This window comes from Pomacea canaliculata, linkage group LG14, assembly GCF_003073045.1.
Source record: "Pomacea canaliculata isolate SZHN2017 linkage group LG14, ASM307304v1, whole genome shotgun sequence".
NCBI classification, from domain to species: Eukaryota; Metazoa; Mollusca; class Gastropoda; order Architaenioglossa; family Ampullariidae; genus Pomacea; species Pomacea canaliculata.
This window is the reverse complement of record NC_037603.1, coordinates 15,012,726-15,550,748: the sequence shown is the minus strand read 5'-3', so window position 1 is coordinate 15,550,748 and position 538,023 is coordinate 15,012,726. Positions and strand designations below refer to the sequence as shown.

At 41.3% G+C, this 538,023-nt stretch overlaps 19 protein-coding genes, 3 long non-coding RNA genes and 1 other non-coding gene across 37 annotated transcripts; 11 read left to right on the top strand and 12 right to left on the bottom strand.

The window, feature by feature from the left end:
* The first annotated feature begins 16,142 nt into the window (after positions 1-16,142).
* On the top strand, positions 16,143-43,631 carry LOC112555795 (uncharacterized protein C11orf70-like). The gene is given in 8 exon segments (XM_025224312.1): positions 16,143-16,258; positions 16,581-16,662; positions 17,800-17,872; positions 18,906-18,991; positions 18,993-19,076; positions 19,648-19,820; positions 20,303-20,369; positions 43,053-43,631. Coding segments are annotated over 8 exon segments (795 nt in total). The 5' UTR covers positions 16,143-16,160; the 3' UTR covers positions 43,185-43,631.
* On the bottom strand, positions 22,015-38,800 carry LOC112555798. 4 transcript variants are annotated; one of them, XM_025224316.1, is made up of 2 exons: positions 38,459-38,800; positions 22,015-27,948 (listed from the first exon to the last, which is right to left on the bottom strand). In XM_025224316.1, the coding sequence occupies exon 2, from the start codon at positions 27,888-27,890 to the stop codon at positions 27,159-27,161; it is 732 nt and encodes a 243-aa protein (XP_025080101.1). In that variant the 5' UTR covers positions 27,891-27,948; positions 38,459-38,800; the 3' UTR covers positions 22,015-27,158. The 4 variants fall into 4 exon arrangements, with proteins under 4 accessions (XP_025080101.1, XP_025080100.1, XP_025080103.1 ...); XM_025224315.1 differs by lacking the exon at positions 38,459-38,800 and adding an exon at positions 33,938-34,470; XM_025224318.1 differs by lacking the exon at positions 38,459-38,800 and adding an exon at positions 30,156-30,961.
* On the bottom strand, positions 41,633-54,427 carry LOC112555767 (integrator complex subunit 4-like). The gene is made up of 19 exons (XM_025224269.1): positions 54,319-54,427; positions 53,044-53,353; positions 52,456-52,562; positions 51,904-52,080; positions 51,419-51,558; positions 50,478-50,598; positions 50,005-50,076; positions 49,322-49,496; positions 48,567-48,772; positions 48,313-48,455; positions 47,781-47,896; positions 47,359-47,492; positions 46,517-46,668; positions 46,232-46,325; positions 45,640-45,711; positions 45,287-45,474; positions 44,592-44,889; positions 44,268-44,388; positions 41,633-43,818 (listed from the first exon to the last, which is right to left on the bottom strand). Exons 1-19 carry the CDS (start codon positions 54,370-54,372, stop codon positions 43,685-43,687), a joined length of 2,814 nt encoding a protein of 937 aa, XP_025080054.1. The 5' UTR covers positions 54,373-54,427; the 3' UTR covers positions 41,633-43,684.
* Positions 54,428-59,890: 5,463 nt separating this feature from the next.
* LOC112555778 lies at positions 59,891-66,131 on the top strand. The gene is made up of 14 exons (XM_025224286.1): positions 59,891-59,982; positions 60,827-60,928; positions 61,110-61,271; positions 61,386-61,558; positions 61,809-61,958; positions 62,282-62,597; positions 62,865-63,268; positions 63,434-63,868; positions 64,060-64,329; positions 64,452-64,648; positions 65,023-65,121; positions 65,341-65,414; positions 65,626-65,733; positions 65,896-66,131. The coding sequence occupies exons 6-13, from the start codon at positions 62,435-62,437 to the stop codon at positions 65,727-65,729; spliced, it is 1,746 nt and encodes a 581-aa protein (XP_025080071.1). The 5' UTR covers positions 59,891-59,982; positions 60,827-60,928; positions 61,110-61,271; positions 61,386-61,558; positions 61,809-61,958; positions 62,282-62,434; the 3' UTR covers positions 65,730-65,733; positions 65,896-66,131.
* A 1,519-nt stretch (positions 66,132-67,650) lies between these two features.
* Positions 67,651-72,080, bottom strand: LOC112555796 (60S ribosomal protein L8-like). The gene is made up of 7 exons (XM_025224313.1): positions 72,002-72,080; positions 71,428-71,571; positions 71,115-71,256; positions 69,492-69,710; positions 69,263-69,378; positions 69,011-69,097; positions 67,651-67,775 (listed from the first exon to the last, which is right to left on the bottom strand). Exons 2-7 carry the CDS (start codon positions 71,563-71,565, stop codon positions 67,695-67,697), a joined length of 783 nt encoding a protein of 260 aa, XP_025080098.1. The 5' UTR covers positions 71,566-71,571; positions 72,002-72,080; the 3' UTR covers positions 67,651-67,694.
* LOC112555994 lies at positions 68,779-68,848 on the bottom strand. Its single transcript, XR_003097589.1, has one exon. It is a non-coding gene; the product is annotated as a small nucleolar RNA snR61/Z1/Z11 (small nucleolar RNA).
* A 4,744-nt stretch (positions 72,081-76,824) lies between the features above and the next one.
* Positions 76,825-121,743, top strand: LOC112555785. 2 transcript variants are annotated; one of them, XM_025224300.1, is made up of 9 exons: positions 76,825-77,119; positions 95,470-95,697; positions 95,811-96,460; positions 113,421-113,561; positions 113,799-113,961; positions 114,086-114,394; positions 116,032-116,227; positions 116,838-116,938; positions 117,176-121,743. In XM_025224300.1, exons 3-9 carry the CDS (start codon positions 96,363-96,365, stop codon positions 117,515-117,517), a joined length of 1,350 nt encoding a protein of 449 aa, XP_025080085.1. In that variant the 5' UTR covers positions 76,825-77,119; positions 95,470-95,697; positions 95,811-96,362; the 3' UTR covers positions 117,518-121,743. The 2 variants fall into 2 exon arrangements, with proteins under 2 accessions (XP_025080085.1, XP_025080086.1); XM_025224301.1 differs by lacking the exon at positions 76,825-77,119 and adding an exon at positions 84,894-85,313.
* Positions 121,744-123,331: 1,588 nt separating this feature from the next.
* LOC112555802 lies at positions 123,332-128,978 on the bottom strand. The gene is made up of 5 exons (XM_025224323.1): positions 128,436-128,978; positions 126,769-126,864; positions 126,363-126,537; positions 125,977-126,228; positions 123,332-125,029 (listed from the first exon to the last, which is right to left on the bottom strand). Exons 2-5 carry the CDS (start codon positions 126,797-126,799, stop codon positions 124,795-124,797), a joined length of 693 nt encoding a protein of 230 aa, XP_025080108.1. The 5' UTR covers positions 126,800-126,864; positions 128,436-128,978; the 3' UTR covers positions 123,332-124,794.
* Positions 128,979-131,736: 2,758 nt separating this feature from the next.
* LOC112554824 (zinc finger protein 133-like) lies at positions 131,737-132,906 on the bottom strand. The gene is made up of 2 exons (XM_025222877.1): positions 132,570-132,906; positions 131,737-132,440 (listed from the first exon to the last, which is right to left on the bottom strand). The coding sequence occupies exons 1-2, from the start codon at positions 132,904-132,906 to the stop codon at positions 131,737-131,739; spliced, it is 1,041 nt and encodes a 346-aa protein (XP_025078662.1).
* Positions 132,907-135,853: 2,947 nt separating this feature from the next.
* On the top strand, positions 135,854-143,866 carry LOC112555683 (integral membrane protein GPR180-like). The gene is made up of 9 exons (XM_025224160.1): positions 135,854-136,346; positions 136,698-136,835; positions 137,105-137,326; positions 138,308-138,488; positions 138,763-138,812; positions 140,120-140,280; positions 140,720-140,911; positions 141,843-141,920; positions 142,219-143,866. Exons 1-9 carry the CDS (start codon positions 136,169-136,171, stop codon positions 142,372-142,374), a joined length of 1,356 nt encoding a protein of 451 aa, XP_025079945.1. The 5' UTR covers positions 135,854-136,168; the 3' UTR covers positions 142,375-143,866.
* A 1,317-nt stretch (positions 143,867-145,183) lies between these two features.
* On the bottom strand, positions 145,184-147,979 carry LOC112555818 (RNA-binding motif protein, X-linked 2-like). Its single transcript, XM_025224344.1, has 5 exons — positions 147,899-147,979; positions 147,392-147,550; positions 146,985-147,114; positions 146,500-146,677; positions 145,184-145,974 (listed from the first exon to the last, which is right to left on the bottom strand). The coding sequence occupies exons 1-5, from the start codon at positions 147,910-147,912 to the stop codon at positions 145,451-145,453; spliced, it is 1,005 nt and encodes a 334-aa protein (XP_025080129.1). The 5' UTR covers positions 147,913-147,979; the 3' UTR covers positions 145,184-145,450.
* A 160-nt stretch (positions 147,980-148,139) lies between these two features.
* On the top strand, positions 148,140-162,728 carry LOC112555421 (glutamate-rich protein 6-like). 8 transcript variants are annotated; one of them, XM_025223807.1, is made up of 21 exons: positions 148,140-148,231; positions 148,972-149,110; positions 149,292-149,413; positions 149,708-149,801; positions 150,198-150,346; positions 150,902-150,931; positions 152,217-152,282; positions 152,651-152,814; positions 153,349-153,423; positions 154,231-154,434; positions 154,833-155,011; positions 155,548-155,615; positions 156,291-156,410; positions 157,694-157,783; positions 159,633-159,790; positions 160,113-160,198; positions 160,596-160,748; positions 161,013-161,242; positions 161,508-161,587; positions 161,840-162,084; positions 162,512-162,728. In XM_025223807.1, the coding sequence occupies exons 3-19, from the start codon at positions 149,296-149,298 to the stop codon at positions 161,519-161,521; spliced, it is 1,998 nt and encodes a 665-aa protein (XP_025079592.1). In that variant the 5' UTR covers positions 148,140-148,231; positions 148,972-149,110; positions 149,292-149,295; the 3' UTR covers positions 161,522-161,587; positions 161,840-162,084; positions 162,512-162,728. The 8 variants fall into 8 exon arrangements, with proteins under 8 accessions (XP_025079592.1, XP_025079591.1, XP_025079593.1 ...); XM_025223806.1 differs by having other exon boundaries at positions 161,840-162,728; XM_025223808.1 differs by lacking the exon at positions 150,902-150,931 and having other exon boundaries at positions 161,840-162,728.
* A 4,783-nt stretch (positions 162,729-167,511) lies between these two features.
* On the top strand, positions 167,512-172,527 carry LOC112555723. The gene is made up of 5 exons (XR_003097523.1): positions 167,512-167,829; positions 170,371-170,472; positions 170,961-171,046; positions 171,259-171,334; positions 171,576-172,527. It is a non-coding gene; the product is annotated as an uncharacterized LOC112555723 (long non-coding RNA).
* Positions 172,528-180,745: 8,218 nt separating this feature from the next.
* Positions 180,746-282,444, bottom strand: LOC112555167 (potassium/sodium hyperpolarization-activated cyclic nucleotide-gated channel 1-like). The gene is given in 11 exon segments (XM_025223421.1): positions 180,746-183,619; positions 183,852-184,096; positions 187,579-187,787; positions 188,017-188,306; positions 188,510-188,717; positions 188,899-189,111; positions 189,286-189,378; positions 210,082-210,276; positions 210,279-210,374; positions 250,565-252,524; positions 282,382-282,444. Coding segments are annotated over 10 exon segments (3,639 nt in total). The 5' UTR covers positions 252,402-252,524; positions 282,382-282,444; the 3' UTR covers positions 180,746-183,366.
* A 19,236-nt stretch (positions 282,445-301,680) lies between these two features.
* Positions 301,681-310,149, top strand: LOC112555432. Its single transcript, XR_003097499.1, has 3 exons — positions 301,681-301,727; positions 309,621-309,696; positions 309,938-310,149. It is a non-coding gene; the product is annotated as an uncharacterized LOC112555432 (long non-coding RNA).
* A 5,301-nt stretch (positions 310,150-315,450) lies between these two features.
* Positions 315,451-318,147, bottom strand: LOC112554823. Its single transcript, XM_025222876.1, has 3 exons — positions 317,823-318,147; positions 315,845-316,938; positions 315,451-315,461 (listed from the first exon to the last, which is right to left on the bottom strand). Exons 2-3 carry the CDS (start codon positions 316,764-316,766, stop codon positions 315,451-315,453), a joined length of 933 nt encoding a protein of 310 aa, XP_025078661.1. The 5' UTR covers positions 316,767-316,938; positions 317,823-318,147.
* A 2,031-nt stretch (positions 318,148-320,178) lies between these two features.
* On the top strand, positions 320,179-322,064 carry LOC112555237. Its single transcript, XM_025223539.1, has 4 exons — positions 320,179-320,411; positions 321,065-321,183; positions 321,436-321,573; positions 321,877-322,064. The coding sequence occupies exons 1-4, from the start codon at positions 320,370-320,372 to the stop codon at positions 321,902-321,904; spliced, it is 327 nt and encodes a 108-aa protein (XP_025079324.1). The 5' UTR covers positions 320,179-320,369; the 3' UTR covers positions 321,905-322,064.
* Positions 322,065-336,739: 14,675 nt separating this feature from the next.
* LOC112554785 (anosmin-1-like) lies at positions 336,740-386,819 on the top strand. The gene is made up of 16 exons (XM_025222814.1): positions 336,740-337,395; positions 369,103-369,174; positions 369,406-369,474; positions 369,744-369,975; positions 370,299-370,462; positions 371,462-371,594; positions 373,094-373,224; positions 376,145-376,222; positions 376,492-376,548; positions 376,987-377,077; positions 377,325-377,453; positions 377,783-377,889; positions 378,070-378,235; positions 379,466-379,662; positions 380,494-380,656; positions 381,868-386,819. Exons 1-16 carry the CDS (start codon positions 337,225-337,227, stop codon positions 382,290-382,292), a joined length of 2,385 nt encoding a protein of 794 aa, XP_025078599.1. The 5' UTR covers positions 336,740-337,224; the 3' UTR covers positions 382,293-386,819.
* A 6,715-nt stretch (positions 386,820-393,534) lies between these two features.
* LOC112554788 (ras-related C3 botulinum toxin substrate 2-like) lies at positions 393,535-404,652 on the bottom strand. The gene is made up of 6 exons (XM_025222816.1): positions 404,503-404,652; positions 401,453-401,713; positions 400,857-400,971; positions 400,310-400,427; positions 399,117-399,277; positions 393,535-397,252 (listed from the first exon to the last, which is right to left on the bottom strand). The coding sequence occupies exons 2-6, from the start codon at positions 401,575-401,577 to the stop codon at positions 397,175-397,177; spliced, it is 597 nt and encodes a 198-aa protein (XP_025078601.1). The 5' UTR covers positions 401,578-401,713; positions 404,503-404,652; the 3' UTR covers positions 393,535-397,174.
* A 2,247-nt stretch (positions 404,653-406,899) lies between these two features.
* Positions 406,900-413,337, top strand: LOC112554787 (protein FAM151A-like). Its single transcript, XM_025222815.1, has 10 exons — positions 406,900-407,697; positions 408,257-408,521; positions 409,139-409,288; positions 409,540-409,712; positions 409,834-409,970; positions 410,384-410,528; positions 411,176-411,333; positions 411,505-411,689; positions 412,374-412,846; positions 413,075-413,337. The coding sequence occupies exons 2-10, from the start codon at positions 408,341-408,343 to the stop codon at positions 413,267-413,269; spliced, it is 1,797 nt and encodes a 598-aa protein (XP_025078600.1). The 5' UTR covers positions 406,900-407,697; positions 408,257-408,340; the 3' UTR covers positions 413,270-413,337.
* Positions 413,338-414,676: 1,339 nt separating this feature from the next.
* Positions 414,677-430,080, bottom strand: LOC112555128 (calcium-binding protein P-like). Of its 4 annotated transcripts, none has more exons than XM_025223344.1 (6): positions 429,884-430,080; positions 418,461-418,668; positions 416,945-416,998; positions 416,231-416,298; positions 415,985-416,060; positions 414,677-415,689 (listed from the first exon to the last, which is right to left on the bottom strand). In XM_025223344.1, exons 2-6 carry the CDS (start codon positions 418,650-418,652, stop codon positions 415,669-415,671), a joined length of 411 nt encoding a protein of 136 aa, XP_025079129.1. In that variant the 5' UTR covers positions 418,653-418,668; positions 429,884-430,080; the 3' UTR covers positions 414,677-415,668. The 4 variants fall into 4 exon arrangements, 3 of the variants coding, with proteins under 3 accessions (XP_025079129.1, XP_025079130.1, XP_025079133.1); XM_025223345.1 differs by lacking the exon at positions 429,884-430,080 and adding an exon at positions 428,925-429,048; XR_003097412.1 differs by lacking the exons at positions 418,461-418,668; positions 429,884-430,080 and adding an exon at positions 417,624-418,318 and having other exon boundaries at positions 416,945-417,036.
* Positions 430,081-440,957: 10,877 nt separating this feature from the next.
* Positions 440,958-446,723, top strand: LOC112555057. The gene is made up of 2 exons (XR_003097396.1): positions 440,958-441,169; positions 441,615-446,723. It is a non-coding gene; the product is annotated as an uncharacterized LOC112555057 (long non-coding RNA).
* On the bottom strand, positions 443,228-497,417 carry LOC112555056. Its single transcript, XM_025223212.1, has 4 exons — positions 493,873-497,417; positions 491,003-491,536; positions 450,497-450,673; positions 443,228-449,860 (listed from the first exon to the last, which is right to left on the bottom strand). The coding sequence occupies exons 2-4, from the start codon at positions 491,346-491,348 to the stop codon at positions 449,583-449,585; spliced, it is 801 nt and encodes a 266-aa protein (XP_025078997.1). The 5' UTR covers positions 491,349-491,536; positions 493,873-497,417; the 3' UTR covers positions 443,228-449,582.
* Positions 497,418-538,023: the final 40,606 nt, after the last annotated feature.

Here is a 538,023-nt window from a genome sequence, read left to right as displayed (position 1 = left end):
CGGAGATTGGAGACACCTGTTTAAGTGATCTAGCAGTGAGAAGGAACAGTGTGATCGATGTTCTGAAGATCATCTTTGCAGTAACGTGATGATTATAAGCTTGGATTGTAGTTGAAGGCGAAGTTTATATGTAGAGTTCCGCACTGAGACCACCACGGAAAACATTTAAGGCCCTGATTTGGGTAAGGTCTCATTAGAATAATACTAAGCAACTGTGACATGTAAGGTCTCTTGCTTCTACATTAAATTACTGTATGTGACAAAGAAAAAAAAAGAAAAAAAATGTAGTAGGGAAAAAAGGTATTGATGGGTGGAGAACGAATTTGCAGGAGTTAAGTTATGATAAGATCCGAGCACTTACATCAGCATCAGAAATGATCATCACACATTGTTCTCACTACTTGGTCATGCGCAGATGTCATAATGACAATCTGTGAGGAAGAAGGTATCGAAGGTAAAATAAGGCTGTTCATATATGGGATAGGTACTCTTGAGCGGTATGGACATTGAATGAAAGATGTGATGTCGTTGAGCGCCTTCATAGAGTTAGTCGGATGCGGCGAAGGTCAGCTGAACATCTCAACTACCGACGAGCTGACGGACAGTGGGCGTGAACAAGCTGGGCTTAGCAAGAACTTACAGACACAAGCGCGGCGAGGTATTCTCGGAACCACGTAGTCATATACGATGCTCTAAGCCATAGCTCGCCAGTAGGCGTTCAAGATGCTTTATTCTCCAATGAGCTCCTGACAAGGCTGCATTGAAACTTAAGATATGACAAAAATCATTCTGCTTACAGGAACAGTCGTTCGTCGACGTACTAGATGTGCCATCTGCTCAGACAACCTTTACTGCTGTATCATGTTCAGATTCCGCTTTCGGTGCAAAGGGTCTACGTGGTGTTTTATCCACCTCAAAAATAACATGACACACCACACAGTGTTCTAATATGTGGGTGGTATGAGCCTCTTAACATTTATGATCATAATGACAATTATTATCCGAGCTCTACGAACTCTACGCAGACAACGTGTACTCGGACGTGTCAGAATCCATGTGACACTGTTTAGCATTGGTAGTATAGCTGTCATGCTCAGGCTAAATTTGGGTGATATTCGAATCATTTCGTCGTCTTTTTTGGCAAGATCTCGCCTTCCGTAGTTCTAAGCGCTTCTGATCGACCGAGAAAGATGGTGTCATTCTTAACGACTGGTAAACATTGAGACGATAGTTATTTAAGAACTTGGTTCTATTATATGTTGTTTCCTTGTAAATACATGCTTTTATAAAGATATTTTTCTTTCTTTAAACTTTATTGAAGGTGGTTAATATTTAGTATAAAAAAAAAATAAAAAATAAGTATCGCGAGAAAACTGACTCTGTTACATGTTTATAATTACGAATAACGAAATAAATATAAACAAGACGAATTGAACGAATTATCATACATTAGCGCATACACACGCACAAAATTATTTTAAAAAGGTCTAGGAGAATTTTATTTTTAAAAGTGATCTAGGCGGTGCGATGTAGGATAGGCGATCGTTGGCAGTGTACGGGCTGCGAGGTGTAGGGGTGGATTCAGGTGGGGATTGCTGGGAGGCTTTGTTAATATTTGTTCGCCGTAGAGGTGTGTGAGGTTGTGGTTTCGGTGCTCAGTATGGTGGTGCGGGTCGGGGCGTATTGGGAGGATCGGCGTGGAATTCTGTTTGTGCTGCTGGGGGTGAGGAGCGGGCAGGTGCGTTCAACGGGGCCTGGATGAGTGCTCTTTGGGCGATGGGCTGCGGACAAGTCTTTACAGGCTGTTCAGCAAACGAGTGATGTGATCGTCGCTAGATACGTGGGAGCCAGTCGGCGCGCTGTGGTGGACTAGGGGCTGCACCAAGGGACCTTGTCCCCGAGATGTGGTGTTTTAGATCTGTTCTGGTACTATTCGTCCAAAGTGAGTTCTTCAAAGGGCTGCAAGGCTTCTGGACGGACGGGTTTCGTCTGGTTGTTCTCTTTCAGACAATTTTCTTACTTACCGAGAAGGTATCCCTAGAAGAATGGAACTGTTCTGTTCCATTTTTTCTCCGATTCCATTGCAAACTATTCCTTGTGCTCCGTGGACAGATGTGTCGGGTGGAGGTGAGAATGAAACTGTCCTTACTCTAAAGTGTGTGGAAGTGGGTATATCTTTGTAGGGGGGATGTGTCTTGTCTAGCATTGTACGGGACAGGTCTACAGCTGGAACGAAGCCTCAGAAGCATGTAATGATCCGGAGACCTTCGTTTGGCGACCTACACTCCGAGGAAGTGAAGGAAGTTACGAGTCTGATGAACTCACAAATCTCGTCACATGTGTCTATGTGGGACCACTTCGTCCTGAATACACTGCGCAAATGTAATAGAAGTTTCTCTACTTTTCAGTTTTCTCTTTTAAAGTGATACCATTTTATACAAATCTTATTTCTAATTCTAAAGAATTGTAGCTATTTATTTTGATTTTATTTTCTATTCTAAAAAGCAAGTCATTAGAGGCCAATACTTGGGTATAGGGCAGTCAAACGAGGTCTTGTGATGTGTTAGGGTAATAGGAACCACAACAGTGGATGCCGATGGCTCCATTGCCTACTTTGTCAACGTGCTTCACTAAACCGCCAAGACCAAGATCCGAACCCGCAGAATGTGCGCTTACCTCTCCGCTCCTTAGTCTGGCACTGACCCCAAGTTTTCTTACATAACACCCTGACCACGTGGCCTCCAGTCTACAAGCTGGCGTTCTTTTGCGAGAAACCTGGTCTTTAAGCCAAGCATCGGTTTCGGTTGAGGCAGGTCAGATACCTAGTTATATACTTAGCAAGAACTGATTGGCCAGCATAATGATTTTCAGTCACGTGACATGCTCGCTAGGGTCCACGTTGCACACGAATTTCTGGCTTGCGACACTAAGTCCAGCTGTTATTTTGGATGATTGGGATGCGGAACCATTTGTCTCTGCGCTATGTTGCCAGTCAGTCGTTGAAGACGATCACGAGATTATACGACGAGGCGCGCCCGGAGGCCATCCGGTTCGAGTGCGCGAGCGGCGCTGATGACGTCCCCTTACAACCCTCGTGTGTGACCGTCGGCGCCGACTGCGAGGACAGGAGCGACGAGGACTTCTGCATTGTTTCCCGTTTGTCCAGTGAGGGTAGCCTTCCCTGCAGCTATGATCAGGTAAGCTAAGAGCTTGTAACTAGCAATATTTCCAAAATACTAGAATTAAAGATGGGAGTGTAGTGGGAAAAAAGACCAAGATCGATGTGTAGAACTCACTATATATTATGTTCTTTTTGTTTTTCATCCTTTTGTTTGTTTGAGTGTGTACCCATGGGAGAGTACTGTGACGGACTGGAATGTTTCAACCGGGCTGATGAGATTCCTGTGAGATCAACTCACTTTTTACAGGAAAGACGCAGACATATCTTTGCCCGCGCATCGTGAAATGACGGGCAAGGGTAAGCTTCAACATCGAAATCCCCGACTCTGGCTTTTGCCTGCCACCACGCACTTCCGTTGTCCGGGGAATAAAGACGTCTTCTGATCTAATCCGGTGTCCTCTGCCAACGACGTCTACGACTGTCCGGGCCACGAAGACGAGGCGAGGTGCGATGAACTACACCTGCCCCGGCCTGTACTCGCTGTCGCGGCTTCGCACCTGCCTGCACGTGACCTACCTGTTGACGGCGTGCCCAGTGCCCCGGAGATACGGTGACGAACGAGCTCTTGTGCGACTGCGGTGTCTATGGTGCAAGTGCTAAGGCATTGCACTGCTATGGCTGCTTTTCTGTCGCAGCACCTTTTGCTGTCTGTCTCTATACAACAACTCCGGTTTCTTCACGCTCGTGGCGTACAGGGCTGACCCTTCTGACCTCCTCAACAAACACTATGCTTGCTTATCTAGGTTCGTTTTTGCACATATGACACCCTCTTATGGCAACCTTCCTAATTTGCATACCATGGACGTTCAGCAAACCAACATAGTATTTTATAAATAGTTCGCATCTAAGCTTTTTGCCAAGACTGAGGATGTTGTCAGTCTCTGGGTAATCCATTCAACGAGGGCACAATTTACAGATGCGGGTATGTCAGACTTTTTCCATCCATTGTTATGGCTGGATTTCTCGATGTTTAATATAGTTGCCTGTCGCGTACTTTGAATGTACTAAATGCCTTTCTCATCTAAGGTTCTGACTTGTCCGGCTGTGGGTTAGATTTAGCTGAGGGAGACTTACAGCAACTCACCAACTTTACGAATGTTGGATGTTCGTGGCGTGTCCTTGACGAACTTTCTTTAGAGATATATTTAACGGCTTAGACAAACTGGAAGAGGTAAAAGCAGACAACTTTAAACTGTGCTGTCAGGTCACCTTGCCTCCTGGTTTTAACCGGTAACTGTCTAGCTCCATCGATGAAGTCTCCTCGTGTGAAGCTTTGCTCCGCTCGAACGTCTACCGGATGTTCTTGTCTGCAGCCATCTGCCTTCTCTGTTTCTTTAGTAACGGCTCGGTAGTCTCGCAACAGGTATCTTGTCTCGAAGTCGCGAAGAAGTCATGGGTTCCAGATTCTTATAACTAACCTTTGCATGTCTGAACTTTTGGAATGGGTATTATTTAGCTATAATCGGGATAGCTGATCGGTGTTACTATGGTAGTTACCTGTGGAGTGACATGGAATGGAAGGGTGTGTCCCTTGTAAAGTGGCTTGGGTTTTGTTTGTCCTCTTTATCTTGTGTGAGGTGTCCACTAATCATATGTGTCTCAATACTCTGGACGTTTTCTAGGATTTGTGTTTCCACTCAGCAGCTAAGTTCGATGCTTTCCCTCGGCACAAAATGATCCTGGTATAAGGAGCCTGGCGGTGAGTGTTTTCTTGGCAGCCATTCCTCTTCTACCAGGGTCGCCATACGATGAAGTTTTTACTGGTCACAGGGCATCTGCCTCCTCTGCCATATAACAAGGAAGAAGTTTTCTGGTCACAGCTACATCTTTGGCTTGATGGTTATTTTCAACTTTTTCTAGTCACACTTAATCGCAGCGGGACAACTGTGCATCTCTACTGGTCCATGGAAGCAATCAATGCAATTCGGGGAAACGACAAAAGTGTCGAATGAACAAAGTATCGCGCGCCGATTGGCTGCCGTGGCGACGAGTACATTTGTTTGCTGGCTTCCGATTGGCTTGCTGGGCTTCCTTGCCTCCAGGGGCGTTCCCATCCCAAGTGAGCTGGGCGTGGCACTAGTAATCTTTGTTCTGCCCCTAAACTCGGTCTTGAACCCCTTTTTGTACACCTTGAGCACTGTACTAGAGCGCAGGCGCAGAGAAAGGGAGCAGAGAATAGTGCAGCAGCTTTTATCTAAGCACGTGACCACTAAAGTGCTGCCCCTTACAAGTTGAAGATGATCGGCAACACATAATTTGTTCTTATATTTTTGGACTCACATTTTCCTTCAAAATTTCTGGACACTTCCCGTTGCCGTGCACTGTTCTGACATCATAATTGTACACCTGTACCGCAGAGCAAGAATAAACAATTTGTCAATGACATAATGATGGTTGTAAGGTTTCGGGTTCGGATCTCACCTCGTGATCACTTAATTATTTATGTGTCACCTATTCACAAGGCTGGCTGTCGTTTTTTATCGCCCACGAACTCAGTCTTAGGTTTTGTCCTGGTTCATCGACTCCGTCCATTTCAACCTTTACCCCTACGGTCACCGGTATCCATCAACCACATGAGGTGAAGTTCAAATAAAGCAGTCAGAGTGATAGCGAATTATAAAATTATAAATAATACAACACTACAGATAATACCTCTCATAAGACATTTAACTTACTTCTTATACAACTGAGAATCGTTTACACTACAGGTAGCACTGCTTATAACACATTTAACTTGCTTCCTCAAGATATTTTGGAATAGCATCATAAAAGGAAATAATAATTATTGTCATTATTAGAAATAACATTTTAATAATACTTATATATTAGTAATAATTGTAACTATTAATTTTAATAATTATTATTACTGTTGTTATAGTGCATTTTTCCATTTTAGGATTAATGCGATTACAAAGTCAAAACATACAGAAATAATTTAAAAAATGAAAAGTGTATGAATAATTGGAAAAAGGAAATATACAAAACCATAATACAACATCAAGAGGAAAAAAACCAAAATCTCACAGAAGGAGAATATTTGAACATTTAGTTTTAACAGTTAGTATTGAAGGAACTTTATGGAAGGCATGGCTGTCAATGTCTTCTACTGAGGATCGAATCGTTAGTGAACATCAAACTTAAAAGTCCATAAAGAGTTGAACCTTTGGTGCTGAATTGGAGAATCGAATCGTTTTCACCCAGAAACCTTAGCGCGTGTAGTCCTCACACCACCAAGCCTACCATCAGCTGTCTCATTAGTTTGTTGATCAATGTCCGTGGTTTTACCTGAGTGCAGCAGCTCTCAAGTCCCAGACAACATTTAAACTGAGAGGGAAAGTTATCCATCAACTTGGCAGTGCACGCCCCAGGGTCACCACAAACTCCAGTGATTGTTAATGTCGCCAGGCTCCCACACGCAACCACACCATTAACATTTCAACTACAAAACATGGCTTAGTGCCCTGCAGTTCATGCCATCTTCCTCTCTACTCACACCCTGGTCTGACTTGCATCACCCGAGTAACTCAAAGTGGGGATCTGTGACACCCTCGTTCATCTCATCCAGTTTATTTTGACCGGGAGATGTGTTGACTGGGGGTCCACAGGTTTCTTTTTGACTTTAGCAGATCCGTGGCTTATGTGTATATATATATACATGTATATCTAAAAGAGAGAGGGCTGCACTTTCCTGGTATAAATCCTAATGTGGTATATACTGTTTGAAATGTGCACTTTCCGCCATTTTATGGTGCACACAGAACCCCGATCATGTGTTCCTGTATTCGGTGTTGTCTACCTCTATCCCCTGCAGACATTTTATTCATGTCGTGGAGGTTCCTTTACATTCATCTATCTAAATTATTGCCAAATTAGAACAAATTCCATAACGAAATTCTAATGACAGTCACACTGCCAATGACCCGAGTAATGTCAGTCAGTGACTACTGTCATCACCATATGATGGATACGGCTGCAAAGCTATCGTACAAAGTTTACAAAATGCTTATGTATTATAATAATGGGTCAAATGACGAGTTACGAGTAATGATTATTTGATGCTCAAGTCTAGGTAATAATTATTTGAGCATTGTGCAACGGGTAAACTGTTAAGTTTCATCTATTCATCGATTCATCTCTCGGTGGAGCATCCATGTCGCTGCTGAGGAACCGTAAAGAAAACTGATTTGCAATGACAGTGCTTATGATATTACAATCTAATATCTGATAATACGAGAGTCCAGTCCAATGTTATATTTTTATTTGATCTTTGTAGGTAGCCTGCCTGACGGAATAGGTAGAAATCTTATCATTTTATGGGATTATTGCAATAGCACTAATGTAATGATATTATAAAAGCAAGGTTATACCGTTCACTTTTTTCATTTTTATTTTTAAAAATACATATAGGCTTTGTATTTACCTGCATAAACATTCAACAGCATTTCCAAAAATAGATATATACGCAAGAGAGTTTTGTATTGTCGTCTGTATCACATTTGAAACATCGCACAGCAGTCTCTAACAGTAAAGCTGCTTCATGCATGGAGCTTTGGTCCAATCTGGGCTGTCGTCTGCTTCGTATCTGGACATTTCGGACAAAAAAAATACCTACAACTATGAGTCTGAAGTATTCATTTTATTTCATTTGCTATTTATTTATTTATTTATTTAGAATTTATCAATACAAAGATCAATAATAAATATCAATCAATGGTATATCAGAAATATTAGTCTTTGGAAAGTTCTCCCATCTTTTCGAGCCTAACCAAACTATTTCAATGAAATGTTTAGTCTGGCAGTAGCCATGCAGGTAATCATCATCATCTTGAAAAAAAAATAATTTTTACAGTTGTATGACAAGAGCATTGCTCGACAAGAAGCCATGAATGTCTCAGGTCAGCCCTCGAGGTACTACTTAAATCAGTTGGGCGAAGCGAGTGGTGGGGTTACTGAGCGGGGCGCGGATTTGTTTCCTAAAACGATGTTATGTAGGGTCCTTACCCGAGCCTTATGATTGGCACTTGCTCACGTGACTTACTCTGCAACCCACATGGCTTTGTATACACACACATGGCCTTCTTCGCTGTTGTCGCCTGCTCAATGGGAAGACTCCACATACACAACTGTGGATGTTTCTCTGTGGAAATGTCACTGTTAACTACACGGTTATGCGACACAATCCTTGCTAGCTCGGCTGCTTGACTCAAAATGGCTAAATAATATTAAAGACAATCTTTTCTCTGCCGCCTTATTTATTGACTTTGCCAAAGCCTTTGATGTCATAGATTATAATCTGCTTATCAGAAAACTAATTTTATTTAAACTAAGTACCAGCAGCACCGAACTCCTTACCTCCTTTATTGATAGTCGAACTCAGAGAGTTGCTGTAAACAACCAACTGTTTGATCCTCTTGAAGTTAAATGTGGTGTTCCTCAAGGGTCAGTATTAGGACCTCTGCTTTTCTCCATATGCATAAACGATCTTTCTCTACACATGCCCCAATCTTGCAAAATGTTTGCAGACGACACCACAATACACGCACACCACCAACAAAAGATTGAGAAACTTGACGAGCTTCAGGCTTTGACCGATTCAAACCACATGTCACTCAACCCCAGAAAACATTAGTCATGCTTGTAACAACCAGACAGAAAAGACAAAACCTAGCCACCCCATTTCCGAGCATCCAAACCGGCGCTCAGTCAATAACGGAAGTACAGTTCCACAAACTCATGGGTGTTACCATTGACAATAACTATCTTGGTCCTAACACATCTCCCAAAACTATCCCCAAGACTCTCTCTACTATTTTCCTCCAATAACTCTAGAACCTAACCAAAACTGAATATTGCCATTCCTAGACTAGACCTTTTTAAATCGTCTGAAATATTCAGGAAGCGTGCTATGGAACAGCCTCCTTCTCCTTCAAAAGCAATTGAACTCCTTGAACTGCTTTCGACGCCATCTATCTGAATACGTTCATGACATTTAGATGAGGCCTCTAGAGATTCCTCCCAACTCCAGGAAACCTGGTAAATATATACATATAAACATTTTTTTTTCTTAACCACCCCTTTAGTACACATCTACCTTCCTTTATTTTTACTACAAATTATTCTATGATTCTTAATTACTTTATTTACTTAGTTAATTTTATTTCCTGTAAAAGGCGAGGGCTAAATGGAAAACATTTTCTTGCTTATTTTACTTCTCGTTAATAAAGAATTGCCATTGTCATTGCCTAACTGTGATTTTTTATTCATCTGCCTAAATAACCCAGCCTGCAAGAACTCTTGGGTCCCTCATGGGACCTCTTCGGGAAGAAAGTTGGGTCCCTCTCGGGTTTTGGAAGCGGGACCCTAAGGGGACCTCTTAGGGAATTCCCACGGGTTCCCATGTTTTCCCACGAAAGACCCACTCACCTTCCCACCGATCGCCCATGAGACGTCGTGTTTTCCCATCAAATTCCCAACTCCCACTCCCCTCTTGCTGCATTCCGCACCCTATCTCACTTTTACTTACACTGGTACACAGGCTTGCACACCATGAAGAAAACATTCAACAGCTTTTCAAAATCTTTTCCTCACAACCCATAAATAGTAGGCAAGAGATATCATTAAACAATTTTATTATTTACACCAAAAAACTATTTTAACAGTTTACATTATTTAAAGCATTAAAGTTGTTTTTGAACATAAGCATTCATCCAATTATTTACATAAAAATTACAGTCAATAATTTTTTACCCCATGAAAGTTATTTTTGAAATAATTATTTATAACAATAAAGTCAAAACAATTTACATAAAAGATAGAAAAATATGACACCAAAAATCGATCCATGAGTGGTGGAATCCCTGTAGAAGAAAAGAAAAAAGTTATAATGTATTTACATATTTTGATTTTTGCTGTGTAAGTAGAACTAACCTCTCACATAGATGAAAGCTTAACTCTTTCTTTATGCACTCAACACAGGTGGCCGCTCAGTTGTTATGCAGTATTCACATTGGGCTGATGCATTGTTGTAATTTTGTTTAGGCCTATACAGCTCGTGGTTTAAAAGAAAAACTTAATAAATAAGATAGTTTAGGCCTTTATGAACACAATTATCTCCCTTACATGACGAAGGACGTATGTTTGAACGAAAGTCTTGCAGATATTCTATACTGGTGTCCAGACACTTAATCCCCAACGCTTCAACCTTAAAATGAAATTTTAACTATAAAAATTATGAAGCCAGCGAAAAATTTAATTGCAATTCAAATAACTATTTTCATATAAACATCACAATAAGTTTTACAATTAAAATACTTTAACTAATGTTGTAGATGTTCAAATGACGTTGAAGTTAATAGCATGATTTAAATATTATTAATGTATTTCAATATTTATTTTAATTGTAAAACTTATTGTGATGTTTATATGAAGATAATTATTTGAATTTCAATTAAATTTTTTCGCCGGCTTCATAATTTTTATAGTTAAAATTTCATTTTAAGGATGAAGCGTTGGGGATGAAGTGTCTGGGAATTAAGTGACTGGGAACCTTCTACACTACCTGTCCTTTTCGATGGTACACATTGTGAACATCATGCATCTGAAACGTCGAATAACAAAAGAAAGAACATCCCAGAGGATATTCCTGCTTCAGATCAAGGAGAATTTGGCCACGAATGGTGTAAAAATGGTTTTCATCTGCTCCCGAATTTTTTGTTTGAAATGTGTAAAAAAAAAAACATTTTCCAAACTTCACATAATATACCTAATTTTGGTTGGATTATCATAAAAGTGAGTTCACAAGCAAGATTACGGTAAATTGTTCCACTTCTACACATTTTGATCTGTCATAATCAATTTAAATTGCTGTTCTATCTTGTTTAGTTATTTTTTAATAATTTTTTGAAAAAGGGTAAATTCATGCATACAGGGGGGTTTGACCGCCTTTAGCCTTGTGTAAAGAAAGAGTTAAAGCTTTCATAAATCTACTAATTACTAGTGAGATTACAAGAACTTGAACAAGAGTGGAATAAAAAGATTTTTAAACGGTAATGTCTTGATGGCCATTTGTGTGTATAAGAAGTTTTGGATAATATCTGAAAGTAACCAATTAATCTTTAGTACAAAAAGTAAAGTAAATAGGCCTACTGAATAAATCCACGAAGAATAAAACAATGCTCACATTAATAATTTTAACTTGACAAACTCATTTTGTAATTCCACTCACCATTAGATGGCATCACCCTTCGAATCATTCCTCAATCCATGTCTCTTGGACTGCAGCTGTGCACAAATAGAAATTGTAAGGTAGACTTAAATGCTATTGTACACAATAATAAATTTGTAAATGTAGAGAAAATAATACTTAGATTCACTATTTTTTTTAAATTGTTCGGAAACTTGTCCTTTTAAGTTCATATTGACGTACACCTCAAAGAAATCAAAACCAAACAAAAACTACACACCAATTAATATACTTCTCAGCTGAAGTGACTGGAAACTTTTTCCCCTTTGGTTCCACTGAGCCAACTCTGAAGAAAGCAGCCGTTTTAAAATTCTCCGTGCACGAGAGGTGCTGAACCTGTTAAAAAAAATCTTTAGTTGTTTCCACCATGTAAAATACTACAATACAAATGCGAAATAAATTAATTCACTGGATTGGATAAGTTTAAGATATAATGCTGAACCCTACTCCACTGATGAGGGATCAATGGTTGCATGATGAATATAGCTACAAACCAGACCCAGTCTCTTAAATAAACCCTAGTGGGACTTCAGAGAAAATAATGGCATTAAGTGACTCAAATCACCAAGTTAATTAAGAGTTTAATCAAAGCTGTTCTTTATGAAAGTAGAACAATTTTAGTGGTCATAGTTAATAGACACACACAGACTGCTCATTTTGACACCATGAAAAGCAAGTGACAGAATTATTTTATAAATAAAATCTATGCATATAAAATACTACATTATTTTGTACTTCATAAAATGTGTCAGGTCAGGTCAATCCCATGCCCGGTCCGGGCGTAGGGGGGACCGTCTGGCAGCAGCAACAGACAGAATTTTCCACCCGGTCCTGTCTTGAGCAGATGAGAGCAGGTCTGGCATCTCGCGTTCGGTCCATTCTTTGATGTTGGTGACCCAGCTTTTCCTCGGACGACCACAACGACGGCTCCCTTCGAGGGTTCCTTGTAGGATCGTCTTGGACAGGGTGTTGTGGCGGGTGACGTGACCGAACCAGGCGAGCTTGCGCCGCTTCACTGTTGCCAGAAGGGGTTCTTGTGGGCCCACAAGAGAGGTTACGGTGCTCCGTACGTATGCGTTGGTCTTGTGTTCGCGGTACGAGATGCGGAGCAGCTTTCTCAGGCACTTGTTCTCAAAGGCCTGGAGTTTCTTCTCCGTTGCGGCAAGCAGCGTCCAAGTCTCGCAGCCGTAGAGAAGGATTGACACCACGAGGGACTTGTACAGCCTGTGCTTGGTACTGAAGCTGATTGAGTTGCTTCGCCAGATCCTATCCAGCCTGGACATTGCGGATGTTGCCATACCAATCCTGATACGGATCTCTGCTGTACAGCAACCATCTCTAGTCAGGGTGGCACCCAAGTACTTGAAGCTGTTGACCTCCTCCAGTTTCTGGCCGTTCATGACGATGTTGCTGCTGCTGTCGGTGGTGGAAATAATCATTACTTTGCTCTTTTCTGAGCTCATTTCCATGCCATAGGCCCCCGCTCGCCTGGAGAGTCTGTCCGTCAAATCCTGAAGTTCGTTGTTACTGCCTGCCATGAGGTCAATGTCATCTGCAAAGCGTAGGTTGCACAGGGGTCTGCCACCAATGGAGATTGAGGTAAGGTGGTTGTGGAGGGTTTCTTGCATGATTTTTTCAAGGAAGATGTTAAAAAGGATGGGAGAGAGTAGGCACCCTTGACGGACCCCGATCGTCATCGCGAAGAACTCGCCTAGCTGGTTGTTGAGTAGCACCGCGCTGGAGGCGTTCTTGTAGAGTGCTGCTACCAACTGGATCAGTCCCTCCTCAATGTTGAATGATCTCATGACCTGCCAGAGTCCATCGTGCCAGACACGATCAAATAAAATGTGTATTATTTGTTAATACAAATATTACACTGACCACACATTCTTGTCAGGAGAGTTAACCTGTAAGCCGATGCTATGCCTGCCTGTTTGTTAAATGGTTTATCAAGACTGTAAAGCAGGGGTCTCAAACTCGCGGCCCGCGGGCCAACTGCGGCCCGCAGGCCAAAAGTTTGCGGCCCCCACCTCAATATCAAAGTTTCATGTTAGTGCGGCCCAAGTTTGATACTGTTATATCTTCTCCTCTCTCGCTCCTTAGTCTGCAACTTCCAGTTTCTGTCAACTGTCCTCTGGATGGTCCGGGCGGGTGGCCATAATTACATTTCTCTGGTCAGCAACTATATTTTCTTCAGTCTTCTATATCTGCTGTATTATTATTATATTTTCATTTTCAATTTATTTATTTATTTATTATTGATTGATTTATTTTTTCTTATGAATTTGTTAATTTATTTTTATTTTTTAACACAAAAATAAGATGAAAAAATAAGACATTTGATAACATTGGAATGTTTTTGTAAGAGCTTTTCTTGTGGAAAACCTGATGCGGCCCGGCCTCATCCAGACTCTGCCTCCAGTGGCCCCCGGGTAAATTGAGTTTGAGACCCCTGCTGTAAAGCATAACATACATATTAACTGATATATTAGCTAAAGCTAAAGGTAACATTTAAAAAAGGTCTCTAGTACTAACACATTATACTTAAATGACATACCACTTTTGTTCTAATTCTTTTCTTCATCAGCTCCTCTTTCCCCATATTTTGAAGAAGCAGGGTGACCTGATTCAGTTTGTGAACTACATTCTGTAGTGCTTTGCTCTGCTCATCAACTTTGCTGAGAACTCTGTTCAAAAATGTATTTGAAATCAAAATATTACTTTTAGTCTTTAAAGTAATGACAAAACAAAACTATGGATGCAAGTCTATTGACAATTTTTTCAATTAACAAAAAATGTTTAGATGGATATAATAAGGATGTGCATGTAGACCATTAAAAACACAAAACCTGTGCTTGTATAGTGATCCTCATGAAATCATAGAGGGAGACAAAATAAGCTTACTGGTAAAATTCACTGAGCCAGACCTACAGTCAGTGTGATCTGCAATTAAAGATTGTTATAATTAGTTCTTTTTGTAAATCATGTAAAATAAAATGAAAAAATGGCATGCAGCATTTTAAGAGAATAGAAAATATATGTGATCAGATAAGTGATTGTTAGAAAAATGACAGACTTTGACAAAGTTCATTGCATAGCTTTGGATTTCATACATTTTGTTTTAATTTCAAAGTGTATAAGTACAAAAATAAAATTCTTTCTTTTGCTTTGCAATAATTTTCCAAAATTTTAGTTGTTCAGAAAGCAATGTGATTGTCTTGTTGCTTTCCCCTAGAATGCACCAAGACGTTTGGTAATCGCAGCACCGCTGTTATTGAGAAAGCAGACGACGAATTTCAAGCATGACTCAATGAGTTCATGTCATAGATTTCAACTTCGAAGTTAATCATCAATAATACGAGAGATTGTGTGTGTGTGTACTTTACCTCTTGACTAGCTAATTTGAACCCATCATGCACTGTCACCTTGCTTCCGCCAATCGTATTCGCGCTCAACATTTCATTTCTGTAATTAGTAAATACGTGTAATTAGTAGGCAAGAGATACGATTAAGCAATTTGATTATTTACAACAAGAAGGATATGGTTAAACCATTTAAATTATTTACAGCACATATAGAAGACAGCGTCATGTAAAAGCGAGTTGCCAGTGGATGTATGTGTGAGACCTGCCGGGTACAACACGTGAAACATTTCACAAAAAGCACTACAATACTTATATATGATCATAAATTATTAATGACTATCCACTGTTATAAAGTACAGTTGTTTTAATGGCATCTTTCACTTAACTTTATTAAGACTTACTTCAGAAATCGGCGGTGTTTCACTTGAAGATGGACGTACAGTTCAAAATGTCTGCGCGCCGGTCAAAGCTGAACCGGCCGATGTGACCTCTGATTAACCCCGTACCTTGTCGCAGGTACACGTGGGGAAACAGTGGGGGGGGGGAGGGAAAGAGCGGGTGGAGGGATGCGACACGATCACGTGGCTACCAAATCGAGCGCGGCTGAAGAAAAAAAGCGCGATGGACACGTCAGTTTAGGATCGAATTACACGCTTCCCATCCCAAAGTCTCACTTCCCTATCGGGGCAGCTCAAATGCCCAAAGCCCTTGCAGGCTGGGAAGGACGCAGTCCAGGTGAAACTTAAATGAAATCTCTGCAATTTATTGACTTTTGAGTAGGTTTATCTGGTTCTTTGTTAGATTCCTGAGGTCTTCTTTTCATCTGGAGCATAAGATGTAGTTTTTCTTTCCGTTAATTAGAAAAAGACAAGAAGTTTCTCCAAGAATAGAAACAAGACGCGTATCCAAATGGCTGGATTATTTAACGAATGATTCAATAATTTTTTATTTACAGAACTAATAAAATTGTTCCCAACCATGTGTACTGTAATACTCTGCCTTGTGACAGTGTCATAAACGTGTGTACTGTACAGATATTAAACGCAATGACAAGAAAGTGCGATAGATAGTTTAGGCGTTCGTCGTGCAGTTTCGCACTCAATGACCTCGCTAGGGTCACGAACTGGTGCACACGCCTGTCCACGCGCAGTGCAGTGTCTAGCGCCACTGAACCAATGTCACTGCTAAGTATTTCGAAATATCTGCGTTTACATATTTTAAACAGATTTAATATTGGCAGGCTAAAGATCACAGGCCATAGATTCAGATGTCGCCTCCAAGCCCATCCCCTGCCCCGAGAGCAGCAAAAGAAAGACAACCCCTGATTTGTTACTTTGTCTTTATGTGGTAGTGACGTCCCTTTACAGCTGCAATGGCTGACAATCCCAAGAAATTTGTTTTTCATCTGCTGCAGGGAAAGGAATTCCCTTCTTTATCGAACAAAGATAACCAAGATTACCTTATGAAATGGTTTGTTCATAGCTATTAACTTTTCTGCAAAACACAAATATTTTTAAATAACTATTACAAATGAATAGTAGAGTTGCTATGGACGCATTCTAACGTTGGCTTGAAAGTCTAGAAATTTCTGTCGATCTTCACAACATACGACGCTGTTACTGTTACCAGTTTTATTTAAAGATCCAACATACTGTGTGGAATATTGGCTAAATTTGTTTTAAAGAGACTTAGTATTTCACAAGAACACGTTACAGAATTACCGATATTACTATATATTAGCGTGCTTGAGGATGATTTAATTTTACATCTCTAAACATTCTCTTGGCAATAGGTCCATGAAAGGACGCATCACTGCACAAGCATATAGCTTTGACCAGATGTTTCAAGCCTATGAAAAGGACCAGTTTGTTCTGGTAAATGCATTCCACTAAACAAATTTTGCTAAAACAATTGATAATTCATTATTCAGGTAGTCCTCGGGTTACGACGGTCTCGAGTTACGTCGTTTCGTGGTTACGACACTCATTCCCACGTGGATGAGACAGGCTTGTTTTGCAAACGTCTGCCTAACCTAACACTGTTTATTACTGTTACAGCACTTACAGTACAGTATTTCATTATTAAACGTACAGTACTACAATATTTTACTGTTTTTATGTTTATTGATAATTATGTAGGGTACTGTGTTAGGATAGGTGTTTGGATTGGCTAAGTGTTTGCAGTACTGTACTGTTATTATGGTACAGTACTGTATGAACGTAGGATCCGACTTACGTCGAAATTCGGTTTACGACGCCGCGTTGAGAACGGATCCCCGTGGGAAGTCGAGGACTACCTGTATATAAAATGAGTGTCAGACACAAGCGCCAATTTGTTTGTCATATTAACTATTACTAATAAGTACAGAATGGAAACTTAATGTTAACTTAATGACGGCACTAAATATTTATTAAGTCAAAATCCCAAGCCAAGGATGGATAGAAAAATATTCTGGTGAGATCTTCATTTTAAAACAAGCCTATAAGAAAATATAAGGAAAGAGTCAATGTAACAAAAAAACCAAAAAAAAAACCAACCCCAAATAATTTCAAAGTAATTTTAATTCAAATCAGTTTAATTCAACTGCTTTGCCTGATTCTTCTTCCTCAAAGTTACTTTATCTTAACCCTCATTTATGATTTGTCAGCATTTGATTACTATTAAATATATAATAGATATGCATGTATATATACATATTAGACCAAATGAATTTTACCTATTGAATACTGTGCCTGCTTTCAATTATTCATCACCAAGTTTTAATCCCTTAATGTGGCTTTGTTTAAAAGTTTGCCTTAACCAATCCAGCTATAACCAATTAACATGAAGCTGAACAATCCACTTCACAAAATCCAGCTTCTCTATTAATGCTCACCATAAAAACTTTCTCTCATCGTTACAATGCCATAATGTCACTACATTTCTGTTTGGATGCTTATGTTTGGATAAATCAGACAATCAAGGGAGAGAAAATGCTTATCTTAGTCTGGAAATGCTTTTGTAACTTGTAGGATTTCTTCAGGGATGAAAACGTTGTCTCAACTCTTCAGATGTTGTCCTCATCTGGAAAATGGACACCAGTTGGTGAGTGTCACTCATATTTGTGTGTGATAAATTTTAACTCTTGGAAAATGTTATACCTTTAAATAAGTGTATGATGAAGACTTGTTGCAGTGGTTTGTGAATGCGCTTAATAAGTCTTTTTAATGGTTAATCCCTTGTATTAGGTATATCCAGCTGCATTTCCAAAAAATATTTTTGGGCAAAGGGTATGACTGCTGAAATTTGTAGTCTTCTATGCAATAGATTCTAATGGTCATGCCATGTGAATAAACATAGTTCACACGAATGAAGAACAACTGTTGAAATAGGTGTGATGTGCTCCTGTGTTACTCCTGGGTTGTTGTTTTTTAAAGAAATGTGAGTCTGAATAAAAGCCTAAAATTTTTCGATCAACATTTGTGTGAAGAGATGTAATGATCATTTTTATTTTATTGCTTTTTGCTTACACAGTTTTTCACAAAAATGATTGTTTATGATGCACATGCTTGTATGAACCACCATACGTGATTAGTGGCTGAAGGTGTCTCACATATTTTGCTCGTTGTTCAAGAAATAAACTTATGTGTCATCAGATGCACTTTAAATCATTGCATCTACTTCAAATATTTCTAATTCTTGTCTTAATCAGTTTATTTCATAACCAGGTGGAAATTATAACTCCAGATAGTAAAATCATAGCTGATGATAATGGTGATAGTTCCCTTATTGCTGGTTTGTGATCTTTGCTGTTGTTATACCTGTCTGAGCTACTGACACCTTATTCCCCAAGTCAGTCATGGTGTAATCTGATACTTATGCTTCTTATATGGTTGACTGTTTGTATGTACTCTTTCATGTGCCGTGCACCGAGTTTGGATCCAAACGAGGAAATGGCCTTTGCACATTCTATTATTAATATTATAATGAGTAGCACTAGGGATTGCCTTCTCCATAGTGCCTTTGCTGGAAGCAGAATCTTATTTTGTCCTTAACTGTAAATTTAGGAATTTCCCTCTTTGTTATTTATTTGAGTGTTTTTTTTGTCACTCCTCAAACTCAAAAATGTCATCCTTAGGTGTGAAAGCAGAGACAGTGACAGCGACACTGATTCCCTGCACAGTGATGTCCATGGCATTCTTTGACAAACTTTATGAGGAGAGATCAGATTGTGAGGCAGTCAGGGCACATCAAAAAATGCTTGGATGAGTTTTTTGGAGATTTTGTTGCTTCAGATGAACTTCGACAGGTAATTTCTAGCTGTACATAAGTGACAACATTTTGCTATGGTAAACATCAAGTAATCTGAGATCTGCTCTGCATATTTTCAAAAGCTATATTGTTGCTATACTGATTTCTGCAATGAAAGGAAAATGGTTTCTTTCATAGTTTAGTGTTAACAAAACGTGAACTATCTGACTATTTTAACTGTTGTGTTTAAATTCTGATTTTTTAAAATAATTTTTTGTGTTATAACAGCAGTTTAGACTGACTGTTGTATTGCCAGCTTTTTATCATGTGTAGCATTGGAACTTTGTGTACACTACTTATACCTGAGAATATAGAATATTTAATCAACAAATATTATTTGATTTTTGCCTCATGAGATAAAATTCCTGCTTTTTTGTATGAAAATGCATAATGAATGTTATGGGAATCTGTTTAAAAAGATTCGCTTAAACAAAATCATAGTGGATACTAAATTGGAATGACCTCTGTTCTTTTGTCCAATGTTTTTTAAGAAATTATTATTTTCAACTATAGCTTGAAGCATTCCCATTTTGTAAGTGTTGGATGCATCTTGTTTGCACTTTTTTCAGATGCTCCTAAATGAAGACTCAGACAGTTTTTGTGTTTTTAATGAAACGGATCGTGAAGAGTTCCTCTTTCACCTGTTCCAACATATTTGCCTGGGAGGACAGGTGTGCCAGTATGAGGACACTGTTGACCCATACCTTGATTTCACCAAACAGCTATACAAGGATCTAATCACGTAAGTTAAAAATGTTATCCTCAGCAAAGTATGTCGGATTTTCAAGAATTGCTTCCCCTATTTTATTTTTGCAGTAAGACCTATTTGCATGCAGACGTAACATAAATTCCTTTTATAAAAGTAGAATGTTCAGTTTGTTTTAGTACTCTCACCAACTTGCTGTTGTATTAATGTTTGTCTTTCTTCTTTTTAATACTGCTTTTTAGCTTTGCTTGATCCCATATTCCAAGCCCATCCCTTCATGGCTTTTGTGGTGGAATATTTTGTTATGTTGGGGTTCTTTTTTCTGGTGGGGGAAGGTTGGTTATATCTTTCTATGTTTATATTGAGAAGTTACCCCTGAAGGCAAAGGACTGCAGGTTTTTTCCCCACCTCCCAATCTAAAGACTTAATTTATTATGAAATATATGAAATATTTTTCATGTATTTCCCTCTCTTGTCCTTCTGTTTTTTCTGACAATTATCTGTTGCATATTTTCCAGTGTTCAGAAAAAGTCTGAAACAAAAGAACTCTTCATCACCTCATCAGTGTTCAAAGTTACAGCTGCAGTAAGTAAACAGCACATAATTACTGAACTGCATTGTTCCTCTTTGTTGTCATTTCTCCCATCCCATGGGACATTTCCAATGAAGTATAGTTCTGCCCTGAGTTGTGACTCTGATAATTACAATAAGAAAAATAGAACAATGCTATTAGTGCTAAGCATTATTGACTTAGTTCTTGGCCCTTGAGATGTCTGTTTAAACACAAATTCCTGTTTTATGCTGTGGTTGTTTCCCCTAGCTGCATTTACTTGTCACTTATTTTAATGTCACATGACATGATAGAGCATTATACGAATTTATGTTATTTTTTATTATGATTATTTATGCACTTTCACATGCCCTACCCCTCTTTCTTTATCGTTCTCTTTCTTTTTCTGCACACAAACACATGGATATATATGTATGACATCATTTTATTTACACACACTCACATGCAGATAAGTATGCATGCATACCCTCACACACACGTAAATATGCATGCAAGCACCCACCCACCCACACACACACATCTATATATGCACACACACGCATGCTCAAATATATGAACAAAGCCCATTCATATATATATATGCTCCCACACTCACTTTCATGTATGCTTATTAGCATTAAGTGAGGCATGTCGCATAGTGTGTGTACAGTGAAGAATACGCTTGCAAGTTTTTTTGCTGTGGATAATATGTAAGGACAGCATCGATCTCCTAGAAAAGGTTTGCAATTGCATTCATTATCTGTCATCAGAAGAAGTCGCCCTGCTTCCTTCATACCCCCTCCTCACACGCACACACTTTGCATCTTACCCACCCATTTACTTTCTCTCTCTCCTTCATCTTAACTCTTTCTTCCCAACCTTTTTCCCCATTATTCTCAAGACCTAACACACTCCTTCCCACAGCAGGGGGCTGGGGCGTGTGATATGTTTGTCAAGCAGGGTCCTTTGTGCATTTGTCTTCGTGCACTGAACAGACTTAGAGCGATATTTGCATGTCTGCATCAGCCTCAATGCGTTTGCTCACCGAAGTGCGTTCAACGACTATTAAATACATGAGACGCGGAGGAGGCAACCTAACAAGATGATGCTGTAAGGATGATTTGTGGGGATAAAGGGAGAGAAGTGGGCTGGGATGAAGGGCTGTTGCGGATTGGTGCGGCCGTGAGCAGAACTAGAAATATCACTTTTCCAGCCTCAGCACTTTGGTAGTGTCTTCATCCTTTTAGTGCACATACAGAAATAGAGGAAGCAGGTTTATGTCTGGGTGGGTGAGGAGATGAGAATGGGAGGTAATACTGTAAGATGGGGATAAAGAATGTAAAAGATAAGTGGCTGCTTGTGGAACAGCTGTGTGTGCAGATCAATGGCGGACAAGAAGTATAATTGATTTTTTTAAAAACCACATTGGAAGAGATTCACGAGAAGTCTGGGACGCGTGTTAGAGCCCTGATAGCAAGCACACAGCAACATGCTATCGTAACTATAATTCACTCTTTCTCTGCCAGCACACCCTTCCCCGCGATCTCGTTCATCCTCGCATAATCTCGAAACATGCGCGTGCACTGAAAGCATGCACTTTAATTTCTTATTTGTGCGCGTGTGGATTCTTATGTGCATGCATAGTAGCGCCAAACGCTGAGTAAAAACATCAAACTTCAGTTGAAGAGCAAAATGTATTTTCAAAAAAGAAGACACAACAATTTGTTTTAGACAAGCAGTTCAAACGACAAAGTTTTAAAACAAACAAGTCTGCTTCATAAATATAAGGCGCCATTGTGCACTGGCGTGCAAGCAGTTTGTGGATGCTGTGTTACAGCTGTAGCAAGTCAAGTCCCTGGTAAAAATACAAGAGTGAAGTTAAAATGTTAGATGGAAGAACAAGGAGGCGGAGAAGTGGACATCAATGATTGCAGTAGGTGGGGGACAGCACAGACGTCAACTATCAAGTCAACTACGTCTATGACGAGGGCAGACTACGTCTATACTACGGCAGGCCTACGTCCTGAGGGTCAGCAAGCGGCATGGCTAGGTCTATGATGGCGACTAGATTAAGTCTACAATGGGAATAAAACTGGCATGGGTCTTTTATTTTTTGTCAATAATTAACAAATAATCAGACAGTTCACGGTTGTTTTTAGTAATATTTTCGGAATACAGTTGACAATGTTTCCAAGGATTCTTCGCAGAAAACCTAGCAGACCTCTCTAGGTTCTCTTGACCAGATGTCGAAGAACCTCGCTACTGTTCTGGTTTCTGCTCAGGCTTTTCCTTCCAAGACCCTTGCGTGCAGAGACTGAGGATGCCATTTGCATTGCGGAAGCTTGTCGCCAAGCTATTAATAGACTGGACTGGAATCGTGCAAGTCGCGCTGCCTGCAATGGGTCGAAGCTTCCGTTCCCTCCCCTCCCCTCCCCCTGCCACATCTTCATCCACCCCACTTCATTCATGGGCAAGCGCTGTGCCAGACTGACCTCGGGATCAAGCAGTGAATTAATATCGGCCAAGGTCTGACATTTAAAAATAAGACAGAAAGCTGGGATTTATTTGAGACGGTGCACAAAGCCAGGGAGGCAGCAAAAGGGAACGACTTTGGTCAAACCGGAAAGAGGTTTTTTTTTATCATCAATGAAGTCAACAGTCATAAGATGGCGTCGATAACACGCAGTGTTTATAAGCCTAACAAGCTGTACCTAATACTTAGAAACATTATACAAAGCACATGGAGGAAGTTTTCGACCAAGCTCATTACGCAAACGTCACGTGCAAATAACTGTTAAGTAACTGTGGATTGATGCCTGGCATAAGCTCCAAAAAAAGAAAAGAAACAATTGCATACTAACAGGCCAGAAAATGCGCAGTTGGAATGTTGGGAGGAAAAGGCATATCGACTGCTTAAAGCAGTTTCGTCTGGAAGTTCCACAGCTGTGACAAGAGAGTCTGTCAACATCTGAAGCAGGTCTCTTGTGTCTACACGGGAGTGGTGAGGAGATGTTTTGTGCAGGGACATGTAATCAGCAACAGGAGTTGGGATATGGGTGTACGTGGTGGCGACAGTTAAGCAGACAGGCGAACAGACTGAAAGATGGTAGATGAGTGGTAGATCAGATTTCTCTTAAAAATTAGCCTTCAGCATATCTGAAACCATATGGATGGCACAAATCGAGGTTTGCGCTTCTACTTCAGTAGAAGTGCGTTGGGGTGTCCGTGTCCACCTACCCCGGACATCAGGCTACCCTACATGTGATGTGAGGAACGGTTATCACCTGCCGTAATGTTTGACCCTCTCCTGTCTAGTGTACATATAAAGCTCCCTCTTGATAATGGCGGACTCATATGGACGATGATTTTACCTAGTCTGGCAAAGTTTTTATTTGCATTTAAAGTTTCTTTAGTAAAATCCCATGTCTAGTGTTATTCTTAGCCGTGAGCCGGTAGGTCTTGTCTCGCTTTAATACAGAGTTTGCTTGAAGCAAAAAATTTATATTAAAAAACCCATTGACACTGACAAAAAATGTTTATATTTACAGTGACGTTGACAAAAGATGTTTATATTTACAGCAAGAATTCGATAAACTTCGTCAGATGAGTCGTAGCGCGCTTGAAATGGAAAACGACTGTAGTAGTAACCTTAAACGCCCGTCACTCAGTTATTCTTCATTAGCCCTTTGCAATTTGCCTCTTTAATAATAATAATAATTTATATAGCTCTTTTCCAAAGTAATGTACTCAGAACGCGTCAGAAATTTAAAAAAAAACAACCTACAAGTAGATCAATTCTGAATATACTTACACGCTAACATCCACTCATGCCACAGACACACCCACTGAGTAAATACAGACACATTACACCAGCGCAAGGTCAGAACATGGGAGGATAAAGTAACCGATTTTTTTTTATAAAAAGTACACCTTAAGGTTGGACTTACAGATGGTCACGGAATCAGCGTGAGGACGAGGGACGAGTAATTTGTTGCACGTTGCTGAGGCTTGTCAGGGAAAAGACTTCTGTACTTCCGTTGTTTGTCTTAGTGGGACTAGAAGCAGCCTGCTGTCAGGTGTCAGAAAAACGGACCAGTCGTTAGGGAGTGTAGTTGGGGTGGGGGGACTTTGGAGTGGTAGGGAGGACCGATCCCAGACACAGCGGAATGTCGGTGGAGAGTTGGTAGGTTAAACGGTCAGAGATTGACAGTCAGTGAAGACAGCAAATGGTGGGTGATAGATATTCCCATCTAGATGATCGGCAGATAAGACGAGCAGCATATTCTGAATCTTTTGAAGATACAGATGCAGTGAAACCTCGGTTTTCGTCGAATTTTTCCGCGAAAAGTTGGTCTCGGTTTTCGTCGGTTGCCTCGGAGTTCGTGCCCACGTGACCTCGCTACTAATTGTGCGACCCACGCTTTCCCCTGTTACTCGCTGTATCACCATCCTCTCGCTCGTCTAGCCAAACAATTCCATTGCTATCCAGTGTTTTTATGGGGCACACAAGCTGTGACGTCAGAGTAGCGCAATATTAGCTGACGTCAATCTCCGGATCATTCACACAAAGGTGGGGGGGGGGCGCACAAGCTGTGACGTCAGAGTAGCGCAATATTAGCTGACGTCAATCTCCGGATCATTCACACAAAGGTGGGGGGGGGGGCGCACAAGCTGTGACGTCAGATCTATGCAACATCAGCTGACGTCAGTACCCGGATCATTCACACAAAGGGGGCGGGACGCACAAGCTGTGACGTCAGATCTATGCAACATCAGCTGACGTCAGTACCCGGATCATTCACACAAAGGGGGCGGGACGCACAAGCTTTGACGTCAGATCTATGCAACATTACCTGACGTCATTCTCCAGATCGTTCACTCAAGGGGGCGGGGAAAACAATAAGTGACGTCAGAGGCAGCAGCTTATTTTAGCCTTGAAGTTTGACCTGGGAGGAAAGGTCGGAGTCAATGGAGTGAAGACTCGGAGCATTGCGGTGAAGGGTGGGAGCTGAGGACGGGATGAACTACTGTCACGCTTAGCACGAGACTAGTTCGACGGGTCGCGTGGGGTGAGGTGGTGCCAATAACCTGAGGACAGTCATGGAGCACTTGCACGCAGGAAGATGGCATGATCGTTTAGCTTCTCGCCAGGCCAAGTGCTTTTGTTAAATAAAAATATTCCCCAAGCAGGTTTGTAAGACATGAAAGGCAGATTTATGTTTGGCTAAGCTGCCGGCAGTTTTGAGCTTAGTTTTATGTTCGACTCGGGCTGGCCGTTAAGAGGGTCGTGTGCAGTCAGGTGTGACAACGAGAGTAATGATCTGCAATAATTCTAGTGATACAATGATCCAGTCATATCAACTGTCGTTCAGCTACGGGGTGAAAGGAAGTGAATCCCGTATCTCACCTCTCACAGCAGATCCTTTGACAAGGGTTTTCTTGACATTGTGTGTGAGAGGGGATAAAGGTTAACATAATACCTGGCGGAAATTGTAATGGAAGAACAGTCACACGTGTCGTCAGGGCCATTGCTGCCTTGAGAAAGGTGTGAAGGGCGTGGGGTGTGCACCTGCTGTCTTCACTACTCAGTCATTCCATCAAAGGTGTTCGGCTGAACGTCCTTGATACAAATAACCGCTTTTATGGTTCAAGTGGAGACTGTCGTCACGTGCGGCAACCAGGGAGTAAGGTCCCTTCTCACCGCGGCTTGCTTCTGTCAGTTATATAAAACTCCGTGGTCCCAACCTTGTCGCTGATGGCCAGCGAGCATAGCCAAGAGGTAAACAAATGAAAGAGTAGGCGTCAAGACCTGAACACGAAAACAAAGCAGCATGTAGTCGAGACAGAGTGTGGACGAAACAACAAATAAACTGGCGCCAAACAATCCTGTCAGCTTATCACTGCGCGAACAACTTCTCTGGCAGTGACGACGCATGAACTCGTTTTTCATGCGGATGAACTGGGAAGCACGCGAGACAATACGGACACCAGTGAAGGAGATAACCTGCAGCTGATCATCAAAGACGCCAGCCATTGCTGGATGTCAGTTAAAATGTCAGTTAAGATGTCACTTAAAACAGCCCTCCATCGTAGGTAATGTAGTCATTGCTGCTTGTCTGTTGTGCGAACGTTGCACCTGAAGGCGAATGGGAAAATGTTTTCAAGACCAGATTTTAAAACAAAATTGTGCTTTGATATATATTGAACTCACTTCTGAGTTCTTAGCCATGGAATGAACCCGATAAGGTCACAAGGCAGTGGATGCAGTGACAGAGAACGAGTCTAAATAAACACTCGTGAAGCCAGTCAGGTGTGCGCACGGCTAACGTAGCAATCAGCTAACTGCTCATTAAATGTTAGCCTGATGACAGGCCTGTGCTCTAACCCTAAACAGTCCACGGTGAGGCTGGAGGCTTCCTACTAGTTTTACACACAGTCCTCGATGATGTTGGGGTCGTCCTGCTGGCCATGGGAGGATGTCCGCAGGATGCTTCTCCTCACCTCGTCCTCGCCTGCTACGTCCTTGAGCTGGAAGGAGAGTCTGGAGGGCAGAGTCGGCTTATTCTTCCTCCAGCACGTGCACTGTCGACCCCGCACGGCGCACTCCAGACACAGCAGATTGTCCATGCACAACGACGACACGCTCCGGCTGCAGACGACACACGGCGACGCTGCACCGCTGCTGTTGACTCCGCCGCCGCCTCCTCCGTCAGTGTTGGTGCCGACCGTGATGGCTCTGGCCTCCCCGAGGCTCTGGTGGTAAGAGTCCACGTGCTTGATGTAGATGAGTGCCACCGCCACGCCCACGTAGAAGATGGGCACCGTCAGCAAGATTGGCACGACCACATCGCTGTCCTGCGTGCAGAGGCTGTAGAGCTTGTCCGCCATGTCGCCGGCGCAGTGCCGGATGACGGTCTTGTTGACGACGACAGGCGTTGGGGTGGATGGGGAAGGCACGCCGCAGAGGCGGTGGAAGTTGATGCCATCTCCAGGCACTGCGTGTCGTGCGAGTGCGACAGCTGCTGCTGCAGCAGAACGTGCTCCTCGCTGAAGACGTGCGTGACGCTGCCGTTGGGGCTGGGCAGCAGCAGGCCGCACTGCTGCAGCGTGAGGTTCAGCCGCGCGGCCGTGGCGTCGGCGTCGGGCAGCGGACAGTCCTCCCGCAGCGTCATGACGACGGCCAGCGCCATCTCGGCCAGGCTGACCAGCACCAGCACGATGCCCGTCACCCGCCGGCCCAGGCAGCCAAAGCCGAAGACGGAGAAGAGAAGCAGGACGCAGGCGAAGTAGGCCGGCAGCCCCAGGCTGGTGCAGTGGCCGTCGCTGGAGTCGATGAGGCCCTCGATGGCCCGCGAGGCCTGACGGCAGTTGACGAGCGTCAGCACGCTGGTGATGATGATGACAAGGCAGGAGAGGAGGATGGCGATGAAAAGGAGACGTGTGAGGTACTTCAGCGACTTGCCTGATGCGCCGTCGCCTTCGCCGTCATCGTGGTCGTGGAAGCTGAAACCGTTGTGGGCTCGGCGCCGGCAGTAGTAGTACTGCCTGTGGCCCATGGTTGGGAGGAGGGGAGGATGTTTCCTTGTGGCTCAGCGGATCATCAGCGACAGGAGTCTGTGGAAACAAAAGAAAAGCAAGGCACAGTTAATGTCGTCCGTAGTATGTCGGAGGCCCAGAACACCAGAACGTGGCGTATTCACCCCAAAGAACCTGTGACCTGTGACCTCCACTCTGCCTATGAAGCTTCGGCTGACTAGAGGTGACACCTGTTACCCGCTGTCTACACTGCGTAAAGCAAGGAAAAGCGTTTGCATGATGTGTCACCTGCTTGAGCTTTTCATATGCAAATGGTTTTCATTAAATGTTTTCTGCGGTTTCCGCTGCACGAAATGATCCCCTGCCTCACACCTTTTGTTGACTGATCCCACACACAGGTGTCCTAATACCACAAAGCTTTGTGTGGAAAGCCTCCATCTTTAGTGATTCCCTTCTCCCCTTCTGTATTATCCTCGCCACACCGATCGTGAGTCTGCATCCCCGCATTTCGCGATCGTTTGACAAAGGATGATACACGGGTAGTACCACCCCTGAATCTTCTTTATTGGCAAAGACGATGACGAAAAAGAGAGGGAAGAAAACAGACCCAACATCGAACATCTGTGAACCTGTTTACAAGACACCATCAGGCACCTTGCACGACAACCCCGACGCCAACGACAGCTTGCTGGGACAGCCACCTGGAGTTTCTTGTTGTTCGATTAACTTTCGAGTTCATCATCCGAGGGAGTGGGGACAGGGGTTGTGGGGGTGTGCAACATTAATGAAGGCCACCGACGGTGGAGACGTCTTCCGGTGGCCACCCATGCGGCGCTGAGATCATATGAGACGATCCACACCCAGTGTTAATTACTGACATAATTAGTTTCGGGGGTCGTAGCAACATGGCGCCGCCCAGCAGGACCGGAAATGAGTGTCGTGTGCAGAGAGGCGAGATAGTCCGCGAGTTAATGTAGTTCGCAGCCAGCTGTAGAGCCTGGCTTGCAGCGACCACAACCGCCGTTGTTACCTTTCAAATATCGCTGCAGCCTGCCTCAACGACCATTAGTAAACAAAATATTTTGTTTCTGCGTTGTGAGAATGTTATCTCTGATCCGAGTGGTTGAAGACGTTTCTGCGCCCACTGATAGAAACATTTTTTCCTTTTGAACCAAACATCAAGCAAGCTCTGTTGTGTTTGTGCTCTTAGTCTTAACACTGACAGGTTGATGTGGGTTGGAGAGAGTTATCCAGATGTCTCGTGTAACACTCCACCGTAAACACGCAAGGTGTGTTTGTTAGATGGTCAGGTAAGCAAGGCTAGGCTTCCAATGCATAAACATGCATCGAGTTCAGCGAGAGAAATCTTTGTGAAGGAACAGACTTTCTCTTTTTTTCCCTTTCTCTCTCACTCTCTCTGTAATATGGAGAGATCTGCAAGTTTTGTAATAAACTTTCTCTTCGCAAAATGTGTACACCGGGGTGTGATGCAGACGTATCCATTTCCAGGCTCTAAATGTCAGAGAGCAGGCGGCCCTAAAGACGGTTTTCAAGGCGTTAAGACCCTCTCACACCTCAGCCCAGAGTGTGAAGCTCACTGCATCCTTGCTGTTGTGAGTGTCAAATGATAATGCGCAGACTGTTGTTTATACCTTCCCGGGTTTCCGTGTCACCAACTCTACTCGCCTTTCTTTTCACTCAGACGTATATCAGGGGAACATTGCAGACAGACTAGGAAGTACCCCAAACCTCCAGTGTCAACTGCTGTCTCGGTAATATTGAAAGTCTTGTGGTCTTACCTGTGTATAACTGTTTTGTTGTCAGGTGTAATGTGACACATCCATGTCTGCACGTGTTACATGTTGTGTTACCTACCATGTATCTGTAACCATTCCATTGTCAGCTGTAGTGCTACCATTCCAGGTCTGTACATGCAACCATTCCGTACTCCATGCTGGACTCCTTCGTTAGAATGTGTACGTGGCAGAATGCTCACTCATGGTTACACTCCCGTGGCTATTTGCCTTGTCATGCATGATATATATTTTTTTAAAAAAGACATTGTATCAGGTTTCCTCTCCCACCTTACCTGTAGTTTCCTGCGCGTCAGGTGGCAGGTTTGTAACTATAAACATTGATACTGAAAGTTACTGCATTGATCTCAACTCAGGTCGGCGTTAACGCCCACGCCCTTCGGAAAAAATGGAAAAAATGTTTGTACTCAGTGATTTGTTGCTGACTTGTCGCCTTGTGATTGAGTGCGAGAAAGTGTTCTTTGGACTTACAGCTTCCTCACCTCGCCCTGTCAACTGTTTGTATCAACAGCACCTTCCTTGTTCCTCCACGTGGTCTAGGGGGACAACGGCTGTGCTCGAACACTAGTCTCCCCCTTCCTTGTTTCGCGACGTGGCCATGTTGTTGTACAGACGACAGGGGCAGCGGTCTGTACAGGTGTACTTAGCTTCTGTACCTAACCTTGGCTTAGGAGGAAGGAGTAGGGATACCTCCAACTGACGACCGACCAGCTGTCGCGAGACCGACCTGAGGGGCTGCAAACCAGTTTGTCCAATGTTTAGGAAAGAGCTGGACTACCAAGATGGCGCTGACGACTTCGTGACCCACTTACAATACCTGAGGCTTACACCTGTCCCGATGGGGAGGACAGGCTGTCACTAGCATCCCTCCTTTCTCTACCACTCCCCACTCCCTCCCGTTCCTTATCTCTGGTTCGCGTGTTCGCCTGTTTACCCACATGTGAGTTTGCTGTCCACGTGCACAAAGAAAAGTTTACCTGTCCTGCCCCAGGATGGCCTTTACCTCGTTTTGAAGTCAGCGACAAGTGGGTTTCGAGTAGTTGTGAAAAGCAATCCAGCCACGCCTTGCTGGCGTTATTTAACTCTCACAGGATTTGAACTTAAACATTTTCTACCTGCATTTTAAAATGTCAAGTCACTCTGATTGCTGGGAGTCACGTGAAGCGTGTTGAGCTGTGCACTGTTGGTAAACGCTAATTGAAAATAAATTTTTAATGTCTTTAATTTCTAGTTCTGATCAAACAGCCCAACAAACCGCGCTAACAGTTGGTGAGAATGTTGGCAGGTGGTCAGAAACTGAAGGTAGACCAGAGTGAATGAAGGTAGACAAATGTTGACCATAGTAGACCAGTGTGGACCGAGGTAGATCAGAGTGGATCAAGGTAGACCAGTGTGGATCAAGGTAGGCCAGTGTGGACCATGCCGTTCTCCAGCAGAGAGACAGAGAATGAGGACGGAAGGTCACGTGACCCTAAACTTCGGCGGCTTTCGTATTGATCCTTTCATTCATGCCACGCTACGACTTGGGGGAGTGTGTGGGTAGTGGCAGGGAGGAGGGAGCGTGCGGGGGGGTCTGTTGGGGAGATTATTGCTGGGCAAAGATGGCGGCTTGCACGTGCGTGTAGAGATAGCCTGCACGATCGATCGACTTGTCCACGTCAGCCTCACCGTGTGTGTGTGTGTGCGTGCGCGAGTGACTGCATACTAGTGAATGAGTGAGAGAGCGAGCTTGCTTCAGGGTCTGTATGAGTGAATCTCTAGCTGTGTCCTCTCTGCCTCTACCTCTTGTTTTATTAGCAGCAGCTACGACCTTGTTTTAATCACAAAAGCTCTGTCTCTCCAACTGCCTCCTTGTTTACAGTAACTGTGGCTGTTTCTCATCTTACAGTGACTGTGACTTTCTCTCAACTTGCATTTTTATTCACAAATCTTTCTTTGTCTGCATTTTGCGGCCGGTTGATTAATTAACCCATTTATGCTCGAGGTTTAAATTTTAGAATTAATGCATGTGACCTACAGCTATTCAAGGAACAAGACTGAAGAGAAAACAAAATATTTTGTTCCGTTGTTGAGCTATGCGTCAGTCCAAACATGGAATGCTGGGCACATCCGGTCTTACATTGTACATCCAGTCTTACATTGTACATCCAGTCCTACATTGTACATCCAGTCTTACATTGTACATCCAGTCCTACATTGTACATCCAATCCTACATTGTACATCCAATCCTACATTGTACATCCAGTCTTACATTGTACATCCAGTACTACAATGTACATCCAGTCCTACATTGTACATCCAGTCCTACATTGTACATCCAATCCTACATTGTACATCCAGCCCTACATTGTACATCCAGTACTACAATGTACATCCAGTCCTACATTGTACATTATTGTAACGGATAAGTATTTAGTAAAGGGGGTTAGGAGGGAAGATCGACAACCGTGGTAGATCTGATTTAGCGTAGTGGGCTGGAAGTTGTTTGCCCTTGAGCAAATGACGCAAACTGGGACGTCAAAATAAGGTGACGTAAAAGATTGAGTAAAATAACGTTAGAGAAAATAACGGAAAGCAGAGAGCAGACGGCGAAACAAAAGTTGGAGCTGGTGGATTTTTCTCGGGACTTTCTCGCAACTGCTGCGACAGCGGAAAAAGTATTACGGGAAGTAATACCGTGGGTAAACTACAGGTGGATGTACTTCACAGGTCGTGAGTCACTGTAGTCCGTGTTCGCACCGTGGGGGAGCTCTGTGGCTTGGGCATCCCAGTTTCTTGGCGGGGTCAAGAAACTAAACACTGGTATCAGCGAGAAAAGAACAGAAAACTTTGGTGCAAGACTGAGGCACCGACTTCCATCTGTCGCCTGGAAGGGGCAGCTCTTCACAGCCTGAGAGTAAGCGCCGGTGGAGGAAAGGTTTCCTCCCGGCCTTCAGCGAATCTAACATCATCGCGGCCAAACATCTAGGAGGCGGCCGCATGCGCAAGATCGAGACGTCTGCTTATAAACTGTGGGTACTGTGAAAAAACCATTTATTTTCAATCATAAATAGACTTCGTGGAAAGAAGATCAGTGGGATTAATTGGAATAGAGGACTTGGGAAGGTCTCAAAGACTTTAAAATAAGAGGTTGATGTTTCATCGGGAGCGAACATTGGGTTCTTCATCAGTGACAATAATTTAGGAGAGTCGATTTTATTGTTACCTTTAATATTATGTGGGATGAATGATAACATATTGGTAATACATCTTGTGTGGCGAATGAAGGAGTGAATCTATGAGTGTGGATTTTGCCTTTGTTTCATTTGACTTTGTATTTGATTTGAATAATTATTTGTGCCTCTAAGAAGGTACGCCCACCCTCAAGCGATCAGGATATTTTGGTTTGTGGAAAGAATGCGCGTGTCTGCGGACGGTCCGTGACAATTATGTACAGAACTGTGGCATCCTTACCGCACTAGTAATGGAGCACGAGGCATAAACGTCTATAGTCAAAATATTCAGTTTCTTAGAAATTTTGGAGTCCTGGTGGAATATTTTTTTTTTAATCCTCGAAGACAATTTTTAAGTGAAGTGATTTCCTGGACAGCTCCCTAATGGCCAGCTGTCGTTGCGACTGGTTTATTTTCTTTGCCACGAGTCGCCAAGAATAGATAACCACAGTGCACCAAGTCTCGCTCCCGGAGCTCTGTCTTACTGCCTTCTCGGGAAAAAGCTTCGTTCAGGGTAAAAAAAAAAATAATAATAATAATTAATTGCGAAAAAATGCTACTGCATTAAGTGAGATATAAAATCGATTTAATGGTAAGTATATCTGATCTACTCTCGTCACAATATCACTAATAGTAAGAGAGCACCAGTTGTATCTACGCATCAGATATTCTCAACATGGTGCACCTGAAATGTGATACATCTCTATCGGTGTGATCATCACCGACTGCAGGTTTGTTTGTTTATGAGGAGAGGTTTCACCATGTGTTCTACGTGCGTGTTCGGGTCTGGGGGCACGCGCGGTTTATCGGGGCAAGAGGTCTCGGAGAATAGCTTCTAATGATGGTGGTCAGTGAGCGTGGGGGGGAGGAGGGTTTCTTGCCAGAAAAGAAAAAAAAAATAGATTGGTGCATTGAGAGTGGGGGAAGAGATAAACTAGAACTTAACAAATAAAAAGAAAAGCAATGTCAATAAAATGTAAACATCTTACTCGGTAGAACTCCGCTCGCTAACAAGTCTCGAGAGAATGCAAAACTCTCACCTGACAGAACTGTCCTCATGTCTCACTAAGGAAGGTCTGAGACGAATGTACACATCCTACCACACAGAAGAGTGTCTCCGTACACAAAGAGGCCCTGCACACTACAGGTACTACGATCGCTGGCTGTTGCACGACCTGTCGCGTGCTGACTCCTGAACTTTCTGACGTTCTTCTCAGCGCGGGCGGTGCGCAATCTCCTGCGCAGTTGGACGCAACATCGCCGTCGTGCGTTCTTGGATTAATCGCCAGTGGAGGCCGGGTACAGGTGGATTACTGCTGATTATCTGCCCGTAGGGGTGGTGGTGGTGGTGGTGGTGGTGGTGGTGGTGGGTATGAACGGATACCTCGCGTGATAAGCGAATCCTTCTCCCCTTCCCCGTTTCCGTCACCATGTTCGTCGTTCGGAGGAGTTCCCTAACAACCTAATCTTTTGTCATTAAGTGGTTCATGAGACTTATGAAGGTTTACAAACTGCGCAGCGAGATGGCTTTGTGCGTGTGTGGAATCACAGAGCTGCTTAATGATGCTCATCTCCAATGCCTCCTTGCTTGACTCCCTGGGGACGACCTGCTCTAGATGTCTGCTCTTAAACCTGTTCAGCCGAGGAGCACGGGCCATCGATTGCGGAGGAACAGATAACAAAAAGCAGATTTGAACCATTGTCTGTAGTGCATCGTAGATCTTTGTCACCAGTCACATGTTGTTATACTCTCATGTTGAATTAGCAAGACTGGGGGAGCGAGGGAACAGTCCATGGGTGAGAGAGAGAGAGGAATGGGGGATCTGAGTCCATGGAAAATGCAGGAAGACAAAAAGGCTGAACGATTAGTATCTGCTAGCTTCAATGCACGCACGTGTGTGTGTGTGGGCACGGGATGGAAAACACAGTAATTATCATGGAAATTACACTCGGGCCAAGGCAGGAATTTCGCCGCGCAAGTTGCAGAATATCTATACACTGCCTGAGTGATCTTTATAATACAAACATGCATCTCTGTACTTTATTTGACAGTATGGCACATTTTGGGTGGCGCAGGTGAATAGGCTGCGGGTCTAATTAACGGTTTCACGAACAGAAGGGCACGGTTGACGTCACAACGACAGGTTTGACTGTTGTGGGCTAAAAATAGCCATCGGCGTTTGTTGTAGGATCGCTTCAAGCGTGTCACTACGTCACGTGGTCAGAGCGTGTCCGTGTGTAGTTGTGGTATCAGTCTGCTGCTCCGTGTCCAGTCTCGATATTTGGACCGACAGGTGAAGTACATCGCCAGTACAGCATCGTGTGTACTGTCAGTACAACATCATCCACCGTCAGTACAGCATCATCCACCGTCAGTACAGCATCATCCACCGTCAGTACAACACGCTGACCTACAGTCGTCCACCGATACTTACAACCCAACAGACAAGAGTCCAACCCTCTCCCTCCCTGCCCCATTTCTACTGAACAGGTGTTCGATGGACGGGGGGAGTCTTACCGACCAGCACGCTAACCAGCTGGGGGAGGGGCGAGAAGAGTTGTAGTCACTGGTTTAGCTATGACGTCATAACGGCCCTTAATCAACCGCGGCATCGTCGTTGCCTAGTAACTGACCACGCCGCGCGCCGGTGTCAGGTTTCTGTGTCGATTCCTGCTCTTCATTTCAGGCCGCCGTAGGAGGAGAGGCGGGGGTTACCTGCTATCTTGAGCCAGTTCTCACGGCAATTCCTGGTGACGTAGCACCGCAACAATGGCAACACCAGGAATAGACGTGTCTCTCCTCCTCCACCCACCTCTACTCCCTTCCTCACCCCCTCACACACACAGAGCTCACTCCCGCCTACAGCGACTACCATGTAGATGCTACCATGTAGATGCTACTCTACTAATAGTGGACTACCATACTACTCTACAAGTAGCGGACTTGTCAGACGATGCTGAGTGAGGGAGAGAATAGGAAGCAAGTGGTTAGGCGGGTAGAATAAGCTGTTACCCTCTACATAGTCTAGGCAAGTTTGGAGGTAGCATCAGACCTCCAGTCCAGACCTGAGACCGCCATCATCCCAGCTGTCGCTAAGGACGGATAATCCCCTGGCTCTTGTGGACGGATGAACTTGGGGTGTTAGGTAGATGCTGTTGTTGACTTGTTCTGTTGACCGCTCACATCTTTTCAAAAATAAAAACCCTTTCCTAAGTTTAGAAATTTAGTGTGACAATTTGAAACCTTGTGTAATGGGGTAACAATAGAAATGATTCAGTGAGTGGGTGGCGGAGGATTGCCGGGAGATCAGAGAGTTAGTTGCCCTTAGAGACGGCGTGGCAGCCTGACGTCACAACTCGCCAAACGCGTCATCACCGCCCACATCACAAAGTTCACCGGTTGACGTCTCTACCTGAGTTTTTCGTGTTTGAACCGAGGGCTGAGGCTGAGGTCACCAATGTCTGGTCTAGGGGTCAGAGGGTGCGCGCATGCTGCACGTGGCGTGCGGCGACGTCCTTGACCGCGTGGAGTGGAACTGGCGAGATGACGAGAGGGAGGCGGGAATGCATGTGTCACTGGCGCGTGCCCTGACACAGACGACGAGGCAGCAAGATGATGCTGGCTGTATGAGGGCAGTCCGCTAGCCTAGGGTCTGACAGCCAAATGATTCATGGGTAAATCTTCTGCGATGTTGGGATCTCGTGGTTGCGTGAACCACTTGAAACGTTCAGAAATTCTTGCGATATTTTAAAATAAAACTGCATTACCTTTCGAAATAACATTTATATTGTATCATCTGACGATAAAACAGCAACTAAACATTACAATATCATTATTATGTCGCCCAGCAATACCTGTGTGACCATCAGCATACAAACTACTACTACCACTGCTACTAATAATCCTCATAATAAACGAGTGATTTGTGTAGTACATACGCTCGTAAGGAGCATTACTCCTAACAGTCGACACAAGAACTAGACATGGACAGCATAAAACAGTACTGATGACTAATAAAAGACAAATATATCAAACGCAAAATAGATTCAGATAACAACATTGAGGGTTTGTAATTCTGCAGAGGAAGACGAGTAGGGAAAGGAAGTAGCTAATAGAAGAAGGAAAGGAGGGGGTTGAAGATTGACTCGTACTGTGTCGACTGTTAGGAGTAATGCTCAAAGAAGTGTGTTGTTATTTCACATTTAAATGATTTAATTAAAGAGCTGTCACGGAAGCTCACGAAATTGTGTAATTAGAAAGGCACAGAACGAGTACTAGCTGATTACTGATGATGGAAGGACATGGGACCTGAAATTAAACGATGCGTCTCAGACAACAGAATGCTGTACTCCCACCCCTCCCCGTACCCATCCCTCACAAAAAAATAAAAATAGACTTAATTCGATCGGCACTGTAGAAAACATCAATGATCTGGTCACTACATTCAGCGCATTTATCACCTTGATTAAACTTTCTGCGAGATACTCAGTATCCATTGCGTACATGTGAATTAATTGTTTGTGTAAATAAATAAAATAATTAAGGCTAGCAGTACTCAAGGGATATTTCCAGTCCTGATTGGTTTGTTTTGACTGGTGAACGTCATCGGATTTTGTCGCATGATGCTGTTGGTTTTTCTTTCTATGCATAAAGCAATATAAACTATTGTTTACCATCTGTAATGTGTCAGAACCTGGCCTTGTTCCCAGATCCCCTGGTGTTCAATAGGGACCTCTACAGCGACAGTGTGAAAAGACCTGTCAGTACAGCTGAGGCTGTGATGGATTTGAACCTGTTCTAAGCGAACAAACACACTAAAAGTACAGGTACATATTTTAGCGTGAACGTGCCCAGCACCATGACAAGCTGGGGTCGATGGGGCGAGTCGATTGTGAGTGCAAGGACGACTCGCCTACCAACAGTCGCTTAAAACAAATATTGACATCCCGGGAAGAGGAGAGGGAGAGATACACACGTGGACTGGGCCACTATAATCGTCGTGAGACCTTTGATGACTTCCTGCTAACTCCACAGGGTCAGATCATCGCCTGGGTCCAGTGTGTGGATGATGTTGCGTGTTGCGAGAGCCATAGCAACACCTGCATCCTGAGGAGTTAAAAATAGCGAGTGATGCCTTGTTGCGTGCAGGAGAGACGTTTCGTCTCAACAGTTTGATCTCTCCTGTTGTTCACAACTGGATTATTTACATGTTCAGAGTCAGGGCTACTGTGATCTTGTCCCTGCCTGTGGTCCTCCACACATCGCCATGACCATCTTACGAACGGTAACTCCTACTCAGGTCAGGAGTTACTCCACTTGACCCTGTGAGTCACGGCCACAGATTGCCTTTTTTAGCATCTCTGGTCATCGTCCCCTGACCCCACCCTTCTTCCCTTTTTTTACAAACTCTATTGTGACCAAACACTGTAAACTTTTAGTATGTTTAAAATAAACAAACAGTATTATCTTGGGGGGAAAAAAACAAAACCAACGTGGCCCTCCAACACTCTCTCTCACACACACAACTTGCGGTCAGGGAGAGAAGAAAGATATTTCCTACCTCGTGTGAAGGACAGAAAGGAAGCCTGGATGTCTGCAACTGGCGGCAGTAGCGACTGTAGCGGCCAAGACAAACATCTGACACACAGACACGAGAGAAAGACCTGTGGGCCTGCTGGCTGAGTGTGAGTGGTTGTGAGTGTAGCCGCCACGTGGGCGCACGCGCTGCGCGACACACTTGATGGCAAGAATGGCACGGAGGCCAGTGTATCGATTAGCGTTCTTCTCTCTCTCTCCCTGGTATACAAACTCTTGTCTGGTCAGCACGTGCCAGACTAGGCTTTCCCACCGGAGTCGTCGCATGGTCGTGATGGTAGTGCGGCGGGGGATAGCAGGGGATGTGTCCTGGATTGTGTTTTCCTGGGCGGTAAACAAGCGGCGAGTTAAGTGCAATGCTTACTGACTGAATGCTCGTGAGGTCGGGTGTGGTGTGTGTGTCGGGTGTAAGATGCCAGTCTGTAGCTGAGGAGGTCAGAGTAACCCTCTTCGATCTGCTGGCATCTGTTCGTAGTCTCCCACACTGACGGTGGCGTCCATTCATGAAGACGCGATTGATATACAGGTGTACTTCAGTTCGTGTGTGACAGGTAGTGATTAAAATTTTTAAGGTACGTCTGGTTAACATGCGCTTTGAGCCGTCACATAATGCAAAACATGGGCATTTATTATTATTATGTGAATGAAGTGGGTGAATCGTACAAAAGATGGATGGACTTCAGTTGCTGTCGGTGCTGTCACTGCGCCTGCACACTCAAGACGGAAGGAGGATATGAGCACGGTCAGAAGAAAACTGTTGAACAGCCCAGCTACACTCCGTTGCAGAGCCTTTCGTCGTTTGATGACGTGGCGGATCGAGTGACCTCTGCGACCTCCAGCAGCTGTCCTTCCGCGGGAACTGGGGTCTGGGGGTCTAGTATGCTCTAGTATGCTCTAGTATGCTCTAGTATGCTCGGGCACGCTGGCCTTTAGAGGAAAACACTGTAGTCGGGAAACCTCAGCCTGGCATCATGTTCAACGATTTGATGATGTGTACCATGCATGTAGGCGTCACAACTATATCTTTTTCTACCTCTCCCTTTTATTTGCTCTTTTTCCCGGACTCTCCGTTAGCGGAGCCATTAAATGATAAAGTGAAGATCGGGGACCGTGCGTTCAGATCTCGTCTTGGGCATGCTGTTCTTTTTTCATGTGACGCCTCCCCCTACTGTCATGCCGTGTCTCGGTTGCCCCCTTTTTTCAACCTTTCTCGACTCTCTGGCTTGCTGTACTTGCTGTATTCCTATCGGACATCGTTGTCTGTTACCAATTTTCTTCGGAGCACAAATACAGATGAAGTGAATCGATTTCGTACCTACTGCGGGTTTTTTTTTTTTTTTTCAAGAAAGCATACAGCGAACTTTTTTTTATCAGCGAACATTCATAATATTGAAACAAAAATACTGCTCGATCTGGCCTTTTCTATCACTCCTGTCTCCATCTGTCATTATTTTTTCCTTTTTTTTCTCCCCTCACCCCATGGCATTTACATGCCTTTTTCTTTTCGGTGGGATTTTAAAAATGGGTTTTGGATTTTTTGTGTGTGTGTCTATTGTGAGACATTTTAAAAGACCATGAAGGTGCTCTGTATATGAAATGTTCTCAAATGGACCGAAAGATACGAAATATCTGTTGGCCTGAGTCGTTAATCGCTAGAAAATGACTTTCAAGTTTAATAGTTGTGGGTTTTTTTTTTCTTAGGAGTATTACTTTTTATCCTTGTTATTCTATAGTCTGGTTCTGATCCCGATTGGTAAACAGATTCTGGCAGGTAAAGATAATATAGATATATTGTGTAAACATATCGGTTTATTTATTATCTAAATTATTCCGAATTTGGCGATTTGCACCTGTAGTCAGCAAGTCTTGCAAAATCTCGCTCCCGCGCGCCCTGAGGTAGCAATACATCGGGTTCATCAGATGATCTTCATTTGTTTTAATTTCTCCAGATTCGTATCTATCTTCGCGATTTCCTGTTTGAGGCATTAATGACATGAATCTTTTGAGCTTTTTATGTGTCACCAGTCGGGTAGGTCTTTAACGCATCACCTGTACTGAAGCCACACCCCGTGTTGTCCCTAGTGAACTGTTTTAAGGACGGAAGTCTGGCTTTTACATCAAGCTGCGCGAGTGTATGGATGTTCAACAAAGGACTGCCAGCATCCTCTCACGAGTTTGTCTTCCAGTGCCACCAGGCGAAGGACAGAAGCAGGGAAGTGGTTGGGAAGGGCGAGAGAGAGAGAGAACGCAGTAGAAAAGGTAGGGAAGAGAAAAATCACCTGTAAATTGATTCCTGGACTGGCTTTTTGAAGGCTAGCCCTATAGACTGGGGTAATCCCAAGAAGCTGCGTGAAGATACAGAAGCGCTGGGTAAACCCTCAACCCTCCAAAGATCGCGGCTTTCTCGCGTGTGCGAGATGTGAACGGCTTCATTGTTCTCGTCGTCGCCGAGGTTGTGGCGGCCGAGCGAGCCGTGCTATTAAAGGACGCTTATCGAAGACGATACCGTCCGCGCCCAACTGACACTACATTTCTTGCTGTCTGTCTATCCCGAGCACACGTCTGTAGGCCCAGGAACTTGCTTGTGTGGACTCCACCAAACTTGATGTTGCTGCCGATAAGGCTGGCGAGCGGCGAAGACATGATTAAACAGCAACATCACCGACTTGTGTCAACAGTCGTCGCTCCATGGCGGTGAGGCTGTGGCCACTCTCACTTCCAGTCTCAGTACAGCTGCGCTATTTATAACCATCATGACCATCCTTCGCCAGAAAAACTAATTAGACCTTGCTCATTAAAGAAACATGAATGTTTTCTTCCTCTGAGAACTATTACTGTATTGTTTTCCTCAGCTATGTTATTAATATTCTTAGTTCGCATTAAATTCTTTTACCGATCCAGGCATGCTGTTTTATCACAAGGCATCGATATTTGCGTTATGTTTTTCAATATCATCATCACTTTTATCATCCCAAGAGATTTTCATCTTCTAGATAATCAAAATTATGCAGACTTTGTGGTGGTTGCAAAGGAGAAGTATGCATGGTGAGTGTTAGCTACGGCTAACCACGGCATCGAGACCGACAGTGATCAACTAGAACATGTAAAAGGCAAACAAACAGATAACAACATAGTTTTAGCCAGGAACAGTGTTTAATCCTAATTTTTACTTCGATCCTTACTGGTCATGATCAATAGCTGTACAGCAACGAACACATTTCTGTTACTAACAAAATTGCAAGAGGGGCGAAAAAGAAATTCCCACGTGTTATTTTAAAAAGTGAATTAAGCAGACAGACAAGATCTGGTATCGTCTGCAGCACGAGACTAACCAAAGAACACCACGTGACAACAGACAGGTCTACCACCAGCTTCTGCTTTCACCGCCACGTCAGACGAGAGGCAAGCTCCTGGTGGAATGAGAGAAAGTTTCAGTGTTGTAATTATCGGGCAGGGGATCTCACAGACATGGAACTGTTCCTGGTTCGCACGTCGTGGATATGATACATGCACACACCCACATGCACATCCACCTGTGCCTAAACCTGTTGCGGGTTGCAAGGCCGAGCATGAAATGACCGCCGCTGTTGGTGCTCGTCGAGAGTAATGGAACGAACGAGAAGCGAGGACACTAGAGCGCCGGCACGTGGCCCTGGAGCCTGCTACCCTACCGAGCGCGGAGTGATTATCGATAATGTCGTTACGGAGAAATCAGTCTACCAGATGGCGCGGCGATTCTGCACGCGACGGGATGCCATCTGCTTGCAGGCATTCCTAGAATCCGATTGATTAGAACCGGTTCGTATCTTAACTCCAAGAAGGAACGCATCATGGAAGGAATTTTTTTTTGTGTGTGTGGCGGTGGGGTTGGGGGGATTAATGGCGCGCCCGATGAAAGAGCATCATTCGCACCTAATTTGAAAAAATAAACTCGCGTGTGTACAGTTAAAAGAAAAGGTTGTGCTAGAAACATGCTGTCAGCTCATCAGTGCATCTATTGGTTGGATCACGTGATGTGTCAGGGGTCTAGTCGAGCTGTAAGTTCGTGGGGCGGACATTTTCTAATGGTAATGCACTGGAGGGTTGTGGGTAACGGGCAAAATACAAGATCATCTGTGTACGATAAGCTTACATCAGGTGTCCGCAGCACCTTAATTCAAAAAATTACCTTTGACCTATAACGATGGGATTGCGTGTTCGCGCGCGCGCACGAGAGAGAATGAGCAGGCTGTGCACCAACTGATGACTGACGATGTGGTGGAGTCTAGACAGTCGTGCTTGTTCGTGATGTTGACACCAATTATGTGTGAACTATAATTAGTTATTGTTGTCGACACCAATTAAGTGTGTGAATTACATTTACGTTTATTGTCTCAAAGTACAGTGAGCGCTCTCATGTGAAGGTCATTCCATGGCATGCAAGTCTCATATCTAATTATCAACAATACTAACAATAATATTATTGGGCGTCCGACGCAAGCAACACCCACGTGATCGATGACATCAGTCGCTTTGCGGGTCAGGTTTGTGATCTCGTCCTATTCTCTGACTTGTTTCAGGATGCCAGTGGCACCTACTATCCGAGCGAGAAGCCGCACCCACAGACGTTCAGCTACCTAATTGTGGACCCCCTCAAGCGACAGGTCAGCGTCTTGTATCATCGCTTTGGCTCCATTTCTTTTGACCAGTAAGCCCCTTGGCATCGTCTCTCCAGGCACGAGATCAGAAGATGCAGGAGAGCAGGACTGGTGCCAACTGACACCAACATGGGAGGAGCTTCAAGAACTGTGCTGGCAGATACAAGTCGAATGGAGAAGTGCAAACTAAAACTACTCTAAACAAGCCACAAACGTCTGCAGAAGGAAGTTAAGAACGTCAGTGTTTTGTCAGCGACAGAAAATTTTTACTGCTGTGCGATGTTGTGTGCTTAGTTCTTGGAGCAGTGGGAGTCTGTTTCAACACACCTCACTGCAAGTTTGAGTCTTCAATTTCCATCAAATGGTGGGTTACAGTAGTGTGCGACACAACAACATTTTGATTTCTGTAAAGAGACAATAATCTTCCTGCTGGCTTTGTCCCTGAACATTTCTGTCGACACAAAGCAGGTTAGTTTGGCAATAAAGATTTTTGTTTTGCCACACTTGTCACAGTTACCAACTAGTAATGGTCTTTCTCTACTGCCAGCATGTCTTCATCTCTTGAGCGGTTTGGGAAAGACCAGCACTTTGACAGGCTTTGCTATGGGGATGCTATCTTGAACCTTCAGCAGTTGTCGCCCATGGCCACAAGCCTGAACAGCCAACGTGAACTCCACATGGCAGGACTCTGAAAAATGATGAAATTCTACATTACTGCTGTCTTACTTTTCTTTACATCATTTTATTATATTTGATTGTCTACAAAAGTATAAACATTTATATTTTCAAGTGACTGGGTGAGTTGGTCAACATATGATAAATGCCACCAATAACCCTAACATCAGGAATATACTTGAATATGCGAACACTGCCAAGGCTTTTAGCCAATAGATCTTGGTATATTTATGATTTTAGGCTTGTATCTCAGGAAGGGAAATTTGAAGAAACCACTTCTTAAACAGAGTTCATCCCACACAAGCATGTCATGAAATTTATTCAACAGGTCAGTTTCAGCTAAATGGGAAATTTAAAGAACAACTTCAGGTCCAGATAGTCAAAAGCACAGATCAAGGCCCATATCAAATTATCATGACTTTACAAACCAGTACTTGGTCAAAACAAACTGTCTGGCATTACCTGACCATAGACCATGTGCTAGCAAGACTTGCATGACTAAACGATGACGAAGCTGTCCCAAACGCTTCCATGCTGTTGCTTGAGGGGTCACCACTTGCACACGTTGATCTGGGTATCGAACCTGCACAAACCAAATAATAATACCGGTCTGAAATTCACTCTGTATCTTTTTCACCTCAGCTGCATATGACCTTGCCTAATAACTCATCAAGGTACCCCTGCTCAGCTGAAGGGACACAACACAGTAGCAGCTTTAAAGTAATGTCTTAACTTTTTCCAAAGAAAAAAAATCTTGCTTACAATCTTTTGAAACGTTTAACTTACAAGGACTCCAAGGCGATTTGTGTCTTCTAAGTTGTTGACTTCTGCCACCAATGTCACGTTCGCTGCTAAGTTAGCGGGAAATTTGACTGCATTGTCTGATGAGGGTGGTGGTTCATGTATGATGGCCTTTGTTTTCTTCACATTACAAGGAACAGTAAGAGCTGATGGTCGTAGCATTTGTGCAAAGTTGTGAACAATGTCATACAACATCTGCAGCCTGGACCAGTCAACACTGTCATACAGGGACACAATCTGTTTGGTTAAGCTTTCATAAGCATCTGGTTCACTGTCCACAGAGCTGTTGACAAAACAAACAAGCCACCGGTTGCCTTAGGCCCTCCTGAACATGAAAACTTATTTTGTGTTGATATAGCATGTCTCCACAAACATCTACCAGGGCTTGAAATACTGTAATAAATGTGGCTGTGGGCAAATGTTTTGATTTCCTTTTTCCTCCTTCATCCCTTCTACTTCCCCCCCATCAACTCCCATAAATTCTCCTGCTTTTAAACAGATGACTGGCACATATCCCCCTTGAGATCAGTTAAACAATACTGTGCTCCATGTGATTCGATTCTAACCTTAATAGTCCATTCTAGCTATATGCCAAAAGCAGAAGCATATAGCCATTTGCCAATGACATTATGCCGTTGCTGAATTCAACTCTTAAACTCATTGAAATGGTATACTCTCACCTCTTTACCAGACCCAGAAATTGGCGGAATGTATTGCAAGCACGAATTTTGTCTCCAAGTGAAGCACAGCTGAGTGTGAGTAGGAGCTGAAGCATCAGTGCTTTGATTTCTGTCTGTCTTATTGCTGCCCTCAGCCCACTGCTCAGACCCAGGAACAGTGTCTGTAGTTGGGTTGTCTGCTGCAATATCTAATGCCAAAGAAAACTTCAACTTGTGCTTAATTAAACCATTTATGTATATGTTCATATAATTACATGTGTATGTATATATGTATATAAGCAAGTATATGCATAAATAATCTCTTTCAACAGCATTTATAATCTCTTCCCATTGAGAAAGCAATGAGCACTTACTTTCTCCACTGGAGCAGCCATGTTCTCTGAATAGACCATGCATGTACCACGGTGCACAACACTTTTCATGAGCTGAGATCAAAGAATGGGGAAAACAAATCTTAGCTGTGTAAATAATATCACAATCCCCTGATAGTTTTAACAGTTTTATCAAAAACATAAATGTCTTTATCTCCTTTCACATTTATATTAAAACTGTATATATATATACCTGTTATATTAAATGCATGTTTTCTGACCATTTCAAACTTTTAAACTTGTACTATTTCTTTGAATTTAAGTGTCCAGCAGGAAAATACCAGTGAAAATGAAACCTTTCTCAGGTAACAGATGCTTCATTGGGGAAGTTTTCTAGCTACAGAGCAGGCCACTGGTGACCTCATCCACAGTTGAGTGCACAAGACAAGACATTTATAATGGTCTATCAGCTACAAGCTGTTGAAATGCCACAACCCGAATCATAGCCTTGACTAGATGTAGTCTTCACTACTAATTTACTGTACATCATAGGGACATGATAAACCAGTTTTATCAATAGTAAAGTTGCAATGCTGCACAAGTAGCTTAACGAGTATGCCCAGGAGAGTCATACCTGAGTGAGCAGCAGTTGCGAGGATAAAAAGAGACAGGTGCACTCCGCAGATGCTGAAGTCTGCTCATCCAGTGTCTGGACATGCTGCAGATCCCTGCAATAACAAAGTTGCCATCTTTAGTAGTCACTGACTTGGAGTTATATTCTTCAGGCCTGGAATTTAATACACAAATCAGCAAACAAGGCTACTCCGACTTAATGTTGCAGCCTTACCCTGCGTATAAATTCTGAGCCCAAGTGACACTGTTGGTTTATGTTAAGGAGTTGTTAACACCATCCTCATACCTTACACTGATGCTTAGCAGCTGCTCAGCAGTATCAAGATCCAGAGAGGACAAACCCGCCAGCCGTCCCGTCAGCTGTTTCAAGAAGTCTCTAGTGTTGCTGGCCAGTTGGGCAGCCTGTGTCTTGGAAGCCATCTCTGTGCCTTCTATGGCCTAAAATATAAATGTTTTCTCCATGACAGGTCTTTGACTTAGCCTTAAAGCTGCTCATGTACATGTGGATGTAAACTGCTTGTTTTGCTTTACAACTGAACAAAGAAATATACAGTTTTATAAATGGAAGAAACTCAATTACTGCAGGGACATGCTTCTATATGACTTCTATTTCTTTGACCAGATTTCTATATTCAGCTGTATGGTTTCCATTTCAATGTACAGCATAAAATAATTATCTCACCACCAACACAAATTTGCAGCCAGCTTCTGGGACGACAACATAAGGAGAAAACATGATGCACAACATATTAAACATTTATAAATTCTCACTTTATTATTTTTATTATTATTATTCAGTACATGGCCTGAGTTAATAGTTGCTTTGTAGACTTTTAAAACAAAATCAGCATATTATTGATCTTCATAATTTAGCGAAAGAAATCAGGAGCCAATGTCGGCCTTCAACAACTGTAGTCTTGTAGTCGTCTTTTATACAGGCCTATATATTGTCAGGTGTTATCATTTGAGAATGATGATGCTGACCTGCCTCCAGTTTCTGCCAGAATTTTACATCATGCAGTACCAACTTAAAACCCTTTCATCTCAGACAAGCCAACTGATCGAGCAGCCTTCAAAGACCTAAATGGCTGTTAAAACTTCCTTCACCTTCAGACCTCTAAACACTACCTGGATGGGTGGCACAAGCTCTGGCATGCTTGAGCGTAGGTATGTGTAGTGTCGTCTGGTGTGCTCTGGAAACAGGGCCACCATTGTGGGACAAATAGCAGCAGCATTAAAAACGGCAAGAAGAACAGTCACATCTGGGACAGATGTCAAGGATACAGACACTCGGTAAGAACGAGAATTAGTAAACCAGTTGTTTAGTTCAGCAGCACAACCCACACAGCTTCTAGTTCTAAACTGCATGAAATCGCGCTTGCGTGCACAACATACAATGGAGGCACTTCGTGACCCGACTTGCTTCGCTGCACAATCATGCATGATGAGGAAAAGGTTGTGCATGTTGGAAGAGTGGCCAACAAAGAGCAAAATGGTTGTAAAAAACTAAAATACAGGTAAAGAGTAGACATTATTGTTGCCAAGGATACAGGCAGGATCATCCATGTCAGGTTCAGGAGAATCAAAATAAGGATGCAGACAAAGAAGTTCTTCAGATACCATCATTGTGAGTTGTGGATGTCGCTGTCCAAGCTTCTGGCTGCACCTGAAAATAAAACGTTAACTACCATTTAATGTCATGCTGCTATAGTTCTATTCTCTTCAGACCTTGAGCATAAAATAAGAAGTTATTGCTTTAACCTGGTGGTGTAGGCTTGGTCTGAGCAGAAAGTCGCCAGTTTAAGGCCTACTGATAAGTATAAAATTTATGCTGTGCACCCAGCAGAAATGAGTACCTTATTTATGAAGGGCAAAGCTTTGCCTTCTACATGCTGTGCCCTAAATATATTAATATTCAACTTCTCCTACAGCAACTGTCAGCCTCTTAACCTTTTACTGTGAACCAACATAAAAAAGTATAAATGGTAACTGTTGCCAAGAAACTGTTACAGCATTCTTTTCAGCTACATCATCTAGATTCTAGAATGAGTAAGAGAGAGTGTGTGTAAAGGTATGAAATACCTCCAAACTGAAGTGCGGTCTTCAGGATATCGCCTCAGATTATCAAGCAGTGCCATGACTGTACTGCTCACACTCTCTCTTGTTGCAACACGAATCTCTCCCAACAACCCTCGTAAGGCTTCTCGTGTGGTGAATGAAAAATCCTGACAAAGATTTGAAGAGGCAGCATAATATGAGCTTCAGTGCTGCACCATTCAGACATTGCACACATATACACACGAGCATGCACACAAATTACAAAGGAAATTAGTTACCTGTAAAACTCCAAGAATAATTTCCAGCTGATCGTCTCTGAGAATTAGATGGCGTGTTAATTTCCGCAAGCTGTTGATGGCATTTAGGCGAACACTTTCAATTTCATCATTCACCATGTCAATGATAGAATCCTGAGACAATACGGCAAATTTAGGCGACTGGTAGGCCAGCTCACACAGTGAATCCAACGCAGCATTCCGCACCTCTGAAAGTAGGAGTAAAATAAATATTTTATGAATGTTCTCACTTTAACCACTTGTAACCATCTAATGCTGAAAACACTGAGATAAAATATACTAATCTTTCCTATGCAGCTTTATAAACAAATATTTAAACTGTTTTAATTTCCATTTGCAAAGAAAAAGTCTCATAATTTTAAAAACTTGAACAGCATTCCAGCTGAAAATTCCCAGTTGCTATGCCACACAATGTCTAAAAATATCATAAGCTATTGCTAACAAAAACTCTGCGAGTCCTTAAAAACCAACTCTCAACCATTACTTTCTTTTATAGAATCTAGCATTTGCAAACATTTACCGCTACATTCTTTTTAAGAAAAATCTTTGTCCTTTAACTTTTCAGAGCATCTCTCAGTATGCTTTTCCCTCTTAGCCTGTCATGTAATACTAAAAAGCCCTGCATGCTTCTTATTTATAAAATTAAAAAAGGCCATGCACTTAAACACATCCATATTTCACATTCTAATGATGTATGCACACAGCCTTTTAAAGAAACCAGCCAAGCAAACAATTACCCAAGTATTCATCTTCTAGGCCATGCACAAAAGCCCCACAAGCACCAATGTTCATGAGGCTAACACTGTCTGCATCAAGTGCTTCTCGAGGCTTGTCATCCGCCCACCTAGCACCAGTCGCCCACTCCCCTGACTGGAAATTCTCTTTGGCTCGATCATGTGCACTCACTTTCCGCTAGATTAAAAAAAAAAAATGATGCTAGTGAAGCAAAAATAAAGACAGAAGCATCAATTTGGTTTAAACAAGTTATTATCTTCTGAGCATATCCATCAATAAAACTGGAACAACCCACAGAGATGAGTACTATGTCTTGTCTTTCTGCACAAAGACTGCATAAATCATGAAGGCAACAATTAAGCCCCTTAACTTATAAAATTATCTCAAAATACATAAAAAGGTACTGTTTGGGGATGTTCAGAGGAAGGGGAGAGCAGGAAGAAAAATTTAACCCTAAAGTTAATGCTAGTTAAAAAAATACATCATCCCAGCCATTGCCTTTAGAAAAAAAAAACAAAGACTGGGACCATTTTGATATGTGAGCGAAAAGAAAGAAAAACACAAAATAAATTTTACCTCAATACCCAGTATAAACTCACATAAATGGTGTGGGATTGCAGGAGTGACGTGTGAGTGGGAAGAAATAGAAAACAAACTGCAGGAATAGACTTAGGAATATACTCACTCTCATATTGGACATCAATTTCTTGTCCAAAGTCTGTTCCAGGAATGCAGAACTGACTTGGTGAAGAGAGCCCTGGGTTTGAGAAAATCAAAGCAATGGACAAAACCATATGAGAGTAGGTTATGATGGTGAAAAAATAAAATTTTAAGCACATCTTGCTAGTCTTTCATTCCTACGCATAGAATCTTGAAAGCATGAGCATAATTCTGTAGAGATGAATTTTTAATTATGAAAGCACACACAAACAATCTTATATTTTAAAGAAAGTCACCATTAATTAGATCTTATGTGCATCTTAAAATTTGTGCAGCTACAAATGATGTACTGTTAAATAAAGTCTTCACAGATGATATGAGCATGGGCATCATTTAATTATTTTTAAAATAGTCATGGTAGAGCATTATAGTAGGACATAGACTTGAAAGACTTCTATGGGGCACTGCAACTGCACACTAGCACTTTTTCTCTCTTACCAGCAGAGATGCTGACTCCATTCGGACCTTCATGGAAATATCTTGGACCATGTTGCATATTTTTGAAAAGCCATCATCGACTAATCTCAACTCTTGGCCACCTTCTTCAGTGTTGACCAGACTGAGAACAAAATGAAACTAGAGCATAAAAAACAACTACCACACTGAACATCAAATAGTTTGTTCACACCAATCTTGCTGCAGAACATAGCCTTAATTTAGGCAAGTGTTTACAAATTAAAATTACACTTTAGGAAAGTGTTACATAGCAAATTCACACTTTCTACAAATTCTAATGTAAGCTACATTTAACACTTAGTTTGCCCAAAAGCAAGCAGCACTACAAATAAAATGACTTGTCACTTGGTTGTAATTTCTTACTGTATACTTTTATAATTCAGAGCAAGTAAACAACTACATAAGTGAGGCTCTTTAAGCTAGTAGTTAATGCATGCTTTATTTCTTTTTTTTCACTGTGTTCATACAGAATCATAAAGTTGAAGCATATATACAGTACTGGACCAAAGTTTTTTGAGAACACAGCTTTAGTTTTTTAATACATTTTTTGAAGTCTTAAAGATATTGATCAATCAAGGGAGACAGCAGTGCAAGGTATACAGCTGAAGTCATGTCCTGTTTCTGAACATTACCATACACAAACTTTCACACTGAAGAATTTAAAAAAAAAAAAAAAAAAAAAGCAAAATACTGCTTGAGAGGCTCCACAGCCAGGGGGCTGCACCACTACACCCTACCTGATTTATCAGAGAAAGGAAAGGCAGTAGAAAGTGATAACTGGACTCTGTCTTCAAGCTATATCGTAGACATGGTGAACCACTTATGGTAACTAAGCTATAGGACTTTTTTTTTCCATTTACTAAAACATTTTAGCTAAAAATTAATATTTAAGCAAAAATCAAAACAGCTGAGCCATCTCTCACTTTTCTGGATACAGCCTGCTAAGCACCCACACCAGCTTGACAGCAGCACGTCTGACATCCTCACAATCATCTTGTAACCCTGAGCATGCCTGACTATAAATGCTCTGATCCAGGGACTGCCCTCGTTCGTAGAGACACAACTGTAGCAAAAAATATTGTCACAAATGACAAGTTTTAAAGTTTTAATATATTATACATAATGGCCACTAAATGCACCAGTATTTCCCATGCTTACATTGTCTTCATGCATAGATGCTGGTCATGTGTCAGTTGGTTTGTTTTTTGAAAGCCTCACTTTTAGTTGACCTTCCAGCTGGGAGTTATGTGAATGTATAATCATTACAAAGATTTGTGTGAGAAGTGGGCATCAAGGTTCATTTTCATTGTGTGAACATACAGCAAGCATTCCTAAAAAGCATCTTTTAATTCTCTCATAAAACCACTTTCACCTTATGTTATGCAAATTGAAACTTATTCAAACATACCATTCCACGAAATGCACTTGTCCTGACACGAGGTTCATCATCTGATGTGTGCTGTCCCAGCAAACTTAAAATTCCTTCAGACATGGCTCCATCCCTGAGTCTATCATCACAAGATCCTAATTCACCAATCAGCTCCAAGCACCGTGCTCGAACTAGGTGACTTTGACTCTTTAGAAGCTGTGTCCAGAGTCAAAAAAGATTTGAAAATGGTTACTTCCCCTTCTATCTTTTCTTATAATTATTGACATCTTAGTCTCAGCATTACTTTGCACCTGCACATCTCAATACCCTCCCTAAACTCAGATTTTGGGGTCTTTTAAATTAAGTTTATTGATTACTAGATTTTCAAAGATTTAAAAGGTTTTATAATATCGTTTTAAAATCTGGCTTTTTCTATGTATCTTTTGTCATTTAAAATTATCTATATGAGCTACTGTTGTATTGTTTTTAGAAACTTCTTTCCAGTAATCAACAACAATATCCCAAAGAGGTAAACCAGAATTAGAAATATCCCATTTTTCAAGACAACAAAGGCTTTGACATCAAGCCTACCGGGCAAGCTGCAGCAACCAGTTGAGCATGGAAGGCGGGGCTATTGGCAAGACAACAACCAATGGTCTTCAGCACACTTAACAAAAGGCTGAGCACCCTATGAGATTCTAGTGAAGATATTTAAAAAAAAAAAAAAGTTAATGGCACTTGTATGTAGCTCATTTCATACACATAAATATCAACTTTCTAACACATTTAAACAACATATGTTTTGCTTAAAGTAACATTTACTTTGATTTTGCTGTACAGAGCCAGTGGGATCCCTATGTTACTGTATTAAGATCATCCATAACAGAATTTTCTTTTTTTCAAGTCAGCAGAGACCTCATTTCCATCTCATAGATTGGCATTAGGCTTGATGAAGAAAATAATCCACTGCTTTATTGTAAGTTGGTGCAATCTAATTGCTTAATAACTTCAACATACTGCTCAAATGTTTTTTTGATTTTCAAGCAAGCAACTCTCTAAATATCATATTCTTTAAGGAATTGACCACAGTTATTACTTCATTTTGAAAACTTTAAGTCACTGCAAACCTGTATTCACACGTTTATTTCAAATAAAAATGAATTTCAAGGCTATATTTACTTTCTGACTTGAGTTTAGGCAGCAGTTGGTCAGAAACAACCTGTGGGTTGAAGCCAGGGGTCATAACCATGCGATTCAAGACAGCCAATATTTTGCTCCGTACAACTGTGTCCCTGTTTCCATTATAATGTTCCATTATTTCAGGAAATACTCTTTCAGCACCTGCCTGGTCGAGTGGAAATTTCTGCTCTAGACTAACAAGCATCTGGAGACTTTCCTGAGATGAGCTGGCACTTGTAAAGTTAATATATAGTTCCTGCTGAGTTGGCTTCTGGATAAGGCGAAGCCTTTTGACTGGCTTGGGCTCTTCCTTAAAAAGAAAACGATAATTTTCTTTACTGTTTACATTTTTACACTAAATGCGTGACTTCTTAAATTATATTTTCTCTATAATTTAAGGTTACTCAAGTATTCACAACAAAGTAAAACAGCATAACTCTACAGAAGGTCCAAGTACCAACCTGTCTGTGTACAGGTCTCTATTATTTTACTTCTTTTTATAAAAATGTTCAATTGTTATTTGATTCTTTGTAAAAATAAGCTGTTGATTCAAGGGTCTTGTTGAATATCATGTACATCTGATAAACAGTGAACCATTTTTTCACAGTCTCTATATGTATATATATATCTGTGTTTGCATGTGCACATACATCAAGAGGAAATGCATCTATGCAAATATATGTACAGTATATGAATTTACACAGTAACATTTAATAAGATACATCTAAAAATAAATATCAAACATTTCAACCGCATATTTTCAATCACTGGACCACATTTTTGTTGTTCTATCCTGGAATGACATATTGTTATAATATGTCTCTTGTTGCAACAAACCTTCTGAGTACACCATTTCTGCTAAGTTCTCAAACTTAAAATTAAAATCTCATACTTTAAATTAACATGGGGACGCTTAGCTCTAAAATTCATTTGAATGTTTATATTTGTTACAGACTATTCTTGTCGCTAAGTTCAGAATGTCTGCTCTTTATCCTCATTAATATCTGTGCATGGTTAATAGTGGAAGATGCGAAAGAATATGGATACTGTGTTAAACGGTGGATATATATTTGTGAGTGTTATTGCTGTTGTTTTGCCTGCTGCTAATTCTTGTGGTAAAGATGAATTACGTTGCAGTCTCACACACTACAATAGAATTTGGTCGATAAAAAAAATAGGTCCACCAAGTTAAAATGTTTATTTCCCATCAGTGTAGAATAATGATAAATTAATTTTTTTCGACACCTATCTTTAAACATGTTGTCTGATTAATACCTGAATAACATGGCTAAACTCTGCGAGAGCTCTTTTCTTTAACTTGGCGGCCATGTTTGTAAATGTTTTCCTGCTCTCTCCACACAGAAGATCGGCGGTTTAAAGGGACATCACTTTACTGCGTTACTCTCCCCTCCCCTAACCTCCCTTGACACGAGCGTTGTGTGTACCTATCCTTGGTAATGAGCAAGAACACTGCCAGCAAACAGATTAATCCGTTCACTAATGACAAACATGTTTTTAGAAATGAATTGGCCAAGGAGTTGTCGCAATGTAAGCAAAGTGCAGTTAGTTTTTACACATAGTTAACACCTTGCGTTGGTGTCATATCCCATAGTAGGAGAATATACACTGTTTATTTATATAATTTTATTTGTATACTGCGGCAGACGAAAATACTAAATTATTGTTGTTTTTATCACTTTTTCAATGCAGAATAAATCTACACGCATCGTACTTCAACGCTGCATTAACTTTTCAGACAGAATGTGCAGTGAGGGGAACTTCCGCTTAAGAAGACTTGATGAAAATTAAGTTTGCACTCGGCAAGGTTCAAACAACCGGTAGAAACATCCCACCTTCTGTTCAAACTGTTAAGCCGAGTGCTCCTCGATTTCTTTTTCTAGGCAATTATCCTGTAAATTAGCGTCACCAACCTCCTTCTTAAGCACTAAACATACATCAGTCCATTGACTTAAGCCTGCTCAACAGTTTGAGAAGGCTATACACGCGCAAATTATGCGAGATGGTTTCCTTTGAATTGACAGTAATTTGCATTCTTCTGTCGTGTATACCATGTATAGAGGTTTAGTAGTATGTGTTTGCTTGTTTGTGTGTATATTCCTCCCTTTTAAACTTTTTATGGATTTTTTTTTTAATTTTTTTTGCGGGTTATATCATGCATGCCTTGCGCAAATTGTTTGTACACTTTTTGGGGCGCACGCGGCTGGGTGTGTGTGCTGCGGACTGAAATGTTTTAACAAGATCTCAAAAAAAAAACCATGAACAGGTATACTTTTCCTTTTTTTTTCCCAGTATCCTTTTCACATAAAAATTTGGCAAAACGATGTGGATCTCAAGCTTTTCTCTTCCTTCCTTTATTTATTTTTGTTTTTCTGTTATGAGTTTAAGCAGTTCATGTTTATTCTATTATCAGGCGATCATAAATTAAAACAAAAAAAGTCTCTCAAGTCAGAGAGATCTGTTACAGTGTCAGCTTTGTTGTACAGATACAACAAATTGCAGTTTTTTTCCTGTGTGGGTGTACATATCACATTTCTTAGTTTAATGTACACATCTACATGACTATATATTCTTGCTCTTTATTACTTCGATTGTATACATCGGACTAAGTACTTTTTGTCAGTGTAGTTATAATGATACACGTAAGGACGAAACACCTGTGAAGTAAGGGAGGGGCAGGGGGCTGTGAGTGCGGAGGGCACACAGGACACGAGCCAAGGATGTCTGACTCGTGAAAAGGCGCGAAGGGAGTGCAGCTACAAAGAGGGAGAAAACGAATTTCCAAACTGCAGACTACGTGTTACATCGCGCGCCTCGTTAAAGCAACCGAGGTGTACAAAAAACTAGGATGTGGTAGACGGAAGCGAAATTTGCACCTACGAGGTGTATTTATTCTTCATCACCTTGCCCCAACCACTTGTCAAAAATGGGGGAAAAAAATGGAGGGGGGAGGACGAAAAATTAGGAAGAAAATCCTGCTGAGTTCATTAAAAAGAACTTGTTTGGCATTAAATGCCCCAACCGCCTGCTTGTTCAGAGAACACATGAGCGTGCACGTGCCTTTGTGTACTTCAAACCCCATGTGTATGCATGTGTGAGAGGTGCGCTTGTGTGCGTGTGTTGAATGTCGTGTATAGGTAGGTATGTATGTTTGCGAGTTGTGTTTACATGTGTATAGTGATTTGTGAGCCGAAGAAAAAAATTCTGTATTGGACTAAGCGTTGTACAAACAATAAAAATTTATTTGATTTGAAGACTGTTCTCAGAACAGGTTTGTCTGTCTGTCGCACGCACTCATACACACACACATATCCTGTTGCTCGTCAACCAGCCAACTAGCCAGTTCGTCTCCATACTGTTTATTCTATGTTGTGTCGAGCTGCAAACAATCCTGTTGGGTACCGTGGAGTAGGAAGATGCCCAGCTTTTTTCTTCTTCTTTGGAAGGGATGTGGGGCAAAGACTTTCGTATTCTTGCCCCCTCAGTAATTTTTTGAGGGGGAAGCTGTTCGCTTTGCCTTCCCTTGTACATCCTTTTAGTTCTACATTTTCAAGAGAATCCTCATCTGCATTCTTTGGACTTTGGTGGCATCTCCTTGCAGGTAGTATCAGCGAGAACACCAAGAGCTGTGCAGTCTTGACAATGTTTCCAAATAAATTCTACCTAGGCCCATTTCGTCAAAGTATACAAGACTCACAAGCTGTAAAACACTTCAAAAAGCAAACAAGATCACCTGCTTTTCTCTCAATTTTTTTATAAGTACAACAAAATTAATTTTCTTTTACAACTAAGTATTATAAACTAAAGAGAGAGAGACCTTGATATAAAGTGCAGTTATTAAAGGCTTTGGTCAAACATCAGATAACAAGAATATATTTCCAGAAACTATCTGTTCGGAAAAATGCCTTATATACATATTACAAAATAAGGGAGATTTTATATATATATATATAATATTATAAAATAAAGTATGAAATTATACAGACCCACCAAACTGCTCATGACTTTTTTCTTCCGGCTTTGGCTGATCGCCCCATGCCATTATCCAAACTGGCCGGCCAAATCCAAAATCGAGAACAATTTACAATCAATATACAGAAACATTGGCCATTTCCCCCATTTGGAAGATTGCGGGCTTTGGTCGTAAGACAACCTGTGTGTGTGTGAAAGAGAGGAAGAGAGAGAGAGCAATTATTGTATTATAAATTCTACACACGCTGTCCATTCTTTCATGCAGGGTCAAGATTTCATTGAAGGTTTCACGTGCATATCATCTTGATGAGAAGATGACAAACAGACTCGTGACTCACTTCACTTGACAGGAACAACTCGGTGTCCTTGTCGTGGACCAAGAAAATGTAACCCCGGAATAAGTGTACCCTTGAGGTAGCGGTGTCCACTCACCCCGTGTATCAAGATTGTGTATCATGTCCTCCATCTGGCATTCCCACCCCGCTTCTTTAAAGCTGTTCAACTACCATCTGACTATGCTTTTCAACTTTATACCACAATTCCACATCCTTTGACTCCTTAACTTTTGTGTGTTGTTGGAAACTCGTCAAAAAGAAAGATAAATTTCATGCTTACCGCTAGGTTTTGTTCTTACAAAGTAAGTTGAGAAGATTGCTCTGTAGGCAAGAAGTGTGCATGACAAACAGCAGTTCATCTCGAAATTAGAGTCGAGGGTACTTACAAAACTTCTCGACCCTGAAGTACTGGGTGGATCGTATTTTAATGAAGAAGTTTTGTGCAAAGTTAGCTAGTATTTATAGTAGAGAAATCAGGACTGAGCAGCACTTCCTCTACCGAACTCCAAGAGTCTCTGGTAAGTTTTTTTTAATAGCTTATGTTTCAGAAGCAATATTACAATTTAAGAATATGTCATGGATTGTCAACATCTCGTTCATCATAGAGAATAGGAGAAATTTTCTATCTGTCATGCTTCTCGGGTACCTCCAACCAAAGTATTTCCGACAGTTCTAAGACCTCTTTTGTTTTTCCCAGAATGCAAAAGTACGTGGGTATTTCATTCGCTGTTGTTTCTCGCGGCTGTGATATTATATTTGTTGAATTACTAAAATAAAAAAAAAATAGTTATAAAATCCGACATCCCTATTCCATATTTAATGCTGTTGCAGTTTTTCTTTCTTTCGTTCTTTTTTTTTTTTTTCTTCCTTAATTTAGTTTGGTGGGAAAGTTTTGCTTGCCTAGCTTTGACATGTATGTAGGTTGTTTCCTCTTTTCTTTGTGTAAATCCTTCGCTAATCCATCAGCTGATCCCGCCTTCCAGATAAATCCCGAGGACAGGAGGGAACAGGCGGGGAAGCTGGGGTTGGGGAGGACTGTTAAATTCTTAAGTTACGCCTATAAAAGGTTATTGGTGTCAGGACCACGCTGTTTGCTCACCGCCATTCTATTTCACAGTCACTTGATGCTTCACCACCAAACGTGTCAGGGTCACGAACCCTCAGTGCGCGTGTTTCTGCGCGTGCGCACAAGTGTAGGACCACTGTCACGTGCGTCTGATAAGATGCCAGACTTCACAGTCACATGCAGAAAACTTAGAAGCCTGTGTCTGTACGAACAAAAACATTTAAAAAAAAAATTCTGTTACTTATTTTTCTTTTTCTTCCATTTCTGTTTTTTTGTTTGTTTGTTTGTTTGTTTGTTTTGTTTTGTATTTTTGTTTGTTTGTTGTTTTTTTGCTGTTGTTTTTTTTAAACTTCTGTTTTTTTTATAAGATTTTACTTTTTATATTTCTGTTATCGCGCTTTCCTCTTTTCTTTCATTGTTTCTTCTTTTTTTATTTACTGTTTTCGTACTTGTCACTCGCTAGTCTTTTTTTTTTTACTTTTTATATTTATCATAAAATTGATTGTCTGTCTGTCTGTCTGTCTGTCTGTCTGTCTGTCTGTCTGTCTGTCTGTCTGTCTGTCTGTCTGTCTGTCTGTCTGTCTGTCTGTCTGTCTGTCACATCCTCTAAATCTGTGCTAATTCTGACTTACGATCTGTTTTTGGTTGTTTTATTTTTGTTTTTTTTTTCTATTATTTTTTTTCTCCCGCAAGGCGTTGTATCTTGCTATGTGAGAGCAATATTTTCGAGATTTTTTCATTATGTTATTATATTTGGCTAATGTCGCTCCATCTGAGACGCGTCTGCAAACACACAGGCGTTGAAACGCCCACGCATACTAACTCAATGTCGAACTTGGATACCCCACCCCCGCCCCCACTTCTAGTGCACCTCCCAAACTGCTTGCAAAAACCGACAACGGTGATTGCAATCACACAAATGCAGGTGCAGACACACACCCTTTATGTCTCCGCGCCTGCAAACACACGAGCATACTGTAAAATACACGTGCGCCTCTTGGTGTTGAACACGTGCCTTACAAACCGTCTGACTTCGGCCGTTGACGCGGTTGGAGTTCACGCAAGTCTACGTCAGTGTCCGAAATCGGACGAAGCGCAAAGGTCATCCTTTTGTCTGAAGAAAACCTGTTTGCTTGACTCGAGCGGCCGAAGGTGCGAAAGTTTAACGCGATGTGTCTAATTAAAGCGGTTCCTACAAACAGACCTCGCACTGGGAGCCGGCCATCCTTCACCACAATAGTCCCGGTGGTGCACTCCTCCCGTCTAACTCTGACAGGCTGGGACAACCTTTTCCAAATACTCGTTTCAATCAAGCCCCCAGTGCACTCTCATTTTCCTCCAATTTCTGACGAAGGTGCAACGCAAGACCTTCGTGATAAAGGGCCCTTCCGTTCTTTAGAAAAACAAGTCGTTATCTAGGCCCCTCTTAAACTGGCAGGTAGAAATGTAACACCTTTGGTGGTGCAGGTGGCGCAGGCGCACCCCCCACGTCTCGGCCGTCAGGTATAAAAGGAGTCGACTTCGATTTCCAGAAGCAGGTAGACGGAGGTAAGTCGTCTGACATCCTTGGTGATCATTGCAGCAGTTCAGAGAGCTTTGCTAGGGAATAAGTGTTAGGGAGTTGTTCTTGCTAAGATTAACTCAGCCGAGAGATGTTTTGCTCTTTAAGTTGATGTTCTTGTACTTGATTATTTCAAGTTCTAGTCATGTACTCTTTAAGATTCTCTTTAGCAGACCCTCATTGAAGGTGTTCATAGAAATTGATAGTCAGGACAATGATCAAATAACTTTGTTAGTTTCTGAGCAGTTGTCTCGATAAAGCCGTTATATTGATGCGGGATCAGCATCTCATAAAGACTTCGGGGTATTTTTAAATGCAAATGTTCTAAAGGTATTGTAAATGTTTAGGAAAGGCATTTTAAAAGCTAGAATGCTAAACAAGGCATAAAATACAGTTTTAACCTACCTGGATGTTAACGATTTTGTTTCTGTTAGTTTATATTTCTTTAATTTTCCCTGATTATATCTTTTGGTTTTCAATGTTCTGAATCTCGTTTTAGTTTGTTTTTCGGAGGAAGAGGATTGTCTAAGCTCGAAGATTTAACAGTTTTATCTGGCTAAGAAATTTAACGAATGTCTTGCTGTTCTTTGACAGTATTATGCTCAAGTTGGCGTAAACAAATATATTTTAAATAAATAAAGTTACGACAATCGTTCGAGAATTGTTCACAGCACAAAATGTCCTACAGAGGCGATAATGTAAAGAGTTTAGGAGTCCTAGATAATTTCTTGGCTTACTAGCTCAATAAAATGCTTTTCTGTTGTTGCTGGAGAAAGCTTTCAACATTCTGTATGTCGTCTTATCTTTATATAAGGCTCTGTTCTTTTCAAGATGGCGAAGCTGTTGGTGATCACGTGTTTGGCGTTCGGTGCCGTGGTAGCTCCGGCTGCAGGATATAGTCTTGCTCGAGCTGCCTATGGCGGACTGCTGCCGGTGAGCTGCACTATTTTTTGTACCTTTGGTCCATTGTTTTGCTTCATTTACAGTGTACACGAATGAAGGAAGAAAAAATTAATGAAAGAAAGAATAAGAGTAAAAAAAGTAACTGACTAGTTTCTCTTCGTAACTTTTCGATGAGGTAACCTTTTCACCCGAAACATCTTCTGTGTCACAGCCTGTGTCGTATGCCGAGCGCCAGCAAATAGGACTAGCCGATCGGTATTCATCGGTCAGCATGTCAGATCTCTTCTCCAGTGTCAAAGTTGATATCCGGTCCGCAGCTTACGCCTCCCGTCAGGAGGAGCTGGACATCTATGCCAGAGGAGCGTTCTCAAAGGTCGGCACCTTGTTCTGTGTGTGTTCGTTTGTGCGTGTGTGTCTGTGTGAATTACAGACTCTTAAGTTTGATACACACGTATATATCAGTAAACATTCTTGAACATCTCTGCAGGTCATGGACTATCTGGTGAAATCCAAAGGTGGGCGCTACTCTTTCTTCGACGCTGCAAGCGACAGGGTGGACATCAGATCCTCAGTCGCCGTCAGCAGGGAACAGTTGCCTCCGCTCTGTACCAGAAGTTTTATGATGTGTTCCTCGACCAGCTCAGATTGGAGAAGATTCAGGTGTGATACATATGCATTTCCCTCTCTTCCACTCTCAAGTTACCTGCAGAAAGCTTTATAATAGTAATGAAGCTTCCAAGTAATTATGATCGGCCTTCAATTAGAAGAAAAAGTAGCTTTAAACTCATCGAAGATTTGAGGTTGTCTTAGTAACTCTTTTCAACGACAAGTTGTTTTTTTTAAGGACTAGTGTGGTGCAAAGTTGTTTTCTAATGATTGACTATAGTTCTTCCATGTTTTTTCTCGACAGACCAGCAGCGTGGTCAGCTCACAGCAGCAGCTGGAACTGTTGGAGAACTTCGTGGGACGCGCAGCTGGCCTGGATATCGTCACAGCTGCAGCTGTAGCCGAGAGCGAGGAGCAGTTCAGACAGGTCGTCGGCACCAGAAACCCAGTCAAGGTGAATTTCTAACTTACACCTACCTTTACAAACACATATACCTGGGATGTCTTTGCTCTGCACATGCGCGTTCCAAAAGAAGGAAGTGATTAAAGTCTGATGGCTGTTTGATCGTTCCGAGGACTCCGGTTCTCATCATCGTTAGGGATATGTGGTCAGAATAACAATAATAACACAATGTCTATTGTTCTCAGGGAAGTTTGTTGATGTCCTATCCTCTCTTTGACTCCCATATTAATTCTATGTCTTTACTTCCTTAAATTGGAACAAACAACCCAACATAAAACAGAGCAGTAACTTGAAATGATTTTTGTTTCGTCCAGGTCATCGCTGATGCCTTTTCTGGTTTCCCTCTCCGATCCCCACAAACCGCGTACGAAAGTTATCTGCCCTTGAATGAGGTCTCTCCTCGTCTCGCTCCACTTTCCGGTGGTGTGCTCCAGAGGTTCAGGACGGCACTGGATGATTTCCAGTCCATGTTGAGGCTTGTTCCAAACGTTATTGTCAGGGCCCGCGACCCCTTCCGTAGAGCCATCGATGCCCTCGGCCAGATGCGACAAATCTCCGTCTTCACACAGCAGGCATCGAGTCTTCAATCCTGCAGGAATGCGTTCGTGAACCTGGCCAGCCCTGTTGACTGTAAGTTCACGAATCCTTTACTATAAAACTAGATAAATTAATACTTTTCTTTACGGTTTGTCAGCTGTTCGATAGCAAAAGTTCCTCTCTTCCCTCCCCTTTCTTTTGATGGCAATCAATGATTAACAAAGTTAAAGATAGCAAGAACAAGAGAACGAAGGAAGAGGAAGAGAAGAAGATTGATGATGATTGATGACGAAACACAAAATATGCCTGCATAATCCCATAATAACAAAATTAAGAGTATATTTTCACCACCTATTCCAGCTTACGAAGCTGCCGTATCCACCCTTATCTCTGAGATCTCTGAGGTCAATACTGTCCTTCGCTCCGACTACGACCTGCAGACCCTGAGTGGTGAGCAGGCCCGCACCGTCCAGACCGTCTTTGCCAGCTTCCAGCAGAAATTCCAGGTCTTCGAGGAGGCCCATGTCACTGTTGGTCGTTCCGTGGAGGATGTCGTTGTCAGCATCAAGCAGTTCGAGGAAGTCTACCAGGTTGTCGATAAGTCCTCCGTGGAAATCCGTGACGTAGCTGGGTACGTGAGATCCGCCTTCTCTCAGTTCTCCGAGTCGCTCACCACCTTCCGTAGGGTCTACACCGAGGTCGACGTGCGCGTGGTTTCCGTCCGTTCTGCTCTCAAGGACTGTGGTTCTATTTCCGTTCTGAGGGTGAGCTTTGTTTTTTTTTTTATTATTTATTTATTTTTTAAACACAAAGCTGCTCTATAACCTACAGTATAAGTAGGCGTATTGTCTTCTCTTATAAATACATAAATAAAATTAAAAATTGGAGAAGGAGGAGACTTACTAATGAAGGAACCTTTCTCTCGACAGAACGTCATCCAAACTACCGAGAGAACGACCCAGACTGGAGCATACAGCGTCTACACCAACGCCAGGGGGTTCCCAGCTGTCCGTGACTACGTCGACTACAGCAACTACCAGGACTACAGCAACTACCGCGACAGCGCAGTGGTTCGCGATGGCGCCCTTCTGCAGGACGCGAGGGCAATCGGCCGTGACTTCCGCCTCCGCCCTTACGCCGGCCTCCCCAACGTGGGCATCTACAGGGACGTCCTCGCCAGCCCGGAAGTGCGCGTCAGCCGCCTGTCCCTCCCATATGCCAGCCCCAGGATTTTCGGGGACTACGTTGTCGATGCTCTGAAGCCAGCAGTGCAGGTTGCAGATAGTCAAGTGCAGAAGGTAGAGACCTCCATCTCCTCCCAGACAGGCTCCACAGTTCCAGTATCCGGAGAGCTGCTGCCACAGGTAATACTATTAATTCCAACAGTAGCTTTAATAGCTTTAATACTGAATGTGTGGGAAAAAAACCCAATTTTATGTAGTGACAGACATGGATATCTAGAAAGAGATGCCTGGGGGATCCTGACCCGGACCACCATCACTTCCACTTCCACAGTGTAGATATTGCAGTTGATGTATATGCCTCTGTCCAACAGTCCGAGAATGTTCTGAAGGAGCTATTCAACCGCATCGACTCCAGCGTGCGTGCGCTTGAGGGCTCGCAGCCATTCTCCCCCCTCACCCTGGACGGCCAGAAGTACGGAGTGGTCTTCAACGCCTTCGTCGACTTCCTGAACTTGCTGAAGCGTAACGAGAACTCTCTGGCCATCGTCGTGCCCCAGGTGCAGACACAGACCCAGGTGGAGCGTCTGCAGACATGGCTGGATGAGCAGAAGGAGCGTTTGTCCAGACTTGCTGACGGAGTGGTGAGCATTCCTTTTTCACCCTTTCAGAATACTCTGAACAAGATTCAGTATACCTATACCAGATACTTTAAAATGTAGCACCATTCCTTCTTTGTCTATTCATCTGCTTTGTTCTCTTTCAGGTCCTTGGACGAAGTGCGCAAGAAGTCAGTGCAGATGTTGTTTCGGCCGTCAGTCAGACAGATGTTAACCTGAGCCCACTGTCCAGCCTCTTCCAACAGGAACGCCTCCAGAAATACTTCTTCCTCTTCGAACTCTTCGGTCAGCAGGTGAAAGAACAAGTACAACTGGCAGTTCGCCGAGCTCAAGAGGCTGAAAGGTATTGTTCGTTAAGTATTAACCCGTATATATATATAAAGGTCGACGTGAATTCAGATAAACGTACAGTTGTCACCATCACCGATTCTCTGGGGTTATGACTTCCGGTTTCAATTAAGAGAAATGACTTGGAAGATATTCAGAATTATGCATCTTCACTCGACAAACTAGCGACATCTTCTAACTAGCTTCTTTTAAAATCATTGTCTGAGGTAATATTTAAAAAAAAAAATGTCTTTCGTGGGACACGAAACTTAGCAAATGTAAACACATTCTGTTCTATACAATTATCAGCAATATTCTGTCGTAAAAATTTATCTTTCTTTTAACGCCTCATAACAGTATTTCTCAGGTTTATGTTCCGTGCTGTTTCAGACTGGCTGTTTTCAAGGAATTTGTGAGGACCATTGAACAAGTTCGGGACATCAAGACTCGTTACGAAGCTTTCAAGACTCAGCTTTCCAACACCATTGTGTAAGTGTTCATTGAATGAAAAAATAATAAACAGGTAACACGACATTTAACTGAATTGAAACGTTAATAGAAACACCTGAATATTTTACCTGTACGAGAGATCATGGAAGCTTGATGACAGTGAGACACTAAACACTTCTACACACAATAACAAGGGACGGAGGAATAGTGAAAACAGAATTGAAAAGTAATAAATGATTTTTTTTTTCTGTTTTCAAGGGCCCAGAGGTACCAGGAATTTCTCCGTTTTGCCCAGGTTTCTGGATTCATCCCTGATGTTCTTTCAACTGAGGGTGAGAAATATTGAACATATTATTGCCTGATGAACACTTCTCCCACACAGTATGACGATTTGTATCGCTCTCTTGAAACAGACTAGTATTTTATTTACCCCAAAGAAGATCGTTCACACATTTTGAAAATTAAAATACTCGCAATAAGTCCTTATTATAGTTTAGTGAACCAGTGACTTAAACTTGTTTTCTCTCGCTTTTGTATGAACAGTTCAGAGGCTAAATAGTCCATACCGATTCCTCGATGTGCCACGATACGCCAACGGGCCATTCAACTCTTACCAACGATTTTACAAGGTCCAGCCAGCCTGGTAAACAGGTAAATATATAACTGAACCTTCAGTCTGAATCCACATTTCACAAGACTAAAGGGAGATCGTCGACTGGTCTGTTAAACACGATTACTCCCGTCTCTGAATGAAAGAAATGATTGATGTACTGGCACCATCAAGCACGTGACTGTTTTATATTCTTGTTGCAGCTGGCACCTTCATGTCATGAGATGTCAGCAACACCCTGGTGTCCTTTTAATCATCGTTTGGCACTCACGGCCAAGATGGTTCCACACGGTGTTCTGACAGCTTAGGATTCCGTCTTATCTTTTGCCTCCGTCTAAAAACGTTTTGTTTGAAACTTTATTTATTTTGAAGTGTATATTCACTGATTGTCTCTGATGTCTCGTCAGTTGGAGAGGGAATAAACTTGGTTAAACTATTCCACAGTTGTGTCTTCATTGCTCGGTAACTGTACTGTTGTGTCAACAGTTTTGGTTAAACTGCCCAACTGTCTTTCCTTTCTCATTAAACTTCTCACCTGGCGTTGACGACCTTAGCAGAGTGGTGATGAAACAACAAAAGTTCTCACTGCTCTGTGCCAAAGACACAAGAATGACCCAAACAATGGACGAAATCACTAGTCATTATGAGAACAGCAATAGTGTCAGAGCTATAAAACAATATACTAATCAGTCACCCAAGTTTTGCTGAAATACAAAATCATATCAGCATCACCGATAACCGCTAGCACAACAGAGCACTTAGAAGCAGCTTTACAGTTGTCTCATCCTGACATAAAACTTTAATGCTCAACGATTGTATAACCAAAAGTGAGCTTTCCTATGATAACAGCAGGCGTCCGACAAAGGAGCCCCCCTTGCCGCTCAACATCTTTCTGGGGACTGTCGCGAAAACCTCTCCATGAATTCTATCTGCCCCCTTACCCCACAAAACATTTTCTGCACCAGACCTGCATGGGGTTTATAATTGTATAGCCTCGTGTCAAAGGCCATACTGTAGGAAAGAATGGCTGTTTCAGTGATGTTAATTCTAGCTGACCACACAAACCCCAAGAAAACATTGACAGGCCTCCCTACACCGTTAAAGGACTAAATCACTCATCTATCACAAATTAAAGATATAACCTGTTATTTATCATTTTGTTATAAGGACTAGTCTGATACCATCCAGTTTTAGCTCAGTAGTGTTCTTTCCCACCGGTTATCAAACACTGGTTGAAAATGCAGTTTGTAAGCCACACCTTGTCACGCTGCATCAATCAACAAGATCTGCGGCAATTTATACATTACTGATGGCTTTTGTGCCCCGAGTCTTCATTAAATTCAGGCCCTTACCTCCATCCACTCAATCTGCCATAAGGGGTCTTCCCTCCAAGAATAAAAAAATCTTGATTGTAACAAAACATTTGACAGGTGGGGTGAAAAGGTAGTCGAGCATGGTGCGAATCCATTAAACAATGGCGTATTCGGCTTTATACCCTAGGTGCTCTAAGGCTATCATTAGAACAAGAAACCCATGTTTGGGATCTTTGCAAGTAAAGAAAACTGCCTACTCTATCTGGTGACAGCAACAATCCAAGAAAATTCCGTGTACCATACAAGCAGAGCATGTTCATGGCCAATCATGCAAAGAGGGCTATGGGTTGTAGACACTATTCTTCTCTAGAAATCTGGATGTCATCTAATCCAATTTGTTCTTTTCTAACCAACCATGGTATTTGGGTCTGCAAGTTTTAAGCATTAAACCACAAAATAATTCCCGTTTTAAAAAAAAAGCTGAACGAAAGCAGCAGGGGCACTTTGAACACTGCAGCTGCATTTTAGACACAAGTAATTAAATTTTTGTCTCAAAGCAATAATTTTATGTGCTACCACAAGCCTTCTCACACTAGCTACCTGGAAACAAGAAAGAAAAATAACACCATAAAAACAGACACCAAATGAGTCTGTCCACAACTTTATTTTCTGCTTGATCATAAAAAGTTTTACTCCTTTTCTGTTGTCTTTTGGATGATCTCGCGTGTACCCCTGAGACGACCAGTACGTCTTGCAGCAATAAGACCAACCTGTAAAATGCAAAACACACTGTAAAATACTGAAGGGCAGTCTACAGTTCACTTATACAACTGAAGATGTTGCTCTGTGTTCAGATACTGTATGCTCTCTATCATGGTAATCAGAAGCAGAACTGGAAAAATTCTCATCACAAAACAGAGCAGTAAAGTTAAATACAACTGAAAAGCTACTGCCATTTTTCTTAAGTATGAAGCTGACTAAAGGTTTACCCTAAATATATTTTATAAATAACTATGAAAGCCTCTTACTTCATTAAAGAATGAATCAAACTTTGCATTAATAAACATCAAACATTGCTATGACTGAATGTCTTGAAATTTGTCCTAAACCTTAGCTGTGTTAACGAAAGCTAATTTAGTCTGTTATTAATGATGCTACAGAAAATAAGTGCCCCATAGATTACTGTTTGTTATGTGCTTATTTGTGATAAGCCCTATAGTGAAATCTTGTGTAGTGTTGAACTAATTTATTAAAACTATCGATGGTGTTTTCAAGCAACATTCAAATTTATTGTCAAAATGGTGGAAAACTTGTGATCTTGCTGTTTTTCAGAGATTGTAATACTGTCTGTCATCCATATCAGAAGCAGAACTGGATAAAATCTCATCACAAAACAGGGCAGTATAGCTTAATTATTACAACTGGAAAAGTTGCCATGGCATGTTCTTTATATCCAAAGTTTGAAACTAATATGACAAACTACAGGTTTTATAAAGACCTACTGCAAATCTCTTACTTTTTCATTACAAATGGACTAACCTTTGCACTGCAAGAGCACATTGTCTTAAAATGTCCTAAACGCAACCCCATAGTGCTAGCTTATCGAATAAAAATACACAACTCAAACATTACTGTATGGCATGTGCTATGGAGTAATAAACCCTACACTAAAATCTTGTGTAGTTTCTATCTATTCTATTAGAAACAATGGACGTTGACATATTTTTAAGCAACATTAAAATTTATAGTTAAAATCTCATGATCTTGCTCTGCTGTTCAGAGTTGGTAATATTGTCTGTCATCCTTTTCAGAAGCAGAACTGGATAAAATCTCATCATAAAACAGAGCACTCAAAAATCTTAGGAAGGCGTCAGGGTTAATCATCAATTTTATAATACTGCTGTCCCTGTATGTCACAAAGTATTTACACAAAGCTAATGTCTTCGACAAACAAAACTAGCTGAACAATAAATAACAGAAAAAAATGTAAACACCAAGTACTAACCTTTCTACCAGCGGAGGCATCTCTGCGGACTGTAGAGGCCTTACCGATGTGTTGGTGGTTACCACCACCGTGGGGATGTTCAACAGGCTGTTGGAAAATAAGTGAGATGTCTTAGAAACATGGAACATCTCAAATGCATTAAAAGTATTCTAATGACAGCCAGAACAACAAGGCAGCTCATTTAAGGAAGGGAATAGCTTAAACCATTTACATTGTACTTCTAATCCATGCAACATTTAATTCTATACTTACATTCATAGCAACACCCCTGACAATGGGCCAGCAGTTGCGCTTAGCCTTGTACTTGTGGTAGGCACGACCAGCCTTCAAGATGGGCTTGTCAATACGTCCACCTCCAGCAACAATTCCTGCAAAACAATGCTATCTTTAAAATGTGAAGATGGCAATCAGCATGCAAGGGTTTAAACGTGTTTAAGTAATGAGAGAACTTATGTTTTACAAGTAGTGGTATATTACTCACCAACCATAGCACGGTTGCTGGAGGGTATGACTTTTTTGGCACCAGAAGGCAGCTTGACACGTGATCGCTTGGTGTCTGGATTGTGGCTGATAACAGTGGCATAGTTGCCAGAAGTGCGAGCCAATTTACCACGATCACCCGTCTTCTCCTCAAGGCAACACACGATGGTTCCTTCAGGCATGGATCCTACAGGAAGAATGTTTCCAATCTGCAGGTTGGCTGAAATAATAAAAATTTGATCCGTTAACTGTTAGTCTAACAAAAAAAACAACTCTACACATACCTAGGAAGCCTCACTGGCTACTAATGTAGCATCATCTACAACATTAAACTGAAGTATACCAAACTCTGCCAATACCCTGTATTACCAACACAAGAATCAACTGATCTGAATGTTACCACACTTAAAGTGATTTTCCTTATAAAAAAAATCATTGTCATTAAAGTCAGACACGAATGGTATTAGAATCCTATTTAAAAATTGAAGCATAAACCAAATTCATCCTGACATTATCTGAAACAGCTCATATTGTACTGACTGTGCCTTTCACAAAAGAATGCAGTAGAACTTATTGTTAATTTTACTTCTTGAAACACTTGGTATAAATATTGCTTTACATTGCTAAATATTGATTTAGATTTTTATTGTTAATTTGTTATATTCTGCAAGTTACCCATTTAAGAGTCTTAAACTTTTGCATTACAAATTGCTCGCACAGAATGCATCATAGGGCAGGCTATCAGGAAAAGAAATATTCTCCACATAAACATTCAGGTCAAAGTGAAGAATTTTTGATCATCATTTGCTCTGCCACTTACTACACACTGCATTTAATGTCTAAACAAATATAAACTATGCTGCCACCACCATTTGCTTTGTACTTCCCTACGTTACTATCACTTGATGTGTGCTGACCACTAAAACCAAATGGATTTCATGCTGCATATAACCACAAAGAAACAAAATTTTATGACAGAACAAGTCAGAAAACAAAGGCTACAAACTGGCTAATGTAACTTTTAAAATAATTATATGTGTGCACACACTGACATAACTTTCACAATAGTTTTTACTCCAATGCTAGTTTCTTATATTCCCACCTGACCTTAAAGTATAACAGTGGCAAATGAATTTAAGAGGCCTCCTGTAAAAACATTTTATCTTATTTTAACTTAATATGGAGGAGTCAATACAAGTAAGCTGTAGCTATGAAGACGTATAGGAAGAGTTAATGAAACTAAGGCAGCAGTCAGAAAGAAATGGTTCTCCACAAAAGTATTCAGGTCAAAGTGAAGAATTTTAACATCATCTCTGCACCTATAACTGACCATTTTCTGCATTCTAAGCACTTTGGTGTAATCACCTTTTTGCTTTATATTATGATTACCTCCAACCTCTCCCCTTTGATCTTCACTAAAGAGGTGGCACAAAATATGCATATTCCTCCTAGCTTTACTATAACTGCAGCTGAAAACAATTGTCATTTTCAAAAGGGGTTAACCCACAAGAGAAGAAACTAAAAAAGATAGTGAATTGCAGCCATAATATAAAAAATAAGGAATAAAGACAACTTTCCAACACGCTCACAATCCTTTACATATTTAAACACCAGCATAACTTACCCTTCTTGCCACAGTAAACAAACTGGCCAGTATACATCCCTTCAGGTGCAATGAAGGTTTCAATCCTCGTGCGATACCTGTATGGGTCACGGAAAGCGACCTTGGCCAAAGGAGCACCTCGTCCAGGATCATGAATGATGTCCTAAAACATTCAGATAGGCATATTACTGACCAAACAGGAAAACATTCTACAACAAAAGTACAGGACATTCACAATTGAAAAGAAGTATGACCACACAGTCGTTGTTAGCCATCACTTCGAAAGCCTTATTTATCTAAATTTGTGACACAAAATATAAACGTCTGAACTCACTCTGACTACTCCTTTGATGTATCCATGACGTTCAGCGAAGTCAACAGCGCGCAGGGCTGGTTTGCCTTTCCTGTTTCTAGTATGGGCCTTGAAAACTGACCCTGCACCCTTTCTCTGTGCTCGGATAACGCGGCCCATTTTGGACTGCAAAAAAGGAAATAAAATACAGTTCAAAATATAAAATGGGTAGCAGGAACAGAGTGGATCACATGAGAGTGACACTAAACAATGCGCAGATTTCCAAACCATGCACATTATATCGACCACATTTAAATAAAACTAAGAACAAATACGCTCTACTTTTCACATTTTATCGACTGCGAGAAAGTGTAATTACTAATAGTATAAAAAAAATATACCTAGTCGTATGAAATACGACGGCTCACGCCAAGTGCTAAGCCATCCAATGTCTACATTATTAAGACCGAAATACATTAAGGGTGTAAAAATAAGCCTTTTACTAATAATTAACGTGATTTCTAAAGGCATTTAAAGAATAAAAGTGAGACAGATGAAGTTAATAATGCATGATTTTATAGGATTATATTAGTCTTCAACGTTTACCACGGCTTACCACGACAGGAAGAACAACTGTAAAGGAAGTGACGTGGTCCACAAGGATGTAAGCGCGGACAGTAGTCTCCCTTGAGGAAATCGACCCTAAAACATCGTCTGCAGCAAAATGTCAGACATGGATGTGTTGATGATCTTAGTTTGTTATCTACTGGAACAATGTTTAAACGATAACAAGTAAAAGTTTCATGAGATTGTGCTAGCAAATTCTTTTAATTATAAATGCGTGAAACTGCATTAAACTGTAGCCTTTAATTATAAATGCACAACAGTTTCACATCATCCATCGTGTTTTAGATATTCAGTTCGCGTTTGAAACGCAATCATGCACAAAAAGAATGTCTGTTATATCAAATTAGAACAAACAATAAATATATCTTTGTGTTGATCAGTATATCCACTAAGGTACTGATCAGTGAACTTAAATGTTTACTGCTAAACGGTTCCTTGACCTTTTGCTAATTTTTATAATACAAAAACCGATCTGTGTGCATTATGTGTTAAATACTATATGAGCTTGTGTAGTACACTGCTGATCAGTACTTAAATTTCTGAGTCACTAGAGGTCGACACGAAGATCTCAGTATAGGTTCATAATGTCTTAATCTAAAGAATTCTTGTAATCCATCTTGACAGGCAAATTAAAAATCAATTAAAAGCTACATATATTGTACATATATTTTGAAAAATGTTGAATAACTTTCACGAGGCAGTGACAGTAAAATGAAGAAATTTATTACTATCAAGACTTTATGAGTTGTGAAAGTTGCTATATACTTAGAAAAAAATTAATTTCAAAACAGTTGTACTCTTTCTTTCTGTCTTTCTCACACACACACACACACAATCTACACTATAAAGCAAGTAAATAATATGTGTTAAATCTTGTCAAATACAAAAAGCCAGTTTTAAACAATTAAAATGCTTACTAGATAGAAGTCTATCATATTATGCTACAGGAAATCATATTATCCATTTGAAGGATCAGTATAGCTGAAATAGGAAAAGTGGATATTTTAGTACTTAAACTAAGAGTAATGGTGTCCAAACCTGAGGTGTGCAGATTCTATCTACTCCTCTCCATGTTCAGATTAGCCACAGTTAAATGCCCATATGATTTCAGATACATGTACCTTCCCCAGCTGACCTATGTAGAGGATTACAGAGGTAAAGGTCATCCCCTAGCCTTTTCAGGTCGGTTTTTTTTTTTTTGGGGGGGGGACCCCATTTTTCTCAGGGACAGCTTTGAAAGAGGGCGGTGCCCCTCTCCTTCATTGCAGTAGGTAAAGCAGTGATCGAAAACAAAAAGCTGCCCCTGAGGTTAATGATAACGCTTTACACCCCTATAACGTACATTGATACCTTTACCTATGATATGGACATTGAAGTAGATAACTTTCACTGGACAGCATATTGGGTGGTTTTTGACAATGGACCTCAGGCTGCACAGCTATGAGGCTATTAATAGTAGTGCACTAATTATGCAAGTGTTCTTTTTTGAACTGAATAAAACAAAAGAAAACGATATTGAAAAATAGATGTTAATCTTGAACATTAACATCAGACACCTAAACAAAAGTCAGAGATAGAACAATGTATTGAAATATTGATGTGAGAATTTTAGAAGTATAAATTACAGGACTGAATATTTACTGATGTCTGGTTTATTTCTTTACTCATTGCCAAATAATTGTCCTAGACAAAATCTGCAAACATGGGTGGTACACTTGTATGGATTGATGTCCTTTTTATGCATAACAAAACAGCAGTCTGATAGATTCATAAACAATTTAAATGTTTGAACTACTTTTTGCAATGGAATATTCAGGTGAATCTTGAGTCTCTAATTCAAAGCCAAAAGGTAAGTAACTTGTGCATGACAAAACATTTGTAAGAGTTTCCTCCCATCCTTTCAGCTTGTCCCGGATCTAATTTTGTAAACTGTGGTGATTTCTTTTCCAGTATATATTAGTAATTCTTGCCAAGGCTAAAGCTTTCTTTCTCACAGTCCTTAGTGTTAAATATTTAAAGTGACTGTCATACACAGTTCCTTATGCACCTCTCGTTAAAAACAAACAAACAAGGGTCGTAAGGATCGTGAGGCTAAAGCAGTGTGATGTTGCAAAGTTCGGGGGAATGTGCTACTTCGAAACGGAACGAAAAGTTTATATTTCAGCTGTTTCGACTCTTACTTTATAGATTTATAAGAAAGGCATAATAAATATAAAACAACTCACCAAAACTATACCAAAAACTCCTTGAATATCGGGGATGGGAGAGGGGAAGCTCATTTATCTCTGATTGCGTTACACGCACAAAGCAGCGCTGGTTTTCCTTTTATCTCTATTTTTCAGCAACACTTGTTTCAACAGTACTTGTTGAGATACACTATACTTGTTAATCTGACACCTGTTCACAGGGCTGACAGTCGGAGGGTTTTTTTCAGGTACTCCAGTTTCCTCCACCCTAGCTGTGTGGGTTCATAAAGGTGCTTTTAATGCCTGCCATATAAAGGTGTGAGCTTGTGCGTCTTTATACAGATAAAGCGATTTGAGTCTGGTTGATACCTTGATACTAGCTCAACAGAAAGGCTATGAAAGTTTAAAGAACAAAGATTAACCGCAGGAGTATATTCCCAGTATACTGTCTCAAATAATATTTTTTTAAAGCATCGCCTTCGTGCTGTTGAAACTGCTGCTAAAGAATGCCAGTGTGAAATCTTCAATTTTCGTATTTGAACCGTAGTTTCTTTACAAATTACAAAAGCACTTCCCCTCCGAAGTGCACAGTGACACAACCCAGAAAACGGCCAACACTAAACATATGCAAAATACCTGTAAACTTGGTAACTTCGAAATTGTACTGAATTGACCACAAGGAGTACAAATGTACATAAAGTTATAGCTAATAGTTTCTTATTTCTTAGCGAAAAAAGAGTCGACATCTGCCTCAAATATGTTTTTGAGTTTGTGCTGCCATTGTTACCGCTGCCGCAGCTCAATACCCAATGTTTTCTATTACGATTGTGTGACAGTAATTAAAGCGCCTGCAAGAAGTAAGAAGCGAGGGAACGGATCTCACCTAAGTCTCATGTACTTTCTCTTGTTGGATGGTTGGCTTGGCTGGAAAGTACTTCCATCTAGAGGGATTTCGCACTATGAGGGGAGAGGGAAGGAACCTGGAGTTTCAGGACATCTCCCTGGCGGTCAGCCCTGTGAACGAGTGTCACCACAAACTTTATAAACTCTTCTATGTCTGTGAGTGTCACATACAGCCACTGTTCCGAGACGAGATTTGAAAAGAGCAAACTCACTGCAGTGATGCAAGAGTTCTAACAACTTCGCTACTCAGGTCCTTTTTGTCTAAAAGGCAATCATTCGAAGTGACATAGTTGCTAAGTGGGCGTACAACATAAAAAAAAAACAAACCCATGCAATCATCTCTGTGTCTTGTTAGATCACCTGGAACTTTACAGTTGATATGTGCATGTACAGTTCTGTGGTCTTGTCTGGAACTGCGTTGGTGAGCAGCTGCTCAAAGTATTTTCACTACACAAATATTAGAAGCAAAGAACGCGTTTCTATTTTTCCAAATGCCACAATTCTTTCAGTAAGTAGAACAGTTGAAAGTCTGATCATGATACTGACGATGACGACGACAACAACAAGATGATTATGACGCCGATGATGATGATGACGACAACGACGACGAGGAGGAGGAGTGCCGATGACAATGGCATAAGATGTCCATACGACCCCGAGCTAGGTCACCGACCTTTGCCCACTCGCCCACTCAGCCGTTGGCCATTATTACGCATCACGTCTTCATAACAAGCCCTCGTTTTTACGCCTGTTAACATTCCCTCTCCCGCCCCAACGACGCCAACGACCGTGCAGAACAGTCTATTTACGGTCTTTGTAGACGTCTATACACAATCCGGAAAAAAACCTTAGAAATTCGCAGTTGTATTTGAAGTTAATACACGATTAATTGGTGTACTTGTACTTAATAAACAATTTTTCCACGAGACTGTACGGGATGTCACATTTAACATTTTTCTCCTATTTTTGCTGGAGTTTATATGGTATATCTGTTTAAAGACTTAAACTGTGAGTTTCTTATCCACTGAAAACTTTAACATGTTAGCGATGGTGATAAAATCCTCTCTCTCTCTCGTTCGTGTGTGTGCGTGCGCTCGTGGGTGCTATTTTTTGTATAGGGGTATTGTGTTCTGTTAGTTCCGTTTCAGACTGCGCATTATTGAGTCACGCAGCTCAGGCATTCTTGTTTTCTCACTATTAACCATAGCATACAGCTGTACGTCCGACCGTCATATATATATTATCACACAGTACTGTAATTTATTTCATAAAGTACAAATGGTTTGTAAAATTCATTTCTCGTGCTTTGCTCTCATTGCGTGTAAAGAGTATAATAATTATAGCCAACTAAACCGATAGTTACAGCGCCGTTACTGTCTTCATGTCTTTTAATTTATGCTCTAGTGCTACAGCAATTACTGTAATGAAGTGAGGTTAATTCATTCATTGATATCAACTAAGTGATTTATTTATAGACCAGGAGTATTCACTCTTCCTGTCTTTGAGTCAGAGAAATATCTCACAAGACAGCTCGTGACAATATGTGCGGCTGTATAAGTGTAATTCTTACGCTTCTAAGTGACCTACTCCAGACAAGCGTCGCCATTTCCGAACGCTTCGCCCTCGGAAGGTCACGCGTCGTTGGGGTCACGGTGTCGAGTGCACATACCTTAAGACACGCGACAGTCTCTAATGATTGAAAAGCAGGGAATGCTGCCATGTTGCCGTCGGTGAACGAAAGAATAGGGTTTGTAAATAAAAATAGTTAGGTACGGCCTACGAGACAAGGAAACAAAGTAGCTAGGTAGGCGGACTGGGCCGGAAAATTAGTGGGAGTGTGGGCAAGTGACTCACGCGACATCGGTTGACATTTTGAAGGCGAAGAGGGTTATGTCCCTTGACAATGCCGCCCGCGAGAGAGAAGTTTCCCACTTAGCGAGAAGGATTAACCCAGTCGATGTATTGATCAGACAAAAATGTGCGCATCATAAAGCGGTTTTGTGGTTTCTTAATCAAAGGTAGGTCTTGTTCTATCACACCTTTGTACTAGCTTTGTACTGAAGTTCGATACTTGTCGCACAGCTGCGAGTAGGATATAGAAACTGTTCGTCTGCCTGCACATCATCTTTACCTCCCTTTTATCTGTTCCGCTTCAAGTGTAAACCACAACCTGAGGGAAAGCCCTCCTCGGAAAACGGTACTTCGCCAAAAGCAGGTGAAACAGCGAGAAAGGTTACGCAGTACATTTCAACAAACGGTTCATTTCGTTGTACCACCATAACAGAGGTTTAGGTTCTAGAATGATGATATAAATAATTTGATATACAATGGGCATTGTATTTTACTGACGTCAGTGATAAGTATATCAAATTTCACAACAATATCCATCGGACGGTAGTTAGGAAGCAAGGTTAAGTCGTTGGTCTGGGGTACCATGGGGAATTCAAAGACAAGTATAATATTTTAAAAATTACAAAGCGGGATACAGATCCCTCAGGTGTTTTACCCCTGGGGTCATAGTTATAAAGCGGTGGCAAAGGTGTCCTGAGGTAAGGAAATACGAAATAGTGTCCGAGGGTCTGCACGCTTTAAAACTTATGAAATGAGACACTTGTCCTTGTAGAAGAATAATTTTTTTTAAATTTTGAATAAAGACAATGTTCACATAACAGCATGGTTAGTTTCTAAGATTCTCTTTCTCAGCGTTTCCGGCTTCGAAGATCTTCATATTTGGAATTTTTCTACTGAATATGGATTTCTCACACTTGTGACAGAAAACAACTGTCTTGATGGCGCTTGTCACCAGTACGATGAGAATCGTAAAGACATGTGTTCATATCTAGTCTCGGGGCTGACGTACTTTTGTTGGGCTGGCCGTTTGGGATTTTCCCCGGACACTCTAGTCTCCTCCCCTATTCGTCTCTCTCTTCATTTAGTGCGAAATCATCGTTAGCAGTTGAAATTGTCTTCCATCAAAGAGTTCAGATACAATCGAATAAAAATTGCGTATGCTACTCGCATCCCTCAACCCGACCACCTTTTCTCTTTCCCTCCCAAAACCCAGACAGAATAATATGACTAACGAATAATCGCCATCCCAAAGACTAGGAATAGTGGACGAATGGTGAAATGTTCAGGGCTACTCTGATTTTGTCCCAGAAAATATCTGACTTGTTATCAACCACAACCCCATCTCCTCGCTTCTCATACACCCTCAAAAAGGAAAAGCCACGTGCTGCTAAGGCTCCGTCAGGTGGACGGGAGTATGATAAATATGCCATGAGAATTTGGAAGTGGCATGTAGATACGATCACTTTCTTGCTGTGGTATCACTGAGGACACATTCAGGAATAAGTCCGGGGTCTGGGTGCTTCAGGGCGATCGACTGGGAGGTCCAGCCCGCTGGCTGTGATGAGCACAGACATCAGCAGATGATGCTCCCGGAAGCAGAAACAGTCCTTGAGTGGCAAGTCATAGGCATGATTCTGTAATTTCTTTTTTTTTTTTTTACAATCTCTGTGATTTGTTATACCTCATTCTGAATGTTTTGTAAAAAAAGACCCCCCACCAAAAAAAAACAAAACAAAAAACCAAAAAAACCAAAAACAAAACAAACCCCAAAAACAAGGAGTTGAGATGGAGTGATGTTTTCAGTTTTGGGCTTCACAAGTCTTGTCATTGTTGACAGCAGTGGCTGGGGTCGGGGTGGCGTGTGCAAGAGGTGGGCTGGGGTCAAAGCCCGGGTTGGCGGCCGTTACAGAATGCGTTATAGCTTGTATTTCATGGCTTAGACAGAGAGCGACCTTCATCTTGATTTAATGGCAGATGCCAGTGATTACTGGGCTCCAGGTATGTGTCGTTATCACTACACTCATATCACATTCCCATCACTAATGAAAGAGTCCTCGCAGCTTACTTGTACACACGAGCTGACATTGTGGCGATCACATTTTACATCAGTGCCTTCCCACAGCTCTTCCCGAGCAACATATATGAACACAGGTGCGAGAGAGCGCATGCGTAAGGAGGAGATGCTGGATGTTTCCAGAGCCCTTTGTATATTGTATGGATAAAGGGTGAATGTGAGTGTCAAAGGAGTCGGAAGCTATTGTGTGTCGCCTTTAGTCAGCTTATCCGTAACAGTTGGTTTGGTTGGTTGGTCTGTTTAGTAGGAAAGTGGGGAGGAAACCGAAGTACTTGGAGAAAACCTCCCGACGCCCAGGCCTGCGGACAGGTGTCACACACAGTGTCCCGAGATGAGATGTGAACCCTGGGTTTCCCGCTGCAGTGGTGACAAGCGAGTGTTTTAACCACTACACTAAAAAACTGAAAGGATGTTGTAGCTGACAAAGTTTTTTCCAGAGACCTTTGCTGAGCTGCGTCATGGAGTAGGAAGGTCTACCCACTCCTTGAAGTTCACCTGTCAGTTTTTCCTCTGTCGTTGAGCTCTAATCAATATGGAGGATCAGTTTATTTTATTTTTTTTTTAAGGCTATTGAATCCTGTAAACGTTCGTTGAAAACGCACCTCTTCCGGAAACATTACTCCTAACACCCTCTCCCACCATGCCAGTCCTTTTTCACACCCTTCCCTGCTCGACTTTATCAGGATACTGTCAGTTCTTGTTGTTTGGTTCCTCTTTGCATGTCTGTATTTGATTTTATTCATTATTAATAATGATGTGTAATCTTTCTTGGTTCATGTGTTATTCGTTTGTTTCTTGTCCCCCGTATCCTGTCGATGCTTCGTTCATGTTCTTATGCGATACGAGCATCCTTAGGAGTGTGAGTACGCACTTTACAAATTTTGCATTTATTATTAAGAGTGCCACGAGCCACGAAAAAAGATATTTTGCAAGGGGCCATCCCTGCCGAACCTGTCCACCTCTTACCTCTTACGTTCTTTCTGCAGGGTTATCTTGACTTCAGTCACTGCAGGACAGCCGAGTTCACGCGATCGGCGTCACGTGACCAATTGCATCGCCACGGGATGTAATTAGCGTACGTGACTGCCAGGGCGGGGAATCTGCGGGTCGGGTAGGGCAAGCATGCGTGATAAGATCTTCACGGACCTTGTCGAGGAAATGCCGGTGCAACAGCAGAGTGCGAGGTCAAACGCGTTGCAGAGATCGACTTCCTCGAGTTGAGAGCTGCGCAGGTGGAAGTTCTTGGCGTCAGGCTCCAAAATGGCGCCGAGTGCTGAGACTGAATGGGTTTTACAACTCAGAAATTTCTTCCTTTCTGCCATTAATTATTCCTTTAGTGCATTCACGCTATCCATTGATTAACGACGCACATTAAGAAAATACATTTTCTGACAGCCGGTCAGTTGGTTGAGTTAGACGAAACAGAAAAGAGATTCTAATATTTGCTAAATTTATTATTCTAATTCTAAGCTTTGTTAATTGTTTAGAGGTTTTAATTATATCTGTTTTGTTATTAAAGTCCAACCCAAGTCAAAGATGAAAATAAGCTTGAAGTTGTTTAAAGTGCTAGTGGACTATAGCTCTATCATTAGTTTATCATATAGCATTTCAACAATAATACTTTTTTATTGGCTGAGAAAAGTATTTGTTGATCTAACTTAAGATATCATCAGAAGCGTTATTCGGTGCAAGTCAAGCTTATTCTTATGAACTGTTGCCCTCACAGCAAGCCTACTTTGTGATATCGCGGGAAGTGAGATCTTGACCTATTTGCAAAAGGGGCGTGAGAAATGTGTTGAAAGGCTTGAAAGTTGCTTTTTGTGACCGGAGTTGTTCGCTCAGTTTTTGAGAACAGCTATTTTGGTATCAACTAAACACAGTCATTAAAATACTACTACTGCTAATAACAGTAAGAATAATAAAACAAAGTCAAAACTGAAAACAAAAATGTTGTCGGGCTACCCTTTAAGCACTATTACCTCTACACGGTTAAAGCAAGGAGAGGAAGTGTCTTTAAAGTTAAGGGCCGGTGTTCTGTTGTTATGCAGGTGTAGGAAGATTGACGACGCAGTCAAACAGGTTGCTTGGTCATTAATCTTTCCCAACATCCTTGAGCGCTGGAGCAATGCAGGCGAGGGCTCACACGACCACAACACTTTCTCTTCTGCTGCAATATTTTCAGTTTGGTATGAGGCTGTTCCTTTTCGGGACACCGATGTGAACCTCACGGCGACAGTTGCACGTTCCCTGTCGGTGAAGGTTCTTTTTTTTAACCCAGGCTGTTTAACCCAAGGCAGCATACCTTTGTGCAGGTGTCTCAGTTTGTTTGCTCTTTTTTTAAGCTTTGACCTGAAGCGCAGTCAATCACCTCAACAATTTGTTGTCCCCAGCACAAATCATCCCAGCAATCACCTGCCGGCTGTGTTCCGCGAAACCACGTAACAGGTAAACACCTTGTGGCCCCTCGTGATGTCACGTGTCGTGGTGCGCTCAAGCACGCGGGCTAGCGGCACGGTATGTTAATTCTATCTTGAAAGGACAATACCTGGCGTCGATCAGCTTGGTGTTGGGCCGTGCGTTCCGGGCATTCCGTGCGTGCTTCGTCTACCGTTACTTTGCACACGGTCCTTTGAATTCTAGCACGGCAGGAAATATTGACTTTTTTTATTTTCCAACCACTTAGGTGTGCTACTCAGGATAACGATTAGCAGGATTTTAGTTAGTTTTTTTTTTTTCTCAGATTCAACCAATGATTTTTTTTCTTGAAGGTGTACGTCACACGTCAATAGGTTATTGACAACCACTCCCGAAACCCTTCATTGTGAAATATGTGTCATCGGTTGACAACATTTTATAAGCGATCATCATAAAATTTTAAACAGTTGTCCCATTCTACAATATGAGTCTTTAGTTAAAATCCGTAAATTGGCTTCTCGTGTTGAACTTGCTATTATTGTTAAAGACTTTTAAATGTTTTAGAAGTCGACAAAAAAGTAATATTCGATTCAGGTCTAGAAAAACAATAATAATAAAAAAACCCGCATGCAATTACCTTTGTAAAAATCCCATGGAAAATGGATCAGTACTAACATCATGACTTCATTAAAATTAACTGATGTCGATTGTATTGACAACTCACATTTCTATCGATTTATTTATTATTATTTGTCTCTTTCGTTACCCCTTTTTCCGTTCTTGCTGTGTTGACATATGCCCCTGCCTTCTCTGCTTGCAGCTGTCACTACTGGCTGTTTAGCCGGGTATACATATGTATGTCAGGCGGCGGTACCAGCAACTAGTCGGGTGCTTCGCCGGCTTGATTTCTGCCGCTAAATCTTCTAGCGCCGGTTTTATTGTCAACTTTTGATTTATCGTTTTATTTGTCAAAATCATTCGTGCGTGGTGTCAGTCTACATCTGCTTCTTCACCCACCCACCCACCCCACACCTTTTTTCTTTGGCCGCTAGATACCTGGTCGGCCATGCGACACTGTCAGTTTGGTGGCCTATAACAGATTCATCGTAAGTCGTCGACGATCCCTGAGAGCTTAGTGGTTACAGAGGTTGTCAGTGAAGTGAAATGGTGGAAGACTTTAATTCTTGATGTCCCTTCCAAAACTCGACAGGTTGACAGCGCTAACGTGTTGCGTCGCGGGACTCGCTCCTTCCATGTCAATCTCTTTTCTCTCTCATTTACGAAGATTCGAGCAGTGTAGTAGAGTAGTGTCGAATTTATTTTGGGAATGTTTTTCACTTGCAGCCAAGTTTAGAAACGAGACAAGAAACGGGAAACAACAAAAAAGAAATATACTCAAGATCGGCCTGCTCCAATCAACCTTGACAGCAAATATCTCGGCATAGTTTGTACATTGATGAATTTGCTCGTAATAATTTGAATACCTAGACATACCTGACTAACGAACGGACAGGCAAACGGGGTAGGGATGACATTGGGTACGTATGAGTCAGCGGCTACAAACTCACAAGGCCTATTAATGCCGGAAACGACTTGGCTGACCCCAGCTCACCGTGGGCGTCGTAGATAAAGAAACCCTATTTAGAGGGTAGCCGGGCTGTTTCTCGGCAAAAGACAACAAGGGTAGGGAGTAATTTGTAAGATGACGCGGGGCATAAGGTTAGCACTTCGCACGTGCCGATCCGAGTATAGTGAACCTCATCTGACACTCGGCACCCACAACAGGCGGGCCGGTGTGAACTTTCCTGGGCGTGGGGTTTGTGGAATCTTTTGTTGTTCTACATAGGTAAAGCAGAGTAGATTTTAAGTTTGTCTGCTACGTCCTTTCTCTAAGAAGTTGGGAATGTACACTAAACCTGGGAATGTACACTATCAAGAATAGCATCTTTTAAGTCCACAATTTTCCATTATGTTCCTGAACTATTTCAAAATCTTGATAGCTTTCAAGTGAGACGAGAGTTTGGAATTTGAACTGAGGACAGCGATTGTGTTTTCAGAGATCTTAATCATTGTGAAGGCGAAAAAAAAATGCATACTTTTGTTGTGCCGCCTGATCGGAGGGTAAAGGTGGACAGGATACTTCCCGATTTTGTCCACCACTTCTTTGTCGCTATTGTCGTGTCGCCTAGCAGCTCGGCGGGGATTCCCCTTCCACTGACTCAAACGCTCGGAAACTTTTCCCATCTGTCAGTGACCTTTTCCTCCCACCTGCCAGTGACCTTTTCCCAATAAAGTTCTTACACGCATGCGCAGACCGTCTTTCTGACAGATACACTGGCACTAACAGCAGGACAGATTAGGACTGGTTGAAACAGCAATGATTGCGTTGGGGCTTAGTGTAACGAGCTGAATTATTGCAGCGCTTGACATCTAAACGGTCGTCTGTTGGAAATTTCATAAGAATTTGCTTTGAGGTCATGTGAAGAGGGCGATGGTGTTTGCTCATTAGTGACAAGCAAACAGGTTTCGCTTGATCGCCTTTCAGAAGATCGAGGCATTCCGCTCATAGCTAGAGAAATTCTGACATTCCCAAGAAGAAAAATGGCCGATGCTGTTATTTTGGTTTGTCAGAAATGATTGAGTTGGACTCAGGATAAAGAAAAACCCGAAGATCTGCGCCCTTGACGTATCCATTCCAAATTTCACTCAGTAAAACGTACAGCTTAATTTTTTTTGTTTTTTTGTTTTTGCCATCAACATCCATTAATGTTTGATAGTTTTGATACGTTTGAAGGGACGTCTTTCGAACTCTGAAACTTTGATACAGTGATTATTATTATCAATTATATTGGCGAGGGGTGGAGAGTGAAGTGAAGCCAAATTTCCGAAGTTTGTTCTAGCTGCCGTCTGCCAACCTACAGTGCCATTGACAAAAACGACTTAACAAAATAGACAACAGCTGACCGAAAAACAAATTAAATAATGACAAGAATAAAGCTGGAAAACAAACATTTGATCAAAGAAGAAACTGCCCGAAATAGTTGGCCGGGAAAGCTGAAAAACATCGAAAGAGTTGACCGAATAAAACCTGACATAATCGTTGCCCTTGATCGCGGAAGGACTTTGGAGTCGCTGAACGAGGTACGAGGAGAGAAACCTTGCTGCTCAGTCAGACGACACAATGGGCAACCATTAGCATGTTTTTCTTCAATGGCAAACAAAGCCAGAGGAGCGTACCGAGCAGTTTCCTGTACAGTCACCCAACTGCCAACGCACCACGCGCTTATCGCATTTGTTGGCTTACATCGGGTACTTCTACCCACCCGAATTACGACTTTTTTTTTTTTCACGTCGAACGGGAAACAGAGGTGCAGTTGTAGTCGTGCAGGTGGGGTAGATGGAGGGACTAGAGGAGCACACAGGCTCACTGTGTGGGGTGTTTTTTCAACCGAACAACAGTTAGCCGGCGGAGGAAAGGGGACGGGGGTTTAGTTCAAGCTATAAACATGTCTAAGCGGATGAATCAACTTGCACCTTGAGGGCGCGGTCATGTAACCTGGCGTCCTGGCTAATGTCGCTACAAGTGGCCTCGGCGTACTCTCGGCTTACTTTGGGAAGACGATACGGCCAAACGGTGTCAGAATGTTGCGTACAGGGCGCTGACAACAACGGGCCGGCTGGTGTGTGGGAGAATCTCTTCTCGCCGCGTTTTCCTGCAGAGTAACCGTGGGTACTGTGGGACCTGCGCAGCAGGTCGACTGTGCAAAGGCCTCCAAGGAGCCAGGGTTCAGTCGTGATCAAACTGTGGAACCGGCGTGCTTTTGAAGAAGCTGCTATAGACCAGCTGCTTATTTGCAGACCGTTGAGACGTCGTAAGTAATTAAGCTTAGCTTGTCCCTGTTTATGTGTTGCTCAGCAAGAGATTTACACGCTGTCTAAATAAATGTTCGAGGCTCTTTAAAACGCATTTCTCACATACTCTAAAACCTCAGGCCAGTTTTTTATTTATTTATTTTGGTTGGGAGAGAGAAAGAAAGAGTGGGAATGGGAGGTGGAATGTTTGTAGAGGTAAAGAACATCCACCTTGGGCCAAAAGTAGATATACAGTAATACAGCTGTAGGCCTCGTCTGAGTGCTTCTGGAGCACCCTGTATATGATAACAACGAGGTGCTTGTTTGTTGAATGAATTATAAAATTTCGCTACTTCGTTCTACTGGTTCTTTTTCGAATTTCTTTGAATGTGATAAGAGAAAGCAATCACCCACATCATTGTCATAAAAATCCTTCTCTAAAACAGTTTTTTTTAGGACAAACTGACTGGTTAGTAGCTTGCTTTAGTGATGTTTTGATAGTGGAGATGGTGTATGTGTGGACAAGAATCACATTGAATGTCACAGTTCTTTTATTATATTTTCTTTAAATATCAGGATGTACGTCTCTCCATCTGTATGATTCTGATTCTGATCCTAATTTCCCGCTTATCTGTTTGTATGTTTTTGTGTCCGCACATCACTCTGTTCGTCCGTCTGTTAGTCTGTTTGTTCGTTAGTGTAATTTGTTTGTCAGTCTGTCTTTAGAATCTGTCCCTGTAACTGTTGACAATTTTTGGTTTTTAAGTTATTATTTCCTATATTTGGCCTTTTGTCAACAACAACAAAAAAAATTTTGGTCATCTCTTCAGTTGGGTTTATAGCACAGCAGCCTGAGGGTCACAGTTCAGTTCAGTTCAGTCCCATGTCCGGTCCGGGCGTAGGGGGGACCGTCCGGCAGCAGCAACAGACATAATTTTCCACCCGGTCCTGTCTTGAGCAGATGAGAGCAAAGGTCACACCTGAAATGAAAACCGATGATGAGATTAGAGTGATGCCCCCTGACCTAACTGACTTGAGGGGACAGAGCTCTGTTGTATTTCTGTCTTATCCGACTTCTTCCTCGTGTTGGACTTGTGATTGTGTATGTTGTTGATAGGTCTGCCATCGTAAGTGTGGAATACGATTCCTGTTCGTTTGGGTTGCTACAGTTGCTTGTGGACCTGACGACCTGACGATCGGCGAAGTTCATTGAGCTTCATGCCGTCTTGATCATTGACCTTTGGCCTGGAGTAGCGTCATTTTGTTCTGACGTCACAGTATTATCACGTCACAGCACCTCAGATGTGAAGCGCCTTGAGTAGCGTCATTTTTTTTCTCTGACGTCACAGTATTTTCACGTCACAGCCCCTCAGATGTGAAGCGCCTTGAGTAGCGTCATTTTTTTTCTCTGACGTCACAGTATTTTCACGTCACAGCACTTCAGATGTAAAGCGCCTTGAGTAGCGTCATTTTGCTCTGACGTCAAAGTATTTTCACGTCACAACATGTCAGCTGTGAAGCGCCTTGAGCTTGTCCACAGGGGAGGAAGGATACGGCGCTGTACACGCCCATTGTTATTGTCGTTAATCGACATGTCTGTGTATATCGCCGTAGGTTACACTTCCCCTGGCGTCAGATGCTACTCAGTTTTCACATTTTGTTTACTCAGATTTCGCCCGACCGCCGCTAGACCGTGGCCCTGAACACGTGGGGGCTTCACCTAAACAAAGCTGCCAGTGCTCGGGGTCATGTCTAGCCTTGACCTCTTCCCTCGTCACCGCAGTGCCATTACTTCATCGTCCCACGTGCTTCTCTTTAAGCCATGTCGCGCGTCTAGACGCCCATTTTCTTATCCAGACAGGATGTCTGCAAAATGGACTCTTACTGTACCTCACAGGTGGAAAGCCTCTTAGGCGTCAGTTCATTAGTTTCAGTTCACAGGTAGGCATCTTTGTTTTTCTCCATTTCTCAACACCAGCCCATCTTACCAGGGCCGGCGCTAGGCTGTGTTGCGCCCTAGGCGAAAGAAAAATTCTGCGCCCCCCCCCTCCCACCTCACAAAAAGTGAACCATGTTATATCATTTATTTTGCAATTTATTTAGTCCTGGTCATGAAAATTGATGCTTAAAACCTCACTTTTCTTGCTTTTTGCTGTGCAAAACGAGTTATCAGTTCCTTCAGATTGAGTGCATTTGCCAAGTCATGCTCAGTAGATATGGTGGCCAGCCCAGTCAGTCTCTCTTGCAACATTGTGGATCTCATATAGTTTTTAATTAATTTTAATTTTGAGAAACTTCGTTCTGCACTGGCAACAGAAATTGGAAGGGTCAATAAAATTCTGAGAGACACTACAACATTCGGCACAATATCAAATAGCTTATGCTGGATTATGAATGTTAAGACTTCTTTGGGGTTCATTTTAGGCTTGGGAAGTCTTCTATCCACAACCTGTAATTCAGAAAAGAGTTCCTCCACTTCAATGTCTTTGCTGTCTCTGTGCATTAGTGCCTTTGCCAAGACCTCGCAAGATAGTAGAATGTCCTTCGTTGGTTTTTCAGAAATGCTTTGGATATCATAAAGAAATCCAAATAATGCACTGTGCTCCTGAATCTGTTTAAATCTGTCTTCAATGGACGCAGTTCAAACAAGAAAGCTATAAGGCTTAAATATCACCAGTAATGTTTGCGGCGGTCTGTCTCAGAACTCCACGCGACTGTGATGTGATAAAGACCACCAGACTGTCACGGACCCTGTTGTGCAATGAAAAGTTTTGCAAAAAGTGACACCACCGCTATCGCAACCCGTTGCATCCACACAATCAAAATAAGCACTATAAGAAATAAGGAAATGTAATTAATGTAAAGAAAGACATAAATCGTGTTAATAAAATATATTCAGCTATGTCACAGTGTATAAAATTCATGCGAACTTATCTTTACAAACTCATGAAGTGGCTGTAGGACAGTAGCTCTGTTCAGTCTGGCAGGCTAAATGCAGTTCACAACCTTTACTGACTCAGCTGTGGAAGGATGATAGCTCCAAGCACCCGAACAGACGATTACAAAGTCAATTCAAACAGCAGCAAGAGATGTCTGCAGCCGCTCAGAAAAGGTTTTGACATCGTCCTGTGGGTTTTAAGTTCAAAGTTACAACTACCTCTTCCCCACTCTGGCTGTCCAGCCCTGGTAATGTGATCTGACTTTCTTTAAAGTGGTAGAGATTTATCTCTACCCTTCTCCACTAAGCCACCCCACTGAGGTCCTTTCAATCTTTCTCTCCTCTCTCTTTCTCATCTCACGGACAACTATCAAGTGACAGCGCACCACCTTTGTCCAGTCTTCTAGTCTGATCCGACTGGTCATTAACTGTGACAGATTTATCGCTGCCCTGTGGGCCTGCCACCCATCACCTCCATCGGCAAGTGCTTTCAATGGTTCTCTTCTTTCTCATCTTACAGACGAACTAACAAGTAAAAGCGAACTGACTACATGTTTGCTGCTTAAAAATAGTAGAAAAGTGGTTTTCTACAAGAACTCATTACGACCAGAGGCATTAGAACCCAGAAGTGTCAAAGAATGGCTTATTAAAATTAAATCTTTTTCGAGAATTTGCTGCAGATTTGATTAATAACTTATAAGTAAGAACTACTTTTTGTCAAGAAAAAGCACGTCTGTTTTTCAATTGCAGGCATGCATCATACACACATGGATGCTTGCATGCCTCCCAAATCACACCTACACTTATGAGCAGGGAATTTCAAACACTGGTGTAAAAGGTTTTATGGAGTGCACACTGATGGAGACAAGAAATGTGTAGCACCTTGCTCTGGTCTTATTTTGCTGTGTGGTCTAAAACTCAAGCTGATCACAGCTTCCAGCCTCTAGACCACCCTGATAGCAGCTACTTTGTTCCCATCCAAAGTCACACCTCACAGCGAGTCACAGGAGGGCAATGAGAGAGTCTGTCAAGAGAGAGTCTTCTGGACACTAACAATGCAAAGTTGTAAATCATGGTGTCAGCTCCCCAAACACAGTCCAATGATCAACACTGCATGGTGTCCAGCATAGGGTTTGTTGAAAACAAGAGAAGTATATAGACTGTAGGTCTTAGTAGGCATTATCTCTTAATAACCAATTTCAAATATTCTGTCAATGGAGCATAACAACAAGCTAGCCGTTCAAACTGTAGACAAACAGATGCACTCTTAGATAATAAAAATAAACATTACAAGTTGACAACTAAATTAAGCGTAATACACCAATCGAACAGAAATTTAATAATTAATAAGAAAGTTAAATATTCACGACCATGAGTCACAACAGTAAGTACAAGACTATAGGCCATCAGTGTCAGTAAATAGATACAGTATGCTATAAACTTCAAATGGCTCTACCTTGATGTTTGTCTGCTAAAGACTTTCATACTCTTATTAACTAAGAACGCCTTGGTGACATTAGCTAAGTTCCTTCGGGTTGAAAGTTCGTAAGTGTAAACAATATTGAGCATAAAACTGTTGTCATAACCACAGAGAAACTCGCGTAGCAAACTCAAGTCAGTGTTGTTGTCCCTGATATCAGCTGCAGTGTTTTCAATGCATAAGTGTGGAACCTCTTCAATAGTAAGATAGAGGAAAGAAAGGTGAGCTTGGTATTAGTGGAATGCGGTCCACTCCATCGTAGGGGTCCGCACTGACCAGGCCCCATCCACCAACCCGCCCCTCCGCTGTCTATTCTCCGCCCTCTTCTTCCCCGCTGGTTAGCTGGTCACTTCAAGTGCGCCCTGTAATAATGGGTTTTCCTGTACTACATCACTACATGAACTGAGAAAGTCAACCTACAAGCTGAGGAAAAGGTGCCTTACACCAACGCCGCCCTTCCCCGCCCCTCTGCCGCCCTCTACTTGCCTGCCGGTTAGCTGGTCACTGCAGGTGCGCCCTGGGATAATGCGATAATGGGGTTTTCCTGTCATACATGTACTGAGAAACTAGCGTGGTGGTCAGTCGACAAGCAGAGGAAAAGTGTCCTGCTAATATCATTTTGTGAAAATGACATTTTCCCCTAAAATTATTCATTAAAAAAAAAAATAATAAAAAGCAGGCCATATTTTCCGCCCCCCTCGGTCGCTGCGCCCTAGGCGATTGCCTAGTTCGCCTAATAGGTAGAACCGGGCCTGCATCTTACCCTTCCTCTCGCTCACAATGTCTCACATCTAAGTATAGAACTAAAGTGCACTAAATAACAAAAATCGACAAACATTATAACTCGTGAGCATACGCATGACAAACTTATATCTATATCTTTTTCGACAAGTGTAGGCACATAAGATCCCCTGATAGCGATTAGACAGAATTATGTTTATAAGCTTAGTTAAAATCGGGATTAAAGGCGGCCATGATTACTGAAGCCTTGAGAAAAAAACAAAAAAAAAAAAAAACCAAAAAAAAACAAAACAAAAACAAAAACAAAAAAAAAAAAACCAACAACAAACAAACAAACTATTGCGCTGATAAACCTCTATTTGAATAATCTACATCGTGCGTTTCACGGTCTTGTGAAGCTTTATGGCAACATGACTGAGTGTCTTTTGTCTGTTTATACACATATCTTTTTTGACAGCTCTTCTTTGTGAAGCATTGAAGCTGGAGAGGGGGTGGGAGGAGGAGTGTAAGAAAAGGGCAGAGCGTGGCGGCTGCCACAAATTTGCTTACTTCGTGAACGAGGTGCAATTTTGAAAGATGCCTACCGGGTTTGTTATTTCTGTTGGTTTTATTTTTTCAACGCACCCTTTCCGCCGAAAGCAGCAAAATATGTTTGAATTCTGTGTTTGGAGGAAGACTGAGAGAGAGCGGGAGGGTTTGATGTTGGAGGAATAGGTGTGGAAAAGATGGCTACAGGTTTGCACTTGGAGGATTAAAGGTATACCCGTATCTCTGCGTTTTTGGATGTTCCTTCACTTTGCCTTTGTTTCCGATCGTTCAAGAGATATGTACTTGCGTTCGTGTGCGCGCGTATTTGTACACGTGTGTGTTTGTGTGGACAAGCGGGCGTGGGTGCGCGTGTGAAAATAATTGTTCCTTGCGCACAAAAGTCTTTAAACCTTGCCGCGATCACATGCTCTGAGAAATTGTGATTGTTTCGATAAGTTTCATCCCGCTGATTGCTGTACGTACCGCCCCACCGCCTTTGCAACCGCACAGGAAGCGAGATATAACGAATCATATAATTTTATCGCAGCATCTACATGTTGACTTGTAGCCAATCGTTGCTGAACCTACTAGTTAAATCATTGCGAGCGATGATGCATACATTCCCACCACGTCTGTTGTCTCGCCATATTTTTTCTTTGACCGAATTTGTCAAAGGTTTTTTTGAAAAGATTCATTTAAAAACTTTGCCAAAGTTCGTGAAACATTCATCCATATCTGATTCGGTCAAATAGGGTTTAAAGTGTTAAACAGCGCTAGCCTGGAGCTTTGCGAAATTGATGGCAAATGAACAGAAGCACAGGAGGGAGTTCGTAGGTCGTTCATTATCATTCTTTGTCTGTCTTTATTGAATAGTGTCGTAATCGTTGCTCTCAAGTTGAATGATGTTGCGTTGTTTCAGCTGAAAAACGACTCACTGAGGCGTGTATGTTCTGAGTTATGTCAAAGTCGCGCCGTGTGAAAAGAATAGGCATATACAGCTCTAGTCCTTCGACTTCTTTGTTGAAAGACTTTCTTTAAAGAACAGCCATCACAAGAACGTGGGAAAACTTTTCTGTAATCAAGTGCGCGAACGATATGCGTAGAAATATTTGATTCAGCGCTTGCATGGATGAGGCACAGGCAGTGCGTTTGGTGAAGCGAGATGGAACAAAATTAATAAATTAATGAATAAATATGTAAGGTTTGTCCGAGGAGAGAGGGGATGAGGCAAGAATATTTGGAGATGTCCAGTTTGAAATAGTTCAACGGCAGCGAACCAATTACCTGCCTGCATCCCAGCTTCCTTTGTCTCAGACACCTCCTCATCACCTGTGATGTATAGTCCCTGAGCATGTTTTCCCCCTTCAGTGCCGACCGTCTGTATAAACATTACGCTATCAAGACCAGTAATGGCGATACGTTTGTTTGCTTTATTTTCCCTCGGCCTCTTTGCTCCCGCCCTTACAGCTTGTAGTACCAGGTGTGAGCCTGGAGCGACCGACTTCTTTCGGTACCAGTAAGGTCTGACGAGAGCTGTTCCGGTGATATGTAACGCGAGTTGGAACATCAAGGGACTCGCTGGTGGAGACCAAATGGAGCTGAGGATGTAGCTCGCATAATTCTCTATTGTAGAGATGAGATAGGACTAAAGACGTAGCTCTCTCGACTGAAAGACTAGGGAAGTGGATAGCTTGTCGAACAACTGTCCACACACACCCAGCACTCCCCAGCACTCCCCCACCAAAGTACAATTCTCGGATTAAGGGTAGCACAGTCTAGGCAACGTCAGTCGGGGAATGTGTTGCACGTGGAGAGAGCGCAAGGCACACCGGAAGACAGGTGAGAAATGTTTTAACAGGTGTAGTAGAGCCTTATCACCTGCAGGGCCATTATATTTTGGTAACGTGACGCCTTCAGTGCGTATGGCGCTACCCGCAGCGGTTCAAAACATGGTGAAGAGCGGGATGCGGCGAACTTATCAGGCCAAGATCTGCTCGAGAATTCATTTCATTTCAGTGGCTATAAGCCCAGGGGGCATTTCTAGCCATAACATGAGATAAGAAATACGCCACATAAAATAATCTTATACAAATAACAACTGGTGACAATATGGCAAAAGATATGATATTCAATGATTACATGAAACTAAACAAATATATAGAGAAATTACTTAAACAGTGATAATGCAATCTGGATAAATTTGCTTAAATAACAAGTATACTTTTAGATTTGTATTCATCTGCTGGTTAAATTTAAATACATTTGCGTGACGCGCCAAATATACAAGTAGTGCTTTCTGAGAAACAGTTAAGAAAGGGTTAGCACACACATATTGAAATTAATCCCCTACCTTCTCTAGATTACACAAGGGACATGTTCTTAAATATCTAGGTATATATATTATCGCTATCTCTTAATTGCGGAATAGGAATTTGTAGCAGCTTAAATTATTATATTGGATCTAAGTGCAAGGGATAAATTTATTAAGTAATTCTCTAAACCAACACATTCTTTAAGCCTACGATAAGTCGTGCAGATCTTATTTGTAAATATATTGTTTTTATTTTTGAATAAATTGGTCCTTTAAATTGATCATTAGTCATAAGGGCCCTGACAGATAGAACGCCCTAACCCTCGGCGAGCCTCCAGAAAGAATCGAACATCATCACGTCAGCTGCAGCGAAGGGCGTGTCACACTGTGAGACTGCCTCGAGATGACAAAGCACAGCAAAGACACAGTTGACATGGAATTGTGGTAGTAGTAGCGTTGGTCATTTTAAATTACATGTTTCTGAGACCTCAGTACTGAACCTGCAGCTGATCATTTCTACTTTATTTTTTTGTCATGTTTAAAAATATGTGGAATTCTTATTGGTATTTTTTTTTCTCTCTAGTGTTCATTCTAGTATTAAAGCACCAATCACACACGTTCTGTGATTTTACAGAGAGGGGCGGAAATCTGCTTATGGGGGAGATGAGGGAGATGAGGGTTAATGAAAATTCGAAACGTAACAAATGACTTTTGTTCCCGTGTTGTCGGCAAAACCAGAATGAGTCACCATATTCCATCAATCAGAGGCCAGCCGGAGTTTTTGCGCCTGCAAATAGAGGTCGCTTCCTGTCGCTGACGTCAAATGTTGCGTGAAGAAAGGGATGTGAAACAGCCGCCTGGCCAGTAAGGTGCGGATGACGTCACAGGCCGCCATTAATGGAGCGTTGGCACTCGCATAACATAAGCAAGGAGAGACAAGAAAAACCGACGTTAATCAATTTCCGCATTCACTTGCCAGTTGTCTTTTAACACGAATGGATGATGATTTGAGTACCAATCCCTGTTTCTCTCCCCTCTCTCTTTTTTTGGCCCCCTCCACCCTCCATCCCTTTTGTTTATTGCTCGAAGACGCTCACACGACTGAAAAAAGGTTAATATCTGAATTAAATGTTAATAAACAAAGTATAAAGATGTATAAAGCAGCCACGGAGTTTTACTTAGTCATTAATCCTGTAGGTTATGTCTGTAGGCAGGAAACGGTTACTAAAATGTATGTTCATTGGGTAGTTATCTCAAACATACGTTGTTAATAACAACACTAACTTAATTTCTGATAATGTAAATTCACCAGTATTTCTGCGCGTGGGTAACAAAACAATATCAAATACGATCGAAATATTTTCAGGTCGCTTTTTCCCAGAGAATAGAAAAATTGTCATATCGATCAAGGCGTGGAGTCTTGAGGCGGTCCCCCCGGTCTCCACAACACTTAGCCTCCGTTTCACTCACAAGCAGTTCACGCAGTGTCACGTGGTTCAGTCTGGGAGCGTCTGTCCGCTCAGGTCAGGTGGTGCGGCGCCATACTACGCCACGCGGCGTCCGTCTTGTGGACTGCGGCCGACGTGTCACGCTTGGCCGTAGTAATCAGCTAATTGATCGTCACGTGACTCGTGCTTGTGACCCCGAATCATATCTTCCTTGCATGCGTGCCCTTCCTGTTTTGCTGTCTTCTCTTCCTTTCTTTCTCTTGTGGGAACGAGCCATGCTAACGACATCGATGACTTTTGTTTTGTCTTCTGTGAGGATCATTTGTGAATTTAGCTCGTCTAAACCCTACAACTATTTTTTTTTTAAATATATAAATTTATTTCACTATATTTTCTGTTATTTTAATGAATTTGTTTGTTAGTAATATGTGTTCCTGACATTATTCTGACTTGGTTTTGACTTCCATTTTAAATATACATTTCCGTTAGTTTGTAAGTGGTGTGTCGCAAGGTTGCGTGTTACAATATATAAAAATAAATAAGCAAACACTTTTCTGTAAATAGATGACTGCTTCCTTACAATTCTGTAATCCTGTAATCTTTGATTTTTAAAAATCCAATCGATTAAAAAATATTTACATCAACTACTTAGTATGTAGATTTTCTTCATGTTGAGATATTAATTTTGTGCCGTTTTGTGTGTGTGTGTGTGGGATATTTTTTTTTTCAGTTCACACTCTTGATGGAAATGATCAGTCTGGCTACACAACATAATAAGCAGTCCGTCAGTTTGTCTGACTAATTTGTGGCATTGAGACAACAGGGACAACACCACAAAACAGCAAGTTATTCAGAAATGGTCATGCGCAGAGCTCCAGTAGCATTTCAGGACAGTTTGCTGCCGGTTACATTCATCCCACACAGTTTCATCAAGACAAGTCGGTGAAACTTTCTTGAGGTAAGTGATGAAATTTTGAGACACGATAGATTCTTAATCTTTGTGTGTGTGTGAGAGAGACGACTGTATTATTTTTTTTCAATAAATGTTTCTTCCTTTCTTTCTTCTCAAAGTTGAAAGAGCAGTCTGCTAATAAACCCGCTCGGAAGGTGGTTGACGCTGTAAAAGGTGGTTTCAGAAACCGCACGTGGAGAGAGAACCCGCAGGAGGCGGACGCTTTGACCCCCTCTCCCCCACCAGCTGCTGCACCACCCTCCAAGAGCCTCTCTCCAAGTGCTGCGCACGTGAAGTGCCTCTGCCGCCGACGCATGGCTCAGCCCCGCGCGCCGCGCGCTCTTTGGCGCGTGCGTGCCCCTGCGTGAAAAACCTGTGTGCAGCCGCACGTGCATTTGTAGGTGTGTGAGCGCGTGAGCTTGACGTCTTTAAATCAGCTGTGGACGTACAGGATTCCCAGTACGACGTGCTACGTCAAGGCGAGACAGAGCCCGTCAGACGGTCTGAGAGAGGGAGAGACAGAGTTTGTGTTTCCGCCAACATCCACCCTAATCTGTTGGAGTAGCTTTGTTCGTCTGATCAAGACACATCGTCGAGCAGACAAGCCCTCGGTTACGCGGTTTTGATAAGAGCATCGGCGGAGCGACAACAGCAGCGGCGGCCGGGTGGCGATGGCAGGTGGTGGGTGGAGTGTCCAGGGACTGTGCCTTCAGAGACGGTGGTTGTCGGTCTTCAGTGCCATCGTGGCGGTGTTGCTGCTGACCTCTGGGTGAGTTGTTTACCTTGTTTTGCCGTTTCCAATTTCTAGGGCTTCATACGAATCAGGACATTCATAATTTGTCCTAATTATTCCTAATTTATTTGTCCTGATTATTTATTTGTAAATTATGGTTTAATTTCCTTTCTGCTCTTTGATGCTTTGAGTTCTGTCCCTAAAACGACCTTTCAACCGTGCGGTGGTTTTAGTCATTAATTTTCAAACTGTCAAAATTCTCTCTCTCTCTCTCACGCGCGCGCGCTCACACACACAGAAGGTTCTGGCTATGGATCATATGGAACTAAAAATGCTTTGTGATTTACTGATTGCCTCAGTTTTGCAATTTTTCACTTAAAGAAGTGTATATATCTATATCATATCAGAAAACTAAACCAACTACAAAAACTGTTTTCAGTAAATTACAAAAATACTGAAAAGGTAATATCAGTATAATAATAACAACAATAATCTTAAATCACTACATTGAATATATCACATATCCACGAGTGTTGGTTGGCGAGAAGCTAGCAATACTTCAAGTGTACAAGTTTACATAAGACTTAGGGTCGTCTCATCTTCTGTCATTCTATCCAATTTTTGTTCATCCCGTTATCCCTGCAACCCAACCGATTTGAGAATGACGGAGGGCTAGAGTGTTTGGTCTCAACCGTTCACTAAATCTCGTGACCTCGTCGCAACGGACACTAGGTGCGAACTATGACCTTAGTTGACGCGTGTCGCACTGGCTAACCAATGTCCCAAAATAGATCGACGCAGGGTGCAAAAGGTCATTGATACAGTGCGTGCGTGAGTTCTGGAACTGGAGCTCCGTCTGCTACAGTTGGCTCTTGTCAACCTTGTGGTGGACCAATGAAAACGATAAGCAGCCAGTCTGTGTAATGACCACGGTCAACCGGGAAACCATGAACCAAAAATATTATTCATGTATAAAAAAAGGTTACAAAATTTTGGGATTCCGTTAGACAAACATTAATGGCGATTCGCTAGTTTTTGCAACGTTTTTGAAGAAAGGAGATCATATGATAATGCAGTTGCTTTGTTACAACTTGCGATAGTATTGTTCTTGTTATTAGTCGTCTGGTCATGTTAACAACTCGTCGGATCCAAAGGAAGAAGTAAGAAGTAGGTACAAGTTCAAGCAAGAGGTGGCATGGCAATATGCTTCAAGAAATTTGTAGATAGTTTGGAAAACAGTTTGTCTGCAGAACTAGACTTTCTGGGACTCGAATCAGTGCACATCTGGAGTAAAGTAGTACAGTATCATTTAATTCAGTGGCCGTAGGAGCAGTATCTTGGACCCAGCCATCTGGCTTTGGCGCTCTACCTTGCCCTTATCAGACTCTCATTTTCTGAGAGGTAGGGGTACACCTGCTGGGTAGGGAACAGACAGTTGTCCAGTCTCAGTCAAGCTTACTCGTGTGAAGAAGTTTCAACAGCACAGACGCAGACACAATTGCGCAACAGTTCTTGTAATGACTAATTAGATGTAAGTAAAATGTTTTATGAATAATCAGACTGTGAATGTTGTCGATTCAATGTGTGTTTGTGTTAATTACTGTCTTTTTTTTTTTTAGATGCATGTGTTTAAGAAACCTCACTTCACGAATTGAGCAACTGTTTTAGACAGTGATTGGTAGATAATCACAAAATAAATTGTCAATGTGTGACAATCCTGAGGTGGCATATAATGTGCCTTTCAAGCTTTCCTGCTTTCGTGACATATCCGTAGTCGCTTATGACAGCAACACCACCAGTTAACGAACATTTCACACCATTCCTTGGGGTTAAGCCAAGTGACCGGTTTTTGCCATGGAAGTGTACCTCCTGTATCCCTTTCAGTTGCCTTTTACCGAGGAGGCTGAAAGCCTCAGCTAGCATTTGGCTTTCGTTGTCTTGTATGTTTTTCCTTTCATCGATTCCATCAGTTTCAAATGGAAACAAACCCGCTAAAGGTTTAATATTTATGTAATATTTATCTTTATGCATTAGATGTGTCTGAGTCAAATAAAAAAATTAAAAAAACCCGGTCTATGTAATTTTTTTTTTCTTCAAGATCGGGAAAACCGTACAGCTTTAATCTGTCTGAGCCAATCCTACTCAGCCTTTGATCCTCCTGAGCTAGTGATTAACTGGTCAGCAGGGGCTGACTTCCGGCCACTTGATTAGGTTTTCCGGTACAGGCTGTCTGCAGCCTCGTCGGCTTGTGTTGTGTAGACGATGATGCTTTACACTTCTAACTGGAAAGTAAACATTCTTTGTTTTTCTGTCGATGTTTGGATTGTTGTTTGCTTTCATCGTGGTGTTAGGAAAAAGGAGGATCGGCTTTGTTCTGTTCTGTTAATAATGTTTTTTGGCACAATAACTTACACCAAATCCTTTCCCATCCCTAATCCCCTTTATAATTAAAATATGGTAAGTAAAAGTAATCGTGTCCGCTCTTTTATTGTTTCTCCTCCAATTTTTCTTCTCTTTATTTTTTCTGTTAATTTTCAATCATGCACCTTTCTCTAACTAGGATCGTGACGAAATTCTGTTATGTAAAACTATAAAATATCTTGTTTTGCCAAACCTTTTCAGCCCTACATTTCCCCCTTCTCACATTTCTTGTATTTCCTTTCTTCTCAACTCTTCCTGCTCCACCGGAAACGATGGAATTGTATATCGGCCTACGACATAGGCTTTCGCGAACTATCATGCAAGTGACAGAAAATTTCAGAATTAGTTGGCGCCATGCATGCGAGACAAAATAAACATTTGTGTGCTGTGTCCTTCATAAAGATTAATCTGAGAGTTTTGACTGGAAACAAACTCAATTCAGTGAGCCAGTGAATTAGCGGAACATACCTGCCTTTTCACCTCTTCTCCAACTATCTCACGAGCTCGGTACAGCAGTGCGTTAGATACACCTGGAAGCCAACGAGCTCGAGGGCTTAAACATGAACATGTTGTCTCGTTCGAAACAGGAATAACAAACACGGGCATTATCTTTCCTGTTACATATGTGTGTATTTTTTGCGTATTTTGTGTGTGTATGTGAAATATTGAATTTATGAAATCTGAACCCATGATGTTTGTTTTGATTAATGAGAAGTTTATTCGGAAAAAGGCAAAAAAAAAAAAAAAAAAGTCAGTGCAGCAAATAAACACAATGCATAATGCCAAGCGCACGGACCTGACGGATTGATGATCTGTTTTTTTTAATTACTTGTAGCCAGTGACCAGTTTTCAAATTGTCACTACTTCATTTCCGTTTCTTTGTTTCTCTCACAGGTGCAATTTTTTATGCAGCTTTTATCTCACCCTCTTTCACTCTTTCTCATGCACAGGAACCACCACTCTTACATTTTCGTTCTAAATAAATGTCAATCACAGTGGACAGCACGCGTTCTCATTTTAACACATTATAAATCTGAATTCAAAATACATTATTATATAATGCACATTCTAAAATAATGTTTAAGTGTTTGGGCAGAAGATTGCCGGAGGTGCAGAAGGAATAAAGAATTCAACATAAGAACGATAATAAAGTATACCAGACTCGTAGAATGATCACTAAGTTCGGAGCCAAGATTTTTTTTTTAAAGTAAATGTTAATATATAAAACGACAAGGTTTAGTTTGTACACACTGTACTCAAATTTGCTAACACGTGGGTGTGAGGAAGTGGCATGCGCACTAACACCGGAAGTCGTGGAATAAAACCGTGGTGTGGTAGTCTTATTTTGGCCTGTCGCACCATGGAAGCTGTCTATGATATGTGTGTGTGGTCACATTATCATCAGACTGGCGAGTTGCCCGGAAGCTGAGGCAGTGAGAGGAAGCGACTCGCACCTCTTATCGCCGAGTGGATGTTCATGGGTCATTTGGCTCCCGTCTGCGAGGTGCGTTGAAATCCGCAATTCAAGATGTCGGCTGCGCACGAATATCAGTCGCATGATATTTTTAGCTGAGCGCTTTTCCGGTCAAGAAAAAAACCATCTTTAATGTTTGAAACGCCAGTCATGCACTTTTGAAAGAAAAAAAGAGAAGAAATGTCTTCAAAGAAGGCTTCAAGTCTGGAAAGAACTCCTTCGTCAGTATGGGCATGTGTTGGTGAAGGGGGTTAGTCTGACCATTTGCTTTCCTCAAATCACACGTGAATGAACGCCAGGTAACAAAATAAAATACATTCTCTGGCATGCTGACATCGGTTTCCACCTCACATCTTCGCTCTAGACAATTTCAGAGCATGCTGTGGTCCTGGCTGTACAAGACTGGATTGAAAGAAATATTCACTTTCTCCCATCCCATTCTCACTCCAACATTTCCTCAACTCATTATTTCTCTTTCCAATAGTCTGATTTTCTTTCTTTTTCAAACTGAATGGCTGCCACAGAGAGTGGCAAGTGGTCAATAGGGACTTTCTTACCTGAATAAACCCTCTACTTTGTCGCTGTGTTCGTCTTTTGCTCAACTTCACAAACAAGAAAACAAAAACACTGAACAGAATTTGGCATCGCAGTTCTTTGGGCTCTGTAGCTTCAGTTAATGTTTCCACCTGATTGCCGACAAGAATATTTCTTTAATAAAAATTGGCTCTTCTTTTGAGATGCTTGAAAATAGTTTTCACAGTCTGTCAGCAACTTCATATTTAAGATTCATAGCTGAAACGACCGTCGGGTTGAGAGTTAAAGACATGTTTTGGAGAAAATAATTAAGCAACCTGAGGATGATGAGTTAGTGGGAGCGGCCGCGAGAGGAAGCCAGGTGCCCCGGACCTTCATTAACTTTGCAGACCGAAGCAGCTACCTGAACAAGGGAAAGAAGAGAGAAAAGGGAGAGAAAAAGAGCGTATTTTCTCTTTCTGTTCATCCTCACTCACCTGTACATTCCTTCTGAATTCTCCCACGTGCAGTTCAGAAGGCATTTTAATTTGAATTCTGAATCAACGTCCTGACTTTTTATTTATTTATTCTTTATTCATTCCTTAATTTGTTCTTTCGTTCATGCTTACTGTCCATTTAGAAAAAAAACAACTTCTGAAAACCAGTGTTCCGAACTGTTTGTGCACTTATTATTCATTTAGTGTGTTCTTTCTTCCTTTTCGTGGTATTTTTCTACTTGTTCTTATTATCTGTACTGTTACAGTGCAGCTACACTGTTACTGGTTAAAGTGCGATTGTCTTTAAAAAACAAAATAATAAAGTGTATGAAGGTGTTAATTAGAGAAAATATTGCACAGCAAACAGTAAATTTTGCTGGCTTATGTTTTATTTTTCTTTTCATGAAATCTCAAATAATTTTTAAACTATCACCCGTGATTGTGTACATGCATGTACATTTTGATACCTCATGTCACATGATCGCGGTGACGAGGGCGAAATTAGTTTTAATTGACTCTGATCGAAACTAATGAGCCTTTTGTATTGAATAAATTGCCCTCGTGGGGTCTTCCATGATTTCGGTGGTTAGGACCGGGTCGAGCACCTTGACATGATTGATGGCCTCGGCCGTCACTTCACTAACACTCGTGTTGCGCGTCATCACCCCGATAAGTCCGTGCGGCACGTGCCGTATCACTGCTGCAGCAGCCGGGGTCGGCATGGGGCAGCGCACCCCGTTATCACGTGCCACAAGATGGAACTTGTTTCCTCGCGTCATGGTTTGATCAGGGACGATTAGGTATAAAAGCACCATCTTCCTCCTTTACTCGTGTCGGTAGATTGCACTCAAGATGTTTTAACAGTTGGGGGCTGCGGTCTGGTGAAATGCCATTGTGAAAAATGAGATATGGAAGATAATTAGCGAGGGCCGGTGTGTGAGCCTGTCGTTTGAAAGTCCTGGAAACAGGCCGTTAGTGCACTTAATAACCTGAGCATCCTGCCTCCTCCTCTTCCTCACACCCCTGCCTGCACTCCGTCTCCAATCATTTCTCTTTGACTACTGATGAGAGGAAATAGCAGAGGGCGTATCTCGCCAATGCATGATGGGAATCTCGCTAGTACCTGGCGGAAATGGTCGTGTCGGAAGTGTCCGACTAGAATCTGTAATCTTGCGGTCAATTTTCTTTTGTGAATCAAATGATAGCGACATAGAAATATATAGAGAGGCGGAAGGTGAGGTTAATCACATGATCCCGCAAGACCCACACCAAGATCAAACACGTGCGCAATGTTGCAGAAACGTATGCTTTGTTTTCTCGCGCGCTGACATAATCCACATTTTTATATGTAAAACTATGTAAAATTTCATTTAACACTCTTTGGGTTGTGGGAATCGGGAAAGGTTCCCTCCCCCCTCACTACAGTTTGATACACATGCGGCATACTGGCCATTGTGTATGCTCATACCGCCTCGCCAGGCATAAATATGGCGAGTACAAAAGGTTCATCTGTCATAAGGACTGAATCTTCTTCCTCGTCCTAGAAAACTTTGTTTTTGTTAATCTTCGCTTCACACTCTTTGGTCATGTTACCTTCTGAAGCTGCGTTGTCCATTTTGATTGGCTGTTCTCTACGGAGGAGGGCAAGGGATCAAATGTCCAGCCCACCATCAAGGTGAAGTGTCAGGACCACGACTAACAACATTGCTGTATTTTATGCTTATTATAAATAGGTCCTCCCACGATTACATCGATGTGTCATATATAACTTTTTTTCTTTCTTTCTCTTTCCCCTCTTTGTATTCGTCTTTTTTTCTTAACCTCCAGCTCATCTCGTACCCATAGTCACTGTCTCACATGTTCCCTCGGCAAGGTTCGGCAGCTTGGAACGCTACTCGACGGACGTGGTGGTATGTGCAGAACGGAAGACGTCAAGCACACATGCTCCATCAACGAAGAATGCTGAGCGCGTGCGCTCACACGCGTGCCAACTACTAGAAACATTGCGCACACACACGTTCAGGCTTTTGCTGGCATTCTACTGTAACAATCTTCCTCGGCAGTCTCTCGTCCTCTCTCAAGAACAGTCACTTAATGATAAAAAAAAAGGAAAGAAGGAATCAGTGGCGGCGGAGTAGGTGCAAGACACAAAGCTTGTGCAGCAACATAGTCTTCTTTCACGATGGTGATTATTTTGTACGGTGCCGGTAAAATGTTTGTGCAGCTGTATAATGAACGTTGGTAGAATCTGTTGAACGTCTGGTGTGCAGCTGTAGTAAGTATAAGCAAGTGCAGCTGGAATGCTGCGGTTTTTTTTAGGTAGACCCAATGGTAACACGATTACAGACAACTGAGCTATTTTTTCTCGTTTAGGCTCAAAAGCTGTCACGTGACGAATGAACGAAGTCTGATGGCGACAACTGGGTTCTCCCCAACTCAATACCCCCCTAGCCGACATCTTTGATGTTGGCTAACAGACACATTCACCCGTGAGACCCCCAACTGTTTGAAAAACGCCAAAATAATTTGATAATCATTTTGATTCTTGTGAATTTCATTCGACATCCTTCTTCACATCCTTTCTATGATGTAACATTAATTAAAAGTTAAACTATTTTATTTTCTGAGTCGGCTGCTTCGAGGTAACCCAGAGTCCACCTCTTTCAAGTGATGAGCGGAGTTCACCAAAAGATAATATTTTTAAAATATTTGAATAAACATTCTTCCCACCCCAGTTAGCACCTGAGATCCAAACTTACAAAAGACATAAATTAGAAAAAAGCAACTCCGATGACCCTATCAAAAAGTGGATTTCCGAGGGCTCATGTCAGTCAGCTGGTGTACTGCGTCTGTCCTCACGTACAAGCGCGAGGAGGAGGAACTCATCAATGGCTGCAGAGTTCTTGTGCGTCATCACGTTGAGGACGACGTGAAAGGGTCAGAAGGGTCAGAACGTGCCCCGTAGAACTGAGGTGTGTTTCAGCGGCACGTGCCTCGCGTTTGGCGAGATGAACCTAAGATTATCTTAACCATCTTGGACAGAGCCTACAAAATCTGGGTCTGTGCCCATGAGATATATTTTATACCTTCTTTCTTGGTCGTAGTCCGTTGGCACCCTGATTTGTCTCGCTCCAACCACCTAACACGTGGTGCGAAGTGTGTGACCTGCGTGGGTAGACGGTTGTTGTGTTTACAGCAAAAGATAAGCGGATAAGCAAGATATAAATAAAACATACAACAAATTGCGACAAGGTGCGTTGTTGTCTTCGCAGTTCATTCGTTTTATTTTTTTAATCCACTTCTTCACCATCTTTTCTGTTGGCAATGTTTTGTTTCTTCTCTTTATTCGCGTTCACGAGGGCGTAGGCTTACTTGCATGTGTGTGTGTGTTCCTCAGTCCATTCGTTGAGGTCTTCATGCTTGACATATTATTTTTCAGAATTTTTATTAGCCCCACAGGTTTTGGTAACACAACCCACCATCTTTGTTGATATGTTGTGCTTACAGTCACTGCTACACCTTAAAAATTCAGCGTGCTTTTTTATGATATCAGTCAGCCGACTACAAGGAGGTACGCCCAGCAAAATTCCTACCTGGAAATTCCAGGTGTATGTCAATGTCATTTGCGCTTGCGTGCACGCAGGCACAGACCCACACACCCTCAAACATTCAGAAGACATATACTGATACCCAGAATTCTACGCGCCGTTTCAAAAGATCCAAACCTGCCTATGTCAGCCACAACCGGGAAGAGAATCTGGATTTTTTATGGGGTAGGAGGAGGAAGTTGAGTGAGTGGGTGGATGGGTAGATTTTAGAAATGGACTACATACCTGGCAGGAAGGTGTGTCGCTGACGTACTATCCAGCGGCACAGGTAAGGCGAAAAGAAGAGGGTACAAAGTACAGAGTAGGCAAAATTACTTTCGTCCCCCATCCTCTCAACATCAGGAATTATTTTCATCTTACATTCCTGACACTGATAAAAGCAGCTTGCCACAAGGCGGACCGACAAACGCAGAAACAAAGAACAGAAAAAGATGTGATTCTGAATAGAAAGTGATACCACACCAGAACAAGTTTCATCAAACGATTGCTCTCCCCCCTCCCACACACACACATATCAACTTTTTTTTCTCTACTTCCCTTATCTCTCTTCCACATCAAGATAATGAAGACACGCCTATCCTCACTTATTATGAGACTCGCCAGGGAAGAGAGATGAGTGTTCGTGCGGTCGCTAATGAAGATCAAGTATAAACATCCTTGTGTAATACAGTTTATAACATTTCGCGAGTTAAATATAACTCGGATGGTATATCACAGTTAGCAGACGAGGGCTGTGTGTGTTGGAGAGAGAGAGAAAGTGAGAGATGAATGAGATATGGGGTGTTCTGTTGTCCTGTAACTTCTCCCATCAGACCCCTGCAGCAACCGTTGTTTATCGAATGAAGATGGCACCATTGGCGGCGGTTCAATCTACCGGTGTCATGCAGCAGGCAAGCGGGTCACGACCTCGCTGCAGCCGCCACCAGATGGCAGAGGCCACTAACGGCAGCAAAGCAGGTGATGGGAAAACTTGGCGGACAGCTACCCTCTATCCTCTATCTCTCCTCGGTGCGCTCGTGCTCACACATAGAACTCATTACCTACCGAGGGATATCTTGATCACAGGCGCAGGTCGAGTCTGTCAATGGCAATTTTCAGAGTGGAACAGCAGTAATCACCGGCGTCTGCGCCAATAGAAGGTCCTGGAGGTCCTGTTCTTCAAGTGGAACCATCTCGACTGATGGTAATGATTTTGAGGATGACGGTTATGCTAATGACGACGCTGATGTCTGGCACAAGAAGTAACTTAAAAGCTCAGGGAATTAGTCTCACAGGTGGTGAGTATTTAAAATGAAAAGGAGGCTGAAAGGCAGATGCTTACAAGGTCTAATCCTTTCCTACCGCTGCATCTGTTACCTAGATGGCCGTGAAAGACTTTGCAACCAGAGCGAGCCTCGATTATGTGATGATCTATCAATCTCAATACACTTCAATCATTCACTCCATCACTCGACAGATCATGTCTCGGACATCAGACGTTCACAATATATATATGTATATAAGCTCAGATGCTGTGTGGAATCTGTTCATTATTCACTTCCTCTGTTTGTCTCCCTTTATCTTTTTTTTCTGTTTGTGTCTGGACTCGGTTCTTAATGGAGGCTATTGCAACAGTTGGCACCTGTTGTTTTGTTTTGGTCCCGTTTGCGCCCGCAGCCTGCAGGTAGGCAGGTTCCACGAGGAGTGGAGCGAGACTTGCCCTCCATTGACGTCAGTGAGAGGATGGACGACCAGGCTAGGTGTGAATTGTCAAGCTTCACAATAATAAAGGACAAGGAGTGGAAATGTTTCTTGTTTAATCCTATACTCTACGAGACCAACCCAAAATCAATGAATCTTTAGAAATATCCTGTTCATTCAGGAAGATGAAGGTGAAAGAATGATAAGCTATGCCTTGCACGTGCTTTAAACCTGATGAACCACTTACTTTCACTCAATCTGCGACCAGCTGGCGATGAGACTTAACATTTTTTTCCGAACACACGACTGCTAGACTTCAGTCTGCCATTGTTGGCAACGGTTTCTTGGCTTGTTTGAGACGGTGAGGCTCTCAGCCCTCGACGAGACCTCGGCGGCCATTAAGGCTAATGAAGGAACAGCGTGCAGAGCTGTTAGAGTTGGGTGAGCAGGTCTTGTACTTTTCTCCTGCCAGCTAAGGGCAGTGCGGCGGGGACGAAGGTGGGTCCAACTGTCTTCAGGTTAGTGTGTGATGGTCGGTATCCTCCTTGTCAATCACACGACAGTCGTCAGAAAATGTAGGCTACTGCGCGGTCTTTTTTGTTTCTTCTGCCTTCTCACTGCCAAAGCTGTGAAAAAGAGAAAATTTTCAAGCAAGCACTTGTTTTTGTGTGTTTGTGTTTCTATCCTCTGATTCACGCTAGTGCAAAGGTTCACACACAGACTCACTGAAACCCTCGCACGCACCGACGAACGCATGCACGCACCACTTGGGCAGAATGCCAGAAAAACAACATTTAATTGGATGTAGACGTCACACCCGAAATAGGCCACGTCAGGCAGGTACTCCAACATACAGGTGGGTAATATCAAAATTCCTGGGATGTTTACAACAGGCTTGCCTGATCCAGGGTGTTGTGTCTGGAACATTTTTTTTCCTTATTTTTGAGACGAGCAATAAGTTCACACGAAGCTTTTATCGACCAGTCGTCTTCCCAATGTTTTGAAAAGAGTTCGGGACACATTTTGTTGGATTCGTTCATTTACTTGGCCTCTGAACCCGTCTGCTTCTGTGACGTTTATCGTAGAGATAATGTTCAAGTAGAGAAAAATACATCATGGTGGATTAAGAGGAACATACGAGGGGAAGAAAATATAGGACTAAAACAGAGAAGAAGAAGAAGCCTGCAAAACAGAGATACAGAGAGAATAAAAGAATAAAGGTTTTATGGCAGTCTCTGAACATCACAAAAAGTCACTCTACGTTGCTGTGATGGTGATGATGGCGATGAGGATGATATAGAGGACGTAATATAAATAAATCGAATAAGTCTAAAAAAAAAATTAGCATAACTGACATTAGAGCTTTATTTCTGATTCAAAATGCACCTTAATGTGAAAGCAATAACAAGAACAGCTAAAACAAAACAAAAACAAAAACAAAAACAGAAAAAAACAAGAAAAACAACAATAAAAAAAAAACCAGACACAATAATTATGCAGTAGGAGAAAAATAAATAAGTAAACATCCTGTGATCTTAGGTGGAAAAGCATTCGTCCTGTCCAGTCCCTCTACCCTTCCCTCCACTCCGAGAGGTTCAACACTCTGTCGACAATCACAGTCGTGAATAACACCTGGAATGTTAAATTATAATCTGTATAAGGGACCAATCCCGATTTTTCGTGCAATAAAATTAGCGAGCGCGAGACTGACATCATCGACTGAAGAATGGCACTCGACCACCTTCCTCCTGCACGTGTCTACGGCTCCCCTCCAGACAACTCCTCCCTCGGGCAGCAGTGATGAGGATGAACAAGACTGTATCAGCCAAGCATGTCATCAGGTGTACTACGGGAGCCCGGCAGCTAATCTGCTCGTGATGGTAGCCATGGAGTCTGTGGTGTCTTCCTGTAACTTCCATTCCAAATTTCAAGTTTTTTAAAAAAAAAATTAAGTAAAATAAAATTTGTAATTTTTTTTGTCCGTACCATGTTCAGAGATGTTCACTGCCAGTAATGCTAGTCAGGCTGAAATGTATTCTTTAACAAAAGTGGAACTTTGTCCTTTATAACATTCTTTTTGTGCATTGCTTAATCGACTCGATGAGCAAAGGAAGGATGCTGAAGCTAATAAAAAAAAAAAGTTCCTGAATAGGATCCAGAGTGAGTGCATTGCACTCAGGTGTTTGGAGCACACAGCGGGATTTCATTTACTACAATGCACTACTGTGGTCCAGTTCCTCCATTAAACGAAAGTTTTTCAAGTCTGTATCGAATCATAAATACAATACCGGCGATTACAGCAATTCTTCACATTTTTCCATCTTTCTTTTTTGTCTCTTCGTTTTCTTTATTGCTTTCTTCATTTTGTCTGTGTCTGTTTAACCGACTTTGCTTCTACAACATTCCGAAGCCGTGGCATGCTAGCTATGTCTACCTGTGAAAACTTTACGGTAAGTTAAACTGGCGGGGAGGACTATGGAAGACAGCGATGGAGAAAGAACACATCTGTCACTCGCCGCTTATAATATGACATTCAGACACTCAACCCGTTTATCTTGTCGGTTTTTTTTTCTCCCTTTCCCTGCTATTTCCCGCGAGGATTTCAGAACATAAACTTCAATTTTCTGTGCATTGCATGGTGTTTTGTCAGGACCTTAAACAGAAGTGGAATGTCGCGGGAAAAAAAAACATACTTCGTACGCATGCGCACGCCTGTTGACAGTGGGATGGCAAGGAAAGACAACCTTCCTCTGGTGGTTAAAACGAGGCCCCTTCCTTCACCGCCTACCCAAAAGTCTGAGCACCCCAGGAGGTCTTGGCACCCGGTGCTTTGGTGGTTTGGGAGGCACACTTGTCTGCTAAATCATTTCATTTACCAACAGTTAGTTGTCTGCCTTTGGTTCCAAGTTTCTTTCCCGAAAACTTCGGGTACCGACAGCAAACACGGTAAACACTGAAAGCTGTAGGTACATTCGCTGAATATATCGGTATGTGTACCCTAGTTTGGGGAGAGGGAGACCCGGCAGAGGAAGACAGGAAGAGAGAACGACTGAAAGAACTGACATGGTTTGGTCGCCGGGAAGTGAGCGAGGGGACGTAATTCGTCTAATCTTCATGCGCATCTTGTCGGTTGGAGTGTTTATCTGTTTCTCAGTCTCCTCGCGGAAGTTGTGATTTTACTGGATAGCCGCGCGCACTCGTCGGGAGGGAAACATGATCTGTTATTTCTTCTCTCGGTTTCCGTTATTTATTCTTGCTTTTCTTTTGGCTTGCTTCCTGGCAGCAGCTGAGCACGAGGAGATAGGTGGGTTCGTTTACCTGACGACTTTGGTCGTTACACCGGCTTTCATACAGGTGTTCACATGGGCTAACTCATTGTTTAATGAACCGTAGCAAAAGCTTCCGCTTCCCATACTTTTTGTTGTTGTTGTTGTTGATGATGATGATGATGATGGCGGTGGTGGTAGTAAGTAAAGCAGATTATTGCAGGATTCTTAGATATTTCAAGGAGGGCATTATTATTATTATTATTATTATTATTATTATTATTATTATTATTGTGTGTTTTAGACATTGTGGTTTTATTACAGGGTTCCTAGACATCATAATTAGTAGCAAGGCATCCTGAGGTGTAGTTGCAGTAGGGCAGCCAACTAAAGGAATGGGGAGAAGGAGAAAAAAATGGACTGGTAGTCTCGTGGTCTCGCGGGAGGTAAACTCTCTCGACTGCCACCTTGCAAACCGATTGCTTGCGCAGCAGGAGAGAAGAGACGGACACAGGGTGTAGTGTATGTGTTTGTGGATGGAGGTTGAGGTTGATGTGTGTGGTGGAGCAGGGGGAGGCTGAGTGGTTTGCTGAGCGAAGGAGATGTTGGAGTGTGAGGGATGTGCTTCCCAGCAATGTATTTACGTAGAGACATGCCTTGCACCCGACAGCTTTATAGAGGTGAGGAGGGTGGCAAGAGCACCTTCTCCACCCGCCCACCCATAGTTGATAACCGACACGTCTGCTTCCGTGCGTCTATCAGGTACAACAAACAGGCGTTGCCCTTCAGGCAGTCTGAAAATAACGAGCTATCAAACATGAACACCATTTCACAAATTTAGACAGGTTCGCATGTCTTTCAACCAGAGCGATTTCTGATCTCACACCGCAACAATTCGGCGATGTGGGAAGACAGGGATGCTGGGGTGGATAGGTGGGTGGATGAATGTCTTGTTGGTAACGTGTGTGTGGTGCAGATGCAGGAATGATAATCATATATTTTTCTGGGTGATGGAGAAAGGCAAACACTCATTTCCTGTTCAGGGGGCTGCATTCTGGCAAAGACAGAAAATCGTAGCTTCAACTTTGTCATCAATTAAGGCTCATTAAACCTATGACGCAAAGCGGATCCCATACCCTGCCTCATACTACACCTGCCACCCTTACCTGCACACACCACACGCGCAGCCGGGGGTAGACAGAAAAGACATGGCTAGAGTTTTTCGTACCCCTCCTTCCGGTGGCAGAAATTTTCTAGATCATTTTTTCGCCTGAAAGACTTTACCTGCAGCTTGTGGGAGCTTCAAAGGGATGCCGCCTTTTAAAGAGTCTGCCAGTAATACCTGATGTGGGATCAGCCGTAGGTTCACCTGGAAATTTGTCTTATCTTACTGGCTCAGTGCTAGCGCTTGTAGCATCGGGGAGGATAGAGGATAGGTATTGTGCTTCCCCACACACACCATCATATCGGTTGGAAGCAAGAAATTTTATGCACCCGTAGAGAGTCTCGTGAACTCGCGTGGCAAAACACTTACCCCAGAAAATAGTCGGGTGCAGGCTGCTTTGCGCATCTTCTCGCCGGTGAGTCTTAGTGTCGGGTGAAAGAGTCCGACCTCCATGTAGAGATAGTTCATTGAAACTTTGAACATGTGGAGACTAAAGTTGTTATTTTAAGGTGAATAGGTGAGTTGTGAAAGATTAACACAGCTTACTAGCAAATTTTTACAATAATAATTCATGATTCACGGACTTCGCAAAAATACGTATAAGAAGACTGATTTGGGTAGACTTTGATAAGAAAATGAACATTCTACACCTATTATTCGGGAAAACCTGTTCTTAATCAAGCAAACAAAAACAAACAAAAAAAAACAACAAACAAACAAAAAAAAAACAAAAAAAAAAACAAAAAAAAAAAACAAAAAAAACAACCAACAAACAAAAACAAACAAACAAAAAAAACAAAACAAACAAAAAAACAAAACAAACAAACAAAAACAAAACAAACAAACAAAACAAACAAACAAAAACCCCCAAAAAAAAAACAACAAAGAAACAAAACAAATAAACAAAACAAAAATAAACAATGAAACGTGTTTAAACTGGCCGACTCTCCCTTATAATATCCACAGCAACTTCGTTAAAGGCAGGGCAGACGGAGGGATGGTCCCTGATGAACAGAGATCGATAAAGGTCGTCAGGGTCAGAGGTGAGGGCAGATAAGGCCGCGGCGATGTGCATTTCTTTGGCGGATGTGGAAGGATTGCCTGAGTTACACGGTTTTTCCCTCGCTAATCGCTCGTAATCACCATGGACATTCCGAACGTGCCCTGGCGATAGTGTGTCCCGGAATGCTGTTCATTTACCATGTCGATGAACCGGTTTTCATATCGGCTTCTTGATGTTCTGCCTCCGAGCCCTTCGTGACCTGCTGCATCTGGTCCAGGTGCACAACACTTGCTCGCCATCAGTCACTACAAATAGTGCTTCGCTACCATCTTCTTTGTTTTTGTAAAGCAAACAATATATTTTTTGTTTGTGATTTTGCACTTTGCGAGCTGTGATGCTGTATTAGTTTTTAGTGTTGCCCTTTGGTTCAAGTTGCATTAATTGCCAAACTATAATAAGCACTACATGGAAACATTTTGTTATTTGAAATATTAGTTTTTCTTTTTTTGAAACAAAGAAAAGGCTTTTGCAAGGCGAAGAATGTTTAATTCATCATGTTGAAATCTTTGAGATGATATCTCGAGGTCTGTAAAATAATTGTCGCATCGATCAATAGATGTGTGTGATGTTGAGGTTAGATGGGAGGATTTTGCAAACTCGTGCTCATGATGGCGAGATACAGCGGCTTCTGGTTCACTACAATCATAAACATGGCATCTGACATACACCTTCACTGTATCACATCATCTTTTTAAACCTACATCAGTCTGTTTCCTTCTGTGGTTTTTTTCATGTCTGAATGTTTGTATGTTTGTCTTCTCTCTCTCTATGGGGGTGTAGAGAGGAGGGGTAGGATGTCTGTATCTGTCTGTCATTCCATGCTGGTGGTCGGGTTCGTAATCAACATAAAACATGGTGCAGAACACAGGCAGCTCAGAATCGCACCAGTGCAGCCCTCGCCGTACCACTTCCTACAGCTCGTGCATAACATTAATATTTACCTTCATTTCTCCAACATCACGTAAACGTCTGCTCTCTTCACGGCTATTTCCTTCTTCCGGTAGCACGACATCGACAGGAAAGACAGGCATATATCAACCGGCCGATTGTTTATGGATAAAACCCATAAAACTTTCCGGCGAGTTGAGTTTCTCATGAAGCACCACTGAGTACATGCTCACAACCAAAATGAAGAACGACAATCCTTTTTTTTAATCACGTGACTTCAGTGAGTGCACAGAAATCAGTGATATCATTAAACGTATTACCTGTAAAGAAAAAAAGCAAAATTTAGGTAATGTGTTCAGAAAGAATGTAAGAGCCCTAAACAAATGAAAATATTAATTATTCATTCCTTTATTAATTTCAGCCACGCACACAGTACCTGGGATATCACGGCCTTTGAATACTACCGGAAGTTCCACAAGTATTTAGACCTTGGAGAATGCCCGCAGAGAGAAGAACTTATCATCACACCAGACAACAAGACACATGTCAAGCCAGTCAGCTGGTAAGAGCTTGTTCTGCCCAAAAGTTCTCGGAATCGGATGATAAATTTACTTTTCATTCTCAAGTTGTCTTCTGATAAAATTCACTATCTCCTCCACAAGTTTCATTTCAATCAACTCGTTCTTTGATCTTGTAACAAGCTCTTTGAGGCTGTTCAGATGTCTTTCATCTTGTTCATGTCTTTGATCAGTTTAATTACTCTTTGAACTTGTTCAAAAGTCTTTGAAATTTTTTTTAGCAACATGCATCAGAAGGGCAATATCACGAGCTTGATGAGGGAGCTGAACGACACGCGCCATGTCATCATTCCGACAGCCACGGATCTGGTAGCTCACCTGGGGCTATGTGTGGGTGAAGCGGCCTCCTACCTGGGCATCCTGAACAACGGCGACTGCATTGCGGTATGCGGGTGTTGTAATCGAGTCTTAGATAAATATGGACCTTGAAAATTTAATATTTAGAAAACAACATGCGAAAAAACCTCATCAACAAGTCTGTGAAAATGGTCTTTGGGAAATGTTGCAGGTTGAAATTGCCAGCAAACTGACCTTCAGCAGCAAGACGATGGTGCGGGCGTACGTTGAGTACTACCGGAAGTCGCTGGACATCCTCGACACCACGCCCTCGTTGCGCGAGGGCTTTGAAACGTACTACGCGGACAAGTACTACGTCAAGTACAGGAGCTACGGCACTCTGGAGATCATTCTCGTGCAGTTCCGCTTCCGGTCGCAGAAAGAGACTGAGGCGGCCAAAGAGCTAAGGATGACCTCAAATTTGATGTCCGACTTCATGAAGAAAGTTGAACGGGAAGTAGGAGTGCCGCAAAGAGTTTTGGTAAGCTGAATTAATTAATTATTCTTCATCATCATCATCATCGAACTCGCCTTAAATGGGCGAAAATTTCGCTGTATAATGCAATTATTTTGTTATTAATATTAAAAGTAGACAACCTTCACGCTAAGACACTTGGGAGAAAATCGTTTTTTTTTTTTGTTGTTGTTGTGATTTTTATATATTTCTTAAAATATCAGACGTTACCATGTAGGTATATGCGTGTTCTATATGTATGTGTGTCCATATGTGTGTGTACGTGTGTGAGAAGAGAGAGAGACGGAAATAGAAATTACATTTTTTTTACACATAAAGAGTTGTTGTGTCACATTTAGCGTCTAGATGAAAAGGAAGAGAGAGAGAGAGCGCATGAAGATAGTGAGAAGAAGAAGGGACTTTCTGTTCGTTTATCCGTTCAGGATCTTTCACCGGAAACTTGTGTTTTCCTGTGTGGCGTGGATGTCTGGTTCTGCTAATGGGGTTTACAAAAATGAAGAAAAACAAGTTGTTGGTTCCTTCTCCCTCCCTGCCCCGGGAGAAGAGGTGATGTCGGTGTAGGAAGACGAGGAGCCAAAGAAAAAAAAAAAGAGAACTTCTACACTGGAGTCCTCCTTCCCTCGGTACCCACACCCACGTGCAATCTCATCGTTGTAACCAACGCACTGACCCAGTACTTTGGGACTTGGACAAGGCCACTAAATGTCAAGGAGATACCTCCCGTCTGTAGCACGTGCCTGCACCGGCAGCGCGTGTCAAGCACGTGCGTCGAGTTTGGGTGCAGAAGTTCACCGGAGGTATTAGGGACAGCATGGCGATTTCCTTGGCGGTGCTTGGCGATTAGCAATGTCTTTTTCCTTCCTTCTAGTCATTCACCCCCACCACAACCCTCGCCTTTCCCAACCTTTTTGCCAGGTACGTGCAGAAATTACCTGCATTTTTTTTTCGCTCTAGGAATGCACCTTTGGCCTTCGTTTTCCACAATCTGTTCACAATTTCCTTTACCTCACTTTTTGTACTTAAAATTCTTTCCTTTTTTAAAAAACATGATAGTTGTGATTGCTGTCTGACTTTATCGAATTAAAGTCCAGTTTGTAAGCTATAGTCATAGGGTCACTTGTATGTGTGCGCGCCCGCGTGTGTGTATTCTAGGGTCACTTGTATGTGAGAGAAAAGAATGAGTATAAGCTTAGTTGTTATGTTTTGAATGTCATGCAAGATCGCGAACTTTTCCCACGCCTAAACATCTTGAACTCTTGACATCTCAGGGTGTGAATGGGTCAGAGACCTTGACGGCTCATGGTGTCAAAGATAGCCAAATAATACTGCGAGGGATAGGCATAGTGGTGGCAGTAAATGGCGAGGGTAGGGTGCTAGTGACAAAAATGGGTTTTGGCACTTGAGAGAGTGTAGAATTTTCTGGCTAGAAATCTGTCGAGACTGATCAAGAGGGTAGCAAACTAACCAATACGCCTCCGTGCTGAAATCGTATTTATCGCCAGTCCTCGTCTTGAGACCCCAAAACTTAAAACTCTAATTGGGGTGCATGTGTGTGTGGAAGGGTGGGTATGCATGGATAAATCTTCAATGTAAAGTAACTACTTGAAAAATGTAGCTGAGTGCCTACTTGTGTCCTGTTCCAGGTTGTAAACTTGTCTACAGCCACCCAAAACCCATACACCCTGGACAAGTACAGCGACAAGGAGTGGGAGGCGGCTATCAGGGAGGTGGAACTGAAGGAGATGATGGTCAAATACACGCAGATGCAGATCGTCTCGGGCCGCTTGAACCCCCATCTGCACTACCAGCTGTTTCCATTTCTGATCAGCGGCTCACCCAGTAAGTGCCATTGGTCCCACCCAGTCTTGTCTTGAGAAATCTTCCAATTATATACAATCTTCCTCGCGGGAATTCGCTAATCAATGACATCCATCCGGTAGAGAGTGGGTGGGGACTGAACGATGATAACATGACATCCAGACTTGTCCTCTAAAGGTTTACTTCCAAATATACTCACAGACTTTTTTTTTATTATTCTGTCCTTAGTTTGTCAGGAACATTCGTAGTTGGTTTATTTTATTTTTATTTAATATTTTCCGGCTGTGAGAGCGCATTGACTTCAGGTTTCGTGTCAAGTCTGGAGCATTAATCATAGGTCAGGAACAGACATGCGTATCCATGGTAACTATCATGATACCTCAGCAGGTTAAAAGGTCGATGACTGCGAACAGCGAACGGGGTGGAACTATTCGTTAAGAAGTAAACATAGTTGCTAGTCGTTTACACAGCAGGTGCATGTCTGCGAAATTTAAATGAAAATTAATCAACCCCTCCCATCTGTTTGATGAGTGAAATTTGGAAATTTCATAGCATTTTACATAGTATATCGTTTCATAGCTGTCATTATCACCACCAATCACTGAGTGTGTATTTGTTTTTTTGCTCGCAGTAGCTGGCCGTGGACCAAGTCCACTGACATGGGAAGCTACATCAATGCTAGAGGTCTCTTTGAGAAGATCCATTAGCACTGCCAAGAAAACAGCAAAGAAGGTGAGTCCGCCTGCAACCATTCTTTTTTATTTCTTTCATTTGTTCTTTATGAATTGTTTGCTTTCTCTCTTGACTTTTAACCTCATGGATTCATGTTCTCTTCTTTTTTTAGGGTCGTATGTGCGTTGAAAAAAATATGTATGTGTGTGTTTGTGAGTTCATGCTCTTGCGTGTGTGGTTCCTTGGTTCCATTTGGTAACCCACTTCATGATATCCTTTATATTTTTCTTCCCCCAGTGCCGGAAAAACTCCTCCAGGCTATGCCGGCGCGTTCGTGAACTCCGCCGGAAGCTGGTGACCCTGCAAGCGGAAATCCACAAGGGTCGTCTCAATTGGGTGAAGCTGACCAATGAGGAGAAGCGTGACTTTGCCTCGCGCTACACCGCGCGCGTGTCCACCTTCGCCAACGTCACCAAGTCGCTGTCGCAGGCCGTGCACCGCATGAAGAAGCAGGAGAAGCTGGACAAGCTCAACACCAAGAAGCGGCGCCGCAACCAGGTGCCACTCGATGGCGTACAGCGACTGCGACTGCGACGCAAACGCGCGCGTACCCAACGGCTGTCCAGGAGCTTTGAATAAAACTTTCCTGCCTTCTCCTTCCCCTACCATCCTTTGTCAAAATGAACCAACATTTTTCTTCCAGACAAAAAAATTATGGGGATTTTTTTGGTTGTTGGAAGAGTCTTGACCCAGCTGATATTGTTTACCGAGGAAGCTGCTTATTTTCAAAAACCAACTTGGTGTTGGAAAGTGAAGGTTGATGAAACTGACTGCATCCTTCGTAACGGAAACAGATGGGACACATATGAGCTTCATGACGGAAGAGGATATTATGTCTTATTTTGTTTGAAACAGAGCAGGGGACAAATACAATTTTTTTTTATTGTTTGGATCTGAAAGTAGCATAGCAGTCATCGCTTAGGTAGGGTTGCAAATATCTTTAGATGAGGGACATTCAAAAGAAAAAAAAAAAAAACCAGCAGAAAAATCGAAAAAAACATCGTAAAGTTTTGTGAAATATTAAAAATAACAGACTTGAACATTAAGCCAGATATGGCGGATGCAGGCGCGCGCACACACACACGAGACACACACTCAAGAACTTTTGTGAACTCGTATGCTAACACACAAAGACCAACAATCCTTTCTGTCTTTAACGAGAAACTTGTTTTGGACCTCGCAGAGTTGTGTAAGGAAGGAAGGAACATTATTTAGTTTACTCTGTGCCGAGAAAGTAGTCTACTGCGCTGCAGACCACGTGTTCACTGCCACCGACCGGAAGTTGCCCAGCGAGTAAGATAGGGCCCGACCGTAATGGATCCGTCCACTCGAGGTAACTTTTATGACATCCACCGAAGTGGAAGCACCCCTACTAACCAGTGATGTATGCGAAGTTTCTGTGATGTTTGCTCTTCCTGCTGTTTATTTATTTTGGAAATGATGGGTGCTTAGAGGCAATGCTTCTTTCCGTTTATTTTGTAGGGCGGTAGCGGCGGAGGGAGGTCGGGGGAGAACAGTACACTGTTGTTCGCAGTTGTTTCTCGTTTCCGAGTCTACAGGAAATATTGAAGCTGTGTTGTATTTACTTATTATCGCTGTTCGCACAAAATACAAACATAGACCCACGATTTATTTCCTTCACAAGGGTACGAACTAAAAAATATTTGGATTTTACTCAAATAGCACAACAAAATATTTTGTTGTTTACGTCTGTCTTATTAACAGTTGCAATTACTTTTGAGTTAAGGGCAGGAATGGAGGAAAGGAGATAGAGGGAGCGAAAAAAAAATCAAGAGATGGTAAAGGAGATTACTGGTGCTTCTAGAACAGGCCTTCATCGGGTATGGCGCCACCCTGGTCTGCTTTACCCGACGAGGTCCAGGTCCAGACCAGCCATGTCCAGAAAATAAACCAGTAGAACAAAAACCCAAGGCTATCAACCCAAGGCTGATTAGTCGCGTAGGGATCGGTGGGGGCTGGTTGGATAGGGAGGGAGAAGTTTTGGGGGTAGAGAGAGGCGATAGAGGGTGGTCCGGAAGTTAAAGGGCTGCGAAGAGGGTCGGCAATATACCTGTCGCGTTTGATCAGGTGTCAGAACCTCCCTTTCCTGACACATCTGCCAGGTGGTTTATCTATTTCCTGCCACTCTGCAGAGGCCGGCCTCCATCGCCAGTAAATCCGTGCTGCAGGTAGGGTCAAAGGTCAAAATGGGACGCAGCCAAGTCATCTCTCAGCTTCCCTCCTACATAAATAATTGAAAAAAAAGCGAGCATAACAAAAAGCTAAACTAAAGGTAGATTGGCCGCCATCCTGACCAGCAACATTTAGTTGTCGTCCATTTTTTTTAAAAGAAATTTTGTCCTAATGGCATGCTCTCGTTTGCTCCTCGTCTCACTATCAGTAAGGTCTTACAATTAAGTTAAAACCTGAAATGCGAGGTGCGTATCTACGTGATCTCGAGAACTCAACGAATGAGCGAGCCCTGGCACTGCTACGTGGAGATAAAATGACCCCCATGACCTAGGAACGTTCTTTTGGCCACGTGGCACTCGGTTTCTTGGCAAATTCGAGAAAAGTCTGAAATCGAGCAGTAAATTCTGGGTCCGTGGGCAAGCTTCGACTCCTCCGTCGTAACAACACCACACATAGGATTGAGTTTCTTCTAGATGGCTGACAGTGTTGACAGATTGTGTTTGTCCCTTTTTCCTAACAACATGGCTAGATATAAATATTTTTGTTTACATTTCTGTATATGAAACAATCCATAATGCAATGTTATTTGTCTCTTTTTTTAATATTAATTTTCTCTTTTGGAAATCGTATTTACCACGCTTCAGTAACCACAAATTTATCATAGCTCCGTTAACAACCACATAAAAGCTTATATGAAAGCCTTATATGTGGTTTTGATACTAGAGAGCCCACCCTGAACCAGAAATGTGTATTTTTACAGCAGGCTTGCATAAACATTTACAGGTGTAAACCTGTGTTTTCAGTTTCGCTTCCCGGGAACTTAAACAAGTCCATGAGAAATCATGGTTGGCCTCCGCAGTTTGTCCTCCATGGTGTACTTAATTACTTAACTACAGAGGTGAACTGTACTAATGAATGTCATATTAAAGAATTTTGTTAGAGTTTAAGTTTCTTAGAGGAGAAAGGTTGTGCGGAAAACATATTCTGATTCTCCCAGGTCATGAGGTCAATAGTACAGTCTGTACTATAATTTCTACAGGTTTTAGTGATGTGATGTTGCTACAGTGATGTAAATGTATATCTTTTCAGCACATCACATGATGAAGTGCTTTTTTTTTTGTTATGTTTTTGTTAGTACACATTTAAAATCGAAAATTGTTATTCCACATTAACACTTGTAAAAACGATACTTGATAAATGTCAAGGTGTTGGTAGCTAGTCTCATGTCCAAACTTTACTCCTCAGCACTATAATCAAAACAGCCTTACATGTCTCTGTATTTTGTAAATGTCTCGGAAAAAACTTTATATGTAATGGAAGTAAAAGAACAAAGGTAGAGAAGGTTAAAGACTTAGAACTACCTGTTGTGTACGAAACAACAGAGACACGAGGATGAGTTTCCTGTCGACAAACTCTGTTTAGCCAGAAGCCAAAACTTCCCTCGGAAATGAACACTTCTCAGACGAGCAGCATCTACCCAAACATAAGTAATTTGTTTGGAACAGATTATCCTTGACAGAAGAATCTCCAATCTCCGTAGAGTTACTTGGTGTTCATCTACTGAACAGTCTTTGCTTGGAAGAGAAGATACTAAGTTTCTTCATCAACAGGAAGTGATGTCACCTGCTGACAGAAGCTTTGAGATAATACAGTGATATTGTCTGTCTGGTTTGTGGTCATCTTGACTGAGGCTGTGGATAGACAGACGAAGGAAAGAAGAGAAGAACAAGAAGTCATGGTAGATATTGTCCTGGGAATGAAGCGGGGTTCCGCGGTAGCTGTGTGGTTCCTGTAAATGCACAAATGTGTTCAGCACAGAACATACTTTTATCCCCGAGTGATAGTCTGTGAGGAAGTGAGTGTGTGGTGTGTTCAGGGTTGGAGGTGCTGTATGTTAGGAAAGGTTGGAGTGAAAAAGAATCATTACACCATTTTGCCATTCTCAATAATTTAAAATTAGTTTTGCTTACTGTTCTACAGCTGTGTATGTCAACAGTTAAGCGTTACACGCACATTGACATAAAAACCTGTATTTTATTAATGGATCGTATGAATTCTCAGTGTTCTTGCTTTCAATAAATATATTCTGAATGAAATACGACTTTTGAGACGCAAACTTTATCATTTTTGAAATCCCCAAATGTTTATCTAGTCATGTCTGGCTTATTTAATGTGTGTGAGTCTTTCCATTTTGCATGAATGAAGGATCAAACACTTTGTTAAAATTAGCACTTGCATAACTGTTGTGTCCTCCCCTTTTGTACACTTGTGAATATGGATTCCTTGCTTAATACAGTAAATAATGTGTTTTACTCTGAAACTAAATTTTAAGAAGAGTCAGTAAAACATCAAATATTATGGCATTTTATGTATATATGTATCTGGGAAATTTACATTTTTGCCAACTTTCATATTTTGCGCACAGACTTTTCCCAGCTTTTGCACACATTCAGTCTATTAACATTGAAATAACATTATGTTTCATATTATATCTAGCTAAAATAAAGGAAGTGTTTAATGATTAGTCTGTATATGGTTGTGTCGTTGGAAGGCACTGTAATATATATTGAGATGTCTGAACAAATGCTCATAATAAATATTAGATGCGTGAAGTTATACTGCATTAAGTTCAATCTTTGGGTGAGCTGTGTGTAGTCAGTTAACATGTGAAGTCTGTGTATTTAGTTTTCTGCATTAATTCCTCGTTCAGTCGCACATTTATTGGCACTTTTACCTGATTCAAAATGTTTGTTGTACAATTTAAATAAATGTATTCAATGCAGTAAGCACTTACCACATGGAGTGACAACTCTCCTGCTGTGGGCTCGAGAGCAAGGAATAGAATTTACTGTATATACACACACACATACACCCTCGCAAACTTCTTGACATTAATATATACGCAGGTCTTGAAGTTTATAAAATCTTCCTTTCCATGATCCTTGGAGTTCTTGTAATTGTTTGGAGATGGTGCTGGACTCCTCAGCATCTGATTTTAATTAGAGGATGTTAAAGCGGTGGTGCAGATGTTGAAGTAGTCCACTGCCGTATGTTTCTCATTGAGCTCCTTCCTTTCCTCATGCACACAAATCTTTTCTTTTCCCTTTCCTACATTTCTCCTTACTGTCCGAGGTCTTATGCTGACTTGGGTTTTTAGTATTTGGTAGACCCCTAACCCTGTCAGAGACACGCGAGCTCAGTCTGCTGGTTATTGGTGTTCACCTATGTCAACTCTGACCACTTCTCTATGTAGTAAGATGTCCATGCCATGCCAGAGCTCACAGTATTGTCAGTTGTTGTCTCCCAAATCCTGTCATTTTTTTTTAGGGCAAATATTCATGGCCCTGTCTCTGGGCTTTTGCACCTGTTGGCACCCATCCTCCTCTTCAAGTGATTATCTTCAGGGGTTTAGTTTACTCCCTTAGCCTTTATTTTTCTCAAGGTTGCTCATAAAGCAGTGGGGCAATTCTCACTTGGCTAGGATGGTGGTAGGGCGGTGAATAGTCTTTTCATCCTTATCCCACCATAGGCAACTCAAAAAATTGTTAAGTAAGTACAGAACAACTTTTATTTTATTTTTGTGTGTTTAAAAAAAAAAACCCAGTGCAAATCTCAACAACAAAATGAAGAGTTCAAAAGAGGTTTTTGATTACGTTTACTTTTGTTTGTATTTCTTCCCCAAGTCTGTTGGACGGCCGGAAGGTAATATAAACATTGCACTTGGCACAATTACATAAGGGAAGGAACTTCGTCTAGTAAACGCAAGACAGGTTCTTACATCCCCCCTAAACAAGTTTCACGAAACAAATTTTCTTTTAAAAACAGGATTAAATAAGGCATGTCTGGTCATCTTCGGTAAGTAATTTGCAAGTGGTGTTCGTTTCGAAACAATTCTTCGTCGTAGTCCGAGGCAGAGCTTAAACCGGAGTGTGGAGGAAATGTCTTTTTGTATCGACGATGCTATTGTTTCGTCTGATGACTGCATCCACCATAGACTAACCACTCGAGTTGGCGGTAGCATCCTTCTTTTTATTTCATTCGTGTCAGCGGCAATCAATCTTCCTGAACCGTCTTTCCGTTTTTCTTTGGTCGCCTCCCAATACCCACCCGAGTAAAATCTGAAACTAGCCAGTAGTCATCAAGGTCCAGAGTTTGCGCATGCGCACACACACGCCATGTACATCCACACAGAAATCATAGTACAATGTGCCAGTGTCTTTATTCACACATTAGAACCCTATTTCATATAACTCGACTATTTCTTATTATTCAGTTAAGATGTATTCTCAATTCTCAGCTTTTTTCATAGTTGCAATCCTTTCCCCCATCCCCAACAGAAATCTAGTGGGATTATAAAATAAAGTGTTAAATTGAATTAAAATATTGCATATAAACACATATTGCAATGGCGGAGTATTGGATATGAACATGTGAGACACATCCACAATAGTGTCAGTGAGATAAATAATAATAAAATTCTCGATCTTCATCAGCGAGGGAGGTGACAGCAGTACTGAGCTATCTGGTGACCAGCTACCAACCTACAAGCTGATCACACACACAGGCACACATAATCATAAAAACATACGGATATTTACACATGCACAGCAAGCATGCAAGCACATGAACACACAAACACACATGTTCATCATACACAGCTCAAACACAGAGAAGCTGCCTAAATAAAGCACACTCAAAGTTTCATTTACTTTTGCGGAAATCATTGACATACATTCGAGGATTGGACATCTTCAACACAGGTATATATGTAGCTTTATGTATGTTTAAGCACACCTGTGTAGCAGTCGTAAGCAGGTGTCATTAAACCGCAGTTTAAGTGTAGGCTCGAAAACGAGGATGAAAAATATTCCTAGTTTTCGTACAAAGTGTTGCAAGTGTAAACATTCAAAGCAGAAAATGATACACGCGCATACATGTATACATACAGCAATTTTATGTACATATAATTATCGTTGGTAATCCAGGATTTGTATTCAAATAATACAAAACAGTGAATGGACATGATTTACTGCTATCCTCAAAATTTAAACCCAATCATTCGTAAACTTCTGACAGACAACAATAACATTGCGTGAATTGACAAGAAAGAGAATGACAGAAACTCGAGCGGCAGACAGATGGCGCACAAAGTATTTCCTGTGCAGGTCATACACAGGGTCACTGATGAGTGATGAGTATTCAGTTTGCTAGCTCGTTCACAACGCTCGAGTGACTCTTTGGTGAAAAGAGTTCAGGAGCTTCTGGTGAGTTCGTTTCACTGTCCTGAACAGGCGTAAAACTGAGGTATGCCTGTATTCCACCGAACCTCGACCAGGCTGATCAAATTAGTGAACAATCGATCAATCGAACGAATAAGTCAATGAAACGAGTCAATCAATTCATAAAAAATGGACAACTCTAGAATAGAATAGCTTTGTTGTTGTTTTTTTTTAATGCAGAATATGGCAAAAAAAAAAAAAAAAAAAAAAAACAACCTCTGCTTACAAGTGAGTGCTAAAACTTGCAGATTGTCCTTCGACTCGCTCTTAATAACACGATTAAGTTTTTGGCAGAATTAACCAAACCTCGACACAGAAATTAATAACTGTCTCGTGAAGATCGCTAGCAAAATGTACGACAGGTATAGCTATCACTGCGAGACATTATAATTCATCGTCTGCCAGGGTAGCAAACAGGCCCAAAAATATGAGCAAAAAAGTGGACACGCAGGCAGTGGTGCTGCCCCCTGTGGTTATGTACAACTTCCGGCCATGTCGCGCAGGCGCAGGACAGCCGACCGGTTTCCGGTGTTCGTCCTGAAACTTGAGGAGAATTTCTTGTGTCCTGGCCCCGCACAGAACCTTTGCCTTGATGCAGTCGTGAGTGATGTCCACAGTCCTGCCGACAGACATGTCAAAGGTTAACTGACAGAGAGATTTATGTGCAAAATCCAAAATCTGCTCATTTGACCTCGGAATGAACGTTGGTCTGTCATGATAAATTCTGAACTATGTACAAGCACACAACTATGGCTTGTATAGATTATCGTTGTACAATATTTGCTGAGCTTGTACAGACTATCTCGCGGGGCTTGCACATGGCACCTCACTCAATATTAAACAGCTCTGTCATGCTTGTCGAGCTGGCGCCGTGTCTTTCCCGTCTCTAAGTGAAAACCATTAGCGATGCAGAAAAAGACGATGAGTCATCCCTCGCCAGGGACGCGCCCTTCTCCAGAAATATTTCTAGCAGTGGTCCCTGCCGGCCACTCCACTTTGACAGCAAGATCATTTCCACTAGAAGCAAAAGAACAAGACTGTAGCTGGTTCTTTGTTTCTTCTTTTCTTTTATTCATTCTTTCTTCCATCCTTACCTCTCCAGGCCTTGTCCTTCATTTCTATTGTAGTTTCTTTGTCTTCTTTCTTTCACAAGGCTTTCTTTCACAAGAACACCTACCCCTACTAGCCAGGTATTTTGTTGGTGTACCAAGAAATCAACTAAACCAAATTGGCTTTTAACCTATTTTCATTGCTACATTGCTACGTAGGGCGAAATTGTCACAAAGACTTTATATAATATATATTATCATTTTTCATCATCATAAAGGCAGACGCAGAGGAAGGGAAGCAACTCATCTGAATCTCATGTCACAATAATCTGTTCTCTATGCTGCTGGCTACAAGTAAAAGAAACATGAACAGACTAATAAACATCAACGGAAAAGATTTAAAGTTGATCCGATTAGTCATCAAACTCGCAAATGGAAATGAGTCGTCGCTGATATCTTTCTTTATGAAAAAAAGCAAGTCATGACAACATATAAAAAAATCTTTATGTTTACTTACGTGCAAGCTTTAGTGAAGATATCGTCGGCCCCTTTTATAACCTCCCTCGACAGTTCTCGGACGCAGGCAAAGACCTCATCGTAGGTCTGATTGTAACAGTCCTTGTCTATGTCATCAACGTGCTGACACAAGTAGTTGAGACCTTGCTCCGTCAGTGTGGAGTCAGGGACAAACTTGTGGAGGTCTTCAGTAAAGCACTTGGTGGTCGCCCCACTCAGGCAGTCGAACAACTCTGCGAATTTTTGCTGCGATCTGCCAACACACGAAAAAGCATACACTAAGCCTCGATGGCTACGACTACCGACTTCGGCTTCATATATACATTGTCTGTAAACACAAACAGACCAACAGACAGGAAAAAAAGAAAGAACAAGACTGAGTCTCACGCGCATGTCAGTGCCGGGTCGTAGAGAAAGCCCTCGATGCTGAGGCTAGTGTCGATGACGTCGTCCTGCTGGTGCACGACTACATACTTGATGTCTCTCATCCGGAAGCACTGGCGCAGGTCGGACGCGTGCATGACAGTCAGGCACTGCGACTGCGCATTCCCCAGCCTTGCGACTATTTGCATACACATACAAGGTTAAGTATGTCTCATGTTCATGTTGGTGATCACGACAACGACGACGATGATGATAATACAGTGTTTGCTAGTATCGTTGAAAAAAATTATTGACTTTACTTAGCATAGATTAAGGATTTATGTAACGGATGGAAAATATATGAGCTCTCACTCTCTCTCTCTCATATTATTTATATACACACACACTCATCCACACACACAGTTCGTACCAGTCAACAACGTGAAGTACACGAGCAGCATGATTCCTCAGGCCAGGTGGAGGTCAAAGGTTAGGCGTAGATACGTGAGCAGCGAACACCTGCCGTCTGCAGACGAAAGAGTGAACATCGTGTAGTTCCTCCCCGATCACCAGCTGCTGGCAGCGCCCTCCACAAAGATCTCTGCGTACTGCAACCCTCTCCCCCTAACTTCCTTCTCTCGCTCCACCAGCAATAACCACAAACAGATGAATAAACAACGTCCTCTTCTCCCAGCATTAAAGTTTACACTCGCCACCTCACTACTCCCACCCCACTTGCCCTGTCTTTGTGCACAGATGCGCACACTATTCTGTGCAAAAGTATAAGACTCAGAATAGTCTGGGAAGAACTGTATTGGAAGAAACATAAAAGCTTACAATACATTCTAAACTATCGATTCTGTTTGGAAAGTATCGCCACATCAGCTTTATGCTCCATTCAATAATAATAGAGGTTGTTACCGTCATCTACCACGTGACAGTGCGGTTTATCGATTTCTGTCGTCGGCCGCGCCGGGTTTGTGACTGTGTGGATGAATCATTGCCCTATAAGAGAGAGCCAGGCCATGAACAGCTCATCGCAAGGACCCGTCAGTGTTCTCATGACGATGAGTGTCGTGAGGACGCACCTTCTTGTTTAACCTGCTGACCTCTCGACTCGACATCACTTTGCATAGCTACCGACTGCTATAGGTAACCATGGGTATAGCTGGACTTCTGCGCAAGGCACACCAGTCCAGCCAAGTAGCAAAAGATAGCAGTATATGTAATATGATATGTTTATTTCACACAGAAACCTTCCAAAAGCTGACACGCCATGAGCAAAAGCCTAAAGATCGAATTGCAACCTCAACAGACACCTCAGGCATAGAACCTTCAGTCCATCACCAACTACTTCAACACTTTCTGCAATCCAAAAATAAATACAAGGAATCTGGGGCCAGCCGCAAAACACATATGTAATTTTAAACAGTTTTAGTCTTTAAATATATTGAGATAATCAGTTTTATAGAAATACAGTATACAACACAATTTTATAACTTTTTTGTTTTAAATGAAGTAAAACTGCTTAAGCCAGACTTTCGTTCCCATCAGCACAATTTCCGTATGCACTTGTTAACCTCAGACAAAGGAACACATTTTGTAAAAAAATGTCTAAGTTTGCTTTAGAAGAGTTTTAGTTTTAGGAACATGCTGTGCAGCTAGCTCCAGGCCCCAATATCTCTCTAGCTGTAAAGTTTTGGGGATCAACAGCTGAGCTACAACTACAGAGTTTACTGGATGTAGGGTACAATCAGTCAAACGCGGAAGATCTTTAGCCTTTATTTAAATCACTTCCGGTGTATATTTAAATCACTTTCCCCGTTTATGCAGCACAGTACGTATCTGTGATATGAATGTGCGTGTGCGCGCGTCCGATTACCAGAGACTGTAGTATGATCTGTGTCTAATATATTATATATACATGTATAATGAATTCGTTTAATAATAGAAAAAAGAAAATAAAATGAAAATAAACAGCGCAAAGAAACCTATAAAAATAACAAAAGTTAAAACAATAACAACAAATAACCAAAGGTTAACAATACCAACAAACAATAACCAAAATGTAAAAAAAAAATTAGACATTTAGCTTACATCACGTTCGGTGTACTTATCTGTACATCTCCATTTTCGTTTCAGCCTGATGTTCATCAGTCCGCTTTCCGATCAAAGCCCTCGCTCTCAGCAGCTGCCGATCGTTGAAGACCGGCGACAGGTATTCCCCGACGTGCGTGGCTTCACGACGAGACTCGGTTAAAGCTCGGATGCTAGGACGACACGAACCTGACTACGAGCTACACACAACACACGGACTTGTCTCTCTTCCTAGGCAACCATAGCAACTGAAGGTCCAGCTCGCATCAGGATGAATTTCGAAAGCCCGACGTCTTAACGGTTACGCAGAAGCGTATCGCAGGAAGTGACGGGTTCACCAATGCGCATGCGTACGCACGCGCAGCAGCGGATTTGTCGGTCTGTCGATGTCTGCACGCTGTGGAAGAAACCTCCGTATGGCGCCCTCCATCGATTTTACTCCCTTCCATTCGCATCCACCCGCTCGAGAGTACGTGCGTGAAGGGCGGGGAACTCGGGAGAGAGGTAGGATGGATAGTCGAACAAGGAGGAAGTGGGGTAGGTGGTGGGTGGAATGAAGATGTTGAGGCGATATCCTTCATTACACCTGCTATTTGCTGCAGTTTCGTCCGTCTGGCCATCTTCCTCCTCAAACGTAGCCAAGTGTAAGGAGAGAACGAAAGTGTCAACACTGAGTTGCTATCATTGTGCGGGCGCGACACAATCAATGAAGCAGAAAGAAGTTTGAAGTATATTTGATTAAAGGGCTATTGCCCGTTAAAAGTGGGAGCAAACAGCAACGATAATACAACTTGTATTGTGCATTCATTAAGACATACATATGAAAGTTAGAATTACGAACAATGCCATCAAAAGTTGCTCTGCTACCTTCCATAAACGATGTTAACTAGCGATCCGCAAGTGTTGCTTCATCGACTATGCGGGCAGCTTCCGGGAAGACGAAGAAACCGGAAGAAGTTGATGAGAGATGGTCATCCGCTGTGGTGACCACAGGGTGATCTACATTCACATGTCCGTTCCATCGTGAGACCTACATTTTGAGTGTCGAATGCTGAGCGCATGCTTCTATATGAACAGGATTCATGCTAGATAAATCGCAGATTTTTTTAAAATTATTATTATTACTCTGTGAAAACACTGTCTTCCTGGCCCTCCCCAGCCTACCTGTCTCAGCTACTGACGCCTTGCCACTGGTCGGTCTCTGGGTCTGCTAGTGCTATCCTCCTTTCTGTGGCTTGCATCAGACGGAAGATGCTCTTTCTTCTTCTCTGCCTTTTTCTCTTGGAACTCACTTCGTGTTGCCATCTGTTTGCTGCGCTTGTTTTCTTGTTATTGTTGATTTTGTCTTTCGTGTGCAGTGCAATGAGCTCGCCTCCACGCGGTTTGTTTGTTTGCGCTTATCGCCTCCACTCGGAGAAAAGCGTTCTAGAAATTCTATTTTTGTTGTTACTTTTATTATTTTAATAATTACTTATTATTCAAGTAAAGAAGCATAAGGTTGATAGAAAAAGAAATAGGGGGAAAATGCCTTTTAGTCACACCTGTTCTGACCTAAAGGTGTATTCAAATCTGCAAGTCATAATGTCATGTGACTTGGAGGTGATTGCCGATTGTAATACCAGATACTATTCATCCTCTATCTGACCACCGCTGTTCAAATGATTTCTGATATGTAAATACATGTCCCAATGTTTTCTTTCGCGTGTAGAAACAGTGGAATCGTATTTCTCAATTACAACTTATAAACATGAAATAGCTTAAAGAACACCGATGATGTGATTAAAGATTGAAATAATAACATAAAGTGACATGAAGTGCCAAAGACTGCAACTATTTTAAGACTCACACACCGCTCTGCTCGCCAACGAAAACCAATTTAAATGTCCTCAGTAGGTTCCCAATTCGTTTAATACTAATATATTTTTGTCTCTAATGCATTTAGATGGTTTGTCTCATCGACCTCATCGTGACAATTTAATTTTTAATGAGGTTCTCCAAGGATTTCAAGGTTCTACATGATAAATATCCGACAAATATATAAATATCTTGTTTTGAGTTCGCAAACACACATGGAATGGATGTTACAATGTTTGAATAATTAAAGTCGTACATAGAATGATATTACTTTATTTTCATTTTCATTTTCTCTCTCTCTCTTCTGATCAAACAACAAACATCTACATACAAAAGCATTCAAAACGGCGTTCTTTGTCACTGATCTCTTTCTTCCAAAAGGTTGGCCGCCATGTTCCGGGGGTTAACAAATCAAATACTGAAATCCTTAGACAACTATAAGGAAACATAAAAACTTAACAAATAAACAAAAATAGACCTGTCAAACGGAAGAATATGGACAATAATTTAAAAATCTTATGTAGTGGGCATGAAGGATTTATCATCCTTGAGTCTTAGTATTCAAATTGTAACAATGTCCCACCATTTGAAAGCGCACGCTCAAGGTTCCCTGAGAATAAAGAAATTAACAGTTCCATAGTTTAGACACTTTACAGGCAGTAATAAGTGGTCAAACATGTCTAAGGCATTTATGAGGAATCTAGGAGTCCAACTTATTCCGAACTGCCTTCCACCATAAATTAAGTTTATTACTTATTTTCAGCCGCTGGAGGGGCAAAGTGAGTATTCTAACCACAGCTCCGAGCAGGTTTCATAGTAGTGGCCTTCTGCTCCGGTGTACAAAGCCACAAAGGAGTCACAAGATTTAGAAGCTGAGTCATTTAAATATGGGTTTTTGCAATATCCATGTCGTCTACCACAATAATACGTTCTTTCTCCGCCTTTGCTAAGGGAATGCTGACTTGATCCCCATCCTCGCAGCTAAAGTCACCTCGGCCTCCAGCCTCGATTCCATGGGGCGATTTCCACCCTCGACCCCAGGTTCGTCAGTCCAGGTCACGCCTTCGGTTGCAAGGTCTTTTCCGATGATTGCGCTTTGTCGTAAAGCGTCGTTGGTCGGAAGTAGAGTAGCAGGCGACTTTCCAGGTTCCAGAACAATCTCCTGAGAAATCGAGCCTGGACGTAAGGTTTCACCGCCCAGCGACCAGCAGTAAGCTAGCTATGTCTTCCACGTCTGGTGAGCCGGTATCTTCCGAATGCTCTATGACATACTTGACCGTATGCTCGCCCTCTTCCACCTCAATGACGTAAGAGCCGACTCCGAGGGATGCCAGCGATGCTCCAAGATGGAACCCCTCTGCATACGGTCCCTCCGACTGACATCTGTAACTGCATTGCTACCTCCTGCGTATTTGTTCGCAGGTGGTTGGGGTTTACCCCGGATAGGTCAGCAGCTGACATCAGAGCATGAGGGTGAAAGACTTTCGACACTGGCAGCCCCTTCCACTTCGTCCTCCTGCTGTTTGATGGGAACACCGTGGGCTTTGAGGCGGTGGACCTGGAGAAACTGTTCTTCCAGGAAGCCTTGTTGGCAGGTGTCGCAGTGGTAAGGGAAGGCGGCGATGTGCGTGGAGTGGACGTGCTGCACCAGCTGGGCTTTGTAGAAGAACTTTTCCCCGCAGGCACTGCAGCACTGCACGTCCTCGTCCGTACGGTTGTACTTGAAGCGCGGTGGTCGTCCCTGTGGGGCCTTGAACCCGGGAAGGTCATGCACTGTGGCCATGTGCTTTTCCAGCGCGAACGAACGAGCGAACCCGGCGTTGCACTGCTGGCAACGGAAGGAGAACAGGGCAAAGTGTACTTTCTCTACGTGGCCTGTCAGGCTCTCCTTACGCGAGAAACCTTTCCCGCAGTACGAGCAGTGGCAACGCTGTACCCGCGGTTCGTGCACAATTTTCACGTGCCGCTTGAGGTTGGTGGCGTACCAGAACTTCCGGGGACAGAGGTCACAGGCCAGCTTGTCCTCCTCCACCCCGTGGATCTTAATGTGGCGGTTGAGCTGCGACTGGCGGTAGAACTTTTTCTGGCAAACGCCGCAAGCGACGGCTTTGATCCCCGCGTGGATCTCTTCCACGTGCGATTTCAAGGTTGCTGCCCACTTGAAGGTGGCCGTGCAGTGAGGGCAGGCATGTGCCTTGCCCTGCACCTGGTGCACCGCGCGGATGTGGCGCGCAGGCGCAGCAGGTTATTGAAAGGCTTACTGCAGTGCCGGCACTGTACCTTGGCCAGCTTGAAGTGCTTCTCGTCCTCGTGCTGTTGGCAGACGGAAGCGGTTCTCGCACTGCAGGCCGCACACTGCACAGTGCAGCACTTCCAGCTTCTTCACCTCGCGCAGGTAGCTGCTGAAGTCAGGCTCCTGTTGGTGGAACCGTTTGGCATGCATGGCCACGCCCGAATAGTCGCAAAACTTTCGATGGCAGTACTTGCACGCCACCAGCTTCTGGTTGTTGCGAGCTCTTCTGGCGAACCTGGGCAGTCCGTTCATATCCACCTTCATCCTCTTCCTCCCTGAGGTTTGAGACCGAGAGGCTTTGGTGGCCGAATCTGGGTCAGCCATCTTGTTCACCCTTCGCTTGAGTGATGAGGTGGTGTAATCATGGTCATCATCGTCTTGAATGGTGACTAAATCGCGCCCATGCTCCAAGTCACCAGCTTTTTCTGCGGCTGTTCACAGTTGATAATAAACCCTGTTGACCCGTTTTAAAATGTAGTCTTCATCTTCTTCGTCGGTCTCCCCAGATCCAAAGATGTAGGCTGGCAGTTTTTTTCCCCTCAGGCTATAGCGACTTTGTCCTTCTCCATTTTGTACTTGGATTCTTTCTGCAGGTGCTACGTCTTTTTCTGAAATATTAAAACACTTAAAATAATATTAAAGTTCAAAATGAAGTCTGTAGTTACAGAATTAAGACTGTCGTCTTCACAGGCAGAAATCTAGAAATCAACCCCTACAAAATAAAGATTCGGCCAAGCCCCCAAAAATGTCAGCATTAATAATAAAGTGAACTTATTTCGTGCATTTCTCTATGTAGCAGAAGGCTCAATGCTCTTTACACGATAAAAGCTAATACAGAAAGTAAGACAGATGCATATAAAAAAATATACGACTTTTTCAAGTCTTTTTCCTTACCTATATGTACTTTAATTAATGCTACTTTAAAACCAAGCCTACAGTTAAAACCATAAATTAACAATATTATAAAGTGATACATTTTAAAGAATTATTTAAATGCATACAGTTGAATAAATTTTGATGCAATCTTTTTTGTTATTTGCTTAATGGTGCACGCCATTGTCTCTTGGTTTGTTTTTTTTTATATGTGTGTCGGATCAACTTTAAATCTTTCCTGTTTATGTTTATTAGTCTGCACTTTAAACTGTTGTTTGTGACAACAAATGAAAATGTTTAATTACACTGTATTATGATGACTACGATACTTCTTGATACCATATTATGATATACTATACTGTAGTCATTAGACTCCACATTATTGCATGAGATGTGCTCACTACCTGAATGCTTGGCATGAGTGATGAAGCACACTAAAAAGCAACAAAACCTTTCTCCACAGAGACCGTTGTACTTGAGCTGCTCTGGCCGTTATTCAAGGATTGTTCCACAACAATTTTTCTAGGCCTCCCTCTCTTCCTTTTCTGCATACCAGACACAAAATTATCCACAGTATTCCGTTTTGATCTTCACATGACATAGCTGGTTCCATTAATACTTCCTGAATCATATTACCTGAAACATTGCAAGGAAACATTCTGCTCAGTATATAAATGCTGGATATTGACATGACAATGATAAACACAATGTAAACATCTTCCAACAAGCTTGCTGAGGTGGAGCAAAAGTTACATACCTATTCATGTAATAAAAAATGTGACTTCCCAAATTAATGAATGATGAGTTGATAAATTTTAATGTTGAAAAAGAATTATTTTGAAAACTGACCAGAATGCAAACTTTCTCACCTCTAAATCAACATAGATAAAGCAAATACAGACAGCATGGAGTGCATTTCCCTTCTTCGAAATAATTAGGCTTATTTCATAATTTTGAAAATCTGAGAAAAGAACCCCCTTCTGTTTGCAATATACATTCTTTCAAACATTGACACCTGAAGACAACAAAACTATATCAGCAAAATAACATCCACTGGGACTGGTGGGAACATTTAAAAATTATATCAATGTAATAAAATACACGGAAATTAAAACCTTTTATAAAACTATAAACCATGCAAAGTGAATGACTTTAACATTATTGGTGTTGTTGATTAATTTTCAGTTGTTTGCAAGTAATAGTATGCATCAGAGAATTCATTCAGTAACATTTTTACTCATTTTGTTTGGGGAGTGGGAGGAAGGATGGTAGAGGGGCAGAGAGGGAGAGAGATGAAGAAAAATGACTTGATTTACCCAAATTGCTATATTTGCTTGACCATAACATTTACCTTGTTCTTTCTCCTGATTGCCCATACTTTTAGGTCTGATCGTATTACATGCCGTGTGAGTAAAAGGATGCTCTGTTGCTATCATGCTGCTTTCATGAGGGCAAATACAGAGACTGCAGTCGAATTCTCATTGGACAACTTCTGGACATCCACCAAAAAAACACAAAGATTCCCACTTCTAACTTTAAGACCGACACTTGTAATGCGCAGCAACAGATAAACGGAGCTCTTGCCATCAGTTCCATCCTCATTCTGAATTACACGAAAACCTGTCTCGATGCTCGCAGCTATAAGTTTTGAAGTGCGTGGCAACAATTCGCTAGAATTCGTCATTGCTGAATGACATGAAACTGTCTCATTCCTCTACAATTCCACAACTGTCAGTCTTTCTGCAACTCTCTTCTCTCTCTTGTGATTTCTCCAGATTCAGCTTAGTTACAGAGTTTAAAACATCTGACGAGTCAGACGGATGTAACAAAGAACTCTGCTCTTTTTGGCACATTGGCGCCTTTAACGCAGCAGATGATTCGGGGAATGTATGAAAAGCATTGCATAGAGATTTATTTTGAAAGCAGCTAACAATATTTCCCTTCCATCTTGTTCAGATAACTTCATCCACTCCTTTACAAACTCCACTGGAAAATGGAGTTCCAAACTTGTCACAGAATCATTGTGCTGATAAAGTTCACCAGCGTTGGCAATGTTCACGTCTTCAGTCATGTTATATTTTATTTCGAAATTGTATTGTACCTCACATAAACATTTCCAATAAAACAGTTCCGACTAAATCTGGCGTTTCTAGTATTGAAATAGTTCACATTTCCACAGAAGCGAGAATTCAAGGGACATCACTTTGAAATAATCAAAAAGCAGTCGTATAACACGACCATACGATGGTAGAAGAAAGTATACCTTCTGACATTTATTTAAATAAATATTTAGAAGACAGAAACTTAACTTTTAATATAAGTGCCATGATATAAGAATAAAACATTTAAAGAACTCTTAAAATCCCAATTTAACCAAAGCTTGGTTTTACGACGTGTACACGTAGCATCACGCTGGGTACCGTCGACGCTTTTACTTGTTGCGCATCGCTGTGAACGTGAAATAGAACTTCGAAACGTGATAGATTTCCACTTTGTTGCTGTCGATCACTGACAATATGACAGTAGTTTTGTTCAAAGGCTAGTAAGATGTAGAACTGAAAATAAATAAAATTATGCCTGGTTATTCCCTCTCTGATCGTAGTTAAGTAATGAACTGAAGAACACATATTTGTGCTAATTGTAGTGGACATAATTCTTCCTTCTAAATTCATTAAGTGCTTTGAACAAAACAGTTTCACATAACAATTTGTAAATGGTGACTTTTTGTAGCAATGGCACAGAACGCCAGAGGCATGTGTTCGTGTTGTTTGCGTGCCTTATTGCTATCAGTCACTTGAGTTTTACAACGGCTAGGACACTAAAAGGAGTTTTAAGTTCAGATGCTGCCCGAAGGGAAAGGGGACAGTACCTTTCTTCATTTACCTTCCATGGTATGTACAAATATAATAGCAAATACATTTTGTTCATATACATCATAAGCATTGATTTTTTCCCCCAAGGCAGCACTTTGCATTCTGTTGTTATTATATGCATTAATATCAATCTGCTTGAGTTTATCACTTTTGAAAAAAAATCCGATCGTTTGACTGTCTTATTGTGATCCCTATATTTAACGAGGCTTAAACACAAAACATATTCCTGCACTATGTACCAGATTATATGTTTCTTCTGTTTATAATTAGCTCTCATACATTCAATATCTGCATGGTTATAATACAAGAAATGCTAATGAGGAACATGGAACACTTGTCGAATCATGTTTCATTCATCAATCATTTTAGGTGAGGCAGTCATAAATATAACACTCAATGCCACATCACTTGCACATGGGCGTCTGCTGCTGTATCACAGAGAAGACTGGCATGATGCTGTTGATGATGATGACTGCATTCGCCGAATTGGCAAAGCTAGGATGGTCTGTGAGTAGATACACACTTCTCTATTTTTACATTTTAATAATATTCTTTTATTTCATGAATAGTTGGCCATTGCTAATATTGGCTTTTAAAAGATGTGCTAGCTTTAGATCTGACTGGTCAACACCATGCAACTACAGATGATAGATGTTCTGTTTATTGCATGCTCATTTCTGATTATCCTTTTTTTAAGTTCTACTTAGAGAGCTGCTTCTGAAAGAAATGGAAAACAATACAAAATTAAAGAGATACTTTTTTTTGTGCCTCACTAGACCTTCTGAAAACAAAACAGAGTGAAAATAAAGTGCCTCATTCATCATACCCTCGCATCTGGCACCTGATCTATGTTGATGAGCATACATGCCAGGATGAGGATGCAGGTGGGATTTCTGCTATTCTGCCACCACCACGAGACTACCTACAGTATGAAATACTGCTGCTTAATCCAGATGCCCTGGGCAACCCACTGGAACACTTTGGGGATGAAGAGACAGGTATTAAAGTTTTCAGCAGTCTGCTGGAGAACTCTTTTTTTCCCCTTACATTTATTTAATGAGTCATTTAAATTGTAAATTCGAGAAAGGGTCTGATTCAGTCTGTGTCTTCCACTACTAAAGAAAGGCCTCTCTGGCTAGCCTTGTAATCTACTGCATCTAGTAGTCCGTTTTATCCCCAACCTCTCTTGTCAACTAGTACTGGTCAAGTGAATGAATAAATAAATTTTTTCTGGAGATTTACTTCTTCTGGAAAATATTGTAATTCTCTGGTGAAGTACCCAGTTGATGTGTAGAATGCTGCTAAAGCAAATGATGAAAGGATTTTTCTTTCTATTTTCCTGACCATAATGGCAATACATAAATTAATAATGCTAGCAGATGAGTTAAAAGTCTCAGGTTTTCTCTCCCAGCATTTATGCAAATGATTAACTGCTGTACAAAGCTTTCATTTGCATGTTACTTACTTTCTCAGAGTTGTTTTTGAAGAAACAGGATACCTTTACTGTCCGTTCAGTTCTGGTCCAGAGAGCTTTAGCCTTGTGTGCATGCATTTTTCAGTTAATGCAAGATATGTAAACTTTTTGAAAAATACTGAATCATGCTATTTTTCTTCTCTATACAAAATTGTATGAAGTGCAGACAGTAGAGAAAAGGCAATGACATGGTATGGACGCTAGAGAGGACTGTGAAAATTACTGAGATAGATTCGTAAATTAATAATTGTGTGGTGAATGCTGAGGTGGTTGCACAGTTTACCTCTCATTGCATGGCCGATGCATAGTAGTTATAGCTGCTTATAAAATATTTTTTTTATATTGCTGTTTAACTATCCAGCTAGCAGTATACTGTAGTCTGTTCAGAATGCTGCCAAAATAGCTCCTTGATGCATAAAATAGACTTGGACATGAAACTCATTGACGAATGCACATATGACAAAGGACCAGAAATGTGAAATTTCACAACAGCTGTTGTTAACAGGTCTCCTGAGATTTTACCAGCTGTTAACTGTGGCATACTTTGTGGTGGCCTGTGCATTTGCTCCACGTCTGCACCAGACTTTATCCAAAGGAGGGCCTATGCAGCTGGTGATCCAGCTCCTTACAGTCTCCGTGTGTCTGCAGGCTGTGGGAGCTTTCTTCAATGTTGTTGATCTGAGCAGGTGACTGTATGAATACTTATAAGCATGTGTGTAGTTTTGTAACCAGCAGTAACATTACTGAGAAACTGAGAGAGATACCTAAAAGACAGTCATTGTGAATTAAACTTTATTTATGTTAATTGGAGAAGTTGATAGATTTTTTCCAGAAATGTGTAAATGTTTGCTTACAATCTTTATTAAATATGCTAATTGTACAGTTTGAAGGTCATTCTTCTTCAGAAGCTGCGTAGAGAAAGCTTTTTGTATGACAATATTTTGTTTTTGTCTCTTTCAGATACTCTAAAGATGGCATAGGATTACCTGCACTAGAAGTCACTTCAGAGAGTTAGTATGCATAAATCATTGTTCTATTTTGTAGACAGTTACTGTTTTAGTGCTACACTTTATGAACATTGGAAAACAGATAGCTGAGAGGTTGGAGCACTGGCGTCCAAACTGAGAGATGCACTGGTTTAGATACCTGAATAGCACAGCAGACTTCCCTCAGTCAATCCAGTTGGTAGAAATGGGTACCTGACTCTGTAGAGGATTAGAGAAGGTAAGGTAGAGAGAGCGAGGAGATAGGCACTGCCCTATGTAAAACTGGCCCAGAGAAAAGTGAAGTCTCCAACACCTCTCCCCAATGACCTGAAAAGGTCAAGGGGCAAGTTTACTTTACCTTACCTATGAACACTTACAGTGTATATTTTGTGTCACTTTTTTTTTGGTCATCTTAGCATGTTCGAGGCTTTAACAAAAAACAGTAATTGCTATTATTGACTAACAGTAATGCAGGCTTGAATTAAAATGTCATTACATATGAAGGAGATAAATTGTAGTGTCTTTGGTGATGACTTTTATGTTTCATAAAAGAAAAAAAAAAGGAATTTATATATCGAATTATATATGAAGGACTGATAAAACCAAGTGAGGATGACAGAACTAACAGAGGAGATCTGAATTTCCGTAGGAGGTACAGACGTTGGCTCTTATAGAGGATCATGTCAGTGTTAATGTCCCATTTAAACTTGTTATCAAAGATAGTACCTTGATATTTGTAAGAGTCGACTACCTCGATGGCATCATCATGGATAATACTGATGACTGCCTAGGCCTGCTCTTCCCAAAATTGAAGTTCGTTTCCTTAGTCTTTGAGGCATGTAAGACAAGAAAGTATTCGTCACACTAGTGAATGAAGCCAAGAAGAAACAAAACTATAATTATAAATGTAAAAAAAATTGATTTCAGTGTGAAGCAAAACTGTTTGTGGATTTATTTTAGATATTTTTTTTTTACATGGGGTATATTTTGTATGAAATTTCTTGCTGTTACTAGGCTTAGAATGTAGTCTGACACTTACCAGATTGCAAGTCAAGTAGAATGCTTATGCCACATACTGATTGTTTGAACAAATGATAAAATTATTTTTCAGTATCGTGTAATCTTTTAAGCTTTGAAAATATCTGCATTGTCTTTGGTTTCTGGTGCACATTTTACACTTCTGTATAACTATAGTTTGGTAGAGAATGGTGTTTCTTGATAAATTTGTATGTAGAATGTTTGGTTTTGAATGTCGGCATGTTGATGATGTGAGCATGTTTGATGTGCTGTCACAATTCACTATGTTCATAATGTGAGCATGTCTGTTACAGTGTTTGATGTGCTTTCACAATTCACTATGCTTATGATGTTGCTGAGTCTCTCGCTGGGGTGGACACTGGCTTCAGCGCATTCTGTGTGTCGCTACTCTCACTTTCGATCCCTGGCACAGAAACCAGCTGCACATCTTGTGGGAGTTCTTGGATTTCTGCAGGTGATGTGCTGGAAATATTTCTCCTGGTGTAAAAACCAAATGGACTTTTATACAGCTTATCTCTGGAGTTATTTTGTCTTTCCCTCTCTCTCTTTTACATTTGCTTCCAGCAACATGATATTAAGTAATATCTTTATCTTTTTTATTCCTTTCTTTTTAAAGATACTGGAGTATGTATGATGATTAAAAATCATTCTGTATTCAAATTAAGTATACCATGTTTTTTTACCATTCACCACTATTATTCCCCAAAATTATTTGTTATTTTTAACACTGCATTATTTGCAACTACTTTTAGTTTTTGGTCAAATACTGAGCTGCATTTTATGACAGCACTTCTGTATTTTGTAGCATATATTTATTCAATATTTAACAAGTCAGGACCTCACTATCAGAATAACTTGAGTTCAAGTTTTTTTTTTTTTTTCTTTTGTTGAAGGGTTTGCTGTTTTTTTGGGAGCAGTATGAAGGACAAGAAAGTCGAATGTACTATGCACATCGGAGTATGTTGGGAGTGGGACTAATAATTCTCCGAATTTTGCTGGCTGCACTGCTGGCTTGGAATCTCTACACAACTATTCGTGCTGAACGTAGTGCACTCAAAAGGGAATTTTATGCTTCATTTACAAAGGTGATAAAACCAATATAGATTTTTTGTTGTATTAAAAAGTGAAATGCAATCAATAGTAAGCAAAAACCTTTTTTTATATAAACCCATTATGTTTGTTTATATATGTATAATTCTTATATACATATAAAAATCAGTAATATATAAACATATGTATGCTTACAGACACATCATATGTTAAAATAAAACATTTTTGTGATAAGAATAATAGAAATGCAATGGGTTTTGTAATTTGAGCCACAGGAGAGAGTTGTTATCAGAGGCCAGTCAATTCAACCATGACACTACTTGATTCAGCCACAGCTCCACGTTGATTTGACAATATCATGATTTATGCAATAATTCAGCCATAAAATTAGTGAATTCTCATGTACTCCCCTTTATCATCACTGGTTGACCTGTACACTTTAATGAGCTGTATGGCTGTGCCATTCCGACTGCTTTGCTGTTGCATAAATCAAAGTAAGCAAGGAGTATATTTGTCCAGAGATATCCATTCATTATATTACTTTAAATAGCATCCATTTTTTGTTTAATAACAATGGCAGCTGGCCTACTTATATCACATGACTAGTATGAATTGAAAAATATAGTTTTGTTTTGGTTACATACAGCAATAAACAAATGTTATTATGGTGTATAATAACTTAAAAACTTGGTGATCAAATTGACTCGGGGTCCTGGGACAAATCGACGAAATGTAATGGTTGAATTGATTTGTGAGTGATCAAATCATTAAATGGTCAAATCGACCAGTAATTTAGCAATTGACCTTCGTACCAGCATCAGGGCAAGATTAATTAGCAACCATAATGCTGGTATATTAATAATAATACAAAATGGAAAATAATTATTTCATTTAGGTGCGTTGCAGTACCAAAATCAGTTTTCTCTAATCAAAAACATTTTTTTTTTTTGTTGTTTTTTCTTTCAGTCTTGCATGTTATGGTTCCTCTGTTATCCGGTGATTGTTCTCATCTCAAGGATATTTTCTGAATATTTGCAGTATAAGGTATGTTGATACTTCCCTGTAAAATATTTTATAAGTACAGATGCCTTATGCAAAGACACAGATGGAGAAGTCTTGATAAGCCTATGACAGAAGTAGGAAAAAGCTAAATGACACAATACAGTGTCAACAAGAATGTGCTCAAGCATTATACAATTTAGATTGGAATTTAAAGCAGTAGAGAGAATGAGAGATAGTAAATTGACCGCACTTACATGTTCAGCATGCATATGCTCATACAAAAAATTATATGTTAAAGTTGCTGATATGATCTTTTATTCATGTCTGTTGTTTGTTGCAGCTCATCACTATGGGTGTCTCAGTATGTCAGTCAGTGGCAGGTATTTTTCTTTATCGTTTGTTCTTGTCTCGGAGTCTATACTGGGAAGTATCTGCCCTCTCAAGCACACTACCCCTGCGGTTTGACCGAAGTTTCAGCCTGAAAATATACTCCTGACAAAGACTTCATCATGTGTTGGATTCATATTGAAGTTTTGTATTAACTCGCTTGGCATTAACACTGAGCATCATGCTGGCTTAAAAAATTGTGCGAAAACTGTTAACCCTAAGTCATGGTAATGTGACTTGACCCCATATGCACCGGTAAGTTTGAGTAACACTCGCCATTAACCTTTTACATAGACTTCAAGGCCCAAGTAATACTCGTCTCAGGCCTAAGTAATGCATCCTGGTCTTGCAGATGTGGTGAGGCAAAGACGCCTTTCTAGCACTAGGAATGTTATTTTTGTCTGTAAAGACATTAGGTGCTGTCAGCATTTTGGCATCGTCTTGCAAGTCCTGAGCCAGTGATAGAATGTAGTAAATGACTCAAATAGCAGTCTGGATGTCTTCATTTCCTATGTATGATCTGCTTGCGTTATTGGGGCATTTTTGTCTCCATGTATTTTGAAGTCATAGCCATATACAAATCAAAGCAACAGATGCCTTCCTGTACTTGGTCAGTAAAAAGATAATATTTGCTGGCATCCAAGAAGAGTGTTTTGGTGATTATGATGTGAAGTGTGTTAGGATGTTGGTGTGACTAGGAGGTATATTTATCCTGTTGTATGTAAAATGACCTCCATCTCCCAGAAGCAAGTGTGTGCTGTTGATAATTATATTGCACATTCTAAGTCAGCAACCCTTTGTTGTCATTTTCATATTTATGAATGTGGAATTCAGTAATGAAAAAAATTTTTTTTTATAACTTCAATATTAATCTAGTGAAAGTGTGAGTTTTTAACAAAAATTCATGCCATGCCTCTTTGCAATAATGATTACATCTAGCTTTCACTATTTCTGCATTTGTTTTCTGAGCTGTAAGGGAATAGCTCGTATTTTTTTCTTTTGATGGTTGTCTGGTATTAACTGTGCTTCAGGTTGTATGTTGGCAAATGATACCATTTTGTGTTCCTGCGTTGTTTTGAGATCATATTTTGACTCTAATACTGAATAGTGTACTATTTTTGTATAGACAATAACCGGTGACTCTTACTCACCATATCGACACACTCCAAGTATGCAGGTTTTAAGTGCATTACGATCTCATTTTCAGACTTCTAGATGCTTTGTAATCATCACTGATACAGCATATCATCTAGATCATTCCTGCCCCCTTCTCATAAAATTCTGTGTTGGGAGAGGCAGGGGACTGATACACCCACAGCTCAAGGTTGTGAACTCTTTGAGACAATGTTAATCTCTATTATGTCATTCTACTCACAGCAAACTAAGTGCTCATTTACACAAGTAATTTTGTTTGAAGTTTCAGTTATTACGCTAGATTTGCATAGTTTTCCTTATTAATCTTGAGATTCCAAGAAGAAACATAGTTGAAAACTGTTTTTAAATTGCTTAAGGTACTTGAAACTAAGAATAGAGTAACATTTACTGCTATTGTTTGATTTGTGTGAAAAATGGTATGGAGCAGAGAAATAACCTAAATATGATATTTGAAGTACTATTTTAATTTGAGAGCAATGAGGCATGTGTGTGTGGTGAAGGGCACAAAGGGGAGAGGAGAGATGGGGAAGTGTAGTGATTACTTCTTTACTAGTCCCCCCCATGGGTACACTGAATCAATATTGTGCTATTGCACTACAGGGTTAGCACCTTGAAGTACAGATCCTGCTTATGGATGTAAAACACAGACCCTGCTTGCTGACATGGAGGAAAATCCTGGCAGGAAATGAATGACTATACAAGTGTGGTCATCACACTTGTAGGACACTAAGAACCCATACTTAACATCAGTCAAATGGTCTGGTTTGGTCATGTGACCCAACGCAACACTTTGTCAAAGACTGTTCTTCAAAGTACTTTGGAGGGGGTTGACACCATGGTGACCAGAGGAAGAACTGGTTTACAAACTTTTAAAATTGGACTGGTTGTCCTGAGCACGGCCTGCTCACTATTGCACGAGTGGCAAGACTTGTCAACTGCAGTGTCTGTCCATGTGTACCCTCCAACATCCAGTACCAGCCAAGGAATGAATGATTGAATTGTACTTTATTATTTCCATAGCATGAACATTGTGAGGTAGGAGACTGCTGAGAGCAACAACATATGATCAGTCTTGTGTACTAATTTCCAGCCTTAACAAATGGGAAACTTTCCCCATATGTGAATGCCACAAAGCATAAACATGAAGAATATGAATAGCCATGAAATAAAGAAATGTTTCATCGACTTGGTGCACAAGGCTCCATTACTATGAAAGAAAAAATAAGCACTCAGAGTTAAAGCAAAAACATAAATACACAGTCCTTTGGGAAGCTCTACTCCCACCAACTTAACACAAGTTTGTTTCTTACAACTTAACGTCTCTCTCGGAGTCTGAGGGGGAGTTGTTGCTCCCTACACTATATCCAACTGCTGTGTTTTCAGGAACAGCGTGTCCCGAGTCACCGTTCAGGTTTATGAGCCCCGCCTTGACCATCCTTTCAGGTCATTAACGGTAGCGGTGGTCACTTAACCAGTGCACTGTTGGTAGTCTAAACTCTAAAGAAACTTTGCTAAAAGTAGAAAATATGTTTTCTACATTCAGTAGTCGAAGAAAGAAATTTTACCATTAAAAATGGTATTTTATGTAATCACGAAGTAAAAACAACAGGGGCTCACTGCTTTTTTTCTAATTCCACACATGAAGAGTGCTCTCTCTCAAGAGTGTCCCTCTGCACTGAACAAAGAACATTGTTGCACTGCTGCTCACATACTTTGTCACTTCTTTTGTGCTTTCTTCTCAAACAGATAAAGCAAATGCCATATGAGTAAATCCTTTCATTTACTATTCAGCTATGCTGAATCCACTGACAAAGCATGCAGAATGTCACTTTCATTCAATATATGCACACACACACACACATTTTCTCCCTCCCATGACACTAAAGATCAACCACATTATCTGGGAGTAAGTGCTCAGTCATATTTTTCTCAAAAGTGTTCTTTACAGACATATGCTGGTGAGCTATATGCATACACCAGCAGGCTCCATCAGAATTTTAAAAAATGCCTTAAAACCTTTCAGCTCAAAGCTATCTTTTGTCACGTCTGTTGTAGTCGGATCTGCCCCTTTGTGATTGTTCATCTCTGCGAAAACTATGTTTTGAAGAATGTTCCCACCTGCTATTATAACTCTCTCTGTCTCTATGCTGGTCTTTATCTGATGATCTGTAATGGTCTCTTTTTCCATCTCTTTGATGGCCAGGATCTATGGTTAGGTCTCTGTTGTGCTTAGCTCCTCTATCGGGGGATCTACTGCAGCTACCTTCTCTGGAAGGACTAGATCTCCTCTTGTCTCTTTTTTCCCTTGAATGGTCATGTTTCCTGCCATCCTCATCAGTGACTTTTCTGTGGCCATAATATGCATTGTTGTAACCACTATCGTGCTTTTCTGTTTTCACCTGCACTGCTGGTGCCCAGTTTGTTGCTGTCTTGAGCTTTTTCCTGACCCCTTCATCATTGCTGCTGCTCGTACTACTGTCTGAACCAGAAGGCTCTACTTTCGCCTTTTTCCTCTTCTTTTTCTTGTCTTTCTTTTTCTTCTTTTTCAATTTATCTACACAAACAAACAAAAAAAATTAGCTATAATGATTGTCGTATTATCAAAACACATGCAGAAGTGTATGTACAATACCAAGAATAAGAGTACTGCTTTAATACCTCTCAGCTCTGAGTTAACCTTTACACATACACAAGTAAGCATTATCTATACATTTTGGCGCTCAAGGTTAAGAACTGCTTAACTACTCTCCACCCTACTCCCCCAGAATTGGTTGTCATTTTTGTTGTTTGCATAAAATATTGATACAAAGACCACTGTAACAACTCACATGTTTGTGTTTCAAGCCTGTGCTTGATAGCCTGATGATGATATGTCTATACCTTCTACATGTTTCCAGTCATGTGATTCCTAAATGCAATGGATTTCATACGAAGTCTAGCTTGTAATTTGTAAGTGAAAGCATATTTCTATATTATTATATTAAGAGTTCTTACCCTGAACTGACCAGAGAGTGATAGATTCTTAAGCTTTTAATTAATGCAGGCTAGTAGGCCCCACCCTCACCCCAATCTCACAAACCATTGCTATCAGAAGGCTTGGGTAAAGTTTCCTCTTGCAATTCATTAGTCAGAGCTTGTGGCAAGTGTGGCGCACAACCTTCCACTCTCAGTGCTTTTGTGACCTCGTCTTCATCTCCATGCTCCTTGGGTTGCTTGTAGTCAGCCACATGGTCCACACGGATTGTCCGCCCAAGCAACTAATAATTGATTAAAAAATTGCAATTAAAACTTTTATCACATTACCTTTATTTTTATCTCATCTGATGTTGACAGGAGACACACAACTCATTCAAATTTTATACACATTTAAAAAATGTGGGTGATAGGAAACAAAGCCTACTACTGTCATACAAATGAAAAAGACACCCAAACAATATTTTGCTAAGACAAGAGGTACTGCACCACCTACATACTGAGCTGTAAGAAAAAGCATCTATTAATAATTATTGCAAGTTAACAAATGCAGGAACAATGTTGTGATGAAATTCACCTTCAAAAACTCACCTTAATCGAATTAAGATTGTCCACAGCAAGAACTGTGCTACGTTGATCTTCATAACAAAGAAAGGCATAGCCTTTTGACTTTCCTGTGGCCTTATCTCGAACGAGGTTGATGTTTACCACTTCGCCATACCTACACATAATTGAACATGCCATCATTATTTTTTTTAATACAGCATGAGAGTCTAATGCCAATATTCTAAAGCATTTTGAATTTGTTGTCCATAGCCCCCCGAATCACAACATTATTTTTCATTGACCAGAGTTGCCATCAGTATTTTTAAGCCCAAGGCCATAAATGAAGCAATGTGTGTTTGTAAATTTCCCCACATGACCATAAATTCATGGTAAAGAATCTAAAAGCATACCTACTATGGAGAATCTATGGCAATAGGAATGTCACTACTTACTGTGAAAAAACACAAATAATGTCGCCCTCTGTCAGGGTGTATGGAAGACCACCAATGAAAATCCAGGCACTATTCTTATAGTCATCATGCCAAGACTTTTTGCCTAAGTTGCCCAATTCCAATTCACGCTGGTTCAGTTTCTGAATATTTTTCACATTCCTGAAACAGAAACAGCCTATGATCTAACTTTATGACCATGCACTAAGCACAAGTGCTTTGTACAATTTTAAAAACGTCTTTCTAACCAAGTAATTATGTCTTGCTAATAATGCCAGCTAGTTGATTAGCCTTGCTTAGCACTATTTGGATACACTACTTAAAAGAAAATTCGCAATCATATTGACTTCCACGTCTTTCTCTCTTACAGGTCTATAACGACAATGCGCTATGCACCATTTGATGCTCAAACTATTCAGCATGTCTTTAGTAACAATATTTTATGTGAAAACACAAGAGTAAACGAAAAATATCATTAACGTCAATAATAAAATAGAAATAGAAGCTTACGTCAAAGGATTCATTATAAAAAGAAGTCAGCTCTGTAGCGGTACGCTCGCTCACAATGCAGTCCAAACAACTGTCGGAAATGGATCTTTAATGTTGCAAAATAGAGTTTTCACTAAAATAAAGATATTAAATATTGCAATGAAATACACAACATATTGTAGTTAATAATTTAGCTTACAATATATGTGTATTTACTACATTATTTGATTATGATTCTACAATAACGACTAAGGAAAAGCAGCTAAGTTGTGATCACATGACCACACTGACCGTCGCTTATCAACAGCGTCAACACAAACATGGCGGAAAGATAGAGTAAACACGACGCTACTTGTAAGTTAAATGCTTTTATTACCTGATATATTACTTCTACGTGTCATATTTTTCACTGGTTTTTAGATATTAATAGTACTGTATATTTAGCTACAGTGACCAAGTGGAGATGAATACATATAGGCATCGAAACACCGAAAACAAGACGGCGCGAATACACAAGTGCAAGATATTTGAGCAACAGAAATAAACAGTCCCCTTTCCATCCCTCGAAGCCTTATAATTTAGTTTGTGGAAATCTTATCAGCACATAAATAAACTGTCTCCAGGATCAATTATATGATAAACACATTTTCGGATAAAGTATATGTCTCCAACTGAAATATAGGCACGGATGTTACACGTCTATATATAGCTTAAAGTGAGTGTATATATATATAAGCGCTTTTCCTGAATGTCTTGCATGGTCAGACTGTGACTGAACGCTCGTATGCAGCAACAAAAGTGGTTAGAAATACGTCAGCAGGGACCATGCGTCAGTACAGATCAATATTTAAAGCCACTTGAAAAGCATCAAACCAAAACAACCCCTCCCCCAAATTTGATCCCTCTCTTATTTTGCAACAGAGGTGTGAAGAGACTGAATAATGTCCCACTTTTGCTTTAGTTTTTTTTTACCACGAAGAAAAACTCAGTAATTGCTTTTCTGTAGTACTGTATTATCTATATTCTGCTTTATCTGCATTTTAGGTGCATCTCTATAATAACTATATATTCTTTACCTTTTTTTAAAAAAAAAGGATTTGAAGAAAATGGCATAAAGGAATTGACCTTAATACCAGAGGAAGCAAGACGAATAACATACTGTCATCTTTATCACACAGCCATGACTGGTAATTTGATGTTAAAGAAAAGTGCTTGACTAAAATATTAACAGTGGTAAGTATATTCAGTCAACATTTTGTGTCTTACATGCAGGTCCTTCAATCAATAAAGAATAAGAATTTGCAAAAACTTAAAGAATAAAGATCAGTCTGTGAAGTTTATTACTATTCTGGCAAAGATATTATGAATTATATTAATTTTTAAGTGGAAGGTTCTTCTTGTGATTTAATTGAAGAAAGATGGAGATAACAAAGTCCAGAACTGCTTTGGAGGGAGGGTATATGAGTGACACAGATAGTGATCTTGAGCTGGGAATAGATCAACAAGCAGAGGATGGAGCATCATCAGATTCAAGAGGTACACACTGATTTCATTAGACTTCATCCAATATATCGATCTGTATTGCTCTGTGTGCATACATTGAGGTTTTTTGGTGTAGTTCCCATGGATCTTTTCATTTTTTGGAAGTAAAAGGTAAAATGTATGTCTTATGATTTGATTTAAACTTTACTTGACGAACATGAGAAATCACTTTGCCCTGTAATTATTACCACGTGTAAATGCTGTGAATCTTAAGTACTTTATACAATATATAGATGAGACTCTTTCCTCTGTAGTTGTGGATTTATTCTTTTAATACTCATTTTGTAGCATCCTCTGCTGAAGATGGTCAAGCAACATCAAAGACACGGCTGAGAAAAGAAAGCAGAGGAGGTCGATCAGCACACTCTGTGTCATTTTCCAGGTTTGTCAGATCATAGGATGAAAGGTGCAATAATAATAATAAATGCAAAATTTGTGGAGTACACACACTCCTAATATGTTCTTAGCACTTAAGAACGAGAACGAGACATGGACAATATACGAGGGAATGGACAATATATGAACTATGGAAGGATAAACAACAGTACCTATGATGAATAAAAACAACTACAGAACACGCAAAGAGAAATCATTTAACAACGATTGAGAGTATCATGATTTTGCAGAAGGAAGATGAACAGGGAAGTAGGAATAAGTAGAAAAAGGGGAAGGCTGATTGGCAACAAAATATGCACCCTTTCTTTTTTTTCATGTAATTAATGTGAAATTTGAATTTTAAATGACATTGAAATAAGATTTGGTCTTTTCTGTTAAATAGCAAGTCTACTGCTCATCGAGAGATGGAGAAAAGGATAGGCTTTGATGGTCGAGAGGTCACTTTAGTTACCCTGGACACACAGACTGATTGGGATTGGCTGGAAGGTGCACAAAAGGCAGGAAAGGTGAAAGTCATCACACCCAGTGAAGGTAACCCCTTGTACATAAAGAGACCCTTTTTGTATAACATCGACATGAATTGTTGCTTTAATGCATAGTCCTTATATAACAGTATGGAACATGGCATGCATTCACGCACACACAAGCGCAGAGGGCAAGGTAACAGGTACAGGTCTGGTAGCGGAGGGATAGTTACTTGCAGAGTGACAACCCTGTGACCGAAGGAGAGCGGGAGGGGTCGACTGGTGACAGGATGGAGGTGCAGGGATGTTTTGAGAAAAGTCGGGTGTGAAGCATGCCAAACCAGAAGCTTATTTCGACAGTTAATGGGAACAATTTAATGTCAGCTACATTCTGTGTACACCCATGCCCCTGTAGAACTGTCTTCATTGATGTCTCTCAGTGAGGAACCCAAGATTTAACACAGAAAAGGTTGGTGAAATGTGACTACAATAAGCAGTGGTTTATATGTACATAGCTCTTGAAGAACCTATTCATTATTATTGCTATCATCACCATAAACCACTGCTTCAGTCACCACAACCACCTCCCATCATTGACACATTGTTTTTATTTAAATTGCAGACAAAGCAAAAAGTGTCCTGATCAATGCAGGTGTGTTTTATCTGGCATTTCTGCTGCATGATCATCAAAGGACTAAACATATTGAGTGCTTGCTAATTTGCTGGGCCATTTGCAACTTAAAATGAGTTGATAAATTTAACTAAAACATGACCAGCAGAAATGTTTGCACAGAATTTTAATTTAGAATAAGAAGAAATTGAGTGATTTATGGTCTTTATAGTGTCATGTCAAGCTATTTCATATTCTTCTTTATGCCCTACAAGCTACATATTTTTCATGGCATCTTTTCAAGAACATATCCAATCAAAGCAAAACACACACAATCTTAATTCTGTGGAAATTTTAGATGACAGTTTAAAAGTTTGTATTGCCTACTGACTCATTAAATAAAACAATTCATGTTGGTTTGTTTTGTCATGTTTTCAACTAATCATGTTTTATATATGCAAGTTTATAGCAGAGAGAGTTATTGATTGGTCATTTAAAAAGTTCAGCCAAATTTATTTGTTCTTGTAAGAAAGTGAGGTGCATTTGGATTATTCAGGCTTTTGTTACATAAATAAATAAAAGGAAGGTGGAAGGGGTAACAATAAAAGAACAAAGAAAAAATCATTGGTGAAAAATAAAAGTTTTCTTCTTTCTCAAAATGAAGTTTTGTGGGGAGGTTGTTGGATGCCTATAAACGGTCACATGAGTAAAGATTTGTTGTTGTGGAAAGTGAGTTAGAGTGCAAACATGTAAGTGAAGAAATATATATATAGTATGTATCACACTAGAAGAAAAGCTATATTCACATACATGTATATAAAACTATATTATGGATCACATTTGACATAAAAGAGACTGATAAATCATTTTTGAAATAGAGGTTTCATTATGCCATTTTTATTTTGTAAAAGTTGAAAAGAACAATACATAATACAATAAATACATAATGATGAGAAAAAGTTTGCAAAGAAACAAAAGAATCTAAACTGATTTTAATGGAAAACTTTTAGTACTTAAATAACTTTATGGTAATTTTTATTGATTGAGCATGTCATTCATGTCATTTGTAAGAAACATTCTAAACATATATACCCTCTCTCTCACATATTCTTTGGTGTTTTATGTATGAAAAAGAAGCTTTTCATATGTGTTGACAATGAATATACTAAAAGTTTTATATGCTATTAACTGTTGTGTTCATGTTTATATATTCAACTGAATATATTAGTGTGATATATATATCATGTGTACACGAGTGTTCCTTTATGACCAACTTAAGTGTTTGATAACCAGAGTGATGTAGTGTGGTGTGCTGTCTCTCTAACAGAAAAGATTGATAGACCACAGCGGCTTTCCACAGGAACATCACCTGGAAGTTTGAAGTCAATACTTGGTAAATAAGAAAGTTAGAAAATGGAAAATATATGAGGTGAAGAAAAGAGGAAACTGTTGAGCATTGCTGCGTTATTTTGCATTTTGCTTGGCATTGCTTGTATTTGTATATGCTAAGGTGATTGCTTATTCATATATATAAATAATTTAAATACTAATAAAAAGTCATGGATATAAAATCAAGAGTATGTATGTGTGTTTGTGCATGAGAGAAAGGCAACAGGTGACATGTAGCGTGTTTGGGAATGTTATCTGTTATATTCTGAAAATAATTTTGAAAAATATTTGTTCAACATTAGTTTTATCACACTTTGTTTTAAATCGTAAGTGCAACTCTTTGCAGAAATTTTATTTCATTTATTGATGCAGTGAAACCTGACTCAAGAGAAACAGCTAGCAGACCAAGGACAGGGGGCACGACCATAAGTTCCATGGCAGAGAGTCGACCAGAGACAAACATCACGCCCTTCTCTCTCCTACCCAATGATGAATATGGCATTCCTCTACTGGACATGAGCTCCACTTCAGATGATGTACAACCTTGACTTTTATGCACTTATCATTATTGCTTATCTGTGCAGATAGGTTGGTTCATTAGGTAGGCATAATGTATATAGGTATTCAGAACAGCAGGTAGATAATGTGCATATATGTGGATAGGTTTGGCAGGTAAGCAAAATGGATTACAGATGTAGCCCTGTCAAAACACATTTTGTTAGAAGTGGGATCTGTTTTGATTTATGCCGTTTCAGTGACCATGAGCTTGGTGAGACCTCATTTTTTTTTCAAACCTAATGCATGTGTCTTAGCCAGATATGAAGAATATTTAAATAGATGATATTTGCACAGACAAGCTGAATGACAGACAAGAGAAAACCCAGAATAACAGCATTCATTGTGTATAGACTTTCAATTCTTTATAATAGTTTTCTTTATAAATTTATACCATCATGTTAGTTTTGGCCTGGAAGATGCAGTGTTAAGTGCATTTTTTTGTTGGTATGTATACATGCATGTGTGAGTGCATGTGTAAAGTGTTTGCCCATCAATCTTCATTTTTCTTACAGAGTTCAGATGAGGAGATGAGAAAAAGACCTCAAAAAGCTACATTGCCCAGTGTAGGCCCACCACAAATCCTGAAGGTGATTAATGTTATCTGAAATAATAAATAAATAGCCTGTCCATTATCCTAGTGTTGCATACAGGTGCATCATCTCTCCCTGACTGTACTGTCTCTTCACCAACAACTGAGTCTCCTTTTATGGATCCTATATATTCAGGTGGTGAAGTTTGCTGATGACACCATGGTGGAAAGTCTCATTGTCAACAACGGTTTGTATACCACCAGGAGGCAGATCACTTGGTGGTGCAGTGAAAATAGGCTGCAACTAAACATGTCTAAGACCAAGGAGATTGTAGTTGACTTTGCAGGAAAGAGGCTGTGTGGAACCTTTTATTTTCAATGGTTAGGTCCATAGAGCAGGTTGATCATTAGGTTCTTGGGAACCACCATCTTGAATGACTTCAGCTGGGACAACAATTCACTATCTGTCACCAAGAAGGCCCAGCACTGACTTAACTTTCTGCACCAAGTGAAAAAGTTAAGCTTTAGGAGGGACATTCTGGTTCAGGTTCAAGTTAGGGTTAGGGTTTAAGGCTAGGTTTTCCAGATACAAGCTGCACCACCCAGAAAAAGAAAGTCTGACTTGACCAGGTGGTGCCTACAGCTACCAGAACTATTGGTTATGATCTTCCCTTGGTAGGCACAATCTATACTCTGTGCGTTTGTGCACGTCATGTAAGATTATGACTGATGAACCACACACAGCCAATGGCTTATTTTGTTACATGTCCTCTGTGTGTGTGTGGTGGCCATCATTAAGTCACACATTCCTTGTGCAATATCACTTGGCAAATAAAGGGATTCTTTTTCTTATTCTTTGTTTTAGTATGTGAGAGAATCTGAAATGAAGGAGATGGTGATTCCAGAGTCCACGGCAACAACCCATGCAGAGGAGGTGTTTTTTGAAGCAGGTGAAATGGACTTTCCTGTTGATGAAGATGGGAATCCTGCTGGAATGTTCAGAGGTCCATGCGAGTTTTGTGGCAAGATGATTCTACCTTTGCCATCAATGGAAATGCAACAGTCACAGGTGCCACTAGGTTACAGCTTCAGTATAACTATCAAAAACATCAGGGTTGTGTGCTTTCCCCTATCCTGTTCTCTGTATATATAAATGAGATTACCATTAATAATGTGTTGTGCCAGCAGCCATAACCATCCTAAATAAAAGGCACAAGGACTTGTAGGGTTCCCATACTACCTGGCATCCTCCTTATGAGGTTTCCATGTATGTGTGAGAATGTGTGAGAATGTGTAGATGTGCATGTGTGTTGATTGTTTTCTATCTGTATTTTATTTCTACCCATTATGTTGTATATATATATATTTATGTTTGTATATGTGGTTAGGTTTGTGAGCAAAAGAAAATTTTCTGTCTTGGACTTCCTCGGACAAACAATAAACTTTGATTTGATTTGATGTCCACAGGACCCAGAGTCGCTGTATTGCTGTGAGGAGTACTGTGAGTTTATCCAGTTTGCTACAAGCACAGTCCTTCAGATGGAGGAGGAAGCCCAGAAGGCAAACAAAATTATCAATGTCAAGGTTCATCCTCACCATGGATCCAAAAAGGCTCGAACAGCAGCCAAGGAGCGGGCAGTTGAGAGGTATTGTAGTTTCTGAATTCTGCAGGCTTAAACTGCATGCAGGCAAACTCTGATGTTTTTGTGCAAGTGTTTATGTGTGTGTTATTCATGTGCATATGTACACAGTAACTGTACGGTGAAAGGATTTAGTTGCATAAAACAGTTAAATATTTTGAATTTCAAGAAAACTGTTCTGCGACCTTTTTTTGTTTGAAAAAAAGTTTTCTTTAGCTCATCATATCCAAAATAAAGGTATGTAGCATCATAGATAATTTATTCTGCTTTTGAATACAACAGTTCATTCCCTAAAATGGGAGAGAGTCCAGCTGTTGGCCAGAGGAAATCCACAAGCCCTGTTGACATAGACATTACAGTCCTTTAGGACTGAGCTTAAATCTGGGCTTGATGGCAGTCTAGCATAATTTAGAGCGGTAGTGCTCGCACAGCTTCCTTTTCTTGCTGAAATACTGTAAATATTAAAAGAAATATTTGAAAGGGAAAACTGAATGAAGTAATTCACTTTTTTGTTTGACTTCCCTGCTCCTTGCTCACTGCAGGATGCGACAAAGAGAGCTTCAGCGAAGGCAGCAGGAGGCAGCTGGTTCTCAGGCCAACTTTTATTCAGGTTTGTTATTGTTATTAAATATTGGAAGAGTTTTGTTCTGAAATGTAGACATTTAATTGATATTTAAAGAATGTTAATTGTCCGTTTTTATTTATCAGGTGAAAAATAAAATGATTGGAAAAAGGTACAGAATTAATGGGTTCCTCTTTATGTTGGTTCACATTATTTGGTTACTTGTTATGTTGCTGGTATGGTGCACATTTGCATAACTTAGTGAGTGCTCAGTCCTCTGTCCTTTCAGCTCAAGTTTTTTTTCATCTGAGCCTATTAACTAGGCTGGTGTCAGTGTTTCAGTTTCTGTCTTTTTTTTCATATTTCTGTCAACAGTAACCGAATCTCTTCAAATGGATGCATTTAGTTTTTTGTTTGTTTGTATCAGATTTTTACCTTGGTTTTTCCCTTTGTTCTGGGTTTTATTTTAGTATCCCTAGAAATTTTCTGAGAAAAAGGAAATGGAATTAAATTACACAGATAATGTTGGTTGTTGGCTCACATGATACTTATTTTCTATGTTTGCTTTTGAGCAGAAGAAAGGGAGTTTTATAGCTACCTCACTTGTTTATTGCTTACCTTTAGCAAAATATGATACACATCAGATAATAATTTAATTAAAATATGTAAGTTTGTAGATACTAGTGAAGAAAATAAAAGATGTAATATTTCAAAACTTTCTAGCTGGGGTGAATAACGGAGCCCTACCTTCCAGCTTACCCGGTCGCCCCACCCAGACAACACTGAAACCCAATAACACTGGGGTCGGTGGTGGGGCAAGGGTTGGTTTGTTCAAAGATATGGGTATGTCAGCGTGTGTCTCTGAAAGCTTACGTCATTGTAACTAACCCTAACCAACGCTCTGAGCATACACTGTATAGTTGGATAAAGATGATTTTATCATGGTATAAAAATATAAGATATTGAAAATCTTTCCATTTAGAAAGGTCATGCAGTTCTTTCTATTTAGTGTTGCCAATTTTTTTCTTAGCAAAAATATCTTTAGGATGTGAGTAAAATATCCTATTGCAAGAAACAAATTAAGTGTCTCGATTCCATATACTGATTACTCAGAGACACTGCCAATAATAGTTATGATGATGTGTATGCATAAAAACATAAAACACACAGAACCCAGAAACACTTAAGCATGTGCACTTTACTATAAGAGTTTCCATTGCCTAGTGCATGTGCACTTTACTGTACTATAATAGTTTCCAAGCTGCTTAAAACTAAACTAAAACTAAAACTCACTGGATTTATTCTGTTGGTTTGTTGAGTGCTTTTGGAAAATATAAAGAAACTATTTGCTCTGCATGTGTGCATGTGTTTTATGATGTGCATGTGATTTCATTTGTGTGCATGTGCTCACATATCTGTCATGTGTGTGTGTGTGTTTTTCTGGCAAAGGAGAAAATTATAGTTAGAAGCTTCACTTTTTCTTTTTGTGAAAGCAATTGAAGAGACTTTTTGTCTCTCTGCTTTTGGTTTACATTTAGCAAGTCTGTGCAAGTAGCAAATAATTTTGCATTTCACATAAATGTTTGAAGTCTGTAACAAAGCATCATCTTTGTCCAAGTAGAACCTTTAATGTTTGCTGTAGCTGATGCAAATAGTTATATTAATGTTTTTAACACCAGAAGACAATGATCTCCCAAGTGTACAACTATTAGACGGTTATGATTCATGTCTGAGGGTAGATTCATGAAACTAAAAGATGAGACTGGAAATTTGTTTCTATTAATGTTAACATTTACACAAAAGCATTAGCTTCAAATTGTTTCACTAAGTAATAATCAGACTTTTCAGCCGCTTTATACACACATCATCATTAGATTGATTAGTTTGTTGTAAGGAACGATCCATCTTGACTTCTTATTCTTGGCCTCATTGTTTGGAAAGTGGTACCTTGGCACTCGAACTGCCCCATGCTTGATCATTTCGGTCATTTTTGGCCATAACAATTTACTTAAGATAAACAAATCTAAAATTGATTTATTCACACCTATCATAATATTATTCAACCAGAGCATCTGAATTTTTTTATTCCCTTTATATTCCTTCATTTATTGTGGATTCAAATGCAGCAACCCCTGCAAGCTTCCGTGGACAAGCAAGCACGTCTGCCGCTGGAAATGCCAGTCATGGGCATTTCACGTATGGTGTATCTCATGAAGGTTTGCGGAATTACAGTTAAATTTTCTCACTTTTAGTTTCTTCCAGTGCATTGCATGGGAGCTGGTTTATTTATCTGCTTTCTCCGCACATGTGCTATTCCCTGCACGTTATCTTGCCCATTGCCTAGTCATTTAGCTCTGCCAAATTGTCCTCGATCTCGAGACCAAAATTCACTTTACCACCAACTCAGCTTTATCTTAACGAGCAGCAGAACCCAACATTATAGTGTTATATGTGTTACAGTGACCCACATGGCATGTCATAGAGTACTAGCCTTTTATTTGAGCAATGTGTTGTCAGATGTATTACTTTACAAATGTATTTTGGGTTTAATTTACTCAATTGGAGTTTGTAGAATAAAATTTCCATTGAATTTGTTGGTTTTTTTTACATGATGTAGCTATAATCACCTACTACTTAATTGTATAGTACCACCCTCTCCTTCTATTTATTAAACTTCTACAAGTTAATATTTGGAGATGTACTAAATATTTATTGTAGAGGTTTTCAACCACAATATTTAACAGTAGAATGACTTAAAATTGATGGTAATTTTAATCCACAATCTCAATTTCATTGCTCTATGCCCCATTAGATGAAAATTTTGATACGTACTCTCCTTTCTGATTACTTATCTTTTAGTGTTTCTGGTGCATTGGTAACATAGTTTGTAGAGATGTGCTTGGTAAACACTTGACAACATTTTGTTGTTTGTTTTTTTGTGATCAATTTTTTAATTAAGGGCAAAAGGTGACCTACGCAAATACAATAGTTTATTTTGTTGCCCTTTGACACTAAGTTCGTAAATGCTTATTGGATGGTCTTAGTTCTAAGTCATTATGCTTTGGTGGTGGTGTTAGTGGAGACTGTCAACAGTAGGCTGTTAAACTGCAGTTGCTGTAGCAATGCTTTACAGAGCTTACAAATAATGAACTGTCCTTGCTGTAAATTGCCCTCTCTCTGTCTGCAGATCCACATTTTACAATGGGGAAGGTTATAAAAAATTATTGATGTTTTTGTTCATTATGAAGCGTTATAAAGTAACCGAGTAATCTGGTTGTTCCACTAATTTATGTCTGTTTTGTGTTTGTTCAGTGTTATTTGAATATTTTAACAGCATGCCTTGGAGATTGAAGTTGCTGAATATGTATATTGAATATTTATACTTTTTTAATATTTGACTTACCTCTGACTGCATTTCTCATCAGATTTCATTTCGGATGACATAGAATATTTCAAAAGAAGCATCAACAGAAAATTCATATAACTAAGAAATAGTGATGTTATTATTAGTAGTGTTGGTGTTACTACTTGTATTATATTTTGAGTTGATAATAAATGCCTTAGACCTTTTTTTTATTGATACCAACCAGGTATAAAACATTATACATACATTCCATGAAACGCCTATGAAATGATTAGTATCTGCATGTACACAGATGTGTGTGTATGTGTGATAGGGACATTTGGACAATACAGGTAAAATCATTTGGCTTGAGAAATTACTCAGATGGGTTGGACATATCTTCAACATTAACACCTACTTTTTTCAATTTGCAAATCATATTTATTCTTCATTATTTTTGTATAGTCTTTTGCTAGTTTCTTTCTATAGTTGACACATGTGAACAGGATTAAAAGTAAACTACTAAACTGTCAACACCAGACTTTTAGAAGGAAAATACAGAGTCATCGGATGCTCATTTTAAAGTTTTGAGATCGATCCTTTCAAAGAAAAAGAAGAAAGATACGCAGATTATTCACAAAAGGCCAATAATAAACATTTAAGCACGGTATTCAGCATTTGTGCACTCAGTATAATGCGATATGTGACATTTATTTCCACAGGACGTCAGATGAAGACTATCAACTATCAGCTGTCCTCCCAGCGATGCTTGGAAGAGGGATGGACGTTGCGGCCTCCGACTCCTCCAGACTTTGATGAAAGCGACATTGAAGTTTTCATCCCCGAGCCGCTCCATCCAGCCGTCATCGCTTCTGGCAATGTGAGAACGAACGCCGTAATCGTTTGTAAATATAAATAAGGTTAAATAGATATTGAAATAAGTTGAAATCACTTCTTGTTTCGTTTCCATAAAGTATTCAACTTTCCTAAAACTTTAGGCTGTTTCAAAAAAGTCATACGGTTTATTTGAATAATTAATAATTTGCTTAAAAGGTTGTAGTTCAGTTTTTCTTTTGCTTTTTATATAAAACTGAACTATTTATCCAGTGGTGACAAATGACATCGTGATTTCTAATAAATTTCTCCTAACATGTTAACATGTTTAAGAAAATAAAAATAAAAAAAGTTGCACTTTGTTGCAGATTCGAGAGAGACAGATCATTGAAAAGTTCTATCCTAGTGGAAACAAATTTCTCACCATTTTCCCGGATGGCACCGGCAATGTCTTGTATCCTTTTTATTTTCTTTGTGATTATCGATGTGTGATCACTCACCGTGAGATGTTTCTGACTTTACCATTCCATTTTATGACAACTTAGTAATGCAAAAAAAAAATAACTTATGAAACATGTAACTTAAATGTAGCTTATGTAACTGATAATGTTTTGGTTTACCTGATAATAAATGAGTCATTACTATCAAAGTCTTTTATTCTTCCATTTCTTCTCATCAGTTTCTTATCATTGTAAGGATTCAGCCTTTTAATGGTTGAAGATGTGGTCAGGTAGACTAGCTAAGGTAGTTTTCATTGTCCAGTTGTCTGGAGTTAGCTACGAGCGTGTCATTCTTCCCTCTCTCCATCGCTTTCTCCGCGCTGTTGTCTTTTGTTCCTGAGCTTCGACAAGCTATCCGTCAGGTCACCTGGCCATCATGATCACCAGCGTCAGCCTCGGGCGCTACTTCTTCATCGTTCACGATGATGGTCCTGGCGGCTTAATCCTAGCTGTCTTCGACCCTCAGGGTATAGCATCCGTGAACTTCGCGAACGGAAAAATCAGGTATATTCTGGACGTTGACGGAAGGGTTACGAAAGTGTTTGGAGAGAATGTTGAGGCAGATCATGTTTGCTTGGCAGTTGTAGGTTAAAGAAACTACAGGAATTGACCTTTATACAGATGTTCATTGACTTCAATTGCCTTCTGAGCATCATTGACAAGCATGCACAATTTTGAAAAACCTGTTACGAAACATAAAAACTACCTTTCCCTTGCTAACCTTTTGCAACTGATCCGTTATTAATTAATTATTTGGTCCGACTGCAGGATGTTTTATGATCAGATCAATGGCCTCGAGCTTGATGTCCTCGGAGCCAAGAAGAAACGGTGGTTCTGGAAGGATCCAGATGTTCATGTACACGCACCTCCCTTGCAGCCTCTGTGTATGCGTCTCAACCAGAGTAACAGCATCCGGGTCATGACGCAGGAGTCGGTGGCACTGACCTTCATGGCCAACAAGCGCAGCTGCCGCTTTCAACTTGGGAACAAAGCTAAAGGTCAGAGTTCAAGTCAGTTACCAAGGGTAGTGTAAAGCATATTTTAGAATGGGTTGTTGTTTGTGATCTGTTTATTCACTGTAGCACGTACTTTTCCGGTTCCACCGATTTTTATTACTTTTTTGACATTTTGAGTTGTGTTTGTAGAGATGTATTGACGAAACCACGTGTTTGAAGTTATGCACTGCATGATTTATTGTGTGCTTTTCACCAAGAGCACGTTTTGCATGTCCACTTTGTTCACTGTTCACATATCACTTCTCAGCTTGTTGCGCCTGAACTTCTGCCACCCCGGGAAGCAGATGAATATCAACTGTTCATCAGTGAGCACACAGCCCGAATAGAGTAAGTGAAGCAATCACTCCCTCCCCTTCGTGCGTACGTGCGTGCATGCGCGCACGTGTGTGTGTGTGTACATAACTTATCTGGGGCTCCACGGGGTCTTGAGGTGCACTCGTCACCAGTCATGAGACAGAAGTGGTTGTTTTTCTTTCCTGTCGTTTCCTCACAGCAAAGTGAAGTGTGCTGCATTTCTTGACGACGACGACGACGACGAAGTCATAACCAGCACTATATCAGTTTTAAATATTTTTTCAGATCCATCTTCAACAAAGTGTCTGTGCTTCTCAAGTTTCCAAAGTCGCCCAAAGTGGACAAAATCCTGCCGCCCATTCACGTGACCTCTAAGCTGCAGCGCTCGGAGAAGATGCGGAGGGACCTGGGGACGAGCCCTCGTGGCGCTGACGAGGGGAAGAAGTCAAAGGGCAAAGCTTCACTTTTACCTGCTGTGACAGTGACCTAGCAGCCTGATGAAAAACAAACAACTTATTTATGTAGTCCAGGTGAATTAAACTTTTCTCGGCGGGTGGTGCAAATCTGTACTCACCCTGTCGTCCGAGACTGGTCATACACCGAGTACAACGCGCTTACAAGTAGGGTAGCATGACAGAAAACATCACTCAGAGCGTAAATGAATGTTCTTTTAAAATTTTGTTTGCATTTAACACTGGTCTTCCTAATTTGAAATTCCCGTAGGAAGATGCTCAGCGGTGGAGGAGGGAAGCAAACTGACAGTGAACAACGTTCACATTCTTGCCTCCTGTCTTTTATGAGGGGGCGCTACCCCCTGTTCCTTGCTTCCCCCCTGATTCCTGCGCCTCTGTTATTTATTATTATTGCTGAAAAAATAGTGCATTTTCTTTTTGTGTTAGAAATAATTCCAGATTGTGCAATGGTACTCAGAAATTTGATGAGAAATACACATTTCAGGTTTCTTCTGTTAAAAGAATTCATCCGAACAAACAGAAAGTGCTAGAAGAGTTGTAAGTGGATGAAAATGAAGGTTGCTGCAAATCATCATGTCTATCTATCTATTCCTCTTCGTGCATCAGGTTGCACATAAGGCCTCAACCAGAGTCCGCCACCGATGTCGATCGGCTGAAACACGCTCTAGGTGACCCCATGTCCAGCCCTTTCCTTTCATCTCCCTTTCCACTGTTCTTCTCCAAGTTTCCTTTGGGCGGCCTCGTTTTCTTCGGCCGTCTGGAGTCCATCGTAGGGCGACTGTGGAGAGGTCTGCTGTCTGCTGGCGGAGCACATGTCCAATCCATCGCCAACGCCTTCGTTGAACCTGCGTGGTGATGGACTCGGTTTCAGTTCTTCGGTGGAGTTCTTCGTTGCTGATGGTGTTTGGCCAGAAGATGTTAAGTATGCGCCTGAGGCATCTGTTTTGGAAGACGTCAAGCTTGTTACTGATGGTTTTGGTCATCTTCCAAGATTCTGATCCGTAAAGGAGGGTGCTGATCACATTTGACTTGAAGATTCTCAGTTTGATCTTCTGGCTGATGTTTTTTGCCTTCCATGTGCTCCTGAGTGAGGCGAAGGCCTGGCTGGCTTTCGCCAGTCGGGCTCGAATCTCCACCTCCGCATCCCCAGTGTTTGACATTTTGGACCCAAGATAGGTGAAACTGTCAACTTCCTCAATCTCTTCTCCATTTAGTTTGATGCTGTCTTGGACTCTGGCGTTCACTCTCATACTGTTAGTCTTTTTTGTGCTGACCTTCAAGCCAAGGTTTCCAGCTGTTTCTGAGAAGGCCTTTGTTTTTTCCTGCATGTCTTGGTGGCGGTGTGACGGTACATGTACAGTGAACCTTTTACAACAGCCAGGACTGTGCTTGTTATCATGAATCAGTGAATGCGGTATTTTTAGTTTTGTTAAAACTATTTGACTGTGACATTCCTGAATTAAGGTGCCCACAACTGTCTTGTGCCAAGCTTTTAGAGACAACACTGATCTCGCAGTTTTATTTCTATGAACATACCGGTCGTTTTGTGCATCTCACACTTAAGATTTGAATGCAGTTACTAGATATTTATGGCAGAACAAACAGTTTCAACCGCACCTACACTTCACCGCTGTTTGGTTGATTGAGAATTTGTCTTTCAGAACTTTGAGCTCCCAGCATTCACCAAAGTTGGTAGCCAGGTATTACTGTGATTGATATGATTGTAAAACCTCAACGACACGTCGGCATTCCTTTCAGCATTGTTGTATAGCTTCTCAGTGGGGGGTTGGCGGGGTGAATGCTATTGCAGTTAGCCTAAAAGACATGGCCTTTCATTTATTTTCTAGCTATGTAAAGTATATTCATTCTGATAATATTGATGGTAGTTTTTCTGTCTGTGACACTGAGAGTTTGTAGAGATTCCTCTAAAGCTTTAGCCATGATTCCTTTGACCGTCTTCCTTTCTGTCAATGATTCCGTCCCTCTTTCTCTTAACATAGCTTTTTTAACCGAGGTCTGCCCATTCTTCTGATTTCCATGTTTTTTGATTTTTGTCTTTAACACGACATGAGCAACTTCGTACAAAATGTAAATGAACCTGGAGCTGTCATTAGTCTGTAGCAATAATGAGAACAATTAGCAGCACAAGCTTTGCGAGCGGTAAATGAGGTCGTGACCTCTGTCTGAAACCTAGGTGTAGCTTGTGAGTGTAACTCAGGTTTTTTTCAAAAATTTGGAAGCTTTGATATCTTTTAATTAATGGAAGCCATTCGCTTGTAAATCATTTTGTACTCGGGTTGTCCTGAAAAAAAAACCTGATTATATTGTTGGCAAGGTCTTTCATTGTTTGAAGTGTACATGCATCATAATGTTAGTGTTGATGTGAGTGTGTGCACCAGCAAGTTGCCAAGAAAATAATATAATGTGTCTCTTTACAAAGAGGCGTCGGTCTACTGCTGAAACTATTTTAATGAAAGTTTAAGTATATGCTCATGTATTTTCTGAAAGTCCAGTATTGAAACTTAATTAAGGCATTTATATATTTAGGTTTATTACTTGAAGAAAATCCTTTGCAGGAAGGTGTCTAATGCAATAGAAAAACCAAATTTCGGTCATCTATGGCATAAATAAAATGTGATATACTGTGAAGAGTCTGATATTTGTGTTGGTATATCAAAACATGTGATGTCAATCTTTTGATCTTCTTACCATAGGATTTCTATCCTGGGTGCACTGTACGCCGCTAACAGTGTGGGTAACCTAACCCTAGGTAATAGCCGGGTAGAAGCACCCACCCTGGCAAAATGTGTTCACCTACCCGAGTGTGTGTGTGCGCGCGCGAGTTCTTTTATATTTGGCAGTCTCTTATGTGCACCGCTTCGCCTTCTATTCCTAATTTAACATGTGATATCTAGTGACAAGGTTTTCCACCTGACCGTTAGAAAGGATTTTCGGGGAAAAGCGATAAGAGTTTTTCCTTTGAATAACTAGAGGTCTGCGTCTTGCCACAAATGGGAACACACAGGAACACACAGGAACACACAGGGCTCCTACATGTCACAAACACAATGTCACAGACATGCAAACACTCTGTTCTTTGCACTCAACAACAAACAACGACCTGCCAATGAGCAGCGTCGTCGTCGTGGTGGTGGTGGTGGTGGTGGTGGTGGTGGTGAATACCGGAAACAACTAAAATCAGATACAAAATCAATAATCCTTAAAATGTCAGAGCTGAACATGGTTTGCTCTAGGACAACTATTCCCCATAGTTATAAACGGAGCTGGGTTCGAGATCAGTTCAATGTCAGTCTGTTCATTTAAAACTGTACTTACACTCAGCTGCACGAGCCCTCCAACACTAGTCACACCTAACTCCAAGGTGGGTTACCTGTCTCTGCACTGAGGCACAACTCACGATGATTTACTGCAGGTGAGACCGGCGACAATAATGAGAAACTCTCGACTAGGTATTCCAAGAAAGGTTGACGGGGCTGACTGCGGACTTTAAGCTCCTTAGCTAGCTACAGACATTTTTTTTTTCTGACGATAAACTCAACTCAGCAGAATCAACAATCGAAAATATAAATACTTGAAAATTCTTATTACAAAGCTGTTTTGTAATGGGCTCCACGTATTCGACAAAAAAAAAAAAAAACAAAAAAACAAAACAAAAAAAAACAAACAAAACAAAAAACAAAACAAAACAAACAAAAAAACAATGTTCGTGAACACTTCAGTCACTCGCACACGCATCTCTTTTTTCTGAATGAAAATTCTGGTTGAGCTCTTAAGACCACAATTGTTATCGACTGTTATTTAGGTGTATATATATCTGGCCTGGAAAACTCCATAAGAATATTTAATATCTCTCCATCTCTTCCCTTCCCACATTTTCCTCTCTCTCTCCTTCCATCCTCTCAGTTATGTTTGATCAACACCGACAGAGCAAAGAGACCTCCTCTTGTGTTTTGTTGATTGTTTATTCTCTGTGGGCCCGAAGTTCTCTCTCTGGCATCGGTGGACATTAAAAGCTCGTTTCACGACATAACCGTTTACTCTCGTTCTGCTAAATGAACCTGGCAACAAATTGTTCATAAACTGCCCGATTTAGCACTTAAGGGAAGTCAAAAGTTCAAATAAAACGAAAACATCGCTTTGCTTAAAAAAAAAAAGAAAAAAAAAAGAAATGGTGTATTCTCTCAGAAGGGTTTATAAAAATATTCCTATATAATTTTAAAAATATAAACATTGTCCTCTCTTGTTAAGTAGGCTCCAGCATCACCACCACCCGGCATGTCCAGGCCATGTACCCCTTTAATGTTTACATATGACGTCTCTGTTGCTATGGGCAACATGTAGTTGTTATTTCTAAGAAAATAATCGATGCCATGGCCATGGTAACCCTTTGATGTTTACTCATGGAGTTTTTGTCGCTATGGAAAACATTCTTCTACAAAGACATTGATGTTCGTAGGACTGTAAATGAAACGGAGACAAAGGTCAAATGACAGATGACTGACTTGTGAAGAGACACACAAACTCAATACTGCAACGAATTGGAAGATGATGATGACTACACATACCCAGCACCTCCGTACATCCACCTGTATACATTTTCTACTTGTAGTCTACCCATGACCTCTTTACCCAGTAGCCTTGACACAGTGATTTTGCGGCTGTGGTTTCAGGCTTCGGGTCAGTGAACAGGAGTGAGGGAGGGAGATATTGTCAATCGTCTGTCCCGTGAGCGGATTTTTTTTTCTCCCCACATTCAATAGGGACGGGTAGACAGGGTAGACATCAGTGCTATAATAAGAAAGAACTTACATGTCTCACGCTCTGGTTAGCGGCAAAAGAATACAATTAGCACATTCTAGCTTTCACAACAATTCAGTGTCCTTCTCACATAGTTTGCTCACATACAGCAACTCTCACTGGGTTGGTTGGGTGAACCGCAATGCTTGGAGATAATAATAATAATAATAATAATAATAATAATAATAATAATAATAATAATAATAATAATAATAATAATGATGATGATGATGATGATGATGATGATGATGACGACAATACCTGCATTTTGTTGCCGCAATGATAGTCTCCCTCCCCAACCCCATAGTCTGTGTGCGAGTTTCAACCAGTTACTGCAAAGCTTCTTGTTCTGTGGAAGGACGAGTGTCACACTTTAGCACAGGTATCGGCTGTTCACACCCTATTGTGAGCACAGATATTCTAATGTTTCATTGTGCTGGGACTTTAATTACCCACGGACAATGAGTATGAGCTCTCGCTCCCACGGAGGTGATTGATTGGGGAGAGTGGACAGCCTGCAGCTGATGCCATCTACTACAACCGTGAAGCCCACCTGAGGTCTTGGTCACATTTCTGGTCCTTCTGCCCAACATTGTGAATGTGAAATTAAGATATAGGGCTGAAGACAGCAAGCACAGCTTCTATCTGTGACGAAAATAAACTTCAAGAACAACTAACCAGTGTTCAATAATACTTCAGGGGAAACTAACCCAACCGTGAAGACAATATTCAGAGCAAGAAGACACCTGGACGTGGATGAGGAAGTTGCTCTTCATTTACACCTCCACGCCAAACTATAATTCTTTCTTTCACCTTTAACCCTTACCTCCAGGAAGACCCCGTCTGTTGTTTACACAGTGTGTTTGTGTCGCTAGGGGCAACCATACTCTGGTTATTTCTAGCACAGAACCTGATCCCTATTCGCAGAAGTCGCGACTGGCTGCCGTTTGTTCCTCTCCACTTGTCATCAAGGAGGCTCTTTAGGTATGCTTTATCTAATATTTTATCTACATTTTTATCATCTTCTCGAGAACAAACAAATCCTCATAGACAGTAAACTTGCATTTTGTCGACTTTTAAGAAAGAATTACTCAACTGAATTTAAGCGAAAAGATAAAGTTGAAAGAGGACAAGGAAGCCTGAACTTTTTCTTTACCGATAACAGCAAGAATCTTTTTGTTGCTTTATTTTATATTTATATGTATTGTGGGATTTTTACAAATTTGTTTTATTTTACTATTGTTGTTATTGTATGTTCTTTTATGTATTTTCTGTTTTCTACTGTGTTCTTTTGTCTTCGACTGGGTTTTATCATGTTTTTTATCGCACCAACCCTGGTCCTTGCAGCAAGCTCTCAAAGACTCGCGAAAACAGTTAATGAACAGTTATTGCCAATATTAAATTTTGTTTAATTAAAACATGTGTTTTTGAGAATATTTAAGGAAAGGGAAGCAATAGATACAGAAAAGTTAAAGAGAAGAAGAACAAGTTGCCTTTGGAAGTAAGTGTTTCCAAGGTTGGTAGGAGAAGGGTATTCACGGGACAGACCCGAGACACCCACAGGACTGCCTGGGTATTGCAATGATTAAAAGCAATGAAAGTGAAGAAAGTTTCATATCTTACTTGATTTACGAGTGTGAATGTATGTTATCTAGTTTACCATCACTGAGGTTCTCCTGTTCTGTTAATAAACATTATATAGATATATTTATTTTTCTTTTCAAAACTACAGATGGAACAAATCTCAAAGAAGAATATAAAATTTATTCGAATGAAACTAAAGTTGATGAACAGATGATGATAAAATTAATCACATATATCGACACCAATATGAAGTCAGATTTTTAAATGTTCTTCAATTTTCATTGGGTTAAAAAAAGCAATGAACATTTCCTTTAAAAATAATTATAAAAGATTATGTTTGATAAATGATCTTACCGTCATAAAAATTAAAAGAAGGAAGTGAAATTTGTAGACCACAAAGAAAACCGACATCTGAAGTGACCGTTAAATTCAAACTGGAGTCGGATGTCAGGTGAAAGCCGTGCGAGACTTCATTTATTTACATTTTGTAAAATCAGTTTTTCTTTATTATGCTTTGTTCATGAAGAGATTGCAAGTGTTCTATGGTATGGTCTTGCTGAATAGTCGAAAAGTCCTGTAGCCACCTCGCTTCCTTCCAACCCGCCGACTTCGCCAAACAAGTCCAGACATTGCTCTAGAATGCTTTTGTTAAACTTTTTCTGAAAAAGCGAGCAGAGTGAGCTCATCTGTATTCAACACACCTCAACAGTGCGAGTGACTTTGCAATCACCTCTGTCATCAACTTCCTGGTCCCCTGAGCTGTCAGGTGCAAACCTTGGAGGTATTGGCTGGCTGGGTGGCTGGATGGGTGGCTGGGTGGGTAGGTGAGTGGGTGCGTGGGTGGATGGTGGGTCGTGGTGGTGGTAGGAGGTGAAGGAGATATGCTGCACCCACACTTAAGTCGACTCCAGGGAACAAAAGTGATAACACTGAAATGGCATGTCAGCGACAGATAGAGGATAGAGGAAAGTACTAGAGCGCCCTCTAGAGCTCACCTGACATCCGACTCCACTTTGACAAGTTTGGGAGTCGACTCTTTTGATCAGCAAATTTGGACAATCCGTATTAATTAACAACCTATCTAACCTTCACTCGTTCATCGTCGCCATATTTAATTCCATAGAAACAATCATTTGTGTATCACACTATACACTTCCTTTTAAAAATGGGGCAGGGTGAAATACTGGTCATCCCATCTCTGTTTTTTTTACTATTTAGTTTGTATTATATTTTTATTTCGGGGACGTGAATGGCTCCGATGTGTCTCTCCGCCTTAGAACTTTCTAGAAGGCGGACTGTCCGGTAAGCTGAACAGTCGTATTCACATGAAGGATAACCATGCACAGCTGCTAAGTACACATTTCATAATGACAGTTCACAATGACAGGTAACAATTACAATTCACAATGACACAAGAAATTCCCGACGAAGGTGCCGCAACCATGGAGACAGACACAAGCTTCTTTATTCCTTGCGAACCAGGAACTTGTTTTGTGTCGCGGATCGTGGTGTTACATTGGTCTAAATTTTCTTGTGGGCTTAAAATTTTATTGTGTCCTCAAGCCACGATCCCGAGACTTCCAATACATTTTTTTCATGGATTTAAGTGTCGGTGTATTCTCCGGCCACAACCCAAAGTTTATTCAGTTCGCTGAGTAAGCGTTATCAATGTATGGCTTTCCTTCACTTTCTCTCTTTCCCTGTCATACTAGAGCGCGCACGAAATCACACTTAGAGACAAAGATAGAGAGACACACACACAAACAAACATACACATACACACACAATATACAAATTAACAATATAAAAAGACTTATCACCTTCTAATCATTGTATAAACTGTCCCTGCCTGTTGTATTTGTCTACCGAATGAAGAACAAGGTCCACAAGATATGAAAGTTCTCAGGGCCCTTTAACGAACTTTGACCTTTTTGTGTTCAGCAGGGGGACGACGCTTCGCTATGGCACAACCACCGCCACCACCTGCAGCTCAACAACCACCGCCATATTATCCATATCCGGCCTACTATCCTCCACCCTCCAGTGAGCGGAGGTCGACAAACTTAAGATTCAGCTGCTCTTAGAGTGCACTTGAAATGAACTTTCCAAGGGGCCACCCCACTGTTCACCTTCCTGTCTTTCCCCATTTCTTTTATTTTCCCTTTCTTTTTTTCTTTCTTCTTTCTTTCTTTCTTTTATTTCGCCTACTTCTTTCTTTCTTTCTTTCTTTCTTTCTTTCTTTCTTTCTTTCTTTCTTTCTTTCTTTTCTTTCTTTCTTTCTTCCTTTCTTTCTTTCTTTCTTTCTTTCTTTCTTTACTACTACTTGCTGTGTAAGAATTACACTTAAACATGGAAAAAAAGGTTCCTAGAAATACTTCAGTGTGTGTCTGTGTGCTTGAGACTCATTACTTCTGTCAGAGGGGTTAACGTATTCATAATTTGCTTTCATTACTTAGTTCTTGAGATATGTAATTATTTTGTTATTAATTAAACGTTTGGATACCAAGAGTGTCATTTTCTTTGTTGAACAGCCACAACAGCAGCAGCAGCAACAACAGCAAAGTGTTGTCGTAGTCAACACCAATAACACTGCGCCTCAGACTGTCGTCGTTCAGAGGTGAGTGTGTCTCCGGCGTAAATGTACAGGTGTCATCGACTATAGACATGACTGGAATGTTGACTAAGCAGCTTAAAGAGGAGACGACAGAAGAAAAGACAATGAAATGAAGACAAGTTAGGTGTATGTGTATGTTTTGTGTGTGTGTGTGTGTGTTTGTACTTCTGAAATCGCCAGAACTTCGTGTTGTGACTAATTTCTCTCATATTCAGACAAGGGGTGAATCATGCCCTTCACTGCATCATCACTGTTTTCTTCTGGCCCTGGATCATCGTCTGGATCATCTTGGTGAGTATCAACGACATTTTGATCGCCAGCATCTACAGCATATGTAGCACATCTGGCTGCAGTAAAGATATCTCAGTTACCTTTCAACATCTTGATTGAAAACGATTATATATTTTCGCCATTTTCTTTATCATAATATTTTTTTTCTTTCCTTTTTCTCTCATTTTTCTGTTTCTCTCTTTAAAAGTGTGTTGATGTTGTCATCCTGTTGCTACTATCCCATCATATGTATGTATTACAGTGTATCATGGACGCTGCGTGAACGGGTGGAGTCAGGTCCTGATGAAGACATCCAAGAGGATCTGGTCGAACCTTCCTGACATACTGGGAAACTTTCTGACTTACATGTCTTACAGAATAGTATTCATGCATTAATTACCATCAGTGCTTTGTTAAAACCACAAGTAGATACACATTACAAAATTTGATTGCTTGATATTGAAATTGAAGACAGATGTCTTGAAGGATTTGAAGAACAGAAACATTTTTAATGAGCTCTGTATCTTAGAGCTCGAGCTAGCTTTACTTACCAACTACAAGAATCAAAGGCACCGCATGAATACATACATTACATAGATTGATAAAGAACACATTTATACAATGAACATATATCTAAATAATGACACACGCCAGTCTGATAAAGACGCAGTTATTGAATCTTATTAATTGTATAAATTATTAATTAAAAGAAAACAGAAAATTGTTGGAGCCTGCGCACAATCTGTGAGGTCATGCAATTGTTTTCAACTTTATTGCTCATTCCCTATTTTTTTATTCTGTGTGTTTTATTATCTATTTTTGTTTTTTTTTTATTCAGGAAGAGTATAGGGTCGGATATTCTTTTGGGGGAGAGGGGTAATCACGAGAAAAAATGTTGTACTCTTAGAACAATTTTTTTCCAGGGACCAAAGTGGACTTTACAGTTCATCTTATATCTGATTTTGTCATGATCTTTATATTTTATAGACTTTATCATCTATTTTATGTGCCATAGGTGGTGGTCTTTTATTCAGCCATGACCTCATCTTAGTATAGTTCTCTCTCTCTATATATATATTTATTTTAGTAAGTATCTTTTTTTGGAAAATGTTAAAAAATGTGCTGCTTAACTTAAATTACTTTAATGAACTGTGATAATACCGTGAACATGGCGGTATACTTTTAGTAATTAAAATTGCTCTATTGTATGAAAATTGTTCAAAGGGTTGTATTTGTGAGCACACTGATGTGTATGACCATGTCTGAGGTAGAGGGAGAAGCAGAAAGTGTGTTCGTGTCTATATATGTGTACGAATCTTGTGTATGAATATATGTGTGTGTGTGTGTGTGCGCGCGATCGTGCATATATATATATATGTTTGCCTGTATATGTATATGTGTACGGAGTACGGACCCCTCTGTGAATATGTTTATGTGTGTGCTTCTGGGAATTTGCAGGTCCCAGTGATTCTGTACATCTGGGATAAGCAGGTAGTTTACAAGACTATATTAATATTTCTTTGGTCATAGAAATCTTATAAAGTGTCTTAGTATATTTGTAACTTTTTACGCCTGTTTCTTATTTGAAAAATAAAGTGTTTCATCATTTGTCACAAAATATAATGCAACCAAAAAGAAGAAAAAAAAGGTTTCACATTTTATTACCAAAATAATAAAAAAAAAAAAAAAAACCCCGAAATATTACACAGATTAACATAAAGCAAAGGTCAATGGACTGACTGCACTAAAATTTCCGGGATATCATTTGTCATTTTATCAACACACAAGAACAGCCCTTCATGCTTAGTGAAAGATAAGAAAGACACATTCACACCCAAGATGACACTTAGTACCCAGGAATGTCGATGTGGCTGATATCTGGACACATCCTCCTTGTGCAAAAACTTTTAAAGACCTGCAAGAGTAAACTCGTTTTTCATGCCTTGGTTGAGCTTAAAGATACCAATACACCATTTATCAAATTCTGGGTGGATGAAGCACTATCCTTTTCATTGCGAGGTTTACAGACATCACCAAGACAGAAAGAGGTCGAAACCCATTGGCACTTGCACAGATGTAGACGGACACATTATGTTGTCAAGTCTACAGACAATAGGAGAAATGGAACTGTCAGTAAATTACAGGTGTGGGTGGAAATCGCTTGTTGTCAATTCACAAAAGACGAAAATCTACCCTGATATTGCAAAAAAAAAAAAAAAAAAAAAAATAAAATAGATAAATAAATAAAAATCATGTAATGAGCTCATTCCAGTCAGTTGACTAATGGAAAGTGTACTGATGGACTGATGTCTGTATGCCGAGACTCACTCTTGGCCTCTTGCGAAGTTCTCCGCTGTTAGTCTCGGCGAGCCGTAACAAAGAATGTGAATAAACAGGAAGCTTTGTCGTCTAATGCCTCGTTTTAGCAGTTAACTGGAAAAAATCGTCTGCCAGCAGTCCAGGGTTTAATGTTCGTGGTTGACTCTAGCAGAGCTTTAAATTTCTTCTCTGGCTCAGCACACGCTTTTACCAGCGAGAATGAGCTAGCACCCTAAAAAAATTGGTTTGTGGGGAGAAACGTACGTGTGTGAGAGAGAGAGGAGGGAGAGAAATATTTTAGAGACATACTGATCGCAGCACTGGCCTTACAAACCTGAATTTGACATAGCAATAGAAATATTTACATAAAAAGCAAAAAAAACAAACAAACAAAAAACAAAACAAAAACAAAAAAAAAAACAAAACAAAAAAAAAACAAAACAAACAAACAAACAAAAAACCAACAACCCCAAAACCTAAACAAAACAAACAAACAAAACTTGAAAGGAAAGGAACTACACACACCAATCATCAACCCAAAAAAACACTTACCTTTGACACAATACTTATTCAACTCTTTTTAAAAACCCAGATCTTTCAATGAATATGAACAACTGGTAGACGCATACCTGAGATGTTTTCCCTGTAGTGAGACACGTAGCAATACAATATTTCAAGCCCACACCTCAAAGAGAGAGAGGCTTTTGGTCCCTGGTCAATCTGGCCGATCAAATACTGAAAGCCACCGAGTTCGTGACTTCTTTGATTCGAGCCCCGCACCAACCTCTGACCTCACCCTGCAAAACTGAGGTCCAGACACGAAGCGCGTGCGATTACTCGGGGTAGCTGAATCCACCCGATGTCCCTGACATAACGGTCGCCCGTTGCCCTGAGACAGACACTCCATGGGTACCGTGTGGGGGTATCATTGGGGTACTTGGGGGGTGGACGCTGAAACCTTCGTTAAAATGAAGGGAAAGCTTGCGCTGGATTCTTGTCTTATTTAATAATGACTTATTTAATAACTGCATCGTAGTTGTGTTTCTCTCTTCAAGAAGGCATGAGCAAACACACCAGCAAGTGACCGGCACTGAGCACCTCGCAAAAGTGTGTGTATTTTTATTTGTTGGTTCAGATCGAGGGATGCCGCCAATCTGAACTACTGGACTGCACCTGCGCCCTAATGGAAATCAGTTCTGATTTATGTGAAGTTAACTGGCACTTGCATTCATTGACAAACTTTTGCAAGCTAACGAGTGAACTTATGTAACAAGATAGTGGTTCAAAGATAATGATTTGCTTATAATCTAATGTCTGCATAATTAAATTATTATAAATTTTTTGTCTTTAAATTAATTATCTGAAGAATGGGGCAGGTGAATCTTTAAAAAAGATGAGAAAATCAGTCATCTTCTCGTTGTGTGGTCTCTAACTCGCCTCGTCAATCAATCCAGGTAAGTCAATGAAGGACACACAACACAAACAACTCCCACCACACACAAACACCAAGTCAAAATTATCAACTTTATTCAATTTAAAAGTGGATTCTCAGTACCTTTAGGGGGACCAAGAGTGATGCCATTCTAAAAACAAGATCTGAGAACGAGACAGAAAGAGAAAAGATGAAAAAAAAGGTGTGAGTGGAACAGCAACCCACTAGGACACGGTCTAGTTCAAAAGAGAAACAGAGAAAAAAACAGTCATAATGGACCAGCAACCCACCATGACATGGTCTAGAACAGGAAACAAGATTAATAAACCTATGAGACCATGTTGTTGTCATAATACTATATTAACAACAGTCTCTCATCTCCAGTGTTCTCTAACTTACAGTTTCCGACTTGTGTAACACAGCTTTATATGTTGGGATGGAAGACTCGAAAGGAATTTTGTTGTATTTGGAGAAAACAGCGGTATATATATAGTAACAAACAAAACTGTCGCCTGTGGCTGGAACTCGTCAAAGTAAATGATGAGAAATTCAAGAGAATAAGAAATGAGTAGCATACAAAAATAATGTCACACACATGAAATAAGTTGTATTGTGGATATTACAGACTTACAAACTAAGTTATAAAAAAAAATCTTCAGAGGATGCTACATAAAGCTTTGTATTCTTCGTTTTCAACACAAAAGTAAATATTTCAGAGTATTGCAAATCAGCAGCAAATGATAAAAAAGTGAGGTCCACAGCGAACGATACTCACGGTTCATGTGTTTTTTCTTGTTATAATTTTTCTTATTTAGTTTTAAAAAGCTTACCTAGGCTTCTTTAAAAAAAAGGTCGTTGATATAAGCAAAGTGGATGATATTCCCCAGACCTAAATTTAATGAAAGAAGTAAAGTTGTTTCGTTTCATGGTTTTGGGTGAGGGGTCCATCTGAGGGAATCGAACCGGCTGGCTCTAGTCACTTGGCTATCTGATTCCCTACACAAAACAAGACTTGCAAATGGTGGGGTGGGGTGGGGAGGGGAATCGTTATGAAAGACATGAAAGAAATAAGAATAAGTAACACAGACCAAACTGAACTCTTAGAACCACAGAAGGTATCAACATGACTTGTATCAAACTCAAAATAAAATGGAAGTCTAGCTGCGAAACCCATAATTTTGCGAGACCGGCGCAAACAAACTTGCAGTGAAGACAGTGGCATCTGGTCATCTTCATGTCCTGACAATGAGTGTCAGATGCACTAATTACTGAGCTTAGCAGCAACCCCTCCTCCTCCAAGATGGAGGAACAATGACACATTGCACGAGAACTCAGCTGCAAGCTGTTTATTTGTAAACAAGAACTAGGAATGTAACAGGCTTGAAATGTTGGCTGTGCTTCTCTCTGCAGGTAGGGCTACACCACCTTCTAAAAGTCCATGAATATATCGCAATAAAGTGGGATTTTCCCCTCACAAACCACTCTACAGGCCATGAAACTGTTTATTTTGAGCTCAGCGCTGCGAGAGCAAGGGTTGAACTTTTGACCTCTCTCAAACTGGACAGTTTACGAATGCTCTTCCTTGACAGGTTAATTTTGTAGAATGGGAACTAATGCTTCGAAGTTAAATTGTAAAAGAGCTTTTAAGATTTACTGATGCTGAAGATGTAGCTCTCAGACCCACAGAGAACGAAAAAACGAAACTAAAACCTCAGAACGAGGTCCTTGACCTGTCCTCATTCCTCTATTGATCAACACTCGTCGGCCGAGAGAGAGAGAGGAAAATAGAAGAAAGAAATAAACGTGGAGAAAATTTTCTCAAAGCCAGGTATAAGCTTATTTTAAATGAAAATAACAATCGTGGTCTTATGGGATCAAGCATTTAAAGTCCAAATAATATTTAAATAATACACAGCCCTAAACTGGTTTCTCATGAAAACTTTGTATTTAACAAAAAGGTTTCGCTGCTGAAGAATATATCTGATCGAAATAACAAAGAAACGGAATGCAACAATAAAAGCTGAATAAAAAACAATAATGAGATTAATAATGTTTTCCAATAAATTTAACCTGTGTGCACAGAACTGAGAAAAACCTATTTCTACATTTTGATGCAGTTAGCACCTGGATGAGAAAAATAAACATCAGCTATAACTTTTATTAAATAAATAACCGATGGATGTCTCACCTTCTCGGGTAAACTTTTCTGGGATCATCACTAATCTTGTGAATAGAATTTTTAAAGTTACAAAGTTACAACAATCACTTAAAATATTTAGAAAGCCAGATAAAGCTGTGAAACTCGCCAGACACCAAACCCTAAGACCTTTAACTGATGTTAGAAGAATTTAAAATGAAAGAACTGTGTTTGGAGATTGACTTTCTTTCTTGCTGCAAGTCAGTAGTAAACACACTTCAGGAGAACATACGAGAAAAAAATTCACAGATAACTAAGACAGTTCTTGAAGAATAAAACATTCTGTCCCTCAGTGAAGTGTGAGAATAAAACAACCCCCAAAACAATTATATTAAATATTAAAGTGCGTGACAAAATGTTTGACAAATTGGTGATAAAAATTAAGTATAGTATTGATTTCAATAGAAATATTTACGAAACAAAACTATGTAATAAAGAGCAATCACCGTGCACATTAAAAAAGTTCGTCTGTCCTGAATCATTTCAAAAGGACAACAGTAATAAAAGTTGGAGAATCTCAGAGAGCTTGGCACAGTTTGTTATTTCGATAATAATTCTTACAACGTACGCAAATATTTCAAAGAAATGTTAGCATTTGAGAGAACTCATCATTACATGCCCATCACCTGTGTGAGTTACACAAAGGTTGTGAAATAGGAGAAGAAAAAACTTCCAAAGAACAGATGATAGAAATAAAAGAAAAAGCTCATAAAGAGAAGGAAAGTGGAAACAAATATCACATTTTAAAGATGGTGTTTTTTTTTATTTTCAAAGATAAACGTTGAAAACCGCCATCATGATTTCATTTTTCTGCTGAACATTGTTTGCATGAAAAGAAAGAATTTGGTTGTTCTGTTGACATAACCGCTCGAGGACATTGTAGGTTCTTTGAGCTCAGCAAAAATTATTCTTGACTTTCTGATAAAGTTTTCTCCATGTCCACAAAGATTACAAGACCAAGCAATTGATACTCGTGTTTTTCTTGATGTATCGCTCACTCTCTGTCATGATCTTACCGACAAACTGATATTTCGACAACCAATATATTCAAGGGACAAAGCGAAAGTTCACAGAAATTTTCTATAAAAATGAAGAATTTCTTCTCCGGAAAGGTCAGCATGTGTATTCAAAGAAGATTCCAGGTTAAAATAGTAACAGAGAACATTAAAAGTCCTCACCAGCCACTCAGATGTTACTTGGATGTAGAAGTACTATCAGTCACCACAAAATAACTGTCGAAATCCATTTTTTTGACAAAATAGAATATTCAGTAACAGTTGCATACAGCTTAACATGCACGCATACACATGCGTCAACACACACACACACACACACACACAACAAACAATGAGAAACCTGCTTCATGGTCTTCTGAAAACAGTTCCCAGTCAGGAGTAAACTGTTTAGAACAGTCGTGACAAGTAACTGCACTTTCATCAGCAAGGTACCCGGCGTCAGCTGTTCCGGGTACCGATGAACAGACACAGTGGCTTTGTGTAACAAAGCAACAGAAAAACAAATCGTACTCTATGCTCCGACTTATCTCAGGGAAAATCTGATGAGCTTCGAATAATTATGCTTATCAGAGGTAAGCCGCCATGAAATCACACCTTTCACCTGTGAAGTGCGCTTGAAGCACACACCTGGTCAGGGGACTGGGTGAATCGGATCCGTTCATTAACAGTGATTTCAAAGGTTCGTGTCCGACAAACTTGTTGTGAACGTTCCTGAATGGGGTGAGTTGTAATGTACCAATCCAGAGGTAGATACATCGGTTGTCTCAAATCAACAAGTCTTAGCTTCTATACAAATGTCATCCAGGCGGCGCTGAACACGGTGACTGTGAATACATTTGTCACGGGGTCTACAGTACGACCAAACAAACAGAATAAAATAAAGTGAGCAACAAACAAACAAACAAACAACAAACAAAAAAACAAAGAAACAAACAAGAAAGAAACAAACAACAACAACAACAACAACAACAACAACAAACAACAAGAAAGAAAGAAAGAAAGAAAGAAAAACAAACAAACAACCAAAATAAGTTCTCAAAACCACAGAGAATGTGCGTAAAGGAAGGAAGGACAAATGATGTTGGAGAAGCAGGACACTCAAACGAATCAGAATAATAAGAAAAACATATTACATCCCTACATAAACAATTCAACTTCTGAAATGAAGGAGTTCGTAGTTCGGGAATATACAATGACAATAGACACAATAGGAGAGAAACTGCCTATTAAAAAACATTATCAAAACATAGCATCAAAAGAATAATGTTAATAATTTAGGTGTAAAAGATTAAATAAAGGAAAACAAATTTCTAATGAAGTAGAGACATAAACATTAACGTACATGGTATGGTCATGACAAAGACTGGCACATTCACTAAAGGAACAATTTTGAAACCAACAGCCCTGAAAAAAATTCCTGAGAAATAAAAAAAAAAAAAAAAAACAAAAAAAAAAAACAAAAAAAAAAACAAAAACAACAACAACAACAACAACAAAAAAACCAACAGCAGTGCATGGGTTACTCAACAAACAATATAACAAGATTCTATTCTTAATACGCTGGAGGAACAAAGGAAGATTTGGCCATGACACGGATGGTTAAGAGATGTGAGATGTTATTGAGCTGAAAGGCGACTTTGTGACCCACAGGTCAAGCGGTTCGCCCTAGTGAGAAGATTCTGATGGAGTGGGCCTCGCCACACCCTGGAGCCAATGAAGGGTTAACACCTCCTGGTGTTGGAATTATATCCACCCGAGTTTCGGTGACTGGACATTAATAGAGCGAACTGAGTTGTTGCTCTACATCCAAAATACGTCCCGTGGTTTGTTTGTTTGTTTACTCTTACTGAGCGGGCTTTGTTTGCTGTTTACGTCCAAACTACGTCTCGGGTTGCATTTCCTGCCTACGTCCAAGCTCCACGCTTCGTTGACCACAGAGCCATTCCAAAGTGTTTTTATTTTTTAAAGCTGCCCAATCAAAATGGTAGATAGAACTGTCCATTCTTAAAATGTAATCTCAGATTTTCTTACAGAGAAAGTAAAGAAGAAATAAGTAAAGAAAAAGAGGAAGGAGAAGAGAAGAAAAAAAAAAAAAGAAAAAAGGAGAGAACTAGCGAGGGATAAGAAAGATGCAGATGATGAGGGAAGATGAAGCATTTCAAAGAAAGTCCTGATGGCCATCATATGTTTATCCCTTGCGTAACTGTAGTATTTTCTAGCGGACCGCAGATAATTCCCGGAAAAAATCATTTAAATGGATTTCGAGTCTATATTTCTGTCTATGCCAGTGTTGGCTTTCTTGTATCCATGTAATTGTGTCAGTAACTGTTGGCCTTAGAGTCGATTGATAGTTCAATTGAAGTAAATCAAAGAACAGCTTCTTCGAAAAAAGATAATGGAATATATAAGATGGACGTTAATAGCTCTGTTTTCGTTTTAGAGACTGCTATTAAATTTTTTTTGAATAAATTTTATTTTTAACTCTTCACTGTAAGGATTTGTGAAGCTATTTTTTTTTAAAGTTTCACGGATGGATTAGTTGAAGTGCTCTTTCTGAGATAAATAATTATAAAAAGATCGGAATGCATTTTAAAATCTTGAATTCCGTCTTAATATTGTCAATCCGCTTACATTCCCGAGGACAGTTTTGGCGAAGGTTGGGGGACAGTTGACATCATGGCTGTTTCTGTCTGCTTCTGCTTTTTTCATCCGGAGTAAATTGAGCTGACTCTACCACAGAAGTAAGTTAAAAGCATTCGCATGAGCCCTTAAAAATGAGATTTACAGGACTAAACATGTTTCACTTACAAACAACGCTGATGAGAAGCATGCCCTCTCCTGTTTGACCTTTGACAGGAGCTATGACGTCACGGAATGGTGCAATACTTAGGATCTGATTGCCGATAGACGTCAGGGTGGCAGCCATCACTCGGGTGAGAACATTACCCAATAATTACCAGTTGATATCTAAATTTCACACGACTGTGGCATAGGTTTGGTCGGATCTGCTATTTCAGGTGTAGACACGCCATAGTCACCATAGCAACGTGTTTGGGGCGGGGTGGCGATTGCGAACAGCGGAGACATGTGAACTTTTGGAACTTTTTCTATCATCTGAGCAAACAGGAATGTCTACAGTCGAAGATGTATCATTGCAACTCGAGATGGTTTTGTGGGTATTGATGAAGAGATGTTAATGACACTGTTCCTACTCTGCACTCGCTTGATTACAGAGAAAAGAAAAAAATGACCTAAAAATTCCTGAATTTTCGAACCATGTTGACTTTTCCCCTCTCCCTTATCTTCCTCAACAATAATGTCCTCAAATCTTCTTTTGTTCCCAGCTCAATCTTCCATCAGATTTTCGTGCCAAGGGAAATAACTGGGAAAGCATCGGGGGTCTTTTTGCCCTTGTCAACTCGAGAAGATTCCATCTCGGCCGCACAAATGGATTAGTCGTCCCCGAAACTTCTCCCTCAGCTGCACCTTTGCGAAACAATTTTCTCGGAGAATGTTAAAAATAGAGAAACGAACTTGAAGAAGAATCCACCGGAAGACCCACAACAGAATCGTGTTTGTCGAGGTTTGCCCAGGGCCTGGAATGTTGCAGCAGAGACAAGGTAGCTGGAATGAGATTACACTGCACACCATCACGTGGAATGATCAAGAACATATAATACGATGGAAAACATTGAATAAATCTAGAGAATCAAATAAAAGTAAAGAAGTTTCTGGTAATGCGCGAGTGAAGGAGGATACTGTAGACACCGTCTTGAAGTAAAATCTTTTGTCTGGTCTGAGTTCCGAGATAAACATTTCCACACCATAAGAAAGTTGTTTCAAACGATCAGACAGAAAAACAGAAGTATTGCAAAGATGCAGCTATACAGAAAGATTAAAGCCAATGCTAAAGTCGGTTTTAGCCACTGAGTTCTCTTTGCCCAAAGGATGTACATAACATTTTAGAAGCACTTGCAGGAAGCCAGCCATCGAAATGTGTCCGTTGCATTTGCCGAGGGCTTAAGTGGACGTGCTTCTCTTTAGCCATTCTCGCCATTACCGGCTTCAGTTGTCGATCCAACCAGAAATACTTCTTTTCTGGTGATTTTCTGTTTAACCGAATGTTCTTCCCGCACACACTGACCCGGACAGGCAATCAATGTCGGACAGTTTACACCAGCAAAGAGACAGAACTCGTGATCAAGAGGCTTAACTCATGATCTGGTGTTTTGTGAGATTGTACACTGGTTGTCGTGACTACCTTTGGTCACTGTCTGGACTGAGGTGGTCAGACCTGCCGAGTAATTAATTACTCAAGGAGGAGTGTGTTTCGAAGCACAGTCTTGGGAACGGCAAGCAGTCGGAAGTCATTTGTCGGCCAGCTCTTGCTTGTGAAAGACCAGTTTCCTGCGAAAGTAGAGAAGGATGAATCCTGCCACTTTTCAGAACATGCACACGAACAGGTGCTTTGTTTGAAAGCACAATGGAAGATAAAACTGTAACTAAGAAGCTCCACTGACAGTAACTGCAAGTGGTTCACCGTGGTTAGGTAGTGGATGTGGAAGAGACTCTCCTTTGGCAGCCGAGGGTCTTTCCCGAGGAGCAGGATGACGACCTGGTGTGTGGACAGAAGGTTCCTTGGACTCGTGGAACACTCTGGTCCAGAATGGAACCCGCTTTCCCACTCTTTGGAAAGTCATTCAGTGAGTCAGTAGAGCGTTTTCTGTGGCACCCCTCAGCACCAGTTGCCTGCAGGCTTTGGACGATGAGTTGAACATCCCGACGCAGGAAATGGAAGGTCAAGGCTGTGACCCTACACAGCTATCTGGGATTGACTTCCGGTTACACAACCAGGTCACGAGGTGGGCCACTTCCTCTTTCTCTCTCGCGCGTCAGCGACACACGAATCTGTAACGCTGACATTGTGACGTCATGTCCGTGACAGAAACATACTTCCTGTTCATGAAAAGGTGACAAGCCATCAGCTCGGTGACGGCTGCCGAGACCGGTTGGATCCGGGCAATCACCGACAAGCCTCATGGGACTCTGAGGCACGTGACGTATGACCTTGATCTCTGCCCTGGAAGCATCAGATGATCGACTCCTTGTTCACCACGGTTGCATGGACGGACGGCAGGCCGGCCGACCTCTCGCCGCCGTAGCGGTCCCCTGCTGACGTCACGAAGCGGTCGTCGCTGACGTCGGTGCTGGCGACGCTGTCGCTCTGTCCTAGGTGTAGTTCCAGCTCCATCAGGCGGTTCTCCACGTCCCACTGCTGCTGGTTCAGCTTCACCGTCAGGGCGGTGTTCTCACCCTCCAGCTGAGCTAGTCTCTCACGCAGTCTGCCATGACACAACGTTAGCCAATCAGATTGTTTAGAAAAATACAATTAAATACTAATAACAATCTTAGTAGAATTCATTACTAGCAAACCAGATTGGACAGTGGGAATGTAATATGAATCTTGAAATTAGCGTAAAACAATATTATTATATCGCAACATTCAGCATTTCAATATTAATATTATTCTAGGATAGAAATTAAAGAAGCATCTAAGGGAGAGTACTCAGTTACCTGGAGATCTCTTTGAGCAGAATGTCTGCCTGATTCTCTCCCCTGGCCGGCGACCCCAGGCTGAGCGGACTGGCACCAGGCGGCGCCATGAGCGGGGACACCGCGTGGGGTGAGTGTGAAGGGGGCAGGAGAGTTCCTGTAGGGGTTTGAACCATGGTCCCAGGGAATGGTGAGTGTGAGAAGAGGTTTGTCTGTGACGACCCCAGGTGAGGAGCCGCCGCGACAGCTAGCCCCCCCTGAGACACCTGCACACATTCCACACCTGTACACCAACCGCATGTCAACACCCACACCTTTACTTTAGCAGCACATTAAAGAGATTCTTCTAGAAAAAAATGAAAACAAAAACCGACGAGCAAAAAGAATCAATGTTATTAAGGTCCGCATTTCTCTTGGTTTTTTTTTTTCGGCCCGGTCTAAAAAATATTGAATATCTTAATTTTTGATATATATATATATTTATTTATTTATATCTAAATATCTAAATATTTGAGAAAGGTTAATATCTTAACTATCATGAACGTAATTAAAATAAATAAACAAAATAAACTCTTTCTACTCTTGTTTTCATTCCCTCCATGAATGTTCTTTGTGAAGTAATCATCAACATCCAGAGCTCCATCTAGCTTCTATACTCCATCATGTCTTGTGCCGAATATTGAATATATCAGAATAAACAGGTTTACTTTAACGCCATCTTTTCTGTCACACTCGACTGACACAGGTCACGTGTCAAGACACATTGAGTTCACATGGTGTCTTATGAGAACAGTTGTTTCAAGTTGTGTTTCTCTGACTTCCAGTTCAAGTTGTTTTTTCATCCATATGTGCTTTTTATCAAGTATTATCACACCTCCAACTATATATTGTATGTCGAGGTTACTTTGGTCTTCTCCCTCCAGACGCTCAATTTTATTTTTAATTATATCTTTGAACCATCTCCTCTAACCTTCAAATAATTTTTAAGGATATCTTCTGGCAGTTTACCCCTAAATTTTACACATATGTCTTCTTTTGCTAACATGTTTAGGCTTGCTTGAATAATATTTATTGCATATTCTCTTGGGCATGAGATAATCTAAGCTGGTCACATTGAAAGAACTCGTTAGGGTGGACACATCGAAACATCTTCTGACAGAGAAGTTTCTCCTCTTATTACACAAACAAATATTTCTCCGTTAAAACTGTTTAATACCGTCCATCATTCACAGTATTTTTCTGGAAAACATATTTCTTCCCGTTTGAAGAAGTACCAAAGTGGGTAAAGAGCAAATTTCAACCCATTTTCCTTCCTTTTTTTGAGGAATATCTGAGAGAAGAAGATGACAGGCTGATCTCAGTCGTCTTTGACAAAGCTGAATTCCCCGAGGAGAGTGGAGCTATTAAAATTTGTCGCTCCCCGCTTCCTGTCATCTTCATGCTCGCAATAAGTAATATTTTATGAACAGTCTCTCAACTATGGATCAGCTTTTGCTTCCTGAACAAGCTCCTGAGACATCCTCAGCTGCATCATCATCACACCGACAGAGAGTGATTTTTTTTTATTTATTTATTTTTTTTTGCTCCAACACCTTGTGGTTAATCGCTCTTGGGACGAGAAGAAATTTCACAGCGGCTCAAAGATGATCGCCATAACAATTTCGACTGTGGAAGGAAAGACCAGCTGTATTTCTCCTAAAGTAAGTAAACATCTGTTCATCAAGATGTTCTGAGATGGAAAGAGTTCGGAATCTTCAAGGGAGATAAATAGACATCAGTATTAATAGACAGCACCGATGGTGTCCATCTACATCTTCATCTTCTCCGTCCATCTACATCTTCATCTTCTCCGAATTAATCCTAAGCACACAGATATGAACAAGAAACTTCAAAGAATTCATACAGATAGAACATACGTATTGTTATATTATTTTAACCACTTATCTACTATTTTAACCATATAAGTACACAATTGTAACCGCTTCACTCTCTATTTCGGCGTTAAACTCTCACATAATATCCCGACAGCCTCTTGTCATCACTTGTCAGTCAGGAATGTTACTGTTACATTACACTATTGACAATAAAGATTCTATTGACATTGATATTAAGTGCCTAGTGACATTTCTACCAACGGTTTTTGAATGATGAGATCTGGCACCAAGCTTTTAATGCACGCGGGTGTTTCACAAAAGTTTAATCGCCAGGGACTCGAAACGTTTTTAATTCTCCAGTGATACTTTCAGAAAAGTACTCGCAACATTAACCGTTAAACTTTGAACTCAAGTCGAAATGGGTGTCTTTCAGGGAGAATTGCTTACACTGTGGTCCTCTTTGTTTTGCTACACCCTCCACAAGACTCCTCCCAGAATGAGGAGGGCACTAACGCACTTTGCTCCTGCAAGCTATTCGCAGACTGTCTAGACATGGCACTTAGGCTTTCCGATGGAATGATCACTGGCACAGGCAATGTCAGATTAAAGCAAGCTCAGACAGAAGGCTTGAGATCCGTTCACAAACTAAACAAATTTGGAGAAACAGAACTCTAAATAACGAACCTTTACTAGCGGTCGTCACTATCGCATTCTGTATAATAAGTCAACTTTCAAACCGAGCTTCGGCGATAACTAACTGATAACATGTATTTTACTTGAACAATAACCTGCTCAATAAAATTAAAGTATTTTAAGACGATTGTCTAAGCTTTTTGAGTAGAAGAGGCACTGGTCCTATTGCCCAGTCTGTCCCTTGCGCAGTTCTCCTCCACCTGAACACACTCCAGTGTATTAAAGGACTAGTAGGGTACAAAATTGTTTCTAGTGATTCAGTAAAGCTCAGCTCGAGATACTCCTTTATCATATCTAAAGGATGGGGGGATAAATTCCCATCTTTTTCGAGATACAGGAATACAAACATCCCCATGAACACAGAGAGGTAAAGATAATGGCAACGTGTTTGTGCGATCACGTGTCAAATTAACATATGGTCCTCGCTCTCCCATTGGCTGAGGCCAAAGTAAACAAACACATGTACAATCCTGATTCTGTGTTCTTGACCTTTCTGTGGATTCGTGAAATGTAAAGACAGACTTTTTTGCAGACTGTTTGCAGACAGACACTTTGTGGCGGATATTGACTCTTCCGACACAGGCAATCTGAGCAATGAGGCATTCTGAAATTTAAATAGTCTTGACTGGGGTAGGGGTCCTAACGGTCTGGCCTGAGGGATTCTCACATTAACAAGTCTAAGTGCTTGCAGAGCCATTCTAGATGTCTGTACACACTCTGGGCACTAGTCAAGTCTGGTCTATAAATAGATCGCACTTCCGGCGTCCATCCCGCAGCCCCAATCAACCAAAACAGCGAGTATAATTTATTTATAAGATTTATTTTTATATTACAATATTATATTGTAATATATAAATAAAAAAATATATATGTTTGTTTATAGTCTACCAGCCCCATCACATAGGAATTGAGTCCCATAGCCATGTGACCATAGGGGTAACGATCTGTAAGTGGTTCACTGTGTTTAGGTATTAAATGAAGAGGCAGGTCCTGACCCTCATCTGCTGGGTGTGCTGAGTTTTTTCCGTTACTTTCATCCCGGGTAGATTCCAACCACCAACCGTCAGTGCTTTCCCACCAACCCTTCTTAAAAATCGTTTGACAAAGGAACAGACTTTATAGAAGAATAAATAAAGGACTTGAGACTTAAAGAAAAAAATGGTCAGGACAAGTCGACCTACCTGTACATGTGGCGCGTGGATACCCGGTGTCGGCGATGGAGGGTACGTCAAGGCAGCAGAAAAGGGGGATAGGTAGGTCATGGCCGGCACGTGAGGTGTGTTGACGTAGGGGAAGCTGCTGTGAGGGAAGGGAGGGAAGGAGATCTGCTGCTGGCTGTGATGCATGGGCGTCAGCTGACGCTGGTCGCCGCCGAGAAGTGGCGAAACCCCTGGACAAGAGGGGACAGGAAGGTGACAGAAGCCCAAGGAAGGGGTAGAGAGGTCAAGCAGTCAGGTGATATGTCTTATCTCCGACAAACAATATATTTACCACTGATATAAGAAAATTATGTTACATTTACATGTCAAGCGTCTTGCACACTCGCTGACAAACATCAGTTACAGTTACTCATCCCCGAATGTTCCCCAAATCCTTTGCGACAAGGAGAGAAGACCAACCTGAGATATTGCTGACGTGAGGTGGGTAGGGCTGCTGCATCTGTTGCTGGTGATGCAGGGCCTGTTGCTGCAGGCTGGACACCATCGTGGACTGCAGCACCTGTTTGGGGGAGGAAGGAGGAGTGAAAGAGGACTTGGTGGTCTCGATGGTGGTGGCTGGAGAGCGCAGGGGTGGCGTGCCGTTGTAAGAAGTGATGCTGGAGATGGTCATCGACGTCGTCATGTTACAGACCACTTGGCCACCCGCCTGCGAATCGCTCGACAGGCGCCGCTCGTTTTTCTCCACACACCTGACACACAGAGGACACGTAAACATGAGTGTCGTTATAAGTAAACTAAATTAAGCCTCATACACCTGACGGTGGAAATTAGTATTCCTATGTGTGAGCAATATATATATACATCTCTTTGATACTTTGAACTTCTATTTTACAGTCTTTGTTTAAAAAAAAACAACAACAACCAACTAACATGGAAACCGATCCCAGCCTACCTGGACAGCAGATTGTCTTCGCTTTGCGTGGACTCCAGCTTCCTGAGTCTCTCTGCTTCCGCCACGTCACCGGGGTCTGTAGAGTGAACTCCCGTGGTAGACAGCAAGCCGGCAGGAAGTGTATGATGCCTCTGAACCAGCTTGGCGTCCAGAGGCACCTTGCCTGTAGACTCTACGAGTCCTGGAGTGCTTTTGCTTCGCTCCAGTGCTGTGCCAAAAGAATAAATGATGTGACGAATAGAGGGCGCTAAAAGACATACACCTGATACTAAGTGATAATATTGGACACGTGACAGTATACACATTATATAGTAAGAAAGATCTTCAAAGATCGGTGAACTGCCAGTTCCATGTGTTTGTTGTTGTCTGTTCTACCTTTGGAACATTACCTTTCTCTATGGGCTGCTTCTTGTACTTCGCCAGCCTCTTGACAGCTATGGCTTCCAGCTTGACCCTGGCAGCAGGGTACTCCTTGAGGACGTCCCACAGGTCCTTCTTGGCCAAACAGAAGAGGTCAGAGTAGCCCACGGACCGGACACTGGCTGTCCTTCGGTTGCCCGCTGTGCCCATATTGAGAATACTGATCTCACCAAAGTAGCTACCTGGGTACAGGTGTGAGTAGAAAACGTCGGTGTAGAGACAAAATGATCAAAAGACCATGCAAAAATGCCGAGAAATTCATTCATTATCTTAAGATAAATAAACAGTTAGATCGCTAAAAATGTAATTAAAAACTATCTCATTTAGTTTAAATAAAAACACACACTGGTGCTGACCTGGTTTGAGGGTGGCCAGAACCGTTTTACCGTTGTCCGCAACCACGTGCAGCCGTCCTCTGTTTACAATGTACATTTCCTTGCCCACCTCACCTGGAACATTCAGGTAATCACTGTAAAACTTTGAAGGAGCAAAGAAGATAAAGCACGATTACTTATCCATCGAGGGCAGTTATAATACACCGACGAAAAGACGTCAGTGTGACCGGAAAGAAGGACTTGGGGTAGACTTGTAACATATCCATCCATCTAACATTTTTATTCCTCCGTCTGTCCATCTAGCTATTTATCTCATGCCTGTTCATCTACTACCTCATTTCCATTTTTATATCCACTCATGTCCGTTTATTTATCTTGTGTCAATCTCAGGGTTCATATCTCTTCTCGGGACACTCTTAACCACCACTTTTGTACATATCCACCTTCCTTTATGTTTACTACAATTTTTTCTAAAATTCTTAATTACTCCATTCATGAAGTTAATTTTTTTCCCTGTAAAGGGTGAGGGCTACATGGAAAAAAAGCATTTTCTTGCTTATTTTACCTCTCGTAAATAAAGAATTGTCAATTGTCACACTCTCCAGGGCTGGGTGTCGGGGGTTTTCTCCGGGTACACCGGTTTCCTCCCCTTCCCTCTCCCTCCTCCCCCCCCCCCAGAAAAATCATATCAAGGTGGAAACACTTTCCTACTAAATCAACCAACCAAAGCAGGTAATTCACACTTGATTGACTACACTGCCCTTTTAGCAAAACCCATGAGATGCACTGTGAAAAGGGCAAACTCCGACAGCAGAAAATGTCAGCAAAATTAAGAAAAGTATTTAACAGTAATTTATGGAATGTGACAACAAAATTAGGATAACTAATATGACCTGCGTGGGGCCACTACAGTGACCTTTAACAGTTTTTAATAGAGGAATAAAGTGCAGAGTGGTTTAGAGGAAAGCAGCTTGACACACGCACAGACCTCATTTCCCACATCGTCGATGTTAGCACCACTTAGCACCCGACATGCCAGATGAATATGACAACCACATTGTAAGAATAGAAGATAATTTCATTATACACTCTGTTGTTATTTCCTTGACCAAAATGCCAACAATTGGCATTTATTATGTTTATTTCTTTACTCTGAAGGTGAGTTCTATTTTTCAATTTCATCTCCACCACAAAATTTGTAAAAATTGTTCGGTCCATTTTCGGTGCAATTATCTCGACTCTCAGAGCTGCGTTGCCTAATTTTTCGAGTTGAAACGTTAACCGAATTTCTTTGTTTTTTGTAAGTTTTAATTTTAAACTGATTAAATTGAAATTTCCGTTTCCCGTTGGTTTTTCCCCCCGTATTATCCCTTTCTTGAGAATTGATCAAAGACACACATGTGGCGCTTCGTCTAAGAACAGAAGACCTTTCTCAAACCCGTTTTGTCTTTGCAGGATCTTTCATCCCTCTGAGGTAATGAAGTGCAGGCAATACTTTAAAATACAAACCCAGGATGCGGTGGCCTCGGTGCAACGATGCTCTTAAAGCTCGATGAACAGGCTGCATGAGTGAAAACCCATAAACCACTTCCCAGGAATGAAAACTTTCTCCAGCAATAGATTCTTTATCAATAAAAGTATCTAGTCCACAACTTTGGTAGTATTAAAATAGTTTCATTAACACCCGCTAATAAATAAAGCAGTGATCAGACGTGTGTTACATTGATAGTTGTACCCTTTGACCTATAATCTCTACAGACTGACCAGATTCTCCAGAATAACTTTCTTCACCTAAAAAAAGGTCGGGGAGTCGGGTTGGTTGCTGAGGGTATCTTTATGTGTCTTTATTTTATAAGATGTTACATGCTGCTTCATATTAAAAAGAATTATGAGCAGAACAAATTTTAGCTAGTTATTTTAGAGGTACCTCGTGAGAGAGAAAAGGAAATCAGGAGAGAGAGAAAGTAAAGAAGAGGTAAAGGTGAAGGAAGGAGACAGCAGAAAGACTCAACAGCTACCCAAGATCCTCCCCAAGACAAAGTCAACACGACTTATTGTACACGTGATATGATTGAGTCGACGGTGACACAGGGGACCTAACCGCGGCTAGCGATCGCTCAGCCATAGCTATGGGTTGTCTGTACCCAGCAACTCACAAGGGTTGTCTTTCTTCAAGCGAGAGAGAGCCACCCGACTTAGTCTCAGTGGGGTGGCTGTCACTGACACAGATACATCCATTTCTAACTACTGACGACTGTTGACATTAATTTGTTTACTTTCGCTTGAGACAGTCACATTTCCTTACTATTCTTTAGAGCTTCGGAAAAAAAATTATCACAACACTCATTACATATAATTTATAATTATATTACATTTTAAACTAAAATAATAGCTAAGTAAGAGCTAGAGCTCATTAAAGCGTCATTTAAGTAGATTTTCTCCCATAATATTAAAACTGAATATTGCTAAGTAATGTTGCTAGTCATACAGGAATCACATTTCAAAGTCTAGGTGAGTACATAGAGCTATAAACACTTTACAATATTTACAAACAACAACACTAGTGTGATAACATGTCGCAGCTGTAGTCATGAGGGCAAAAGAATGTCGGGATGATGCAACCGTTCGAGCGCGCGGCGTCGCGTGGTCTCGTCTGTCAGCAGCTCGCGCCTGACGCACAATGGCGAGAATTGCGTCACACCTCTCAAGGAATCTGACGTTCACGCAAAGAAAGTCATTCTTGTAACGCGCTCGCGTTCTTTTGCGTCCTCTGACGTCAAAGTTAGGGAATGACGCAGTCACGCTGTCAAATGTCAAAGGGCAGAGAGCATTCATTGTGGTCTGGTCATTTATATCCAGCGAGGACTGTCCACAAAACATGCGCGCATGTGTGTGTAAGAGAGAATCCTCCTCCTCATCCTCCTCCTCCTCCTCCTCATCATCATCGTGGAACATGTTTACAATACAGGGTATATATCTATTCGCAATATACTCAAAGTCCAGAGGCCATGTTTTTTGCTTCCAAGCGCACTTTCTGTTCTGCAACTCGCAGACCGCGTGTACACGACCCTGGTAGGTCCCTCCCGAGTACAAGGTCAGTGCCAGAGTCTGATCGATAAGAAACGGTAAGAAACAATGGCTTCTGCTATTTCTCAGTGCTCTGGTACACTTCGTATATCTGCTACACACACACAGACACATTTACATTACCGTCGATAATTTTTATTTTCATGACATGAAAATCAAGCGTGTTCAACTCTGTGTGTGTCCCTTTATTTGCATCTAAATATACCAATATCTATGCTTAAACAACTAGAAACAGTCTATTTCTGTGGACGGAGGTAAAATGTGTCATCCGCGAACATTGACCTCTGAGAATTTTTGACTCAGAATCCACTGGTTTTTGAACGAATAAATTCGAGACCACACTTTTCACTAAATTTTTTTTAAGAATAAAAAGCAATGATCTTAGATATCAACAGACCTGAAACTAATTATATTATTCATGAACAGAAGATTGAAGTCAAGGTTGATAAGAAAATAAAAAGGAATGTGACAAAGGGAAGGATCTCGTGTTCTTCTCTCTTAAAGGAAGCACGGCAAGAGTGAGAGAGAGAGAGAATCATCAAGAAAAGAAATTAACAGAGTTTCGCTGACGGAGCAAGCAAGGTGCGCACAGAAATCAAAGAGAAGTGATCTTTTTTGAATATTTGTGGGTTCTGGATGAGAGCACTACAGTGTCCAATATTCTTGGTGCTAGAAATTCCCTGAGTAGTTTCATTTTTCTACTCTTAGTTTTTGGAAACACGTGTCGGGTGTCAACGTGAAAACGAGAAGAGGGTTTTAGGCTGATGCAAATTTTTTTCTTAATTTATTGACCACAAAACAGTGGATGAGAAAAATATCTGAAAGTAATACTTTTTGCAAGACGGGTTACAGTAATCAGAAACCGATATTGTGGACTGGGGAAAATTAAATTATTTCAGGACTGCCATGTGCAACAATTTATTTTCTGTTGCTTATATAGTGACGAAAATTACCACACAGCATTGCTACAAAAAATATTGGTGATTTAAGAATAAAAGTCTATCAGGGGACGCAAAAGTCATTTCAAAAACAAAAAAAAGTGTTTCATTTCGAGCAGCTCATCCTTCTCATGACCGCAACTTCTCACTTCCAAGAATATCTTAGACATGTGCATTTATCCAATCAGCTAACCTTGATTGTTTGCCCATTCCTAGCTATAAGAGTTCTCTACTCTGACCTTTTCAATCGCGACAACACCGATAATGGCACAGCGACCCAGCAGGCTGACGCTATCACGTCGCCATGGCAACGCAGCGTCCTGCTGTGTACAGCGAACAAGGAAGGTGACCAGGCTACAGCAGTTCCACACAAGCTGAATACACATTTTTAGTTAAGTCTGATCACAATTTCAGCCCTTATATAATAAACTTTACTGTCATTCTTTCATCTCTTGACAACAACCTAACAATAAATAAATAATCTGACCAATATGTACATTCATGCACGCGGGCACACATGGATGTACCGGATGAAATCCTAGACAGGTAAGTAATAAAATGTATCATAACAAAGGCATGTATGGTGTAAAACTTTATTGTAAAAGCTACTTAATTTTATTTTGTTTCGCATTCTTGGTTTCGATACTCTCATATTATTTATTTATTGAATCCGTTACACTGACTGGAATAAAATTTCAGGGGAATCCTAATAACAGGGAAACAATATTAGTCTTATCCGATAGAAGTATATTAATGTACAGGGGAATATTTTAACATTGTGGTAAAGTTTTCAGTTGACTGAGAGCGAGGTTCGCTTTATGAGGAGGGTTGTTGGCCGAGGGTCTATCTATCTCCGGCATTGAAGAGTCAGAAGAGCGGCGTCACTGTGCTCACATTCAGTGCCCGGATCAAACAGCTGGAACCTGTTAATGGCGGGTTGCTCTGTGAAGACTGGTCCTGTCTGCAGCCATCCGTGATGTCTCGAAGGGCACGTATCTCAGATTCCAGCAAGCACTCTGTGCCAAAACCTTTCAGATCCTAACGGACTTTAATTCCAACGGTGGAGCAGGCGTCGCACAGACAATAACCGTTCGCCACGATGATCAAAAGGAAGAGGCCGGTGATGGAGACTACACAGAGGTTCAGAGGAGAGCTGAGCACAGTGCACTGGCGGCTGTCTGACTGCAAGGTACCATCACGGGTCCCCAGGGCGTCTGACGAGTGTAGTTCATCGTTTTGTCCCTTTCTGTGTCTGTCCATGGCCAAGCAAGGGACCATAATTTCAAGCAATAATTCGGCCTCAGGCGTTTTCGCAAACCTGCCTTCCGGGACGATTAATTTTTTTATTTTCATTTTTTTTTATTATCAAAGAGTTCGTGTAGCTTATTTCTAAGCGCTTGTGCAGTTACCAGTGCTGGATTGACACATTTCGTTGATGCCGGTACTTTTTTGCTAGTCTTGTCCTAAAATTGTTCTCTTTTCATCGAGGGATTTATTGGATTCATTATAGGATGTAAACGTTTTAATGGTTCGGAATTTTTGCACTCACCTCCATGGAGGAAAAGGAGCTTAAAAATCGAACTCCTCCTCTTTCTGCTCCTCCTCATCTTTCTCCTCCTCCCCATCATCATCCATGGTTTACTATTTCTGATAAATGTCGCTGTAATAGTTATCTGATAATCAGCCGATCCAGGTTCAGCTCTAGCTACGGGTGAGCAATTATTTATTTAATCTTCATGTCGCTCTTGTTTACAGGGTATGCTGCTTTCTCGCGATAAACATCGCTGCCGGTCGTGTTTCTGTTGATGAAAGCACAAAGACAGAGAATCCAAGAGTAGACTGGGAGTCATCGTGGAAGCAGGACGAAAGATCCGTTTCCCTCCTTGCCATTGTCGTCCACACGCAGGCATGCGCGCGCACTTTCTGCCGGAAGGAATCGCTTTCATTGAAATGCCCACACCTACTCAAACCCCATCATTAAAAAAAAAAAAAAAATACTCCCAACCATTACCGAGATTCGATCACTCGCCAGGCAACCTTCACTGCCGACCATAATGCCCACGCAATGGGTCATTCGGACAGACATGAGGAGCCAGTAATCGAACAAAACCGCTCGTTTAGTGAGGCACTTCTTGGTTGCCATGGAAACGTGACAGTGGAAGATACCGATAAGACTCAGCCATGCATTCATTTTTACTGTTCTTTTGTGTGGGTTTTGAGTTTATGAAACTATTAGGTGACATGTTCGACATTTTTGCTGGTAAAAGCGGAAGAAGATCATTTGTCGATTTTTTTTAACGTACTTGTACTGAGTGAAGAAAGGTCATCCTGCTGACCCTGTTTACAGACACCCTGACCATCTAGAGTACAAAGAGAGCTGCAGTTTGATACTTGAAAAATATCACAATCAGGAAATGTTGATGAAAAAGTATCCTGTGCTCCAAATCGATTGTGACGGTTTTTACAAACTAATTCCTTCAGAAAACATACAATGCCAAATTTCAAGAGTAGGGATGAGACGAGTGTGAATGGAAGACATTGATGACTACAGAAATAGAACAAATGTCGAGTTGGAGACATCGATGATTACAGAGGTGAAACAAATATGGCAATAAAAACAGTTTCAACCCGGAGTTTGCAATAACCACGTATATTAAAAAAAAAAATTTCTTGAACATAGAAATTCATAGATATATGCTTAACTTCTCTGAGTTCTAATGGTAAAATTGGGATGAAAGGTATAAAATATTATTACCCAATATAAAGAATAACAGCTTTTGTTGTGGAGATAATGCCGGTAACACACTGCAAGGGCAAGAAATGTTCCTTTTGATGTTGTGGTCGCTCTGTAATTAATGTTTTTATTAGGGAAAAATAGTTTTTGTGGAAAGTCGGCTTGGTTGTGGCGCTACACGGTGTTCAGGTGCATTGTAATTCACTCCCTAGCAACCAATAACAAATATAACGGCTTTTCTGACGACTGCTAATAAATTGTTTCTACTGAAACCTTGAAAATGTACTCTGTGGAGAAATGAGTCGTTTCCAGAGCAGTATCTCATGTCATGGAGTTAATCAACGGGTAATTTTATGTGTGTAAAATATGGGTGAAAGTGTCTTAACTCTCCGAGTGGAGGCTAGCGGTTTATTCGTTCACTGCGGCAAGAGGCCGTTCCTCCAGGGAGGGAGAAGGAGTCTCAGAAAGAGAGAGATAGAGAAAGAGAGAGAGAGACAAGACACCTAAAAGTTTGATTCTGAAAATAAAAAAATTGAAATAGAAGAATGTATTATTAAAGATGGCTGTTTTTGCAGTGTTTCTATTTCAATAGCTCTCTTCTCTACCATCAAAGGAATGATCAAAGCACTTTACAAAAGTAAAAACACACAAATAATAATAATAATAATAATAATAATAATAATAATAATAATAATAATAATAATAAATAATAATAATAATAGGAGCTGGAGTTGAATAAGATGGACAAATGACTCAAAAAAGCAATAAACTAGGAATATTAAAGTGTCCCTATAAAGTCCCATGAGAATATATTTTATATGTATTTATACAGAAATTTTTAGATCTTTACTCCTTGAGCCTTCTCCTGGTGTAGTTAATGATACGATGCCAGTTACCTGTTGCTTTTCACCTGACAGTCCACTTTGTCGGGATTCAAAAAATATTGAAGGAAGAGAGGGTGTCCTTAAGAGGATCCCCCAGGCTTGTTGAACCTTACATTATTCTCACGAGTCTTGCTACTCACATAATGTGGACCTGTTGTCAATTTAGAAATGTTAACACCATTATTTTTGTGCATGCATCACTTAATAGAAACATGATTGAAATTCCCGCACCAGCCTCTGAACTCTAGCTGACATCCTTCATTTTTAAAACCTCGCACTGCAAATGCATTTTCACAAATTTTTTTTTGACGAAGGTCTTCTCAACAGATTCCTTGCCATGGAAGCGATGACCTGTCTAGCATTAGACAGGCTGAAAATGCTGCCTGAAATCTGTTTATCTCCTTGAGAACTTCCAGATTGGTTCGATCAGCACATGGTGTGTGTGTGTGTAATTTGAAGAGGATCGCTCAAGGACGCACAGACACCGCCGAAAGAGCTTAAGAAAACTGTAGAGAGCCTGGCTTTCATGTTGAGAATCTCACACCATCGGAATTCAGGTCTGATTTAAGAGCAATCAATACCCTTCACAAATACACAGTTACTGCCGCCATTTCTCTCCGTTCTACCCTATTGATTCTTACATTTTCCGCTCGACTTTTTTTTTTTAACCGTTATCCCGATGTGAGGCAATTACTATGATTGCTTCAACTGTTCTTCAGAGTGCCAGGGCGGACATGTCCGTGAATGTAATCTAGCAACACCAGTTATGGACAGGAGTTAAACTGTGCGACTGTGATCGGGGAAATATGCACTACAAGCTTCATTAAAAACTCGCCGGGAATAAAGACGATTTGGCAGATTACACAAAATGAAGGAAGAGGAAGGGAAGACGTTGGACAGTCCAGAATGTGTGAATGGATGAATGTTCAGCACCTAGCCTTCTAGACAATTTCTTTACTGTTTTCTTTCTCTTTCTTGCTTTATTTTTTTGTTTTTACATTTTTTTATATTTTTGAAGGGTTCACGAACAAAAGGAGGAAAACTAAAAATTGATTGAAAATTATTTTTCAAGAAATCCGTAGCAGACACCTTTTTAAAATTGCCCTTTACAGTCATTAAAAGATTAAAAAGCAAGCAAAACCAAACCAAACCAAACTAAACCAAAAGAAAAGAAAAGAAAAGAAAAGAAAAGAAAAGAAAACAAAACAAAACAAAACAAAGCAAAACAAAGCAAAGCAAAGCAAAGCAAAACAAAACAAAACTATTGTGCAACTTTGCAAATAAATAAATGATCTCAGGCTGGATAAATAGCCCCACAGCTTGATCTCTCAACCCCCATCGTCTCCATAATGAAGATTCTGCAGTTTCACCATCTTCAAAAGCCCTCCAACTAATTAGAACCAGTCCAAAAAAAAAAATTCCATTTGTTTACAGCAACCACCGTTTAAGAGTCATGTCAACCGACCCAAAGAACAGCTCCAGCTGCTGAGTGTTCAAGAACATTCTAGTCTCTCAAAGTTTGGGTAACAAACTTTTAAACAAAAATGCTGAAACTATTTTTTTTAAAAAAAACTTCATTGACACTAAACTCTTTTCACAACTTTTTTTCCTCTGCTTACCATCGAAAATCGCAACACGGAGGTAGATATAGCGGCTGTAATAATATTAATTAATTAATTATATTATATTAACATGTTAGCATAAAGTAGGACAAGCGATTTAAATTCACGATGTAGGTTCATCCAGGACTTCAAAGCGATGGTCAGTAACAGCAGGAAGAGGTTCCAGCCTCCAACAGTTGAGACTAAACAAATGTCATTGTCTGAGAGATGTCGGCATTTCCACTGCCCACTGAAAGGAAGATTAGCTCGTGGTAAACAAGTGCGAACAGGAAGTTCATACACTGAAAGCGAGATCGATGTATGTCTACAACAGGACCGATGTGGGTGGGCTCCGAGGGGATGTTCTCGTGGCGAGCGAGGATCGCCGGGAATGTGCGAGAGGTGGACTAGTGGCGACCACCCCACGTGTATTCCCACAAGTGTTCTTCAGCTTGTCTGGGAGGCGGGCGCCACGGAGCCCGACACAAGGAGTCGGGGGGAGAAGGTGGAGTAGCGGGGACGAATCTCAACAGGCGAGGGACGACAAATTTAATATGCTACGTGGAATTGAACCCTCCCTGTCACTCTCTTCCTCCACCCCTTCAGCGTCTGACTGATGGAGTAGAGATCGATGGTGGTGGTTCTAAACTCGAGGTCACATCACCCTTCCTCCATCTCTCTCTCTCTCTCTTTCTCATCCTTCCTTCGTGTCTTTATTCATTTGGTTCTCTCAACCTGATTTTATCCCCCTTTTATTTCTTTGTATTTTATTTTGTTCGTTCATTTGAATATTTTCTTTGTTTCCTTCTTTTCCTTACCCCACTATATTTTTATCTTATTACTTAACTTCATATTCCTCTTTCTTTTTTTTCCTTCCTTCCATATTGATTTTTATCTCACCACTTCCGGTATATTAACTCCACCCATTTTTCATATTAAAAATTTATGCTTTTTTCTACACTAAACATTCTCTCTCTCACTCTCTGATTTGAATTGTCTCCTCCTTCCACTTTTTTCATATTAAAAGTTCCAGCTGATAAAATTGGGTCTTCCTCTCTGTTGAAGAAAGGTCATCAAGCACATTCGCGATGATGATAATGACAATGCTGTTGCTGTCGAGGGTACGTGTTTCCGCCAGACCGTTTATCTGAATGACGTCATACATGGCAAGGCAACGTCATGCTCGGTAACGGCAATTCAGCGAGACGCGTGCAAGAAATGACACTGGAAAGAACAGTGAAGAGGAAATTAAACTCCGAGATTTCACGAGATTAAATTCCATAGGAGTTCTCGCCAGAGAGCGAGGCTTGAAGTCCAGAAGGAAATAGGAGCGAAGATGAGCACGTGCCAAATTACTCCCGCAAGGCTCGGCACAGAGTAGCTTCATCAGCTCGGCCAATCATAGCGTCACGTCTCGTTGAATTGACCAATCGTAGCATCACGCTTGGCCGCCATGCTTGTATGGCGAACGTGCGCCGCAGCTTGATCTCCACGAGCCTCCATCGGAATTTTCACAAGATAGTATGAAGGATCGCAAGGTCGGCGAGTTTCTGCCCCTGGATCTCAACATAAAGGAGGTTAGAAAAGCAATAAAGTAATGCACGGGCCGCATTAGTCAGGCGGAGGGAAGAAAGAAGGACAAATAAGAACAAGATGCACTCAGGTTGAGGTGAGGAATGGGTGGGAGGATGAGGATGGAGGTCGTTAGAGGATTTTACGGGGGACGCTGCGGGAGAACAAGTGGTTCACATCCTCTCACATGCCAAAGGAAAAATAAATCTCACACGCAAGCCACTGTTCTTATTTCAAAGAGTTCGATGGCAAAACTAACGAGAAAAGTTGATCACGTGATTTGGAGTGTTCAGTCGTCAAGTGCTCATGAATATCTCTGTAACAACACAGAATTATTTGTTATCGGAATATGTTACTCGCTATTGTATCCTCATTAATATTTGTATTTAGACAAATCGAAATCTTTCACAGATAGATACACAAACTGCAGTGGAGAGGTAAAACGGTAACAAAGAGTGTATTTTTTCCTTCTCTCTGTCTCTAAAATGAAGAGGAAAGGGCGAAGCGGTTTTTACTCTGACGGAGCAAACAGGTGCCATATACAAAAAAAACCAAACAAACAACAATAACAAAAAAAAAAAAAGAAAAAAAAAGAAAAACAAAAGCAAAAAAACAATCAAACAAAAAACAAACAAACAAACAAACAAACAAATAAACAAACGGCGTTCTCTTGACGGAATTTGAACCCGGTACATTCGATTTTCACAGTGTGTTGGCGACAGGCACCCATTGCGTCACTCGTTCACCCATCAAGAGAGAAGGATGAAGAAGATGGTGTTGAGGAAGTAGGAAAGAAAGAGGTCATCAAAATGGACAGGTGAGAACTCCGATGTTTAAAGATTTCTCTCCTGAACAGAATGAGTCTTCATCCAGATTTGTGACGATGATGACGATGATGATGATGATGATGATGATGATGATGATGATGATGATGATGATGATGATGATGATGATAATAAAAACAATAACAAAATTAAATTAAATGTCCAAAAGACTGGTCAAAGACACTCCTTTGAGGGTGGAGGCGCTATTTTAAGGTTTTTCGCATATTTGCGCACGCACGCACACACACAATCACAAGAATAATCAGTCTCACATAAGTAAACCTCAAGAAAAAGCCACCCGTAGGTGTTTTTGAGATACGAAACGTATCATTATGTACAAATTGTTATAAAGGAAATCACAGACAAGATCGACAACCTGGCAGATCAACCGACAGACACGACAGAAAAAAACCGACTAAATTAGACAGGAGAGCGAGAGGAAGACAGGAGCGCAGACATACAGACATGCAAAGGATGGAATCGTTCGTCTGACTGCTTATCAGGAATTCTGGGACGAGAAGAAGAAAGATCGCTGGAGGAACAGCACATGACATGGGTGACCTTAGCGGTTCTTTTGGCCAATCGATAATCTGAAGGATTCGATCCCACCAGACTACTCCAGCTCCGCTCCAATAAATCATTATGACTGGAGTCGGAGGAGGCGAGGACCAAATTAGTCCGGCGGGCGTCATGATGGAACACTTGCTGCAGGTATAAATCTGTCTGCTGCACACAAAGCCTCGCAGTCTTCACCGCACCCACATTCACACTTTCACATCTTCACAGAAATGTAATTACAGCTAAGAAATCGGAATTGGGTTTAACACGCAAGAAGGGGAAAAATGAGTTGAAGTGGAGGTGAAAATGATTTGCAGAGGTGTAATGGTGGCTGTTGGTTAACATGTCTCGGTTTCTTTGTCATGACCATAAATTCCCAGACCAGCGAGGGAGTCAGAGAGTGAGTGATGTGACAAAACATGGTTTTGATGATTTTGGACATAATTTGTGGATGATTGACTGATTGTCACCGGTTTCTATGAATGACCATGACCATTCAGAACGAAGGATGCTGAAACATTGAGACAGGATGTCCACATCTTCTATCAGAAGTCTTTAGGAACGGGTATACAGAATTGCTACACCTACTTACCCTGATCTATGACTGGCTATAAAAACTGAGACAAAGTGGTAAAGGGAGAAAATTATTTATTCTTTTGTTTATCAGCTGTTTTGAAGGGGGTTACATAATTATTACAATTAGGTAAATAATTTGTAGTTAGCACATTACACCGACAGTCATCAAATCAGTCCTACCCTACTAATTCTTTAACGAACTATCAGCTCATTTTTGAGCATAAATATTTTAGCAGTAAGTTTTCTAAAAGTCTATATTTGTCCATTGAAGTATTCAAGAACATTAAAATGTCGGACTCTACTTCCTACATATATTCCCACATAAAATGTTAACCCATAGTAAAAAATATGGACACGCTTCTTTGTCGGGTGGGACACCGTACAAAGGACAACTTTTTTCATCTGCTAAGTATCCATGATTAAGATATATAAAAACCCCGTAAAAAATAAAACTAAAGTGAGTAAGACGAAAGAAAACTAAACATTCCTACCCAAATTCCAGTCACACGCACGCTCACAAATTTTACAATTTTTCATGTGACCGGTATTAATCTTCAACTCTTGTCTGTTTTTCCCAGTCCAGTATTTTATTCTCTTTATGAGAATTAACAAAACTAGGAACTACAATGTTTGGAAGAGAAGCTATGGGAGTGAAGTTTTATCAACCCAGGGTTCTTAGGATGGACAGACGAGGAGAAAGACACTCGTCAAAGGCATTAATGGTCAGAAAGTTATTTCGGTCTACATTTGCTGAATACTGTCCAAGCCCGGATCGAAAAACACAAAATTCCTCTTCAGGGCAATTTCATTTCCGAAGCGAAAATATTGTTTGCAGTAAGCCTGGGTAACAGAAAAAAGACATCCTGGGAGGCGCGGAGATGTTTAGCCATGGAGGAAGCTTCGAGAAAAGAAAGCGCAGAGGACTGGGACAAATTGGACAGCATGGCTGGATGCGTGCCTGGACAAGTTATCCCAAGAGCTTCGTCACCACTGAAATATGAAGAGCTGCGGGGGATCTTGTCAAATAATATATATCTTGGTCTGAGCTACCGAACATACAGCATGGAGGTGGAGAGTTTTGATGAACATTTGTGTTTGGTGAACGTATGTACATGCCTGATAAACATGTCTTCGCCGAAAAATATACTAAAAACAGTTATTGTTTAAAAAAATGTTTACTGATGACAAACACGTAACTAGGCCTGATAGACTTATGATAGGTAGTTATTCCTCTAAACACCTTCTCTCCACTAGAAACCTGTCTATCGAAAAATACTTTCTCGCATGTCTTATGTGACACGTGATAGATAACACACAGTCTCGCGAGATTAATTAAAACTGACGGTACAATGACGTCACCAGCCAATTATATCGAAAATATTTGTTTTCTTTGAGTTTCATCTGATCGATATCGATTACTTTCATCTTTTCCCATAACTTCGCAAACAAAAAACAAAACAAAAAAACCAAAAAAAACAAAAACAAAAACAACAACAACAACAAAAAAAAAACAACAAAAAAAAAAAAAGGAGAAAAACTTTGCAAAAGTCAGAAAAGAAATGAAATATAAGAAAAAGAGGAAAAGAGAGACAGAATGGAGAAGGAACAGCAAGATGTCGGCACGAACATTCAGACACAGAGAGGTAGAGAAGGGACAGCGATGTAATAAAACCCAAGAGCGATCTCTAGAGTAAGAAACACTAAACCTCGACATGCCCGTTAGTAAGATGGCGGTCGTTGCTTACCAGGACTGGTGCTGCGCAAAGATTGCCCTTTGACCCTAAACTCGACGCGTCTAAACTGCAATCAGACACTCGGCTAAAGATACCGTCGGGGCAAATATTGACGGACCGGGAGGTCCACATCTGTTGGTACCAGTTGGCGTGACCGTTGCCTTCAAAGACGCGGACATCCCTCCCCCCTTTAAATCTGTCTGCGATGGGAAACAGCAGTCCCCATCAAGGGGCCAGCGGGTGATTGATCCGACAGGTCCCATCGCATCCAACACCACCGCAATATATTTTCTGACATCAGGTCCAGCAGACCCACGGGGTAACGCAACAGTTTTTTTTCCTCCCGAAAGTAAAAGAAGGAGTACAGCAATATTTCATCCGGAACATTCGACGGTGGAAAAAAAGGATGGAGAGAAAGACACGAGATTTAGGGAGGGGACAAACATGATCAATCTAATAGCTAAAGTCTTTCTTGCTCATCGGATTTTCTGCTGCTGTCAGGAGCTAAGTATCTGAAAAAGGAGTGAGGGAAAAAACATGACAAATGATCCTAAAAATTGTTGAGGGATTAAAAATGTTTCTGCAGCAGGAAATGAAAAGTATGTTCTGGAACCCATGATGCCCATTGTAACTGTCAGTTAGAATTTATGGTCTTGAGGGATGAACCTGACTTCTTTTATTCTAAAAGATAAAGAATTTGGAACAAACTGTGAGTGGTTCAACATCTCTAGGGCCTAGGATGTGAGAGGGTTGCTATCGCTGTTTTTAATCTTACGGGTGGGTGAGCCTTTCTGTAACCGTTGGCTGTCTCTTTCGAGCAAAGCCACCGAAATACTTGAAACTCAGATACTTTTGAACGCGGAAACTGAAGTCTGAACATCTATTAAATTCTTCCCCCTGTGGAAAGAAAGATATGTCATTAAGACATCATGAGAAAGGCCAGTCCGACAATTTCGACTCTGACACACCATGCCACTCTGACAAGAGGAATGAGACACGACAGACAGGTCTGGACATACAATACAAACACAGAACTGTTGAGAAGGAATCAAAGAATGATTCAAGGTGAGGAGGGTGTGGCTTGGAGGACTGCATAGTATCGAGGAGGACAGATGGAGGAGACCTCAGTTTTCCGAGATCACAGTTACAAAAGGAAAGTTCAGATGGGGAAGACATTCCAGCTGCAATCAAAATGGCAGGAGAGAAAATATCTGGTCAGCAGGAAATGCGATGCTTAACGATTGGAAGAGGAAAGAAAGAGGAGAAGCTGGAAAGAGGTGCAAGATGGTGGACGAGGGAGCTTATTTCTGGCGAGATCGGAACCAGAGCAATCCATATTCTTCTCGAAGATCGTAAGCCTTGAGGTTGGATTCTTTTGTGCCCCTAAAGGGCCGTGGGTGAAGAAGGCAATGTCTGGATTGACATTAGAGTATGGGCAGTGTCACACTCACACTTGAAGGACACTGGCAAGCCAAGCAAGGGAAAACTAATCCTCTTGTGGAAGATTTCAAGTGACCCCGGGTCGTGCCTGAGAATAAAGTGGTGGCCAGAACGGTGAGTGTGACCTATTGAATGATGCTAAAAATAGCCTGTTTCTAAAATTAGTATGCAATTACTCTTGCAATGCTTCACACTCCATGATGAAGACAGGGGAAGAAATAGAAGATGAACCACTTCCGCTTTTTTATGGCTGCCTTCTATAGGGCATCGAAAGTGTAAACACACCATCCATCAGCCGAAAAACAGACATCTGCCAGGGTGATAATGTCGGACACGAAATACTGTTATTGACTTAAATACAGAACAAAAGGGATGACAGGCAATGATGATGTGATAGAAGTATTAAAGCATTAAAATAATTCTTCGGATCTTTCTGATGAAAAGTGATTTTGTGGCATGGAGCACGTGACACAAGGAGAACAAAAAAAGCGTGGCCAACGTGAACCCTTGAACTCGATGTTGGCGATGGTGGGGACATGCGCACGAATAGCCCACCCCTAATGTAGAGAGAAAGAGGGAGAGAAGGGTATCATCATCAATCTAAACAGCACGACCAGCCCAGGTCAGAGAGACAAGAAACAGAGAAAAGTTTGAGGAGGGACGGTTCTTTTTCTTCTTCCTCTGTGAGACCTTCGCGATCCATCCCACCGGACCGGGGGATCAATGTCTGAAGAGCTCTCGCTGGCCGGAGGACTGGTGAAGCTGCCCATCATCCGGGTGTTCACTACACTTTGTGCTCCTACACAGCTGTCGCCACCCGTCCGCGCTCACCACTCACCCTCAGACAGTAGGACAAAGAAAAATATATTTTCCCTTCTCCACATCGTTTATTTTTATTTTTTGTTTTATTTTCTGTTCGACCTCTTCAAAGAGGTTCACGAGACCCACAGGACAGAAGCCCTTCTCTCTGTCCATCTCGCATGAGATGTAAATGAAAATAACAGTGTGCGGTGTAGTTCAAGAAAAGAGTAAGGAGCTGCAGTGGTCGTGGAGGTATTCAATGTTAAAGTGGCTCACCGTGTCAAGCTGGGATACAACCATGCATCGTGAACAAAAAAATCAGCAGAGCTGGGTGTTGTTTTGGATAAAGCTGTGCTCCCGAAAGTTTGAAAATGGAGTCAGCTGCTAACAGGAGGTCGGCTGATGGGAAGCGAAATATCTCTGGATTCTAACTACAACATCCCAGGTTATTTCAGTAAAAAAAGCTGTCCACTTAGCTTGTCACCACCTTGGTGACAGCCATACTACCCGGGGTGGATATCTCACATGTAAGTCTCTCTGCATGTAACACGTGCTCACATGCCGACAAGGGAATTTTCCTCGGATACCCCGGTTTCCTCCTCTTCCTTAGCCATATACCTCTCCAACACAAACAAACAAACAAACAAACAAACAAACAAACAAACAAACAAACAAACAACAAACCAATAAACAAACAAATAAATAAACAAACAAACAAACAAACTCACACACACACGTTGCGAACATGAATCACTACTTGAAAAAAACTTTTTAAACAAATAAACCAACCAACAAACTCAATAAGATTTTTGAGACCTAGTTCTGTTGTAGATTGATGACTGTTCTTTCCATCTATCTAGCCAGAAGGGTTCGAGTAAATATTCTGATGGCTCATTTTTCTTTTGGTAAGGTTAACTTGTTGCTAGGAAACAGTATGAATACTCGGTCTCTTCCTCTTACCGCCAAACTCCTCATAGTCCTCAAGAAATCGCATTTTGTGATGTGGGTGGCATTCCTGTTTTCTCAGCCGGGACATCTTAAAATACTTTTTTTTCAGTAATTCATTCTTATCAAAGTTATTTCTCCAGGCTGGTGACTGTGTAAGTCAGAAGTCCCGTTGTCAGCATGCAAATCGAAAATTGTAAGTCAAAAGACAGATGAGAAATGTTTTTGAAGGATACGATATAAACTTTTTTGAGACAACAATTATTTTTGTTTCTTTATCTTCATGTCCTTAAAGATAAATGTAGAGTTAATTACAATCAATCATCAGAAAAAAAGTGACGGACAGAAAGAAAAGAAAAAAAAAAAGATGCGACAGCTGACAGTGGGTTAAAATAATTAGATGGAGAAAACACAGAGATTAAAATAAATTGTCAAAGGACCAAAATAAAAAAATAAAACTAAAATAAAAAAATTGCTTCCGAAAAACCATTTTGAATTCAAACTAAAAATTTTCTGAATTTAAGCTTTGGATACTTCTGTTTCCAGCCTCAGACCGCAATCCTCGATGAAAAGCTATTTGCGTTTGTGGTATAATTGCTTATAATGAAGGACAGTCCATTGGCATGTCTCATGGTCTTTAATTTGTACATTTGTAAATAACGCTGTATTACCAATAAACACTATCTATATAAATAAATATGTATATCCATCATAAACTACTCTAAGGTTAACATGACACTATTTTTAGTATCGCTCATGGCGGCTTGCAGTTTTGGGTTGTTAAACTGTTGGCCATTCTCTGGATTTTCTCCTCGTTTCTTTATAAAAGACTGTGGATATCTTCAGTGACCATGACCCCCATTGCCATGCTCCACTTTCTGTTTATAGACCCTTTCTTCTAACACTTTTAATAATGCTGTCGTGAAGAACTTTGTGGTCTTATCAAGGACGGGAGTAGTCGTAGTCGCTGTTGTAGTGACAATATACATTGGCCTGGTCTGCGTGGCTGCTTCTAAAGGACATGCTGTCTTCTGAGTAAAGGTCACCACCCGACTTTTTTCATTTTACCGGTTGGCTAGACGGTCTGTTAGCTACTCACAGCTATTTCTGGGGGAACCTTTGGTTTTTTTTCACATTTGTTTCCGCAGTCAATGTTCTTGCTCTCGTCGATTTACAACCATAAAGAGCACTTCCGCTTCTTCCTTGAGATGCAGATTATCACCGAGGTCTTTAAGTGGCGACTCGTTTTCAAGACATTGTCAAGAAAATGGCCAAGAAAAATTGCAGACAAAATGGCACCACTGCAGCAGAATAATGCCAGAAGGACAGCAAAAGACAGACAAGCCCGCTATTCTCATTGTATAAACCTGTCCTTTACAGCAAGAGTCAGAATTTTTTTTAATGAGTAATCAACCACTGACAGAATACATCTGCTGTATGATGTATACTGCTTGTTGTTGCTAAGTTACTCAGATAATATATAAACTTATTTTAATTTTTCCTGGAAACGTGTTCGCACTCCACTCCGCCATTGTCGCAATTTGTGTTCTATTATTAGTTCTTTGACGCATTACCTGTGTGACATTATCATCCCTAAATAGAAATTTGTTGTTTTTTTATTTCTCTTTTCGTCACCTGCATTTATGTTTCCTTTCCCACTTCCTTGTGCTTTTTCCTACGCTCGTAATTATCTCCCCTTTTCTCTCTTCTTCTGTCTGCCCTTGTAATTAGTTCCTTGCCTTGGTTCTGGTGTCATTAAGCCCTTTCTTTATGTTTCCAGAATGACCACTTGGCGAAAGACGTGCACAAATTAGAACCTTGAAATACCTGGTGTTTTTTTTTTTAACTTTTATCTATTCCTTTCTATGATTTCTAGTCGAATCTTCTCACATCTGATTCAAAGATTTGTTTTCTTTTTAACATCTTGCACCATTATACCTCCCTACTTGCCCTATTTCATCGTCATTTTTTCTTAAGGCTGTTTGTCATGTCTTAGTTATCAAGTGAAGTTTGTGAGCATTGGAGATGGATATGCTAGTATGTCTGCAATAAATTAGGAGGAAAGGAAAAGTGAAAGAAAGAAAAAAACGAAAGAATGATAATTAGATGGAGAGCGGAGTTGACGATAACGAAATGTTCCTCAGATCCCCGAGTCTCTTATGGACTTAAAGTTTAAGAAGAAATTGAATTGCTTCTCTAAAGAAGTTCAGGGGAACAAATCGGTAATAAACACTCACGGTTGCCTGGTACATCTCCGTTACCATGTTGAAAGATCAAACAAGACTGAAAAACATTTACTGTCTGACTTGATGTACGGTGTGGTTAGTACACGTGTTGATGTCTTAAACCTGATTTGTGACCCGCCTCATTACCTCATTACCATAAACTATACACAATATCAGAGACAAGAACAACGCGAGTTATAAATTACTCGTCAGAAATTAAAAACAAAGAAATAATCACTTAAAAAAGAGAGGTTACAAAAAGATAAAAAGAATTAAAGTAAAGACAAAAAGAAAATAAAGGAAGAAAGGAGCAAAAAAGAACGAAAGAAGGAAACAAAAGAACCAGAACCCCCCCCCCCAAAAAAAAATGCGAAAAAAAAAAAAACTTAAAAAAGAGGAAATGAAACAAAAATTGAGAAGAAAAAAAAAATTACAAAAAAAACAAAACAAAACAAGAGGAAAAAAGGTCACAAAAAAAATAATAACAAAAAATAACTACGGAAGAAAGTAAAAAGGAAATTTAAAAAAAAGAGACAAAACAAGCAACGAAAAAAAAAAGAAATAACGAAAAAGAAGTAAAAACCCCGAAAAAGTAGTTAAAGAGTGTACAATAAAAAAGAAGCAAAGAAAAACAAAACTAAGAAAACATAAATAGAGAAAACAAAATACTGCATAAGGAATCCCAAAAACAAAGAAAAACGCAAAAAGAAACAAGCAAAAAACAGAATTACAGGTAGAAAGAACGAAATTAAAACAAAAAGAAAAAAGGAAAGAATGACAGAAAACGAAGAGAAAGATTGAAAAATGAAAGAAGGAAACGGAAAGAAAGCAAGTACGAATGATAAAACTAAAAACAAATGAGCTGGCACAATAAGATACAAAGAGGAACTGATACTTACCATTGCGACATATATAATCTCCGGGAGAGAAGAGGACAGGACGAAGACGCAGCACCAGTTCACACAGGAAGCCGGCCTCCGTGTTCTGGAAGATTTCCACGCGCTTGAGCGTGTCCAGGTGCACGTGGATGGCGATCTCCGCCTTCAGCTTGTCAGGCAGCAAGCTCAGAGCTTTGTCTTCATCCGTGGATTGTTACACATCCACAAATAGTCAAACCATTTGATGACACGGTCTTGCAGTTTTAACGGCACCCTTCTGAGGTTCATGTATGTTTTCACAGCATCCAGTCGCGCTGCAAAGAAACACCACAAAGGTTCACATTTCAGGTTTTTAAAAACTTACTTTTTCCTATCTTTTGCCCTCATTTGAATTTAGCATATCCCTCCTCTCCCCGCTATTACATCCACTAATGAAAGACAACCACAAAAAACAAACAGACAACAAACAAATAAAAAAATGATTTCCCATTCAAAATTCAAACAGTTTTCAACTATGTAAAAACCTCTTGCATTTTAAGGAACTGATCATGAAAACGCATTTGATATTTAGATACAACTATGTCCACCAAAGTCGTTGTCAGGAAATAAATCACAAAGTGTCTCTGACAAATGTACATTAGCTGGGATTGATGGACATAACATTTATTATGGAAGTAGTTCCAATCAGTCACAAAAGAAGTTATATTCGGGTAACTCTTGTCCTTTCTCCTCCCTTTCTAAGGGATAAATGGAAAAAAAAGTTTTGAATAGCCGTCCGTCGCCGGGCATCACAAAAGTGACAGCATCATTATAGATAGTGGCGTCACGTGACTAAATGCGAGCCACTGTTTCCAAAAGTAGATTTGTGTGCTATTAATAAATGCCAGATATTGCTCCAAAATATATCGTGACTTCACAAATGGAATAAACCTATCCATTGTTGGTATAGCCTTCAGGAATCTCCATTTATAAATTAAAAAATAATTTCTAGAATAATCAAGTTGAAAGCTTTGTCAACCTCCTCAGTTCTACCAATACCAAACAACACAATTTCCGTGCAAAACCTAATTTCTTTTGAATAATTCTGGTTATTTAGCATTTTCCGTAGTTTGTCCCTAAAGTCTTTACTCAATGGACAGTGTCAGAATATGTGATCAGTTGTTTCATTATCTTGTTTTATTTCTACGTCCAGTTTATTTTATACTCATAAGCCCTGTTCCTACCCCTAACAATAAACTTTAACCTTAACCTTAAAGCTCTCTAAATAATTGAATCATCCAAATATCAACAAAGATCAAGTGACATAATCCGCTTAGAGTTCTCTGCTCTGCAACTTTTGCGAGGGTAAAGCTATGATAATTTTGCTCCAGGTTGAGCATCAGTGAGTACAAGATTCTACTACTACTACTACTACAACAACAACAACAACAACAACAACAACAGGTCTCAACTTCTTCATCTTCTATTGTCATTGAAACGACAAAGGTAAAAGGTAGATTACTACTGCCGCAGGTTTTGTTGCGGACTCATGACGAATACACTATGAATAATAATAATATAATAATAATAATATAATAATAATAATAATAATAATAATAATAATAATAATAAAATGAAGATAATGATGATGATGATGATGATGATGGCCTTAGCTACTGACTCAGCATAAACACCTTTCTCCAATCATCTTGCACCGATATGCACATACAGGCATGCGCAGTAGTGAACATCTATCATCGCACGAGACCAGAACAACACTCAAACCTACCTAGGTACAGATATAAACTGCGAGAAAATCCTAGTTACATATATATTTAAATCGAAATGGAGCCCTAGAGATCATTTAGCAGCCTTTGGTGACCTTTGGACCCAACAATTTGCAGGCGAGGTCACTGCCTCGTAATGACTTGCCAATGACCTTACAGCCCAATATAATTACCTACTTTATAATTCAAACAATATTTATGTGCAGGGTAATGTGACACTGGCATTAAGTGCATCTAGGTTATTGCATGAGCTTACTGCCTGATGAAACTTTACTAAATGAGAAATCTGTGTCATTCTATCTGCGAGAGTGGTCACGTGATGACAGTAATTTATAGGAAAGGAATAAAAAAGACAAGATAACTGAGAAAAGAGACATAATTAAAGCGGAAAGTAGATTACGCAGGGAAGAAAAAAAATTAATTGCAGAAATCGGAAAACGCTAGAGAATACGATAGAAAAACTGAACAAAGGAAATGCGGGAAATGAAGGCAGCACAAGTCGAAGATCTTAAGTGGAGAGGCAGAAGAAATGCAGGACTAAGAGAAGAAGAAGAAAGATGATGATGATGATGATTCTCATTCCAGACATCTCAGCTAGACAGCTCTGACCTTTGACTGTTATCCCCGTGACTAAACCAATGATATTATGTCACATGGTGTCAACAGTATGTTAGTAACATTGTTACTGGCTTTTTATCTACTAGCGAAACCTAGTCCCCCTCTCTCTCTCCACTTCCATCACAACCTCTACGGTGCATTAACAACCCATCTCCTCCATCAGGATTCCTCCTAACAACCTCCCACACGATGCTAGTCTGTCTACCAACCCTCAGTCTCACTCCATGGACGTGTGACGACTCCTCCACCTGATCCTCTCCCTCGACAGATGAATGCCACTCACTCTTTTCACAAGTCTCTATGTCATGAATAATGTATGTATTTTACACAACTAATGATGGGGCGTTGTCTTGGTGACTAAAGACTCTAAATTAATGATGAATAACTTCAATTAGTCAAAAAAATTCTCTCTCTTATACACTCACGCAAACAAACATAAACGCAGCACAAAGGAAAAAAGAAAAGGGAGGTAATAAAATAAGATAATGGGAGAGTATTCTACTCATCTTTCTTTTAAAGTAAACTGATTATAAACGTTGTTCTCAAAGTAAATTGGAATTAATAACGGTTGCTAACGGCCAATGATTGTCCGGTGCGTCACATAATGATTTCAATTTCCTCCCTTTGTTCAAACCATCCTTCCATTGGACCAGCCAGCAGGTAGACTTTTCATATGATAACATTTAAACTGTTCGTTTCCCTGCCTGCAGACAGAAGAAATGATTTCGTGACAGTTGGTGTATAGATAAATAAATGGAGGTCTCATTGAAAGTCGGTTAATTGAAGAGAAATGTTCTACTCCTTCCTCTTACCATCCATCCATCTTGAGTTACCAGTGAAAGTGTGTCTTCCCGCATCACGTGACGCCGCTAAAGACACCCAAGCTTGTACTAGGGGAAAAAAGTTTTAAGTGCAGGACAACTCTTTCTGCATTTGCACCAGCTAGTTTTTCTCCCCTGGACATTTTTAAACGCTCTTTTCAACACGTTCAAAATTGAATTTGTGAAGAAAGGAAATGGAGTGAGCTTTCACATGTCTACTTTTTTGTAGTTGTCATCAATCACCCTGGTGATTAAGCAACAAAAAGCTCCGGTAAAGTTTGTAAAATGGCATCAATTTCCTCTTAACTTTATTTTCATTTTTCTTCGGACTTCACTAAGCCTGTATGGCCAAAAACAAAGGTTTGAGAATAGAATTGAAAAAAAACTTTTTTCTTCTCCCAATGCTTCAGTTGATTGCGTTTTTGATAAGCTGAGTCAGAAAATAGAGGCAAAAAATTAATTAAACTTTTAAGATCATTTGCACCTGGCCAATCAAAGGTTTTTATCAATTAAAAGGTTTTTGTCACGAACCTAACAAAAGACAGTCACGCTACCGAACCTATTGGGTTCCTTTGAGCTCCAGTCGGTCACCACAATATGCCAGCAACATGGATAATTGCACTGATTAATTAGTGATATTAATGTAATGATGGGGAGACAACTTTATTGGGCATTGTTTGTTTGTTCTTTCGTTTGCGTGTTTGACCTTTTTGGTTCACCTCTTGTTGAAAACGACAACGGTGTTAGAAAGGTTCCTGGCTGCAATCCTGATCTCGTCCTCTCCTCGCCCTCTCCTCGCCCTCTTCTCGTCCTCGTGACTTATCTTTCCGAAGGTCAGAGACACGTCCACTCGAATCGTCTGAGAGGACAACCCACGGCGAGAATATCCCAGCATTGTTCTCTGCCCTTACTTGTAAGATGTACTTTGCCTTTAATTTTTGATGCGATGTTCCAGCCTTCCCTTCTGCACAGCAGGGCAACAGTCAGGTCACCAACGGAATTTCCGCCCTCCTCCTCCTCCTTCCTCGAGCATCCCTACAACCCATCCCTCACTCTTCTCATTCCAAGTCCTTACTTCCCCGAGGATTTGAACAACACATAGTAAGTAACAGTCTATTACAAGAATACCACAGGGAGAAGTATTGAAAGAAAAAGTTCAAAACAGAAAGAGTGAATGAATGAAAAAATCCTGTATGGTCCTCATCTCTGCCGTCGGCATGATCACCAGACCGTCTGCCAATTCGACGACGCGGGTGGCTGGAGCTGATAAAGAAACCGAAAAGGAGACTACTCCGATTTACATAAATAGAAAATGCAAATCGGATTGCAAGTCGCCGACCGCGGCAGCAGGCGACAAGAATAGCTCTCTGATCAAAGGGGAGGAAATTTCCTGCAAAGGCCAGGACCCTGGAGAGGTGTCATGTCTTGACGCGCATGCGCAGTCAGCGGCACGTGGTCCCTGAGGTCAGCTGACTGCAAAGTCTTGTAACTGGACCGAGTGTCCAAACCCTCCGATTCTACAAAGTCCACGTTTCTCTCGGGCTGTATGAATTCAAGTTTATCATTCGGAAAAAAGACAGGTTTGGAACCCGGATGAAGATGATAATTTAGTATCATCATCCAATCACATTTTTAACCATGAGTATATTTAAATCGAGAAATATTGTTTTAATTTTGTTCTTTATTGTTCAGTTAGGTTAACCTAAAGTTCGTTATATTTTATGCTCAGTTTAGTTGAAGTGTTTTGCAGAAGAAATGAAAGAAGCCCGCAGCCATATTCCTCACACAGCTCACGGTCCCAATGTTTATCGTCTTAAATGTTGTTCTTAACTCGGGCAAAGTGCCAGAGCGGCATCCCCTGACTGTCCATTGTATTGCCGAATGTTTTGGCAGCCTGTTGACTAAAGCTGCAACGAACGTTTGCTCTAAAATTATTTGTTCCTTCTGACCTTTGACACTCAGTTTCTCTAACTCAGACGTTGGCCGATATTTGTTTTAAAAAGTTCCCTAAAGACACGATCGTGAATGCGAACTCGAAACCGAACAGAATTTTTGACACGTGATCGTCGGTTTCTCAAGAAAATTTCGTCAATTATCGCTTTGATGATTTTTTTTTTCTCGCTGAAGCACGCGAGACCGATATAAAATGGAAGCCTCGCAGGACGTGACGTCATTGAGGTCCACAAAGACTGCAACGGGCGAGAATCGGAGAATTCAGAGATACATGTGAATGTGCGATTGCCACGACAGCTATTCCGACACCACTGAGGTATCATGGGAAATGGAGCTACGACCCACTTCCCAAAAATCAGGTGAGGATGTTTGCGGCTGGTATCACACGGGGGATACTCGGAAAGTTTCGGGTGGACTGGCTTGTAACGAACTAAAGTGATTACTCGTCATTTAGCGACTATGACTAATGTCTTCATTCATTTAATCAGAGTGATTGTTCTTGTTCTGTGCAATTGAACTCTGACCCCTTCATCCCCTTATTCTACCTCTCCCCTTAACGTGTTTTATCCCCTCAGACCCTTCAACATCATGGCGGTGCGAAATGGCGTAAATTCCATTTCCGGTCTCTCAGCTGCGTCCTTTTTGATGCAGCAGGACACATGGGGTGGACGGGTGTGTGTGCGGGTGGGTGGTTAGGTGGGGGATCCATCCTATCGCGTCATTGGAAGACAGGTGCATAGTGGGGTGGGGAGTAGGGTACAAGAGCTCGCAGCACGAGACACAGAAGATAGTTTTCCATTAATTCTGCCATTGCCCAATCCTGAAAAATCTGCTCGCTCTCACAGAACCGACTACTCACAATAAAGAAAGTCCGAGAGACGGGTGCTAGAGAAATAAATGTCTTTGTTGGGGATGTGGAGTTGTCTAGCCTGCCTGCTACAAACCCTGTGACCAGACCAGTGTAGTCTCCCCTTTGTACAGCTCTTCTTACGAGAGAGTTATTTTCATCCTTTATGGCTTCACGGCAGGGTCCAGTGTTCCCCGTCTAGGGCTTGATCAAGAGTTAGGACTTGTCTTGTAACTTCTCCTCACCCCGAGGAGGGAACAATAACGAAAGCTTATTACTCATGGCAGACTTTGCTGTCTTTTCCTTAGAATCAATTCGTTAAACTTACAAAGTGTATGTCTGCTTATTGTACAACTTTGCAGACTCGTACATCCCGTCGACCAATGATCAAATTTAGTTTTTGTATCAGGGATTGGATTTACGATGGGGACTATGAGGGATGGACTGTACTGGCTGGTCAATCTTGCTTTGCCAGATCCTGTTCAGGTTGACCATTGTTGTTGTCGTTGGTGGGATGTTGATGTGAATATCTGTATAACTGCAACCATCTGTGTAAGGTGTTGTACCCAAGTATTTGAAGTTGTTTGCCTCCTGGAGGTAAGTTCCATTCGTGCAGACATGCTTTGCCATCTCCGGTGGTGTTGGCCATAATTTTTCCCTTGTCAGCGGTGATTTCCATCTCATGACTGGATAGATGTCCAACATCCTGCTACATCAACAAAATACATCAAAGAATCTGTAGGTCCGCATCTGTAGGTTCGCTCCATCAACACCTGAACATTTACTGCTGCTCTTATCATTCATGTTTCCAAATACAGAATTACTATCCTGAAATTGATTGTCACGTGTCTATGTCGTTTCCATGTGTTCAGCTTCAAAGGAAGAACATCCATTAGGATTTCCCATTAGCGCGTTTTTAATTAAGAACAAAAATAGCATAGGGGGCTGGCCCTAAGTGCCCGGATGGTGGAGAAGTGTTGAAGTGCGGCTGATATCGCTGACGCACTTGTCAAGTTGGGGACGACACCACCAAAACCAAGACGACCGTTTGTGGGGGTCTGTCGTCAATTAGCGGTCCACGGACCGCTAGGTGGCGCCAGAGAGGAGGCCCCGGAGGCAGGCAGTAAAAGACAAGGGCAGCCAGCCTGGAAAAGTAGCCAACAGCATACATCTTCATCGGCAGCCTGGCTGGTGCTTGTTGTTTGTCCTATAATCAGTCTGACCAGTAGATGGAGCCAGTGTGCAGTCAGAACCTTAAGGTCTTGGGATGGTCGTGGAGTGTTTCTAGTCTAACATTACGTGCACAGATAAGTGCCAAAATCATCAAAATCCAAAAACTGTTCCTTGCAGAATGCAGAAGAACGGGTTTTCACCTTAAGTGTACATCCACCCGAGTCTCTACAGCTGCAGCCCAAGTCAAAGCTGTTACATCACTGATGAACATCACCAGTCCACACAATACCCATTCGACTTCAACCAATATCTTACCTGTCCAACTGTCACCTTACCTGTATAGCCCAAGTTGTCACCTCACTTGTACACTCAAAGGTATTACTTTCCCTCTATAGCACCAGGTGTCAAGCCATAGTAAGCAACGGTTAGCTCCTGTCTGTCACCAATACAACGAAAGTTGGCTGTCCTGAGTTCAGATCTCGTCTCGGGCACGCCATTCTTTCCCTGCAAGTAACATCTGTTTACAGGGCTGACTGCTTTGCCATGATATAGTCTTAGTTGCTGACATGTAGTAAATCATCCAGCCCCTCCCACCTCCCACACCCACACAAACACCAGGTTTGTGTCCTGTTTTCCAAGTTCTCTCCTCAAACGATAAGAGGTCAGGTGAGAGACAGCACAAATTTCAAGGCAAACACGCGAACTATTTTCTTACCGCCTGCCCGAAGTCCAAACCCGTTTGTTCGAACAAATTGCCAGTCATTATAGTAAGAAGATTTACTTGTATAATCCTGGCCTGAACTTTACCTATTTTACCTATAGATAACGAAGGAAAGACAGAAAAAAATCGTAGGACGAAAAACAATGTCCATCAGAAAACTGCCGCTACACAAAATGTTGACTGGGAACTGGAGTCGACTAAAATTTATTTAATTCCAAAATAAAATAACATCAAGTAAACATTTCTCCACCTCTAGCTTTGTCCATTTCAGAAAGTTTTGTTGTTTTTCTTTCAATTTGAGCTGTCTGTGTTATGCAACCCTTTGATTTTATCCCAATGGCTTTGGAAATGAGCTTGAGGTCTAGTCAATAAAAAGTTCCATTTCCTGTGTTCATGTTGTATAATCAGATAGAAGGTTAATGCCAGTTTAATCACAAACTTACTGATTGTGTATATAGAGCAACTGGTGTCTAAAGTTTTCAGAAATATGAGTGTCCCAATATTGTTTCCCCTTTTCTTCTGTTGACTTTCAACTGTAAGAGGCCCGAGTTGTGATAGTATAATGAGGTTTCTACCTTACTTCTGAAGGCAAACGTTTTATCTTTTTATTTAGTTATTTGCTCGAGCTTTCGCGGTTGTACCTCTTGTGTATTGAACCATGAACTTCGATTTCGCGATGAGTCTGGAGTAGTTCAGTGGAATAGTTCTCTCATAAAGGGTTAATGGATGATGATGATGATGATTGTTATTGTATATCATGCATGATTGTACTACAGCAAGTTATATTTTATTTGATCACCCTCCTTCTAAAGCTTCAATTTATGAGGACGATAAAACTGAAAGTGTTTATGATGATTGTTGTTGTTGTTTTTGTTGTTGTTTACCTCTCTTTTAAATTGGACTGGCACCTGATCAATAACAATTATTATTATTATTATTATTATTATTATTATTATTATTATTATTATTATTATTATTATTATTATTATTATTATAGCGTTTTGATGAACCTTCCCCTATTGTTGAAGCACAAGAATGATTATAGTAAATATATTTCTGTGATCCAACATTTCCAGACTATTTTTGGATTAGGTCCTGCCATCCCCTTAACCTCATCCGGGGTCTTCGCCCTCCTCAGGGATCTTCACCATTCATACGATTGGTGCATCGTGAAATATGACAATAACGGTCTGGATCATTTTCGCTTGCTTTCGAGAAATTTCCGACCACTTTCGTCCCCGTAGCAAGAAATAAACAACATATCGTATTTACATCAACCAATCAGGATCCCCGCGTCCTCGTAATGGCCGTTATGACAAACATTATCACAAAACCGAAAGATTACAATCGGTTACGTCACAAGCAACTGGATACCCGTTTCTGCTTGATGGTTCACAAAGTGCGTTTTATGGCAGGAAGGAAAGAGAAGTGGGAATATCCGGAATGACTGGCTCAGTGCCAAACTCTACCCGATCTCTCCACTAAAACCCGACGCCGAGTTTCTGTAGCCATGAAACGAAGTCTGGTGCGCCCATCGCCAACGGTCGTTATTCAAACAAGTCGTTTTGGCACGTCGAGCCACTCACACCCACGGCTAGGACAGGCGGAACAAAGCTCCTCAAGTCCGTTCAGCTACCGGTCAGATTATACCTCCGAGGTAAGCTGTGTAACGGAGAACAGCGCCACCACCGGATGTGACGTAGCCTTGACGACAGCCAGGCGGCTTACCGCTGTGTAAAGTTGTTTACATGTTTACATGGCTGGTTTAACCGTGATGTGCATGGAGGAACGGGTAGGCTTGCTTTGTCTGCACGTGTAGTCTTTGATATTCCTCTGTATTCCCTTCTGTCTTCTTTTTTGTTCATGACTGCTTTAAAACAGTCATGCCACCTGGCGGTTAGCTCTGTAACTGCGACTACAGGTAAGCTGAGCTTAGCTAGGAGAGAAGCAGGTAGGTCGAGACCAAGAGAAACGGGAAAACTGTGATTAGTAAAATGAGACTTGCCGTGACACAGTCCTATTTCTCGTCGGATTTTAGGGGGTCGATGACATGCCGCCATCTTGTTATCCGTTACATACCTTTTGCCGTCCCTCATCTTCTCATAAACCGTACAGCATCCCCAGAGTCATCCAATCAGTCATCCCGTTGAATTCAATGAACGTTCCATACAACTGTCACATACTAGAGATGAGCCAACTTTTATTTTATCCTGTTTGTATGACTGTGTCTCTCTTTCTCAATGCGCAGAAGTCGTCCGTTCGAAATAAACATTTAGCAGACCAAAAAAGTAGTTACTAAGACAAAAAAATCTCAATGTTCCAATTTGTCAACGAAATACTGAAGCCTTTATTTATATCAACAGTATTTTGTAAACATCGTCATCCAAGACTAACAGTTAGCTCCCCTCACCTCCCACCCCACACGCCTCCCGTGGACTCGAACCTCGCTCTTGCAGTGAGAATTGAGTAAAGCGGTCATCAGACGAGGTTTATCGTTCAAGCAATCTCTGAAAAGCATTTGCAAATAGCTTAAATTACAGGTTGAGGCTAGGGGCCGATGAAAATCGATGATTGGTTGAGACACCTTGGGGGATGGGACCCGGATGGTGAGTGGCGGCCATTGTTGTGATCATTATAAAGTACAGCCTCCCATCGTTTGACATGAATTTAGTGCAGAAACTCAACTTTTGTAATAATCACGAATTCAGAAATAAAACAAGTGATAAATTTTTGTTTGCATGCTGATCTCGGACACACATACACACACACTGACACGTCTAGGAAATAAAATAACGATCTTGTGACGTAGCGAATGGATTTGTTGTATGAACGGAAAATTTTTACCACGTCACCCTCATCTCCACGTGACAGAGTGTAACTGATAGTAACATCACGTGAATAGAGTCTAGTCCCTCTCACCCTGTTCTACAAAGGTTACCGAAAGGTGGCGCTTTGAAACTTTCGTCGTGAGTCCGTATAAATCACGTGAAGAAATCACGTGGTGTCTGGCTCCGTGCTGACGATGCTCTTTGTCCAGAAAGTATTTATATTTGGTGTGTGTATGTATTTGTGGGGTGTGTGTGATATATGCACGTGTCTTTGTGCATGTGTGTATGTGTGTGTGTGTGTGGAATGCTGGTGTATCTGTGTGCCTGTGTATGCGTCTGTCTCTGTGTGTCTGTCCTCGCGTACCCTGCTCCCAACCTTCATGTCCGCCATTTAAACAGACGAGATAAACTTTGACAACAGACTGTTAAAAGGTAGTTTACAAACACTGCAAGTCTAGAATCAACAGTCAGACCATTAGCCGCACCGCCTGACACACAACTACAAGCCTGCACGTGCAGCTTGAACACACAGTCCAATCAATACCCGAGTGCTTGTGGGTAAGCTACTCGTCCACCCGGAATGAGACTGATAATCAGTTTGTCGTTAATGCCGCATCTTAGGCAACCTCCAGCCTGCTGATGTCGGGAGGCAAACACACGCAGCAAGCTGAGCCCTGTACCTGATCCTTGCGTCATTACGGGTACATTCATTTGGAGAGATGGACGAGGGCAATAGTGACGCACACAAACACACATACACGTGCGATAAGGAAGGGGTAAAAAATCAAATTTTCTCTAAATTGACGATTACAAATAATAGTTTTCTTCACGTGTCGTTAATTTTTGTATGATGAGATGGTTCCATGGGGAGGTTTCGAGTTCCAGTGATCGACAATAAAAGTTTGTATGTGATATATTTAACATTCGTCAAACATGAAATAAAATGTAAGCCACAAATTTTATTTATTTTTCTGTATGATACTTGAAATAGGAAATTTTCTAAGGTATTGACAATGCTGTGACTTGTACTCCTCCTAACATACTTACCTGTAACAGTGATAGTGAATAACGGAACTGGACGTCTGACGTCAGCATAATTCAATTTTCACATACTGGGTAGCAGGCCCGCAAAAAAACAAACAAACAAACAAAAAAACCCAACAAAAACAAACAACAACAACAACAACAAACAACAACAACAACAAAACCAGAATACACAGCAATGGCTTGACTCAACCATGCGTGACAGAACATTGATGTGAAGCTCTGTGACGCCCCACTGCATGCTGGGTACTAACCAACCTCAACAAATAGTCGAAACCTGGCTGCAAGGTACCCAAACCCAAACCTTACCATTCGTCATCGCTTGCAATCCAACTTTGAATCGAATGGACAGAGTTTTGTCAGGAAATCTTTATTATTATTTTTTTCTTGTTTACGACTGTGGCTGCCCAGGTGTTGATCGCGGCCTAATGTGTTGTCATCGATCTCGGTGTGGGCGCCTTCACTTTGCAACTGACAGGCAGAGTGATGAATGGGCTGACGATTTTATAATTGTGGCTGTGTGGATGGTATGACACATCTCTTTATTTGCAAACTGAATAATTATGGGAGATTGTCCACAATGGTCTCGCGATATATTTGAAATGGTGGCTTGCAAATTTCATGTGAAACACATTACGTCATCAGTTCATGACCTTTTCCTCAATTTATAAATAGAAGTAGATGGAATAATTTACTGTAATATACTGATTAATATTAATAAATGTTTAATAAATATATGGCGTGTAAGGAGTACGCCTACATCTCTAATCAAATGGGTAATGGAGTGTCAAGGGAAGATAATGGATCAGTAATGAGTAGGTAATGCAGAGAGTACCCTGTGTTTGCAGTCTACTACTCTTTCTGTCTCTTACATGAATATAGATAAAAGATTTAAACACACATACACATGCAAGTGTATTGTATTTCTGTCTGTCTCTGTGGACGCCTGTTGTTGAGTCACGATCCATGGAGCAGGAGAGCGAGGCTGGCGTGACATGTAACACATTACAGGGAAACAGAGAAATTACCCTGTTAGCGCTGAAAGCGATTAGCTTATTGATGTTTTGGTCGTGAAGTGCAAAGCCATAGCGATAAACGATCACACACACACACGCATACACGTACACACACACACAGGTACACACATGAACACAGACACACAACAACAACTCAATCTGAATACAAAGAATGATGGATGTATGCATGCTTTTTCTCTCTCTCTCCAACACACACCCTACCTTTCTTTCACTCAAACACGACTGTTTATGAAAATATATCCCCTCCTCATCACCTCCACCCATATATGTATATATTACACCCTCTGAATATATATATACACACACGCACGCAGGCACGCAGGCACGCGCTATGTCTCCTCCCTCTTTACTTTCTGCAGCTCACATCACACATCAACGAAGGGAGGAAGAAATCAATTTGACAAGATCGCCTTTCGCGCCGTTATTGAATTGCCGAGGCTATCCGCGGAGTGGCAGCACCAGAATTAGCAACAGGTGGCTCCAAAAATAGCCGGCAGGATGCTCGGACCATGATTAGTCTCGGTAACTCAAACCCTCGTAGCCCCAGAGAATGCTTTTAAAGATCTCCTCCACGTCTGAAGTCCGCGCGCTGAAAGCTGGGAATAAAAGTAGCATTACTCTGTAGAAAGCTACAGTCAGTGGATGAAACTCACCCTTCCGCTGATATCATAAAAACTCTGATGAAAGCAAAGTTCGGAGAGGTTGGCGAGAGCATTTTTATCTGATGTAAAACCACCGCCAGGACTTCAACCCCTCCCGCACCTACTTCTTCGTCCATTTACATCGGTTTGGACACACCCTGACAGATCTTTTAGAGGTTTAAATTGCGGGTGCAATTTATTTTTTTAATGATTGGGTCAAACCCGATACAAGATACTATTTCCTCAAATCTGTTCCGTACTCGAGAAACACGCCGACAAACTCATCGTGCAAGAAAGAGGTCATCAAAGAAAAGGTCAAGAAATTATCTGAATATGTTTACGACTATAGCCAATAGGAGTCCAGGAACAGATGTTGATTGAGTGTATTTGAGTACAAACGTGACGTCACGCTTTGACCGCCCTCTCTTTGCATAGATGGTGATGTTTGTGTGTATCTATGTGTCAGGGCTAACCAGCCAATCAGCTCAAAGCTCACATCTGCACACTCCTCCATCCATCCTTCATCACACCCAGCCAGCCAAGGTTCTGACAAACGAAAGAAGAAACGACAAAAGAATCGATGGAAAAAACTTGAAAAAAGTTTTTGAAAAAGTTGAACTTTTTTTAAGAAGCGGAGGAATGAAAAAGAAAAAATCGGTCGAAGGAAAATCATTGCCTTGCTGAAGCTGCACACAGAATTTTCAGTATTTTCTGTCAGAAGTTCACCGTTGTGACTGCGAATTTACAATATTATCTTTCCATTACACGGCAACTGTTATTTCAGCCATTACTCGTATGGGTGTTGCAGACGACAATAACAAGCCAGGACATCCGCTGAGAAAGTAACTCTGGCCACGCCAAGGGTCGGATGGAGGGAATGGTAAAAATGACAGACTTTTGTTCAAGATCGAAGTTGCAGGCGCTCTGAAGTTTTCAAATTCATTTTTGTATTTTAAGTATATAGCTCTGCCGCTGTTATAGAGAAAATGATGCTAGGGCGGCATGCGAGATGTGAACCTGGAGAAAAAAAAAACTTGGATGGACGAACATTCAAAGAAAGGTCAACAGCATGAGAAAACGAGAGAACGGCAAAGGACGAGAGCGAGACAAAACAAGAGGAAGAGAGAAATGGAGAGATATCCAGGTGGGACACTGTAAATAAGAAATGAAAAGGTAGATTTATTTATCAAAGATATTTTTCTAGAGTGGAGACGACATTTGTGCCCCAAACGGATCCACAGAGTGCCGTCCCTTGCCAGGTCCTCTCACAGAGCACAATGGGCCATCCGGGCACCGAGACTGGGCCCAGTGGGCCGCCTGTCAGCAGCGACTGGCAGCACTATCGGGACGTCACTGCTGCACAGTGTAATCCCTTTTCACACAAGGGGGCGCTGGCGTCTGGGAAGCTGGCAGGCAAGCAGCAGAGAGGCAAGGGAGGCGATCTGGTAAGGTTACAGAGTGACAGACGCTGATTGCTTCACATTATGGAAGGAACGTTTAAAGAGATGAAGTGAGTCGTCTAGCTTGATTGGTTGCACATTCAAGCACGCGCACTCACTCACCCACAGACGAAAACAAGGAGATAAGGTGTCAAGGCACGCTTTTAAAATTTCCTTTTATACCAAAGTCAAGAATCCGAAAAAAGAAGAGAGACAGAACGCACCCAAGGAGAATAAGAGAAGGAGACAAAAAAAAATCATATTTGCATGAACCAATCCCAGCCCTCGACCATCTTTACCATGTCTTGATATATCAGCAAGAATTTTGAGCACTCGGTAACCTCTGACTTCTTTGACCAAGAACCTCCACCAGCTCTGGAGTCGGTCATTCCTCTTGTATTCCTCTGTACAGTCACTGGACTGAAATCACTGAAAACTTTAAATTTATTATTGTTTTTTTAATTTAGTTCCTATTTTTTAATTAATGAAGTTCAGCTGTCTTGATGTCCATCATTCAAGACACAAAATAAAAATTTAATTCTTGACGTATCCTACGTACCCGGTAAACAACTATTTTCTATTATCAAACCCTAAAAAAATAATAAATTCAATAATCTAATAATCATATCTATAACCTATTATTATAAACAATTTAAAATTATTTTTTAAAAATTATAAACGGTGATGGTTTGATATGGTTCACGTTTTCTAAAATAATTTTAGTTTTTTTTCGTATGTTGATCATGCAGACGAGTTGCTTTGAAGGAAAGGTTATTGAGGATGAGAAAAATCGAAAACATTTACTGCTTTCCCTTTAAAAAGAGGTCAGTGCCTCGTGATCGACCACTCACAGGGGGCGCGCCTGCTGTGTGTGATCGTAAAAAATGGCGCCCATCTAGCAAAGAGAGGTAAAAGGTCTGCATCCCTCGGAAAGGATCCAGTCAATCGCCGAGGTCAAAAGTCAGCCACCAGCTGCTTGCCACCATTGTCCCGGCAGGGTGCACCAGAGTCACAATCGACGACAGCGCGTGCGCGAGAAAAGAAGGAATGCGCTGAACGATTGGATGGCGGCCAATCAGTGCTTTCTTCTGATTGGCGGAACTGGCAGAGTCCATTGGGGTCGCAGCGCTGGCGACGTCACTAGCTTGGTCTTGCTGACCTTTAAGGTCACGATTGTGCCCTAGGTTCAAGAGAAAGTTTCTGCTTCTCCCCTGTGAACTTCAAGAAAATGTTGTGGGTGGGTGTCTAGAAACTTCCATGTGGAACAATCAGACTGCGGTCAAGAATCCAGATCGTGTCTTGAGCTGAAGACCCTCAGATACACATACACATACACATACACATACACATACACATACACATACACATACACATACACATACACATACACATACACATACACATACACATGGACATAGGGTGTAGGTCTATTCTGAAAATGGAGCAAGTAGGTGAGTGCCTCATTGCGAGACGGAAATTGTCTGGGAGAGAAAGAATAATAAGAGACAGGACAAAAAAGAAAGAGAAAAAAAAGTTGAGAAGAAACATTAGTACGAAAGTTGTTTGGGGAGAGATTACTGTCCCCATCCAGCCAAAGCCCAGCTTCTCCACTGACAACCGAAACAGAAAGAAAGAAAAGCGGGAGTGTTCATTAGTCTGAAGACTATCAGGATGGATGGAGTCAAATGATTGGTTGGCGTCCTGGGAAATTTTCTCCAGGACTGGAAAACGAGTTGAAAAGCTTCTTGGAGGGTGATGTTTATAGAAACATAAAATCTTTACTGGACACTTCAGGGACAATGTCCACTGGTAACCTAGTAAAATCTCGATACGAGGGACCAGAGATGATCCACGTGTGACGCAGGGGAAGCTTCTGGAGACCAGAGGACTAGAATAGTCTTTCCCCATTCTCACCAAGACCACTCTCTCTTTACAAGGTGTGACAGAAGGAACCGTAAAGATTTCTTCATGAATGCATCCTTCATTTCCTTTTTTCTCGTAAGAGTTGTCCTCGTTGTTGTAAAACTAAAATAGTTCATTGAGGTGCAAAACATGCGTAAGAGTTCATTGACAGAGAAAATATTGAAAAGTTATTTTTTTAAGGGCTCTTCTGTTCTTCTAGTAATAACCAACACAACAACTGCTTCATTTGGTGCTATCTTCTGAACTGTTTCTGTCTGAGTCACGTGGTCTTCTTGTGGACCACTTTGTTGACAGCGGTCTTTACTTCTTCGTCTGCTCCATCTTGCCGCTGCTCTGCATCTGGATGTGTCTGAGGCAAGATGAAGGTCTCTGTTCTCATGTCTGCAATTACTCCAAGAATGTTCTCGACTGATGACGCAACTGCCGGAGTAGACGGCCATGTGCTCTGCAGTCTAATGTCTGCTTCTCTCCGTGATTTTTGCCGGGTCCTTGCAATACTTTAAACTCACCTTTTTTTCTGCTGCCACTGTCTTCCCGTCCTTTTTATGCCGAGCTTTCCAGACATGCTTTTTCTGGTTTGTTTTTGTGGCTTTTGATGTTTCTCTCTGTTTTTTGCTGAAATGTTTAGTCTGTGTTCTTATGTATGTTACATAAACATGCTGTTTTCGTTTTAAAACCGTATTAAGTCTTCTGTTAACAGGAGAATGCGGTATATATATATTTTTTCCCCTTTTATTAGTAGTAGGTCGACAAGTCCAAACCCTAACCCTAAGCCTGAAGATGAAATTAGTTGATTTGTACTAATTGGACACAGCAAAACCCTCTGGCGCTACCATAGTCCAGAATATCCAGAGCAGGACAACCCACCCATCCACTGTCCACACTCAATCAACCACTATCCTGATTTAACACAATTTCATCTTGTAAATGTGTATGAGGAATAACAAACTCAAGTTATATTTATTACAGGGATGCTGCTAGTGAAAGATCGTGTTTAAATACTCAGTTTGTATAGTTTTTGTGCATCATGCCAATAAAAGCCCGGAGGACATCGGTTGAGGATGGACGGGGACCAAGCATGGTGCATCAACATCTCTGGGCACCGAAGTCTTTTCATGGCAAACACACAATGAGTTACCGGCCGTGGGCAAGAAATCGATGGAGTTAGTGCTCTTGACAGAGAGAAGGGATGGAGAGTAGAGACAGAGACATTGGATTTGCTCCTCCGTTAGCAAGTTTTCCTAACATTTCTGGACACCAAGGCCTTGACACAATGCATGTCTCCGAGTATGTGACTGGACAAGCTTGTGTCATTGTTATTTGTTTATACCATCACTACCACAGGTCTGGACATAAATCACAGGAGAATTTAGACCCCCTCGCGCCCAATCGCAGGTGCAAGGGGGACAAACACACATGAATTTATATTTTACTAGAAAGGGAAGACTAAATGACAAATAGAATTTACTGAAGGATGGATTGAACGATTAATAGAAATAAAGGACAGGAAAATAGCTGGAAGGAAGGAAGGACTGACATTGGACCAGTCCCGAAGTTTCCGGAATTCCTCATGGATTGTTTTATTTGTACAGATGTACATACTGACTGACAATATTTAACAATGAATGATGAATGTAAATCACGTGTATCAAGGTTCACTTAAACCATGAGCCACCATCCAGTGTCTTGATTATTCAATCACTCCCAGGGCCGCGGGGGCGAGGGTCAAAGGCAGCTGACGGTGGTTGGATCAGACGAGGAAGGACTGTAAAACACACACCTACTCCAAACCTCACCTACCCACCAGGCGCCCGATGGAACTACCCAGACCCGCACACACGCCTCCTGACCATCTATTTGCCTCCCAGCTCATCGATTCCAAGTGTTTTCTCTGCACAGACCCTCCGCGAAGGCGTGTAAAGGTTAAAGGTCGGCTACACCACCCTCCTTTCCTCCCTTTTCGAATTGTCATGGCGTCTCCTGACGACGGTGTGTACGTCACGTAGAAGTACTTCCTGTTCTCATTACAAACATTAATTACGGCGGATCGCTCCACAAGCGTGGCACGCCAACACAGCGCAAACACTCTGCACAGAAGAAGAAAAAGAAAAAAAAAAAAAGAAAAATAGAGGTGGAAGGGAGGAAACATAGACCCCTCCCCCCATGGGCAGCTGCTGTGACTGGTTTGTCCAACCTGAGATTGGCACGTGGTTGACAAGTCCTTCGATGCCGCGGACCATAGTTTCATTTCCGAACTATACCAGGGTTAGTGAATGAAGAAAGGAAACGATAATTCCCTCCCTTCCCACGTTGACTCAAGATGCTAATTCAGCCGTTTATCTCCTCCACGGGTAGGGGGTGGGAGGTTAGCTGATCAAAGACAATCACAAGCTAAAAAGAAAGAACTATTTGTCTCTTTTGTAATCGGCTCTATGACCATGTCAGGGAGTGTTTGCCGCTCCAGTCCACCAGCAGCCTGGAGGACATGGACGCATATTTATTTTTCAAACTGACCTTTGCGCCAGTGACTTCTCCCCCTTTCCCTCTACACTTGAGACAAATACGAATGAATGAACTTCAGTGCCGTAGCAAAATATTGTAGCAAACATATTTTTTTCTTGTCGCTACCGGGGAAAAAGGTCCAAGATATCAAAGATATCGTTTGGAAGGGGTTCATCGTGTCTAGCGCAATACATATGAACGGGCGTCAACTGTCTCTGCTCGTGCCATGCTTCCAGAACTTCATCAAGGCAAAGAAAAGAGAAGTTTGGTGATCGCTGCTTCACCGTGGGTCATGGTTATATCATTGCACCTCTAGTCAAACACTCAGAGATCAAATTATCTCCCGTCTAAACCATCACAGCTTTAGCACGGTAATAAGTTTTTTTCGACTGGAAATTTTTCATTGAAAACCAATAAAGAACCGATGGTGGACAGAAAATTAGACACAAATTAAGGTATCTGAGTGCATTCATCTTCCCGCCTGAGCGGGAATCTCAGCCATGAACAGCTCATTTACATTTTGCTAATGACCACACCTTCCTTTCCCATCAATCAGTGACAAATTAATTAAAGGAATTTATTTATAAACTATTATTTTGCAAAGGTTTGTATGATGTGATTATTATTATGATGTTGACATTCCGTTGTTATCATTATTATCTGTCATTCGGTAACATAGCCTGGTCGTTCAAAAAATTATAAAACGAACACCGAGACACAAAAACTGCAGGAAACAGACAATTTTAACTCAGTAAAGGAGCTTTTATTGCAGTTTTTAATAAGTGGAGATGTCAGCATTGTTCCTATTTTCAATGAAAATTTGAATTTTCTTTGAGGTTTTTTTCAGGCTATACAAAAGTTCGTGAAAAATAATGAACATAATTTTTATCCAGTTAAAATTGTTACGACTATAATGCGGGCAAAAAATCCGTTTCGAAGAAAAGCCTGAAATATATATTTGTATAGTGTGATAGACAGAAAAGTTAATAGTCTTTGATGTTTGGCTTTTGTATTGACAATGACCCTCGAGAACCTCACGGTGCGAATAATGACCGCAGGAAAAGGTTTTTTATATCAAATTTTTATCATCTCGGGCATGCCTCTCAAATATTTTACAGACTTAATGCAACTATATTACTGAGCTCAGCAAACTTCTCAATGAAACAATTAGCATCCCTTTGATTCCCAGCATTAGAAACATGGGATGAATGACTAATAGAAACCGTTGTTCGACACCATTAACAGTTTTTTTTGTGTTTACAATTTTAGTTTGTTTGTTTTTTTGTGGGATTACGAAGATGTTTTTGTAGGTCTTTTGATGTTGATGATGTCCTTGTGACTTGCATCACTTGAAACTTGTCGAAAATCACTTACTCATGTTTTGTCTAAGGAATTCTTTGATCAGGATATACAAGTCGACACACAGAACTATCACAAACAAAGTTTAAAACACACTAAGAATGTATATGGACACGGAAATGCTTTCAAGACTACAGCCATCGGTTCATAAAGTTCATTCGGTTCATAAAGTGTACCTGTAGTCATTGGTGAGGTCATTCAGTGCATAGTAATGTTTGTAGGTCTGTATTCCGAAACTGAAGAGGAAGGGTTTGAGATGTATTCGATCACATAAATAATATTTTGTACTGAACTTTTGTTGATTTTCTCTCTTTTTAAATATTATTTTTCTGTTCATGCTAACTATTCCATCATTCCAAACCATAAAAAGTAACTTGGAAAATTCTTGAAGACCTTTAAACGACTGAAGACAGTGTTTATTTTACAATACTCTGAACGATGAGGCCAATGATGTAGATATTGTATGTACCTTCCTGTCTGCAAGCTGCTCGCTGCATAACGATTAGTCAATCGGAGGCCAATGGAAGAAGGGAAAACAACTTTAAAAGCCTGGTTTCCGTAGAAACATCAGTCGGTCAACATTTGCTAAAATCTCAAGCTTTTACCTTAAGAGTCTCTCGGCTGTCCTTCTAAATGTGGGGTCTACCCTGTTCACCTACCACCCGTAAAATGGACTTCATTTCCTCCTGAATAGTTTACCGGACCCATCTCTCTCTCTCTCTGAGGCGTGTGATGCGTGCACACGTACAAACAACACGCACACACACACACACACCTGTACTGAGGTACTGAGGTAGACAGGGAGGAGGAAGCCTGCCCTACCCGCCTACCCCAGTCGCCACCCGACCTCAGCCCACAGGTACGTGCGTGCGTCATTAGCGAGAAGGTGTCTGCGCGTGGTTCAAAACGGAAGTGCCGGTGGTGGGGAGACGATTTAATGGTGGACTGGAGTGATAGAATTGACCGGTCTGGTCACGACACGATTTATTGCTGGACTGAAGTGGTAATTAGCTGGACTGGCCAACACAGACACCGGGAGACTATACTAGACAATAACTTGCCATCGAGAAACAATAGAAAATCATTTCTTTGAAGACTATGCTAGCAGGATGCCCAGTGGCATAAAAGAAAAAAAGAAGGGCTGATAAATATTAGAGATTTGTTTAAGAAATTTTGTTTTAGCAGCAAAGCTGTGAGTGTACGGCGCTGCAACGTTGTGAGGACGTAGTACCACGTTCCATGTAGAAAGTGGACTACGTCACAGGTCGTACGTTTCACAGTTCAGCGAGTGACATGCGTTGCAACTTTGAAAGAGTACATTATGAAGTGAAAGTTGAACTTTCCAATAAAGGTCTTTGAAAAAAAAGTGGAAAAGGAAAGAAAACTCCAGCCCCGAGGACAAAAAGGTGAGCGAAGAAGGGCGCTTAGAGGAAAGCTTGCAAAAGTTCTTTTCTCAAATAAACGAAGGTGTGATGGTTGAATGCTGCGGAGGACGGGGACAACAGGGAAGTGGGCTTTGGGGGAATTTGTCAAAGAGTTTCCAGGATTCTCCAGCAGCACTTATAGAAATTGGTTCGGTGGTGCAGCGGTTAAACGGAGAAGTTTTAATGGCAAACTCCAGCAGCTTAGGCGGTTATTGCCAGGTCTGAAGCAGTGATGGCGAAAGTGAATGGAACCGAAGACTTGGCTTACAAAAGTAGGATCTTAAAGGACTCCCGACAGGCCTCGCCACAGACGTCCCTAAAACGTGATTACGTCTTTCATTTGCCCCGTACTTCATTTTCAACGGGAAAAAACTTTTCTATTTTCTCTACTGGACGTGAAATTTGTGAGACCTGTTTCACCACTTGTTCTTGTAGTAAACAACCTGATTAAAGTTTATAAAAAAGAAAAAAAGAACATTGGACTTTTGAATTGTAATTAAATTATCCCTCTTTGACCTCTGGACCAAAAATTCCATGGAGGTGTAATGGTGAAAGGTGTTAGGGATGTGCAGGGTCTTTTTTAGGGTTTAGGGGATACAAAAGACCTGTTGGAGTCCCTTGCCATCTAGAAGCTCTCGGTCACCACTGGATGGCTCAAGGATGCAGGGTGGTGATTTGGAAGAAAGGGATCAGCAATAGTTTCAAAAGATGAAAGTGGAAGAGCTTAAAGAAACTTAAAGATCAAGGAACGGAAACAAAGCAGCTTATCTGTCGATCTGTGATAGCTACAAAAACATTGCAAATCGTTTAAAAAAATAAGTGAGAAAAGAAGAGAAGTAGTTGCTAAGAGGTTTAAAATCAACCGGCAACGGGCGACAAAGTAAACAAACTCTTCACTATGTTCAACGGCAAATTTGTAAAAAAAAAAAAAAAATTAAAAAAAATACAGATTTACAAAATTAAAACATTATCTTTAGTATTAGTGTCATCTGTCAGAGTATCATCTTTCTCAATTTTGTTCTTTTAAATTTTCAAAGCAGTTAACAACTGACAGAATCCATTTTCATCATTCGTATTTTCATGAGAACTGAGAAACCTCGTTTCTCAGAAACAATTACATTAATCATTAGTGCTCATGCATATCTTTGCATAAATATTTTAAAATGAGTCACTACACATTATTTATTATTATTTTTACGAGCTCATACAAACAGGATCATCAACACAAATTTTGTTTGTGCTATAAAGTTCTCTTTATATCGTACAATATCTTCATCATTAAAGCTGCATGTTCTGTTGACTGTTCATACTCTCTGGGGCATGTTTGGGGTATTGCTGTCTTATTATCTTTAAAGCAAATTATAGGTTTGGTAAGACCAGGCAGGAACACACACACACACACACACACGCACACACATACACCTAAACTTGAAAATAAAACACATGTCAAAACATGTTTAACAGCCAGAGACAACTGAGTCGCAGCGGGATGCGAACTCACGACACCGAAGTCCCTCTGTCCTTCATGCTCCAGGTCCTGTGGTCGTGTTGACCACAAGTGCATGCCAGTGAAAAGCGTGAAATCAGTTTATTGACCCAAACCAGAAGCTTTTTCAAAACAATGTTGTGGACGATCTATTGCCCTTAAAGAACAATATGGCTGCTAAAAAAAAATTTGAAAAATCCTTTCGTTCTCATTTTTTCTATCGCCAAAAGCTTCATTTTCGCCTAATGGACGGCTCAGTTTTCAGACACCAGGTGGCGCTTCGATCAAAATCTGTGCATCATTCTCACGCAGTCTGTGTTTCTTCAGCATTTCATCGCTGACAGACGGAGATAAGAACAAACAAAATAAACAAAACAAAAATAACATTTTTTTAACGGAAGAAAACAGAAGTGTGGGTGGTGAGTGGGTGAGTGGGTAGGTGAGATTTTCAGGGGCAGATGATCGGACAAAGCAGGAAGGTGAAAGGGGGGGAGTTGAGACTCAGAGAAGCAAAGGAAGGATAAACGTGTTTCCATGGCAACCACGACAAAAAAGGAGTCTATTGAGGTGGCTCCTTTGGAAGTCCTGGCGCGTGTGTGTGTGTGTGGTCCCCCAGCTATTGTCGCGAGAACGCCTCGCCTGCGCCCGAGCTGTCCCTCCCCTCCATACACAACACACGAGAGGCAGGGAGGAACAGGGAGGAACAGGGAGGCGCAGGATCAGGGGGGCACGAGGTCAAGGACGTGACATAGTGACAAGCCGGGCATCACGTCCGCAACAAAAAACCGATCCTGTCACTTTGGCAATTTTTTGGTGGCTTACATTTTGGAATTTTTTCATGTTATTGTAATAATCGTGGGTTGACCTTTTATGGTATATCTCGGTAATCTCCTCGTACAAAGGTTCTTTTATTTGGGAGGGGGGAGTTGTTTGTTCCTCTTTAAAAAAGAAATATAAATGAAATATAAATAAATGGTTATTTATAGAGTTGAGCGATAATTTGTTTGTTTATTGACCCCACAGGAACAGAAGAGAGAAGAAGAAAGAACAGACATGAAAGGTTGGAATCTGAGACTGAGTGTTCTGGCCGAACTGTTGCCAGGAAACACAAAGGAGAGTTATTGGTGGATTGGTGAATGTGAAAAGGCGATGTCTGGAATACGTAGGTGTTTAGGGTAGAGCATTAAATGTAGAACATTGAGTGTAGAACATAGTTTAAAGATCGAATGATGGTGGCGCAGGCTCTCAGCTGTACCCACACCGCCATCACAGGTCTGCAGCAGCTAAATATCGATCATCCTCCAAACAGGTTGCGCCCCTTCCTGCGATGGCGTGAACAACTCTCACCATCTTTTACAGTTCCTCATCCCCCTACATCACCACCACCACCACCACCACCACCACCAACCTTCTAAGCCCTCCTTCCCAGTGGGAGGCGCAAAGAAGACACTTCTGATAACTGAGAGACCACTAACCCGCTGATGGTGTCTGCAACAAGCCAGAGGACCTCAGATGCTGACGAGGGTCAAGGTGAGGGTCAGAGACAGAGAGTGGTCAACAATGGCTTGATGGGGAGGAGCAGGAGGTGGAAGGGACATTGGAGTCGTGTTTAAAGAAATAGAGACTAAAAGTGCACACACACACACAGACAAAAACACAGAGCGAGAGAGAGAGACGAATGCACTGGGTTCAACTTGCTCCTCTTCACATAAGTCTATCAATCAGAATGAAACGATGACCAACATTTCATAGCAGGCATTGCTTTCCATCAATATTGGTCAGTTTGGTGTTCTTCAAAGGGTTAAACGAGTGTCCACGTATTTCAAGACATTGTAAGTGGAAGGTGAGAGTGGATGAAAGTGTGTGTTAAGAGACAAGAGAAGGATAAGGAGTCAGAAAGATTAGAAAACGACAATCAACATACTTCTTCAGGAAATGGGCTTTTGAACTTTTTTGTCTTTGTCTCATTTTATCTCTTTTTCGTCTTTTCTTTTTTATATTGTATTTCCAAGACTTCAAGACTTTTTTAATCTGCCAATCAAGAAAAATAACTGGTGTGATGTGTCAGGTTTTTCACCTTTGACTTTTTGCACCGCACAATTCCTGCTTTAGCAGCAATAAACTTGTGTTCAGCAAAAGAAACACATCTCTTAGCTTTCCACAATACTTTATCTCACCTCCAGAACAGATGATTGACATCAAGATGTCTGTACCCTATGACATAACCTCACAAAGGATTCTTTTGACGGCAACGCAGACATGAACCGAGAGTTGGTAATGATTTGACTCACCATGAATACGAAACACCATTCTTCACTTGTTTGGACCTGTTATTTAGTTAGTTTACAAAAAATAAAAAGCATAAACTTTAGCTGAAGTTCCAAACAATATTTGAAAACTCTTGCTTGTGCAAAGTGTGTGGGTGTGTCTGCGAGAACATCGGGTAGATGTACAGTTGGGTAAGGATGGAATCCCTTCCTAAAGAATGTACATACGCGCCATGAATAGTTTTAATAAATATTTCTGAAAATGATGACTAAATGCTTGCTCGATTTCATACAAATCTTTGATGATAATGACATTGACCAAACTTATGAATCCTAGTGGGATTTTTTTAACAATCACAGAATATGTCCTAGTTACAAGATAAAAATAAGGACAAGATAATACCAGGCTCGGAAGTTATATTTATCTTAATGCATTCAAGACCTGTTTATGTGAATACGAGACAAAATAAATGAACCAAAAAAAAAAAAAAAACAAAACAAAAACAACAAAAAAAACAAAAAAAAAAACAAAGTACAAAGTAGGACACAAAAGCAATAAAAATAAAAATAAAATAAATAAATAAATAAATAAATAAAAATAAAAAAATAAAAAATAAAAAAATCTTACAAGTAAAATGTCATAGAAGTGTAGATGAGAGCGAGTGTTCAGACAAGAAGTTGATGGCTGCAAGGACTGGAGACCACCAAGAGGCCAGCAGCCGCCATGGCCGCCAGAAGTGCACTCAAGGCAGCAGCTACCCGCAGGAAGATTTAACAAGGTTAGTGAGTGCCCGATGGTGTTGGCGGGTACTAACTAGCCGGACCTACCCCGAATCACAGACAATTTACCGGCATAACTCGCCATCTTGCAACCTGAGCACGTGAGCTCGTAAAAGCTGTCGTTACTATGACAACGCTTTCTTCGCATGCAAAGGTTCTGGACCATCAAACGGTCGTCGACTTCTTTCGGCGTCTGTTGGCAAACACCAAGAGCTTTCTAACAGTTAGTAGCTAATGGATCATTAAATTTCCGTTATTAATTATATTCTATAACACATGCAATCTTCTCTTGCGTCTCATTATTTTATTTATTTGACAGATTGTGAAATAGGATGTCCACTTTTATTCTTTCATATAAACCGAGCTCATGAACTTCTACGGAAATCCCATCCCATGCCTTTCGTTAGCACGACATTTTTATGGCAAGCAATCGCCGCTTTTTCCGAAAATAGCTTCTCTCTGAAAGCCACCGCCAGGACAATGCCCTTTCTGCTCGAAAAACTAAAAGCAAAAATGAATACAAAAAGGGAGAAAAATATCTGCTTTGGAATCACTGCATCCAATACTCAACGAGCATTGCCCACGCGTCATCTGTCACCCTTCTGACTGATCGCAATTTTCTCACCTCATTTAGGGGAAAGCTCTGAAAAGGGAAACAATCGAGGTGGCATGGAACCACACTTTTCACCACTCTTGCCGTGCCAAGGAAATAAATGGACTGGCTGAACAAAAAAAAAAAAAAAAAAAAAAAGCTGAACGCAGGAGAATCTCGTCTCCCAGAGAGAAGGACAAGAACAGTCCATGCTGATCTCACCCTCAATAAAGCCCGATATAGAAAAAGAGAGTGCCAGTGTCTTCAGATCTTCTTAGCTAAGTGTAACTGTCCACATTCTTCTTAACTGAGTGTAACTGTCCTCAATCTTCTCAACAAGATAACTATCCTCGAGTCTGCTCGACGAGGTGAAGTTGTCCTCACATCTTCTCGCTCACTCTTTGTCACCAGCATCCACTTTAAAACAGTTAACCAACACCCACTAAAGCAGACATGACAAGAAAGGAAGCATAATTTCTTTAGATCTTTCTGCAAATGTTAGTTTTTCGAGAATAATAGAAAATTCATTCCTAAAATTTGGGGAATGTTATCTCAATGGGTATTCAAGCAAAAATATTCGAAAGTGTTGGGCTTGTGGACACAAGAATCTCTCTCTCTGTTCCTCGCTGTATCTAGGTAAAGAACTTAGTCGAAATGAAAGGAGAAGATGAAGAATGTGTGAAGGAGGATTTCATGTGGAATCTGACAGGAACTCCAAAATGCGATCGATGTGAGGTCCACAGTCTTCTGAAGACTGCGCTGTCTTGGCTCCCGTTGTCCAAAGACTTGCTGCTTGTCTCTTCCCCGCCCTGTCTTATTCTTCTTTGAATTCATTGTAGCTGTTATGGTGGTGGTGTGGTAGTGGCGGTGGAGGGGGTGGTGGTGATGGTGGTGTGGTGGAGGAGGGGCTGGCGGTGATGGTGGTCTCGTTGCTGAATGCCGCATGGCAAAGGGCAATCAACTATGCATTCAGCCGTCGCCATGACAAATGAATGTCGGTGCTAAAGGTCATGCATATTCCCTTTAACACCAGTCCCAAGCTGTAGGCTTTCCTCTGTCACTCCCTTTTGTGTGATGGGCAGGAACAATAAGGTCTGATCACTCCAGGCCGTGTGTCCAGAGGCAGCTCTTACAACACTCTCACCAATAACCCAAACTGTTTAGGGAAAACAAAAACCGATGAAAATCTCAGCGATAGTATAGTAACATCTTTTAAACACATTTATTTTTGCAAGTTCCAGAGTAGTAAAAGTTCTTTCCTCAAATAATCAGCAGGTCATCATGGCTTGTCGTGACGATTGTCAAGGTTCAGGGTTCTTTTTTTGTCCCTCATCTTTTCCGCTGGTATTTCCATCCCAGAAGGGATTTGCCAGAGATGAAGTTTCATTGTGGATCTGCTTTCATCTGACATGCTACATGCTAGAATGTAAAAGGAACGATTGAGTGGTGGAGAGGAGAAGGGGAGATTTTTCTGGTCCCTACAGCACAGGAACCTGGATGTTAAGTTCTCGGGAGGGCAGCGGACAATGGTCCTAATGCTTGGCGTGCACCGGTATTTAACGGGGGACTTGAGAAGGATTTTCTTCACCAAAGGCTCTTGATCTATCTTCAGCGCGCGGCTGATTGCCTGAACATGCACATAGGATTGTCACCCGGCCAGGGAAAAGCCCAGTAGACAATGATGTGATAGAAAAAAAGGAGGAGAGAGAGAGTCAGAAACAGAGATCATGCTCATTCCAGGCCCACTGCCACAGGATATCTTACATTATAATAAAATATTTACAAGGACCAAAATTTCTAAACGAGAGAATGACTGTAGTTCAAAATATTACAAGATTACAAATTTTAGATAAAGGATTTGAACCCTGAGACTTGAATTATTTGGCTTTTCCTGAGTAAAGACCAAGATGGCGTTACTCCAATGGACATCTCGCTACTATATGTCCATGTGTGCTATAAATATCAATGTAAAAAATATAGTTTTTGAATTCATCATCAAAAACTAAAAAACAAAAACAAAAACCAAAAAAATACAAAAAACAAACACAAAAAACCAAAACAAAAAACAAGAAAAAAACCCAAACCAAAACAAAACAAAACAAACAAAAAGCCAAACAAACAAAAAAAAGCAAAACAAAAAAATAATTAAAAAAAACCAAACAAATAAGCAAAAGACAAAAAACAACACAAAACAAAAAAAAAAAAAAAAAAAAAAAAAAAACCGCACACGAACGCGCTGAAACACAACTAGAGGGGTTAGGGAATACGGACAAGAGAGAGAGAAAAAAAATCGTCATTGTAATTTTCCTAAAATAATTTTAACATCCTTAGATGACCAGCTCATCTCATATCATCGCCTCTCTGTCGTCTGTTCCTCACACGTCTTTGATTCTCCAGGCAGCTGCGAATGTCAAGAAATTGCCAGTGTCACAAAAATGGCCGAGTCAGCAATCTCCGGTGACAACCGTCCTTCTCTCGCGCGGTTGCCCGGGCAACGATTCCTGCTGACCAGCTTTACAGCTGGCTGGTCTGAAAGTACAGGCTTCTGCGGAAATAATCGTCCAGGTTCCAACCGCCTCCATTGCCCTCCGCCTCCTCCACTCACTCACTCCTCTTCCCGAATTCCTCCGCAAGACGTCTTGGTCGCCATTTGTCGGTGGTGACGTGGCCGCGGTCGTAATGTACACGTGTCAGTGTCACTGCCACGCTGATGACGTCCAGCCAACGGGTTCAGAGACAAAGATCGAAGCTGCTGAATATTCATGACGCACTGCCTCGTGCATTTGCCTTGCAGCCCTCGTGGCTCGACTGTTTTTCTCTCGTCTGCCTTCAGCATCTCTCTCTGCCGGCCTGCACTCTGTTTCTTAGCAACAAGTTCTCATCCTCGCGTGTTTGCGAGATGTACTCGGAGATCATTCCTCAAACGGAATACAAGGACAAGAAGGTTGTTTTTTTCTAGGCTGGATGGTCAGGGTAGGGGTTGGTTAAGGTAAATAAAAACTTTACACGTGGATCAGTACGACAAGACAATGTCCTCCATATTGTTTATTGTCCGCCATGATGACAGTCAGACAACAATGGTCTCTGAAATTTGTGAAATCATTCTTTGGTTGTCATATTGTATATTCTTCTGTTTGTTTTAGAGGTCCCTTGTAGAATATATTTGTCTTCTCAGGCCTGGACGGTGCTTTGACTTGAGTACTGTTGCCTGCTGGGTAGTGAGCTACTCTACTCGCACTCTACTCACTTCCGTTCTAAAATCAGATTTGAAACCTTTGGTAGCGCTCGATATTTTTTCTCTGCTTTTTGATAAATCGAAATCCTTGCCTGTGTCTTTGTTAAGCTTCAACATTGAAGGAATTTAAATTAGGTTTTCGCAACACGTCACTTCCGCCGATGGCTTTCAAAATTGACAGATTTTCCTTTTTATCTCTCTTAACTCTGTATGCTTTGTCTTAATGTTTTGTTCTTATTTTTCTACTCACCCATTGCACTGGCCTTTTTTAACTCATACTTGATCTTTGTCAATGCATCTCGCTTAGGGATTTCACTGTAGAGGACAAGAGTAGACAAATAATCTATTATTGATTCTATCTCTCTCTCTCTCTTACTTTCACACACACACACAGACCACAACCTAGACTAGTATGAACGCCATTATAAATTATTTACTCTGAACATTACCAGCTGGAGTATGTTCTCCTTGTGTACCAGTTTTTAAAAGAAAAGTTGCATCATCAGAAGACGAAGTTCAAACTTTGGGAGGATGAAGGAGGTATTCTATACAGGTCAACCGATTTATTGGGCAAGTATGCCTCGACACTCCAACAGACCATTAGAAAGAAATGAGTTTCTTTTTTTTTTGAAGGTGAAACTATAAATTGCAATCACGTGACATGCTTACACATCCGGTCATTCCGCAAACGGCGACAAAGTACATCGACCGGTCATGTTCAGCCAGGAAGGACACAGTCAGGTTCAAAGTACCGGAAACGGCGCAAAACATGGAAATTAAGTTCAAGTTTTAGAAAAAAAAGTCTCATCGGACAGGTAGCATGCCAATGATTGCAGGTGTCCAAGAAGTGGTATTAAAATGTTCTGAGAAACTAGGCGATGATTCTGGACCTGATCACCTCGGTCGTCTGTCATTACGAAGGTTGTGTTCATCAACCACAACTTGTTTGTAACTTCACCTGGAACTGGCACCATGATGCAGATGACTGATGATCGTTTTTATGCACAGGTGGGTAAAGCATGAATGTAATCATGTTTATTCGCAGTTTTTTTTTTTAAATTTGCCGGAGCATCTTGAGGTGTCGCTTAGAGAGGTCCATTATCATATCAAATTTTAGAGGAAAATGCCAAGAAAATGTAGGGAGGCTGTCATAGTCATAACCTGCTCTCAAGGTTTGTCAACTCTGCAAATCTCACCTGCATGGTACAGAAATTGTCATTGTCATATGTAAGACCATTGAAGAGGATGGACAGGATCCACAAGGTGGAACTTCCACCAATAATATATATTCCAATGTTTTTATTTTAATATTTGTCCATGGTTCTTTTTTTTTTGGCCTGCTGAGGTTCTCGACGAAGACAAAAAAAAAAAGAGGTTGTCATGGCAAGCGATGTATTGTCAATGACCCGCATTTGTTTCCTCCTCCTTTCTTTTTGCCTGTCTGTCTTTTCATCATCTATCTGTCTCTGTCTCTCTATCTTCTTCCCTTCCTCTCTTTGCCTATCTGACATGTCAAGAACACAGGAATAAAAAAAAAAGTTTTCTTGGAGATCGATTTTGTGCTTCCGGCAAACAAAAGATGCTTGACTCCAGATAATGGACTTGCCAGTGTCTGGAATCGCACGCTGGAACTAACATCCCAGCCGGCCAGCAGGCACATGATCAAACACTTTTTCCCTAAAGACTAAGTGTGCCCTTCGGGTCTGTGGATGGGGCGCCCTGTCTGCTGGCCAAGTCAGCCTGTTTACATTACTCTCACCTCCATCACGACAACCACGGGGGTGCAGGCTGCACACCAGAGCGCGAGGATCGCGTCGGACACGTGACCAGGCCGCTCTACTCGCGGCGGGAGCGACTCCGTTGCATGCTGCCAGACGAGGGGTAATTCGCATGCAAGGGCTCGCTCCATGTACGTCATATTTCGCGGCCTCACCGCTACGTGATTACGTTCTTACGTGAGGGTCGGGGGTCGGGCGAAATCTCAAGGATGAAAAAAAAAAAATAAATAAATAAATTGCCAAAAAATCAGGGAAGAGGAAATATCGTAAAGCTGTACTGATGTGTCAGACCATCAACACTTTCTGAGGAAAATTATTCCTACTGGAGAAACCGGTTGAAGAAGGGACTTTCTTGGAATCACATAAGAACTTTGCCTATTTGAAATAAATTAGGACTAGGGTGATTAGTAATTAGTAAGTGATTGAGAGAAAAAGAAAGAGAGAAGAAAGTACATTTTTTAAGAAGGTTCCTGTCTATAATTAAAATGTCAAGTGGAAAGATTGTAATCTTTGGCGCAAAGAAATAGATGAATAAACACATTATAATTATTTCTACTAACAGATAGAATTAAATTTCACATTTAAAAAATAATTACAACACATTTATTATCAATAATTAGTTACAGTTCTATTGAGCAATAGACCACGCACGAGCGACATCTTTCAAAGAACATGTTGAAGTAGACCATGGTAGACTACCGGAATGATTCAGTGACATTTAACATTTTCCTAAACTATCTAAACCTAATCTCTCGTGAAATAAACCAAGCCAGTGTAAGTTTAACACAAAGGAGGATCTTTATTACCGTTAAAATATCCCCTTGGGCACGATCTTTAACAGGAAAAAAACCAATTCTTTACTGCGAATGTCTGTAATGACAGGCCGCCCAACACAGAAAATCACAAACTCATCATCGGACAATTCTCAGTAAGGCGGTCCTCTCCTCTATAATTGTAGGATGTCATATAATCAATGCTCTTCACACAGACCAAGATTTTTAAAAAAAATCCTCTTTTCTCTCTGATGGACAAACAATACGAAATCAATTTAGTTATTTATATATTGAGGGTTGTGTCAAAGGGTAAAATAAACAGAAGAGTAGAGGCAGAGGTGAGAAAGTGGGACTTAGAGGGATTTTTAATGTCCGATGCCATCTGACCGTGCACGAAAGACGATGTCTTTAGGAGAACTAGATGATGGCAATTAAATCAGCCAATGAAAAACGGTTTGTCAAGCACGAGCAGTCTTGCGCAATACGTAACCGGAGTCGAAAGTCGATCTTGTTATCGAGCAAGTGGTGAGATGATGAGACCTTTCTGTATGTGTGGGTGGGCTTGTGGGTGGGCATGTGGGTGAGTGGATTTGTGGGTGGGTGGGCTTGTGGATGGGCTTGTGGATGGGTTTGTGGATTTGTGGGTGGGTGGGCATTTGGGTGGGTTGGCATGTGAGTGGGTGTGTGTGTGGGTGGGACAGAGAGAGGGACATAGCTCGTTGAAAGCCATTGACTTTTTGTAATGGAGAATGCCGCTCTACTCTGCTTGCCTTTGAACTGTGTGACTCGATTGACTTGCCTCCATTATAATTTTGTGTTAAATGCCAGGACCTTTCCGTAATGAGAGACCTTTGTGTGAGGCGAGTTGGAAGTCGGCCCCCATGCACGCCAACACGTCCTCACATGAATGTGGACAGGGGCCCAACTGGACACCAGCACGCTCTCGCACACTCTCCCAGTCAGGCAACCCTTGAACGAGATTTCATTTTCTAAAGCGCCATTCTACCTCAGTAGCTCCAACTTCAAAGCAAAACATATTTCGTCTTTTCTTCCTTCTTGTTTCGAGTTTTTATTCACGAATTCAAACAAATATTTGTTTTTGAATTGCAGCTTGCAAAAGGCTAACGTGATCATAACTGAAATTAAACATTCAATCGTTGTAGTATCAATCACACATTTTAAAGCCAGTCTTTATAATTTAATTTCCGATAACCAGACAGGTTTTTGTTCTTCCTTATTCAGGAACAATTTTCATGATTTTAGCTTTGGAATTTTAATTTTTTTTCTTAGTTCCATAGCGTGAGACAACACATGCACATAGTGATATAGTCACAGAGAGGGACTGAGGAAGATATGCATCCCTGTTGAAGGAGCCTTGAACTCATCTTTCCCAGAACTCAGCTAAGCTTAAAACCTTTGGGCATTCACCGAGAAGTAATGAGATTAAAATGCTTCCTAAAAAAATAAATAAATGGCAAACATTCTGTTTAGAAAATGGCTAACTTCAGGTTTTTTTTAATCGAGTTAATATAAGCGGCATTATTTAATTTTTTTAAAATGTGGAGTCAGCAAAAGATTGGTTTTTATAAAATATTTTCCAGACAAAAAAAGCAGCAACAAAAAATAGCTAGAATCAAAAGCCTTTTTTAATTTTTAAAGGGCTTATTATTTTCCATTTATTCCAAAATGCACAAATACATTTAAACATAAAATACACAAGGTTTAACAACAACAACAAAAAAAATAGCTACAAAACATGTGAATTAACATCTCTTTCATTTAAAGAAAGAATTTAACCTGAAACCCAAGTAGAGTTATTTTTGTCTATAACAGAAAATGGACAGGAATTAAAAAAGAAACCACGAGTCTGTTGCTGCAGCGGAACTTTTTTTAAGCTCATGCGAGCTGATGGAACAATATTAAAACAAAAACGAGGCTCGCTGATGTCTGTCACGTGCAGCATTTGCTTCCTCAAAGAAAAAAGACAACTGCAATTGCAACTTTGTCTTGAGTAATAGATGCTGACTAAAATTTCAAATTCCAAAGAAATGGCTTAGTGGCCTTCACGTGTAGGCGGTACAAGGAGGCTGCCATACTGTTGTTTAGTGACGTCATGGAAACCATCGTGTACATCCGGGCACTCCTCCATTTTGTCTCCTAAGTGCGGTCGGTTAAGCACTGGCATTATGGGTCTGGAATAGTGCCATACAGTGCCGAGTGTGACAAAGATGAGGTGGTCCAAGCCCAGAGGACAAGTGTCACAGAGAATATCTTAGTCAAATAGTTTTTGTGTCACGATGTGGGGTCAGAGTGTTTATGTCACGATATGGGGTCAGAGTGTTTCTCTTATGTCACGAAATGGGATCAGTATGTTTTTCCCTTCACCTTCATGTTCCTTTACTATTATCTTCCTTCCTTTTTTTTACCTCTTTAGCTTACAACCATTATCTTCCTTACCTTCCTTCAAGTTTCTAATACATCCACCTTTTCTTTGCTTGCATGTCTGCCTACCTGTCTTTTCTGTCGGCGAACAAAATACTGACTGTTCTCCCTTAAAACTCATTTTACACCGACTGTGACATATGAGATCCACCTGTCCTCTTCATGCATGCATTACTCTTTTGTCCATTTGTAATAAATTATTTTTCATGCTTTAATTACTGTTTATGGTGTATTTAATCTGTGTTACATATTATATTTACTTTGCATTTACATATGTTTCTACTATACCAACATATTTATTGTTCATACCTGCGTATTAATGTTTGTACTATATTTACACATCTATGTTTATTTTGTATTTACATATTAATATTTTATGTTTTAATTATGTTGTAGCTGCCTTGTGCGACTGAAGCTGAGGTGATAAAGATCATATTGAAATGCAAACACACCCTCGACACTGCGATGGTAAATATATATATATATTAAAATGATGTTGCTGCTAAAACGTAGGTAACCTGTACACAAACAAATACACTCCTGTGGACATCGTTCTACAGACCTGTTTAGCAGACTTTGTAGCGAGTAGCTGTGTTTTGGTGTATTTACTTCTGCACCACTAGCAACAAATTGAAGACTAGGGTCTACCCTCCCATCTGTGTCCCCCAATGGAGAAAATAAAAGAGATCCGCGCGAGTCAAATTCTGGAAAGGATCCTGTGACAGGGGAAGACAAATCCACTATCCAAGAAGAGTTGTTTGGAGCTTCTCGCCACATTTCTCAAAGCTTTAGACTTTTATATATATATTCCTCTGTTTTTCCATCTGTCTATCCATATCCTATCCTTGCTTATTTGCGAAAGCTTTCTGGTTTATCAATCGTGTGGAAAGGTGACTAAACTCAGACAAGTACACAATTCTCTGTATGTAATAACAGTCTTACAAAGCTGTGTAGGCAAGATAGGAGAAAGTTCATTTTCGAGGTTGTTATTGAAGAAGGATATATTGTAAACGAAGCACAGCTTGATAGTGATGAAACGATTGCCGGATTTTGCATAAAGAACTACACAGCTTCGCCGTAGGGAATTCCACTAATCTCATTTTCTTCCTAGATTTTTTTTATTGCATTTGTCCTCTCGTCGATCATTCTTAACATTTACTTTGTCTTGATTAAATTAGATTCTGGAAGTTTCGAAGGCATGTTCGACTTTGGACCAGAAGGTCACGGATTCAAAACTCGGTCAGGTCGATGACTGCAAAACTTTCCTTCAGCCAAACACGAGTATGTGTGTCAGCAAGAGGGGGTGAGTTTTTACAGGGAGAACCGTTATCAGGGGACACCGGATAGAAAGACATCAGGCAGTGGGATCTTCATCTTTTACCCAAAACTTTCATACACTCCAACGATAGACACACACGTACGGACGGACGGACACACACACAGGGATACATATACATGCTCTTTCGCATACCAACCAACACACTAACGCATAGACAAACACGCAAACACACAAGAAGACTTCAAGACTGGTATTTCATCTCTTAATCAGTCGCGCTTCTACCAGTCACACACAAGGCGGTTGCTGTCCACAAGAATCTTCTGATCCTCCATCAACCTGATCCTGGCTAAAAAGTACAAACAGCTGTCTGATCCCTCCTGTAGCTGGCTGCTCCTTCCTCCCCTTCCCGTCCCCTCCCTGCATCCCCCGGCTGACAAAACGTCTCAGTAACGGTTGGCACATTGTAATGCACACGGCACTAGCCTCGCACCACAGTGACGTCAGCAGTGCCGAGGGACCGGCGCCGCTCTTGTCCGCAATTAGATTTCTTCTCTTCTTGCCGCCTCCGAGACAGGGAGGCAAAAGACGAGCCCAAGATGCTTTATGGCCTCCAAATCCAATCGAGTTCAATATAAAATTCCGGTTCTGTCCATGGGCGAAATCCAATGCCGGGATGTCAAGCAGAAATATTCGTTGGTAGCGTGCTGGGCCTCCCCACCCTCCATTCCCTCTTTCCAGTAACAGGGAATTGGGGATTCCCCACTCTCTCTACCTCCCTCACTCTTTCACATTTCTCTATCCTCCCCTTTCTAGCTCTCTCACTCTTTGATCCCCTTAATACGAGTTGTAACCTCAGTAAACGTGGTTCTCTCCCTTACCTATCTCTTTCTCTCTCTCACCCACACACACATCACTCACACGCTCCTTCCCTCCATTATGTAAGCCTGTTATTGATTGTTCTGCTCATTCTTCATAACGCTCTTGTCTTCCCCGACCATCTTTTTTTTGTCTCGTTTGCTGCTTTGTGGTGTTTGTGAAGCAGGTGATTTTTTTGTGTAAAATCAGTTTTCTTTCCGACGACCCGACAGGCAAGTTGCGTCCAAGATCGATGCTAAGTAAATTTAAATTAGTAAGCGCCAGAGAAAGAGAGGAGAAAAGATGACAGGATAGTCTCCAAGGGTTAGCGCCCCTCGCAGCAGAAAGAGGGCGCTGTCTACATAACTATGTTACTATTGGGAAACGAGTTCGAAAGGGATGCTCCTCCCCTTCCAACAAGAATTTTGAAAGAGAATTGAAAATGTAGTCTTGTTTTTTTTATTTTATTTTAATTTTTATTTTTTGACAAACCTTTGGCATGTAAATGAACTATTTTTAGAACACTGCATCAAGTAATGTCTGTCACAGATGCTGTGCTGAAATAATTATTTTGAGATAGTTAAAAATATGATGATTGTTTCCAGCTTCTTGAATGTGAAAGGTTAAACAAACATTCATTATGGAAGAATAATTCAGACTGTTTACTAGATAATGCCTTACAATACCAAAAACAAAAAACAAAAAACAAAAAACAAAAAACAAAACAAACCAAACAAACAAACAAACAAAAAAACAAAAAAAAGTAATTTCCCTTTTTCCTTCCATTCACTGTTATTATCGAAAGATCGAAATTTTATTCAGATATATGTCGTTAGCGGGATTGGTGTATACTTAGAGATAGCTAAGAGCATGGTAATTTTTCCAGTCTTGTAGAATTTGCTAAATGTGGAATGTTATATACAACATACATTAAGGAGGAATTTCTCTTTTTTTCTTTCCTCGCTCATTCACTGTTATTATCGAATGATCGAAAGACATTCAGTTCCCCGCGATCGGTGAGGGAAGAAATATTGGCAAGAGAGACTCTGGAGACTTGGGCGGATAACTCCTGTGTGGTAATTACGTGAAGATGGATAGGCTGCGTGTAATGGAAGGATAACTCTCGTGGGATTAGTTTCAAGTGCAAGGTCGAAATATTGTCATGTGCATCACATTAAATATTATTTTTTCTGGAGTATCACACCTTCAGATACAATGTACTTGTATTTACAATTACTATATATAATATAATGGTGGTGGTGGTGGAGGTGGAGGTGGGTGGTGGTGGTGGTGGTGTGTGTTTTCATGTCGGTGCCTTTGATGTATACCCTCAGAAAATGTTCCCTCGTGCTGTCTCCATGTAAAGCGTTTAGAGCCCGGGTGGTGATGGGAAGAGCCTCTGTATACAAATGCTGTTATTATTGTTATCGATGTCATTAAAGCTGTGTCCGTGTCTTCTGAGCTGTTATTGTCCTGCACTATCCAGAATTTATGTCAGGGCTGATGGGACAAGGCGCCTGAGTCCTACTCAGCCAGGCGACAATTAGTTTTAGGGAGAAAAGTTCAGAAGATGTTCGTTGTACTCGCTGGTCTTCCTCTCTCTGTCCTTTTTATTGCCGCATCACTCGGTGTGATGGTGAAGATCATAGTTCTGGATTTATATCTTGCTTCTGACAAACATTTTTTAATCTCTGTATAAGATTGAACTAGCTCGGATAGACTCGCTAATATCTGACAGTAGACATTACCAACAATCAGTTTCCGTTTGACCATCTGCTTCACAATCCAGTGGTGGTCCTCTGTTAGTTGTCCTTAGTCACCCACGACATTTTTAAAACCATAAATCCCGATCTCTTTACAGTTCACTTGAACATATGCAGTATAAAAATCACTTTTAAACCTTGCAGAACCAAAAAAGTGAAGATTTAATTTCTTCTCATCCTTCGTTCCTCAACATCCATGAAAAACGAGTTCGTTTGGAGTATACGCGAGTTCGAAACCAGCCTTTCCCATCCAAGTGTACATTAATGAACAGTTCATTTACAGTGATTGTCTGGCACCCGAAGTTTGTTTTAAAATAAGTGGGAATAATTCTGTCTCCACTCACTCACCACACCATTTGTCTAATGCACACAGCTTGTTAAGCATTGAGAGATGTGTGTTGGCATCCAGAATATTCCGAGGACAGAAGAAAGCCTCTGCAAGACTCGCGAAGGTTAAAGGGAAAACATCAAAGCATCTTGGTTGTTTAAACACCTCTCCACCTACCTGCTTCCTTTTTCCTTCTGGCTGACCCTTGAAGTTGTTCAAACACAACACGGAGGTCGACTGATCTTTAACATTTGTTGATCAAATGCTTCTCCAAATCAAACCCTAACCATACTTCGCCATTTTCCCTCATGGGGGACAACAGCAATCATCGTTACTTGGTTTATCGACGAGCGCACGTGAGCTGAATGTTTGAAGAGAACATTACAGGGAAAAGAAATAAAAAGACGAAAATCGATGTTTTTCTCGTATTAAAGAATTGGTTAAGTATTTAAAGAACTGATTATTAAACTAATAGAAGACGAGCGAGAAGAACAAGGGAAGAGAGACAGAAAGACAGAGAGAATCAATCAAAAATCTTTTTTTTTCTTTTAGTATTCCATTGTATCGTCTTTGTTGTTCACGTGATCGCATGAAAATCATCTTTTGAACCGAGGAAAAATTCTTGGGAATGAGAGAAAAGAAACTGGCAGGTTATGGAGCAACCAGCCACGCAGATATCCAATCAGAAAAAAAGAAACGAGAAAGATAGAGAGGATGGTCACAGATGGGGAGAAAGGGACAGAGAGAGCTGTGAAGATGCAAAGAAGGATGTGTTGCGACAACCAATATTAAAGCAAGACGAGGTTGTCTACATGAAGGGGGTTGCCTACCTTGAAACTCCTTCCTGGCGGCGCTGACGTTAGTGACGATGTTGGCAATGTGGCCGAGGAAGGTGGCGAAGAGGACGAGAGCGAAGATGAGTTCGAAGATGACGAACAGATACTCCCCGATCGTCCTGGGCACAGGCGGCGTGCCGATCGTCGTCAAGGTGATGAGGCTCCAGTGCAGCGCGTGAAGGTACTTCAGCGCCACGCTGCCCTCCTCCTTGGGGAACCGCCATTTCTCCTGCAAACGGTCCAGGCGCAAGGCCACGATGTAGTACAGGCAGGCGTTCCAGTGGAACAGCGCTATGACGTAATGCATCAGCGTGGTGGCCCGGATGACGTTGGGGTAGTTGGTGTGGCGCTCGGTGCGGTCCAGGAAGGCCCAGAAGCGGTACACCTTGACCAAACGAAAGCCACGTAGGATGGAGCAGAATCCGATGGACAGGTACAGGAAGTCCAGCGGCAGCAGGCACAGACAGTCGATGTAAAATGTCGTGGTGTTGGTGTAGTGGATCCGCAGCTTCACCGGGTCCGTCTGCAGCACCCCGTCCTCCAGGTACCCGGTGCGAAAGTGGAAGGCGATGTCCAGAACGTAGAGTAGGTCGGCGGTGTAATCCAGCGTGAACCAGACCGCTATGTTCTCCGCACTGATCTCCTGGAAGGCGTAGCGGTAGATGATGACCCAGAAGTTGTAGAGGAAGGCCACGCTGACAACAGACGACCACCAGTAGCACAGACGACCGGACGGATCGAAGACGAACGTCCAGTTGCAGCCTTCGTGTTCCGAGGACACTGTGGTGGCCGTCTCTATGCGGTCCCCCCGGATGCTCTTCCGCTTTCCAAATTTCTCCTCGATGTCCTTCCGGCGTTGCCGCCGTTGAACCCGGTTGATGTTGATGTTCGCCTCACTGAGTCTGGGCTTCTTCAGCAGAGAGCCCTGCGCTATTGAGAAGCGCTTGCGGTTCTTGACGCGATCCAGCTTGTTGCTGAAGACCTCCAGCAGGCTTTGCCGGGACTGAGACTTGGACCGCTGCTCGACAACCTTGTTGGAATAGATAGGCGAGGACAGCGAGATCTTGTCCGCGGAACTCAACCGCTCTCCGATCAGCTTTGTGCGGTCAGAGACCCCTGGGAAGAGGTCCAACCCCGGCAGGTGACGGGGTCCGTTCGCGGTGGGGGTCTGACTGCTGGAACAGGCTCCAAACGCCACAGTCGAGGGTCCTGCGGAGGTCGATTCAGAACTAGCACTAGTGGCTCTGTTTCCCGCTAAGTCGTTCCCTACTTTTGTTGAATCCTCCTTCTCGATCGGTTCTCGCTTCCCTACACCACAAACAGACGCAACAACCCCTTCCGAGTGCAAAGGTCGGGATTCCGTCAGCTCGAAATCGACTCCTGGTACTTGACCCTGAGCAGCGACAAGAGATTCCTGTCGTAAGCGACTGTCGCTGGCACCATCGAAATCCTCGATGTAGTCCTCAAAGCCGTCCCCGGCGACCGCTCGGTTGGCTATGCCCACGCGGTATCCTGCAGCACGTCGTCTACTGCCGCTGCCGCTACTTCCGCTGCTGCTGCAGCTTCCTCCACTTCCACCGCCGCCTGCTGCGACGACAGAAAAGTTGCTGGATGGCGCTGGCACCCGCCCTGGTCCCCCCTCCTGCAGGCCGCCGCCTCCACCACCATCGTCGGCAGGAGAGAGGATGGAGATGGCGTCGTGTTCGTCTTCTTCGTCTTCCTCTTCCGGGGCCGGCAGGTCAAGGTCGGTCCGCTCAGACTTGGCGCACGGCGTGTAGCGCACGGTTACTCCACCGTCGTTCGTTCGCCGCCGTGTGAGGACTCCAGACATGGTAGTCGGCGTCGACCGCGAGGATGTTGTTGCCACGGGGATGGAGCCGCCACCCAGCCATGCAGCCGTCAGGTAGAGAGCGCGAACACAGGTAAAGGTAGAGTGTGGTGGTGTAAGTGATGACTGGAAGAGCAAAGTCATCATCATCATCATTATCATCATCATCATCATCATCATCATCATCATCATCACACACGTCACGTGACAGAGAAGCAAAGAAAATCAGAAATAGCTTATTGCAGATCGTGTGCCTGCTGCTACCTGATGCCTTCAACTGATTTCAATTTTAAACTTAAAACTTTTGGGAAACGGACTCCATGAACATAAGACTTCCGGTCGTCATCATCTTACAGATCGAGGCTCAGATACTCTGGGTACAAGACCCACCCACTGGTCTGCACGTGACTTCGCCATTACCACGGAGATTTCAAAGGACACGTGACTTACTCTTTGATGTGCAGGAATCAATAGCTGCTCCTGTCTTAGTCTCTCAAATTATGTTTTGAGTTGATGAGAATAGTTACTACAAGTAAGGTGCTTTTATTTTTTTGTCCTTCCTTTCTATGGATCTTTCTATATCTATGTGTGTGTTACTTAATTATTCATTAGCAGCTCACTTCACAAATGATTGTTTTAGTCGTCCTCTAAATGTGAACCTCCTCCATTCATTATAGGAATGTACAAACATAGATATCACAGCAGTAACAGCTACTTGTCCAGTATCATAGACAGAAGAAATTAAATTAAAATAAAAATGCTGGTTTAATATAAAATAAGCAGAAAAAAACTGCGAAAAGTTAGTCGAAATAAAAATTAGGCCATGAGAGATGCACTAACATGCAATAAAATATTTACAATCTTGGAAAAAACAAAATTTGGGACAAAGTAGAAGTATGAACATTATCTACAGGATGAAAAAGAATCCGGTAGAGAGAAAAAAAGGAGAAGAAACAAAAGAAAAATGTGATTACGAGAAAAGGAAATGAAAGAACGAGAAACAGAAAAATAGTGGAGACGGAAGTAGACAAAGAAATTCGAAGACAGAAAAGGAAAGGAGGGGGGACCCTTACGTACCATCGGTAACAGACAGACAGACAGACAGACAGACAGACAGACAGACAGACAGACAGATCCATAAGAGAAAATAACACATCCTTCGCTCAGTATATTGAAAGAAGGAGGGACAGAGGGGTCATGGAGGGCAGTGTGGTGGTCGCGTGTCTCACAAAGCTCTGCCCGTATCTAGTGAATCATGTTCAAACCTTGTTTACCTCGCCCTGAGCTCATTAAAAAGTGATGGAGAGTAAATGAGCACAGCCTCGCGCTGACATTAAAAAGTAATGAAACTTTGTGTACAGTAATCTGCCTCAGACATGGGGAGGGGGACTGTTGAACCTGCTTCAATTGGTCAGCTGACCTCGTGTATGACATTAGGTCAAGTTTTACATATAATTGTCATCTTTGTACAGCGCCATCAGGCTTTTATGTAGTCACGTGACCTGTCTTCCTGGCCAGGAAATAACGGGATAAGAATTGTTTTCTTTTATATTTTATTAATGCACGTACATCTTTTTCTTTCACAGAAACTCTCTCTCTTTCTCTCTTTGACACACACCGACGACAGACACGCTTGCCAATCTTATCAAGCCCTCGTCTTTCTGATGAGACAAATAAAGTGTCAGCTTCTTTTCATCGACTGCTCTACTGGACCCCCGTACATGTAATTGTTCTTTTTTTTTCTTTAAAAGGAAGAACAAGAAGATGTATTCTGAGATAAGTGCTTGTATTACATCATCGCGAAGCAGAAGATAAAAGGGGGGGCGTTATCGCTCTCGCAAAGTAAGGGCGCCCTTCTCCATCATCGTGCGCATGCGCATAAACAGCAGATAGCAGCCTCCCCCTCCCCGATGTCCCCTGGCGAGATGTGGCCATTCCTGCATCTCCAGGCTGCAGACACCAGCAAAGACGTGTACAGACGGCGAGTGGACACTCCCACCCTGCGCGGCCAGTTGACTAGTAGCCGGGTGGCGGGACTCCGTCACATCACAGACGAGGGTCTGTGCCGAGGGGTCGGACCCCCCGCGAGTGCTTTGAACAAGGTCATCGATTATGGCAAAGTTTGCAGACATCTGGTCAAAATAAGCTTCTTGAAATAAAAAGCAGCTGGCAAGCAAACTCGGCGGCCGTTGCAGACAAACACGGGCATTGAGTTAAAGTGCCGCTAGTGAACCTTTAAGTGGAGTAGTTAACCTCTTAAGTGGAGCTGACCTGTTCCAGATTCTCACAGACAAACTGAAGATAATTCACACATTGTGGGTTTCTGTTTGTATAGCATAAAAATAATAAACAAGATTTAAATAAGTCATGTTTTAGTTGTTGTTGCACAATGACCAGTGCAGTACGAAGTGAACAGTTCCTGCGGGTTACCGGAAGTGTAAAGGTGAACCAGGGGACACGATTTTAAATTGTAGATATAGACATCCTTTCTATTTTGCCTTAAATCAATCTAGAAAAAGCAAAAAAATTTATGAAATAAGTTAAGATTATACATTCAGGAATGAACACATTTTTTCATGTAATAAACAATTCCTTTGCTGCCAAAAATAAAAAATGTTAATGTTGCTCCAAAACTGTAGACAAAAAAAAAGGACGTATGTTTTAATTACTGTATTTATTATCTCTAATTTAAGATAGTATGTGGAGCTATTTACTAATGTCATACTTTGTTTTATAGCTAACTTTATCTAATTCAATGCTGCTAACAAACAAACAAAAATTAACAATGTCTCCCTTTACACATTCACTAGATGATTGTGTACAGCGAATAATAATCAAAATAATAAAATTATCACCATCATGAAACAGTTACACGTATATGCACACATGTCCATTGTACTATCCACTTAAATCAGCTAAAAATGGACAGAAAGACCGCCGCACGAGGTGCATGCTACGAGCGCGTGCGCATTTTCTGTCGTCCACTGCTTCCATTCTTCCTGCGCCGTGAGCTGCAGTTTCTCCGGGAAAACACGAAAAATCAATTACACAGCAGTGTGTGGACAACGAGTGATTACACCCGGACTATGATAACTTGCCGCGCACCTGATGTCAGTCGCCTAGTTAACCAGCATCCGTAACACTGGCCGCCGCTTGGTGGCGCTGCCAGCTGACGAGGGATGTTGAAACAGGTTGTGTGAGATCGACTGCTTTGGAAGTCTGTGTTTGCGTGTGTGTGTGTGCGTGTGTATTTGTGTGTGTGTGTGCGTGTGTGTGTGTGTGTGAGTGCGCTGTACGTCATCAGCAAACAAAGCTCTGTAAGCGCACATGGCCCTTTAAGCAGAAGCGTCATGCAAGGAAGAAACAGCGTGTCTGAAACAAGATTCGAACTCAGGAGAACTGAACTCCATCGATCTTCCATGTTTTGTAGACCATTGCATCACCCAACAAGCTTTTCGAATGTTAATCCAACGCAAATAATAATTATTAGAACAAATGTGAAATTTATACAGAGCAGAATCAATCGCGCACGGCGAACGCTCGACACACAAACACCAGGCAGGTGTGTAGCACGTGAATGAACTGAAAGAACGGAAGCAATGAGAGGAAGAACAAAAGACAGAGAAGACATAGGTTAGAAAAAGTGACGACACAGAGGTGGCAGAAAGTGACGTTACAGAGGTAACAGTGACGTCGAAGTGACGTTTACATAAGTTAATATGAAGTCACACGTGTTGGTGATGTCACCAACCGTTTCCTAGCGACGCTCACGGCACATACAGACTCTGCCAAGTCTAGACTGGTGCCAGAGAAACCCAGCGACAGCTACAAACCTTTTTTTTTTTTCGAAAGACTTCGACCGACATTTCCATCAGTAATACGCAATACCCACGGGGTAGGGGGATGCCTCTCATCGATTAGGCGTATCCTCCACGGACACGAGCAAGATCCGACCTGATGTTTACAGCTTAGGGTGGAAATGTGACTTCCGGCAACCCTGTTTGAGGGGGGCTGAGCTAGGTTGCTTGCTTCAACCCCTTTGTTAATTTTGTGGATACGAGTTTTTGCCTTGTGGCGATTTCGCTCTGTGCGGGGTGGGTAGGTGGAAGGGTGGATGGGAAAGTGGAAAGTATAGGAGGGGGATCGGAAGATGAGCAATGGCTGTGTACGATGAAGAAGAAAGTGGTGACTGTTGGGGATGATAAAGAAGCATGTCATCATGTCATCATCAGCCACAGTGTAAAGTAATCACAGATCATAACCAGCCAGACTGTAAAGGAAATCGTGTAAACACCAGCCATTGTGTGTAAAGTCCATCACCACAACTCCAACAACAATGTAAAGTACACCATATCATCACACCTTCCATGTCATACTGTGCATTACGTCATTGCCGACATCTATATTTAGCTCTCCACTTCCTGGACGGTGTCTGTGTTACAAGCTGTCTTCAAGAGGCCGACTTCCCTCTCCAGACAGTCTTTGTGAAATTCCAGGATCAGGAGACAGGTCTATGCCACAAGAAAATTACTTTGATCGCAGATTATGTGTGGTTATGGCTACACAAAACGATATTAAAGAGTGGAAGCAATATGTCGCCACTAGTCCACTGTTCCACACGACACAACCACGTGACTAATTTAGGAGATGCAGGAATGTGGACCCACAGGCTGTGGATAGGTGTTCATTTAAAATGAACTTTTGTAAAACGATTAATTACCTACAGACCAGGTCAGCTCCATGGAGCATCATCATGAAGCCGACCTCTCCATCCTCGTAATGTAGACAGTAATGTTTACCTGGAGACTGTAGTAACAGTTACCTGAGCAAACGACACCAATCACCGACTGGGGCTCGCGCAGGTGAGAAACTTAACCCAGTGCCTGATCACGTGACAACGCGACGTACAGCTCACGTAACCCTGTCCACGCACTCTCCCCGGTAGTTGGACGGATGGACGGTCACGCCTGTGTCCCAATGACACTCGTCACGTGCTGGCGTAATGTCCGGTCGACGTGGCACACTGGCGACTGTTGTTGGATCAGCTGCTGCCCACGGGCGTCAAAACACTCGGACGACTTTGTCCAGAATAATGTGAGAGGACGGGAGATAGATACACAAAATTAATAAAAATATTTAATAGAGGAAATCATACAAACATATTGTATGTCATGTATATTTTATGGAGTGTAAGCGTAATTAAGACTAAAGACACGAACGAAAAGGAAGAAGGGAGAGAAAGGGAGAAAAAAAAACCGTAGAAAGTTTGAGCTTTAAAAAAAAACCATAATGATGGCCTCAGTATTTCTTTTTATAATTTAAAGGGAATTCAATCGTCCTGTAGCAGGTGCTGCTTGTTTGTCTGTCAGGTAACTGGTTTTAATAATTTAATGAAGAATGTTTGTACATGTTAAAAGTAAGTTAACCAATGGGATGCCAGAAATTCTTTGCAAACTTCCTTCAAGCGTAATCACGATGTTCATATCCCGCTGAATCCGCAAAAATATACTAATTTTGTCTCTCACTTTTTTTCTTTCTTTCTATTCTCATTTCATCACTTTTATCTACATTACGAAAGCATCATACACAGTTAGCGCATTAACACTTTTTTACGGTTAATTTCTTCTTTTTTTTAAACCTCGTGACATGCGCGCGCATTCCCGAGCACTCTTCCTGTGCGTCGCCTGCCCGCTTCTTATCTCTGTCCGGCGAGCACAGCTGCTCCTGTCGCCGCAATATTATCGCCAAGCCAGTCAACATTATCGCCAACCCTGTCAACATTGCATCGCCGTGAATTTATGAGAATCTGACATCGACGTGGCCTCACAGCCAACCTCCTACAACCGACGGTCTTCGCCGAGACTGTTAGAAACTGCTGATGAAACACTTTCTCTCCCCATCCCCATTTTTTTGGAAAAAAAAATCCCCAATTATTTCCGTTTCTTTACCTTCATCAGAATGTATACTATTGCTGATTATTGCTATAACATCCCATAATACATTTTTAACAGTCTCTCTCTCTCTCTCGATTGTCCGTATACATGACCAGAAGTAGAATGGCCATTCTTGAAACCAATGGACACACAAATCACATGCAAATGTCTATGCAAATTTCTGTTACTATTCTGGTCTCAGAGAGCGTCAACAGGTCGAGTTATGACCTCTTCCTGCTGACCTCTGACGACCTGCTTGGAGCGGAAGACACGTGACACATGGCTCTCAGCCTCTGACCGTCGCCCTTGTCCGTCGTGTGACTCCTATTGTCATCGCTCAGACAAATTAAAAAGGCATGAGGTCAGGTCACGTGACCAGGCCACTCATCAGACGACGGTAAGTTAATGGCGTCCCGTAAGTGGCATCCAATGTGACTTATTATTTATTTTATTGTTTAAGTTCTTGAGGATACAAACTCGAAAATGACAATCAAAATCGTACATCCGTTTAATATCTCTCCTGCTACCAAAGGAAGAGCAAAATTAAATATTATGTAGCTGCCATCCTGATTCTATCACAACTCGTATGAGCTACAAACACCAGAATCTGGAAGTTTCCAGACCCTAAACAGCCAATCAGCGCGCGCTACCTTGTCCTTAACAAAGTCTTGCATCAGTGATGGTGGACAATGGCCCACTAATAGAAGTGGTATGATGGGAAAGAAGAGAATAATAGTCGTAATGTGAGAGCGGCGGCACACAGGGTGACGGGGTTGTGTTTCTGACAGAAAATAATAAATTAGTAATCAAACCACTAATGATGAGAGTATGAACTTTGTCAGATGTTGGTTGGGGTAGGTGGTGGGGTAGATGGTCGAAGTCTTCATGGACAATGGCGACTACCAGTGTCCTCCTCCTGAACTGGCACCGGCACCACTGTGAATGAAAGGAGAAGGAAGTTCCAGTTTTTATTTCCTCTCCCCTTTTTTCTTCCTCTCGCTCTTTTCTCTTCTTCTCTTTCCATCCCTCTTTTTGGGTCATGAGGTTGGTGTTCATTCCTCTGTCTGCGGAGCCTTATTATCCTCCCCTATCAGCTGTCCTACTACTCTCGCCTCTGGTGAAGCCACATCTCTGCCTCCTGTATCATGTTTCTCTATGGTTTCTTGAACACTGGTCCCTTCACTCACCTTTTTTCGCTTTGTAATTTAGGCAGTGATGAGATCCCGTCCTTTCTTCTAGCAGAGGCAGGTTATTATTATTTTTTTTTTTTGGTCCATCCTTCACTTTGGTTTGCTTGGTTGCTAATCAAACCTTTTTTTTCCTTCGTTCGTCCTTCAAAATGCCCGTGTTTAAGTTTTGTTGTTTTCTAGACTATATCCTATTCTACAACACAACTAGCATTACTTGAAAAATGTTTCTGATTTCTCTGTGATCTCATTCTTCAACACTTTCATTAGAATATACTAATTGTAGATATTTCTTCTAACAAATCGTTGTTATGTGTTTATACACCATGTCGTCTTTTATTATCATCAAATATTTTACTTACATTTAAGTATTTGTTGTAATAATAATAATAATAATAATAATAATAATAATAATAATAATAATATAAAAAGAAGCATACACCCACAGTCTGAGAAATACTGAACTTAGCTCTCTGAAAGCAATTCTCTAAAGAAAACAACAAAACATGTCCACAGAATTCTCTCCCCGGAGACAGTTACCGTTCATTATAGTGTTTTCATTATCTCGCGAGTTCAAATAAAGGTGACGCGCCAGAGAGAAAAAAGAACAAACAAACTGTTACGAAATTGAGTATTTTTAGTTTGACGAGGCCTTGGCGGAAGTGGCGATGTCAAGGCCAGGGCGTACTGCGTCTTAATTTTTTTAATATTTTTTTTTATTTTGCATTTTTAGCATTTTTGAAGGGAGCTATAAAAAGCTGGGGTAGACCTAGGTGGTCGGTATTCGATTTTTCTGAGTTGTTAGTAGTACTCTGTGTGAGTTGGAAGTAGTACTCTGTGTGAGTTGAAAATAAGAGGATAAGTAGCCTGTGTGTCAGTCCGCTGATTATGTGGTTATAACGTTGAGTTGTTGAACATTGAAATAATACTGAGAAATATTACAGTGTGAGCCGCTGTATACGTGTTCTATCTTCTGTTCAACGGATGACTGAAGTGACTTTGTACAGGAAAGTGTGACACCGCAGATTTTCAGATCTTTAAACGAGCCAAGTTACCGCTACGGACGTAACATCTGGGGGCCTGTCCGGGGATCTGCACCGTCATCGTTTCCGTACAAAGAAGCTGCTGTAGAAAGGACAAGAGAACTGTGAGTGAATCTTTTTGAGTTGAGTGTACAGCCATGGAAGTTACGAAGGAGCTAGTGAAGTTAGGCAAAGAATTAGGCCTGGAGAGAGAAGAGTTAAAAGTGTTTGTAAAACAGATGGAGAGAGAACAAAGAGAGAGGGAGAGAGAAGAAAGAGCTGCAGAGCGAGAACTGCGGAAATTACAACTAGAACATGAAGAGAGAGAAAGACAACGCGTGCATGAATTAGAGATGGCGCGTCTGAGGCCAGCAGTCACCATGTCGGAGGTGTCTGTGAAGTGTGAGAGGCCAAAGTTGCCGAAATTTGTTGACGGAAAAGACAGTATGGACAGTTATTTACAAAGGTTCGAGCGCCATGCTGAGCTGTCTAGTTGGCCACGAGGTGAGTGGGCGGTGTCGCTCAGTGCGTTACTGTCGGGGCATGCACTGGACATTTATTCACGCATGCCGACACAAGCAGTTCAAGACTATTATCAGTTGAAGCAAGCGTTGTTGAGTGGATATGACTTCACGGAGAACGGCTTTAGGCGACGTTTCCGTGCAAGTAAACCAGAAAGGGGAGAGCCCCGAGCAGTTTACAGAAAGGTTAAGAGCATACCTTTATAGATGGATTGAGGCAGCGGGCAAAAGACGGACTTCGACGTCTGTTGTATATAGTACTCAAAGAGCAGTTCATCGAAGCCTGCCCCAAAGACTTGGCAGTCTTCTTACAGCAGCAAGAAGACCAAAGCCTGAAAGCATTGTCGAATGCTGCGACAAGATACCTGCAGTCGCAAGCAGAGAGTTCACCGCCAGGTTAAGAGGGTCCCTGTCTGCAGCCGACACGGCCCAGAACACCACATCTGCCCAGCGCAGCCAAGGTTACGATCGGCATCAAGGCAACGAGCTGCGGTGTTATTCCTGCGGTGGAAAGGGTCACAAAGCCATGGCGTGCCCGAGCAACTCGATGAGACATTCAACCAGCCGCCAAACATTGGAGGGAAACACACGACGGACTCCGCAACCGTCGAATCGTCGTCCTGTAATGTCAGCAAACGTGGCCATTTGTGAGGGAGATAGCCAAGGGCCAAGCTATAAAGGCCGACGACAACACACGATCGCTACTGACAGCACGACCCAGAACGAGCGGCACACTCCAGTGGTAGACTGCGCGTTTACCATGAGAACGACCGGCGACATTGGTAATATGCCGGTGTCACGCGGACAGGTGGGAGGTAACAACGTCACCGTGCTGAGGGACACTGGGTGTTCTGGAGTCGTCATCCGGAAAGACCTTGTGTTAGAAGGCCAGTTCACGGGTAACAGCTCGAGGCTCAGATGCTGCCACGGGCATAGTCAGGATGTGCCGACTGCTGATGTTGAAATATCATCGCCGTACTTCAGTGGCCAGGTGAATGCAGTATGCCTCGATAACCCGCCATATGATCTGATCATCGGCAACATTGACAGGCGCTAGAGCGCTGATGACCCCGACCCAGAGTGGGAACACACATGTGCTGTAATGACTAGAGCACAGGCGGCCCAAGAAAAAGTAAAAACCCAAGCTTTAGCTGTCATACCGAACGTGAGAATGCCTGACATTGATAAAGAAGAAACTCATTCGGATGCAGCGAGATGACCCGACACTGGACAATGTCGCAAGCAGGTCGCCAAGTACACAGAAGATGACGAAAAGATCAGGTTGAGGAGAAAGGAGGGTGTTGTACCGCATATTCCGCCCAGGCGAAACTTCCATAATGGGCAGCCGGTCCGCCAAGTGCTAGTCCCAGCTCCCTTACGGCGGTCAGTGATGGACGTCGCACATTCATCCATCATGGGTGGTCATTTAGGTGTCAGGAAGACTTTGGACAAAGTCACTGCAGCCTTTTACTGGCCTGGCATCTCCGGGATGTAACCCGCTTTGCCAGTCCTTGCGATGCCTGTCAGAAAACGGTGCATAAAGGCAAGGTGGCTAAGGTACCTTTACAGAAGATGCCGCTGATTGATGTGCCTTTTAAGCGGGTAGCGGTAGACCTCATAGGTGAGATTAAGCCCGCCAGCGAGTCAGGACATAGGTATATCCTGACGCTAGTTGACTACGCAACCAGGTACCCAGAAGCGGTCCCTCTGAAGAAGATCGATACTGAGACCGTCGCTGAAGCCTTGATTGGAATATTCAGCCGCCTTGGAGTGCCAGAAGAAATACTTAGCGATTTGGGACCGCAGTTTGTGTCTGAATGCATGAAAGAGGTCTCCAGGCTCCTCAGCATTCGCCAGATTACCACCACCCCATACCACCCGATGTGTAATGGACTTGTCGAGAGATTCAACGGTACCCTCAAGGCCATGCTAAGAAAACTGTGCCGCGACCAGCCGAGACAGTGGGACCGATACGTCAACGCACTGCTGTTCGCTTATCGGGAGGTCACCCAAGAGGCTACGGTTTTTCACCTTTTGAACTGTTTATTTGGGCGAACCATACGAGGTCCTATGCACATTTGAAGGAGCTATGGACCAAGGAGGTCAACGAACCCGAAATTCGGAACAGCTATCAGTATGTATTCGAGCTGCGGGAAAGGTTGGAAGAAACCTTACAGCTTGCAATGACTGAACTAGAGAAGGCTCAAGGAAAGGCAAGCATTTCTATGATCGGAAGACGAAGAACAGAACGTTCAAGCCCGGCGACAGAGTCCTAGTGCTACTACCTCAGACCACAATAAACTGTTAATGCACTGGAAAGGTCCGTTTGCAGTGCGAGACGTCAAGGGTCTGAACGACTATGTCGTGTTTATAAAAGGAAAGGAGAAGGTGTTCCACGCCAATCTGCTCAAGCGGTACATAGAGAGAGATCCAGATAGAGCGGCTGAAAACATTACCGAGATAGCAATCGCTTCGATTGCTAATGGGCCGCCAAGCTTGAGCAACTCGGCATCATGTCAAGTGGCCACCATCACGAGTGATGAAGATGGGTGTGTCGAGGACGGGGGTGAGGACCTCCTCGAACTGGGAGACATACACCATGGTGAGTCGGTGGACAACCTGGTTTACGGGCTCAATCTGTCCAGCCAACAACGGGCAGAGCTACAAGAACTAGTGAGACAACATAGCTGTATCTTAACGGACGTACCGGGAAAAACTAACCTCATCCAGCACGAGATACGATTAACGTCAGACGTCCCGGTCAGATGTAAGCCTTACCCGATACCATATGCTACCAGGGAGTCTTTGAAGAAGGATATCGAGGAAATGCTGCGTTTGGGAATTATTCGGGAGTCCAAGTCACCCTACGCGTCGCCAGTTGTGGTAGTGAGAAAGAAAGATGGAAGCAACAGGGTGTGCGTCGACTTCAGGAAACTTAATAAACTTACCCACTTGGACCCAGAGCCCATGCCGACGCCGGCTGATCTGTTCCGACAGCTGAGCGGTGACAGATTCTTTACGAAAATCGATTTAAGCAAGGGTTATTGGCAAGTGACCATACCCGAAGAGGACATCCAGAAAACAGCGTTCGTGACACCCGATGGTGTATACGAATTTTTGAGAATGCCGTTTGGAATGAAAAAATTCAGGTGCAACATTGAGGAGGGTTTAAAGAAGATATTAGACGACTTGGAGGGTATCGTGCACTACTCCGACGATATACTGGTTCACACTCAGACTTGGGAAGATCATCTCCGCGTGATCCGCGTGCTGCTTGATCGCATCGTCGAGAACAACCTGACTGCCAGGCCTAGTAAGTGTATACTCGGCACTGATGACGTAGACTTCATAGGGCATCGTCTTAAGAGCGGAGTGAAAGGAGTGCACGAGGACAATGTCAAGAAGGTGAGAGATGCACCAAGGCCACAAAATAAGAAGCAGTTACGTTCTTTCCTTGGCCTGGCATCCTTTTATCGGGAGTACATGCCTCACTTCGCAGCCGTGACGGCACCTCTCACAGACCTTCTAAAGAAAGGACAGCCAAATTCAATCGAGTGGGGTGAAGCGCAAGAGCGGGCATTTGTTACAGTCAAAACATTCCTGACCAGTGACCCGGTGCTGCAGCTCCCAGATCCTTCTAAGATGTACGTTTTAAGCACAGATGCATCAGATACAGGGATTGGGGCGGTTCTGATGCAGGAACACGAAGGAAAGTTATTCCCTGTTTGCTACGCAAGCAGAAAGCTGAATGGGGCTGAGAGAAGATACTCTACTATCGAGAAAGAGTGTTTAGCCATCGTATGGGCGGTGAGGAAATTCCGGTTATACCTAGAAGGAGTTAGGTTTACCATACGGACAGACCACAACCCTCTCACCTATTTGAACACTGCACGATTTGAGAACAATAGGGTGATGAGGTGGACCCTGTTTTTGCAGAACTTTGACGTGCATTTTGACTCTGTAAAGGGATCGGACAATGTTGGTGCTGATTTCTTGAGCCGGGTTGGCTCAAAGAACTGAACTGAGCTGAATATAACTACAATCCGATGAAGGATACTGTGATTAGCAATTACATGTGTGAAGTTTTGTTAAGTAGCTTTATTGTTAAGAGACTGGTTAGTTTTGATGTGAGGAGAGATCATGCTTTAATTTGGTTTTTGGTTGAGAAGATGGATGATACCTTAAAATGTTTGTTTCATTTCGTATGTTTGTAGAAGAAAGTCCTGCGGAGTTTCTTCTTGAAGTGGGAGGGTATGTTACGAAATTGAGTATTTTTAGTTTGACGAGGCCTTGGCGGAAGTGGCGATGTCAAGGCCAGGGCGTACTGCGTCTTAATTTTTTTAATATTTTTTTTTATTTTGCATTTTTAGCATTTTTGAAGGGAGCTATAAAAAGCTGGGGTAGACCTAGGTGGTCGGTATTCGATTTTTCTGAGTTGTTAGTAGTACTCTGTGTGAGTTGAAAATAAGAGGATAAGTAGCCTGTGTGTCAGTCCGCTGATTATGTGGTTATAACGTTGAGTTGTTGAACATTGAAATAATACTGAGAAATATTACAGTGTGAGCCGCTGTATACGTGTTCTATCTTCTGTTCAACGGATGACTGAAGTGACTTTGTACAGGAAAGTGTGACACCGCAGATTTTCAGATCTTTAAACGAGCCAAGTTACCGCTACGGTCGTAACACAAACAAAAATAAAATGCAAGATTTGGAGGGAACAAGACGTGGAGAGAGGTGTCGCCATGTCAGGAAACAAAGAAAAAGTGTGACCACTTCGTATTCGGAACTCAAACCCCAAGTTGGTAATTAATGAAAGTTATATTTAATTCACAATACTCAACACAGAACTCATGATGAGTGAAAATGCTTATTAAATGAAGCAGCATGCTTTCCGAGCAATGATGTCAACAATTGTTTGTGGTCAGGAAGTGGATCAGTAGACCTCAATGCAGAAGTCATTAAAAATAAATATTTCTTTTTTCTGTCCTTTTTTTATTTTTCCCCTGGTGTTTTAAAGCCTCGGGTGAATAGCATCACTCGTTGACTGCTGGTAAGCCTACACACATCTGTTACAATATTTCCAGCCATCAGTTACAAAAATAGACCTGTGTGAGTTTGAAATGTCACTTCCTCTGTCCAACTGAAGGAAACAATGTGGACTAATGGACCATCGGCAATGATTTAGAGGAAGAATAGATGTCAGGGAGGTTGTAAACATAAGACTAATTAAACACAATCTGATTAAATGTGGGAGAGGAATGGTGTTTAATCACCACTGTGAGTGGGGACATTAAAGAACAGGACCTGTACTTCAGACAGAAAAGGATTTCTCATTCCGGAACTGCGTGGTTGCCAGTCCCGATGGACATTGGGAGCATCCACAATGTATTGGCCACCATACACTAAGCTCCTCTCTAAGGAAGATCGGCAGCCAAGCAATTTAGGAGGGAGGAAAGGTCCGGTTGACCGACAGCTGCGACCCATCCCGAGATTTAGAGGATAATAAAAGATTTCCACATTGAAATATGCTTCCGAGTAGGCGGGTAATGTGTGCTCCGTGTCATTCTGTTTATCCCTGCAAGCATCCCTGTGCCCATTAAATAATGCTAATCCTAGCATCCTCTCCCTTAAATAATTCTACTGAAACATTGATCTCTGTTTATCATTTTCTCTTTCTTCGTTCCTTTTTTTTTTGTACATGCATTTACTTGTTTGTTCGCTCTCCCGTTTTCTCTTTCCATTATGCTATTTATTTCAGTCACGTGATCCACGCAGCATTAGTGAATGTGGGGTAGGGTGGGGAATGAAGGGGAATGAGGGGGAGAAGGTCCTCTCAAGTGTCTGAGGCTAATGTTGCGCGTGCAGCCCGTCATTACATCCGACTCCTGCTTCTCTTCCAGAAACATGGAGACGAGCTGTACCCTGCTAGCACCGGGTGTCATGGCATGATGATTAGCTTTTGTCACGTTGGCACCGCCATCGTACGATTTTTTCCACATCCATCGATCGGTGGACTATCTTGTCACACCATGTCTGGTGACAGCTGTTACATCCTGTGGTGTTACATTGTGTTTTGTTACATCGTGTGTTGTCACACTTGTCTTCTCACATTGTCAAGTCGCATCGTGTCGTAATACATTTGTCGCACTGTGTCTTGTCACAGGCTTCTTTCTTGATTGTGTATTGTCACACGTTTGTCTGGTCACACTTACATTGTAATGCTGTCTTGTCTTGTTATTTCATCAAGTCGCATGATTATTTCTTATTTTTTGTTACACTTATTACGTCGCAAAATGTTGTTTATTTTGTTGTTTGTTTAGTAGGAAAGTGTTTCCACCTTGTGGCGATTTCGCACTATGGGGGGAAGATGGAAGTGGGAGGAAACCGGAGTACCCGAAAAAAAAACCCAGCCCTGCGAAATGTCTTGTGACACTTCTTGTCACACCATGACTTGTCACATAGTGTCGTGTCACATTGTCTTGTCATACTCGCTCTACTGTATCCTGTCACATTATGTTTTGTCCTGTGTCTTGTCACATTTGTCACATCCTACACTTGACACATCGTGTTAGCTACCCCCTTGATAATCAAACCAACAGGTAGAAGCCGGGTACAGGGAGGAGGGAGGCAGGATCGAAGGAACTGATGTCGATCCGTCATCGCAGTAGTAACCTTCTCGCTTGTCGCCGCTAAAATTGAAATGCTTGGGTTCGAATCTCGTCTGAGGGTACATACCAATATCTGATCAGAACACTAAACGAACATATGAATATAAATAATACAATTAATAATAGATACATCTCATGCGTTATTAATTTTCTTTTTAATTTTGTTTATATTTTGCAGGTCGGGCCAAAATCCTCGAAAATATTCTTATTTAATATTAATCTAAGACTTGCAAATAATACAGAATCCTGACGGCCAACTATATCAGTGTACGAGCAGACAGATAGGAGACCTATGTACTTTGTTGTTGTTGGTTTTTTTGTGTTTGTTTGTTTTGTTTTGTTTTTTGTTTGTTTTTTTGCTAAAAGCATTGAAATATTTATATATGTCCTTCTCACGATTGTTAAAAAACCAGCAAAGTCAAAAAACTTATTCTGCTTTATAAAGTTGGATACTAATTTTGTTTTCCAAGGAAAATGAATCAATGGTTGATGCTATTCTTAAATTCACATCAAACAGGAGGCATCATGTTACCATTTCTTTTCTAAAATAAAATAAAGCTAAATCACTCAACATTAAAATTTAATTATAACCCTGTTGCAAAAGCGGTCAACAATTCAAAGAAGAAAATAGAAGTTAGAATCTCTAAAAAGAACAGTGTCAAAAGGGATGCTATTTCTCTCTCCTTTATGCAAATAATCATGGCGCTCAAAGAGTCCGTCATGCAATCTGAGGGGAGAAAGGGAGGTAACTGTAAGCGCAGAGTATTACAGCTATTTCCTGTCATTTTGCTTTTAGATCAGGGGAGGACATCCTGATGCGGAAACAGACTGCGTAAAGAAGCAAAGAAAAAAGAGTAAACATATAAAAGAAAAAGGTTTCCAATGATAGAATGACAGCGGAAGCAGCGTGCATCCACTCCGTGAAAATAGTCTCCCTTGATGAATATTTACTCTGGCAAAGGGAGGCAGCTGTTGTGTCATAATGACTGCATATTGCTTCAGTTTCTTATTTTCTCGTTTCTTAAGGCAATAGGCCATATCCACATATCATAGTCTTTGTCCACGTGCCACACAACTTGATTAATATAAAATTTAGAATAATCATCTGATTATTTATGGTGAGTCAAGACTTCGTTATTCTTGAAGTCAGGACACAGCTTGACAAAAATAAAATAAAATAAAATAAAATATAAAAAAAATAATAATAAAAAACGCAAAGCAAAAATGATTATTTGTAGTATATAACTGTTATATATATATCTGTGTCTGTAACCCTTCATGAGTTTGTATTAAAGGACAGAGAGATGAACAGACACTGAGACAGATAAACAGTTGGTCCCTTTAGGTTCTTGTTGATCAACAAATGAATAAACAAACCTAATCACTCTTCAAAGCATATCTCTGCAAACTTGTGATGGAGATGATAGATATTTTGGATGGTGGACAAAGATGGTGGACATGAATGAAACTGCGGTCAGAGAGTAACACTCACCAAACTGGATAATTGGATGGATACCCTGGTCTGTCAGCAACATTCACCCGGGGTGGTATTCATGAACCGATGGTAACCCGTCATCTGGGGTAAAACATCTTTTGTCCTGAGTTTTAAACGACCTCCGGGTCCACGAATGTTGATGTATCCATGTCTTTGTGTCCCTCGCACATCTACTGCAGTTCCCCTTGTTTATCTCTGTTTTATTTGCTGCTTTGTAGGGGGTTAGGGCTGACTGACATTCATTCTACTCCAGCAGCTGCAGCTGTTGCTGTAATATACTCCTTTTTCGAGGTAGCAGCATTGTGACATGCCGTGTGATGTGTACTGTGACGAACTTTCCGACTGGACGATATCGTGAACACTCGAACCGAGAGTATACACGAGTCCAGTCGTGCATGACTGAACTTGGTCTTTGGTGTGACTTAGACTGCTGGCTTGAATAACAGTTGGTAACACACATACAGACACACACACAAACACACATGCACACACACACCCACATACACAGAAAAAAAGAAAAGATAGCTCTGTTCCCGGGCTAATCATGGCGACTACCTCGGGTGTCAGCTGCTCGCTCGACCTGTGGAGCATCGATTCCTGTAAAGCTTTTGAAACCGGCCTCTACAGTCACGTGATGTCCTCTGAAGGTTGATTTAGAGTAACTTTGCGTGTGTGTGTGTGCATGTGTGTATGTGTGCGTGCATTTGTGTTCGTGAATGTGATAGGTGTAATGAAATATAGTAACCTCTATAATTTCCCTGAATCGTCACATAAGCTTATTGCATAAAGAATCAAAATTTTAACCAAGGGACAACCTCATTCATTACATATTTCCATCTTATAATAGTTGTCCATCTAGAAACATCGATTTTAGCCTCGTGATAAGTTATTTCATCTAGGTACAGTCACACAAACACTACCGACAAGACAAGCAAGGACATGTGAACTTTACAGGTAAAGTTATCTATAAATACCTATTATCCAACAAAATACAGTCTGCTGCACCTGTCGACTGGACAAGAAAAAGTAGACCTGCCGGGAGATTCACAGAACCATAATTATCAGCGATATCGACAAAACGACAAGACAACGTGGCGCGTAAATAATTGTTTCCTATGTTGGTCGCCACCCTGTCCTCTCCCTCCCCTGCAACACGGACCGGGTGCACACCAATGTGAACCTACAAGACAATTAATTTACAAATATACAAATAGCATATCATAATTTTTATTTTTCCTTCTTTTTCCCCTCTCGTCCTCTCCCCTGATATCTGCGCATGCGTGCTCGTCCATTGTATAATTGTGATTGCAAGTGTGTACGTGGGTGTGTACGACCTTTCTGTCTGTTTGCTATGGACCTTTATGTAAATTATGTATGCGATATGTTCAGAAATCAAATTATCCACACAGAATCATCAAAGAGTCGATTGTCATTAAATTTTTACAATTCTGTGCACTTGAGAGGCAAGTCTTACTCGGGCTTTATACAGACACGAGATGAGAATGGCTGTCTGCTTTGTCCTCACCTACAAAAGTCGCCGCCATCTGGCGAGATAAAAATATGTGATTACACCGACAGGTAAATGGATACATTGCACCTCACATCAAGCACCTAGGAGACTGGGAAATGTAGTGGTGAGACGATGGCTGAAAAACTGGATTAGCATTCTGACCGTGTGTGTGTGCGTATGTGAGAGTGTGAGAGAGATATTGTGTGTCTGTGTGTATGTGCATTCGTGCATACATGTATATAGATAAATATATAATTTTCTCTCATAACTCTACTGTACATTTTGTACAATATACCAGTCTCTATACCATATTCTCTCTCACGAGTCTGTATTGTACACGTACAACATACCTATATATGTACATACAATATTGTCTCTCACAACTCTGTACTGTACAATGTACATTTTGACTATATACACAATATTATCTCTATTCCATGTTGTGATTGTTCTGACCATACATATGTAAACATTCCTCCTGTTGGGTTATGTACTGTTATTGACTATATGTATATACACAATCCTCTCACAACCATTACAGTATATCTTACTATACACGTGTGCACAATCTTCTCTCTCATAACCCTGTGATTTACATATAATAATATACATGTCTACAAATCCTTTCTCACAGCCCTGTATTTCACAGTATGCGTGTGCGCGCGTGCGTTGGTCGACACACTGACGTACAGGTTGACCTTTGTACCTGGACCCTCCCGCCCTCTGTCCCACTACTGACCCCTGTGACCCACTTTCTGTGTTGATGTGCCATGTGTCATTCATTAAGCAGTTATGTTCTTTGCATTAATTATAAAACCACCTGCTGCCACTAGCCGACATGAAAAGGCATCATTATAGATGGACACGACAGGCACACACCAGGGCATGTCCTCATATACACAGCAGCTTCTACTTTTAAATGTTGGACATTGGAGATTTCAACATTCTTCCCTCATCTCTCAACCTCCATGGGAGATATATATATACGTATTCACACACATTCCTGTACACTATTTCTATCTCTCTTTCTCTCACGCTCACACACTTTCACTGTTCGTTCATAACGGCTAATATATTAACACTACTTTTCTGTATCACTCACTCACTCACTCACTCACTCACTCACTCACTCACTCACTCACTCACTCACTCACTCACTCACTCACTCACTCACTCACTCACTCACTCACTCACTCACTCACTCACTCACTCACTCACTCACTCACTCACTCACTCACTCACTCACTCACTCACTCACTCACTCACTCACTCACTCACTCACTCACTCACTCACTCACTCACTCACTCACTCACTCACTCACTCACTCACTCACTCACTCACTCACTCACTCACTCACTCACTCACTCACTCACTCACTCACTCACTCACTCACTCACTCACTCACTCACTCACTCACTCACTCACTCACTCACTCACTCACTCACTCACTCACTCACTCACTCACTCACTCACTCACTCACTCACTCACTCACTCACTCACTCTTTCCTTCTTTTAGCTCGTTAATGTATATCTGAGAATATATTCAAAGCATATAAACACCTGTAAACAGCAAATAAACTTTCTTTACGTGATATTTCTGCCTTTTTCACAGATGCATACACATACTTATATCCTCAAAAATATATATATATATATGTCTAATCTTTCTCTCCCACTCTCTCTCTCTCTCACACATATTAGATATTCACCGCCATCTGAACTAACATCTGAATAAACCGAGGTAACCTAGGGAGCATCTCCCTTTATTAGTAAATTATTCGCATAACAAGCTCAATATCAAAAGACACCGAGCACAACACACGTTCGACAAACAAAAACAAAAAAATGCTTTGAAACATGAAACTTAATTATGGTTAATGAACACCCGTCACCTGCTTGCTGACGTCACCTAACGGGCTCAGCCAGGCGGCAACTTCAATACAGTCGCCATAGTTGACCGCCTCCTGATGTGTTCCGTCAGCTAAAGACATGCATGGCTGGTTTGGGGGGATGTTTATTGTGGGTTTTTCTGTCATGTTCTTATAAGGGTATGAGGAGCGGGGTCAGTTTGGAGACAATACTGGTGGTGGTGGTGATGATGATGGTGGTGGTGATGATGGTGGTGATGGTGATGGTGGTGATGATAGTGATGGTGGTGGGAGTATTCGTGTTTTGTGCTGATCCAACAACAAAAACCATATCACGGCACAATAAAAAGTCTTGTGTGAGAGAGAAAGAGAGAGAGAGAAGAAAAAGAAAGAAAAAAATCAATTTTAGAAACATGGAAAGTTTGTGCCCTTTGTTCGTTTCTTTTTTAAATTACCTTGAGCTCGATAGGAAAAAGAAACTCACAAAGACAATAAAAATAGAAATAAAATAGAAAAATCCGCTTATATTCTTAAACTTCAGCAGCGGGTGAGCTGTATATCAGATGCTTTTTTTTAATAATTTAAGCTCATTTTGCGATTTTATCGATTCGAAACGATTTACTCGGCTTTTTTCTTTGGACGCAAAAAGAGATATATGAACGGAAAAACAACTTAAAATAGAAGAGGATTCCTCCTTGACTTGTTCTTCATCAGGTCTTTCAAGTTGTAGTATTAGGATTTGTTATTATTATACAGACGACTTTGTTGTTTATTAGACCTGTAAGACTATTGGAGAAGGACGTGAAGAGGGGTCAAGGGTCATATTGGACAGAAGATGATCTTGACAGAGTTCGACTCTCGTCTCGGAACACACACACACTCTCTCTCTCTCTCTCTCTCTCACACACACACACATGTATTCGCAGATGGACGGAGGAGAGAGAGACCAATCAATCTCCCAGGAAGACCGTTATACATTAGTTCCGTACACACCGCGCTTCCGGTGCACTGAAGGAACCACGAGCTGCCGTGACTCTGGCAGAACGGATGGCAAGCGTGTAGCCCGGATGAATGCAGTCAAACAAATGTCCTTTGATCCATCACTGGACGTTTACATGGAAACCAGTCTGATATTTACCGAGAGGGATAACTCGGGATCAGAGCGAAGGGCGACCAACCATCCTCCGCGAACAGCGAGGCGTCAGCAGGTCTGACGTGCACGCCGCGCTCTTCTGACGAGCGATCGAAGCCCCTCCGTAAATAAATGAAGTGTCGTTTGTGGTCTGTGTTTGCCTGTGCTCAGCTGCCTCCCTTTGCGTGATAAATATGAGCGCCAGCTGGTGTTTGGTATTCACGACCAGGCTGTAATCAACCTATTACAGGTCAGACGAGCCGGCAACTTGTTCTGTCCTCCTCAACACAAAAAGTGTTCCTTCGTAAGCACCATTCCGTCCTCCTCCTCCTCCTACCTTCCCCCATCTCCACAAAAACTTCCACATCAGCCTTTCTTTGTACTTTTCACACTGCCCCACTCCTCTTACTATCTATGACCAGTGTTGTCCATAGGAATGGGAATCCCATGGGAATCCCATGGGAAACGTCCCATGGGATGGGATGGGATGGGACAGCACACATTTGTATTTCCCATGGTAGTCGATACTTGATATTGCAAAATAAATTTACTGTTATTTCATTCATCAAGGATTTAAATCTTTTCTCTGAATCATCTATTGTATGTGAAGTAGCAGGAATTATAGAACAAAAGCCGAAAAGTGGTTTTCAGTGTTGTCCATAGGATTGTTAATACCATGGGAATCCCATGGGAAACATCCCGTGGGATGGGACGGGATGGGACAGGCATAAATTGCCATGGGACGGGATGGGACGGGATAGAAAAATATGTCCCATGGACAACCCTGTCTATGACCCTCCCAGAAAATCTCTGGTCAAACTCGAAAGCTGATCGTATCTCTCTATCTAACCTTTGGTATGAGCATGAATCAGGTATTCTCTTTCGTCAGTTCGCCCTCTGTCAATCTTTCGATTTGAGTGTTCAAATCCCAGCGAAGTCGCCTATTGAAGATGGTGTCTAAGACATTGTCATCGCAATGGTAATCAATTCATTCAAAGCTTCACCATAGGTAGATACTGATCCGCTAAGTAGAGAAAGCTGTGAAGTCTCGTCATAGAATTTGACGAGATTTTGACTCTCGTGGTTACCGCAACAGCTGTTATATACAAAATAAACAGAAGTGGGGATAAAACACAGCCTTGGGTGAGCCAGTGCAGGTTGTGGTGGTCAGAAAAAATGTCATTGACAGGTACTTCTTGTTGCCTGTCAACCTAAAAGTGAACGATCCACGACACCAGCTGATGGTCAAAGAAAACTCGTCAAGGAGTCTCCTATATTTGATATATTGTTGGATAATATTGAAAGCTGAGCAGAAGTCAGCAAACAAGTCAGCTTGTTGATTCTCCATGAGATTGAACAAAGTATGGAGGATAAACAGTTTAGCATCATCAACACTTCGTTTGGACTTGTAGCTTCAAGAGAGGAAGTCACACTATGAAGAGTTCAAGTATCAGAACAAACAATCTATTGTCTGAAAAAAAATTTGAGGACAAATAAAAGAATGCATAAAAGGCTAAACATACATTGTTATATTAATGTTAGAGAAGGGAACTTGGTGAAGTTAGGTCAAAAAAATAACAACAAGTGAGGTTGACAGCCATTGATCATCTTCACAGGACAACACTCCTTTTATTTCTCCTCCCATCATTCAGGGCCAGGTGTTCGTCTGACCATTCAGAACAGATGGAACACGTGACTCTGATCAGAGCAGCTGGTACTTTCGATGTCGTTTCGACCAGTGGTCAAGCAGTTAAGCTGACCAAAGAAAAAGACTCCACAGCCTTTCATCCAGAATTTTTATGCCTTTTCACATATTATTCACAACAATGAAGGTAGCATCACTTTTCTAACACTGTTTAGGATATGCAGATAAAAATAATATTTTAATAAAGAACAGTTGTTTGTTCTTCAGTGCCTCCTGTGTTGTTCATGTCTCTTTTTTTCTTTTTTTTTTTCTTTTTTGTTTTTTTTTTTTGTTAACCGCTACTAGCATGCTGCTTGGGATTATGGGTATGCGCTTACTAGTCCACACGCAGACGTGACTTGAGGTCCAGGTACGATCCGCAGGTGTTGCTTCATCGACTTCACGAACAGCTTCCAGGAAATCAAAGTTTTTGCTCGGATAAAAAAATCAACAGAAGAACACCAAGATGAACACCAAGCCTGCGTCTCAATTTGACTTCACACGGGAGAACTCACTTGACAGACTGATAACTAGTTCTTGACTGGGTGGTTGGTGATGCATGGCCGTTCTCAGCTGGCGGAGTGATTTGTCTGGTTGATTCCGATAACGAAAAAGAATCCAGTCGATTCTTCACGCGTCTGGCTAATACTTCGAAAAACTTTCTAGCTGACTGCTAAGGAATTAGCTTGGAGCTAGCGCCATCGTGCTCCAGGTGTCTAGCAGGCTTTTGCCTACCCACGGGCTGGCGTTTACGGACGACTTCTCCGTTGACAAAATGCCACGTGACCCGACTACGACGTACAATCGACGTGTTAGGAATTGGCTCCGGACTTGGTGCCCTAGTGACCTTTTTGTGGAGCTAAAAATAGAGCACAGCCACTGGAGCAGCGTGTCGCAGACCACACCCAAGCTTATCGCTGGCCGTCATCCTCATCTGCAGGTGTTGATGCTTCCTGTGTCTGAGTGGCAGAGGCAATGGGTGCTGCACTATATTTAAAAACTATATCAGATTAATTCTTGCTATAGAGGTCAGAACCGACTGACCTTTGACATCGTCTAATGAAAGACAGAGTAAAGAATCAAGTAAACCAACATTGGTTTATTTTCCTCTTTTTTTCTTTGTATACTCTTTTACGACAATGTAATCCTTTATCGTGCAGTGGTACTTTCACCTGAAGCTTCCACGACCCGATAAATAATTCTTGTTGCTCACACAAAAAAAAAAACAACAACAACAACAACCACCCCAAAAAACAAATAAACAACAAACAAAAACGGACCAAACAAAAAAATAGTAATAAAAACAAACCAAAACAAAATAAAAAAACCAAACCAAAATAAAAACAAACCAATCCAAAATAAAAACAAACCAAAACAAAATAAAAAAACCAAACCAAAATAAAAACAAACCAAAACAAAATAAAACCAAACCAAACCAAAATAAAAACAAACCAAAACAAAATAAAAACAAACCAAAACAAAATAAAAACAAACAAGCAAAAAATAAATTTTTTTCGCAAACACGAATTAAAAGAAGGAAAAGCAGGATACAAGAAATGTAAGTCAAAACGAAAAATAAATGAACGACAGACCGTTGCTATCAGGAGAAGGCAACGGGAGGGTTACTAGCAGCAATGGTTGAAATTTCACGCCCAACCACCCCTCTCCTCCAAACACTACAGTTATCCGCCCCGAAGTGAGGATAATAGGGTGGAGCGAATGACAAGAGACATCAATTCTGCGCGGACAAGCCTCCAAATTACAACTCACTCCAACCATCTGCCGGGCACAGCAAATCTTAGCAATATGCGTGCTCAGTAGTGAATGTGCTGCAGCAACAACACCCATCCTCATCCCACCCTCTCCATCCCCTTCGTCAGAGCAGGGTCATGACCCCGTGGGTTTTAAAACCGCTTTGCTATGACTGGCCGAGCAATGCGAGTACGACTGGATTAAACCACGGGAAACGAGCTTTTCCCTCAGTTGCTTATCCGCAAGAGCATGCAAAATTCAAATTTACAGCGAGTGTTTGCGGACCGGAAGTGTTTAAGTGCTTTTCTCTTTTCCTTCCCACAAATTCTTCAGAGGTCCCCCATAAATAATGCCCGGCTCTAAAGCGCGTCGCAAAGGCTGATGGGATATGCACACGCGATATCCTCGCTGGTCTAATGATTTCAGATTTCACATTCCTTCATTTGTGGCGATGTGAGCAAGCGATATCAATTCTTAATGAAGTTCCATGGTGAGGTGTTCCATGTTGGTGCACTCGGCGACAGACAGGTATGGTCAATGCGATGTCCTCCCTCTTCCAGCACGATCGCATCGCTAATTAAAGTGTAAAAAACAGCACTTCCGGTATACACAATAATATTTATTTCCGGAAGCGGAAGAACAGAGCTCTAAAAGCAAAAAAGAGGAACACATTCCGAATGGCATATTCATCGTATAAGACAAAATTTTATAAAAACTATTTTTCTCCAAAACAGAGATTTTAAAGGGAAGTGTCAAATCGTTGCTATGACTACGGGAGAAAAACTTTGATTTTGAACCTTGAACTTTGAGTAGCTTCAGGCTGAAGTGGAGAAGAGGTAAGTAAAGAAGATATCGTGAAACTATGGTTTAAAAGTTGTACTATTTTGACACTGAGAACAGATGGTCTTGAGAGATGGATGCTGATCCTCAAAGCGCTTGCCGCGTCACGTGATTGCCTCATCAGCTTACAGACTAATGAGAAAATAGATATTTTAGTTTCGTTCAATCGAGAATAATTATTGAATAACTGAAGAGACCTGTCCACAAACAAGGCAATCTGAGGATAAACGAAGGCTAGAGAGAGAGAGGCTGAACAATTTCACGTCTGCTTCGTGTCCATGACTCTGATGGGCGGATCTTGTCTCGGTCCGTTGCAAAACATCTGTTAATTAATTTTTGATCACTTCTGCTAAACCAGTTCACTCCCAAGATGTCTCTAGATTACTCAACGAACTCTTCATTTTGAGATTCCATATGAAACACCGGAAGCAGTGTCTCAGTGTAATAGATAATTAATATATTTAATTAACAAAAACAGCAGTTGCTTCTATGAAACAAAAAGTTGACAAAACACAAAATGTCATAAAATGGAGACAAGGCAAACCCAATGAATAAAGCAGCAAAACAGGAAAAATCCTAAATTCATCCTTTTTCAAATTGAAAGAGCAACAATGGCGCTAAATATTGATTAGATAATTAAGAAGCTAAGTGTGTTTGTGTGTGCGTACGCTCGCTCAACCAGGAAGTCTTCATCGCGACTTTGAAAGGTTTTGTGTAAAATTGTATTTAATAACAGACGACCCTAGCAGATGTCTTTTAAAGTGTTTTTTTTTTTTTTTTTTTTTTTTTTTTTTGCTTCGCAGGATATTGATAAAATAGAAACATTTGAATTCGCCTTTCGCCGCTCTTTTTTTTTTTTATCACCATGGCAACGGTTTGCGCGGTGTTGAGTGAAGTTGGGCGACATGCCGGAAACGAGGAAATGGAAGAAAATCGCACACCGCTCTAAGCTCACACAGGGATGCCATTTTCTCCGCATCCGGGGATTCGAGACTGCGTCATTTCTCAAAAATCTGTTTATTCCAACCTCATTATTTCTTCTAAATCAGTTTATCCACACCGTGTTTCAAACTCTAACTCTACAGACTGTATTTGTTTTTTGTTTTTGTGTTTTTTTTAAAGTCGCCTTTTATACAAACAAGCCGTTTTTTTAATATTTTAACTCTGTCCTATATTGGGACAAGGGTTTCTGTATCCAACCTGTCGCTATGGGTTACGGAGGTCCGGTGGCGCAACGGTTAGCGCCTGTCACCAAGGGTTGGCTGTCCTGGGTTCAACTCTCGCCTCGGGCACGCTGTTCTTTCACTGCGTGTACCATCTGTTTACAGGGCTGGTTGCCTTGTAGAGATATAGCCATAGTTGGTGATGGTGATGTCCAAACGTCCCCACAGAAATGTGTAGTCGACCCGTCCTTGATGTCACGTGACAGTATAACACAGTACGACCATCTTGCCACCTTCCGTTCTCAAGGAACAAAAACAACAGAGGGCGGTAAAGACGCCAGTGCTTGGCAGAAGAATACAGGACTGATGAAGAAGGTGCTCCGTCGACAACACAAAGCGACAACTGCAATCCGATTTGGTGCACGCTGGCGATTCCCTCGAGGCTTTGTCGAGACACGTTGCCTGATGGGTCTGGATACAGGAGCGATGAGCGGGGTACCCGTCTCCATGGAGGTTCTGGGTGGGAAGGAATTTGATTATGTTATAAGCAAAAGGCACGCAAGCAGTCCACTTTCCTATTTGCATGATCGTGCCTCTACATTTTTGGGTGGAGGGAGAGGGGAATGTAGGAGAAGGAATGAAGAACCAACTGCAAAGGAGGGTGGAGAAGGTCGACTCTGCCCACCTGTACCTATGACGTCATAGCCAGGCGCAAGAACAAGAACAAGTCCGGCCGGTCTGTAATGTGGTCGGTGCCAGAGTCTTCTACACATGGTCTACACAAGTATTGCACAATTCCCTACTGCCTTCCTTCCACACTCTCTCTCTCTCTCACACACACACTTCCTGTGGCTGTAACTTCAGATCCAACTATCCTCCAAGCTACCATAGCTACCTCCAAGATCACTAGATCCCCAATAAATCAATGGATGATTCATCAGTGACCTTATCGTCATCGTTACATACTTACTTAATCATGAGGAACTACAGAAGAAAGACAGAAGGACGCACGGACAAATTAGGACAAAAATGAAAATGCTTGAAGCGAAGAAAAGAAATAGAGTTAGTGGGATACGCACCAGACTCACTTATAAGGGACACAACATTTCATCTTCATCTTTGGGGCAGGATTTGCATGCCTCCGGGGCAGAATTTGCATGTTTATCGATTTTCTCTCTCGATCTGTATGATGACGTCAACAGTCTTAGGGAGGGAGAGTGGTTCAGTGTAGACAGAGGGTTAAGCGGGGAGTGTTGTCACCTCTTACTACGATGATTAGGAACACAAGAACCCACTGAAGCTGCCTGGTACTAAGAATATTTTAGGAGAGATACACGAGCAAACCCACGTACACCCCACTGACAAATGAAGAAAGCACAGATCTGTGCCTGCATGCACTCACGCACCCTCGGGACACCGTAGTAAAGAACGATTTATTTGGAATAAAAGAACAATGTACATTAGTGCTCGCGTAGAGATTGGCCAATACATTACCGATGACTACAGTAATGTCATGTATAGATTGGCACAACATTACCGATGACTACAGTAATGTCATTTGTAGATGGGACACAGCAGCACCTGTCTCTACAGACACATATCGATGTGACACAGCAGCAGGTCGCTGACAGTTCAGGCAAGTGATCTGAAGACAATCTGGACCATAATCTCAGTTTCCATTTTCCCGCATTCTCACTCCACAACACCGCAATGTACGGATCAGTCCCAGAATTCCAGGGCGGAAAACAGGAATTTGGGAAGCCGGGGCTCCAGCGATCAATGGCCGCCAAGACTGGCACCTCGCCGACTGCCGACAGACAAACTACAGAAAAGGGAAAACAAGAGGACTGAATCCGCTTCCTCCCTCTTTCTCTTTCTCTGTCGTGAATTCTTAGAACGTCTTTTCCATTTATATTTCGTGATTCGATTTTCGATTTTGTGAGAGTTACCTCCCCTGTTCTCAAATCACGTGTTCTTTTCCTCTACGTACGACATCGCAAAGCCACTCATACCCAACCGAATAGCAGCCCAGAGTACTCCATCATGTCACCTGGAAGTGGTTGCTAGCTCTCGCTGACCTTTCCAATCCGGCAGTTATCCCCCTTATTAACAAGCAGCATCGAAAAAGGAGGAGGCAATGCAATAATGACGGCTGGTTATGATGATGGTGATGATAAGGGCCAGTGATGAGCCGTCATTGGCCGACTGAGTCATCAAATTCATCGATAAAATTATCAGTTTTATGTCATCGTGCTTGTTGAAAACAGTTTCCATGGTTATTACTGAGGCACTGAGAAATGAAGTGACCAATGCTCTGACAGATTTACTGACAAATATACTGATACAGCTACTGACAAATAAACAGAGAAGACTTATACTTATTATTTTATAACTCTGAGACAGGTAGGAAACCTCGCAGGTGGGGTAAGCCATGGACAGGAAGCAAAGCTGAGAACGCTGGTGTGGTGGAGATGGCATTAAGAAATAATATTAAATATTATATCAGTTGAACCATTGATCTCAAAACATAATTTACTCTCTTGTAGAGTATACAGCAGTATCAGAAGGAAGCCATATTAGCTTGAGACCTAGTTTCAGCTCACAGAATTTTCCCACTGTTGGTTTCGATTACATTTTCTTGAGATTTCTTGGGTTTAGAACAGTCGTAATCAATCAATGTCTGGACGAAAAATATATCCGCATGGGAAATCACCGAGAAAAACTTGTCTAGAACAAAAGTTCAATGCTCGAGTTCCTACAACTGAGATTCTTGTAATGTCAAATCTGAGATTGAATAAAAGAGAAATTGTGTGAAACTTGCACAAATGGCAAGAACATCGTAGTTGTGTGTGTCTACAAGAGATATTTGTTTCTTGATTGGGTTCAAGCAGACGTGTTGTATGGTTGAACTGCGTGAAAATACTTATGGAAGGAATTCTGATGACTGATAATTGTTTATACTTTATACTTGTTCAAGATTTAGATAAGCAGATAATTATTTATTATAAATATTGCGACCAAGAACCAAAACAGGACAGACAGTTTTCAGATCGTTGACGGCATGAAAACGGCCTCCAAAAAATTATTTAATGTCATCAAATGATTTTACTTACACACACACACACACGCACACACACTCAAACGTTGTATGTATTACGTGTATGACCTGACCTGCATAAACAATAATGAAAGGTTAACGTCCTGACCTGATTATCCTGTAGCACGTGTCCCAGCTGTACATTACCATACACCCAGCAGATTACATCGAACCAGTGGGAGCATTACCGGCAACTTATTTGTATTTTGTCGATTTGTTAACGCCCCTGCAATATGAAAGCAATCAAAAAAATCTCCTGGTCAAAGCAACAGATATTGTTTACGCGGCAGGCTTGTGTTCAGTCGCCATCAGTCACATCAATGTCGTGTCAACAACAGCTTCAACCATCTGGTGACCGTTGCATACAATTTTGAAAGTAAGTTAAGCTAAGTAATAAAAAAAAGAGAAAAAGGAACAAAAACTACAGGCTTGACATGGAATTTATTCTTGTCAAAAGGTATTTCCTACGTCACAAGTTGAACCAGTTTTGTTTTCATTTGCAAAAGAGTCGAAATATCGTGAGGCCGCGAGAACTGACGAGAAGTAGTTGAAGACAAGACCGCAAGTAGATGTACCTATGCGCTGAGATTATTAAAAAAAAAAATTCTTTCAGGTTTATATGTGATGCAATCATTGTCTGATCTTAGAAGCTGAAGGCTGTGGACATTGGTAAAGGTCACATAGTTGATTGTATGTTGTAGCGTGCGGAACACAACATTTCAAGCTGTTTTAAAAACTAATTAACATTTTGCTTCCTAGTGATCGGATTTATGTAATTACAAGACATTAAATTTCGAAATATGAGTGAACAGTACTCTACTGCTTGTACGTTCTCGCTCATTTTTAAGATTCTGTAGAGTGTGTGACTGTGATGAGTTGTAGTGGGTCTTGTCATGAACTCGTATTACTCGTATTAGTTAACTACCAAAACCAGGCAGTTGTATACCCAGCTTCCGGTTTATTCGCACTTCAAATTAACTACTAATGCGAGGCAGGTGTGTACAAAGCTTCCGGTGTAGTCACATTCATTGTTTAGGCTCGCCGAGACTAACAGCGGAGAACTTCGCAAGAGGCTAAGCGTTGGTCTCGGCAGACAGCAGTCCACCTACACACATCCGTGGTCTTGCATTGTTTGATGTACGAATAGTGTCTTGTGTCTGACGTCTTGTGTGCGTCATTTGTACCACGTCATTTAAAGCACAAAAATACGTCATAGAGTAAAAAAAAAAAGTTTTCTCTAAAAATGGCCACGTGAGCGGGAAGAACAACAATCTTTGTCCGCCATAACTCTCACAATGACATTCCTCTAAACTACCTGATGCACATACAAATCTCTTCATCCTCATCGTCAATTGTTATTATTATTATTGAAGTATTAAATATTGTTCCTGAGAACGAAAAGCTATCAAATCACTACAACCATGTCGGCCATTAAGACGTGCACCTCTTGCAATAACTGTATCTTTACGATATAAATGTTTTTCTTCTTCAGTTTTTGGTGAGTATAATTCTTTTTGTAAATGTCGACATTTAAAAAGCTTGAAAACTTGGTTCTGTTAGTTGTAAATGTACTTTTCCTTCTGGTGTCGCGCTTGAATGAGGACAACGACCCGACCATGAAGAACTTACAGAAGAATCAATGAAAAAGTCTGGTCGGCAAACTAGAAGCCAGTAACCGGAAGAAGATGTCATCCTGACTTTGTCGAAATCTTTCTCACAGTTGGATTCCCCTTGATGCATATATAGGTGAATCCAATTTTTTCTAAAAGATTTCGCAGAAATGTAATTAAAAATAGGTATCCCTTCCTGTCTTTTTGACAGGCAAAACAAATATACTAATCATTAACTGATAATCGCATCAAATCGTTAAGTCAAAACAAAGGGGAAATTTTTTTTTAGTAAGGCATAGAACAATGACAACAAAATTCATTATTGTATTCCCCACTCTGACCCTAAGTCTGGAAAGGAAACAAGACTGCAGTTGGCGAACCCTTTATTGGGGCGTCAAGGCCGATTGAGGCTTTCCGTAGACGACGTCCAATGCCGGTGGAAGCCCCTAAATGAAGGAAACCCCATGTGTTTGAAATGATCCCGGGGTTACAGAGAACTTCAACTTCCTGCTAGGCTCCCAACAAGCATGAGAAGCCTGGCAAAGCATCATTTCCTTCTCCAAGATTCAATTTCTCTGCGAGTGAGGCAGGACAGTGACACGGTGTCGTGAACGATGAGAGTTTCAAACCAGGAAACGAAGATAACGAAATGGACCAGAGGTGAATGACCTTTGCATACATGATTGAATTTGATAGTATTTGAGAGTCTGCATCCTCTTCTGACCTTTGTCTCTCTCCTCTCCTTGTCCTTTCAGATACCAAAAAATAACAAATAAAATGTTTCATAATGTTTGACTCGCGGAACTCAATTATGTGGATCCAGTGAGGCAGACCGGCCACAACCCTACTGGTGTGACATTCAGTTTATATATATATAAAACAGCTGATATTTGTCAGAGCTATATATATATACACACCGACACAACAGTTAATATTCACAACTATAACAACTTAAGCTTTTAGGTAAATATCACACAGAGGAAATTGCAACAAGAAATAGGTCAAAGACAGAGAACGAAAACCGAAAAAATAGCGAACTAAAACAGAAAGACTGACATCGAGTGAAGAAAGTGGGACCCGGGAAAGGTGGAAGGGCAGAGAGAAGGAGCAATAGGAATAGGAAAGTGATTGATGTTCCTGATTAATCTGAGGTTTGTGCTGATGCCACTCGGTAATGTCTAGATGCACGTACGAGGAATGGAGAAATAAATATAGCTCGGAAAACACGGTAAGTAGATCGAAGGATGGGTGAATTGAAAGAAGAGAAATAATTCAACATTTTGTCACTTCTAATGAATATTGATTCACTGGGAATTGGAAATTTATTGATTGATTTCCTCTGCTGGAGTGTTATTATGGAGGGTGACTAAAGATCCCTTGACGTTTTGCTTGCATGTATGCCACACTTAGTCCTTTCCCTATCTAAGGTGGTACATAAGACATCCACTAGAGACCCAGTTTTTTCTGCCTGCAGCATGCTTAGCCACGCTGTTCCTTCATTTTTTTTCTCTGCTGACCTTCATCGTGTTTCTTTTGGACGACCATGCTTCCTCTTGCCATCAACTGTCCAACGAATGGCTATTTTGGGTGGTGCCTTAAGTTTTATTCTGTACACACGCCCTCGCCATTTCTATCTTTTTGGATTATGGTTGTCATGTTTGTTCAGCTGGCTCTTGTAAGGATATCTTCATTAGTACTTGTGTTAGGCCACGATATCTTAAAGATTTTTCTCAGACATTAGGTTTGAAAGGTCTCTAGTTTCTGTCTGATTTTCGCTGATAATTTCCAGCACTCAGTTCAATTGAGTAAGGACATTGTTTCTGAAGATTTTTAATTTTGTATTCCTTCTTAGAGCTGCTGTGGACTTCCAAATTTCTTGTAGTATGATAAGGGCTTGATTTGCTTTGACAAAGGTGTAGAAATTCTTGTAATTCCTCTACTTCTTTGTGATCAGTTGTGATGGGTTCTGTTGACTTAGCATTGACTCATTTCTTTTGTTTTACTTATGTTTATTTCAAATTTTTTATGCAGTTTTAGTGATGTTATGATCTTTTCCTGTGCATCTTTGTGTTGGCTGGATAACGTAACAATGTCAAAAGCATAATCTAAGTCTTCCAGTACAGATGTAAGTGTCCAATGGATTCCTCTTTCTCTGTCCTCTGTCGTCTGTTTCATGAGCTAGTCCATATATAAATATAAATGAGAACGGTGAGAGAATTCATCCTTGTTTGACACCAATGGTAATGTTGTCCGTTAGCTTGCTTTTGCTAACAACCACCTGGCAGTGAAAGTCAGCATATCGTGCTTTTATTTCATTTGCTACTTTCTGTGGTGTTCCATAGTGATGCATGATTTTCCTTAATGACTTACGGTGTATTATATCAAATGCTTTCGTAAAGTCTATGAACACAGCAGAAAGAGTGCTGTTCCATTCTATGTTTTGTTCTATAATCTGCCTTAAGGTGAAGATTTGATCACAGTATGGCCTCCTTTTCTAAAGCCTGCTTGTTTTTGCCTAATGATGTCATCAAGAACATTGGTGAGCCTCTTCAGGATGATTCTATGAAAATTTAGCATGTTTGCAATTTCCAGTTGTTGCAGTCTCCCAAGTCACCTTTTTTGGCAGTTTTAAGATTATCTTTTTCCATTTATCTGGAGTTTCTTCAGGAACGCATATTTTCTGAATGATCTTGCAAAGCAGGATTAGTATTTCTTTTACTTTCAACTTTGAAATCTCGAACGTGATCCCATCATGCCTGGTGCTTTGCCCTTTTTTTAGCTTTGGATGGCTTCCTTTACTTCAGTCATAGTGATGGGGCCCAAGTTTATTTCCCGGTCTTCCTTTTCTATGATATTGGCTAGTACTGGAGGGCATGGTTGGTTGAGAAGCTGGTTGAAATGCTCCTTCCATCTCTCTACTTTCTTACTTTCTTCAATGATGATGCTCATCTTGCGTTTTAAAGGTAAGTCCTGCAAACTTGTTTTCCGTCATCCTTGCCAACACCTGAAAACCACCTGACACAATAACAAACAATCGGATAATGTAGGAATGAAAGAAAGGACAGGGAGTAAAGAAAACAAGAGGCATGACTAAAAATAACTACTATAAAAGCTGGAATGAAAGCTTTTTCATGGCGTTATATGTGTTTGCCCACAGAACAAGTTTTATGTGGCATTCACCATAACTTCACTGCAGTAAAGACACGCAGTATAATCCTGGTCGACCGTGTTTTTAAAAGGAAAAAAGAAATGCCTCCAAGCTGGTGCACGGGCATAGAACTGAGGAGGAGACATCTTGTTAGTTTGTAAGTTATCCTAAGACTGCTTTTTATTGCAGTACAATAATCATTGGGGAAATAAGAAAACTTCGTAGCTGCGGTCTGTGGGTTATTGATGCTGTTGATTTTAATTTGAATGTAGTGACAGCTGTCGCTTGTAGTTTCTTCTTCGTCTGCTTGCTTTATATTTTTACTTCTATTTGATCATCTCTTACTTTTTTCTACTTAGTCTTCTACTTCTTCTGCTTTCACTACTTTGTCAACTTTTCTAACTTTTAGTTCTTTTATTGCCACTACTTCTTTTGCTTGTGTTACTTCTTTTACTGCTTTTAGTTCTACTACTTCTTACTAGTTGTCTTCTCTGGATTCGTCTTTTTCTTTCTTCCTTTATTACTACTTTCCATTTAAAGACGAGGCAGCAAAGTTCAGTGATTTTAAATAAGTGAGTTTAGTTAAATGCAAGAAGCCCATTCCCATAATTTGTTATTGTCGATTAAAAGCGCTTCTTCTTTTTGCTGGATGTCATCTGCTTCTTCTTTTTTTTTTTTTTTTTTTTTTTTTTTTTTTGCCACTGCTTCTATTACTTCTTGAACTTTTATCTTTACTAGTTGTACTTCCATTAGTTTTTCTACTTCTCTTCCTTTTACTTCTTCTTACTCCCTTACTTATACTTTTTTATTTCGACTTTTTTATTTATTCTTTTTATTCTGCTTCTCCTTGCTTGTTTTACTGGTGGTAAAAACTACCTGATTCAAGTTTTCTTTCCGACAACTGCCAGAATGCAAGGTTTTAAAGCGAATGAGATTCGTTTAGTGAAAGATGGTTTCTCAAATCAGAAAGACTAACGCCTGAATAACGAAAGAATAAACGTCTGATAAAAAATACTACGCTCTGCTTACCCTTAAACAACATTAATTATGATAGTATTGTGTATACTTATCCACAAATAACACAATTTCTCAACCACCTCCTTTGTCGTCCATTCTAATCTGTCGTTTATGGGAATATTACAGTAAGCTCATGACAATAGACCATTACTGTTACAGATCATAGTCGATAATGTCAATCTTTTTATTATCTCTGTTCTCAGACTCATCAGGACGACTAACGGTGACAACACAACGACCTTCCAGATCACCTGCACTAAGGTCAAAATGGTGCACGTGACTTACACCAGTCAATATCGGTTTGTGGGGACGGGGACTGGGGGTAGTACTGGTGGCAGGACCGGTTACCCTCCCTGTGACTGGGTTGTTTCGTCATCTCGCCACCGACACTCCACCTACCGGCTGCTGCAGACCATTGTTCTCTATTGCCAAATGAGTATTTATAGTCATGACCCCACCTGGAAGTTAATCACCCATCTCAAGACTGATGTGATGCTCGACTGCTTTTTATTAGCAAAGGCTTAATTCTCACACCAGCCACGTTGGAATAAATCTTTCCAAACTTCCCCAAGGACAACCAAAAAAAAAAGAAAAAAAAGAGGACAGCAGACAAGTCTGGTTGACATGGAAACTTCAGAGTTTGAACTGTTTTCGTGAAGTCGATGTACTTTACAAGTCTCATAAACTTTATCTCTAACTTTGCCTAGCCTCGTTCAGACACATAAAAGTCTCGTTCCGAGGTACCTGACCAGGTCAACACTCGCGATAAACCCTTTGTAGAGAGATGGACATAGTCCCCGTCTCACCAGAACCTTATTGGCCTCCGCATACCCATGTACAATGCTGACGTCAGTGTTGTTGATCTCTTTCTGCGCATGGCGATGTCTGTCGTGAGAAAAAAAAGGATTTTCAAACAGATTTTGGGAAATATTTTTGCCCTAAACTTTTTTTTTTAAACTGTTCCTCTTTCTGACCACGCCCACGGGTATTAGTGTCCTCCAGACTGTTTACACATTCAAAAGTGTAATGACACGTTAGTGTCACACACTCAGAGACATCCCAGTCCCCTTGTATACGTGGAACAGCAGCATTGTCCCCCACCATGACCCCAACTGGTATTGATGAGCCAGCACCAGTTGCACCAGACGACAGCTGTACGACAGTCCCCATGAACCACTAACCACAACTCACGACGTCAGGGGGGGACAAACAATGGCCGTCTCGCAGACAGACCAACAGACTAACGGCCTGCTGCCGTCTTGCATCACAGGCCGCAGATGATGGTCGTCACCACTGAAGACAAAATCGATATCCTTTCAAACGACAGAGGAAAATGATTTTCGTGAAATAAATTCAAACATCCGATGGTGGATGAAGCTGCTGCACTGTTGCTTGGCTGCAGGATGGAAACAATAAAAATAAATCTATTTTTGGCAGTCTCTTAATTGCATCCATTTTTCAGGACAATTTTCTCTCTGTCCTTCCTGTGTTCGTGTGTTTGCGTGCGTGCATTATTCTTCCCTCGTTACTGTCACGTGGTTAAGAACTTCTTTCTCCATAAAATAAACGGTGTCTGAAAAAAAAAACCTTTACTATTTTTCACAGTTTCAATTATTGAATTTCTTTGGCTTATATTCTCTTACCTGCCAAGGTGTGTCTGTTCTAGCAAGCTCAGAATAATTTCGAAAGTATGGCAGGTATGTCAACAGGAGCAGCCGCTCCTCGGCAAGAATAAACAGCGATGGAATGAGCTCATCATTAAGCGATTTATATTTGATAAAATATTCTCGTAAGCAGCGGCTGGAAAGAATTGAATCGAGGCGACATCTGCCGGCGTATGGATGGAGAAGTGACTGATGCTAAGCCCTGGTTACTAAAAATAGACAAGGCTAACACGTGTGCTGTTATCATCATGGGGTTCTGCTCATGAGTCAAAGCTACATTCCTACACCCGGGGTATGATATACTTCCGGTCAAGACTTACAGGTTCGAATCCCCTGTTTTCAATCATAGACAATCATTATCACCGGACTCGGTCTACATCTGATTTTAAGTCCACGCTCATCAAGGGTTCACCCATTGCTAATCCCTAGGTAACCTTACTTCAGCTTCATGACTACGACCTCAAGGATTGTGTTCTTGAAGCCCATAATCCCAGCGTGCTAACCTGTCCGAACTGAGTTAATCTGAGTGTAGCAGCTCAAACTCAGATTTTTTTACTCAATGTAGACCAACTTCTATCGGCATTTTATCGGGTCTCCTCTACCAGTCACCTGATCCGTTGTAGGATAAACACTCTGAAAGGAAAACGGAATGTTTCAAGACCTAAAAACTAAACTGGAGGTTATTATGGGATATAACTGGCTAAATTCATAATAAATTCATACTCCATTCATAATCTCAAAGCAGACTTCTTCTACTTCTATTTCTAAAGCAGACACCATTAAAAAAAATGAAAGTGAATATCGGTTTCCCCTCTGGTCATTTTGTTTCCAGATGAATATTTGTATTCTAATACTTGCCCGGGGAATGTTATTTGGTTAGAATGAATAAATTCTACTTATTAAGCTTCATGCTTGCTTTTTCATTTTTTTTTTTTAATGTTTCTCGTTTCAGATGTAGCTTGCTTGTAACCTAATTATTCATGCCTAAGAGCAACCTTTTTTTTTCGAGAAATTTCTCTGCGGTGGTTGGTTGGGTAACTTCCCCTTTGAAATGGTTCATGAATCGGGAGGTAACTTGTCTGTTGACGGAAGTGAACATTACAACTTTTATTCTTCTCCTCGCTACAGACAGTTCATTATTATTCCGAGGTTGTTTTTTTTTTTCGTGTTGGTCTTGAAAAGAAGAGATGCTACTAAATATAATTTACAGGTTGACTGACAAAATTAACAAAGGGAAAATATAGACTACACTGATGATATCTATGTTACCTCCCTGACTTCCTATAATTTTAGTATTTTTCAGATGCAGAAGATTTTTTCAGGGAACAAACACGAGTTGTCATCCTTCATGCTGCGAGAGTTATGCCGCCTGATAACTAGTGTCATGTTTGGTGTAAGCTCACATTAGTTTGTCTCCCCATGGACAACGAGTCTGACGCTCTTCACTAGAATTCATGTAGACTAATTCTTTCAATTCTGAGGGAGTATTTATTTTGAAATCCCTTGTAACCCCCGGCTTCTTGTGTCCTCAAGAAGAATGCCGTCTTCAGACCCACCCTAACCCTCTCCACCACCCGAAGCCTTGAGTCTCGAGCGTTTGATGAGCAGCTCATCATAAATTCATAGCAATTCCCATGTCTGCAGCTAGAAGCCAAACAGCACCTTCTTCCAAAATTCATTTCGTCTGCTCCTCCTTATTATCAGAAACTATTTATCAGTGAATCCTGTTAGGTTTGCGATGCCCCATGAAAGCGCATTTAAAGGGGGATAGACTTTGTACATATAGAAACCTTTTTGTACTTGGAAAGTAGTTCAATGGAGGTGAGAAAACTGTGTGCCTCCTACTTCACTTTTGAACCTAATTATATTATATCCAAGAACTTAACACAGTGAACCACGTGTCATGGGCATTAACTATCCTTCCTACAAAGGAATACCATGATAAAAGAAAGATCAACTCTCCTTACATCTAAGTTTTTTTCTGGGACACCACCGCTCTCGTGAACCACAGGTGCGTTGTAAACACTTTAATAACGAGGGCATTGAACGAAAGACGATCCTCATTTTGGAAGCTGGCAGTTTTTACCTGACATCAGACACTGAAACGTGTTACACAAATCGACAAGTCCACTTTGATCGTCTCCCTACCTGCGATAACCGTCTAACTTTTCGTGTTTTACTCAGTGGGATTGTTATCTGTCAACTGTCACCTTGTTTTTTTTCTGGATAGGAAAGGAGGGAGATGGACACCCATCAATACTCTGCGTCATCTAGTGTCCATAGGTCCTTTGTATTCCGACCTGCTACCTTCGGGTCCTGACAAGTCAGCATACCTCCGTGATAGAAAATTCTCGATTTTGGTCGTGGAATACCCTGTGAGCTGCCACGGCTCCAGATCTGCAAAGCACGTGCCAGATGGGGAGTGGTCCACCGGCCTACACGACTCAATTACACGCAGCCTGCGCCTGGGAAGAACCGCTACACACACAAATTAGATGATCATGTTATGGTCAATCAAGACCATCATGTCATCGAGTGAAACGAACCTCGTGTCTCATTAACAGAGAGGTCAACAGGACAACGCTTTCGTCAAACTGGCACGTGACCAGATCATACCATGACGTCACGCTGGTGGTTAGTAATAATTATTCCGTTTGAGGGCAAGTTTTGAATAGTATTGTGGGACTGGACTTAATTTAGGAGGGACAGACTATTTTGTCTGCCATAAATAACCAGCTCCTGGCAACAAACAAATGAAATCATCCTTCAGCCAAATACACTTGTTACCATCCTGTAAATGTCAAGCCAGACTTCGGGTCCACTGGTCGAGATGGTTTGCTTGGGTCTGTTAAGTCAGATGCTGAGATAACAAATGAAATGTGTTGCTGAGAGAGGAGTAGGGTAAACATTCTGTCAAAGCGAAAATGCAGCAACTTTTGCATTAGCCTCTGGGTTTTGTCCCCCTGTCACCTCCGTTCGACCTCACAAAGCACACATTCAGATGGGTGAGGTCGTGGCTTCAGAAATCCGCGAGAAATTTTGCCCTAACTTCACAATCCGAGACGAAATCCACGTGCAAGTTGCATGCAGCAGTAACTTTCTCCCACTTGGTGATCACAGCTCACGCGCACGCACTCCACTCGAAGCCAATCATAATGGGGTGGATCATTTTTTTTAACCTTTGACCGTTCAGCCCTCATCATGCCAATGTATTATTGGCTCCCTGCGGGGTCGCAGCCCGAATCACTGTAATCTTTTGATTTATCAGAAAGTTCGAGCCTGCCTCACTTTCAGCAAAGCGAGTATCAACGGCTCTTTATTACGGGTCGTTTCTCTCTCTTTCTCTCACTGTTTCCCCCATACACTATCACGGCATTAAGCTTTATTACGTTCTATTAATAGGCACCACCCTGCACGGTTCGCTTGATCAGGGAACAACTGATGCGACAACGGGTGTCGATCGAAGAAAAGTGCAGCAGAACCGAATGGAGGAGAGCTCGGCGACCAGAATGCAATGCGACACCAGTGATTATGTCTACAAGAACACCAGTGATTATTTCTACAAGAACACCAGTGATTATGTCTACAACACCACCAGTGATTATGTCTACAACAACACCAGTGATTATTCCTACAACACCAGTGATTGTTTCTACAACAACACCAGTGATTATGTCTACAAGAACACCAGTGATTATTTCTACAAGAACACCAGTGATTATGTCTACAAGAACACCAGTGATTATGTCTACAAGAACACCAGTGATTATGTCTACAAGAACACCAGTGATTATGTCTACAAGAACACCAGTGATTGTTTCTACAACAACACCAGTGATTATGTCTACAACAACACCAGTGATTATTCCTACAACACCAGTGATTATGTCTACAACAACACCAGTGATTGTTTCTACAACAACACCAGTGATTATGTCTACAACAACACCAGTGATTGTTTCTACAACAACACCAGTGATTATGTCTACAACAACACCAGTGATTATTCCTACAACACCAGTGATTATGTCTACAACAACACCAGTGATTGTTTCTACAACAACACCAGTGATTATGTCTACAACAACACCAGTGATTGTTTCTACAACAACACCAGTGCCTCACAAAAGTTATGTCAGCAGCAAGTCACGTGACTGTCTGAAAGTCCTGTGGAGGTGCAGTTGGCTCGGGTGCCATGACCTTCTGTTTGATGAGGACCGATGTGTATAGCTGACTATGCATTTCATTCATCCCTCATTGAATACAACTGCGAGCATAGCTGCTGACCTGTGACCTAACAGTTCCATACAACTACATTCTGCTCATAGACGAAAAAATATGGTTGACACATACATGGTACGTAGTCTACAGACGTTGATCATCACCTCCAAGAGACCATTCAAACCAACTATACAGCAGACAATTCAAACCAAATACACAAGAGAACATTATCCTATAAAAACGTAGCAATACAATCTAACCTCGTCATTCAGGTAAAGGAACTAACATTTTCCAAGAAAACCCAAATGGATTCTAAAAATAATGGGAATATTATTTTCTAAATGTCGGTTCTTTTATATTCCTTCTGCGTAATGCAAAAACATATCCTGCAAGTGCTTTCAGAAATCGAACTCTCTTTCTTGTCTGTCAAAGTCAGAATCAATCAGGAGAATCTCTCCTAGAATGAAACCCTATACCCCTCCCCCTACCCTCTTTCAATTTTTGGACAAATCAGCTCAACTTCCAATTTTCTCTCTCTCTCTCCAACCCTAACCTTGCGGTGTTAATACGGTCATATTATGCAAACAGGACAACAATGATAATATAATAATAACAGTTTTGAACTACTAACCTTGAATCCTGCAGAATGAGGGTATCCGTTAGCAAGCTGCTACCCGCAACAAGTGCAGAGAGTGTTTACAGAGCACTCACACATCAGGTTTTATACATTTTCCCACCGTTAAAAAAATAGAGAAGAATTCACTGGTCTACAAGTGACTGGCCATCCTCACACAGATGCTGAAGGAACACGACGATACCAGGCGGTGGTGGGTTGTTTTCCGCCGTAGCAGCAGCAGTGATGAGGATGTGGTGTTACAGCGCGGAGGGGCGGCGAGGGTTCTGTCGCCGCTGGCCGACACTCGTAATATTGCACCGCACCAGCGCATACACACTTAGCAGCGGCGTCGTTTGGTGCTGCCAGCCCTCCGCGTACAACAGCAGCAGCAGCAGCAGCAGCAACCTGCATCCCTGGCCACCGGCACGCTGACAGCCCGAGAAGACCAAAACGACATCGCCCGACATCAAAGGAGGCGAGCGGCTGGCGAAATATCACTCATTACACGTCACCAGTAATCACCAACGGTCGGTCTTGGCCGACAACGGCTTTGTCCAACATCACCAACCGTCCGAGATGCCACACACACACACTACCGCTTGCCGGCTCACTTCCACGCGCACGCGCGCGCGCGAGCACACACACACACGGCTAGCGACGCCGCTCAAAAGCACACAGATGGGCTCGGAAACTGCGGGAACGACAACTCGAACACGCTGCCTCCAGAGTCCAGTCCTCCTGGAAGGACACTTGGGTGTGGAGGAGGAAGCGGACGAATGCTTTTTTTTCTTTAATTGTCAATATTTCCTTGAGTGACGAGCTGCAACGCGTGTCGCGTGGTTTGCTGGATGCCGAAGTTGTTGTTGACACTGATCGGAAGCTGGCAGCGCCGCCTAGCGGTGGGTGCGAAAAGCGCCACACTCTAGACCTCAGTGCACGCGCGGCGTGAGTGTGTGTGTGTGAGTGTGTGTGCGTGTGTGTGTGCAGAGCTGAACGCAGGAGCACGAGCGGAGCTCCCCCCTCAACACCCCAGTGCTGTCGTCATGGACCATGCTACCTCCCAGTCCCTCGTCTCTTGTCCCTCCGTCTCTTCCTCCGTTCTTTCCTCCCTTCCCCTTCCGCCCGCTCGCTCCAGCCAGCGATCAGGCCTGCCAGCGGGTCGAAGACCCGAGAAACAAAAACTGCCGGGACAATTACGTCGTGTTATTCTGGCTGTGCTCGTGTTGGTGGTGCGCCGTGTGCGTGCGTGCACGCTGTGTTCCGCGTGTGTGTGTGTGGGTGTTGTATTCTGTAACGTGCGTGTATTGTATTTATGTGTTAGTGGGTGTGTGCTTGCATTCTGTACCCTACATATGTTGCACTTTCATTCCGTTTGTACTCGCGCTCTGTATGTATGTACAACTGCATGCCTCCAGACCCCGGTGCTGTGTAGCCACGTATCGATGCTCCATCCTTCCCTCCTTCCTCCGTCTGTCAGCATCTGCAGACTCAATCACACGAACCAGTGGTTATAGGGCTACCCGTACCCTTCCTCTCCACCACAGACAACCACAGCACCGCCGTTGGTTGATGCGTCATCAGTGACGCCACACTGCTGTGACCGACCGTTAAGTCCGCGCGACAACGACAACGACACCACCACCTTAGGTCACGCGCTACCACTGCTGCTGATGTTGCTGCTGTTGACATTCACCGACAGACCCGAGGACAGGCCTCCAGGCCTGGTCACTGTGGTCACCAGCATGGCGCCTTGTGTGTGGGGGGAGGGTAGGCGAGGGGATGCAATTCTCATGTGTTTGTGTGTTTGTGTGTGTGTGTTTATTCAGACTGTGTGTGCGTGTTGCAGTTTACGAATGTGTGTGTCGACCGAGTGATCCTGCTTTCTGCTACTAGCTGCAACAGCTGGACCACAACAGCAACGTGATCAAACAAGCCGATACGACCCCCTTGCTGCTGCAACCCACAGAGGAGGATGCTGGCCGGCTTGCACCACGGTGGTGGTGGTAGTGGTGGTGGTAGTGATGGTGGTGGTGGTGTCACAAGCGAGGGGATGGTGGGAGGGAGGGAGTGGAACCTTCGATGGTTTCCCTCCATGGGGAAGACAGGAAGGGGTTGATAGTAATTCTCACACCACCACCACCGCCCCCACCTACGAAAGCTGCCGTCGTCACTGAAAAAAAGACAGTCGACCGCGAGCTCTACCTCCGCCTCCGTGATGCGCCGCCCGCTGCGGATGGCAGGACAACCGGGCGAGGCGCTCCCTGAACGCAGCTTTCATCTGTTTCGATCTTGAATGGCCCGTGACATGCGCACACGCACGCTGGCTTAGACTGATGATCCGAGGGTAGGAGTGAAGGAAGAGAGAGAGAGACTGGGTGAGAGGAAAAAAAGGGATAAGAAGTGTGAAGCAGAAAGTGCACCCTGTGCATGTGGGATCAGGGAGGAGCAGTGGGAGGAGGAGGCTGGGGACAGTTGCGCTCTCGCCAGCTGCTATAGTAACGAGAGTTTGTTGCTGGAGATGCTGGATTATTTCATTCTTACCAGTGTGTTAGTCGAGAGTGAGAGACAGGCAGAGAGTGACAGTGTGTTTGTTCGCATGTGTACGTGTGTGTGTTTTTGAAGGTAAACAGATGTTTGCACGTGTGTGTGTGTGTGAGAGAGAGAGAGAAAAAAAATGCGGGTTCGAGCATAGTCTACTTTTTACATTTAAATTTTTTTTGAAGCTGTGTGCATGGTATACCATCGCTACATCATCTTCCTTTTTTCATCTCTCTCTCTCTCTAGTTTCGCATCTTCATTTACATCTTCGCTATAAGAAGCATACGGTCTAATTTTACTCTTGATATGATCTTCCTGTAAAATGTTGGTCGAACACAGACACACAGTCAACAAAATAAATACAAATTAGAAATATCAAGGAAGTCCATTAAACTCAGGGTCGCGTGCCGTGGGTTCGATTCTCTCTCCGCCCAACCACCTCTTTACGTGAAATGTGTGACGTAATCTGTTTTTCGGTTACATTTATGGCGTTCACATCTTTTCAGTGAAAGGTGTGACACTTCTTTGTCTGTGAAATGTCGGACATGCATCTGTTTACAATGAAATGATGGGTATACAAGTTTGCAGTAATATGTCTTTGATGCATCTCTGTTTGTTTAAATGATCGGCATTATCTGCTTTTAGTTATTTGCTTTTCACACATTAGTGAAATGTTTCACGCATCTGTTTCCAGTAAAATTTGTTGCATGTGTATGATATTAAAGAAATGTTGTTTAACCCAATTATCCCTCACGTTCCATTATTGGAAAAACAAATTTTTCTCTCTCCAAGTTCTTGCTTCTTGAATAGCTGTGGGTCACATTCATGAATTTCATGCACAAAAATAAAAATGTTCAACCTCCGGCATCAATGGGTTAGGCACGTTTCCAGCTCACGTTGTGTCCCAGTTTTTCACGGGACCAGTGAGAATGACAATTTGTTTTCTTGTGATTTGATATTAACTTGTGTTTCTAGCTCTTAGCAACTGAGAACTACACAGCATGCAACTGTCTTGACATCCGTGTTGTCTCTATGTTTGTATGTGTGTGTGTGCTTGTGTGTGTGTGTGTTTTGGTGAGTTTTTTTAAACGGGTATCTCGTACATTGAAAGATGAGTTCACCCAGGTTTAACGACACAGTACTTTGCCCTCAACTTTACCCAATTATAAGGAAAGAAATTGCTCCCTACTAGTCCTTTAAAAACTGGTAGAACATTTACAGTAATAGTGAAAATTCATTTCTTTGATTAAAATATGCAGGGCCCATGTGTTTTTGCTAAAAAATTATGATCTTCTGCTATTATGGACCAGAGCGCAAAAAAGTGACGGGTGGCCCCGCGTGAAGGTTGAACAAGTAAAAAGCAGAGCAAAAAAGATAATTGAAATGAGAGGCTTGGTCGGTGACAAACCAGTGAATTCAGTTGTAAGAGAATTGAAAGCCATAGACAGGCTTCGTTGGAAAGGGTTGAGATGGGGGAGGGGAGCAGCAGGGCTGCCAGACACGATGGCAATGCTACCTTAATTTTTCTCCAGTTCTTCTTTCTTTCCAGACGAGAGCGAAGGTGTGAGTACTGCACACACACAGAACTGAGAGTTGGCAATTGTCCAACCCTTCCTCCGCTCCCTCTCCTTATTTGTCTCCACCACTACCCCATCCACCCAGCTTCCTAAAACTGCGTTCGACAACTCAGCTCAAGATATACTGGTAATTTCCTCATTCTCTCCCCTTTCAGAAAACTTTGAACCACGCAGTGTTTTTAATTTAATTTAATTTTATTGTGTGTAAGGGGGGGGGTATTAAAGAAAAAAATCCTAGTATTAATATCACAAGGAAATAGTTTGACTGGTTTCGTGATGTCATCTTCGTAAACAAAAAATACTTGGATTAACAACATTAAGAAATATTTTCATCGCTTCCTGGTATCATTTCTGAGGTTGAGGGTTTTATATAAATTATAGATGAGGTTACAAAAATACTTGTGTGAACTGATTCGTGAATTTGTACTTACTCGGCCAAGTTCTTTGTCTCAGTGTGTTCTTGTATGGTGATAACATAATTAAAAGCTCTCTCAGTCTCTTTTGAAGACACAGATGCTTATTGAATTAAAATGAATTTGCTTTTTATTCTTCCTTTATTTCCTCTCCCTAGATGGTCGGTATTTACTTTTCGTTTCATCATACTGTCAGGTTCTGTTCATCAGTTTCTTAACTTTGGTTCCTAAACACTCTGAGCAGTCTATTAGATCAGTATGCGCAGTCTGCGGACATTCTATTTATAGTTAGCTTAAAACTAGATTGTATATAAGACTTAATTTAAGTTCCACTTAAAGCTTAGTGAATTGTTGTGGATCCAGGCGAAGGTCAACTTGGTCACACATCGATGATCTTTTGGGAAGCTCTGACTTTGGGAAGAGAGGTTGGCTGGAGATATGGGCCGCTGTTGTATAGAAGATGTCAGACTAGCATCAGTTGCAAGTGAACCAGAACTGGAGCCGTGACACATCAAAGGACGGGACAGCCCTCGTCATTGACCTCTCTGATGAACGGCGTCAGCTGAGCGAAACGTTGTCGTCGCAACATCCCTTGACTGTCGTTGTCTCGTCTGATGCTGTCTCTCGTCAAAAGGCACCGGCGACTTGTGCTGCCACACTTTGATGAGTGAAAGTCCCCAAACGCTTGACCAATAAATAATGATTAAAGACATAAAGAAACAAAATTCGTCAAGGGGGGGGGGGATTCATACAAATATATAAGATATTTGAATTTTTATCAGTATGTCCAATCAACAAGTAATTAATAAAGGTGTAATAAAGATTGATACTAGGCGATAAGACTTGTATGAGAAGTTTATCAACCATCAATTATTCATCATTAATTTTTATCAGATGAGGATGTAATTATTAAGCCACTGAAGCCGCTTCATATATTTATTGCATTTTATTTACTGCAAATGAGACAGGCACAAGCGAGAGAAAGTATTAAAAGACTTTTATTCGTCTTGCTTTCTCTGTGAACGTGAACACGTGCTATCTCCATATAAGTGAAGTTGAAGTTTACTCCATACAACTATTCTTAGTAACATCATGGAATCGGCTCTGAGGTGTGGAAACTCTGAACTCCTGGACTAGAACACAACTAAACAAAAAATGGTCATTTTCTCCAACAACTGTTCTTTCATTCCAAAAAAGACGATCCCACCAGCATTTTGTTCCATTTGTGTACCGTGTTGTATTTTTTTTACATTGCATTAACTAGCATCTCAGCGGAGAAGTGTCATTTTTATTTTTTCTAAATGAGGAAGAAAAGACAAAAAGTTTCGTGTTACCTGTCACAAGTGCATCTCTCAAGGCCACATCTGACGGTTGGACCTCCTCTCCTTCATTGAATCCATATTGGCATTTGTAGAGAGTGTCCTCATCCCGTCTCTTGGCGAGCATCTAGCACTCTGCTGCCAACTGCATGCCCTGCCTGGCCAACTCCACAGAGCTAATCCAACCTTGTGTGCCAGAAGGAAGATTTACAGTAAAAGCTATCTGCTCTTGGGGTTCAGATTTTTTTGGATTTAGCCTCAAGACACCCTAAAGCCAGATACGATGTTTGTCCTTCTGGTCTTCAAGGGCGACATGGACGACAAAGCCAAGCAGAAGCTGAGAGGGTGAAGGACACGTGTTGGTCTAGTTGTCAGGAAGCAGCGGGTCAACATGACTGGGGTCAGGCCCACCGAGCCCTCTCTGACAGAGGTCAACTTTGTGAGGTCACGCTTGTACACAGACATGTATGGTCCCAGCTCTCCCACGAGTTATCTTGAAACTGTGGTGTTGCTGTCTGTGCATGTGGATGTTTGTAGGTGTGTGTCTCCAAAAATAAAAGGAGGGTATCAACCCTGTCTTGAGGTAACTGAAATGATGTTATGAAGTTATCTAGAGATCATCTTAGCTATGTACAACCAGAAGGCTATGCTGGACATTTGCACAAAATGAAGCATGTAAGATCTTTTTCTGTAATAAAAAAGCCACAAGAAAAGATTGTATTTCTAGCCTGAAGTTGAATGAAGACAGTTTCTTCTTGTCAACAGTTGGCAGATTTTGCTTTGGGATCAAAGAGATGAGGAAAAATTGAAAAAAAAAAAGTTTCTTGATGACGAAGAGAAGATTGAGAATTAGTTCAGAACAGCTTAGCTCCACAAGTAAACATTACTTAGCTACATGCATATAATCTCTATGATTGTTCCAGCATCCTTCCACAACATTTCATTTTGACTGCTGACCAGGAGGGTCCAGGGGTTACTACTTATTCTGACATAAGAACTTTTTAAAAAATAATGGCTTCAAAGAGCGTACGGTAATTTCCTCTCATTTTCTCGCCATAATGAATGTAATAATAAACATAACAAAGTGGAGACTAACAGCGTGTGGCGCCATGTCCGAGCAGGAAGAGAGAGCGAGCTGCGTGAGCTTCCTTCGTCAATAAACATACTGGTTGCTAGGAGACGGCAGACTTTTGAATACAGTCGTAGCTGGGGGTTGCTGTGGGTAGGGTCACGTGCAACGTATGCAAATATTCACACGGACCCGGATGTAGACTCTTTCCCTTGCGTCATGGACAGAGTGAATAATGGACTGAGGCATACCAAAGGACAAAGGTGAGAATTATGTGGTGCTTGTTAATGATTTATTATTATTATTATTTTGTTATTGTTATTGTTGTTGTTGTTTTCGTGCATGTATGTTGGTAGATAGCTGACCACATTTGTCTCTCCCTGCCCCACAGACAAGACCTAAGGGCTTTAGTAGGATGCATGGTGTAAGCAAAGTGCATAAATAATGAAGGCTCAGTGCCTTGCAAATCGTGGATCATCTGATTACACTTTGTTATTTCCAAATCACGTGACTCTACCCCGTATATATCATCTTACCAGCCTACTTACGTAGAGAGCGCCAAACTAGACCTACCCGACAACTTTTACACGGGTGGTAGCATCCTACCCCAGCTCCCATGCCGCACTAACCTGCTTGATCCGCTGAGAGGAAAGGTCAGGCAAAAACGACAGATCGACACACAAGTCGTGATATCGAGTTTTGCTCGACTGACTGGTCCACCAGGGGGCGCGTCACGCCTGTTGATTGGCTCCACTCACGTCAGCACTCAGTGTGTGGTGCGCATGGCTTCTGCACGCCACCTTCCTCTTTCCTGTTTTTTTTTTCATCCCTCCTTTGTTTCTGTCGTGTCAGCATCGTGCCATCCTGTGCCTCACTCTGTCTTCCAAGAGAAAATGCTATTCAAGACATGTCACACGTGCTGTCACTGCCACAGGACTTGACACAAGTGTCGCCATCTCCAGATAGAAAGTTCGACTCTTTGGAAGACTTTTTACTGACATCTAGTCTCGTGACTTTGGGGGTCGCAGGAGGGGACTAATAGATGAAGCAGCTGACAAGCAGTTTCCTACCGGCAAAAAGCTATTTAGGGAAACAGCAAGAGAAAGTTGTTTCCTTCACATTCCAATTACATAGAAAAGTCTTCACTCACTCACTCACTCAATGAATATTGTCTGTTTAAGACGAATGACACAAACCTTTCAGTTCTTAAGACATTAATACAACATATAACGAACACACACACACACACACTTTACTTTCTGAACAGCTTGTGGCTAATTATTTTTCCAAGTATTCATTAAAAAGATGATATCTGTTTTGGCGTTTTCCTGAGAATAATGCTCATGACTATTCCTTTTGACATTTATTTAAGAATATAGCTCTGGATAAAATTCCTTCCTTGAACTAACACAAACAATCAGTTTTCAAATGCTTTATTTTTTTAACCCATTAATATAACTAGGAAACTGCTAACTCTCCGTCCTGATTAGACAACCTGCAGTATCTTGAAATTATGAGGCGAAATGAATATGGTCTAAATTACAAGTATGAAAAATTAGACAGCTAGTTAAATATGCAGGCGCATGTATTCCCTGTATTCCAAATGTTAGCGTGGAATAAACCGGTTGATGGCTGTAAGCTGAACTTGTTGAAGCTCGGTAAATGACTTAAATCACAGACATTATAGGCACATATGTTCCACGTCACTGCATCGTGAGACTGAAAAAAGTAGTTTCTTCTAATCGATTTGAGGGAGTGGATTCTTAAAGCTCTTGTTGTCGACCAGGCGTGCAGGTAACACACACACACAAACACACGCATACCAAAAATAAATAAATAAATAAATAAAACACACATGCGCATCTACGCAACTACAAAGAATAATTTGACCCCTACCCTGTAAACAATTTCGTGTACATAACTCTTAAACCTTGGGATCACACTTTCCCTGCAAAATATTCACACCTGCGCTGTCTTCATGCAACCGACCTCTGGCCAGACTCCTTGCTTAGCTTAGGTCGCACTTAGGTCGCACTTAGGACGCACGCTGGTGTCGAGCACACGACTCCACGTCGCCTCGTGCTGCCCGTGCCTCGCGCGTTTATTAATATTGTCGTAATCCTTTCATCAGCAGCCAAGTTGTGGGTTCCTGGGCGGCAAGTCAAGCGCATGCTCACTGCAGCTGCTCTTTGTAAGCGGCCTGTGCGCATGCGCTTCACGTCCTGTCTCATCGACCAAATGGCAATCACCCCGCCTGCCTGGGGACAGGCCTGCTTATCGACCTTTGAGAGGTGGCGCGCGCAGGTCGGTAAAATTCACGATGTCAGATGCTGACCGAAATACACCCACTCTTCCTTTCTCTCAATCTCTCTTATTCACTCATTCATTCTTCCTTAGGATGCGAATTATGTTCAGAAGGTGCGTCCACGCATTTGCAGTCCATCCCTGTCTTCAATTATTTTTTTACAGGAACACCATATTTTATGTTTTTCCTTTCGCGGTTTTGTGATCTGTTGACGCCTCCAAACCAGGGTGAAATTTTTTCAGGTGCCTCTACAGATGATGTGAGTGCTTTTATTCATACTTTCTTAACAGCAACTTTGATGTCACGTGGTGCGCTGTTGCTAATTATAATCCTCAATTTCTGCTGTTTGATGAGGCTTCTGAGTTAAAAGCCAAGGAGTGGATACGACAGAGACGATGACAATTTCTGGAAGTTCTGACGATGACCAAGGATATGATGACTTCGATGTTTACAGCAGTAAGACCAAGGTAGAAAGGCGATGTTAATGATGACACATACGACCCAAGCTTTCATGTCGTCGTTAACGACCTGCTGGTCCTTGAACACGTTGCCATTATCTCAGTCCAACCCAATCCACACCATCCTTTTGGAAAGTCAAACATGTTTATTGAAAGTTTGTTTATGTGATGATCTCCGAAAAAAGAATGAGGAGCCATGCTGGCTAAAAGTGGGAACAATTGATGAGACTTGCAGACAGACAGACGACTGAATTAACAATTAACCTTTGCACGCTCTGTATCTCTCAGTGCTTGTATACAGTTTCTGAGACAATGTCTAGAAAACATTGTTTACGCATGCGTTCTCGTGCTGAACATTCTGGACACACGCACATGCTCGATTACTAAAACTTACTGGGACGATCTAGAACTGAGTTACATTGACTAGACAGACACAACGGGTCCCGTGACGTGTTGGTGTCAAATAAATCGGAGGGCATGGCTGGCTGCAAACAAAATATAATTTGTTACAATTACCTCTTTGCACTCTAAGACCTCTCGGTTAACTCTCGTTGCCAGAAACTTGTGTAAGTGCAGCAGGAACAGACGTCTGGGCACTGTGGTCCACGATGACGGAAATACGTTTGTTATGTGGACGAGAGGGGAGAGGATTCTGGGTAATGGGTAACAACTCCGCTTCTATAGTCAACAACAACGGTGTTTGTAGTTGCAAGGACCCTGCTCCTCAATTTCGCACGCATGCGCCGGGAGGCACGTGGTTTTCGGGCATCAAAAGCACGACCGTTAATCAGCCCCGGCACCATTTCGGTCCTTCAGTTCTTTTGGACAAAGGGGAGTAAAAGAAGAGGGCAAAGCGGATGTGGTCAAAAGTGACGTCCAGCGTCTGCTGGGGAAGGGAGATAACTCCGAAGAGGACAAGACCCTCACCCGTACCCCACCCTGCACAAAGAGAGGGTACGGTTGACTGGCCAACCTGAACAACCACACTGGCACAATTGAGAAAGATGAGCTAAGAAGTGGCAAGTATTCAATAAATGCCATAGAGCTGTTGCCCGCTTCCTTTCTGTGGCTGCTGCTTCTGGGAGATGCTAGAAAACAAAGAGACTCGGAGCTGTCCATCACCGGAAGCTTCAATGGGGCATGGAATTCATGTGTAAAAAACAATGGCAAGCATATTGGGTCAAGTGGATTTTGAATTTTATCATGATTACCATATTAAAAATATTTTCACTATCAAATGCCGATGATGTTGTTAATTTATTCATAAACACCAGAAATCCTAAAAATGCTCAAACCGACATGAAAGGGGATTTTTGCAGGGTTGTCCATGGGACATATTTTTCTATCCCATCCCATCCCGTCCCATGGCAATTTATGCCTGTCCCATCCCGTCCCATCCCACGGGACGTTTCCCATGGGATTCCCATGGTATTAACAATCCTATGGACAACACTGAAAACCACTTTTCGGCTTTTGTTCTATAATTCCTGCTACTTCACATACAATAGATGATTCAGAGGAAAGATTTAAATCCTTGATGAATGAAATAACAGTAAATTTATTTTGCAATATCAAGTATCGACTACCATGGGAAATACAAATGTGTGCTGTCCCATCCCATCCCATCCCATGGGACGTTTCCCATGGGATTCCCATGGGATTCCCATTCCTATGGACAACACTGGATTTTTGAGGGGGAATAGTAGAATATGAAAGAAAGCTCAAGAGAAACAGACTGTCCTCCGAAAACGGATAATTCAGAAACAATTTATATTTTACACTGGAGAAAACTATACGCTGTCCATAACCTGCATTATGAAGTTTATGTTAGATAATGTGAGCAGAAATATGTGTGTTATACAACTATACTTTCTTTACTAAAACTTTCACATACTATGGTCAGTAATATAAACAATAAAACTGATTTATTTAAAGGACAATAATTACAATAATAGCTTTTAGATGTAAAGAATGGATGCACGACACTTTTAATTAATCTCTTAAACTTTATGAAAATTGTTACAAGTTGATATTAAACCTCGGGAAGTCAACATCCACCAACATGATTTCAGGCGAACCTTTTCGATTTCTTGTTACAGTTATTATCTGAAGAAGATGCTTTGGTTTAAATTAGTCTGTGTAAAAATAAAAGCAACCCTTCTAGTTGCATCTGCATGGTTCTACAAAGATTTCACAAAAGAGGAAACCTACATTCGAATTTTCATTACTCGGATAAATACTCTTCAAAATATTTGAACAATGTCCACTGGAATAATTTTTTTATGGCTCACAGAAGACTTAGTTTAAAGAGAGAAATAGAACACTACACCTCACACAATGTCTTCTGCGCCATTTTTTCCTATCCGTCTGCTCCCCAAGTGAAAAACTTCCTACGTCACTGCAATTGGCAATGACGCAAAAACAAAAATGACGTAAAACGCAGTGACGTAGAAATTCCCTTTCTCCGGCTACCGCCTCTCCCAGTGCGACACGTGACAATATTCTGCACAAAGATGGCAGATCTGGCTTCTCATTTTTAGTTTTCCTTGAAAATTTTAAGCTTGTGATGTTGGCGTTTCTTACTGATACATCAGACTCATTGTCGGACGTCAAATGGTAATACTGGTCGATTATTCCCAGTGGGCAGACGACTGGTCTCTTGTAGGTTTCCATGGAAATAGTTTAGAAAATATGCCCCAACACGACGGGAGGAGGAATGGAAGAAAATCATCTACTGGCACAAAAACTTCCTATGTTGAATTTCTTTAATATTTCCCAGGATTTTCCAAAAGCTAAAAACCTAAAGCTTAGCGGCTGTGCCCCCAGGGTATACAAAGCATTTTAATTACGGTCCTCCTACAGACAGGGAGGATGTGAGGGCGGTGTGATCAATATGGGAGGAAACCTCACAGGCTTCTCATCTGTTAGATGTTGTAGATAACACTGTAACACTCATCTGCATGGTCAATATTGTACTTACATCATATTGCGGACATATTTTAAAGAATATGCTGATGAGTCTGTTCAAAAGGTGTATATGATCAACTGCGAGCAAAATATCGTTCTATACAACCCACTTGATACTATTTTTAAAATTTGGTTTCCTTTTTTCTTACCTCTTCAAAAAAGTAATCATCTTTAGATTCATCGTTTTTTTCCTAAAGGAGTTTCTTTTCTTGAGGCTACAAAATTTTTTTTTTTCTCTGACATGGCAATCCTCTTTATATTTTTTCCCGTAATTTATCTTAATTCCACATGTTCTTTAATTTTTTCAAGAACTTAATTTTCCTGTCTTTTTTCTAATGTATTAATTTACTTTCCAAGTCTTCCTTTGTCTTTTCCTTCTTCATTGCTGCACGGTCCGTACCTCTGTCATTAACTTACATTAATAATATTTTTAGAAGTGGCATTGTCTTTGTTTCCGTAAATAATCCTTTGTGTTATCCAGAGCGCAGCAAGCTGTTCGATGATTCTGTGCTAACCTTATTTATTTCAGTGATTTATTTGCATAATCAATGTCTTTCAGGAGAGAATAATCCTTTCGACAAAGTGTTATGAATTGATTTTTATAAATGTGTCTTTAAAATTCAATTTTTGAAAATCCATCCAAGTTCATCTAATAAAAAGTCGGATAACACATTCCAAAAATAAACTCTTGTTTTGTCGAACAACATGGAACAAGCAGTTAAACATTAATTCAGTTTATTTGGTTGCACTTTTGTATCCGGATCACTAAGACACAATTGTTGATTAAGCATCAGAAAATGTATCGAGTGTGATTATACAGTAAATGTCAGGGAATATTGTGTAGACCGATTGATGGAAGGCATATGATAGTTGGTAGATCATTGTCACAGACCAGTCCTTGCCTCCCGTGTTTTGCTGGAGACCGCCAATCACACGAAAAGGCTTGATGATACAAATAATGCAAAAACTGATTAGACTGTCTCACTTGCTGTCCTGCACAAATGTTCGTAGGAGATCATCACCATCGCAGCAACGCTGTCTGTCAATAGCACCATCTACAAGCCCAAAGACAAGTTGGTCCATGCTGACACTGCTCCCCCGAAATTCTTTTGTCTCTCGAAATTCTTTTGTACCTGACACTGCTCAATGTCTACAATCGTTGGGCAGAAACAGGTTTCTCCACACAATGATGTTACGAAAACATTTTGAAGCATCGATGTATGAAGCGTGCCAGGGACGTCAGGGACCAGGTGGAAGCCCTGTGTTCCCGCCACGTGGGTGACGATGGTGCCCAGTCCTTGGCACCTACTCAGGTGTCTCCTGAACTTTCTCACGCCGGCTCTTGTCCTCCTCTCTCCCCGCACACAGCAGTAGACTTGCTGGAGACAGGCCTTCCCTCCCGGCGCTCCCGTCGTCGTAACTTCTCTGGCTGTTTGGGATGATGGGAGGGTTCATCTACTCAGGCCACCATCCTTCCAGTTGCTGGTGTCGTCGTCGTCGTCGTCGCACCGACTCCGGCTATGACACCTCTCGAGCCCGGCGCCTCACTCCCCGCACACAGCAGTAGAGTTCGCTTCTCCGCAGACAATCGCAAAGTTTCTTGGAGACTGTGCAGCGTCTCCCCACTCGTTTCTGGAGTCTCCCCTCAGTAGTACACGACACACCTCGCTCCAGCCAGCAACTTCCAAACAGCCTCTTCACTTTTACACACCGTCTGCGTTAATCCAAAATTCGCCCCCCTAGGCTTTCAACTCTCCTCTATATATATACTCCTTCTGTCACACCCCACACGGGTGAGCACTTCATGCCTCGCTCGTGAGGTCCACAACTCACGTGGTGTCCAGAATACACGTAGCCCACGATTTTTACAAGGTAGAGGGACAACACACAGGGCTGGCTACGCCACCCCGCTCCCCTCCACCTCCTTCCACCAAACTCAGCAAATCACTGTCGTCAACACCCCGAAAAACACGGGTGGCACGGACTGGTCCGTGACAATCATAAATTTACTGGTAAAACAATATGTTATTCCGGCTATCATTCTCTTCCACAACCGACATACATAGTATTTGCTGCCTTTACCTACTGTGTAATCAGACTTGTTAAAATTTCTATTTTATTGTCTATTGACACTCAAAGCAAATTTCCTCACCGAGTGCCTACAGTGAGTACCTTCAGTTGATGTTTGATTCATTCATAAGTTCAAATAAAAAAGTGAGAGAATTTTCCCCAAACTACTTCTCAATCACAGCAGTTTGCTGAGTTTGAGATACATACATATAGAGGTTTTTTTTTCTCCTGGAAGGTAGAGAAAAGTTACAGATTCTGCTGTTGGGGCTTTTTTTCCCTCGTTTATAACAAATAGAACTTTGCTTTTCTGATTGTTTTCTATCTTCATATAAAGTGTGGGATTTTTCTCATTACAGTTGCAGTCTGGTAAACATTCCCAAAAGCCAAAAGACATCAGCGGTTTAACTCAAATATAATCACTGCAATGTCTAGGTATGTATGAAGCGGACACCAAGTCATCTATCATCTAATGAATAGCAACTCATGGTAATATGAAATATATTTTAAATAATAAGAATGCTGCTGTCTTGACATGTGCCCTCATATCAGCAGTTTACAAAAAGGTACATCCAGAAAAAAATGATATTTTAAGTTCCATCACAAGAGGAAAGTAATCTTATCCCTCTGATTGCACAACATAAAAGCTTCTTTCTTCCTGCAATTTGTTTTTCAGATTCTGGTTCCCCTAACAGACTGTCTGGTGGAACATCAGTTAGTGAACCAATATAGCGAGGATTAGATGCACATGGTTCTTGGTCCTCGTCTCAGACACACCAGTCTTTGTGTGGATGTGACATCTGTTTACAGGGATGCCACGATGTAGCCGTAGTTGCTGGCTCGGCAAGAACACTCCATTGCCCCCTCCTTTCTTCCCAATGCAGCCTGACATCATCATCATCATTATTATTATTATTTGTGAAGCCACTTACAGATGTACCAAAAATAAATATTTTTGTAATCCAGGACAACAGCTGAAATTCTGGTGGAACTGGTACTTGTGAGGACAATAGCTTCGTGCAGACATAAATCTTTTGACGATAGAACTTTCGTGCAGATGTTTGTTGTTGAGCTGAGGTCCAGCTGGTATGTCATCTTCCCTCCCAACGTGTAATGCATTGTCGTCTGCGTGTGCTAATGGGAAAGCTGCTGATGTTAACTTGATTATGATGCTGCTCTGATAACACGTGAGCATACACTCACATTAGAGTGGAGAAGAAGATCAGACCATCTTGCCGACCAGGTGACCTGATAATGCTGCCGATAAATGAAGAGCAGAGCACATTTCTCGACATAAACTGTCATATCTTGAATTTAGGTTGTCTTGTTTACTTGGCTGTTTATTGGACAATGTATAAACACCACCACTGTTTCAATAAGTCTGACAGTGTGGTTAGTTCCTTGTAAAGATTTCTTATTTTCATTGATACCATTTTCTGTACAAGTTACTATTTATTTTTTTTTTAAATTTATTTCGGTATTTATGGCCAAATTTTTAATATTTTTGGAAGTTCTGGGAGAGCGTTGCAGGTACCCTCCAGGAGATGTAGAAACGTCCATCTTACCGTTAGCAAGCATCCGTGTGTTTAGCCGCACGTGTCAGAAAATTCTAATTTAAAGGCTTACTAAGGTGTACAACAAAGATAAGACCGGGACTGCTAATAGTTCAATACAAAATATTACAGTGAATGATAAGGAAAAGGCTTTTCTGAATTCAAAATCAACTTTTTCAAACTGTTTACCTAAATTTACTAGAGGGATGAAGACACAAAATGGAGTCATCTAGGCTCCATCATCGTAAAACCTGAGAATTCAAGATAATTATAGCTGTAGTAACTATTATTCTTAGATGAGATAAAACTCTTGTAGCCCATCCTTGAAAGATTTGAAGGTGGTCACTGTGCCCCTATTCCCACATCCTGGGGTCAGCAAAGCAAAAACTACCGGGACACGTGTTTGGTTTCATGCGAGACCCATTCAAGAGACACGCATGAGCAGATCGACCTCGCAGTTTGAAAATAAATGCTGCTTCCTAGTAAGCCTTTAACTTGTGTGTTGTTCTGTACACCAGCTCCACTGCTCTTTCCGTCCGCTTAATGCACGTGCCGTCACGGGTTGGTGGTCAACACCGCCAGGCTGTTATCCTCCGTTTTATGGCTTTGGTTTGCTCCGCAGTCAGCCATGTGTCAGAGAACGAGAGACATGGAACACAGCGCCCCCTATAACGCGCTTAATGGCGGGACAATTTCACGCAAACAAGGTGTTGATGTGCGTCGATGCCTCCGAACATTAGGAGGACGGATGGTAGGCTGGTCAGAGAGACAGAAAGGGGGAGGAGAGGATTGAGTGCAGGTGATGATTGTCTGATTTAGTTCAATAACCATGCGCTTAAGCTGCATGTGAAGAAAACTATTAGCAGACGACAAAGCAGTCAGGTCACACAACCCAGCCTGCAAGAGTTCATCGGCCCCGAAAGGGCACCTTTCGGGCTGAGAAATGGGGCCGTTAAGGGAAGTTACACTCCCAGCCAGGCGTGTTTTGGAAGCGTAAAGTGCATCGGCCCCTTGCGGGTATTGGGAGAACTCTCAGCCCTTCAAAGCCCCACCCTAAAAACACCTCTCAGCCCTTCATAGTCCCTCAGCCCTCCAAAGCCCCACCATAAAAACACCTCTCAGCCCTTCATAGTCCCTCAGCCCTCCAAAGCCCAAGTTGAAACCATTAACTGTAATTTATAATTCTACCTCCAATCATTTTTAAATTAAATATCCAGCCTGCTAAGGAATGCAAACGTTATAGACATTTGCAGTACATCTACAAAAGAAATAAGGCAAACATTTAGGACTGGCAAAATGAAACAAGCTCAAGTTCGTCTGCGCTGTTTTAAGGCGACACCTGCAAATTGATTGGGAAAGGAGACAGGACATAAAGCAGACAGCTACGGTTTCCCCCACCTTGTTGCATAAGCTCACCTGTTTCCACTCACACCGCTGGACTTTCATGACTATCAGCTTTCGTTTTGCTAGAAAAGTTTCCTGTAGACGGAATTTAGATATAACTAGTATATATAAGAGGTTTTTGAACTCTACATTTGTTGTCCTCCATCTACTTAAGAGGTGGTCAAGGTTAGTGTATCCCTACTTATCAGCCTACAACATATGCAAGTATAAATCACGCACACATACATACTACTCATACATATGAACATAGTAACAAGACCACATCAAGGATCAATCGCTAATAATAATGAAGTTAATTTTTAAGAGTGCTTAGAGTTATGTCTAAAAAATGTCACACGGAAGGATGAATGTGACATGAGATGAATGTGACATTTTTATTTCCTTCTTTCATACATTCTCTCTTCTTCTCTGCTAGTGCTTAATGACAACTCCTTGAAGTTCCCTAAGTAATTTTCTTGAATTGTTTTTATTAATTACCATTTTGCAAATTAAAAAAAATCATTCAAATTGCATTTGATAGTTTCTTTAATGAACACTAGCCCAACATATTCATTGCAAAATATCTCAAAAAGAAAGCCTGCAAATTCATGCTTTAATAAACTAGAACTGAGGATGTCACGTTTTTATCATAAAAGTCAAACAAACAAAGCAAAACAATGTATCTGCTGCAAACTGTTTCATTTTATGAACACTGCAAACATAAAATTTCACAATTAATTCAGAATAAGAAATTCCTACGTGCAGATGTAAATTATTCAGTCATTTGGAGTAATTTATCCTCCAGTAGGAATAAGATCTTCATACGCATATCAAGGGATACACAATGTAATAAAACTCATTAAAAAAAAATTGCAATTATTATGCCATCAATTCCAATGAGCAAAAAGAATCAGGAAGCTAAAAAACCTTCTATCCAAACATTTTGCCTTTATTAGGTCTATGTCAATTGCAGTGCTCTGCAAACATTAATTTTTTTTTAAAAATCAGTAAAACAGTGTCCATGCAATAAATGTAAATCACTATATCTAAAACCAACTGTATTAGATACTTTAAATAAAAAGTAATACTTTCTGTTTCAACAAATGTTAAATGGAGAACTTTATTTTGCAGCAAAACAAATAATTTGAAAAAGATATAAAGAGAGAACAATCAAGAAGAAAATAAATGCAAGGAAATTTCAACAATACAAAAACCAAGAGGAGTGCCTCAATGTCTACAACATAAATTATTATTCGCCCCCTTCAACTCTCTGACTTCCTTTCCATCAATTACTATTTTCTTCTCCCACACACACACAACCCCAGCTCCCATTCCTTAATTTTAGCAAATTAGCTGTGATTAAATAATAAAAATAAGTTGAATATACCTGTATGTGTCAATATGATATACTTTAAACAACTACAACTTTTAATCATTGCTGAATTTCTTACTGGTGATACCTGTAACTGATGGAGGACAAGTCCCTTAAAGCAGCTTTACACACACTGCAGAGGTATTTAAGGTTTAACATCCCTTATCTCTGTAGCTTATCATGTGAATTTTCAAATACATGTACTCTGCTCTCAAATAGTCTCTTCAACTGAACTGAGGAGGCTTAGGATCACAGTGAATCACAATGTCATATTTTAAAAAAAAAAATGGCCTGAAACAGCTTTACACAAACGGCACTGGTGAGGTGTAACACAGCAACAAATGAGCATGTGTTGCTTGAAATTGAATGACCTAATCCCAGCATTAAAAATATGGCAGTAGGAAGGTTTAACACCTCTAGGGATCAGCCTTCCTGTTTTCAAAATAGATCATCTAAAATCAGCTTTCCAGATTTTGCAAGTATGATGACTTGATAAGAATTTCAATGCAGTTTTATCTAGCATGCACAGGTAACAGCAAACACCATCATAGGTCATCATCTGTGTTTTTAAAGTAGATGCATACCTAAAAGCAATTTTACACACAAATCACTTGACACATCATTGTAGATTAGCATGTGAATTTTCTAAGCAGGTGAGGACCTTAAGGCAACTTTAGACACATCACAAACTGGTGAGGTTTAGAATCATTGTGACTCAGCTTGTGTCTTTTGAAAGTAGATAAGTGTCTAAAAGAAGCTTTACATACACTGCACGGGTAAGATTCAAAATAATTATGAATTAGATTGTGTCTTTTCAAACCAATTGAAGAAGTTAAAAGCAGATTTACACACACTTCAACGGTAAGATTTGTTATTTCTGTGAACCTGCATATGCTGTTTCAAATGAAATAAACTTTTGAAGGCAATGTTACACACACTGCACTTGTGAGGCTTATCACTGTGAACCTGCACGTGCTGTTTCAAAGTATCTGATTTTTTGAAGGCAGCTTTACATATGTTGCACTCGGAAGATTTCTTGTTACTTTGGATTTGCCTATGTTGATTCAAATAGGATAATGTTTCAAAAACAGCTTTACAAACCCTGCACTGGTGAAGCTTCTCATCCCTATGAACATGCGTATGTCGTTTTAAATTGGATAATCTTTTAAATGCAGCTTTATAAACCTTGCTTCTCATGAGGCTTCTCATCACTGTGAACCTGCGTATGATGTTTCAAATGGGATAATCTTTTAAATGCAGCCTTACATACACTGCACTGGTGAGGCTTCTCATCATTGTGAACCGCCATGTGCCGTTCTAAAACATATGATCTTTTGAAGGCAGCTTTACATACACTGCACTGGTGAGGCTTCTCATCATTGTGAACCGTCACATGTTGTTTCAAATCAGATAATCTTTTGAAGGCAGCTTTACATATAGTGCACTGGTAAGGCTTCTGATCACTGTGAACTTGCGTATGTTGTTTCAAATTGGATAATTTTTTAAATGCAGCTTTACATACACTGCACTTGTGAGGCTTCTCATCATTGTGAACCGTCATGTGCTGTTTTAAAACATATGATCTTTTAAAGCTGTACACACACTGCACTGGTAAATTAAGGCATCTGATCATTGTGAACCTGCATATGTTGTTTCAAATAGGATAATCTTTTAAATGCAGCCTTACATACACTGCACTGGTGAGGCTTCCCATCCCTGTGAACCTGTGAATGTTGTTTCAAATTGGATAATATTTTAAATGCAGCTTTACATACACTACACTGGTGAGGCTTCTCATCACTGTGAACCGCCATGTGCCGTTTTAAAACATATGATCTTTTAAATGCAGCTTTACACACACTGCACTGGTAAGGCTTCTGATCATTGTGAGCCTGCATATGTTGTTTTAAAACATATGATCTTTTAAATGCAGCTTTACACACACTGCACTGGTAAGGCTTCTGATCATTGTGAGCCTGTATATGTTGTTTCAAATTGAATAATCTTTTGAAGGCAGCTTTACATACACTACACTGGTGAGGCTTCTCATCACTGTGAACCGCCATGTGCCGTTTTAAAACATATGATCTTTTAAATGCAGCTTTACACACACTGCACTGGTAAGGCTTCTGATCATTGTGAGCCTGCATATGTTGTTTCAAAATGGATAATCTTTTAAATGCAGCTTTACACACACTGCACTGGTAAGGCTTCAAATCACTGTGAACCTGCGTATGTTGTTTAAAATCAGATAATCTTTTGAAGACAGCTTTACATGTTCTGCACTTGTGAGGTTTCCCAGTGTGGTCCGACATGTGTTTCTTCTGCAAGGATGGAAAACGGAATAGAGACATGCACACTTTGGACTTCTCAGATTCAATATGGCTACTAGGGTGCTGTTTTTCTGACTCAGTACTGATGCTAGCTTCTGTCACATTTACATTTCTCTCATGCTGAGGACTTTCAGTCACAATATCCGTCACCTGTGTATTTTTACATCCAGCAACATCCACATCTTGAAGTTCAGGTGATGATATACATGCTAAAATATCTTTATTTTTCCTGCAATTCCACTCCACCTCCTGCGGTACACTCTGTGCCTTCAAGTGCTCCATTATTGTGGACTGAGTGTGTGATTTTGTCTGCTCTGACTCTACTGCAGAACCAACGCCTTGACCAGAGTGATCTTCATGCTTGACCTCAGAAGTGTCTGGTCCTTTTGCATACTGTGTCTTCACTTCATAAGTATCGCCTTGGCAGTTCCAATAAAATTCATTATCACTATCAAGTTGAGAAATTGCATCCTGGCCAGGCCATGATCTCTCAGTCTTTACTATATGATTATGCTCAGTCATATGTGGCCATTCTATCTTCACATTGTGAGTTTGCTGCTGTTCAATTTTAATGAAAGAAGTGGAATCTTGAGAATTTATCTCCACTTTCAGAACATTCTCACACCTCAAGTTTGTTTGTGCAGCTGGATAAATTTTTATATTATGGAGTTCTTGGCCAATGATACTGTCATGCTGCATGAAATCATTCTGTAAACATTTTGTCTCATTATAATCAGAGCAAAATGAACTTTCTGCTTTAGGTATTACATTATCACTTAGGTCTTCTTGTGCCTCAGCCATATATTTCGTTTCAGTCTTTATGAGTGTACATGGGACCTGCATCTCTCTCTTCATGGCAAACATATCTTTGTGCTCTCCAAGAATTACTGATTATATTTATTGTCTTTTGGGTAAAAGTACTTTTACACTTACTGTTGACTAACTTTCCATGAAGCTCAAGACCTCAGCTTTATCAACTCTATTGTTTCTAGTAACAATAGAAGACCTCCTGAAGTCAGTTGCAATCTTATCAGACCTGAAACATGACAATTGTATTGATTCATTTGTCATGGAAATGAAAAGCAAATATTTAAAAGCAAGGGAGATTTCACTTAGCCGCTCTCTCTGTTAGAATGAAAGAAAAAAGCTTTTACTGCTGCGGCTTTTTTGAAACACGTATATTCTAACTCAGTAGGAAATTCTGTAAAATTACTGCATTTTACACTATTTTTATCTAAGATTATGTAGTACTTGGCTATATCTCCTAAAATAGACTTAGGAGCATCAGGACAAATCGAGTCGAGTGTGAGTCACATCTGCGATGCACTGTAACACATTGAAACATTTGCTCTGGAATGAATATACACAAGGGTGAAAAACAGCTGGGGGAATTCTCTCGGGAGGTAAAATGGGCGAAGCGAAATCGTAAGAAGTTCAAGGCTGCGAGTACACATCCTTTCACGATGAATAACCGTATTAGAGTACCTGTTGCTGACATAGAAACTAGTACTAGGAGGATAAAGAAATGCAGTTCAGACATTTCGTTGCAATCTGCAGTGCCAACGCATTTTTTAAAATATATATACATAGAAATATAAAGTATTGGAATTTCATTGATCATTTGACGAAGATCCAACCTACCATGATAATGTATCTTTACTCCTAACTGTGTGCGTTAAATGTCTGCATGAGTATGTATGCCTGCCCTTGTGAGCAAAAGAAAAATTTCTGTCTTGGGTATCCTCGACAGACAATAAAGTCTGATTTGATTTTGATTTGATTTGATTTTGAATAAAACCGTCGCCATCTTTAGTGGGTCGGACAAACTGCTGAAAATCAAGGCATTTAACCTCTCAGAACAGAAACAAGAAAGTAAAATAAATTATGTCTGTCCGTGATCAGAAGAGGAATGAGGCATACCGTGTAGGTGGAACTCGTGGACGTAGAAGTGTAGTCACACCATGAAACCATGTCGCTAGAAGTTTGAAATTAGATTTCCTCGCAAAGAACAACAACTCCGTATTTTCTTTTCACAAGAGTTACCGCCCATGTGTTGATTTTGCATAGAGATCCGCGACGATGCGTATCACGTGGTACACAATTTAAAATGGCCGTCACTCGAGTGGAGGACAAAAAAGTCTCCATGCCATTGTCTGAAGTATTGAGAGCTCTCGGCATTCGCGCTAATAACTCGACAGTATTGACAAGAAAATAACTTCGTCTGTACCACAACAATCAGTGTCAATCATCAGTCATCATCATCATCATCAAAAGTATCGTAACTCACGCTATCGCAGAACTTTTTACTGAAAGCACTGAACTCTTGAGAAGAATTATCAGCCATGGATACTTTAAAGGTGTCATCCACAGACACTGAAACGAGACCTGCAAGTGGAGGATATTTGAAAAACAATAAAATATAATTGAAATGCAATGATCAATAAGGCTGGCAAACCGGTTATTGTTAATTAAAAAAATGAGTGGAAAAGAAGCATAAGAGGACTAACTGGATCACGTGACTACATTACTTTTTAGTTTGAAGATGTCTCCGTCCTTGCTTCTCTATAAGAAGTCAATGACTGTCTGTCAACGGCTGAGCGATAGATGCAGTAAAAATTGACTATAATATAGCCAAATGGGCTGCAGGTAGAGCCAGTAAATTAGAATTGGCTTAGTAATAATGAAAGTGGTGTGTAGAAGGCATCTTCCATCTCTTTCTTACTGATAGCTGAGGAGAAAAAAGTTGTTGACACAATTGTCATTGTCATTTAACTGCGTTGTCAATAAGAGGCTAGAGTTAGACGAGTGACCAGAACATCACGAGCACACTTGCATACCCTCTCATCCACCCGTCACCCACCCATTCATACACAGCCACCCCTCCAACACAATCCCACCCACCACCACCCCACCCCCAACACACACACACACATACAAACACACACACAAGTAAATTAAATTTTTTATCACTTCTCACCTGATTTTCACACACCACAGGAGAAAAACAAAGTTTAGTTTATTCTTTGTCGCTCCTCGAGGAGCATAGGGCGGCAACAAAGCGAAAGGAAGTAGGCAGCCATTAAAGAAGATTACCCTCACCATGCTTGAAAGCTGCTTAAGCTCCTTTTCAGGACCTGCCGAGAATATTCGCCAAGAGGCAACATGACTGCCTCATTCACTTGCATTATCTTTGTCGCTTCCCGTCTCCATGGAAATGGGATGAGACTCGCCTCTGTAGGTCTCTGTAAGCTGTTGCTGTCTCTCTCACACACACACACTCAAACACACACACACATACACCCAAACACACACACAAACACACACACTCAAACACACACACACTCAAACACACACAAACTCAAACACACACACACACACACTCAAACACACACACACAGGCCGCGAAGAAAAGCAAATGTTCTTAAAGGACGGTGCAGGGAAATTACTTACACTTACCGCGTTTTGTGGTTAGTGGAGGCTGAAAGCAAAAAAAAAAAAAAAAAAAAAAAGGGATAAAAAATGTCTGTGGCTGGAATTATCTATTTTCGTGGGTGTCGTTTATATCCTTTAGCCTGAAAGATATTTAAAAACTTGTTTATGGCCTCTTTTTTCGCCATACTCTTCTGCACTGTACTTGTGGACAAGGTCGTAAGTCGGTTTGGTGTGTTTGAAATATATTTTGTTTGTCAAGGTATCTACTCTTCCTTTGTCCAAGCATTTTGTTCCTGTTCGTCACTATATCGTCTTTAAGTTGTTATTATCTGTTCATTATATGTTTAACTGTCGCTTTCTTCGGTTCTTTTTTTTTTTAAAGCACCGAGCTCTCCTCCAGACAGGCTCCTTGTTGTTGGTGGTGTTATTGCTGTTGGTGTCATCTTCGTAGTCCATGTTATAGATTTCACACTCTTTGTCTTCGAAGCAGCACCGAGATTTTGAAATGTAATTCCAGGTGATGGCCTCGTATATTTTTGGTTGGAAAATTATCAGCTGTCTGCTTCTCACCCTCGTGAAATCCTGAGCTGCCATCATAGATTGTATTGTTTGTGGGCCAGCAAATCCCTCGCGGCGATGTTACAGCCTGTGGGTGTAAAGATTGCTCACATATAAAAAGATTGAGAGCATTTCCTTGAACTCTTTAAAAGCAAAATTTTTGAATTATCGTTGTACAAAAGGAATTTACAATTGTAGGCATTGCTTCTTCTCTTCGCCTTGTAGTTGCTGTACAACCTCTGAGAGGCGCCTGTGTCTACCATGGGAATAGCTCAGGATCTGAGACGTGTTGCATAGGCGTAGCGAATCGAGCGAAGCTAGCCAATCTAGCCGGAAGCTAGCAGAGCGCACCCCTACAAGCTAGCGAACCTAGACCCCTAGCGTAGCGAAGCTAGCGGCCTTTGGAGGTCCTACGCTTGCTATTCCAAATGGCCGACATTGTTGTCGGTTTCAAGTTTGCAGAGGAGAGTTTCTTTGATGCTCCCGTTAAAAAGGAGTATTGGGACCGGAAACAAAGTGGTAAGTATCTTTTAATGATAAGTAATAAAAATACTCTATTATTTATGTGGAAACATATTTATTTGTTTAGCGGGAGCTATTTCAGACAATGTACGCGTGTAGTCGGATTGGAGTTTGCCGAGTACGAGCTTTACGATTAAGGCCGTGTACAAAGTGGTGTCTTTTAACGATTGCTATTTAAAATACCCTATTATCAAGGTTGACAAAATATTCACATGTTTAGCGAGAGTAATTTTATAACAACGTTTAGCCCCGATAGTTTCCTCCAATCTGCAGTCTCCGCGTGTACCGGCCTCTTGTGTGTGTGTTTAAAGTTTTAGTTTTCTGCTTTCTAGTTCCAAAATTTATTATCTCAAGTTATGAAAATGCTGAAGGTGGTGATAAAGGTAATTTTTCAGTGTTATAACTGCCACGAAGAGCTGTTATAATGGAAGGCTTTAATGATTTTCACAAATAACCCAACTATGAAAATATTGCGTACATTATTGAACTATCCTTCCAACAGAAGAAAATAGTACAATTACCCTATTCTTTGATGTTTAGAATCAAAGTTTGAATCTGATACTGTTGCATTTATTAAACATATCACTATGTTATGCTGGTTTTTATTTTCCTGTTTTTATTTCTGATTAATTGATTTCATATTTTAACAGAAACGAATGTGGGAAATCAATGGACCAAGGGGGCAGTACTTCTCCTCATGGACACTTATGCCAAGCATAAAGAACAATTTGCAATTCCAACTTAAAAAAATGGAGCAATATGAAATATGGTGAGTTCCAACAAAACCATTCGGCTTTCTGTCTTTGAGCGCAACATTTTTCCATAGATCTGAGAAACAAAACATCACAGGTTTTTAAGGTTCTGCAAGTTCTTATTTATTTGTTACCACAATTCATTCAACCTGTAAACAAGACCTCACCAGTATCAACCAAGCTTGAGTAGAGATTTTTTGTAGCCGTGGGAAATTAGTCTGGATACATAATCATATATGCAATCATATTTGGTACTTGTGTCCCAACAGGTACAAAGCTATAGTAGATTTCACCAAGAAAATGGGTCCGGGAAGATCACGATGGAATTCCAGAATGGCTGAAATCTTGGAAGGAGACCCTTCATTCATCCCACCAGTGACATCATCATCACTGGGGGGTTGTAAAAGGTGAGTGAACCATTTATAACATAAATAAGCAAGTAAAGCATACTTTTAGTATAGCCATATTTAGTAAAACATTTGACAGTTCAAGTATTAATTGTTTAATGTTTCTTTTCCTACAGGTATTTGGTGAGGGTAGTGACAAAAGTCTGTTCTGCCACAAAGAGATGAGTCTAGATATGTAAAAAGCTCAGTTAGGAGCTTTTTTATGCATGTTCCAGCAAGAGCAGTTACCATGGCATACAGGCCAGACATATTGGGTTTTCCATGCCCATATATTGGTCATAATTCATTCACATTTATTTTCAGTAAACACTCTGTCCGAGATCTCCAATAACCAGCAATGTGCCACTCCTACAAAGGAGCAAGAACAGCAAGGAATGTCTCAGGAGACTCCTCACCTCTCCCAGTATCGGTTATTAGTACAACCCTACTGAATAAAGGATATTGTCACTGTCTTGATTTTAGTACTAAATAAAAAAACTTACACGCCCTTACAAATGTTTGTTTTTTTTTAATGTGACCGTGAAAAACCAAAAAATTCCTGATTTACCTGATAATCATGTACACACTAAAGCACACTTGTTTCTACCATGGATTAGTAAAATCAAATGAAAATTTATTACATGATAAACACATTACATGATAATTAAATGAGAAATTATAACTGGAAAAGTGTTGCATCAAAGCTAAACACAAAAAGTGACACTATAGTTAATTTGAAAAGCACAAAACATGACATGCATCTGGTGACAAAGCAAATTATTAAGGATGGTGACAGGAATTAAGGACATGCACACTCCTCAATTTACACGAATAAAAACAAATCATGGTGATGCAAATGCAAGAGATGTGTATAAAAAATTCAAATTATGCAATGGAAATAATAAAGGTTGTTGGGAGAGAACTGAACACAGTGATGAAAAAAATACACAGCCATATGGTGCATGACAATGCTTTGCTGTTGCTGTGTCAACTTCAGTATCTAGACAACATATAAGCACAACGGCAAAATCACACCAATCATAAATATAAATGCACATATCATATAATATATGCACATGGTGGACAAATTATTAATGATGGTGACACAAAGACATGTACACCTCAATTTGCATGGGGAAAAAAATTACGCGTGTTGATACAAATGCAAGAGATATTTAAGCAAAATATTCAAATTATATAATGAAATAATAAATGTTGGTGGAAGAGAAAAGCAAACACTGATGATGGATGCTTTGCTACAGACGTGGTATGGCAAATATAGGTGAATATATTCTGGAGGGTGATTTTGGTGCCAGCAACCACAAGGTGTCAAGCAGCTTTGTTCTATTGTTGAACCCTTGTTGCTGTGGCAGATGAGGCTCAATCCAACCCTGGAGAGCCTGAAAAATTTCACAAAAGATCTCTATGAAAGTTTGTGTTTATCGTGTGTGTGTGTGTGTGAGCATTATTATAGGTATGTTTAGAGCAGTGGTTCTCAAAGTGTGGTCTGCGGACCACTAGTGGTCCCCGGGCATAAGTCAGGTGGTCCGCGGCTGACAGTCGTCACATGTCAGCAAAGTGATGATTAAAGTGATGCATTCCTCACATTAACATTTTAATCACGAAGAACGAGGTATACATAGTTTAATGTCAACTTATTACTATATTACTTTTACAAAAGTTACATTTAGTTTTGAATTGTAATGAAACAAATGCGGCAATTTAAATTTGAAATTCATAGTACAGACTGATTTTTAGGCCTTTTTGGTCAGCCATATTATTTTTCTTAAGCCTTGGTGGTCCGCCATAGCTTTCCGAAAAACTTTGAGAACCACTGGTTTAGAGGATACATTTATGCATATATATATCTTGGACGTTCACATTCCTTAAAATTTGATTTTGGCATTTTTATTTATATTTTATTAAGTTTATTACATTTTACTTTATTTTATTACGTTTACTTACATCAAAGGCGTCCGGGAACATTCGAAGTGAGATTTGAACTGGTATGTGGAGTATCCTGGAACGATGACTTCGACAAACCGATCATGTGCGCATTGGAATTTTCATTATTGTCCTGATTTACTTTCAGTGGACAGGTGGGCCGCAAGCTCGATATTTATTTGCGACGGCTTGGCTACAGCACTTCGGGGTGTAGCTTGCAAAACAAAGACTTCACTCAAACCTCGCCTTATGTCGGCCATCTTGAAACTCTGGCTTCCGGCTACACTGCGTTGCACAGGGACCGCTAGCTTTCGCTAACCGCTAGATTCGCTAGGCTAGCTTCGCTCGATTCGCTACGTGCTATGCAACACGCCACTGATATCTCTGGGTACTTCTGAGGCTGCCATACCCGATAACTAGACTCCCAGGGTACTGTATTATCTTCGGCGCCAACAGATAACTTGGACTTTACAGTATTTTCTAACCACGTGACTGTCTTTGTTCTATTATTCCTAGTCACACCGTACATTCCAAAACGTGCTTCGTCCTCTTTGATGTCCCAAAGTTCGTCGTCGTCTTTGAAATAAATAAGTTAATTAATTAGTGTGTTGTAGGGCTTGCCTGCAGTGTTCTTTACTGGGCGATGTGTATCATAATCCCCAGCGTTGCCGCCATCTTGTCAGGGAGGACAATGTCTATCACTGGATCTCGATGCCAGAGGGGGTTCGTGGCCGATCCATGATATTAATAATGTATCGTTGATCGGGAGAACGGACTTTACTGTGCACGACTAAATTATCAGCTTGGATTCGACCATGATGATGGGACGATACTGCATTTGTCTCAGTTCAGACGCCATGTTTCATATCTGATGGCGGTAACCCAGGAAACGTTAAAGGAGGGTTAAGGTCGTCACACACATGCACACTTTCACTTAGTTTCTATTATAAACACACTCTCTCCATCTCTCTCTCTGTCTCTCACGTACACACCAATATAAAGTCCAAGATAAAAGTCGTTATCAGAAAGTAGGGAGCTTGAAACTTCACTAACATCGGGTCCAGAATATTCTTTTTTTATTGGGAGAAGCTTATCTAGTTTTCTGCCTTTCCATCTTCTACTCAATTACCTTTTGCAACAGCTGAGTCAAGTGGGGGAAAGTACACTGCGTGACATGGGTATCGAACCAACTAATTTGAGAACTATTGAATACCTTCGAAGACAGTTTTTTAACCACTTCGTCCACCGTTTCCTTGTTGATATTGTCAGACAGATGATGATGTGGGTAGAGACATATATACTGACTTAGGGAAGTAGACAGTGAGGAGATGACACACTGAGACAGATGCTTTATTATTTATTTTTCTACGAAAAGGAAGAACAGAAATACACGACTTCAAAGTTACACATAAATGAAGGAGAAAGTCGTAGTTTTATTATTCGAACACAATTTTTTAAAACTGTCTATAAAAGTCGATAAGGCAGGCAAGCTCGCCATAGATAACTAGTTCACAATATCTGGTCCTAATCCCTATTCCGTGCGCAGTCTTAAATCCACCTCCTAAATCCCCCTGCCTCACCTGCCTCACTTCCCTCACCTGCCTCACTTGCCTCACCTGCCTCACCTGTTGGTGGTGCTGTTCACGACAGCAGCAGTGACTGCCCAGACAGGTGCTGATTACATCAGTAGACATCATTTATTTATCACACACCTCAGGCGTCATACATGAATATAAAATGCATTAAATAAGCAAAACAAACACGCAAGAAAACTGAAAGGAACTGTTACTTCTGATTTATTTAGTCCCAGCTAACAGTGTCTGTATTTGCTTTCGTGAAGTCTTCATAATAGTTGTAATAATGATGTGCAAATGATGTCGCACAGGATCGTGGTCATGTAGGAGCATACATTCAGCGCTTGATAGAAAAACTCGATACATATTCAAGTAGGTTTTCATTTATTGCCCGAAGGCTGAAAGTACATCTCTGCTTGCTGCAACCCCCATGATCCGTGGACAGCTGACACATTGAGGGTGACCATTGGACTTGGGTGGCGTTGATAATTTCTGTGGGTTTTTTTTCTTAGTTTTGCAAAAAATATTATTTATGGTGAGAAAGACGGAAATCACCTTTTGAAGAATTTTTTTAAAAGTTACAAATAAACCAAAGTAAAAAAAAAAATGTTTACAACAAAATTTATGAGCGTGTTCGATTTATGATGTCTGGCGAGGGATTACGTCTTCTCGGATCTGTAGTCTGGCCATAGTTCATGTTGAATAGAAACACTCTGCTTGAGGACTTGTACATTAGCCTTCCCTCCCAGATATAAGATGATGGTTAGAATCGATATGTGCTTTGAGAAGGGTTGTCAACAATATTTGAAGAGACTGAACACCGAGGTTTCCGCACTCATCCTGTGCAAAATTCGCACTTATGCAATGGTCCAATGTGTTTGTGCGCGCGTGCGTATTAATGTATGTATATCCGTTTGTATGCATGTATGGGCTGAGTGCTGCTGAATAAGATCCAGGCAGATCATGCACAGTAACTGTCGCCATGTCGTTCATTGTCAATAGATTAAAACTTCCGCAACTGAGCGGTGTTTGTAAGTCGGGAGCAAATTCAAGGGAGGTAGCTCCAGTTTCGTACAAGCTCATACAAGTTGTCTCCCCTTACCAACAAATCGACATGCAGTCTTCCCTAAAGGTAAAAAGGTAAGGGTCGCTCTCTAACATTTTCAGGTCGTTTGAGGGGTGAGGTGTTACAGACTTCACTTTTCTCGAGGCCCTCTGTGGGGTCAGGTACCCATTCCTGCCAGCTGGGTCGACGTTTGCTGCACTACCCCGGGTATCGAACCAGTGGACCTCAGTTCGGATGTCAGGGCTGTAACCACTCGGCTTTCCGCGTCGCAAGAACGAATGTATAGAGAACAACCTCAACGGAAAGCTGCATTTCTCACCCTGTCAATAGGTTCGTTTGATATAGTTAATAATCAGGTTACACTTCACTAGCTGGTCTGCAAAAATAAAAGTTTATAATCGTTTAATATTTATGTATATTATTTACTTAAGGTAAGAAAAGAATTTGAAATGTAAAATTGCATCCATAATACCATTACCACACTCAGGCGTCACTTTACTCTTTCATTTTTTATTAATTATTTATTCTTGATTTTTCTTTTGAACTGTGCTATTCATGACTGGTGCACATTTCCTTTATATTGTGAACTGTCTCACATTATACGAAGCTCAAATACATTCTCAAGAATCTTTACTGGTCGTCTGTCAAAGTCGTTGTTTGGGGTGTCTCGTGAAAAAACAAAGGGCACATGTCAAAGGTTATTATTGATCGAAAAGCACCATTAAGAGAAATATTAATAATGAATTTGAATTTACCTTTTTGTTTATTTATTGTTATTACATGTAAACATGCGTGAGAAATATGTTAAGCCCTTTTAATCCGTTTGCATTCCGGAAGTTAGTAGTTTCTACCACCATCCCTATCGCTATCCCAAGATAAATAATACACGTATCCAACGCCCTTTGCACCTCCAGGCTAAGCTCTCACCCCTCCCATGTCATTTATCAGTTACAGCTGCCCCTAAGGTGGCATTCTCTCCTCCACTGCTGCCCCTTCTCATACACTAATTTATTTCTAAGCATGATTTAAACCTTAGCTGTAGAATCGGCACATTCCATTGCAACCAGAAAATAAGTGGATGAAAAGACCCATTCGGTGACTTCTTCTACCCCTCCGTCAAAACGCAGCCGAGACTTGTTGTCACCTGTGTCGGGTAGACAGCAACACTAAAGGTTTGGGGCGGGTGAAAATGACTGGAATTTTGCGCTTCGCAAACTTTGAATCGACCGGCGCGCGCCTATCTTATCGCGAGTCATAAGGCTATTTCAATATCCACGGCGAACAGAGCGAACAGACTGTAGCCTTTTGTCACTGGCAAATAGTTCGTGTCGCCAATGATGAGCAGGACCCCAACCTGTGGACAGATGGCGCCTTGAGCAACGTTCAAACACGTTAATTTTAAACATATAGTGCTTAACTTTTATGTTGTCCCTCCTGCTCTCCTCTGTCTATCTGTCTGTCTGTCTGCCTGCCTGCCTGCCAGTCTGTCTGTCTGTCTGTCTGTCTGTCTGTCTGTCTGTCTGTCTGTCTGTCTGTCTGTCTGTCTGTCTGTCTGTCTGTGAATCTCACTCTGCGTCTCTCTCCTCCCTCCTTTCTTTCTCTCTCTCATTCTGATAAGTTCTCGCGAAGACTTTAATTCTTTCTCGTAAACTGTAGCCGCAAAAATTCTGAATGCTTTTCTTCTTTCTTTGTTGTTTTCATTAACGACGACAGACGCCTAGTAAGTGGTGATCCTACTTGTACAATGAAACTTATTCGTTCGTATTTTTCTCTACTTTTCTCAAACGTCCTCGTGTGTTTCTGTCTTTCGTCCTGCCTTGCCTTCCATACTTCATCATGGCGCTGAAAATGTTAACAGCAGTTATCTCTTTCCCTGTCTTGTTGTCTACATGCTAAGATTTTGTAATCATCCAGAGAAGAAACAGAAGTTAAATGTGAAACAAAAAATTTCTGTGAACGTTAAGACACAAACTTCTCGCGAGGAGTTGCTGGAGAAAGAGCATGGGGAGATTAGCTTATATACCAACCTTAAAGACCTTGTTTGTAATCAGTTTTATTATTAGTTTTTGTTCTCACTGGGGTCCCCAAGTGTCTTAGTGACACCAGGCGATCCATGTGAGCTACTCGGCATAAAACTCACGGGAGAAATAGTAGCTCATAAAGGACATTCTCACAGCATTTCAATCCGACCTTCTTCAAGCTGACTGCATTGTCTTGCTCAGGGCGTGCCTTTACCTCCATCAAGAGGGTTAAGATATGCCACTCCCAACATGCATGAGTGGAAAGGAAAAAGTCAATATACGATTTATCATCTCGGGGCAGCTTTTCTTCACAACTACTCCCCCCTAGCCTCACCCCCGCCATGCACCTTCAAGTGTCCGCCCAAGCCATTCATGTCCTCACAGTTGAGGGCCCATGGCGGCAAAGTGGTGAATGGGAGTTTGAAGAACGCCTCTACAAAATGATGGACTGTGAAAGAGCACGCAAGGCAGACTGAGACAGCCATTGTGTATTATCTACAGTTACTGCAGGAGGCAAACTTTGGGGAGGGTAAGAGAAAGGTTAGAAAAACTGACGCGGGAGTGGGAGGACGGTGTCATCGAAGATGGTGGTGGGTGTGTTGCAGGGGGGACAGGGAAGGGAGGGGAGGGAGCGGTTGGCAAGGTAAGGTGATACCAGGTAAACTGTCTATACTTCTTCCTACGAGGTACAGTTGGTAGTCGAGAGAAAGACACTGACGTCCGAGGGGAGAGGACAGGGGTTCGATACTCACGTAGTCCAGCAAAATTCTTCCAGTCGATCCATCTGTTGAGTGGGTATCAGACTCCATATAAAATAATCATGGACTACCACAATGGCATTCCTACATCCCACGTTAGGGAAATTATAGTACATTAATGCGTCTTTACATTAACTTTGACATTTATTGTCAGTTGGAATCAGTATATCGAGTCCAGGGATGAGGAACCGCGAGTTTTCCGAGCCTCGCCATTTGTGGATGTTTGCTTACAAAAGGAGTACTCTTGTTGTTGTACCCTTTGTACTCACGGGGTATCCACCCTCCTGCTCCGCTCCCGTACTGAAAAGATCGCCACAAGGGGGCGCTGGCTGCCAGGAGTGGTTTACAACAGCAAGTTTTACGTTTGTTGTGTGACAAAAGGGAGATCACCCTCAACTACGAGTAAATCCCATTTACGTTTCCATGAGACGTAGATGTGAAGTGATGTCAGACAATGTAGAGCAGAAGAGTGCAGCCGTCTTTTGATACCAACTGCCTCAAATCCCGAGGGCTGGGATCAAAATGAGGCTGTTTTGATAGGGTATGGGCAGTTAAGAAAGCCGTTGACGTCTCGCAAAACCGTTACGAGAACGTGCAAAGACAACTCAAAGTCTCAGCCAATGGGAGAGCTGGGATAAAACAAAGTTAAAAAACAAGGAAAACAAACACTCACGAAAAAAAAAAATTAAAAAATATTAGTTTATTTCCGCGAGAGAGATTTAGGATTTTACGGTTTCGTGTGCTATTTATATTACAAAACTAACATTATTGCTCCTGAGTCCAGAAGCTTAAATATAATATATAAGCATATGATCAATGAATGTCCACCAATGAGGCTCAGACAGGTGGCGACACAAGATGTGGCTGATTACTGTCAGTCAAGGTTCTTGAAACCCTCTGTCTGCTGTTATCAAAAATCCGCCATTCGAGTTTTGCCCCTTGGTGCATCTGCTCTTTTATGAAGGAATTAAAATGATGAACTTTCCTTGATTTTTGTTGTTGTGATCGTCGCTGTGGGGTTGTTGTTGGTAAGCAGGACTCATTCCTAAATACTGAATTATGCACAGACCTGGAGAAGCGTTCTTGCTGCTTGTCTAAGTATGTGTGCTGTTCGTCAAAGTAAGCCCCGAGAATATTTGTCTTTGTTATCGAAGTATCCGGATAGGCAAGACAAGAACACAGGTAGGACAGGTGTTCCTTTCTCTACAGAGAATTGCTATTGCTATTGTTATTGCTCATCTCTTCTCTAATTTCTCTCTGCGTTCATGTTTATGTAGCTACATGTTTATCACATGTGTGTCTGCCATGAGGTGGATACAATTCTTACATGCATTCCTGTATACTTCTGTGAGATACACAAATGGTCTAGGCTACAGAGAACTGTGAGAGGTCCATTGTGTCTAGATTACAGCATGTGGACAGCGGAGATATTTCCCCTATCTAGTATCCTATACCTTCTTTGATAAAACATGTAGCCACGTGACACCTGCGAAGGGGAATATTTTCCCCAGTCGCCGAGGGTAGAGGAAGCCTCAAGCAGGCAAGGTTCTATTCCATGTCAACAGTCTACGAGGTTGTTCTACTTGGCCGCTGTACATCCCACGTCAACACTAAGCACGTGCATCGTCCTGTCACCAACACCACTACCACCACCGTCGTCGTCGTTGTCAACTTGAACTTGATTTTGGCTTCTGACAAATAAATCCGCGCAGTTCCTCTAGCTCCCTCCTTCCTCCCAATGGCACGTTTCATAATCCCATTGCCCTCACCCCCTTTCCCCCCACATACATTCTTCTTTGATCAAGTTGCCTCCACTTACTGGCTACCGCGTGTTAGGTGTCGTGTAGGGTAGACTTTACCTGGGCTTGCAGATAATGACCGGGCCCTCGCCATCTTTCACTGCCGTTGGGTAATCCGGAGGATTACAGTCCAACCCTGAGTCGCAGCGAGAGCTTCGTCAATATTGACTGCAGCGCCGCGCCACCTTCCCAAACCCTCCCGGTTCCACCCCAGCCCCGACTGTATAGGACAATGCACAAACGGAAAGAACCTTAACTCTTGTCCTTGCAGAGTTACTCCCCTCTTCCCCGATGCTGGAGGGGGAAGAACGGGTTGATACGATATTAATCGATGCACGTGTCTGTCCGTACATGTGCATCCCTGCAGTGACACATCCCTGACCTATCGTCTGCTGCAGGTTCGTGAGGTCAGATGTCCAATCAGTCTTATCTCTGGACGTGACACCTGTGTGAATGTCTGGAAATTTTCTCCGGGTGGTTTCCCCTCAACCCACCTCCCACCTCCTCTTGATCACCTTTTCTCCCCAAACCGCGAACCTACCTCCAGGTGAAAGCACGTTCATGACAATTAAACAAGCACACATGCACACAATCGTGTTCCTCTCTTCTTGCTTCCCTGTCCGGTCCTAACAGGACATCTCTTGAAATGGTGCACCACGTGTACCCACCTGTAGTTCAAAGGTCACTGTGTCTGCGCGCAAGACTTGCTGAGTGCTGCATGCTGCAATAACCTCGTTTCACACACGTCTAACGGCATTCTAGTGCAGTCGTACTCGTCCAGTCAGCCACACACCTGTCTCTTCCATGGCGGGGAAGACTTGTGAAACCACAGGTGTTAACAATAAGTATTATCACAGTGTCTGTCCTGGTGTACTCGTCTCCCAGCATCATCTACAGAGTGTGTTACCTCCTGACCGACTCAACATTTATTTCTGAAGTCACTAAACATGACACAGCGATTAAAAGTGGAGATGGATGGGTCACGTGCTCAGACGAGAGGACAACAGCAAACAAACGTTTTTCTGGGCACCAAGGGACGTAGTTATGAATGGAAAGTAATTCTCTGCCCTTGACCAACATGTCTAACTCAAGTACAAGGTGGTAAAGGTATTCTGGGATAAAGAAACATGAAATATTGTTTGCAGGGTCTGGACAGCTTTACAACTTCCGAAACAAGACATTTTCTTTTTCCCTGGGGAACCAACTTCCTCCTTCTTTCCATCCACGGACTTTGAAGGCAAAAGGACGATCGGCGACAACTTGAACTGAGGCAGAGATTGAAACCTGAAATAAAACTTGGACCAGCTTGTATAAAAAAGTCAATGAAGGGGAAAAAATGGGGGACATAATATGAATGAACAAATGAATGAATAAAAGAAGAATATCAAATCTTAAAGAAATGTGAAAGAACAAGTATTCCAAGTTTTCTGTGACTGCACAACAATAGCTGCGGTTTAGCAAGTAAGAAAAAACTCAGCAAGACAAGAATATTAATGATTTTTTTATTTATTTAAAGAAACAGAAGGAGAAAAGATGAAAAAAAAACCTTTGTATTCGCTAGGCAGTCGTGTTTCACACCAACAACATACCTGTCAGGTGAGGAAACTAAATATTTCATGCAGTTAGCATTCCTGACATGAAATCCCTGGCGTTTACGCCGGAGGAGCAACAAAAGACGGGTATGTAGGGGGAAGAGTTCGGGGTGTCTATCCGGCTAACCTCGGTGGAGATTCTTCAGGCCAGGGACTGACGGATAGAATAACCTAATGGAAAAATAATGACGAAGCTTTCCTAACGGGTGGCTACAGAGTGAAAGAAGGTAGAAATGAAAACTTGGCGTCTTTATGTGCATGAACACCGGCCGTCCAGCCAGCAATCCTCAGACAGCCTGCCAGCATGCCGCTGTTTGTTGCACGGGTAGACGAGGGCTGTACACGGGTATGATGGGCACGAGGAGTGAAGATTATTTGATGATGTCAGAGAAGGTGAACGTGGTAATTGATGTTTTAGTTTTAAACATCCTTAGTTACAATCAGTTTTCATAGAAATTAACCGATCCAACGCCACACACAACAGTTTTCAGAATTGTTTTCATTTAAAACATTTAAAATTGTTTAACTTCGGGTCCAATGAATAGCAGTCATCGAAATGAAAATATTTCTTTGATTTTCAGAAGGAAGGTGCGGTGTGAGGATAACTAATGGATTATTTACTCACCAATGTCAAGACGAACTTTATAAATAATTATAGTTGAATTCGGGGTGGATGTGGCGAGCATATTGAATGCAGGGGAATGTGAACGCAGCAACAAGAAAAAATGTAAAAAAATCAAAACGGGAATAACAAAGATTAAAAAATTATCCGAAAGAAAGAATTCGAACATAGCAGCCTTCTCCTTTCCCACTACACCAAAGACACTTTAGTCAAACCAGACATCAGTTCATCTTTTAAGGGCTGATAAAAAAATTGATAAAACTTAAAGAGGGTCTGCGCATGCGTGCCAAAAAGTCGTGGGAAAAATCTAGTCCCAGACAAGGGCAGCTCGATGAGATAATTTTGATCGAGGAATGTTTTTTCGTTCCAGATAATCTCCCACAAAGGCAGTGACACCGAGTATGCTCACCACCCACAGCCAACCAGTCACGTGACTCAGGTAAAAATCCACCTGACCTAACAAGAGAAACATGCGTCGTCGTCGTGAAACTCCATCGTCAGTCATTGTGGAGGAGGTGTGACGATTGGTGTTTTCGAACTAAGGCTACATGATAGTAAAGCTGTCAGCCCTGTAAACAGATGCCAGAGAGAAAAACAGCGTGCCCGAGACAAGATCTGAACCCAGGACAGCCAACCCTCACTGTATTGGTGACAAGCAATATATCTATGAGGCCAAAATCATCGTGGACAGGACTCACCAAGAACATCGTGGATAGCTGGATGTTGACATCGTTTGACCATCTCAGTGATGAAAGCCACGTTCGCGAACTCGACCTAGTTCAAAGTGCAGGAAGGAGAGAAAGGACTTGTTATTTGTTTAAACAACCTAAATACAGTCATCTTGCGACAGCAGTTTATGGGATATGCATAGTCACTTGTACACACTCACCAACACACTTTCTTACACCGGAGTTTAAACACTTAAAATAAGAACACATGCACACACGAGAAAAAATTAAAACAAGAATATGCAGACAATCTTCAGGTATAGGTAGGTGGTGATTATGGCAAGAGATCATTATCGTTATCATCATCTACTGTTTCTTCTACTCTGTTTCGCCTTATAAGAGTGTAAGTGACATAACCCAGGCTGTAACTGTAGCCAGAGCCATGACAACTAGTCTTTCCTCCATTTCGCCATCCCCCGACCCCGATGTCAGGTAAAAAACCACCCCCTCCCTCCAACGCAGCGTAGATCATCTCCCATGAACGCAGCCCGCCCGCTGTAAACCCCTCCCCTCCCCTTCCCCTCCCCACCCCCCGCATCGCCATGAATGACAAAGGGAGATAATGCATCACTGCATCGCGTCGGTCTCTATTTCTGGCGCGACCACAAGCGGCGCCCCTTGGCCTAATCTCCCCTCCCCACACCCCATCGCTTTCATCGTCACGTCCCCTTTTGCACACCCCCACCACCACGGCCACCTACCCACCCCACCCACCCCTCAACCACCGGCGCCTCTATCTACGCGATTCGCAACAGCAACAGCGGCTTTTGTTTGGCGCGACGCCCGCTGCGCTACACGACGCGACTGCCAGGCCAGGAAAAAAAATATAGAAGCTGAAACAGAAATTGAGGAAGCCACCATGCCACCATTTTTCTACTCGTAGAAGCCATTACACCGCCATCTTTCTACTCCTAGAAGCCATTACACCGCCATCTTTCTACTCCTAGAAGCCATTACACCGCCATCTTTCTACTCCTAGAAGCCATTACACCGCCATCTTTCTACTCCTTGAAGCCATTACACCGCCATCTTGCTACTCTCAGAAGCCACCACACCGCCATCTTTCTACTCCTAGAAGCCATTACACCGCCATCTTTCTACTCGTAGAAGCCATTACACCGCCATCTTGCTACTCGTAGAAGCCACCATACCGCCATCTTGCTACCCTTACAAACCTGCATGACACATGAACGGACGTTTGTCTCCGGGGTTCGGATATCAAAGAACTGAAGAAACTAAAGAAGGGTGGAGTTGACAGTTTATGACAATGACATCCGGGTGTCTGTATTTCCTTGGTGTCTGTTGTAGAAGTGAGCGAGTCTGTTATATGCGAGTACGGGTGCATGGTTGTTAGTGATTCAGTCTGTATACTTATGTAAAGATGTCTGAGCAGCAAATCATTGGAAAAGAGCTAAAGAAGTCCTCAGTGGCAAGGCATTAAAAAGCACAGTGTGACCTCTCGAGTACCTATATAAGATATTTATATCACATCCTCCAGCTCAGCGGGTACAACGTGACTACCACCATCCATAGCTGGAGTATAAAGGGATGTTCGCTACAACAACATTTATTGTCTATGTTGACAAAAGGATAATTTAGATATATTTCGTGACACGGAGAACAAACAGCACGGCACATGAAAGGTTATGCATAAGATGAACTTTAGGGTCAATGACCTGTAGAGTCAGTGTCCGTTTGTCTAGTGCCTACATCGTGTGAGAGACAGTTGGAATTATCTGAGGTTTTGTATTATTACTTCTTTATTTTCTATTTGAACAATCACTGTTTTCCGCATCACATGTCTTTTTTCAGTTCTCGTTAGCGGCACAAAAAGTTAGTAAGTAGATATTTTTAGCAACTAATTTTATCTGGAACATAAATAAACCAGTGACAAAAATAAAACTCTTAGAATAGACTAATTTAGGTGAGGTAGTCCATCTGAATTATTCCCAGCTGCTTTCTCTTCTTTTCTTGGATCGATTAAAATGTGTTAGAGAAAAGGAATCTGTATTTACACAAATAGGTTTTAAGAAGGAAACAGCAACAGCAGCAGTTGCTGAATATGAATAATGCATGGAAGAAGTTGGTGTTTATGACAGGAGGTGAGGTGTGTGGACCAATTTGCTAGGAACAACTCTCTGTCTAGCTGTGCTAGAACTCATCTTGAATTATATATATTTAAAAAAAATAGTTGTTGGAGTCCAATGACTGAAAGCAATAATAATTAAGAGAACGAAATAAAAAGGAAAGGACTCTTTGGTGTGTTATATAAAGGTCACGTGACATACTGTTGTACTATAAGGAAGATGTTTGCAAGATGTCTTCTGAAAACCCTTTTAAAAGAATTAGCTCATCAGAAAAATACAACCAAACAAAAAATAAAGCAAACATACAGACTAAACTGTAAGATGTTTGTTTTCAATGCCTGACATGTTTTATAAATTTATGTGGAGGGTAGAGGTAAGTGAACCAATATTACTGACAGGGAGAGAGATGTCTGCTAATATAGGCTCGAGATCTCTCTCTCACACACACACACACACAAACACACATGTGCTAATGTAGACTTTGCAAGCTGATGCCTGTTTATGACGATTGTGCCATTTAAAAATAAAGATAAATAAATCCATGAGAGGAGTAGACATTAAAAATAGAAAATACACACACATAAAAATATATCAAAGATAATTTTGAAAAAAATAGCCATTATTTGGAAGGGGAAAATTTACAGACCTAAGCTGTTTTATATATAAAAAAACTCCACTAAAAGTTTCTATTAAAATCACTTACACATGATTTAAAACAAGCAAGTTTATTTTCCACTGAGAAAATATTTATAGTTCCTGTTCAGAAAGAAAAGCTGCTAGCAAGTATCAGTTCGGACAGAGCTTTGCACGATCTTATTAACAAAGAAAAACACAAACAAACAACAGACTCCCTTCCACATCTGCTGACCTCTCTGCTACATGAAGTTCGGGTCAGTCGCAATGGTGATGTCAAGGGTCAGAGGGCGCAGCTGTCCAGTGAACGCTTCGTGTAAAGCGGGTCCACAGCCTTCCGCGGAAAATGGGACAAGGGCTTTCTCAATCCACATTCACGGCATTCACAGTGCGGCCCCTACCGATAGCAGGGACACGAATCACGCGACACACACTCACACTCACACACGCAGACACGCACGCACGCTCACACACGCACACCCACGGACACACTGACAGGTGTGGTAACGGCGCAGCGTGGCTGATTGACGGGCAGGAGTGAAAACCGCAGACACAGGTGACAAAAGGGAGAAGACGACAGGTACAATCTCTCGCGCTGTTACAGTTCCACCTTGACAGTTCGCCCGTTTACAGGTAGACCGCCACACCACTCACCTGTGTGGGGAGGGGGTGGCTAGCTCACGTCAGCCATTTGAAACCTTTTGCCGCGCAGGTGTGTGTAGACAGAAAGGTGTGCGGAATCGTGTACTCCAGGTGATGTGATCGACAGCGGCGAGCGGACGTGGGGAGTGTATTCACCGACGTGTCCTGAGGATAAGCGTGCTTATCCAGTCAGGCCTGATGCCGCCATGAAGCCTTACCCCGGGGGTAGGCGTGGAGGACTGCATGTGTTACCGTTAGGAACCTTGTGTGTCGTCGCTGCCCTCGTGCCACTGGCGGTGGGCAGCGTGCATCAGATTCTGTGGGGACGATGCTATGCTCACTGTCTGGAGAACCACCTGGCCACCGAGTCTCCTGAGGTAAGTGTGACTATTTTCACTAAAATCAGACACTCCAGCTCGCCCCTCAACTCCAACATGTCATGCCGGCTGTTAAAGTACAACATAGTTGATAGGAATGTTATAGAAGTTTAACCCCTTGACAAACACAGGTAAACCGTCAGGTAGGTAACGAGAGACACGTTACATCTCAATCAAGAGCTTGACCACGTTGTCTTAGGTCATTCCCACATATGGTGTTGGAATCTTCCCTTGTCACAGTCAGCTTTACAGGGGACCAGACTAGTCACTCTCTGGGTATGAGACAGACTGTGAGGTACATCAGATGAAGGAAAGAATATTGAAAGGGTTTCGGTCAGCTGCAGCATCAATGTTTCAGTCAGTTGTCAGGAGATACAAAACACAAACACACCATCGCACACCCATGGCATTTAACCAAAAGATACATCTGAGCTGCTCGACAGAGAATCACATTTATTTGCTCTCATCAATAAACAATAAAATAAGGTGGTCAGAGTGTTTGAAGCAACACGTAAACACAAAAGAGAAGAACAACTGAAATCGAGACCTAGATGTGAAAATATATCAGGCTGTACTTCAGGTAAACACCACACAATGAAAGTGGTGCTGGCTTAATGTTCTTGCATCAAAAATCATTAAAAGAAATATAATTTGCACTCACAATGTATGATGCAGATGACATTATTACAACTACAACCACTTATAAATAAATGAAATAGATTTATCTACATAGTACATGTTGAAAGTTTTTTTTCATATCATCCATCCAATGCAAAGCATACCTTTAAAAAATTGCTAGTAATAAATTATTGGCAGTATTTTCTACATTAGTGGCTGTATCTTGATGGGGAAAGCATGTACATGCTTACACCAGTAATAATTCTTATTATTTATTCTTGATAAATATTTAGATAACATGTACTATGAATTATCTTTTCATCTACTAGTTCACCCATACCCTAGTCCACCCTTTACAACTAAGCAATGGGGATCACAAAGGAAGGTGTTTGTCTGGGTTAGTGGAGGGTGTATGGGAGGAGAGAGAGAAAAAAAAAAAAAATGTAACTGAAAGACAAAGTCTTGCCTTTGAAGATGGAATTTAAAGAGAAAGCTTTGCAAGAGAAATTTGAATTACTCTCACAAGAATTCTCTTGTTCTCACATATTTTTTTCTGGATTAACGAGGTCTAGACCATGAATGTCTGAGTACTGGTAAGGACACCAGGTGCAGTTGTGTTTTTCTAATATGGTAAACTTCTCATTTTAATTCTCAAGAAAACACTAAACAGATTAACTGGTCATTATCAGTCATGTTATTTGTGCCTGTGTAAGGTATGTATGTGTGTACACATTTATAAAAAGCAGAGAGTGAGGAATTAAGACAGGGACAAAATAAGAAAACATTTGTCATTTGCATACTATTACCATAGTTTTCATTTAAAATACACTTTTTCCAAATAGTGACTTTTTTGTCATTTTTCTCAGTTTAAAATTCTAGGTTCAAACCTCATTTAGTGGAAGGCTTCCTTCAGAAGATTATTTTTGTAACCCAACCTACCCACCCAAAACCCCTTTCGGCACAATCACATAGACCTTTAAATAGTATATAATAAGCAAATCATTATTTGACATTAGACAGGCGTAAGGATGCTGTTTACATGTAATACAATATAACTGTTCCAAGGTAGTAAACTCATGATGAATATATTGTTGAGTTCTGTGGCCAAGTATTTGATTGCAGTTCACCTGCACTATCTAATCTAGCATTGAAATACAATAAGCATGTTACCTTAGTCATGACAGAGTTAAACAGAGAGAAAGGTAGAGAGACAACAGATTAGCACAGATATAGAAGTGGAACACAACAGTCAGCAAAAGCTTTACATTATTTGATGTTGTCTGTGGCATATCAACGAAGAAAAAACTACAGAGACAGCATACGAACCCTTTTGGTATGTTGTGACATCTTTTAAATATAAGTTTAAATATAAGTTCACAAAGCTAATTTTTGTGGCCACAAAACTGATTTTGACTTGCTTTGCTGGCTCATGCTTCCGTCTAGACTGATACTAGAGTTGAAAGGAAATCCGACGAGACTACATTAATCCATTTTCATTGCTCTTTCTGGCTGTAAAAGGAAATATTTAAGGCCAGGCTTAACCATGTACCAGTTGTGTTCATACCTCCCAGCTCTATAACATATCTCACCTGTTCTACAATAGCACGGCTGTGAAATTAAGCATTCTGACTTCGGTGTTGTGGTAGTTTTCATTATTCTTCTGAGTTTGTCAATCACGTGCAGTGGAAATAAGTTTATCTTTTGTTGCTAAAACTTGGCTTTGAGGTCTGTATACTGTTTCTTGAAACTTGTTGTAAAACTTGTCATCATTGAAGACACCTGTTTGGTTTTAAAAACTAAAGATCCTTCAAACAGAAGTTGATCATTTGTTTGCATGTGTATGGTCATCATTCTTTCACTTCGTTTCCTGTTGAGTAGTCCATAATAAGACTCTCACCCCATATTAGTAAATAAGTCGAGGAATCTTAACTCACCAAATGTCAATGCAGCAGAACAAGACACTGAAGTTGACTAAATCTTTTGGAACCAAAGGAAAAGCTTTATGCAAATGTATAAAGCAACAACAAAATAAAATCAATGCACTAGACAAAAAGCAGCAATGATATAGATAAGATTTTTGAGTAATGTCTAAAATCGGTTATTTCAATAATCGTCGCTGTAGATGTCAATTAATAGTATTGCCTTTCCTACTTAACTACAAGTATATTTCTGTTATTGTGGCCTCTGTTTACCAAGATTGTAGATTGTAAATATTTCTGTGTTGAAGAACTGCTTCAAGGATACTTGTAAACTTGACAGAGTTTAGCTCAGGTGTGTGGACTGTAAGGTACAGGTGCTTGTATTTGTAAGATGGCCTCAGCTGCTCTCAGGAATATTATACTGTTGGCACACCTGTGAATGGACTCTAGCTCAGGTATTAGATGATTCCAACACAGGTGTTTTCTGGGATCATTTGATGTTATATGGTTTAGTGTATGATTTCCAGCCTGAGGTTCAGGTTTCAATATTATAATCAGAGAACTCATTAATATATTTATATATGTTGAGAGTTGTTAGTGAGAAGTGTTATTGTACACTGCATGTACTGCTAGCATGTATCACTGGGTATTTGTGCATGTGAGTGAGTGCAAAGAGGTTAAATGTTTGTAAAAGGATGTGTTTGATTGATGTGACTGTATAAACATTTAAAGTAATATTGTCATATATTTGCTGACAGTATCCTAGAGAAAAAGAGAGGAAGTTTACATCACTATCATCTTTTTTTATTTTGCTCTCAAACCTCTCACATCTGTGATGCTCATAAAACTTTGCCTACAGCTTTATTCATTAACTTTCATCTGAGACCTTTCCTTGTACTCGTAGCGACTTGTACCTACTTTTAGTGGCTTTCACCATCCACATTTTTGTGGGTGGGGAGGAAGAGCGGGATGCCAGGGTGGGCGAAGCTTCAGAGGTCCAGTATATTTGTTTAATGTGTGCGCATGTCTCGTCTCCCTACCAACATTACCTCACGGGTACTGAACCGGGTAGTGTCGCCTTGATTATCCACTTGCCTGCCCTACACTCGCCAGCGACCTCAACAAGTAGAAAAGACATGCACTCTGTTGTTCCACAATCGCACCGTTGATAAGCCAACATCAGCCCCATCTACAACCATCCCCAACTCTCAACTGTCTTTCCTTTCATCCATCCTCAGCTTCTGACGGTCTCCAAATGCATCATTCACAAGTTGCCCGCGGGACAACAGTCACGTGCAAACGGAGTGTTGGTGGTGTAGGTGGTGATGGTGGTGGGCGTGCTGCTGATGGCCTCCACTCCCAGCCGTTTGAGATTACCTTCAGCCAACGGGACTTCGCGATCCGGACAGGTGCAGGAGCTAGTGTCTAGGTGATCGCAACCTTTGCTTGCCTACACTTGTGCGACTGTACTGATGCAGTTCGGATTCCCTCCTACCCACTTCCCCATCCCCGCCCCACGCTTGCGGTTTGGTCACGTGTCGGTAGACTGGAGTCCTTGTGGCGCAGAGGGTGAACGGACAGAACTGGGCTGGGAAGAGAGAAATCATGTTTAAACTGTGTGCGTGTGAGGGGTTAACATGTCGGCTTGACATTTGTGATTATCATACATTTAAGATCTGGTTAGGGGTTCGGCATATTTTTTTTATTTTTTTTTATAGTTTGAACAGTGATCGAGCAGACGATACGATCGGATCATAGAATGCATAGAGCAGATTAGTCCATAAAGTGCAGAGGAAAAAAAGAAAAGAGAAGTCACCTCTGGGCTGCTCATGCGGACTTCTTGTTTGTTCACCGCATCCTTAGACACAAATTAGAAGCGCCACTTCTTCCTTCTCTGTCGCCATGCTGTGTCTTTGGATTACCCACCCACCCACGCCCAACCTCCATTGCACAATGATCACATTCTAAGTTTTTATTTTCTCACAGTGTTCACTTATTTCGTAAATACCTCCAGTAACCGTCCTTCCTTCTCACCTGTCCTGTTTACTTTGTTTCTTGTACTTTGTATCTCATGCCATTACACAATCGCTACGAATACAGTGTAAAGTATATTTACGATAATACCTCGGGAGGACATCGCTGGATGTGTCACGTGACCAAATCCTCTCGCCAGGATGTCAGGACTGCGAACCATTATCAGTTGAATATCCGGACCCGCGAAACATTCTTAAATCAACAATAGAATTCCAAGAAATTTGTTACTTTTATTTATTTATTTATTTTTTTTTGGCAGACATTCTCGACCTCAATGTCCTGCATATTAGAGCAATAAATATAAAACACGACAACCATAAAGCTTAATTGAGCTATTGTACCTCCGTCAACACGAGAGTTTGCATCGTCTGCTCTTCTTGAATGTTGGCAGTTGAACCGAAAGCGAATTTGCGCTTTGGCCTCGTTCTAGAATTCGGAATATTTGTCTGCAAAGCATTCCAGAAATATTTTTCAGCGATAATAGACATCAAGATTAAAATAATTATCGTATGTCCTCGTATGTTTACATCCGCACACCTTTATTCTTGTGTGTGTGTGTAGGCTCTACCTGTGATTAAAGGGAAGCAATTTGATGTGCCAACATTTACAGAAATAATTAACCAAAATATTTTATATATGGTTGAAGGGCGGTAAGAAATAGTAACAGCATAAAAAACTAAATATATATTATTAAAAAAATGAACAAGCTGTTATATAAAATGTTATTGATTGCTACTTCAGTCGTAAAATAGACAAAGTCATTTATCACCATTTTCTTTTGTAAATAAATAAATTAATAAATTCATTTGAACTGTATGACATTCCCATGAAATGCTGAGTGCATGACAGGCATGCAACAAGTAAACAAAAACATCCACGGTGCACTTAGTCTGCAACACTAAAATATGATTCCTCGTGGACGGTTGTCTGACCGGTCTGACTACATTCCTAGAACAATGACTAAATAAGCGGATGTTGATCGACTTGCACTCCCCAGTCAACTTTTCAACTCCCAATTAGAAGTACCATGTACAAACTATGAAAGGGAGCTACAAAAATTGTATATTTTATTGGTTGATGAAAATTCCTTCGTGAATCGAGTAAAACAAGTCTAAGAAATAAAAATAAATGTTTAAATTATGTTGGATAATCGAGTTCAGTCAGTTGTTAATCATATGGCATCTCACTTTTTATCTGTTTCACGATTTATCCCTTTTCCTTTTGGAGTAAAATGTTCCTTCGAAACCCGAACTTCTTTTTTTTTTTTTTTTTTTTTAAAAGAAGAAACGATTCAGTTTATAATTTAAGCTAATTTGTTGTGGTTTTTGTCGGAAACTAAAACGAAGTATTTATTTCAAAAAAAAAAAAAAAAAAAAAAAACATGAAGGGTTTCACCTGTGAACTCTCGACTGGCTATGAAAACAGAGCAAGCTACACCAGACATGATGGAAGCAGAAAAACCTCCTGTCTCTGTTCCCCCACTTTCCCCGATTCCCCACCAACCCCGACCCTCGCAAGGTCAGACTTAGGGTCAGCCTCACTGTCTATCAGTCTGAGGTAACAAAGGAAAAACCGTGAAATGCTTACAAGGCTAGTTCTTCTCAGGTATAAAAAGAACGCCGACAGAAAGGTAGTAAAAAATGTCTGAAGGGAGGAAAACACGTCAGCACAGAGGCCTTGACCCCTGGCTCATCCTTCCCTACTCCCTTCTTCCCCGCGTTTCACTGGCGCGTGCGGTGTGCAGGAAATTAAGGATCCTCGGCGTCAAGTGGGTGACGTGTGCAACAGGCTGGCGGTAGTAGTCTGTGGTGGGGGACATGGGGGCTGGGAGGAGCGATACGAGTGGTGGGGGGACAACTCTGTTGTGATCGAGGGTCGACGAGGGGGGAGGCGGCAAACTCTTGAGCAGCGCATGTATGCGGAAGTGATTGTGGCGGGAAACTTTTTTATTATTATTGTTTCCTCGGTGTTCTGTCAAGTATGTGGTTTTTTTTTTGGGATTTTTTTTTTTGTGTCCGCCGAGGAATTGTTGATCTTGCGTCACTGTTGTGGGTGCTGATAGTTCACAGTCCTTCATCCTTCTATTGTTGTGTCCACTCTGTCTCTCTTCCTCTAATATTTTGTCTATATTATATTGTCATTGACATATTGTTAGTGTTGATGTCCTGCACTGTCAGTCCTCACAATATGTATTGTTCACGGTCACATCATCTATTGTAAGAGTTGTAACCCTGTATACACTGTTTCAACCAGCACTCACCATCATTCAAACGAGACCGTCCAACAGCCAGTGACACAGATAACCACGCAAAGACAATAACTGGAAGACAGGAAGGGAGATAACCTTACACTCACATCACGTGATCGATATCGCCCTCATCCTAAAAAAGACCCAGGATGCACTTTTTGCAATTTTAATTTTTTTATTTATATTTATAAAGTTTTTCCAACAGCCAGGGACAGATAACCACGCAAGGATAATAACCTGGGAGACAGGAAGGGAGATAACCTTACATTCACATCACGTGATCGATATCGTCCTCATCCTAAAAAAGACCCAGGATGCACTTTCTGCAATTTTTATTTATTTTTACTATAATTTTTTTTATTTTTTTTTCATTCATTTTTTTGCTCCATCGCCCACCTCCAGGATGGACTGAGTAGTAGGAAAGACAGAAGAGCGCGCGTGCTCGAAAGCTTGTGCAAACTTTGCTGTGACACATTGGGCAAGCCACTCTAACAGCAAGCCTGCAACCTGCTCCCTGTGAGGTCGGGTATTCAAGGCATGGAGGCGGGTTATCTGTGTATGCACGATCAGGGTTTTAAGGTTATCAGCTCGCGGTCTCTAAAGGCAATCGACAGACTTATGAAGTGGCCGCCGGATTGCAAGCAAACAGTAGGGGCACCACCAAGGGGGAGCACTCTAGGGAGCCAGGCGCCGCTACTCTGATACGACCATCTCCAGACATCATGGTGACAGAAAAGATGGAATAAAGCTCAAGGAAGTGAAAATTGCAACAAATGTTAATAGGGTGTTAAGCATTAACTGCCGAGCCTCGTTTTAACCGATGCAACAAATTTAAAAGTTCGTTATCGCACGGTTCATTTAAAGGCAGTTTGTGAAAGGCAGACAACTCCACGCCTCACTCCCCCTGATTTTAGTGGAATCGAACCTGAAACTTCTGTTCAATCACCTTGAAAATCGTCGACAGTGTCATTAACCCTTTTGTACCGGAATATTATAGGAGTGGGGGCGGGGAAACATGCACGAAAGATTAATTTTGGTAATTAGGTAAGGTTAGGGAGGTGGAGGTCAAAGGGCAGTGAGGTTTTAATAGAAAGAATGGCTGGACAATGTACTCACACGCATTTAGCATACCACGGGTAGAAACACACACAGGACCACACCAACATCACACCACGCACGCGGTACATAGAACAAGGGAATGAGAGAAGAAAAGCGAGAGATAAAATAGTAAAATGGGATCGACAGTCTCGGGTGGTTGCAAAAAAAAAAAAAAATAAATAAATAAATAAAAAGAAAGGTAACTGAAGTAGAAAAAGAAGTAGAGAAAAAAGATGGAGTAGAAAAATAGAGGCAGACGAAGGTGGAGGAAATATCTTGCTCACACTCGCAGCTCAGTGCATAACCCTTCACAATATGCAAAGTTTACAGTTCAGGGGTCACTTACACAACGATTTCAAATTTTAAACGCCTAAATCTATTTATATAACCTGTTTACAGAAACAAGATGCAGCACAATTTTAAAAATCTTTGTAACTAAAACTATTTTAAATAAGCTAAAACTGTTTAACAAACTTTAGTTCCCGTCACCACACAAGTTCAACGCGTCTAAAAGTCATTTAAAATGTTTCTAAATTTGCTTCTTTAGAACAGTTTTAAGCTTTAGAAACAAGTTGTGCAACTAGGCCCAGGCTTGCGTTTATCAGAAAAGGAAAAAAAAAAAAAAAAAGAAAGAATCTTGAGAGACAGAGGCGCGAGACAGTGCTCACGCGCTGAGCAGAACTCAGTGTAGCCGACAGGGTCGAGCTTCAACGAGGTGAGACCGTGAAAAATTAATAATTTTTTTTTATTATTATCATGTCTCTGTTTGTATTGTTGTTAACATCTTGACTATGTCTGTAATAGAGAGCGAGAGAAGGAAATAAAAAGAAAGAGGGACGGAGAGAGAGAAAACAAAATACAGATTTTCCTTCATTTGAAGCTTGTATACCGGGAAACTTGTATAAAAACATATTTAATGAACACTGGAAGTTTGTCTCATATTTAATTAACGATACTTTAATTTGTGTATTGCAAGCAAGTTTAACAGATTAGGTAAAGGAAGTTATTGAGTCATTATATATATATCTTTCTCACTCTGTTTCTTGTGAGCCTCTTTTTCTATTAATTTTATTTATATTACTCCAACATAGGTTAGTGTGAAATAAATATCTTGTTAAGTGGGTTTAAGAAGGGTTACTAATAAAGATCAAATTTATAAATATTTTGGGGTTGGAGGGGGAGAGACAAAGATAGAAATGAGAGACAGAAAAGAGGGGAACAGAAAAATGTGCTGCGAGATGATTAAACAGTGGAGTGGGGTGGCGCCCACCCGAAGATCAAGAAAGATTTACATGGGAACACTTACTTCTTTCGTAAGCTGCTTCGGTTGGGGCCCTGATAAAACTTTCTCTCAGTTTTTATGGTCGAGTGTCGCCAGTGCCTTGGTGACAGAGGTTTTTTTCAAAGTCTCGTGAGACAGATTTGCACATGTGAATTGTTAGATAATCTGACAGGATTAAAATGTCGGGTGGTGTTTAGAAATGAGTTTTAGCGGGGTGCTAAGCATGTAGAATTTGTGCCGACAGCTGAAAGGGAGAAGAAGAAAGTGGTCTTTGATGTGAGCTTACTGACGATGAGTCATCGCAAGACCACGTGATGAGAACCGTTTGGATTGTAACCTGCAGGCTAGACTGGAATTCGACCCGGGACACTTTCTGTACCAGCGTCTTTCTCTAGCATTTCTGTCTCCATCTTCTTTTTTTGTTTGTTTATTGATTGTTGTTTTTTTTTTTTTTTGGTTGTTGTTTTTTGGTTGTTTTTTTGTTTTGTTTTTGTTTTTGTTTTTGTTGTTGTTGTTTGTTTCTTTTTGTTCTTTTGTTTTGTTTTTGTTTTTTTGTTTTTTTTTGCAGCAGTTTGTGTCCCAACCTTGCAGTGCTAGTTTCTAACTGACTTACATTCTGATATTCTGACATATCATCGAGATAACATTCCTCTAAACTTTCGTCTTGAGCTTATTGCCTTCTGTCTTCTGTTCCTGTATCTTCATAGTCCTACAAAAACTTTCTCAACCGATCTATCAATTCCAATATGTGGAGATCATTAAAAACATTTTCACATCTTGTCCTCCAAAATGTATCCACTAAAGAAAGTCTTCAAGCAAAGTAGAAAGTAAAGTGGGTTGCCATCAACTATTTTGTGAAGTGTTGTCACCAAAGGGTGTGAACAGGTCCCCCTGGTCTTGTCGGCTATACCCAACTTCTCTTTTAATTTCTCACGGATTTTTTTTTCTCCTGCTGGCTTTTGAGAGTGTGAACCTCAGTTTATTTTTGAGCGCATGTATATTGTTGAAATGGCAGGATGACCTGGACATAGAGAATACCCGGCGTGTGTCTGTCTGTCGCTGGGGGAGACACACCCGGGGCTGTGGTATGTACGGGTAGCTTATGAAGGTGTCCCCTGTCTTTGGCAACTTGTTATATTTCTGTCAAACTTTGTATGGGGACGAGGTGTGGGAGATATTGCGCAAGCTTAGTAGAATATTTTAAATGTTTGTCATTAATTTGTCATCAACAATAGCCAAACAGTGTTTTTGTGTTCTTGTTCTCGGTTTTTGCTGGTTGCTGTTCTTGACATTGCTGTCTATTCTTTTTTTTTTATTATTATTATTTCTGTGGTGTTTTTGTTCTGTTTCTATTTTTTTTTTTTTTGGTTTACTATGTTGTTTTTACTGGTGTTGTTTTAGTTTTTGTTGTTTCTTTAGTTCTTTTTATTGTGTTTCTACATAGCATTGTTAGCTTTTATTTTAGTTCTTACTTTTTGTTTTTCGTGCTCTTTTGTTTTGTTATTGTTGTTTTTTTATTGTTTTTTGTTTCATGTTTTTTTTGTGTTTTGTTTCTTAGCGTCTTCTTTGTTTTATGTTTCTTTTAAGTTCTGTGTTTTATGTTCTTTTTCTTTATCTTTTTGACCCTGTCACCTTTGTTTTGTCTGTTGAAATATTGGTTCTTCTATGAGTGTTTTCCTCTCTACCATGTTTTATGGAAATAATTAACTATGATGTCTGTTTTACATATCATTATTGTATATTTTGTTATTATTAAAGACACATAACCACATAATGTTCCCAGAAAATGCAATCTGGTCAAAATCTTCAGGATTCCCATGGTTCATAGCTATCTGACCAATAACCTGTCACCATAGTTACCAGCGTCAAATATGAAGCTTCTCTCTCCTGGAACTGTTTTGTTGGCTCACTGAAGCTTTGGATTGTGCGACTTTATTTTTGACTTTTCTAAGACTTCTTCCTCAGCCTATCAATTCAATCTTTTAACAATTTACTGTACTTTCTAGCTGTCCTTCACAGCGTCGGACGAAAAGACCCTCTGAAACGGTAAAGGTTTGCAAAAAAATTCGTTTACCAAGATTAAAGTCGATTACAGGTTCCTCCACACTCTCGTCAACCCAAGAACAGACATGTTTTTGTACCTCTGTCGGTGGCAACGCCTGTCGCAAGGACCAGCACCAGTTCATCTCCGTCACGTGACACGGATGTCGCCGCGCCGTGGAGTGTTTGCCAAGTCTCCCACCGTCAATGGCTTTGCTACAGGGCGCTGGAATACCCTCCTCCCTACCCTCCCCTTTCTCCAAATATATTCACGCCATCCTCCTCTTGGAATCTTGGAAATCCGACCCCGTGCTTTGATACTTTAACACCACGCCCAACTTTTAAATAAAGAGTATTCATACGCCTGTTCTCCTACTTTTGCTTCGTACATAAAGAAATAATGACGAAGCGGTTTTTCAAGTTTGTGTAATCGTCGGCCATCAATGAGAGAAGGAAACCGCAGAGGAGTAAAGCCTGACTTCTGCCTTTCTCTTTTCTCTGCATGCGTCGCCCCCTCCTTTATCCTCCCGTGCACCTCCTGTCGCTAAATCCCAAATGTGTTAAGGAAGGGAGGTAATGAGATATGAAAAGGGGAAATAAGGCGTATTCGCACAGACAAGGCAGTAATCTTGTATGAAAATAAGGAAGAAATTAAACATACGGGAGACAAGGTTTTTATGGAAATGATAGAAAAAAAGAGGTTAAGGACTAAGAGTAGTCTAACTTGAAATTAAGCTCCAAGTTGCCGGGAAGTTACAAACCTAGAAAAGTGCATGTAAATTAGCTTTCATGTCCTTTTTATTTAGGAATTTGGGCAAGGGTCGTGTGTCATCGGGAGGGGACAGAATGTCAGTCACGTGAGTCAAAACAGTTGTGTGTTTAAAGGTTGAGGTGAGACAAGCCAGGCTCTGTTGCCAGGTTAAAATGTAATGTAATACACTCAATAGCTTGTCATAAAAATTCATTGTGATTGTACCCGTGTGGAATATCTGGATGGAGAAATGACATGTTGATGGACCTTATATCTTGCTTCAGATGTCCTAGCTCATCCCTACACGCAGGTGAGACTTGTCCTGCTGTAGATCTGGCAAACACAGAATACAGTAGTTCTCGGATAATTATCGTGTAATGGACTAAACAATCGTTTGATATCAGTTTTGCTCTCGGGTTGCCCTTTAAAGCTAAAGAACAGTGACAGTAAAGTGCACAAAGAGTCATTGATATGTGGTCCTGCCGCATGACAAACCTCACACAACTTAAAAAAAAAATCTTGTGTGTATTATATTATGCACTTGTGGGACGACCTTGCAGGGGGTGTGTGGAGGAAGAGAATATGATTCACATGAAAACCATCCCCGTCTGCTTGAGTACTTGAATTCTGGCACTTGTTATTATTTTTACGCCTTATATGGGCAACGGGGCAGGTAACTCTAGAGAAAATGGATGCTGGTAGTTACGTATGCCTTCTCATGTCCCAACCGTTGCTGGTTTGAATGTCAGACTTTTTACTAGTTTGTATTTGTAGTGTGGTAAGGGTGGCAGTGATTGTACTGTAATATTTGTAATTATTTGTAATTTTTAATCAAATATAAACATGGTGTGTGCAAGCAGCAAAGTTAGCATTCCCCCGAGGATGGGAAGATTTTATATGTATTATTCTGGATGTTGGTTACATGGAAGATGATGTGTGATATGTATGTGGCACGCATCTCCTCCCACACACACACACGCGCAAACACATGTTCGCCATATCACACATGTACACTATGTATACACATATCAAGCTGAAGGAGGGAAGACAGAAAAGACAGAGCTGTCACTGGCTGGGGGACACACCTCAAAGATCGCACGATGTATTGTCAGTGCGCATGTGCGAGAGTGCTGCTGACCTCCACCTTGACTTTCTATATTCTGCCAACGTCAGGCTGGGGGTGCAACGACACACGGCAGTTAACCTACATTAATACATATCGTCTGTCCTGTGTGTGTTGAACCCGATAGTGCGTGCACACAGAGAGGGAGGATGGCGCTGGGTAAACAGTCAGCTGAATGGCGGTGCCGTGTGCAAAACTGTTTTCATGCGCTAATCCTACCTCACCCATGTATCAGCTCGTCATCATGTCCTCCACCACATCCTCAGTGATGTCATCATACTTATACATTCATACACCTATACATGTACCTCTATAGTGAGCAGTGACAACATAATACTGCTATGTCCCTGTCACAGTTGTATCTAACCACAACTTATGTCAGTGACAGGTCATCAGGTTGTACATACGTAAAATCAGACTTTTAAAAATATACGGAAATAAACAAACAAATCAGTCTGTGACAGTAATATTGCGATGTCAGTAACTTCGTGGAGTTCAGGACTGAGTGAGATGCGAATAACAATCCGGAAATAATTTTGTTTATCACTTATTCGTATGTTGACTTTCCATCTCTGACATCACCATCCATTGACTACCTGACCACTTCATTTTATCAACTCATTGACCGTGTCCTTTAGATTATCATCAAACTCATTGACTGCGTTGTTCATGTTATCGTCAACTCATTGATTTTTTTTAAATTTCTGTGCATCCGGGATGTGTGAGGTAGGTAGATACCCGCTCACCTACCCAGGGGCGTTGCATCGGAGGAAGGTGGTGTGCATCACGTATCAGCTGATGCACTGATAACGAGTTGTCAGGTGTGTACACGCAGCTCCTGCTTGCCACCCTCGACAGACTTCCGAGACGACGACCTTTGACATTTTGTGCTTAATGTTAACGTTTTACGAAGGGCCATGCAGCTTTCTTATTTTTTCATTTGCAAAATTTATAATGTATAATAATGTATACAATACCCATGAATTTTCGCTGATGCAGCAGATTCACCTCACCTATTTGGGTGGCTTCATTTGGTTTAGTATTTATTGTTACTAAATTTCATTGATCACCCCCTTCTTCCCATCACTCTCATCTCCCATACCCCACCCCACTCACCCTCAGTTCCCGGCTGAGCTTGGAGTTCCGCAGCTATGATAAGCCATCCGGCGACCACCCGGGTGCTGGGTGTCAAAAAGCACCTGCATTATCCTGCAGAGGGACTTGTTTCAAGCACCCACATCGAGGCTGTTTGATCACATGATTGGTTCCATAAATTCCCTGCCCCTCCAGGGCGGTTGTCTCCACTCCAGAATTTCACTCCGCGGTCAGCAGTGACTCATCAGTCGATTGTTTCTGACACCCCCGGCTTCTTGAAGGAGGCTTCAAGGGGGAGAAGAAATACAAGGAACTAAAAGTTTTCATCGCCTCGGGGAAAAAGAGTTTGCTAAGGGGCTGCCTGGATACTTGCCTAGCACGGGTGAATTCAACCTTTGCCCCCAGCACCCCCCAACACCAGTGGCGGCAACACGGAGGGTTAAGCTCGTCTTGACTTTGTGATTGCCGTCCAACTCTGCTGCTGTGAGTGTGAACTCTTACACCGGGACACCTGAGACATTGTAAAGTGAGGTTTGTACAGCGAGGTGTATGATACACCTGCTAAAAACTGGCGAACAAATATGGAGAATACTGAGCTTGCTCAGAGTAAATACACTGAGACTGCATGCGATGATATTTTATACAGCTTTCATAAAGCCAATCTGTGTGTCGCATTAAAGGCGTACTAGAGTCCATTTTTTCTTTTTACTCGGGTAAGATACTGTTTTCCCAGTTCTGGTTCTTCCTTTCTTGAGATACATGCTCAGAACGAGGTCAGAATGATAGAAAGGACTATTCAGGGATGTCAAAACTAAACTCAGAAAAAAAATTGGACCTTATGTCATTGATGAAATCGCCATGCACTCTTAATTTTAAAGGGAGACGGAGATAGGCCTTGCAAGCCGGAGGGCATGATTAAATGGCGGAACAGCCAGCAAGGATGTCAGTTTATTGATAATTGGCAGAGGAAATGTGATGCTGATGTCGTTAATGACAAGTTGATTGCCTCGTGTCTTGCTAACGGTCACAAGAATTAACTGGGATGATGAACCACTTCGACCGCATTTCCATCTCCCCCTCCTCCTCCCTTCGAGAAACTGTTGTGATGAGAAAGAGTTGGAGTGGCTAGCTGTGTCAACTTTCGCATCTGTAGGTGAGGATGCTCACGCATATGCTACAATATTAATATTTAAATATAATAAAAGAAAGACGACTTGCTCTCTCTATATATCACAATAAACAGTATATTAGTGAATGGAGAAATATACCAGAAAAACTTAGAAGAAATAAATAAAAAATGTACATTAGTAAATGTTAAAAATAGAAGGAAAGAAAGGCAGAAAATCGAAAATATTAGTGAACCTCTCTGTCGAGGAAATAAATGACGAGCTATTTAAAGGTGCAACAACATTTTCTCGGGTGAGCAAACAACTTGTCCCTGGAGATCAACAATAGATGAAGAATTTCATTTACTTTTGTCTTGAAAGCCCAAAAGAATGTAGGAGGGATAGATAGAAAGAAAGAAATGACTGAGATGCATAGAATATGTTGTGTAGACCAAAGACCACACTACTGAAGGGATCGCCAGATAAGTATATAGGTCGTTTGACACCTGTGGTGTAATTTGCATTCTGTATTCATTCTCTTTTGCCGAAGGACAACAAAGGCAACATTCTGCGGACCGACATTTTAGTCTGGTCTTTCTCGAATTCCATAAGTGCTGTGCTTTTAACACCTGCCAGGACTGGCACACCTGTATTTGTTTTTTTTTTTTTGCCGTTGACTCGCGATCTTAATTAGGTGTTATCCATATTAGTGTCAACTGACTGCAAGGAATAAATCGAGGGTATTAGGGTTGCCATAAACAGACTGGCAAGTGTGGGTCTTGTCTACTTGTTCCTCGGGTCTTTATTCTCTCGGTTCGTCTCCAGTCCTGTAGATGTTGCCCTCGGGGGATTTGCCCTCCGTCAAATTCTAAAAGTTAAAATACGATTGTAACAAAAGTTGCCTTCAAAGAAGAATGAGAGAAGAGTCGGGTCATGCCAAGAATGTTCTTCAAGCGACTGTCACCACCGTAATCTTCAAGATTAAGAAATACCAATGTCTGAGTTGAAATTGAATAAAGTTAAAGAACAATTTAAAAAGTTTGCAGTTGGGACTGTCCAAGACTTAAGTGATGAAGAGTTATTTAAACTAAAGTTACAGAGGGATTAACAAGGAGGTTGTAAACTCTGGTTTGTAATTAAACTCATTCTACCTCCCCTCCTCCCCCTGGCAGCTAATTATGGTTACTCAGGTATTACCTGGCTTAACGAATGTGTAAGTGTAGAAAATCAGAGTTGTGTCCCTTGGTGATGGCATGCCCTTCGTTACTCACTCTTCAACGACTAATGATCGCGTGACACAAGCACGCATGCGCACAGAAGCGTAGTTAATTGTTGAGTGTAGAGGTTTGTCGATTGGTTTGCTGATTTATTTGGTAAGAAATTGTTACCACCTAGTTGTGATTTGGGGCTGTAGAAACAAAAAGCAATGAAGGGGTAAGACGAAGAGCCTCACCCCACTTCCGCTGATGGACTTAAAGAAGAATGACCGAAAACTCCTCACCGGAAGTCAGGCACTGCTGCATGTTGTTCTGGCAAATGATGATAAGGCTAGCCAGACTGTCCTTTCTTTCATCTACCTAAGCTTTCCTGAATAAGGTCCATTAGGGGTGGGTGGGTAGAAAGATGCGGGCTCAGATTCCCGACACTGTTTCCCCGGACGTGAGAGAGAATGTAGGGTGGGACTTAGGAGAATTGTCGGTGTATGTCACGTGGTCCCTGCACCAGGGTATCCGGCAGGGTGCAGGTAGGCAGTGCGTGCTTTTCTGACGGCTGCATTCTGATGGCTTGCCCTCAGGGTGTGTGCGTGCATTTTACTCCACCCCAGAGCATGTGTACCCCTCGGCCCGAGGCCAAAGAGAACGGAGACCAGCCCGTGTGTTTATCTTTACATGGTTTTTGTTACCACGACAAACATTACACAATTTATACTCACCTAGACAACACATCACTTGTTTCCACTCTTACCTAAACTATTTATAACCTCGACAGAAATTCACTTTATGATTTTAATGTTTTCATGACAGGTAATAAAATACTTAATGTTCTTGACATCCACGCTCATAATCCAAGTGTTAGCCTCCTTCATTCCCGTGCTCATCATTTGTTTTCATTGCTAATATTTTTTGACATCTTTTAACGCTTCACCTTGCAACGAACTTTATTCTTACTTTTATTTCTAACTTTTATTTGTGACAAGAACACCTTCCCATGCTCTAATTGCCCACTGGGACAAATAAAGTTGATCATTGCCATCACAAGATGCCCGTATGTTATGTTCGAATATTATGTCCATGTCATAGGAGGTTGAATGGTCTGGCCTGTCTTCTGTCCTGGTCACTCATAAAATTTGTTTCTTCTTACTAATTTTTTTTAAGCTGTCGTTTATTACTAGAAATCCACATTACATAAATATATATTTGGACTGGTACGAAATCACAACCGGTTATTACTCGAGGAGAACGAGTGGACAGGTGCAACACAGTCATGTATGTTTAGTGTTCATTTAAAAAATAACTTGTTTTTTATATGAAGGAAAATATTCTTATCGAACAATACATTAGGAATTTATTCAGTTAATGATTGTTTTACAATCTATGTGCTTACAATGAGATGTACACGAACTATGGTAACATCAAAAGAAAGAGTTAAATTCTCCGCTAACTGTAATTTCAAAGTTGCTTAGTTGCTCACGGTCCACATGGTGTCAGAACAATTTATCTCCGTGCTTCCTTGTGATTTTTAAATAAATGATTAACCTTTTATTTTAGTCTCTAGTTCGCCTTTAAGTCAGTAAGTCGATTGTCGGGGCGATATTAAGTACAAAAGAGTTCTACTCTGTTCCCCCTTGTTTTACCTCCACACCTCCTACACTCGCTCATTCATTAAGCATGGAATGTCAAAGCTGTTTGTGTTCGCCATTTTAAGGGCATTACACTAGTCTCGTGCCGCGCAAGCGCAAATCCCAATCCCATTTACCTATTGAGGCGACAGTAGGTAATGACAAGTAATTTGATTTTAAAGAGGTCGAAATTTATGGAGCTTTTGTTAAGACATTTGTTTTTATTAGTAGCTAAATGGTCAGATCTTGATGAGCCATCACACCTGTGCACTTCTTCTTCAACAAACAAACCAACAAACAAGCAAAAACCTCAAAATAAACATCCTAGCCAGCAAAAATTAGTAATAAGAGAGGTGCGTGAAAAATTAGGAATTTTGTTGGTAAGTTTTATGATTCCCCAGCCCCCTGCACATGCGCACTCACACACACACACTTTCACCATTCCACTTGTTGCTGTCAATGTGGTTGTCGCTGTGGAATCCATCTGTGATACGCCAACGACCTTCCCTTGAACACCTCAAGTAGGAGAGGTTACAGAAGGGCGAGTTTGCACTGCCTGACCCCGATCGTGCTTGGCGAGGAGCTTATTATTTACCAGTTGATGACAGGCTAAGGTGCCAGGGGAGGTGAGTCTGACAGAGGGTGGAGGTTAGGGGTAGCATACTCTTGGCTCACCCCTGTGGGTGGAGGGAGGCTCATTGTCCACGTCACAAAAATGGCGGGATGTTTGTTGACCCAATTATCGTAGCTCAACGGGTATGCAAACGGTTTTGTAAACAGTGACAACAAAAGATTGTGAGATTGTTCCTTCAACCCTGTCACGGCATGAAAAGGGGGCGTTAACTCTTGACACTTCAGTGTTTCTTGCTCATCCAGCAAGTAAACGTATGTCTGTCGACTATGTGGACAAGAGGAAAGGTTGTAAACAAGAGGTGAGACACTCGTACTGAGCTCGATGGCAAAGAAGACCTCAGGTATCTGGGTGGAAATCTCAGACTTTATACACCGTGTACGAGAAGTGCCGGTGTGTAGGGAGGTAATGAAGGTTGGGTGTAAGGACAGAATGTATGCACAGGTAAACAATAATTTGTCAATGTTGTGAGTGACAAGAAACCAGTCGGTGCATCCGTAGCTGTGGCCATTAGAGCTTGAGAAGGTTTCTGTATGGGCTCCCAGTGTCATTCAAGGAGCCGAAAACAAGTAAATTAGCCAACTTTTTATTTTTTACTTTCATAGATTTGCATTCAATGTTAATGATATGTCATAAATTTTCCGCTGGGTTGTGAACCACCGTTTGCCAACTGCCATAACCAGCCAAGGGAGGTTCGTCTGGCTTGCCTGCGTGCGGTCCGCACCTTTAGACACTGCTGACCTTTGACCTGCGACGAGCGCTGCAATTTTCCGGATCTGTGGTTGCCTTGTAGGAGCCCAAGCAGTCGGTGCAACCCTACAGCTCCAGGTCCCGCAGTTCGTCTTACAGTCTGTCTTTTCTGTCCTCTTCTTTTGTCTTCTGCTCAGCTGCAATGGAGGAAGGATCAAAAGAAGAGATAGACAGACCTGCGATCCTCTCCTCCATTCTCAAAAAGGGATTGGTTGAGCTCTCGTGTCAACAAATAAGAAGAAAGTTTCATTAAAAAAGTAGACGTGTAAAAGTATTCTAAAATAACATAAATAGAAAGTAGCAGTGGATTTGAGTTCAAAACAAAATTGAATAGTGTTAATTTAAACTTCTCGATGTCAGCTGTTTCTCCACTTCCTGAACGAGTGAGTGGAAAGGTCAAATGCCGTGTGTCTGAAGACTAAGACGAATATATTGCTCGCACTCTTTTGTATTTTTTTTCTGTTTTTTTTTTTTCTTTGATTTTTTTTTATTATTCGTAGTAGGAAGAGAAGTTTAGCGCCGAGTCGTCTGCGGTGTCATTCACAAACATTATTTACTGTAGCTGCTTTAAAGCACTTGAGCAAAATTAGGAACAGAATCCTATGTAGCTGAAACTAGTTCTTGTTTAATCACATCTTTACCAAAAAACAAACCACAGTCCTCCTGAGCAAGGTTCGGAAATAATCGCTGATATAAACACGGCTTAAATTGTTTTTCTTCGCTTGGTGGCAGAGACATAAATGTGACTAGCTAGTAGTTTATTATACAACAAAAAATAATAAATAATAGGGTAGAAAACCTGATACCTTTATATTTATTTATTTCAATCGCATCGATAGGGTTAGGTGAGCTTCCCTGATGGACAGCTTAGCTTATCGGTACCGGGAAGCGAACCACTTCCTCTTTCCTTCCAACTACCCCCAGCAGACAATTGTACCCGAGTCAAAAGAATCGTTGCGGAAGTAGAGGACATGGTTACACCTTCCCAATGGAGTCCCTAGAGTTGGTTCACCTGTAGTCATTAAATATTCAGGTCCTGTTTGTATAAACACTTTGTTCGCGTATTTGTGTGGTTTGAGGACAAGATCCACACGAGGGAGTAGGGTGAGGTTGTGGAGGAGTGTACGAGGACTTGCAGCAGCAACACCAGCACCACGTGACGCCGTGTTAACGGTCGGGGAAGCTACCCAAACGTCTGTAATGCTTCCAAAGAACACAGAGGATTTGGAACTGTCAAATACTGGGACCACCTTGATAACAGGCGCTTTAAAATAAAAGAAGAAAAAAAAAAAAAAAGGAAGGAGGGAAACCTTGCGCCTTGAAGTTGGCTTTGAAGTAATGTCCCCTTGCATGGGTCCTAAAATGTTGCTCATTTCCTGGCGGGGAATATATTTTACTAGACAGCAGCTGGTTGTAAGCACACTTCATTCAGCGGCGAAAGTTCATTGACAAAAAACAAAATAGGGGGGGCGCAAACAGGCTTTTAAAACCAATCTCCGTGATGTGTTGGAGTGAACTGCGGTTGTCGCGAAGTCAATGTTGATCTGTCCTGCCAAACACCCTCTGACCCTTTACAAACGACCGTCCTCAGGTAAGGGTGCACAGAGAAACCTTCCAGCGCCAGGGACATACACATCGTTGTTGGTGTTCGTATCGCACTCTAGGAGGTAACACTCCACGGTCGTATCGATGGTGATACAGTGGCCCATACACCTTGTTTTTGTTTTTGTTTGTGATGACACACAGACTCGGAATCCTTGACATGGAGCAGACAAATAAATCTTGTGTATTAGTTTTATGTCCTGAAACATTCATGCAAAGAAGACAAAGTGGTATCAGATTCGAGCATAGATATAAAGAAACGATTATTATCTTCATTAATTTTTTTTCACATTCAAATTCTTGACATTATTTTGTTTCTTTGAAGAAAAGAACGGTGTGGCTATATGAGTGTTTACACAGTGTGTGTTTGTGAGAGAGAGAAAGAAGAATATACGAGTATATTTTTATGTATGTAAGAGAAAGAGAAAGAAGAATCTGTGTGTGTGAGAGAGAGAGAGAGAGCAAAATTTGTGTGTTTTGGAGGGTAAGGGTAATCAGAATACTAATAAATCAATCAAAATTACAGAAATTTCTCACTCAGTGAAATAAAAAATCAAGTAAAACTCATTCCAAATCGTAAAATAATATGAAGTAATAAATATAAACACAAAACTAAACAAAATGAAAACCAAATTAAAATATTTTGAGAACAAATCGAGTCGTTGTTTTTCCTAAAGAAATGGGTGATAATAAATGATGATGTTAAATGAAAACTGAAGTACTATTGCATGGAAACCATTTTATATATCCGGTAAGTGTGTCACCTTTAACATCACATAGTAGATGATCACATCTTAGTTTTAACCAGCAAGTTGCAGTTAGTCAAGTTCCTCACTGACAACTTTTTCTGTCTGTATCAGCAGCACCTGTCATTCGCGAATCGCCTTGAACTTGTCCAAAGGTCATGATGACAAGCTCCAGACAAGGCGTTACACAAACGAACTTTTTACTTTTTTTATTTTTTTAAATATATATATAATCTGCTGCTGAATCGTTTCACCGCCTTTCAGTTGCGCTTGACTAGTGAATGAGTAGATTAGTAAAACATGTCAACGCTTCCCCCGAGCGAGACCAGACGATACTAGACGACTGGAAAACAAGGCATTCGACCTTTGACCTCCGCATAACTCGGTTTCTATCCTGTGCATACCTCCCGGGCTGCCGGTCTGCTCGCTGGATGTGTCACCACAATAAACGGAATTAAAAACCCCGTGACAACCCCTTTAAGGAGTAACACCTGCTTTGTTTTTATTGTAAAGAATCCAGATGTGTTATCCACAGAAAGGTAAACATATCCCCGAGGCAGCGAGTGTAAGAAAACTATCGGATTGCGTAACAGAAAACCGTGCAGCTGGGTGCCGAGGTGATATAATCGTCAGGGTGGACACAGACGATGATGGAGGGAAGGGGTAGACTTTGGTGTATCCTCATTGTAGGGCTGGGAGAGGAGGTAGTGGTGTAAAGTGAGCTACCTCCATGGATTCTGAATGTTGGACCAGGAAAGAGAGAATGAAGAAATAAAGCCCGAGTGTAGGACGCATCGACGGATCCTGAGGGTGACGGAGTGTCTTCTCTGGACTGTGGAGCAACAGAATATTCGGGATGAGGAGTGGAGATAGTGATATTTACTTTGAGGTTAATATTTTCGGTTGTGGTTATTTTTATTTGAAGGCAGCATTTAGTTTGAGATTACCTGTAGTTTCAGTTACCTTTAGTTTAGTTACAATTTAGTCTGAGGTTGTTTTAGGTAACATTTTGTTTGTTTTCCCTCATTTGCTTCTTCTGTCGATTTTTAATTGTTACTGCAAGCTACTGGTTAGTTGTAACTGTCCTACCTATCACCTGGTCGTTAACCCTTTGGTTGTTGTCATGTTCTGTGTAACGGCTGTTCTCAAACACACCTGGACAGACTGACAATCAGAGGGTTAATGGGAAAAAAGATGACTCTACATTAAATATACATCCGTCGAGAAGAGGTATAACCAAACATAATAACTCTTTGAGGCAGATGTTGAGGAATTACAAAACCTTAATGTTTAATTTTCTTGAATGTGTTTGTATTGTGAAAAAAAACAAACAAAAACAACAACAAAAAAACCCCCAACCAACCAACCAAACAAACAAACAAAAAAAGAACAAAAAACAAAACAAAATAAAAAACCTGGCAGTATTAATGTCCTATTAAAATTTTCAGAAAAAATTGTTAATATCATTCTCAGGGCGCGTCTGAGTACCAATGCGATAAGGTTACTGGAACGAGAGGAGAAAAGTTATTGCCTCCTGTTGTCTTCCACATCCGGTTCCTGTGTGATTTACGATCATGGTAGACGAGAAACCGTGCGAAATCCGATCCCACTGCTTAAAGAATCATTTCATGGTGCCAAAAGATAGCCCCGACCTTCTCATTGTTGACGACTGGAGTACCCTGTGTTCCCTGCATGCACAGATAATGTTTCTGGGTGGGAAACACGAGGCAATGCACCCACACAACTACCCGCCTTGTCTCGCTGGTTTGCTCTTTCACCTGTGATGGGGCTCGGGCAGCTATTGGAACCCTAGTCGGGTAGCTTTGGCCTCGATACCCGAGGGCTTGTCAACATGATACAGGAAACGAGTTGCGCAAAGTTCGCATATAATGAATTTATGACTCTGAGAAAGTGTTTTCAACCAAATGGTGAAAGTTTGACCAAGTTTTGTCAAATTTCTGTATGGAGGTCGCAAGAAACCATCGGTTCAGGAGAGAAGGTTCGTGACATTATAAGTTTGGTCAACAAGCTAAGTTGAGAATTGTTTGTCAATACATTCCTCAACACATTTGCTATTACAATGGGGAGCAGCGGGAGTCTTAGTTAACAACACAATTTAAAAAAAAAACATTTGAGATGAGAGTACAGTCTATAAAATTGTTTTAAAGATTTTTATTAAATTTTGTGACGATATAATCAAACATAAAATAATCTGAAAATATAAGTGGTTACGAGAAAATGTGTGACTGTAATTAATGATTTTTTTGAAAAATATACTATATTTTCAAAAATAACTGTCAGACAGTAACCAAAATTATAAATTGAGTTTAGTGTCTTCTCTGTAAAGTACAAACTATTATCTAAATTTTTAAACATGCTCTCGTTCTTGCTCTGTCAGTAGGGTGCCTCGTTCTCAAACAACACCTGCAGGGACTGATGCCCTTGTCACGTCTGTCCATCCATTACTTCACCCATTAAAATCACTTCTCTCCCTTCCTTTCTCCCTTCGGAGTCGTCTTGCTGTCACCGTGGGAGGGGGCACCCCCAGTCTGAAATTTGTAACACTTCCCCACCTACCTCTCCCCCCTAACCCAGCCCCTATTAATTTCCATAGCGATATGTTTAGCCACCTCATAAATTTCACATCCAAAACTCTCGCAAGCACACCCACCCCCATTTTGTTTCTCTCCCCTTCCTCGGTTCGTGCTTTTCAGAGTCCAAGCAACTGCTCATTATTCACATAGGCCGGTGTATAAGGCTTCATGAATATTGATGGAATATGGGAGTTAGGGGTGGGGGAGACTGAGCGGTTAATTCAGACAAAATTGGTTTCGCTCTCACAATTCCAGCTATGCGAGACCCTCAGTCATAAATACCTGCTTGAATTATAACTATGCAATTGAGCCTTTCACATTGATAGAGGCTGGCCAAGGGGAGGCCACGCTGAGTCGCAAAAGACCGGGTGGTGGCGCTGGGGTAGTCAAACACATCGCATAGTGAAAGAGCAGGGGTGGTAATTCCCTCCCCACCCTACTTTTCCACCTTTCATTCCAGACGAGCACACGACGGGCAGTGTTCCAGTCCGCATGAGAAGACATGTTATGTCACAGGAGTGGTCTCCCCTGCTCGCTAGGTTATGCCCCCTGCTGCGAGAGCTCTATTCAGGGAAACAAGCGAAAAATAAGATGGTGTTGTAGACGATAAACTGGCGGAAGGGTGGGGGTAAGGGGAGGCTACCCTCCATGATGTTAGCAGACAAGGGAGAGGAGGATGTCACTGCTGCAAGGGAAAGAACTCGCCAAGCATTGTGAATAGACGTCACGCAGCGAACTTTGCACTTTCCCCTCCCACTGCCAGCTCCTCGCAGTGCTTCCTCTGTAACCACTCGACAAACCTCGATCCCTTTGTAATTATTTTGTTAATGTATATTTTAGATTATATAATAGTTATTTTGGGATTAGTGTTGGCGTTGTTGTTGAAAGAGAAGATAATAGCATTGTGGGAATTAATCAGAATCTTTTAGCTTTCCTTTTGCTGGCATCAGACGACATCTCTCAACTGGAATCATAAATAAATAAATTGTTACAACCGTGAAAAATATTTCATAGGACCCGTGGATTACCGCTGTGAACCAAATTAAATAAAAGGTTAACATCTAGTTTCTCGTTAATTTTTGCATCGTTCACACCCTCAACCGTACTCTCTGCACTATTTTCTCTCCTGTCCCTGTGAAGCGGTTGGTGCATCCATGTAGACTGGATATCTGGAGTGTCTGCACTTAAAACATGACACCACTTTGACAAGCAGGTGATAAAAGATGAATGGAATGTTCCAGGCCTTTATCAGGAGTTGATTGACAGACCACGTTTCACGGCTCAAAATAGTCGAGTGTCTTATTACGGTTTGTGTGTGTGGATGTGAGAGACTGGGTCTGGTCTCACCAAGGGTCACTTTGCAGTTTTAATTAAGAGCAAGTCTATCATACAACTGACATCTGTGACGGTTTAGTTTCAATTAACAGAGACATCCATCGGTTAGCCATTTAATTCAAGATGCTTTATTTATCTGTCACCCTTTAATTGGTATTGAGATATTCACTATAAATATATATTCACACACTTTCCTATCTAGAATGTTCTCATGTTCAAATCACGTGACCTTTATGGTTTATGGTTTATTTTTAAAGCACATGGAACAATCTATTTTTGTTTACTTTTCCTACACAGTAGCCATGCAATGCAATGAACCTATATATGTCTGTGTTTTGATTCTTATTAATTTTTTTCGATGGTTAAAAAAATAATTTCATGGATTAAAAATTAGAATTGTCACTCTCCCTTTTAATTATATTATCAAGCCTGCAAGAAATTGATAGGTGAAAGGTCAGGTTCTTCGCCTCCCCATTTCATATTTATCTGAATAACATAATTTTATTTTTAACACAGCTTGAAATGTTTTCTTGCAGTAAAATAATTTATTATAATAGTTGTCTAAAGGTATGACTGCAGACCACATATGTTCATCTAAGTATGTGTATACATTTAAAATTTTCGCATATGTCATCAGAAAGTGTAGAGACGACTGTAGACAAGAGTCTCACTGTAGGAAGGTCTGATCGCATTCGTCCTTTTTTTTTTTCTTTCTTTCTTTTCTTTTGAGTAAACAATGCGAACCTTCCATGTTGGTGCAATCATAAATCTTTTCAAAAAAATGTTAGGCATTCACTCGGCCTGTCACCAAGGTCGCCCGCGTCCTCGTTATCACCAGATCACGTGACATGATTGTGTGTAGAAACGTTGTTTGATGACTTGACACAGAAGCGATAAGGTACAGCAAGCAGTAGCCTGGAGGTACAGAGATACCCCGAGGTTTCTGCACTCACTGTGCACCCTGCACCTGTAATGGCGCCCGTGGCTTCATCAGGTTGTAGATCCTACATGGCACTGACACCTGGAAGATTTAAAGAAGAACAAACAATACAGAGTTTCACTCAGAAAAAAAAATGGAGGAAGGGATTTCGGGTTAACAAGCATAAATTGTTTTCTTTCTAAAGGCAGGCGAGGTCGTGATTGCAGGAAATAAAAAAGGAAAATCTGCATGATAAAGCCCCAGCCTCGTGTTGCATCACCTGTCTTATTCCTCCTCCACCTGTACATACACTTCTGTAGGGGAGATACAAAGATACGAACCGGTCATGTAAGCTTTTGTCACTATATCAGAGCTGTAGTCATACCTTGTAGTTTTAGTTCAGTCTCGCAAACAAGCATGAGTGTGTGTGTGTCGAGTGTGTGTGTGGTCGTGGCGGATAGGGTGGGAAGAATTGAAGAGAGAAATAAAGACAAAGCCCCTTTATCCACCTCAAGACTAAAACTCATTCACATTTAACATTCCACAACTCTTGTCTTCCATACTTCTCTTGCTCCCTGCACTCACCCCACCCACACCTGCCCTGTATGGAAGGTTGTGAATCACCGTCGTTGCCTCTGGTCATGGCCACCATCTCACCTCCACGTGGCTGTCGTCGCTTGTCTTGGCGTGGGTGCGAGGGCGTTGTGGTGTGGAGGTCGGTGAACAGACGTTGGTTTGTTTCAATCACGACCGTCTGTAATGTGAACCGTGCTCCTGCCAAACCTCGGCCGTTCATAGTTAAATAAATGTTTTCAAACCTCCACTACCCTCCTACGATGTGTTCAGTGCATTGGTGATGCTTCCAGAAATCTTCTTACGACTTCCTTTCGTCTTTATCCTCTCTCCCAATCTTTCTTTCTGTTCTTTTTTGTTTTTGTACATTAATCATTATTTCTTCTTTTCTAATTTCTTCAGCTTCCTTTTTCTATTTTTTAACAGTTTTCTTACAAGCTTTTCTAAAAGTCTTCATAGCAGTCAACAAAGTTTTATGACCTTTCTACAAATGAGATTAAGAATTTTTGTGAGTGTTTTATTTTCCCCTCCTCTTTTTTCTCGTCTTGTTGTTGCTTTTGTTAAGTACATAAATTTTTATTTTCTTGTTCTATTTTGCAGAATGTTTTCTATCCTTGTGTTTGTGTTTAGTTTTATTGTTGTTTCCTTTTCCCTAAGAATCCTTGATGATAGGACTATCAAAGCTGAGTATCTACTGTCATCCTCCGGTAGTAATTAGTCATCCACATGCGTTCCCTCAACCTACTTCAAAAAGCAGGCATAATTCAGGGGGATTCATTGGACGACCTGGCAGGCAAGAGAGTATAAATGCTGAAGTTGACTTTTAAGGACAATGTTGGGAGTGGAGGAAGGATGATAGAGATTGGGTTTGGGGGGAGGAGAGACAGGGGAGGGGATATTTTGCAGAAGCCTCGTAGGCCTTTATCAGATCAAGGGTGTATTTAGTTGCCATGGTGCCTTATTTCAACATTGATCCATCTCTTTACCTTCCTGACCACTCTGTTTTTGTTATTTGAGTAGAAGCACTGTTACTCCATTGATGGGGCATCAGTCATGAACCAGGCCCCGTATGCAAGAAACACCGTTAGCCAATCGTCGCGATAGAGCCTTTCGGTCCGAAAGCTATAGCAGCGATAGTCTCCCCACTAACGTGGTATGCAGGGACACGCCGATAGAGCTCCACTAGCTTTCGGCGCGGGAAGGCAGTTCTATAAATAGCTTCCGGGTAGGCCGAATTTCATGCGTTACTGCGCATGTATTTGTTTTAAAAGTAGCGTTTACTTTTTCTCCCTGACGATGTCCTTTTGCAGAAAAACGGGAAACAAAACATATGCGACATGGAAATTAAAATTTTGTTAGAGGAGATATCCATGGAAAACAAAATTCTTTCCAGCTGCTTCTCCAACAAAAGAACGATGCCAAAAAAAAAAAAAAAAAACCCACCAAACAAACAAAACAAAACAAAAAAATTTGGAAAAAAAAATTGCGGCCAAGGTGTTGGCAAGCAGGGTGGCTGTTCTGTACCAGAAATAAAAGATAAATGGATCTACAAAAATAGACAAGGCTTCAAAAAAAAAAAAACCAAAAAAAAAAAAACCGAGGCAAATAAAACAGTTGGAGACAAGGGAATGCCACCACCTGAATATGAAGAGGCTGTTGCTGCAATCCTTGGCAATAACACCTACCCTGATCAGTGGTATTGGAGGTAAGTGACACATTAACTGGCTAAAAAAGTATATAAAACAGTAAATGACAGAATAATTACTTATTTTTATTTATATTTTTTATGAAATTATAATAGAAAATGTGATTATGTTTTGCAAATCAGCTGGATGTAGGGAGGGGAGCAGTGAAACATATTGTATGCGTTGGATGTTTAAATCACGCTTATAATTGTTAATATTACACGCTTTACATTCTTGGTAACTGGGGACACAGCACCACAGGTTGAAATGGGTTGGTTTAATCTTGCCTCAAATGCAACCATTATTTACTTTTCTTTTATTGTTTATACATCAGCTATATGCTTGTTGATTAAATGAAGTACAATTTTTAAAACATGTTTTTTATTCCAGTGAATGGTCCAGATTCACAGGAGGTAAGCAGGCTGAATAATTTCATGTTTTACGGTGGCTCTATTGTGAACTTTGCGCGCAGAATGCTGTGTTCTGAAGTTTGTGTGCAACATGTTGCCATCTCAACAATACACAATGTCTTAAAATTTACATAGTGAAATTTATTTTACTCTCAAACAGTTACAATCACACATTTTAAAACAAAAGCAAAATGAAAGTGAATAATTGCATCCACACACAAATATATATATCCACATTTAAATGATATTTTCTGTCCATTTTTGCAGGATTGATAATTTTCTGACACTTTACACTAAATCAGTTTGTGGATAACATCACTTTTCTTTAGAATGCTATTGATGTATATGCAGAAATCTAATTGCCACTCTTGCAAACATCATTTACTACATATTTTTCTTTGCTCTGCCACAGAATATTCAAGTCCCTTCAAATCGTTGACAAACTTCTATCCGTCAACACCACCCTGGACAACTGGAAAACCCTTAGAATGAAAAAAGAAAGACAGCCAGCAAAGGAGATACAGAGCAACAGCTCATGATATAACATTTCAAAGACCAAAAAGCAGTCTATTATAAGCCAAATGGAACTAGAAATTAAAATCTCAAACTAGAAGTCTGGCTGCTAAACGCTAAATAAGCAAGCTAGACAAAGAGAAAAATGATAATTAAAACTAGCAATACTGCCAGTGTATGCATTTTTGTATATTAGAGTGGATCTGTATACAGTTAAAAAATGTGGGTGACAGTACAAAGTCACACCCCCCCCCCCTGCAACAGCTACTCAAAAGTGAGATGCAATGCAAACTAAAAAATGTGGGTTACAGTACAAAGCATCAACACACACAAACTCATACACCTGCAACACATATTCTGAAGTGAGATGCAATGCGAAATTAAAAAAAATGTGGGTTACAGTACATAGTCTCAACACACACACACACTCACCTGTAACAGGTATTCAGAAGTGAGATGCAATGCAAAAAAAAAAAAGTGGGTTACATTACAAAGCATCAACACACACACACCCTGCAACAGGTATTTAGCAGTGAGATGCAATGCAAAATAAAAATTTGTGTACAGTACAAAGCCTCAACACACACAAACTCACACACCTGCAACACATATTCTGAAGTGAGATGCAAAGCAAAATGAAAAAATGTGGGTGACAGTACAAAGTCTCAACACACACACACACACCCTGCAACAGGTATTTAGCAGTGCAAACTAAACATTTTTGGGTTACAGTACAAAGGCTCAACACACACAAACTCTCTCACACAATGCAAATCCTATGTCAAAAACTAGAAGGTTTGACTGTCACATTACAGTCATGTTAGTCTCCACAATACCTAAGCTAGGGTGTTAATTTTGCCTTTTTCAAATTTAAAATATCATTTAAAAAGCAACTAATCATGGCTAAAATCAAATAGACAACAAGCTGAATAAGTTTTATTAGCAGATTAATAACTGATTTATTCAGTACCTGTAACAGTGGAGAAAGCGACGCACGTCGATTCGAGGATTCGATTGCTGCTGCAATGTCATTTGTCAGTTCTAAAACATCATGTCTTCTAAATTTATATTTCTGGTAAAGTTCTTGGTCGTTGTACCGGTCCACGGGAGGATTCCTGTCCCGAAAAACACGTTCGCGGCGCAAACAGCGTCGAATACGGTCCCCGAACCTCCAGTCCGCCATCTTGTGCTTTCGGTACGATAGCGAGCTAACGGAGGGGTGAGGCTCCATTAGCCGTAGAGCTACGATAGCCGGCTATCGGCGGTCCCTGCATGCGAATTTTCCCGCGCTATCGTGACGAAAGGGATATCGTACCTTTAGCGGCGCTATCGGTGCTCCCTGCTTACGGGGCCAGAAGTACAACCCTACACTCGGCTTTGCTTGCCCTCCCGTTATTTTCCTACTTATGTTACCTGTGGTTGCAAATAAAAAAAAATCCATGGAAGAAATTTTGGCAGACAGCAAATTTTGAGGGTGTCTTATAACAAGGAGAGGGAAAGGTACAAAGTTGTAGAGGACAGGAGAGAAATGGGGATCCAGAGTCACATCAGCAGGTTTTATTTAAACTTCGTGCCCGTTGCCCAACATGATCTGTTACTTTGGGACTTCAGACATAAATAAGTTTGTATCATGCAAAGCAGGACCTGCTGGACGGTCACAACAATGTTACATCTGTGGACCATCTGTTACATCTTCTCTAGGAAGCCCGAGAGAGACAGAGATGCAGAGACAAAGACAGTAAGAGGATTGTGATGCGATACACATTAATGATCGCATTTATTTTATTGTGTTTCAGGACACAGACCAGTCCGGCACGGCTTTCAGAAGCGCCATTCAGACTTGCCAGAGACACAATGTGTGTAAATGGGTAAGTCCGATGAACCACTCACACTTACTGTTGCCATTGTTAGAAGTTAGCTTAACATCCTCCCATTATTAACAACGGCCATTAGATAGTCTTTTAATCTCGTTTAGGACATTCAGACAGATCATACCTTCTTCTAAAATTAAAACATTCATTGTATTCCATCAGCTGCATACCAAGTGCTGCTCTCTGGCCTCAAAAATGTATTTAGTTCTTTCCTTTGATTGGTTTCAGTGTCTTTATGTCTGTGAGCGACCGGAAGACCAGTACACAGATTCTGAAAACTGTCTCCATGATTGCAGAGCAAGTATAATAGATGATGTTGTCATTGTGAGATGATGTAGCTTGAAGAGATGAAAACAGTGGTCGCGAGCACGCACACAGACACACAGACATACAGATGCTTGATTATATGAAGCTGTAACAGTTTTACGATTTTCTGTGAAGGTAAAAAAATTTATTTATTTTTAGCTATATTTTAAAATATGATTTAAAATATATTTGTTTATCGTTTCAAATTTTGAAACAAATCAGAACAAATTTAAACAGATTTCTGGTGATGTTTTCGACAGAACACGCGGACGAACAGTCGGAGTGCCAGTCGACAGGCCTGTGTCCATGCTTGCAGCTTTGTCAGCCTGACAGGAGCCTCCAAGACTGGCAACTGTCCGGCACCGGACACGCTGGTGGGGTTCGAATCTGCCTGCGTGGAGAGTTGCCATGGTGACGCAGACTGCCCCAACGCCCGGAAATGTTGCCACAACGGCTGCGGCAAAGTCTGCACTGAGCCGCATGACCCGGAAGGTGAGAGCTCAGTTGAAGTAAACAACAGGATGTTTGAAATAAACAAAAACAATCGTTGGAATAAACAAGAAGGCGTTTAAGACATACGACAGTTGATCACTTATGTTCTTCTGATAGAAGTTTTCTGGTATCGCCGATGGCTTAGTGTGTAGCAAGGCATGCCATTCGCTGGTTTTGAAATTTTGTGACAGACTGTCCATCCGTTAGAATGATGATCCAGTTCCTGTGATGAACTTGTGGTGAGGACTGGGGCTGATAAATCACCTGCCCCATTTCTTTTTTTTTACAAATCTGCAAAATATTGCATGCAATGGCTGTTGCAGCGCTGCCGGAAGTGCCCAGCAACATCACCTTCCGCCTGCTGGGCAATGGCGGCGTGCTGGTGCGCTGGGAGTTGATGCCAACAGACGACCTCCGACCTCTGGGGCCTGTCGTCTACATCCTGCGCTGGTGGTGCCCCTACATCTCTGGCGTCGTCACCGAGCTCGTAAGTCCCCGACTCGTGGCTGTTGTGGGCATGTTGATGAATGTGTAGAGAGGCCGTGGCAGATGACTGCACATTTGTGGAAGGGGATAACTTGGCTGCACAAGCAAACAAGTCACATGGCCACACAAACAAAGAAGTCACATGGCCACACAAACAAACAAGTCACATGGCCACACAAACAAACAAGTGACATGGCCGCGGTCCTCCTGTAGCTCGGTGGAGACGGCGGGGCTCGTGATTCTGATCCTAGGAGCTGGTGATACGTATCAGAGCCCCATTAGGGTGGGGCCTTGTGGGGCAGCTAGAATAGGGATCTAGTCTTGCATCGGGCCATTTCTGGTGCATACAGGGCTCCATCGGAGTGGAATAATCCACTCCTGATACTCGGTAATGCACCCCCTGCTGTTTGTTGCCGGTAGAATTCGCGTCCTAAGCGCGCTTGTTGTTGAAGATAGAGGACTGAAAACTGAAGGCAGCTTGTCGTTTAACGGGGAGGAGAGGGGAAGGTTAGAACGAATGTATTGTCCTTTTATTCCTGCCTGTTTCTCTCCGTCTCTTGTTACCACCCCGACTTTTAATTTATACATTTCTCTTTTCAGTAAACTTCCCCCCTCTCTCTCTGTCTCTGAATCTCTATTTGTCCTTGTGTTTCTGTGTCTCCCTGTGTCTCGGTCTGTCTTTCTCGGTTCACTACCCATCAGCCGCACATGTAATATGATGTCCTTTTCAGTGTGGAATAAAATTCATGAATGTTTTTGCATTTTGATTCCGTCCATCTAGTTCTTAAAAACATCCAGAAGTACTATAATTACTTTCTCTTACAACATTGTTATTCTTGATTTTGTTTTTCTTAGCTTTTAAATATAATTTTTTTTTACGGCTAAGCGCGCTCACGCACACACACACACACGCACACACCATATATATATATGAATGAACGCACTGACTAACAGCTGTAATTGTATATGTGTGATTCGACTGTTCGTCTCACGTTTGCAGACCGATCAGACAAAGATGCGACTGAAGGGCTACCCGACCGGCATCTACCCGGGGGCGAAATGTCACTTTATGGTTGCGTCAGTTAACACCCACGGGTCACGAGGCTTCTCGAAGGTCGCGCCATATATCAAGAGTAAGTAATCCGTTGACATCACCACTGACTAGACAGATGGCCTCGTACGTCAAGAGACGATTGGCCAAGTTCAGTGACCTGACCTTTTGCACGTGATGGGAGCTCATACATCGTCCCAGCGGGACTGGTGCCGGGTGTTGAATGTGTTATTTAGAATTATATTTACTTTGGAGTGTATTGCGGCCTGTCTGACATGTTTGATGTTTGACCTGCGGATTGTGTTCGTGTCGTGTGTAGACTGACCTTTGGCCTGAAGTAGCGTCATTTTGTTCTGACGTCACATTATTTTTACATCACAACATCTGTCAGCTTTGAAGAGCCTTGAGCTTGTCTACAAGAAAAGATAAAGCGCTATACAAACCAAACCTCCTCCTCCTCCTCCTCCTCCTCCTCCTCCTCCTCCTCATCATCATCATCATCATCATCATCTTCATTATCGTCATCAACGTTATCTGCTAATGAGTGCATTGCGGCCTGTCTGACATGTTGGATATTTGGCCTGCGGATTGTGTTCGTGTCGTGTGTAGACGTTGACCTTTGACCTGGAGTACCGTCATTTTATTCTGACGTCACACTAATTTTACGTCACACCATCTGTCATCTGTTGTTGTTGGTTTTTATGCTCTAACCTTTGTTCTCATTCTTCGTCTTTTACTTTTGATTGGTTTGTGCTTCTTGTCTTTCTTCTTCCTTTTTCTCTTTCTGTCTTTCTTTTCTTAAGTGGAATTGGATGTTAGAGTAAAGCCGCCTGTCCCTGAGATTTGTGGGTAAACGCGGTTAAGGTGAAATAGAATCTGTCATGCTCTAAATCTCTCCTGTAACTTATGGTTTGTTTTTATCCCTCGACAACCACTACAGGGTTGTAAAAGTTAATGGCGCGGTTCAAATATGTGTAGAAGCGGGTCTCCTTACACCCCTTCTTATCTCCAGACATGTTTCACCACATGTTTCTGTATTGTTTCCTTTTCTTTTGTCTTCTTCACATTTATGCACTTATGAGATTACTGTTTTCCTCTTTTTCTCCTTTCAAATTTTTACACTTTCTTTATACACTCATACAGGCGAAAGAGAGTTTGTTTAAGGTGACAGTTCTGTTTGAAAACATAAATAGAATACAGAAAAATTGTAGAAAATGTTAAAATTCTAACACAAAGTACAAAGACATGACTGACATGTCTGATGTAGTCATTAGAGAGAATTGGGGGTGGAAAAGAAATGAAAGGCTGGTTTTAAAGTTCTAATGTGAGCAAATACAAACAGCTTCACATTACACAATAAAATCGGTAAACGAACACCATTATATATTCATTTGCTATCAATTCCATTATCACCAGGTGTGAAGTCTAGTCACCTGGTTGGGTATTTTACCGCCCCGCCGCATAGCTTAGAATTTTGAGGGCGATCCGCAAAAAGAAAAATGTGGCCACCCCTGGTTTATAGCTTGTTATTGTGTTGTAGTTTATTGCTATGTTGTAATATCTACTACTTTCTATCTTTAGAGTTCATGCCGCCGTCGCCCCCGGAGCACCTGGAGGAGGCCCGCAGCATTGTTAAAGACGGGAATGTGGATGTGAAAATACAGTGGCAACCTCCTCTGTACACAGATGGGCTGCTGATACACAAATATGAGGTGAGTGACTGCCCACACACACACACGCATGCACGCACGCCTTTCCTAAAGTGTTTTATCAAATTATGCACGCTGCCTGCACCAGGCGGGGGATGGTTTGAGTCATCAGGACCTGGATTGCATCACCTGCAGTTGGTGGACAGTTGCACTGAAAGGTGTCACCGTGCACCTGGCTCTCGAGGCTGGATGTCGACAGAGTTCACACTGCAAGGGTTTTCAGGGCAAGGATAATGCACAGCAGGATGGCCTTGTCATGCAAATTAATGTTGTAGTGTGGAGACATTGAGATGTTACTTTGCGAACACCCGCGCTACAGTCATCGTGGAAAACAACAACGTTCTTGTCCAGGAAGACATCTAGAATTTTTTTTTTTAGCCAAAAAACGCCAACCCTATTCTGATGCGCAAAAATTATTTAGGAAAACAAACTCCGACCAAGGCTCTTACCGTTTGTATTTTGGATGTTTCGGTCACCTGTATCTTACTCTTCCAAATCACCTGCAATGAAACTATTTCCATTTTTGTCTCGTCAAGTATTCAAGGTGGCCACAGAAATGGATTTTCTTTTTAGGCGAAGTAAAAAAAAAAAAAAATTTAAATGTTAATATTTCAAATTATAATCATGGTTATGCATGACCGCGAAATTTTCCGTCAGTGGTATGAAGCAGCCGTGTTATCACGCTTGAATAATCGGCGACCGAGCGAGTCTTGACGTGCTCCGAGTGCATACAAGCAAATAACATGCCTGTCTACGCATGCGCGAGCAAGTATGAGACTCTTGCACACAAGAAAGCCTTGTGTAACAGTTCATTAGATATGCAAGAGGAGCATGTGGCCTTCTACACTTTCAGTTGAAAGCTGCATGGCTGATTCCAAGTTTATGACTCAAATTCATTCTCCATATTCTGTTCATGTTCACACAGCGTCCCCTGTCAACCCCCACCCCACTACTCCATGCACCCCCATCAAGGAGGTGCACAAGCTTGCACAAAAGAATGCTTCTAGTCGGGGGGACACAATGCAGATGGCTGCCCAAAGTTGCCGAGCCTAGCGTGGCAAGATCCTGTTTGTTATGAGTGAATGGGGCTTTTGGGGGAAAAATAATCTCTAGAGAGCACCGTTCACAACTTGCATTCTTCATTCGTTCTTTGGTCGTGTGCATCAAGTGTCGGTAAAGATTTGGTCCCCGCCAGCCTCGAGAATGTTCTTCCCTTTATTTCGAATGATGTTTCTGCCAGAGTATGTGATCGGCTGCTTAGTTTCCGTGACCTGAAGATGGAGCGAACACCTACCCCACCAAAAAAACAAACAAACAAACAAACAAAAACAAAACCAACAACAAAAAAAGAAAAAAAAGACAAAAAAAAAAAAAAAAAAACAAAAAGCAACTAAAGTAAAGAGTAACTAAAAACAAACTAGAAAGTACTAAACGCTGCATCAAAATCACTCTGAACACGCGCATGACGTATAGACAACGTAAACATAACGTGAACTCAACGTAAACATGTTACTGTCGGACTCCATGCGAGTACAGAACCGCGTGTTCAAGAGGAACTCTCACCTTTGGGAGGATATGCACGGTAACAGCCAGTTGTTCGAAAGGATCGTGATCGCAGGCATCATGATGACCTCTCAGTGATATCACGATGACACTGCTTGCACTCCTGCCATCTACGTGAACCATGCACGTGTACAGTAAACCTGCTTGAGTTTTTCTTAAACCCACGTCTTTGGAATTACAAAACTGTTTAATTTGTTTACTTATTTTCTTATAAATCTGTTTTTAATGTTGTTTCGTTCTTTAGCTGTAATGGGGGTTCGATCCCTCCCCCTACCCTCACACATGCAACACACCTCACCCGTGAAAACGTCACCGCCATGCAATGCAGACCACTCGTTCGTCACTTAGCACCGGTGCTGTGTTGAGAACGCCGGCGATGAGTCATCGGCCGCCAAGAGCCGGCCACTTGACGTTCCCAGACGAACTTCACCTCGCGGTGAAGAGCGCTTACTCAGCTCACACTCCGCCTAAGCGCTTTGCCCTCGCCCAGTCGCACGCTCAAGGAGACAGCCGCAACCTGACACCGCGACGTCTCCACAGGTCTGCCAGAGATGCCGGCTCATGGCCAGAGAATAGGTTGAACACTGATTTAAAGGCGAACCCGACTTAGAAATAGTTGCTGAATCCCACAGCCAGTGAGAGAGTTTCATGCATGTTGCCATAGAAACGAAATTACTTTTGTAGGAAATGAACTCGTGACCTCTTGCATGGGTGAAAATCTCGACAGTAATGGTATTAGTTGAGATTTTGATATTAATGTCTTGTTGTGAAGGTTTATAGAAACAAAGCATGGCGCCGTGGTCCGAGTAATGACTAAAAACATTTTGGAATGAATAAATTTCCTCGGCTTACTAACAATGAGCAGAGCTCACTGCCTACATTAGAAGGTCACGTGATATCCTTACAGAAGGTTCAGACGATAGCTGCTACAAGCTTTTGGGTTGTTGGGTAGCTTATTTTCTGTTGACTGTCATTTTAACAGTGTTTATTGTTTACTACATTTCCGAGGAGTCCATGTTTACTGATATTATGCTGACAGAAAAGAGATGGACGGAAAGGAGGTATAGATGTTAGAAAAGTCGCAAAGAAACACGTCCCTGTAGATCATTACTTTTCCCACAGACAGAAAAGAAATCGTTGTGATTCCCAATAGGATTAAGTTAGATTTTTATGCAAAGTCAGTTTTTCTCGCGAGGGAGAGAGAAAACAAAACAAAAGATGGAAGCACACTCCTTTCAAAAAACAGTTAATCCTCTCGTGGACTGAACTCGTTTGTTCCGTTCTGCGAATGTTAGATGGATTATCAAGTGATTAGGACCTGTTTATTCTTATTTTTTCCTTTTTTTTTCCCCCCACTTAGGTATCTTGGAGTGACAGTCTTCCTCCTGCAAGCCCCAACTACATGCGTCTTCATATGAATAAAAGAGACGTGCCACCGGTAAGTCATATTGTGCATTTTTGTTTGCTAGGTATTGAAGAACATGTGTGAATGACACTCTAAAAATACACGCTGTACATTTTTTGACAGCAATAACCCCTCGTTAATGATTTTGATTGAAAAATTATTATTTCTATGCTGCATTTAAATAGAATATTTTATCCATGTCGCCTTTCTCTGTAGCTCTGGTGACTTGAACAAGAGAACGCCTGATAGACTGTCATGATGATGATGATATTATAATAATAACAAACTGTTGTGTTTGACAGGATCAGATGAGCTTCACCTTACATTCTTTGAGCCCTGGCACCATTTACTTCGTGCAGGTGTGTTTCTGTAGGTACCCGGCGCTAGTCTCGCTGGCGCTGATGACGGTTTAATTGCTCTCCTCTGGGTGCTTGGATATCGGGTGGAAGGGTGCGGGGGTGTCGTGCTGTCTTTCTTCACTCGTGGTTACAAAGCGTGAAAGAACTTTTTCGGGGTTACCAGGAGGAGCTGTCATTCTTCTAATTCCTTTCTCAGCTCATCATGGGTCTGAATTTATGATCAACACACACACTCACCTATTCGCACGCACACACAGACGATCTCTATATCTTTATTTTCATTTTTCTTCATTTTAACAGTATGGCGTCATTTTAACTTGTGCTTAACCAGACAAATCTGCGCAAACATTTGACATTTATAACATGACAGTCAGGTACAAATATTTGTCATTGTTTGTTTAAAAAACAGCCGTTGAAGACGAATGCATTGAATTTCAGGTGCGAGCGGTAGTTGAATGGAAAGGTCGGAGAAAAAAAGGACGGCCTGCCTCAACTTACATTGAAGTCTACTCACCCCCACAGCAAGCACGTGAGTACATTATCATTTCTCTACGTAGATGACTGAAAAGAGTGATGTTACCTCCCAGATACCCACTTAGCAGCTAACCAGGAGAAATGAGCACGTGATTTATCAGAGGAGATAAGGACGGTGGAAGATGGTTGGGTTCCATCCTCCACATGTCGTGACCTAGATGCTATTTATAGCAGCTGTCCTAGAGTGCAGTGCTGGATGCTTTTTGCTGAAGATGAATACGATTTTGCCGTTTCTGTTGCAGCTAATGGCGGTCAGGGAAGATTTTCTGGAGACAGGGAAACTGAGAGCGACATTGAAAGCTTGACAGTCAGTCAGGCCTTCTTCCATGATAACATCCTCAAGGCATCGTTGACCTGGAAGCTGAAGTCAGGTATGTTTTCTTAAAAGAGTTGTCTTCCCTTACGTGCCCATCAGCACGAGGTCGTGTTAGGTCCGCTGCACACCTTTCTACAGTCTTAAGATCGCGAGGTGAGCTAGGTAGTGACGACAGAGATGTGTACACGAGTAGTTTTCTGATGTCATCTTAGTCTACTCTCTTCCTTGCGAACTGTTGTAACGAGACCTTGCTTTGTCGCCATGACTTCGCCAGCGGTTCGTCTAACTAGAGACGGGTCTAGTGTAACATAGGTTACACGGTTGTGTTGGTTGTCTTACCTTTGACCCCATGCTTTCGTCACACATATTCTCTGTCTACAACAGGCAAGAGGGCGAGGAAGTACCTGATCTACTGGAAACCACAGACCTGTGCGACGCACGTGCAACACAGAAAGAGGCAGGACAGACCAGAGACCTCGGCCACGTCGCATGTAAGTAGACCCTTCCTCCTCAGGGCAGGGTAGTCCACCTTCTGAAGCGCTTTTTAAGTAGTTTAAGAACGCTGAAAAAGTATTTGGCAACTATATGTAGTGACAATACAAGAAACGACTCTAGATACAGCAGTCGCAGCAAGCCTCAATGCGTTGCCGCTGCACGTTGTGTGTTTGCAGGACGAGCAGTTCAGTCTCTACAACCTGCAGCCGGAGTGCGAGTATGCTGTGAGCGTGCAACCAGTGAGCCATACGGGCCGCAAGGGCCCACCCGTGGTGACGAGTTTCCAGACCCTACCCTGCCGCCTGATAGCCGCGCGGGATGACCAGCAGCCGCGGTGTGAAGGTAGGGACATCTGCTTCACCATCTCCCGCAACCTCCTTGATAGCTGTAGCGACGATGGCTACCCCTTGCTCTTTCTTGCCCCGGTCATCAGTGGCACATTTTCTCATTTTGTACAATACAGAGGACAGAGAAACCACTCCTAATATGTTAATGTAATTAATATAGCAATTACTCAGCAGTTGATATCAAAAGTAGGGGCATCTATCCTGTGGTGGCCGTCTGGAATCTCTGGGTTTTTTTTTTTTTTTTCATGAGTGGGGCGTTCTTAGGGTTCCTCCACTTTTATCAGCCTCCTTTCCCTGTTGCAAAATGATTACTGGGTTTGAGCAATCAAATTATAGCTAAACAATCATGCATGTAGGCAGATGTTGTGGGTTCGCCCGATCCTTTGGAAAACTAGCAGATGGGCAGAAATGTTTCTAAACAGCCACAAAGTAGTAATTAAATTTTACTTCGTTCTACCTTTCGATATTGTCATCGACTAACTACTCATCTATTTTGTAAATCCCAGTTCCCACAAAGAGACGAAACCAAACACTAACAGGAAAAAGCAGATGTGCTCATAAACATTTACGTGTGGCGTTCGGTACAACAGAAAAATTTGTTGAAGGGAAGTAAATGCGTATAGATACTGGTGAACTCTTGCTCTTACCTCCCCTGAAATACTTCGTTTTCTGTAGGCAGTAGAGCAAGATAAGGATTGTGTGTAATATAAATTAATAGCGGTTTTATCATAGAAAGGGGAACAGATGTGTGTGAGAATGAGAAAATGTGAAAATAGCAAAATACATTAGTTTGAAAAGGGCTTTAATACGTCTTTAACCTGTGCATGCTCTAAAAAGAGAGATTTAATAAAAGCAATTTTATCTCTCTTTCAAAAATACATTTGGGACATGTCTTTTGTTTCTGTTTAACCAGTTATCACTCATTCAAATTACAATATGCACAGTTTCCGTACAAACGATGAACATAATAAGAATTTTTCAAACTGCAGTAACTGTCTTTGAGCACAATTATCAGCGACTTCTTGACAAAAAGTATGAGCACTATATTCTTATTTTCACGATGCATTTATCACTTTTTATCAGAGATTCATATCATCATTCCTTTTCTACCATGGATTAATGTTTTTGTCTCGGATTCTGTGTTTGTAATATATTTTTTGTTTGTATCAGGGATTCATCTTTATGCCATGAAGTCATATTTTTCATGATGTGTTTGTGTTTTTAGTGTTGGAACGCCCTGACAAAGTTAAGGGACTTCACACTGAGACAGTTGCTTGCAGGACAGTAGTCAGGTGGACACCCATACTGGCCGGAAGTGAAGTGGTCAGCTACTTGGTCAGATGGGGACAGAGTGATGAAGCTTACTTCTCGTCCTCCACAGTCATATTCACCTCTGATCCAGAGGAGCTGCAAATCCCAGCTGTATGTATTTTTCTCCAAAGTTCACTCCCACTATTCTCATGCTGAAATTTAGAAAAAACTTCAACAAAACTTGTCTTTTTCCAGTTTCTTATTTACATCAGTGAAAATGGTTTCCCAACATCTATTAGTTGTCATGCTATAATTTATATAAACATATAATTACATCATATATATTGCCCTCGTAGTTGTCATAATTTAGATATTATATAGTTGGATGTGATTTATGATTATATTATATCTTAATACTTTTAAGTTACTTCCTCTAATTTGCTTTTCAACATACATATCCTATCTGTTCCTATGCTCTCATTTGTAAAATTTTAACAGACCCTTTTCACTGTAAATTACTGACCATCATCAGAACTAGTTATTCTCATCATTCTCATGCTGAAATATAGAAATTGTCAAAATATCTTTTTCTGTCATATATGTAATAAAACAGTAAAAATTACACTGCTCTAGAGAGCATTGTCATTGAAAATAGAGAAGGTACGAAAAAAATGTTTCTCTAACAGAAAATGTTTCATGCTTCAAATATTTATTTACAGACGGATTTTTCAGACTTTTCTTGATGCAGGAGTGAAGGCACTTAACATGTGCATTCGTAGGTCATCTTGTCTACTGCACATCTTTGGCAATTTTTCCTCTTTTCTCTCTCTCTCACAGAAGTGATTCTACCTAGCACAGATATTAGATGATTACATTTACAGAAACAGCAGCCTAGCAAATTTGTTCGCCGTAAAGAAGGCTATCAACATACTTTTCACTGTGAACTATTTTGTTTAGAGTTATGGTGATAGCTTTAACCGATTCTCCTATGTTTTTATCTAGAATGAAACTGCCGTTAATCTGGGTTACCTGGAGCCAGGCCGTCACTACACAGTACAGGTAATGGGTCAGTCATCTGCCGGACCTGGCCAGCCCACAGTGCAACATTTCACCGTCCCTCTGACCACAGCAGCCTGTTCACAAGAACAATCCTCCACAGCTACAGGTATCTGATGAAAACCTCTTAATAAAACAGGTCAACTATATCTTTTAGATTTTTTAGAACAAGTGTGAAAAAGTGCTGTAGGCATAGAAACAATGAGGCACATGGAGGCTGACATGCTCAAAAAATGAGTTGAAGTTTGTTGCAGGCCAGTTTCAATTTGCCTGCTCAAAAATTTCAGAAAATTAGTTTTTTTTTCTTGTTTGTTCTTTTTAATCTGTTGATAACATCTGACCTGTGCTGAACCCTCTTCACACAGACATGCTTAGCTGGCGTAGTTGTGTGTAGCTTTCAAAAATTAAGATCTTAATTTGTGAAAGACAAATGTAATTCAGCAACAATAACAAAGACATTAAATAAGATATTTCAATGATTATAAAGCCTTTTATTCATTTTGTTTAAATAGTTATGTAATACTTAAAAGGGGAAAAGTGCACTGATTTCCTAACATATGGATCATGAGACAAAAAGTTCACAAAAAAGTTTCTTCGAATACTATCACCCAAAAAGTCATTTGCAAAGCCTCTGTTATTTCAGATAAAATATACGAGCTGCTAAATGCATTACAAAGGTAATAAGGTAAAGAGAATGAAAAAAAAAACTGTCTAAATAGGAATAACTTTTTATTATTGTTTGTGTTCTTTATGGTGTTAATGTTAATATGTTGACAAAGACCTGTAAACTGTGCAGGTTAATCATTAATTTAAGCTTTATTATAATTTTTACATGGCCTCAAGAAAAAGCCAATATAATAATTGTAATAATAATCGGATTTGTAAAGCACTTATGTTGACACGAGCTCAAGGCATTGCACGCAAAAGCTAATATAAAGGTTTAAAGGTTGAACGTTATTTTTACGTGTTGGTGTCAGTCCCTCATCTAGTAGGTAACAATAGAACCTGCTACCACAGGGTATATTATCTGGCTAGACTACAGAGGAAAATGATTCCAGTAACCTACAATGCTATGGTAACCTAGCCATCCTGACTGGTACTTAAAAAAAGAGTTATGTAAGCAACTATCTTCCAAAAGAACAATCAACATATAACCTTCCTGCTGTGAATAAGATCTTTCAAACACTCTGTACTCCGTCAATTTTTTACATGCTTGATATGATTCTACAGTGGCACATTCTAGTGTAGGATTTCCGCCACTTGCAAAATGAGTGTAGCTCATATTGATGTCATTAACAGTCTTTACATGTCTTTTTTCAGCTCCTGTGAAGACTGTTACAAGTTCCGCTGAAACTGTGACTCCAACGGTCACAAACAGCACCAGTCCTGAAGGCTACCATAATACTCACCACATGAACATCACCCTTCGTAATAGCAGCATAAGCAGTGGACGAACGTTTGGTGGCTTTGACACTGGTGACAACCATCGCCAGAATGTAAGCTCAACAGACAACAGCAACGATGGTGTCACGGACTTGGCAAAAGACAAGAACAGTTCAGATGCCTTCAACACCACTCATAGTTTTGGAGCATCGTCAACACCTCTACCAAGGACAAACATAACGCAGGGAGGTGCTGGTGGCCCTGCGAGCAGCAGCGGAGACCACTTACATACTTCCCTCCTGTGCCTGGTGTCACATCTTGTCATCGCCATGACATTTGCAGCCAAAGCTTTATGTACATAACACATACCACACAGTATCACATGTATTTTGCTGAGTCACTGGAAGATTTGTTAATGAAAACAAATGAGTGGATGAAAATGAGCAAAAGCATCTAGGAAGAAGCAAAGAGTGAATGAACAGAAGAGAGGAAGGACACAGGAGAATCCAAAGAAAAGGGTGGGGAAGGGATGAGGAGGAAGAGAGAAAATGAAGATGAGAATGAGATGAATGATGATGTGGAAGGAGAGAAAGAATAATGTGGAAGTATACAAAGAAAGAGAGAGTGAAAGAATTGCTGAGTATGTAAAAAGAGAAAAATTCAGTAAAATATGAACTAAGACAATGATCAATGATGAAAGACTTTGCATTAATTTGAGTCCAAGTCATACATATCCTGTTTCATAACAAGGCCTGCTGGGCTGAGCTAGACTTACTCTTTTTACACCAATGGCTGACTTAGTTTGCTTGTAGCTGTATGGTAGCAGAGGGTAGATAAAAGGAACTTGGTTACCTTCCCATGTACAAAACAAAACAAAATGGCAAGTGCTGGTTCAGATGGAATTGGGTTTACACCCTGGCTAGTAATACTAACATAGATTTTTTTATTTGGAAGATATTATTTATATTGTCTTGTCTTTTAGATTACTTACATGTGTCATATTTTCCTTGTGATTTCTGATAATCTGATGTCATTACAAAAACAGGCTTTTGTCAGTTTTAAGTATTCCACAAGGTCCAAAACATCTAATCCAAAATGTACAATAAATAATAGCAGTGTGATGTGTGCTGTTAGTCGAGTTATTTAGCATTAATAACATTGGTGAACAGAAATTAGTCTTACAATTAACTTATTATGAACCCTGACAATGCTCACCATCAGATAGATTGACAAACACTTGTTATCTAACTGTAGTTATTATGATTAGCCAATGACCTAAAACCATGTATGCACACTGTAATAGAATTGATGCAGCCCTTTTACCACTCAGGGTCACATACACCAGCATGGTAGGTGTCAAGTTCCAATACTGTTTAAGTTTCTTGCTTATAAAAAAATGTATTATGAGTGGTAAAATGGCCGGATAATGGCTTCAGCAAGCTAATCTGTTACAATGCATTTCAGGGTTTAACCATTAGGTTTAGATCAACGGCATTGCTTTGTGGCTAGTCATCTTCAAGCAGAACCAGCCAGGGTCTGTTAGTTTCAAATCAGTGTTGCTGACTGATAAAAATAAAGTTACTTTGGATCACAAGGTGTGGGCGTGAGTGAGAGTAGAAATAGACTTTAAGTAATGAATTCATGAATATATGGAAGATAAAAGTGAGAAAATGCACAACAAAATTTGCCTAATATCACAGGCTAATAATGCCCAGGATTTTCTGTTCACAGCTTTCTATTTATCAAGATGTTGTACAGTAAATGGTTGGTGCATAGACCTTACCAAGTTATTCTGAAATCTATAGTTGGTGGTAAATACAGCATTTAATATAAGTTGATAATTTTTGGTGATCTTGATTGTACTTCCTTTTTCTGTGACAATAATTCTCACTAAATCACTCTCTTTTTACTGGACATTTGTATTTGAAACTTCGGTTTGTAAAGGTATGGAAATGATGGCTTATTTGGTATTGTTTAGTTGGTCATCAACTGCATGTATATGGTGTTTCATTTTATCAACGCCATATTCAAATTTTTTAGCCATGATGGTAAGACTGTAACTACCATGTTTCCCTGAAAATAAGCCCTAGAATAATTCAGGATGCTCAGGCATAGGCCCTACTCCAAATATAAGCCATAGTTAAGATCGTCAGCCAGAGGGATGTCATTAGTTCATTGAAACACACGACAGATTAAATTATAAAGTAATGATATTATAAAAATGGTAACATTATGAGTCTTGATGATGTTCCAAAAGATGATGATGTGACTGTATAATTATAAATGTAGATTTTTGTATGTGAATATAAATGTAGCTTTTTGTACATGAAAAAAATTAGACATCCCCTGAAAGTGAGCTCTAACACCTCTTTTAGGAAAACTTAATATAAGAACCAATCATTTTGGGGTAAACATAGTATGATGCTAGCTTTAGGCAGAAAGTCCTTTCACAGAATGGCATTGTTTGGATAAACATGCTAAGAAGGAATGATAATAAATTAAGATGCTTATTTATTTATGAATTTAAAAAAAATCAAAACATGACTATCAAGTTAAGAATTTAAGAAATTAAATTGTAGCATCAAACTAGTAAATGAATGTCTGGCTCCATGGTGAAAAAAGACAACATTGTTGTAAGTTGAAGTGTCAATGCATTGTGAAAAATGTCAGCTGGGTGCAGGGACAAACTCATGTTTCTAAATTACAGCATCAAAAGACTGAATGAATGTCTGGCTCTATAGTGAAAAAGTTTTGTTGTAGCTAAGTGAGTGTCAATGCCTTGTGAAAAATGTCAGCTATACAAACTGGTACTTTTAAGATTGGCCAAAAGTTGCATAAAGAGGTGGGTTGAGGGTAGAAAGAGAAGTGGCATTTGAAACTGAACCCATTAAATATTAACAAGCACACAAACAAATCAGAAACCACCATATACCTCCATGTTATGTATTATGCCACTCTTGCAATAATCATGCATATCATGTTAAGTAGCCATTTTCTAGGTGCATGTACATTAAATCCCTTGCTGATGCATACCTCTCTTACACCAGTGTCTTGTGCAGCTGCATTGTCTTCCTTTTCAACTGGTCCACCGTTCCCAGATGTAGCTGATCATTTAGAGGTATTAGATTGTCACAATTTACCCCTGACATGCACAAAATATCAAACTGTTTGTGGCAGATTTGTGATGCAGAAGTCAGGGTTCTCTCTTCAGCCATTCAAATGTGCACAAAGAAAACAAAGTAATGTAAATATATTTACATGTCTAAAACCAGAAAACTGCAATTACCTGCTTTGTAAGCCTATTTGTTAGTACACAAACTGTTTCACTGTCTCATCTTTGCATCTGAGCACTGATAAGTGCAAACTTTTTTCTTTTCTTTTAAACTCAAAGTATTTGACCTAGTCATGTCAAATAGCAACAAATATTAATACTACAACAGTGGATAGCATTTTCTCATACATTTTGCCTCCCTCAATCATCATCCTTTTTATGCATGAGCATCTGTTCAAAACTAAAAATTAATAACTTATTAAGAAATTTTTAAAACAGAGATCAGCTGCGGAAATTGTAAATGGTAGAAAACAGTAATCAAAAGAAAATAGATGACAGTAAAAACTAGAAAGCTACTTTTATTGTCAAAAATGGGAGGTTTTGAGATGCTTGAATTTGGGTTTATTACTGTTAAACTGGCACATATGCTGTTTCCTGGCAACATCTATAATTTTAAAGTACTTTTAAAAAAAATCATTAGTTGAAAATGTCTATACAGTCACAGATCAAGTAGTGCCACTGAATTGTCATAGATCATGCCTACATTTAATAAAAAATACCTTAATTATTTCTAATAACAATATTTCCCTTTACCATCATAAAAAATGAATTTTAATTATTATGCTCTTATCTTTACAGGTACATCATCCTAATCTTATTACATATTTTATAAATTTCTACGAAATGAGTCCACATATTGTCTAAAAAAATGTAATGCATAGCATAACTTGAAAGCAGAAGTTTTAAGTTTCCACAGTAAACAAAAGCCAAATGTTCTACATATATAAATATTAATATAATTTAAGTCATGCTTTGCTAATATAATTATTACACTAGTTTTATTTTGTTTATAGGCATCCATTACTTACCCTTATCAACTTAGTTTGATTTTGCTTTGATATAACATCAGCTAGAATACATGGTATAAAAACTTCTTTTTTGAATCTGCTATTCATTGGTCAAACAGATTTTCACTACGTTCTTTGGAATCCTAAAAGAGATACTATTTTAATAGTCGATGCCTCCTAAGAAATGTTTGCATAAACAATTTCTACGAGAGCTTACCTTTGTTTTGTAGTTGTAATTACTACAAAGGACATAAATTAAAAGGGTAAGTCTGTTCTTTTTGTGAAATGCCTGTGCGAGCTTGAGTAAATGGGGAACAAGACTTTAATGTACAGTATGTCATTTACACAGTTAACGCATAAAGGATTAATGTTTACCTTCTGTTTTGTTCTCTATTTACCACTTTAACAATTAAAAGCCACATATGCTTAAAGTTCTCAATGAGATAAAGTTAAAAGGCCTTGTTAAGGACATAAAACTTTTGCCATTTCTTGCTATAAATGCATGTTTGTGCATGTGAGTAATTGTCTGTGCGTGCATGCATCAGTGGTTAAAAATAAATACAATCTAATCATATATATTTTATAATCCATTAAATACAATTATCCCCCCAGCTAAAAAATAAAAAACAGCAAAACAACAAATGAAAAAACCTGGTACATTATATTGGATCATTCATTAAACTGGATGCTTTACTCTGAAGTATTTTGCACATAGTTGGAACCGGGCAAGCTCCAAAATTTTCAATAGAGATTAAAATGTGAAAGTCCCATTGTTAACTTGTTCCACTTATTTGAGTTCAAGATATTTTGCTTAGCAGCGTCATACACTATCGTTCTCTGCATACACACATATATGCACACATTGTGAAAAATTTCATGCTTTTTATTCCAAGAATATTGCACTTAAATACATTCATTGAGAGAACTAGACCATTACATTAAAATGCTTGATGCTGGATTCAGTATGTGTCAGATCATGACCCCAATGCAATACACAAACAATTAAAAAAATCTATTAAAGAAAATGAGTTGGATTGGGAATTTCTCACTGCCCTTTATATTTACAAAACCACCTCTTCCTAAGCTACACTCCTGTGACCATTTCACCTTTTACTTTGCTACCCCAACAGCACAAAACTACCCCCTCCCTATTTTTCTATGTCCTCGCAACACTATAGGTAAATATTCCGCACAATCAGTAATGAACTATGTGGTGCAATATTGCTTACTACCATGAAAAAGCGACATTGCCTTTCAGATTTTGTAACCTTAAAGATCTCCATAAGCTGTCAAGCAAGACCACCTTCTCTATTAACACTGGGGAAAAAGGGAAGGCAACAAAGCTAAAGAGAACTGAGCCTAAAATATTCCACTTGTTGAAAAAACAAAAAAAGAGACAAACAAAAGATTGTTTGGACTGAAAAGTTACATACCAGATCTTCTCCTGTATATAAAAATCAAATACCAACTCTCCTCCTTGCACGAATTCCTAAGGAATCGACAAGAAATCACAACAAAAAATATGCTAAGAAAGTATTCCAGGATCATGACAGGCAGAAATGTGCGACACCAGATCCCCTGACATGAAAAAAATATTACAAAGGGAATTAAAAAAAAAGCAAAGTATATAAAACTTGGGGAACTATGCATAAAAGAGCAACAAAAACCCAAGAAAAGTGACTAGAAATGCTATTATCAAACAAGCAAGTACCCAGAGTATTATTTTATAATATTATTCCAAGAAAAACAGATGGAACTGGCGATACCTTAAATCCATGGCAATGAAGAAATCAACCCTAAAGTATATAATGAAAAGTCAAAAGACAATTTTTACCATCCCTTCCAAAGCTGTGACATGTTACATGGCTTTGACATGGCTAGGAGTTGTACAAGGACTGCTACTAGGTTAGTGGGCCTGATGAAAGACCAGATCAAGGGAATTAGGGGCCTTAGAAAAAAAATGGCTTGTCAAGTTAAAAGGCAAGGTTTTCATTCTGATAATGATTGAAGCAAATATTTCACATGAACAAATACATATTTGAGCCTGATGACCTAACCATTGCTGAACATCATGCATTTTACAGCAGGTTTGGTTAAAGGAAAGCATGTGATAAACTTTGTATAAGTTAAACATTTCTGCTGGAGTTAGTATAAGATCTAAAACATAAACAAAATTTGAAAGCCATATAATTTAAAAACTGCTTTTTCTAATCGCTCGTTTTAAATCACTATATATCTGCAAGAAAATCACAGACAATTTTTTTTCTTTCTGTACTTCCACCTTTGAAATCTACATTTACCATTCTCTATTTATTCCAATGTCTACTGAAATCTCTAGTTTCATCACCTGATACTTAATATGATATGTTATCTTCCACAGACGTAAGGGAGCTAGGGCCTGGGGGAACTTCACAACAGTATTCCTTAATATGGTGTTACAGCTGATGAAAATGAAAAACAAAAACATGGAGGGTCAGTCACATAAATGGTTGCAGACACATTGCACTGCATTTATGTTCACACAAAGCAAATGCCATGGGTTTCTATACAGCATCCAAACACCCCTTTCCTACCCACCTATCCACCCCCTCACCCCCCCAAAAAAAAATGTTTTAAAAATACACATGCACTGATATGCTCATCTGCACATTTTGGGAATTAAAGTGTCGCCTTTCCTATCGAAAACATCACAATGCATCTAGTATATGTGAATAAAAATAGCTGGCATAAAGCTCAGCACCCTTAAATGGTGGAATCAAACCAAGAGAAATAAAGTAGCAGCGTTTACAATATACATGAGCATACCCTTGCTTGTATGAGTGTTGTGTGTATTGCAGACTTTTTATACAAAATACGGCACAATCCTATTGAGTCTCAGGAGTCAGAGAGAGACAGAACTCATTCACCCCCATTTTTTTTTTCATTCTTACAAAGAAAAAAACCTTGTACAGATGCAGCAAAGATTAACAACCTATTACCTATAAAAGGCATATAAAAATCAAAGTACCAAGCAAGATTCTTAAGCCTTATGCAAATTAACTAAAAGATATTAAAGACAAAATAACCAACACAAAATTACAGCTTAAAAAATATGTAACAGTATTCAAGCAAGGGTTCTTTTAACATTCAGCGGGTTAAAACATTTTGCTATAGACTGGAATATTCCAGTTGTCAGAAAATGACAGGTTAATTTACGAAGCTAATGGAACAAAAGTAATAATGCGTCTAGAAACAGAAGCATTTAAAGAAAATTAACAGTCATGTCATGAAAATGAAAACCCTTGTCATTCTCCCCTTAAAGTGCACACATTCACATGGACACACACATACACACATGCATACATGTGACCAGATTCCTTCTTGCTAAAGGAAATAAGTTTAACCTTTGATGATTTGCACAGCAAGCCAGAATAACATGCAGATTTCACTACCTTCTGGTGCTACAACCTACTTCTCAAAACAGAAATTTCAAAGAAAAAGAGAAAGGAAGAGAGAGAATGAATAAAGATGAACAAAATAAAGGGAAAAAAATAGAGTTCTTGACCCAGTGACATGGACATTTTATGCCCAGAAACCACAGAAGTCCAAAAAACTAACAGAATGAGACACAGACATCTGACATATCACAAGGTTTCATCACAACCCTGGGATCTATACTGAATATAAACCAGTTGAAAAAAAAAAAAAGTTACACAAAGGATTTGCAAATAGATGCTTTAAGGCTCACGTGACTAGAAACGATTTTAGGGTGGAAATGTTATAGAAGACCTGAATGTTACATGGGCATAACTACATTACCTAAAGCGGATAATTAACTGTTTAGCGAGATCATTCTAAACATTAATATGTGACCTTGGCAACTGTTCAAGCTTTCGGTTGCTGTGAAAAAAGTAAGCGATCAAACACACTGTAGTTTAAAATTCAATAAAACAGAAACAAGAATTTCCCCCCACAAAGGTTACGCAAGGAAGCCCTTAAACTCAAGTCACCATCACTCTTAATGCAAAAGAATCTCAAGACTAACTAAACACCACACAGAAAATAAATATTAAAATCTAATCACCGTAAAAGCTCAGACATTATTTATCAAAATACTGGCCTTGAGAACTCAGTTTTGTTTTCGTAAGACGATGTTGGGGGTAGGGCGGTGAAAGCAGAAAACATCTTTAGCCTAGCATTTGAAAAGTAAAAGGGTCAAAGGTCCTATACCCCAGAGGTCAAGGCCATAGGGCCAGCAACCTTGTTTTAGTTGAGCACACTAGCCTGTGTTGTCTCCTTATTTGAAATGTAGGAACCTCATCTCACTTACCTTGATGCACAGTAATATCTTTGTTAGAATAAAAAGAAACTAAAAACCCTCACAACATGTCAGCCTGAACTACAACAGGCAGATGGAAGCATAGAACCAGGAGACTGCAGGTAGGCCAGCCAGCAGACAGCATGAAAGGTGTTATAAAGTGCAAGTCTCTCCAACAGATATTTCAATATTTAAATAAACAAATATTCCAGGTTCAGCCTTTTACCTCATCTTCTTATGTTCACATTAAAATACAGAACTTTCTTCTGGGATTATAGTCTGCACCAGATTCATGACTTCAGCCACTTTCCATAAGAATGGTCAGCAACAAGTAGAGGGGGTAGGAGGTGTGGGTTTTACACTGTGACCAACTAAGGCTGCATCATACATCAATGTAAAGCAGCTGGCTTTATGCAGCTGCCATATATGGAGAAAAAAATGTTAAGCCCAAGACAAGATTTGAACCAAGGACACCCAATCCATCCATCCGACCATAATAGGGACAGCAAAGCAGCTTGCACAGAATAACGGGTTAATGTTGGTTACCATGCCTGATAGCCTACATCCAGTTCCACCCTTTTATGGTCTAGAGCATGTTCCTTTCCATGTGAAAGTGGCTGAGCAGGTTAAAGAGAGGTCAGGGTTCCATGTCCTAACAACTACTAGAACATGTCAACTGTAAGTGGCTTAACTTGTCTAAAGAATGGCATGTGGATAAAAAGCCTGTTCCCATGCCTTTATAACAGAGTACAGAGTTCCTAGCTCATTCTTCATCTACTGAATTGTTTTTGGGTTTAGTTTTTTTTTTTTGGACTGGTTTAACTGAACTGTAATGAGTAGACCAAGTCTGAAAGATCAGGAAACAATTCATTGTGGGGAGTGAGAGGGAGTCAAATCTTACTACTTGTAAAGCTAATGTTTAATGTTTTGGACTTCCTCCAAGCACTGCACTAGGTTTAAAGTAAGGGAATCTGTTTCAGCATTGCTGATCTAAGTTTTACTACTCTCACTCTAGCTTATCTGCATGTTTATGAGGTGAGGGCTGCCATATGGGCTGTTCCTTCTGGTGAGTTTCCTCCTCCAACCCTCCATTCTTACAACTATCGACTAGCCTAAAATGCTTGTACATCCTGCAGGTGTTAAGAATTAACTTTCAGAAATAGCCTGCTGGGAACTTAAATGATTAGTGTGACATTGGTTGGGGGTCTAGAGACTAAGCAAATAGTGTCTGATATCACAGAAAATTAGAGAGAAAATAATAATGAGAAAAAAAACCAAGTAGCAGGTGTGTTACTGTAAGTTATCTCAAACACCGATCTTTACCCAGAAATGTCACTATCATGTAAGCTACATCAAAATATGACAAGAGGCTTGAAAGCCACAAAAAGGCTAAATAAAAATCTATAAAGCACGAAACTTTAATAGAAAGCCTGCCTTATGATGAAGGATGATATATGACTAAAGACAACAAGATGCTTAAATAGACATCTTTCGGAAGAGGCAAACATTAATGCTTACACCAGTTGTCTTCTTCACCCTATTCATAACTGTAAACCAGTGAGAATGTTCTTATAACCAATAACAACAAACAAAACGTCCACATGCACACGTTGAGTTCTAAAGTTTAAGGAAGAAAGAAGCAATGAGACCTGGCATAATTTTAAATCACAAAATCACTTTGTTCAGTCTCGTGTATCTTGATACAGTGGAACCTCGGTTAGCGAACGCCTCGGATAGCGAATATTTCGGTTAACGAACAAAAATTTCGTTAAAACTTTGTCTCGGATAGCGAACAAAATTTCGGATAACGAACAGCCACGTGAACCACACGTGACCGACCAGCATGTCATCATTCGCGCTCGAGACACAGTTACGATCAGTCGTTCCTTTTCTATGCGCATCTTTCTTATTTAGTGATTTTTGTGCTTTATGTTAATAAGATAATCCTCAATCATGGCTCCGAAGAAGATTAAGAGCAATTAATAGTAGCGAGGTAATGACAATGAAGCGGCCAACAAATGAATTGAAAAAGGAAATGATTTCAAAGTATGAAGGTGGCATGCGTCTGTCGGATATGTGATGTCGTATTACAGAAGAGTTTTACAAAAAAGACAGAAGAAGGAACAGACACTGGACAAGTTTTGTCCTTTAACTTCAAAGCTACAGAAAAGCGAAGTCACCCCCGATTTTATAATGTCACGTGTGCTCATGGAGGGGGAATCAAAGCAGTAATTCCACCCCTTCCTCCCCACACCTGCTTCCAACCACGCCGTCAAAACGGCAAGTTTTCTGATGTTTAAATGCTTTCGTTAATGTTTTTATGTTTATTTAACTCCATTTATATTGCATTATAACTGTTCTCATTAAAACAAATACCTATGTAGCCTGTAACTTTCAAATATTAGCGAGTCAACAGGGGCTGGGAACCAATTAAATCTATTTCCTTTATTTCTTATGGAAAAAATTGTTTCGGATAACGAACATTTCGGATAACGAACAACTTTCCAGAACGGATTAAGTTCGTTAACCGAGGTTCCACTGTACAATATAAAACAGGTCTAGCACGAACACCTAAATCACTTTTTCAAGCTTCATGGACCTTGATATAAATGTAAAATATAAATCATGCCTATCACTAACCCCTAAATCACAATTATCTGAAGTACAATTTCACAAAAATGGTAAAATGTGCACACATGATTTGTCATCTACCCTTAATGACATGCAGAAACATATAAAACACTTATTATTACCCTAAAAATTAAGAAAACATGTTTCTATGTTTGCTGTCACATTATCACTTGTTTCTTCTTACATTATCTAAATGCTGGACACTAATGAGCCACTATTAGTTCTGAATGAAGAGTTTGCATTGAGCACATAGCCTCAACTCCTACCTCCCAACAACTTACCTCTTACACAAAAGATCTTTGCTTAGAGATATTTCAAGATAATTTTACCCAACCTTTAAGCACATTATGGTCCTCGTACCCACCTTAAGAGTTTACAAGAAACATTGTCATGCCCACTCAGAAAAAATTCTTAATCCAATCATTTTTGTGCAGTTTCACATTTCCAGTGATTGCTTAAGAAAAACTATTCACTGCTAGCATGCCTGCATTTGCACACACACACAAAGGAAGAAAGGCAGAGGGAAAGACAGAAAAGTAAGAGACAAATTTCAAAACTTTTTCTTCAAAATTTGTTTGTGCAGACACCATAATTACATTTATCTTGCCACTATAGCAGTTAAAAGCAGATGTTGATACACAACACTGAGATACAACCCTTTTTTCTTTAAACACGTAGAAGAATGCCACTATGTGGTACAGCATGAACAACTGAGAGAAATGCTAGAAAGAACATTCTGGAAAAAGGAAGACAGAACAGGTAACAAGCATCTGCATGACTAGTTTTGGTTTCATGCTAACCCAAAGGTTAATGGTATCTGGTAAAGCCACACAAATCTCAGGAAACCATCTCTTAATCCACTGACATAATGGCATGTTCTTCAGTCTTCCTGATCTGTCTTAAAAAGAAAAGTGATGGATGCATTTCACCAAAGCATGTCACAACCATTTCTGAGTCTGCACAGCAGAACCAGTTTTTTTTTTTGGTTAAAAAAAAAAATTCCAGAGCAAGAACAGTAGCTATTTACACTCATTGAAAATGAACATAACATTAACACAATTTTTATGTATGCCAAAAACAAAAATCAATGCATTACTGATGGACAAGAATTTAGAATTAAAAGCATAGCCTTCAATGATTGGGGAGGGAGGTTGGAGGCTAGAATAAAAGTGAAGAAATGGGAAGAGAGACGAAAAAAAAAAAAAAAAATGCTCATTGTTTCTTTGTTCCATGCTGCCAGGACCATTAGTTCAGGACTACAGACAGAAAAAAAGGTACTACTGAGACTGCAATACCATCTGCGAAAAGCTGCAGCAAACTTTCTGGAATAGTCAACCACTCATCTGTAAGGATGAAAATAAAGCCAACTAAAAACAGGTAAACTCAGGTGCCAATGAATCACCAAAGATACATAGTACAGGAAATAGAAGCAGAAGCTAATAACAGACATTCAAATAAAATACAAACATCAAACAAGGAAAAGAGTTTCAATATTCATGTATTTTATGCCCAGAAATTGCACTATAACTGTTCCACAATCTTCACAGAGGTACCTGCAATCAATAGCTACTACAAAATACTAAATAATTTTTAATTTGCCAAGCAAAGTTGGCATTAAAGCAGATCTTTGAGTTGTTAAAAAAATTCTTGGCACGTTTGTGGAATATCATTTGTCCCTGTCGTTAGTGGGAACACCAAAAGAAATCACCATGGTAATTTAAAAAAAAAAAAAAGAAGTTGATAAACTTGCTTGAGTACTGTAAAGAAAGGATTTGGATTTAAATACTAATGCTCAATAGGAGAATTTTACCAGCTCCTTGATGGAAAAACCATCAAATATCACTATTAAAAATCTACTCATAAAAGAAACACAATAAGCAAAACATGAAACAAGAAAAGGGGCTCTCCTTAAAAAAAATTAAAAAGGATATGCTGTAACTAGACTGCTACAACACTTATGGGCTGTGTGAATGCTCCCATGTCTTGAAAGCAGCTGTTTCAGTTACGATTATGATGCCTCAAAGAAAATGCTTGTTTGATACACATATTAAACATGATGTTCCACTTGGTACACTATGACTACAGGTACAGATGTTTGGTATGTGCAACCATTACTTAACTACCAGATAGTTATTTTTCCAACACTGTTCTTTACAAGTTAAAAAAAAAAAAAAAAAAGCCAGCACTTGATGGTGAGACAGAGCTCAAGAATGGGAAAATAATTCAGTGTTTGTGCTCTAAATCTGCCATCCTTCCTTAATTTCATGACTATCCAAATAAAATACATTTTATATACTCACAACTTGTTACCTTGCCACCACCTATCCAATCCAAAAATTGGCCAAAGAGACAAGGGTGGCAACCTAAACAACTCTTGGGGAGATCTGTTCTGCCACAAAGTATGGTGAAAGGAGAGGCTGGTGAGATAATGGGTGGTAAGGTTAAGAGTTGATATATTTATATAAACGTGTGGAAAGAAACCCAATGAGAATTTATCAGTCCCTTGACTAGAATTGATGCTATGTCAGGGTTCTATGCCTTCAACTTCTACTACTAGAACCAATGTACGTATAACCTACGATGAAAAATCTGGCACACTTCCACGTCCAACAGTCATGCTGATATCCTAAATTTCATTGTATGTGCATATGTACTACCATTTTCAAGAGAGAGCAAAAGGAAGGAGAAAAAAAAAAAAAAAAATTTCTTGGTTTAAAGAAGTATCTTGGTATAATCTGCAGAACTAAAAACATTCCACTTGCCTTATTTATATTAAACTGATATCCACTGACTTGTCAGACATGAAAACATTTGAATAAATTAATTTTTAAAAAATCAATAAAAAATCAAGATTGGCACAGACATTAACAGCAAAAATAAAAACAGTAAAGAAGAAAAACAAAAAGCATATGATAAGCATATGATAAGCATATGATATGCAATGACTAAATGACTTTGTAAAAATTAAGATTTACTGGGGTTGTAGGTAACTGGCTAGTTGATAACATGAAGGGTTTGCTTGCAGGATTAATGCCCTTGTAAACAGGACAAAGGAGAAAACCAACACTGCAAATTTCACTCATGCTCTTAAATAAAAACACACAACAGACCCAGAAGTGAAACACTCTTTCCCATGAGCCCCATTAACCTGCCCAAATGCATCACTGGAAATCTTAAAGAAAACTGAAAAAACTCTTAAATTACAGTTTCATTGCTGGGATGAAGCACCATATCAAATGCCTTAACACAAAAACGCAACATTACATCAGTTTCACAGATGTGAAACGAGGCACAAGATTGAACAAAATAAGAAATAAATAAAAGTAAAAGAGCATTAATGGGAAACTTGGATGATGATGTTCATGTTAGTAACAAAGTGTAGCGCAGTACATACATAAATAAAACCTTAAAAAGACCAAAAAGAAAAAAAAGAGAAGCAAATCCCCACATGCATTATAGCAAATGTACACCTGATATGATTATCGTTACTGTTTTAGCTTTAAAAGCAGATCTTTGTCCTGGCACATGACTGTAACGGCAAAATTTATGTTAAGGGAAGAAAAGAAATAAATAAAAACATTACAAGTTGTATCCATATGTGACCTTGGAAAATGCAGGTAAAAAGAAAAGGAGTCATAAAAGGCAAATGTTATTCTTCATGTCTAAGCACTCACCATCTCTTACAAATTCTACACTAAAAGTTGTGGTTGAAACAGCATACAGTTCAAAATACCATGACAAATCCATCATTACAGATGCCTGCTGAAATCCTTTTGGTCACAGATTTACAAAGCTCTCGCAAACTTACAATGGAGACTTCTGAACCACATTTACCAGAAAAAAAGGCTATAAACCAATGTTTTTCTTTCCCAAGCTTTCCCTTTAAAGCTGTCTGACACATCTGCAGTCACAGAACTGAGGAGCAGGGATTTACGTTAAAAACAAAGTATGGCTTCCAAGTTCCACGCTGTCCTTTCTGGCCAAATCCTTTGTGCCTCCCCATTCTAACGGCCTCTCACAACTCCACTATTATCATGCTGGCTGTGGGAGAAATACAGGTTGGAGACCCAACAGGACTGACATCACTGCTGACTGGCACACTGCGTGGATGTACTGTGATGATGGTGGTCGTACGGGACTGTGGTGTGCAAAATTCACGTTTTCCAAATTATGCAAAATATACATAAAGTTAACCAATCAGAGAAGCCTACAAGAATGCTTGGGTCGCCTGACTGGCTGTGGCTGCAACACTGCTCTCACTGCCTCATCAAACACCTGATTCAAAAAAGATTGGAAAAGTCTCTTTTACTTAAGATACGAGGCAAAATCCTTTTCATATTTTAAAACTTCCTAGATCTTATATATAAAAAAGACCACTTTGAAGCTGAAAAATCAAAAAACATGTTTTGCTAAAATAAATGGTAACTTAACAGACAAGCTGAATTTTTAAATCAATAAGACATATTTATCTATTAAATTAATAATGTTAAAACATGATGACAATAACAATGTCTAACCAATAAAAATTCCTCCCTGAAAGATTTGTTTAAAGCTCACAAACATATGATCAATTTTAATCAACTCCAAATTATTTCTACAAAATGTTTCTAATTAACCTGTATTTCCTCTAGTGCTTTCTTGTAAATATACATATAGAAAGATAAAAAAAAATTCTGATAAAATGCAATATCAGTGGCTTTAGAGTGGCACACATTTCAATACAATAAAAATACACAGTATGGGTTTAAAAATAACTCAAATGATAAATAGTCATACAAAGTAATTTTCTTTTCAAAGAATTATAAAGAAAACAAATTTCGTTTGTTTACTTTTTAAATGAATCTTCTTTCATTTCATAAGATGTGTATTGCTCAAGGTGATTGCACTAAGGTGCCGTTTTCGTCTATGATACTTGTATGATCTCATTTTATCATGACACCTTTACTCCAAAGTCTAGTTAAAGGCATTTGTTGCTCAATATCAGGAAAAAAAATTACTAGTGCAGTCTCAAGATTTAATAATAATCTTTACATTTTCCGGTAAAAATTAATTTACTGTGACTCACGGAGCACAGCATCTGGACTGCAATATCCAGTTAAAAACCTAGTTGGTTCAGTCTCCCGAAGCATATGTAAACTTGTTTACACTTATGTAGTTATCAATCAATAATCAATAATGCCATCACAATATAATCCATCACTGAAAGTTGGGCTATCCAAAAGGAGGAAAGTGTGGTTGCAAGTAGAGACAATGAAGGCCACCATTAAATAAGGCGTAACTTTCCTCCAAATAAATAATTTGAGTGAAAAGAAGAGCACCATTTGCCAGGCTTTTTTCCTTTTTAAAGACCATTTATGTTAATGTGCACTGATCTGTGCACAACATCCAAGATACTATTCGAAGTGCATCTAGCTGCACATTTGCCAAATGTCCACAGTATAAACTCATTCAACTGAGCATCAAGAGATGCCTAGAAACTTAGATAACAGAAGGGAGGAATGTCAGATATTTAAAAAAGACAAAAGCCAAACATATGGTGGAAAATAAGGTGGAAGTTTAGATGGTAAGGTTTTTCTGTACATTTGTTATACAGCCACAAACACTGCCTCAGTCAACTTAGTGCTAAATCTGATTTTTCTGATCAAACATTGGGACACCATTTGTAACAGCGAGTGCAGCAGTTTTCAACAGCAAATTAAGTGCCAAAAAAAAAAAATAAATAAATAAAAAATTGTTTCTGTAAGAATATGCAGGAAAGCGAGGTTTGACTATATTTATTGACTCTTCTTTGTACCTAGATACCACATAAAGCTTTCCTTAGAGACCACCACTGCTCAACAGTAATACAAGGTAAGTCAAAATGATGTTAACAGTAATACTGACAGTGATATTATCTAGTCCCTGAAAAATAGATACTGTTGATCGCTGGCTTTTGTGTGTGTTGAACACAGCAAAAAGACTGAGCCCATCTTGTAAATCAACTTGCATATATGATGTACGTTTTGTGAATAAATCGTGTACCGTCTAACCGTTAGCATAATTCTGATTAACCATGTATACAACCCTGTCAGCAGCTAACAATGTATAACTATTAACATAAACACAAGGTATATAATGTGTGTAAATAAGTAAGACTGACCTGCTTAAGACCACGCTGAGTAAGGGCAGAGCATTCCATGTACTTCACCGCCCGAACTTTATTAGCTAACTTGATCCCTTGCTCTCTTTTAACAGGAGAGAGACCCTGTGCTGCCAGTAATCCTATGGCTTCCTTATTTTCCCGCAAGTCAATTTTTGTACCTGGCAACATAAAAAAAGCTCACAGATAATAATAAATGCAATTTTTATATTGCATAATCACACTTATGAATGAGAATGCACTCTGCACTTGATACAAAATCTAGGTTAATTTGTACTACATAAAGGAACAGAAGGATGGGCAACATCACTGGGGTAACAGCAACAATGAAAAGTAATCTGACTGCTACTTATCTAAATCAACAAAGGGGTGTCGAAAGGACAGACAAGTCAAGAGATATGAAAGGGTCATTTGGTGGGAGTGGGGGAGGGAACAAGTTAGTAGTGGACTGTGTTTACAAGCAGTGTTCATGGAAAGGAAAGTGTTTTTAATACACGTTAAAAAGACTCTATTGTGGGTAAGTGGTGGACATGAATATGCTTTGCTGCATCATCATGTGTTGGCCAGGCAAAAATTGAAGGGTTTTGGTTGGGGCACAGGGAGCAGAGAAGTTTGCATGAATATGCAGGACAAGTGCCTTGAAAAAAATTAATGCTCATCATGAACGTGTACTAAATGTCAGTATGGAGGGCATCCAGTGCAGAAAATGAAAGAAAGGCATGCAAAGGTTCCCTCTATTTGCTTCGAGTGCCAGTGGAGCAGCAAAGTAAGGTACTTCCTGAAATCTGTAAAGAAGGTATGCAGGGCAGCCCCAAAGTAGAAAGTTACTGTAATCAAGTCTTGAAAAAACAAAAGCACAGACAAGAGCGTTAGCAAGTGAAAATGTAGCAGCTGGTCCTATTCTTACCAAGATCCTAGTAAAACAAAGATTCCTAACATTCAGAGAATCCAAAGCAAAGAGAACGACTGTCTCGCCAGCCTCAATGGTTTGGGCTAGTCAGACAGTCAAAGGTAGATTTCATTGTTTCATGCAGGAGAGCAATTTTGTCATGATGCTTCAATATGTTTTGTACCATTAAATTTTGTAGATCACATACACAATTCTCTATAGTGCAATAGCAGAGAAAGATGCAGACAGTGATATCATGCAGTACAACTACAGTATCACAATAGTGTTTCAGGTCTGTACTCACCTACAACTATAACAGGTGCATCTGGACAGTGATGCTTAATTTCAGGGTTCCACTTGGTGTGGACATTCTCATAAGATGATGGGCTCACAACACTAAAGCAGATTAGAAAAACATCAGTCTGAAACAAAAAAACAAACAGGCTTAGAAGCTAGCAGCATCTTTTCCACATACCTTTCTGTGTCGAGACACTCAACTGCGTACTTACAACAGGAAGTCTTTCTGCACAATAAAAATCTATAAATTTAAAAAAAAATCTATTACTTTGTGCTATATAAAGTCATCGAGTACATTCTGCATTCCTCCACAAACCTGGCTCAGGTGAGAGCTTTCTACCATTCCATTTATATGTGTCCATGAGTTAACAGGGTTAAAAGGCAGTAAAAGCAGTTATGGAAAAAAAAAAAAAAGAGCATTGCTATGCATCCTGACCCAGAATTCACGCCTTTTAAATCCCCAGTGTTTCCTATCCATAAAACGAAAAAATTCCAGGAATAAGTCCAGTCCTGGTGTCTAGGTCTTTAGTTCAATCCTGATGTGCGAGTCTCACCTGAGGGTAAGACAAAGGCCGCAGTCTGTCATAGTCTTCTTGTCCAGCAGTGTCCCACAACCCAAGGCTGACGGGTATGCCATCCACCATCATGTTGGCTGTATAGTTGTCAAAGCTGTTATACCAAAGAATGACAGCTATCATTGATGATGGTAATAATGACAGATGCAGCAATGTGAGCAGCATCTTTCCACGTGTTATAAGTCAGAATAATTTTCAAACTCCCCAGCCCACAGAGCACTTTGAGAGCATCACATTACAGGTTCATAGTTATAATGCACCCATTAGTTTTAAAGTCTCAGCCATCCTGCCAAAACTGTCCTTACTTTTTATAGCTAAAATCCATATTGCATAAATCATGAAAACTGAAAATTTTACAGTAACCCTGGGTTTGTATTTTTACTATTTATTGTGACAGATTGGCTGAAACAGGTTTAAGTTATTGTTGAAACTGCTAATAAAAAATAATGTATGTGTATAACTCATCTTTTTCTTTTTTTGATGTTGCCTGATTTTCTGGTTTAAAACAGTGACTACCTAAGCTGACCAATGAAAATATCACCTAAACACTGACAAATTAACAATTATGTACTCACACTGTGGGCACATATTCACCAGGAAAGCTGTCTGTTGTGTAGGAAATGAGCATGCAGGTTTTGCCCACGGTTCCGTCTCCCACAACAACACATTTTATAGGACGCCCTTGTGCCATGTCCGTCATTGAAAATTACAATTAAAGTGCCAGTAAGCTGTCCCTAGTTTTCTTAAGGTCTACTGTTCTTTATCGTTTCTCCCACCCACGTTGATTTGAAGAGGTGGTCAGTGACTGATTCCTGCCAATTACTTTCTTCGTCTTCCTGAAAAATAAAATGCAAAATGAGTGCACAGAAAAACTAGTCATAAAAATGCCATAAATAAAATTTAAAACTACCAACTTCTTTTGTAACTTATGTTCAATGGCACCTAATTATGCCACCGGTTTCAGCGTTTTTGCACAGGGCAAAATAAATGAATACATTGTGAAAGGGTCCCAGAGTAAGATACTATAAAATAAATACATAAAAAAACTAAAAGCAAGCACATAGAGAATAAAGCACATGTAGAATAAAGCTCAAAGTTGCTGTACTTTATAGGACAGTCTTGTCATTAGTTTGTACAAAAAAATACATGAGTTTTTTTTTCTAAAGTGCCTATATTATTAGCATGCATGTGAGTGTATTTCTTTATGTAGATGTGCCAGCACATGTCAATTACTACAGTCTATTAAAATATTAAACTAATTAAACACCTACAGTTGCCACTGTATTCTTAAAAGACCAACTTCTTCTGACTTTAAGAACTGAGAAATGTGTTTAGAGTTTACTATTCACTTCATGACTTAAAAGTGGCTTTAAGTCGGTCTTTAAGACTAGCTCTCTGTATTTGTTGCTGCCTCCGATGATCTGTTGCGAGTTTTGTGCCTAGTATTTGACACACGCTTCTTCGTCTTTCTGTTCAATGATCTGCTTGTCTACAGCCTTTTTGGTTCTAACTATGACCTTCTGTTGTCGCATCGAAAGCCAGCCTCTATATAATAGTTTCATCACACCATTCATTTGTGAGGTCAAACACAGTCCAGTCCGCTCTATCCTCTCTGCTTCACTACAAATGTTGATTCAAGTGATGTATGGATGATTCAATCTATAGATAAGACTATTTCCATGTCTACATTGATCTGCTGTTATCACAGATTCATAATGATTGTGAAGATCTGCACTGACTTGCATTTACCATTTGTGACTGTTGTTGATTGTTGATTTCGTGCTAGCTAAATTAAAACAACAAAACAAAAACACTTTAGTAATCTGTCTTCTGCGATATAATTCTTTTCTGAGGAAGCTTCTATCAGGTTTCGACAATTCATGAAGCACCAGATCAAATCATATCTGGAATAAATATCCTTACGCCATTTGCCACATGATTTTGTTGACTTGCAATCTTGACAGCCATATTTTCTCCACTTCCATCACTACAATTTAGACAATTTTTAATCTATAAACCACTTTGCTACATTCTGGATTATGGCTCAAGGTGTATCAGCAGCATGGACTGAAACTTTCTGCTGTCTTGTAAACTGGTGTGTACAGCCTTTGTATTGAGGTGACACTTATGCCAGCAATCTGTGTGTGCATGCCGGACATGAGTCTGCTTGTCTTCATCACAGTCTGGACATGCATTTGTGCTCTGGGCATGTTGCGTTGTGCACACTGTGACTGTGTCTGCTGACATTTGTCGAATGGTTTAGCTCCCTGCTGTAGATTCCACCTGACGACTCTCTTACTGTTATCGTTGAGATGTGTTCATGCTTATGTGCAGCATTTTCTTTTTCTACCTTTCAGTTTTGTTCGTTGCAATGTCTCTGTATAATTGTTTGTTTATAAGTTAGGTCATTGTTTGGATGCGGTTATTGTGTCAATCTGTTTTGAATCTGTAGACAAGTCAGTTAAAAAAAACCAAACTAAAACACAGAGCATAGAGATATCTAAGCTGAAAGCAAAACAAAAAAAAAAAAAACAAAATGAAAAAAAAAAAAGAAACCAAATCAAATGCTGATGTGAAATTGCTACTAAAATTAGCTGAAATAAAAAGCATTCCCTCCCCCTGCATTGTACCAGTTGAACTGTAACAGTTATTCTGAATTATTTCAATGTGAAACCCCAGCCAAATAATCATGAAATTTTACAGTAATAAATGTACTTGGTGTTACAGAAACAAACACAAGAAACAAATTATTGACTGAAAAAATGTAATGACATACTCTGTCAATCTGTGACCTAGTCCACAAGAAAATTTTATCTCAATATGATCAAATTCACTAACAATTACTTTGTTTCTTTTACGGTTTCTATCAAGTTTTCAACAAATTTTAGAATAAATGCTATAATATGGGGGGAAGAAGAACATTTTAATTACAAGTTGACAAAAATGGTCTGTAGGTTAGAATACTAATTAAAACTGTAATGTAAACACTGCTCATGTTCTAAATGCTTCTTTGCAATAAATGTAACTTTCGTTCACTCCACAAAGACAAGAAACTAAATATACTAATCTAAATGACACATTATACTCTGTGCCGGTAATCATATGCAGGACGATTGGCATTCACATCCTTTACAACCATTTGTGCGGCATCTTTATGTGAAATGAAAGAATAGCATCGGTGGGACGGGAAACCAAAAGCTATAATCAAACACATAACATCTTACAAACTGCCACTGAAACCGCCCAAAGACATGCTCTCCCTGGCGTCGGTGCCAGACCGAACCAAATACAGAACGACGGGCGTACTGAGCTGAAACTAGTCCGCAGAGCTAGTCAAAATCTCAGCAACTTGCCATGCACACAGATACATGATAGTAGGGGGGAAAATGGATAAGGCCCGGCCACATACTTGGGTTTGATATCTACGTCTTGCGCGAGATTGCTTTTGCAGAATGGGCGAGAAAAAAAAGTACGTGATGACAGTTCGCCAGTGCATCGGTTGACTCATACACGAGGCGCAACATCGTAACTCGGTGCAGACAAAAACTGATTGCACAAAAGCGTCCATTTTTGCGAGTTGCGGGGGCTGAGAAAGCATTTTGAACAAAAGAATTCAGTCGCTTACCCCCTCGAATCACACGAAAATGATGTCACGATAGTTCATACCCATGCACCTTGGCAGATTCTGTCAGAAACATCATACAGTCGACCGGATGACGAACACAAGCACTACATGGCGGCCATGTTTATTAATCAGCATCACACGTCTATTTTTGTCGACCAACCAGAGCGTGCAGGTGTGAGTTCACGGGGTCGATCTCCTCATGGCCGTCTCTGGCAGCGAGATAACAGCGTGATAACACATGGAGAGGATCACTTACATCTATAAATCAATTCCTGCATGTGTCAGAAAAGTTGTAGCTACACATAGGCTCGGTAAGAAAATGAGTCAGGTAACGGACCTGCTTAATATTTATTCTAGACCGTTTTCCAACTCCAGGCGCATGCGTTAGAAGACAAACCCTCGCAAGGATTCTTCCTTCCTTTCAGACTATGAGGATGGGCCAGACCATCAAAGATTTACGGAATATCCCACACATTTACACCAACCACCATAAAAGTCTGCAGCACAACATGATTTTGCAGCTTGGCGATGCTCGCATGGTCTGCTTATTCAATTAATGTTCAATTTCTGGATGGAAAGGTGATGTAATATCTACTAAAGTGTATACATGTATATACATTTGTGTGCCTACGTTTGCGTAAGAAGATTGAGGTGGCTGCTCGTGGGATGAGCGAGGGAACAGAAATTATCGAAATGATCAGAAATATGGAGAGTCAGAAACCATATGCTCATCTCAAGATGTAGCACAGTGGCGTAGGAAGATATACTATCAGCTTTTTTTTTTGTTTTTTTGTTTTTTTTTTGGGGGGGGGGCAAAGGGAGGGGCATACTCGATGCTGGCGGTGAACGATTTTCACATTCTTTTCCCCTCAGTATATGTTTTAAGTGGGCGGCTGTCCACCATGCCCTCCTGTTTTTACGCCACTGTAACAATCATGAACTTCAACATTTAATTTCTTTCTTATTTATTAAGCATGCAGATATTTTACTGTAATGAAAATACGATAAATGTATTTATACAAAGCTAATTGTTATCAAAACAATGTGTGGGTGGATTCTTACACTGTAGTTAAGAAAGCACATATAGGTTTGTTGCTTGATGGTGTGCTACAACTAAACATGGACACGTTCAAATTTTTTTGTTCCAAGAATTAGACTGACACCGTTACAGCTGTTTTATTGCATATTTCTTCGAAAAGTAGGCTAAGGGCAACTTTAAATGAAATCAATTTTTTTTTTTTTAGCGTTGTCCTCTTTTTATTGTTTTTAAGATTTTATCAGTTTGTCTGCAATGAAGGATAAACATATCACTGGCCTGATGCTTCAAGGGAGGTAACAGCGTCCTTGCGCCATCCTTGCAGTCTGACAAGAGTTACTTCCATTTATATTGTATTTAAAAAAAATGATAGCTGTGTGCTGCTAAGCCTCCACTGTCTCTGGATGAACGGTCCCTATATCATGTTAAATAAAGGCACTATTATCACATAACTTTTGTCCTGTGTGTGTGTGTGTGCGTCTCTCTCTCTATGTATAGTCAGTAATTGTTACATATTGTCATGTGATGTAATATGAACCTAACTGTTAAAAATCTTTTTTTCTTATAAGGCTGGGTTGGATTGGGGATGTGGTATCTATACCAACGTTTATACTTCTCGTCCTGTGAAAGTGCGTACATCAAAGAGCATGTCTAGCAAGTTGTAACATCACGTGTACATCACGGGCGGCACCTATATCCCATTAACATGTTTTGGGGAACTGTGCCTGCCACAACATTCAGGATTCTAGCAACATTCACATACACTTCTTCACAAGTATAATTAAGTATACGTACACCTACTTCAGTAGCCTTATAATTTAATTCATTCTTAAAATTCTCTCCTATTTTTTTGGATGTGTATCAACCCTCGCTTCACGTACATGTGTGTGTGTGCAATGAGCAAGATAAATCCGACATGACGACAGGAGATATACAATTTATTATTATTATTATTATTTTGTTTTTTGCATTTTCTTAGGGTCTACATTAACATATACACCAGTGGCTGCATCAAAGTCAACAGTTCATCTGACAGCAACGACGATGACGGTACTACAAAGGTGGTGCTACGTCTTAACTGAGCGGCCTTCCCCTTCTCACACAGCCTAGTCTTCTTCTTCCTCGTCACTGTCTTACCCGATGTGATTATATTAAAGCAAGACTGGTGAAATCGTCATTAGATTTTATATATTTTAATTTTCTTCTTTGTTTGTCTGTTATTTCATTTATAATTTCTACTTTTTAATTTAATTTTTCATGATTGTTGTTTTACCAAGAAAGGTAGAAAAATAGAACCAAGCGAAGTAACTCCGATCGCACTAATGGCAACAGCTGATTGTTTCCCTTGATGCAGAGCCCAGAATGGATGCGCTGGTCATGTGTGTTGTCGAGAGGTTACCAGCTGTGGTGGGTTCGTAAACGTGATTTGTTTTCTTATCGATCAGAGACAGAGACAGGAGGAGAGATTCGAGTTAGGTGTGCCGGGGAATGTGTTTGTGTGTGTGTGTGTGTGTGAGTGAGAGAGAGAGAGAATTATTATATCTCTTCTGTCTCTTTCCTAGTGTTTTTCCTCATTTGTCTGGGTCTGGGTGGAATTAATCGCACTGACGCTCTCTCTCTCTCCCTCCGAAAACATCGGTTTGCCATCTTCGAGGCTTGTATAACCTTCCACTCCTCATGCAACTATAGTTATGAAGAAAGGGTAATTGTTGGACCCGGAGGAGCAAGGAGAATTCCAGGGCAGGCGTCTGTCTTCATAGATATAAAGCGGATATTGCTTTACCGCTGTAAATCAGTCTCAAAAGTTCTCTGGGTTGAAATGTGTTAAAACAACGTTTACCTATTACGTAGGCACGCCGGCTAACCTGTGCCCTACACCCTAAAACCAAATCACACCCACTTCCCCACCACAACCACCCTGAACACATAACACACTCCAACATGCACACACCAACATTAACACCAGTACACACACCGTACACCGAAGGTCGATGCCAAAAGCCACTAATTTGTTTCGGAGCACTTGGTTATAATTGACATCGATCCCCGTCATATCAGGCCTGTTCACCTCCGGTATCGACCTCTACCCATTCGCACGTGTCATATGCGCATCTACCTGACTATACACATACGCTGAAGGAGGGAAAGAATCACGCCAGGTAAGATGCATATTTATTCTTTGGCAGACTGTACTTAAAAGAACAGGTAGTCCACTATACTCTTTATCGCATTGCTGGTGACTTTTTGATGCAGACAGGTGAGTTTTAAGGTTACTGAGAGTTTCATTTGTTTATCATTCGACCAAAGTCGATGTAAGATGTGACAGAAGAAGCAATAAGACAATCTGTAAAAATTGTGTAAATTAGACATGGCTGAATGATGACTTAGACCTCATGGTCAGTGACTGATTCCTGCCAATTACTTTCTTCGTCTTCCCGAAAAATAAAATGCAAAATGAGTGAACAGAAAAACTATAGTCATAAAAATGTCATAAATAAATTAGTAGGAGTTTAAAATACGAAGAAAGTTGAGCCTGAGTTTTGAATTTCGAGGCATCTCTTCTGTTTCAAATTAAAGCACGTAATGAAGCGAGAGGGACAAAAAAATTTTCGAATGAAACTCCTTCACCGGAAAACGTGTTTTAACATCAACCTGAACGTGCAAAAGATTTAATACTACAAAAATAATGAACATGGCAGACACGTTCATTAATTCCAGGGGATAAGGCAAGTCCAGCTTTACGCAGACCCCTCTGGCTAGATTCCAGTGAAAGACGACGACGACGACGACAACGACAACGACATGAGGCGCTACAACCGAACTCGTGTTGTGGTGTTCAACGCACCGTCCGCCGCCATGTGGGGGCGCCCCATCACCAGCAGACGACAGTTTCAAGCCGCGCTGTATGGTCTGATTGCCTTGACTGTCTTTGGCTTCTGTCTGGCCTTCTACGTCACTACGTCACACACTGACCAACGTAGAGGTACTCAACGTGCTTAGTTCATTTAGTGCTGGATTTACAGCTACAATCCTGGACTATATATATATAGCTACAATCCTGGATTGGACAGCTATAATCTTGGATTACGAAAGAGCATCCAATATTCATTAACAGCACTCTGCCCCAAAATAAAATAACTACCTTCTCCGTTATTTGACCAACAGAGATTTTTAAAATTATTTTAAAACCAAACAAGCGAAATAAAGATAGGTCCTAGCCGTGCACATGTAGTCACAAACGTTTGATGATTGATGACTGTTAAAGATGTCTGGCAAGTAATGATCCAACTAAAGCATGCATGATCATAATTACATATTCGTTAGTATGCCCCCAATTTAAATAGCTTCGAAGAAATAAGTTAATACACTATACCAATAATATACAATATAGTAAACTATAAATGCTAAAAATAAAATCAACTCATTTACATACAATTTATTTAATTTAGATTGAATTAATATAATTCGAAATGATGAAGCTGTGCTCGGGAACTTGAGTAAGAAAACTTTTTTTTTATTTGGTATGAGAAAGAGTAAACATTGGAAGATTAAGATTTGTGTGTATGTGTGTGTGTGTGTTTTTTAACCGCTCACTGCCAGACCAAACACCTCAACTTTCTTGGCTCGACTTAACCTGGGAAGCAGGCCTTGACCACCAAACGGCTGGCCACACCGAGGACGGCTTAGACATCACGTGGTACAGTGAACTTCACACTCGAGCACGCCTGCAATCAGCCCTGGCAACGATGAGTACGTCATTTGCCCTTTGACATTTCGGAATGACGTCATAATGGTGCTGCTAGCTGTTGTACTTCTTTGACTATTGAAGTCCGATATTTCTATGGTAGCTCCTCTAGAAATCACTTTCCTTTCTTTGTTTGTTTGTTTGTTTGTTTGTTTGTTTGTTTGTTTGCTTGTTTGTTTGTTTGCTTGCTTGCTTAAAATAGTTTATTTCTATTTTCTCTGCCCAAACCTGGAGCGTTCTTCGTCCATGTCCACAGACGCCAAGGTGATGTTTGAGGGCAACGTCAGGGTTCACTTGTTAGTTCTGCCTGACCCCGTGGAGGAGCTGTTAATGACGTCATCAAATGAGGTCGTTGGAGACATCAGCCTAGAGGAGTGGCTGGACATGGTCATAGCTTCTGGCAAAGGTGGCATCAAGCTCAACTTCAAGGTCGCTTTTATTTTTCTCTTTTTGTTTGCTTGTGTCTTCTTCCTTTGAGGCAACATATTATGTGATTATGTTGTTATTATTAGTGTTGTTATTGTTATTATTATTATTACTTTGAGCACAGGACGCTGACGGCTTTGAGCAGGCGCTGACATTGCTGGCAGACAGGGCGGCGGGACTGAGAGAAACACCTGTGTGGGTGACCGTGTCCGTTGCTAGTGGTCCAGGTGGTTCTGGAGAAGGCATGATGGACGCTGGATGGTGAGAAGGGAGTGGTGCTTAGCAACAGCAGACAACTAGATAGACGAAGAAGAAAGAAAAGAAATAGAGACAGACTTCTTTTTTGATCATACCATTTGGTTTATTTCAAGTGGGAAATTATACATGAATATCAACAATATTTATAATAAAATCATTTTTTATATACTAACATTTCCATTTGTTCATATTAATGTTCACGCTTCATTTGTGTCTTTTGAATACTTCACACAAATATCTAGAAATTTGTTTTAGGTTGTTTCAGCGTTATTGAGAGAGAGGGGGGGGGGGTAAGGAAGAGAAAAGAGAAAAAAAAAAAGAATAAATGAGGTTTAAATTTAGAATTAAAAACCATCTAGACATAACAGTTCACATTCATTGAGTATCAAAGATAATTTTTCTCGTGGGGTCCCCAGGTACACGCGGATCATCGATAGAACATTTCCACAGGCGCAGCTGGTCTTCGGGTGGACGTACCCGTGTTGTGAAGCGTCAGGTGACAGTAGCTTTGGCCGCGGCAACATGGAGACCATGCTCAGCGTTTGTCGGAGTCTTAACCGGGTAGGTAGTTGTCCTGGATTGACCTAGGGTGTGAGTACTTAGCTGACGATGGCTGCTAGTCTTCGCTTAGGACTGCGCTTCTATGTGTTGAAAGTTTATCCTATGATGAATCGGATTTCACCTGCTTAAGGTAGGACTAGGCTATGAAAGAAGTTTCTAATTATAAGATTTTTTTTTTTTCTAATTGAAAATAAGTCGCATGAGCAAGGAAGATTAATGGCTTCGCTGCTCCTTTCTACCAGGTCTCAGCACAGGACTACAAATCGTCCTGCAGATATGTTCATGAGTGTGTTTTTTCACTTTTAACTCGTTTTTGATTTATGGCCACCGGCCACTTTCACCAATATCGCCGCTGTCTCACAAGTTCGCCGCTTTTCATAATAATTGCAGATGTTCTGGGTACCATGAGTGTTTCTCTGATCCTGTTGACATTTTACATTTGCAAAACTCTCCATTATTTGTTCGTTTGATAGTTTGCGCGCGCGTGTGTGTGTTTCTATACTAATTAGATATAAAATATGTGAAACAGAAAATTATCTGCTTTTACCGCCAACATGCGAATGTATATTTTATATTATTTTATTTTAAACAAGGCTATGTTCATGTCTACACGTGCTCATTGTTGTCATCATGTCACGTGACTGCAGCCTGTTGTCATCAGTGCCCCAGCAGTTAAAGCTGCTTCCGCATGGCAGCATTTCCGCTGGCTTCTAGAACGTTCGGAGAAGCTGCGTCTGCTGCTGTGGTCACCACAGAACGACAGCTCGTGGACAAACAGCAGTGTGTACGACTTGCTCATCATCAGGTAAGCTAGTGAGCAAAGGGCAGCAACTGTGATTCTCCTGACCGATAGGGACAGACATCGGTAGTTTCCCTTTGTTGTTAAAATTATCTTAGATATTAACTTCACTTAAATTCGTTTATTTACACACCCGTAATATCGTGAACTTATTGAGTTATTTTGGCACGATCGAAGGAACGACTGGAGTAAGAGAAGGATTTTCTATGACCTGCCGGAGGAGCGTCTGCAGGAGTTTCGCCAGGTGGCGTCCACAGCCGGGAGTCCTCTGGTGTATTTCGACGTCCTCGATATGGATGCTGGGAAGGTCACGTGGGACCACAGTGCCAACAGCATGAGCCACCTTTCCCGTGCCCTGCGTGGTATGTTCAGCCAGGGTGTTTTGTGTGTGTGTGTGTGTGTATTTTTTTTTTTTTTGTGTTTTTTGTTTTTGTTTTGTTTTCCTGCTCGATCGATCACTTGAGATTATTTTAGAAAAGGATTAGCAACACACTGATTAATTAGCTGTTACATAATAAACTATGAAAGTCGATCTAAGCATCCTAAGGAGCTGCTATAGACCCCTTCCAGGACCAATTCTATCTTAATCTGCCCCCTCCCCCCATATCTATATATATAATTTTAGCATCTGAGTTTTAAATATACATCTATGCATTTAGATTTTAGTATCTGCAAATTTATAAATATATCTATATGATTTATTATCGGTCTATATATATATCTGTGTATCTATATGATTTTAGCATTTGTATATATATAAAGTAGTAAGATAAAGATAAAGATAAAAGTGGGAGGGAAGGGATCTACAGCAGCTCGTTGGAATGTTATGCACACACACAGAGTTTTGTTTATGCTACCCCTAATAAAACTGTTACCGTTTCTGCTACAAGATATTAAAAAAACCACTTCAAAATGGAAGTTCCAAGTAAGTTTACGAGTGTACCAAATATTTAGTGTTTAAGCTGTTGGGTTAAACACGTATTTGTAAAGCCAGAGGCCATCCTTTTCGTCATCAGATAATTTACTATAACATCCTATTTCTGCAGGCGAAGCCATGATGCTCGAAGCTGATGTTGCCCTCCAAGGACAGGGCACTCCCAACCAGACGGACCTTCCGGTGATGACGCACCGTTCTCCACTGACCACCAGCAACTTCACGCTCAGCCAGTGGCTGGACCTGGTCCTGACCTCAAAGAAAGGCATCAAGCTAGACTTCAAAAGCACCGAGGTGATCGTACCTGCCCTGAAAGTCCTGCGGGAAAAGAGAGCTCATCTGCAACGCCCCGTGTGGATCAACGGCGACATCTTGCGGGGACCAAACGGCCTGCATGACCCCATGAGGACTGACCACTTGCTGCATTCTATCAACGCCATCTTCCCGGAAGTGACGGTCTCCTTGGGCTGGACTTCCGGTTGGACTTACGGGCATGACAACGAGGCGTATTCGTGGGAGATGGTGGAGAGGATGGAGAAAAACGCACGCAAAGTTCATCAGCCGGTGACGTTTGCTGTGCGAGCGGTACGACTTGGATCATTTTGTTTTAAATTATCCGAAAGTATGATGGTCGTGTAGGGTTTCGAGATTAATGTCCTCCAAGAAAATATTAAACAACACCGGTGATAGGGGACATCGTTGATGTACGCCTACTGTGGTGCGAAAGTAAGGTCTAGTATGTTCCTCTGAAAATTAAGACTGAACCAAGAAGTGTTTGTCGTATTTTAGCTCATTTTCTGTCTTTTTCTTCAGGTTCTTGCGCGCCGATCGTGGGAGAAATTTGATTGGCTGTTACGCCAGTCCCGCCGATACACCGTCACACTGTGGGCCCCAGTGACGTCACACGACAAAATAATGAAGTCAGATATGGACTACGTCCGGCAGCAGTCAGAGAGAGGCCGTGTGTATTTTGACATTCCCCAAGATGTCATGCCCAGTCTTCACTAACAGGAGGCCTCGTAATGAAAACAAAGATGACCCGACAGTCGCAGCTTTTCATCAAAGAAATGTGACATAGAGAAACCATTAAGCATCAGGTCCTCATGATCTCCCTTCAGATGGTTTCTTCTCACGAAAGAGAGGACAAAAACAAAACTGTCTCCTTTGAGAAAGTGTAATTTGTTTTGCAATTTTGGTGTATTCATTCTTTATTATAAATATTAAAACGATATATACTCTAATCTTACAGAAAACGGTGTAATTTGATTGATTGCTATGCTATTTACCGACGAAAAGATCAAAAACATTTTCCAGGAACGATCCAGTCAAAAGCTGCTTTCTATATTTCTTATATTTTCTTTACATAGTTACTGTAGGGATGAGTTTACATTTCTTGCTTCTAGCATAAGAGACGAAACGAAAGTAGTGGTGAAAGCACAGAACATAGATTTTACAGTTTAGAAAAGTGCACACACACACACACAAACACACAAACAATTTTCGCATTAAATACAACACGCTATTGCATAATGTATATAGTCACATCCATTTGAGGTGTATGTGTACCAATTTCATTGTGAAGATGTTGAGGTTGTTTGATTAGTCGAGTACAGTACTCGCATGGTCCCTAAATGTTAAGAGCTAAGTAAACCTTAGGGTCTGGGGCAAACCCTCGATTGAATTCCACACAAAGGCGGTGTGACTGTGACCCACTTAATGTCCGTGTACCGTCCTCCTGTCGTGTAGGACCAGGCTGAGCCAAGTGTGACATCAACATCATAAATTTGGAAGAGGATGCAACTTTTAGGCTCCATAACTTACAAAAAATACGTTGAGGTTTATTATTATTTTCAGGAGCAGGCGCAAGTCACGTGGACTGACCTGAACTTCATAACCACTTCAGGTGTTGTATTAAGAATGATTGACGATTGTCGGGTCATGTCTTTAGCCACGTTCTTCCGGTTCAGTGTTTTTCTAAAGCAGATCTTTAAACAGTTAAGGTCATTCTACCCTTTAATTGTTACCGAGTCTGGGAAATAAGCCGTTTGATGTCTACATGTCCCAGAGGTATGCTTGTTTGGTTTAGATGATGAACTAAAAATAGTTTTACTTTTCATGGAAACATCTTTCTTTCGGCTTCAGAGTAAGCACTGCTCTGAATGTTTATGTAAATGTCACCTCATGACCTCACTGCTTTTATGGAGTGCAGATGCAAGCCATTAAAAATGTCCGGTGTGTTGGGTTGAACTTTGACCTAACGCTCCCGGCATCTGTCGTCCTTTCACTCCACACGAGTGCCCCACCCTGATTCTACCCAACCCCTCTCCCACAGGTGTAGTGAGACTGTACCAGCCGTACAGGGATTAGGTAAATAAAGTAAACAAACATTCAAAAATATAGAAAAATTTAATAACATTTTCTCCATATTGCATCTCATTTAATGCATTTTTAAAGGCACACTTTCATTTGAAAAAAAAAATTTGCAAAAGCCCAGGTCATAATAAAGAACTTCTCCCGTCCCCTACACACCGGTGTTTACTGCCCAGGGAGCAATGCCGCTGTCACGTGAACGAGTTCAAAACTGGAGAAGATTTTTTTAAATTATTTACTTTAAAATCAATGTCTAAAGTCTTTTCGAAGTCAAATTAGTATATTGTGTATGTTTTACTTATGTTTTACTGCTTGACTGTAGCAGACAATCAGTGTTATCAAGTTGCTACTTTTCGAAATAAATCTTGTAGTTTGCTGAAGTCACTAGGTTTATGTTCCAAGAACACAGAACCTAAATAAACAAGACAGAGAAATTTCAACTTCGTTGAAAGCGGAATACACTAAGTATTTCTGAAGAATACATCCTACAATGATTTGTCACGTGACTTGATTGAGACCAATCTCTTGTTATGTAATCATGCACAGACCATTGGGAGGTACATGTTCTTCTCCGACTATCAGCTTATCATGTCCCTTCCACAAAAGTGGGGTACAAAAAGAGGAAAATAATTAAGAAAAAGGAACAAATGCAAGGATGTAAGCTATACCAATGTCAACACCTTCTTTCTTAATTAGATTGCCCTCTTGTGAAGCCTGATATTTACTGCAAAGTTCTTTGTTGGTAGCAAGAAAACAAAAGCACCAAAAAATCGTATCTTGAATACAATTTGGTCGTAATTATATGGTGCTGCCAGAAGTGATTCTTAATCTACACATGTAAAAATGTAATTTGTCACCATCATTATTAAAGGAGGGATGATATAGATGTGCTGTTTTGAGTTATCAACAACTTGTAAAAAAATATGTAATTAACTTTGCGACATGGTGACATTAATAATGATTCTTCAACAATAAACAAACGATTCTGAGCTGCTGGTGAGGTGTCAGCAACACGTCTTGAGGCTGGACGATGATGTCTAGCATCCTTCAACAATACACTGTAAACAAAACAAACATGTATCACAACATCGTGTATATCCGTGTTTCAGTAGAGTCAATACCTAAGTGTGATGTCTCTTATTGAAGAAGTACCCCAGCCACAAAATACTTTCTTGAGGCCCACCCCTATTACCATCCTTTATTTTCTTTTCAATGTACAAGGGTCAACTGTTTACATGGGATTGCCTCTATCCCTCCTTCACTCCCGGGATCCTCCACGATTTTATCCCGTTCTTGTGTTCGTTTTCCCGCGAACAATTATCTAAACAACAATGTCGAGGATGTGGCACTTACAAGGATGATCCAGACGATGATCCAGGGCCAGAAGAAGAGCGAGATGATGAAGTGTAGCACGTGGTTGACCCCGCGCCTGAAATAGGGAACAAGGTCAAGAGTCACGTGAGGTCGTGCTTCAAATTATGTGGGTCAATGGGTGCAAATGATTTCTTGATGCTCTTTGTACTTTTTGCGTGAATCCGCGGACACATATACACACAGAAAAAAAAACTGGTGGACGGACGGGTGGACACAGTACATTACCTCTCAACGACGACAGTTTGGACTGCTGGCTGTCCGGAGTTCACTACCACCACGTTGTTGCTTGTTGTCTGGAAAACACACACACACACACATACACACGGAGGGACCGAGCACAGACAAGTAAACGGTCGCACACGCATACACAACAGACGCATGTTAAGGTATGAAGCAATGTGGATCATAATGTTGACTACATGCAGACTACATCACTAGTGATAGACTGCTCATTATTTTAATTTTAGAATATTAACTAATAACCTCTCAGTCCACACTAAACCACTTTGTAATAAAACTACAGCAACACTGTCAATGTACACCTGTGATGTTGCAGACGAATTTCAATGCATTATAGTCTGATTATGAATGAAAGAAAAAGATTAATTCCTCAATTTTATATTAAAAACCCGATTTCAGGTAAATGTAAGTCTTTTCTGCACCACTCAAAGCATGTACTGAAAAAATATCGAATTTATCAAAATTATTGGTAGTCTTTTACATGGGTCAACTGTTGATTGTGCATAGTTTTAATTCCTCCATACTCTTCATGGGGTGAATGAATAAAATAAAATGTTAGCATCAAGAAATAAAGTTTTATTTCTTCTGACTCCATTAGTTCTCTCTTTTCACTAGCCTTTTTTAATTCTATAACACACACATGCTTTCACTATATAGAAGCTCGCATGCAGATGTTCACACGCATGCATACACACGTACGGATTGCATAGCAGGCGCGGCGATGACTGGCTGGGGTGGATAGTAGACTGGAGCCTGCAGAGGGTGGGAAGCAGCAAAAAGCTGAGTGAATTCTGCAAGGAGGCATGACAAAGTGCATGCACATGTACCCACACTCACACACACAAACATGCACAAGCCTGCATATGTACGCTCAACTACTTGATCCCACACACACACACACACTCACACACACACACACAAACACACACAAACATGCCTGCATGCATACACTCAACTACGTGATCTCTCGCACACACACACACACACACAAGCACACACACAAACTTGCACATGCCTGCAAGCGTACACTCAACTTTGTGATCACACACACACACAAACACACATACACACTCTCTCAAGCACTAACAAGTAGATACACACGTACACTGGCCATCTCTCTCTCACACACACACACAGAGCAGGAGGCTGAGAAGCAGAAACAGAAATAACATATCATGCACAGCCTATGTACAGGTGGATACAAAGGTGTATGGGGTGTCGCCTGTATCAAGGAATCCGATCGCTCTCCAGGGCAAAACAAACGACACGCACACGTGAGAACACAACAAACAAACAAACAAACAAAAAATATATATATATAAAAGGAACAAGGGAGGAAACAAAAAACAATGGGTCGGGGACAGAAGGGGATACCTACATCTACCAAGAGCCTTCTTCGTTTGTACCCTGAAATATCCCCACAGGTAGATGTCACTGCAATGTCCTCCCAACAGATTCCTCACAGCTCGCTATGGCTCCGGTCTCATAAAAGGATTTTCACGTAGATACATGTCACTCAAATATCCTCCCAACAGATTCCTCCCAGCTCAACCTTGCTCCCTGCTGACCTCTCTCCTTTCTCTTTTCCCTTCCATCCATGCCAACACGTCATAAAACAAAATTGCGTCACATTATAATGACGCAGCAGCTACAGTGACGGAACAGCGTCACATTATAATGACGTAGCAACCCACTCGTCCCCTTTAGAACTCAGGCTCGGGCTGAGCCGACATGCGACACGTGACATGGGGTTCATTACAGGTGTGCACACTGCGGCATCACAAGCTGGGGTAGGCAGGATGTTGCAGGTAAATACAAAGCAGCCTTCAGGTCGACTAATTTGAATATATTTCAACACGTACGTAATGTATATCGACATAAAGGTGTTCATGTTAAATATATTCATATTCAATAAATATTGTAAAACAAGAAAAAATGTCAATGCTTATATGTACAACAGGAATTTCGATTATATATATTTAATATTTAGCATACCCGGGTGGTCTACTTAAAAGTACCCCGCCCCCTACACCATGCTTGGACGAAGAGAGCTATTTAAGTGACACATCCTGGATAAGTCTACACCTTAAAACACACACACACACTCACACACACACACAAAGAAAACACACACACCCATAAACATTCACATCATAAGCTCACATATCTACACCGACCCAGAGAAAATCGGAACAGCATTATTCAAAATACAAACTTGTCCCATGTAGCCTTGTTGCTGAGGAGGATAATATCCTTGAGGTGGAGGATATCCTGCCTGGGGCGGGGGATATCCAGCCTGTTGAGGAGGATACCCAGCCTGCTGTGGGGGATATCCACCCTGTTGTGGGGGGTAACCGCCAGGTGCCCCCTGGGTGTAGGGAGGTGGCATATCCTGCTTCCCTGCCATCGTTGTCTAGCTTGCTCTGTAAAAATTCAAACTACTTGTTTACATTATAAGCAACAGTGAATTTACTGCTGAGCAAAGACATATCAGAAAGATGCCTTAATAAGGGATGGGAGGGTTAGAAAATGTTCATCCACTTTATTTCTTCGTCAAAATGTATCACACCAGCCAACACTTCTGGTTTGTTGATATTCCTGCATTTCGTATGTAAACATGTTTAAAGTCTGCTTCAGTCATAAATATTGACAATAAACCAATGTGCATTGACTAGTCAAGCATGGCAAAAAGCTGGCAAGAGAGCCTCAGGGTGGGTGTCCTAAACTTTATGATGATGGCAGGAACGTCATGACGTCCAGACGTCCAACATCCGGGTATCGTACACAGCACGAGGGTCACGTGCGGAACCAAACAGTCACGTACCTAAGGTCACAATGATGTGAGGAATATCACGATACTCAACAACAACACGAACTAGAAAAAATGGTCTATCCCTATTCCAGTCTGTATTATTTATCCTCACAATCCTGTCTGCAAAGCTTTAGTAAAAAAAATATTAACATTGTAAATGTTTATGAATTTCTGTGATATTTGTAAGAGTTTCCCACGTGACACTGTGACTAATCACGAATGTGACAGTTCTTCAAACTGTTTTAGTAATACGTGTATTATTACACAGTGAAGAAAGTTTATCTTCTCACTCCTATCAACGAAGGGTAGTGTAAGGGGGAGGTTATAACCGTTATCATGTCCAGCCGGCTCTTCGGATAGTATATACTCCTATCTTCTTGTTTGTGTTTGAGATAAAATATTCATGTATTCTGACAGGAGATAATTTTTGTTCACGAACTGCTGGTTGTGGATTTTTGTGTAAACTTCGAAGAAACAGCGAAAGTAAAATCATGGATAGAAAGAATAAAAAAAGTTAGGATATGGCTGTTTTGCACATTGATTAGTGGAAATCATCTTAGGTGGACATGGAATGAACGATTATCTTTCACACTGTGAAGCCATGTGACGAAAGTTCACCCACAGGCGGCCTGTGGTGAGATGATAACACGAGGGGCGGTGAAGTGTTGCAGTGCAGATGAACTGTCAAGCGAGTGACGGGTAACTTGTCTCGCTGCTCAAAATACCCGGTATACCCCAACATTGTCATTACCTGCAACTGATATCCTATATCTCTAGTCTGTGAAAGGATGTGATTTTTTTTTTCTTTTTTTGTGCTGACAGTTCATGTCCCCAACATGCATCTAAAACACACAGGTGGACAAAGCAAGAAGTTCAGAAGTACTTTCTAAAGAACTACTGGTTAATAACCCATACTTGAGAACAGTTAAAAAAAATAAATACAAAATTTGTAAAGCGCATACTCCCACTCTTAAGGAGCATGCTCTTAGCACTTCAGAACAAAAACAAAACATGGACAGCATACGAGGTACAGGAAAACAAACAAATAACAGATGAACTATAAAAAAATAAACAACAGTACTAACGAAGAATAAAATCAAATACAGAAAACCCATTGTTTGTTTGTTTATTGGTGTTTTATGCCATGCCAGCAACTAAGGCTATATCATGGCAATAAAAAAGTTTTTATGTTTAAAGGTTTCAGGGTAAATTTTCTCCAGTTATTTAACTTAAAATCAGACCACGGTAATAAGTTAACTAGATGTTAAAGAAACAAATATGGTGTAAAATGGGTGGTGGAGCCCAAAAAGGCCGCCAACAAAACAGAAATTACATAAGATATATTAGACTTAGATTTGGTGTAAAAGTCCTATTCTTTTTAAAAAACCAAAAATAGCTGCCGATGGGATGGACCTAAATAAAACATACAATGAATCCACTGTATAAAATTTTTGACGAATGGTCTGAAGCCCCCGGACAGTTCATGAGAAAGTGTACTACGTCAAGATGTCCCCCACACCAGGGGCAACCTGGTGGTTGTTCCCCTCGCAAGAGGTATCCTTGCGTGGCATATGTGTGTCCTGTCTTTAGTCTTGTTAGGACTACCTCCTCCCGCCTTGTGGTATGGCACAAAGGTGGGCGGTCAGAAAGACAGGGAAGAGTGGCGAATAATTTATTCTGACAGAGGGTGTTCCAGAGGTTTTGCCATAAAGTCAGTATGTAGGTTGTAAGTACAGTTTTACAGTCAGATGAAATAAGGAACTGTATTTTACCAGGGGACTGACATGCAGCCTTAGCAGCCTGGTCTGCTCGGACATTGCCTGGAATGCCAGAATGGCCAGGGGCCCAGATAAAGACAATGTCCTTGTTTCGTTCGATAAGTGCTGCATGAATTTTATGAATCTTGACCACAAGGGGGTGATCAGATTCATTTGAAATAAGAGCTTGGAGAGCAGAAAGAGAGTCTGAGATTATCAGAAAGTTGTGCTCCGAAGAGCGGTGAGCATGCTGCAAGGCAAGTATGATAGCATAGAGTTCTGCTGTAAAGATAGAACTTTCATCTGCCAATCGGACTGAAGCAGCCCGTTGTGGTTGGCAGGATGGAACTGCAGCCGCAGCGACTGGGCCACCACTTGGGATTTTGGAGCCATCTGTATAGATTGAACAGAATTGAGGATAATCAGAAATAAGTTTTCGAAAATGTTGAAGATAGATGGGTCACTAGTGTCCCCTTTTTTGAAAGTTGTAAGATCAAAGCGAATCTCAGGAACAGGGAGAATCCAAGGAGGAGTTGTTTGTAGAGGTAAAGGTTCTACCTGCTTGATATCTACTCCGGCAGCTTGAAGATGAGGTGCTACTCGGAGTGAAAGAGGCTTTTGCTCCTTGGTACGAATGGCATACAGGGCAGCACGCTGAGGTCTGAAGACAGCACGATACGCAGGATTCCCAGGATGGGATTTTAAGCGACAGGCATACGATAGCATGAGTTTCAAACGACGGAGAGAAAGTGGAGGCTCACCAGCTTCTGCGTACAAACTTTGTACAGGAGTGGTGCGGAAGGCACCCAGACAGATGCGGAGCCCTTGATGATGAATTGGATCAAGAATTTTAAGGTAGGACTCTCGAGCAGAGCCATAGATAATGGATCCGTAGTCTAGCTTTGAGCGGATCAGGGCACGGTAGAGACGTAGCAGAACCGTGCGATCCGCTCCCCAGCTGACATGGCCAACTACTCTAAGAATGTCCAAGGCTTTCTGACAAGATAGGCGTAGAGATTTGATATGAGGTAGAAAAGACAGTTTACGGTCAAAGATGACCCCAAGAAATTTAACCTCTTGGACCACCTTGAGTATCGTGCCTTTGACAGTGATAGAAGGGTTTGGAAACATACCTCTCAGTTTGCAAAAGTGGATGCATACTGACTTCGTAGGAGAGAAATTGAAGCCGTTTTCTGTCACCCACTTTTGTACTGCATTTACGCATAGCTGAAGCCGGCGTTCGAGGCATGGAAGGGAGCGGCCTCGTATGCAGATAGCAAAGTCATCTACATACAAAGAGGCCTCTAAACCTGGACAGACTGATTTCAAGATTGAGTCGATTTTGATGTTGAAAAGAGTTGGAGAAAGAATGCTGCCCTGAGGGACGCCCATTTCCTGTTCCTGAGGATCAGACAGTATAGACCCTACTCTGACTTGAAAATGGCGGTTTGAAAGAAAATTCTCAATGAAGAGTGGCATACGACCCCGGAAGCCCAGGGCATGGAGGTCTAACAGAATACCCCGCTTCCAGGTAGTGTCGTATGCCTTCTCTAAATCAAAAAACACCCCTAGAACATGTTCTTTGCCGACAAAAGCATCCCTGACAAAGGTTTCAAAACGGACCAAATGGTCCAGGGTGCTGCGGCGTTTTCTGAAGCCACACTGCAGGTTGGAGAGGAGACTCTGAGATTCGAGGTACCAGGTAAGGCGAGCATTTACCATACGTTCTAGAGTTTTACATAGACAGCTAGTGAGAGCGATAGGACGGTAAGAATTTGGATCAGAGGTATCCTTACCAGGTTTTGGAATGGGTATAACTACTGCCTCTCTCCACGAGGGGGGAAAACAGCCGGATACCCAAATAAAGTTGAAGATATCTAGAAGGAGAAGGAGAGAAGACTGTGGGAGATGTTTTAGTAGCTGATAGGAAATATTGTCAGGACCCGGTGCAGAATCCTTGCTCTTTTGAAGGGCCTGTTGTAGTTCAGAAAGAGAAAAAGGTAGGTTGTACTTTTCGGAGTTGTCTGAAGAAAAGTCACAACCCGATGATTCTTGGACAGATTTTAAGCGTTGGAAGTCTGAAGAGTAGTGTGAAGAGGAAGAATTATGAGCAAAGGTGGATGCTAAGGAATTTGCGACATCCTGTACCTCTGTAAGAATAGAGTCTCCAACCCGCAGATGGCCTATTGACTCAGCCTGAAATCTTCCCTTTATCTTCCTTATGGCCGCCCACACCGCTTTGGAAGTGGTACGGGAGGATAATGAGGACACAAATTTCTGCCACGCAAGTTTCCTTGCCTGTTTAAAGATATACCGGGTTTGAGCTCGGGTACGTTTAAAATTTATTACATTTTCAGGAGTGGGTTGACGGAAAGCAAGACGCTGGGCTTTTTTCCGCGCGCGCTGAGCTACCCTACACTCCTCTGTAAACCAAGGCACCCTTGGTCGGTTATTACGGTGCCTTAGTACCGGAATCGTTTCTGATGCAATTTTATTTAAACTTGTAGTGAAAACTTTAGCCGGGTGTAACATTGGGTCTTTTCTAATGTCTTCAATCTCAAAATTAAAGAACGGGTTTCTGGTAAGGTGGGTGGAGCAGAGGGCCTGAAATTCAAGCCAATCTGCCTTAGTTAAATTCCACCCACCTTTGTGAAGGTTATCGTCCCGCTCCAGACCATTTGTAAAATGTAAAACAAGGGGAAAATGATCGCTACCACACAGGTCATCATGTACAGCCCAGTTTAAATCTAATAAAAGTGCTGGGCTGACCACTGACAAATCAATTGCTGACTCTGTGCTGTTGTGTGGACGGCAAAAGGTGTTTGAACCGTCATTCAGTATACAGAAATCATTTTCCATAAAAAATGATCCCAACAACTCTCCTCTGGTGTCAGTCGAGGCCCCGCCCCACATGGGGTGGTGTCCATTAAAGTCACCCAAAAGAAGGACGGGAGTAGGAAGTTGGGTTAAAAGACTCTCAAGGTCCTGTCGGGATATCCGAGCTGATGGAGGTAGATAAAGACTGCATATAGTGATAGTTTTGCCCAGAGAAACTCGGGCAGCAACAGCTTGAAGATTAGTATTTAGTGGAACCTGGCTATATAAAAGGTTTGACCGAATAAAAAGAGCAGTCCCTCCTGAAGGTACATCATTTGGTGAGTCTTGACGTAGAACTCGATAGCCTTTGAAGGAAAAAGAGTTTGTTTGAAGAAGATGAGTCTCTTGCAGAGCTATTACATCAAGAGAAAAGCGAGATGTTAGGCATCGGAGTTCTTCAAAGTTTGCTCGGATTCCTCGACAGTTCCATTGAAGGATTATAGACATGTGTTATCTGTGAGAAAGGGACGTAGATCGCCCCAAAGTAACTGAAGGAGAAGATCCAGGAGAGGGCAGGGGGCGGCGGGAAGGAGAAGGCGACATTAAGCGTCGCTCATCCATATCCATCCCCTGCTCGCCAAGAGGAGTGAAGCGATTAAGAACTGGTATAGGTGCTGCTGTGGTGGTCCCGGGTGTAGTGGATTTTTCAGGTGATTTTTGTTTTGTTTTGGTATTCTTGTCTGTCTGTGGTGTGATATTCTTGTTTTTTGGTTGTTTTGAATTGCGCGTTTGTTGTCTGACGGTGTTTCTGGTTGGTGAGGTGGAAGGCTTTGACTGTGATGCTTGTGTAGCTTGGGATGCTTGAGTTTTCTGTGTTGACTGGGCGCCACCACAACTTGCAGGAGGAGGAGGAGGAGGAGGAGGAGGAGGTGGCATAGATTGAGTTATAGGAACAGGGCCTTCTGAGGAGACCCAAGTCATGTCAGTCTGTATGGACACAGAGGTGGAGGGTCGCTTTATGACTGCTGCTGAATAAGATATGGAATTCGAAGTAGAAGGTGTTCCTGAGGAGCCACCCACTACGCGACGGCGGGCTTCAGCGTACGAGACGCCAGATTCCGCACGTACGCGTTGAATGGCTGCCTCTTCCTTCCACTTCGGGCAGTCTTTAGATGATGCGACGTGTGCCCCATCACAGTTTGCACATTTTGCGCTTGAAGAGCAATCAGCTGCCGCGTGGCCGGTACCGCCGCAGCGAAAGCAGCGGGCCTGGGACCTGCAGAAGCTCGCCCCATGACCATAACGCTGGCAGTTGAAACAGCGCAAGGGAGATGGAATGAAGATTGAAACTTTTACCCGTAAGTACCCGACCTCAATGAAGTCGGGTATTTTGGGTAGACAGAAGGTTAGAAATAAGGTGTTTGTGGGAATAGATTTCCCATCCCTCCTTAGTGTGACTCGTTGTACTGCTGAGACCCCCTGAGATGCCAATTCTGACCTGATGTCAGTCTCAGTCATCCCAGCAAGGTCCGGGCAACGAATGACCCCTTTCGAAGAGTTGAGGGATCGATGTGATGTAACTTTTATGGGGCGATCGACGAACTGTTTACCGTCCCATCGGCGTAGGGCTTCAGAAGCTTTTTGATTTGCGCACTGAACAAGGAATTGTCCAGAGCGCAAACGTCTTATAGTAGAAAAATTGTTGGAAATGTTTTTAAAACCTTTCGCTATGGCAAAAGGTGATAGAGACGAGAGAGGTCGGTCCTGCTCTGCGCCTTCTACCACCAAAAAACGGGGCCAGGCCCCCTCAATACCTTCTCTCACTTCCTCTTCACTATCAGAGGAATCATCTTCACGTATGCGTTTCCCCAGGTTAGATAATTTTTTGGCCATGATAAAAGGATTAACGTTTCGTTCCTTGTGCTCTCCACCCACCACGGAGTCCAACTAGGGGATGCGACCGAGCGGTACCACTTGGGTATTTCCAGCAGGGTCACACCAGGGCTACACAAGGAATATACTCTGGCCTTCCAGAAGCAAGACCAGATTGACCCCGGCCGCAGCCTTCTAGCAAAGCTAGGGCAATTCACGACCAGCCGCTTGATTGGTGTGGGCCACACCAACCCCCCGTCTAGGGGAAGTCCGGGCCAAAGAGGTGTGTTGGTATGATGGGCCGCAGCTCATCAGGGACCTCAACCTCCAGGATCCCATTCTCCCCCGACACGGGTCGCCCTGCACGGCAAACGCAGGGGACCTAAAGAAGGCCGCAGACAGGAAATGATGTTCGAAGAAAGATGTAATGGGAGAAGGAAAAACAGAAGAAGGGCCGGTGAAGTCAGAAGAAAGGAAGGGTAAAACTGTAGTATATGAGGGAGATGTTTACTTTGAAAAAGAATAGAGATGAAAGGGCTAATGAAGCAAGAAAAAGAAAAGCCTAAGGAAAAGGGGTGGGCCAGCTTTGTCACCCAGCCAGAGAAAGGCTGGGTGTTCGCCCCCGGCACTAGAAGCCGGGCCCTTGGGGGCTACAGAAAACCCAAAGAGGAACCAAATAGCAAGAGCTGAGAGTAACATGATATTGCAAAAGGAAAGGTGTGAAAAAGGACTAGAACATGTGATAACAACCCTTTTTGTCCATTAACCCACTCGTCCTTCCTTCGTCCATCTTTTTACTCCAGAGCGAAGCAAAAAGATCTTGTCAAATTAACCAATAAGATTATAAAACATCGCTGAAATGGACAAGTTCATAATCATTTCTTTTTTCATCATTCATCGGAGAACAATAGTTTTGCTCCCTCACTTCTGGCTTATTTCCGTCCCGTCATGCCATTCACTAACATCCAGTATCCTGGTACTATCATCCTGTCCACAAATCACCACACTGCTTGAGGTTGAGAGTTTTTTCGAGAAACCGTCAGCCCAAGGAAAACGACAGCTGATTTATTACTCCAATTAAAAATCCTCTTGAAACTTATATATTCTAAATCGTAATTTTTCCGAGTCATAAATGTCATCGAAGGTTTTGAACCCTGTATTTCTCTTCTCTTCCTCATTCTTCACTAGTTCTTCTTCTATCCATGCAGTGGATAATTATTCATGTTGTTGATAGCAATACCGGCAGTTGTTTCCATAACAACACCCTAACCTCCAGGATATTGAGAAGGATTCGGGTGACGCCCAAGAAACGTTCCTGTGACGTGTGAGTCAGTTGGGGGACCGGGGGGCTGACCTCATGACGTGTGAGCCGTGACCTGACACACTTAGCACTTGGCACAGCGCACTGTCATGTCATCTGTCAAACTCTTCTCCCACATCCTTTTACAGCAATAACTAATCAGGTTATCAATAAAAATCATTGGCAATACAGCTGGGACCAAAGTTTACAGCCATCAGGCTTTGGTGTCAATGTTGATTGAAGTAAGAAATTTATGAGACGTTAAAATGGAATTAGGATTGGAACAGGATGAAGTGAAGATGATATATACAAATATTAAATTCACAGTAAATTCACATCAATGGATGCTTTTGCTGTTTGTACTACGTTAAAGAACGATGTCTAAACATCAAAAACACACAAACTTTATAAGCTTCAAATGCAGTTCAAAGAGGAGTGACACTTGCAAGACATGAAAAGCTAAGTAAACAAGTATGAAGTATACGGATGTTTATGAAAAAAGTAATGTGTAATTTTTCTGTAGAATATGCTAAATACTTTGCTAGACCCCATACGGTGATGTGAAGTGAAAAAATGTTTATTTTACAGGTTACAGGTTAACCCAACCGACTCCAAAAAGAACCCAGGAAAAGAGGACATCTAACCATGTTGGTGAGAGTTTCCACTTTACATATTTTTCTTGTCACGATGAGCTAAGTTTAGAAAAAGACTCTCGGGTGTAAGGGATATAGGGGTGTAGGACACATAATACTCTTCCGTAGTTTTCAAGCGAACTTGTCTTTTCCCCAGGTGTCCCGAACAGGTGACATGACAGGCAGGTGCGAATGAGCCGGCGGACTGGCAGAATCGCACGTGTTGAGCGATAACAGGAAAAATCGGCCTTTAACAAATAGTTTAGAAAGATAGTGAGATTATCATCGTTAACATTGGTTGGTGGATGCTTTATTTAGTAGGAAAGTGGTTTCGCACTATCAGAGGAGGAAACTGGAGTATCCGGAGAAAATTCCCAACGCCAAGCCCTTGGGACAGGTGTGACATACAGAGAGTGTCCCGAGACGAGATCCGAACCCCGAGCCTTTCACTGCAGTGGTGACAAGGAAGTTTTTTTCCGGCGCCTCTATAACTATAATTAACCGTCAGCGGCCAAGGCTTGACTTCCTAATGAGACTCAAGTCCCAAAACACTACACCTGGGGTGGGGTGGGGTAGAGAATGTTTCTTCCAAGCAAGAGACAGCAAATAATCCCAGGGGAGTGTGTGAACCGTAGAGGCTTCGTCAGACCAGCGAGCTTCAACACGTTTAGCGAGCCTGCCATAGTTCTTGGCACTGACGTAAAGCACGTACCACGTAAAGCATGAAGCTCCACCCTTACCACGTGAAAAGCCGAAGCCGTGAACTCGGAGGACCTTGAACTCTCAAAATGTTCAGAGACCTGCACGCCATGGACCACCATCTACACGTTCACTTCTGATACAGCTTACTCCAACAGTGTCGTTGTAGATGAGTAGTGCTCATGTGCAAAAACACATTACAAGGCAGACTGAGCAGTTTTATGTTTTAAAACACGTTCTCTTCTTTCATTGCATTTTATTTATTTTTTTTTTTGTTTGTTTGTTTCAAATGCAGCTGAGCAACTAGAGGACTTATTCCCTCAACTATTCTCGGGTCGGTTCAGCGATACAGTTTGGGTTTCAGGTTTAGAGAAGGGGAGGGAGAGGGCGATAATCTGATACTGTAATTTTTACTTCTTGTTTGTAGCGACGTCTTAGACAACATGGCGGTCTGGTGGTGCAACGGTTAACGCTCGTAACCAATACAGTGAAGGCTAGCTGTCCTGGGTTCGGATCTCGTCTCGGGCACGCTGTTCTTTTCTCTACATGTGACATTTGTTTATATTTTTCGTGATATAACCTTAGTTGCTGACTTGGAGTAAAAATCTTTCTCCCCTCCTCCCAACCTACACAGACACACAACTCTCAAAGACGATGTTTTCCCTTTGTACCGACTATTGGCTTACAGATTACTGTTTAACTACAATCCACCTAAAAACAAGCGAGTCAAATGAAGAAATTCTCAAGAAAAGCCTATTCGCTATTATGTATACAAACTTTTTTTATATACAGCGTGAGGTGATCTGCCGCCTCCTCCATGTGCGCGCGCATGTTGGAGGTCTCGTGCTTTGTGTGCGTGCGTGTATATGTGCGTGTGGGTGTGACTAGCCAGTGTCACCATTTTTATCCTCACAAAAACATTCATTGTCCGTCCTTCACTCCATCATCACCCAGTTCACGAGATACATTCAACCGCAGGCGTTTCCTGGATTTGAACGCAAGCGATTTTTCCAAGAAACCTGGAAAGGGCGGGGTTAGGGAGGGGGGGGGGGGGCTGAAAGTCGCTCAACACGAACACGGGAAAAACCAGGAAGAAAATCAACCGTCTTCCATCTTGAATTCGTTCATCTGACTTGCTTTGTGCATCCAGTCAACCACAAGCTGCAAGTCACAGCTGCTTGCACACATCTACCTCCTGGTTTAATTCTAGCAAGAATACCTTTCTTTCTCTCGACAAACAATTACCAATACAATTAACTTCTAATTATCTGCAGAACCACACGTGTTCACTGCCTTTACACGATGTTCATAAGATTAGCAAAGAACAGCAGGATGTTATAATATGACTGTCAGTATCCGGAGATAACGATAACAATGCTTTATTCATCCTCCTGGTATTTGAACTTCGCTACATTCGTGACTGATATACAGGATTAATCATACCTAAACTCCTACCCCATATACCAATCTCAAAGGTAAAAACAAACGGAAAAATTGCCCTGTTTGTATTGAGTGACAATAACAAATGTCAGCGATAAATTCAAAAATACAAAAAAAAAAATATATAAACAGGAAAAAAGCGGGCAATGGCTTCCAACATGAGAAATGCTCATTCACTTCTCAGTCTCATACTTGTGCTGATGTAGAGAATCAAAAATGTCAACAACAACAACAGCGATCTAAATGTTCCGATGCAGCAAAATTATTCTACTACAACCGCTGCAAGATTGGAAAGAATGGCGAGCTTACTTCTTTCCCGGCGAGCCACTCACGTCGTCAGAAGCGCCGCGTGGATCGGTGTGAGGCAAGGAGAGGGAAGTGGTGAGCAGTCGGGACCTCAGTCGGTGGCCAGGACACGGCTTCACCTGTTGGAAGCGAATTTTTGACACAAAAGATGGCAGTCCCGGGGTTGCGCGCGTGTCGCAACGCTGAGCCACCGAGGTGGCGCGTGACAGTGACGTCACTGGGGCAGCACGCTCGCATCCTGACCTTTGCCCTCGCACGCATGCACAGATGCACACAGCACACTCGCTCACACGATTCACATAATTTTCCTGTATAGACTTGTGGAGGAGTAGTTTCCTTTCAGTGGGGGGTATCCTGCTTGAGGTGTAATATATCCTGTGGAGGGGAGGACAGGGGAACAACGAGGGTGTAGGGAGGGGAATATCCTTTCCCTCCATTTTTCTCTAGCTTAGGGACAGATACTACTCGCAATTTTCTTCTCTTTTCTTTTGTTAACATTAAACTTCTTGGTTCCGCCATAATCGCGACATAAAGCAGAAATGTCTAACGGTCTGTGGTCATGCCTAACCACTCGGAATTGTCCAACCTCGACGAAAGATTACGAAATCCGCCGACGGATTATCAGAGAAATTCGAGGACTTGTGAGTTGTGATCTGCTGTGTTTCAGTGTTGTGATCCTCTCAGTGTTTCCGATCCAGTAATTCTTTCCTACACAATCGTCTGTTCTATGAGGCAATGGAGTCTTAATCCGGCTTGTGATTGTTTGTTGTTAATCTCTTCTGATTATTACTTTGAACTTACTCTGTGTACTTACTTCTAGAGCAACCTGTCTGTACCGGAACCATCACGGACAAAACCGAATTATTTTAGAGTTTTTTTTTAAATTTTAAAAGTTTGGTGATCATAGACCAGTGAAGAGAAGTGGTTCATTGTGTTGTTAAAATGGAATATGTCGTTCATCTTTAATTTCCCTGTTTAATCAGACATACCCGTATCTGCTGGACAACTGGGTGGCAGGGCAATGGGGTGGAGGAGGTTTCCACCCTGCTCTATTTTTAAGTGCAGTTTAAAGTTTGATAGTTTCCCTCTCACACGTCCACCCTCTGTCCCAAGTGTCTCACCCACATACCTACAGCTTGTCTAGCCACCTGCCAGGTCCCAAGACCACACTGTCGAACACACTTGCTATCTTGAACCTTATCAAGCACACGTGTTATCTATTGTTTGACACTGAAGCAGATATTATTAAGAGGCATGGTGTATCGGGGCTACAGTCACAAGGCAAGAATTTCACTTTCTTCATCTCTTGATGTTTACAGCGGAGTGAGAAATGAAACTTCAAAATTATTATAATTAAATATTATTATATTATTTTTATTAAATTATTACTACAGTATTCTCCTGAATAGCATCAGAGAGCTGAGTGTAGCTATGCAGGTTGTGACACACATGCCAGTGTAGCTATGGACAGGGTGAGTTGAAAAACAAGAATCTCGAGATTGATCCCACCATGTCTTGTCTGCTCACAACCGAGGCAGATGACTGTTCAAACATGAGATAAGATGGCTCGAAGCGAGGTTTTTAACAGACCATGTATTTGAAAGAAAGAAAGAAAAATTATGGAGTGTGTCTCACGAGAGGTTACCCTACACCTGCAAAGGAATCAACACTGATGTCTAAAAACAAACAAACAAACAAACAAAAACTTGTATTCTCGGATTAGTATGGTGAAGTTTCCTCAAATCCCGCTTACCCTCGATGGCCGCCACTTAACAATTATCAGTCTAACACCTGTACTCGTAGAGAGTACTACACTCACTGTTTTATATTGAAATTAATTTAAAATGTTATAAAAGTGGGTATCTTTCCTTGCACCCACACAGGAGCCACACACCCCTTTCCACACACATGCAAACACATGTGCAGTCTCACTCACATACACTTACACTATCCATGCTTATTATTTCCATCACTGAATGTATGCATAAATATACCCAAACACACATGCAAACACACATACAAACATGTAGGACGCGTCCATGCGTGCTTGCACTACACTCTCACTGTTCACACAGACACTGAACAGTATTTTGAGCCACCATCGAGCTCACTCTGGTTTAGCTAACAAACTATTTCTTAGAGACATGTTCTGTACCTAACCCCCACAGGGAATGCGACAAACTAGTCCAATGGCTGGGTGTCAATCGTCAGGCATGTGACAGATTGTGGCGACAGGTCACACCCGACAGTTCTGCCACCTGCACGCACCACCCGGGATTTTATGTTTCGGGTGGCGTTGCCGTACCAGACGGTGATTGAGTAAGTCAGTCCACTCTTATCTCTGCCAGGTACAAATGGACCTGAAAATCCCTCTCAATGCCAAACTTTTTTCAGGTAGCTCAGAAAACAAAGTCATTGGAGTTACATTGGTGTCCCAGCTGAGGTCGTTAAAGAAGGCGTTTCCATAAACCCAAAATAGTCTGAACTATGACCTCACAGTTAATAACCAGAGGCTGCACGTCCTCTTTTCCTGCCGGTCAACTTTCATGTCATGTCATTCGAGTGCCATCTTTGCATGTGGTAAGGAAGATGTCATAGAAGTTTTGCATAGAGCAGCATAGTTATCTAAGCCTGTTGCCAATATGGCAAAAACCCAAACCGGATGCCATCGAGCAAGTCACAGGGAACAAAACCTTTATTGTTTGCGTTAGTGGGCGACAGTCTGAAGCCTTTTCCGATGGCTCGATGGTCGCGGAAAACCACCGCCAAGGCGCTGCAGACGAAAAGCCACTTAAAGGTCAAGTGGGGTACATTTTGTTTGTAATGAAGGTTTAAAGGTTACAATACACGATACTATTTCCCAAGATCTGGATACATTTTCAGTCCTTGAGATAATATAAAAATCGCATGAACAGAGATCAAACTCCGGACATCAGAGAGATGTGGTCCCATGGCCTTTCACGGAGCTCACCCATTGGCTAAGTCCTTTGCATGGTATCCATAGACAATACTGACCCCTGGTTGTTGACCTTTTTCCGTGAGTTGTGTTGTTTGTAGGCATGTAGCGCAAAACCTAAACAGAGGGAGGTATTCATCATTTCCTCTCAGAAATATTTTCCATTCAACAATATACGGTCTTTAGAAAAATAATTTGCATCACACCAGACCTTTAATACTGTCTGTCTTTACTAGCCGTGACATTGATAGGCCCAGACCTTGAATATGCCAGTGGAATAATGAGCCAACTGTACTCGACATGGCTCAGGGACAGCTTGCGACAGCTTGCCTACATTCGATCTTGCTGTAAACAAAATGCATGCCTGTAATGATTATTTCCAAGTTGAGGGACGAGAGTAAATAAAAAAAAAGAGAAGATGATGGGAAAAAGTCAAAAATGGAGACAAAGACGACGAAGACGATGAAGACAAAATGACCACCTCCCCCATGTTCCCCCTGCCTGAACCCTCTTGACCCTCCAGCTAAGCAAACTGTACCCTGGGATAGACAGGTGGCACAGACAAAGAAATAGGTATCTTTCTCACCTACATACACACAAACAATGTCAGCATGCATAGCAAACAACCTCAGACTCGTTCCGCTCAGCTGTTTTGTCGACTCCGGCGAGAAGGATCAGAAAGGAGGTGGGATCTTGATTCCACCTTCGAGCATTCAAGGTAAACACCAAGGTAAAACACGAAACCTGTCTGAATGTCCCGCTAGGTGCCGCTGGGAACTAGCGAACCGTCCCCGTGTCAAGGGAACCGAGAAGTAAGCCAGTCACGTGGCCTTTGAGTCTCACCGTGAGAATTTTGTCAACGTGTACTCAGTCCATGGGTGAGCCTTCTCAGACGAGAGAAACGAGGAAAAAAAGTACGTGACATGACATTGTGCTACCTGGTGCTTGGTCACGTGATCGTCAACAAGTTGGTCGAGTTCAGGGAAAAGTGGGTGCATGCACACTTGCTGAGAAATATGAAAGGTGTGACATTAAACAAAGAACGGTTAGAAACTTTTCTTGCTGTACTGTCCATTTAATTTTTATACAGATTCTCGATTTCATTTCATAATAAATTGTCGATTTAGTTATATTAATATTCGTGACAACTGTTCTGCTCTGTGAAAAATTATCTAAGCATGCATCATTAAGCTTGTGTCCTAAATTACATTATCTCCTACCTTACTTGACCTGAGCCATCATTATTTAATAATGAGATTAATACTATTTTAACAGTGCAGCAGCCTCATAGTACTGTTGGTATGAGGGAAGTGGTGACCATGAAGTCTAAATATAGCAACAATGAAGTGTGAAAACAGAAAGTACATATGTACAGGGTGTACAGGTGTAGACGAGGTCCACATGACCACTATCAGACATTCACATATCAGGTTGTCTTGTCAGTCATTGCGACATTACTGAACTCAATTCTCTCGACAATAGAAAGACCTATCGTCAGATGATACAGTGTGAGTATTAGTCAATACCTGTAGAAATCGCTGACTTTAAAAATCACGTGATAGATACACAGCACTTCACCGACTTTCTCAAGCGCTCAGAAATATTTTTAAAATTAAATTTAATTAATTATTTGTATATACAAACTTTTATAAATGTACATGTATATTTATGACAGATTTTTTTTCTGAGAATAAGTGGGTATTTATTCAGCACCTTACCGTATAATCTATTGTTGCTTTTGTCCAGGATGTGACTGTTGTCCTGTTTGTGTGTTATTGTGATTTGTGTGAAGTGCACCGAGCTCGCCTTGCCTGAGGGCGCTTGCATTGTTGTTGTTTAGAGAAAGAGAGCATTGTTTGTATTGTTTGTTAGAACAGGACTAGACAAGTTGTGCTCACAAAGCTCAGCTGCCGAGGAGACAGAAGGAAAAGACACACGGATATGATATAAGATACCATCGAGAGGAGCGAGAGAGTGTGGCTGCGCTCCGAGTAGCGACCTTTGACCTAGACATCCAAGTCAGATGCCGCGTTCAAATGATGCAGCAGGAAACATCCTTCATCCTATCGTCTCGGTTTCCTCGATATTTAACTCACTGCTCCATGTACACAGCGTGTCTAATTATCAGGTTAATTAATAGTGTGTCTGATTGCACCGTCTTCATTTCAGGACTGTGTGTATGAGTGGTGAGCTCCGTATGTATAAATAAAACAAACCCCAATGTCCAAATCGACAAATTATATGCAGTAAAGAAGGAAGAAAGAACAAAGGAAAAATGAAAGAATAAAGGGGTCAAAAGGGAATAAGGAAACGACAGAAATAGAGAAAGAAAAAAAAAATGAAAGAAAAAAGTCAAACCCCATGGAGAAGACCATGTCATCTAATCACAGTTTGTCAGATGAGCTGCTGACACCTTTAGCTACAGTGGCACAAATATTCACTTATCAAACGAAGAAGCCTTTCCCCACCATGACACCAATGATATTCTGATTTGATCCGAGTTTCGCATCAATGCCCTTTGCCCTTTCACCTATTTCCATGTACCAATGTTTTGACTGATAGACAGAAAACTCCTACCGGAAACTGGAACTTACGGGTAGCAAACCTCCGTGTATGTTGACTGTTGCTGTTTTTAGTCAGATAAGTATTTGTAACTATGCCTGAAGCAGACGGAAGACGAGCTGGTGGACTGATGGACTGATGTCTGTAAGCCGAGACTCACTCTTGGCCTTTTGCGAAGTGACCCGCTGTTAGTCTCGGCGAGCCGTAACAAAGAATGGGAATAAACCGGAAGCTATGTCGTCTAATGCCTCGTTTTAGTAGTTAACTGGGGGGAAAAATCGTCTGCCAGCAGTCCAGGGATATACGTTCGTGGGTGGACAGAAAGAGTGATTTGCAGCGCTCTGAGTGAATGTTGTGAATGTCAAAACTGTGAACAATGCAGTTCAGTAGAACTGGTGACCTTCTGTCTCACAATCTCTTTCTCCTTATGCCTGTATGCTCTCTCCCTCTCTCAGTGTGTGTCTGTCAGTGGGTGGGTGTGGTGTTATATTCAAATACGTGCTTGGGTGTGTGTAGGTTCATTTCAAAGTAAGAACATTTCCGAGAAACCATATGCTTCTTTTTAGTTTCTTGCCCCAGAAAATTGAGCCACTTTCCGTGTATGTGGTGCAAGGCGACGTGTCAGGCCAAAGGTCAGGAGGTCAGTGGGCGGGGCTACACTGCAAGGTTACGTGAGGAGGGTTGGCCGTGGGTGGAATAATTGAGTATACCGTCTGGCAAAGTGTATGCAAACTTGTATTCGCTCACAGTTGGCAAGCCGTGCGTGATAAGCAGCACAGTTCGTTGTGGGATGAGTGCTTGCGAAGAACATAATGGATGTACGGTGTGCACACACACAGAGAATAAGTCGGAGATGGACAAACACATAGAAGAGGAGTCAGAGGGATTACTTTGATTTCGCCACGGAATTAGCCTTCAAATCTGTTTGTTTGTTTGACACACACACACATGCGTGCGTGATATATATATATACACACACAAGAGTAGATAGAACAACCACTAGACCGTTTTGTGTGTGTGTGATCGCCAAATAAAAATATTCCGGAGAAGTTACTACCCATCTGCCTCACATGGAAGGTATATGATCAGATCAGTTGGCATGCGATATCCTCCTCAAAACTAGGCACCCTTGTACCTGAAGACAAAATATGCAAGCCCAGACATCAGAAAAAACTCTTACACTTACTGTTTGTGATGCAAACATTTGCTGTATCTTCATCACAAACGACGATGGCTCTGACGTTGTTGTTGTTCCTGAAGTCTGTAGACGATCTTACATTGTAAACACAATGGACACTGACGATCAAACTGCGCATTTCTCACCACTGTTGTCTAAAATGTTCCGTGATTAAGTGAAGTACAAGAACTATAGTCGCACACAGGTTGTTAATCAAGTTCCTCATCAGCATTGAAGCTCACATTTTTTCTCGTCTTGTGGAACATTGAAATCCGACCCTCGACTTCCATTTCAAATTTGATAACGCCAAGCTCAGAAAGAAGCGAGGAAATGACTAGATGACATATTAAAAGGTTGTGAAGTGTTGATCTCTTTGTGACTGACTGCAGCTTCAGTGTTTTATCCTGCAGGATAACAAAAGAATGGAGACGTTCATGTGTCGATTCTTTTTTTCCTCTTAGTACCTTACACTGTTGTTGACATTTCCAGACATCTTAGACGACAAAACTTCTACTTTAAACGTAGCTGTTATATAGTTCAGTTTTTTGCTTTTTATATGTTATTTTAATTGTTATTTTTTTTAAAAAATTTTATTTTATTTTTTACTATAGCAGAAGGATGAGATCTCGGAGATCATAAAAGGGACGTAACTTGTACGGCACTAAAAACTGTCACTAGCTGATTATTTCCCTGGAAGCAGAAACCGAAACTGTTTGTCGGGGATGGCGTGCTAAGGTTAAAAACTATGGTCGTTCTTTTATTTTCATGTATCAGAGAGAGAGAGAGAATCGGTGAAAGATGATGCGGGGAGTATATGTGGATGCTTATGTGTAAGTTCGTGAGCCAGTGTTTATCTTCATCACAAAAGACGATGGCTCTGACGTTGTTGTTGTTCCTGAAGTCTGTAGACGATCTTACATTGTAAACACAATGGACATTGCAAATTTCTCACCACTGTTGTCTAAAATGTTCCGTGACTAAATGAAGTACAAGAACTATAGTCGCACGCAGGTTGTTAATCAAGTTCCTGATCAGCATTGAAGCTCACATTTTTTCTTGTCTTGTGGACCCTCGAATTCCATTTCAAATTTGATAACGCCAAGCTCAGAAAGAAGCAAGGAAATGACTAGATGACATATTAAAAGGTTGTGAAGTGCTGATCTCTTTGTGAATGACTGCAGCTTGAGTGTTATCCTGCAGGATAACAAAAGAATGGAGACATTCAAATTTGTCTATTTTTTTCCCCCTCTCAGTATCTTACAATGTGGTTGACATGTTCAGAGAAAACTTCTGCTTTATACATAACTGTTATATAGTCTTCTTCGTTTGTTATCGGGTATTTTCATTAGTAATTTATATTTCTTATTTTTAAAATTTTAACCGTAGCAGAAGGATGAGATCTCGGTGAAGTCATTAAAAACCAAGGGACGTAACTTGTACGGCACTAAAAACTGTCATTAGCTGATTATTTCCCTTGAAAAAGAAATCGAAACTCTGTCGGGGAGGGCGTGCTAAGGAAACTGTGGTCGTTCTTTTGTTTTCATGTCAGAGAGAGAATCGGTGAGAGATGATCCGGGATGTGTCTGCATGCTTATGTGCCAGTTCGTGAGCCAGTGTTTATAATTTAATTTAATATTATATATAGAGCGCTTTATTCCACCATCAAAAGTTACTTCAAAGTGCTTAAAGAAAAAAAATAAATACACAAAAAGAATAATACATACACAGACGCACACAACAGAACATGTATACATTATGCCAAAGAATGCCATATATGGCAGGATAAAAGATGTGTACAGGTAGTCCTCGGGTTACGACGGTCTCGAGTTACGTCGTTTCGTGGTTACGACGCTCATTCCGACTTACGAGGTTTAGCGAAAGTAGACTCATCTGATAACAGTTCATCAAAGAAAAGGAAGGCCATCACCATGGAGATGAAAGTGGATATCTGAGGCAATCTGAGAAGGGGCAAACAGCAACAGAAATTAGCAGGTCATTAGGACTTAGTCGTTCGACTGTCGCTACGATTATCAAGGATAAAGATCGCATCCTTGAACACGTGACAGGATCTGCTCCTATGAAAGCGACAGTGATAACAAAGCGTAGTGTACTGCACAATATTTTACTGTACTTATGTTTATTGATAATTATGTAGGGTACTGTGTTAGGATAGGTGTTTGGATAGGCTAAGTGTTTGCAGTACTGTACTGTTATTATGGTACAGTACTGTATGAACGTATGATCCAACTTACGTCGAAATTCGGTTTACGACGCCGCGTTAAGAACGGATCCCCGTCGTAAGTCGAGGACTACCTGTAGTTCGTATTTGCTCCCATGTAGGTATGACTTATATCTCATCATTCCTCTCACACATCTAGGCTTATTCTTCACGCTCGGTTGCACCACAGCAACTGCCCCACCCTCCACACACACACATCCGAATATACACGCGCCATTGCCTGTTTTATAGCAATATCCTTGTCTGTCATCACCTGAAAAATTCTGTTTCACCTGGACGGATCACAAAGTAAAATTCGGGCCAGTGAAGAAAAACTAAAGGGTCTCTAAGTTTGACATCGGTGTCACAATGACATCACCCTCAACTGTATTAATAATCCTCGTCTGAAGCTTTCGAACTTTTGTCTCTGGATGTGGAGCCTGTTCACGGGGCTTGCCATTGAGGATTTTATCCAAATGCTTCAGCTTCTTTTTCTTTGAGATCCTATATCATAGCTATACCATCTATTCTATGGGCATAAAACAAATGCGCACACCTATGAATATATGATGTAGTATACTTTTAAAATAAATGATAATATTATAATTATACTACAAATGTGAATAGCACAAATGCTGCTGAATACAATGACATAAAACTTTCGTAGTAAAAGTGAATATTATTATCATAAAAGTCAATCGCATGAAGACTCAATATTATGACACCTAATTTGCACAAGAAAAGCGTAATATTATTATCATATCATAGAAGGGAATAGACTAAATAAAACTGAATATTTTAGCATCTAATTTTTACGGTGAAAGTGGAGCTCAGTGAGCAATAAAGTGTGTTTGCTTGTTTACAGGGATGAGCGAGCGACAACTCAGACAAAACTTTGACAGATGTTCACATGTAGCTTGTACAGCTTATGATGTGTATTCAAATGAACAGCTATAGAGCTGAACAGTACAGCTTATATTATTACAAATGATAAAACTTCCCTGTTTGCACTCAGTAGCAATGAATGTTTACGGTTTTCCATCTTCTGATTCTGCTTCATCGGGTCAAGGTGAGAGTCAAAGGTCGTGGCCCCTGCTTGTCGTGTCTCGCTGTCTTTATTATTATTATTCTTACTGTCTCGTGAATAAAATTTGTGGTTGGATGGTAGAAGGACATTTTGGTTCGAATCTCTTCAAATCTGTTAAAATCTGAGAGCTGTGCGCCTTGGCCAGAGAGCACAAGCACGTGTGTGTCAGACCGTAACAGTCCTGGAGTAGTAATTACCTGTCTCAACACCACCTGAGCGAAACAGGATCTCAATGTGCAGTTATTAAAAAAAATCAACCTACGATTATACTATTGAAATTGGTGCATTCAATAATGGAATAAATTTACTACAGAATTGCGCACCTTCATATTTATTTTTGACCCGACATGGGTATTGAGTTTACTTTTTCAAGATATTTTAGTCATTGGAGTTGAAGGTGTTAAAAACAGCGGACATTTAAATCAAAACCATAATTTCATGATAGGTAATATATTCTTCAGTTTTATTTTGATTTCATATTTGCTGTATATTTGCCTTATTCTTCATCTCTTTCTTTCGTCTTTGTTCTTTTTCTGGCTGTGTCTAAAGCTTTCATCGTAAACATTAGTCCTTTATATCATTACAATCATCATCATGTTATCGCTTTCTCCTACTCTCTCGTATGCACACACAGATGCATGCATGCGCGGGCGAGCACACACACACAAACATTTACGCAGTACGTAAAGGTAGGCTCATTTAAAAACCCTCCTGACAGGTAGACAGGTAGACATGTCTGCTTGAATTTATGATCAAAGACGCCAGGGACGAGATTTTACACGGTCCATAAGTTTCAAGAGATAGACATGCGACAGAAACACAGCAATTATCACATAGCTGAGTGGACAGACACACAAACATACAAACACACACATAGCTTTGTTTTCTCCTCAGATTTCCAATCTGGCAGACAGAAAAACTCACTGAACGAAATAACTTGGCACCTGATAGGAGGATTACAGGTGAAGCGATGGGAAGGTACACTTCGCTCTCCTCCTTCTTCTTAAACATGTTTTGTAGACTAAGTCTTCCTCTCACACCTCATCGCATGACGATGCGAGCTGCTCGATGACCTGTCGTGATGGAGTCTGTGTGCGGGGTGGTGTGTGTGTTGGGGGGAGGATACGCTCAGGCGCATGCGTGTGTACAGCCATGAAGGTTGCCACGTCCTCCATCACATCCTGTTAGCCTGACTTTAATGTTCACCTGACACAACTAACGGGCAGGTGAGACACACGCCGCTGATTCTGTCGTCGTAAAGATCGTCTCCTCCTGCTGTCTGTTTCCAGGTTTGTCAAAATGCATGCGTTTGTGAAGATGTGCACGAATGTCAACTATTGAACATTTGTCAATCATAGTGCGTTTGTCACAATCATTTATAACTGTCACAGTCCTTTACTTTTGTCACAATATTTACTTTTCTCAGGTGTCTGTGCGCTCGTGCGATTGTCAGTGAAAGATTTTCTATCTCTGTACACGTGCTTACAATGTATAACAAACATTCCTCTGTTATTTTTCCATATGTCGTCTTTCCATCTGGTGTTTTGCATCTTTCTATCAGTTTAAGTTGACTGGTGCTCCCAACAAGCTTATATACATGTGTAATGTTGAGAGCACACCTATGCACACATATATAGATATACATACACGTACACACACCTCTGTGAGAAGTCATCCAATTTATTTGTATACAGAGAGTGCAAGAGGAATTGAATGCCTCGTAATGGTGTGCAGATACCTACCTTTCAAAGTGATCACCTGGAAAGAAAAAGGCTCAGCATGTGGCGGAGACACAGAACACCCGCCAAAACGTTGAGCATGTTGTCGGTCGTCGTCTGCCTTGTCATCGCCACACACTTCTTCCTACCCGACCCTTACGTGCATGACCTACGACCCAGAAAAGACAACACGACAGGGTCAAGGTCTTGTTCTCGACATCCCACTATCATCATCTTGGATACAGGGGAACCTTTCGAGGCTCACTTTTCAAGAAAGTACTCCACTGAAGGCTGCTAGATAAAAGATGTCATCACACCAACACAGACAAAACAAATGAAGAAACACCAATGAGAAATTCATGTTAGTACATGTTGGTGTTGTGCTAAAGTTTCACCGAAATTTATGCAAGATTCTGACCGACTTGTTGTTTGTTCTTGATCTTCGACTTTTCAAAGGATGTCGGAGACCAGACATATTTATTTGTTTATTTACGCTGCAAAGAACCCACACATGTATCCATATCGGTATCCACTGTAGTAACCCCATCTCAAACCTCACCTGTACCCACTGCAATAAACCCAGAAATCAGAATCTCTTCCTCTACTACTGTCTTCCCCCTTTTCCGAACAGCGGCCTGTAATTTTGATGCTGTTCCTCCCTCTCCTCCCTGGTATCAAAATTTCCCCTTTCCTTCCTTCAATAATAAATGCTTTTACTGAGAATGCTATTTCGCATTAGCAATAGTGCCATCTCCCCAAGTGTTTCATTTATGCGCCGAACACTGTTCACTGCACATCTGCAGACTATCAGGGCCAAACATGCGTGAGAAATGACAGGGGAAGTAATAACGTTCAATTCAGGAATAGTTTTTCTACATTAATTACTTCCCTTGTAACTCCAAGCTGCTTGCTGCGAAGAACACGAATCCATAGTTGAAGATGAAGATTTCCGTAAACGCATTATAAAAAAAAAAAAAAATCCTGATCCACTAGCCCTGTCTCGGTATACAAGATGAAAGGAAAAAGGATGGAATGGAAATGTCCGCATGTAGAAAAGTGGAAACACGGACAGCAAATGGCCATATCTCTGCCTCGTGCTATTGCAAAACAAATTTGCAATTCATAAATGTCAAGCTCTCGAAACGAGCTTCTCGTTTTCAAATAAATGTCTGAATTATTAGATTAAGTCTGGGAGTATTAAATTTTATGCTGCACTCAAGAGCAAATAAAACAGTAAAAATTCAAATTTGCGTTAGTCGTTTTTATAGTTTGAATCACGTGACATGACCCTCCAAAAAAATTCACACAACATTCCACTTCATGGTTTTTTTCTTTCTTTCTTTTTCTTCTTCCGCTTTATGATGTTTTATCATGTAAATGGAGGTGGATAGGAACCTGCTGTGTGTTATCGTGAGGGTTGTAGGACAGAAAATGAAAAACGGAAAATCTACAGGGAAGCTGCCAACGTCCGGGCAGACGTCAGGTCGTGCAGATATGAAATGGAGATGCTGGGTTGGGGGAAGAGGGATGTATATAGTACACCACTAGCTAGGTAGGTAGAACTCAGAATATGTTAATACAGACCGCAACACAAACAACAACAAATATATAAAAAAAACGATTCAAAACTTCATCTTTACACAAAATTTAATGATTGTATAGTGTTTTGCAGTTCGCATACTTTACAAATACAACGCACATATTCATAAGAAAAAAAAAAGTTGATGAAAACTGACCAAACATCAATATGTTCCCACTATGTACCAATGACCACTCAGCTATACATAACATGCCATTCAACAGCATATACTGCTCGTATTCTGAGTAAACAGTGGCATTTCCTCACTGTCCCTCCCCCCGAAAACAAACAAACAAACAAACAAAAGAACCAGTGAATAATTTGATGATAACATTAATTTCGCTTTGTGAACAATGAAAGCAATGATGATCATGTTACAATTTGCCACTGGACCCACACATGTCTGCAGTAGACAACTCAAAATGCATTTTTGGTCATTTCCTACAAGACATGACAACTGCTCAGTTTATGTGCATGATAAACAAAATAATTCTCCACTTTATGCGCATGATAAACAACTTTAATTTACCTGCGCGATAAACGAAGCAATAGCTCTGTGATCGCTGTAACAAAAAGGATTAACAACATTAATAATAATTCTGTTAGATACTATCTCAACTGTCAACTCCGGCTACTCTGGCTACCACCTCAAACACCATCCTCTCCACAAGGTTCCCTCAACCAAACACACAGTGTCAAATATGTTTTGTGCACACATGCATGACAGTCATATAAAAATATTGCCATAGTCATATGTGGCCAGCCAAGAAGGTCCTGTCTAGAGATGTCAGCAAGAACACAAGCTGAGACCAGAGGAACCTTGTCAACTGGACACATAGTCCACTAACTGACACATTTTGGCACACTGTTGCATGGCGGTCATATAATAATCTGCCAAAGAATGTGGTTTAAGAACTCATTTGATGTGTCAACTTATTATAAACATAATAGTACACAGTCTACAGCAAGAAAGTGTCAACAAGTGAATACAGAAAAAGCTTATTGAAAAATAAAGAGAAGGAAACTGAGGTTAGTTGGCAAAGGTAACAGGAAGAGGGTTGTTGTGGATTTGTAAGTCATTTTAGTCATTGTTGTGTCTCTTTAATATCTTATTTTTAAATAAACAAAAGGTACTCTTGTGCGAATAGAGAAAAAAAACAAATTTCAAAATGTGAAGGTGGACATAATACTACAAAGTTATCAATATTTGTGTTATTACTATCATTGTGCATTAATTAGTACGAATGATATATTCCTGCAGTCGTTTATAAGTTTATCAGCCTTGTCCTAAACACTGATGTCAGAAGCAATGACTAGGCTTTGCTTCAAGGGGAGATAATGAAGAAGGGGAGACAAAGACTGGCAATAACTCGTCTCTGCCTTACGCCGTTGTAAGCGGTTCTGGGTCGTGCACACAATGTAAACCCAAAGAAAATTAGAGACATGACAATTTAGAAATTAGAGACAAGAAGCTAAGACTGAAGTGTGTGATAATGGTTATAGTTATATACTAATTAATGACTCTTCGCTAAACGTTCCCGTGGGGCAATCTAACAAAAAAAATGGCAGGTCAAAGTTCAATTATAATGTCTGGTTCATAAGACAAGAAAACATTATCTAAAATAAACAATGAAGATAAACGAGGAATGATAAACACACACTTCACCAGAGCAAAATAACAATAATAAATTACACAATGTCAGGTTAATTATAAAAACAGAACGAGGTAAGTGTGAAATGCCTTTGTCAGTTAATGGGACTGCGGAGAACTACACACCTACACACTATCTTTCCCCTCCCTCTCTCTCTCTCGTTCTCTCACACACACACACAGGTAGTTGTCCAATAGGTAAGTATCTGGGGAAGATAATGCTGAAAGAAACTGTGCAGATCAAAACTGACCCCCTACGGTTTGTTTTATGAAAAAAAACACTTAAAAAACAAGGCCACTGGTCCTACATGTTCCATCCCCCATGCAGCTGGTTCTTTCAAAATTCACGGTGTAGTGAGCGACGCTCATCTCTCTCGATGTGACGTCACACCACCTTATACCCTCGACACCAAAATCTTTTCTTGCCTCACGGAAAATGTAAAAAGTTCGACCACACATCTGAATGGCCCTTAAAATGCTGACGTCTGATTGGTCGGTCTGTTGCCCTGGAGAAGTGACGCGTGTGAACATGCCTCGTGCTAGTCGTGATTTTCAAAACAAAGGAAAATGCTATGCGATTGGCCAAAATGGACGTATCTTGAAAGATTTCGCTCAGAAACTGAGTGGTCAGCAGATAGGTCTTTGCATGAGAACCGGAACACCTGGAGCTGGGTGTCAGTGAAAGACACTCTGAGGTCGGCAAACGTCCCTCACGTAAAGCTGTTCCAGTCAGTGCCAAATACCACATAACAGAAAACAACAACACACACAAATTAAACAGATGAAAAAGGACTGCTGGACCCATGGGAGTGATTTAGCTTTATAAACTTTTGTACAGAATTTAAAGCATTCTTCAGTGCAAATAATGAAGATAATGAAAACGGGACCAATATTGTTATTTGATTTAGAAACCCATGTCTAGCAGAAATATGAATTTAAATAAAACAGCCTGAAAATAAAGGCGTGGAATAGTGACAACGACTGGGGAACAGTGATAAAGGAATGGAAATCGTGACACTACACTAATGTGTCAGATAGCTGGGATAGTCTAACATAAAGTTTAGCTTGACTAGGATCAACAAATACAATACCCCATCCCCTCACAAAAAATATATGAAAAACACCCGACATGATCTAGTGACATGAGTTGTCTGCTCACACTGTCCAGCCTGCTGCTGCCGTCAACACCAACATGAACAATACACAAAGTATAGCGTCTCAGTCTGGTCGTAACAGAAAATAAAATAAAATTTTGTAATAACAATGTGAGAGAAAGGCGAGGTCATCAATAGTAAATGGTGTTATTGCCATAAGAAAGCCTTTCCTACGTTTCTGAAACCATGTTAAAGAGTGGGGACTCGAGGACTAAGACTAAGGCAACTAAGGCTATATCACGGGAAGGCATTCAGCCTTAAAATCAGGCGTCAAAGGCAAAACAAACAAACAAAAAACAAAACAAAAACAAGAAACAAAATCTAAAACAAAAGCATGCCCGAGACGAGATCTGAACTCCGGACAACCAATCTTCACTGCATTAGCGACAAACACCAGCCGCTGCGCCACAGGACCACCTGGGACTCAAGGAGAGAATAGGAATCATGATTTTATAGTTTTCTTCCTCCTACTTACTAGGGATTCCGAGACTGGATTACAATTATAAAATATTTAATAGTAAAAAAAAAAAGGGAAACCAGGTATTGCAAATGTAAAATCTAACATAACAAACGAAAATAACAAAGTAAACACCGATCGCCGAAACATGTGTGACAAAGAACGAAAGCCCCTAGCTCTAACAGCTCTCATAAAAACAAAGGAATCCAACAGTATATTTCCACAAATAATCCTATCTTGGGATTAGTCCGACTTCTTACAAAATTATATTTCTTCATTTGTTTTTCAGCAATAAACACGTCTATAGCAATGGGCAGACTGAAAATAATAATAATCATCATTATCCTCAGAGTCTGGGACGGCAAGGGTAGAGCGAGAAAGGTCGGGGAGAGAGGGAAGAGGAAAGACAAGACAATGCAAGAAAAAAGATAAAAGCAAGTTAAAAACAAAACAAAACAAATATTGCTAGAAGAAAGAGAATAAAATTGTTTGAACAGTTGCTTGAAACAAACCCTAAAGATAGTAAATAAACTTCAATCAGATCCATTTCGAGAAAAAAGAAAAAAAAACTGATTAAACGAATAAAACTTCGTAGGGAGAAGGAGGAAAAACTGCGTGAAGGAGAGAACGGGAAATGAGAGAGAGAGGAAGATAAAAAGTGATATAAATATATGAGGGAGAAAAGAACAAATTGGCACAATACTCTGAAAGGAGTGACTTGACGGTCCAAGTGTGAGCAGGGCGACAACCAATAATGCTACTTTCCTGTCTGCCCTGCCTGTTGCCTAGGCAACGCCCAGTGCTGCCGCTTGTGTTACAGTGCGCTGTAAGGCGGAAGTGATCATTACCGTGCCTAAGTGATGTCATTTAGTTTCAGTGCTTTTTCCACTCTTCTGCTCCACATCCCCATCCCAAAAAATATTCCTTCCATCGTCAACGACAACGAACAATATGAAGATCACCAACAACCAAGTATAAAGCCCTGCTGGAATGTAAAGTGGTCATTAGGAAAGGTTTGGCCTCCGATTTTCAGCAGGATGTCATCGTTGTAGATGTTATGAGAAGGAGAGAAGAAAAAAAAAACAAAACAAAAACTTGTCTGCTTGTAAATAAAATTATTTTGCTGTTTCTTTGATGGATACACGAGAATACACTTTAAATATTAATTTATAACTTTCCCGCTGTGCTCGATCATCAATCCCGATGCTTAATCATGAAATGGAAAAAAGAAAAAAGAAAAAAAAATCCGGATATTGTAAGCAGCCCTAAACGCTTCGTGATAAAATGTTTTGTGTTTGTCCTCGAGAGTGAAAGACGATGCTGTTATCAACAATGTTTATTGTTTACTGCGGTCCCTGATCCCACACCTTGGAAATTATTCACACAGAACTATCCTCACCCTTACCTCTCTCTCTCTCACACACACATGGTCCAGGAACAATATTGCACGACCGAATCCATAACAGGTCGATCGCTACAAAAATCAGGACAGAGAAATATAGGTAAATAAAACAAAAATCATCTAGATACAGAAGATTGAATATTGCAAACATAATGTCGGCGCTACACATCTGTGTGCTAGCCTGTTCAAATAGTATCTCACCAACTTGAGAAAAAAAAAACAACAAAAAAGGACGGTCATGTGTATTGAACTGTCAGCATTAAGAAGTAAATAGTCTTCTGAAGAACAAAAAACAGGTTTTAACAGAAAGCTTTGAAAAAAAAAAAAAAATAAAAAAAAAAAATTGTACAATCATTCCTCTCCCACAAGAAAGGTACTCAATAACATGTGGACAGGTAACGCTGGTTAGAATTCCAAGCTCAAATGCTGATGATGTCGATAAAAATCTTTCAAAACAAATTTCGATGCGCAATGAAAGTAACGAAGAATGATGGCAGTTGACTGGTTCGCTATTTTAAGAGCTTTCTGTCTTTGCGCGCCACACACACACAAACAGGAGTTTTTGTGAAATGATGCATCACGTGGTCCCTCGGTACCGTTACATTTATCTTTGCGCGTCCACGTGTGTCGTTTGTGCGCACACACTGCTGTTCTTTGCGCAAACACACTTTTCTTGCTATTCAAGCCAATACCTTGTCCATGTCGACGCTTTTGTGTATAAAGCTCTTCTCAAATTTTATCTCACCCACGCGGTCGTGTCAAGAAAAACAAATCTTTGATATAAAAATATTGGGATGTCTTGGGATGACTGTCCCCTACCAGCTCTCCAGTGAAGAAGTTACAAATCCTTGACACTGCTGCAGTATCGCAACCCTAACCTCCACAGGAAGCATCTGTTATCTCCTGTCACAAAAACCTTCTTGTGTCTTTTCAAAAATTCCCCTGCAGCAGACAGGAAGAGAAAAACTGACAATTATTTTCTTTGTTTCGTTTCAAATAAAGCTATTTACACTACACTTTTTTAGAAAAAAAATTATCTGGTCCTTAGTAAAAGTAAGTTTTCTGGTCCTTGTACTTCAGAGGGAGATAATTGTGAAACTTGGCGTAGAATTCAATGGTTGAAACTTATTTTCTCCGCCGGGTACTTCCGTTTATTTTTGTGTGTGCAAGCCTGGTATACTCCACAACCTGAAACATCACTTCGTTTGCAGTTGTCTTCCCCTGAAAGCACACCGTGACCAACATCTATATACTCTACTCTAGCCAAGCGCTATGTGAAACAACAAAGACTACGTCTTCTAAATTATATTTTTTTTAAAAACCATGCTAGTAAATATCACTTGACGTAGTCGTTGAATCCTTGTTTTATCGTCCATGTCCTTGCAGTAAATCTGACTGTACATGCCAAGGTACTTATATCCATTCTTAACCGGGTAAACCGCTCAAGCAGCAACCATCCGAAATACTCCAGTCCCAGTCACACTTCAGACAATGTATCGGCAAACAGGTTTGAACTTGGCTGAAGACGTTGGACCAGTGTTTCAATGTCTCAAATGTTACCTCACCCAACCATTTTCCTTTCCGAGAGGTTCACATATAATTTTGCCAAACTTGGTCAAACGTTCGACAGATCCAAACTTTTAACATCAGCGAAACCCTCAGAAGCTGTTCGTTTTCCCTTTGTCCTCCTCCTCCTCCTCTTCCTATTGGTCTGGCGTGATTACGCCAAAATCACTTCCTGTCAGACCACGTCTGACTTGGCGGACTGTTTGGAAATGCTTCGGTCCAAAAACGGATGATGACTGTGGTTCTTGGCGTCGACGAACTCTTTCTCGTAGTCACTGCGGTCGTCTTCGAACTCCTCCTGCGCGTGGTTCCTCCAGCTGAGGTAGCCACCTGCCCCGAACAGGATGTACAGGCCGCCACCCGCCCCGTTGAGGTAGGGGGCCCACTTCAGCTCGTAGCGATCCTTGTCCAGCATCACACAGAAGATGATGACACCGACTGCTGCGGCGAAACCTGCACACAACCAACCGAGGAGGTGAAGGTTTGTTTTAATTTAGCTACAATTATAAAAGCAAATGGAGGTGAGTTGATATTTAGTTTTAATATATCCATAATTATAAATAAACAAATAATAGACGTGAAGAGGAGCTTTCTTTTAGTTTAGCTAACATTATAAAAATACTGGATGCGTAAGACATTTGTTTCTTCGGTAGCTATCCTCACAAAAATAATTAAATTAAATGAAATTTTCTCGTAAGTTCTAAGTGGATTGTGTTTTCATTAGAAATGTTATTATTAAAGACTTTTTTAACCACAGAAATACGTTATATAAGGTAAAGATTTTTTTCTTCATTGTGTACATCGTCAAAATAAGTGGAGTGAAATAGAATTTTTTTTCAGCTCTTATTGAATACGAAATGAACGATGAAGAAATAAATAGAGGAAGGAATGGAGAATAAAGGAAAGAATAAAGAAGTTAATAAAACAGAAAAAATAAAGGAATGAGAAATAAGTAGAGAAAGGAAGACATGAAGAAAAGAAGAAATAAAAAGGAAGAAAAGTGAAAGAACAAAGAAATAAATAAAAAATAGCGAAATAAATAATGTAAACAATAAAAAGATGAAGGGAGGGAGAAAAAAGCAGTCTCACCTGCTATGGCTCCGAAGGTGAGGTACGCGGCTTTGAGGTGAAGCCGCTTGAACTCCGGCTTCTTGACGAGAAGGATGATCTTCACGATGTAGAGGATGATGGAGATAAGCGCCGAAAAGATGGCTGGCGTCTCGAAGGCCTTGGCCACGAACACAAGGGAAGGCACGGAATCAAAGTCTGTGGAGAAACGTCAGAATAAGCAAAGCTACGTCATCACACGTCATTAAAGACGTCAATAAGAGCAAGTTTACATCATCACATGCTATGAAAGACGTCAGTAAGAGCAAGGTTACGTCACACGTTATAAAAGACGTCAGGGCTAGAGTAAGGTTACGTCATCACAGGTTATGAAAGACGTCAGTAAGACTAAGATTACGTCATCACATATCACGCGCACATGTATCACCACCATCTCCTTATTCTACTTCATCACCATCACAACGACATAATGAATTCATAAACAATAAAATGGCGGCATCACTAAGATGTTCTTGCCGAGTGTAATACAAGACCTACGCGTCGCAAAGGTAGGCAGGGAACGACAACAATAAACAGATCGTGACTGGCAACAATAGTCTAGCTCAGTAGACCATGACAATAGAAAACGCTGAAGGGAAAAGAGAAGAAAAAATTATTGCATGTCGGGTGGGTGTGGGAGGTCTGTCTGGATGGCGGTGGTGGCTGCTCAGGAAAAAATGGACAGGAAACTCCAAGGGGACCGGAAATGGTATTCAAAAACAAGCGTGACAGTGTGCAAGTTAATGACCAGACTGCACAAGCTCATCGCTAAATGGCGCTCGAGTCCAGTCAAGCGTGCTCGCGTCAAAGTTTATGAAGCAAAGCGAATACATGCGGAAGAGCGATCACACGTGGGTAGTTGGTTGTATCCAGGTGCGCTTACCCAGGTAGGTGAAGAGACAGAAGCCTGCTAGAAAAAAAAAAAGCCAAAGTTCAGAGTCTATTGATGATAACACCTTTCTTCAGAGCTGTAATGTTAGATTGACGACGATAAAACGAGGACGATATCGTTTTTCTTCAACCGAACACGCATTATCCTCAATATTCTTGACGACTGGTCGAGTTAGGGTTTCACTTTCACTATCGTCGTTTCATGCAGTCCTTTGGCTATTGGTTAACAACCAGTTCGCTTGAATTTCACAGTCACCACACAATGAAAGCCAGAAAAAAAATGTCGCCCGTATGTACGTCACACGTCCCGCCAGAAAAAGGGGGCACCAATCGGCATGTTCTTTCCAACTCAGTACACCCGATACGTTTTTACGGTTCCAAACCAAGCTGCCGCTCATCAATAAAGGAGAAAGAAAAATCGATGGTCCAGGGGCGCGGACCCACTGGCTGCATGTCGTAAACGCGAGTCGACTTCCGGCCGCCATGATGGAAGCGAAAGTGCCATCTGTCATTGGCTGTCACATCGCAAGCGGCGTCGACCAGGTCGTCTACCTCGTTCGTTTTTCGCCAACCCTTCGTGGACTGCATTTTACCCGCTTTTACGTTTGAACATTGCGGAATCCTGCGTGCTCTTACACGCATGCGCACTGAATTCGAGCGACCATTTTACGCAAATCATGGAGCCGTGAAACTAAACGCACATCGGCGGACTCCCCTCATTTCAGGAAAGATGGATTGCCACCGACTCTCTCCGTTTTCCGTTTAATATTTTTGGGACACGATAAACGGCTGGAATGATTTTCTGCCAAAAAGAAAATGGCCTAAAGGAAAGCTAAAATAAAATCCACTTGTTACTCGGAGTATAAGATTTCGGAAGCGGGAGGGCGTAACAGAGCGAATAAGACAGATGTCAGAATGTGACTGATGAAGCTTTTTTGTGTATGAAGTCTAAGGGTAGGGGACTATTTTTTTGAAGAAATATTTTAAGAGTCTTTATAAATCGATAAGAACATCAAGAGTTCACTTTTAAAATGCTGAGTTTTTTCACAAAAGCATACAAGGTTCGTTGAGTTATATGCCACGTCCAGTCTGATACCTTCGCAAGGAAATGGACTGCCGCCATTACGGACTACTTTTAGTCACGATAGCAAGAAGATCAACGAGTCCCCAGTTTTCGCCTTCTTGTCTTTTATGTTGCTTTTCCTCTGAAATGTTATTCTTGGGATTGAACCAAGAGACCTGTTGTTGACCACGATGACGGGGTCTTGAAAGAGGCTAATTCTCTCGGCCGTCTCCAATTGGACTCTTCATGCGACCAGGACACGGACCTAGAACCCGGTGGACGCCCTGTCCGAGTAGACGAGGCGCCCTGAGAGAAATTAGTAAATGGGATGGAATGGGACGGGACAACGGACGTCTAGGCGCTGGAGCCAAGCAGACGAAGGGAAATTTGCGACCCTCAAGCGGCCGACCGGCATAACAGAGTTAAGGAACTTGATTTATATGCCAAATAAGGTAGCGTAGTGAGCGACAACAACTTAGGGGTTCGAGTCTCAGGAAGGAGAGAGGGAAAGATGGATGAACGGAGGGTGAAGAATAAAGAAGGGAAGGTAGAAGGTTGGATCCAGCTATATACATGCGCCCACCCACCCACACCACGCATACTTTTGTTACATGAGTTAAATTTGACAAATTCATATTGTAATGTCGTATATAAGACTTAGAGACAAATGTCAAAATAAGATTTTAAATATAAACAGAAAATAAATTAAATAAAGTAAAACTACAACATTCGCCAAGAAAATGCGAGATGTTAAGCAAGTATTCCCGTCAAACGCATCGTAATGCACGGCGGGTAGGTGATAAGGGTGGGAGCGCCAGAGTGAAAAATAACTCTGCTATGCTAAGTCTCGACTACGGAGTTGTCTCCCGTCTACTCGGCGGCAGTGAAGAATGCGCGTAGCTAAACACACTTAGAATAGCTAAACACACTAAGAGTAGCTAAACATACCTATCGCTCGTAGCTAAACACACTAAGAGTAGCTAAACACACTTCACGCGCACGTTGGCCACGCTACGTGGCTGGATGCGACACCGCACGCGGAGTCCCGCAAGCTGCTCGGATCCCGCGAAGCTAATTAGACACGCGACACAGTCGCCTCCACAGGTTCGGGTTCTCTCTCTCTCCCTCCCCTCTACCCCCATTCCTGGATCGACTGCACTCCATCTTGTGCTGGACCCGGTCCGTACTGAATGCTGCCAGTGAGTTATGGCTCCAGCCGTCCCGATTTCGTTAAGTTCTAATTACCGGGTCTGCCCACTTTGGGCCTCCATTGTCCACATTGGTCAATGGTGGAGATTTTCTCTGGCTATATTTAGCCAAGGAGAAGAAGCTGACAAAAAAGAATACGACGATGTTGACAAAAGAGATGATAAATTTAAAGACGAGGAATGGAATTAAGGAAGAAAAAGGTGTGGAAAGAAGTGAAATGAAGAGACCTAAGTAAACTGTAGAGGAGAGGAGTAAGGAGAAGAAATGTAAATCTTAGAATATTTCATGAGAAACAACCACACACACGAACACAATGTTCTACTCTAGCGATGTCCATAAACAAGTCTTGCGGTCGGTTTATGCGACCCAACTGTTGTTTAGCACCTTGACAATTTCTGTTCTGCTGACTGCCACCCTGCAATTGTCGATTGTCGCAGTCACTTAATTTCGGGGTGGCCAAACCTAATGACAGAAAATTTGCGGCGAGCTAGCCCTTTGCAGGCCAATTAGCCCAGTCGGGCCCATGAGTGTGAGCGTGTTATCGAGGTCGGCGACAAATCAGGGGAAGGGGGAGCAACTCTCAGCTTGCCTGAAGCTGCTGATGTGACAGAGGGTGTGGCACGAGCCTGTTGGTAGTCGTGTTCGTGCTTGTGTGAGTGCAAATGTAGTGATCAGCCGCTTATTCATCGTTGGAGTTGATGGGGAAATTTTTTGGATGGTGGGGTGAGGTGGGTGCCAAAAGAGGGGTAGGTGTCCACTTCGTCGATACCATACTGAGGAAGGACCCTTTGTCCGAGTGCAGTAGCATCCCTCTGCAGCCGCAACCGACGCTGCACGACATCCGTCAAGTCGCCCGGTGCTCGCCGGATCTCGCACTCTCTGTCCTGCAACAGGATCTTGTCGCGTCCTGATGACATGTCACGTGTTCTACCGATGGAAGGGTTTTCTCTTAACACGATAAATCAACTTTTCTCTTACAAGAATCGTGACATCGGCTTCACTCTTCACCAAGAAAAGACCGTACACCGGTTCCGAAACAGAAGCAGCTGGAAATCCAGAGAGTTATCCAACCAACCACGCCTCAAAAATGGAAACAATGACGAACAGGGAGACAATCGCAGGGTCCATTATCTTTTTCAGGTTTCCTCAACGGAGCATGTGCACATTTCGAACTCTCGCTGTGAATTACAATATATCGATTCTGCATTTTGCCAGCCCATCAGAAATGAAGTATGGGGGAACGGTTCCCAGGCACGCGAAAAGGGACAAGGCCGCTCTCTCCCCCCCCCCATGACCATAATTCCACGACTCTTGTTTTTTTTTCGGACGAAGTGACATTCTAAGCCATGCTTTAATCATAAAAGTGGTCAATATCCGCTGCTGCCTATTCATCTGAAAATCAAACTTCTTTATTTCTTCCATTTTCAAATAAACATTATTATTATTTACTAGCGCTACCTTCTGTGGCTGAGAGGGATAGTATGTTGTGCTTCGTCTATCGTCAGTATTAGAGTACTAACAACACCGACAGAATAAACTATTAACGATACCTCGATTGTATCAGCAGACTAACAACCCCCTGATAGTACGAACTGTACTAACATCACCCGATGGTGTCGGCAATAACGGTTGTAAAGAAGGAACGCAGAGGATAAAGACGAGTTGAATAAATGGGTTTGTGGAGCGGGGTGAACAAAGATTTTCTATCTACTTTTACAGCGAATGTCCCAACATATAAAAACCGTTTGCGCAAATCGTTTACCCCTTTTTTCTTTTTGTCTTTCATGCTGCAATAAAAGTGACTTTCTGATGGAAGGCATGGCTGGAAGTGCAGGGGACGTAACTCTGGTACCAAAACTAGCCTCGTAACGGAAACAAAATCGAGCAGGACAAACATTCCGAGAGAAAGAGAAAAAGAGATAAACCTCGTAGCTATTACTACAGCGGGAGACAACTGGCGACAGAAGGGGAAGGTGGGATGCTATTATCTGCTCGTTGACCTTAGCTATGGAAGACGATCAAGACAGAGGCTGAGCATCTGCCACTCTCCTCCTTACACCGATTCCATCCGGACTGACCAGAATATATTTGGTTCTGGGAGAAAGAAGACCTTTCGTAAATTAAAAAAATTATTTAAAAAGAAAATGTCCGCGGAATTTGATTTCTGTTCTTTGAAGCAAACATAACCAGACCGTCAGCAGAACGGATGGACACGGTCGAGTGATGTTGAGGTTTAGGAAGCTCAGACCTCCTGCCATATGAATGGAAGAAGGTGAGGGTCAACGGATCTGTGTTTGCGAGATTTCCAAGGAGAAAAAAATAGAATATAGATTAGGGGAAGAAGATGAAGAAACAAGAGAAATCGTATTTGAACAGCAGCAGGGAATGAGACCAAATGTCTGCGGGGTGGATCATGTGTTCTACACCCACTCTTCTCTCTTCCTCTCCTCTTCTTTTAATGGCGACAGGAAACTACAGTTAGGCGCCTGAATGGTTCGACAGAGGATTATAAAAATCATTAAATTACATGTATAAATGACTGATTTTTTTTTTTTCGTTCGTTTCGTCTCACTTACCCACTCAATCACACTATGTTATTATGTATTTGCATTATATAATTTGTTTTAAAAGCAACATGAAAGTTATAAATAAACTTTATAGACTTGGAAGAAAGATTTTTTTTAAAAAAAGACAAAAAGATAGGAAACGACAAAAAAATAAATAAATAAATAAATAAATAAATTTTATGCATTAACTGATTCTTTCATCTCGCGCCAGCTCCATTCTGTTCTATCTCCTTTTCATTAAGCAATCTAGCTTCAATCAAGGATTGATAAAAAAAAGTAGGAAAGAAACTTCAGTATTTGCGTTCACCGGTTACCTTTGGTGCATTTCACTACAGCTGGCTTTACAAACACCTTATATCTACCCCACCTACCCCAGGTCCCAACCAACACCCTTCTTCACAGCAAGATGCTGAGCAAAACGAAGGTCTGTGTTCCTTCAGTGCTACAGAGGTCGATGGAAAGATGAGAGGAGTGGTGGAGAAACCCACCTTGTGAGCTTCCCAACAACGACTGGAGTGTGCTTCCAGAAATATCCAACAACGACACTTTTATTCTGGAAGATGGTAAAGGGAAAATTCTGATTACTTTTGCGATTAGACAACTTGTGTAAAGTTTGTCTGCCCAATCTCTCCGGTGTTTTCTTCACGATGAAAGCGAAATGTGTGTGTGTTTGTTCGCGTGTGTGCTTAGAAGTAAGCATTTATGTTAACTGTTCAATTCTCAGAATTCTTACTCACTCGTTCACATTTAAGCCAAAGCAAGTCGCTTTTATTTTATAAAAGTGTGCATTTATGAAAGTGAAATCAAGAAGAAAAAGAAGCAGCAGCCACACGTCATCCCTTTGACCCCATCCAAGCCCAAGAAAATATAACGAAGTGATGTAATGATGAAGGAACGAAAGTATGAAACGAATTTATTGTAGACACATCTCCAAAGGTCTAAACCGGCGAATTTTTTTAATGACTGAATAAAGTTTAGTGCAAGATACACATTTCCACTCTGTGAATACTATCTCATGCTACCCGCGTGTTCCTTCACAACTTCCGTCCTGAAAATGCAAACATCCTTGCGAGATACGAACCATATGTCAATAAGTTTTGCCTGCGAGTGTGACGGAACCTATCATCTCCATTTTGACCTCTTTTAGAAGTCGGTGATGTTAGTAGATGTGTGTGAGAGAGAGAGAGAGAGTGAAGGAGGGGTGTTCATCCAGATTTGGGAGAAATACTATGCTGCACTGAGCTTTACCCAGTCATTAGAAAAAAAAATTGTACCCTGCATGACCTTTACCATTTCATAGCGGGAATGGAGCTTTTGCTTTTCCAAATATCGGTCCGCCTGTTTAAATTCCAGGTCTAGCACGACCCCTGGGCGGTCGGCGGGTCATGTTGTGCAGGCTGCAATCACAGGAATTAGGCACGCTGAACGTGCAGGGAATCAACATCCGGGCCCCGTAGTTCTGGCCCAAATGCCACGCGACAGGAAGCAGTAGCAGACCGCACAATTAATGGAAACCCAAAAGTTAAAGGAGAAGATTTGGGGAAAGAAAAATAAAATGCGTGGCCATGGGTATGGCTGCAATAAAGCAATGCATTACTGAATTTATTTTTGTCGATTTTGTGAAGGTGAAGATGTTTTTTTCAATCTCCCTCTTCCCCCTTTCTCTCTATCTCTCTCACACACACTAACACGTACAAACGCTATGTTAGCCTAGACAAACAAAAACAAAGAAGAGAGAATTGTGTCATGCACACACAACCACAAGCACGATGCAACATCCTAATTTAAATGCACATCTGCCAGACTTCGTGTCCTTGTTATCCTATTATCCTAGGGGCTCGGAAAGACCCGGGGACAAGCGGGGAATAGCCCCTGTTAGCAACTTCAGGTGGCAGGTTGAGACGAAAATGATTTCCTTCCACTTAGTGCTCGTCTAACCTCCCCAGACAAGCACAGGCTATCTCCTCCATCTGCTGGACCAATCTGTGATGGGGCATTATGGGAGAACATGGATCCCCGTCACCATGGCGAAAAGTCGCCATTCTGATGCAATAATATGTTGAGCCGGTGAAATAAGTGATGGTCAGCTTGACAAGGACTTATTGCGAAAAGGTGGCTACTTTCCCACATGCCTGAAGGTGGGAGATCATTTCGAAAAGTTGGTCTTTCAGCCTCGGCTGCTTCGTGATTCATCACGTGATTTACAGCGCCCTCTTTGACACGTGACAGAAGTCATGGACAGACTATTCGCGCATCGTTAACTTTATTTGCCATCATTTTAGCAACCATAAACATATCCTACACTTCCACCAGGGTCTGTGAGCACCTACACCTTGTAGCCAATCCTGTGTTGGAACTAGGACGAGGTCTGAGCGAGTTCCTGGACAAAATGCATTAAAGAGTCAGGAGAGCAGACAATTTACTCCATAGCACTTATACTGACGCCTGAAATATTAATGGTAGATACCCAACATTACCCCTCTCACACCCTACCTCCAACACATACAGTTTCTCGGTTAAAGACAGCGAATGTTTCTTTTCCCCTCCTTGCACAGAACTTAAATGTAAATTCAACACGGGAGGAATTTCTTACAAGAGTATGAACTCAATTATTTATGTGCATCGATAACTTCCAGGTATGTTCGAAAGGAAAGAAAACAGAGAGGGGGAGGGAGAGAAATAAATCGCAAAGTTTAGTAAAGCAGAAAAATAATGACAGCTTCTATTTCATCATTGCGGGATTGATAGAGACAATGAATTACCCCTCCCTACACACACACAACCCTCTCTCCCCCTTCTATCGGATATCTCTCCACCCAAGTGCGATGTTTTAGTACTTGCATCATTCTAGCAACCTGTGCACATGTCCTGGCCAGCATCGGCAGATGCGTTTAATTAACATCAATCTGTCCGCAGTAGACGACCATCGATGAAGTGAAACCGGTTTACGTCCCTTGATTGCTAATAAAAGTTTAGGGAGAAACAATAAAAAGTTCAAAGAATTTTAAAGAAGAATGTACAACAGGAGTTTTTCTTTCTTTGTAAGTTTTAACAGAAAGTCTCGCCCTTACATGAACAGTTTCCAAACTTTGTGCTCTCAAAACGACAGGTGCAAAAATCTGACCCAGTGATCACGTGACTCAGCGTTGCTAATATCTACTTGTAAATAATCTACGCCATCTTCTCTACAGTGTAGCAAAATCTGCAGCTAACCCTATTGGAGTCTGATGATAGTCTCCCCACCCTGCTACCGCCGAGAACGAACGATTTATCTCCCTTGTCTGTTGCCAGCGCCACGTGCGGGGTAGAGATATGGCGGCCAACTGAGTACCTTTTTGTCCGATTGCGCCCGGCTCTTTCGATAAGCACAGCAACGATATACACAACCCGCTGCCTCTTCTCAGACAATGAGTGCCAAGACATCTCGTCCCTGGCGAGAAGAGTATCGGTCAGAGAATCGCCAATGGTGGAGAGGACGGAATGAAAGCCTCCGCGTGCGTGGCGGTGTGTAAACAGTGGAAGATACTGGAATCGAACACATCTGGGATAAATTGATTAGAAGAATTGAACATACACTGTTTGCAAAGAAACTTCCTTTGTATCTTCCCCTTCCCCCCATCTTTCTCTCTGCCTCAGTTGCTCTCCTCTCTCTCTCTGCGTCATTGGCATATCTTTAAGATTTCAAGATTCCGGACAGTAGATACCGTGTTCGCCTTCCCACTCCTGTAAACGAAAACCTATCTACAGTTAGAAACCAGATAAACTCATCATATACTCTGCAATCTTTACCATTCACTCCCTCTACGGCAGCTTTCCCCAGGAGGACATGAAAAAAAAATGTCGAACAAACGCATTTTCAGAATTAATTGCCTAAATGTGTTCCACAAAACCCAGGGTTTGTTATTACCATCGAGGCTAAGACCTTTGACTGTGGGACGTCCTGATTCATGTTTGTCCTCAGTCATAACACACTTTTTACTGTGTCTTCAAACTGTATTGATCAGTGTCTGAAAGTGTCTTCAGGCACTCCTCCATTCCATGATAGATGATGAGAGGGAGCTTGGCTTGTAACAGAAGAAAAGACGGAAGAAGGTGGAGGGAAGGATGCTACATTACGGGGGATAAAAGCTCAGATGTGAGGAGAAAATCGAAGGGCAGGAAGCAGGTCAGGGTTATAAAAATCAGCGAGGACCAAGTTATTGCCGACCAACTGTCTAACGTCAAAGGCACTTTCTTACAGAGATGTTTGAACGGCTCTCTCCGAATTGACGTGCAGCGCCGCCCAGCGGCTGTAATTTAAAAGACAAATGTGACGGTCATTGCCTTCATTAAAACTATCCAAGACCTAATGAGCATTTTTCCCCAAAAACAAACCGATAAGGCTAAGAGAGGGGGATTGTTTCCGAGCAAAGAAAACAGACCAGGTAATGTTAACAATTTACGGCAATGATTTCGGCAAGTAACTACAATGTCTCTGATTCACTTTTGAAGCCAAGTTTTTCAATTATACATTCCTCTTACAGTTTGATCTGATTTCCTTCTCACTATCTATCTGTTCTTGCACATTCCCTGACCTCATACTCCACATGTGGACAACTTGCAAGCAGGTAGTGCGGTTATACAAACAAGAAAATGTTTGTGAAGAGTTCACACGGAACAGGGTGTACACAACTTGTGGACATAAGTCCCTCGACAGTGTCAGGTGTATCACACAGTAGGACTCTAATGCATTTCCCTTAATCAAGGTTTCAAAATTACATTTTCCAGACTCTTTCTCTCTCCCCTTCTCTCAATCTGACTGATCCATTATTCATGATCTTCTTCAAATGAAGTGGTGCTTCAAAGAAAGCTTCAGCAAACTTTCCCCACCAAGCACAAGCCTATAAATTTTACCTAATTACCTAATAATTGTAAACAGTCTGGTGTAGGAGGGCATAACTCTGAGCAGTTAGCAAGGAAAAAGCAGAGCCAACAGGCCAACAGCGCAATCGACCTTTGACCCGTAATGAGTGCATCATTCCAAAGGTCAGAAACTTGGGGTCTGTCGGCTGCTGTATTGTTTGTCTTCATTTCTTATTCCGTATTAGTTTTAGAGCGTTTGCACTTAAGAAGGCAATGAACAGTTGTTAAGTATATTGTTGTTTTAATTCTTTACAGTAAACAACTGCATTCGATAACAACGATAGCAATGTTGATTAGTGTCGTCAACGGCGATAATACTGATGCAAATTTGAAGAGAATGATAAGACACGAAGTCTATTGTTAGTTTGAAAGCATTCTATATAAACTTCCGCACGAATGCTTTCTCTCTCTCTCTCTCACAAATACATACACAAAGAGAGAAAGAGGGAGCGCGAAGAAGATAAATCTCATACACTAAGCACAGCTCACCACTATTCCAAACAAAGCGACCATCATTCACTCTGGGTTGTACACAAATCTCACACCTGCTTTCTGCTTCTTGGGTTGGCTTTTATTTATTTTTTTTTTCATTGGCCTGTCCAACAACAACGACGACCAAGATTTCTGCATCTCGGTTCAATAGGTGTCTCCATATGTCATCCTCTCCCCAGCTCCCAATCACTAACCCTGAACAAATACAAGTATCTATTTTTCTCTTCCAATGACCTCAATAAAAAGGTCCACACGCACCACATGAAAAGGGATCGCCACAAAGATCCTTCAGGATTCCAGAAACATAACAGAAGCTCTAAGGAAACTAATAAAGTAAAAAAAAAAAAAAAAAAAAATCATCTCTGATAAACACGAGGGACAATGTCGGACAGACGAACGCGACAAGGAGAAAATCCGTATGTCATTAGAATGGGATGTGTTTTGAGTTCTACTCAATCAATAACTTCTTCCTATACTTGGAGAGAAAGAAAGAGAGAGCACTCTGGTAAACTCCTGTAAGTATTTGACATAAAAAAACGACAAAGTAAAGCAAACTAAATTCAATCAAATCGCAGAAAATTCTAGAATACGCCAGTCTAATAAAGAAAAGCCCGATCCTGTTTAAACTTACACGGACATGCTTAGCTAATAATGAATGATTCTGAAAAAACATTGATTAATAATGGATTCGACAAGTAGGAGATAACCCAGAGTCAAGGAAGAGAGTGGAAACCCGGTGATTCGGATTCCGGGTGGGTTACGCACTGACAACACAGAGGGGAGAGGTCTGGACAAGATTACACACCGGAAGAAAAATCCATTCACACACAATTGATTCATTAATTACATATTGGCAAGCTGGTCCGACATGCGGCACTTGCTAAGACCAGTAATTGGACACTGATCGAAATCTGGAAGATGCCATGTTGCATGCTGGGAATCCAGATATCAGCAGATGTCCACGCTTTGTGGACGTGTTCGCCACGGGTCGCAGGGGTCAGTCAATAGTGGCATCGACTATACATTGCAGTGATGTTTTCTTATTAGTCTCTGTGCCGTTTGAGTTGTATTTTTTTAATGAATAATAAGCACTGAAGTTTAAAAAATTTTAAATAAGCCGGGTTAGTCATATAATAAGTCATATGGGTATCTGTGGTCGTCGTTGGGTAAGTCGTTGCTCTGGGGCAAGGTGGAGACCTTAAGGACTGTGGCTTGTTTCCAAAGTTATCAAACGATGTTCTGACACCCTATATTTTGTTTTACCCCAGTGTACACCAGTTCGATCAAACATCCCCAAATTTTGTCCAGAGGCTAAGCATGATGTTCAATTATTAACTGTTGAAGGAATTTAGGAAAAACTTAATGACCTTTTCAATCGGACTACAACGGAGCACGTTTGGCAAAGCATTTACACAAATGTTGAGTACAGAAACCTGTTGACAAATCAAACCCTTGTCCACATTTGTTCAGACAAAAGCGACCTTTAGAAACACAAATGAACTAAGATTTATCTATTCATCTGCATAGAGTGTTGGTTGAAGATAAGAGGGTCAAATGTTAGGGTGACAAAAATAATCGAGATCGTACAAGCAAATATAACAATACTTTTCAACTTTTTTTGTTTCATTTTCGTCAGCATAAAAAATGTAATTTTACTTCCACAACAATATTGTCCTAGCACCATTCCAAGGGAAATGTGTGAGTGACGACGATTAGTTTGAGTCCATTGTATATGTCCTTCCGGAAGTCGTCCTAAACCCGAGCCTTCCTGTCTTCCAGTGCACCCCACTTGGTCTTGTCAACAAGGTGTGTGTAAATCATTTTAAAGCCACCGACACAAAAACATCCGATAACTTAGGACCATAAGAAACGGGCAATGTGATTTGTCTTCCCTTGCCCGCTGTTTGCAAATGGCGTCAGCAATATCATGCAGACTTCCCTCATTTGGTAAAGTGCTTTCATTCTGCCAGGATCAAGAGAATGGTGCTTACAACCCATTTTTTTTTCTTTCAGAATCTTGATTGAAGAAGAGCTCAATGGAATTCTCTGGGCTGCAGACCCTGAGGAGAACGCCATGAATTTTTTTTTAATGTTGGGGGGAAGGGGTTGAGATGAATGTGGGGTGGGTTGGGGTGGGGTCGGTGAGGAGGGAATGGAGGGGACGCTATGAAAGTTTTTGTCGCTTTTAATGACTTTAATATTCATCATGAGAGAGCTCGTCTTGAAAAAAGTAACGGAAATCAAATCACATGCTAAGAACCAACACCGCCAGAGAGACCTAAAGTTCCAAGCAGAAAACATAGATATCAGTAGAGAAATACAGGATAGCCTCAAAACTTCGACTAATGCTTTCTTTTTGTGTGAGTGCATGCCTGTGTGCGAGCGTTCGTATGTGTGTGCGAGGGTGCATAAGCGTACATACGCGCATGAGTGTGATTGCGCGCGCACGTGTGTGTAGGCGAATGCATGTGTGCGCATGCGTAGCTTTTTTTTCAATTTCTCACTCGTGCCATGCCCCATAATCTTGTTCATTTGCCTAGAAGCCGAGCTCAACAACATATTTCTTGCTCAAGATTCAGATTCATTTACCGCTTGTCCTTGAAAGAATTACTTGAAATAAAAATGTCCTCCGAGGACATGCGTGCAGAGCTCAGTCGTGGTTCATACTTGGCTCCCCACCCCCTCCTTCCTTTCTTTTTTCAATTTGCCGCCATATTTGTGAAAAACAACGTCGCCTGCGGATGCTGACAACGAGAGGGGATCATGAAGTGTAATGGACATTGATCGATGGTGACAGGGAACAATCCATCATCAGCTGCTTGGAAGTCCACAGGAGATGGCGCTCCGCGAAGCGCTGAGTGTGCCGCAGCGTTGTAAGAAAGAACAAGATCTTTACCCTCCCAACCCCACCCCAAGAGGATGCTGGGTCGTCCCCCGTGGAAAGAACCGTTGAACGCACCGCTTGTCTCCCTTGACATGGAAATTTCGCACGGCATGGCGCTCTCGGCAGCAACTGCATCTTTTGTACATGTTCCACGCGCGGAGACAGCTTTTATTGCACAGAACCCCCTTTTCTCGCTTCCTTAATTTCTTTTTTCTATCCTGTCTTCTTTCTTTCATCGTTATCATAGTCGTCGTATCACACAAACACAAAAAGCTCCATCCTAAATGCCAATTAAATCATGCATTGCGCATGCGCAAAAGTGGGTAGATTCATTCCCTATCCCTAACCGCGTTTAGCACGAGGGTGTTGTAATCAAACCACTGCAGCCGGCCACCTGAGACCACGACGACGCCGCATAGACGGTCCGGGTGCAGGTTAGGTTCGCGGGCACGTGACGTTCCGGCGCCTGCGCGTACAGCCTCACACGCACAGGGTCGCATCGAGGCCGTGCACCGCACGTCAGATTTTACAAGCACGCGAGAAAAATGATCTCGCGAGAAATACCGAGGACGAAGGTTTCCATTTCCGACAAGATGGCGAAAGCCGGATCGGCGCCGTTGATTGAACCGACCGAGTCTACTTCTAAAGGGCGTTAATTCCTTACCGGAGACGTATTCCACAATAAATGTCTGGTTACGAAAGAATTTTTTTTAACAACAGTCTGCAGTTCAGCTCGTGCGACATGCTAATCACTGCACAGATCAGACGACCTCTCCCTACCCTCCCCTCTCCCAAAAAAAGAGAAAAAATAACGGCGACGATCACAAAAAAGTCGTTACAATTTACAAACATGGACATTGTAAGAAATAATTAATAAAAACATTTTCATAAAGGCCTGCTACCACGCCTTATATAGGACCTGCTGGATCACGTGACCAGAGATGTCGGGCTTTAAACAGAAGTGAATCCGCGAATATTTCGTTGCAAACGACGGGTCAAAGTTCACCACACTCGGTTGCCCCTGCTCCCGATCCCCATCTGTATCTTTGTCCTCCCTCCAGAGAAGGAAAAGTGAAATAATGAGAGTATCTGCAGCCTCGTGTCCGAGATAGAAGTTTCATTCCATGTCGGCGGTTGCCGCCACCCCAAACTAAACTAACCCGAGTGAACAGAGGTGGGAGATAGATACCAGGTAGCTGCAGTGAACGGTTAACGGGGTTTACCGAAGGAGGATAGATACCAGTGCTCGGCCAACTCGGTTTATCGAATACAGAAAAAGAAAAAAAATACGAAAGGCAAAAGGAGACTCTCCTTCCTGAACGAAGTCCAGGACAAGGGAGACAACACCACGAGCCACGTCACCAGGGTCTGTGTTGTCCTGCTGCAAGATGCTGCGGCTGTGAGGCTGCTGATGCTATCAGCCGCTGCCACCGCCGTCGTCGTGTAGTAGTAGGAGTTGGGGTAGGGGGTGGGGTGGGAAGGGGAGATAATCAGTTGTGTGTCGTGTCCCTGTCTCTATTACCAGGGGCCAGCTAGCAGGTCCTCGCGACAAATGCGGTTAGCTCCGACACTGATGCGGTTAACGGGGTGCTGGTACGGGTGCCCGCTGTGACCATCGTGTATACCTCGAGATCTGAAGCCCGTAGGGTGTTTGGGTGTTTGATGTACCCGCTCAAAACTTTGTTCGGTTAATAAATAAGCTTTCATATTTTATCTCCATGTTATCTATCTGTTATCTGGGGTGTATGTGGGTTGGGTGGGGTTTCTGCCATCTAGCTCTCTATGGTGCTGTCACGTGACTTACAAACATCTTTTGTAAACACCAAGAGACACAGAGAAAAAAAAATATTTTCTGTTTCTTTCTTTTTTTCGACGGAAGCTGCCGGGTATTGTGCTGGCGAGGACATCAGGTCTCCGAAGTCCACTGGCTCTATTCATCCATCCTCCATAAGACCGTCAACAACTCCGGTGTATGTGATGAGTTTGATTTTCACAGCAATGGATCAAGAAGCAGCCGATGCTATTTCAAGCTTTCTCTAATCCTCTCTCACACAGAAACATCCGCTGCTTCACTCAGCTTCGCTACCTTTTGATCTTTCTTCTCTTCTTTACATTCATCCTCCTCCCGTCCTCAGCCCTCACCTCACTGTCTACCGTTGGTGAAGCGTAAAATACACTTGGGCGCCTGGAACCCTCCTCTCCTGTCTCTCTGCATCCCTGTCGATATCATTTCTTCAACTTCCATCAAGTCCTTTCCCAACCTGAATAGCTCTCCCGGGCAGGGTAATTTTGTATATGACAGTTTTATTTTCGTGTTCTTTCCTTTTTTTATTTTTTACATTCTTTGTAGGCGGCGATGGGTGGAACGAAGGGAAGGTTAGTAATGCTTTCCTTCATCAAGACTGATTTCGCAAACTTTCTTGGGAAGGGTGGAAAAGGACAAGTTTGACGGGAAATTGAAACGAAAAGCTGATTGGATCTTCCTCCCGTCCACCATGTTTGCTTTTGGCTCTCATGGCGAAGATACGAGATGGAGGAGCGTCTGGCACGACTAGTCAGTATGTAACTCACACCAACCATTAATAAATCATAATAATGATAATGCGATCAGTCGGCGCCATCTTGTATCTGCAGGCAACAAGACCGTTAGATGACTTTTTCGGAAGGGTGATCGATGACGTAGGATGGATGTTCATGATGACGTAAGAGGAAGACGTGAAGATGATGACATGGACTTTCACTAATTACTTTATCAGATAATTTAGCTATCGATACTATTTTAAGACCTGGTGCTAGATAATCTCAATCGTTGAGAGACAGAGATGCTGCGTCGCTAAGGAACCGCAACTCTCTTTCCGTCTGGTGGCGCTTCAGTTGTCGACCTTGGCACCGTCTAGCCTGCTGTTCTGCGTTATCAAGCGCCTTAAGATGATATTGTGTCTCCGCCTGAGCAATCGAACACGTCTCAGTCTCTTGGTCAAACTTTCTCTCCTTTCACCTCTTCTTCTCTCTTTCTCTCGATGTTACTCGCTATGTACATCTCCGAGACTGACTGAGGTCTCCGCCTCACTCACTTGGCTATTGTACTCGCTGGTCAGCTGCCGGGTGGACAATGGATGCGCCACGCTCTTCCATTTCCTGCCTCACTGACCAATCATCACGCGACTGCAGTCTTGCTGTTCGAGCTGACGGTAAGAGAGAACGAAGGTGGAAAAAAGTTTGTTTGGCAGAGGAACTGATGCAGATATGATAGGTCTCCTATCCTCAGCTTGGCTAATGAGGTATGAGCAGAAAAATGTTTATTCTAAATATATTCTAGAATATTTCAGGATAGTGAGCTAATATGTTAATGTCTCCCAACTCCATAGCAACAACAACATTTAAACTAAGCGTACAAGAGTGAATTACTCTGTAGGTAACATGTTCTGTATTTTTTGATTAATATTAACATTGAAGCGGAAGCCAAAACAGCAGTGCATTATTTGGAAGATGAGACCCTTCTTCTATGAAATCTCATCTTGCTCATGTTCTCATTCTTTTCTTCTCTCTCTCTCTCTCTAACACACACATACACACACTAAAATGATTTTATTCCATGAACGTGTGTTCCACATGTCGTTTCTTTTTTTTCCGATATATATCCATATGTCACGGTCAGGTCTATGTAAACAGAGAATCACCCATTCATTGCATTTCATTGCCTCGGTCAACAAATCACCTGCGACAGGTGTGTGTAATCACAACGGATCAGCGGATCTTTAAAAGCCGCTCGTATCGAACGAGGCAGGGACCATCGCAACAGCTGTCACTCGTTATCACCTGTACCCTCCCACCCAGACAAAACAAAACCCGCTGAGAGCCTTAGACTGTACATATTCAAATTTGGTCATGATGTACCTATATGAGACTTCAGGCCGATGAGTCTTTTAAAAAAATTCAAGAACGCAGACAGGGATTTTTTTTCTTTTTTTTTTTTTTTTTTTTTTTTTTTGGTGGGGTGGTAAAAAGAGAGAAAAAAAATGTTGAAGCATCTTTCGAAATTAACTCCACTTGAGTCAGACCTGTTCCTACACCATAATTTCTGCGACCCCCACTTTCCCCAGAAACGCCCACACTAATTTTATCCACAAGGCGAACTTCTGAGTCGCCTCTCATTCAAGGGTAGAGAAGCAGGGAGCTTGCGCAATGGCCTCAGGAGCACCGCGCATCACTACGCCAAGAGTTATCCCTCCTTGAGTTCCGATAACTCTCGCAGTAAAGCCTCCTTTTTCGCTGCCCGTGCATTAAAACGATCGATTCCGCAGGGGGGCGCCCCAGGCTGTCACCAACGAGTTAAGCTGAATCAACACAACGACCCTAAAGCCGCAGGCGCCTTGAGGGGAAGAGTTCCCGCTGGAAGGTTCGAAGCCAGAGCTCATCGACCTATGATGGACTTAAGATCGTCCTGCCCTTCATGCGAGCTGCCCCACAGCAAATGAAGCGAGGTTTACTGCCACGTGAAGCGTAACGTGGCGAACATTTTTACTTTTTAATCCCTGGCCCATGCCATCAAGGACCAAGTGTGGCAGCCAATAAAATATCTCATCCGTGGACACAACATTCATGTTTCTTTGTCTTTGCTTCAGCGTCACGTGACCACGGATCAACATTGGTCAAAGCTGCACTTCTTTGAAGAGGAAAATTAAACAAAGAATCCTTCCCGGGCTAAACCTGTTTTGAATAATCACAATTTATTTTTTAGTTCAAAGGCAATTAATGAGGACGTTTGTTGTGACCTGGTTCTCGATTGGACCAATCGTCGCTTAGAAAAGAGCTGCCATCGCATGCTTGACTGGTGTTGCAGGTGATTTTGTTGAACTAGCTTTCTTCCCACTTAATGGCCAACTTTTCTCGTTGCTCCTCGGTTCATCGTGTTCATCCATCCACTTCGCTTATGTTGTCATGGTGTTGTATCGTTGCTGTCGCTTGTCTTTCTTTGTTTTATCACTGACTGTCGGCTGACCCTGTCTATCATGTACATAGCACTGAGCTCGCCTCAAACAGGGAAATGTGCTAAACAAGTTTTATTATTATTATTATTATTATTATTATTATTATTATTATTATTATTATTATAAAGAAGAAAACGGCAATTTCTGTTTGTCCTTCTCAGACACGCAAACCTTCAGGGCCTTATGCCTTTTTTTTTTTTTAATTTATCACTTCAGTTTGTATTTTTTTTTATTATTTATCATTTATCTTAATTTATACGTTCTTAACATTTCAAGCTCAGTTTACAATACATGTTAATCGGTTTTTATAGGAAGCTACGAGAACCTTCTCCACCCTGAGCTTAATTTATCTACGGGGTTCATCCTTGTTAAGAATCGAACTGAGATCGACAATGATCGCTGATCATTCTGAAACAGGTTCAGACCGGGAAGGATCGATCAGTTGAGGAGAGAAGAACTACACTGATAAGGAAGAACAGCATCTCACCTTTCATTGATTTTCTCACCTGTGGTGATGAGATCGGCTAAAGATCTCCAGCGCGTGAACATCTACATACGTCACGCTCTCAGCATCCGCGTTATCCTCGTGCAATGGACGGTTACTCATTATCTATTATTGTTGATGGCATCGTCGAATGCTAGTTTGTTATCTACTGTGTGTGTCAAGGCTTTCTTCACTCTTTCTATTGCTACCCCTACCCCTACTGCTACCCTTTCTCCTCTTCCTCCCTCGCGATTTCGAAGTGTTTTTCTTATTCAAAGCTGGGGAAGGGTATGGAGGAAGAGGAGGAGGAGGAGGAGGGAAAAACCTACTTTCAAAGATCAAAACCTTGTTACTTTTTATCCTAAGTAATGGACACTACAGAAAACTGTACCAAAACAGGCTTCACTCGGAATGTCGTAAACACAGGAATAGTATTAAGTCCCATTTAACAAAGCCCAGAAAAAAACGTGTTTTACGACGAAGGAACATAAGAGAACCAAGTTAAGACTTGTCCAAAATAATTCTCAGGTCTTTTTTATTTATTTATTTTTTTTTATACAAAAACCAGTATTTAAAAGGAATCGTCTTAGACGGTTTAGAGAGGCATGCTCCACACACATGTACGGAGAGAGGGAGCGAGGGACAGAAGAGAGAAGAGAGTTTTAAGTCATTTTAAGACACGAGTACGAGCAGCCGTGAGGCAGACCACCTTCTGCCAACGGTCTCTAACGAATCAGACAGACGATCCCCATTAAAGGGGGCCGGGGGTTCACAGACGTGCCCTCGGAGGTGGGCTGCACTCGGACCCCGGGCCTCGCGGCGCGTTTGACCTTACGACTGGCTAAAACGATTTTTGTTAATGCCAGCGTCTGCAGGAGGTGGGGAGCGCTAACGACTCGCGTTTCAACGCAAGAACCCGGATGCTTGAGGCTATATGATTCCTTATAATGTTTCTTGTCTGAAGGAAGCTCGCCGGCGGCAAAGTACTAACCCTGAATCTGACATTAAAAATCTTGAACTTCTTCTCTCTAGTGGTTCATCGCAATCGCGAAAAAAAACTTAAAATATTTTTTTAAGTATATTACAATCACCAACTTAACAGGTCAAAGAATTCAAGCAAGATAAACTCAAAGAATAGCAAAAAACAAGGTCCTCCGTGTACTAGACACGGTGAACCACACTGGTGAACACAGCTCAGTCCACCCTCGTCAGCTTAGGTAGGAGGTTCTGGTCCTTGAGCTGAGTCTACTAATCTTACTTACTTAGACCAACAAGGAAGTACAGAACTCCTGGCACACGATTAGTCCAGAATGGAATCCGACCAACACCTACTTCTCCCCCACAAACCCCTCCCGGGATCAAGGCCGCTCTGACGTCACACCTCCCCACTTTGCAGGGACGATGCTCGGAATTGTTTTCCTCTGGTACCACGTGAGAAAGACAGAACACGAGAAGGCGAAAGCGACGAAATGGACGACGCATGCAAAGTGAAACCATTTACAGACATTTACCTCCATTTCCCTCAAGGTTCATTAGCGGGAATGGGGGAGGGTGGAAGTCTCGCCTTGCCGAGTGCCAGACGGTTAAATTAACCAAAGGGAGATGACTCGCACAACAGATCAGATTTTATTGCGGTGACCAGGTCACCAGGGTTCTATCACCTCAGTGAAAAAAATCACAGCATATACAAAAAAAAATAAAAAATAAAAAAAAAAAAGCAAAAGCCGGAGGATGTTATTAAAGATGAGTTTGAGTAGGGAGGGGGAGCCTCAGTAGGCGACATTGCTCTCTCACGACAGGATCTGTGGTTGGCGATTAGCACAATGACCTACAGGATGTAGCACCTGGCTATTTGATTATTTTGCAATGGCTAGAGTTCGGTTGATGAGGTGGGTGGGACCCCGAAAATAAATAAATTACAGAATTACCATCAAAGAATGCCCCCCGGCGTTGCCGTGGAAACGATGTTGGAGAAACGAGACGCAAGACCTGTCCAGACACGAGAACCTTCCTGTCAAAGCCGGTGGTCGGGTTTCGATACCCGCGAAAAACATCAGCGAGTGGAATAATATACGATCAGGACTACCCCGAAACAGCATAAACTGAAAGAAAAAGACCAGAAGTCTGACAGACGATAAAAGACAGACAAGAAAGGACAGACATTCGGAGAGAAAAGAACAGACGAGGAAACAATAAGTCAGGCAGGAACAAAAATAAAATAGACAAACAAAACGACAAAGGATACAGCAAAGGAAAAAAAAACAGACACAAAGCATTTAAAGACCATACTTTTTGTTGACAAACAAATGAGGTTCAATCGAAATAGAAACTAAAATGTGGAAAGAATAAAAATGAACAAAATTCTCAATGTTTCTGAAGTCGACTACCAAAGATGAGCTGATGTTGCAGGAAGGCAAGCGCACGCACACACGCACACATATTTTCACTCTCAGAAAGCAGTCCTCGTGAACCCAAAAGACATTGTGTGTCTTTCCTTCCTGCTTGCATGTGTTGAGGCGACAAAGATGACGGTTTCTGGGTAATCATCCCGGGTGACCACCCGGATCGTTAAAACAACAGCGTTCTTTGCAGGCGCGGAGCGGTATCAGTGCAAACACTATCTGCGGAGAAATGGTGAAAATTACAGGGGGTGAGGACAATGAATTACATGGTATTCGATTGGACAAACAAGATCGCAAAGAGAATGTCTCTGCACCTTGGAGACTGCGGCTCCTGCTACCGCCATCGAGTGAACACCTGGAAAACTTTCTTTCCCTTCGTTTGAAGAATGTGATGTAGGCATCTGTTCCACCCCTTACCCTTCTTACAAGCGAGCAACACAAACCTCCACCCTCCTCGTTCTTAAAAAGTATGAAAGTAAAAATACTAATGAGCCAAATAATGTTTCTATTATGTTTAAAGCCAAAGTCGGTGGGAAAATGACACTATGTTAAGTTTGTGCTTTAGAAAAATATAAACCTCAGGTAATTTGGTTAATTAACAGGTAGACTAAGCTAGGTAGAGGTGCTTGAGGGCTGTTTTGTCCTCTCACTACACCAATTCCACACTCAGACTACACACACAGGTGCATTACCACCTTGTTGCACCTGTTCGTCGTAGTAACAGCGCGGGCTTTCTCCTCCCACCTTTTTTTAATGGGAGGTGAGCACGTGACTGTGTGACCTGTCAGCAATAACAGTAAAAAAAGGAGGGGTAGGAATAAGGGATTCGTCACTCAAATGAGGCAGCCACTTCACGCACACCCGAACCAACAAAAGAGCGGATGTTTTCTGACCCCGAGATAACTCGGGTACATCCGGCCCTAGGGGTGTGCGACGCATGTGTGAGTCAGAGATCAGGACTTACGGGTGGGTGTGCGGGTATGCATGAAAATATAGCCACACCCGTCCCCCTCTTCTCCTTCACGAACACACTATTTTCAGTCTCTCTTTTTCACACACACAAGCACATGCATGTCTGCACGCACGGGCATGTCAAACCCTTCTTCCTGAGCAATTGATACAGAAATAATGTAAACCGGTTTTTTTAATTTCAACTTCGGATTTCGACCGTTGACACAGTATTGGCTGGGGAATCCCGGCGATTTCAAACGGATCCCCACCAGGACGACAAGAGACGACTATTGCGTAAACTGCGACTACTACAACCCCGGGGTTTGTCTCAGCCTCACGATGTTGCTGGAGGTCAACGACTGCCAAGCTCCACTGTGACCGAGTGACATCCCAGGTCCAACTCCTTGCCAAGCTCGGTTTGTTGTCAACCGCTTTGTGTAATTACTGAGACTGATTACAGGCTCGTGACCGCTTTCAATTTCCAAGACATGTGACATTCTCTCCGCGTGTCACCGTGATTTGCAAGTAAATAAATCAATCAGACAAGCAGGCAGATGACTGCAGCAGCAACGGGCTTACACAAACATCTTCTTCCTATAACAATGTTCTTTATAACACCACGCTCCCTCCACCCACAAAAAAAAGATGATGAAGCCTATATTTCTGTATTTACACATAAATTAATTCACAGCTTATAATCCACCCCGATCAAATACACTGTATGATGTACCGCTATATATATATATGTATAGAGAGAGTGATATATGGATGTATTTACAAAGTATATTGAAGCGAAAATGTCTACAGTATTAATCAAATTTATTAGTCGCATTTTTAATTACCAGATTTGTGAAAACTAAGGGAGATTACTAGAAAGGAAATTGTTAGGAAAAGCTTCGTCCGGTTCACGTAGCCAGTGTTTGTTATTACGGCACGTGCTACCCGTTAAAGACAAACACTCAACTGTGTAAATAAACTACAAGCCAGCAAGCTTCAAACCTCCATAAACAATCAAGGAAATAAAAACTAATTGCACATGTTCACGGTAGTAAATCACGCCTATCACACATGTTGTGAAACTGGTGAACGCTATTCACTCGCCGCTTTCTCACGCACTGCAACCGGAAATGACGGAAATAACGGTTTTTGTATCTGGCCAAAGTGTTTTTAAATGACTAGGCTTAGTTCTCCACATCGAGTTGGTTGGTGTCTCCGTTTCCTGCGCGATACAAGTCTTTGAATGTTGATATTCTCACCTGGACTCTAAACAAGGTGAACATACAACTTCACGCTAGGTGATGAAAGTGTGCCGGCAGTCTGAGTCACGTGATGTGGGCTCTGGCTGCCGACGACTAATGGAGTGAAAAGATTTAGGTCAACGAGTGAGTGCTTTTTCAAGAAAGAAATGACAAATTAATAAAATATCTGTCACCAACTTTAAGATTAGTTTTGAGCTAGCTTTTAAAGGCAAGGGAAGACAAGAAAGTTCGTCAAGACGACTTTTAAATATAGAAACAGACATACAGAGGGTGGAGAGAGGTTGTGGAAGGCAAGAGAAGAAGAAAGAGGACAGTGATGGAGGTATGGGCATACACACTAGAGGCCAAGCTCGACATCTATTCAGGATATCGAACGTCGCTCATTTCATCGATGACATTTTCTCTGAAAGCCATCGTCTCCCCGAATCTCGCCGCTGTGGTTCCAGACATTCTTCTTGTTTCGAGGCGGTCTCACAACAGTCAGTGTGAGAAATGGCCTTATCACCGCCGCCCTGCCAGACAGTAAAGTACAGGCTTAATGAAATGTCCAGTGCAAACGCCGGGGCCGCTGGCAAGTTGTTGACCCGAAGAAGCGAGAGAGTTCCGAGTAAATACTCTGGGAGTTGTGGCCATCGTTTACCTGTCCCACCGGGAGTCTGCCCACCAGGGACCGCCGAGTATCCTCCTTAACAAACGATCAGCGCTAATCATTAACCCGGGGTGTGTTCTAGCCGGGTGCAAAACTCAGTCGCTGGCTAATTACCGAGTACAAGCAATGTCCGTTCGCTTCAATGTACTTTGTAAATACCGTGGTCTGTCCAGAAAAAGCCCCGGGCTGGCCCCTTGAGGTCTTTCGTAACTCTAGCGAATAAAATAGTTTTATAGGTTCCTGCTGGTGTGGGAGCAATCTCTCCGGCAGATGGCGCCAAGATGTGTGGCTTACATCGTCCCACAACAATCAACCAATCAGGGAACATCAAACATAATAAGCAGCTGGGATGGAGGGATGAGGCAAAAAAAAAACAAAACAAAAAACAAAAAAAACAAAAAAAAACACAAACAAAAACAGAACAAAAACAAACAAACAAACAAATTTTTAAAAAAATTGAGGATGAGCTTACCATCACTTCTAGGCTTCGAGAAGCCTTACAAACATTCATGCAACCTGCCTCACGACTCTCATTCAATCTATACTATTGAAAACACCTTCTGTCACTCTATATGGCAACAGGACTTGGCAGCGGAGGGACCCAGTGATGGTGAGCACAACAGCCATAAGTTGGTCTCATCTGCCACAAACTGGCGTCTGTCGTATGTGAAGATAAGCAAAGTCAGTTTCCATTACTTGACTGTTTCTGACATCATTGATCCTGTCATGACCTCAACCTACTTCAAGCACGACTCAAATTCCTCTTTTTCCTTCCCTCCCTCCAATAAATAAACAGACACTGAACCGTCCAGCACTAAAGAGATAATAAAACTTGCTGCGAGAGGGAGAGGGAAGGGGAGACAATGTGAAATATAGCATTCTGGGAATAAAGAGAGGGGAGGTAATTTATGAAGTGATGTGTCGGGATCGCATTTATTTCTCGGTTTGTTGCCGCTGCCGCCCAGCGTCTCCACTTAGTATAACTGGACTCTCAGGTCTGAACGACTCTGATTTTCAAGATGAAGATTCCGGTTTGGAGGACGGTGGAGATGAGGGGCGTGAATAAGACAAAAGGCTGACTGGACAACTTTAGTCATCCATTGTCCTTTCACTCCACAGTAAACCAGATCATTCTTCTCTGATTCATTACTGGACTGTTGGATCCTACTTCTTGTTGTGATGGTCACGTGCTCAAGAAATGGCGATTCGGTAAAGTGCGCACAACCTTAGAAAAAATTCGTTATATAAATCCTTTATTATTTATTTACTGCTTCTAATCTGGAGTTCAACCTCTTCTGTCGTAACCTCTAACCCTTTGAGGACTGTAACCTCTAACCTTTTGAGGACTGTTACATCTTTTGACTGTGAGTTACCCGGCTTTCCATGAAGAGTTATTCTGCTGTAAGAGTGGGCGTTACCCTGTTTATGGACTGGGGCTTACAGACCCTATTTTCTTGTCACCCTTGACCGCACGCGATGGCTTCTGGGAGAATTGCTTGTGCGCAGACTACAAAGCTAGCGAAGCAGGCAATGTTTTCATCACCTCCCCGCTACTCATTTCATGGTCCATTGTCGGCACTAAAGCATGTCCCGATTTAGCACCTCTCGAGATTCGCGGCCACTTCCTGTCTTGCGTGGGCATGCGCAGTTGAGGTCTTCGAAGTCAAGACATCTTTGTATTCTCAGGGACCGCGCCAAGCACAACCTACGTGCTCCGAAACCAAGTCTGCGATGTGGTTCCCATCTTTCGTAGTCATGCATGCTAGAGTATATTTACTGGACAGTCACGTGCTCACTTAACAAAACAAGTTTTCTGTTTTCTTTGTATACGGTTGAGAGTAGATACAAATACGAACACTGCCCCCACAAATGTAGATGACACCTTGCAGGACTGGTTTCCAATGATGACGATTCCAACTACAGACAAAAGATTGACCACTTTGTTGCTCGAGTGGTGATCATTATTTAAATTTAAATATTAAAATAACCGAAACAAAGAATTGTTTATTTTAGGAAAACGACATATGGACAAGTAAAAATATTTTCGATGATCAACTTACTTGGAAGCCTCATGAAGAAAACATTGAGAAAGCGCATAGTCACCTGTCAAGCAGGTGCATCATTAAAAAAAAGTAGGGTGGGTGGCTGGTAGGGGACATAATGAGGTCGAGACAAAGTGTGATGAGCCTCTTATTAGCAAACTGCAATTTCTCACTCTCAGCCGACTCGTACCTACTCCGACAGGAATTTGACATCCGACACATGGTAGGTTCAGAGTTCATACAACCACAACCACATGTTATTAACACATTTTATCCAGGCAGCAATCAATCCAAATACACAATCAACTCATGGATAATGAAGTAATCAACGAAAATGTCCACACAGCTTGCTCCAATTCCAGAGAGTATTTTCATGACTAGGTTTTAGTTGTTGTTGCTGTACTCCCCTCGTTGTTCTATTTAAAGTCGCAATATATTTAATTTATTTAATATATTTATTTAATACGTGTACTGGATGAAGACAGTTCATGTTCTTTTACAGCCTGTGTTGATGTTGACCTGTTACCGTTCTCAGACACAGCAATCTCAAACAAAAAAAATTAATAAACATGTTTTATTTGTATTTGTAAGTGCAGTTCAAGTGGTGTGTGACTTCTAACATCATCCTTGCCTCTATCTGTACGAGGGCTTAACTATGCTTGAGCTAAGTAAGTAAATAGCCAATCCTAAGCCCTTCTGTCAACCTGCTGACAACTAAGTTGGAGATATAAGCCGTTGGCATGGTAGGGGGTAGGGATGTGGAGGCGGGGTGATGATGTGTCCTGTAATTACCTGACATACAGGGGTCGATATATATATTTTTTTTTTTGGACAGTGGAGGGTCGGATGAGGACAGGATGGAGAGATACTAACTCTAGATAACGAAGAGATAAATTTACATCCTGTCAACACGAATTAAAATTAAAAAACGACGAAGCCGTTTGTTGTTTGCTCTGAGTGGGTGCGTCCACGTGCTTGTGCTTCAGCATCTGTAGGTTTAGATGATTCAGTGTATGTATGCGTGTATGTGAGTGTGTGTGTGTGTGTTTCATGTACAAGTTCTCAGCCGCTATGTATCGTAACAAGGACACTCCGGAACGGTCAATTCCATGTCGGCAAGTCCAGCAGTAACAACAACAGCATCATTATCATCATCAACAACAACATCAACAACAACAGTAGCCTTAAAGGTGACGTCACTTTTGTTGTCGAGCGCCAGCCGCCAGCTCAACACACCGAGAAGCAACAAGTTTGTGAGGGCCTCACCATCCGGTGATCAGCGTGATCATATTTCAGGTAGTAATCGAATCTCATGTCGACCCCCTTTACTTGAAAGTCAATAAATCTTTTAAAGCGAATTCACAGACAACATTTATTGGCTCGTCCACAAACTTTGCCTCAATTCTATTCCTAGACTTTGCGACTTCGTACTTCTATATTCCTCGTTTCAAATTTTTTATTTCAATTTAGGGATTGCCAAAAATGGAATGTCCTAAGAGATATGATTCTAATTATACTTGATTAACTATATATTTGGTCTCTGATATCTTTTAAAAAAGAAATCTTGTTCCTCGTTTAGGAAAGCATCGGACAGTTTATTAGTAATGTACAAGTTCTTATGATGTCATCTAGTCTTGACTGAAAAATACTGAGCTACGAAAACCAGGACTCTTAATTATCCTCCCGTTCCTCCGGAAAAGCTGTTGTCATTTTCAAACAGTTCTCTATCCATTTCAGTTCTGTGGGTCTCTGGTGGCCATTGGGGCCTGTCACTCATGCGAAGTCGCTTCTCATACAAGTTGTCAACGGACCACTTCTCCACGGCCGACCACCGCCAGATTACTTCCCTTACACTGCCTGACCCCTCCAGCCTTTATGACACAGATGATCCAGATCAATCCACCCCTTTCTCGTGGTCCTCTCTGCTCTGGACTTATTGGGGACTAAACCGTCCGTCAGGAGGAGACTGCAAGCAGCGCCGGACGCCAGTTCCTGTCCCAGAGGCCTAGTCATCTGCCTACCCTTGATATCGCCACAAAGCCTTCTATCAAATACCACACGAATTGGCGGATGACACCCAGCTCAATCTGTCTGGATCCGCCTTGAATAATATTCTACCTAATGTCGGTGGCCGTGCACCCAAGGCGTTCAGGAACGAGGCTGTTTAAACCTCCGCTCACAGATGAAAGAGGATATTGATGATGGCTGGGCGACGACAGTCGATGAGAACGGACTCATCGTCTTTAGGCTAATGTACTAGCACCATACATCACTTCTGATACCGAGGAAATTTTTGGAAAAAGTCCAGATTAAGTACAACAAGATCAAACAGTGATGCTCAAAGGCATTACTAGGCATTTATTCCTTTACTTCCTTCCTTCTGAACTGTTTGCAACTCACCTCGTTTTTATTCAATTGCTTCAAGCTTTCTGGACTAAACCGTCAGATACGAATTCCTAAACACAGGTTTACCAGGTGATAGAAAATCCAATTAAGACCCTAACCCTCGATGACTCTCGACGGGTGTCTGAACTTACCTTGAGGGTATTGACCCTAAAATGGGGGAGACCTAGTACACCGAGAGGGGAAACGTACCGATTCAACTTGGTTTTAGCGAGAAATAAAAAAAATCTGCTCCATCAATTTCTAGTGAGAATAATTTGTCTTGGAAAGGCAAGTAAATGGTTTAAACTTTATCTGATTTAAAGAGGATTTTTGCATGATAATTTTTCTGGCGGTAACCCTTTAACATACGATTACTGATGCCAACTTTTAAATAATCCAGAAAAATCATGAAAGATGAAATGCTTTTATAAGACCCGAGATAATTTAGGCACAAAAGACTAATTGCTACAAACTTGACACCCTTGACAAAGCAAACTAATTACAAGAACTATACAATCGAAATTTCTCACCCAGGAAGCGCAAAAAAAAAAAAAAAAAAAAAATCCCCTAAATGGTAGAAAGTCATCAGGGCACAAAATCCTTCCGCGGATACTGTAAGGCACGGACTACAAGTCATTAAGGTGGTTTAGCGAGGGAAAAACTTCTTCTAGAGGCAGGCTGTATAGATGTGATGCCGGCTTCTCCTTCTTTAATGAAGGAGCATTAATGCCTGGCATTAGCCGCAGCTGGAAGACCAGAGGAGTGAAAAGACATTAAAACAAGATGCACATGGGTTTTCTTTTCTCCTTCTTTCTCTTTTTTTTTTTAACCACTGCTCGTGCAAGAGGTGCCTGCTTATCTCTACGGACAAAAAAAAAAGGGAAGGAAGGAAAAGACATCAATAAGAAGGGACTGACACTAATGTTGAATTTAGGGATCGTCTGCATCTGCAAGTCCGTTTCCTCTGGCTGTGCAACAATCAATATTCAAACAATCATCAACGAATCATCTAAGTGGATATAAAAGTAAAATGTGCCCTTTGGTCTCTTATGTGTGAAAGAGACCGTTTGCGATTTGATTTTTAACTTTGAAAGAAGATAAGTGTGTGAGAGAGTGTGTATGCGCAATGCGTCTGCGCATTTGTCTGTGGAGTTAACAGGATAGTGAGATGAATAATTATTTTAGGGACACCTGTACACAGTCTACAGCAGCTACCACTGATATTATTACTAGAATCACCCAGTCTCTCTCTCTCTCACTGATCACCCTTCTGTTTCATGACTTCCCCACCCACATACTCCTTCCTTCCGTGCCTTAGTTGCGCATGCGCATGTCTTGACAACAATTCTGTTAGCTGGCTTCCGGTCACGATGCATCACTTTCCTTCCTTACATGATGTGTTTGTATAAAGTATGTTGACTTTGCTGACTCCGACTACTTAAAAACAACAACAACAACAATACATCTTCTGTTGAAATATCGGAAGTAGCATCCTGAACCTTGCCTGACATCACAGTGCGCTTGAATCCTGGTTAATCACTCAGAATTAAGTGCTCACCACACCGGTAAACACTAGCCTCAAGGTTAGTGTGAAGCAGATCTTAGAACAAGCTTTGGAAGGTTGAGTTTAGCTCTGTGGTTTGCACTACAAAGCTAGCTTCCGCTTCATCATACGTTATATACACAGCTTCTGATTGGTTGGTTTATTCCAGTAGACTTACAAAGCAACCTAACGAGGTGGGGCTTCTACACATATAACTTATCTAGATATACAAGTCATTATAAACATGACAGTACACTTATTACTTAATACTACGGTTATAGATTCATTATAAATAAGGAAACTTGGGATTTTTTAACTAGTATTTTCTGAGTTCAAATAAAATATTATTTGTCGACAGGTTAGCTATGAAAAATGTCAATGAAATGCGGTTCTTGGTATGTCCTTCCCTGCACCGGATGACAAGTTGATGACATGATAGGTAAGACAGAAATAAACACCGTTAGGACTAGCTTACAACAAGTCTACTGTTATAACTCCGTACAGGGATGGTGATGATTCACACTGAATCACAGTGGCTTCCCACTATGGACATGTGTAATACAAGTGCTCCGTGTGAAAACGCTCCAAGTGACGTTCAAGCCGCCAACAGCCAATCACAACGAGGGAAAAGATCCGTAACGGAAGTAGAAAATGTTTAAAAATAGATTGACTAGGAAAGGGAGTGTCCGGTTGGTGTCTAAGGCAACAACTTCAGTCCATTCATTTTATTTTCAATTTCTAATTCCAGGACCCACACCCATGTTAGTTTTTGATTGGCTAACACTGCATCTTGAGGTAACTAAAGATGTTTGTTAAAAGATTGCCCTTCTTTCTCTAACTTCTTTGCCTTTTAACCTGGACAGAACGAATCTTTGTAAATTCCAAAATTTCACGAAATGTGAATGTCTACAAACACTTTCGCTTTGCCCTCCACACAAACGTCTGGAGGATGCAGGCTGCGGATCCCTGGAAGTCACTCAAGCACCACAAACTGAATCCGTCAGTGATGGTCGCTGTGATCCAGACATCCAATCAAGTGAAGTAGCCCCGTCCAGAATGGTGAGGCCAACACAATAAAAGTGCGACGGGCTTCATTGAAACAAGTTCGTAGATCGTCCACGGAACTTGTTAAGAGAAGATTCGCCGTGACTAAGCAAACTCACGTTCCGCGTCCTCGTTTCGCCGAGAGATGGGGATGGAGGAAGAGGAAGAGGGAGAGGGAGACAGGGTGGAAATATCCGAACTGGGAATCTGATGAAGTTAGGTCAGGCATAAAAGCGAGGGACCAATCCCTTCCCCCTCTCCCATCTCCTGCTACTGTCATCAGACAACATTGTCAATCGAAGGTTCTGTTGGAAACCAACCAAAAAAAAAAAAAAAGACAACAAGAAGAAAACAACCTGGATGGTCTCCTTTAAAGCATGAAGGTTCCAGGGAGTTTTTTGATGGGGTAAATGGAGATGAGGAAGAAGGGAAGAGCAGAGAGACAGGAGGAAAAATGATGGGTATGTCATCTTCCCGGACCGCTTCATCAACTCCGTGTTAGCTTCTGTCTCGGGCTGCGGGCTCTTCAGACACTGCCCGAGCCTCTCGAGGTCTGTGTCCACACGGCGCCCAGCGCATCCCGCTTCCTCCCGTCTCTGTCTCTGAAGCCTCGTTCACATCTCGCCACCCTCTTCCTCTACTCATGTCTGCCTCGGTTTTCGGGTCAGTCGCTGTGGGTGCCAACAGTTGTGTATAACCTATTCTTATCCTTTCATATCCCTTGAAAAATATTATTTTAATAATATTCTGCATCCAGGGTTAGAACTGCGTAATACTGATGGCTTTGGACCATGGTCCAAAGACTGGATGACAATTGAAGTTCATCTATGAAGTATATAATCTTCAGATTTCTGTACTAATAAACCTCTGAATAAGCTAGTTCTTATTTTTAATCACCTCATACCGAGTTTTTAAGGTCCCCTTCGTAAAATGTATTTGTAAAATGACAGAGACAGATGATGTGTCTGGACAAAGCGCCGGCAGACTCCTGTATCGAAAAAATAGTTTTAAAATAAATTACTACTATCAATAATCTGAGAGAAGCCAGGCAAACAAGGGTAGATGAGCACTTTAGTCATCGCTAGCCACTAATGATGTTTTGGTCAGCTGGCCCCAGGTAAAACCCAAGACTACCTTAGGTACGCGAACCCCACACAAAGAGAAAGTAACTCGATTAACCAACTCTCCTCCCTCTGACCTTTCAACCTCCGTCTACCCCTTCGTCAGCTCTCGTGACTGCATCGTCTACCCCCATCGACAAATTATCGTCGTCTCTCTACTCCACGACAGCGACGTCAACTCGCCCAACAAAGAAACCAGCAACGACATCCTTGTGAGCCTCCAGTGTCTCTCCTGTCCTCAGGAGTTACTGTTCCTGGGATCTGATCGTTGTCTTCGTGCACGCCCGCCAGACGGCGGCTCTCTCTAGTCTCCACATCTGGTTCCCCAGGCTCTTCAGCGGTTCCAGGAGGATGCCCTCCAGGGCCCTAAGCGCACGTGCATGTCGGAGGCAATAAGATGGCCGGCACGCGAATAAGACAAGTACTTCATCATGGACAGAGCATCTCTCTGCGTTTTTGTCCGTCGGGGTCATACTTTCTTCTTATCTAATGGCGGTTTCTGACAGAGTAAGAAGTAAACGTCCATAGCTTTAAGATCGTTTGGGGGTGAGGTGTTAGAGACAACAACATTTTTCTGTTGTGAGGGTGGTGTCCACTTACAAAATTTTGTACAAGACCAGGTGTCTTATTTTGATGGAAATACAGAACGTGTAAATGAAACCTCTGTGTGTGAAGAAATATTAAAAATATAGTTGATGTATATATTTATATAACCCTATGAGAGGTTCAAAGTGCTTTACAAAAATATATATAAGCAAGTATAACAGAAGCTGGTATCAAAAGAGTTAACTGCGTAACCCCATCCTGTAGCCAATCATGTGAAGAAGTTATGGAATCAAAATAAATACAGTCTGAAGTTTCCCATTGCATGGAATCGTCGAAGCCAATAAAGTTTTGCTTGGAAAGGTGGCTAAAACTTATTACATGTTTGTGTGGAAGTTCAGCTCGCGATCTCTGGTGCAGTGGCCTAACCTTCGTAGACAGAAATATCATTCCATCGGCACCAGTCTTAAAGCACGGCTCTAACGGCCATTACAAGATTAGCTTCCTGGACATACACAATGTCAGAATTATTGTAAGACCTGTCGTTACCGCGCACCAAGCTTGCTGCAGCTCAACAACATCGAAACTTTATGAAGCAATTGCAGAATCTGAAATCAACCTTGTTAAGATGGAGAGGATGTTACAGCAGAAATAAAATGGTCCAGAGGTCCAAATATCACAGACAAAAACAAAAAAAAATCAATTTAGGAACATAACAAATGGGGTAAAAGATCCTCAGATGAAGTTTGACAGAAAACTCGACGCAGATTAACGGGCAAAGACGAGGAGCAGTGACCCTCGCCAATGAGGCGAAGAGACATCACTCTTTGTTACTATACGCCATATTCTTGGCCTCTTTCTGAGCAACGGTGATGTTTGTAGGCGTGTAACCCTATAACGGAAGCTGAGGTTTTTTTTTTTTTTTTTTTTGCATCTTGTGCTGAGCTTAAATCAGTCCATTATTTCTTTTTAACCTCTTTCTAACTTGGTTGAGTTCAGATAACGGAGGACTGAGGACTCCTCCCGGACCGTCATCAAGATGTACGCTCTTGTACTTGGCCGCAATTCAACGGATGAATTTTTAATGAACTTCCAGAGATAAGAACAGCGGCACGAGCAAGTTTTTTCTCATTTAAAACTTACTGGGGTCAAGCGTCACACCCGTCGTCAAGACGACTGGCAGTCACGTGACACATTTGTCACGTCTTTCCGGTCGGCCTACTCCTCTTCGCGCTCACTGAAACCACTACTACGTGCCTTCTACTAATACAAAGTATCTTTTATCAATAGCACGTGACTTCTACTAACTACGTTTACGTCTTCACTACCACCACTACGTCTTTTTAAACTAATGCTACGTTTCTGCTATCACTACTACGTCTCACTTATTAGCACTACGTCTCTTCTACTAATGCTACGTCTCTACTGTCACAACTACGTGTTTCTACAAACACTACGTCTACAATACAACTTCGTCTCACCTACCATTACCTTTTCTTCTTACAGCTACTAATGTTACCATCACCATAGAAACAGTGCCGCTGATATGACTTCAACACTAAAAACAATTACTACCACCACGATGACAATGAGGACAATGAAGAGGAGGAAGAAAAAGACGATGAGGACAGAAATGTTGCAAATCTGTTCTCATACTATCGTCAGATGACTGTTTCTCATCGAGTTTCCTTCTCCAAACCTTTCTAAACTCACGCCGTGTTCGTTGTCGATCATTCGTCAATCTTTTTTTTTTCCCATCCACCTATCCAGACCTTCGCAGATCCCCTACCCTCTTCTTTACGAATAGATCATAATAAATCATTATATAATTAACAGATCCGTATGCCCTGAATTTATGGCCTGTTCCAAATGTCAACTATATAAAAGCATTCTTCAGTTGACAATCGCTCGTATAGAAACAAAAGCCACCAATCAAATCCATTTTGTCTGTCTGCAAATCAGGAAGTACATCGCAGACAGCTCGACTTCTTCCGGCTATATGCTATTATTTTATTATTAATATTATTATGGGCTGACGCCGACTCCCGATAGTCAGTAATATTGTAAAGGGAGAGCACTCGCGGGCATGAACAATTGGTGGTCAACAGGGTCAGAGCAACATTGTAGCAGGAATGTCTGGTGTTGAAAACAACCTGAACATGACTCAGGATAGCTAATCAGACTAATACAATAAACAAACTAAAAGCTCAAACAATGAGGTCTCGTTTATCTTGACCGTATCTTACAACAACAAACTGATTGTCTCCCTTATTATTATTATGCCGGTCACGTGGGCGATGTTTATCAGTTATCACAGAAGCCTGCGATCGCGAAATCCGCGATAGGTTCACATCTTTGCCATAAAGTTGACCACAATCTTTGCTGAGGTTTTGATCATGGGTTTTCTCTCTCCATAATGGGATTTCGGACATAATTGTTAATTAATATATTTCTTTCTTCTAATGAGTTAACAGGGTGGCGCATAACGAGAAAAAGAGAAATGAGATTTTCTGAAAACACACGGCAACCAATGACAGAGGAAAAAATATTAAAGTATTTTCATAGGCAAGCACGTTTCTTACCCTCTAAGAATACATGTGCAATAAATCAATTATTTTCAAATTCGTCGCACCACACCTTTGGACTTCGATTCAAAGTTTAATTTTAGTTGCGCACACACATTCATACAGAGAGAGAAAATGATGGAACTCAGTTCTTAACAGGCTTGACTGGCCTTGTATCCTCCAAAAGGAAGAGACGGAAATTGGAAGTTCGCGTGTAATCGAACGTGCACAGCTGAAGCTCCGGGGAGGAAAAAAAAAAGTGCAAACGAGAGAGAGAGAAGAAAAGAAAGAAGAAAAAAACACTGATCGCCAGGTATGTGTATCACTACGCTACCGGCTCACTCCTCTCTCCTTCCCTCGCCTGACTGACCATGTAGTTCCATCCTGTGTCATGACTCTTGTCTTACACGCTCGCGACCCAAAAGCTGATTTTCTGACAAAGAAAGCCGTTTGGGTTCGCTCCTCGTAGAACGCAGTGTTCTGTAAAGTATCGGAGGAGGAATAAAAAAAAAAAAAACACACCATAAAGACCTTTCCACGGTGTTGCCTTGATGCGAGTCGGCTTTGCAGTGCCCTCTGGGAACGCCAGGAGTCCGCAATCCGATCGAACGTTTGATCTCATTTCCTAAGTAACAGACGGTGTACATTAGCTATTAAGGCCCTCGATTTTCTCGAGCGTCGAATATTAAAGGACACGAAATTACAGGAAAATTTTGTCGTTCAGCTTAGGATTGGAGTGCATCAAAAAAAGGAAGCGAGGGGGAGATGGGGAGGGGCAACCGCTCAAGTACAATCGACTTACCCGGATGACAAGGGGAGACAATATCAGGGACAGCCAACACCGATTGGGGAGGGGATGTGGGGAGGAGAGAAGAAGGGGAAAAAATTATTTCTAGCACTGCGATGCGCTTTTAACAAAGTAGAGTCGCTAGCTTTTAGCCTCCTGGCGCTTGAAGAGGGATTGAAAAAAATATACCTTCACTATTTTTACAGCTCTTTGACCTGCAGGTCAGAACTGCAAATCTCAATTTCTGAACAGCAAGAGAGACGACAGGAGGCTGATGGATTCCTAAGGGCATCAACTGACATTCATCTTATGTGGGAGCAACATTTTGATGACCCAAGATAATTTTACTACTTATTTTTGTTGTAGTTTGTTGTGGTGTGGTCTTACCTTGTTATCTGACTGTCAAAAGTTCGTTAAATATATCTGATTCGTTGTTCCCTACTTACACCGTGTCATGACAGTTCGCGGTTATCGACTAGCTGGACCGGGATATGGATGGAAAGTAAGGTCAGAGTCTTTGTCCACATCACAACAACTAATGCCAGTTCACCCTGACCCAATGTTTGACCCACGTGCGACTTTTTGGTTAAGGGTCCCTCCAAAAAGCAGCCCAGACAATGAATCATCCATGCAGACTGCACAAACCTTCTGATTCGCAAGAGTCAGCCATCAAGGGGTGACTATTCGTCAGCCTCTTATCACGCCGGAAGTGTAAAGAGGCATGGACAGGGTTTAATCACAAGATTTGGAGAACTTCAACCAGATCCCGACGAGTGCAGTCGTGTTTTTGTAAACAGCATGGAGTACTAAAGCAGGAAGCTGGGGCGAAAACCCCGGAATTTCTATCATGTTAGAAAGGTCAGTGTTTGCTCCGAAGCAAGAAATCAAGGAAGCATGCTGTCCATGTCCTTTCAAAAGTCAATGGCGGAAAGCACGATGAATCCTCAGAATAGTATCAAAACTGGACAAACAAACAGTCACCCTACTGCTACAATGTCCACGAGATGGCGTGGAGGGGAGGAAGACAAGGCTTATTGAATACTCTCAGCAAAAAAAAGAAAGATTAAGGACGAAAAAAAAGAAAGACAAGCACGGTGCGGAACCAAATTCAATATGGCTTGTAAACTGTAATTAATGATCAAAAAACTAGTCGATGTGCTTACTCAGTAATGTTCACGTGAATGGGCAAATGGCTGAGATTAAGAAGCCAGAGCCAGGAATTTTCAAAAGATTAGAAAAAAAAAACAACTTTCGACTCGAGCCTTGGTTTGGCCTTTGGCAAGTCAGGTGAATAACGAGCAGGTGCGTGCAAATAGTTGAGCCTGCAGTTGTCAAAGCCATGTGAGATCCAACAGTCCCCCCCTTTCTCCCGCCAACCTTCCCCAACAAAAATACAGAGTTAGAGTGTATAAAAAGAGCTACATCGGCCACAGAGCAATAGTATTATTTCGCAACTGCCACGATCTGTATCTTGGCCACTGAACCGTGCCAATATTGTGCGAAAAATCACGAAAAATACACGCGGAGGGTTTCCATCGACATCTGTGCCACTCAGGTCAAGACAACACCTGTAAAAGTCTCCCTGTTGTGGAGGAAGCGAACCTTGCGCCTACAGCCTCCACTCTAATGTTGGCCGACATAACGAGGGCACTTTATCTGTGAGAGGGATAAATAAATAACTCTGTGTGTGTTGGTGGGGGGAGGTCCTTTCTGCACTAACTGCTAGCAAAAGTAGGGCGACCCGATATCATTTCTTCAGATGTGGATTACAGGCAGTATATTCCTGTCAAGCAAATGGCATTCATTCGTATTAAGTCCAAAAGCTGCAAGAGCTGCCAGATCTTAGCGACTCATTATCAAAGTTCACAAAACTGGTTTTTAGGAATATTAGATATTTTTTCGCAAAAAAACCTAATATTAAAAAAGGTTTCATAAGAGATTACAGTATCGATTACAGTTTTCTCTCTCCGGTAGAAGAATAAAAACCGCCTGAACTGTAATACTAGAATAACGTGGGTTTTTTAACTTCCTAAAATATAATACTTCTTTGTGCGACACAAATTTTTGTTCTCTCCTTCAAAGAAAAAGTGCGAATTCTTGCGCAGTTTGGGCGACTACATTCGTGTTTTCTAATGAAACAAAAAAGGTGTAACAAAAATAGTGTCGATGCAGCTACGGCTGGTAAAGTGACAAAGACATCTTGTCCTCCACTCTCCATCCAACCTTTTTTTTTTTCTTTTTTTGGAAGAATGGAGCGATAACGTAGTAAATCTCGGAGGCTTTTTGGATATCATGGTTTGTTCCCGATCCCTGTTTTTTCCATTTTTACTTGGGAAATATTGATCCCAAGACTTGAGTTCAAGTAACTTAATATTTTTCACCGAGACCCCGTGTTTCTTTTAGAAGGAAAGAACAGACAGCTGGCGTCAGCTTGAATAATGTGACGCACGTGAAGAGAACGTGACACGCACGTAACACTTGCAAGCAACGTTAGTCCCGAGAAGGACGTTGTAGTGACATCTTGATACTACTATTAATACTTTTGTAATATTGATATACCGATAGAATATTTATATTGTTGTTGACAACCTCAGATAGGTTTCTTATTACGTTACGTTACGCTCTCGGTAAACCCTTGAGGCGAAGACTTGTTCCGGCTTTGCGACTTCCGCCAAAGAACTAAAAATAGCATCATAAGGACAAAAAAAAGGAGTGAACGGCTGGCGAAAGCATGAAACGGTCTTAATGTGTTGCTTAGTTTGGAAATAATAAGTGTCAGTACAAGGTTCATCCAAAAGTTAATGAGGCCGCAAATAGGTTAGTAGCTTGAAACTGAGTTTTTGGTCAAATTTGTAGCCGCTGCCAACGGTTTTTGTTTTTTGTTTTTGTTTTCATCGCCATCGAAATACATGTTATTATCACCATGGAAACATCGTTCGCTTTTACAGATTTTATGACTTATTTCATAGAAAGGGCTGCAGAGGGAGATGGGATGTGATCGGAAGTTATGACAGGAAACAGAGGTCAGCGATGCGATAAATAAAAACAAAATCTGATTACGGCGAAATGGGAGAAATCTTGCAAAAATAAAAATAAAAAAGAAGGCGGGGGGCAGCTCAAAATAAAGAATGTGAATAGCGGATAGTGCTGAAGTGTGGTCGAAAGAAATTTAAAAATACATGAAGTGAAATTTTGTAAAGCACGACTGAAATTTTTCTGACACATCCGGTCATTATATTTAGTCTGCCTCTATTTTTAGTTTTCCAAATCGTCATGGCAACATTCTGAAAAGTCGGATATGTTGCAGATCGTAAAGATCAACCTGAATGGAAGAGGAGAAAAAGTTACAACTGTTATGTACATATATGCACACACACAGAGACACAGAAGCAAAGATAAATATAGGAAGGGAAATAAAAGTGTGAAAGATAGTGAAGGTGGAGACAGGAAGCAGGAAGTAATGAAGGGAGGAGATGAGACCTAGACAAGAATTTCTAGCTGGCAAGACAGTAAAAAAGAGACAGGAAGTCAAACGAGGAAACTGAGAAAGATGAAAGACAAAAAATTTACTGACAGGCTTATGATAAGGTAACGAGCTGACCTGCAGAACACACGAACAAAGAACGGAGAAGGAGAGGTAAACAAAGACGGAAATAAAGACACATTCACATTCAGACTGACAGATAAACTTTCTCTCTCTCTCACACACACTTACCCCCTTGGCTAGTCCAGGTGATGTTGCAGAAATTAGCCTCATAGCACTTGGTGTCCGAGCGAATTTTGTATCCACTGAACTCCTGACACTTCCGCTGTCCATCGCTGGGGTCGTTCCAGCACTCCTCCGTCGTCCACTTGACATTCATCTTCTGGGTGTGGCAGATGATGCCGAAGCACTCCTCCTTGGTCCACAGGCTGAAGCTGACATTGCCCTCCGCCGTGGTGTTGCGCACGGCCGCCCACCTGGGCAACAAGGAGCCAGCGATGATGAGAACCACAGCAACGACCAGGAAGACGATAGCGCAGCCGGCGGTGATGAGCTTCTCTTTCCTCGTCGACATCATGACAGCAGCGACCGCGACCGTGGTGGTTGATGATTTTCACTATGGTGAACAGAAGTGAAAAAGACGACTGCTTCGATTTTACTCCGGGAGGCGGATCCGAAACGAACCCCGAAATCTGGGGATGAATGGTGGGTGGTGGTGAGGTGATGGTGAGGATAGCTTTCACCACACAGTCGTTATCAGAAGTTCTGAAAAATAAAACGGAGAAAAGTTTAGGAATCTAAAAACTGATGACAGTAGCAAAGTTTTATATAAGAAAATAATCCAGCTCTAAAAGCTTACAGGTTTAAAGAGGAAATAAAAAAAACGTGTTAAACGAAAAAGTTTGCAAGTTCTCTCACTCGTAATCTCGTTTGTTCTCGTTAAAAAAAAAAACAAAGAAGGTTGAAACGCAAACATCACAATCATCCAGACAAGTCCCTGCTTCAGTTTTTCGAAACTTTCTGATGGTTTTTCAGAAATGAATAATCACAGCCGTGTTATCTGTGGTAAAGGCACAGACGAGCACGGACACTGACGACTGTCATGATAACATGGCCGACGGTTTACGTCACCAGACGACCTTCACTACGTCGGGGGGTGGCGATGGCCGTTAACAACAAACATTGCTGTCGAGCAAGGGACGGGGGCGACTACACACTAGGACCCTTTCGACAACAACAACGGCAAGAGTGCAGCGGGCGATGAGGAGGGGGAGCAGGGCCGGAAGTGTAATGTGTAAAGATGGTGTCACAGTGACCTTTGCACTTGGCGCTGTGACCTGCAGCAGAACTCGGTTGTGTGTGTGTCGCTCCATCATAGAAGTATAGAAGTTTAGTTCTGCAACCTTACAGCTAAACTTTCCCAGAACATGTCTGAACGAGTCATTTATTGGAAAGCGAGTGTTGTGAGTCTCCAGGTTCAACTCTCCATTCGTCACAGGTTTGTACAAAGGTCCAGGCAATGACTCCCGCATCGACTGAGTACAAAACAAGCCAGCCAGGTTATCAATAACAGCTGTTGCACAGTTTCTCAAGGGAAAAATGTGACGTGGCTAATAAGACAAACATATATATTCAACCAACCAAACTACATACACGCGGCACAGACACAACTCACACTGGAAAACTGAATGAGAATGTCTGGTCTGATGGATTCGTATTTAAATGTTTATCTAAACAAATAAACATGATGTTTGCTCATTACAGTAAGAAGAGGAAATTAATTTATAAATTCTCTAAAGTGAGTATAGTGGTGCCAAACCTCACTCTGCCATTTACTGTTCGTGTCTACAATTTTAAATATTCAACATAATTAAACACATGTCTGACTATGTGGGGCTGCGGGGATGATGGAGTAACCCTGACCTCTCCTGATGTTCATGAATTATAAACAAACTTTTATCAGTTTTCTAATGTACAAAATAGTAAATACTTGCTGGTTTAAAAATAAATTAAATCCTGGCCGTTAACTTTTCATAAATATCGCACATAAAGATTGATCACATCTGGGTTTTTATGAATGTATAAACAAAGAAACTAAAAATGGAATACTAGCTACGAAGCGAAATTTCCACCCGTTTTTGATTCGAATCCTGAAGTCAAATTTAATGATAAATGCTTGACTTTCACTTTCTAACAGTCTTTCGAAACATAACTGGTCCTGATGCATATTGAAAAGAGAGATTTCCCGATGAGACATTTTGACGACAAGTGAGGTCAACGGGACTTCCGTCTATCATCATGACTTGTACCACATCATATAATCATCATGTATATAAAAAAAGGGTAGAAAATCTTTTGAGCATGACAACAACAACAAAAACAGAAGTTGCAATCACACGAAAGTCGAGGAGGGTTTACTAAGTCCGGGAACCTCAAGCAAACCAGAGACATAACAAAGGACGAGATGAGACAAGTGTAAACAAAGGGACGAACTGCTGGCTGTACTCTAACTTGAGCAGCTTCAGCTGACAGCCCTCCACTCCCCCTCTTTAACCACCACTGACTGCCCCCTCCCTAACCCTCAACCCCTCATCCTCTCCCCCCGACTGATGCGGAACTCAGGCGCGCCCAGTGGCATGCACATCACGTCACCTCATGTCATCGCGTGACACACGGAACACAAGGCAGACCCGCAGCTACTTTGTACACGTGACAAAATGACCTTTCCACTCCTCACTCCTCTTCCTCCCCTCCCTCCCTAACACTGCGTGCGTCACTGCCCGTGCCAAGGAGAGGAGACTGCCCCCATTAATTATCCCTCTTCACAAATTTTTGTCCACAAAAATAAACTCACGACCTGTCCATCCAAAGCCTGCAATCCTAAAAACTTCATCTTAACACGAAAAACTATTTTTCAAATTAAGCAAAGTTGATGGAACGGGAGGAAAAAAAGGAAGCTGAGGTTTAAGAACTGGAGAGAAAACGAGGGCAGATTGTATGGTGACGACGCAGAGACAACGAGGCCACCCACCACAACACGCAGACACAGCTTTCCTCAACATTCATCGCCATTCTCGCCAACAACAAAAATCTCACGTTACCTTTCCTTTACAAGCAGTCGTCACCACGGGAATCATCATCCTCATCCTCATTTGTGTAAAGCATCCATGTCAACATCCTGGTCCTACACACACAAAGACAGTCCTGGTGCAGTGGCTGTCGTGTTAAAAATGTTTGAAACTGTGGGAAGGCGCGTAAGGGCCCAAGTACACACCGCCGCGCGCACACAGCATCTGATAAGCGTGAACAGGGTCACAAAGAGGCCCCTACCACGCGCTGCCAGGCTGCAGCCAATGGGAACGCAGGAAAAAATGAAAGACCCTCTAAAAATAGATTGACCTTTTTCGTGCGCACCGCGAGGCGCTATGTTTCACCGCGCATGCGAAATTTGCCGCCAATTTATATTTTAGTGGTTTGTGGAAGCTGTTTCTGTTTTGTGGACATTGTGTGCAGCTCACAATGATATGATTTATTTCTGACATTTTAAACGAGGCAAAGTTCATTAGCAATCTTTTTATAGCCAGGTTCATCGAACCACGGGAGATCAGTGGCGGGGAGAATCATCGACAAATTTTCGGACATTCAGCCGAAGATATTCGAGAATCATGTTTTACAAAACATTTTTAAGACTTTGAGTTAAAGGTTTGAGTAATGGTGTGCTTGAATTTCTCTCTCGAAATGGAGATGTCGGAAAAGAAATAACAAAATCGATAGACACATTAGAAATATTAGGAAAAAAGAAAGAAAGAAAATAATATGTAAATAAAGAATCAGATGTGGAGAGAAACCTGTGGACGTGTTTCCTGATAAGGAAAATTTAAAACACTTGCTAAAAGCATCCGTGAAAGCTTACAGACGAGTAAGCAGGTGGTTGTTTTTTTTTTTTTTGTTGTTTTTTTTTTGTTTTTGTTTTTTGTTTTTTGTTTTTTTAAATCTCAGACCTGGTAGCCACAGCAAAAGGGACTGTGTGTGGTCTGCCGCATCTTAATTCAGTTTAATGTCCTTGCTTCCCAATGTGCAGGAGGCGAATCGAATGACAGAATCAGCTGTAAAAGCCATGTAGCACTAAACCCCAAGCTTTCTTTCTCCTTCTCTTTCTCATTTTTTCAAAAGAAGTATTTAAAGATTTTTTTTCTTTTTTTTTTTTTTGTGAACCAATCGCCGTCCGGCATTAACCCTTTCAACCCCTGGGTCATCTCCTCGGCACCCGTGGCGCCAAGTATCACCGTTGAGACTGCGGCAGTCCAAGGGTTAAGAGCCCACCCCTCGCTTTTCTCGTCGTCTGGCCGCGTGGATGCACTCGGCGAGTCTCCAACACGCTCGATGAAGCAATCGGAAGATGCATTGGCGGGATTTGTTGGCGTTGTTGTTTGACTTTTCCTTTATGCTCGCGAGAAAGTTGTAAAAGTTCAAGGATCGTTCTAAGCCGGGCTTCATGGCAGGGGTTACATGGCAGCTTATTTAGCCTCGTGCTATCTCCGGGCAAGATGGCTTTCTAAACCTTTTAAAAGACGTTTGAAACCATGTTAAGGACAAGGCAAATGCTTTTTTTTTATTATTTTATTATTGTTTACTTTTGTTGTTTACAACAGAAATGGAGTATCTGTCTCTTTCTCACTTAATTCTTTTTCGTGTCTCCTCTAGTTTTTTTCTCCCTCTCCTTTTCTTTCTCTTATGTTTTCCCTCTTCCTCTCTCTCTTTTTAATCTTTCCAGCGCAGATTGAGCTTTCTGTATCTGGGAGAAAAGCGAAGAAGAGAGAAGACAAGAAGAAGAAAAAGGAAGAAGAAAACATGGCCAGAATACAGGAATGATCTTGGGATTTGAATGTGTTTTGGCAAACATACCGTGGTCATGTGTACGACTGCGCAATATGTTAAATACAGTTTACAAATGATAGTTTACACATAAGACTGATGTTAGATGATTGACAAGTTTTCGATACTACCCTGGCATGAACCTCATCTCTTCTCTAGTCAGAGCGGGCTGGTGGCGCAGCGGTTGCCGCCTGTTACCAATATTCTGAAGATTGACTGTCCTGAGTTCAGATCTCGTCTCGGGCACGCTGGTGTTGTTGTTGTTTTTTTTTTCTCTGCATGTAGCATTTGTTAACAGGGCTGGCTGCATTACCGTGATATGGAATTAGCTGCTTGCTCGGCATAGAACACTTATACCTTCCTCCTCCTTCTCTTGTCTCACGAACCCAGTCGGGAGTTCATTACAGGTGTGTCCGCCGGATGTACTATCACCAGGTAGGTCAGCGTGTTGCTGTTCACAAGCCACACGCTTCTATTTCTGTCCTCTAGTCACGTGACGTGTCGGTAAATCACAAAGACTGATAACCACAGGACCCACCTTTATCGGTTACAGCTAGCTGCACAAGATTACGCACCCTGGGGCGAGCAAGGCAGCGGAGGGATAATTGTTGCGGTGGTAGTGGGAGGGCCTGCAATTCCCCAATATCGATGACCTGGCTGTGTGCCTCGTCCTCTTTTCTTTTTTTTTTTTTTTTTAACGCCATAGGGCTTGATTCTAATCACAATAGTTAATTGTTATTCAAATAAATACGAGTTGTCTTTCTTTGTTTTGCTTGTTAGTTTGGGTTACCTACCAGATAGCTAAATGTTGTTGTTATTATTTTGTTTACTTTCAGATGATTAGATTAGAAGTGTAAATATAAAGTTACTAAATAAGATAACATTGGGTTAGGATTACGGATTAGGTTAAGTAGGGATCAGCTTAGGGGTAAAGGACTGATGAGTAGATGAAACTCTTTACCCCAACCTGGTTGGAAAAGTCTTGTCAGCGGAAGTAGAAATATTCGTGAGTAGAAATCACAGACATCCAGACAAGATGGATTGCCTGTCATCTTCCGGACAAGCATGAAACACTTCCGCCAACATGACATTCGTTCGAGGTGACAAAAGCTGGAAAAAACTATCTCACCTACATTATAAGTTGAAAGCTAATTAATGGCAAGACTATTCTAGAAAAATTACCCGGGTAAGAAGGAAGGGTATTTTCCTACAGAAATGTAACATATACAGAGTCGTCTGCTTGTGAGCGGGAGACGATGACAAATAGCTTGACATCGACTGAATAAACTGCCACTGTGAGAAGGTAATAAAACCAAGGATGTACTCCATGCCTAATGGGTAAAAATAATGAGGAGGAGAATTGCACATCGATGCGGCCCGCAACCGTCATGGCAACGTGGAATGTTTGTTCAATAACTCGTCTTCAATGGATGTCGTTTTATGAGAAAATTTATTTGTAGGAATCCTAAAGGAGAAGCATGCGGGAGTGTTATCATCAAACAGAGTCTGTATGTCATCGCAATCGGGAAACATCAAACATCGTTGTCGTAGGGAAGACAGGAAAGAAATAATATGTCGATGCGAAGGGAGCGATACGAGACAGTTTGTAAAAATAATGTGAAATGAAGGCTGGCATTCTTCGTAGTTATGAAGAAGGAATGAAGGTGATAGTCCCAAAGATGGAGATACGTGTGTAGTACATCTTTACTAAAGCACTAATACTTCAGGAAGAGCGCACGCACACACACAGAAAGATAAAAACATAGAACGGGGGAGGGGAGAGAGGGAAAGATATTCTTCGTACCTTTGCTCAGTTTTGTGTGTGTAAATACGTTCGAATGAAAGAAATATGTCTTTCCTTCATTCATTCTTTCTCACCCTCTCCATTTTTTTCTTTCTTCCTTTTTTCTTTTATACATTCTCTTTACCTCTTTCTTTCTTTTATTTTATTCTCTCTTTATCTCTTTATTTCGTTCTTGCTCTTTCTTTGTAGTTCATTCTCTCTTGCTCTCTTTCTTAGTTTGCTTCTTTTTTTTTTTCTCTCTTTCTCTTCTTTTGTATATTTCACCTAGTTTCTTTTTTATTTGCTTCTCCAACTCCCAGTCTTTATTCGTCCTTCACACATTTTCGTTCTTCACTTGTCAGGTTTTAACCTCATCACGACTTTCCGGTTAACACGATCGACTAAATGCCTGCAGTGCGCAGGTCATTACAGAGCATTACGAGAGGCTGCTCGTGGCACAGTGTGGTGTACTGCTTATTGACATCTATGTCTCAAATGAGAAAACAACACTTGATGAATCTTCCAGAGAAAATTCAATAGCGACAACATCTCTATCGTCTGGAGTAGTCTGTTCGGAGACTATTTGGTCTGGAAATGCCAGAGGTCGGCATTGGCTGCTACTAAACACCCTCTCTACACAAGCGTGTCCCAATCACCCACACGCATGCGCAGTGAAAGGAAGCCATCCTTTCCCGCAACCACCAATTTTCATTCTTGATACGGTATATAAATTTCTATGTATATCTGTGTGTGTGTGTGTGTGTGGTGTAATTTTGTGTATCTACGTATTGTGTTCTTTTACTCGTGAATGATTCATGTATGTCTGTCATCATACATATCTCAGCTCCCATACACGAACGAGAAAGGTTTAAAAATTAATTACTTCATGAAAGCTTCTGCAAGCTCCGTGCTTTCTTTTGTTTTTCTTGTTTGCTTAATTCCAGGAACTGGGAAACAATAGAAATTGTCCTCGTCATAATGTAGTTTGAAAAGTTATTTTAGTCCCAGAAAACCCTCCGCTTTTCTCGAGCTGCACTTTCCTGCAGGTCTGTGGACGCCCAGACTTTAGTCATCCTTCTCTAAAAGCCCAACTTCCTCGAAGCTCCATAATGCCTGACGTGCCACAATAATTCCTAAAAAGATTCGCGAGAAAATACCACTTCCATCTACTTTCAAAAGTACCTCGAATCTTTTGGTAGATCTTACAAAAGCTTTCAACGCGAAATGCACTTCGAGAGCAGACGAGGACAAAATCCCGTTTCGTCACGTGCTGTGGGGTCGGAGGAGCCGCACACAGCTCGGCGCCAACTGGAGGGTTAAGTCTGAGTAATAAAATGAGTTGTCATCTTGTTAGAGGAATGTTATGCATCGGGCCCCTGAAAGGGAAACCCGTGTGAGTTAACACTCAGCGATCCCAAGATTGTAAAAGCCTTTGTAACTCAGTCTTTATTCTCACTTCCACTAAAACGAACTCTTCTGCACTGTATTTGACATATTCTTTCTTTCATTTTCTCCCTCTTATTCCATTCTGAATGAAGGATTTTTTTATCAATTTATCGGCTTTGCTTACAGCAACAAAATATCATGCCTGTGACCTTTCACCGAAAACAGACAACAGTTGCTCGTCTTAGTGTCGCATTGCGTTACCTCACGAAGGGTAAAAACACAGAGAGCACAGAAAGGTGAAGAGAGGTAGAGAGATAGAGAGAGAGACAGAGAGAATCAGAGGTTAAAAACTACAAAAAGAAAGCGCTAATCAGTGAAAATTTCCAGCGCAAACACGCACCACCTCATACCTCTTAGCTCGTGAATTTTCCGCACATTTTAGAGATGCCGACGATTTTTGAGTCCTCGTCCACTAGCGAACGGTTGAAGGGCTCTTCTTTTCATGTTCGTTACGCGGACGGTGGAAATTTGCTGTCCTTCATACACACTTCGATTTTCTAGAAAACCTTCCGCGAAAGTGCCGTGAAGGCGCGTGCACTGGGTCGGGTCTGACTACGCATGCGTACTACCTCAACTGCAAGAAAAACCTCAAATGGCTCTTTTGTTCCTCCCTCAGCTCCTAAGTCACTAAAAACTGCTTTCAATTATGCACTTTATCGACAAACAATCATTATTATTATTATTATTATTATTATTATTATTATTATTATTATTATTATTATTATTATTATTAAATGCATTTACTGACCCCTGTTTGTTGTGTCTACGAATGCAACCTTTTAGGAAAGGAAGGAACAATTAAAGTTAAAGCTGACTAAACTTCCAGGTTGGTGGTGATGCGCGGAAGGAAGGAGCGAAGCAGCTCATCGAATTACGTGCCCCTTTAAGCTCTGTCACCAAGACAACGAGCAAAGCCTTTGATCCCTGTCTTGTGTGGATGGGACTCTGCCTTGTAATGCCCTGTAATGCCCTGTAATGCCTTGTCATGCCATTCTTTTCTCTGTGCTGCCACCCAGCGGGACACGTAACGAGATCAAAAGCTTGGCGACGAGCGAGCATAAACGGGTATCAAAGGTAAACATGCAGCCTCCGTGTCCAACGACGATACAGTAACCAGGATAATGATTAATGATCTTCCGGGGTGGATGGAGCGAGGAAGGAGAGCGATAAAGAGAGAAAGAGTGGGCGTCAATAGAAGACGAATTAATCTTCTGAGATTTCCGTATAGGTTTATTATTATTATTTATAGACATTTTCTTTAAGAAGAAAGAAGATGAGGCTTGATGTAATCACATGATCATCACTGGGAGGAAGAGGGAGGAGGGAAGATCCGAAGGAGGGAGGTGCTTTGGCTGACAGAAAATGTAGACTTCGGGTAGTTTGAAATGTTCTCTGTGACCAGGACAGGATGGCAGAAAACCTTCGAACTACTCATTGAGGCCCCAGAAATTAAAAAAAAAAAAAATGGATGAAGATATTGTTTCTCATAAGAACTGCCTACTTCGTGATTCTTTTGATCTCCGTTTAATCAATCTCTGCCTATTTCCTCTTTCATTTGTCATTTTTGTTTTTCCTCGTTCATTTTTGTTTTCACTCGTTCATTTTTGTTTTCTATTTTGTTTTTTTTTTTGTTTTTTTTTTGCTTTTTTTTAATTTCCTGTTCAATACTTCCTCTTTTCCTCCTTTTTTACAGTCTTTAATTTTATAAAATTTCTGAGTATCTTCCATACTCTACACACTATTATTTGTAGCTTGACTTTTTGAAGAAATCAGATTTCTCTTTACTGTACACACTTCATGGCACAGGACCACAACAAAGCCACATGACAATAAACTCGCGAGAGTCACGTGTCTACCTTTTCTTAAGAACATTGTTTTGTGCATTGTTGAATGTCACGTGTCAGACTCACGACTACATCTAGAACTTTCTCTAACAATCTTCCTTCTCTTAACCATCTTCACCTGCTCCCACTTCTTTCACAACTCAGGTGAAAGTAGTTTATTCTCCCTGTGATGAATCAACCGACATAATCGAAGGCTTTGACAAACTCTTGGATCCGAGAAACTGGAAACAAACAAGAAAAGACTTCTCTTCGCCTTCAGTCTATCTATACCCGTGTACCTGCATACATTGTCTGCAACAATGTGTATCTGCTCAGTCTGTTGCCTTGATCATCCTGCATCCAAACATCTACTCCCTCCCTGTCCGTTACTCAGGACCCCAGGATCAGGACTTGAACGCTCACGAAATCATTGAACCGCTGTGATCGGAAACCAGTTCCGGTCTTGCTCCGCCATGAACTGCAACTCTGCCAGGTCGATGGCGAACAGAAGCCGGGTCAACAAAGGCGGCATCGGGTACATCGGGTGGCGAGGACCGCTGGTAATTACATCCTAGAAGGGTGCATTCTCTGGGGCTGTTTGGCAAACGCTTGAACGTTCATGCTTTCTACGTGGAAAGGTGCCGATAACTCTCCTCCCGCAGGGAAAGTAGATAAATAATCCCAGGCAAAACTGCAACCGATTCGATGATAACAGATTCCAGTAGCGAGAACTTGTGATCACACTCAAAACCAGCTGTTCCAAGCTACATGGCCTGAACATTCTCTACCTTTTCCAGTCGAGGGATCAAGTCCTTGTCGAGTGTTTGCATTCATAGGCACTGAACTTTCAAGGACCTTTCTTACAACGATTTAAATTCATGTGAGTACATAATTCAGGTCCTTACAACTGTTTTCAGAAAATGTTAAAGAAAGAAAGATCGACAGAACGATGATAATTGCAATAACTATATGATTGTGAAACTCGGGAGGGAGACAAATTTCAGAGCGAAAACTTGAGACAGATTCCACACATTTCATACATCAACACCATTTTGTTTACAAAAAAAAAAAAATGTAACCCAAATGTCAGAATTGTTGTAAAGGGTTTTATCTCCCCTGTTGAAGTTTCTTTTAATGATGAACAGAACAACACACTAAAACTAAAAGTAAATCGAAAATAATTTTTTGCGCTGGTCCCAGATTATTGCGAGATTTCACTGATTTACTGGATAGAGAAAGAAACCCTTCACACTGTAAGTATGGCAAGCTATAAATTTAGTTAAGCATTTATTTGTGACAGTATGTTTCTATTCATAGCCACGGAGATGACAGTTCACAGGAAGAAAATTAGCAAACTAAGCTCAGGATATTTATCTTGCTGGTTCTTTAAGCCTTCCTTTCATCCTCTCTTCGTCGATGAAGACCTTTGATTAAGGCACTTACACACTCGCTACCTCACTGACATGGTATCCATCTTTTCTTGAAGTTCATAACATCACACACACCAACACACACACACATACACACTTATAAAGGATGGAATAAGACCAGTTATTTGTTTCCATTCTGTCTCAATCGGAAAGATTTTACTCTCTAGTGACTTTCTCATTGCTAGTATCATCGGTCAGACATATTTACGACTTTCGTGTGACTTTGCTTGACTTCCTGCCACGGACTACGATCAACTCTTGGAGCCAAAACTCAGTCAGGTCAAGGGAGACAAATAGGAGATCAGTGAATTGGCACTTGGCATAACGGGACTTCTTCACCACGATGATTGGTGTGCACGATATTTCTCGCAATAATGTAACAATACTTCTTCTTCGGAGAGAAGGAATGTCTTCCATTTAGGTTTCTTTTTCTTTCAGAATCTTGTTTATATTGTTTACTGTTTTCCACGAACTTATATTTGTAATGGAGTAGTGACTCAGATTTAATGAGTCAGAAAGTCTGGGGCTGGATGGAAAGTCGCCATATTTAATAGTCTTACCCCTTAATGGAACCAATTGACATGCTCTGTCACGCCTATCTTCGTCTGGCTCGGGTTCAAATGTGCAAAGCCTAATCCCCAGATTATGACGTCAGAGTTACGACGATAGGTCATAGGAAACTGAAAGTGAGGCTCTCACACAACTTTGTTGGTGACGTCACTCGATAACAATTCATGTCAGTCTCCTTGTACCACCCAGACTAGCGTTTTCAGACAGAATCTCGAATAAACAACTTCTAGCGACCTAAAATTATGGAAATGATTCAAAATGTCAGTCATTCATTTAATCCAAACTGTTCTTATCCCTCGCCTTTTTCATTAAGACAGACGTCTGAGATTAGACAAATCTGACCACTTAAAATCCGGGTTCTTTGACCTTCTGTCAACTAGCCCTCGCATAAGCTCAAAAACTGTGATGGAGGTTCAGTTCGAAAAATGACGTCATAGAACACTATCCACCAGGTGTCAGCTGATGCCCACGTGATCTGTCGCACCCGATAACGACGTTCCAAATCCTCAGCTTGACGCCATCGCTGCAACATCAGCTCGGCGGTTGTTTCATCGGCGCCAGCAGAGCGATGACAGACGATAGCGATGTGAAGTGGTCTATTTTAAGCGAACAAATAACTTCCAAGATGGATTCCTTTGGGGAGACATTAAACGGCAATCACATAGTGACGCTGCGTACACAGATTGACAGAGATCATCACCATCCTCATCCTCATCCTCATCCTCATCCTCATCCTCATCCTCATCCTCATCCTCATCCTCATCCTCATCCTCATCCTCATCCTCATCATCATCCTCATCATCATTATCGCTGTAGCAAGTCAAAGAAATAGTCCTTCCAGACAAAAATAATCAGAAACTACATTCAAATCCCATCTGTGATTTAAACTTCGTGCAATGTGATCCCCTCGCCGCTACAAAATGGCATCCAGGAGTACTTGAGAGGAGAGAATGAGGAAATGTGTGATTTAAGAATGGAGAGTAGGAAAAAAATAATACTAGTCCATATGCGTGCGCCGAGTGCCTGGAGGTAAAATCGTTACACATGGCAGGTACTTTACAAACCATTATGACTCTCGTCTCTGCGCAGAGATCGAATTTATCGCCTCGAAAGCTTTGTCCAGCCCCGGTGATCCCAGCTTCCTGTTTTCTTGCCCTGCTGGTTTTCTTTGCAGCTTCATCAGCCGGCCACTCATCCAGCCAGCCAGGAAGCAACTTTGACTTTGCATGAAAACCTTGTGTATGCACCTACCTACACTCTACAAACTTCTCTGTTACCCAAACCCCACATCCTTTAAATTTTTTAATGTGTTTAAAATATACCATAATATTCATATGTTCACGACTGTACTCTACTCAATTGGTAATAAGTAATATACAACCATAGTGAAATTTTATTTGGGTAAAAATTTCATGCAAGATGCGTTATTCGAGACGTTAATAGTAACCGTTAGCGATTATAAAAAATAAAGAATTCATCTTGTGGGCTTTTGTCATGAACAATGGTTGCATTCTTTGGAGAAATAAAACTATTTTCTTTATCTTCGTAGACATTTTCTCCAGCAGACGCAAAAAAGAGTCATCATCTGAATAAAATGTTTCTGAGAATCAGAATCGGACATCTTTGACTACATCTGAAATCGAAATCCAAGATCCGCTCACAACCATCGTGTTGGTGTTGTGAAAGCTTCAGGTTTTTTTCCCCACTAATCATTTGTTTCCGAATGAAAATAAGTTAATATTTTTGTCATCTAAAACATTATTTGTCTAGAATGAATAAATTAGATTTTCCGTAGCTTCTTGTTTTTTCTACTTTTGAAATGTTCTTCGTTTTAGTTGTAGCTCACCCTTTGACCCCAAGAGGACATATTTAAATGACAATTCCCGCTATGCCAGTCGGTTAGACAGCTTCATCAATGTTCGCTTGTCTGTCAGGGACTTGGGATAACTTATCCGGCTGGTTCCCTACCTTAGTTAGGCAATTTTACCCTCGTTCAAATTACTGATGCCCATGAATACAAGCCCAGGGGCAAATGCTGTGGAATAAATAGGTAAATCAATCAATAGCATGTTCTGTATTGATCACAGACAAGTGGGCAGCGGGAATACTTGGGTTTAGCAATTATAGAACACGGTAGAACTCTGTGTGTGTGTGTGAGAGAGAGAGAGAGAGCATCCTTTTAAGAACAATAAAGACATTGTCTGATTTTTTTTTCCATCCTGTAATCTGTTGAACGAAGAAAATATTTCAGGAGCAGCACTAAAAAAATTCTCTATTTATTTTGCTTTTTTCCCAATTCTGCCTTTTTCTTTGATTAATTGAGTTAGACTTTCCTGATCGAAACGCCCCCTTTCTGCTGCAATTTTCTTCATCTGATCTTTCTCTAACCTCCAACATTCGGTGTGTAGAAGGACAAACATTTGTAAGTTATCCCAAATACCTTCCGCCGTAGATGAGAGTACAGCAAAACATCTTTTATTGGCCTCCAACTGCCCCCTGTCTCCAAACGGGAAAAAATTACCAGCTAGGGCATTAAATAACATTTTCCTCTGCATGTTATTAGGCAAGAGCAAATATTCAACTCCCCATCCACGTTGTTTGTGCATAATTATTCCCCTTGCCTGGATGAGCCGTCGTGATGATCGTTCTTGGTAGCCAGAAGCCAGGCATCTGATTTGCACTTTTTCTTTGTAGAGGATGGAGGTATGGGAGGGGAGGTTGTCAGCTGTATTCTTTGTGGCCATCGGGCGTTTACAATCGAGCCTGGAATGATCCCAGAAAGGGTCTCGAGCGACCTGCTTACCGCCATCAAAAACCGTGGAGCCGTCTTGAACAGAACTTTATTTTCTCGAAAAAAATCGTCCGCGTATGAACCAGAGTCAGAAATTGAAGATTTTGTTCTCAATCGTTGGGTGATACCCACTTCTTGAAATAGATACAGAAGAAACCTTTACACTTCTACAGATCTTCATGTTTCAGGACGTCCACGACTCACTTTTGGTGATCAATTAATAAATTGCTTGATAAATTTGGAAGAGGATATATATTTTTTTCTTCATTATTCATGAAAACTTTCAAGTAACTGAACAACTTTGCACAGCTACGCTTACAAGGACAGAAAAAAGAGCTAAAACGAACAAAATAAAGAAACGATTGAAAGTTAAAAAAAACGAAATAAAACAAATATAAAGATAAACGGTTGAAATAACGACAAATTTGAAAAGGAAAGAAACAAAAAACAAAACAAATAAAAATATAGACAGAAGGTTGCAGCAGGACAAATTTAAAAAAAAAGAAAAAAAAGGAATAAATGAATTAATGAATGAACGCGAAGGGGGGGAAAAATGAAAGAAACAGGTGCACGCAATAATCAGATTACGTGATTAAAAATTCTTCATGCTCTTCAGTCAAGTAAGATAAATTCTGTCAGATTGCACGGCCTGGAGAGTTGGTCAAAAAGAGAATCTTATCGCTGCTGCATGAGTGGAGTCCTGCCATCAGTTCAGGAAGAGGTTCCCCAACCGCTGAAAGCCGCGACGAGGATGAGGTCGTCAACACTCGATGCAGCCGGCGAGTGCTCCAGTTAAGAGAATTTTCTTCCCAAAAAACCGATACGATAACGAGCTCTCAAAAATATTTGACTGGTTTTCAATCGCACCCTTTTGCACGGGATGATTACGACTGGTGTGTGGAGGACTATTCGCGGGCCTGGGATGTGGGAGGTAAATTGCTTCCCCTGTGGTTGCCTGGAATCCAGCTTCAAAAGATTCGAGTTTGGTTGCTAGGAATCCAGACTTAAAAATCCCTGTGCTCATTTTTCTTTTTCTTTTTTTTCCCTGGCAGTGCGCAAAGCGTCTGAAAATTAATTGCCAGTTCAATGGCAAGATAACTCTATTCGTCTCTCTTTCACATAGGTTGGCAATTTTTGGAGGTAAAGCAAAAAAAAAAAAGTGTTCGTCTTTGTTTAAGAATAGAGAATAAAAGGTTTCGTCTGTTTTAGCATAAACCCAAAAGAATTAGTGTATTTTTTCTCACTTTTTTTAAAAGCATTTTCTTTCTCCTCTCATAGGCGTCGCTCTCTCTTTCCACCAAACTGGTGAGTTCCCGAGTTCAGTCCCGATAACCCTGCTCTCTGCTGGCAGACTACAGAGTTGGGTCAGTTCTGGGGATAGTGCAGCACAGAAAAGTTTATTTAACTAAAACATGTCTCAGGCTGTGGGAGTTGTTACCAACGGCTTTAAACTGGCAATGGACGGAAAATAAGTTGGGTTATTTTGCTACAAAAGCTGGTGGTGGCCATGGACCTTCACATCAGCCTTGTCCAGGAAAGTGTTTCTACCTCAAGTTGATTTCGCCCTTTGAGGGAAGATGAATACTAGAAGTGTGTGTGTGTGGTGGGAGGAAGGTGTAACTGTTATTTCATAACAAAACCCAGACGGTCAGCTTTAGAAACAAATGCGTCACGTAGAGAAATCATCCCGAGACGGAATGTGAACCCAGGAATTGTTAGTTTTCACTGGAGCGAGTGCTTTAATTAACCACTGCCACCGCCCCCCTTCCCGGCTGGCATTCCATCCATGGATTAGTTTGTACATCCACTTTTACTTAGACCTGGATGACCTTACCCCTCTATGTCTCTTGCTCCTGTCTGCTTCACATTGCAACATGTTCTTCTTACTCCTGAGACACGGGTTATGTGATTACTCCACAGAGGTCAACTCAGGGGTCAGAACGTCACCATGAGCGCTGAAGAGGAGACCAGAGGAAAGGAGTGGGAATGGTGCTTGGGGAGTAATGCGCAGACGACACATACCAAGCTTTTTAAGCAAAATGATCGCCATGAAGACTAGGCCATGACCTTAGACCCACATTCCCCTACAGGTAACTAATAAGTCTCTGATGTCACCACTTAGCTGTCTGCAATCTCCGAGTCCATAAACCTTTCCACTTAAGTACACCTGCCATAAGACTTCAGTATTTCTGACCTCATTAAGATGAGTGCGGAAAGGTATACACACAAAGGTGATCCTCTTTGATACAAAGGTGAGGGAATCGATAGCAAGAAGATTCCGATGATTGTCTACCGTTGTTATTATTTGAACTACATGTTCTGCCTCTGCTCCTCATTCTAATACAACGACTACAAAGACGACTACAAGTAGATGAAAGATGAAAATTGTAGTGACGGCAATGTTAATGATTATTGGAAAGATAATAATCAATAAAAGACAACGAAGATAATTATTATCTTTTCTTTACATACCTGGCCTCAGGATTCGGACTGTACCGCTCCTAAAGGTGGCCCAAGATTAGGGAAGGCAGAGAGAGGGAGAGAATTTCGCGACCATTACACATCATCACAAACTGTTCGGGCCTGGGGGCTGCTGGACTGCATACACTGCACGCGCACGGCTGAGCCAACGTGTGCGCGTGAAGTGAGTGTGTGCAATCAGGTAATGGTCTCCTCACCACGCCGGCAGCGAATGAGCGAGCGAGCGAAGGAGGAGAGAGAGAGAAAGGTGCCAGACCGACCAGATGATATCGCCAGCGGGCGGGGAAATGATGACCTAAAGCCATATAGATGACAATATGATGTGCGGGAGGAGAAGCTGTGCCATTTTTCAGACTCGGCCCTACGACAAGGCTGGATGACACCAAAATTATGGCCATTTGTCAGCGGGGGAAAATAGTTGGGGAGGGAACTCCCCTCCTGGCTCGTGCGTGCATGCCGGCGAGGTTTGGATCACACTCAGAATGCCATGCATGCACTTTGTAGTGATGGTCACAAAGTCATCATTATCACCATTGTTATCTCATTACTTCATCTTATTATTTCTCCTTTTCTTTGACCCTCGGATTTCGTTTTTATCCTCTACAATCCCTCTTTTTAAAAATAAACCTTCAATCAATCAATAGAAAAGAAAGATTTATTTAGCCAACCCAGCCAACCCACTCCCAAACCAGACCAATCCAGACTAGGCTAGACTAGACTAGACCAAACTAAACTAAACCAGATTGGGCCAGATCAGTCAATCTTCAAGCAGCTAAATGCGCCATAAACGACAAGGACCAGGCATCATTGACAAGCAAAGAACAAGAAAGCCATTCATTACAAACGGTGGCAATTTCATTCTATTTATCTATCTATCTTTCTCATCCTGCATCCCAACTTCAAAATAAAAACTACCCTTGTACCTCACATCCGGGCATCATCTTGGCGCCATGTAGTCCGGTTAAGTTTTCCCCTGGAACCGAGCAACTAAATTCCATCTGATGCAGTCAAGCTATACATTGTATACACTACAACATCAAACTGAGAGGGAGGGATGGTTCCTTCACTGACATGAAACGAGCTGGAGGCTGGAGCGTACAAATACCAAATATATGTCATGAAATGAAAATAAAAAAGTGATAGTAAAAAGCACAACCTGGAACTATATTTCGTCGGCGGAGGCTGGACGACGAAGGCGCGGAGGCAGAGAGAGAGAGATGTGTGTGCCTTTGTAATCAACGCCAGATTGCCGGGCGATTTGTTTCGAGGGCCGCCGAGAAGCTATTTACGCTGGGAGGTGTCGGGGGATCGATGGCTTTTTGGATGGTAAAAGGGCGAGCAGTAATAATCTGGTCAAGTTGTCGGCCGCTAGTGGCTGCGACACGGCTTCCTGTGTGTGTCTGTGTGTGAGAGAGAGAGAGACAGAGAAAGAGTGAGAAACTAAGAGAGATAAGGAGAAATACAAAGGGAGAGAACTCTCGACAGCTCGGGGTACGAACGAGTTTTATGATGCCAGTCTGGTGTAATTGCTAGCGGGTTACCTAGAAATCTCTGTTTCCCCGCTGTTTCTTCTTTCCATCTAGCTTTCAAATATATTTCCTTCTACGTCTTTGACTTTTTCCTCTTCGGTCACAAAAGAAGAACCTGAATGAACTTTATTCATTAAAATAAAATAAATAAAAACAAACAACACGATCTAGGTCCAAATCACTGCTGTAATGTCCAATGGAATTCCTTTGTAATGAATTAAGTCGTTTCGCAGTTGACTGTTACAGACCACAGCTTTTGTCTTCGAGAGGATGCTAGCTCGGATGGAGAAAGCAGCGAGACAGTTCAAAGAACAAGATCGATAACTGTTTACCCACCCCCATCACTAACAGCGTCAGCGGACTGTCGATCCACGACCACCTGGGTTATCCTTGGGGGCAATCCGCGAACAGCAGATGTCTTTGACGGGAACCAACCCCGAGCGGGACCGAGGAATCCATCTTGTGAGCTCTTTCTTACTGGCGACCCACGACAGCTGACAGGGAGGAGGAACATGAGCCAAAATAGGAGGATGCCCCTCAAATAGTCGACGACTGTCACCACCGGCTGTGTCGTCAATCGTCGAGAAAATTCAGAAAGCCATGTCCGTCTTCAAAAGTGAGTCCATATGATAAAGGGGAGGACAAATGTATCGATGATCAAAGGTGGTGGAAACTCTAAAGTTTTTTGGGGTTTTTTTGGGGTTTTTTTTAGTTTGCATCCGTTACCTCTAGGGCTTCTATTTCTTGCGAGGTTTGTAAGTAAATGTGTCGTGAACAGTGTTCACTTACAGCGACGGCTAACAGGAAAGACAAAGATGCTCGGGGAGTAGGAGTTGTCGGAATTGGCCTCGCCTGACCAGTGGCCATTACTAGGTGGAGAGGATGGTTCTAAAAAGAAACAATCGCGGAATGCGATTCAAAGTAGAGGGAGAAGGGAGGGAGCAACAATTGCGCCACACGCTAGAACCCAGTTAATGGTCTCCCACCATCTGACAGTTTCGGTCTGGAAGTCCTCCTGCACGCGAACAGCTTGTAGTTGGCTCCTAAAGAGACGGAGGGACCTCCCTTCTCTGTGAAGAACGATGTGGAGGACTGGAACTCGGAGCTGTATGGTCGAAACGCCAATGGTGCTGAGTGTCATCACCTGCCCAGCTGTCCACGGTTATTGCAACTGTTTAATTTCTCTCTTTAAAATACCCATCCCCAGCTCTTTTGCTTGAGGTCTACAGATATTAATTAGCAAGTGAAGATAAATTACTAAGCCACTAGTTGGCACCAATTACCAAGATCCAACTCAAATTTGAATACAGTGCTCAAAAGAACCACCCAAAATAAGTGTAAACTGCGTAATTTCAACGTGGGTAAACAGATAAATTCCATACAATTTTTTTCCAAATTCTAATCTCTACCCTGTGGGGGTAAAATGTTTGCATCCACGCAGAAGACGGTTATAGACAACAGATAAAAAATAATCCTTACCACTACTGTCGCAAACAAGAGAGTGTCATTAAAAAAAAAAGACTTCCAAAAAATAATCTGTTTGAAAGGGTAATTATTTTCAGGAAATTGTTGCAATTTTTTTTTTCTTGATTGTTCGTCATCCGCGGTCACTGGCAGCAGCTTCCTCTCACCTCCCCCTCCTAGCCCCCTTAATTCTTTTTCGTCTCATCGTCAAGTCGAGGAGAGAAGGAGAGAGCAGATAATATCAGCACGAGACAGACGGCCGGGCCATCTTGAATTCTCCTCACGCGCTCTTGCCCGCCACTCCATCATCTCGCGGACATACGCACGCGGTCAGTTCTCAAGTAAGTACAGACTATCACACCACTCCCTTCCCACAGAGAAGCTGTAAATGGGATGCTTACACCGGGTGGAGGGCACTGAATACATGGGGAGGAGGAGGAAGGGGAGGTAAGCTACTAAGTTGGAAGGTGTTTGCTTTTATTCTTTTGAACTTTATAATTCCTCCCCTTCCTTTCCAGTTGAAGTGTACAGAACGAGAATAGTTATCTTTCTGCGCTTCACAGCTTCACAATCGACACAAACTTTTCTCTTCTTTCATCTTGTTTTCTTATATTTTTCTCCTCTCTTCCATTTTTCCTTTAAAGCTGTTTTCCTTTGACGCTCGGCTGAGAAAATATTTGTAAATCATAAACTAACTACACTACTTTTCCAACTGACTTTTCTATTCATTCTTTTATAATCTGGAACCATCATTTAAGATTCTGTTAAAAGCGAAATATAATAAAATATCTTTTATCGGTCACAGAAGAAGAAAATAAGGATTTTCTTTTAGTTTATCCGGAATTAGGTAATGCTTCCCTCCCCTTCTCAATATATTAACCCATGGATCCCATTAATACTCCCGAAGATGCTCGGATAAGTTTTCATCCATTAGCTGCTAACGAGAATCGTTAGAAAGAAAATCCGTAAGTTTTTTCTTCTATGACTGATAAAAGATATGAGGTCTCATTATTGTCTTTCTTTCTGTTTTTCCTGATTGATTACCGAATTGGCGCCTTTCGTAAAATGAGGTTTTTCCCAGACAATGAAAAAATAGAGCATTTGAGTCTGTTCCCGAGACAAACAAATCAGCCATTTCGCCATTTCACCCGTCCCGTCTCCTCTTTTTTTTTTTTTTTTTTTATTTCGTCTCATCCTTTTGTTCTAGAAGAACGATTGGCACAAACACAAGCCGACAGACTGGAGGCGCTTCTATTTCTCGTGTTGGTAGCGAGGCTCCATGTTCGCATCCGGAAATTTTTAAGAAGGGATGGATACTACGAAAATATACTATATTAAATATACGTCAAATTACACTCATACATATTAATTTTTCATTAATTCAATCATTCTAATAAACAATAATTTTGTGGATATTTTAAGGAGTATGTTTCCGCCCTCTCGTATGTCAAGCTCAGGTTCTACTTTAAACAGGTTTTCTGGGAGTTCTTTCACACTTTTATAATTCCAAACTTCGCATAATCAAACTCCCACTCTTCAAATCCCTTTGTGGTGAATATCCACCCCCACTCCACCACTCACCCACCACTCACCCACCACTCACCCACCCTGCCGGTGTTTGCCCTAAAAACGACTGTCGTCCCGAAACGGGTTCTGTAAAAATTGAACTGGGAGCAGAATGGTGTGAGGGTGAGTGCGCATGCCTGTAGTCTTTTGAACTTTTTAATGATTTGCTCCGGAATCATCAGCAGCTGACATCGACGACTGAAACCAATATCTTTTCAATTGCTTGGTAGGTGAGTGTACGCACACCTGTGGAGGTGGCAGGTAGACGAGGTTTGGGCTGCAGCCAAGATCAATGTCAGCGCCTGATCAATCAATCTTTTTCGGGGTGGGACGGGGCTCAGAGGATGGGATGTCAGTAACCCACATACGTCACAATAAACACTCAGGATATCGACTCGTGACTCGCCAGTTTGCCTTTAACCTTTGTGACTCACTGATATTCACGTTAGACCTTATAGTCTGCTGATGAATTATTAAAGTAAGGGAACCCATCCTATCTCCTGCAGCAGCTGTAGGAGAAGCAAACATTGTGAGTTTCGAACCCACAAGCCCAAAGGGTCAGAGGTTACCCGTCATCGCTCGAGCCACTCTCCGCCGCAGCGGCAGCAGCTGGAGCAAGCGCACCGATTGACACTGCCGCGGAGTGTGGCTGTAGGGTCTACATGACGACGACGACCGCATCACCGCTTTCCTTGGGTGTAAGAAGTCCCCTAGCGCACGAACATCCAGCTCAACGATTCTACTGTATCCTGCCGCCAGTGTGACAACTATATCCAATTGTGACACATCAATGGATGTTCTTTGTTTCAGATAAATTGTTGTACGGTTGCTGCTATCACCGGCATTGAACGAGCAGCCATCTTAATTGCAACCACCTGCACGGTTTGACATCATACTCAAAGAAAATAAAAGATCGATACCTGGGATTTACCTTCGTTAAACGTCTACGCTCTGTCGTTGTTTGTTTGTTTTGTACAAAAGTGCTTCTACCTTGCGGCCTTTTTGCACTATGGGGGGAGAGGGAGTGGGAGGAAACCGGAGTACTCGGAGAAAACCACCGACGCCCACCTCTGTGAACAGGTGTGATATACAGAGAGTGTCCCGAGACGAGATATGAACCCTGAGCCTCTCACTCCCGTGTGTTGTAGCCACTGCACTACCGGGCGCCAGCTCTACGCTCTGTCAACAACTTGACCATAGTTGTGTCTTTTTTTTTTAAACAAATGGATTTTAATTTTAAAATATTTTTTCTGTTGCTTTCTAGTACTTTCTGTGTGACTATGAAAGAGGTAGAGTATATGTATGACATGATTTTCAATGTTTTGTACAGACCCAGTTAAAAAGTTTACGTAAACATTTTTTTTTTATTTGCTAGACATGAAACTTGCTTCCCTTGTCATTTTGTCGTCTGCTGATGACCGATATAGCCTCGATAAGTCACGTTGAACTCACGCATGCTGCCTACCAACGAGACCTGTAAAGGTTAATTCTCTCAATTTCTCAAGAAACAAATTTTTTCAGTCCTCACCGCGCATGCGCCCACAAGTAACCGACGTGGCGATTCTCACCAATGTAAGAACAGTCACGTGACTATTTAAACAAAAGCTTGCATGTTGTAGTTTGACTAGTCTGGATGATTGTCTTGTATAATTTACGGCTAGGAAAGGTAGGTAGGTTGTTAAAACCGGAGAGAGCAATCGTGGATACTGTCAGAAAAATCCTCATAAAATTGTTACAACTGTCTTAAAAAAAAATTCAAATTTTCAGAAAATTTTTGTCCAGCCGAAAAACAAAAATGTCTCAAAACTCTTGAAACTGTGGGAAAACTATTACCACTTTCAGAAATCTGTTGACAGTATCAGAAAATCTTGGCACTATCGGCAAGAGATGTGGAAGTGGTTTTCAATACTAGTGATGAAGATTTTTTTGGATGTGATTGTCATGTCCGCATGGCTGGAATCTTCCAGCTTGTTTGTCAATAACGATGCTGAACTGCTCGCATTGTAAAATTTAATTGGCATGCTGGAGACTGTCTTCATTTTTTTCCTTGCTGTTTGCCTGGCCAATAGCATTTCTCTGAAAATGTTCCAGAAAGCGACACAAAAAATTATTGATGTTCGGTGCACAGCCATTAAATTTTAAATTTTTGTCGTACCAGTGGTTGCTTACATTATAATATTTTTTCTGTTTTGCCCGAGGTTGATTCGTTTCATTTGTGTGCAATAAATGTTGCTGCATTCGAGGAAGATTTCTTTGTCACACACATGTTTATTTTATGAAGAACACATTTCGCTGATCTACATCGAAAGTTTGCTCTTTATTCCACGGGTAGTTAAGGAATATTTCCTATCTCCTTCGTCGTCAAACCATCATTCTGCTAGCGATGATTTTATAGTTATCACTCCTTAACAATGTCAGGGTATAGTTGTTAAGATGAGGAATGATCACAGCATTCACCTCGAGTTGAAAACGAGACCACCCTACTCATCTTATCAAAACTGCGAAAAAAGTAAAACAATGAAATAAATTCATCGAAACGCCTCATATTTGGATTATATAAGAACAAAAATTTTATTTATTCCCCATGAAAGTCACAGATGCTCTGTCCCAGTTCAGTGGGTGTGTATGTGTGAACATTCAACTGATTGCACCTCGATTGACTAAAAAAATAATAATAATAATAATAATTTCGACTCTTTTTTCTGCCGCAAGGTGTTTTACGACATTAATCGCTGCAACCAGATGCCCTCTTGCCTCTGGCCCATTTAAACACACCATCGATGTAGGTCTGTGTTCACTCGGCAAACTCTCAGCCCAGGTAGTCACTCGACAGACGACAACAAAACCCACGGCCTCGTCCCCGTCGCTCCTTCGATCGTCGCTGCTGCGAAGGAGAGACGAGACCGCCAAGGTTTGGCCGTTGCCAGGCAACGCTTATAAATAACGCTGCAGATAAACAAGTAGCGGCATACATGTGCACTTCTCGCGGTGCACTGTGGGTGCAAGCTGAGACGACCATCGATCCAAAGTCTTTTGTCGCAAAGCTTCTGGGAAAAGTTTCGGAACCACTCGACCGCTGGGTCTGAAGTATCGTTGACACGTGAAAACCATCGCCGCGACAGGTGGGCGCGATACCTGAGCCTAAAGAATTCCTCCTCCTCCCACCAACCCCTCACCCTCGAAGGTAGTAAACAGTTGGTAAGTGTGACAAATAATCGAAGAACGACTGCTCGACACACCCTCGGTTATGGCGATGCATCACGTGACTGCTGCTCTCGTGTGAAGTTTTGCCTGGAGGACAAGTTACAGACACGAATCTTGACGTATTTTTTTATTCTTTCTTACTTTCCACCAATCCATCTGCCTCAACAGTAGTGTTCAGTTCTCGCTATGTAGCTATATTTGTATTTATTTCTGTCGGGCAATATATTTTCTCATTTGTATATTTCAAAGCATCTTTTGACTGGTTCCTTCAATCAATCGTAAGGGGCCGATGATCTGAGCAATAAAGTGCACTCGATATCTTTTTTTCTTTCTTTCTTTCTTTCTTTCTTTCTTTCTTTCTTTCTTTCTACAGAAGCTTCTAGTACATCAAGATGGTGGTTCAACGACTCCGTGAAGTTCCTCTGTGATGTATGAGAAATATAAATCATTTAATTTACATCGAATTTTAGAAATAAATACTGTTTCTTCTAGAAAGATTTTAAATTAAAAGAACGTGTTTGTAATTCCAGCTGGATGTCCACCAACGCTGAAGAACTCGTCCATAGCGCGTGAGCAAACACGATGAACGTGATTGGTCTCTCTGGGACCTGATCACGTGACCCGAACAAACGATCTTTTAGAAAGATTGTGTTTGTGCTTACTAGAGCGTTTCGAGCAGATTGAATAAGCATGCTTTGGTTTCAAAATTATCCTGCAAACTACAGAGATGGATGAAGTCCACGTCACATTAATAACCGACATTACACGCGCAACTTGACATGAAAGCATACACTGCAAGAAAAAAAATTGTTTACTGTTTACGCGGGGAGGAAATAATAGTTTGTATTTCGCAAATGTCAAAACTTCGCTTTTACAATTGAATATAACTATAGTGATTTAAAAATATTATGTATATGTTTGTGTGGTCAGGATTTCAAAACACACAAAGCCAGATACAGGATGAAGGATTTCACAGGAAGAAAATAGTCCTGTGTATCAGTGCGCGGTACTTCTTTTCGTGCGCTTCGCATAATAAATTAGACCATGCATTCTGACAGGAGTAAAATAAAATAATAATAAAACAATCCCGTGGGATTTTATGCTCAACAAGTTGTTTGGAAAAAGAACATTTGAAACTCCCTTTATGAGTTGGACAATCATTGAATTCCCTGGAGACTGAAACCAGACCCAAGTCCTGCCAGCCAATGAGCGTTCATTGACATCAGCTGACCCTAACCCAATCACTGCAGCACCAGTTTCCTGGTGCAACTAAAAGTAATTTTCCAAATCCTCGTATTGTATTCCTCTTGCATACTTCGCCTTTTTCCGATTTAAAAATTTCATAAATAAATGAATCAATAAATAGAATTTTTTTTTATTCCGCAATTAACTTTGAATATTAGCTTTTCGTGTAGTCGATGTGTTTAGTAATGAATTTATTATGTGAAAATAGCATTTACACTCACTAACCCCGAGTTATTAGTGTGTATTCTATTAATCAATGGATTTTTTTGTTTATTTATTTATTGTTATGGTCTCTTTGATCTTCTGGGTACTGTAAGGTTACTGGGATTTTCGTCTTTTGTCATTTTCTGCTAATATTTTCCTTGATCATTAGGGTAATTATTTTTGTTATTGATCAACTGCTGCTGCTGTAGTTGTCCTGCTGTGCGGTTGTTTGCATCTGTTTTGTCATCTGTGTTAGAGGTTTTTAGTGTGCAATACGAGCTCACTGTGTGGGGCAATGCATTTCAAGCAAACAAATTTGTAGTGCAAAGAACGGCAATATGAGATTCAACAGCAAATTATTTTCCATCAGTGATATAAAGATTAAGTGGGTGTGTGTGGGCGGTGGGTGGGAAAAGGGGTTGTCAGAGAGAAGAGGAGGAGAGAAGGAGGTACAGAAGAGGTGTGAGTGAGGAATGGTAATGATACCTGACCTTAGCCCGACACGAGCTTCTTTCTGCAAAATGTTCTGAGAACGATTTCTTGAAGCCTTAGTAGACATGTACAAATTATTTTCTTATTCATTTCATGTACTTTAAAATTATAAAAAGTACCTGCAGCGACCACCTATGTATGTTGTACATAGTTCATAGTCTGTCATCATGAAATATCTTGTAACTTTGGGTCCAGATGTTGACTGACCATGGTCCCTTACTACCAGACCTTTACTGCCACACGTCTGAATTTTTCGTTTCTGATATTGATGACTTTGTGCTGCTGTTATTTATTATTATTCCAATGTTTCCATTATTTCTTATTTAAATGCTGACAAAGAAGAACGCGAGCAGTGTTTCTGGAAAATAGAATCCGGGTACATCCACCCATGATGGTGGGAACAAACGACACACAGGATGGACAGTCACTTCGCGCTCCATGTTTCCACCCAGTAAAAATCTTGACTTTTCGACAAAGAGAAAGAAAAAGTAAGTTTCCCAGTCCAAGGAAAACTCGTATTTGAAAATCTCTGGCACTGATGCTCACGCCACACTGTACGACTTGTTCTAAAAGTTCTTCTTAGAATCTTTCTGGTCTTAAATATAGTTTTGTCTACTCTCTCTGCTACTTAGTGCCTACCCGCCCTTTTTTTTCTCCTCTCTATCATTCCTCTAATGTTATTTTTTGTCCTGTCTTTTTTTTTTTTTTTTTTTGTAAGCGCGCTTGTACACGAGGGCGTATATAAGGCTAGGGAGTTGGCGCGTGCATAATTTAAGCTATTAGTTGGCAGCGCCGGTGCGACTCTGACGAAAAGTAAGCAAGTGTAATCAGCGCACGGCCCTTATCGGGCAAAAATCACCGTCCTTCCGGTGTATCCTTCATTTCCGCTGTCTTGCCTTCTGGGCCGCGTCTGCGCCTGTCCAAGTGCCTCGCCATCGTCTGTCGATAACCTGTCTGACCCCGCTCACCACTCTCTAGACTTGCCTTCTAACATTTTCTTCTTTTTACTCTTTTTTTCTCTTTTCTTTTTTTTCTCTTCTCTTTTTTTTTCCTTTTTTTTCTTTTTTTTTAACTTTCCATCACCTTTATTTCTTTTCTTTCGCTTCCAGATGTCTATCTCCTGCATCTAAAATTCCTTGTATTCCCAAAAAAGAACAGACAATAGACATAATATCTATACCCACGAATAGAAGTACAAATCCACCAAAGAAATCTTCGAAGAACATAACTTTGAAGAAGAATAATAACCATGGCCACTACTATAATAATAAATAATAATAGCGGGTGGCATCTCACCCGGATATAGCCAAGCAGATGTGGACCAGAGACCTAATCTGGAGTCGGAACAGAAGCTCTTCATTATGTCCATGGGAGCTAAGCCATTACTCTGGAAGATAACTTAGTTAGCCCTTCCATTTCCTGGATCCTTAAATGGTTATGAGAGAGCGAGGCAGTCGCGGCAGGCGAGTGCAGAATGTTTGGGGCTGTGAGATTGAGGGAGCTGGGCTGTCCATCCGTTATCTCTAACCTCCAAGGGGTCGAGGCACGATGTATGAGAGATGAGGGAGAGGAGAGGAAAGAACAAAAAAAAAAAAAAAAATCATCGATTTCGTTCTCAAAACGAAGCGGCTAGAAGGGCCCGCGCTTTGATCTTGCACGCAGATCTGTGACCAGGCAGGGCCGGGTGGATGACTGGTTAACAGAAGCTTACGTGACGTAGCCGCGCTTCCGGGATTAAGCGACCGCGCGTGCGCAGGGACGGCAGAAAAAAAAAGTGGGGACCAGAGCAACGGCATCTCCAACCGCCAGAAGTGACGTCACAATGGCGACTCGCTTCTTCTGTCGTTGAGTGACGAGTCAGCACGTTTTACAGTGCTTCTGTGCGCATGTGTACGCCGACGCACGTGATTGGTGCAGGATCACGTGACCTGCCTTAGAGCAACACGAGACGAACAAATAAAACAAATAAAAGTAGTTTTAAAGTTGCTTTCCCTTTAGATCACATGAAATTATTTTGAAACCTGAAATGTCACCATTTTTTTCCTCTAAAGTTGCGCTGGGTGTTGCTCGAGGCAGTGAAGGCAGAGTAGACGGCGACAGAAGCAAACATTTATTTATTGTTGATAAAAGATTTCTAACATTCTGCAATTGTTAAATGACCGTTACACAAAAAATTTACAGGTCTGCCATGTTTGAAAATATTCTAAGTTCACTGAAGAAAGTCCTTTTGCGGAAATTGCTTGGTACTGCAATTGTAAGCGTGTGACTGACTAGAATTTATTTTCCACTTAGTCTTTTAGAGTCAATGGATCACGAGGTCTCACGTGCGCACACATACACAAGAGGCTGATCGCCACGGAGCACTAACTGCGTCTTGCGAGGTCAGAAAGTCGGAGGAGCAGCGGCTAATCAATCACCAAAAAAAAGATTCAGACGAGGGGAGATTACTCGCATGACCGCCTGACTGCACATAGACCAATCGTAAAGCTTTGAACTCTTCCATGAATAGGACTCTGAGAAGTCACTACTTGGTCTTGAAGTGTAGGTTCTCTCGGCAACAGCAAACTGTGTGGACATCCGATTGCAACATGAATTGTGATTTTTGTTTTTGTTTGTGTTTTATGTGTGTTTGGATTTTTTGTGTGTTTTTTGTTTGTTTGTGATTTTTGTTTGTTTGGTTTTTGTTTGTTTGTTTGGTTGGTTGGTTTTTTTTCCTTTTGTTTTGTTTTGTTTTTGTTTTTGTTTTTGTTTTTTTTGTTTTGTTTTTTTGTTGCTTACAGGGCTGCTTACAGATTCCTCATTCCCCCATTCATCATCTTCCTCTCCCCCCTTTTGTCAATCGTCGTCAGGATATCTTTCACATCGTCTTTACTTCATCGACTACGACAGTTGATATGGAAGCTTGTTTCTAACCTTTGACCTGTCCAAACAACCCACTTTGCAATGCGTCATGAGACAGATCATATTATGTCTTATTTACTGGCAACCACGCTTTCATTTCATTGCCGTGATAAAAATAAAGCATCCTCCCAGCAGTTTGCCGTTCCCATTACTCCATCTTCAGTTACAACACCAGGCCAGCAACGGCTTTAGAAAAAAACGAACATCAAACGGCTAATTTCTAGTGTAACAGAAAACTGATATTTTTAGGGAAAAAAGGAAACTAGGGAAAGGGAGGAAAAGCTGCCAATCATGTCAGATCAGACGAACTTACAAACTCCCTCAGCAATGAAGGACAAGGTCAAAAGTCAAATATTCCGACCAAGCAGCGGGTTTACCTTCACAGGCGCCATTTTCAATTTTCCGAACCACATGGAACAAAAATATTCCTTTCAGCTTTTATGTTCCTTTCAGCGCTGTCCAATTAAAACATGCAAATGACAAATTTTTTTTTACTCCAGCGCTGTAGATTGTCAATGAGAGATTGAATTGATTCGCTTTCCGCTTCCTGAACTCTTTTGTTTCCTTTCATATTTCAAAGCTTTTCAGTTTTTCATTTTCATGTTATTTTCTTGTTTTTGCGGACGTTTCCGCTCGTTTTCTCACAACCTATCCCCATTCTTACCCTCTGTGGTCAAAGGACAATACTCTTGACAAGTCATTCATTTATTCTCAAATATTCCACGGAGGGTATTATGGATTTAATGAAATATGTTTCTCGTTTTGGTGAAAGCCCCAGAAGCCGATTATGAAATCGAATGGCAAGGTTTCACACTTCAGCGAATGAGAGTACGCATCTTACTGTGTCTGGTAGTCGGAGGACATCCGTTGATTTCTATCCTGCCAACCCATTGTTGTTTAGATGACCCACAACCAACTGAAGCTGGCTCCTCCTTCAGGAAGATGTTAAACGATCATTTTTCAAATGGATTCTACTTGTCCAAAGATGTCGTTTCATAGATGGTGCGAGACAAACTTGCTTGTAAGACCGCCATTTTGTTATCATGACTGACTAACCAGTGCTGCCACCTATCACAATAGTTACTTGTGTAAGTGTCCCAGAATTGAACAAGGAGAAATCTTGATAATTTTCAGAGAATAGTTCATACAAACCTAACTGTGATTGCCGATCCAGGGAAGACAACTGAAATATGTTGTGCCAGGAATAAGATACAACCATGAAGATAAACAGACTGGAGGAGTTTCCAGAAGGAACTACTCTGACATTAAATGAATCTCCCCATTGTTGATTACTTCCCTTTCCCTTTTATCACTTTGTCTCATCGGCCCCTGGTTCAGGGATTAACCCTGTCAGCTACAAAGCTCTCTTGCAGGATGGCTTCTGTGGCTTGTGGTCCCTCCAGCGCTTGGCGAGGGGCTTATGGGGCTTATCATGGCGTTGATGGCAAGAAAGCTCGACAGAGGATGCTAGTTCAAAAGAGTTGATATCGTGAGAACTGCCAAAGACTGGATGGCTTGAGAAGAGGAAAAGACTTGATATCTCGAACAGTGAATAAAAGGGTTGTCATGCTTGACAGTCTGACTGTCCTTAGTGAACTACAATATCCAATATTGCGACAATCTTTGCTCTCAAGTGAGTGGAGATGTAGAATAATGGAAATTACCTGCCCATTACTAATCCCAAGTATTTTTCTCGGACAACAACGATTACATTCTGCAAATTTTTTCCCCCATCTTGACCGAGGGAAGTTTAGACAATTTTCAGCAGACAGATCATTGAAAGGTCTGTGCGCTGCAAGGATGTAGAAGCTACCCGGAGAGAAAGAACTATCGACCCCTTTGACTAATGTACTGTAAATGGCTTGGCCGATGTCGTGCACAAATATTTTGAGATTAACGATCCTTGGGAGAGAAGCAGGACCGGGAGGGTCAGTGAAGAGAAAGGCCATTAAAGACTACCGGAAGGCGGTGTGAAGGGAAAACCTAGCATGTTGGCCGGGAGAATCTGTCTGAAGCTGCTTAAAGGTTCCGATGTGAGAGGAACCGTTAGTTTGAAAAGGTGTGTTATAGCCAGGGGTCGTTCTCGGGTGACATCGGGGTGAGTGGGTGGCGACTCCGAGGCGTGTGTGGACTTTTACAGAGAGAGAGAGAGAGAGGAAAAAGGTATGTTAGTCGAGAATATTGTTTAGAAAAATTTCAGTATCTTCTCTTACCTTATAGGAAACATACATAAGTATTGTTTGCTTTCATAACAGTCCTCAAACAGTATCACTCTTCTTTGTTGTACGAGTTGACATGTTTCAAATATTTTGGTGAAAAAAACCACAAAAGAAAGTAAACTTCATCCTCTTTAAGTCTTGTCCAGAAAGAACACTTGCTTGTGCAATCAGTCATAATTTGTGTGCGTATTGATATCACTCACTCCTGGAGGAAATCAAAATGTACGAAATCTTCCCTGAAGTTTTAATTTTATTTTCTCATAAACACAAGACAGCTGTGGCATGAGAGTGCATGTATAAGACCGGTATGGCTGAAAACTTTCACTGTGACTTGAAACAAACCCCTGGGGGAAAACAGAAAGAAAGAAAGGAGGACGGGAGATGTGTAGACAGAAAAGAGAGGCAAGATTGGGCTCGAACTCAAACCAAGTAAAATCCTTAAGTTTGTTTACACTCGTCTCAAACGAGGAAATGCTTTCATTAGTGTTGAATTATGAGGGAGCAAGGCTCTGGTTCAGGTCTGGCTCTCTGTCAGCTTGGTTACTAAAGTTCGATCAGCCATTTACCTGTCTGATTGGCATTTGAATCCAGCTAACACCATTGTGCACTCCCCCCTACATCTGTCAGACAGGGATCATACTCCCCCCTACATCTGTCAGACAGGGATCATACTCCCCTACATCTGTCAGACAGGGATCATACTCCCCTACATCTGTCAGACAGGGATCATACTCCCCCTACATCTGTCAGACAGGGATCATACTCCCCCTACATCTGTCAGACAGGGATCATACTCTCCCTACATCTGTCAGACAGGGATCTTACTCCCCTACATCTGTCAGACAGGGATCATACTCCCCCTACATCTGTCAAATACTCCCCCTACATCTGTCAAACAGCGATCATTGGAATCAAGGGTGATTGAAAAGCATCGGAAACAATAAATTAACCGAATAAATACAGAACATTAACGAAAGTAAAATAAAAAAAGAAAAAAGAAAAGAAGGAAGAATAAAAGTGATGACTGACTCACCTCTCTCTACCATCTTACAGCAGTCTCACACTCACAGCCTCGGGTGTATTCCTCAACAAGATGCCGCACGGAGCCTGGACTAAGTTCTCGGACAGGTGACTGCTTCCTTCTCCTTCTCGCCTCATTTCCGCACAGGTGAGACTCAGGTTCGCCTGTGGTCACAGCTCATCCACTCCTCACATCCGTGTGCTCAGCCCTCATCGCCGCCTGCTGCTCGCTTCTGACATCGCAGTCGACTGAGCAGCGGCACCCGCTTCTCCAGTCGCTGGCGGGTAGCGGGAAAAACTAGCGAGGGTTGGGGGTGGAAAGGGGAGAGCACGCGCTCTGTGCTGAGTTGTCGGCCTTGTTATAGGAGATCGAACGGTCTCCTTTACTTGCTCAAGTGTGTGTGTGTGAGACACAGGTTGACACACAGAGACAGATATCTAATTAAGCAAGAAAGGTGAGTGGACGTTCCGAATTTTAAAGAGTTCGAGTTTGTGGAAAAGTCTGTGTGAAAAGATCGAGAAAGAGAGAATGTTGGAATGAAAGAGAATGCTTTGGCTAAACACCACCGACAATAGTGACAACAATTAGCAACTTGGTGACTGAAGTTTTTTTTTAGAAGGATAACAAGTCAATCAAGATGAAAATACAGATAATAGGATTGATATTAACACCTTTACTCTTTATTTGACGATTTCTGGTGTTGATGATGGTTGTTGTTGTTGTCACTGATGATTTAGAGGACGACGGACACGACGCAGCAAACCCACGGTAGCCATTGTTACTCATTCTTAACCTCTGTTGGCAATTGTTAGCCAATGTCAGCTATTGTTATCCACCTTCGGAAACAACTTAGCACTGCGACAATATTTATTTCAGCCACAATGATGAAAATAAGGGTCAAAGGTCATCTCACTGCTCACGACAATTATAAGAAAGGTTTCCGTGCTGCTTTGCAAGAAGACCAAGAACATGACAATTGAGAGAAAATTACTGAGAGTAAACATGAAACAGCAAGAGTATACAATGCTTCTCTCCCTTTTTTTGCGTGGGTTTTCTCCCTCAGTTGTCGATGTGTGGTTTTATCGGTCGTCTGATGTATTATGTCCACAAAGGCCTGACGGCGCCTCATAATTATCTCCACTCTACTGTGTATAAATCAATCTGTGGTCTAGGAGGAACTAGACCCTGAGAAAGGCAAAAGAGCGAGGTCGTATCCCGGCATCGACTAGAAACGGCCTGTGAGCCAGACTCACCTGCCGAACTCTGCTTCCAGTGTTTAGGTCGTGCTCTGCACATCGATTGAGATTTCATGGTCTTTGCACCTGAATGACAAGGGCAGCAACTCTAAGGATCGATAAAAGGGCAGCAACTCTAGGTCGAAAAGGAGGCAGCAACTCTGCGCCTGAAAAGGCAAAATAACAACTATGGCTGAAGCAACATAACAGAACTTGTAAATCTGAGTTGACAGGGCCTAAAAGCTATACAGTAAATGAAGGGAAAGAGCGAAGGTGGAAATTAAAAACGAATACAACAGGTGAATCAGAATGTATTGGGTCTCACATTAACTAACAGTAGCGAGTATAAATTGATTGATTGGATCAGGAATGTGCGGGAAAGTACAGGTGGTAACCCCAGATAAAAGTGGGATCTTTTCTCTCAGGAATAATTATGCTTAACGAGTCGTTCTTTTTCTTTCCTTTTTAATAAATGTTTCTTTTTATTCATCATGGGAACTCTCTACTATCCGTCCTTCCTTCGCTTCTTTTTGTTTAACTTGTTTCTATTTTTATCTCTTCGTGGGAGAATAATTTTAATTCTGTTCCAAACTCTTGACTGACTTTTTGTATCTCACCATAATCGACCATGCAGGTTTTATCTACCTGCTTCACTGTCAGACGTGGGCATCAAGTAATGCATAGGTGTGTGTGTGTGCGTGTGTTCGACTATGTTTCTCGGTGTGTATTTCTCTTTGTATGTATGTGCTCTGTTTTCTTCCCTCTGTATGTGTGAGAGAGAAAGAAAGATTTTCTGACTCACACCGATCTGGACAATGTTTCTGGTGTTGAAAACTGTATGTGTGCTGGGGTATCCTTTCTAAACCTCGCTGCAAGCAAAGTGCATAAGAACGAGTGAGTGCAGATGTTGACTCGACCAGCTTCCCCAGACCCGCTGACAACGAGCCAATTAGTCGGAAGAGGAGTTTGGCCAACTTCAAAGATGTCTGGTGAAAAATCCCCAAACAAATTACCTAAGGAATGATACAAAAATAATACAAGAGCACGCACACACCAACTCACATGTGATAACACGAGAGATAATACGGGTAGGAGGTCTTGATTGGCTAAAATGTCAGCTTGACTACTTCCTGGAACAACTTGCTAGCAAAATTTTCTCAGCCATGTCACACGTGTTGGGCTAGGAGGCTGGCAATAAAAAGTCAGAAAAAATAATAACAAATAAAAATGAAACAAAACAACAAACACAACAAAACAAGCAAACAAAATTGCAAAGAAAAAAACTTCAAACAACACAACCAAAAATAAAACCCCTTCAAATAACAAATAAATCTATAAACAAAAAACAAACAAGACAGTAAACATCTATAAACACCTTAACCAAGAGAGAAAAAAAAGCAAAAAAAAAAAATTACAAGCAAAGCGAACAACAAACAAAAAAAACCAATAGCACATAATGAAAAAGAATAATTCGTCCTGCTGCTTACAGTCACTTGACCATATCTTGTGCACCGGCTTGAATTTTATGAACTCAATGTTTTACGAAAGAAACAACCAGAGAATATTAATTACTTCGCACAATCCAAAAATGTACTCCCGCACTTCAAAGAAGCATTTTCATGCTTTAAAATTTTCAGTACATGTTTTGATTCGAGGAGAAACGATTTCCACCCGGTTGAGGCTTGGAGATGGCTTGAGAAGGACCATTTCCCTCTTGGCGAGGCTTCAGACTTCCTGACATGAAACCTGGTCGCTGAATGATGCTTTGACTAGAGGCTGGACAAGGGTGCTTGGCCACACAGGATGTCTTCCTCCAGCTTTTAACCGGGTGGCTTTAACCACACGCAGCTTAAAAATAAGTCTTCTTTTGTGTCCTTAAAAGTGTTTGAACTCAGAAACGAGAGAAACAAAAAAAGCAGAGAACACTAGTACACTGACTTGTTCTCTCTAGAAGTTTCCAAGCTGTTCCACAAGTTTGGAGGACTTAAGTAACGTGTCTTGTTGATGGAAAGAAGGAAGAGAAAGTGACTGTGGAGACTGTTATAAGACAGAACACAAGGAGAAAGTGTTTAAGTGCTTAATTTCAATGGAAAAGTCGATGTGTATTGACGTGCAAAGTGTTTTCTTTTTTTTTTTTTTTTTTTTTTTTTTTGAGGATGGGGAAAGTTTGAATGTAGGGTTTTGATTGGTTGGTGTGCTTGTGAAAATATTTTTAGATACTTGTGTTCGTGTGTACATATTTAGGTGTATGCGTCTGAGTGTATGTGTGTGTGTGTGTGTGCGCGTGTGTATGTGTGTGTGTGCATTGATATTACCTATCACCAGGCCAGGGATAAGGTGGAGGAATCACGGAGGGGTCACGAGGAACAGCACAGGAAGCAGGCTGCTGGTTCGCAGACGACCAAAGATGTCTGGAGAGCCTAAAATAGTCGCGCGCCATATCGACGGTTGAAACGTCTGGATGCCAAGATTTGCTTGACAGCAAAGGTCACCAAAAAAGTTCACCTGGCAGTCATGTGGGTGTGGCACGACCGGCGTGTGTATGAGGGAGAAGTTCGTAATTAAACAGCAACACAAACAGCTGGAGACTGCACTCACATACCTGACAAAAAAGACGATTTCACTGTTTTAGATTGTGCCCAGCGATAAATAAATAAGTAAATAAATAAACAAACATGTGTTCATCACTTAACGTCCAAAGTGTTACGTCACGAGTGGTCTGACCCATAGCCACGTGACTGCTGACAGTACGTCACCTCATGTCAAACCAATCGTGTCACTCTTCAGCTCAGGTAGTTGAAAACAAAAATCATACGCAGGTGATTTCCTTCAGAGCGAAGTTCAGAGAGTGAACGACTGAAAAAAATAGTTCTACCGCTATTTTTTCCACTGGCAGCAAAATAAAGTTTGTGTCATCGAATGATTGGGAAATGCCAGTGGTTGGAGATGACGGGTCAGGTGAATGGAGGCTTAGGAAAGTATAGAAAAGATATAAAAGATTTTTTTTTATCGTAAAACCAAAAACATAGACTAATCAGCCTATCAGGTTATAAAAAAAAAAAAGAAAAAACATGACCCAAAGCAAGACCTGAATTCAGGGCATCTATTTTTTACTGAACTAGTGACAGGTGCCTAAAAAATATGTGTGTTGAAAGAAAGAGAAAAGAAAGAAGAGAAAAAAAGATGAAGGAAACTACTAATTATAACATTGAAAAAACATGGAGAATTGACAAGAAAACATGTTTTATGTAAGCATTACCGTTACCGTGTTCAATAATTGTCGGATAAGCCACACAGAAGTCAAAATCACTCTTCTTGTGTAGGGGTTACTTGTGTAGGGGTTAGAGGTTGTGAACTGACCTCATTGTATCCTGCCTTCTCTTGTATCATGCCCTCATTGTCATTTCTCTAATACCTTTCCCTCCTTCTGCCGTCCCTCCTGCCCCGTGTGTATGGAATAATTCTTGCGGCGCTGATGAAGTTCACTCCACTGGGTGAGTGTTGAAGTTAGTCACCTAAAAATAGATGACCACTAAATTTTTCAACCTAACCGCCCGGAGTAGGGAACTAATTAAAGGGCGGTGATTGGTGGGTAGGAGTCTGCTCCCTGTCCTTCGTCAATCCTCCGGGTGATACGTTTGATCAAGGGTGACCTGGTCTGGGTAAGTCAGGTTTGAGAGCCGCCAGAAACGAGAAACAAATTTTGGAGCAAGTGAGTGTCGGTAATGGAAGAACACAAATAATAAACTTTAAGATTATTATTTTTATTTATTTTTATTTATTTTTATTATTATTTTTATTATTTATTTTTATTTACTATTAATATTTTTTTATTTTTTAAATTTATTATTATTATTATTTTTATTATTTATTTTTATTTACTATTATTATTTTTTTTTTTATTTATTATTTTATTATTATATTTTTTTCCTTGAAGTTTCATGCATTCTTCGTCATATTTTGATATGGAATGGTTGGATTGTATTTCGTCTGATGTGTCTGTGTGTGTGTTTGAATCTCATAAAAGTCGATTTAGTATCGATCCTCCTTCACTATGTTGCAACCACAAAATTTTGTTGTTTTTATTTACAAAACCACGCACACGCAAACTGGAGAGTAATTTAAGCTTTAGTATTTGAGGGAACTAGAAAAGGGGAGATAATTAGAATGCATGTGATAATAAAAAGAAAAAAATGAAAACCCCCCAAAAAAAAAAAAAACCCAAACGAGGAAAGTTCAGGCGTTTAAAAGTCGATCTCAAAAGTTGTATTGCTTGCCGCTCACGAAGCTAATGTGAAGAAGCGGACATCGCTCGTGTCTCCGTGAGTAGCCATTCCTGTCACGTGTCCAAGACTGACAACTCCTGTTGATTTTCGTCCCCGGCCCGCTGGAGGGCGCTCGCAGGCCTGAGGAGAGCCTTTAATGGCTCTATCGCACACGCACGATTCCGGGGGAATTAAAAATGAATACCTGGCAATCAGGACCTGACCAGTCCGAGGTGGAGAATTGCGGGAGTCCTTCGATTAGAGTGTCGAGCGGACGGAAACCCTGTGAGCCCTTTAGGGAGGCGCTCGTTAGATAAGACACAATTTGTGATTAGCTAACGGGACTAAAGAGCGAGAGAGAGAGAGAGAGATGGAGTGAGAGTTGTTCACCTTGTAAGCCTGTAAGACACCATAGAGACAGGGAAGTAGAGGGCGTTGCTGTGTTAAGTGCTGCGGACGAAAGAAGGGTCGGAGGAAATGTATAGACACGCTCGCAAATGGAAAAGCTACTAGCTGGATGCAAGAAGATCCTTGTGGTGTCTTGGACACAGAAACAGAAAATCGAATGCGTGGAGAGAAATACAAACACCGAGGATCTTAGCCTCGAGGCTTGTAGTTGAGGCCAGACCAGCAAGCAGCTTGTATGATGGTTTATTCTTGGTCTCACCCTTCTCCAGGCAGTGTCAACTTTATTCAGAAGTAAGAGCCGATCAATCAGAATTATTCTGGTGTGTATCGGTACTCTAGGTTGACAACAATTGAATTTCTAAAAGAATTATTTTAAGATTGACAGGCGTAAGACAGTAAACCCTCGCTAATCAGACTTGTCATAAACCATCAGAATCAGGTCGTAACTGGCAGAGGTCTTATTAGGGAAATGGACTAGTCTGCATTCATTCCAGGGACTATCACTTCAAACATCTATAAATTCATGTTCATTTATTTAAAAGTTGAAAATCTCACAATAAGTGATTGCATGGCATCACTGTGAGAATTTTTACAGTACTCGAGTTGGTTCATTCAATGGGTGGTCTCTATGGCAGGAATTATATGGTTTTGGTCAAAACGATCAGTGAGCTATTAAGCAGAATTTTTCAAAATTTACTTAATTTCTTTTTTTCTTAATTTTTTTTTTTTTTTTTTGCAACAGGTCGTGATACAGGGAAAGCGGTTGGCCAGAAGTGGTCCACTTTAACTTAATTTGTTCCTCACGCGATGTCTGCAAAAAAGCTGTAATTTTTTACAAACTTTTGGTTATAAGTCGTTTTTACGAATCAGTTGTAATAGAGATGACATTTATATCGCGTGATACGTCCGTTTAAAAAAAAGAATGGTTATAGGTTGTGTCTAAGAGACTAGTTCACAATCAGGTTGCACTAAAAATAAGCTTGTCACTACACTACAATAATGTTTTAAACCAAAACCTACCAGCTACTAAAATATTTTAAACACCTCCTGTGTAAGATAAACATCTACAAAAGGAAAAAGCAAGTCAGTGTCCGCATACTGGGTCTCAAAGAAAGAACCAGAAGGACCTCTAGTCCTAATGGCCCTTTGCAGACTGTTTAATGTCTTCGTCAAGTGTTTGTGAAAAGTCACCAGATGCTCTTCTCAGTTCATTAGATTCTTAACAGTCGAAAAAAAATCAAATATAATCGGTAGTTCAGGAAGAAGCTTTTTACAGTATTGTTCAGACTGTGATGCGTAGGTGTTTGCGAAAAAACACCTGATCAGGTGTCGATCACAAACAAAAATCCCTAGTGTTTTGTGCTCAGAGTTCAGGTGTGTGAGACCTGATGTACACTAAATATTATGTTTGTTTCAAGCCCGACTTTAATTAGATAATAGATATTAATTAGCGCGTAGATATGACAGGGACAAACAGGCTTTCCCGTGGTCAGTCGAATGTGTCACAGATCCACACAAGATGTCCTCATCACCAGTTGTCTTCTGTCCACTAGTCACGTGAGTAAAGCTTCCACGACTTCTCCGTCTGAATAGTTCGGAGCTAGAAAATTCGAATTTCACGTGCAAGGCAAAGGTTTGATGACTTCACTCGCAGACAGTGTAACTGCCATCTTGCTATGTCGCCATGTCATTTCTGGTGCAGTTCACTTTGGCTTTATGGTGGAAACGAATTCAGTGTTTGTGCTTGATGGTTGTAAACCACAGCAAACTTCACCATTACGATCTCTTCGAGTGTATCAACCTCGGGGCCAACCCCAGGTCACATCGAAGGAGAGAAAAGCAATTGCCGTTCGACATGGCAGCCCTTACCTTCACGCTCGGTGAGTGGTTCAGCGGTCCCAATAATATCAAAGCTTCCAGATCAGGAGACTTCTCAGGTTTCCAATTTCTTTCTTTCTTTGTTTGTTTCTTTGTTTCTTTCTTTGTTTCTTTCTTTGTTCATTTTTTTGTTTCTTTGTTTGTTTCTTATTTTGTTTTACCTGATGCCATTTCCTCTTCAAAAATGTATTTACAAGGCTGTTTTCCTTGAATAGGACTATCTTGAAATCACAAGGGGAATAATAACAATAATTACAATATTTCTTGTTGCATAGAGGTAAGATTCAAGTCATGCTTACTGCTCGTCCTCCATTGATTGCTAAGGTTGGATACTTCTAAGATGTTCAAACACAAACAAAAGCATCGATGTATTTCACATCCCTAAGTGTTTTTTGTTGTGGGGTCCTTCAGTTCACCTGTAAAGTCCGTTGTTTTCAAACATCAGACCTTTGTGCAAGAATGGAAGAAGTATTCTAAGGAAAATCTTTGCAACATGTTTCTTCTTTCCCATTCTCTCTGTCTCTCTCGAAATCTCTTTCTTAAGATCTTTCAGCAAGCATGGCAGAAATATTCTTGGCAAAATATTGGCTTTTCCGTGCTCTTCCATTCTCTTGCATTATCGACACCGTGATTCGCGAGACGCAAGTTGAGGCTTTAACACTTCACACGTGGCTCTATAATTAAACACAAGAATTCAACCACTGACGTCACTGAGGTCATAACCGGGATCAAGAGGATTTGTTCTCGATATAAAATAAACTTTTTTCTTAAAACTAATTTTTCTGAATAATTTGTTGGTGCGATGGAGTGAAGATAGGGTTTTCCAATCTGTTCAGTAAGTCCGGGTGGACACCTTGGTACCCCTTCCGTCCCTACCCCCAAAAAATGGTACCAGTGTCAGACATCTTCAATGTGTATATGATGCACTTCTGGTGATAAAATTATCATCAGCAATAACACGTAAGACAAGTCATGATGAGGAGGAGGATGTGTGTTTGGAGAGAGAAGAGAGAATAACACTTAACTTTCTTCGCTTCTTTAACTTCTTAGTCAATTTTAAAGCTATTTATAGTGTGTTCTAGAGCACTCGAAAAATATTCTGATTTTTATCGAGCTATTGAAGCCGAAAATACTTGCAGCAAAGGAGACACGAGGGGACACTACTCTGACGCCGATTAACAAAACAAGGGACACCACCATGCCTTCACACTGCAAGTGGAATTTTCAAGAGGCGGTCTAGACTGTAATTAGCACGCTGGAGTTGATAAGACCCCTTCAAGAGCCACCAGTAAATGATAAGTAAGCTATAGAGACCGACACTAAACCTTTAGTTTTCCCATCCTCCCGCCCACGCTGGGATTTTTATTTTCCGGATGAGAAATCGTTTACAAAGATTGTTTGTGCATCGATAGCTCGCATTGCTGATCGAAAGTTATTTTTAGCTGAGAACCATATAGGGATGTAGTAAAATATTTGTCACTGCTTGTGAGGATCAGAAGATTTTGAGTTCAGAAGTCGTTAGGGTGGAGGAGGAGATCAAGTAACTAGGTTCTAGAAAAAAGTATTTATTTATTTATTTATTTATTTTACCTTCTCAATCTTTTTCCCAAACGACTCTTCCCACAACGGACTTTGCGACATAGTTTACAAGGGGAGATCACTATGGTCCATTCACACCCTCCTCCCTCACTTCTATCATTCTCATAAAGTGACATTAAGAGAGTCATCAAGGATTTCTGGTACTTGTTCCTCCCTAACCCTCACTCTCTCATCACTTCTTCACGCTCTGCCACGTCTCTATCAGATTGACCGACCAGCCTGTTGTCCCCGTCCTCTGTGAACCTTGGGCCCAATGCTCACTTGCAAGATCAATCAAGACGAAATGACCGCCCAACGGTCTCAGTAATGTGTCCAGTAATAACTCAGTGCCGTAGAAAGTGCAAAGGTCAATGGGTCGTTGTATAAACAAAAATAAAAGTCAGGTGAGAATTGTAAAGGTAAATGAGCCGAGAAAACTACTAATGACGATGACAGTAAATACAGCTGGCTCCTACTAGGATAATCTCATGATAATGTGCTGTACAATTAACAAATTATCTTCATTGGACTCAAACTTGATGACGTAAGCCTGTCCTGTAAACTCGTGACCTCGGTGTAATTACTCTTTCTCTGACTTGTTCCTGACAAAGCTCGGTAGACTTATCCTACAATTAAAACTGGCTTAGCTAAAACTTTTGAGGTTAGTATCTTGTACTCGCTTTATCTCCATCATTTGAACAACATAAAACTGTACCCTGTCACGTGATTGATCTTCTCACCTGTCTAGTTGTCACGTGACAAATATTGTCAGTGAATATGTTTCGTTAGAAACCCTGCACACAATCACTGAAAAATTCAGCGAAGAAGTTGTCGAAATTGTATAATCATCACAATTCTTGAAGTGGCACCCGGATGTCAGTGTCTGCATCCTTTCTCGATCTTCCTGACAACCGAAGAGAGGCCCGCGATAATAAGAAAGTACAAGATCGGTCTCGACACAATACAAAACCTTTCACCATCTCCACCAAGAGACGCACAACCGCGTTTTCTTTCCCACCCCAACCCTTTCCCAGGTATTAGAAAAGATCAATTGTGGTGTGTCGGATTGTTCCATTACCCCCTGAGGCGCACCGCTCAACATTAAACTCACTCAGCGGAAATATCCCATCAGGCCAGAAGAATCATGGCGGCTGCAGCGGCTTCAGGAGCACATATTTCGCTCGCGCACACGTGCTGTGTTTTTCGGACACAATCATTATCTTGAAGGTGCCAGCCCTAGTCGAATGAAGATGACTAGCTAGAGTGAAACCGAAATAGAATTTTGTTTGTTTTTCTAATTCCCGGATAAAGGTTTTTGGTCGTGAAATTAATAATTAAAGCAGGTGCAATATCCCTTCTGGATATAACGGTCTGATCCTAAAATTTTAAATAGCACATTAGTGGATTGCAGTGTAAAACTATTTAGCAGGAGAAGATAAACGAGGAACTGTTGTGTTACAGAATAAAACATTGAGAGATTTATTGAGAAATTTGGTGGCACAAAACAAATGATCGAATAAACGCTTACCGCACGCGCACACATACTCTAAATTAAGAGAGTAAACGAACAAATAAAAATCAAATTAAACAAAAAAGACGAGTAAAAGTAGGGAAAATATAATTACTACAATTTCATACTTCTCACATGACTTATGGACGACTGTCCAACGAAGGGTGGGCTGGAATGATGATGAATCAGTCAGGCAGCTTAAAACACAACCTAGACAGGCGACTGCATACCGACATCATCGAAAAGGAATCATTCAGGACGATCGGAAGTGGAACAAGGACTGTCCGACTTCAAATTACACACTGTTCTCAAAGATGTTGAAGTCACTAGGTTTGATAAACTCCTGGTGGATGTGGTAAAGATCAGTAAAGATAACAGCTTTCATCATCAGGATGAACACTTCTCTTTCATTCTTCAGACACTCGCTTTGCAAATATCAGCCGAGTTCGTTTACACCTAATTAGAAATCATTAAAGTACAAAGAATTAATACTCACAGATATAATTAAATAGTAACACGAAGGATGAAAATTGTGGACATTTTTTTTTCCAGCTGTGTGGACAAATAATCACCGTTACACGGCGAGCACTAAATGAATCTGATTGGCTACCAGGCAGATGCTCTCACGCCATGGATTTGTTTAAAACTAGCGATGCTTAACTTGATAATAATTCTGGGCGATAGAAATGGTTTGCCGTGCAATGAGAACTATAACCAGCGGCATTATAGACCAGGTCATTGCTTTTTCCCACTCCTTCATCCAGCCGTTAATCACGAACGTTACGGCCAAACAACGTAAAAACCACGTAGCTGCTCCTCGTGCAATCGCTATAGTTCATTTCGCGTGATAGTGATTTGAAGAAAAGCTGAAAACGATTCCCTTTTATGTGTTTTTAAGATGCGCTAAAAGCTATTAAACCCGGAAAGAAACCATTTTCTCAATGTTAGCATCTCTCCGTCCCCCCAAAAAGCCGAGCTGACTTTCTTTTAAGTTTATTAGATATCCGATAAAACTTCCTTTTGCCATGAGTTAGAAACACTCGGCAAAGCGATTGACACCAAATGGATAGAACTGGCTTGGGAAGTCTACACTGATAGTCCTAATGAGGAGAAAACTAATAATTAGATGAAAAAGTAACACTTTTAAGAGATAATTAAACTCTGAAGATCATCCTCAGTTTTTTTTCTCCAGTCCCTCTTTTTAAATTTAATTTAATTCTAAGTAAAATGACACCATTTAATTCTAAGTAATGGGACACCGCTTGAGAATGAAACGTTTGCTTTCAAATTATTATTTTCTGATTATCTGTCTAAAGAGAGATCATGTTTCCAGACGAATATCAATTAAAAGTATTTATTTTCGCTGATGTTGTCAGAATCTGGAGTTGGTATCAAATCAGATGTGGATGTGATCTGGGTTTCACTCGGTGCTGAAATTCCCGGCTTTATTATTTGTAGTTAATGAAAGCAGAATTATTTGCAGCATCATCTCGGTTAATCGATGACAGTTGCTGATGACATTTCGTTGTTTGATGCGCTTGGTAGGAAGGTATGACTGAAGATAGTTATTTAGTTTTTTGGAAGAACTTGTTTGGTGTGGCGAAATATTTTCACTCCCTCCCTCATATTTATGTTAAGTTTTATTTGACATGCGGAATATATACAAGCTTAATTGTCACATTTAGACTAAAACATGTTGAATGTTCATATTCTGACAACAAAAAAGTTACAAACATGATTTTAAAAACCGACCGAAGCATTTTTTAGCTGATACAAGCTTACTTCCGCCTCATATCCTTCTTTAATGAAAACTAAAATAATTTTACTTTCATCCAGAACACAGCAGTGGTTTGAGAGGAAGTTTTTTTGTCAGCGCCATATTTTGTCATCTCTCCTCACATTCCGATTTGTCTTGTAGGCTGATGTGTAGCTAGATAAATGTCAAGCTACCTTTTGTTTACCCTGTCCAACAATCAATGGTCATTTCCTTGTTATTTATTGGAGCAGGTGAGGTGTCAAGTGCCTTATCTAGCTCGCTAGTTCGTAGGGAGATAATTCTGCACCATTGTCAACATCTGTAGAGTTCTCCCCGCACCGGTGTTTGCAACAGCACTGTAACACCAAACTCTTTCAATAATTTTTCAATCACAGTGTCCTGCCACCATCCTTCAGCGATGACGTGTTTCCTTTGAAACGAGGCTGCAGGGGGGACTCATGGTATACTTCTCGATGTGGCTCACGTTCTTCGTCACCAAAGAATTCGCTGTGTAACCTTTGACTCTGGCATCAACGTCGCCGGCCAATAAACCTGTCTGGCTCCTGCAGACATGCTCTGTAAACAATGATCTTCCAGCGAACACCTCTCTCAGCCCTTTCTTGCTTCAAACAATTTCGCTAGGACGATGGAGAGTCCCGAAGGGGACACAACTCGGAAGTCAGGCAGGACATGCACATTCCATCCTTCATCTTTATTCATATGCAGTGTTGCACGAAATACAAAAACTGACTATATTGTCGACTCTTTTAGACTGATGATGCGGTGAGGTTTTTAAAAGTATTTAAAAATAATTTGCAGTTTTATATGAAAACAGAGAGGTGAGAGAAGAATTTGTGGAAATGGCTGATTCCAATTTGATCGCGATTATTACACGATTTTCAGATTTCTAATATTAACTTGACGATTGGTAATTTGAGCTGTTAGACAGTAAATAGAGTGTTAGTGCGAGATGATGATGGATGATAGAATGTCATGAACTTATGAGATATCATTTGAAGGTATTAGAAGTGAATGGTTCTTAGAGATGGCTTTGACCACTAATATTAAGGCCGCCGAGCATAATAGATCTCAGCTCCAATTTCTCTTCCTCAAACGAGAATAAAATGCGTATTCTGGCAGTGATTCGTTAAAGCCGCTGAATCTCCATCAATTAGCTGGTATTTCTATCAGACAAGGTTGAGCTCGATAATCAATGTATCACGATGGAAATGTAAGACTAACAAATTGGTTTTCAAATAGAATCGTTGGCAAACTTGTTTTGTGTGTTCTCGAAACTAATTTAACATGTGCCGTGTAATAGGCGGTACGAGCGTTCATAGTGGGAGATATTTTCGATACAATACCTGATCCGACATTGTTTTAATTTTCTAGTCTTTGCTGCAGAGTTGCTCATAATGTTTTCAGCAAAGCAGTGGATGCCAACCCTTCTTCTGCCTGCGGGCCATACACATTTCGACTGTGAGCGGCGCTCACCGAAAATAAAAAAAAAAAAGAAAAAGAATAAGAGCAGATTAATGTTTTATGAAACAAGTTTACTTACATTATTATGTACTAATG

Coding starts and splice junctions, on each gene's coding strand:
- LOC112555798 (XM_025224316.1), bottom strand. CDS start 27,890: ATGGGCCACAGGCAGTACTACTACTGCCGGCGCCGAGCCCACAACGGT.
- LOC112555767 (XM_025224269.1), bottom strand. CDS start 54,372: ATGGCCGCCAAGTTAAAGAAAAGAGCTCTCGCAGAGTTTAGCCATGTT. Junction 52,563..53,043: donor GCCTAAACTCAAGTCAGAAA/GTAAATATAGCC, acceptor TATCTTCACTAG/AATCTCATAGGGTGCTCAGC. Junction 47,897..48,312: donor GACCGCACTTCAGTTTGGAG/GTATTTCATACC, acceptor TTTTATTTTCAG/GTGCAGCCAGAAGCTTGGAC.
- LOC112555778 (XM_025224286.1), top strand. CDS start 62,435: ATGTTGAGGCTTGTTCCAAACGTTATTGTCAGGGCCCGCGACCCCTTC. Junction 63,269..63,433: donor GTTCTATTTCCGTTCTGAGG/GTGAGCTTTGTT, acceptor TTCTCTCGACAG/AACGTCATCCAAACTACCGA. Junction 64,330..64,451: donor CCAGACTTGCTGACGGAGTG/GTGAGCATTCCT, acceptor GTTCTCTTTCAG/GTCCTTGGACGAAGTGCGCA.
- LOC112555796 (XM_025224313.1), bottom strand. CDS start 71,565: ATGGGCCGCGTTATCCGAGCACAGAGAAAGGGTGCAGGGTCAGTTTTC. Junction 71,257..71,427: donor ACATCAAAGGAGTAGTCAGA/GTGAGTTCAGAC, acceptor TGAATGTTTTAG/GACATCATTCATGATCCTGG. Junction 69,711..71,114: donor TGTTTACTGTGGCAAGAAGG/GTAAGTTATGCT, acceptor TTATTATTTCAG/CCAACCTGCAGATTGGAAAC.
- LOC112555785 (XM_025224300.1), top strand. CDS start 96,363: ATGGCAGGTGGTGGGTGGAGTGTCCAGGGACTGTGCCTTCAGAGACGG. Junction 113,962..114,085: donor ACAACGGCGACTGCATTGCG/GTATGCGGGTGT, acceptor GAAATGTTGCAG/GTTGAAATTGCCAGCAAACT. Junction 116,228..116,837: donor TCTGATCAGCGGCTCACCCA/GTAAGTGCCATT, acceptor TTTTGCTCGCAG/TAGCTGGCCGTGGACCAAGT.
- LOC112555802 (XM_025224323.1), bottom strand. CDS start 126,799: ATGCTGCTCGTGTACTTCACGTTGTTGACTG. Junction 126,229..126,362: donor GACCCGGCACTGACATGCGC/GTGAGACTCAGT, acceptor GTGTGTTGGCAG/ATCGCAGCAAAAATTCGCAG. Junction 125,030..125,976: donor ATCTTCACTAAAGCTTGCAC/GTAAGTAAACAT, acceptor GTCTGTCGGCAG/GACTGTGGACATCACTCACG.
- LOC112554824 (XM_025222877.1), bottom strand. CDS start 132,906: ATGGCTGACCCAGATTCGGCCACCAAAGCCTCTCGGTCTCAAACCTCA. Junction 132,441..132,569: donor AGCACTTCAAGCTGGCCAAG/GTACAGTGCCGG, acceptor TCAAGTGGGCAG/CAACCTTGAAATCGCACGTG.
- LOC112555683 (XM_025224160.1), top strand. CDS start 136,169: ATGGTGACTTTTTGTAGCAATGGCACAGAACGCCAGAGGCATGTGTTC. Junction 138,813..140,119: donor ACTAGAAGTCACTTCAGAGA/GTTAGTATGCAT, acceptor TGTCTGTTACAG/TGTTTGATGTGCTTTCACAA. Junction 140,912..141,842: donor TTTATGCTTCATTTACAAAG/GTGATAAAACCA, acceptor TTTTTCTTTCAG/TCTTGCATGTTATGGTTCCT.
- LOC112555818 (XM_025224344.1), bottom strand. Junction 147,115..147,391: donor ATTATTTGTGTTTTTTCACA/GTAAGTAGTGAC, acceptor AATTATGTGTAG/GTATGGCGAAGTGGTAAACA. Junction 145,975..146,499: donor CAAGCCTTCTGATAGCAATG/GTTTGTGAGATT, acceptor TTGTTTGTGTAG/ATAAATTGAAAAAGAAGAAA.
- LOC112555421 (XM_025223807.1), top strand. CDS start 149,296: ATGGAGATAACAAAGTCCAGAACTGCTTTGGAGGGAGGGTATATGAGT. Junction 160,199..160,595: donor GATGGCACCGGCAATGTCTT/GTATCCTTTTTA, acceptor AGCTTCGACAAG/CTATCCGTCAGGTCACCTGG. Junction 160,749..161,012: donor TTCGCGAACGGAAAAATCAG/GTATATTCTGGA, acceptor GTCCGACTGCAG/GATGTTTTATGATCAGATCA.
- LOC112554823 (XM_025222876.1), bottom strand. CDS start 316,766: ATGTTTGCCATGAAGAGAGAGATGCAGGTCCCATGTACACTCATAAAG.
- LOC112555237 (XM_025223539.1), top strand. CDS start 320,370: ATGCTCCCGTTAAAAAGGAGTATTGGGACCGGAAACAAAGTG. Junction 321,184..321,435: donor ATGGAGCAATATGAAATATG/GTGAGTTCCAAC, acceptor GTGTCCCAACAG/GTACAAAGCTATAGTAGATT. Junction 321,574..321,876: donor TCACTGGGGGGTTGTAAAAG/GTGAGTGAACCA, acceptor ATTTATTTTCAG/TAAACACTCTGTCCGAGATC.
- LOC112554785 (XM_025222814.1), top strand. CDS start 337,225: ATGAAGCCTTACCCCGGGGGTAGGCGTGGAGGACTGCATGTGTTACCG. Junction 376,549..376,986: donor GCACCATTTACTTCGTGCAG/GTGTGTTTCTGT, acceptor ATTGAATTTCAG/GTGCGAGCGGTAGTTGAATG. Junction 378,236..379,465: donor CCAGCAGCCGCGGTGTGAAG/GTAGGGACATCT, acceptor TTGTGTTTTTAG/TGTTGGAACGCCCTGACAAA.
- LOC112554788 (XM_025222816.1), bottom strand. CDS start 401,577: ATGACGGACATGGCACAAGGGCGTCCTATAAAATGTGTTGTTGTGGGA. Junction 400,428..400,856: donor GGCCTTTGTCTTACCCTCAG/GTGAGACTCGCA, acceptor TTTTTGTTTCAG/ACTGATGTTTTTCTAATCTG. Junction 399,278..400,309: donor TGCACCTGTTATAGTTGTAG/GTGAGTACAGAC, acceptor TTATGTTGCCAG/GTACAAAAATTGACTTGCGG.
- LOC112554787 (XM_025222815.1), top strand. CDS start 408,341: ATGAGGCGCTACAACCGAACTCGTGTTGTGGTGTTCAACGCACCGTCC. Junction 409,713..409,833: donor GCATCAAGCTCAACTTCAAG/GTCGCTTTTATT, acceptor CTTTGAGCACAG/GACGCTGACGGCTTTGAGCA. Junction 412,847..413,074: donor TGACGTTTGCTGTGCGAGCG/GTACGACTTGGA, acceptor CTTTTTCTTCAG/GTTCTTGCGCGCCGATCGTG.
- LOC112555128 (XM_025223344.1), bottom strand. CDS start 418,652: ATGGCAGGGAAGCAGGATATGCCACCTCCCTACACCCAGGGGGCACCT. Junction 416,999..418,460: donor AACAAGGCTACATGGGACAA/GTTTGTATTTTG, acceptor CACCCTCTGCAG/GCTCCAGTCTACTATCCACC. Junction 416,299..416,944: donor CCGCGCCTGCTATGCAATCC/GTACGTGTGTAT, acceptor TGTGTTTTCCAG/ACAACAAGCAACAACGTGGT.
- LOC112555056 (XM_025223212.1), bottom strand. CDS start 491,348: ATGATGTCGACGAGGAAAGAGAAGCTCATCACCGCCGGCTGCGCTATC. Junction 450,674..491,002: donor CACCTGGACTAGCCAAGGGG/GTAAGTGTGTGT, acceptor GTTTCTCCACAG/ACTTTGATTCCGTGCCTTCC. Junction 449,861..450,496: donor CACCTTCGGAGCCATAGCAG/GTGAGACTGCTT, acceptor GGTTGTGTGCAG/GTTTCGCCGCAGCAGTCGGT.